Here is a 438,172-nt window from a genome sequence, read left to right on the forward strand (position 1 = left end):
AAGACTACTCAGTCATACAAAATCTTGGCTTATGTTTTACAACAAATTTCAACAAGGTTACACACCTGGAATAAAATTTAAAGTGAATGAAGCATTAAGGACCTTTTAAGTGTCAGCTTGTTTGACATTTTTTTCAAGCATCTGAATTGTCTGCTATTAGATGCAGAGCTAATAGGCAGAGTTGGTTGTTTTGTTTTTTTCTTAAAGTGTCTGTGGTGCTTTGAGAAACAGTAACAGAGAGAGCTTTAAAGAATAACTATAACATTGCTAAATGTTATTTTTTTGAAGGCAAACAACCCTCTAATGATTTTGAAGTCTAGATGTAGCTTAGTTCAAAGGCTAATATAGATTGCGATACAAAGAGATCATATACTAACCCGCACAGTAATTGCTGTTTAATATATGTATTGCAGAAGGGCTTTAGAGACTTAATAATAAAAAAATAGGACTGCAATACTCATAATACTCTATCTTAAAAAGTTAGCAGAGTTTTAAATATTAAAAATAAAAAAATAATTGCTTAGGATTAGTGGGGCAAGTATGTTGTTTTTCTATACATTGAATTTAACAGAAAACTTACTGGCTAAATTGTGTCAATAATGACAGTGAACACATTTAAGAGGGTATTTATAGTTTAAGATTTATCGGGCAAGATCATGACATTCACAAGAAGATGATGGAGTACAAGGCAGTTTTTTTCAGTATTTCCTGATCCTTGAGAAGGTAAAAAAGGAAGAAATGGCAAAGTGCTTGTACCAGGAAAAACATGGGTTTATGTGAAGACCAATGTAAAGGTATCTTACCAACAGTGATATTAATTTATTTCCCTTTCTATTGATGTTATATGAGAATGAAAAATTATTAATATTCTTGTTTATCTAGAAAAATATTAAATATGTTTATTTTTAAATGCTTTCAGTGCTGTTTTTATATCTGTAGCATAGAGAATAATTACGACAATTGTTAGCTAGCTGAAACATGATTAATACAAAATTCTTCATCTCTTACCAGTTGCCTATTTTTTACATTTTAAAATTGAAGATTATTTTCTGAGTTGAGCTCTTATAAATGCAGCATATGTGCATTGTCTTACTAATTAGTATGCTTATGTAAAAGTGGATGTACCATATTTATCTTGATTTAAGATAGGAAGATCCCAGATGAGCTTCCTTGCTGTTTTTGTGCTTAAACAATGCAGAGAAAATGCCCTGGGATCTAATTTTCCCTCCTTGCTGAATTGTGGTCATGACAACCATCTGTACAAGGATAAGCTTCACAGTATTGTCTTGTTCAAGGGTATCATTTTAATGTTATGTTGTGTGATACAATAAGGTAATGTATATAATACTGTGCAGCAGTTGGTGCTCTCATCTACATACACTGCTGACTTTCACTTTTGGTTTTTATGTGTTTTGGTTGGCTTGTTTAGTATTTATGTGGATATTGAGGCAACAAAAGTATAAAAACCAACTAACTTGCAAAAAATACATTAATGTTTGAGAGAAGGGCTAAGGGAAATACCATTGTTCTGACTCTTCAAATGTATCCACCTCTGCTGGGTACTGGGGAATTTACATGCTGAATATGAAATTTAGCTTTTCTCTGCTGTGCCAGCAAGGCAAGATACAATTTTTAAAATCCAACACTTTGCTTTTGCATGTCTTTATGGCAAGATATTGCCTAACAGTATATGGACAAATATAAACAGGTAAAGACAGTGCTAGGTTGTTATTATTTAGCTTCTTTCTAACACACAGCTATTTATAAGATGATGTGGAATAAAGCTGAATATACCTATTATTAAGCAGAATACAACAGATAATAAAAGTCTTTTTTTCTCCAAAACTTCTACACAAGAAAGCCCTTACTGACATTGCAGGTAAAGTAACTTAATTTGGCTTTGGTCACTCTGTGCATCAAAGTACAGACATAGTATATCTGGAATTGAAAACACACAAGGCAAGATTGCTTAAGCTGTATTTCAAAATACTTTTGAGATATTAGCAGAAGACAAAAAAGGAAGTTAAGAAAGTTCCTTCTAAAGGCATGACATACACTCTTGCCAAGTATGAACAGAAGAAATAACTGGTTATTTTACTTACTACTAGCACTGAATACAAAACAGAGAAAGATTCTAACATGTTCCAAATCAGATTAATCATGCATGTCTCATAGTATAGTAACAGGAATGCTAGAAAAAGTTGTTTACACAATCTAAATTGCTAAACCCAGCAAATTTTGCTATTGTTGTTTATTTTTTTGCCCCACATGTCAGTCATTAACAAAGATCCTCCTTCTGCAAATATAGGTTTGCCAGTTTGAGCATTTTAAATTGAAAGACCATTTGTAAAAGAGAATTTGCACATTTCCAGTAAGGTTTCCAACCTTGTAATACTCTGGTCAGGCTGTGCAGACGAATAATCAAATTTCTTGTCCTGGAATACAAGTTACTGAAGTGAAGTCACCTGTGTCTATGTACCCCTCAACCATTTGATTTACCTGATCTAGCAGATGGACTGGATGTGTAGGAGTCACACAACTTCTGCTCTGGAAAGGGGCTTGCCTGTCACATGGAAATTCAGTGACTTGCTGAAGTGATCACAAAGGATGTTATACTATGAGTTACTAAATTAGGTCACTGGGGGATGAGGTGTCTATGTGGGAGTTATGGAGCTTGGAATCTTTCTAGCTACCAGTAGTAGGTGAGTTTAGAGGAAACAGAGTTTAGATTTTTTTTTTCCCTTAGTGATTGGCTATGAGCTCATATTGCTTTTCTTGGATATTATAGGAGAATTACATGGAACTAAGGCTGTGGTAAAATACTCATAGTCTGCTCTTTTTAGTAATAAGGCTAAAAGTAACAAGCTTTGGGGGCACATTATGGCCTAACTAATGCAATCCGTGTAATAGCAAACAAATAAATTTATCAAACCCTAATTATTCTTATAGAATGTAGGGATTCCTAGTTTGTTTTTGTGCTGCTCTCACATACTGCTATTCCAGCAGCAAACCCCAGCTTTGTGACAAGTGATGCTTTATGGGCAGGATGGAGCCATGCAGCTCTGCAATTCAGTAATAAGTTCTGCAAACTCCTGCTGGGAACAGTATGTTAAGGGCAAGGAGTGTAGAGATGGCATGTCTTCCTTGTCACAAGATTTCATGTTGAGCTTTTCGGGGTTTTGGAGCTGGTGGTGAAACAATTTACATTATAGGTGACTGATTCTACTTCAAAAAATTATGATTAAATTAATTTTAAAGATACAGTAGGACAGCAGGCTAGAAATACCTTCCAAGTATGACACTGAAAAAGGAAACTGTGCTGTAGCCAATTACTGCTGTTTAATCTGTTGCTGACTAGAAAGTTTGGTTTTTAACTTAGCTTAACACTGGTTCTCACACAACCATTGTGATTTAAAAACAATAATTTGTATATGGATATACATCAGATTGAGACTATTTCTTTTTCTCCAGCTGGCAACCCTTTGCCTTCAGCACCAGCAGTACCTGACTGCTGTTCACTGTACATGAAAATCTGTAAAGAGCAAATGGGGCCCTTTGTGTTGTCCAAGTCTGTTTTTAGCAGACCATCACAATTCCTGAACAGTATCTAGCTAGTGCATCCAAGGGAAAACTATCCCGTCAAATTTGTATTTAAAACAACTCTGAAAAAAGGAATATATAAATACTACTTTATTCTGACGTAACTAGGAACTGGCCAGACTAAGCTGTACTCCAGTGGTCTGCCCAGGCTTCCCTCCCTGTGCCCTTTTCCAGGGATGACAAACTGCTCCAGTACCTTAGTTTCAGTTGCTTATCCCAAGAGGGAAGATGGCTTTGAGAACTTAGGCTGTTTGAGCAGGAGAGAGACTGGAATCCTAAATTCTCCATCCATTCTTCTGAGTTCAGCCATTCCTGAGTGACACCAGTGGGTGAAATCTGATCCAGGGCCGCTGGCACTCTGGTGTTGCACTGGGCAGAGCTGCACACAGCAAAGGCTGCTACAGGGCTAGGCCAAGCTTTGCAGTGTTTATAAACGTGGCATTGGGCCAATTGCTGTGCTTAACGATGCGGACTATAGACACTAGCCCAATACTGGAGTCTGAACAACCACAAAACACAATGATGGAAAACAAAAAGGTATTTCCAGAACCAGGTAACTGCTGGTGTTGGAAGGGACTTGTGGAGATCATCTAGTTAAATCTCCCTGCCAAGGCAGGGTCACCTAGAGCAGGCAACACAGAAACGTGTCCAGGTGGGTTTTGAATGAACCCAAAGGGAGACTCCATGAGTCCCTGTTCAGCCCGTTCCATTAGCTCAGCTAATACAGCTGCTGCTAACACCTGGAACTGAGGTTCAGCTCATCTCCTAAAATGGCAGCATCCCGATGTCGGCGCAGAGGAGCACACTGTGCATTCTGCAGCCTCCGGTACCGGGGCCGGTCCTGGCCAACCGCCGCGGCAAGAAGGCGGACCCGGGGTCATTCCAGACGGCAGGGCCGCCGCTCCAGGGCGGGATCTTTCCCCGGAGCCCGGCCGGGCGCTCCGCGGGGCCCGGGCCGCGCCGCATCGCCTCAGGTGCGGCGGGAACAATGAGCGCCCGGGCGCAGCGAGCCCGGCGGCGCGCACCGCTCCGCGCGGGCGCGCGCCTCAAATAGTCCCCCTTTGTTCACGGCGGCCGCGGCTCGGCTGCGCCCGTGTCCCTCCGCCGCGGCGCCCCGCGCCCGCCCCCGGCGCTGCCGGCGCAGGCGGGGCCGCCGGGGCGGGGCCGCGGCCCTTTGTGCTCCCAGAATGCACCAGCGCCTCCTCCGCGGGAAACAAAAATGGCGAGGGGCTGCGCTGGGGCCGGGCTGCCCGTGAGGCGGGTCTGACCGTCTCTCGCCGCCTTCCGCCTCGGGTCCGTGCCCGGGGGGCCCGCTGCGCGCGGACCGCCCGGCCGCACCGCGCCGCGCCGCCGGGGGAGGCTCCCGAGCTCGCCGATTTCCCTGTATGAGGCTGTTGGCACCACTGGGGAGACCGAATGAGGTGAGGGATGGGGGGGCGGCCGGGCCCGCGCGGTGGGGGGGGCGCGATCCCCGCAGGCCGGGCCGGCGGTGCCGCATCCCGGCCCCGCCGCATCCCGGCCCCGCGGCGGGGAGCGCGGCCAGGGGCCCGCTCCGGCGGGGAGCCCGAGGCCTGGGAGGGAGGGGGAGGGAGCTCCCGGGCGGCCGCCGGCAGGCGAATGTGAGGGGTCAGTGGTGCTCCTCGGTGACCAAAACAAAGGGAGGGAGGCAGCGGGCCGGTCGGCGGGGCCGGGGGCTGCAGCGGTGAGGTGCCATCAGCCTCGCGCCAGCTGTATTTTCGTCTTCTCCTTCAAGGATATTGTCCGAGTAGGCTGCGTTTGCTCGAGTGCGAAGAGAGCAGCACAAAGAGGTAGTGGTTTTCGTTGGTAACTTTGTGTTTGGGGCTTTTTTGTTTGTTTGGGATTTTCTTCTGTGGCTTTTTCTTTCTTCTTTTTTTTTTTTCTTTTGTTTATTTGAAGTGCCTCGCCTCTTAATTTCAGTGAGGTTTGACGATTTGGATGTGCACAGCAGGTTTTTAGTCCACTTAAATGTAGTAACTGTTGCTGGCTGAAAGGGTATGCAGTAATGCGTTTTCCTTTTTTTTGGTATTGAATTCTGTGGAAAGAATGGGCTGATACCTCTTGTAGTGAAAGAGAACAATATGGTTCTGTGCTGGATGCTCTGAACACTGATATTAGTGTTGAAATACCAAGGGTTGTCGTTCATCCATAGAGGATCAGGGTGCTATTAGAAGTAAAGGGCCTTTATAATTAAATGGAAGATTCTGCCAGGAAAGCAGTGTAGCATTATGGTTGTTTCTGGAATTTGTGATAGGCCTAGCTTATCATAACTTTGAAAGGTCAAATGCAGTAATGGATTATAACATGGCTTTCTCCTGACTTAATGTAAGGGAATGTGATCAATGATATACACTCAAACTGCCAAAAGTATGGGATAATAACAAAAAAGTTTCCCTCTTGTTTTTTTCCTTTTGATCTGTAATCGGGTGGGTAAAAGTTAACCTGGTAATGTTTGTCCTTTTTTTTTGGAGAGCTCAAATTACATTTAATTTGAAAGCATTTGAGATTAAAAGAAGAGGTGAAAATGTTTCATTTCTGTATTATTAGAACACAGGTTAATGAGTTCAGAGCTTTTCATTTAAAGGAGAATAAGGGAAAACAAAGATTGAACATATGAAAGGAAATGCATAATACAGTGAAAATGAGAAGGGTCTTTGCAAGGAGCTACAAGCTGTGAAAAGTAGATCTGTGCTGAGAGTATAATGTAGTAATGTTTTCCACAGTTAACCCTTATTTTGTCAAATACACATGTCTGGCTTCTCAACAACTTGCCTTTTCTGTTCTGGAAAGAATTTAAAATCAGATCTAGACGCTTCTCATATGACTTAATATAGCTAATCAGCAGGGTATATCTATTTTTTTAATAGGTGAAAGAGACATGTATTGGTAGTTAGTATGAAGTTATGTTTGTCCTTCCCTGTACCAGGAGGTCAGGTAAAATTTATGAGAAGAGCAGCTGTAACAAATAAGTTCCAGTTAATTTCCTAGTGGACAGTGGACTTCAGTATTCCCTGGAGATGGATGTGAATTAATGTAGAGGCACTGAAGCATATTTTGTTCTCTTCATGTGAGTTGTAGAGAAGGAAGCTTGGAGATGTGACTAGAAGCCAGTATGAATCTTTGATTAGTTTGTGAATTGAACACATTTGTTGTGTGAGCGGCCACTGGCCTTGCTGCAGAGTTGGTTTCACCTTCTTCACAGGCCTTCCTTGCTGGAAATGGAGGGGAAGTGTGTCTTTGAGCAAAACACAACAGGAGAAGAATTATAAAACCACAGGTATGGCTGGAGAGATAATCTCCATGGAAGAGTGAAATCAAGGTGCTTAACGTTCTTTGAGAGAAGGAGTGCTACTGATGAGAGCATTCCTGATGACTCTGGACATACTTCATTAGCTAAATATCTTCACTTCTGTTTTAGATCTATTTATTTTTTTAATTCTTTGGAATGCTTATGGAGGTAGCTGTTCTTGCAGACTGACCTTAAAGAAGATAACTTATTATTTTGGTCAGCTCTGAAATCCTTTTTCTTTCCCACTTCTCCCAGAGCAAGGTAGCATATTGTCTGTTATTTCTTTCGTTGCTGGGGTGCGTGCTCACACTCCCTTAGGTCTGTTGTTGGAGGTACTGGATTTGGATACTGTAGAAACCCAAAAGGCAGTTGCTGTATTCACAGAGGTGCTGGGGATACAATTAAGTGGAATTTTGGTCGGAAAAGGTGTCTTGTGACCTTGTGACCCGGAACCATTGTTTTCTCCCTGTACCTTCATGTGCAAACACATGATCAACCCCAGACAAATGGCTCTTGCTGTACACAACTGCCCTGCCTTTCTTCCCTACCTACTAAATATGTTGTTCGGTAATGATCTTTTAAACTCTAACCCTTTCACTGTTTATATCAAAGAAATTTAAAACACTTCTAGTTAGTTAAGATTTCTTGAGGGAGAATGTGAGCAAAAATAAAATCAGAAATGACTGTAGTATTATGAGCATGGGAGTACACTTACCCTGGTGACCATCTCTTTTTAACAGTATGCATCAACGTTATTAAGGACAGTAATTTCACAGGGTCAGAGAGCAAAACCACAGTATTCTATCTAGATGCTGTCTAACAAGTTTTGTGTCACAGTCAGTCACTTCCCCTGAGTCCTCTGGCTAAACTTCTTTCTGATATACAGCAGATTCATAGATAGACATAACTGCTAATCAGATTAATAGGCTGCGGGGCCTCACTTAGTTTTTATTACCAGTTTTTTATTTCTTAGAAGAAAAAGTTATTATTTTTGTCACTTAATGTGATGTATATACTTTTGAATGCATGGCTCTATTTTAATAACTCACAAATAAAAATATATTCCCTGATAACTAGAGAGTTCCCTAAAGAATCTAACCAGACAGAAGAATTCAGAGAAAGAAAATCATAGCCAAAATATAAGGCCCTTTGAAAGAATTAAAACCCTCACCAGAGCCCACCATCCTATTGGGATAGTAATGTGTTATGTGAAATCACATTTGATCATCGTGGGTACTGTAGGGTTGACTGGCTAAAGCTGAGAATAAGCAAATTACAATTTCTCATCTTACTGACAAGGAGCAGCTTATACAGAATGGTTACCCTGACATCATTGGTAGGACAAAGCTGTTCTGCCTTAAATGATATTTTAACCTCTATTCATGGTGGATTTATTAAGCTTTGCTGGAGTGGCCTATGAATTGGTTTGCTGCACATTTGAATGAACATGTGAACTTGACTCATGTAGGCCTGTGGGACCAGGCTGCTTTTAAGAGCACCAAGGAAACTATGTGATGTTCTTGTAGGGCTCTTCCTCATTATTACAGGTTGTGAAGAGCAGGGCTAATCCATAATGATTACAGAATTGTACATATTACAGCCATCTTTGGAAAGGGCTTAAGTGTTCAACCCAGAGAACCATGGGCTGGTTAGCTTCACTTGGTCTTTAGGGAAGGCACGAAGTCTTCCTGGAGGATGTTTCTGGATGCATGGAAAGGTGACTGGTAACAGTTGCCAAAAATATAAATCATGGCCTGAACAGCCTGACCATGTTCTGTGTTAAAAATGGCAGGGTTTTTGAACATGGGGAGAACCTCACCCAGCCTCAGTTTCAGCAAGGCTGAAGGGTGAGCTTGAACATGAACTTCATGAAATTCAACAGATAAGAAAGCAAAGTCCTGCATCTGAAGAGGGAACCCCAGGCTATGATTGGCTGGAGGTCAGCTTTGCAAGATTGTCTGGGGGTCTGACAGAAAGCAGAATATCAGCTAACACTGTGTCCTGTGAGCTAAGGCAAGTGGTCTCCTTAATAACAGAAGTAGAAGACTGAGGGGAAATGATTATTTCCTTCTACACAAAAGTCATTGGGCAGCATCTCAGTAGAATGCTGTGTTTTGGTGCTACCACTGCAAGAGACATAAACTAGAAGAGTTTGGTGTAGGGCCACCAGGACAGTCAGGAAGTGCAGCACTTGCCCTGTGAGAGGGGCCTTAGGGAGCCAGGTTCATTCAGCTTCAGGGTGACATAACTTCAGCCTTCCAGCTCCTATGAGAAAATCAGTTTGATGCAATTAGTCTCTTCACAGCAATACATGGCAGGAGGATAAGAGGTGCCTACGCAGAAATAAGAGATTCTGATGGGAAAGGGAACATTCCCCTCCCCAGGGTGGCAGCTCACCAGTGAAACGGGGCGCACAGGGTTTGGCCTCATGTATTTCTTATTCCCCAGTCATTTCTGTCTGCTTTTCTAGACTGAGAGGTGCTTAGAGTCCCCTTGCCCTTCTTTGGTACAGTTGGCTTTTGATTGTGCCAGCATGCAGAATAGTGTAAAGACAAAGAGCTTCAAGTGTATTTTGTAGATGTTGTATGATATGGCACATTGGAAAAGCAATATCTATTTCAGTCTATGAAGTAGAGGATAGACGATGATCTGGATTTGTACTTGATCCTTTGCTTAATAAAAGTTAATGGCAATGTACTAATATAATAGCCTGTCTACATGTAATTGAAAAGTGACTGTTGCAGTAATGTTAGTATTATGAAAAGCAAAGTTTTTTTTTTTTTAATTTGTTACCCTTGAATCAACCTGATCTGAAGTTTGGACCTGGGTTGGGGTGGAGGAAACTAACTTAAGTTTGACTTATCATTCTGTTAATTTTAACTGTCTTCTTGGCCCAGCAGAATCTTCTTATTTGGGGGAGAATCTTTGTTCATGTTTGCCACAGTGAACAGATAATTTTTGGCATGAGGTCTCATAAATAGTGGAGAAGCTGAAAGGAAGAAATGTGGCCAGGATCCAACATTTCTCCAGCTGTTAATGTAGGTACCAGATCCAGGTCATAGGCAATTTTGGGAACATGGCTTTAGCTTGGTTATGTGGAGTTGGGTAAACAAGCTATGATTATTACTCTCAGACAGGATTAATTTCCCTTTTTTGCTGTCTTCTAGCTGTGAGCACTTGTTCTGTACCTGGTTTGTTTAGTCAGCAGATCTCTCTGTGAGGTACTTCAGTATGTTTTAAATATCAGTCAGTGAATTCATATTAAGGGAAAGAAAACTGAACAGGAAGTTAATGGAGAAGCCAGCTTGTTATTCCAGAGTTGCTGGGAAGGAAGCAAGCTGCTGTATTGGATAAGCCATGTGTGAAACTGCCGTGAGTTTTCTGTGTTCTGAGCCCTTGCTACACCTCCACTCCCCTCATTGCATGCAGTGTTAACTTTCCTGTTTTAAGGAGAGAAGAACAGACTGCTGGTTGTTTTACAGCATCTTACAAGTTCTTCATAGTTCAGTTTTCTCCAATAAAGGGTAATAAAGGACTAGTTGGCAACTTCAGACCAAAAGAATTTGCAGTTAATTAGCAGTAACATCATACTTCCATAATCTGAAGTTATTCTCTCCAGTTGTCATAAGATCTTTCACTATATTTTCCTTTCCTGTGGGATACCACATTTCCAGTTTTGAGATGGGTCCTAAACTCTGTGGGCTGTCTTAGTAGAATGCTCTGTGTGTGATTTCTCTCTGAATTACCTTCTGATAAATCTTTGAAGTAATCATCCCTTCACTGTGATTTGTAATTATTAGGAATAAATGAGCTATTTGTCCCACTTTGAGTTTTGTCAGTGGATTAAAATTTTCTCTTAATGTTCTTTTGGACACTGTGTTGTTAAAACTTAGTTTTTGGAAGCATTAGAGATACTATCTGATAGGGTAGCTATCATCTGTTACTGTTGCAGCATTTATGAATAGGGCAGCTCTTCTTGAAAAGTTTCCTGAAATTGTATAGATTGTTAGTGAACCTGACTAGCTCAGGTCATGCAGTCTGGCAGTGCCACATGAGGGGGTTTGTGTCCCAAGTTGCTTGTTTGCATTTATTCAGTTGTGCTTACAAACGGTTCTGTTAAACAGATCAGTGAACTGAGATGGCTGGGAAAAAAAACCCAAAGCAACCACCCGTCAAGGAAATTTTTCTTAACAGAAGTTTTTTCACAGCAGTTGTTGAGACTGAAGAAGTACAGGAGTTTGAATGATCTTAAGAAAAAGACACTTGGAAACAAGAATGCTCAGTCTTTTTAATCCTCCAGCCTCTTCACATCTTTTTCCCCCAGCTTTTCCACTTCTTCCTTCTGTAGAATAGCTGTAGAGGTAGAGGAGTAGAGGTTCCAAATGTAAACCAAAATTTCCTAACTGCTGATCAAGAGGTTAGAGTTACAAGTGAGTCAAAACTAGCAAATCTAATTTTGAAAAATACAATGCTAGGCATAGTAACTGCTTATGGTTCATAAATCAGACTGATGTAGGTAGCTGACTTTGGGAGGGAGTTTGTCATTCCTGTAGGCAATGACTATTAATCTTCTGCTTCTGCAACATATTATAAACTAATTTATTAAGCAGATGAATAGAAGGTATCCATCTGTCTGTCTTACTTGAGAATATCTGTGGCCATAGTCTAGACTCCAGGTGAAAATCAGTAAGCATTTTCAGTGTTTTATGGCATCAACTTCTCAAGAAAAGTGCATTTCTATTTTCAAACATATATCAGTGTGCAGACACATTTTACTGACTGCCACCACTAACTTCTGAAAGATTTTATGTACTTTTTAAAGTACTTTTTTTGGTTTTGTATTTTGAGTGCTAGAATAAGAATACAGCACAACATAATTAACATTGAGTAATAGATGTAAAGCCATACATACTGTATGACATACAGTGTAGCTTGGTTGTGAAAGTTAAGTGAGATAACGTATATCTTTATATTGTAGAAGATTTTTTTGGAAAACAGTGCATCTGATGGACATTGTGCAATTATAAGTTCTTGGAGAGAAATGTTTAAGATGGTGGGGAAGTTGTTATTTCAAGGTTACTAAGTTTGTTGGTAACCATATTATATGTTAGGAAGATGCTATGAAGCTAAGCAAAACTGGAAAGCAAGTTGCTGGAAAATGTGGAACCTTCTTGCTTGCCAATTTTAAAATTCAGTTTGCATTTGAACTTCCAACAAAAGTTCTATTTTAATGGTAAATGTGACTTTTTGGCATTCCACTACAACAGAGCTGTGACAAGACAGATTGGCAAGTTAGTAACATTTTATGCATGTAGCTTTTACACTACATTTCTTGTGCAGTGATTCTGGAAGATAATTCAGAGACACCTACTTTAAGTAACTTGTGTCCTGTTCATTAAAGTCAATTTGTTAAAGGAGTTGACTTCCTACTTAATCGCAGTCAAAAACATTGAGGGAATGTTTCCCTGGAGAGGAACTTCCTATCCATGTGGCAAGCAACTGTTAAGTTACTGTTAGCCTATTGTAATAACTAACCCTATTTTCAGTGTCTGAGATAAACCATGAACTGCCACAGCAGGAGCTGCTTCATGAGCTGTTTTAGTTGTCACTTCAGCACTGCCATCACTCACAAAGAGAGCAGTGTGGACAATGGGGAAGTGTCTGGTTTATTGGCTCACATCTTTGCTGGGTATCAAGCGTCAGGGTCTGAAGCTGCTATTGTGTATTTAAGTTGTTGTATAAGTGAATGTATAGATTTGTTTAAGTGTTTTGTGCTGGAGTGCATATGATGCATTTTTTTTTTGTTGTGCTTCAGTGGTGTTGTGAGACAAACTTTTGTACTTAAAAGAATGCTTTTAAATAGTTTTTTTAAATAAAGAAAGCTCACAGTTGTTTTTAAAGTGACAGTGTGTACTGTTTATGGTAAATGGATTTGTGTCTTTGTGACAAGATCTTTGACACATATTTTCAAGTACTGGACAAGAAGAGTAAACATTCCTGCCTTGTAGCAGGAATAGCTTCCTATTTCTAGGCTAGCCTAGCTAGGCTAACCTAGCTTTTTCTAGGGTCTTAAGCCCCAGAAAAAAATTGGGAAGAAAGTCTTTGAACCTCTCTAAGAGTAGTTCTGTCAAACCAGTTGTAAACCAGATGTTAGTACTGAGAAAGCTGTAAAGTAAGTGTCCTGGGCTGCCAGGCTTTTACTATGTTATAGTAAACCTATTTTGAATGGTACATGTATCCTGTCTCATTTATCAGAAGTTAGAGTAGAGCTGAGGAGAAGTAGCAGTAAATCAGCTTTTGTGGAAGAAGCGGCAGTATTGGTAAGATTCTTTATTTAGGAAATCTGACTGGGTGGTGGGTGACATTGTTACTTGCACCATGAAGATTGAAGATGGCAAATGACAGTTTAATTTTCTGATGCAGTGATGAAGGATGTCAGATGAAGTGATAAGGTGTCAGCTGTGAAACAAGCCAAAGGATTTTTTTGTTTCTCTGGTCTTCCTTACTCATTCATCTGAATATTTTTGTGTTTGGGATTAAGCAGGACTCAACTTGGTATCCCAGTTGTGCATTGAGGGTGCCAGAGGCCCATTATAGCTTCTCTTACTATCATGTCATTGTTAAATGTCACATTGATTATAAATATGCTTGAAGCAGCTGATTTTCTTGTGCCTAACCTTCTTGGTTTAAACTGTTTAATATGATATTTTAAGCCCTTACATTTCCAGTTTTATTATCGTATTGTGAGTAGTAAATTCTTTGGAGAGATGATTCCTTTCTCTTTGAAGCTTAGAGCAACTTCAACAAGTATCTGTATAGAAATTCTCAAACTATATGGGACACTAATTGATTCACTGCTTTTGTCAGTGCTTTGAGATTAATTCAAATGTTTCTGGTGCTGATAATATATCTTGAGTGAGGTGAAACTGCTCTTCAATCGACTGTATCCTGTTTAATTCCCTGATCCTAACTGTGTTTGCATCCCCATCCTCATTTACATTAGTTGATTTCCTAGAACACTTCTTTTGTAAACTTGTTCCTTTCAGATTTTGTACACTTGCATGGTAGCAGGGGCAGTGCTACCAAAGGTGCGTAAAGTTAGAAAAGCAGGTCTTTTGTGACCTGGAGTTGGTCGTGTTCCTTTAACCCAGCTCTGGTTCCCTCTCCTCTTGCTTGCCTTCCTGTAGAGACTCCGCAGCGGTGGGAAATTCACTGGTCCATAAGCGGTCTCCTTTACGTCGCAGCCATAAGAGCTCAGCGTCTCTGGCCAAGCTGTCGGTACATGATGGACAGAAAGCCAAAAAGCCACTTTGTAAATTTGAGGAAGGTCAGGATGTCCTAGCTAGATGGTCAGATGGCTTGTTTTATCTTGGAACTATCAAAAAGGTAATCACATTTTTTAACTTCACTGGAGTCTTATAGTGTTGTTGAAAATTGCAATGTTATTGTCTCACTTATGTAGTATTAAATACATTCTTCTGTTTGGTGTTTTTACTCATGGCTTCCACTGTATTTCTGTCTTTCAGATAAACAAACTGAAACAGAACTGCTTCATTATATTTGAAGACAGTTCCAAGTCCTGGGTTCTCTGGAAGGACATACAAACAGGCAAGAACTTCCATGAAGTAGTCATTGTTTGGTATCCTATTTATTTAGACTAGTGTTATCTGTTAAAAAAGATTATTATATTATTTTATTCTAAAGAGTGATATAATTTCATGTGAACCAGGATCAAAAATGAAACAAGTAAGAAAAAAAATATTTTCAAACAACTGTAATTGAAGTTACTGTTTTGTTTTGGGTGTTTGCTTGTTTGTTTTCACATGCATGAGGTGGAGAAGGCTTCTAAAAATAATCACATTTGAGTTTGTTTGGGTGGAGGTGGATTATATTCTCTGCCTTAACAGAAAATTCCGGGCTCTAATTTACACCAAGTTTATATTCTTTGTACTGTTTACAGTTGAAACTACATAATATGGAAAGAAACTAAAGCTTGGTGAATCTTATGTTTGAACAGAGTTTTGACACTTAAAAGGGGCACTCTAACTGTTGCACGTAAGAAACCATTACAGGTTTTGGAGTATTCATGTGATATAAAGAAATGTGTAGTTATCAAGTGAGGCACCTATTGTATAATACCTGATTGGTTTTCAGACATTTTGATAGTAGTTAATGTTTTTATAAACTAATGCTAATGAGGCATGGATGATCATTTCTTCTGAAAATCAGTTAAAATTTTTTCACTGTACAAACTCAATGGAAATCTGCTCTGGCTCTTGTTGATTCTTGATGTTTAAGCTAAACACTGAGTACTTAAAGGAAAAGCTTTGTATTTGTAATAGCAAAAAATCAACTGTTTTATTTCTTGGTGCTTGCAAAAAAATGTTCTGCTGTTTTGAGTTTATAATCTCTGATTTATTTATCCTAACCATCAGAATTTAATAAATGAGTATGAGAAAATTTCAAGTTGATGCTCCTTATAGGTCCCTTCCAACTTGGATAGTATTTATTTTTAGGTATTTTTAGCCTAAATTTGCATTCCTTATTCAGTTACTGAATTTTTATTGTTGATGTTGAGGAACCATGGACTGCATAGTCAGTAGGCAATATAAAGCCTATAAATATCTGATAGCTTATCATAAGTGATATAATAATTTATAACACAGTCTGTTATATTATTAAGAAGTTTGTCACTGTAACAATGTGCTTCTACAATGCATGTATCTGTAAATGAAATTATGAAGAAGGCTATACATGAGGTAACTATTTCAACTGCAGATATAATCTGAAAAAAATCACAATCTCATCTTTGTCTAGGAGCCACTGAGAGTGGGGAAATGGTCTGTACAATATGTCAGGAAGAGTATTCAGAAGCACCAAATGAAATGGTTATATGTGATAAATGTGGGCAAGGTAACGAGATTTTTTTTCTATTTACTGCATTTTAAAAGATGTTTTGATTTGTTTCACAAAGGAGGATATTTGCCCAGCTCTGACTGACTGCTCAACTGATCTTAAATTTTGTAGCCCTTAGTGGCTATTAACAGCTCAGTGAAAGATGATAATCCATGTTAAAGTGACTAACACCTGTTCTGTAAGTCAAGATTATTTTTTCTACTAAGAAAATTTAAAAGACCATTTTGAATGTGTTACCAATCGTTTTGTTCAGGTTTTTGGCACTTAATGATATAAGGTAATGCAGCTATAAGATAGTGCCTTATAGTTGCATTAAGTTATGTGCTTTTGGTAACATAGTTAATTCTGTGTAAGCTTTTGTCATTTTAATAACAGTTTGGCTGATCATTTTTCATACAGGTTACCATCAGCTGTGTCACACACCAAATATTGATTCCAGCGTGATTGAATCGGATGATAAGTGGCTCTGTCGACAGTGTGTCTTTGCAACAACAACAAAGGTGGGTTTCTAGAAAAAATGTTAATACATTTCATATTGCATGCATCTTTGCTTTTGAAATTTAAAGCATAAAAAGATAGGGCATTTTTCTCAGTGATCTTTTTTATCTTTGATCTGAATTAAAATTTCATATGTTGAGAAGTAATGCTATTTTTAGAAATTGATAATGTTACACTTTTAAACAAATGTGCTAGTATTAAAACATAAAGACACCTGAAAATATTTGACTTGAAAGTGATGAAAACTTTTCTACAATCAAATGAAAAGCTTTGAAAGTTTCAGAAATACATTACTGTTTTTTGTAAATGAATGTATCTGTTTTGGCCCAGAGAGGTGGTGCGCTTAAGAAAGGACCAAATGCTAAAGCACTGCAAGTCATGAAACAAACATTACCATATAATGCAACAGACCTTGAGTGGGATGCAGGTCATAAAACCAATGTCCAGCAGTGTTACTGCTATTGTGGAGGACCTGGAGAGTAAGTAAATGCATAATATATAAGAGCTTTTCTCTACTGCAGCTACAAACTTGGACTCTTTTTCTTCTAGATTTCCTTGTGAATTTGTTAGTTTTTGTTTCTGTTGCGTGTGCAAATCAGACATGGCATGCAAAGCGGGATTTTGAATTCTCTATACATTTTAAAATGTCTCACAGTGGGAAATATATTATTAATTTCTTCTCCCATAAAATATTTTTGTTTTAGTTTTGTCATATGACCATCATAGATCATCACAGTACATTCTGTAATGAGCAAGACATTTTTGTGTTGCTATTGTGGATGTGCTGAGTTTGGATGGAGTTGTTTGTTGATGATCTTGCAGTTCTAGGCAGAATTTTTCTGAAGTTAACTCAGCTCTGTCTTAAGTATAAATGTACCTAGAGATTAGTTTATTAAATTCTGTTGAAATAGACAGGTGTCAGATTCTACCATAATGTCATATCCTGGTTTTCAGTGACTGATGGGGGAAAGATTTTGTTTTTCCTCTTATGGCATTACAGAGTCCTCTGCTGGTTCTTTTTTACAAGAACAGCAAGAAGAGGACTTCTTAAGCAGCGTACAGATGAGTACTCTGGTGTCTGCATGAATGAGTGAAAGAATAAGATAGCTGGAGATTTGAGGTCAAGGAAGTAAATAGTCCCACAAAAAAGCCAAGTTTTTGAGGGTACACACAAAGGACAGAGCTCTGGTTTGAGACTTGAACAAACATGGTTACAGTTTTGCATGGTTACTTTTCTCAAGGGAGAAGCTGAAAAAGGAAAAGGTGTAAACTATGAGGTTTCTTTTGAGGATTCAAGTAGTTGGACCCCAGAACACATTTTGTGACTCAATGCAGTTGTGTTGTGCTTTAGAAAATAACAAGGCTAATCTAGTATGTCAGAAGGAGCTTGTATAGAGTTCCTGAGTTCTTACTGAGAATTAAAAGGTGGATGTCAGAGTAAATTAAATAGGTTTTTTTCTTAACTTAATTCTTTCACTAGGCTATCTTTTATTATTCCTGTCAGTATTTTCTAATAATTCATTATGGACCTAAATGTTACTGAATTATCCGTAGAGGTGACTGTTTTATAAACTGTGCAAATCAGTTTGGGTCAAAAGATCCCTTCCTATTTAAATATAATGAAGAAACAATTTTCAGTAACTTTTTAAACACATCTTGTGTCTCTTTCTGTTGTTGAAGCTGGTATCTAAAGATGTTGCAGTGCTGCAAATGTAAACAGTGGTTTCATGAGGCTTGTGTGCAGTGCCTCCAAAAGCCAATGCTTTTTGGTGACAGGTAAGAAAATTAAGCTGTATGTTCTTGGTTGTATTTATTTAAAATGTGAGGGAAGTCTCACATATGAGCTTTTATTAGGGCATCCATAACACAACAGTATTTTTCCAAAAGGGGTTGAGTTTTGAGTAGAAGTTTATACACAAGACAGCCTGTGTTTGGGTGCCAGAAAATGCAGTATTTCATCTCAGCTGAACAGAATGCAGTTGTGGGTGGTGGAGAGGTGACCAGTGGAGAGTTGGATTGCAGCTGTTACAGCCTTTACTTTGTGTGGAAATCCTTTATGCAATAGGTGCTCTACATCCTCTGCTCATGTGTGAGGAATTGGGACAAAAAGAAATGAAAAAGACTGCTGGTCTGTGCTTTTATTTTAAGAGGAACTTGGAGCATTTGCAGCAGATGAAAGAGAATCAAAGAGCATTTAATTCATTATTTATTAAAATTTTATGTGGGAGTTTTTCTCGAATGTTTATATGAAGGAACTTAGTTAAGACCCAGGAATGTATGGGTCCTTAAAATGCATATTTACACTGGTGCACAGGTTTTTGCATTTGAGAGATTGTGCTGGGGACATTACAGAGCATCCTCACTGATACAGTCACAGTTTGAGGGACTTTCTCAGGCAGAATGAAACAGTGGTAGCAGGATGGAATCAAAGTACCTTTTATCTGGCTCAGTAGGTACCAGCACAGAGTATAGAAGTTGCTAAAGTAAGACAAAGAATAAAGGGACTCACAAATACTATATGACTGTGTCTGTAGCTTGATTAACTTTCATTTTTTTCATGATCTGGGTTTTACAACCCTGTGTGTGTATGGACACCCGCTGCCCAGACACGTGTACATATGCATATGTGTGTATTTTTAGGTTTTACACGTTCATTTGCTCAGTTTGCAGTTCTGGACCAGAATACCTCAAACGTTTACCCTTGAGATGGTAAGTATGAATTTAAAAAAAAGGGTGAGTTGGATACATGCTTTGCTTTTCCTTTTGGTGTTCTGGTTCCCCTTGCTAAAAAGGAAATCTACTTGTTAGCTTGAGCTGTTTTCCCAGTTGTTCTTGCTGTGTGTATCATCAGGGATAAATTTATTTCAAAGTTTGTCTTTAAGGGTAGAGATATATTGTGATTGCATGCTCTTGGGATTCAATCCTGGGATCATTCCGTGAAGTAACAAGCAACTACTCACTTGTTGAGTATATGAAGATTGAGATATCTTAAGTGATTTTTGCAGGTTTAGGATCTCGCTGTATTATCTAACCCAAACCTAGTGAGTACTAGAGCACACAACCTGATAAATTTTATAATAGTTTGCTTGAATAGACTTAATGGAATTAGTCTGTGATAGAAATTATATCTAATTTAATGCATATATTCCTAGTGCTAACAAATACATGGTGGAAATTACCTTATTAAATGTTAATTCACCAAAATATTTGCATGAGTTCAAAACTGATACATTCAAGTATGTAAGCAGACTTGCTTCCATATCCCATGGTCCAGACCAGTTTAGGAGTTTTAAAAAAAAATACGACAATGACATGAGGCAGAAATGAAAATGAGATGCAAAACAGAAGGAATCACTTGAAGAGAAATTGCAGGAGGCTTCATAGTGTTGTCTGGATTGTCTTAAGTTGGGCTTTGTGTTCTTCCATCTATATAAAACTAATATCTTCTCTACTGAATTGTTTCAAAGGAAAGCAATTGGAAGAAAAATACTTGTTTTCTCTGTTTTTTTTATTCAAATATTCTAGGGTAGATATAGCACATCTATGCCTTTACAACCTAAGTGTTATTCATAAAAAGAAATATTTTGATTCGGAGCTTGAACTTATGGCCTACATTAATGAAAACTGGGATAGATTGCATCCTGGTGAGGTGAGTAAGTAGAATACCCTTTCTTGTTTCTAAATTACAGTGAATACGTATGTCCTGAAAGTTGACAACCTATGAACTGTTTTACTCTGGGTGTTAAATCCTTTAGCATCTTAAAATTTGGTAATCCCAAATAATTTTTTATTTACTTGCAGAAACAGAATGCCTTTTAAGTGGTGGCTATTTTTCTAAACTGTAAAATTTCTTCAAGTTATCTATGCAACTAATCACTTGCATGGGGACTTTCTATTAGAAATCCATTTACTCAAGTAGATTGACTTCATATTTAACTAAGAGGAACATGTTGATCTTTGTTTCTGTGTTTGAGGTTAGATGCAAAAATTTATGACTTAAGTTCAAAGTGGCATACTGCTAGTAGAGTAAGTACTCCTTTTTTGTGCATGAAAATAGGGTTTTGAAGGTTTTTTAATACATGGCATATAATGCATTGAAATTTTCTAAATATCAATGCATCCTACTTTTATGCTTCAGTAAATTCATACAACTGTAGTCCATTTTTATTAGCACACACAATTTGAGAACCAAGTGTAATGTTCTTGGTTTAAATAAGTAACTATTTTTCATAAATAATGGAAAATAGTCTAAACATGTATATTTTAAACTATCAGTGTCAATAGTTTGATAGAAAGTTAAGCAAACACTAAAACAATACTAAAAAGTAGTCATGAATACATACCTAGTTTACTTTGATATGTATGGCATCTTTTACCTAAGTCATATAAAATCAATAAGTCTGTCATATCAAGTCTTGAGCTTTGAATGAAAAAAAAGGTCACACTAAATGTAACTCTCACACAATTTTTTCAACAGAATGAATCTTTTAACTATCTTACTGTATAGTTTAATAAGTATGCAAGCTGTATTTAATTTTGAATTTTGTTTTTCATAATATTGAGGGAAATGTGGACGAAAATTGTTTGTTCATTTGACATAATCCTTATATTTAACATAATATTGTGTTGACTGGCTGGTCAGAGCAGGATGAGGGGGGTGGAGCTGTCCTTGAAGCACATAAGCCATTTTGAAGAAGTTGAAAGACTACACTCCTCCCTGTGCTCTTCCCTTTTCTGCTTCCAATCCATCCATGCTCATGTAGAAGAACATGTAATTAAAGGCGAGGGAGGAAAGGGCAGATCCAAAATAAGTACACTCACTTCTTTAATTAGTATTTTCAATTCTTTAATATTTCTACACATTTGTGGGAACTACCAATATGAAGTCTGAATGCTACATTTTTAAAGGGCTGATTTTGAATAAATTCCTACAAGATGTATTGGAGGAATTTCAATACTTTATTTTGAACAGATTTTAAATGTCTTTCATGAAGTTGATAAAAATCAGCTTGAAAAATCTATTTGGCTTCAGTTAATTAGGGAAACAATGGAAAGAGAAATTTGTCACAGAAATAATTGACATGTACAGTATAATGATTCTAGGGGTTTTGGGATCTCTTTAAATTGCCATTGTTAAAAATGACGTTTTGGTTTCCTTCTCTATCTATTTATACTTGCATAAGAGGAAAAGGGTTTTAGCTGTAGGTAAGACAGTAGTAAATGGTGGAGTTATCAGAACTCCTAAGCCAGTAATTTTTAACATGCTGTTATTTAGAAAGCAATAAATATGTGGCTATTTTCCGTAGTTTAATGTTGCAAGACCTCTAGATAGCAATGGATTGGATGGAACGCATATGGTGAAGTTTGAAAAGAAGTTGTTACTTTCTTTGGCTAAAACCACTTGGACACCTCCATTAGTTTTGGTAGTCAGGTAGATCAGTCATGCCCAAAATCATGTTAAAAGGTTGGGGTTTATGAGTATATTTACTCACTTATGTTAGCTGTTAGCACATTGAATTTTTTGGCTATTTCTCTGTCTTGTTTGGGGAGAATTGTATTTAGAAATTATCTGATCCTGAGTTTTTTGTTGGCTTTCTTTGAGCTGCAAATGTTGTACAGTCGTTGGTTTAAATTCATATTAGTTTATAAACTGCTGTCAGCTCTGTAATTCGAGACAAATTTACAAATTTTGACATGGCAACTGGAAAAATGGTAGTTCTGCTGCAATTGAAACACAGATAAATATAAATGTAAACAATCTAATTTTACATTCTAGTACATAAATGTTGTGTCTATGTGATAGTCATACCATCATACTTGTTATGCTTTCTTTATAATTCTGCAATTTTTCAGAGAGATGATTTCATGTTTTGAAAGCTTGACAGGGACGAGTTACTTCAGGCTTTGGTGATAGGAGGGAGGTTAGACTGGGTCTTAGCTAAAGGGTCATGAAAATAGATCTACTGGTTTGGGTTTTTTTTTTTTTAATTCTAATAACTTTTCTGGGAGTTTTCCTTTCTTTTTTGTATCAAGCTGAGTAGTATTAAAAATGTGAATTGGTTCCTATGGCAGGATTTTGCCATAATGATCATAAATAAGTAGGTTCTTTTGTCTATATAGTTATCCACTGCAATCTCAATTAATTTAGGAGTACATACAGAAGATTTTTTGTTAGGAGTCTCGGGAGAGCAATCTAGTGTTACGTTCCCTCATTATACTAAATGATTTTAAGATATTTTTCTTGTCCTTCTTAAAAGTGAAACTCATTCTATGTCCTGGGCTCGATCCTGGCATTAATTCTGTGGATGTAAATCACAAAATGTATGAGATTATGGTTAATATGCAGCCACAGCTAATATTTTGTTAATGTACTTCACATTCAAATCTATAGTTACAATGACTAAGAGTAACTGGAATCTTTGTATTACTAAAGAATTTGAGGGGTTAAATGATTTCTTAATACTTTACAGCTGGCAGACACACCAAAATCTGAAAGATATGAGCATGTCCTGGAGGCATTAAATGATTACAAGACTATGTAAGTTATTGGTATTTTTTGTTTTAAATGTTGTTTGCCTATTTAATCTGATTTAGATTACAGTCTTCAGTCTGTGATAATCACTCTGGCTGAAGATAGCATTTTAAGTTTTAAATAATTCTATTTCAAACTATAAGACTGCATAGCTATTTTGATTGTGACCCAGTCCAAGAGAATTGTTTTAACTTCCATCCTCCTTCCACTTCACATTCTGTTTTTGAGAAGGACGATTGTGATGGGGTAAAGAGGGGAGTAAAGTAGCATTTAAATGAATATTCTCTTTGCATAATTTTGTTTTGCTTGTACCCTGCTATTTTAAAAGTTGTGTTACCTGGGATCAGAATTTTAACAAATAATTTCACATCTAGGTTTATGTCTGGGAAAGAAATAAAGAAAAAGAAGCATTTGTTTGGCTTGAGAATTCGAGTCCCTCCTGTGCCACCGAATGCTGCTTTAAAGGCTGATAAAGAACCAGAAGGAACTTCACATGAGTTCAAAATTAAAGGCAGAAAGTCATCTAAACCAATCCCTGATGTGAGGTAAAATAACCCAGTCATTCCAGCTGTATTGTCGTTAATTTGGGCTATTTAGGGTATCTTTTGGTGCCAACAAAAAAGACCTTTTCTTTGTAGAATGCTTTTTAAAAAAAATACTTGTGAAGGCATATTATTTCTGAGAAAAAGGTCTTAGAACAAATGTACTTAACTTTCTATTAGGATTCTTCTAAAAAATCAACATGAAATTTAGCATTAAGAACAATAGAAAATATCCCAACTTTTTTGGTGTTATTTGGGAAACAAAACCTTTTGCCTTACTGGATCTCTTAAGCAATAATCTAACTAGAATTCTCAATAGGAAGTATGTTGTGAAACAGTAACTTGTGTTGGTGAATGTGCCATCTTTTTCAGCAAGTGTAGTCATATCAATAAATAATATTTAACACTTGTTCATTCCTCTTCAACATTTGGGAATCAGTAATATCCCTAGAAATACATTGAATCTGTCATGTTATTATAAAGACAAAACCATGTTGGTTTGTACCTGCGAATTTTGATTTGCCAGAATTACCTAATTTAATGCAATGTCTTAGAAATAAACATCTAATTTTATATTTATTGCCAAGGAAAACATGTATTAAATGAAAATTATCAGCAGTAATACAGAATAAAATACAAATTTTCTTCTAGGGAATTAAGTAATGGTATAGAAAGAAAGGGGAAAAAAAAATCAGTAGGTCGTCCACCTGGTCCCTATACAAGAAAAATGATTCACAAAACTCCAGAGTCATCTTCTCTGGTAAGGATATTTCTTCCCCCTTCCTTCCTTCCTTCCTTCTAACTGCATCGTAAATGTTGAAGAAAAACATAACAAGTTAATATGAATTTATATTCCCCCAACTTGCTCTCAAAAGCAATTAAAAAATTTAAGTTGAAGTACTGTTTTTTTCCACCCTTAGGATAATGAACCAGTTCCAGTGATAGAGAACCCAGCCTTGGAATTACCCTGCACTGTTGGGTAAATTAAAAACAAAAATCCCTCCCATAAAACATTGTAACACCATGTAATTTATTTGTTTGCTACTGAAATGTCAGCTCAGTTTTTAATAGAAGATTATTTTTTTACATGGCAAACCTGTTGTCTTGCAAAACAGGAAATCTGATGGAACTGCACATTCATCCAATACCTCAGATGTGGAATCCACAGGTGCTGCCAGTATGAAAGAAACTACCTCATCTAACATTTCCAGACATTATAGGTAACTACTCAGTTACTCAATCTGCTATAAAGATCAAGATTTGTAGTGTATTAATTATAATAAATTTTTCTCAGAATAGAGCTCTAGGTAGCATGGGGAGAAAGAAAGAAATAGGACGAGTAAAAATTTGTCTTCAATTGTTCTGTTTGCATCTCAGGATTTTCTGGTGTCACTAACCATTGTTTTTGATGTAAAATATGTGGCTAAGTGACATTTACTGTAAAGAATTAAACTGTGTAAACATTTGCTAAGCTTAGTGTTCTACTAGTGGTCACAAAAGAACTGATGTACTCTGAATTAATTTTAGCAGCTTTTGTTTTTGTAGGTTTGTGTGTTCATGTTATAAAATACTAAGTATGCTGTGATTTTCTACAGTCAATAGAGCATGAAAAAATTCTGGCATAGAGTTTATAAATAAATTATTGACTGTAGTCAACCTTCCTGTAAGCAAAAACTTTCCCTCTCTCAAGTTCGCCAAATAGAAATTTCTCTTTTATTGATGTACATGGATTTTACTATTTTGTCTCCCCTTTCTGGTTCATGCTACTGAGTGCTTTCATGAATAATTTTGGTGTGCATTATTGATATAAATAGTCAGTTTTCAAAGAGCTCATGTTTAATTTAGAGTTCTGAAATTATTGCTAACTGTGTCATACTTACAGTTAGTTAGCTATCTGTAGGCAATAAGTACTTCTGAAGTGGAAAAGAACAAAGTTACTACATGAGTGGCATGGAAATAACAGATGATACAGCATACAATTCCCTTGGAGTTAATGCTGTGGGGTTTTATTTTCAGTAGTTTATCTGACTCGAGAAAAAGGACTCGTACAGGAAGAACTTGGCCTGCTGCAATACCACATTTGAGGAGGAGAGGCCGCTTTCCACGAAAAGCACTCCAGACTCAAAATTCAGAAATTGTAAAAGATGATGAGAGCAAGGAAGATTACCAGTATGATGAACTCAATACAGAGATACTTAACAACTTAGCAGATCAGGAGTTACAGCTCAATCATCTGAAGAACTCCATCACTAGTTATTTTGGTGCAGCAGGTAGGATAGCTTGTGGGGAAAAATACCGTGTGTTGGCTCGTCGGGTGACACTTGATGGAAAGGTGCAGTATCTTGTGGAGTGGGAAGGAGCAACTGCATCCTGACTGTAGGACTGAACATTATGTTCACTGCACTGTCATCTGTAAGTACAGTTCATAATGCAGAGCCACGAGAGAAATGGTCTTTAATTGTGCTTCTAAAAAAAACAAAAACAAAAAACAAAACCAGTTTAGCCTTAACATGTAATTGTTATCATTACAGCTCTTGTGATAAAGACTTATCTTTTTAAAATCTGATCTGAGACTTAAATTTTTTAATCTGAACATTGTTAGATTGTTTTAGCTTGGGATATTTTTGGGTTACAATTGCTTAAAAATGTGCATGGTGTTTAAAAAAAGACGATGTTTTCTAGAGAACATTCCATGGATACAGTTATTGTGATTTAGAGAAAATACTATGTAGATAGCACAAATATTTGAAAAATCTTGGTTTGTTTTCTTACCCAAATGTTTGCAGAAATGTATTTCTATTTCAATACTTTCTAGATTTCATAAGTGCAGTGTATATAATGCCTACTGAAGACTGTAAAATACTGAAGTTTTCTTTCAAACAAAGTGTAAAAAAAAAAAAGAAAAAATATATTGAGCCTGTAAATTGCTCTGTGACCAGACTTCATTGTCTTCTTAATATATTCTCTGTGTGTGTGTGTGTGCACGTGTGTGCGTATATACAGAGGTGTATATGCACACACACACCTGGGCGTGTATATAGATGTGTGATTGTGACCTATGCAATACAAATTATGGGATCGGTCTGCTTCTGAGAATCCCATAATTCTTTTTTCAGGAATAGTTGCCAGTATTTACACAACAGCATTTCTTCTCAGGCTTATTGGGTGCTGTTGCTTTTTATGTACTAAGGAAAAGTGTCCAACCAGTGCAGCATGTTCTGGCAGTGGGTGCAGTCATTGATGTTCATGTGCTCTACATTTCATTATTTTTCCATTTGAATTAACTGGTAAAAAATAATGCAGGATCTGAAGGTTTTGAAATTAATTCTATGGAAAATAACAATTTGAAAGCTCTTGTGGCACTCTGATTGTAAATTTCATGTCCCAGTTATAAAATAAGTTGACAGGAGTCGTGCAGGATTTCTACATACCTGTAGAACAGTCATATTTTGATAAATGTAGTATGAACGAAGTGTGTTATTGCACAGGGTCAACAAATGTTGCCATTTGAAGTAACGTTACTGATTTTATTACAATATTACCTCTTTTGTGTTTATAAAATGTACCAAGTTTTAAATTGGTAAGATTATTTTACTTGTTAAAAAAGTCAAAAAATCTCTTGCCAGTATTAGATATTTCTTCTTTGTCTGCTACTTTTGAGGGGGTTTTAGCCAAAGAGTAAACAGAAGAATATTTTTACTTTGGTGGTTATTCACTGTACTGTATAAGGTTAGTTTTCGTACATGGTTACAGTTTGCCACCAAAATAAAATTGTGTAACATTAGCAAATGACAGAGTGGTTTAAATGTACTGCCTGAGTTAGTACTTATTTATTCCATTACTTGGTTATTTGACTTTTTCTGCTCATCTTGAACATCTTGAAAAGGTGACATTTTTTCCATTTTTTTTGGGTTTTTTTTTTTTTTTTGGTCACCTAATAGCCAAAGGAAGCAGAGAAAGCTTTTTATCCTGTGTTTGGCTTATGGCTTGCTGGGTTATATTAGCTTTATAAAAATGCTAATTAAAAACTCCCACTTCTGTTTACCTTCACTAAAATGTGTGGGTTTTTTCCTCACACCCTCAGCTATTTAATGTTGCCTTGCCTATAGCTGCAATATTTTGATAACACAGCAACTTCATGTTAATTTTTGAATGTTTATATCTTGAGATAATGCAAAATGTAAAGCCTTTGTAACCTTACTCACACCATCTGTATTTGTCTTCGTTTCACTTTATCCACGTCCTTTAATTCTAACTGAACACCAGCAGTATTTTTCATAAAGATTCATTTAATGATAAATATTGGAATGTACTTGGGGACTTAAATGGGGGAGGTGTGGGGAGAAAATACTTGTCAAACTTCAGCTGTCCACAGACCTAAGTATTGTGAATGTTGTTTTCATTTTATTATGGTGGTTGACTTAACTCTGATGTTCAGTTTGTATTTTTGGAATTGCTTTTCTCTTAGAATTAAAAGACCAACATTAAATGTGTGTATTTTTTGAGAGAGAAGAATGAGTTTTGATTCTGTACTCTTGAAGCACATACTTGGTGGCATCGTCCCATCCATCATTTCCCAATTTCTAGCTTTCCTGTTCCTGTCCTGGAGACACTTGCCCTGCACATAGACACTAACTGGTGTTCCAGCTACGGTTGAGGGATGCTTTGTTACAAGGTGTCATGTACTGGAAAATGCTGCAATAGTGCTGCTGAAGATAGAGCTAGAGTAGTAATTAAAGCACACCTACAAATGCCTTTCTCATTTTATGTGAATTTCATTGTATGTAGTAGTGGTGTGTCTAAAGGCAAAAGACAAATGTTGCTGTATGTAATGATTTCATTTTGGTATAACTCGATCATTGTATGTACGCATGTGTGTAAATATATGTAATTCAGTCTTGTTGTGGTCACTGATTTAGAACCATTTCTATGTGTATATTTAATATTTTTCCATTATGTTTTATTTGTATTACAGTAGTATTTAGATAGAAGTCTCTCGTGACAATTCTAAAACTATAGGTATCACATGAACAAGACAGCAAAGAAATAATGGCACAATGGTCAGAATTGTAAAATATGCATCATAGCAAACTATTTGTTAAATCATTGTTCTCAACAAAACTTCAACAGCAATTTTAAATAAAACTGGTTTTTCTATGCATAACGCATTTTGAGTGAGATTACGAAGGAATTTTGAAAAATCTTTAAGCATGATACATGAACTGAAGGTCAGTATTTTAATTTAACATGAAGACAAATATATTAAAAAAGCCTTTAGAGGTGAAGACAAGCACTTTATTGTCTAGGGGGTGGGGAGATAATTTAATAAACAGAAAAATTGTTTGTCTTTGGAACAGCCTACTAAAGTGATCTTTAGTGTTATATTTTAAAAGGAAATTGGTGAATTGAGATGGAACCTACCAAGACTGACGATGGAACAATAGTCAGAGCAGAGTGATAAGGATAAACTGGACAGAAGCATCAGTTCTGTGCACAGAGGGAAGAGGAAGACTCTTGCAAATGCTACACTGGTAATATGTTCAGGCACATCTCTAGTTGCCTCACATCTGTCTGAATGAAAAATAACACTCCAGTTAAGGGCATGATGGAAGAAAATTACGTTCTGTAGAAATGGAGAAAAGGGTTTAGGAAACATCGAAACATTGGTCAATGTTGAACTTAAACTGATAGAGTATCAGATCTATTGATATCCTAGTTTAGTTATAAAAACGTTAATGCAGGAGTTAAACTTTGGAGTTGCCAATGTTTGTAGAAAAGTTTGCTGGGTTTTTTTGTATGGTTTTTTTGGTGTTTTTTTGTTGGTTTTTTTTTTGTTTGTTTTGTTTTGCTTTATTTTTTTAAATTGGATCATCTATAGGTGAGGTGTGGTGAAATGGAAGACACAGGAAAAGTCTCCTTTGGAGTCACTGAAGGAAGTTGGACGGGGAAACAACAGTCTTTTAGCAAAGGTAGTGCAGGACAATAGAAAGACAAGCAAAAGAAAATTACCAGTACAAGCTGTGCACAATCTGAGAATGAGCTTAACATTTGATACTTTTGCTGTCTTTCAATTTTGCCATTCAGCAACAATGAAACAAGATTTTGTATTGTCTTGGTGTTTTAGTGTTTTACATTTTTGAATCCCTTAATGTTCTCAGCTAGCCCATCTCTGCTGTTTTTTAAATCAGGTTTGTACACATTTCAGCATTGAGATCCATATACCATAATATCAACAGTTTTTCTGGTTTTCATTAGTACCAAAATGCTTTCCAGCAGATACTAATTTTTCAAATACAGCTGTAGTTCATACCATTCTTTTTGTATGATCTTTGTTCTAATCTGTTTACTGATACTATTTCATCAGTGTGTGTTTTTCTTGTTCTAATTTATGTTTCCAGCTTCTCAATTTGACATTATTTGGTTTGCTTCCCATTGTTACCTACTTAGTGTTTGGCACTGATTGACTTCCATGTGGTTTTGGTTTCCTAGTCTTCTGCTATTTAATGTTCAGCACAGTACCTTCCAAACCTGACATCTGCAGTTTTACTCTTAACAAGCTCATTTACTTAAAAACCTGTTTTAAAGCAGGAAGCTAATTAATAGTTCTATCTTGCTCTAAATAAAGTTTTTTCTGTAAGCACCACTTCCAAGTCCTTAATTTGTGCTTTGCCATTCTCTAATAAATACTCAGAAAATATGGCTATTGTTACATTTGCTTGTGTCACCATCCAGTGGGATAGTTCTGCTTTGCTATGAACCTGTTTTTATCATTCATGATCATTACTGGTTGCCTGCTTTGTGTTATTTGGTTGCTCTGATTTGGTATTTGTAACTTCACAAATTGGTTGCATGATAGCAGAAACCAGAAAGTACTAAGGGTAAAATTCTAAAGAGCATCAACAATAGTTGGAAATTGTGGGAAAGGGAATTAATAAACAACTGGAGAGTTTTTAACTCTACTAAATCCTTAACCATAAAAGTAAAGGACTTCTATTAGATGTTTAATTTCAGGTCCCTTTACATAAAGTTGGAATGTATAGATATATGCTTCTAGAACTTTTCTTTTGGCAAATCTAAGCCTTCCTTACACACCTGTCTGTATTCCAGTTTAGCAGGTGCCAGATGGAGAATGAGGATGGATATTGTTTCCAGAAACTTGGTATGTGTGAAGGGAAGAAAGGAGTTTGTGAACAGTATGGGTTCCAAGTCTCATTAACTGTTGTCAACTATAGGACTGGATAGCATGAGAGATGTAATTCAGATGCTTCTGGTGAAACTTCAGCAGTGTAGGTGGGCTTACTGCTCCTTCCAAGTTGTTTTTCATTATTTTATTACTATTTTATTATCTTTGTCTTTGATAAAAATCAAGTTATGCTATGTGAATTGATTTTGAGAACAGTAGGTTATGTAGCTTTTGACTGTATTTTTAATTTCTGTAATGATATGTGTAAATTGTGGTTACTCACCTCTGTACTGCATTGTTCATACAGCATTCCTCCTCCATGAAGAGTGAATTTCTATGAGAGAGTACTACTGGAGCTGGGGGAAAGCATGGAAAAGGAAGGGCTTAACAGAAGCCATTTCTCAGCAGTAGCTAAGAGATGCACGTTTCCTGTCTACATCTCAAGTTGCTAAGTCCTCAGATGAAAGTCTTGAGGATAATTGTTCTTTGAAACACAGGAAAGGAACTGCTAGTTTTTAAAGACATCAGATACAGCTCAGTCTTCTTAGTTTAGGCTGTCTTAATTAAATTTTTGGGATAATGAGTATTTAGAAGAGATTGCCTTATAAATATTAAAAAAAAACTCTAAGGAAAAAAAAGTAATTACTGTGATCAATTGAATAACATCTTTAAAAATGTGGTCTTAATGCTGTACCATGTGGTCATGGAGTGAGGATGGTGCTGCACCCTAATGAACAAGTGGAGTTAAATAAGGCTGTGCTGCACTGCTGAGCACAAGAAATGATGTGTCAGTCTGAGGCACAAGGCTGTGTTGTATGGAGAAGTGAAGGCAGAATGTGTCATTCCCCATGGTGCATGCTTGGACAGCAGGAAAAGGAACTTTTGCAGGTGTTTCTCATGTCTGTGTCCAAAAATAGCTCTGAAGAGTTTTTTCTGCTCGCACTTTCAAGACAAAGCACACTGTTGGCTTCTACCACTTCTACCACTGTTGCCCAATCTGACAACATAAGACTGTACTTTAGCATTTTGTTATCTATTTCATTGATTTAAAACACAGCATAAAGGAAGTTCCTGTTTCATTACTTGAACAATGTGGTTTGCAGGCTTCCGGACAGGCCCGGCTGTCTCAGGAGTCTTAAGAAATGGTAAACAAGCTTGGATTTGACATGTATTACTCAGTTACATGAAAAGTGCTCCAATGTTTTCAGCTTCATTCTCAGGATCTTGAGTGTTGTTTTATGAATAATACAAATATATTACATATTAATAACTACTAGTAACATATGAGATTCTTAATTGTGAGCTTGAGATTGTGATACTATTTCCTGTAGATGTTTGCTGCTGAAATACAGTTAAAGATGTTAAATACTTTCTCCTAGAAAGTCTGGAGGTTCATGTCTTTCTAATCTGATGCCTGTGTAAATCTTAAATTATTTGTACTGATTAATCTGATATTTACAGTGAATAAGAACAGAATTTGAAAACTGCACGAGGAAGAAATGAAAAAGCTCCATTACTAAAACCAACTTTCCTGTTAGCTTACCATCCTTGATCTTTTGCAGCATTCACAGGTATTTGTAACATTCTTCCTTTGTTACAAACAACACAAACACAGGTTTAAACTTGATTTATTGAAAATCTCAGTTTTGCATAATTATTCAACATCTCCAAGTCTTAAAACATTTAATTCTGAATAAAAAGTCCATTAAGAAAAAAAACCGGTAATTTATATTCTCCTTTGTAAATTTTATACAGTCAAAAGCAATCTACTCTTCAAAATCCAAGTACAATTTTACTTAACTGCAAGTTTGAATACCAAATCCTTCACCTATCGTAAACATTCCAGCTGCCAAAGTCAATGAACCTTTCTAGTTATTCCCTCTTTCATTTTCTATAGTGGACCTCAAATGAAAAGCAAATACAGTCAGAGCTCTTCATTGCAAAATAGTAATTTCTTCCAGATGAATTCTGCTGCAGATTGTTGCATTTTCCTTCTCCCAGAGATGGCTGTTTGTAACAGGAGACACTGACCTGCAGCAGTCTGATCAGAGCATGCTGCATCCAGTAGCAGGTTAAACTGGGACACCAAACTGTTTTGCCACTGGTGTGTAGCTACACAGGCACAGCTGGGGAACCCAATCCCTTAAGGTGCCCTTGGAAAACTTGGCAGAGCATATCTGTTGGAAGTTCTAAGCTGAAACCTTGACTCTAGTAGCTTGGAGAGCAGAGGTAGATGTCTTTGTCACACCTTCTCAAAGCTGGTTTAGCATTTTGCAGGTGGTTTGGAGCATCACACATGGTGATGCAAGCAAAGATGTTAACATGGTATAGTGCTACTGGGAGAGGGACTGCTACTCTAGCTGAAAGAATTATTTTTTCCTAGACATTGTTCTTATCACAGAAACAAACTTTCTATTTCTGGGCAGTTAAGAATAGAAAGCATCATATAGAAGTAAGATACACAAAACCTTAAAGGGGTACAGTCTTATTCTGGACACAGCTTTGCAGAAAGATGAAGTAGCCTGACAGCCTTTGGAGCCCTCTATAACAAGTTCTGCAATAATAATAATTTTGCTTATAAAAACTATTTAGAAATATTATTGCTAGGTCCTCTTCTCTGAAGTTGAAGCTGAAGTGCTGTTTCTATGTTCTGTAGCCCTTGCTAGTATCTCTTTCATTTGAACAACATATTTCTTCAATGCACCTATTGACCCTGTTTTTATTCATAAAACACTTTAACCACAGAAAGTCTCAAAGTTGTAACTGCCATTCATACAGACGACTCCACAACAGGCAGAACATATACCCTTGAAAACACCTTTTAAAAAAGTGTTTTTAATAAAGTTTTTAAAAAACTCTTATGCTGAAATGCAGTTAACACATTTATAAAAGACTTGGCACATTGTAAAAAGTACTAACTTGAAACTACTTTAAAAGTTAATTTTCACACACCAGGGGTTTTGGCAAAAACTATACCTTCACAACACTGTTAAAAGCCACTTAGCCAGGTATTATAAATTTCTGATTTGGTACTAGCTTTGCCTTAGTGATACTACATATTCAGTTGATCATAAAACTTGAGGCCTGTACTTCCTGCTCCTGTGATTTGTGCCTTTTTAAGATGAACAGCTAGGTACAGAAACATGGGTTATGTGAAGAATGTGCTTATACAGCTGAAAGACTTGTGAGGTTGAGCAAAAAAAGTTCAGGTTGAGGTGAACAGCTTTGGTTTTATATGCCTTTGTAAGTCTGTACCTGACTGTAACATTAGTCACAGTTGTAATAAAGTGGGATTTTGAGACTACAACAATCAATGTTTGTTTTGGCACACCATGAACACCCCCTGCCTTTATTAAAAGGATTAAACATGAGAAATTACTTTGTAAATAATTATCTATTACATGAGGTTACAGTAACTAAGAACTTGCAAATCATACTTCAACATGTGCCTGTATTTGTTTGTGTACCACACAGTCACTTGTCTCATCTAACAACCAAAAAGGAGAACAGGATTTTGCAACTAGAGGACAGAAGGATTTATGAACAGCAATTATATTTATTTTCTCCACTTGTTTTTCAAGACTGCCTCAATTTCACATTGATGGTGCTTTTCTTTAAAGTGCTGATATTAGTCATCTGTTATAAAAAGAGATTTCATGTTCTTACACAGTTAGCCCAGTGTTTCTTCATGATGCCAAAGAACAAAAACTAAGGATTTTAAGAAACATGTAACTTTGAAGAAAAATGACAGTAACTACCAATTCTGTAAACTTAGGCACATGTAAATTCACTCAGTATTTAACAGCAACTAAACCAATGTCTAAGTTACTAGAACTTCTGTGAAAATGAAGACAATGACAGTTATATTAACATTACTTTGCATATGCACCAAGTGTGGTATGCATAAGGTAGGAATTAACAATCATTAACAAATCCTAAAAGTACAAAAAATAGTAGCATTTGGAAAAATGGGAGAGCTTGGAAAGAGGCCTTATGTCTGTGTTTAAAAAAAACAACCAACCACCACAAAAAACAACAGAAAACCTCCAAACACAAACAAGACCAGCACTATCACATCCAAAATGTCCAATAAGAATTGAAAACCTGATTTTTTACTGTCTGTTCAAAAGAATCTGAAAGATGTTTATTGTCTTTACTGTAGTTTATTGCTCCCCTTCTGCCCCATACCTGTTATATTGTTATGATTATAATAAGAACATTAATGAATATTAAGTTCTACTTTTCCTCTTGTCTTCAAAGAGACTTTTCAACATGTAAACCTGAACAGCTGATACCACCACCATTACTCCCAAGTTGACCATGGACCAGAAATTCACTCTGTCAAAGTTGCTTTCTTGAATGTTTCGGTCACGAGCCTCAAATGCTCTGAGCAGGGTCTGAATCTGGACACTTTTGCTTAATCTGGCTTTGACACTGTTGATGGATTCCTGGTAAGTAACAAAAGAGTTTTTAGAAAAAACCTACCTGAATTAAGTGTATAGCTTGCAGCACATACAAAATTATTAATACCATGTTACCACCTGTAATTTAATGTCTTAACAAGTAAAGAGTTAATTTCATTTGAAAATACGAGCATCATCACAGTTTTCATTAATTTGTAGTCTGTTAATTGTGTACCAGCTAAAATAATTAATATAGCATTAGTGTTCTGTAGTAATTTTGTTTTTTTTCTCTTTTATAGGTAGGGAGGTAAGAGAGATATCAAACCTATTTGGACTAAAAAAAAGTAGCAAATCTGCAGAACTAGTCTCAAAACAAATTATGTAGTGGCAAGCACACGTAGAGTTTTTTTCTGCTGCATAATACAATTAAAGTTTTTTTTTAATAGAAACTACTATCAGGGCTATATCTGTAGCAAAAGAAAACTCCAATAATGTTATATTCCTGTTTGCTTCTGGTGTTTCCACTGTAGTGGCTATAAACTGCTGCTTCAGCCTTGATACAAAAGCAGAATTTTTACAATATATCTTGAGCAGGACAACTGGAGGTTCTAGAAAGGACATATAGTGTGACCCTGGAACTAGAGGAAGTACGTGAACACTCCAGCCATGACAACAGCAGCTCAAGATTCACACTTTATGCTGCACTTACTAAGTAAACATCTGGTCCTATGATCTGTTGATCTTTCATCCACCATGTAATAGATACTGACAAGAGCTGATCTCATGCAATGCTCAATTATATTCTTGATATAACTGTGGATCCTGAAGTAACTTTAGTGAGAAGAGTAACATTTGCAGTAAGAAGAGGCTAATAATTTTTAAAATTCCCCAAAACTATAAGGCTAAACACAGCAGTAACATTTTCTCTGTTTCATATTTAACAAAGATATTTCAAAATAGCTGTTCTGGGGAGCCAAATAATTTTATGATGATAAAGTTCATTGTTACACAATAAGGAAAATGAACACCACAAAAGAGCATTAAACATAAGACAGAATTCCCTATTTTTGCCAGAAAATGTGTTCTCATTAAAGAATTAAACTACTAAGTGCTTATGTTAGTCCTCATAGAGCTTGCAGAGAAAGTAATACTTGGCTAAGTAAACAATGGGATCAAATACTAATCTTAACTTTACAAAAATTACCTACTTTATAAGATTTTCAAGGCTCTCAAAGATAAGTTCTGCATTTCTTTTTCATTTGGAAGACATACGAGTATGTAAACAAGTATCTGTCAAATCCATTCAAGTATTTTCTGTGATTAGTGTGAGTGGGATTTTCTTCACAATTTCACTTCACTTTTGCTTTTTTCTAAGTGTATTGACTGCTAATTTTAAACATCTGGTCAGATTTTCAGATTCTGTATTTGGTTTTATTATTATTTAAAAGTGTATCATACAGCTATAAAATATTTTAAATGTTGTTTATTTTGTTATTTAAAAATCTGTAGTGTTTATGGCAATAAATAATACAATTATTTTCTACACTATGTATTCAGTAGGTGTGTGCAGATTTTGGGGTTTTGGGTCAGTTTTTTAAAGATACCTATTTTCTGTAGATATGATCAAACAAACAACAGCTTACTGAATCCTACCAAGCATTAAGAACAGTGGTACTGGAGTACCAAGCAGTCCTTTGCTTCTAGAGTAATCTCAATATTTAATGGTCATAAAGGGAATAAGAGCTTTGACTCAGCAGTAGTCTGAATCCTACATCAAACAGGCTCAGCATACATTTAAGCAAACATAACCACTCAATGTCTGCAAAGATTAATCTGTAATTTATGCAAATTAACTCTCATTCTGTCTATTAGTTTGAAAAGATGTAATAAAATTTGGGGCAAAAAACCTAATATAGAAACATTTAATTTACTGAGGATAGAAACAGTAATCCACACTTCTGCAACGATGTGATTAAGAGGCTGGGTTACCAGAACACTGATAAAAATGATGCAGTAATTCCAGCTACATCATTGGGACTAAATAATACATTAATGCTCAAAGTATTCATTTCATTGCTGCTAGGAAAGAATGTCCCATTTCAGCAGTAGGAAGAAAGGAAGCTGAATTGGAAACCAAGTGACTGAGAGCTAGGCAGTTTCTTCTTGCTGATGAAAGGCCTATTCTGAAAAGATCTTCAAGTTTGTAAACAAGAGAACCATGGTTCCAGGCTTCCTGTATTAGTAAAAGGAATACATGGACCTGGAATACCTTCCAGGATGATTTAACAGACCAAGACTGATTGGCTACATGATGTTGAGTTTTTTCCCAAATGCTCTTACATTGAGTAGAATGAAAGATCAAATACTAACCAGAATATCTTCCAACTTCATGTCTAGGAGATCTGTGCCTGTAACATACTTCTTCCAGTCTTCCTCATCCTGACCGTCTTCTCCCATATTGTCCAGGATCAATTCAAAGAAAATCACCTTTTCAGAAATGGTACTGAATGTGTTGTCAAAGCAGAACATGTAATCTCCATCTTCTGTTTCCACACTGTGTATATAATCAAAACATGATTAACTACACTTTCTGTGCTGGTTCTCAGAAAGTCAGTTTTTGTTAGCATACCCTTCCCTTTAAGACTGACCATCATGCACTTAAAAATAACCACATCTTCTTTTTGTAAAGAGTAAGAACTCTAAAGACATTTTACAGATTACACAGTCACAGTAAAACAATCCTACTGACTCCAATGGCTCAAAATGATGAAGACAGCAGCTTGCTTTCATTTATTTTTGGGGATTTTGAATCATTGTTAATCATTACAAAAAAATATACAATAAGTGGAAATGTTATGCTGTATAGGATATTACATATTTTGACAAAAGGACTGGAAAAAGAGGGGACTTTTTAGCTTCTTATTTGTATGACTCACATGATCTTTTGCTATTAGATATGGAGACCTTTTTCAACTCCATAATTATTATTTTTATCCACTGAACATGAACAGCTATCATTAAAACAAAAATAGCCTTCACTTCATGGTACAATTCATGTAAAAAGCATTCAGAGTTTATAAAAAGAAAATTGCTATTTTCAAACTGTCCTATTAGAAAGTCTTTTGTAATATGAAGGAATAAAAATACTCAACCTTCATTTTAGTTATATTTGCTAATGAAACCAGAAATGTTCTTTATGCAACACCTCTGAGTCTGAAGATTTTAAACTTACGTATGAACTCCATCTGATTTTCTTTCATCAAAAACTAGAGTTTCACCTTTTGGGGAGAGCAGATGAAAATCAACATCTAATCCTGCTCCGTCTAGAACCTGTGAAACAAACAAAAATAACCAACCTCCGACCAGCTGAACTGCTGTTTGCATTGCTGACAGCAACATTTATAGGGAAGGCAAATGTTTTTAGGTAAGGGAACAGACAAAAAAAAGAATCTGAAATATTAATCTATCTGGATGAGCTGACACCAAATTAACTGGAAACAGATGAAAAATCAGCTCAACCTAAAAGCATTTTGGCAATTTCAGAATCTTACACTAAGTGTAATCTAAACCTGCCAGGCTGGGCTTATATTGAACCATAGCCTCATTACTTTTAGGAATGTATGCAGTTTTATCAACAGGCAAGGTCAGACAACCTGTAAAAATACCAACAAGAGATGGCTAAATCTGGCATTTCTATGGCTGCTATCACTGATTGTAAGTATGTGCACTACTGCCACTTCAGTGGTAGAAATGTTCTAACAGGTCACTTTTCTGTTCACACATGTTACACATATTTGTACACTATGTGCTCTCATCCCTGAGATCTCTCCATTGGGTGAATTAATAGTGTTGAAGACAGGACCAAACCTCTTATGCCAATCAAAGCTGTATCACAAGACTTTTTTACCTTTTGATGCACATTTAAGGTCTGAATTCTGCCAGGGCATTCTCTTTTCCCAAAGGAAAAAGGAATTGAAAGCGTTTATCTTCCTAAGCTCCCAGGGAGTGTCTACAGCAGTACAAAGCTGTGCTTCTTTAACTGTGTAACACAGCTACAGTTGTATCACCACACCTATGGTGCTGTAGAAATTCTTTATAGGGAAGGGAGTAACTGCATGAGTGGGCGGACAGGGACCATTTTTATTTTTATTACATTAGTCCATACTAGGGGAATTTTTTTGTTTTCTTGTTTTCCAGTGAGCTTTTTGAGTATAGCAGATTGCTCTTGCTGAAGAGGGGGGCAAAGTTTTCACTGATTCAAACTGACACTGAAGATTTAGGAAAAAGGGGAAAAAAAAGAAAAAAGGACAAAGAAAATTACTAGCTAACAGCTGATCATATTAAAAACCATACATAGTGACATATCTTTAGGGCTATGCTCCAGTCTAAACACCCAGAAAAGAACCTTTGTATTAGCATAGTGTTTACCTTATGTCTTTGGAGAATTAGCTGCATCCTATGTTACATATTCTTATGCTTTTACTTAAATATAAAATAAATCTATTTGCAGTAATACATAGAGCTCCTTTTCTACACATTCACATAGAAAATCAAATCATTACTGTTAACAGTAGTGCTGAGAAATTTATGCCTGAGTAGAAATAAGGTATGTATATAATGTTATACACACTAATCCTTTCTAAAACAATGTCTTTATTTAGCTTATGATCAAACCAAAATCCTACTCTGTGCATAATAAATTTCTGTTTGGCTTAGACAGGATTCTAAACAAAGCTTGAACACCTCTCTTTCATTCCTGTTTAGTTCTGCATGTAACAGTATTAAAAATTAGAGAAAACCACGAATTTCAGCTTTTTCTTTCAGTTGGAAACAGAGGGGAAAAACAGATGTAGGGGAAGAGAGACAGATCATGCCCCCCTTCTAGGCACAGTAATAGGGTGGGAGAATATTCAGTGCAACTTCCCTCACTCTATCTATTTTACTGGAAAAAAAAGTAATTGTTGTAAGGGGGGAAAAATCTGAGATCGAGATCTATCCCAGACATCTCTGGGAACTCGACTCTTCTCAAGAAGGACATAAAAATCTTAAGGACAGTCAGTTAAACTGGGCTGTTTCTTTAAAACTTTCATCGTTGCGATGAAAGGTGTTTCATATCAGCACAAAGATAGGCAAATACGGGATCTGTGCATCAGCACAAGCTTTCTTACGCTTTAGGGCTACAACACAAGGTCACAACCGCGAACTTTCTACATTCTGCCCTTTTAAAGGATGGCGACATGAGCTCCTCTAAAGTCGAAACAAAAAATTCCCCCCAGACCACCAAAAGAACGTATTAGAATAATTGAAAAGGGCGGTAAGTGAATTTTTAACTCCGTAAGGCAGAACTTGTAACAGCGTAAAATTCCAACGCGGCTTTGCGGGCGCTGCCGAGGCCGGCAGGATCCCGGGCAGGGCACCGCGTCCCTCGGCTGCCGCTGCCGCCCAGGGCCGCGGGAAGGCAGGACCGGGGCGGCAGCGGGGCCGGGCGGACCGCGGTACCGGGCCGGGCGGACCGCGGTACCGGGCCGGGCGGACCGCGGTACCGGGCCGGGCGGACCGCGGTACCGGCCGGGCGGACCGCGGTACCGGGCCGGGCGGACCGCGGTACCGGGCCGGGCGGACCGCGGTACCGGGCCGGGCGGACCGCAGCGCCGCCGTCACGGCGGGATCGGGACCCCGGCTCCCCTCGGGACACGCCGCGGGGAGCCGCCCCCTCCCGCCCCGCCCGACCTGGTACTCGAGCTCCAGCGAGGCCTCCTTGCGCATGGGCTGGTAGAAGCACTCCTTGCGGCCGGCGGGCAGCGTGAACGTGAAGTCGCTGTCCAGGGAGGGGCTGAACTCGGCGGCGCCGGGCGGAGGCGGCAGCAGCAGCGCGAGGCACCCGAGCGGCAGCAGCAGCAGCCGCGGCCCCATCGCGGCAGCGCCCCGCAGCGCCGAGCCCCGCGCGCGCGCACCGACGAGCGGGGCGCCGGGACCGGCATCGCCCCGCCCCCTCCGCCCGCCGCACCAATCGCCGCCCCGGCGGCGCCGCGCCCCGCCCGCCCACAGTGCACCGCGGCGGCGCGCGCCGCTCCCGCCCCCGGCGCGCCGGCGGCGGGGCCGCGCCTGCGCCGTGAGGGCCCCGCGCGGTTCGAGCGCGGCGGGAGCGGCCCCGACCCCACAGCGAACCCGGCACCGGCACCGGCACCGACCCCGGCACCGACCCCATAGCGAACCCGGCACCGACCCCGGCACCGACCCCGGCACCGACCCCATAGCGAACCCGGCACCGACCCCGGCACCGGCACCGGCACCGACCCCGACCCCACAGCGAACCCGGCACCGACCCCGGCACCGGCACCGACCCCATAGCGAACCCGGCACCGGCACCGACCCCGACCCCGGCACCGGCACCTACCCCACAGCGACCGGCTCGGAGCCCAGGGACGGCCGCCAGCGCCCCGCGCCGCCGCTCCCTGCCCGCCCGGGCCCGTGGCTCGGGCCCCTGCGGCGCTCCCCGCCCTGGCTCTGGTGCTGCCCGTCCGCCCGGGCCCGGTTCGCTTTCGTCTCTCGTTGCGCTGGTCACCGGCAGCGAGGCAAGTTTTGCGCGTTCGCGTGTGCGCCGTTCGCTTCTCGGGCTCCCCGCCAGGTGCCGGGACTGCCAGATCTCTGCGATGTGCTGAGTGACAAATTTTTGGCAAATAATGTATAGCAGGTTTTTCCAGTTCTCATGTATGGCAAGTCATGAAGCTTTTTGTACTTCATGAGTGCATACAGAACTTATCGCAATAGAGAAAATTTGTTACTTTTATCTAGTGAACATAGGAGGAATGTGTGAAATGTATATGTTTGAAAATTGAGAGTTTTCTTTGTTGTATTTTTTTTCTCCTTTCCTTTTTTAAATTTTTGCAAATAGTTTTCATGCCCATTTAACACTGTTTTAATATTAAATATTACTTTAGCCTTATGCATGTTACCAATGGAGTGTAGTATGTGGACTCACTCTGAAAATGATGCTGATGACGACCTGCTAGCAAATGTGCAGTCATTACAGAATCAGCTGAGGAGAACTGAAAAAAACCTACAAACTGTAGAGAAAGAGCTTTCCAGGTATGAGCACGTCTGGGAATGAGACCCTCCTGTCTCTTGTAGAGTGACTGTCGTATTCCGTGTGATGGATTACTGTAATTAGCTCCTTTTCTGCTTTTTGTTTGACTTGTCTTTATGAGCAACCTAATAAAGAAAAAAGCAGTAGTGACTTTTTCTCTCTCTCTCCAAACACTAGTACAGGGGAACATTGCGGCCACTGCTTCAATGAGGTCATCGACGTCCCTCTGGAGGACTTTGTACAGCCCAATTACGATTGCCAAGGCTTTTCCAGCTGTAGGAAGAATTCTGGGAGAACATCTCACCAGGATTTTCAAAGAAAATGCAATGTAAATATTTATCTTCATTACTCATTTTTATTACTTTGGCTTTCAATTCTTTGCTATGTTTTTGAGCATTTTTGGCTGCGGGGCTTGGAGTAGACACACTGTAGATGGGGCAGTGATGTCAAGGGAGCACCTTAAGCATAGTATCCCTTGAGTACATTGCAACAGGAAGTTTCTGATCCGCCTTTCAGTACTTGAGGCTTGTAAGAAAGATGGGGACAAAGCTTTTAGCAGGTCCTGTTGGGATGGGGCAAGGTGTAATGATTTTCAACTGCTTTAGATTAGATGTGGCAGGTATTTTACTCATGAGGGTGGTGCAGCACAGCCACAGGTCCCCCTTCCCAGGAAACATTCGAAGTCAGGTTGGTCAGGGCTCTGAGCAAGTTGATCTATTTCAGGTTGTCCTTGCTCATTGCAAGGTGGTTGGAGTAAATGTTCCCTTTCAACCCAACACTGTTTTTGGTTTTATGATGTATTTTTATAGAAGTCTATATATATATATAAATAAATATATATATACATACACATATTTTTGTGTCTAGTCTTACTTTTTATCCACAACTTTGGATAAACCTGTGGAAGAAAATGAACAACTTCAGGAGCAGTTGGATGCCCTCCATGAGCAAAATGCATCTTTGACTTCTCAGAATCATTACCTGAAGAACAGAGTGGAAACAATGAACTTTGAATTGATGCAGTCAAGAACAAAAGTATGTATCTTTAGTGTACCCCAAGACAACCAAAGACCATGATTTTTGAGTTTAGAATTACAAACAGAATGTGCTGGGTTTTGTCTTATTTTAATCTGTTTAATATTTAGTATATATTTCATAATCAATATTAATCTTGGACAGAATAGTTTGGACTATTTCTCCATGGCCAAAACAACTATATTAATTATGAATTCCATCTACTCATGTTCCAAAGTTTAGTCTAAAGACACTAAGCCACAAAATGAAGAATACACTATGAAACAAGATAGTTCAGTAAAGCATTTAGTACTGTACATTCATGTGTCTGAGACATTAAAGGGAACAATAATGGCACAGAAGTGAATTGTCTAGGAAATGAAAATAGTTGATCTCTCAGGTTGGATTAATATTGCTATTTTGAAAAAAGTGAAGATGAGTTAGAAGGGAATATTGTATCTAATAAATAATTACTGATTTACTTTACACTTGTCTGTACAGGTTTATTTCAGGACAACTATGTTGTTTAATTGGTTCATATATAATATTAATAAAACATAGCTATCCTTAGTGGATTTTGTTAGAGAAATGTTATCTCCTAAACAGTACAAATAAATACATAAACAAAATGTTTGGCTGCCTGGCACTGAAACAAGTAATTGGATTTAAATTTCTTGGGAAAGCAAGAGACAAGGTCAACCTACAAAGAAATCATTTTGCTAGATAGAATAACACACTGGAACTACAAGGAGTGTTAAATGAGCAGAAAATTGGAGTTAAGGTGGTGTAGATGAACAAACAATTTACAGTGGGGTTAAGAGCACTGTCATTCAGTAAGCAGATTGTTCTTCTTTTTCTCACCTGTATATATGCAAATGTTAATGAAACCCTAAATATGTTTGTATTTCAGATTTCATATCTTGAGGCTGCTTTAGCTACACATTTAATCAACATCCCGAAGTTGAAAGAACAGATTGTAAATTTGGAAGCAGAAGTTTCAGCTCAAGATAAAATTCTGAAGTAATATGTACTTTTAAATCAATGTTTTATTGTTGTCTTCCTGCTAGTCCAGTCTCTTTTTAGGGATGACATAATTTCTGGTACTGTGTGGGTCATGTAATCTGAGGTCTGAAACTTTAATTTCAGAGCCATCTATAGGAGGAGGAACATAGTTTAGTTTATGCTGAATGTACTTCAAGAAACTAAGAAAAAATAATAAAAGACTGGTGAAAGAAACCAGTCCGTAGTGTGTGCTGAAAAGGAATGTGCCCTTACAGCTGGGTAGGGTGATTGTTTGCTATATGACCACATATATTCTCTTGTAATAAGCATACTTAGTTCTGAACGTGACCGTGTTCTTTGTAACATAAAGGATTCTTTCTTCATGAATACATTAATCAAGGCAAATGGCCAAATAAAACTGATGTAAATGCTGTTCAGAGGTGTCAGGATGACATACTTGGTTGTAAACTTGCCTTACAACTTCATGTTGTGGAATAGTCAATTAATAGTTCAGTAGTCTGTCTTCACAAAAAAAAGTAAAAATACTTACGTTAAATTTGTATTTTAGTGTTCTTTTCTAGTCAGACCTCTTGGCAGAGAAAATATGATTTCTATGATCAGAGCTCATGACACAAAGTCAGCTCTCTGGTCCTTGGCAGTTGTGACACCTGGTGCCTATTGATAAGTCTTAGATACCACTCCATACTGCAGACATACTCCTGGGGAGTCTGCAGACTATGGGTGCTCCTAACCTAGTTTTGAGAGTTACAGCATGTTTGTCTAGCACTTCTGGAACATTGTATGCACTAAAGGACAACAAAAATCTATTTTCTTTACAAAAAGGTATTATTTTTTATTATGCTTTGTTTATTTGCTAGAGATGCAGAAGATAGACTAGATCAAAATCGGAAAACAGCAATGGAAAGAGAACACATGTTGGAAAGATATCAAAAAGGCTATAAAGTTCTGAAAATTGAGTTAATTGAACAAAGCAAGCAAGGAAAGAGGTAATTAACTCATTTTAATAAATGGAACATAGAATAATAGAGCCTAATTGTTTATTTCCATTGGCAGTGGTTTGCTTTGTGGAATCAAATTACTTTTCTGTTTTGGGATTTTTTTTTTTTTAAAAGGGGAAATTCTGTGGTTATTTAAATGGGCACATTTAAAGTCTTGAGGTCAGCTGGTAGTTGCAGGCTGATAGTACACATTAGTACCAGTTTATCAGCTGTTTTTTTTCCTTCCTTCAGAATGGTTGTACTGCAGTGGAAAGCTTCAGTGTCCAGAATATCTTTTCCCTGAATTATGTTTGTATTTGTCGTGCAAGTATATTCAGTGTATATTCAGCAGCTGGTATTCAGCAGTATTCCTTGGTGTGAGAAAATGATAAAAGAACAACTTAATCAAGAGAACATTTTTATGTTATCCTTAATCTTACCTGTCTATGTTGAAAAGGGTGCTGTAATTCTATCTCAATCCCCATTTACCTTTCCTGTTGCCTCCTATAGCCTAGTGGCTGTGTCACTACTGAGAGGGTTAGGGAATTTGATTGTTGGAAGTTGCTATGAACACTCCTATCACCTCCAAAATGTAACTTTAAAGAAGTGAGTGGAATAAATAAAAAGATCCCTACCTTTATTAATTTAACTGCATTACCTGGGGCAAAAAATTACCTGAATTAATGGGTGGGAAAGCATTTCTTGAACCTTTTAAATGCAAACTCTTTGTTTGACTTGTGCCTCTACGCATGAAATTACCTCTAACCTTCTTATGGCAAGGAAACCTGAAATACTGTGGGGTTTGCACTGGTGGTTGAAAAAATGTTTTGCATGTGGGGCTGGAACTAGCTGTACTTAGTTACTAGTTGTAAATGTAAATATTTTTGTACTTCAGAAAAGCTGAGCTTCTGCCAGCTGTTAAGTATCATGGTATGGTTAGTATCAACACGTATTGTGGTTTACTTTTAATCATTAATTGCAGGCAAATTGAAGTGCTTTAGACTAATGCTATTTTGTTGTTCTGAAATGTTCTTATCCCCTTCTCTGGATACTTCTGGGCACTGGTTCTCAGATTGAGAGACAGATATGAAGGTTGGCTGTACTTAAATGAGGCAGTGCCCCATGCCAGCCCCAGTGAGCAGCAGGAGCTCTGGTGTGCCCATGTTGGCTGTCCTGAGCAGGCTGCACACCTGAGCTGTGCCGAGCTTCTCTGCCAGCTTCTTCCCTAATGAGTAATGGCAGGGGAAGGGCAGTGCTGTGGAGTCATAAAGGGAAGCAGTGGGGAGTCTGGGTTTTTTCTTGGAGCAGGGTCTCGTGATAGGTGGGGCCTGGAAAGTTGGAAGAAGAAAGGAAGTACCTGGAGCAATTAGTGCAGTAGTTGTTTTTAGTAACTGGAGAAGATAGTTACATTAATGGCTGGAGTTTGTGGGTTTTAAAATTGGTTTGCATTTTTTGCTTGGCAGAGCACAACAGCAAAGAAATGAAGCTTTGTTGAACGTGGAAGAGCTGACAAGAGCTTTCATGAAATATAAAGCAGAAATAACTGAAACATTAGAAAAGGTGAGAGATTTTTCTTCACTTGTATTTGCCATGATAAGGAAATGTTTCTTCCAAAAGGCCAGGCAGCTAATAGTAACAGGTTCATCAGTGAGTCAATTGTTTCCACTTGTTGGTGGCGAAGTCCTAAAAGAGATGGGACAGGGTGAGAAACTGTTTGTAGTTATAAATTGAGTTCTATAATTTTACACTGTCTTTGCATAGTCTGGATCTTTGGAGTCTCCATCTTTGCACTATCCTAATACTGTTGCTGCTTCTTATGTCTCCTGCTTGCCAGCTGGGAAATTTACATTTTAAAAATACATGAGCCTTTAAAAACGCTTTTTCCTCCATATGTATAAGCTGTTCAATGAAACATGTACTGAAGAAGAGCTAAGATGAAAATGAAGTAATCTCCCAAAGTTCCAACGATCAGAATTGTTAATTGTGTCTGCCTTGTGAAAGGAGAAAATACAGTTAGCTCTTACAGAGATTTTTGTTTTGTTAGACTTCTTTCCTTGTGGAACTAGGTTGTCAACCACAATTGTACTCTAAAATATTAAGTTTTTGTTTCCTAAATGGCAGAAAAAGAAAACTACATTGCCTCTCTCCACAATAATGAGCAATAGTATTATCTACTTACTTACCAGAAAGAGCATATTATTATTTTTAAAATAGCCTCTTGACATGGAAACTTAGTTTATTGATGTACAGTAATGAAAAAATTGTTTTTTAAGGCTAAAGCTGAAGAAGTAGTCTTGGGAGAACGTTTAATTAATTGTGAAAAAGAAAAAGAGAAGTTGAATGAAAAGTGTATCAGCTACAGAAAGGATCTAGACATCCTAGAAGAACAGCTAAGGTAACACAAAGGCTTTTAAAAATTCTCTGCACAGTGTTTTTACAAGAACTTGCACGTTGCAGTTGTCATTGTGAATGTTCTGCTCAATTCATATAGTTCAATACTTTCCTACTTACTTTCTGTAACTAATTTTTAAACACTTTAATCCCATGTGCTGCCCCCCATTATGAGAAAGATGCCCCCCCAAGCCTTCTGGGGCACTGGCTCCTGGGGCCTCTGGCTGCTGCTGAGGGCCATGGGCTGTGTACCCTGTGCTCTGCCCTGGGTGTCCCCGGCACTGCCACCCCTGGGTCCCTGCCTCTTGCACACCACCTTGTCAGTCCCTAGCTGCAATGAGAGACACTTGGCTTCTGATGGGGAGGCTGCACTCAGGCCTGATGCTGACTGCAGCTTATGGAACAGTCAAACCTGGTTTTGACTTCTCTCTGTCCCAACTGCAACTGCTACACGTTTTTATGTTTCTTGTATGTTTCATTTCAAGCCGAAGCCCCCTGTTTTTCAGAAGTTCTTTGGTAATTTCCTCATTGCTTTAATGAGGGTAGACAACGATCAGCTGATTGTCTTTAGAATTGTTAGATTTGGACAAACACCTGCACAGACATTTTGGAGTTACTCAATTTACATGCTTTGTCCGCACTTGCATTCCTGTCTTAATTGTTCTTTAGGCCATTTTGGCAAGAGTGGGCAGTGTATGAACATCTCTATACTAGCTTGAGTCTCCTTGGTAAATCTCTGCCTCTAGTAATGAAAATAGCTTTTATATGTCTTTTTAGACAATTAAAGGAAGAGAATCACAACACAAAAGAAGAAATTAAAGGTTTAGAGGCAAAGAACACTGAAATGACATCAATGTTGAGTCAGTCTGATCAGAAGATCATCAAGCTTGAGAGTGAACTTTCTGAAAAAGGAGTAGTACTTGAAGAGAAAAATGCTCTATTAAGTGAAAATGAAGAGCTGAGAGCACTTACTGCACAGCAACATAACCACTTGAAATTATGTCGTCAAGAAATAGAGGATTCAAGGGAAGAGCTCAACATACTAAAAACCATTATTTCTCAGTTGTCTTTAGGTACATCTGAAGAGGTAGAGTAACTGATACAGTCTTAGCAGTGTATTATGTTTTAAATAATTTTAAGGATTGAGTTATCCAAACTCTTAATATCCTGGTATATGTGTCTCAAAATTTATATGCCAGTATAACTCATGAATTAAGGGTGCTATGAAGCACTAAAAGGTTATTTTTTCATTGACTTTTGTTTTCTTTTAGTTTAAATGGCACCATTTCAAACACCAGCTATTGAGTTCCTCAGCAAAAGAAGCTACCTCTGAATCTTGTGGTGAATCAAGTAAACCTTTGATTGCAGACTTAAGGTATAACTTTCTGGTTACTGAACTATGTCAACGTTAGGCAAATAATAAGGTGCTATTAGAATTAGCATGCAGAAAGAATGTTAAATAGCTGTCTCCTTCTTTATAATAGCATTAAACTGGCAATGAAAGAAGCACAAAATCAGAAGCCTAGTGCAAACTTAACTGTCTGTACTGGAGCTGAGCATCTTTCTAACGGTATTGAAGGACAAGAAAGCAGCAGGTTATGTGACCTGGAAACAGAACCTGTCAAATTGATCAGAAATCCAGGAGGTAAGCTTGCTGACATAGCTGTGCAGTTCTAATTAATCCACAGAACAGAAATGTTCTGCAAGGGTTCAAGTTGGTTTTACAGCATGTATGCTTTGTTTGAACAGGGAACATTTTGCCACCTTGGAAACTGTCATGCTCTCCAGACACAATAAGTTTCTTTCTTTAGGTGCTTAAGTTACTCGTTCAGCAATAGCTGAGCTAGGAGTTGTGTTGAAATGGAACCATGTATTTTTTTCTTTTTGCAGATTATGCTAAAATCTCTGTATTTTTGTTGACTCTTTTCTCTGCATCCTTGTGTTCCAGTGTTTCTCTGATTGCTTCTGTCGTTACTGCTAGGACTGCTCCATGAAATTATGTCCAGGCACCTATATGATGATTGCTTGTTTCTTGGGGTTTTGTTGGGATTTTTGTTTGTTTTCATGAGTCACTGCATTCAGTTACATTATGGGTTTGCATGTTCTTTTATAAATTAATCTTAAATTTATTTTTTCTACTTTGAGAGAGGGGAAAATGTCAAGAGTTGGAACTTATAAGCAAACAGTTTGAAAAGGTGAGGCAAAAATTCCAGAAAGAGATAGAAGAGCTGCGCACTAAACTGATAAAAACAGATGATGAGAATTCTGCCTTGAGGACCAGCATGGCTCAAAGAACCAGTCAGTTTCAAATCATACAGGAAGACCTATTGAAGAAGGCTTCAAAAACTAGTAACTTAGAGAGAGAAGTAAGTTTTAAATAGCACTGAAAAGAATATGCCACTTTTTTTTCAGTTCAGTAATCAAAGATAGTGAAGACAATAGTTATGGAAAACTGCAATTGCCATAATAATTTTAAAGACTGATTAATTTGAGAAAAATGTAAACTTTTCAGCAAGGAGAAAGGCCTAGCAACCTTAATTTGTTAGTTGTCAGAATACTGTTTTAAAGTTGGTGTAGTTAGTAGGCTTTTCTGCTAGTACTTTGATTTGTTATGTGGAAAATACATACAGTCTTGTTGCTTTAGTGTGGTTGAATTAATGGGTAATCCTAGGAATCAGGTTGAAAGAACAGTTGTATTTTTCCTGATTAAATCTTACTGTAGTTGCCAGAGATGAACATCATTACTAGAGAGTCACAAAAGAAGAAAATTAAGCTTCAGCTTTTTTCAGGGTGAATAAATTAAATTGCTAATGTTTCTATTCTGGTGCTAATGTATTTACAGAGTTCAGCATAATGGGCTTTGCAGTTATTTCCTAATAATGAATGTAAATGTTATAAATATGTAAATCTATTTCACTGATAATTAGTTGGATAAATTGTAGGTAAATTGTCCTAAATCTTTCTCTGTAAGTAATAAAATATAATAGTTCAACAAATAAAATAGTTTATTAAGAATACTGTAGTAGCAGCTAAAATGGAATTGGTGATAAGAAAGTGCATACAAATATTTGAGTAAAATTGAAACAGTTGTCTAAATGCTGTTTTGTGCCATATTTAATTTCAGATAAGAAAGAAGTCTTCTCAGCTTTCTGCACTTGAGAAACAGTTGGAAGAAAAGACTATTGCTTATTCCACTGTTGCAGAAAGAAATACTGAGTTGGAACTGGAACTCATGGTAAAATGTTCTCAGTGAGAAACCATATTTATTTAAAAAGACATAAAAATATAACTTGACACTAGTATTCCCTGTATTCAAAATGTGTGGACTTTCAGATCTGCTAAATAATCTGTGCAGATTTTAAGAACACAGGTTTTAAAAACCTGTGTTTGAATAAAACATCCCTTTTTCCCTGCCCTTGAATGTGGCAAGTGATTAATGAACATGTTATGTTTTCCATGTGGTGACATATGCAATAAAGATCTGGCCCTGTTGAATTGCCATTTTTTTCAGTGAAATACCTGTAGATTTGTAAGATAAAAAGTCTTCAAAATGGTATTTTAAAGATTCCATCTGTGTATATGAACATAGAATTTCTTTTTGTCTTTGTCAGGAGGTATCTGTGCCATAATCCATCTTGGCAGACACCTTGTCTTTCTAGTGGCTGCATTTACTGAATTCTGTACCTGTGGTATAAGTGTGATGTCCTTTGAGATGACACACACTCTGTGTAACTTCAGAATTTTGTTTGTTGTTCCTTTATGAAATCTTGAAACCGGATGACCAAATAACTTAATATCACAGCTAAATGTTTTTATTAAGTCCTTTTATTGTTGCCACTTCCCAGGGAAAAAACAGATGCATTCATGAGCTGGAAACAACTATCAGCGAAGAACATGAGAAAATAACTTCTGCTTTTGAAAATGAAAAGTTGCTTCACCTCGAGCAGCACAAAGAAATGGAGAAACAAATTGCTCTAGTAAGACCTTTATTGTGTGGCAGTATGTATGAGTGTTATACTTGGTAACTTTTTCGTATATTAATTTGTCTTGTAATTTCAAGACACAGCTATTAAAAAAGTATGTAAAAAGATCTTTCTTCTCCCTACATTTCCTGATTTTACTACATTTTCCATCTAACTAGCTATACAACTTTCCCTCTGAAATATTCATATCCTGCTTAGCTGAAGAGAAATAAGGACTTAGGAAAAATACTGTGTTTCTTTGCTCCAAACACATAGGAAAAAAAAAAAGTATAGCTTTAGTGCCTACTGGGTTTAAAGCATGACAGCTTCAAAAAATGTTCTCATTGCCTGAACCTCTGCCAAATTGAGCCTTATGAACATCTACATTCAGGGAGAACTGTTGGAGGTTTCTCAGTCTCTAGAGAAGAAATATTTCTCTATGTGATTAGAAATGTAACTGTGATTATTTCTAGCTGTTTAAAAAACTTCTCATCTTTTAGTAAAGAATGTATGCATGTCTTATTGTCTTGGCTAGTGACAGACAATTGCACTCTGCCCTCATTCTCCTCTGGAATTAAGATACTAAGTGCTTGGGATTTCTTGATAATTTTTAGACTGTGCAATACTGCTGATGGCAGTAATATATTTAATTTTCATTATAAAAATTATGAGTGAATAGAACTGAATCACATATTTGGATTAATACATTTTTATTAAAATAATAAATTGCTATTTACTTATGGACAGCTTCGGACACAGCTGGAGAAGAAACAGCAACAATTAATTGAACAAGATAAAATAATATCTATTTTACAACAAGAGGTTATACACAAACAGCATCACATTGAATCATTGGATGGGCTGCTAATAGGAAACAGAGAGGTAAGGCTGGCTCTTGACTTTCTTTAAATGCAAATCAAGCAAGTGACTAAAAATAATGGAAAGCATAAATACATGGAAAAATTTGGGATAATGAAAGATGTTTATGGTTTTGCGTCTTAATTCTTGTTAACATCAATTACTGCTACTACTATGTATTGTACAAATTTTAATGACCTTTCAGTATTTTCTGTCTTAGCATTCTCTTTATGCCTCTGGATTACCCCTTGGGCTTCTCTCTCTAATGAAAGGAAAGAGATCTGGATAAAGAATGATTGCACCAATCCTGCACTAGGTAGAAAACCAATGTTCTAGCATGATAATAGTTTATTCCTTTTTATAATGCCTGCTGCTGCAGAATATGAAGAGACATCTCTCAGCAACTAAATTCACTCAGTGTTTATGTACACAAATACATTATGCAAGCAATTGTGTTTAGATACACTGATCTGCATTTTTTTCCTGAATCTGATTGAGGTTTTATTAAATTACTTATAACTTTATAACATTAGGTTAATGTTATGTAATATTTGTATTTGGCTCTCTTGAATAAAAATATCTGTAAAAACAGGAAATGGAAAATCAAAATGTCAAGAAAGATCAAGGACTGAAGATGCTGGAAAGTCAGTTAACAGAAGAAAAACTCAAAGTTAGTAAGATCTCTGTAATGTTCAAGTAATAGTTTAAAAGTTTACAGTAACAGTGTATTTCCTTTTCTTTAATAGAAGAACTATTTTATATTAATTAATATATTTAAATATATAATTAATTTTTTAAAGTAAATATTCCAGAAGTCATTTATCTGAAGCATTTACTTTTTATCTGTTTCATTTTAATTTGTTTTCTTTTTTTAATTAAAATAAGTATGGTGAAACCTACAGTAAGAGATTATGCAATGCATAATTGCTTAATGCAATTACTGTAGTTACAAATAGGGCAAACTTGTGCTTATTGTACTCTTAAAGTCCAACCTTGTCTCATAGAGCTAATGTTATATATGCTTTTGGTCTACATATGGCATGTCTTTTAGACATATGTGATACTTGTAATGTTGATCATGGTTTTAGCCATCTTTAGCTCTTCCTAGTGTTTGCCTGATAAACATTTTCCATGCAACACTTGTAACAGGATTTTAATAAACCAGTGCCATGTGTGGATTTACCCTAGGCAAGTATTAAATCTTCATGATGTACTGGGGACTTTGCTATTTTCATGCTTTTTGTGAGCTTGTGTAGGATCAATTTGCTATCCAAGTGTCTTTGCAGTATTTGGGATGGTTTCCAGAGACTTAATATTAAGACACACAGTAATTTCTCTCCAAAAACCTCTTGAATCAGCTGAAGACAGAGATACAGAATCCAGTATCCAGTATAGTTTAGAAAACTGGCAGTCTGATTGCAAAATTGAAAGAACTAAGAAAATCTGCAGTTAAATTCAGCACAATTCTCATTGATGAGAAATCCTAGCATTGAAACCAAATGTTTAAGAAAAGCTTAATTACTATGCCTTAAGATCTCAGAGTTTGTTGTAATTTTTATCAGTTCAAGGTTTTAAGGTATTTGTAAGAGATTACTCAAATCCAAATGAGCATTAAAAGTCTAAAATAGGTTGACAGTGTTGACACTGCTCAAAGCTCTTCCTTTCCCATTTCGTGAGATTCAGGCGCTGTCCCCCCGTGCAGAAAGGGAAATCATGCTGCTTGGTAACTTTTGAAAATAATTTTAGTAAGATCTGAGTGGTTTTATTAAAAACATGTGTGCCAACTCACCTATGATGATAATTCCATATTTATTTATGCAGTTCTATATGTAATGAAACATGACGGATTCATGATTTGGGATTGACCCTCTGTTTGTTTTTTAATTCTAGCATCTGACAAATGCTGGCATATCTTCTCATAACCGATAGTCTCATCTAATATAAACACAGTCTAAAGTACAACTTTTAATTTCACAAATACTTTCAATTTTTGAAGACTATTTCAGTTTTAAAGTTTACTATAATCTTCCATGACTGTTTTAATACTCATATGATAAAAATGTAGCTTTTCTGATGTTTTACACAAGGCTGTCTTTCAATACAATTCTTAGACCAGTTAATACAAACCATGCCATGCAGTTTTAAATGATCTATTCCATTCACCTAGGTACGACAACTTGAGTCAGCACTAAAGGTATGTAAGGAAGAAGTTGCACTGTATTTGAGTCAGTCACAAGAAAATAAGGAGCTGTTTGAAAATCAGCTGAAGGAAAGGTCTGAAGAGGTAACAGGTTGTTTTATAACTCCTCTGTATTGGACAGAACTGTTGTTATGATTGATTTAATCTAAAAGTTTGTAAAATGACAGCCAAAATTTCCAACAGCACACGTGGATGGGAAGTAAGCTGGGATGAAATTATACATTTTGTGAGGGTAAAGGGGAAAATCATAACTCAGAAACATGGGGTAAGTTAAGGGAAAAGAAGCACTAAGATAAATGAATTGTTGAAAGAAGTAACAAAATCAGAATAATGTGAAACAAAACATTATCATGGGAAAAATGGAGAGAGCACTATTGTAATATAAATTTAAGTGCTCAAAATTGATCTATTTTTTAGCTGTCTTAATGGGGAAGAAGTTCTGGGCATAAAAAATGTTTACTTCTAGACCCTGAGTTTTATCATACTTTCCACTACTGCTTGAAAGCTAGAAAGAGTTAACTTTAAATATTTGAAGGAATTTTTATTTGTGGGTGAACTAATTATATAGTAGGCTGATCATGTCAGTGCTGGCCTACCTGCTGAGAGAGGCTTTAGTCAAGTGGAGGTTGCTGGACCCTGTACAGGACTGGCTTGATGGAAGTTGTGTGGTCTGTGTCAGACATGAACCTGTGATATTTACTGCTGCTTCCTAAGCCCTAAACCCTGTTCTTCCTATACTGCGTATGAAGGGACTGGATCCTGTGTGAGACATCGAGAGTAGCAAGTGAGGCTTTATTTTTTCAAGAACACTCCCCCCCACTTTTTTTTTTTTTCCCAGAAGAGTTCCCTCTGGCATTCACCACTGAGAAACCAGATTAGTCAACATAAAACAAGTTAGACACTCAAAATTCCTTTTTTTATTGGAATGACTATTGTCATACAGGCAAAAAGAAATAAAGGGGAAGACTGAGAGCAAAATCTCAAGGGGAAAAGAAGGACTTTCTGAAAAATAAAGACTGGCAGAAAGAAAAGTAGATCTAAAAGTCTGCCATATATGTTTTTAAAATATTGAAAAGTTCTATTTAGAAAGCAAGAATTAAAACCTGGGACTGACTGAGAAGTTACTACTTTCTTCACTGTTTAGAATATAACTTGATGAATTATGAGATCTGTTATATACTGTTGAAACTGTAATGCAACTAAATTCAGACCCAAAAGTTTTATTGCATCACAAGTGTGATTCTGTGTTCATTAAGAGAGAATAGCTGACACAACTGCAAATAAAAATGTTTTATTTTAATGGAAAATAAATGTCTTTTCAGCTTCATTATTTACAGAAAGAAATAAAAATTAAAGGTCAGACTATTCAGGACATGAGTGAACAAAATATTCTCCTGCAACAAACTATGCATCATCAGCAGCAAATGTTACAGCAAGAAACTATTAGAAATGGGGAGTTGGAAGATACTCAAATTAAACTTGAAAAACAGGTACAGTATGATGAGAAGTATCTACATATATAGAGAAAATTAAGTGCCTTATATATGTTTTCATAATACCTATAAAACCTGAATATTTCTTTGATAACTGAGTTGATAATTATTATTTGATATATCTAAAATAAAGAGTTTAGTGGCTTGTTTTATCTTAATCCAGCTTCTGAGCTATCAAAAATTCTAGTTAGCATTAGAGTGGCTAGGTATTTGGAAAATCAAGCCCTAGACTGCAGATAAGTATAGGTGCATTTAAATTTGGAAAGTTGCATCTTGTTACATTTACTAGAAACTATTTGTCTTTCAAATGTGCAGAGTTTTAGTTTTAAATTACATACAGACTATAAAGAAATCTATAGTGTAAAAACTCTCCTTATGTGAGTTGCAAGACAAGAATGAGTATTTCTTTGGTATGCAATTTGAAACTACTCTTTAAATGCCATTTTCAATAGGTATCCAATTTGGAAAAAGAGCTTCAGAAGCAGAAAGCATGTGCAGAAGATGAGTTGAGAAAGGTGGAGGAGAAACTGTGCCTAGCTGCTCAGGAAGCAGACTTAAACAGAGAGAAGGTGGATGAACTGAATTGTACAATAAGGTAGGTTTAGTATAAATGAGAGGAGTATTCTGCACATGGGCATATGGCTTAGAACATTTGCTGTCTGAAATGGTGTTCAGCTGTGGGCTTACACTTCAGTCTCTCTGTGAGCATAGACTGGAAATCAGAAGGGAAGCTTCTGACTAGCAGAGGCATGACTTTCTGGAACAGTTTTCCAATGGAATTAATGCATGTCCTGGCAACCTACTTAGCCTTAAGATAGCACTTCATAAAGCAGTTTAAATCATAACCATATGAGCTTGCTTGTAATTATAGATAGTACATTCTACAGGAGCTTGCTAGTCTTAAATAATATAGTTTTGATTACAAGAAAAGCTTACTTAACATGACTTTTATTTCTATTTTATTCACAAACACTTGTCTTAGAGCGTGTTGCTCTTGTTATTCCTTGGCTCATTTTGTTCTGGTTGCTTCTATTAGACAGATTAAATTGGAGATGGATCAGTACAAGAATGAACTTACTGGCATGGAAAAAGAAATAGTGCAATTACAACGAGATGGTGCAAACAAAGCACTGCAGATAAATCAGTTGGATATCACTCTGGAAGAAGCAAGATCAGAGCTCAATAGAAAGGCAAATGAGGGTAATTTGGCTATTTTTTTCCTCAGGCTTCCTTTCATTAAACTATTCCTCTGTATGTATTAGACATTTTTCCTTTCCCCCCTTTCATAATCAAGTACATGGGGGTCAAACACTGGTAATCTTAAACCCAAACGAAACCAAACCCAAATGAACAATACCCCCACAACCCAAAAAAATCACAAACATTTTTCAGATACTTTTGCAAATTCTCACTTTTGTGGTATATACCTTCACCCCAGGTGAAATACTAAGTAGTTTTCATGTAAATTGGTAACGCAGATTAATAATGTAATAGTCATATGAGGCACTTAGCTTTAATAAAGGCATATGCTATTCAAAAAATGCAGCTCTTTGAAGCAAACAGAAAACCCCACAAGTCTGTGGAAATAACAAACATTGCCATCCATCATCTTCCATTTAGTTTAATTGTACCATTATTTTAAGCCATTCTGCTTGCTCTTTTCCTAGCACTACATGGTCAGTTACTGTGTCTGTACCGTCTCCTTGGCCAGATGTTTTTAGATATATCCTTATGTTTCAGGTCAATTGTTGATTATGAACTGAACAAAATTAGCAAATACTTAGGTACCATAAACATTTTGTTTTGTATAAGTACTCACTATTTTTCTAGATTGTCCTAAAAAATAGTGATACTGACAATTTATTATGACCACAAGTGCTGCTAGATGTTGCATGAAGACCCTGATGTACTGATGATTAAACATTCTCTTTTGTGGTGTGTGTGTAAAATAGTGAATGATTTTGAAGATAAGCTGCTTCAAAGTGAGACTTGCCACAGGAAAGCTTTACAGAAAATAGAAGAACTGGAATCTGCATTGCAGAATGCCTGTGGGGAATTAAAGATCACTTTAACACAGCTTCAGGAGTTGCAAGGTGCATTACAGAATGCACAGTCCTCTCTGGAGGAGAAGAACATTGCTATCATGGATCTAACAACTGAGCTCAGGTGAGCTGGTATCTTTTCATGAAAACTAATCTATGTTGGTTATTCTTTAAGAATAGCAAATAGTTTGGATGGGATTTTTAAATGTTCTTAGCAGCTCTCTATAATTTTTAGGTGGTTTGTGGCCATCAGATAACTTGATACTTGAGATCCTCAGCTCATATTTAATTTCTAAATGTACTGATTTATTTTTGATGAATTCTGTTTTAAAATCTTTTTTTGGAATCTTAAAGCTGTGAAGGAATCATAAGAATAGTCAAATTGTCCAGTTTCCTTCCTGACCACAAATTAATTATACTTTCTTTTTTAAAGAATCCTGATATAGCCAATTAAATAACTTGAATAATGAAGTTATTAGGAATTCCCCCACCTGGAATATAATTAACAGAATTAATCTATTTGGGTTTGTTTCCTTGCAATCAATTCACCCTTAGGGTAATATGCTGTAAGTAAGTAATAGATCTCATGATTTTCAAGCTGGATATTTGAAGCTAAGCAACTAAATATGCATTAAGCAATTAAATGTATGAGAATTTCAGGTATTGTAAGGATGAAATTGAAGACAAAAAGCAGGAACTCCTTGACATGGACCAAGCACTGAAAGAAAGGAATTGGGAACTGAAACAAAGAGTAGCTCAGGTGAGATAATTTTTAAGCATGTTACTGACAATTATTCCTGTTATATAGGAGATAACTAGGTTTGGTTGCTTTGATATATTGTCTCAAACTGAACTGGTTCCTACAACCACAGTGCTAACCTCAAACCCACTGTATGTTTTTTAAACCTTATGTACCAGGAAAATCAGAAGCCTTATGCCATAACCTGTCCCAAGATTCTTAGTGATAAAGTATCCTTTGAAAAGGATAACTAGGTTTGCATTATGTGTATATGAAGACCTAACATATTCAGTTATGGACTTTTCCAACAGTTTTGGAATAGCTAGGGCATAGCTTTATATTGACTGCTCAAGAGAATACTCTTGAGGCTACAAAGGATTAATTTCATTCACTTTGCTCTCATAGTTTGTAATATGACTTCTTAAAATCTACATATTAGTTCAAAATAAAATATTTCCTTTTCTTCATTTTTTACCTCTAGATTACACAATTGGATATGGCAGTTCGTGAGCATAAGGGAGAAATGGAGCAACAAATAATTCAATTACAGTGTAATTTAGAGAAGTCAGAGTTGGAAATTAAGGAATGCAATAAACAGGTAATTCTTCTTAATCAAAACCACAATTTCCCTAAAAAGGTCTTGGGACACAATAGCTGGCCACATTTAATCTAGAATATAAAAACTTTTTTATTGTAGGGAGAGGGAAGGAATGTCAGTAAAAATAGATGTTTATAAATTAAAACTATAAATTTTGTAAGGCTATAACAGTGCAAAAACGAAAACTGATTTTCATTTGATATGATACAGCTCCCAAACTGTTATTTTAGTAAAGGAAAATGTAAATAAAAAATTGACAGAGGAATCCAAAGTCAGGGTTAATAGTTACAATATTGGGGTTTTGTTTGGTTTGTGTGTTTGGTTTTTTTTTAATAAAATTGTTCTGACTTTGGTAAAATATTGGTTCTGATTTAATTGCCTTTTCTGTTCAGATTGAGAGCTTAGAGAAGAAACTCCAGCATTCTAAAGATGAGCTTCGTGAAAAAGAGTTTGAATTGCTCCAGAGAGATCAGGAAATAAATCAGCTGAAGAGAAAAAAATGAAAGAAAACAACATAACCTGGAAACTCTTGGGAAGGTAAAGCATACTTTGGATAGACAACAAATTACCAATTTTTAATGCCATTACTGTACTGCCTAGAAGAAATTATATGGTGTCTCTTTAGTGTGTCATTACTTCTCCCAGAATCATTGTATTCTTTATCCCCTAAAGTGAAACTAGTTTAATACTTTTAAAATTATAGATTTAATGGTAAACTCTTCATTGTCTGTTTTCTGTGGAGAAATTTGGTTACTGATTATCTTTAGGGACCTGATTTTCTGGCATTTCCTTGAAATGAAACAAAGCAAAATGCTGTATGATGAGAGCTTCTTATGATTTAGGTACCCATCTTGTGAAAATTATTGCATCAAAGACCACTAAGCTATAGCATGCTTGTAGGAAGGAGAAGTGAGAATTTTTTGGCATAGTGAATGGGAGCTTGTGGAGGGACTCAAGAAGACAGCTAATAATTTGTGAATTATGCAAATCTTTGGTTTGGTGCATGAATCAGTCTCTACAAGGACAAATGGGATCTGAAAGAAACAGGCTTTCTGCAGATATAAGTTAAGTCAAGCATGTTTCCAAGCTAGAGCTAAACACCAAAGCCAAGATGGCCTCTGCCACTTTGGTTGTGCTGCATTTATATGTTTGTTTCCCTAGGGTGAGGTATCAGAGAAACCTCATTTCTGTGGGAGCACCAAAGGCCTTTGGTCTGTGTTCTAGATCATGAGGGCTTGGCTGTGTCACAGGTGAATATGAAGGTTCTTTCACTGCAAATTAAAGCAACGTCAGCTCTTCCATCTTGAATTCTGTTAGATTATTGATAATGCTCAAGAACAGGACAGTGACTGCTGCTAACTTTCACACATATCATAAACCATTTCTAACTTTTCTTAAGGGATGATTCTGAAAGAAAGAATTGAAACAGCTAGCCCCTGTACAACTGCTCACTAGACTCTTTCTTTCCAGACAAATTGTCTTGTTTTTGCTGAGGAATACCAGATAGGAGGAGGCCTAAGAATGCTGTAAGAAAAGTTTTGAAAATAGACCTGCTCTGGTCATGTTCCTTCCAAGACATGGGATAAGGAAATGAAATTTTATTTCCATTGTAGTGTAGTAGATAAAAAAACACTGGATTTTGGAAGCGTTCTGTGTAAACCATGAAATATGTTGTAGAGGGCTTCTGACTCCATGTAGAATATTATGTAGTTCCTTCTTTGTTTAAAAATGAAGTATATTAACATAATGTAAGAAAACACTTTCTCCATTTGTAACACATTGCAGACAGATTGACCAGACTTCCACAGAAATTTTCTGTCCTAGTTCTACAAAATAAATTGCCTAATCTATTTAGGGGAAAGAGGTGGATAGGCAGTGTGTATGTCTTGCCCAGGGGTACAGTCTGTCTCATTCTTTTTCTTCTTAATAGATTGCCTTCTTTGCTTATTACAGAAAATATATTAGTTCAGGGAAGGAATTGCTGGGAGGGTTGATTTGTGTTCTGGTCCACTCTGTCCCTTTGGGACTCATAAAATAACCAGGTCACAGAGTTTTCAATTGAATCATTCTTTTTTCTTACTGTGCTTCAATTTGCAGTGAAGATTTTGCAAAAATACAGCACTCGGCTACCCTTAGAAACTGTAAATATTCCAAATAAAGTAACTGAAAATATCTCGCTGAATATTAAGAATGGCTTTTTTCTTTTTTTTTCTGGGAAATTGAAATAATTTTCTTTATTAAAAAAAGGCAGATTGGATTTACAGGAAAATAATTTTTTGTGACCATAGTTCCTTCTGAAATGAGAAGTAAAATTGTATTCAAATGAAGTAAGAAAAAAATTAGTTCTTGCAATGACTGACTTTTTTAAAAAGTGATTTTTTCAACATTTTTTAAAAACTGTGCATAGCACAAAAAATTAGGAATTACTGTACTAATCTTTCATTTGTTAGCTGTAAGCTGCTTATATGCTACTTACAAGTGTTTCTGTACAGTATGTATAGCATTCCTCATAAAGAATAAATACCTAGCTAAGCATGGATAGATAAACAGAACCAGCATGACATCTTTTTAGATTTATAAGTAACAGGAACCTTAGTATAATATGATGTGAAACAGTAGTGGCTGATAGTCTCTTGTGGTGCTCCAGCACTAGCTAATGTTAAACATGGCTGCTGTGTATCATATCCTAAAGACACCTAAAACTCTATTTTTTTTTCCATAAATGAATAATTAGATCCAGCATATTCCTTTGTTTTTAAAAGGAGGGGTAGGGGTAGTGGTAGTAAAGCTCTAGAAACTAACAAAAACCCCCTATCCTCAAACATGCTGTTTGGCTGCATTTACTTCTATATACATCTTACATTTGTTTTGCTATTTTTTTTGCTCGGTGTTGGTGGACATCATAGGCTTTTTTTCTCTTGATGCCTTGATACTGTTGATGAGGCACTTCCTGAACTGTCAGCAACTTAAGAACAACGATACAATCCAACATGAAACCTTAAGCCTCATGCAGAGGAGTTATTTCAAAAGACAGTGCTCATTTAAACTGTACAAAATTTTTACAGGGATTTGCATATGAAGATTTTTTCTCAAAAATATTCTGCATAATGTTTTCCTTCTTATCTGCTGGAACTTAGAATGGTATTGGAAAATGTGTAAGTTGTGCACCTTGAGAAAGCAAATGTACTTCAATTACAAGAACAGTGAACAAAAATGCATTAATAAATAAATCAGAATTTGAGATTGCAGCCATGGACTTGAGATCTGCTGTTAGTTTTCTTGAATTTGTAAGATAAAGTTTAATAATGAAAAGTAACATCTTGGTACAAATGGATTTAGATATGGCAATCATATATTTTGTTTCAGGTGCGAGAACTGTGAAGGAATGACTGCTGCTGCCCATTGGACAAGGAGCAACCCAGGAATGCTGTTGCTGCCATTGTGACTGCATTCAAAGAGGACATTTTAAAGTTGTATTTGTAAATAAGGCATGTAGTTATTTGTACTGAAGCAGATGACAACCTTTTTATTTTTCCAACTGTTATTATTGCCTTCATATAATAACATATTAATTTATCTTTTATATTTCAGAATAAAATGTATTTATTTTAAGGTGTAGGGATTAATTTCAGCTTTCATCTTTTTCAAAGATTTTTAAATTATGTGCTTGTTTAATGTCTCACTTCTAACTAATAGCAGAATGGTACTACCTTATTAGCAATTTTTGTTTGGGACTATTTTATCTTTTTTTGTACAAATGCAGTGATGCAGACACAACATATTATTAAAATTTACCTGTTTGTAAGATGTTTTGGGACACTGATTTGATCATAGACACTGGCAAAACCTGCTTGCTTTACTCCAAGCAGTATCTTTAAGATGCACAGGGTTGTGGGACAGGGCCATAAACCTTGAGGTTTTTTCTTTTGAAATTTTTAATCAAACAAAAAACATACAAAAATTCCCACTGATTAAATTCACATCATAACTATGCATTCTGAAACATATTTATTTCCAGGTTTCCAAAAGTACAACACTACATACATTAAGTTGGTATAAATGGCTAGTGGCCCCACTTTTATATTTACAAGAGCATCAGAAACTGTAAATGTACTTTTGAGGCCTCAGACTAATTCTGATTAATGCACACATGATTTATGTGCATTAAGACATGTGATTCATACTTCAGAAATCAAGTTACTAAAGTTATTTGATGTAAAGAAGAGGAAAATAATTGAATGTATTTCAGTTTGAGTACCAGGCCTCAGTTAAGTGTTTTGTATATTAAAAGTGTGTCTGAGCCAACAAACCTGAGGTATCCAAAAACTCTGCAAGTGGCAGTTTGCTGAACTCCTTGGGCAGTACTGGCTCTTTCACTTTATGTAAACACGTTCCATGAATGCCACATGGTCCAAATTAAGTGGTTCTACAAAACCAGCCACACATTCTGCTACCATTGATAATTCAAGATACACTCGTCCAAAGTATTTCTGAAGTTTCAGATTATTTATTCTGATATTGTTAAAATTATGATGTGACAAAAAACACTGTTACTTACACAAATAAGTACACTGTGTTTTAAATCAAGCTACTTCTTTCTCTACATAACGGTAAAGGGAAAAATCTTAGAATTAGGTTGACTGGTGCAATAATTGCAAATTAAACTATTTTTATTTTTAACTCTTTATGCACATCACTTTGCCTTCAGCCTATAAGTGTATGCATCAAATTTCAGACAGACTTTTTTAAAGCAGTGGAATACATAAGCCCTTCAAACTGGGATTTCAAGTGGAAAATATAACCAATCCTTAATTACAGCTGCATCACAACACTAATGGAATTCTACTAACTAGCACTGTATAAAGCCTCATTTGCTCCTCCTACATGCACTAAATATAAATGTGCATGAACAGCAAAAGCAATTTGCCTAATCTCTGAATCAGCTAAATAGCATTTGCACTGAAATTTTGTCTGTATACTAACTTATCTGGTTAAACTGTGGGTCAAACCTGATAAATAAGGAGAATTATATTTTATCTTTGGATGTTTTGCTATTTTGTTGCTTGCCTGAGAAGTTAAGGATTCCACTTATACTGTTAAAGCCAGTTTATTTCTTTTGGAAAGGATGGACTTTTTAAAAACATAATTTCAGTTAAATATTTCTGTAGTGTCCTACTTTTCTTGAGTTACTAATCAATTTACATCCTGGAACACTAAGTTCATTCTTCTGGAGTGTGTTGCATTTATATGGGGTTGTTGAGTCTTGAAAAACATTTCACTGTGTCTAATGGCGTTGCAATTAGCTGAATGCTGTTCATAAGGCTAATTGCTTATTAAAGTCTTTCTTTTTCCTGTCACTCAGGACAGAAACAAGGGACTGATTTTCTTCCTGAATGTAGTATACCTACAGTTACAGTATGTTAAACATGAATTGCACTGAAGTGCCAGCTCAAATGCCCCTCTTTTTAATCCACAGTGTAAATGTAAAATATTTTCTCCAAAACATAGACATCAGGCTAGTTCTTATTTTTTTAAAATTTCTGTCATGTAAATTGCAGAATCAGAAGTGTTGAAGGAGATTTCAGTCTTGGCAAGAATGTAATGAAACTGGTCTGTTCAACATTTTCTGTCAGCTCTCCACTGCAGCATGCTTGCTGACTTTCTCTGTTCTTGGTTGGGAACACTGCCAAAAGGAAATCTGAGGAGTCTGTCCAACAATTTGTCTCTTTCAGAATCCACATCCCATTTTGCAATTTGTTTTTTTTTTTTTCTCTAATGCCTATTAAGACTGTTACAATAGTAAGTCATCAGGGAAGAAATCTGTTCCATAGTCTGTTGTAAAAGAACCAGGAGAATGCTGTAGGTGTAGAAATTCTGAAGAGCTTTAGCAGAGGGTTCCCACTCTGAGTGCAGTTTACTTTCCATAGATGTGAGTGGAGGACTTAGCATTGCAGACCAGTTGTAATTGTGGAAAGGCTTTTCCTGCCAGTACTGTGTAAGCTGGTTATTCTATTAGAAACAATCCATGTAGTTTACAAGTACCTTGGTTTATAGATTAAATCAAATTCTGTATTAATCAGTTTTGATAATGCAGATTATAAGCACATGTAGGAGCATCTGCTTCTATTTTGTTTAGTTGAAGATTATCCCTTAATCATGCAACGCCCAGGTGAGCATTTTCAGATTTGTTGATTCAGGGAAGGTGGAGATAGTATTAAAGGCCACTCACATTATGCTGTGGTTACACTTACGTTGTGGCTCCTCTGAAGAATTGAACCACTCAGTGAAGAGAATGGCAAGAAGAAATGTCCTCATTACAGGTTGCTCCTCCGGAATTGGACTGGCATTAGCTGTAAAAATGGCAAAAGATGAACAGAAAAGATTTAAAGGTAACAATCTATCTGTTCTTTATCTTTACAGAAACATACTGTTTGAGATGGTGCTAGTTTTTTTTGTCTGTGATTTAACAGGTGATTTTATTCAGTTTGGCGACTCATTTTTGGTTTGTTTTCCTCTTCTACTGTCAAGAAAATACAGTGAAAATCCAGGAAATATGGAATCCAGAATTAGTTTATGGGTACCTAAAAACGGTTTAGTGGCATAATGTAACACCCAGTTTTTTAAATTTTAGTGACTGTATTATGCTTTCTACACTCCATGTTCTTCATTAGACAAAGCTGTTTAATTATTTTGAATTTCTCGAGGATTTCAGAACCAGACTGGGAAATTAGTGACAATGTATGTTCAAAATAGAATCCTTTAACTTTTAGTTTTTATCTCATTTCTGTATTAAGTCCTGCATATAAAAGTATTGTCCTTTAATACCTCTCTGTACAAGTGCCACAGTGAAGATTTTATTTCTGGTGTGTTGCAGTGTTTGCCACAATGCGGAACCTGGCCAAGAAAGAGCCACTGGAGGAAGCTGCAGGTCACAGGCTGGGCAAAACCCTCGAGATTAAACAACTGGATGTCTGTGATGAACAGTCTATTAAAACCTGTGTGAATAGTATCCCTGACAGAAGGATTGATGTCCTGGGCAAGTACAGGATGTGTGTGCTATCAACAGATACCAGATTTCTATAAAACATTGTCTCAAATACCCTGGAGAAGTTTTGTTAGTGTATTTTTTAAATTATCAAAGTAAAAATAGTGACATAGTATATTTAGTGTAGTGCATTAAATCTTACCCTGCTTCCATGAAGTAGGGTAGCTTGTTTTCCCTGTTTACAAAGGAGAAACTTGATCACAGGGAGGTGCCTTGGGTAAAACCATACTTTTTTTTAGTAAATATGAGAAATTTTGTCTAAACTGGCATCACCTTATTTATGAAGCAGAGCCCTTTTTACAATGAAGGTAACACCTGTCTGTACTAAGAAAGCAATAGCATTGGGAATTAGCAAGTAAAAGAACAAATGCAAAAAAGCTATAGGGATATTTCCATTTTGTATTGAGAATTAAAATTGTACTTTACAAACAATTCAGCAACAAGTGTTTTCATATTGTTTTGCTAAAAATAAATATTAGTATCTTAGTGGAAATGCTTATATCAGCTATTAAATCTTACCTACTAAAAATTATGGACTTGGCTTTTTTCTGATTAATTATTAAAACAGTGCTTAACAACTATTTCTGCAGAATTTATTATACTCCAATTTGATGTACTCCTTCTAGAGGAGAATGCCAGTCATATCATCATTCCCCACTTATAAATATCCAGGAGGCAAATAAAAATCAATGGAATTGTGTGTTTTGTTTCTTTTGTTGGGGGGTTACTTCCTCTTGAAGGTACATGAATGTCAATAAAACAAAAAAAATAGACCAAAATATGGCTTGGTCTATCACGTTTTTTAAGATTTCTATTAATTTCTATGGATACTGACTGTAGCTTTTGATTCTTAATAGTGAATTATTAAAAAAATACAAGTAATTCTTGACTCATTTTCTGGTAATCCCTTTATATTTTTTTAAAAAAGCACTAATCAGGAATAAATTAATAAAAAATGAAAAATAGCAGATAATTTAAATTTAATTAAAAGCAGAATTAAAAATAAAGACATATGGAAATGTCAAATGTATTTGGAAAACTCTAGTGACTAACATCTTTTAATCCTTTCTTTAAGGAGTATTTAGGATAATTTAAACCTTAATCCTCACATTCCTTTCAAATGCTTTCCAGTAACGATTGCAAGTTTATGTTTATGGATGTTTTTGCTTGCTGTTGTCTCCCATTTTGTGCAGTGAGCAATGCTGGAATGGGGCTCATTGGACCTATTGAATGTCAGAGCATTGAGGAAATGAAAACTGTGATGGACACCAACTTCTTTGGCCTGGTTCGACTCCTGAAGGAGATCTTGCCTGACATGAAGAGGAGAAAGAGTGGGCATATAGTTATAATAAGCAGTGTTATGGGAATACAAGGTAAAGTTGGTTTTCCTGTTTACTTGAACTAAGAGTTCAGTGTTCAAAATCCAAAGCTTTCCTCCTTTTAGAAAAAAAAAAACAAAAACTAGGAGCTGGCATATTTGACTCTTTGTAATGCTGAAGTTCCAACTATAAAAAGTACCTGGTGGGTTTTATGCATCCAGGTATTTTGTTATTACACAGCAACTCTCACAGCATTTTAATAACAAAACCTGCAGGGCAATTTTTTTTAGAGTTTTAACTTGAACAGTATAATTTTTATAAAATTTATTGTTGTATTTTTATTATCTGCAAAATAGGGCTTAGCATTACTTTTCTCTTTCCTCTTGGAAAAAAATTATGGGAACAGACAAACGTGCTTGCTACGCTCTGCACAGTAGTAGTAGAATAAAATCCAATCCTGGACAACTGTGCCACCTTTTTGTAAGGTTTCTCTTCTCACAACACTCGAGAGTTGAATTTTAGTGACAGATAATGATATTCCTACTCTTATAGCCCATCCTGTCTAGCTTTTTTTTTTTAATTTATTACAACTGTGACATTGATCTTATCTGGATTATTCTGGTGAGCAAGGGTCCTCCATGAAACTCCAAGAATTGGTGTTTTAATATAACACTCTCCACCTCAATGGATTGATGTAGTGCTTTTTCTAAATCACTCAGATGCAAGCTGGATCTCTTGCATAATTGTATCTCCTGCATTACACTCAACCTCTGTGTTCATCTAGAGCCTATTAAAGTCTTGCTGATAAATAATGCAGATGGTATTATATTTACAGACACTTTCATATCTTAGACTACAAAATAGTATCATCCAAGGAGACCACAGCATCAGCTAGGGGGAGGAAAAGCATTAGACAAGCATCTTTGCTAGACTAAGCAATTTTGAGAACAAAATTTGTATTTAGATTCAGTGTATTCAAGGGTTTTTCTAGTGTTTTCCCAGCATGACTGTAGAAATTTTGGGAAAACACGCGAGTCTTTAAAATCAAACTATTAGTATGTTGGATAAAATCACATTCTCAGGATGTTTTGTTTATACCATCAGGCATCTTATTTAATGATGTTTATGCTGCATCTAAGTTTGCTGTGGAAGGATTCTGCGAAAGTTTAGCTATACAAGCACTCAAGTTCAAACTGCAGTAAGTATTGATCCACTGGTGTAAATGGCATTGATCCACTGGTGTAAATGATATTGATCCACTTGTGTCAATTGTATTTTAGATAGTTTAAAATACATTCAGAGGTAGGAAAAAAATCTTTAAAGCTTGCTGCTAAACAGACTGAGAAGCCCTTGAAAACTGTACATCACAAAAGGCATAGAAATGCCCACACCCTTCACATTATGTAAGCAAATAAAAAGATCTAGATGTTCAAATAAACATGTTCTCTTGAACAGTTAATGGTTAGTTAGCTTTGGATAAAATACATTTCATGCAATGCTTCTGAAAACAGATTCTTACCTACAGTATCACAGGAGTAAAATTATAACTTTGACCTGTGATCTTTCCCCTTGGAAAGGATAATGGCCTTAGGCAATTCACAGGTTAAAAAGTTCAAGGGCTTATCAGAGAGACTGAGCAAGTGCAAATCCATCAGAATGTTACAGGGTGAGATACCTGTAATGAAGGGGGGTGGGAGGAAAGTGAGAAGTGTGGTGTACTATTCCTAACATTTTACACAGTATTCAGGAGACCCATCCTGTTCATCTGTGGGACTTCGGGTTTGATTTGTCACATGTAATTCACATGTAATACTCATGCAATTCTGCTACTATTCTTGGTGCAAACTCCAATAACTGGTAAGTGTCCATTGCATCTCTGTGTATCTAAGCATTTGGGCCTCGAGGAAAAAGACAGCTGCTGTTGTGGAATTTCAGAGCGAAGTGTGATTATGCATATTGCTCTGCAAAGTTAGGAGGGACCTAAATGTAATAATACACAGGATATACCACAATTCATAATGAGATTGCAGGAGTATAAGACACAGTAAAAAAGAGGTTATAAAAGGAAGTATAATAAGACAAATTCAAGGTCTAATGGGAAGAGTGATGCAAGAGAAAGGGCTTTAATTCCAGCAATAGTTGGAATTCTGCTGTGAAGGTCAATAGCTTGATTTAGTTCTGAAGAAGAGCCTTTAGAACATCCCCTGAAGAACTCAAGTCCAGTAAGAGGCCCAATCCCAAAGAATGTTTTGATAAACACAGTGGCTGGGTGTTATTACTGCCTGAGAAAAGAACCAGGAAAAATCTGACCAGTAGCTGTATTTCAGTGATTTGCTATAATATGCTACTGGGCAAAATAAAAACTTTGAGATTTGGCAGCAGCCAGAATCTGTCCACCCACTATAAAAATCTCTGTATTGCATTTTATTATTATATAGTGGCGGGATCTTAAATCATGTAACACTAACAGCTTGAAAAAGAAAATCCATGTTCTGGCAATTCCCCTATCTCTTTCAGCTACTTCTAGTATTATAATTAGAAACAAAGAAACCTATGCAGGATTTGGTCCAGAAAGTAATGACTTTTGTTACCATCCATTAATTAATTTTCTTACTATCTGGTAAGTCCTTGTGAATAAATCACCCTTGGATTCCACAGCTGTGAGACAGCAGGTAACAACTGCACTCACTTATGTCATGAATTAAGTTACAGCACTTCTCTGAAAATTGAACTATGCAGATTTCTATCACTATATGTGGATGGGTAGAAGGAGCAGGGCAGCAGTAATGCAGTATGGATTGCCTTTGCAGAAAGTACTGTTACATACTGTTTGCTAGTGCAACTTTTCAATGTTCTTTTTGGAGAACAATTGAGGGTGTATTTTCCTTGGAGGACAGTCAACAACCAGTTAACCTCTTTTTTTTTTTTGAACAGGTTAAGTTTGATTGAACCAGGCCCAGTGGTTACAGAGTTTGAAAGAAAAGTGTTTGAAGATGGAATGAAAATGGATCTTTCAGCTGCAGATAAAGAAACAGCTGAGATGTTTACTAACATTTACCTTAAAAATTACAAACAAATTTTTCAGAGCCTGGGACAAAGTGCTGAAGATGTTGCAGAGGTAACTCATAAAAAATTCATCTTTTGTTGTTGTTGTTTTCTTCCCTTTGTAATTTATGAATACAGTGGTTGGCTGGTGGGTTTTTCTGGTAGAAGCATTCAGATTAATTAAATGTACACAATTAAAAAGTTTTTTAAAAAATTCAAAAGAATTTTCAGAGTCTTTAAACAAAAGTCTACAAAATACTAAAAGAATGTTCATTTTGAATTATTGAAGATAACTATGAATTGTAATTTAAATACTACTCAGATATTGGATGCCCTTTACATCCTCTGGTGAAGTCTGAATATTCTGCATTGTTACCATACATCCACCCAGGGTTCCCAGTACTGGTAAAGCTCTGTCCTTTCCACCTCACTCATAATCCCTCCACTAAGGGAAGTTCACACAGCCACCCCAGGCCACCAAGGCACAATAAAAGAAACTTGGATGTTTCTGATGTTTGAAGCTTCCTGCAGGAAGACAAGTTTAGGCCACCTGTGGGAGGGGATGATGATTTCAGGTGTTTGCTAGAAGGAGTATCTTTAGTGTCAACTGATGATTCCCAGATCTTGGTGTCAAAGGCACAGTCCTGTCCCTTTAGCAGTGAACTGCAAAAGAGAGGATCTACCTACTGTGGGCATATAAGCCCACAATCATTTGGAAGACTACTCAGGATACTAAATTGTCAGATGCTATTGCCATGGTATAGAGAAACAGAAGAATAAATAAGAAATACTTCTTACGGCCTTTGAATATTTCAAGAAGAATTTCTAATGATGGTTTAGTAAAACTATACAGGGTTTTACATAATTCTAGCACTTTATTCTTCTACTTTTCCACTGAAAACTGGGTTTTTACTTTACTGTCTTGGTAAAGGTTCTTTTAAAATTCTGTTTCTCCTTCTCTACAGCATACAGTAAAGATAATTCTTGCAGAAAATCCACCTTTTCGCCATCAGACCAACACCTTGTATACTCCAATGACAACTCTGAAGTATGCAGATCCAAATGGAGATCTACCCATTGACATATTCTACAAAATGGTTTTTCAGCATGACAAAATCTTCAGTGCAAGTCTCAACTTCATCAAATTGCTACGGTGGAGAAGCAGAAAGAGCTTTGACCTGGGAAAACCTTCACAATAAGTATAAGATTATATAGTGCAAATTGGAATTATTTTTTGTAGCTACTGATGACACAGTATGTTGTTATTCAAATGCCTTTGGTCTGTAATTAAGAAAATGCATGCAAGGTACTTGTTTGAGCTTAGCTAAGATATTCATTTCAATGTGTATCTCTTGAATGTTACTGTTTGCAGACCCTTGCAATTAAAATCCTCTAACTGTAGTTTTATTCTGTTTAGTGTTTTGCTTTTTCCAGAAATGTTTTCTTAGGAACACGAACACTGACTGATATTTGTGTATTCAATATTAACCTGACCTCCTTCACTTACTTGAATATAATACACACTGAGAAGTGTACAGTATGCAGATGATTTAGATTCTTAATATCATAAAAATATGTTTTTACTTATTAGGATAGAATCAGTATTGTAATTGGTCAATTACACTGCCATTCTCATTTCCAGAAGTCGGATCTATTTATCAGCAACATAAAAGAAAGTCTCATCAATCTTAAAATGTGACTAGTAGAATATTTATTATTAATATATTTTTATTATAATATTCTAAATGCTTCCTTTATATGCAGTGGTTACTAGCATATTGCACTTAGCAAGCAATAAAATGTTTTTTTAAAGCATCTTAAAATAAAATATCTTCTTACTGTCTGGGTACTACTTTTTGAAAACAAAGAATTGTCAGTAATAAGTAATCTCAATCCACTGAATGCCTTCAGTACCTTCGGTGTCTGATACAGAACCCTCTTGTTCCAAGCTATCCTAATAAGTACGTGTTAAACCAAAATTCTGTCATGTAGAGCGGATCTTTTCCCTTGCTTTTTCTCAGCCTAGTGCTCCAGGTGGTTTGAGGCCAAGGTTTGAGGGGAGCCTGGCTGCAGTGCTATTGCTGAGCCTGTCGTTGCTGTTCCCTGACCGCAGCAGAGGCCGAGTGACCCTCGGGCCTCCAGGCTGCAGCTTCCCAGCACATTCCACCCACAGAGCCCAGCTTTCCTTCAATACCGTCTCAGAGAGCCAAAATCTAATTCCGTGCTGTGACTTGCAGCGGCCCCGCCCTGCCTCTCCCCAAAGGAGCTCAAAGTTTCTGCGGCTCCCAAAGACTGCGCCTAATGCAGGGCTTGCTCTGCAGTTGTGACCCTTTTGGTGGGGCCTAGGATGCAGGGGCATGCAGGGGACTGAGGGGACAGGAGCAGCTGCAGCAGCTGCTGTGCACAGCTGGGGGCCCCAAGCAGCCCAGCATCAGCGTGTGGATGACAGAGGTGAACAGAAGCAAGCCCGAAAGGAGAGAGCAGGAATGAAATGACAGCAGAGTGCTGCTGGGGCTGAAGGGAGCCTGGCAAATTGCCCCTCTGCAGCTGAGATCTCCTTGCCACCTGCTGAGGGTCAGCACAGGGTACTGGACAGAGACACCCACAGAAGGGCTAGGCCTGCCAGCAGCCCCAGTGTCGGCTCAGCTGTGCTTGTCTCTGTCCTGCAGCTCGGGCTGGGCTGCATTCCGGGGCAGTTTTTTCCTTTGCAGCACACAGCAAGGCAAGACCAGGGCCGTGGGTTTAGTGAGCCTTTCACAAACACTACCGTGGTCTGGCTAATTCCGTCTCGTGCAACCCTCACACTACTGGCTATGGAGTGAGTGCAAGCAGAAAACACAGTGTAATAGATAGATAGCTGCCGAGTAAAGCCAGCCCTGCCTGCAAGTCGTGAATCAACTGCGGAGGGACGAGCATGGCGGGGCTGTCAGATCCCCTGCTGCTGCCGGCACCGAGGGGAAAGCCGGGGGGAGCCGGGTGTGGCCGGAGCGCAGCTCCAGGCGGAGGGCGGCGGCTGAAGGACCCCTCGCCGCCGCCCGCACGTGGCAGCGCGGCCTTTCCGGCGCTCCCGGCGGCGGAAGCCGCTCCGGCTTCCGGCGGAAGCGCCGTCCCTCGCAGGCTGAGCCGGGCTCGGAGCGTTTCCGCCTCGCGGCCGCCGCACGGCCGGGCCAGCCGGGGCCAGCGGAGCCGCGCGGGGCTTCCGCCGCTCGCCTCCCCTCACACGGCTCTTAAGGCAGCGGCGCCGGCGGCCGAAGGATGTGGCGGAGGCGGCAGTGGCAGGCGCCGCGGCCGAGGGAGCCCTGAGCCCGAGCAGCGCTTCCCGGCGCCGCGACCCTCCGGCCCGGCAGCGACCCCCGGCCCGGCCCCGCCGTCCCCCGCCCCTCGGCGACGCCGCCCCCGCGGCCCCGCCCGCCCCCGCCGGGTCCCCGCGCCCTGGAGGCTCGCGCGGGCGCCGAGCGCAGCCCGTGAGCCGAGCGCAGCCAGGATGGCCTCGTCGTCCGGCAACGACGACGACCTCACCATCCCCCGGGCTGCCATCAACAAGATGATCAAAGAGACGCTGCCCAACGTCCGCGTGGCGAACGACGCCCGGGAGCTGGTGGTCAACTGCTGCACTGAGTTCATCCACCTCATCTCCTCCGAGGCCAATGAGATCTGCAACAAATCGGAGAAGAAAACGATCTCCCCGGAACACGTCATACAAGGTGAGCTTCCGCGGGTGCTGTGCCGCTGCCGGCCCGGGCACCTGGGAGCCGCTCCTGTCCCGCTGCCGCGTTTTCCCCTCTGGTTGCTTGTAGCTACGCAGAACACAAAAGGCAGGCTCTGGTAAGGGTGTGGAGGAGAAGCGTGTGCTGTCTGGCTTGCCAGTCGCGCTGCAAGAGAGCATGTCTTTGTGTGGTTAGAGCGGCTGCTGGCTGTGCTCAGGACCAGCTCCGGTGTTGTGCCTCAGAGAAGCCTGTGGTGCTGTGAGTGAAGTCGTCAGATCTCTTCCTCGTACCTGGGAAATGAGGTCTGCTTTTTCGAATGGATGTGCAGCGTGTTTCAATAATATGAATTTAGTAAATTTTTTTTTTTTTTTTAGTTGGAGATTGATTATGTGGGGCCCAGACTTTATTCCATGGTATTCTTGTCTGGAATCTCTAAAGAGTATATTTCTTTAGGACTGTCCATAGAGTCTCATTGTTTAATGTTGGATCTTCGTATCTGTTGCAGAAAGCATTTAAACGTGACCTATGCCCTTGTATTTTCTGTGCTGTTGACTTGCACTTCTGCTTGCTTGAATAAAAGGCAAGTTCTCTCTCTGTCTTGTTTGTTTTTCTTTAAATTCTGTCTCAAATAAGAAGTTTTCTTGCCTCATCCCGAAGTCTGCATTAGGCATCGTTTTTTGTCAGAAGTCACTTGCTTTGCTTCTTAAGCCGGGGTTGTTGATGTCGTTGTTTGCTGCAAACAAATTTATAGCAGCAGTAGTGAAAGAGTTCTTCACTCGGTTGCTTAGTAGAGGTATTAACAGCAGCATTTGTACTACAGCTATTTTCAGGGCTATGATGGTATCGAGTTCGTTTAAAAAAATCTTGTCGTGATCTGATTTTTTTAAGCAATATTTGCTGTTTGAAGGAAAAAAAAATTGGTTTGCTTGAAATTTATTAGCTTGCCCAACAGAAGAGGTTTAAGTACTTGACTGGGTCATGAACTGCAAAAGAAAATAAGTAGCATGTACGAGCTTTAATATTAAATTAAATGCATGTAAGCTTGCAAGTTTAGCAAAGTAGCTCCATCACAGAAGCCTAGGATGTAAAGTAAAACCTGTGCTTGCACATGGAAGCATACTTTAGGTGTGATGTTCTTTAATACATGGATAGTTTTTTCAAGTCGCCACACAAAATGTTTGAGGTTAGTTCTTAACACAGGACAACGTGTAATCCTTAAGACCGAGGGCAGTAAAGGGTTTATGTATAAAAGTATTTTGTACCCAGTAGTGGTAGTCTGTAGAAAAGAGTTCACCTATTGCTGTCCTAGGCTTTGTGCAGGTTTTTTGGAACAGAAATTGAAACTAAAGTGGGTGTGCATAACATCAGCAGATGGTCCCATGCCAAGTATTTTGCTGGGTTCTGTGTTCTTATGTTATCACATCTCAGAGTTAGAAAAAGTTATTTTCAAATTAAATCTATACTTTGTAGCAAAATATTGCAGTGTATCCATTTTTGTAATGTTTTAGAGATGAATGGATTTTCTGCTGTGCTTATGTTTAAGGAAGTAATTGCTATTAGCTCATTTCCAATGCTGGTCAGCTGGCAGATGATCCTTCTGTGAGGTTTGAGGGTTTTGATTGCCACTTTTGGAAACAGTGATTGTGTGCATAAGTAGAGCATTTCAGCATTTTCATCCATCTTCATACATTCTAGATACTTGCTGTTTTGAATGCCTCTTAATGCAGCAGCGTCATGATAACGATGCTAACAAATGAGGCAGTTGAAATCTGTTGTGGTCGCCCATGTATCTTTTTTGTTCTGAATGCTTAGAAGTCAAATGAGGCTAATGGCCATCACATCACACCTGGCCCAGCCTAAGCACAGGGTGCTGCCAAGAGGAGTCTTTTTGTACTTTCTGAGAGCGGGAGAGTTCAGATTGTATCTGGCAATTGCAGATACAGCTGACCCTGTGGCCTTTGAGAATTTAGGGCAGAGCAGGGTTTCCTCTCAGGTGAGTTTGCTGGCTGACTGGGGTCTACATGGAATTGTTGTGCAGTAAGGTAGGCTGTGGATTGATGTCAAATCTTGTCTCTTCTTTTCATGGACTGTTAGGATACTGACAATGTGTATATTAGCATGTAAGAGTCCCACAACTGTTCATGTTTGGGATTTTACTTTGGGAGGTCTTATTTCCTTTGAAAGGAGCATAAAAAATTAAAAGTCTCAGATATTAATGGCTTGATTTTATAAAATAAAAGTATTACTAGCTATGTGTCACTGATTACTCAGAGACCTCCACCTTCATGCAGTCATTAAGAGTAGGAGGAAACTGGGAAAAGGATAATTGTGATTTGGTGTTTGTAAATATGAATGGTGCTATCCCAAATGCTGTATTTTGGAATTCAGCTGTTTACATTTGGTGGGATAATTCTAGCCTCAGGAAAATACTAAATTTTAAGTCATCTGGGTAGGATGGTATGTTTAAGACTCAAAAAATAGAAAGGCTTTGAGTTTTGATGAGAGAGCAGCTCTGATAGAGTAGTAGTCACTTGTCCCACATTTTCGCACCATGCTTGTATAAAGGGATTCATAGTCCTTCCATTCATATGTGTTCTGTAAGCCTTGATGTGCTTCAAGAAGATGGTCAACTTTGTAAGTTGTTTCACAGGCAGCAGAATTTTGATGGAGTAGATTTATGATGCATAAATCATTTATGGTTATTCATAGCTTTGTTATATTGAATAACTGTAAAAATCTGTCTTGGTTGTATCACGTGAGGGATTTTAATTTTATTGTTGTGTGTGTCGGTGCTATATTCAATTCACAATTGTAAGTTCTTTCCATTAATTTATTTTCTTTTAAGAACCATATAAAATTTCTGCAAAAACACATCTTGAGATTAACTTCAGACTCGGTAGTCTGATCGTTCAGATTGCCAACCCTTTTCTTTTGACAAACACCTCTGATTTTGCTGTGATGATTTGTCTTAGTGATGTTAGACTTGTAGATTTCTTCAGTTTGATTTAAAAAGTATGACTTAAAGAAGTTTTCTGTATATATTGTCATTTTAAAATTGATATATTGTCATTTAAAAAATATATATATTACATTTTAAAATTGAATGAGTTCTTAAATATCTGTACAGTATTAACGTAACCAGTTCTGGTCTATGAGACATGGATTTGCCTCCTCTCTGCTGAGGCTGGATGAAACAAGCTTTTGAAGTTTTTGGTAATTCTCTCAGAAACTGTGGGCTAATTGGAAGAAGTATTTTCAGTGTCTGTGTGTGGGCTGAGTCTGAACTGGCATACTGTCTCTGAAGTAATTTGGTTGTCTCTAAATCAGTTTGTCTTTTAACTTCATTTCTTTAAAAGAAATAAGTATTATGTGAATTTCTTTGCCAGGTGTTCTCTATTAAAGAGAAGGTAGTGCTGTAAGACTAGAGGGCAGCACCCACAGCACTGCTGAAGACTGTGTGAGTTGTCTCTTAGTACAAGTTGGAAGCTGAAAACATAGAGAATGCCTTTGGGATATTGTTTAGATTATGGTACCATGATGTGCTGCTGTAGTTATGGCTAGGAAAATGTTGCTTACAAAACTAGTGTTAGAATATTATCTGAGTTACTGTAAGATCTTGTTTATAACAAGTTGTTGATTGCTGTTGTGCAGTTTAGTGCCGTTTCTTCAATAGCTTGTCACAAAAGTTTGAAATTAAGATAAAGGTTAAAACAACTCTTGTGTTGTAAACTCTGAATTGTGTAAATGCTGGAAATTAACCATGTTTTTTATTAAACTGATACTTGTTTCTAGTATAATTGGTGTTTATGTAACGTTTCCAGTTTATTCTGTAATAGGTTCACTTTGGGTGTGTGTAGAGGCATGTCATAGTAAATGGTGCATGAGGAAACTGCCTTTTGTCACATGTGCTACCTGGGTTTTTATAATCCTTTCTGCTACCTTTGCATTCTTTAAAAAAAGTGTTGTTGCAGGATGTAGCTGCTTTGCCAATGTCTTCGGGCAGATAAAAGTGCAAGATTTTAGCTTCTGAATACATTTTAATGTGGACAGAAATAGAAGGGGTTCAGTTGAGAAATAAAACAATAAAGTGCTTATACATAACTTTATATGGCTTTATATGTGTGAACTATGCATTTTATATATAGGAATTTAGATGCTAACAGACAAAAGTTAAAATTCAGCAACCCAACATAATATTATTTAGTTCTGCCTTTTTGAAGGATCTATGATCACTTTACATGCATCACTTCTGCTCTGTTGTAGGTTTCTAATTTACCTTCTACTGAAGACTTGCAAAACCTGCAAAGGTAGAATCTCTGAGAGAAAATTCAGATAGAAATTCAGTTAGGAAGGACTTCTTAGCTGTCTAAATTTTGTCAATTCTGATATAGAAAAAATGGGATAAAGAGGTCTTTTGGAGAATAATGCCTGTCTCTAGCAAAGTGTATCTGAAAGCTCTGAATCCTCTGCAAGTGTAAGCTTCTTTGGTTGTACTTGATGAACCTTAATTTTTTTAGCCTAAAAACATGTATTCCTATAGGACATAGCAGAAGGGGGGGGAGGGGGAAATAGCTGTCAGATCTCTTTAAGAATAGAGGTTTTTGTCAGCAGATAATAGGAAAGTTACCAAGTGTTTTACTTTTTTTTTTTTTGTTTTAACTAAACAAATCAATATCTATTACCAGAAACTTTGTAGAAGGTAAACAATGTCTTTTTTTTTTGTTTCTTTCTAGCGCTAGAAAGTCTGGGGTTTGGCTCCTATATCAGTGAAGTAAAAGAAGTCTTACAAGAATGCAAAACAGTAGCACTAAAGAGAAGAAAGGCCAGTTCACGCTTGGAGAACCTCGGCATTCCCGAAGAAGAGCTACTAAGGCAGCAACAGGAATTATTTGCACAAGTAAGTGAAGCAATCCTTGTCCTGATGAGCTTGGAATAATTAATGCTGCAGGTCTAGGGCCACGCAAACATGTGCACATGTTAACAAATATCCCCTTCCTTGAGAATTGATGTGGCATCTGAGATGATACTTCTGTGATTTGACATATAGGACTTCGTATGTGAACAGATTTCATATTCTAGTTTTAAAAAGCATGGAGTTTTGCTGCTACTTGAGTATTTTCAGTCTGTCATGGAGAAGATATTGAGAATTAGTTGACGAAGTAAAAGAGTAACAGCTGGTTTCTAGGAAATGACCTGTTTTGAAGCATTAAAAAATGAAAATAGCTTTTCTGTTTCTGACCATCAGTGCATAAATGTTATTTCTTATACTTGGAAAGAAACTTTATTCTTGGCAAGACTATAATTGAGTGAATTCATGCATAAATTTTTAAAGAGGCCATTGAGGCATGGGAAAAGCATTTGTCTGCAAACAGTGTACTAACACATACACATTCTACTTCATCCCAGCCTTATCCCCTTCCAGTTTTACCAGATAGTTTATCATCTCCCAGTTTGACTAAAACCTGATTTTACTTCTTTTTCTCCACTATCTTTCTCTTGACTGCTCTCTTAGTTTGACAAGACCATTCTCTAAACTAAGAGCTTGGTTATCTGGTATTTCTCTTTTCTTTTAACCAAGGCCAGAGTCTTATTTTCTCGCTTTGCTTACTCTGATTTCCTCTGATAAAAATGCTTATTCAGTTAATGTCTGATTACCGTGGCCTTCTCTCCCCTTTGCAATACTTTTATCTTGCCGAGACTGTTGCTTTTCATGTCATGACACGCCAAATACTTTAATCTTTATTGCATGATGAATTTTAAGGCATTTAAAATTTCAGCATACCATATAGATATTGCAGTGAACTAGTTATGATCAAGTCACACGTGCCTAACTCTTGTTTGAATGTACTAAGTTAGAAGGACCAATATGGCTGCTTCTGGATTTTGGGTAAGGTTTACAAATAGGCAGTTTGATACCTGTTTTTTACTTACTATTTTGTGCAAGTAACTCAATGTGATACACAAAATAAAAAAGCAGCAAAACTAAGGTGTATTAAGGGAGTACTAGCTCCAGAGTATCGCTGAAAAGAATAAATTTAAAAAATTGTCTAAAACCTCCTTATGCAAGCTACACTTTGTCTAAGGAATGACAACTTGAAGAATATTCTTTTAAAATTCTGTTACTGTGCCTTAACTTCTAATTTAAGACAGCGCATGCCAGTTTGACAAGATTGTATGAATGCTTTTTAAAAATAGTGTTTGGTAATATGGAAAATGTTTGCTTAGATTCAAGGATCACAGTCTCATTTTTCAAAAATAGTCGCTGTAATGTGCTGTTGGAGGTACTGTAATTAGTCTTAAAAATAGTTACACATGTGCATGCTTATTTATTTGTGTTAATATTTTTAATATTCTAAAGCATGACACTAATGCTGACTTCTTGCTCTATTTCGAAAATGCCTGCCTGTTATTATGAATATTTGACACCTCTGGCTTGGATGATTGTAAATATTTGAAGTCAGGGAATGTCTCAGTCCAATATTCATGTCTTAATTTTTTGTGCAAGACAAGGGTCTTCATAGAGTTGGGGGGTTTTTGAGGCTTCCTCACTGGAGTTGTGCAATAAATGAGTTAATTTTACCAGAGATTAATTATAGAGCTTCTTGGTCAATGCAACTCAATGGAATTCCTCAGTTACGTGGGTTTTTTCTCTCTTCCCATGTGTTGTCATTACAGATGTGGCTGTGAGGGTGGGCACTGACAAAGTGATGCATCCAGTGTGGCGTGCTGAGCCTCCTTCCTGGAGCGTGCACGTGTATCAGCTCTGAGTGTACAGTGCACCTCGCTGCACAGGCTCGGTAGGAGCCCTGTTGTCACCTCCTGGCTGATAAATATTTGTGCCTTCCTATGTGGACAGATGCTGCTGCCTTTCCTTCAAAACTCTGTGGCATCTTATATGTGTTCCAGCCCTTGTAACTATGCTATCACTTGAAGTTTGAAATACTGAAAAGTTTTTGTTGAGAAGAGATTTCTACTTCTGTTTATTTTTTACTGCTAGAACAGAGGAAAATGTGACACTTCGTAATAGTAAGGGAACACTCCCCTTTTTTTCATGTTGCTAAGCTGACAAATAGGGTTTGATTGTTTTCCAAACATTATCTTTTGGCATCTTATAGTTTGCCAAACTGAAAAAAAATTTGATGCCTTGCAAAAAAATAGGAAAAGTCAGTGATTGCAGTAGGATTAGAAAGGAAATCATAATAGTCTTATTGATGACTTGTAAAAGTAGAAGAGTAAAATATACTAATTGATTGTGTTAAAGAAAAAATTTCCAGTCTATTACTGAAATCAACTGGAGTTACCAAAAAAAAACAAGTGAAAACTCTGGGCAGAAAAATGAAGATTCATCAGCTGAACTATTTGAAGTGTTGTGGAATCTTTTGTACTTTTCAGTAGAAGTCCATACCTTTCTGTAGCAAAGCCATCCTCAGTTGTCATGCCGGAATTTGAGGAGACCATGCCTTGCTCTATTTTGCAAAGATTGCTTGGCAAAGTAACATAATGGCTTGCTTTGTTTTTGTGATAATGTGTGCCTCTGTGGTTCAGTTGGATGATTTAATAATTGGAAGTTTTGTTATTTGTAATCAACAAAGCAATGCTGTCTTCATCTCTGAACTGTGATTAAATGTTAAGATCCCTTGAAACTGATGTCTAAGGTTTCCTTTTCTTAGCCTTAGTTACATTTTTCATTAGTTAGTGGTTCAGCACAGTCATTACAATACACTAATTTCTGTCTGTTGTTTTTGTAAGTGTAAGGCTTCAAAACAGTGGTGTCTTCAGAGGGAGAGAGACTATAGCTAAACTTCCTGGTACCAATTATTAACGTACGTCTCAATGTGGTTTTGCATATGCAATTAGTTAAAAAAATGAAAAATATATAAAAGTGCAATCTGCAGGTAAAGATAAAAATGTGTTTAAAGATAATCTGTTCTATAGATTCTTCATGAGCTATGTATGGCCTTAACAATTAAATTCGTGTCTCTAGGCTAGACAACAGCAAGCAGAACTGGCACAGCAGGAATGGCTACAGATGCAACAAGCAGCTCAACAGGCACAGCTTGCTGCTGCCTCAGCCAGTGCATCCAATCAGGCAGGATCCTCTCAGGATGAAGATGATGAAGATGATATCTGAAAATCACCAGCTGAATTGTCTTACTAAGAAATACTTTTCCTGCACAATGAAAACAGTGAAATGAATGCTTACCTGTAAGTTTGTATGCATCGTGGACTGGCAGTTGGTATTCTAGGGGTGTCTGCTGTTGTGTGCTGTACATGTATAAACTGTCTTTTTTGAACTCTTGAAGATTTAAGGTTCAGTATCATATCAACTTTGGATTTTTAATGGTGTATATGGAAATTTTAGATAGCAGTGCGTCATTTATTTGATCAATAAACAGTGTTACAATAAACAACATGTTTATAAAATATAGTGAGATTTATACAAAAAGCTCTAAATCCACATTTGCATTTCTTCCCTTTTAACTAAACTATAAAATCTTACTTAGAATTTTTAATTGTTTTTTGGGGGAGTGGTACAGTAGACATAATCTGTTAACGTGAAAAAAATGTAGAGTTCAGCATAGAAGAGTCTGAATTCTTAGTTCTTTTTAAAATGAGGATGTATATGGCAATAAATATTATATATGCTCGAATACCACACTTGTTAAAATTTGAAAATGATACATTTTCACCAAGCTAGGAAAAGGTATGTTTAATAGGAGTTGTACAAATTCAATTTTTTTTTTTTTTTTGTATAGGGGTGGAAAAAAATTAAACCCATGGTTTTATTATGACATCCTTTTGACAGTCCTAACTGAGTATTTCACTTCAAAGACTGCCTGGTTTGAAGAACTAACTCTTCTACTACTTCACTCCAGTTTAGTGTTAACTGTTGTTGATGGTATTTTGTAGTCCAGATTTATTCATATTGTTGAAATATAAAGCTGGAACTTAAAGAAACAAAATTGTTTGTTCTGCTGATGTGACAGGGACTGATTAAGTATTGAAGAGCAAGAAGGCAAAAGCTGACCATAACAGTATGTCAAAAAAGAGAGAATTTATTTAACCTTGATTAGTCATTATCAGCATAATGCTAACATTCTCCAGACTAGATTGCCACTGGATTACTAAGGTACCTTGTTGAAAGACAACATTTTCTTCACTCAATTGGTTTGTTGGTAAGTCCAGGTTTCTGATAAATTGTTCCCCAAGAGTGATCAGCAGCAATACATGAAACAGAAATTATGTATTTGTCCTTTTGATAGTTCTGTTGATTTAATGGATGAGCAGCTGTCCTTTGTGTTGAAATAAAGCACAGTAGTGTCCATTGCTGAGTTTTAATGTGTTACATGAAGTAATACTGGCATATCTTCTGGTACACTGATCTGAGCAGACTAGAAAAGCCACTTGCATGTTGCTGTAGATGACCCCATAGCTCTCTAAAAACGTGGATGGTTTTATCAACTGATGTCCTCAGCGAGTTGCTCCGGTTGGAATTCTTGAGGAGGGCTGCAGCAGTCTGTTTACATGAGGATGCAAACAGCAAACTGTGGGCCCATTTTTACATAAAGATCTGAACAAGATAAAATTGGCATGTATTCAGATCTCGGTCACATAGTGACTTTTGATTTAAATTTGAGATGTGTTGAGTTGCATATTGAATAAATGTGAACATGTCTTTAAAAGCAGTAATGCAGTGAAAACTCAGAAGAGTATTTGTTCGAATGTTTAAGTTTAAAAAAGAAAAAAACCCTAAACTTTCCTGGATACCAGATTAAATATGTTAGGCAAGGTTTGACCAAGGAAGTGGTTTTCTGTAAAGGTTTAAGTACCAAAGGTAGAAAATCTAGTCTAGTGATACAATGTTAATGTGCAGTGTTGGCTTTTCTAATTTGTACTGTAACACCTTCACACTTTCTATTTCAAATGAGTCTTTTCCTTCTAAATAATACTAGGTATATTTTCACACCTTTCTTTTCTGATGCAGGAATCAGGTTAACATTTTACTGCATCTGGTATGTATGGTGTAATGTTTGAATTTTTGTGACCTTTCTTTTTGGACATTCTTGTGCTTTTTCATATGCTGTATTCTTCAAGCAATAAAATTCTGATGTGTTTTTATAAAATTGCTTTTATATTTAATGAACAGTCTGTCTTCTTAATTTCCTTTATAAACAAAAAAAAAAAAGGCTACTTAAATCCTGTTTTTATTTTGGCTTCCTGGACACATTTTGTGACCTGAAGTCTTTACAGCCAGAGTGCTGTTGGATTGGATTGCTGTGTTCTGGGGTTGTTACTGCTTGCAAACAATGTTTCTGGGCTTGACCTGCTCTTTGGGGAATTGCATTTAGTATGTATGTATTTTTATAACCTGACATTCTGCACCTGAGAAGCTGCACAAAAGCCCTGTAGATGGTGTACTAGCTGCTGAAATGCTTTCCTAAAGTGAAAGGCTACAGGCTGAGGCAATAAGAATTTAATTTAATGTAGATAGTCATGATTAACAATTACTTATTCAGCCATTCTTTCCCAAGTATGAAAATAAACTCTGGCACTTCAGGTAGAATCTTCACTGATCTTTCAACAAACAGATTTTGTATTACTTTGCTGTTGTGCTTCCATGCAGGAACTGCTCAGTGACGACAGATTTCTGAATATATGGTACTCCTGATGATTTTGGTACACCAGGTACATGGAGCATAAAGTTTGATTAGTGAACTGTATTGTTGCTTTGTCTCACAAGAAACATGTATTAGGATGTGTCTGTTTCTTAAATACTGAATTTATGAGTTTATCTGTGGGTTTTCCATAATTACTCTGACAGTCTGTTTCAGAGTGCTCAAGTGACTTTCTCATGAAATCTTTCTATTCTGTTACTTTAATAAAGTGCACATCTGCATGACATTGTGGATAACGAATATAGTTGTATTTACTACACTGAGGTACTTTTAAAGGAGTATCTTAGGGTTTCTAAACATCAAATGCCTAAAATGGTATTTGAATTTCAGTATTTGCATGTGGCTATTTGAGCTATATTTTGAAACACTGGAATTTCTGACACAATAGGAAATGTCCCTGAAAGCCACAAATATAAATTATGTTCCTCGGATTTTGTAAAAGTACTTCCACAAAGGAGGACTGTGAATAATAATTCTTGGTTGATCATTTTGTTCGGGAAGATTGTTTTCAGTTGAAACAAAGCCGAGTAAAGGTGACTTGGCATTTGAAACAATGCCAAGTAAAGTGACTTAATGATCATTTCGAAACAGCCAAATCCTTACTCTGAAATGTGTACCTCATTTTAGTTTCCTCGTGTTGGATTGTGATTTTGTGTAAGCCACACACAAAACAATGTGGAAGGAGGAGGAGGGGAAGTGTAATATGGAAGATAAAGCATGCCGTGATGTTATCTACTTTTGGTATTATACTATTTACCTGTCTAACATGGAAAAGTTCTACTCTGCAGCTTTACACTGAGAGCACATCAGCGGGATGCTGGCCAGGGTTCAGATGGATTTTGCTTACAATCAGTACTAGCTCTATGAGCCCTCAGACTTGTTAAAAGGACACTCAATAAATGTCCCATTTGAGACTAAGGGATGCTGTATGTGTGCAACTCAGTCATGAAAAGGAGTGTCTGTGAGCCTTGCTGTCAACCCATTAAGGTTTGCTGGCAATCAGGACCAATGGGTCCCTTTTTTTTTCCTGATTTAAATGAGTGCTTTTTGTTTTGATTCCATTGCTACAGAAATCAGTTACTGGGAATTTATTAGCGGCTTTGGAAGTACTTACTCCAGTTGTTGGGTATGTAGTGCATTTGGTATCTAGCACATTTCTACAACAAATGTGCAAGAACTGTGCATTTCTGGAAAGAAACAGATTGAGTGAAAATGTTCTGTTCGTGGTACTGTGCTGTAATACAGCTGAAGCCAATATCTGGGGAGTGGAGGTTTTGCAACAAAATAATTAGACAGTAAATCCAGTTGGATACACCTAATCCCATCCATCAGTCACGGATAAATCTGGTAAAGATAGGTTTTGCTGTGTGGGTGAACCTAGCAGAACCTTCAGTAATCTGGAAATCTGTAATAGATGATGTTCCTGCATATGTTGGGGAAAGAGCTGTTTGATTTTAATTCATCATGGTCATGATTTCTTGTTGCATCAGCTGCAGGAATACATGAAGACTTCTATCTCACAGCTTGAACCAAAAGTTCAGGTAAGGATGGACCATACTTGTTACAACCAGTTTGGGGTTTTTTCTACATTTTAAATGTGAACAGCTACTATGCTTTATATATCGGGGTGAAGATTTATAAGAGGCATATTGAACTATGTAAAGATTACACTTAATTTTAAGGGCAAATGTTCATGTGATTAATTTTTTTAATACTTAAGAGATTTTTTTTTTTTTGGTCTTGTTTCAAAGGAAATAATTGGTTTCTCCCTCAGCCCCCAGCCAGGGTGACTAACATTGGAGTAGTAATATTGCATGGTGTATCTTTTAATGATTTCCACACTCATTTCAGTAGTAATTAGTCCAGTTTTGGTATTAGTTCAAAACTTACTAGTCAGCAATCATAAACTTTTACATCTTCAAAGCATGATACATGTATTAATCATGTGTAGGCAATATTACACTGTGCTTTGAAGTTAACATTTTCACATGCAACAGAATAAAAGGTGGTGTCCTATGTAGGGGAAAAAGATGTTATCTTCAGGGTAGGGTGAATCATCTAGAGAGCAAATAACTGGGAAAACAAACAGACCTGTAAAAGTCATTGTCACAGATGAAAACATTTATTTGTAATATTTATTAATAATGCTTGGGATTGCTGGTTATGGACCAAGGTTTGGTTTCATTAATGTTGTATTCAAGATTAATTCTTTCAGCTCAGAGTGAAAAACCACAGCTGAATTAGAAATCAAATTCAATGTTGTTTTAGTTTCAGGTAATTTGTTTTCTCAGGCAGCAGTGTAATCCATGGAAGAGAAGTACATAAGTCAGGGCAGTGGCAGTGTTAGTAAAGCAAAATCTGACAGTCTTCACCATCCCATCCTGCAATAAAGGAGGTATCACTGCAAAAATATTTGAAAATATGTATGAAGGAGTAATGTGACCAATATTTTTTTTATTCTACTGTAATATAACTGGTGCTATTTCCACACACAGATAATTAATATTCAAGCAGGTAAAAATCAGAATTTAAATTCAGTTGCTTCTTAAGTATGTACTTGCATCTATCTTCCATATTGTCATATAGATCAGTTATTCTATACCTGTGGTAATTTAGTTGTCTGGGATTGTTGGGCAAGTTGTATGCAACTAAGCTCATTATCTTTAAATAATTAATAATTTGTTTTCTTTTTCAATATGTTCTACTGTTGGAAACAATCATATTTTCATTTCTACAAAAAATTTAGAGTTTTTGAGATGCCTTTGTTTGAAAAACTACAGTTCTCGAAATGTAAACAAAATGAAATGTTATGGACAAAAAATTAGATGTGAAAATGGGTCTAAATGCCATGTCACTTCTGTTAACAAAATTTTCCAAATTGTGTAAACAAATATGAAGTATTATTGTACCTTTTTTAAAAAGCACTAGTGGATGTTCTGAGGCAAAGATCACTGCTCAGACTTTGCTCTCAGGAAGGCGATGGGCTGGCAGGCATCCCTTCCAAATGTGAGGGTTCTGGGGCACGGCCCTGTGGGAGAACTGTAGTGCAGGCAAGCCTGGAGGAAGGACATTGCACTGATTGCTTTAGCTGTGTTTTTGGTTTACTCGTGTGCAAAAGGGATTGAGAATTGCCTGTTTCCCTAAAATGAAATCTCTAGTATTGACTGTGCTACAATAGTATAAATAAAAGTTTTTGCTTTATGGACACAGGATAAAGCTTCTGAATGCTGAGAGTTTTCAAACATATTTGTGTTGGGATGTATTTTTGTAACCTGCCTCAGTAGTCTTTATATTCCAAGCCAAAGGGACAATTTATTCCTAAAATTGAGTTAAATTTTTTATTTGGTGTTGGAAATACTGCATTTTCTAATGTGAAAAAAGGACATAGAAAATAGTAACATCCTTTTGTGGATTGGGTATTAAGGACGCACAGTAGCAACACAACTGAACTCTTGTGTCCTATGTATTGTATTTTTGGAAATTTATCCATTGATGAGATCTGAACATGAGGGTTCTCAAAACAGTGGTAAATCCAAAGGGTTTACCTTGGCTACTAGAAGATGAGTGTGTTAGGGAGGGAGAAGAACAGTCTTAATAAAGTGTGTATATTCTCTTTATATATATATATATATTCCCTTTGCATGTAACCTTGCCTCAAAGGGAAAAATGTACAAGGACAAAGGGATGTGGAGGAAAAGTCTCTTACTAGCATGCAATTGGCTACCTGTTGGATTTGATCTGCCTTTGAAATCCAAAGAGCAAGCATTGCACTTTGAATTTCATTAAATAGCGCTTCAATAGTGTAATGTCACAAAACCAAAATTCTTTCATCATCAAGTGATTTTTTTATATTTGGTTTTGTTCCTCTGGGATTATTTGAAAATTTCTGCAGTTAGTCTCTGATCGGAATCTAACTTGGAACAAATAAAAACGATAAAATGAGTTGTAGCTATCTTTACTAATGGGTAGGGAGACAAAAATGTAAATAATGATTTGCATTGTGGGATATCTATTCTGTGCACAGCACGCTGCTCTCATTCCCATTGTTGATTTATATCCTGATTTCTATTATTTTAATGTGATTGATAGTGGGAAGGAAAGAGTTTTCTTTGACATCTGAATAACTTTTGAGTTTCCCTACAGATTGTGATCCTTTGGATTTTTTTTTTCATGCATCAATTAAATGTGGTATTATGCAATGGACATCAACTTTCTCATGAAAGGAATAGGAACCACCCCAGGCATAAAACACGGGAAGTACACGTGAAATTAAACCCCTGGCCGCAGAAATGCAATCCTTTAAGGGAGAGAAGTGAGGACCTGCGCTGCATGGAAGGTAGGACAATGAGGGGGTCGTTGGCGCTCTCGGTTTCCCGTGAATGTCGCTCGCAGGCGCTGAGCGGGACAGGGCGGCAGCGGCGGGGCCGGGGCCGTGCCGGGGCCGTGTCCGTGCCGGGGCCGTGTCCGTGCCGGGGCCGTGTCCGTGCCGTGTCCGTGCCGTGTCCGTGCCGGGGCCGTGTCCGTGCCGGGGCCGTGTCCGTGCCGTGTCCGTGCCGTGTCCGTGTCCGTGCCGTGTCCGTGTCCGTGCCGTGTCCGTGCCGGGGCCGTGCCGGGGCCGTGTCCGTGCCGGGGCCGTGCCGTGTCCGTGCCGCCGTGTCCGTGCCGGGGCCGTGTCCGTGCCGTGTCCGTGCCGGGGCCGTGCCGGGGCCGTGCCGGGGCCGTGTCCGTGCCGGGGCCGTGTCCGTGCCGCCGTGTCCGTGCCGGGGCCGTGTCCGTGCCGCTGCCAGGACCGGGGCCGTGTCCGTGCCGGGGCCGTGTCCGTGCCGTGTCCGTGCCGTGTCCGTGTCCGTGCCGTGTCCGTGCCGGGGCCGTGTCCGTGCCGGGGCCGTGTCCGTGCCGCCGTGTCGTGCCGCCGCCGGGGCCGTGTCCGTGCCGTGTCCGTGCCGGGGCCGTGTCGTGCCGCCGTGTCGTGCCGCCGTGTCGTGCCGCCGTGTCGTGCCGCCGTGTCGTGCCGCCGTGTCCGTGCCGTGTCCGTGCCGGGGCCGTGTCGTGCCGCTGCCGGGGCCGTGTCCGTGCCGGGGCCGTGTCCGTGCCGCCGTGTCGTGCCGCCGTGTCGTGCCGCCGTGTCCGTGCCGGGGCCGTGTCCGTGCCGTGTCCGTGCCGGGGCCGTGTCCGTGCCGCCGTGTCCGTGCCGGGGCCGTGTCCGTGCCGGGGCCGTGTCCGTGCCGCCGTGTCCGTGCCGGGGCCGTGTCCGTGCCGGGGCCGTGTCGTGCCGCCGCCGGGGTCGGCGCTGCCGGCAGGCGGCTGTCGAGCCCCGAACGTGCCTTTGAGCCGTGTGTGCCCAAACTGCTGAGCGTGACCCCGGCCGCTCTGTGCTGATAATGCGCGAACCACTTCTAAATTAAAACTCGCTAGGGAGATTAAACAGTAACTTAGGATGCCGAGCGTGTTCAAATATTAAGGTAGATTTTGCCCAACTGTGCATACATTTGTTTCTGATTGTAATTCAAAATCAGATGATAGTAAAATATTGCCTAGCAAGTCTTAAAATGGGTGGTGCTGATCATTTGCTACACATTCATCTACTATTAATTTCTCTACAGCTTGAATTAGTACCATGACAGCCTCCATCTTTCATTATTAATATGTATGTTAATTCATGCACTCTGCTGTAAAGCTGCTATTGGTGCTGAGAGCAGTGACTGTTGAAGTTTTTGGTTATTATGTAAAAGCTATAATCTATATGCCCGTAGATAATATGGTAATGGAAAAAAATTGAATATAGGATTCACCATGGCCATACTTAACTCTGCACATTAGATACAGCTTGGTGTTCTTTTAATTTAATGTGTATGGGTTGATGGGAGAATGGAGAAGACATGGATTAGGTGAACCAAAGATAACAGAAATTAAGGTAGCAAAGCCATTTATGGTTATGTTTTGATATAATTCTGAAGGGATGTATAGTGGAAGCAAATGGATTTCAAGCAGGCAATGAAAGCATTAGAGTTGAAAATCATATTTTAAAGTAATGATTTTTGTGTGTTCCCTGATACTTTGTCCAGCCTCTGCATTGGGATACAGTTTATATTATCAAAAGGAAATGCTGAATAATCATGTGATAGTCTTGTTTCACTGGGAAAAAAATAAATGGCTGTGAAATAGGGCTGTTTGTGCTTATAATATTGCTAGTGATGCTGATTGACAGCACATTTTCTCTGCTACATATGGCAAGGGAAGATGGCTCTTGTCTACAGTGCAGGCAAAAAAAAGTGAGCACAGGATATTTCGTAAAAGCAGATGGAAGTTCTCATTTTCCTCCTATTTATAGCTGGTGTTTGTAGTGTCCTTTCAGTTCTGTTATCCGATCAATGTTAATGTATTTCTGTTTGCTGAAATGAGAAGGAAAAGAAAGAAACAAGCCTTTCTTTTGCTATTAATTCCAGTACGGAAACTGGACTGGAAATGCTGGAGGGGTACAGTTCTTCCCACAAAAATTCACAGATAGGAGAAAAGCTCAGCAGTGGCTGAGTTTGCACTAATAAATGAAATTTTCCTTCTGCCTTGAAGCAGGAGTGGTGTGGTCTAACTAATACAGTTTCCTGGTAATTTTCTGCTTTAAATAAAAAATAAATCAGTACTTAGAGTAAAACCATAAGTTTATTTTGCCTAATAGTTGAAATAGGAACCAAGTGGAAATAAGTTTCTAGGCAGATGCTGAGCTCCCAAGACTTTGCATTCTGCTGGTTATGGTTAACCAATCTCTGGGAGACACAGGAAGTCTGTGGGGAGCTGGGCATAAGCTGAAGTGTCAGGACACCTATTCTTGTGTCTCAAAGTGTTTCCTGAGCTGTGAAGTAATGATTACCCACTCAGCACATGGAAGTGTTATGAACATTAATATTTTTTTAAATGAGAGCACTTAGAGTGCTGGTGATGGGGGAAATACATGTGTAAAGGAAGGAAGGAGCTAAATTCTTTTGTTTTTGAAGCAGAAAGAGAAAATGTTTTTTGCAACCCTTCTTATTTTTTGTGGAGTAAAAATCCAATTTTAATATGACAAAGAGTCTGCTGGCTAGCAGAGAAATGGATTAATAGCACCTCACACTGAGACAGAGATATTTGGAAGTAATTTGTTTGGTCCTGCTGAGTTTGTGGCAGTGGAAAACTAAGCTGCTTCTGTCTTTAGAAAGTGTGCCCACAGGGAGTGCCAGACAGCTTTTCTGCCACTCCAAATTAATGATTCAGATTGTTTTTCTGCCAAGATAATATCCTTAGGTACACTAGGAAACTCAAGTAGATTCTGTTGAAAAGTGAACAGAATTAACAAAATACACAACTACTGTAATAATTAGAATTATGTGGATTCAGTCAGAATGCAGAATTGGGTCGTTTTCTTTTAAAGCCTGCATTAATGAGTCAATGATGGGGAAAACATCTAAATATAAATCTTCTAAGCTAAAAATAAATTATCATCTGCCAGAAGCAGCTAGTGGTTTACAAGGATATTAGAACAATGCAATCTGTCATGAAGCCTTTTCTGCATGTAACATTACTTGAATATGTCTTTAATATGTTCTCGAGTCCCTTTGGTTGCACCCCTCCTCCAGATGATGATTTTAAGGATGTGACTAGAAGAATAAAAGTCTTTAGGGTACTCTTTGTTTAATTATTTCTAGGCTGAGGGTCAGTTGCATTCCCTGATAATGGAAACAATGTCACAATTGTGAGTGATGAATTTTACCATTTCCGGTAATATCCTGCAGAGATGTGGCAGACTCTTCCCCTTGTCTTACAGCTTGGTCATTTCATATCATCAACTGCTAAACTGGAGGAGAGCTCAGGAATTATATGGGAATCTCCTAAAGCAAGAGTGTGCTTAAGCAGGAAAAGGGGGTAACAGTGGATGATGTCAGATTTCTCACTAGGCTGAAGTGGTAAGTATTATGCTGCTAAGTCTTCTGCTTTATTTTCAATTATTTAAAATATGTTTCAGTCACATGGTCTTAATATACTGTTCATGAATTCCAAATCTTGCAATAATTTGTCTAAATGCTTTTTGTCTCTTAACTTCAAATCCCTTACCTGTGTAGCTTATTAGCTCTATAGTCTTTACTGATTGAGTTTTAGTTAAGTAAAAGTGAAATGCACATTTCTATGTATGTACCTGATACATAAATGTGCTTCTGTTTTTGGAAGAAGTATGGGTTAAAAGCAAACTAAAAATCAGAAAGCAATCTTGAAAATAGTTGTGTCCATTTAAATTCAAACACTAATAAAACCACTGAAATATGTTGGGAAGAAATAGGCTTTGCACTTAACTTTTTGGCATCTTCTTCATCCTTTGAGGCAGGTTTTGTGCTAATTCTCTGCAAAATGAGAATTACAATGCCTGCAGAAACACTAGGTTGGGTCCCAGAAACAGTATGTTTCTGTGTACAACTTCTAATCAGCCTGACTTCCCAAGTCTAACTGTTAATCTCCAAAGATGAATAATTAGTCAGGCTGCAGCAGTGCTCTGGTGCAATGATAGTGTCCTGTTCTGGTGCTGGCTTGTTCAAAGCCTGTGCAGGAACTTCTTTTGATTGCTCCTCTTTATTGTATATGTGTGCTCTTAAAAGGCAGGTGCAGCCCAGAGCTGCTGTGTCCTATTTTACAGAGTATTTCAGAGCAGCCTCTCAATCAGTCCTGGGGGTTGTGCAGTTCCTCAGAATCTCTGGAACATCCTGCAGCCCCAATGCTTGCTGTACCTTTGGGTTTGTAAAGGTGTTTTTCAGGGAGAGCTGCTTGGAAAGAAGGAATCCTGTTTGTCCTGGGAAAAACTCTCATTGCTAAAATTAGGCTTTTTAAGCATATCTAAGTAGCTAAATATTGTATTCATGTACCCATGATATAGGCTGCAGTCTCCTTCTTCTAAAATATCACCAGATCACCAGAAATCATTTTGTTACATTGCTCTAAATAGAAAACAAATTCTGACATGTTGAGAATGTTGGCATTGCATGTTTTGCAGAAATAGGGGTAATTAGTTAATTCTTAAATTAGAGTTAAAGAAGGTTCATGTATCAATCAACTATAAATAAACAAATATATTTATATAATGGATTGAAACTCTATTGATGTATATTTAATGCAATGAAAAGCTAGTATTTAAATTTGAGTGCCATTTAAGTGCCTGATTTCCAATGCTTCTGACTCCATAGATTTAGAACTTAGGATCAATTTTCCAGTAGATTAATTTCCAATACTTTATTGGGGTTTCTAAAATCGAAAATTTTAGCTCTAAAGTTGTTTTTCTAGAGTTCATTTTTAGATATCTAAACTGAAACAATTGCAAATCTGAATTTTCCTGAAATAATCAGGAAGTGAAAAATCCTGCCAACAATTTTCAAATTCACATCAAGACTCTTGCCTCTAGTGTCTACGAAAGGTTCAGTGTACATTTGTTTCTCAAAGTGTTCCTTTTTAAAAAAAATAAAGTGCCATATCAGTCATCCAAGACCAAAGCTGCCCAAATTGTTGCATGAATTTATAAACCTTGGTTGGGACACAGTGCAGTATGGATTACATGTAAAAATGCCTCTTTCTAAAATTATTACATATGCAGCACGTTACAAGAGGAACATTGAAAACTTACAAAATTAACTAATTATTTTAATTTTTTCTTCATTGTGTTTTGAACACATGCTATTTCATGATATCATCTGATTATATTTTTTTAGGAATTGTATTAAGATATGTGACAAGCTGGTATCTAAGCAAAAGGCTGATTGATCTTATTAGCATTTAATGGACATTGTTTTTTGCCAATTCTGAAAGCTATGTAAGTTGACTGAATTTAAACATATATGTGAACTATGAAAATAATTAATAAATATTTCTGCTTCATTACCTAAATCCTCAATATATGTTCTGCTTGCTGAATATTTTCAGTAATTAATACAATCTACCAAATTAATGTGCCAGACTTCAACTGAACTTTGCCCACATGTGGAATCTCATCTTCAGAATCTAAAATGTGGAGGGTTCATGACTAGAACTAAAAATAGAACTACACCTAAATTGTGATGCAAAGGCACAATACCTGAAAGGTGACTTGGGAATGAAAAAATGATTTAAGTAATTTTTTGTTTCATGATATAGAGGCTTAGCAGTATTTATTATTTTAGTATTTATTGAGTTTTTATCCCACCTTATAAATATTATTTCTAAGCAAAAAGGAGAGGAAAATAAAGAAATCATGCCCTCAGAGGGGAATTTAATTCAGGTGACTTTCAAAACATTTGCTTTCTATTAGTAGCTTTGTAACACGTTGGTGGAAAAAATAATCTTTGACAAGGATTTAACGCCTGTCCTTTTCTAGTTGCTGAGGAAAGTCCCTGTTACAGTCAGTATGATTCATTCAAGTACTCTATGAAAAATGAGCTATTTCCCTCAGCTGCCTCCCTCACCTTTCCTAAAACCTCAATTTGTGATTTCCATCCAGAGCTGCGATGTAAACAATACAAAAATCGTTGTTTGCGTCTGTGTGTCGGCGCGGTGCCCGGCGAGGAGGGGGCGAGCCGGGGCCCCGCCGCCGCCGGCCGTGACTCAGCGCCCGGGGCGGCCTCGCCGGCGGCCGGGACACGGAGCCGCGAGCCTCGCCGCCGCCCCGTTCCTGAGCAGCAGCGCGGGGCCGCCCCGGGCGCGGCACCTTCGCCCCGCGGCCGCTCCCGCCCCGGCCCCGCCGCTCCAGCCGGACCCGCCCCTCTCCCAGTCTCCTCCGCGGCTCCCCTCCCGAGCCAGGCGGAGCTGGAGCTGGGAGCGACGTCGTTCCTCGCCGCCGCTGCCGCCTCTCCCCAGTGACCGAGGGCACCGGCGCTGCCCGGGGGGCCCCGTTCTCCGGCCGCCGCCCGCCGCCTCATCCCCGCCTCTGCCGGAGCCGGCACTGCCCGCGGAGCAGCCATGAGCTGGGGCACGGAGCTGTGGGTGAGTCCCGGCTCGCCTCTCATTGTGTCTGAGATTCGCCGCCTTCCCTTGTCTGCTCGGGCGGCTGCCCCGGGGAGGCGCGGAGCGGCCGGAGCCGAGGCGCTGCGCTTTGTTCGGCGCGGGGGCTCGGGCGGGCGGAGGGCGGCGGCGCCGGGCCGGGGCGCGGTGCGCGCGCCGCCTGCGCGGCCGTGGCGCTGCCCGGGGCGGCCCCGCGCCCTCCGCCCGCCCGGCGCGGTCCCGGCGGGACGGGCGCTTTGTGCGCGGCGGGCCGAGCGCCGCGCTCCGCCTGGCGGCCGGCCCTCACCGCGCTCCTGGCGCGGCCCGGGGCGGGGGCCCGGCGCGGCCCGGGCGGCGGCCCGCACCGGGCAGCCTCGGGGCGGCGGCAGAGCTGCTGCTCCCCCGAAAAGCGCCGGGCTGCTCAGAGCGGCAGAGCATTTTCAGTTGCCGGCCCTAACTGGAGGCAGCTACTGTACAGCTTTGTCTCTAAAAGTACCGCAGAATGTTGGGTAACGCTGCATTGTGTTTGTTTTAAACACGAAGAATTGGCAGCAACGAGACAGGCGGTTTCTCTCTCGTGTTAGGTCTTTTCTTAAAGCTGTCCTCTTCCCTCCGAAGGACGGCAGAGCAGGGGCTGCTCCCGGGGGAGTGCCGGAGCGAAGCACGGCGGTGTCTGCTCGCAGTGGTGGCGTCTTGTATCTCCTCTGTCAGGTTCCCTGCTGCTGGAGCTAACGCTGCTCGTGAGAATGCTTAGGCACAAAAAAGAATAGTACCAGGGAGTGTTTAACGTCCCCACTTTAAATGCCGCCTGCCCTGCATTTACTTGCTTGCTTTTAAAGACTGTGAAACAGAGACTTTTGTGCTAAGAAAAAAAATTACAGAAAGCTAAACGTTGCAGCTTGAAGTCTGGTCCAGGAACTTAATCTGGACCTAGCATTTTAGGTTGTTTTTTTATTTTTTAATTTTTTGACCTTTTTTTTAATTTTTTTTGGCGTTGAATTAAATACCTTTATCAGTATTTTATAATGCAGGGCTATTAGTCTCTAGAGGAGCAAAGATCTGCTCCACACCGAGACAAGTGGTTGCCCGAGGAGCCGGGGCGGAGTGCCTGGGTGGGGCGCGGGGACTGGGAGTGCCCGCGGAGCTCCTGAAGCCACCTGAATTAAGTTGTGTCTGATTATGCAAAATGAAGATGTAATAGCATCACGTGTACTACCTGGAGAAGCCTGATTTAAAGGTCTTTAGGGGTTACTTTAATGTTTTGCATAGTACCTTGTACTTTACTAGGATTTGTAGCACGGTGAGAATTCAGACAAAATACACTTTTTAAGTACTAATGACACTGCTGTAGCAGGCTTGAAATCTAAAACTGTTGTGATATTGGCAGTGAGGAGTAAGTAAAAGCTGTGAATTATATTGGCCACACAAGAGTGTGTGTGCAGCTCATGCCTGTGTGAACCTCAGGTGAAAGGTGAGTGTCACTTAAGGAGAGTGGGGTTGGCATTTGGGTGAGCACTGACTGTAAGCACTCAGGTATGTATTGCTTTAGTTTTAGCTTACTCATGTCTGCTCATTTTCTCAGCCTCTTAATTGTATTTGGGTTTTTTTTTTGTTCATCTTGTAGATGACATTTGAAGGTTTTATACTCTGTCTTGTGTTCAGTTTTGTGTGAAAGTGCTTGTCTTTGTCCTGTGTTTAAGAAACACATTAAAAAAGATGGATTTTGACCTCAGACTTCCTTTTAATGACGGGCATTTAACTTGTGGTGTTGTGAAACTAGCTGAAGTTTATTTTGACGTACTATATTTCTTTTCTCATAAGTCACTAATTCTTATGCATTAGTTGAAAGAAATGCCAGAAATTTAAGCTAAATGTTTTACTGCAATACTTTTACTGTAGCAAAATTTAATGTATTTTTTGCTTGATATCTGGAGATGACCTGCAACTCTACACTGAGTTAACTTCTTGCATAAAATGGCCTGTTTGTAACTATGTAACTAGACTTTGACAATGCGAGTTTTTACATTACAGGGTACCTTTTACATTTTTTTAGATTGAATCCAATCATACTTCAAAAAATATACTATGTTATGAATCAAACTGGTTTCTTAGAATATTCAGTGCTTCACTTACTGTTAAAAAGGATTAAACTTTAATTGTGCTGGGCAAGTAAAGATTACTTTTTTGGAGATCTGGCACAAAATCAAATTCATTAAGAATTACCTTAAATCTAGGTTAAAAGCACAAGGAAAAACAGTATTGTGGGTCTTAAAAGACAGGGCTCTGAACAAGATGAAAACAAACTTTTAGACCTATTTGTGTTCTGCTGTAGCAATTCCTCCATCATTCCCTGTTACGAGCATCAGTGGAGCTTCAGGAGGCAGCCCGAGCTGCTCTGTGTTTGCTGATGGCAGCAGGGCACGAGGTGTTCTGTCCCCAGCTGCAGAGAGCTCGTCTGCTCAGGTTTTCTGGACACCTCATTGGGCCTAAAGCTTAGTGCTTTCAGCTCATAAAATGGATTTTTTCAGGGTTAAATCTGGTATCTAGATCATAATTTAAAAAAAACATTTGCACTTACGTATATATGGTTTGCTAATTCATTGAAGCAAATTTGATGATTCTGTATCAGACTTTTTAAATATCTCCTTAACTCTGCCTTGGTAAGCTGTATCTCTTCATGCTGTTTTTTGGTATTTTATGCTGATTCACAGTTCTATTTTGGACACAGTAAAAAACTGAGCATAGATGAATATAGAGACAAATAAGGAGCCAGAAGAAAAATTAGGGGAAAAGGAAAGCAACTCATGTCTGGTATTTATGTAGTAATTATTAAACATAGCAATTCTGTTATTGAAATTATACGTATGCTAATTAAATGGTTACATCAGAGACCGGACAAAGGAAAGGTTTTCTTTGATTTCCAGTATTTCCTAATTCTTTAAATCAGGTAGCTGTTTGTTTTTCAAGCAAGTATTTTTTTTAACAAGTACACCACCATTCTCTGAAGTGAGTGTGCATTGTACAAAACGTGTATGTCTTGATTAGACTAAAGCACTTGGTGCTTTTCAATGTGTCTTGGCCAAAAAGCATGCTCCTTGTTGTATTTCTTTTGATAACTTTGAATGAAATAATAATTCATAATTATGTAAAGTAATAATAACAAAATAAATGTCAAATCATATACGCCATCCTGTGATTAGAACTGTTTCATTCCACAACATTTTCTGTGCTGTGGGAAATATGCTCTCCTTTTCTGCTTTCTTACTACAATAAAAAAATTTGATCATGCTTTGAAAGTAGTATTCAACTAATAGTTTTATTCTCATCAGTGTGTGTACCTTTGTGGTCACTCTGTAGTGTGTTCCTTATGGTATGACCACACAGGACCCAAGGTACTTTGGTGAACTGCTTTGCATAATATTCTCTTAAGGGTTAGAACAGAGTAGAAGAGCACTGGCAAGTCTTGTCTAACTCAGTTGAAATACATTTTATTAATGAGTGCCAAATTTTCCTATCTCTGATATATAATTTCTTCGTAGATAACATTTGTAAAGCAGTAATCATCTGAGGAAAGGTGGCATATAATCACAAAATAACATTGCTACACTTCATTAGTAGTAGAAAATTGCTGCTCTTTATTTAGATACAGATAGTTTTCAGAATTAACTTTTTGGAATGTGTCATGCTTTTTTCAAATACTGCACACAATAGGAGGGTTTATACATGGAAGTTGTGGTTAGATTTGTATTTTTGCTTTATAAAGTGCCCTGACTTCTGTCACACTGTGCTGCAATGTCCAAGGCAAGAATAGATAGATGGGACTAAAATTGGGGTGGGGTTTAGTAACTTGAAATATTTGGAAATAATATGATAGATTATGATATGTTTAAGAATCTCAGCGTGAGCATCTGTTCAGTGTGTGTTTCTGTACATCTGGAGCTCTTTTCATGGTGGGTGTAAAGTGTATGAATAGTATTAACATAGAATATTTTAAAAATACATCTGATTATTATTGCCATCTTGGGTTATTGTGCTGTTAAATTGAGTATGTCGTGCATTTGTTTTGATGCTAAATGCTTACTAAGCTTTGGAGACTGGAGTGTAGCTGATAATGAAGTTCTTGGTGTAATGAGAGGAGACAGTGTGATTGGCACTCTGTAGTGGCTTCTTTGGAAATTAATTAAAGAGTTGTGCTGTCTCTTTAAAAAGAAAATCCAGCCAGGAAGGATGTTTTTTAACTTCGGATGCACGTTCTGTTGTTCCAACCCCTGTGAACTCCTTAATAGCAGTTGGCAGAAAAAGAGTTTGAATTCCATGTCAGAACATTTTCAGTCTGTAGAACCAGTCTAGCCATCTGTTTCTCACCTCTTGATAAATATTTAAAACAGACATTTTGCTGAGGGCTTTTTGTGCTGAGATTTCATGATTAAAAAGAAATGGCTATAGAAGATTTAATGATACTATTGTTGTGAGCTCCTTGGGGCCAGAAGCACACCATCTTTTATAATTAAGAAACCACTAGCACTGTAGAGTAGTATTTTAGAAATTACTTATGTTGGACCAAAGAAAGATCAAAGAATATTTGGTGATGTGCTCTTTTTAATCTTTCCTTGAACAAAATTCATTCTGTGCATAAACCCAAGTTCTGTTTTTAAAAATATTGAATAACTCAGTTGCATCAGTAATTTTTCAAAAGCTGTTAAAACTTTTCTTATGCTTTCAGTCCTGCTTTCAGACATTGTTTCCTTCTTGCTTTGAAATCTTAGCCTTTTTTTGTAGAAGATAAATCATGTGGTGATGTTGTCTAATCTTAAAAGTTGTCAAGTGTAATTATATATGAAAAACATCCACACAATGTAAATATGAGTTAGCCTCAAAAAGTAGCTATTATATAGCATACTTATGTTGTAGTAATTTATTGCATTTTTGTTCACTAGATTAGAAAATTTATTTTTAGCTAAATTGAAGTTTTTTTTCTTGAAACTGAGACACCTTTCTTGACTGATAATGTGGACATGGCTATGTAGTTACTAGCATTATTAATACAGACAAAAAAACCACTCTCAGTAATTCTAAATTTGAAGCCATATCCCATTTGGAAGTTATTATGTGCTTTTGAATCTTAATATTTTGTAAGCTTACTTTCCAGTGTGCTGACCCATACTCTGTTGAAGAAACAGGGGGATGTTTGAGAGATGGAACGTGGATTTTTTTTTTTGCCTCCAGATTTCTCCGTCAGTGTAACCCAAAGACTGCAAACAGTACTCTGTATAGATTCTTTCTTCAGGGGGTACTCTTGCTGCTGTGGTCTGCAAATGTGTGCAAGGAATGTGTCTTGTTGCTGAAGTATAAGATTACAGTGTTTTCCAGATGCATGGGATGGTTACACATGTCCCGTGTTTTGGGTGACATGCTGCACAAAATGCCTGATCGCTGTGAGGTTCCTGTCTTTCACAAGCAGTATTGTGTGGCTTACCTCATCCTTGGGAAGACCTGAGATTTCCAACTAGAAAGTTATGTAAGGACCAAATACTTGGTTGTTGAAAGTGTAGTTACTTTTGGCTTTGGTGTGAAAACAATTGTACTGAGTTTTAGTTGGAAATGTTTATCCATATTTTTCCAGCAATTGTCTGGTTCATAAACATCTGACCTTTTTACTGTTTTTTTCAGGAAGGGGTGTGTCATTGTCATGAGACTCTTATCAGTTTGGGTTTGATGTTGAATGTAATTTAAGAATGCATACATGTGTCTTTGGCTGTCTGTTTAGAAAGTGGGGTTTTTGAGTTTTGAAAGCTTTATCATCTGATATCTATTAAAAAGACGTGTTTTTATTTATGGCCCCACTTGTTTATGTACTTGGAAATGTATATGCTTTTCAGTGAAGCTTGTACAAACAAACATGGGACTTTACTAATCTGGAAATTCTGAACACTGGAAAAGTATTGCTGTCTTATAAAAGATGTATGCAGTATCCTTGTTGATAGTACAAAATCTAGGAGTTGCCTGTATCAAGATTTTAAATGTTGCAGCTCTCATTTGATTTCCTGAGTGAGAATAGTAAAAAGGTTGTTGGCGACTGCAGGATCTTTATCTCAGCCAAGCTGAGGATTTCTTTAAAGCATGTATCTGTCAAAGTAATGATCTCTGGAATCACAAATCCCTCAGAATTTGGGATGAAAAAAAGTATGGGAAGATAAAAGTCTGTTGCAATGTGCTCATGAGCTGAGGGTTGCCCCAGCAGGTAGGATTGGTGCTTTCAGCTGTTTGCAGGTAAATGCTGGAAGACAGAATGTTTGTTGTTATTGCTTGTGTAGAGTAGTCACTGATGCTGTAGATGTACTGAAATAAGTCTGATATCTAAAAAATAATTAGTATTGTTTTTAAATTAGTTCTTATACTGGACTGATCTGGGTGAGACCCTAATTTATTAATATAGCATCTTTTAATACTTCAGTCCTTACATTTGCAGAGCACTTTTTAGTGTTCTTGGTAAACCTAGTACTTGAGTAGCATAGCGTGTTTTGTTTTTTTGTGGAGGGGAAGTTATTTAACACAATTCAGATTAAATTTTCATTGTTCATGCAACATGTGCATACTTTTTAAAGAACTTGAATTCTTTTTGGTAGAGAAAATAATTCCCTGAAGTCCAGATATGTTCAGCTTTTTCCTTGTAATGGTGAACAAACTGTTCAGTGAAAGTGAAATTCTTGTCCGATTGTTTCATTTTGCCCCTAGTGAGTTTACGTACCCTGGTCCCAGTGCTCTCTTGGCAGAAAATTTAGAGGTTTGTCTTCACATGCATGTCAGTGCTTCAGCTGGATGGGAAAAGAAGGAAAAAAAAAAGTATTGTTGTAATAAAAGCCTTCTGGTTTTCATTAAAATGCAGACCCTCTGCACTGACTTTGTTTATGGAATTATCTGCAATAAGTTTATGCGTTGCTGGGTTTTTTTCAGCTACAAGCTCTAGTCTAAGAGGAGAGTGGAAGGAGTATTGCATTTCGTGCTAGGTGACTAGAACAGGAAAGGGCTGAATTTAGGTGTACTGAATTTTCTGAAAATATCTACAATGTGGACATTTGAAATAGTTACATGCAAGATTCACGAATACCTTTTCATTGATTTTTTTTTTTTTAAATTCAGAACTCTGCTTCTGCTTTGTTTTTGTGATGAACTTTTGCATTAGCCTAATTAAACTGTTTTCTGGCATCGTGCTTTGTACATTTCCCGGTAGTTTTATTACTGTTTACATATTTTGAAGGAGAAATGCAGTCTTACTGTGAGCTAGAAAGCTAATATTGCAAGACCCAAATCTTTCTTGGGCTTTAATGTGGAACTCTTGTGTCATCTTGGGCAAATAAACTTACTTTTTGTCCCTGTTAGTTGCGTTGTAAAATTGGAATGTACTTCATTTGTTTTAATCAAATTAATATCGTAGCAATATTTGTAGAATAACATTCTTTATGTGCACGGTAATATGGTGTTCTAAAATGTTGAAAGTAATCCATGCACTTTTATCCTGGTTTTGGAGCGGGTAGAGGTAATTTACTATGTAGCAGCTGGTACAGTTTCTGTGACTTGGATCCTCACAAATGTTTGTTCCAGAGGCAAGTACCGTGTGAATCGCTTCTCCCTGGCTGGTACAGGAGAAATAGTACAACATGCTTTTTTGTAGTTCCATAGTAAGTAAAAGATACTTTTGCAGCATTGTACAATGAAATTACATCCGCTAGATTTGAGCTTGGAGTTATTTAAGCACTAAAGAACTTCTGAAATATGACAGCAATTGCACTGGAGAATTGAGAGGCAGCCTTAACTTTTGGAATATTTGAGGTAACCAAATGTGAGTGCAGGTGATGAAGATGGGTGTGCCTCTTGGAACTCAATCTGCATTGTAAATCCTTTGTAAAGAGAGCATTTGATTGCTGGATTCTTTCTCGTGATGGATGCCCAGTTGGAGTGGGTGTGAAAACCTCACTTTGTATATTCTGGTTGGTAGAGCAATTGGAGAGTGTTTACTACATGAGTATGCTTCTTGTACACTTTCTCTTTACCCCAGATGCCTCCTTTCTCTCAGAGGAGGTCAGTAATGTTTTACTTTTCTAATAGTATCTTCAAATAAGCATTTGGCTTAGATGGCATGGGGTTTTCTTGTGGCAGTGAGTGGGAAACTAATTGGTGTGTGTGAACCCCAGACAACACCTGTGCTCCAATGCAGTTGGCTATCTCTACAGGAGGGAAATAATCTGGAAGAGGAAATTGTAATATTTGGATAAAGGGTTCTTCAGTTTTCTGTTGTAGCATCTAATTGTCCTGTAATTTTTTCCCATATTTATATGATGCCCATCACAATTAGAGGAATATTTAGGGTATTTGACATTTGAAATCAATAATGGGAGTGTATTTTATGTTTACATTTACGTAGGACCTAGTACCATTAGTCCTTGTGTTGTACAGCATTCTACAGATACAAACTCAATGTGAATAGCATCCTCAATCCAGTTAACTTTGAGTTCCAGCCGGGGCTGGGTGATGTAGTGGTGGTGCCAAATGAGAGTTGTGCAAAGCCGGTATGGTTCAGCACAGGGGGCGGTGGTCTCTGCTGCAGCCTCGGAGCTGCTTCTTTGGCCGAGCCTTGCAAGCAGAGGCTGGCGGTGGGGCGGACCCTTGTCATGTTTGCAGGGGATGAGCACCCAAACAACCTAAGAGAATGCGGGTAATACTTGTTCAAAAGTACAAGGGAGTGTTGGTGTCTCAAGCGAAGCAAACCATAATCCTTTGGTATGATGAGGTAATTAGCGAGAATCAGTCAGCAGCGCCCTTGAAAGTGAGGTTAAGAAGCTAATGTGTGCTGTGATAGAGATAATGCACCCAGATAGTGCTGGGTGAAAAACATGTGGGCAAAAGGATAATCTCTCAGTACCGGGGAACAGGATGTGGTGTGGTTGAGAAAGGAGGTGGGTAGAGAATGCCTAAAGACTAAAGACAGCAGATACTGGAATGGCTAGAAAGAGACTGATTAAAAAGAAAAAAAAAAAAAAAAAAAGAGAAATTGTTAACAAGTTTTAGGGTGGACATACATTTAAGGTTCAGGAAAGAATTCAAATAAACAGGTGAAAGAAAGGTTAAAGTTTGATACTTCAGTGTAAAAGGCATAAACCAGTAAAGTGCAGTAGTTGCAAAGATATGATGTGCATTATATGCTTTTAAATGAAATGTTTTATCTTAATTTTTCCCTGAGAACATCTTCAAATTTGTGATTAGTAAATGGAAAACTATTTGAAGGTCAACTAAGGATGACTGATAAAACAATTTTGTTCTGTAGAGTCAAATGTGGGTTCCCTCATGCCCCTAATACCTACTTTATTTGGACCCTAATAATGCAGGTACTCATTTACATGTTTAATTTTACCAATACTTGTTCATTTTATGAGCCAAGATCTCATAGGATCTGTGAAGTTCATTAATGTGTGTGAGACTAAATACTGTATTACCAGGACATTTTCAAATGTTTGGTTTTTGAGAAAGGGAATATTTGCAAACTAGCTCTACCTGTAGCTTGTAGTTGATGCACAGCATTATTTAAATCAGTAATAATTACTGATTTATTTTCTTTAATTTATTTTCTTCAATTTAATGGATCTTTTTTCAGCCTTATGAATTTTGACTGCTATGAACTGTGAGTTAGAAGAACAAAGATATGTACTTGGATATATGAATGGTGAAAATTTTATTTTCAGAGTATTTATAATTTATTTAATGAAAAGCTTTATCTCAGTAACTGTGGTTTTTATTATCCTGGAAATTGGGTAAACAACACATGACTACATTCAAGATCTGTGCAATATGATCGAGGTGTTACAAATTTGTTTGGAGGAAGGCAAGAAAGGGATGAACTTATCTTGAAAAGTTCTCCAGCATGTTGTAATAAAATAGTAAAAACCAGACTGGAGTATCTGGTTAGGTTTTGTGTCTAAGATGGCATGTTTAAAGAGGAAAAATTAATTTCTTGAAAATAAATAGTAATTTATCAGGAAAATGCAAATGTTTGAGATTTTTCTACATTGTAGTAATGTGAGAGGAATGTAGACTGCACAGTTCCATGAAACTTAACTAGAAATTTCACCATGTGAGGCAAGCTGTGCTGTTTTGTGAAGTATCCTGGCTCTGCATGGTACTCAAATATTTACTCCTGCAGCAAGAGGTGTGGTGGTCTGATTAAGAGTTTAGGTTGAGATTGAGGAGACAGGGTTTTGGGTTATTTGTTTTGGTTTATCTTGTGTGGATTTCTCCAAGTTCCAGCTTTATGTTCTGCATTCTGAGAGAGAAGCAGTGAGCTAGGAGTGGTTGAGTGCAACAAGAAGTTTGTACTGGAAGAAGCATCTACTTAATGGATTGGAATTGAAGTTCTGTAAAAGCAGGGACTGGCTCTGTATATTAAAATTGTAGTAGGTGCAAACAGATGCAGTGTTAGGCAGAGTGTGCTACCTGCTCTTCCTGCTTGGATGGCTTAGCCCCAGTGACGTCCAATTATTTTGGTTCTGTGGGGTTGTTGTCCAGTTTCACTGAAATTTCACTGAATTTGAACTGAAATAATTTTCTTAAAAGAGTTAAAGTACTCTTAAAGATAAGATGCCAGTGGTATTTAAGCTTAGTGATTCTTAGATGAAATGTTTTTCCATGTTCTGTCTGCTTTATACTTCAAGGCTGTAATTGTGGGCTGCGTAATGAATACATTTTGACATCATTTGTAGAAAATCCCTTGCAATTTTTGAGAAAACATGTAATTGTCTTAAGGTAGTTGTGCTGAATGGCCAGGATTCATGTTTTTTACATTAATGAGGTACCATGGAATATCAGTATTCCAAACTCAAATTACAACCTTGAATTTTAATTCTGAAAGGAGAGCTTCTACAGACCTTTATGCATGTATTAGGTGGGAATACAGCTGTTAGTTTATTTGTACTGGATGCTGGGAAATGTGAATTTTAAGACCTTATATGTAAATGTTTCTTATGATCTTCATAGACTATTTGTAGTACTTTGTACTTAGAATTTCAACTTCTAATCATGCAGGCATAATCACACTAAGTCAAACCTGAAAATTGTGGCTTTCCTGACTGCTTTTCTTCATTATGTCATTGGAAAAGAGGCTTGATTTTTTTTTTTTTTTTTTTTTTTTTTTTTTTTTTTGTGGGAAGAGGATCATGCTCCCCTATCTCCCTAGTTAATCTTATAGTTGTTTGGGTGTTGCCTGTTAATCCTTTCAGGACTGTTACTACCGACTCTGTTACGAAGACAGCATAGCTTTTCATAATATAGAAATAGCTTTTCATAATGTTCTTCCTGTCTTTTCTTAATCAATGTAAAACAATGTTTCATATGGTGTAAAGGGTTTTTTGGTTTTTTAGGAAGGTGGTGAATTTTAAAGCATTTCTTCAAGAGCACTTCGCAGATTTTTCATTTATTTTCAGTTGATTTAAATTATATGATAGTGGCACAGTTTGCATCTTAACTTCATTGCAAGAAATACTTTTTAAAATATTATTGTATTTTTCAAAAAGCTGATAAAAGTACTTGAAAAATATAACTAAAAATCTGTGCATTCCTGCTTGTAGTAAAGGGGTTTGAGGCTTTGCTTGTGGTTGGATCCTTTATCTTTTGATAGTCTCTGCCACTACAGCTAATCCCATATTAGGTTTATAGCAGGAAATGGCACCCTCACATCTTGAATGGCTTTTTTTTTTTTGCCATCAGATTCTGCTTGTCTTTGTTCTGAAAACAGTTTCTTCTGATCTTAATTTGCTAGAAGTTCATAACAATTTACTTACTCCATTTTTAGTTTTAGACTATTTAATGTAATTTTTATTAATAATCTGTCTTTCCTTTGGTGTTACAATTAATTCATGCTTCAGCAGCATTGGTTTTTGTATTCTGCTTATTATTACCTTCTATTTTATGAGGAAAAGACATGGATAAAGAGGATGACAAGTTAACAGTGAAGAAGTACAAGTTACACAAAGTTATTTGTAAGGCCATCTTCAGGGTAAGCATGCTTTCTGATGTGTTCACTTCTGGGTTTTGTATGATCTGTGTTTGTCATCTCTATAACATGGTATAAAACATCTGCAGCACCTGTAGAGGTGTTGCTGTAGGCTTTCATGTTAGTCTTTCAGAAGGCTTTAGTAATCAATATTTCCATATGAGGAACCCTTTTAGTAGCTGTGATTGCTTTAACTTTTTTGAGTGGAAACAACAGTAAATATGTTTTAGATAATCTCATGAACTACACATTTAAGCACTATCTTTTAAGGACAGTATATTAAAAGATATTTCTAGTAAAGCTGTATTTAATAACAGATGACACAAAATGTAGTATTTCTTATCTATTTACATTCATCTGGCTGGAAACTTTACTGTTTCAGGTGCAAGTAGTTATTTGAATTACATTTGGTGTGCTGTTGCCCTACAGTAATATTAGGAATCCTAAGTTACATCTTGGAAAAAAACCTTCATTCAATATTTTCTTCACAATTAGAGTTCTTTACCTATTACACCTGTTTATTGCAAAAATATATTACTAGTTTATACATTAGAGTTGTAAAAATTTGAGGAATTATTTCCAAGATACACAGATTCAGAAATCAGAAATGACTGTGCAGATGTTGGGATAAGTGTATTGTGTAGTCTTCCCAGTTCTTTATTGAAGTGGGAAAAACTATTTTTCAGCATGGGTGAAAAACATTTTAATTTGCATTTTAGTTGATTGTTGAGTTTGCAATCCTTGATGTGAAATGTTTGCAATAATCTTGAGCAACAAAATTCTGTGTCAATCACATACATGGCTTAGTTAAAAGTATTATTGTTAAGATATTAGTACATGTTATCTCAGCATGATTTTAACATGGAAGTATAGCAAATTACACTGATGTTGGTGACAACCATTTAAGGTGGGTGCTGAGAATCACAACAGTATAGAGAGCATTAAATTATTTGTAAATTGCTCTCATGTTATTGTTGATAAGAAAATTGTTATCAACAGTTACTTCATAGAGACAATATGTGTCTCTATGTAACTAGTTACTTCATAGAGACAATATTTTTCTATGAAGTAACTAGTTGATATATTTGTTTGTATGAATGAACTGGTTTGTGGAATGCTGGAAATTCAGGTATTTATTTTGTGCTACTATGTATTCTTGAGAGTCATAAAAGTTTTTGATTGTTTGTATGTAACCAGAAAAGGAAAAAAAAAAAGAAACTTTAATTTTATTATCAGGAGTGTACTCTAATTGCAGCAGGTTAATAGCAAATGAGTTTTTCCATCCTAATGGACTAATGCTAGATGTGTGCCAGCCTGGTGGACTAATGCCACTAGTGCAGGGCACATCTCATGTCAGTTGATTCATGCTTGTATATATAAAAACTAGTTTGAAAACTGTATTTTTAACAATTACAGTAGAACCAAGTCCAGTAGAACTTTGGGAACTGAAAAGAAAATATATAAAGTATAGGCTTTCTTTTTGCAATTTAGGAAATACCAAGACTTAACCCGTGTTCCATGACATTAACATCAGGGTTATATTCATTTAAGTGATTTGGGCTCAAGTCTAGTTCTCTAGATGATTCAGATGAGAAGGTCAAATTGTAAGCAGTAATCATTCTCTTCTGTATTTCTTTCCCTGCAGAAGTCTTTGTAGACTGTATAAGATTATTTTCAATTCACAGAAGAGTGAGGTTACATCAGAGTTAAGAAACAGAAGAAATCTAGCATTCTGAAAACTGCATTGGAATGTAATTGCTAAAGTGCTGTTTCAGGGTACTGCTGAGAAGTTAAGATAATATAGTCTAAACTTTTACTTTATCCAGTTTTGCTGCCTTTGTTTCAGTTTACTAATCTGCTTTGTAACTTGGTAGTGGATGTACTTAATCTTGATGTAAAATACTTAATGTATTTCAATTTATCAGTTAAGTATTTTGTTTATGCTTTTTTATGATATGAAAACAAATATTGTTTTCACAATTAGCCTTGTGATTTTTTAAATGCAAATTGGGCATTCTGCTCCCTTAAAAAATGTAGTAATTTTGCATATTCTTATAAAGCATTTTAGGGCATCTGGGAAATTAATCCTTGTGACTTTTTTTGTGATACGGTATGTGATACCATATGAACACTCAAAATTTAGTCAAATATATTTTGATAAATTATCTTTGAATATTTTAAATATTTAGTATTTCTCTGAGGCTGATGGGGACAGTAATAACAAATAGTTTCCTTCCCAAATCATTCTCTTTAGGAAAAAAGTAGTTGTCTGGTGTCTTTAATTTTCCGTATATGCTGAAGATGTACTGAATTCAGAATGTTGTTACAAATTAATTAAATTAATTAAATTAATTAATTACATTTCATTTTAGTTTTATTAATTTTCTTTCTAAAAGATATGCATGGTTTTACACAATGATATGTAATGACATAAAAACTAAAAAAAGAGACACTTGGGGAAAAGGCACTTGCTTTAATTTTTTTCTACCACAAAATCACGATGTGTTTTTGATTACAAGTTGGCTTGATTTAATCACTCAGTTTAAAATGTTTTTGCTAAGATATGAAGTGTTAAGGTTCTCCAGATATGAAACATCAATTTTCAGTGTTTTTTTAATCAAGCCCGTAATGTTAAAAACAAAGTTGAAACTCCCATGTGCAATTAGATGGTTTCAGTTTTATAGTCAATGTAATAAAAGATATAACAGTTTTATGCAGTATGAAAGAATTGGATTTTAGTTTTCTCATTATGTCATGCTTTATTCAATATTTAAGGCTGCTTGTCAGAGTTTCTTTAGTGTTTCTTTGACAGTTCCTAGACCATTGATTATTTACAGAGATTTGGTGGTTGATATTTTGCTGGTGAAATGAGTGCTTAGTAAAGACATGAGTAGCACTTCATGTTGAAGAATGAAATCACAAATAATTAGGTTTACCATAAAGGACATAATGAATGTGGTGTGGCAATGACATAAAGTACAGGAAAGGTTATATCTTTAGGTGACAAAAAGGCTGCCACTTCTACTTCCAGATCATTGTGTAATAAGGAGTGTTAAGTTTCATGGGGTTCTTTGGGTAGAACTGTATTTTCAAAGGAAAGTAAAAGTACAGAATTCTGGAGGCGTTCAAGGCCAGGCTGGGTGAGGCTCTGAGTGACCTGGTCTAGTGGCAGGGGTTTGGAACAACATGATCTTTAAAGTCTTCTCCAACCCAAGCCATTCTATGATTCTACATAGTGAATTTGTAGTAAATTACTGTTCTGATCTGCAGTATTTGCTGCAGTTGAATTTTGAACTTCATCTGTATTATATCATTGAGTACTTTTTACTGTTTTTATTACTTCTGATTTGGTAATACTGAAAAGTCATTAGGAGGGAAACCTAGTAATTATTACTACAGTAGTAGTTTTTCTGTGGCTGTGATCAGGGGAACAAGATGCTTTGCATGGAGTAGAGAATTAGCACAGTGTTTAAAATGCTGCTGTTAAGTTGGATTCCCACAGTATTTCTTTATTAAGGCAGGAAGAATGTTCTCAGTATCTGCTTTTAGAGTAAACAGTTACTCTAAAAAGTTACGTCAGAAGGGTAAGCAGTGCAAACGAGGGTTAAAGAAGGAATGGAAAGGAAAGTAGTGAATGAAGAAGAGTTGAAAAAAATTAGAAGAATAAAAAATCCTGAGAAATTATGAGAGGAAGAAACTGGCAAAGATGCTTCTATTTCAGTCACAGAATCACGGAATGGGTAAGGTTGGAAGGGACTGCAGTGGTCCAAGCTCCCTGCTCAGGCAAGGTCATTCCACCGCACGCTGCACAGGATTGCATCACGGCAGTTCTGGAATATCTCCAGCGAGAGAGACTCCACACCCTCTGGGCAATCTGTTGCAGTGCTCAGTCACCCTCAGGGTAAAGAACTTCTTCCTCGTGTTCAGGTGGAACTTTCTGTGCATCAGTTTGTGTCCCTGGTCTCTTGTCCTGCTGCTTGGCAGCGCCTGGGCCCGTCCTGCGCCGCCTCCCTTCGCACGCGCAGGGCTCTGGTGAGGCGCCTCTCGGTCACCTCTGGGCTGAGCAGCCCCAGCCGCTCCTGCTGGATGCTCCAGTCCCTTGGTCGTCCCTGTTGTCCTGTGCCAGCCCTGTGAGGAGCTCCCTGTCTGTCTGGCGCCGAGGAGCCCAGAGCTGGGCACAGCAGCTCAGACGTGCCTCCCTGGGTCTGCGCACAGGGGCAGGATCACCTCCCTTGGCACACTCACGATGCTTTTCCTGGCGTTGTCCTTGGCACTGCTGGCTCATGGACAGCTTCTTGTCCACCAGGGCCCCCAGGTCCTTCTCTGCAGAGCTGCTCTCCAGCAGGTCAGCCCCCAGCCTGTGCTGGTGCCTGGGGTTGTTCCTCCCCAGGAGCAGGAGCCTGCATTTGCCTTTGTAAAATTCAGGTGATTCTTCTGTGCCCCTCTCCAGCCTTGGAGGCCCTTCTGAAGGGCTGCACAGCCCCTGGGTGTTGGCCTCTCCTCCCAGCTTTGTGTCACCAGCAAATGTGCTGAGGAGGCATCAGCCCCTCTTGCAGCTCATTGATAAATAAACTGAAAATACTGGGCCCAGTTTTCAACACTGAGATCCAGTCACAAATAAAGTACTGAGATTTGGTGCTTGTTCATCCATACCATTGAGATCTCCACTGGATTATAGTGTGAATACCCTTCTGGTTTTATCAGTTTAGTCGGGAAGGAAATAACTGCTTCTGCTGAAGTACCTTTTAATTTCTATGTTGTCTATTCATTTGACTCTCAAAAAGAAATTGGCTCTCAAACAAGAAATTGGTGCAGTCTGGTGTCACTATTGCCAGTGTGACCCTATTGTTCATGTTTATTTCTGTCCTGAATGCGAGTACTGAATTGCTTCAGAAGTATGGACACTGATTATGCTATAAATTTACTTGCTTTCAATATGGAGTTCCTGAAATGGTGTAGAATGTATTTATGAACTCCACTGTCTTTTTAACGTGCTGGATTACAGGAACACTATGAAGAATGAGCTGTTAAGAGTTTGGACTTGGTACATGTTTTGGAAAGAATGAGGAACCTAGCTCTGACGGTTCAAAAGTGTGGGTTTTCTTTTCAGAACACTGAAGCCTGTACTCAGCTTTTGTATATGCAACTTCAGTGTTCAAATATGCTGTAATAAGGTAGTTTTACCTTTTTGAAATTGTAACTTTTTTAATGGAAGTGCAAATGCTTATGGTTAAATTACATAATTCTTCTTATTTTCTTTGTAATTTAAGGAAAAAGTATGTATTTTTGTACTATTTGATTTATCAGAGGAAGTACATTTCTACTAGAAAGAAAGGTTTTATAAATAATGTTATTCTTACAATACAGGTTATGATTTCGACATCTGTGGTGAAATATAGGACTTTACTGTGTATTTCTGAGCTTATATCTTAAAATCTCTGAGAGAAACTGATACTCAGCATTATTTGCTTACATTTTAATGTTATCTGAATCACAGAATCTTGAAAAATTCCACTGTTTTGAAGGTGCCAGTAATAACATCTGGTTTTGGTTTAAATTCTTTATTCAGTTACGTTAATGTTACTACGGATTTCGCTTCAAAAACAACGAGTACAGTAGATTCCATTGCAAATGAAGGACATGGGGGGTGGTAGTGGTTTTCATTTCGTTTTGGGTTTCTGGTTTTGGGTGTTGTTTTCTTGTGCTGGTGTTTGTGTATGCGTTTGGTTTGTTTTCTGTCAGGATATTTATCTGTCTGAAATAATGTTCCAAAGAATAGAGGAAGGCTCTAATTTTCTTTCATGTTAAAATCTTCTTAAGTGTATGGATCTGGTTTTATAATCAAGTTTGAAAAATATTTACTGTTGTTAGGAATATATGTGTGAAGGGAAGAAGATGTGGCTTCTATAGTCTTTCTCTTGAACTCTGAAGTGTGTTCACAGGTGACACTGGAAAGGGAAGTTCACTTTTCGGTAGGACTTGTTACAGAAAAATCCTCTTGCTCATTGGGTTGACAAAACAAACAGCATATGGCAAATCAGTTATCAGCCTTCCAGTTCTGTAACTATTTACATAACTGGTCCCATGATCTCTGCTTTTCTGAAGTACTGAACAGTGTCTGCTCCCTTTTAGTGGGGAGTGTGCTCAGAACAGTCCATGGTGATTAATTCTGTTCGTATTTGCAGCCTGTCCTACACCATAAAAGGCTAATGATTTATTCAATAAAATTGAAGGGCTGATCAAAATACTTGTGTATAGGTATCTTACTGAGTGGTTTAGAAGAGCAAATATTTGTTGGCAAGCTATGAAGTTACAATTGTATCTTTTGAATACCAATAGCAACAAATAAAAGGTTTATGCCTTTGTCTAAAATTTTTCTGATGGGAGCTGATAGTAACACTAGGAAATACCTTCTCATATTCCAGCTGGATTAACTACAGCTTCTGGATGTAGGAGGGGAGAGTAGTTGAGACAGTTTATCAGAGCTATGCTGAATGAGGAGGTTTTGTCTGGGTCTCTGTGCTTGGAGCTAAAAGATTCATGTTACAAGAAGAACCAATATATATTACTCCTGTACCGAATTTTTGTCGTTTTACTGGGTATTGTAATTACAACTATTGTGAGAAATAAAGTTTAGAGCAGGATATGTTTGTTATATTCTTGTACTGTAACTTTTATTTTATGAGTTCATTGTTCACTGAATCGCTGTGTAGAAATAGTGCCATGAAATGTGTTTTCTAGGGAACTGTTGACAAGAGTTTAAGATTCTATGTACACCTTCATTAAATACATATGAGGAAAGTTATAAGGAATATACCTTGCTATCTGTTAAAATGAAGTTCTGCTGGTGATACTCAGTGCCTGGATTCTGTATAGGTATTTTTACACTCTATTTGCCCTAATTGTCAGAATCATAAACATATGGTTCAACCTATACTAGATTGGTTCTGTTCTTTCTGAATATTCTATTGAGACAAAGCCTAAAGATGCATCTTTTAAGGGTGAAACACACTAAATTCACTTGTCTGCATGGGATTTCTCCATCATATTTGTTAAACAGTTTATAACATTTAAGTCAGTTGAAAATTGTATCCTACAGTCTGTTTAATAGCTGAGCAGATAAATACAGGGAAGTGATATTTGGATGAGAGGGAAGTTGCTATTCTTCCTTCTTTTTCACCTCCCCCATCTGGAAGAAAGTACTTCCTTGTTTTAAATTTGTATCAGGCATCTTGGCTTTCTGATGCATTCAGAATTGTGACCCTGTTATAGTTTTAAACTGTACCAAAGTCTATAGAATAGCCTCCAAATAATATGCAAACTAAGTCATTTAAAATGTCACATTTCAGTTCAGTAAAACTCGCTAAATAGTGCAGTGTAAGCTGGGTCTCGTGGTATTGCAGCTGGACATGTTGTAATACAACTTGTACAGAGTTGTGTGTGCACATGCAGAGCTGGTGGATCTTGTTTTCTAAATTTGTGATGTAGGGCATCTTGGTGTTCTGTAATGTGGAAACCTTCCACATTACCCCTATTGCCTCGCTTTGTAACATCAAGACTACTCCCTTCTTGTCTTGAGTGCACTGTTCACTCCCTTAATGTATGGAGAGGAAAAATGCAGTGCAGACTGTGCTTGTTAGATGCTGTGCCAGACTGGCCGGAGCAGGAATTTAACCCTTCACTGAAGAAGTTGTCAGTAGGTGAGATCCCTTTCTTGTTTGTACAAATTTTGAAAAAACAGATCCTTCGGAATGCAAAAACAGATTAAGTTGCATGTGCAAGAATTGGGGAGCTGCTTGCTCAGTCAAGTCTCCCATGGATGCATTTTTAATAATATTGTGGAAGTATCTGTAATTGATGGAGAGGCATTTAAAAGTTTTGAAAGGTTTCAGTAGTTTCATCAAGGGTTCTTTAGTCATACACTGAAACATTCACCTTGTACGTAGAGTAGTGTCAAGTCATGTAATAATATTTTGTAACTGAAGAACTAAATGATTATTTACACAAAAATGAAAGTCAAAAATAGAAGTCTTGCATCAGTGTTTTCCAAGGCAGATAATTTGTTCTTGCAGATTTTCTGTAGGCTACCATTAATCATGCAGTAAATGTGCTGGTTTTGCACAGAACTTCTGTTTCACATGAGGCCTCACATGGCTGTTGATTCAGTATTCTGCTGCTCTGTTGATTTATAGCCTCACTGCCTTATAATCTGTTATTCTAGCGTTACTGGAAAGATGGGATTTTCTTGAGATATTTCTTATAATGAGCAACAGCATCTCTAAGTATTGTACAAACAGTAGTAGCATTTTTTTACTGTGATGCATGATATCACACTTACTTCATTTAGGGTTAAACATAGTCTTCCTGTCTCCTATTTCAAGTGACATAACTAGGACTAAAATGTACTTATGCTTCAGTCTGTTTATTAACAACCTTCAGCCATTCCCAGAAGACTCAGGAAGTGCCTGTTTTCTGGCTTGGCTATGGTGAAAATAAGATTTCTTGGTATTTAAGGGAATGGACATAATTATATCCTTTGTATATACAAGGCAAGTGTAATACGGCCCCTGTGTTAAGATGGCAACTATTTTAATTCAATAATGTTGGAAAATACATGGTTTGTGATCTGCTATTGTCTTGGATAGAGATGTTTGAAAATAGTCTGTTTTAAATTAGTGTGGGAATTAAGCTTAAAATAGAATGTGTTTCGGAATTAAGCTTAAAATAGAATGTGTTTCGGAATTAAGCTTTGGTTCAAATGCAGATAAAACTCAAGTAGTGTAACAATCTCTATTAAGGACATATGAGAAAAAAATCTGGCTAAGTTTCTTTAAAAAAAAAAAATCTTCCTGATTACAAGTTGAATGAAATTAAGGGGGTTATTGAAAGATAAGTGAGTGGGTTCTGATCGAGTTTAAAAAGTAGGATTTCCTGATCTATATTTTATATAGGTATGTATTCTAGTGATACTTCATATGAGAGTGTGTGTGTTTGTATTTTTCTCAAGTGGTGGTGGTAAGGGAACCCCTTCTGACTGCTTGGGACACAGTACTTACCTCCTTCCTAGCTTGTAGGTAACGATGTTATAGCAGATACACACCCACAGTGGAGTCTGTTCACTGACAAGTGCAGTGTGAAGAGGCTATGATGGGTAGCAGAGAGGAAGGAGGCCTGGAATTGTGTTCTGGCTACTACACACTGTGTTGGTAGAACTTCCTGGGGAGGAAGATGTGATGTGTTTAGGGAACAGCCCTCCCTGCAGTGTGTGGCAGGCTGTGGGACTACAGAGTGGGGTCATCTGAGTAAAGAAGAGGGCACACCTGTAGGTACTGCACAGAAGTGACATTTTCCTTACTTCACTTTGCATCATGGTGCAGTGAGGCATAGATACTGTTCTAGTTCTTATGAATGCAACCATCTGTTAAGAATCTGAAGAATTCTGGAGATTATTCATTAACAGGGCAAATAGGAGTGGTTGATGAGATCCCCTCTGTGGCAGCATGTTTTTTTCCTCTTATGCCTTAAAATTGGTGTTCCTTGTCCCAGTTGTGAACTTTTTCAATCAGTTCATGCTGCTGGTAGGAAACTGTTGCTGGTAAAGTCTAATGATTAGTCCAGCTCTGATCCATTCAGTGGCATGGGTGAACTAGGGTGCACAGCTGTAATCTCTAATGTTTTTCAGCTGATCTGTTAATCTCTAGAAGCAGAACTTGATTCTTTTGTAATTATGGCTGCTCATTTCAAAAGCAGTCTAAAATGTTTCCATACATATTCTGTCTATGGCAGATTCCTGCTCTTTCCTGGAAACTAAATGTGTCACACGTGTGAAGTTGTTAGGTCTCAAGGAAGACATCCCCTTCTGCCAGACCTGACTTTGATCTGGAGTTTCCAAAGCAGTTCCTTTGCTGCTGGTCTGAGGACATCTTTATTGGGAAGAACAGTCTTTGTCTTTCTCTTCCTCAATTGCAGCTCTCCATTTTTAGCACTGCTTTAGAAAGCTGATTTACTGTATGCATTATCTTAGAGTGTAGCCAGATCTCCAGAGGTTCTGTACTTTTTTGAGCCTTCTGGTCACTTTATCATGCAAATGTTTCTCTAATCATAGAAACTGACTTTTCAAAATTAAAGTTGACAGATATACTGCTTTTCAAAAATATATGCTAAAGCTTAAAAGGCAAATAGATTTTTCATACTGTGTTGATACTATGAATTTATGAATTCTTCATTAATCAGAGCAAAGTAGTATTTTATCCAGCTAGAAGTGATTTTTAAATTCCTGTTGTTTTCCCTTTGCATTTTAAGCACTGTGCATTTCTAGCAGAGCTTCTCTTAAATATTTTCAAGCTACAACATAGTGTACTGTTAATACCAGTGTCTTAATTTTTGCAAGTAAAATAGCTCCATGTCCTGAATGGCAACCTACAAGCTGTTTTCAGAAATTCTTTTTAGGAAGTATTCCTCTTTTCAAGACTCAAAAAGACTAGCAGATTTTCTTCATAGTATCCTGTACAATCTATAGTGAACTTCTGCTTTAATATGAAATTAAAATGTAAAGTACTGTTTATGGATATGAGCATGTAACCTTTTTTTCCTCATCTTAGTCTGAGTGCCTCTGCTTTATTTCCAGTGTCACTTTATGCATTTGATGGCTTTTGATATTGCAGCCCTGAACCTTCTAATTTATATTAATCTTTTAGTCTATAAAATACTTAGCCTTTAAGTTTGCTCACAGAACATTTTTTCCTCTCTCAGCTGTAATACCTAGATTGTTTTTGGAGAAGAATGAGGTACGATTTGCAGATTAGTCGGGATTGTGGAGCTACAATCCAGAACCTGTAGAAAGCAGAAAAGCAAAACACTTAATTTTTTGTTCTTGGTATAACAGCTCTTTGTTAGTTTTTAGACGTGAAGCTAACAGGGTGTTTTGAAAAGATAAAGTACTGTTTAGCTGGAAGCAGCTTTTGTCTGCCTGGTTAGAAGAAGCACATTGCAGTTGCAAGGAAGAAAGTCCAGACCAAATTGATAATTATGAAAACAAACAGGCAGGAATACAAAGGAATGATAATCAGTTCAGACAGTAAAATAAAAGAGCTATTATCCTAAAATAGAAAAGGAAGCAGGAATGCATAAAGATAGAGACAAAAGTAGAAACCCAAAACAGACAGTGAAGAGGTGTCCACAAAGAGAAACTGAAATGTATTGTCAGAAGTAGATTAGTGTGACATGCTCTAATTAAAATACAATTTTCTAATGAACTTGTCCTGAAGACTAAAAAGGAAAGGTATAGTATATTATACTGGTAACTTCTCATTAATATACTCATGGATGATTATGGTTCCCATAACTTTTAATGTAGCACATCAGGTAGTTCTTTGTACAAACACTGCAAGATATTAGTTTTGTTCTGTTTCATTTTTTGAAATAAAAAAAATTATGTGGCAATACCTACAAGTAAAACAGTGAATCATTTGAAAGCCTTGATCATTATCTAAAAAAAAACCCGAAAAAACCCCAAGCTGCATAAGGTTTCATAATTCAGCTATTTTATAAGAGTTTTATAAAATCTCAATATGTTAAAGAATCACTTAATATTTTGTAACTTAAAATATTTAACTTCTTGAATAGAGTTGGATGTAATGGGCATAAATTGAGTGAACAAGAACTGCTAAGATTGGTATTAAGTTATCTAATCACTCACATTTTCTCACTTGGCTTTCTGTGTACTTGTAGTTTTGTGGTTAAGTCATGGCTTTTTGTAAGGTGATAATAAAATACAATATTTAGATCCATAAATCTGCTGGGGCTTTTTGATGCCAAGTGGTTTGATTTTTTTTTTCCCCTGAACCAAGACCTGGTTGCTGCTTTTTCATGCTCTGAACACTGGCATAGTACATATTTCCTTATACCAACCTACATAAGGGTTAAGAATTTAGAGAGCAAAAGACAGGATTGACTTTTTATTCTCCCCCTCACTGACTTGGAAGTTTAGACTGGCTGTGCAGCCTGGAGAACAAAAATGGGAAAAAAGCCTCATCTTGAGCCAGTTTTTCAAAAGTGCAAATAAGATCACTTGGGTAACTGTGGACTAAAATGGTCAGATAAAAGTATGGAAGTAATGGTGAACAGTTGAGTCAATAGAGAATAAAATGATGGTAGAATAATTAATGCAAAGTATCCTCATTTCAAATAAAATGTTTTTTTAAGTAGATATTGCAGATGTAATTAATTGAGATAGGTTTCTGAAATTGTAAGTCAAATGCAGATAGCTAGTTTACATACTGTAAAGGAATAAATTAGTGAAACAGAAGGATTTTTTACAGAATAATACCACAATCCTAGCTTTAAATACAAGTAGAATTGATTTCTGAAGGCTGTGAAAGCTGGGAACATTAACCCTGTAAAAATCTCAATCTTGTTTAATGTCTTTTTTGGGAAACTCCCACACTAGTCCAGTGTCTGGACTGGTAGCTTTGGGCAGACTAAACGTCCAGTATTTATGCTGTAGCCTGCTCATCCCTCTGAAGAGATCTCCCATGTTTTCTTTTTATTGGTTCTTAAGGCTTGTTTGGAGAAAAAACAAGTACCAGTAAGAGGAGGAAAGTAAATCTCAAGTTTAACCCAGGAGAGTCTGTTTTGTCTTGGGTGCAGGTTTGAGTCAGGTTCACTCTTGGCTTTGATGCTTCAGCTGCTATTTTTGTAAAGCTTCCCAGTATCTGCAAACACATGGTAAGTTCAGAGCTGCAAACCTGGAGTGCTTATAACATTGATGTTATTGTGGTTCCAGTAAATAATCTGGAAGTAAAATTTAGGTAGGTGACACTTGTTTTGGAATAGTCTGTTTTGACCTACTTTAAACTTCTTGTCAAGTGTCAGATTTATTTGTTTGTAATGGAGAGGCTTTGGACTACATTCCACTTGTGAGTGGGCAGTTTCTACATAGGGCCACAATCCGTTAGCTGACCTTAACCGCTTTAATAATAGTCAGCTGAAGTTTTAATAAAGTTTCTTATAAAAATTTTCTACTCAGCTGGCAAGGGGTGTGGGCAGTTACTAGACAAACAGCAATATATATTTGCTTGGAAATATTGTTGAGAACATGCTTCATTATCAAGGCGTAGATAGCCAGATATTGTAGGATATAATTTTTTTTTAATAACATTTTTCTGATAATGCAGCTTTCATATTTCTTTTAAAGGAGCTAGCCAAATTACTACACTGATAGATTAATTTTGAAATTACAGACCTAAGTTTTATTGAAACTATCTGGTCTGTTTTCTTGTCTGTACAGCATTGCCTGATTTTTTTTTTCCATTGAAGATATCATTTCTAGCTAAGTACCTTAGTTTGATTTCCTTTGTAGCAGTCTGGAAGATTTGCTGTTTGTGTTCAGTTCAAAAAGGAAGCTTTTTTGCTTAATCGAGGCCCAGAGCTTAAAAGTGAGCTTCTGGAGAGAGATTGAAAGTAAATAAGTAAATTTGTGACTCCCCTCTGGAAGCCTTTCTGAAAAGGCCAGTCCTTTTTGCTTATTTGTTGATGTTGCCTTTATCTTTTGCTCATTTATCTCAGTGGCTTTACAAAACAGTGTAAGGTGCCTCTTATGACCACAGACGTTTTCATTCACTGGTTTATTGTTTATAGAGAATTTGAAAACTTGTGAAGTTTGTGAAGCTCCAACAAAGCTGTCTTTGCACAGAACATACTGTTTCTAGAATCACATGAAGAAGAGGCATTGGGGGAAAAAAGAGATTTTTGTTACATGATCAGTGATGAAATGCTTGTAGTAAAGCATGATAGCTTGTCAAATGTAATTTTCATATTAATAGGAGATCTTGAAGGAAGCTTGAGCAGTGGAGTCTTTTTTTTCTTTCAACAAAATATTTGGAAAGCCACTGTCTCTGGTTGCATGTTTGGAAACATAAGTAATGTGGTGTTCCCTAATGCTAATGAAACCTTAGCAGCAAATGAGAGCTTTGTGGTCTAAAGAGCTTAAGTAGGACAGCAAAAGCTTTGTTCTGCTGTGTGCTGAAGGAAGTCAGTTCTTTTTAATGGTATTAGGTATTGACTTCATGCCAGAAGCATCTTTTACAAACTAATTTTGGATGTTAGGTTAATTTTGTAAGAGTGATTACACAAATGAGTGAAGTATAAAAAAGAAAGGCTTTCTGAGATTGATGTATTTTTACACAAATTTGCAAATGTGGTTTGATGCCACAGCCTGGTCGTTGTCTGCCTATTCTCACACTCAGACAATGCATGTGCAGCTTCTCTAAAAGCAGAATCAGAAATGTCACTTTATTTGGCATGAGCTATTTTGAGTGGAAATGTCCAGCTGGTGCCAAGTGCGCATGTCAGAATAATGCGAGATACAGGCCACGGTTTCCCAAATACACTGAAATCTTGTCTTCAGTCCCTCTCCCATCTCTTGGCTGTTTCTGTGATGAAACAGCAGGGAAAGTGGTTGTGATTTTGGTGGAGAGAGTGGTGCAGAGGCTGGTGGTAGAACAGGATGGATGCTTTTGGTGGCAGAACTTGCATGCCATCGGACTGAAGCGTTCATGGCTGTGGTTGTTAGTCCGTGGTGTAGGATACTGGGACCTACAAGGCAGTAGTGAAAGCAGCCTTAATCTTGTTACATTATTTTTATTTTTGTTGGTAGCTGTGTTCACCTGGTATCTCTTTAAGTGAATACACGTTCCTTGAGTCTTGCAGCATTTTATGGCATTTTTTTGATTTAGCTGTAGATCATCCTACTGCACGTTGAAATTGAATTTAAGTTGCTAGTGCTAGAAGTTTACATCATTCATTAGGTTCAGGCAAGCCAAAGAGTCTGCAAGAGATAGCCTCTGATAAACAGCCTTCAGAACGTTTTTTTTGTGCAAGTTAATTAAACTTTGAACTTAATTACTTCCTTAGCTTTTTTTGCTTTTTATTTTAAGTTTACTGTGAGGTGTATTTGGATTCAGCCTCTACTAGACACAGATTGATCTTGTTGGATTACTAAATAACTGCTAATTTTAAATGCTATTTTAAGCTGAAAATCCTTGATTTTGTCACTGTGATGGATTACTGTAGCATAAAATGCAAGTATGTGTTAGACTAAAACTATTTGCTAGGTGGTATTTTGTACCTTTGTTTTCTCCTGCCTAAGTCTTAACCTCCATATTTCCACTTGTTTTTTGACCTTTCAACTTGTTCTGTCTTGTCAACTTGTTAGTGTATCCTCCACCTGTTGATCAATACAGAGAGGAAGATTGAAGGTGGTTTAATGTATTAAAAATTCTCCAACTTTTTTTTTTTTTGGAAATGTAGTTTATTTTTGACTGTTTCTCCTTTTTGTTTTGTGCCTTTAGTTTGATATAACTTTCATTACTAAGGACAGATTTGCTTTCTTTGGAATCTCCTGTTAGAGCTGATCATGAGCTGTGTATATAGTTTTGATTTAATAAATTTTTTCGATATGCAGACTACACCAAAATTTATTCATGATGCTAAAATTTGTTACTTTTCTTTCAGTGGGTAATCCTAAGAGTGAAAGTAAGTTTTTGTATCCAATGAAATTACAACTTACTGCGTTTCAAAGCTGCCAGATATCTCTTCTGTGAGCTGTCTCTTATTTATCTAATAGTGATCTTTGGTTGGGTCTGTTATCTTGGTGGGAAAGATGCACTTTTGAAATAAAGGGTTTTGAGATGAAAGAAAGAGATTTGCATTGTAAAAGTGATGAAAAGGTGCTTACAGCTTAACATGCAAGTATTTAGAGCTGTTTTTATAAAAAGAGGTAGATCTCTTCCTGCACATGAAACCTACTCTTCTGGTATATGGCTGATCCACATTTGACTGATTTACAGCTTGAATGACTTCTGCCCCACTAGCAAGCATTCCCTCAGAGCACAGCTTACAAATATATGATGTGTAAATCTAGTGCTGATGTGATTCTTAACTAATTCTGGGTAATTTTGTTTCCTTTTGCTTTTAAAGGATCAGTTTGATAACTTGGACAAGCATACACAGTGGGGCATTGACTTCTTGGAGAAATATGCAAAATTTGTAAAAGAAAGGATAGAAATTGAGCAAAACTATGCAAAACAACTGAGGTAAGGTTTTTTTTTCTTTGCAAGAGGATCTTAAAAGTTATTTAAAATCACTGTATCACTTGGTGGGCAAGTATGAAATGTCATGATTAATGACTGCTTTTCTTTTACAGAGTGAATTAGATCACTAGCTTTTTTCACAACAGACCAGTCCAAAAGAGAAAATTTTCTTTGGATGTGCACTTGCTTGTTTTTGCCTTCTCTCCCACCCACCCTTCAGATCTTTGAACTAAAAAGGTTTAAGGCTTAAAATTAAAGATTCAAAACAGGGGAAATAGTGATTTTCTGCACTGACTACGAGCATGTTTGGTGTAAAGTGCATTATCCGTATTTACACTTGAGTGTGTATGTGTGTGCCTCTTGCTACTAATTAATTTCTCATGTTGAATTGGCAAGAGCTACACTACATTGTTTTAAGAAATCTGATTGAAATAACTGAGTTGAACTTGAGAAAACAACAAGACCTTCCTGTCCTTAAAGCACACCCTTTCCATAGCAGGTCTTGTCCCTTTGGGTGAGACTGTAACCCATCCACCCTTTGTCTTAGCTCTGTTCTATAGCTGCCAAGTGAAACATCTTTTAGGTCCAATAGGAATTTCCCTTCAGGGATCATACAAGGAGAATAGCAGCCATGAAATGGATGCTTCAGAATAAAGTTATTTCTTCAAAATAAAGTAAGTGGATTTTTACCAGTGCACTCAGTGCTTGAAGAATAAAATTTAAAGTATGGCACTCCTGTGAACTTGGCCTTCACTGCCATTTTTGCCTTCACTGTCATCTTTACTGTCCTGTATTCCTTTGGGGATTTGACTGAAGCTGCTGCCTACCCTTGTCAGACTGAAACTGATAGCAGCTTCTCTCCTGTGGTTTCTTCCATCATCTCATCATTTGCAAACCAGATTGTCACTAGATAGAGAGCTGAGGAATCCTTCCTTGTTAATACAGTAATGAGATTCCCAGCTGAGGACATGGATGTTCGGTATCTGGGCTGCTCATTTCCTTTTTGATTTCTTTATCAGTTTCTTTTCACCCAGTTGTATATATTCACCTAACATAATAACCCATTGTTTTACTGAAGGAATTTTTTTCTTGGAAGGAAGAAAATAAGTACCATTTTTCCAAAGCTGGTATAGAAGAACTTGAGGAGGTAAAGAAAAATTTGAAGAATGCACAGCACAGTTTGCAGCCCTGTTTTAATTTGTTTTCAGTTTGTCTGTTAAAAAATAGAGATATAATTTCCACAGATCTCTATCAAGATCTTTTCCTTAAATAGTATTAATAAATGCCATTTTGCTTAATTGTATTTAAAGATTCATTCCATAGCTAGCAAGATGAGACTCCACATTACTGCTTCAGGATTTGACTAAAAATAGGAAATTTTCTCTGTTCAGCATTTTATTCTGGGTAAAACTATTGATTTTTCTTGAAGTGTCTTTCAAAAATGAAAGAGTTTTGTCGAGTATCCCTTCTGTCAGATGACTGGAGTGACTGTCCCTGTGCAGTAAGTATGACAGTTCTGGGAAGCACAGGTCTTGCTGCACACACGTTATGCAGTGCATGCATGCACGTCCTGCCTGCTTCCCACCAGGGTCTGGACAGCACACGTTACAGAGGGTGACTGATTTTCTGCCAGTAGACCAGTTCATGAGTTACTCTTTGATATTCTTGCATATATATTCTTTGGAGGAGACTTGACTCTTTAGTAGTGATCTGTCTCATGATAACTTGATGTCAGCTGTCATTGTTCCTGAGGACTGTTTTTGATTATGTAACATAGCTATGAGGCCAGGGGGGATTGAGATCAAGCAAAATTGACACCTTTGGAAGAGTTAGCCAGCCTGCATCTTGCTCCTGGGAAGTTCTGAGAGAGAAGATCTTGTGGGATGGACTGTGGTTCTGGTGAATTCTAATATTTGCAGCATATGGCCTGTGAGATAGATATTAATATTCCTAATGGAAATTTATTGTTTATCACTGTTTCTTCCTTTTGTAATAGAAAACGATCTGAAAAAGAGTGAGACTCTTTTCATAATGAACTTTATAACAGATTAATAATCTTGGTTAGTAGAGTATAAACAGTATAGCAGGTGGTCATCTCTTGGTAGTTCTGTGGCTCTCTTAGTCCTTGGATGGGAGACCAAGGAAAGGCAAGTTTAGTCAGGAGATACACCTAGTGATGTATGGCAGTATTTTTTTACTGTCTTGGTTTCAGGGTGGACCATGAACATCCTGTTGAGATCATTGATAGATCTTATTCTCATAGACTTAAACCCAAAGATTAAAACTTGAGTGAACTTTTCATAAGTTTTCACTTATTAGAGTCAGTCTCCTGGCAGAAATTCACATTCACTTTGTGTATACCCTTGCATTTTGAAACTTTTTTTTTTTCTTTATACTGTCACAATTTAGTGATGGGTCTTTCCCAGGTGCAACACCCCTTCCAGGTCTTCTAGGTGAGGGCAAGTGCTGCATGTACAGCATATGAGGGGCTGTTTGAGCTCCTCATATATTCTTACTGTATGCAGGTATTGCATCTCATGCTTGCCAAGTAATTCCAGAAGTGATAACTTTTCCAAATGCTAGTTTTAGGTTATAAGTAATTCCTTGCTATTCTTCTTTGATACTGAAAAAATTACAGGAAAAATCGGGGAATCCTCAATTGTTGGTGGAGGGAAAAAACACTCTAGACGGCTTGTCTAATCTTTGTCTGCAGCATAATGTGTTCTGAAAAAAAAAGGAAATGTAATTTGATTTTGTAATTTCGATTTTAATTTGTAATTTTTATTTTGAGCTAACTTAATGGAAAATCTAAAGTTTTGTGTGGTGTAGGTCTCAACTAATGTATTGTGTTACCACAAGGTTTGCAAAGGTTTTTAGAGGCTGTTACTGAGTTATGGGGATGTGAATCAGGACAAAGATATTGCAAGGTACATTGACACATTCCATTTTAATGATACGACTGTTTAATTTGTTTTTATTTTGTAATTGGAAAAAATGATATTTAGTATGTGCCAAACTACTGGCATTACTACAGACTAAATATTTAAATTGAATTTTCAGATGTTGTTTTTGACCAGCATTGTTTATTAAAAGGGGCAATGTGAAGGTCTGTTTTGTTCCACATTGTTACATGCAAAATAATTCTGGAGGTTCACTCCCTTTTCATCCTGTCTAAAATATTATGACACTCGAGCAGACAGAGGAGTTCCACTTTCTGTGATGTTAGGCAGTAATACAAGTTATACATGCAGCTGGAGATGAAACTGCCATGGAATAAAATTTCTGAATATGGTTAGCTTCTCTATGTTGGTGTAAAGCAAATAGCTATGATTGTTCCTGAGCTGTTTATTGCCCATTAAAATTGTGAATTGTGACCTCTGGAGATATCTGGTTACTCTGATTAAATCTATTTTTTTATGTTTCTTCTGCATACTGTTGTAAGTGATATTTTTATAAATACAGTATGAATATACGCATATGTCTAATGAAACTGAGACACTTTCCACATTTTTATATGTATAATCTTGGAAACATTTTTGAAAATGGGTATAAGCTCAAATGTGAAGCTGGGTACACAGATTATCACCGTGTGTGATCATTTCTCACAACTCTCTTCCTTTGACTGGAGCTGATTTGACTGCTCATTACTATTCAAATATGGCTGTGGCAGGTTTTTTTTATAGTCCTGTTGCCATAAATTTAAACATGTGATTTCTTAATGGTTCCAAGGATATTCAGCTTTGTAAACTCGCAGTCCAGGTTACACTTTTTTAAGATTGATTGCTCCAGCGTTTCTGATGAGATGTTACTAAACAGAGTTAATTGTTACTGTTTTCACGCAGTCCATAATACTGATGTGCAGTTGCTGAAGACATCAGAATTATATTGAAACCATTACTTTACATATAAATAGGAAATGCTTTTTAGTAATTACTGCAATTTTAGCTACTTATGAAAGCAAAAAAAGTTTGTGACCAGGGTCATTTATAATATACTACAGAGGCCGTAGTGATTTAGTATAAGCAGATACCACAGTGCCTGAGCTGATGCCTTAATAGAAATTGTACTGTGTTGATGCTGCTGCTTCTGTTCTTTATGTGCTGTATTAATTGACTGAAGAATACTTAGTTTTGAGTTGATAACTGTTCAGGTTTATCAACTGAAGTGGTTTTGAAACTTCTGCCTAGGTGACTGAGGTGGTACTTCTTTTAAAAATCAGGTTCCTGTCTCACTGGTGTTGACCTGAGACCAATTTATACCAAGAAGTGAGATTAATAAAATTACAGGAGCAGCACAATCAGATGTGATTATTCCTGTCTGCTACAAAATGGCTGGCTGTAGGACAGAGTGTGATAGAAGCCATCAAAACTTTGCTACCAAAGATGATTAAAGTGTCATCAGCTGCACTTTTAGTAGGAAGGAAAGGCATTAATCTTACAGATTTGTTTCTGTTCTGATAATCAGCAATTACTTGTACAATTTCCTTCTAAACTAGTCCAGATCCATATCTGAATTCTGAGAATTAGGCATGGATTTAGACTGAAATGTCAGAGGATGTTATCCCCCCTTATAAGTGTCACCTACCTACTCCTCTTTGAAAGAATGCTTCACTCTTCAAATCCATGCTCATGCTGGCTGTTTGTCAACCTGTACTTTTTCAACAATTCAAATTTAATATCTGTTTTAATTAGGTGTTGGTATTCACTTATTGGAAAAGCTATCTATGCATAATTTTTCACATGAACACTGTCTTTTTCTTTGACCTTTAAAATCTGCATTTGCTTGTCATTTCATATTTTTTTGCCATTGATTATTGTACTTTGTGCTGTTAAATCCTGATCACAGTGTCTCAAACCTGTGTGTCCCTTTGATCCAAAGGTAGATGGGATTGACTAATGAAACTGGCAGTTATTAGGCGAAGGAATTATATAATATTTTTGTCTTTCTAGAAATAATAAGCAATTGCATTAAAGAATGAAACCAGAACAGAAATCAGCACAGTAGTAAATAATCTGTATTTATGACCCTTCCCTCCTGTTTTTGAACTGTATGGCTTTAGTAAGTGATTTATTTTCTCATTTTTAACAGCTCTGAAAATCTTCCCTTGAAAAGGCTCATGCATGGTTGCTTAGCTGCAGAATCGTATGTGTGTTATGCATTTCACCTTCTGAATAAAAATAAGATGAATTTTAGGAATTTCCTATTCATTAATGAGCACTGAGGAACAAAGCAGAAATGTAAGGGAAAATGGAACATAAGAAAGTTACTTAGTAAATATTATTCTTTTTTTCCTATTTTGTTTTTGCATTTTCCTAAAAAAAATTTTGCATTTAATCCCTACCAAGTAGAATGTTACAATAGGCAGTGGGTTCTTGGGATAGAGACAAGAGATTCTTACTTGAACTTCAGTAAGGAGGTTACTATAAAATGTGTAGATAATTTTTTAAAAGTCAGTGTTTTTTCTCTTTATTAGTACATATTGATGTAAAAAGGAACCGACTGTCTTATCATAGTTGGATTTTTTGTTGTAGTCTCAGAGGGCATAGAAACAGGCAAAAGATCCAAGTTTACTATTTCCACACCAACTCCCTGCTCATATTCTGGTGTATATTTTGGGTCTGGACATAATCTCACTATGTGGGCTTTTGTACCATAGAAATGACTTCTGGATAAATGGATTTGAGAAATTATGCAAGGTAATTTTAGATGAAAGTAGAATTAGCACCTTTGTTTTAATGGTATGGTAGTTCATAATTGAAACAACTGAAGTTACAGAGAGACAGGTGAAATACACAACATGCATGCCAGATTGTTTTTTTCTCCTAGAATCTTCTCTTAACTCCTCCATTCCTTTTTTCTCTGCATTCTATGATAAGCAGGTAATTTCATATCAATATTTTCAAAAATTGGGTTGTATACTGTGTTAAGTGCTGGTCCTGTGGATTCTAGAGATTTGCTTGGTTTCTAAAATCCAGATATTTGCAAAGCTGATGGTAGGACAAAGTGTAATATATCTTTTCTGAAAAGACATGTTGCCCCTCCTGTTCTGGTTGTGTCCTTATAAAAGACTTGGAAATACCCTGGTTAAAATCTTTGACCTGAATCTGTACTCGGAGCTTACTTCAGGAATGGAGCTCTGTGCTCGTGGCACAGCACACAGTGTGCACTGTCTGTGTGACACTGTGGTCCTACATTGGCCTTGTCCTCATCTGCTGCCTTCTGCATGCAAGAAAAGGATGTTAATTAACAAACTCTTCATTTCATGTCTAGTCACTGCAGTAGATGTTTTAAAATATTTGCAAATTGCTCTAGGTCAAAGGGGTGTAAAACTTTGATAATACGGTAGATTGCAGCCTTGTATTATCTCAAGGACACTTATTATTTGGCAGAGGGAATAGATACGTTAATAGAACATTAAAGATAAATAATTTGTTAGTGCAGTTTTCTATATGTGTCTTTTCAAAAGAGATTCTAAAATAGGATCTTTTTTCGTTAACAGAAATCTGGTTAAGAAGTACTGTCCTAAACGCTCACCAAAAGATGAGGAACCCAGGTAAAAATGACCATTTCAAGTTCTATGTGTAAAAAGTGAGAACTAACAGTATATGCTGTTCTTTTATGGATTTTTTTAAGATAAAGGGCTTGGTGATGACAACAAAAGAATTGTGCTTGGCTTCTTACAGTTCTGCTGTAATTCTTAAGAAGCATGATTACTCTTACTGGTATTTTAATGTAGTAGACATGGCAGATTGTACTTGCTCTCTTCCAAATTAATCTTTGGGTAACTGAAATTTTGAAAGCAGAAGTTTAGCTTGCTACGTACAGACTAGTATTGTTTTTTTAAAGAAAAGCAAGCATATGTCCTTAGGCTTTGGTGTTTTGCTTAGTAATAGAGATTTTCAATGCATTTTTATGGCAATATAAATATAGCTATGCATCTCTATAGTGAGACATGAGTGTTTACAAACTGCCATGTTACAGGCAAGAGGAGCTCTTAAATGCTGACTTGCTTTGACTCCGAAGACAAAATAAGTGGCAGTCTAATGGTAGAGGAAGGAACAATTTCTGCTAAACAACTTTACTTATCAAAAATGTGCTTGTTTTGCTGTCCATTCAATAGCCATTTAAAAAATTTATTTGAAAAAGCACAATACTTTTTTTTCTTTAGGGGTAAGTCTTAGGAAATAAAAAAAATGGACAAGTTTCAGGTTGCATCCAGAGCACATATTGAGCAGAGTGCCTGAGAATTCACAGTAGGATTTCTTCTAGCTCTTTTAACTATGTAAAGATCCTGGGCCTGAGGGAATGGGCTTTCCAGTGCGAGTGGCATTTGAAATTCCCAAAAGCCAAGCCTATGGAGATGGCAGTATTCCACAGTTACAAGAGAGAAAGATGTATATTTTAATGTGGTGCCTGTGTTTTTTTTTTCCTTTCTTCCCTTCCACACACACTTTCTACCCTTTGCCCCTCCTCTTCCCCCCTTTTTAGTGCCAGCCATAGTGGCACCTTACTTCCAGCCAAGAGGTGGGCAGGCAAACAGGCAGCTGTCTCCAGAGCTGATAGCAAACTTGTTCTGTAGAATGCATCGGGATGCATAGGAGTGGTTTGATTGGCATGTTCCACCCTCAAGACTGCCAAGCAATCATCTCTGCAGCAAGCTCAGCCTCCGAGCCTAGGGACGTATGTATGCATCCGTTCCCAGCTCAGGCCCCTCCCTGGGCAGCTTAGGAGATACCACTGTACTCCAGGGCTTGCCAGGTAGTATTCTTCTTCTTTCTTTTCCATCCACCAACCCTGTGTTCTTGTAAAACGTATTTGAAGAGACATTGCAACATACAGTACGTGCTAGGCTTAACATAGGCTTTCCCAGCTTGTGTTTCTACTCTAATTCTATTAGCATTAAATAAGGTTTATTGTAAAATGTCTAAGATTTTTTTATTTATTCAGGAGTACAGACTATAATAAAATAAATGTATTTTAAAAAGCTGTCTAACTTTGTGTGTGTGTTTTCTGTCAGGTTTACTTCGTGTATTGCCTTTTTTAACATCCTCAATGAGTTGAATGACTATGCAGGACAGCGAGAAGTAGTTGCAGAAGAAATGGGACACAGAGTGTATGGAGAATTGATGAGATATTCTCATGACCTAAAAACTGAGAGAAAAATGGTAATTTCTGTGGTTTTAAATTTGAAAATAGGGTATCAAGATGTATGTCTTTTAATGAACTTATGTATTTGTTTATCTATTTCGATGAACACGGCAATACATAGGTTTTGTAACACATTTATAAAACACATTTTCTATAACGTTATATACTATAATACAGTTATTAAACCTAAAAATTATTATCTTGGAAAGACAGTGCTTGCTAGTAACCTTTTTTTTTGCCAGTGTACCACAGTATTTGTGATACAATTCTTGCATGTTAAGTAATGTTTTCCAGAGAGTACAGGTAGCTTGTGGAAGATACTGCACATTATAGACTGTCAGCTAGAGCAGGGACTAAGTAATGGTAATAATACTAAAAATATAGGGAAATTTAATTTATTTGTGGTGTTTTTAGCATCTTCAGGAAGGGCGCAAGGCTCAGCAGTATCTGGACATGTGCTGGAAACAGATGGATAATGTGAGTTTGTGTTTGGATTTATCCCTGTTGAACTTAAATAAGATATACAGGCCGTGAGTGGAATTTTTTTCATCTGTTTTGCTTAGATTTAATACTTAGGTATATTATTGAATGTCCAAGTAATTTAGTAACATAATATAGTTCAATGTATTTATAGTTCACTGGTTAAAAAAATCTCCTGTAAACAGCTTCTGTATTTATGTTTGAGAGAAGCCTTGGCTTTTATCCAGCATAACCAGTATAAAGAAATCTGATTTTAACATGGGTATAGACTTCGGTTGCTTCTCCTCGGGCTCCTAAAAATGGCAGTGTATTTATATGAAGATGAAATTTTAAGTCACTGAATTTGACTTGAGCTTGAGGGCTTGTTCCAAGGTATATTCAAGAATACCACTACAGACTATTGTACTTTCAGGAGGTAGAGTTACTATTTAACAGATAAATGCAGGAAGTGAATGTCTCTAGGACAGACTATAAGCTTCTTTTTCTTGAAACAAATGCTTTTAAAGAAAAGAAAATACAGAATTCAAGCAAGTCTGTTCAAGATGCATTCTGATATTCTGGATATCTGTCTTAAAAAATTATTATACCTTTGATCCAGATTATTGTGAAGCAATACTGGAGAAACGAATTTCTGTTTTGTTGTTGTGGTCATGTCAAAGAGTTTAATTCATCATCAGAGGATCAGAATAGAAGCAGATGTGGTAGTTTTAGATGTTATCTCTTCACCATGATAGTTCCCACAGTTCAGCTCAAACAATACAGTGCCTTGTATTTACCTGAGTGCAAAGTCATTCTTTTAAATACATTTAGATGCCTTTAAGGGACACACTCAGTTGCCTGACTTTGCTGTGAAGCAGAGCTCAAAGTCTCAGTTACAGTTTCTCTCTAGAGATGTGAACTTCTGCAACAATTTTTCCTACAATAGTTGTCTTGACAACAGCCACGTATAGAGAACATCAAGTATTTTGAATACTGTTGTCTGTGCTACCTACAGCTGTGCCACTTGACATGAATACTGATGATGATTGTAGTGTAGATATGTCCTTCAGACTGCCTTCAAAATAATTTAGTTGACCTAGTTGCTGTGCTAACAATGTGCTCCTTTCAAGTGACTTAGTGAATTTAAGATACTTAAGTGGAAGCTTTGATATTTAGAATTCAGAATTAATGTACGAAACCAAATGGGAATAGTGGCTGTTGAAGCAGTAAGTTTGTGCCTTTTGTAGAGCAAAAAGAAATTTGAGAGAGAATGCAGAGAGGCAGAGAAGGCACAGCAAAGCTATGAACGACTGGACAATGATACTAATGCAACAAAGGCTGATGTTGAGAAGGTAAGGGTGATGTCTTTTCTTTATTATCAGTTATATTTCATTTTCATGTTAATCATCAGTACCAAAAGAATATTCATTGAATGTGTAACACTGTGTATTAAATATGCTTACTTGTTATGTGTGAAATCAAAGTTCCAGTGACATGTGAGACAGCACAGGGATAGGAGTGTGCTTCAGAATCTGAGTGGTTTAGGTTGGAAGGGACCTTGAAAACTCCCCTGCCATGGACAGGGACAGCTTCCACTAGACCAGGTTGCTCAAAGCCCCATCCAACCTGGCCTTGAACACTGCTAGGGATGGGACATCCACAGCTTCTCTGGGCAACTGTTCCAGTGCCTCAACACCTTCATAGTGAAGAATTTTTTCCTAATGTCAAATACAAACCTGCCTTCCATGAGTTTAAAATCATTCCCCCTTTCCCTATCACTGCCTGCCCTTGCAAGAAGTCCCTCTCCAACTCTCTTGTAGACACTCTTTAGGTACTGGAAGGGGCTCTAAGATGTCCCCAAAGCCTTTGCTTCTCCAGGCTGAAAATCTCCAAATCTCGGCCTGTCTTCATAGAAGAGGTGCCCCAGTTTTCTGATGATTTTCATGTCATCCTTTGGACTCTTCCTAGCAGGTCATTTCCTTCCTGTGCTGAGGGCTCTAGCTGGGGTCTCAGGAGGGGCAGAGGGGCAGAGGCAGCTCCCTTGACCTGCTGGCCACGCTGCTTTTGGGGAAGCCCAGGACAGGCTTTGTGGGCTGTGAGTGCACATTGCAAGGGCCCCCAGGTCCTTCTCCTCAAGGCTGCTCTCAACCCATTCTCTGTGAGCCTGTGTTAGTGCTTGGGATCACTCCAACTCACACGCAGGACCTGGCACCTGGCCTTGTTAAAGTTCATGTACCCTCTGGATGGCTGTACTGATGGTCTTCCTTTAAGTGGCAGCTGTCTGCTGTTTGGTACTTTGTGGTTTATAGGATCAGTCACTTCTGTGGGTTTTGGGATACTCATTTCAGCAGTCTGGCTAAGGGAGCTACAGTGATTGTTGCTTTCTCTGTATATAACAAATGAGGCTTTGGAGTGTCAGTATGTGTCAAATCTCACATTCTTTATATTTGAGTTATAGGGATGTTGGTTTTGATGACTTGTGAATGCTGTTCTTGCATAGTTGATAAAATAATGCTGTGTGTTATTAAGTGCAAGACATATTTAACCTGGTAACATTTTCCTGCTAGGCTAAGCAACAGTTAAACCTGCGCACACACATGGCTGATGAAAACAAAAATGAATATGCTGCACAACTACAGAATTTTAATGGGGAACAGCACAAACACTACTACATTGTCATTCCTCAGATTTACAAGGTAAAAGAACTAACTGATAAAGTATGTCTGATCCTTTTCTAAAGAAGAAGTAGACTTTAAAATTAAACCTCTGGGATTTTTGATTTTAGTGGATCATTTTCTCAAAAAATTACCATAATCTTGAGACAACTTGTGTTTTTCCATGCGACTGCTTACCACACTAATGCTTAGATTTCTAACAAAAATACTTGGTTGCATTTTCTGTAAGATTTTATACTTTGTAGACTCTTTGTTTGAATATTCCTGAAAGAATCTGGCAAAATAAACACTTAAGACAATCTGGGTGACAATCAACAATTATTCTAATAGGAGTAGATCAGTAGTTCTCAGGATCCTTGTGTGTGTTTGTGAATGCTCTGCTGTGCTGAGGTGTCTGTGGTTTCATGGATCTCATGCATGGGTGAAAAACAGCTGCATTGGAGCAGAAGTTCCAGCACCCTCCCAGCCCCCAATTAGTATTCCATCAGTGTTACCAGCAATCCACAGATCTCTTTAAACCAAGTAAAAAAGTCAGTACTTTGCATCTGAAGTGGGGATTTCTTGAGACGCTTTATGTACCTAATAAGATTTTTTTAACATTCCTTCAAAAACACGGACTTTGCAAAACTGGAAAACCAGTTTAAAATAGTTGGGGGCATCAGATGAGGAGGGTTCAGAAGTGTGTTGGCATGTACCTTCATCCATTTTGGAAATACGGGTGGGAGCTAATGCTGAGACAGGGAGTGAGGAAATAGAATGTGAAACACTGGTTTTATTTGAAGGTGTTCAACTTAAATACGCTTGATATTTTCCAGAAGCAGAAGTCAGTTCATATTTTTTTAAAAAGTCTTTACTAGAAGGTCTAGGATTCACAGGAGAAAATTGCCTTGACTTATTAAAGAATTTTCTAATATTTTAACTGCTAAGCAGCACCACAGTAGGTCTTACTTTACACACTGATCCAAGAACTGCAGTCAGCTCCCAGGAGAAATAGGTTGATCATCTTTGTAGCTTCACCAGACTTTTGCTTTACTGCCTTTATTTCTCCAGGGTTAAGATCCATTATCAATGTAAGATATTACTCACAGTTTTTGAGTTCTACAGTAAGAGCAGAAAGGCTGTTTTCTCTTGGGACTGGACTTTTATTACTGCATTGCAAGTATTTGGTGACATTCTGTGGGAAAACCTGGGAGAAGGGTTTAGCACGTCTAGGTGGTACTTTTTTCTTGGAGAGATGAAATTGAATATTGTTTGAGACATCTGCCTCAGTGTATATATAGGAAAGATCCAACTTCTTATCCAGTTTTTGATAACCTATTGGTATATGTTTTACTGATTTTGGGTTTTGTTTGGAATCTTTTCCACATTCAGGTGAAAATCCCAGAGCTATTATCTTAATAGTATTTTATCTTTAATTTATTCTTTTTTGTTCTGTTCCAGTAAACTTTTATTGCAAATCTTATGTAATGGTATTCTTCTCTTTATTTTCTTGCACACTGTTAAAGGAAATGGTTTGTATTTCAAATCAGAGTGTCTAAACTGCAGATAATTTAAATTTTTCTTATTTTTCCTGTATTTTAAATAATTGGTATTGCTTGGAAGGTATAATAATAAAAGCAACATGGAGATATTTATCACCAGAGGAATTACTTGGAACTAGAAGGAGCAAGTGAGGAGATGTAGAAATCAGTAAAATTTCTTCACTGTGGTTTTCATTTTTGCATAAAACAAGTACTTCAAACAGTTGACTGTAAACACTGTACATGTGCTTTATAAAAGGAAAAGAAAGTTCCATCCATTACATGATGTTTAGAAATCAAAGAGCATAAAGTCTTCATAATAACTGTACTGGGCATCCTAAGATTGTGTCTGAAAGGACTTCTAAGTTCTGTTTTTTTAAGCAAATAAAGATACTGGGAAAGCATAGAAATTCTGTCCCACTCAGTGGTGACCACTGTAACTGCATGTGTCAGGATCGAGGAGGAAACAAATCAGCAAATGAAAGCTTTGTTCTATCTTTGCACTTGCAGCAACTTCAAGAAATGGATGAAAGAAGGACTATCAAGCTTAGTGAGTGTTACAAAGGCTTTGCTGACTCTGAGCGCAAGGTTATTCCAATTATCTCAAAATGCTTAGAAGGGATGATCCTTGCAGCAAAATCAGTTGATGAACATAGAGTAAGTAGAACTGAGTAACTTTTTAAATGTGTGTGGGCAATTGAACTGCTACAGAAGCTGTGGAGAGGGGAAAGACTGACTTAACCTGTACAGGTATCTTTCTGCTGTCAAGCATTTGCTTCAAAAGTGTTGTGACTTTGATTTCAGCAGAAGGGACCACTCCTGCTTCTGTTGTCTGCTCTCTTTCTGCTTTATTGATTTAGTATAATCTGAATATCTTTGACACATTCTCATTGGGTGTGATTTTGGACACATTATTCTGGTTATGCTGGAATATCCTGCAATACCATGGTCAGTACTTTCCCCTGCATGTGACATTAAAACATATAAAGGGTGTTCAGTTAACAAAGTATTCATTCTGTGTAATGTTTGAATTCAGCAGGTTCTGTCCTATTTTACCTTACTACAATTAATTTCTTAGATCTGTCTCCATTTCAGTGCTAATTTTGAAAGATTTAAAGGTGGAAAATAATTTGGCCCTGTTTTAAATTTGTGGTAACCCTTGCTGGAATGTTCTGAGTAGCAGAGTATGCTTTGCTATACACTCATGGACACTGCTGAGATAAAAGAATGTTGTTAACTTGCTCTATCCAAAAGTGTGTGTTTTGAGCTCACTCTTACTTTCTGTGCATCTCTGCAATTAAATGGAAAATTTGTCTCCATTTTTTCCTCTCTGGTGGGTTTGCTTTTTAAACTCCTTAATGTCCTGTGTTTAGGACTCTCAGCTGGTGATAGACTGCTTCAAATCTGGTTTTGAGCCTCCTGGAGATTTTCCATTTGAAGACTACAGTCAGAATATTTACAGAACTATCTCTGATGGAACCATCAGCACACCAAAGCAAGAGGGAATGAGAATTGATACAAAAACTACCGTCGGCAAGGCTAAAGGAAAGCTGTGGCTATTTGGAAAGAAACCAAAGGTAACAATTAAGAAATTACTATTTAGAAAATTAAAATCTGAACATTGAGAGTGTATGGAAACAGCAATTAATATAGTTTTAGAAAAAATCTTCCCCTTGCCTGCCCATATATTTTAAAGTATGTGTTAGGGGATCAGAAGGTTTGAGTAGGTTTGAGTACTTGGCATATTAAAAATCAAGTTGTCACTGGGAAAGTTTTTCAGTTTTTCTTCTAGTAATTTGTGTCTGGGAGCATTTTTAATAGTATTTGATAAAAGTAGCTTCCCATTACTGTAATGTTTCTAAGATTCTGTAGTTGCATAGGAAAGGTGTTAATTGTAAATGTAAAAATAAAGAGAAGGGAGAGTATACTTTGGAACTAGGCAGACTTCAGATCTGTCATGGCACAAAAAGCAACCCTCTTCTATAGGTCACATTTATATGTAGAAGTGTTATAAAGATTTTTATTACACCTGCTGCAAGTTTTGAAAACTCCTGAGGTTTCTCTGAAAACATTAACGTTTATAATCTGTCACTGGTAAAACATCTGGTGGAAGCTTCATTAAAGGTAAATGTCCTAGAAGAAATACTACTAGGAAATAGGCAAAAATATTCCTATGGTCAAGAAAAAATTGAAACCATTGAAATTACTACCTTGTTTTTTTATGAATTACAATTAACACTTTCTGTGTAAGGTGCTTTCGTGGATCTACACAAGATTGTCAATACATGCATTAGCTATATAAATGATTGGAGAATATATACATATTTAAATCTTATGGTTTATCTTTATTTAATATTGGAGCATATCAGTGAGACATTTTAATGATTCCCACAAATTTCTGTTAGGCTATTTTAAGCTCCAAGCCAGTTTCTGTCATTTATTACAGGAAACTATTCTTAGGGCTTCTTGGTGGTAGAACTTAATTTCCACTTGATAGTATTCTGAGAAAGTAGGTCTTTACAGAAAGGAAGGATACAGCTGATTCCTTATTCCATCCTCTATATTATGTAACTCCAGCTGTGTGTTAAAACTGATTGTTTATTTTTCATGCAATATAATTAACGATTCATAGCAGTTCACATGCATTAATACATGGGCATAAATACTGCATTTGTCTGCAGAGGTGGGTGAGAGTTGGCCTGTTCTGAAATTAGATCACAATTGCCAGTTTGACCACAAGACATCTTTCTGAGAGCTTGGAGAGCTATGTAAATGTAAACTGGTTTCAGGCTGGACCTTGGCATTTACTGTAGTTGTAAGAAATCCCTTAGTGTGATAACAGCTGGCATAAGCTGACAAGATTTGCTCAGGGAGTCAGCCTTTACTGTTTTCTCTGTGCAGTCACAGGTGTGACATATGTGTGTACATACTACATGCATCTCTTCCCTAAGGACCTGCATGAAAGATTTTGTCCCTGATTTTCACCACATTTTGGGGAGGATGGAGGAGCGCTCTACAAAACAGCAGCTGGAAACAAAATATTTACTGAAAGATACATACTTAATTCTAAATACTATTCACAGGTTTTAAAATATGTTATAAAATCAGCTGGTTTACTACAGCTGGGGTATTCATGGGGGTCTTTGGACCTTCATTTAGTTGAAACTATGGCTGGTCTTGACTTCCAGGTATTCCTTTACCTATTTTTAATGTTGTCAAAGACATAACACCTTTTGTAGAGGGGAATGAGTTGTGCAGCAGAGGAGGAAAATTGAACTGGGAAAGAATAGCAGAGGTATAAGAGACAGAAAATGAGAGAAGCAATTTGAAAGAAGGGGAGGAGGTTCTTGGGATGATATTAAGAATGCCATGCAGCCATTGTGTCAGTCCAGCTAGACTGCAGAGTTTGAGAATATTTGTTTTAGTCATTCTCCATAGATGTATCAAATATTTCTGGTTTGTCTAGCCTGGTAGGGTACCTCAATATGTAGGAAAGTAGTGAGTAGGAATGCTTGAGCTTCCAGGATGATTGTAACTAAACTGGCAATAGCAGAGCTGTTTTAAGAAAAGCTTTGGGATCTTGTTAGGATCTTGTGGCAGTGTTGAGTCTAAAGTTTCCTTCCTTCTCTGCAGTAACCTATAACTCTGAAGATTAATTCATAACAGAAACGTTTAAAGCCCAGTACAGTTATAGTATAAATGTGTCTGGAACGTTACAACCTGTTTCTGTGTTGGATGGAAATTTTATTTTTGTAAGACAGAATTTTCATTTTAAAATCACTTTGAACATTTGGCTTATTTATTGCTTTCTTTATTTCCACATTAGCCACAATCCCCACCCCTAACCCCTACTAGTTTATACATATCCAGTACTTCTAATGGGTCCCAGTATCCCATATTCTCCATTGAACCAGTGCATTATTGCATGAGTGACATAAAAACAGGGAAGCCCAGAATTCCTTCTTTCAGAAGCCTCAAAAGAGGGGTAAGTTTGATAACAAGTTGAAATGCATGATGGACTATGAGCAGTGTGTTTGTGATGTGGCTTTTCTAATGCTCTTCACCCTCATTATAAGGCTTACTTAGTTAAAAATAACACTTCGCCCATAGGTCACTTTTAGGATACTTTGTTTCATCCTATTCAGAAGTTACCAACAGACTAAAAAGAAAATAAAATAGAAATATTCTTTATCACATTTGAAATGCTCATGCCTGAAAAAAGGTGTTATAAAGAGGGTGTTCAGCATGTGTTTGATACCTTTCTTCATTGTTGTTCACATTCACAAATGTTTTTCTACCATCATGTAACATATTTTTGCAGTAATTTATCATTGGATATACAGTTACCACAATAATCATCTGACAGATCCAATGTCTTACTTGCTGACTTTGAAAATAGTAGAAGTTGATTCCAAGATGCTGAACAAAAAAGAGAGAATTTAATTGCTTTTGTATATCAAATGCTATAGCTTATAGTGATGGCAGATTTTGAAATACTAATATTTTGTAAAAACATTACAGTATTAATGCATTTTCTGATTAATTAGTTGCTCTTGTTTGTCCTAGTTTCTTTTGGGTAAAATTATTGAAAAAAATACTAGCAAATGCCACTGAGACTTATCAATTAATTTACTAATATAGTGGCATATTCTGCAAGTAGAATTTGTCTAGAAGCCATTCAAAGGGAAATACGAAGTGGTTTCCCTGCAACATTTCTGGTGCCAGTGATAAATGTACTGGTACTTTCCTGTTCTGTCAGAAAAGCACAGGCTGCCCAGTTTATTTTGTTTAGTGATATTTATTCATTCAAATAAAAAGGTAATTGGATGCATTTGGCTGTATATCATTAATAAATTTTTTGGTATTTCAAGACAATATTGACTTGCTGTCTCATGTGCAACAAGAATGGTTGACTGTTGTTGACGTGATGTGGAGATCAAGGTACAACAATGCTCTATTGCAGTAAAGTTACAATTTAGAGGCTCCCTTTGTGTCATTGTGAAGCAGAATGAGTTACAGTTAAAACTTAAGTCGTGTTGTGGCGTCTAATTTCAGGCCCCAGATACCTTGGAAAGAGCCTTTCTAGCACTGCCATTTTTTAGGAAATACTTGTGTTCCTCTAAGTCTATCTGGAGGGCACTGTCTCCTTTCCCTTCTGAGTCATTAGATCATAATTTGGTCTGGTTGTGAAGGCAGTGGCTCTTCTTCAGTACTCAGTGAGGAGCTGCCTGGGTTAGGTAGTTGTTGGAATGACACAGGCCTTGATTACACTTTGATTTTGTTGATCACTAAAAGTATTGACTCCTGCCTCACAAATCATCACCTTGTACTAGAATCTCTTTTAAAGGGAAAGATCATCTCCTAACTACTACAGAGTGCTAATGAAAAATGAAACTGTATCTTTGTTGACTTTAAAATCCATTCTTCATGTTGTAAAATAGACATAATACATTCTTTAAATAATTTAAATTTAATAATCTTTAACATTAGGAAGCATCACTAGTGTCATATAGTGATATTATGGTCAAACGTGCCATAATATTAAAGACTTCATCTCTGTAAAATCTTCAAGAATGAGCATTAAATTTATATATATTCTGAATTTAACAGACCCCATATTATTGCGTATTTTTAAAGTCTTTTGAACTTAAATTTATACTGGACCAGCAATAGATTTTTTTTTTTTTTCAATCTCATTGATCAGTCTTACCTTTAAAATATACATTGATCAAGTGCTTAATAGTATGTGATGCTGTTTCCCACATGTTTTGTTCCTGGAAAATTATTTCCAAGTGGTACTGACATGCAGAACTACTAAACCATAGAACCATAGGAAGGTTTGGTTTGGAAGGGACCTCAAAGATTGTGTCATTCCAACCCCCTTCCACAAGACCAGGCTGCTCAGAGCCCCATCCAACCTGGCCTTGAACCTGCCAGGGATGGGGCATCCACAGCTGCTCTGAGCAACCTATTCCAGTGCCTCACCACCCTCTGAATATAGAATTTCTTCCTAATATCTAATCTAAATCTATCTTATTTGAGTTAAAAAATGTTCCCCTTTGTCCTATCACCATCTGCCCATGTAAAATAGTGCTCAGTTTGCTTCTGCTGAGCTTTATCCATGAGTTGGCATTGATCAGCCAGTGAAGCATCATGCTCATATTGTTTAACATGCCCTGTACAAGATCTCAGTCAAGGTGCTGGAGGTCACAGACTCGGTCTCCCTCCACTCTGTGCTTCCCACAGTACATTTTCCTGTGATGATGTAGAGCAAGAGCAGCAAACAGTAGCTGTTGTTCAAAGAAGGTGTAAGCAAGTGTAGCTTGCTGTGTTAGTGCTGCTGGTACCTGCTGCTGCTCCTCCTTTGAAATCTTAACAATTCCAGACAGTATTAGTGCTTATGAGAGGTCTCTGCTTGATGCCACTTGGTACATAAAATATCTGCATCATCAGCAGTGATCTGTAAACCTTAGTTTAACAGAGTTTTATTGGAAGACTCTTTCTGAAGAGAACATGAAGTTTGTTTATATCAGTTTTGTATCTCTGGGCTTTGAGATTCCTGCCAAAGTATCATTTGTGAAGGTGCTTTACTGCCCTTATTGTAGAAATGCTAATGTTGTGTATGTGCCCCCAGCAGCAGCCTTAAAAATTGCTCAAGGTCAAAAGTGAAGTTGAGATATCTGTCTTCTAAGTTGCTTGGTGTTTCTCTGGGAAGGGTTTCCCAGATCATTAAAAGCATGCTGTGAATGTTAAAGCCAAGATTCAGCTCCTGGCACCCATGTTTTATTTGCTTCTTCTAAGGATAAAGTCTTTGCTCTTTAAATGTCTTGATTTTTATCTGGATAAAACAATCTTAGATAACAACAATGACCCAAATGCTCTTTTCAGAAAGTAAAATTAATTACTTCTAGACTTGAAAAATATATTTGTTTATATTAGATCTGCTGTGATAATTAACTAAATACATTGCAAAAACTAAATTTATGAGAGTGATTGCAGTATATTTTGAGCTATCATTAATAAATTTTTTGTATATGGCTGATCAGTCCATCATCATCAAATTCTGCTATTTTGTGTAATGTTGGCTGCGTGTGTGTTTCTTTTCCTACAACAGAAGGCTCAGCCCTTTATTCAGAACACTAAAATTCAAAAGTAGTTTAATGAAGTTGCGTGTTAAAATTTTGTAAGTTAAAAGTACCCATTATCACCTAGTATTTTCTTAATCAGTAATTCTTAAAGTAATTATTTTCTTGTGTTTATAGTAAAATGTATTTTTTATAAATGAAAAGGTCAATCCTTAAGTGATATTTTAAAAATACATTTTCAAGCATTAGTCATTTTTGTAACTGGTCATTGCATGTCAATAATTTCCCGTTTCTTTCTGTTTTCAAATGAACTGTGCAGTGGTCGGTGAAGATGGTAAGCCCGTGTGCTGATCTGTCTGCTGTACTTCTGCTAAGATAGCATGAAAATAATCTTCTGAAAATGTTTCCATATCATAACTGCTTTAAGTCAGGTGCTGAAATACATCTTCAGATTTTCCACTCATATGCACAGTCTTCTTAATCATCCATGCTTAACGTGAGGCAATTAGACTTGTGATCTGGCTGCAACTAAATCTGCAATTTTGGAATTTTATTGTTGACCAGTATTCACAAGTTGGTCATGATGGAAATACTTGGTGATTTTTTTTGTTAGGAAAACTGTTTAAGCAGCATAAAATATGTATATGAAAAGACTATAAAATTTGTGTAAAGAAGAAATACTGAATACTACACTCCTTTGAATTTGGAAGAAAAATTTGCAGGGAGGACCTTTATATATGACCTTAGAAATAAAGGAAGCTGTTACATTAAATAAAATTATGCCTTAATATTGTATTGCAGGGTAATCCAGTAAAAATTCACAAAAAGATCTCTATTCTTCTGATTAATTTTTAGGATACTCTGGTTTAAACCACTCTGTAAGGAAGAATGATAGAGAGGACATGATTGTATTTTTGTTTCTTTGTAGTGTATTCCACTTAACAGTGTTTAGTTGGGGGACTTTCTGAAGGGAATAGGATTTGTTTATGCCATTTTTCATCTCTGGACTTTGAGACTATACACAGTGTGTCTTCTTCTTCCTCTAGAAAGAAAATACTTGTTTTATTTTGAAAACATCATATCTTGATTTTCCTTCTTTTATGATGTCTTTTGTTCCCTTCTTAAAAAGTAATGAGATTGATTTTACAAGTGCAGAAAGTTGAGGGGGTGAGAAGATCTTATGGGGGAGTGCTGGAAACTTGGCATTTGAGCCTATGGCTTGTGTCAGAATCTGAACAGTCAAGTTTCTGTAAAGTTTCTTCTTGACAAAAGAAATGCTGGCCAGTTTGGTTTGTCTCCATGGAGGGTTACTGGAATGGGAAGTGGGTTTCTTAGGTTAAAACCAACTTCCTTAGGCAAATGGGATCACAAAAAAACCAAACCAAAACAAACATTTGGTGAGTAAGACATGTACTGTATTTCCTTCCTAACACTGTCAGTATCTGTCACCCTGAGGGGAACAGTTTTCACAACAAACTTGAAAGATACATAAAACTCTCTTCCCATGCATTTCATACCCAGGCCCTTCTATCCTTCTTACTATAATCTTGGCACAAGTTTGCAATCAAGTTTGCAGGTATGGGTTCATAACAATAGGTGGTCTTAAATTGACTGGTTTATTATTTTTTTTTTTTAAGTTTGGGAAGTAAGAGTGTTTTTTCCTTCCATGAAGTGTTTTTTTTTTGTTTGTTTGGTTTTTTTTTTTTTGGGTTTTTTTTTTTGTTTGTTTGTTTGTTTTTTTTGTTTTCCCTGTAAAAAAATGTGACTTGGAATATTTGAGCAAGTTTTGAGTCAGTCAAATAAATTGAAGTAATAATTTTGATATTACAAAGGTTTTTTTTCTGTGCTCTGTGAACCAGTTTTACTTGAGGTAAATCCATCTTTTGAAGTTCCATCTTTTTAAATCCATCTTTGTAAGAACTTTTTAAGTTTTAATATGTTTTCTCGGATTGCCAAAGTTCTGGAAGAGAATTATAATAGTGCTTTGGAGCAAAAATCCAAAATACAGTATTTTTCTTTTGATACCATCCAAAAGACCACAGAACACACTCCAAAGAAAGAAACAATTTATATATAATTATATACATCTTAGATTTTTGTTCTGACTCAAATTATTCTGTCCTTTCCTAATCTTCTTTAAGTGGATGTAAGAGGAGGTATATGACTTCAGGAAAATAAAGTCTAGAAATTTTGAGTTACCTATGTGAGCCAACTGCTACAGAAGGCAGAAAGCACCTTGACTGAGTGACTGCACTCTGGCAGCAACAACATGCATTTATTCTGTGCAGTCTTTTGTAGAGCTGTCTGTCAAGTAGAGTTTTAAGGAGGTCCATCTGCTTCCAGTGAACACTGTCCATGTGTGGGTATGTCAGTTCAGCTGCCCAGACCTGTGCATGTGATAGCTTCTTTCATAGTATTTCTGCTTGCAGGGCCCTGCACTAGAAGATTTCAGCCATCTCCCTCCAGAACAAAGACGCAAGAAACTGCAACAGAGAATTGATGAACTTAACAGAGAGCTACAGAAGGAAACAGACCAAAAGTGAGTGCATTTTTCTGGGGGGTTCTGCCTTGCTTCTCTCTCTGGTTTTTTTGACGTTCTCTGCCTAGGCCAACAGGCTCAAAAGCTAGGAGACAGGCTATTAATAAAGCTTTTTAAGTTCATAGTTTGTTGTAGGTAGGTTCTGTTAATATTGCTTCTTTCTGCTTTATTGTAATACTCATTTTGATTCTAATACTGCGTAGGGAGCATTGGCTCTAAAATTGCCTGTTAAAAAAATGCATGCGTCAGTGGAGCAAGATAGCTGCAACTTTGTGCTTTAAGAACAGAACATGACAATATTTAGGAAATTGTATATAACAAACAATATGGAAAACAGTCCTGAGACTGAACAGGTAAGAGTCAACAGTTGGAGTCCTTGTGTGCCTGTGCACAACACAAGAAAGGAAGGCAGAGGGCTAAGATGACAGAATGTGAGAAGGATTTAAGCGTGGTGTGAAGACCAGTAGTTCCTGGTTCCTGTGCTTGATATCTAATCACAGTTCTGGATTTCATATGCATTATTTTAGTTTTAATAAATCAGTACAGGTATATTAATTATTGTAATGGTTTGTATGTTTTTAGAGATGCCCTCATCAAGATGAAGGATGTTTATGAAAAAAATCCGCAGATGGGTGATCCAAGCAGTTTGCAACCAAAATTAACTGAGACTATGAGCAATATGGACCGTCTTCGGATGGAAATACACAAGAATGAGGTTAGATTATAGAACAGTTTCTTGGAAAATGTCAGTCATTGGTACAATTGTACTTTGCCTTACAGTTTTTAAATACAGCACCCAGAAAAACTACTTGATGGAAGTGTAGACATCCTGATACAATTTTTCGTGGGCTGCTGTATTTTTAAGGATGTTTATCTAACTAGAATAAAGATGTACATTATTAAAGATGTAAACTGTTCAGAAGAATATATTATTATTCACTTATTCTGAAATAGACATGTAATTAAAGATTTTTTCCTTAGGCTAGTATGGAGCATAGACTAAGCATAAATGATAGGTTCATGCTTTGTGTGAAGTAATTATGAGACTTGACATCTGACTGCAATCTCTGTGTGGCTTTGAACTGTCTGCACTTCAATGCATTTGTTAAATGTGCTGGTTTAGAATCAGTTTTTCTTTGACACCAATATTTGCCTTTCTTCCCCAAGGCCTGGCTCTCTGAAGTTGAAGGTAAAGTAGCAGCCAGAAGCGACAGGCGGCACAGCAGCGACATCAACCACCTTGTCACCCAGGGCCGAGAGAGGTCACTATTCTGTCTCTACTGTTCTAGATCCTGTGCTAGAGTCTGTACAGCTCTCTGGAGATTACAGGAGTGATTGATGGATGTTTTTTATCCTCCCCAAGTGGATAAATTTCCTTTCCTTCTAAAGGAAAATCTTAACTGGTTCTGACTTCTAAAGGTCTCTTCCTGCCATTCTGGTAACATATAAAAATAGTCTAATTGAAACACCTGCTCATTAAATGGCAGTGCCTTTTACACCCCACCTGTCTTATTCCATTGCATAAGGCTCACTAGTTTTCCATGTTCTGTGGAGACAGGTGTGTCAAATTTGTTTGTTTCTTAAGCAGAATTCAGTCTAAGCTTTTGCTAGCGTTTTTTCAGTGAATCACCTCTGACAGTAATAGAGAAACTGCTAACAGGAATTCCGAAAGAATATCCATGACCTGCCCTTTCTGTGATGCGCGGATGTTGTGAGTTTCAGAGCTAAAAAACTCCCCAGAGTCCTCATGCTCCCATCGTTGCATTACAGCCCTGAAGGGAGTTACACGGATGATGCCAACCAGGAAGTTCGTGGCCCACCACAGCAACACGCTCATCCCAATGAGTTTGATGATGAGTTTGAAGATGATGATCCCTTACCAGCTATAGGACATTGCAAGGCAATATATCCATTTGATGGTAAGGTTAACCACATGCACTGAGATTCTTCGACTGTAAGGCATGGATGATTTGTTATAAAGAAGACAGGTAAAATGATTTAAAGCAAATTATATGTGTGAGTAAGCAATTGCTTAAAAGATTAGTGAAGATACTTTATGAATTACGCTAATTCATGAGCACTACTTGTAGTGTTTTAAGATAAATATTAGCACAGTTATTGGAAAATGTTCAGCTTTACAAATTGGGACTGGGTTTTTTTCTAAGTCTGTTTGGCCATATGTTCTCTTGCACAGATTTTTCATGCTTCCTGTTTATATATAATTTGGAAACTATGCCTTGGGAAAGATAACTTGAAATTCTGTCTGAATAGTAAGACTTCTTTGCCTCTTGTTCTTCCCAGGTCATAATGAAGGCACTCTAGCAATGAAAGAAGGGGAAATTTTGTACATTATTGAGGAGGACAAAGGAGATGGGTGGACAAGAGCTCGAAGACATAATGGAGAGGAGGGCTATGTGCCAACATCATATATAGATGTAACGCTAGAGAAAAACAGCAAAGGTGCAGTAACCTATATCTAACAGTAAAACTGGCAGCTCTCAGTTGTACATTCCCCAGAGAAAATAGTGGAAAAATTGTAAGTTATACAGGCTCATGGAAAGAATTGCAGAATCAGAAGTCAGCAATGATCTGCTGTTTGCATGGGGAGTTAGCTGTAGTTCTTTCAGAGACGACATTGAATTATGCATCTTACATTGGTCTGTAATTTTGACCAATGTCTTCTGCTTTCCTGCTTTACAAAGCACTAAATCCAATTTAGCTATTGAACTGAAAAAGACCCAAGATTCCTGCTTGTTCTGTGGAATACTTAGTTTTTATAGAGAACTGAAAAAATATTTAAGTTTTAAAGATCTCTAAGATTTACTGTTCCTACTTTTATGACTTAAACAATATTCTTAAAACAGAGATCTTTTTCCTCTAATAACTAACTGAACTCAGTTTCTGAAAATCATTAATTTCCTTCCTTAGCAAATACTTGGCAGCTTTCACTTCTTAAACAGGAAAATGTTTTCTGATTCTGAAAGTTCAACAAAAATACTCAGGAAAAAACATTCTGATTAAGAAGGACAGAAAGTCCACTGACCTATCTCCTTCCTTTTCAGTACTCGTAATGTAGAATGTTCTGTATTGGACATTATGTCATTGTTTTAACTCCAGATACCTTGAACAAACAAAAAAAGATCACATATAATGCTTGATGTCTTACTGGAAATTCTGCTCCTGATAAGGGAATGATTTTATATTCTTAATCCGTGCCTGTAAACTAAGTCTTTGAATTGTATTGTGTTTAGTGTGAAGACCGTGTCTTAAATGTACAGTAATTCTCCTCATTGTTAAATCACTGAGGATTGGAAACTGCATTGCACAACTTGATTACTGGGGAAACAAAAGCTAATTTTGTATTTCTAGTGAGATTTTGTGGAATTAAGTAGAAGGCTAACGTATAGCCACTGAGAATGGCCTTTTAGAACTGAGCACGCTTCTCTGTCTTCTAAAGGCCTTCAGTAACTTTGTTCTTTTCTTTTTCCTCTTGGACTGCAGGTTCCTGAAGCGGGTTTCTGAGAAAATGGGCGAGATCTTGAAGGAGGTTACATGCAGCTGCTGGGGGGGTGGGGGTGGGGAGGGGAGGGGTACTAGAGTGGGAGGCCCAAGGGACAAGCTAGTTGCATGAATGCATGCAGACATACATTTAGTAGTCACTAACATCTTAGCATCTCCATATATAGGTAAGGATGTATTACAGAATCTTCAATTTGTGCAGGAAAATAGAGTTCCATTACCAGAGTAAAAAGGCTACTGCTCCTAAAATTGCTTTATTTTCATTGTCCTAGGTTGTTGTCCCAGGTGCACAAACTGTATTTTAGCTTGTGCTACATTTTGATTTTCTCAATGATGCTCATTTCCAACTCACTTCTATTAGCAGTCATTTAGAGCCCTGTGTCAGTTATCAGTCTGCCTGTGCCACCTCCATGCTCGCCGTTAACCTCCTCTTGCATGCCTAGGACAGTCAGGCATGTTCTGTGTAACACTTTGCCATCATTGCTCATCTTGTTTTGTAACAAATCATTTTCTTTAAATATCTTCAGCACTAGACTTTCATCCCAGTATCCATGTATGCTGCTATAACAATACCACTGCAACCATCATTACATTCCAGATGTTTGGCATAACTGATAAACGACTGCAAGGTATTTCGTTAATTTGGGGAAATAATACATCTCAGCTCTAGCCTACAATGCAATCAAGAGAAACTCCTAGAACTGTGGTCCACCTTCAGCCCTTCAGTAACCTGTGGTGAGCACTGACAGCCTGGAGCACAACCAGAGGATTCACCACTGCAAGTTAATGACTGCTTTCAGAAGTCAACCACTTGCTATTCAACTGCTGCCTTAAACTAGAGTGCCTAAATCTGTTGTTTGCCAACACTACCACTTACAGTTACCCACAAAGGGCTTTGTGTCTCAGCGCTTTTCACAGTGCTGCAGCTGCTGAGGTAGCCACGGTAGGTGTTTTCTAGAGCTCTACTTTACTGGATACATGGTGCATCCATGAATTTTATACATTGAAATGTGTATCTCTTCATTTGACTTTAATATTTTTTTAAAAGATTTTTATGGAAACTGTCTTTTAGTTTTTCACTATGATGTTCCAATTTCAATTACTGCAGTGCTAGTCATTTCCAGGTGATGATGCTTCATTGTAGGGACCAGGTGACATTTGAGTGATACTTCGTAATGATCTTTGTGCACTTTTACTTGTAAACAATTGAAATTTGGATATGTTTATACGTGTAAATATAGTTGTCTGCAGTGCCCCTATTGCTTATGTTGTCTTGCCTCCCATTTGTGGTTCTATTAATAAATCCATCATATCTGATTGATTAGGGTGATAAGAATTAGACTAGAGATGTTGGGGGGAGGGATACTTACATCAACACAAGCTTGTCAACCCAGCCACCTGCTGTTTGGCAGTGTATTATGGAATAACTAAAACATTCTGTTTTCCTGGGGTCTGAAGCAATATGTGGATACAGCAGTGCTGGATTCTTTTTCATTTCAGTGTTATTAGGAACTGTACTACCAGTAAAATGAATCTGAGTGACTTGTGTAGAGGTTTACTCCTTTTGTTATGTATACCACTATTACACAGCTTGACCTAGTGTATTATGGGGCCTATTAAACTCTAAAGTTTAGATTTTTGGAGCTTGTATACAGGGTTATTTATATAATAATGTGACATTACTCAATACTGACAAAACTACTTAGGTAGTTTTTTGGGTTTGGGCTTTTTGGGGAGGTTGTTGGGATTGGGGGGTTTTTTCCTTTTTTTTTTTTTTCTTTTTCTTTTCTTTTACTTTTTTAAAAAATCTAGTGCTTTTTTATTTTGGAGAAAACTCGATGATCCTTGTGGGTCCCTTCCAACCCAGAATATTCTGTGATTCTGTAATTCTGTGAAGAGGAAGAAATGTGATCTGTGTATTTTCTGGTTAAGGGCCTGTGGTCTGCCTGGCTAACAGCCTCAGAGGTCAGTAATAATACTTCCTGGTAAAAGACTAAATGTTCTTTTCACACTACTGTTCGTTTTTCTCAAACCAGGATTTGCTTCCTTTGGAGGCAGGTTGCTTTCAAGAGGGATAGTGCAACTTGTTATGAGGGTTATTAAACATAGGAAAAAGCATTTGTACTTGCACAGCTTATAAATCACTTATTCTAAAATTCTGAACGTGAGTTGTCTTAAAGAATCAGACATTTTCCAGTAATTTTTTTAATCCTTTTTGTGCACATGTTGATTTCCTAAATGTTAAATGCTTTGTTTAAAAATAGTGTTCTCTGTTGAGAATATTTTCATGGAATAAAAAAAAATCTTTTCATGGTCTAAGTAATTAGCTTCCCCATTTGTCTTCTGTTAAGATTGACGGCGCGTGTTCACTATGAGGTCTGTAAAGTCTGGTGGTAAAAACCTCTGCTGTGATGGTAGCTAAGGAGGAACAGATCTGGTGTTGGTTTTGTTGTCATCCTACTCCAATACTCCAGTGCTCTAAGTAACATCCCACTCCAGAAATAGGCTTACTGACAGCAACCACATGCAGCTCTGTCTTTGATATTTGTACAACATCTCGGGACAACCCTTTGTCACCAGTTCTGTGTATAACAAAGTAGGATTTGCTGCTAAGGCTCTTTGTATAATGAACTGTATGCATGCTGATTTCCTATAAAAAAGTGGTAACACCTTATGCTTTGTCTTCATCCAAGGAAAAAGTACTTACCAAAGTGATTAACCTCAGTAAATGAAGCAAGTTACAATACATGCATACACCCACGTTTACTCATGTCTGAAAGCATTTTAATTATCTGGATTGTTTGTTCTTGCCATTTCATCATTCATTCCTGGCAGCATAGCTGTTGTGCAGGCCCCAGCAAAAGCTGAAGTACGACAGATGCCGTTCTTAAAAAAAAAGGGGAAGTTGTCCCAGCACATACACAGATTAGTTTCATAGGCACAGTGATGTTTGAGCCTTCTGGTTACAGATAAAGGATCGTTTCTGCAATGTGCAGTGTTTCTGTGATTTGTAAATATGCAAATTATTTTCCATAAAGATACACTTCACAATTCTATCTACAGTGTTTTTTATATTCATTAAAGGAATATTATACAGCAAACTTCCTGCCATATCAGATAATTAATCTACCATTTTATTTACACTATTTGCTTCATCTTAATATTAAGATGCCAGTGCCCTTACTTCTTGGCATCACTAAAACATTGCAACTTTGGGGAAATAAAGGGATAACCTAACTGTTTAAAGGGATCAGTATATGACTTGGTGACACAGTAAATAAATAATTTGTTTAGAAATCAGTAGTTTTAAAACAAGTGTGCCTTGTGCAGTTAAAAGTTCTAAACATCTTGTGAAATGTAAGAAGTTTGTGCAGTATCAAATTGCCAAAAGAATGCTAAGGTTATTTCAAGTATATCACTTAAATAGTGTTTCCAGAGTCTTATATACTTAGTTGTTCCACCAGCTTCACTGGAGGAGGTTCCAGTTTTCGGGAAAGTGCGGTTAAGATCCGGTTGAATTTCTCGTATCTTTCACTTTGATTAACTTGTGCTCCTTTGCTGCCCCAGAGCAATCTCATTTGAAATTCTGTCTTGAAGATTTCACTCAGCTCTTCATCTGGCTGGAAACCTAGTAGGTAAAAAGAATCCCACAGTATTACCACCAGGTAAATTTTATCTGTGGAATGGCTTTTAAAGTGTCTTCTCTCCAATAAGGTGTAGTGCACTGGGTTGTGTTTGCACAATGATTTTAACAAGCTCGTGAACAGTGAAAAAACCTTTCCAGCTTTGACATTCTAGTAACACTGATGGCTCTGAGGACACTGAGATAGGCTAGCCTTGCTCAGTTCTAATGTTCAGAATTGTCATTATAGTCAGGCCTTAACTATAATTACTGATGTATACATGCTGCTTGCAGAAATTACTGTACTTCTCCCCACTCCCTTAACTTTTCCACTGCAGTTTTGAACAATAAAGTCACATTCTTAACATGCTGCTGCTTTCTGGCTGTAAGTGGTCACAATCTCAGTGCTGCAACTTGTACTATTGTAAAGAATCTCAGGGTGGTAGTTTAATTGTAATAATCAGAGTAGGAATTTTATATTGTACAGAAGACAGTAAGTTATCATCAGTCTGTACTGTACTTCAGTTGCCAGAAGGGTCAGCATATTGAGTCATGAGAACTTTGAGTATGTTTAGCAAAACTGCTTGCTAGAGAGCTGTAGTGATGAGTAATTTACTGTCTACTTTTAAACAATATTAATGTTGTCCTCAGCCTGAATTTCCCGCAGGATGTTTACTGCTCTCTCAGCTCCTGCCAAAGAGAAGAATTTCTCTCTCTGACATGCAGGGGCATATGGGCAGGCACACAGCCCCAGCTGGTGTGGCAGTGCAGCAGTCTCTCCTACCTTGTAGCAGCTGCTCTGCCGTCAGGCGAAACGTCTCGGCGTGCTGGGCGATCAGGCGAGCTGTGCCCAAGTGCCTGAGCATTATTTCACCATTTTGGTCACTGCTTTCCCACAGCTCCATGCCTTCAAAAACAACAGCTTGGCGCTCCATCAAGGTAACAAGAGGCATCAGCAGTGGCACTGTTATGTTGCTGTTCTGTGGAGCACTGATAGTTTCTGGAATAGAGCAATGACCATACACCTCACATCATCAGACATTATTGTTAATTGAAGAAGGTGTTGTAGCTGTAGTGTCCTTTTTTAAGTTGGAAACTACTATTAGTCTTCCATCTTTCAAATGAAGGACAAATAGCCTTCGAAAACCTTACCTCAAATATACCTGTCATACCAAGTTGCACTGAACTGATTGGAGATGAAGACCAACACCAATTGGTGTTGTAAAATTCCATTTGCTACAGGGGAAGGTTCTGCTGAATTACTTAGACACTGGCACAGATTTTAAACATTTTCAAAATTGGTCATTCCAATAAAAAATATCCATGTGGCTAAAAAGTTTTCGCCGTTTACCTGTTCTCTTGGAGAATTGTTCTGAGAAATTATTTTTTCTGCTCTGTGTCCCTCTAGAAACTAGAGCTGCAGTAAATCTGCACAGGGGCACCTAATCTGACCAGAATTACCTAACTCATTCTTTTTATCTGAGGATTCATCTAATCGAATAGACAAAGAAAATAAGAAGCAAAATCTGCCAGAGGAGAGATTTTTTCCCCCCTTTTTTGGCAAGATGATGCAATGTGTCAGTTTCTGCTGGACACAGAGTAAGTAGGGATGTGGGAAGAATGTTATATTCTGCAGGGATACAAGCAACACAAGCACATACTGATGTTTGGCTGGCAGACTCTGCTTCTATTCATAATCATATGGTATTATACAAGTTTCCATAATTTTAAGGTACAATGCACAGTTATGGAAGGAGCGGCTGTCTCATCTCTCCTCACAGGAAATCAGTAAGGAGAGGGTTAAAATGCCAACTAGAAACCTGTGTCACTCATACTCACTAGTCCACTCATCTTGTCCTTCATGCAAAGCTTTGCAAGATGGTTTCAGCTGTTTTTCATACATAATGGCAGTCTGGGTATAACAGTGTCTTAGAGCCGTCCAGGTTTGTTCTAATCTACTGACCTGTTCATGCAAAATAGAGAATACCCATTATTGGGTGCACAGCAGGAAATGTACACAGAGTCATAGAATAGTCATGAAGACTATTCTGATGTTCTCTCTAGTCTTGAAGAAATTGCTCAAATTAAATTAAGCCATCAAAGAACTCCACATTTTGGAACATAAAGAGAAACAGATTTTTACCTGTGGCATTTCCAGTGCTTTCATAATGGCAGAAAATCCATATAAATCCCCAAGTGACTCCTTCAACTCCACAGCAACTTGGATGATCCTGTTTAATGTTGCTGCTCGATCTTCTACATTTCCTGTGCAACCCAAGATGTCAACAGCTATTCCTATTGCCATGGTATTGTGCCTGTAAATGAAACAATTCATGCAACCAATTACTAAATTTGTTTAAAGGTGAGTTTTTATCTTGGTATGCCCAGCAAACTTAAGTCTTACCAACATATTTGCACCAAAACCAACTATGACATATGGAATAAATACATGCAGGCTTTAAATTAATGTTTTAATAAATTCTCCTGAGATACTACTAACTACGAAATTCCGCTCAAACACTGAATGAATGAACACTTCTGGGAAAATTGCCCCAATTCCCTTTGTCCTCCACATTCAAATCCTGTGACCTCAGCCCCCAAATATCTCAGCAATCAAACTACTGAAATATGAAGCAGAAAATGTAGATCAGAACACCCTAAGTGTTCCCCCTTAACTTGTGCAGAGGTTTTTCAAAAACCTTTGCTAATTTTTACTTTATTAGATCCTCTAGCCTCTTGCCACATGCAGAAGGGTACTACCTTTCACTTTTCTCCACACACACTTACATGCTCAGATAGATTATAAGTCCCCTAATTTTGATTTCCTTGAGGACAGCTGATGGCATTCAGCTGTTCCTGCTTTCAACACCTTCCCTCTTTCCCTGTACTTCATGGGACAGTTGCATTATGACCTTAAAGAGTCCTTTCCTATTCAAAATGAACTTACATACCATCTCAGTAAATAATCTGTACACATGAATTCAGGAAACATGCAGGAGAGCATTCTTGAAGGAAATGAGTACAGTGCAGCCATGCTTTGAGCTTCTGGCCACCTGCCCTGGCAATGAGGAACAGGAACATTTACCTCTCAATCAGGTCAAGGCGCAGCTGATGTCCGTAAGGCAAGGTGATCAGTTCAAGGCCAGAGTTCCCTCCCATATTCCTCCTCATCTCTTCAGAAACGTCTACTATCCTTGCCACCTGTCAAGTGCAAAAAACTGCATGAATTTTAAAACTAACATTTAAAAGAACCCAAAAAACTAGCCACAGAGATGTTCTCCACAAGTGCATGGCATACAGAGCTAAGTGTACAGCATGCAACGTTATAATACAGGCATCAAAGAAAAGCTGTAACCTATGTATGTTCAGTGCCTTACACAAAAAAGCCAATTATTTTTTTAAATGATAGAGCCATCAGAAAACAAAAGGTGTAAGCAAAATGCTTTATCAAACTCCATCCTCTGCTTCCAGAAAGGGATTACTATGCAGGTTCCAGGAAATGCAGTGCACTCTCAGCCTGATCCTTGTCAGAGAGGGACAAGGCTCTTTGCCTTAAGGACATACATGCTTGCTTTGCCTTTTTCCTTTCTAAAAAAACTACTGCTCAGAACATTTTTGGTTACACCACAAGGTCCTAAAGATGAATTAGGTTCATAAAACTTTGTAAAGATTAATTAGAAAAAGGACTAAGGAGGACACAATGCTGAGTGGCTAAGAAAGTCAGTGTGTGAAAACTGACAGCCTTACCAATTTGTCTTTGCCTTTTAAACAGATTGTATTAGCTACTGGTTATCTCAATAGCAATTATAATAGCTAATAATAAGCAAAACCACATGAATATGATGGTGTAAGATTATCTACTGCTTTAAGGCCTGTATGTTGACATCCTTACTAACCAATCTACCTGCAATATTCTGGTATCACCCATGAGCAAGTCTTTTTTGGCTATGAAACTATGAAAACGATCTGTGCTGCACAACAAGCCTCACCAGTACAAAACAGCACTATAGAAAAACCTGTTTCACTTCTAGAGAAGCAGGAGTGACATGAAGCCCCTGGAGACACTGATTGCTAGTCCATTACAGGTATGCAAGTGGCAAACACTCACCTCATTACTTACCATATGGGGCATTCTTTATTTGAAATGTCATTATTTAAAAGGCACACTGAACTACTGATGACACACAGGATCCATGAACTTTAGCCTGGGATCTCAGTACAAAGCATTCATTCTGCTGGTTCACAGGCCAATCTCATTGCATCATGCAGTTCTTATCAGAGCAGTCTATGCAACAAGTTGCCAGTAAATGACAGGCATTGGCTCAGCACTTCTGAACATCAAACAGACTTCTCTACCTGCCCCAGCTAGTTACTGTTCCTGCTCCAAAATCCAAAAATCTGTTTATGCAAAACCCTCTAATGACTTAATTAATTCCAGCAGGCTACTTGGTGCCTTAGTTCCACTGCAAAGTTTACAATATTTAAAATAAGGAGTCTAATAATGAGCTAATTGAATGTTATATACATACATATAAACTCACTACTTCTCTAAGGCATGCATATGCTATACCTTTAAGCAACATACTCTTTAACAATATATTAAAGATATAAATTAGGGCAGGTGGGTGGGCGGAAAAAGTGAATTTTGAAACAGAAATGTTAGAGAATGCTGTTAATACTTGTGAAGCCATAGTAAAAAAAAAACTCAATCTACCACTTTTGAGAAGAGTGAGGAGTTGTGGAGCTAAGTTTTTCCTGAGTCACCTCATCTGCATGAAGCCTCACTTAGCAGCAGCCAGCAGTGCTACTGAGAAAGGACAAAGCTGTGTTTGCTGCTGGCAGGCCCCAGCAGCTGGCAGGACTCACACTGCTGCCCCAGGGAACTGCCCCCACCTCAGACCTTCAGTGTCTGGGAGCTCAGCAGCACCAGCAGAGTGCTACTGATGTGCTGCTTCTGGAGCATCACCACTCCCACTTCCTTTCCTGTCTGCAATGGAGTTGCCCAGTAAGCAGCCATATGTTTTGCTTCTCAAACCTTATTTTAAAAGACTAAAACTGCCAAAACTCAATAAAACTTGGGGGGTTAGATACCCACCATAGCATTTGTTTCCTGTAGCTGCTCTGGAGCACGTACAGCACTCAGTCATGCCAGCAAAGTCATGCAGATTTTAAGCAGTTACATTTCTTTCATTACACAGTCATCATCTCATTAGGAGATGATTCTCCTGCCTTTCTGATCCATTAGTGGATCCCCAAGCCCTGGCAGCTGACCAAAGTCTACAATGTGAAAAACAGTTCTTTGTGGTTTTTTACATCTTTCTAAGGAATTCCACTAGTACAGTTCTCTCACAGGAGGGAAGAACACAAGTCCTGATAGCTATTTTTCCACACCACCTACCTAGCTGTAAGAGAGGAACTCACTCCGACAAGGATTATAAGAGCAGCTGGTTTTAGAAGTTTAAATATTTAATTCCACTGAACACTGTATATAATGACCATGTGGCAACCAGGTAATGTCTGCCTGCTCTTTGCCCAAACCAGCTACTTCCTGTCACGAGCAGTTCTCCCCACAGTGCTTTACAGCACTTGAGAGCTCTTCCTCCAATACAGGAGAAAGGCTGAATCATGGGTATGCAGCAACAGATAGGAGATTTAAAAGACATGGAACTTCAAGAATTTGAGTCTAAAGTCAAGCATGACTTTGAACCTTTAGTTCAAAGAGTTTGTGAACATTCTTATTCTCCAAATGGAAAATAAACACCCTAAAAATTCCTGCAAGCAATACAGACATTACAATAGCTTCAAATCTACCCATTATTATTTTCAAATCAATTCTTTAAAAAGTATAAACTGACACAATATAAAATAAACCACATTATTTTCTTTTTTTTACCTTGCAGTCCATTCTAAGAATATGCTGTGCAATAATCTTTGGGTTATTGTTGGTGAAGAGCTCCTTAACTCTTCTTAACATGGATGTTTCCAGTGGCTTGTTTTCAGGAGGAAGCAGTTTGGATTCAAAATCATTCGGTTTAAAACTAGACACTGTCTCATAAACAGGTGCAGAAAAGATGTTGCCTTCTTCAGCCATCTGAGCTTTTAAAGGATCTGTAGGGTTCATTGTAGGATCATCATCAAGGATCAAATAGCTTGTTTCAGAGTTCCTGAATGTTGCCCTCTCCTTTTGTGTTAGATGTTCCACATAGCTGTTTTTCTGAGACAAGTGTTGTTTTGCTGCTGTAGGATGTCTGGCAGGGTTTAGTTCACAATAGTGTCCTTCAGAGCTGTGGGAAGCCAAAGGAGAATCTGGGAGCTTCATCAGGGGGGTTTTGCTGGGTTTAGGTGGAGGCTTTGGACAGAGCTGACTGTCTGATCCTCTAAGAGCTTCCCCTAGCTGTGACTCTGAGGTGACTTTCTGAACAACTGTGGGGCTTAGGGATGGTTCACTGCCTGTTCTAAATGCAGGTGAGCTTGGACAGGAGTTTGCATCTGCTTCAGGTAATCGAGATGGATGTCTTGAACCTGCAGGGGAAAACAGTGTTTTAGAAAGCCAAAATACATACAATTCCTGCTGCCTGTGCCAGGGTTCATCTCCTAAGGCTTTTTCCTAAGGATAATATTGACAGATCATGTCAACTCTTTGCTGGCAAAATTGTGTATTTTGAGGAATGACCTAGCCAGCAAATTCCATTCACTTGCTGATCCTCCCAAAATCCCAAATACATGGGATGCACCATAGTATTATTCTGTGGTAATGCTGACAATACTTCTAGTCCCTGCTGCACACATAGGCTATCCTGTCAGAGCTGGGTGGCCTCCATAGCTTGGAATAGGAGGTTTCTTTGTAACCTGATCCAGGCTATAAAACCAGCAACTTCCAGCTGTATCACAAAAAAGATGAGTCATTTCTGAGAATGACAAGTTTGAGATGAAAGCAAAACTTCCCAAAGTGAAGCCTGAACCTGAACTAAGGTATGGAAGGAATGAACTTCAGAAATGCTAATCTTCTTGTGAAACAGAGCTACTTTGAAGATGTGGATCCATATGCTTCTGTGTATTTATTCCTCATCCTGTACCCACTGCATATGAAAACCTCAGCATCTGATACAGGATTGAGTCCTGTGTCAGACATTCCCAATCTGCAATTCTTGGTGCATTTGCTGGTATCAACAGCCAAGTGGCCAGTTGCATCGTGTGGGTGTTACTGCTTGATTACAGATATAAAACAAAAACTCCAAATAAAAGGCTGTCACCACCCTTAAGCAGTATGATAACAGGACCTGCTCAAAGGATCCTATGACAAAATGCACAGCAGAACTCTTCAGACTGTTGTAGTACCAAAATAAAAGTATCTGCAGCCATGGATTGGAATGATCAATTCAACTACTGAGGGACAGAAACTTGCCTTATAAATATCTGTCCATCCCACTGTCAAAACACAGGAGCACACTGTTGCTATCAAAAGACAGTCTCACTGTACAAATACTTAATATTCTCTTTGTCATGACAACTCTTCCTACATAAAGAATTTTAACAGTACCATATTTAAAACAAGCAGCCTTGGAAGTCAATACTAGTTTGTCCACATGGGAAGAGATGCATTATTGCAGACTTCTATACACAAGTGTGTTAGTATGGAAACAACTGCTTAAACCTTTGAAGAATCTGAGAAATTAGTGTTGTCACACCCTGCTTAGGATGACAGTGGCCATAGAACCAGACAGCAGCAAAAGAAACAAAAAGCAAAAGGGATGGAGCATAGAGAGAGTGAGGAAGACAGAATAACAGAACTGAGTACAAAAGCCATGGCAGTATTTTTCTCCTAGTGAGGAACATTACCCGGAGAAAAAGTGGTTACCAGAATTTCCATGAAACACCACTTCTACTTAAAAATGTTTTGTCAGAAAGACATGAGTGAACCAAGTCAGTTCTTGTCAAGGACAAGTGAGGAAAGGTAATACCATAAAAAAAAAGGTATTAATGCCAACCACAGCTGTCATTTTTTTGGTGTGGAAGCTTGCTGAGTTGTGTGCTAAAGTTCTCAACTATTTGATGCATAGTAAATAAAAACCCTGTTCCCGTGACTTGAAGAGAGCAGTGTGTTAACACAGCTTACAGTGGCCATTAAATATAATGCATTTACAGTACTCAGAACATTCAGCAGTCTCACTTTGGTCTGAAGAGTAACAGACCACCTGGACACATACCAATTCTAAGTATGAAACGTCTAATTACAAAACATACCTATTAGCAGATAGCTCTCTGACTGGTGAGCCTTTAAAGGGAATCTTTTCTCCAGAACATGATCCAAACTAGCTGGCTGGCTACCACTTTTTTCTTTGTTTCTAGGGTAAACAAAAAATGCAAGCAAAAACATATCAATATATGCAGCACTTAAAATACATATTTAACTGCTAGAATATATCATAACCAGTGCAAGGATCATTAGCTTTCCACTTGGGCAGCTTATGATAATAAAAGGTACTTCATTCATTCATAAACTGCTGTTGTAGTGGCAGTGAAATGGGCTATATTATGTGTCACCCTCCAGCATTTATGAAGGTATTCCATTTCTAATGGAACATTTGATTTGGACATTGAAACTAGGATCCGTTATCCCACACTTCTAGTTTTTGTTTCAGGAGTCAACTGTGGAAAAACAGACTTCTCTGGAGCAGCAGCAAGATGTTATTTTAATCCTTTGTTTTACATAGTCAAGATTTGCCAAGTCACTGCAGTGCTGTTGTGCTTCCAGAGTCTACATTTGATCTCACTTTGTGGATTTGCTGATCCCTTTGCTAAAAAAATCAGCAAACCCCCATGGCCTAGTATCACATCTCAAATCAGACTGAAAATTCACATCACCTCCACCAAGAGCTGATGTACTTAATTTCCTTCCATAAGGACAGCAAAAGTAAGGTACCTCAGCAGATTTCCTCTGGGCATGCTCTGCTCCGGGGACTGCATGCTGGATATACCAAGACTCAACCTTTTTGCACTTTCCATTTTTCCTTCAGGGGTTCTTGGCTCTTTTTGTTGGGCTGGAGTTACACCGTATTTTTCTTCTAGACACCTGAGAGGCACAGTCCTGTTGATAGGCTGAAAAATAATTGCTCCACTCTGCTTTGATATTGGTGTGCGATTCCCAACATAGTATCTGACTAAGCCAGGGACACTGTCAAAACTTTCCAGCTCAAACTGATACTGAACACGACAGTAGGCTTCATTGAGTCTTAGAACTGTTTTGATGATTTTAAAATGCTGAGGGGTATTTTTCCATTGACAGGTAAGAACAAAGTTCCCAGGACTGGAGAGAGAATCCCTAATCAGAAAATCTCCATCTCTCTGAACTAGGCCTTCTGCCACCTTTGAGGAAAAAGAATTATATAAAAAATTACTTTCATAATCAGAAAACAATACATTACAACAAAATATTCTTAAACACAGGAATTAATTTGGCTACTCTGTGAGAATACATGAAGTCACAAATACAAAGCACAGCATGAAGTGTGGTAGAAGAATGATGTCTCCAATTCTTAATTAAAAGCTCATCCCACAACAGCGATCTGAAAGGGCTTCTTGGAAGGAACCAGCAGCCAGAAGCTGACCCACTTTTGTGTGTATTTCTTCTAGTATACTAATAGAAAATAAGGCATGAAGGGAAAGCAGTGACCCAGGATTTTATGTTTAAAGTATTTGAATATAGTCACACTGAAGTTTAGAAGCCAATACAAGATCCTGGGTTCTGCCCTTTCATTGTTACCCTACATGACAGAAGCTTTTTTTTTTTTTTTTTATTCTTTGTGAACACTGCATGTAAACATTACTGACTAGGAAGAGTCAGAGACACCTTGTTCTTCTGTTTTGAGTTAATCCTCTCATGAGATAAAAAGGATGCCAAGAGCCAAGTGCTGAGCGTGGCAGCTGGACCGGCCCTGCCCCGGGAATGAGGGAGACCCGCAGGGGGAGCTCCAGCGGCTCTGGAAGCTCCGATCCAACCTCGGCCTCGCCCTGTCTGTAACTCCGTTTGTAAGGATCAAAATGTGATTGAATGAATTTTGTTGCTGCTCTTTCTTCCTCTCCCCCAAGTTCCAAGCGCAAGAAAGAAAATAAACAACATTTTAACTTTCATTAAGAATACTGAACCAAATTAATGTCAGTGTTCTCTAAACAATATGTGATCACAGTATTCTTGTACAAAGCTTAAATTCCATTTCCAGATTTATTTATTCACTGCATAAAAATCTTGAAATGTATGTTTCCCACAAGACTCTGCCCTGAATCCTTCCTCTGCCTCATTATATGCAATGCTGTGATAAATACCATAGCTTTCATACAAACAGGCATTATGTTCCTACTAAATTAATTCAGGAATCAGAGATGTGTACAGCACATCAGTGAAATTCTGCTTGTCTGTAAAAGCTCAAAGAACACTTGGCAGTGCAAAGACCACATACCTGCCGGGGAATACGTCCGTGGTACCAGGCATGGCTACGCAAGTCTTCACTACTCAGCTGCAGCTCTTCCTCTAACTCCTTCTTCAGCTTTTCCGGGCTCTTGTCCATAACTTGCCTCTCCCTAGAAAACTGCAATAAAAGATTAAAAGCTTCAACTGTGCCAAGTTTAGTGATTAACATTTTACCTGGGTTATAACTTCCATCATATGACCTGCACTGGAATGCAGGTGCTGCTTTCAGCAGGCTGGCTTGGCTTTGCTATCCAGATTGTGTTTGCAAACCCCAGCATTCTGTGAGATAACATGTGATTGTTCTACACCGCACGGAACGGAGCAAAGTGTTCTGCCTGTACACCAAACTAATAACGACACACCTACAAAGTCACTTCTCTTACTTCCTCTTTCCAATAAGAATCCTAACTATAGCCCAAAAAATGGAAGTGTACCCAAATACCCTGCTCCAATATTCTTCCTCCTGTTTAAACTTCCATTTTAAATTCAGATGCTTTCCCAGCAGCCCCCTTTGAACCCATCTAGTAAAGAACATTCCAATGCATCAAGACAGGCTAAGCTGGACACATTTAGTAGTTCAATATTTCTCTTGCCAAAGAACCAATTTGCCAAAGTAAAATTTCAATCTTAAAGGGCTTACTCCTAATGGTCATTAAATTTGCACATCCAAGATATTCCCTTCTTAAAGGAAAAAAGCTCCTGTTGCCCCTTATCACGAAAGGCATGAGATTTGCTTGAAGATGTCTCCATCACCATTGTACAGCTACTACACAATTTTCTGGAAAATTTCTGTCTTCATCTCTTTTTGGAGCACAGCTTTCATGCTGGCCCACTCTGGCTGGCTAATCCTTATGGATGCAGTGTTGCTAACAGCGAGGTGCAGGATCTTCTCTGGAGTAGCCACATTCTCTTTCATAAGCACTCAGAGGAGGGATGTACTTTGAACTTCCTTTCATTCTCCAAGGGCTGGGACTCCAGCCCATCTTTGTTGTGCTGAAAAGTTTCAAAAGCCTGAGAACATGTTCAATACTGATGAAAGAATCAGAGTATACCCCCTCTTAAGAGAAAGACCATTAAAAAAAAAAAAAAAAAGAGAGGGATAAGGAGAGAGTGGGGGGCCTCCTGCAAAACACAGCATTTTGCTCCCAATGTATTATGGATTTTTTTCTTAGGTCTGGATATGAGCCAAAGCTCATGGGTTCCTTTAACTGACACACTGATGCAAATGAGGAACACGTGCATTATTTAAAAAAGAGCTGGGAAGGCTTGCCCACCAATTCCTGTTCTTTCCATGAACACTGCTCTCTATAGCTTTTTCTTCTTCACAGCGAATACTCACAGCACCTAACCGTGGGAGCAGGTGGCACACATTTAACACTTCTTTCAACAGCCCTCCCTGCAATTTCAGGCAGACTGAATTACAACAGATTACCAGACAGCAGATTTTTGGTGGAATAATGCCAGAGGAGGCATCCTGCTGCCATAATAATTTAAACATGCTGGGAGCCCAGAGAAATTCTGAGACAAATTGTCCACTTCTCTCTGCTTTTCTCAGAGAAAACTAAGGCTTCTCTTAGACAAACACTAGTAGGTAACATAGAAAGGCAGGGGATAAAAACAAGATGCTAAAGAATCACTTTTCACCTTAGCATCCCTTCTGTGAACCAGAATAGAGTGTTATTTGTCCATACAAATCTGGTTCAAAATGGACAAGCACTTTCATCAAGGAGCAAATCCTGTGGGTTTTGAATCAACTCCTTCCAAGCTTTATGAGAAGACTGTGCAGAAAGAAACCATGCCACTAGAGAAAAGAAAACCTTCACTGAACGGGCTCATTCATAAACCCACATACAACATGAAGAGATGAAGTTGCTGGATGTACAAGGGGCCACAGAGGAGTCTTGGTAAGAACTGAAGTCCAAAAGCATACCGAAGTGTCAAAACATAGTCAGAGAAGGCCAAAAATGCCCCCTCCACTCCATACCCTTGTGACCTATTAGACCAGCACAGGTGAAGGACCTCTGGCACACTATCACTTGTATTTCCCAACTCAAATGGCTGGGAACCCATTTAAAGCTGCTTGGCAATGATTGTAAAATTAACAGCCCTTCCACTACCATGTCTTAGAGAATGATAGCAAGTACTGTAGCATCAACACAAGCTGTAGGTAGAGTGAAGAGCACATAAATTGAGCTGAGGCTTTTCAAAAGCACCTTTTCCCCTGACTGCATGAGGAAGTGGCTGGGGAACATTTAAAATACCCCCTCCAGGGTAAACAAAAACATCCAACTGCAATGGTGTAACAAGATCTTAAAGTCATAGCTGTGTGCTTTGCTGATCTTCTGAGAGGAACTACTACTTTAACGTGAATTGTATTTAAGGTTTCAAAAGATGCTTTTGAATGGAGATCTTAAGAACCCAAAGCTACTACAGAAATTGTTACCAACTTTCCAAAAGCATCTCACAGTATCTCAGTGGTAGGCAGTGCAAGTGAAAATAGAACAGACTATGGGATACAAAGGCAACAACTGAATTTGCTTAGGAGAGTTATACTTTTAGCCAACAAAAAGAACTAAAGGATGAAGAACCAAAGACCTATATATGATGAAATGGACAAGTTTCATCCATGGTACTGACATGAATTATCTTAAAAATACCAGGATGATCCACTTAGAGATACACATTAATTACAAATACAACATAGAAACCTAGAATTTCTTCTGGTGGTTGAATGGATTTTTCATCAATCAAAGGAAGTTAATGAGACATATATTGAACTTGAACTACATCTAACAACATAGCAAAAAAAAAACATTTAAGGAATCCAAACCAACAAAATTGTTAACATTCATAATTACTGGTTTGTTGAAAACCCTCTCCACCATCATCTACCACATGGAATATATTCTTATTGCCAGAGAGGCTGGACATCTCCTGAGATGAAGAAAACATGCTTAAATAACCTTCGTGCAACTCAGTGAAAGAACTCCAGTGGCTTGCACAAATCCCAGGATACACAAGGGGAAAACTGCCTAGGTAAGCAAGTTCAGTAATAGCATGTCTTCCTGGACAGTTTTTTGTTCACTGAGACTGACTTCTTACAGGACCTACTAAAGGAGAATGGTGACTGATGAACTGTCTGTAATCTCACCAGCCAACACCTTTCTGTGCTACGCTCTACACCCAAGGCCTCTGCTCTGCAAGAATCTCTGCAGACACTGAACTTCACATCATGCAAAACTCAAAACTCACTCTAGGCACAGCCTGTGCAAGCATGTGAGCCTGTAAATAAAGAAGAGGGTAGATTTACAACAATTATTAGCTATGCCAGTGGGTTTTCTTTCAAAAGAAAAGGTGACTTATTCCACTTATCAGGATGCAGATCCTTCAGCCCTATTTCCCAACAGCACCCAAAAGTTAATGGGCAGCAATGGTAGGCTGTAAATTTGCACTAACTTCATAGAGACAAACTTCACTTAGCACTACCTCCTTTTTTTATTTCTTTGCCTAAAACACTTTGTTGACTCCTACTCAATGACAGAAAGAAAGCTGAATTTATTTCTACAGCTAGATAGTGAAGTGGACGGTAAAAATTTTAAAAATAATCTAGGGAAAGATGAAATACTTCCATGCAACAAGGCATGGTTGGAGCAACACAGGGAAGCTTCCAGTTTAAACACTTTGAGATCTTTAATAGTAACAACCCTGTCAGATATCCCTGGAATAAAAAAGGCAAATCGAGTCAGCAGTCACTGTTTTTAAATACAGATGCTTTTCCTGGCCTACAAAGAACTCCCCATAAGTGTGTGCTTTCCAGAACTGTTTGTTCACATTTTGGTTGCATTGTTTCCAGTCCTGGTGCTATTTTAAGATATTTCTGCCATGCTGAGCTTTTGTGAACAGACCTGTTTTGTGAACAGGTCCTTAAAATAAAAATACATAACTACCTAGTAATACAATACTATCACCCTCTGGCAAAAATCCTCAAGACTACTTACATACACTGTGGAAAGCCTAGAGAGCCAAGACTTTATATGGAGGGAAAATATTTCAGTCAATAGTTATAAACTAAAACTCCTTGACAGTTTATTATTTTTCACAAAGGATTTCTACTTCAGGGCCATTAATCTAATGGCAAACTGTGCTTACAGATGTAACAAGCTATCTGTAATGTTACATATTATTTTACTTTTTTTCCCAGGCAAAGGTTAATCTAGCATACCAAAATCTGGAAAATATCAGAGTTTAAGGAAATAAAACATCAAACTATGATCTCATTTAGGGCAAATTTGAGAGGACTTGACCTACCTACCACAATATGCTGTGCCTCTGAAATTTGTGAATGTACTTTAATGGGAATTTACCTCAGAATTATCTGCTGCTTATGCATCCAAGGGGTAACTTTCATGTGAGTGTTTGGCATTCTTCAAAGGCAACTTGCTATACCAAGCTCTTGTGTCAACCATCCTAATGGAATTTATCACATTAGATTGTGCTGAATAATCTACTATATAAGATAGGTAGTAAACAAAGAGAAGTCCCACAGTTATTTCTGTATTGTTATTAATTAATTTCTCTCTAAGGTGATAATGTGTTTGGTTTATTTTTTTTTTTTAATTTATGTGTTTTGGGTTTTTGGTTTAGTTGCGCATTTTTTTTTTATTTTTTCCCTAAAACAATTTGAATTATGAGGGAAAGGTTTTTAATTTTAGACATTGTTTGGAAGTGGTCCAGAATCTGTCATGCTAGAGCCCCTCATTCAGCTCAGATGAAGCCAAAATTCACATAATCTCTGTTTGTACCCTTCTGTCAAAGTATTATTACGCAAAGTGCAGCCAAGGCCTGTTACGGGTACAAGACTAAAGGGGGCCACATTCCCACCCAGTCTCAATTACTTCCTGGTGCTTTACACAGCTCTGCCAGCTGACAGCTCAATGAGCCCAACAAGCAGCCTTGGAACCACCTGATTTCCTGTCGCTTTGAAGGTTTCAGGAGAAAAAGAAAAAGAGATGGTTATTAGGGATAAATGAGAACAGCTTTGTGAAAACTGAAGTGTGATCTGGGGAAGAAAGTCAAGTCCATACCTTTCCCAAAATTTTAGTACTTTGTTTAAAGTTTTAATAAATGTTTCCATCTAAACCAAACGTATTTAAGATTTCTTACAAAACCACCTTTTCTCTAACACTGGAGGTCTGCTATGTTTGCTTAAGTACACCATGAATATCTGAATTGTGACTTTCTGACTGGGTAAAATCACTAGGTCCTACAAAGCCTCCACACAATTGAGGGGATGGGAGAAACTTTGTGATTAATGAAAAACTTAAATTTTGTGAGATTTACATAGCTTAGCCAAGTGGATAATTTAACAGAAAGACCAAATGACAGAAAATATGAAGGGGATGCTGGGCCAAGAACAGGAAACACCAAGAGGGAACACAAATATATGAAACAAGAAAGGGACACACAGGGAACACACAGACATCAGGAACATCTGGAAAAGTGAAAAATAATGAAATTTCTCTAATTCCAAGCCACTAGAGATCAGTCAACTTGTTAATATAGAAAATGAACATTTTATTGTCAAAGTTCCAGTTCCTGATTGATATGTAATTCCCTGGCTGCAGAGATCCTTTCAGTAATTAATCTTGTGCCCTTGTGATCCTAACCAGACTGCCTGTCACTATGAATACAAGCATTTAAAAATATACAATTACATGAATTTATAATGAGTACAGTGTATATAATTTCACTTATAACTCTACTAACTGGCCACCAAACACAACACACTTGCACTGAGCATTTACATGTAGAACCAAATGCTCCATTATTGTTCAAAAACATTCTTGTCAGTCTTATTTTCTCCTGTACAAAAAAGCAGCATCATTGACCAAGGTCTTACTAACTGGAAAAAGGGAATTTCTAAACACAGGAATCCATTTTCTGATTGACTTGGAAATTGAACCATAGCTGCTGGAACATTCTTCACAGAAGCAGCTTTCCCTAACATTCAAGAGGGCACAAAGTTCACAAAGGACTATAACAAGTGCTGTGTTAAGTAAGAGGAGGTACAGAATGAGTGATTTACTCAAGAGAGATTAATTAATACAGTAGAATGGTAATTTTGAAGCCACCGGATTTCTGCATGCTTCTTCAGGTAACTGGTGACAATTTTTGAGGTTACTCATGAAAAGATAACAAATTATCATGAAAACTTTCCCCAGGACTGCAATGGCTCTTTAAAATCACATAAACTCCATTATGTTAATGTTCTCACTCTGTTGCTATGGACAACAGAAGTTGCCTGGCATTCACAGGAAAGCAGCCCATTTTTTCTGGTTCTGGCTGTTACAGAGTTAATTTCTTCTCAGTAGCTGGTACAGTGTGGTGTTTTGTTTTCAGTATGAGAACAATGCTGACAACACACTGATGTTTTGATTGTTGCTAAGTCATGTTTATCCTAAATTAAGGACTGATTTTGTGTCTCATGCTATGCCAGTGAGGAGGTGCACAAAAAGCTGGGAGGGAGCACAGACATGACAGGTGACCTGAACTGGCCAAAGGGATATTCCACACCACAGAACACCATGTGAACACCATGCCCAGTATATAAAATGGGGAATTACCTTGAAGCAGGGCTGATAGGAGTTCAGGGACCGGGTCTGACATGAGTCAGTGGTTGTGAACAACTGTATTGTGCATCACTTGGGTTTTTTTATCTCTTTGTTACCATTATTTTTACTATTATTATTATATTTTACTTTATTTCAATTAGTAAACTGTTATTTTGTCAACCTAGAAGCTTTAGTTTTGATTCCCCTCTCCATTCTGTTGGGGTGGGGTGGGTGAGTGGCTGTGTAGTACACAGCTGCCAGCTGGGTTCAAACCATGACAACTAATAAGCAATATACTTGTTTAGAATGAGGGAACTAAAAAAAGCCTTTTAGCGCAAAGATCGGTTTAATGTTAAGTGAAGGTAATGGGAAAACTTAATTCTAGTGGATTCAGCAACCATTTTCCAATACACCACTACACTTGTAACAAATCCTCACATTTCTATGTACCATTCAGAGCTAGGAGTGCTTCATTTCTGAAATACAGACCCTGAGAAATCCTGAGTTGAGTGTTAGTCAAATCATAATCCTTCACTCAGTAACCCTAAAGATTTGCACTTCCAACTGTAGATTATGTTAGCTGTTATGTAAGGGATTTTTTTGTTTTGTTTTAATCTGAGACATACCTAAATAATAGATACCACCAAGAAATTAAATGCATATATACCTACTGAAGAATATTCCCATTCCCATCAAACAGAAGCCAGTAATAGAGCACCAGTGGAACCTGTCCTATCTACATATTTATGATAGAAGATAATCAAACTCTTACTAGAGTGTAACTTTAAAATTACCATGGGAAATTGAAAAGAATTTTATAATGTAAGACTCATCAAAACTCAAATTCAGCAACAAGACAATGGGAAATCAAAGTTCTGTGAGCTATACAAAATTTTGGGCAGTCAGTCTTTTCACATCTGCCTCTCTCCAACAATAACAAATCTAACACTGAAAAGGCAGACTGATAATGCTGAGTGGTGATTACATGTAACTCACGTGTTATCAAACCCAACTGCCCCCACACACATGCTGAAACTGGATATATGAAGCCTGAGGATGCCAGTGAACAGATTTAGATCATTGCACACTGAAGAAATATTAATTAAGATCTACTATCTATAAAAAGCGTTTGCAATTCACCCAAGATAAGAGATGGCACTAGCAGCAAGTAGCTGCTTATAAAAGGCTTCTTATGCACGTCACATTCACAGCATTAGTACATTACTCACTGGTGTGCTACATCAACGTGCTGGAAGTTATAAAACTTGGCAGTCCTGATAACTGGAGTGGCTTTCCCCTTTTGTGCAGCTTCAGCTGGGGGTGAATCATAGCAGAGAATTAAGAATGAAAATACTTGAACTTCAAGGCCCTTCCCCCTCTGATCATGACAACCATACTGACTAGTACTAAAAAAACCCTTTCTTGTGATGAAGTTGATTTCATTAATTTAGACCGCCACAATTTTTAAGTCACCATTTATCACTGATTTAATCTTAATTTACTTATCCTCTTCTGAAAATTGTAAATTTAAAGAAAAATATTTTGGCTTGGAAGTGGCACAAGTCACAGTTTAGTGTTTTCTCTTCACTTCTTTATTAAACACAAACAGGAGCCCCCTTGCCTTGAAGTTGCTTTATTTCCCTCAATGTAAAAGCTGACCTTGACAGTAAACAGCGATAAAAAACCAAACAGGATCATTAAAGGTACTGACATATCATGACTGAAGAATGAGTTGATCCAAGTTCAGATGTTCTGCACTGATCATTATATTTTCTATTAAACCAAATATCTGCTGTTGAGACCTCAGTTTCACACACTAAAATGAAGTGCCACAAAATATGGGTGCTCAAGTGCTGTACCTGCTTCCTGCACTTGGTGGGACACAAGGCATCTCTGAGCTTGGCCACAAACTGCTTTCAATTCAATTGGATAGCATAATAAATTTAGCTCAATGCAGAAAAAAGTCTGAATCTCTCAGGGGTAGTTGAGAACTTAGGTGTCCTTATTTATGGATCAATTTGGTATTTCATTTAACTTGTAATTACTATTAAAACCAAGTATTAATGTTATCTAATTACACAAACTGATTTTGCTCAATTTTAAAAAAAAAATTAAAACTGATGACTTAATTTCATACCATCTTATTACTCATACCATTCTAGGTCCTTTAGCATTTCACAGAATCCATACCACCGGGACCCAAGGTTCAGACCTTACTTGATTTGACCACCAGCTGTTTCTATACCTAGGGCCACTTTCTCTTCAGAAAATGCACCCCAGTTCCCTACCATCCAAACTTCTTCAAATAGCAGTTAATCAAATTTAACTATTGCTAAGTCTGCATACTGGAACACATGCATTCAAATCTATTTTAAATGCTGCAAATCTCTTTATATAGAACATTATTTTTGAAAGATCCCAACTGTAATTTGTTTCTACATAAAAGGTTTTATTTTTCACCATCCATACAGCAAACACTATTAATATTTCAGTTTCTTTAGAGACTATATGGATTAGACTAAATGGAAAGTTGCCATCACAACAGCACCGTTATTTTTGGTATTAGAAATTCATGCCAAGTTAAATAAAGGGCATATACATGGTCAAGAACAAGTTTTCTAACTGCTCTGAGAGCCAACAATAAACTCCAATGTCATTTAAAAAGTTCTAGAACTGGAGAATTAAGGCTTAAAACAAGAATGAAAATAAATTACAGCAGAATAGAGCATCTTTAGCACTCCATTGTGCTGATAATTCCTGATTTCTGTCCCAGTCAGAAGTCCATCTGACCAGAATCACTTTTTCAGAGTGCCCAAAAGACCGAGCTCCACACTCCACGTTCAGAAATGTGAAGGTATAAGGCTAAATCACTGAAGGTGAGAGAAGGAGACAGCTGTTCCCAATTTTTAAGTGCTTCCATCAAAGTTTCAAAGCAATGGTCAGAAGACAGCAACCTTCACATCCTTCCTCACTGCAAGTGCTCCACAGAGTTCAAGAACAATTCACATGTTAATCTTAAATAAAAATGATTTAAAAGTGTAATTCACAGATCATCAAAAGTAGTTAGATGCCCCACATGACTACAATTCTCAAGTCACTTAGACACTTTTGTTACTGTGACTCAAAAGTTATTATAAAGGCTTTTCCTGTACTTACAGTGCATATGAAGCATTTTTGTATAAAGTAAATTATGCCCCTGCCCATGGTAGGAATTTCAAGATACACAAAATCATATACTCGTATGAAGGTTTGGGTTGAAAGGAGTCTTTAAAGGTCATGTAGTCCAAAGATTGGACTACATGACCTTTAAAGACTCCTTTCAACCCAAACCTTCCTAGGAGTATATGATTTTGTGTATATTGAAATTTTAAAATATCTAAAATATAAGGACAAATCTAAAATTGTCTGAAGCATTTAAGAAACACTTGCGCTCTTGAGCACAATTGCCTGTGTTTTCCTTATATAAGTGAAAAAAATTAGGAAAACAAATGATCCGATCAGTTAAGTTCTGAAAACTGGAAAATTTGCTAAAATCCTCCTCAGCAAGTCTCAAACTAGGGAATTTTTCCTTAGTCCCTAAATATAAAGACAGCCAGCTTCAGGCTCATAAAACTGCAAGTTGTTCAAGCTTCTCTCTGAGACAATAGTGAATTGTAAAGGTGTTCTTTAAAAGAGAAACACTCTGTACCCATCCGTGGTATAAAAACAAATACTTTTAAACAAAAACTGAAAGCGTTACTGACTAGCGCATTGTCGTTGAAAAAGAGCACCTACCTTGACTCTGATAACAGACTTACGATGATAAAAGCAGCAAAGTGCTGCAATCAGCATCTGAAAAACATTATAATCCTTCGGCATTTTCAGTTCTACTGCCTGTGGTTCCTCAAGACCGAAGATAACAGTCACTACTAGCAGTGCTCTGAGGTTCAGCAAGCTCTTTCTTGTGTCACCACTGCCTACCAGTGCTGCTACACCCCCCTACTCACGTATCAGTCTGGGACACTTTCCACAGCTGAAGCTGATACCATCAATTCAGTGACCGCTGGCACGCCGGCTTCCAGCATGCCATACAGAGAGTGCCAGAATCCTCATGTGACCTGTTCCACTCACCAGTGAAATCCTAGCTCCTCTATCTTCGTATCCCCTGCCTCAGAGATGTGCTTAAGGCATCAGCACAAGCCAAACTTCTCTTCTTGATGAGTTACAATACCTGTCTCCCAGTGCTGATAAAGGTTTAATCAGTTGCTCCAGCTCAATCATGCAACATCTCTGCCTGCATCATCAATTATACACAAATAAAAGAAAAACAAAAGAGGAAAAGCAGTTGATTACTGTTTGACAATTATAAGAACTGAGCTTCGGTAACCAAGGAAATCGGTAAATCTGTTTATTTTCAATTAGGAAGCTTCTGGCAGACAGTCCTTGAGAAAAATAGCAAGGAACCAACCCTGTAAACATTGTCAGTGTCATTGTGAGGTAACCAAGGTACCTTCAGTATTTAAAACTCTCAGCAGACACCTTAATCTTGGTGATAGCCCCATGGCATTATGCAAACTGCTTGAGAAAGAAAGAAGTGAATTCATGAACACGTCTGATTTGGCAAAGTAAGCATTGCAACAGATTAAAAAGTAGCAGTTTTATTTATGCCTGTGATTCTATTTTCTTGGACAGCACACTCCATAGCTTACTGAACAGTCAGCAAACTGCTCATAAGCAAAGAATCTGCCTGACATATCTCAAGGCTCTCTCAAGAACGAGGGCAAAAAAGAGGTTACAACTTAGGTAATTGTGATAACTGCAAGAGACAAGACATTACCTCCACAGCAGCCTAGTTAATAGAGCTGGTGAAAGGAAACCAAATGGACTGGACTGAGGAGTACAAAACAGCCTGTAACGTTTAAGAACGAGAAACTTTGAAGAGCTCAATCAATTGGAAAGTACCAAAAATTACAGAAGTCACAGATATTTCAGATCTTTGATTAGGAATAAATTAATCCCAAGGAGTGGTTAAAATTAATAGTTACCTGTCTTTTTCATCAGCAACAAGTATATTACATAATTAGGAGGACACATATTAAATACTTATTGATGGCCTCAGGTATTACTTGCAAGGTACCTCTCACCTAATAACAGAGTACTTCCATACTGAGTGAACAATGGGAAGTGCCCTCAGTGCCTGCATCCAGCAATAGGAACTGGTGCACAAATGAAGCAGCAGCACTGAAAAAAGACATAAAATGTGCACTGCCTTTCAAGGAAAATGGGATGGAGTGCCTACCTGAAAAGAAGAGGAAACCTCAGTGTTGATAACAAGGAAATGGAAGTGTGATGTGTAAAGTTCTCTTACCTATCTGGCCATGGAAGGTTTGCAGGTACCTACCATCAGGTGAAGCAACAACCCCAGAATGCTCATAAAGGTTGCCAGACTACTTGGCCATGTGTAGGAGATGTTATGCCAGAGACTCTTCTGAGAAAAGGAAAACAATGTAGGAATAAAAGAACAGAACATTAAATGGACTGCAAAGTAATAAAGCTGGCAAGAAAAAAGAAAAAAGATTGGCCAGAAAAGAAGCTGAAAATACTGACTTTGAAGATGAAGCCTGCTGAAGAGTACTTTATAACAAACGCAAACAATGAATGAGTAGGTAATATAACATGAATGTGAAAGTACCCTCCTTTTCTTTTTGCACTGTGCTGCAGCGTATTTTAATTTACTTTCAGTTATTTTTCCACTTTAAGAAACTCCACAGGATTGCTTTAGCAGGTAGCCAGAGAAGAGATTAAAAAATACCCTGCAAAACTTCAAACACAAAAGCCTTTACTGTGATGCCTGTTTATTGATTGAAGTTTTCTGGTAGTGTGGCAGGACATCTCATAAAGGACTGCATTTTTAAAGAATATTAATCACAAGTTCTCATAATAACACCCTAATCCAATTTTAAAATTGGAAGGGTAGGAGGGAAGGATGATAAAAAAGGAAATGAAATTGAAGACTGCATCAGTCAAGGTGTTTTTGCTTTACAATGCTGGTAAGACAGTATTAATATCACACACTATGGTTTCACTTACAATACCCTGACCAGAAACTATCCAGACAAGCAATGCAAACAGTAGGTGACAAGAAGGGCTATTAGGATGACTTAGCTATTTTGGCAGCAGAAACAGCTGACTTAGCAGTACAAATAAGGTAGACCACTTCTGCTCTGAAAATAATTAGAAGTTCCAAAAAAAGAGTTCTCTGCGGGGTTGGGAAAAAAAAAAAGGACAGGAATACTATGACCTATCAATGTGTAAACCTATACTGAAATTAGAACAAAGGTTCTCATCCATCATCAAGAATAAAATTCCCAAGTTTTCAAAAAAAGGAGGATTACAGTGGCAGGTCTAATATAAATGGTAACTGCCAGTTCCTTAATTTCTTGTCTGCTATGAAATAAAGCATCAAAAATTATGCATGTTGAGAGAATGCCACAAATAATGAACCTTAGAAATGAATACTGGTCAATTCCATACAGCAGCTGCTGATGCTTTTTATCAACAGTATAACTGATAGGAAAAGGGATATTTTATTTAAATAGTAAATTTAGAATGTTTTAAAAATTAAACAAATGGGATTTTTCTTTTTATTAAGGTTAGTATGACTTTTTCCTAGATAGCTCAATGAATGGACGACAGCCTTTGCAAGACACTGTGACACAAAAGTATGAAAATTAATATTACTGGAAGAAATCTCAAAGAGTATGTGAGAAACCTCTGGGTGATAGTATGCACTGATGGCTGTTGTGATTGAGGACAGACTTCAGGCTGCTTCAATTATGCTTTATACATAGGTAAGGATTTACAATTTTAAATATTGACTCAGAGAAACAAAGGATGGCTTAGTCACATTATCATTCCCATGGCCTTCAATTTTTTGCTGGTACTTTGGGTTCTTGGACTCTGCACGTGAGAAACAAACCTGTTTATTGTACCTTAGAAACATCAAATACAATCCATTTGCTAAGTCATCTATTGATGTATTTTAAATGCTCTCCAGCACCAAAAGGTCAACAATCAGCTTTATTTCTTAGTTTTCAAAGATTCTTCCTAGAATCTAAAATTATCTGACAATCCCTTCATCTATTTCTCTGGATGGCTGGTTAGATTAGATTATTTTTCATAACTTTGATAACCAAGCAGAAAGGATTTTTAAGTTCATAAAATCCATGGCCACATGAGTTCAAGGACATCTGAACATATATTCTCTGTTGAGTTCCTAATAGCCCATTAGGAACAGAAATTAAGGAGTCTCTGCTAACTGCATCTGTTATTACAAAGCCTCTAAAGTTCTTTAGGATAGTTTCATGGTCTAGTTTAAATCCAGTGTTCCCTTGACACACCTAAACTGTGTCCAGCTTGCTCACAGCACATTGCATATGCAGGAGTTTGAGGTGTTCACACAGAATAGTGTGACCCTGCTCACAGGGAATCTTCTTAGGCTGCTTTAATTGTACAGGTCAAACAAGAAAGAAATAAAGTAGCTTCAAGATTTTAAGCAGCTCAAGTAAAGCAGCCACACTCCTTGAAAATATAAATGCTTGAAAACTCACAAGCAGTCTGAAGTTATCAAAACAGTCTGCAGAGCAACAAGAGGTTATTTTGAACCAAAGATCAGTCATGGTCATGGGCGTGCTTAGAATTCACACAAAGAAATATGATGATTTGTGATTTCATGTTAGAGAAAGAAAAATAATTTCAGACTAAATTAGATGAGGGAATTGTTGGCTAGCCACTTTGCTTTGCACTGCTCTATTCATTTAAGCATTCAAAACAGCCTACCAATATTCAGTGAAACACATGAAATGCTTTACATTTCACTGCACTAAATGGAAGTAAACAATGCAGGCAGGAAGCCAGCTGTAAATGAAGTAAGTACTGTACAAGGGTCAAGAGCACAAATCTGATTAGATCCAGCCCAGAGCCAGCCTGAGCACTGCTGCTGAACGAGTGACGTCCCACAGACACGTCCCCATGACACAGGGCATGACCTATGGTCTGAGTACCTATGGCTACAAAATGGCAGCTCTGGGGTTGTAGTAAAGTACAACAGGAATAAAATTTGAAAGAAAAAACCCAAAGAAAACCAAGTAACAAATCTTCAGTTGAAACATTTTTCATTTAATACATAAGAATTTTTACCATAACTAGTTGTTTGTTCTTTTTAATATAAGAAAAAGTCAGGAAACAGGGGACAACTGATAAATAATTTGTCCATGCAAACATCTTCACAATGGCCACTCCCAGTTAGTTTCAGCACTAAGACCTGTGGATATGGCACATCACCTCTAACAAAGCTCTGGGGGCAGATGCCTCCATATACAGGTAGTGCCAAACTTTACAGCTGAACACCTATTAAAGTGTAGAATAAGTGGAAGAAAGGGGATGACAACACTGTCAGAAGGCTTTTTATCTGTTCCTAACTCAAATGTCTACAGGCACATGAAGTCCCATCTCCCAGCTCATGTCCTACCATTCCTGTCTCAATTCTTAACTGAACAGACTCTTCCATGTTCTCCGAGATAACCTCACTTCCTGCATGCTGCTGTTGGTGCAGCTTCTGATCATAAATCAACAGACAGAACTGCAGCTCTAATTACCCTTGTTTGCATTGCAAGGTGTGGCATGGGAGAGGTCAGCTTAATTTCTTCCTCCTTTCTCTCCATGAGGCAGTCTCAGAAATACACTGCAGTTGTACAGGAATAGTGAGAAAACAGAATTTGCATCTATTTAGTTTACACTGCTGCTTGAATAAATCTCTGAAAATCTGCCTCTCATAAAAACCCAGGTCTGCAGGTACAAGAAATAAGCAGGTACAACCTGCTTATGAGCTTCCTACTAGGTCTTAATTTACACTTTAAGACATCCAAATGCCTTTGAGATTTATGTATTTTAGTTATAAAAGATCAAATTTTTTCAAAGTCATCTGGCAGTAGGTCCAGCTTTCCTACTAGACACCTCGCTATGATGAATCCACCAGCAGGTTTAATTGAGCCTACCAAAAACTAGCATAAGTATTCTTGAGCCCCACCTACTGTCTGCCAACCCACGTACAAACATGAAATAATTTTGTAATGTCTCACCTATTTTTCCTTCAATTTGTTCCTTGGACTGGGGAAGAAAAAATATGAAAAGGCATGAATTTCCATTTCTTTCAGAATTAGTTCACAGTTTATGGGTAATACCCTCTTCTCTTTCCTGCTGACTTAGCTGTCTTTAATTTAACTAGCTTTGCTGGTCAGCATACCAGAGTTGTCTTGCCTATAAAAATAAGGCATTAAGACAATTGTTAACTTCAGACTTCTGAATTTGAAAGTCTCCCCAGTCCCGTCAGAGTAAAGTGTTTGTTTGTGTGAAATTGAAACCAATTCTAAATGTAATGGAAAGATTATAAAAAGGTGTTACTTCTCCAGGGCAAGCAGACATCTTTAAAATATCAGCTAATTACCTAAAACTCTCAAATAGCCTAAAATACTTCCCTTTTATACAGAAAACATGTATTTTGGATGTGTAGCACTCAAAAAGAAAATTTACAAGTCACTAGGGCTCTGTCTGTCACAGCTTGGCTTTTCAGAAGTCTTTCAATGTTCTACTAACAAAAGGATTTGAGGATATGGAGGCAAATGACCTCCAGGTATTCTAGACAGGCAACATAACATTATGCTCTGTTACTTCTGTAGATGCTTATTTTCTATAAATATCCGAAATACAAAAATGTCTGGCCAACCTACTCCTTTGACAGCACTTAGCAGTAGATAACATCCCAACTGAAACATCCCAATGCTCCTCCTGCTGCCCTCTCTGCAGGCTAAACTGTATCTCAGTGTGTCTCCAAAAAGAGGCAAGACAGACACACACAATGGATCAGTCTTAATCTAATTATTATCTGTAAACATAGCTCTGAGAGATGAGGAGCTTTACCTCTCTAGGCTTTATCAGTAAGAGGACCCAAAATGCCTAATGAAAAAAAAATCATCATCATCATCATCTCTCCACACGTTGTATACTCACTCCCCCTTGTGGCTCATGAGCTTACAGACAGTGAGAGATCAACAGCAAGGAGTTGCGTGGAGTTAAATATAAACATTTTCACGTCCGTGACAGCTTTTGCTATTAGTCCATCTTCAAAACAATTAAAACGATAAACCAACCCCCTTTTCCCCCTCTTTCTTTGAAAAGTAAATGCACATCACCGTGTGCCCATATTTGCTTTCACTGACATGGACATTTTGACTTGGGTGTGTGTGTTATCGAAAGGCCAGGTTGGATGGGGCCCTGAGAAATCTGGTGTAATGAAAGGTGCCCCTGCACAAGGCAGGGCATTGTAACTTGGTATCTTCTGAGGTCCCTGCTAACCCAAACCATGCTGTGATAACACTCAGCATTTGAGAGCCACTGGGATTAATATTTTGGAGAAAACAGGTAATTAGCTTAAATACAAGTTTCATTAGAGATAAAATAATATCAGTTTTTTGCACCCCAGGACTTCTGTCCCATGTTTCAGATTCAGACCCTTCCAGTTTATGTTTCTCATTTGTAAATAAGACCTGATAGTAGTCACTGATCCTCTAATAAAGGTATTGAAAAGTTAAATTAAGTAGCTACTGCCACCAGCATTACTACTGGTGCCAAGGAAATTAGAGTGAAGTAATTTTATAGTTTTCAACTCAAACATCATTGCATGTAGTGGTTTTTGAGGACTCTAGACCCGACATCATTTGAGAGTTAATAAGTAATAACAGAAGAAATAGAAAACATTAAAGTAGAAGACATTAACTGGGTCAAATCCATGGTAGGATAACATGTAAGATTAACCATTAACATGCACAGAAAGGATGCTTGCTGCTCTAAGAATCATCAGCATTTTATATTTACTGAAGCATCCTCAGAATTACAGAAGATGCTCCCATAAGCAAAATACCTAAACTCCATTCATTTCAGCATCAGGAGAGGGCAATGTACTGCTAAAAGACTTCATAATGAAGGTCAGAATAATTAGAAAGCCACTATCTACTTAACTCAATTTATATAAGGATTATAATTCACAAAGAAAAAATATTCCTCCTCGCAGAACACTAAGTTCCATCACAGCTGATCCACAAAATCCCAAAACCTCAACCAACCAAGAGAACCCACAAACCCCACTAACCACAGAAAAGCCAAGATCTTAGAGCTAACCAGGCCATCCAGGAATTGGGGGCTGGGAAAAAGCAAATAGCTCCTAACAGGAACAGGCTAACTTGGGGTTCACTGTTCTAGGGAAACATTAACTAAGACAGTAGACTGAAAGTGCATTGTCTTGCAGAGCTGTAGAATCATACTTCCTGCAGAATTTACTGCAAGCACCAGAATATATTTTATTCATCACTTTACAGCCAATACCTTCCAGAACTGCTGACTCAACCTTATTTTCAGAGACCAGCTTGTTGGCCAAAAAAAAATTCAACATGAGAAAATACTGAAACTTGGGTGTTATGTTACACCATTAATTATGAATAACTGCATTATATCAAATAAGGTAAGTTTTCCTTAACTCCAAATGAACAGGGCAAGATTATTACCATGATTTCAGGGTAATTAAGTTCTTGAGAGCTGCTGAATTTCAACAATATATGTAACTCCTTAAGTCTTCTTTTTTGTCTCCTGGGCTGATGAAAGCTTTTAGGAACAATTATCATACATGCTTAAAGAAACAGTTGCCCCTTTTAAGTAGAGAAAGGGGAGACATGGTAAAAAACAAGCCTAGAATAAGGCTTAAAAAGTATTTCTACAACGTGAAATGTTACTATCACCACAACAGGACTGAAAGTAAAAGACAAGATGCTTTGTACAACTTATTGCAATAGCACAAACTTATCCCACTAGAAAATTAAAGATAGTTTATTAATAGAAGACAGAGAAACAAAACCAACCAAAACACCCCAAACCAAACCTGCCTCCCCCCCTCCAAAAAAAAAAAAACAAAACCAAAACCTCCAAAACCAAACCTCTATATGCAAAATATCATGATTTAGGAAAATTTTTCCCACAATAACAATTAAAAGATAATTAGACTAATCTAGTTTGGGAGGTAGAGCTGATTATTTTGGTACCATAAGGAATCTCTTTTGTTGGAAGTTTTGGACAAATCAGAACATCTATTCTGATAATCTTAGGGACAGCTGACAAGAAAAATAATTCTCAAGTTCCCTCAAGGACTTACATCTGTAACTTAATGACAGGGAGGAGGGGAAAAATACACACACACCCAATTCTATGTCTCTTGAGAAAAAGCAACCAACTTCCAAACAGCCAGGCTCCTACGATAGTTACAAAAAAATTATTACGAAACGTGATTTGAATATCCATGATTCGATTAAAAATACCCAGTCAAGTGTTTCATTTCCAGCAGAGGGCAGCGCACAACCAGCAACCACCCATCGAGAATTAAACCGAAAGTTTCATTGTGACCAAAAATTACATGCATTTAACATTAGATTGGCTGTAACAGAATTTTTTATGTCTGAATCACACAGCTTACAAACAAGAGGCAACTGCTGTGAAATGTTTGTGAAGCTTCGGTTCCTGCTATGCAGAGAAACACAAAAAAAGAGGCAATGTCTCTGACATCACTGATGATCTTTGAGTCAGATGACAAATCCGTAGTGACAGAGATGTGTAAAGTCCATGTTGGCCACATGGGCATACTGCTTCTCTCCTCAAAAAACCACATTCCATCTTAGATAACTGCACCTTTTGCGATACTGATGTCCTTGCTGCACTTGGAAAATGTGTGAAAAAGAAGTCCTTAAACCACCCTACAGACTCAAAAAGAACCTCCTGATCATGTGGCGCCTTCGTGTCAGGCATTCCTCCCAGCCCTGCTGCTTAATGCTGTCAGACAACGCAGAAACCCAACAAACTTTCTGCTCACAAGCCCCAGCTCGCATCCAACAGGCAAGTCTCTGCAGGATGTGATACACAGCAGAACAGCAATACGCTGGACTTGGCAAGTTTTCCAGTGAGGTGGGAATTTCTCTGATATATTTCCATGTCTAAAATAGGCTGCTTGCAAGGAAATTTCACTGTCATCAGGAAAAATTGTTTCTCAAACTGTGGCTACTTGTCATGCTGACACAGATTTTTCCTAAACTTACATACACACATATAAACATTACTTTTGACCACCCTCTTACCATAGTATCTTCAGCCAGTAGAACTGTGAGAGTCAAACACCCATACCAATATTGTATTGGCATCCACAATATTATGAATTTGTGCACTTAACTATACAAACTGAATTGATAAATCTCATAACCTGATCCAAGTTCCCTGAAGTTGACTCAAATCCACATAATACTGTCCTATCTTGCAAAGCTATAGATAATAATAACATACTGGAATGTCATCAGAATTTTATTTTAAGTTGCACTACCCTAATCCATGATGAATGACAGTAATTTCTATCAGTTTGCTTTTCTAACAAAATGAAGGAAGAGTAAAAACAGGGAAAAAATTAAGAGGCTGAGACAAACAAGAATCCTTTAAAAGAACTTCACAAGAAACTCTTTTCCTGCAGCTGGAACTTCCTTAAACCAGCAACAGTTTTTCCCAGTCTGAATCTAAGTATAAACTTCTCTCATGACAATGCTGAACAGTCATAAATTTTGCACATTTTCCACCAGTGGAATAAAATACAACTCCAAAACTTCAGGCCATAGTAATATTTATCAACTCACTGCTGATACGTATTTCTGTAATTATTAAGCACTAGTTCCAGAGGAAATGCTTGAAAGATTTCCCTGACAGGAAGAGAGAAATCTCTTTTTTTTTTCCTTTTCTTTTCACCCTGATATAGCTTCAATGATTACAGCACAGATTTCTATAAAAAGATCCTAAAGTATTTACAGTGAATAGGAATGGGACAGAAAGCTATCTTTAGTTCACATGCATTTGATCAAAATGACTCACAAAAAGTTCTCTGACACACTCTAATCTGCCCCTGCTTCTTTCTCCCTTACTGCAGGAATCTGTTCTGTGGATGTGCAGACTCAGGGTGTGGGAAGAACCTGCAGAGGCTACCAATGGATCTATTATTTGGTTCATAAAACTTGTAAAAATCTCACAGAATGTACAACGTGCTATTGTGTCCCTGAATCTCTTTCATGAATTGGGTAGCAGCCTGACTCAAAGTAGTCTGGCCTGTTTTCACTTCTACCATGAAAGGGTTTTTTTTGAAAGAGCCATTTAACTGTGACCATGGTTTCAGCAGCACTGTGAATACAAAGGAAGAGTTGAAGCCATATGGACACTTCAGTATACTCAGACTCCAGCAAATCAGTACATTTTTCATCCCTCCCTAGAACTTGCATAATTAGCTCTCTTTATGCTGAATGAGCTAATACATCAACATTCAAGATGTAGTAAACTGTCACTTGTGAGCAATGTGATTTAAAAAACTAGAAACCACAGTTCATATATAGAGAACATTCTCTTAAAAAAAATTATAACCACTATTTTCTGTCTTGTATCTTGACCAGAATAAAACAGCAAAAAAGTGAGTAGGATGATGAATGACACCAACAGCTCCTATCACATTCCAGAGAGCCTCAGGCAAGAGAGAGGTAAGAGACCAGGTGTAAAGTCTGTCCTGGGCTGCCCACACAGCACTTGGAAACAGGACTAGGGGCAGGAACAGCCTCTGAGCAACTGAAGCAGGGTCTGAAAGCCCAGCCTGATGCAGCCTTCGCCCAGTGCGTGTGGGTGGAGGTCCCAAGTGAGGCTGGCCAGGACATCTGAGAACAATTAGTGCCCTCAGGGCCCTGACACAGTACAAATTGCTTGGGACTGTAACTCTTGGGTAGCATTGCCATCAGCCAAACTACCCTAACACAACTTAAATTTGTGCCATATATTTCTTTCAAGATAATGCAATTCTTTCAAGGCAAATTAATCCAAAGTCCCTCTTCTCTTTCCAGCCTGAATAGCAACATGAGAGAAACTTGATTCAGTATTGATTCAGACTTAACAATTACCATGTACAATTAGTTCCAGTGTGAGTTTTTATGTAGGAGTGATACATCATACATGCTTCATACTCAAGTTTATGTGTTTTCATTCAGTAAATCAACACTTCTCCATTGAAAGACAACACTAACTATATTTTCCTGTGCACTAGAAAATAAAAATGTGCTGCTCAGAACTTCCATATCCTGAACGAGCAAAATATGACTCCCAATAGTGCTCCTGTCATCTTCTCTCTCTTCTCTCCCTACCTCATTTTCATTTTAAGGTATTTTTTATCACTTAAGGAACATCTGTTAAAGCCTACCTGCTAGCTCAAACTATGTAATACAGACTACATACCAAATAGACTTGTAACTGGCAATGGTGGTATAAACATGCTGCAGAGAAGCTTGAGAATGTTGGTGTTCAGCAGTTTATACCTGCCACCATAATGTATTTGGGGATATGGAAAATGTATCAACATTAATATAATTGTTACTGTATAATAAGTTACAGGAAAAAATGAGCACATACTTGCTAAAACTGAAGCCAACAAAGGGAGTCCAAGATCCTGTTGGTATGAATTCACCCACAACTTTTACAGTTAAGGTTAACTGATTAAAAGAAAGTTAGATGTAACTGATGATAGACCTCCTTTATTTATGATTGACTGATTTCTGTGTAAGAATACATTTTTAGAAGCAGTTTTATTAGCAACCCAGACTTTTACAGACAAAAAATATTTTTGGGAGTTATAAGAAAGCAATTTCTGCATATTTTTCAAAGTTGTAGTTTGAGATTTCTTGTCTAGAATTCCTGTTATAAAACCACTGAACTAGCATCCAAACTCAAAGTTCACTAAAGGTAGGGATATAGAAAGGAAAAACTGAAAAAGAAAGGGGAAGAAAAGGGATTGGTAACCTTTGTATTCTCCTTCATACATCTCTTTTCCCCAGGCTTTCCTCCTCAACATCAAAGTTTTAATTACTAAGCTTAGCACCACTGCTATTGACAGGAGTCCAAGACAAGCTTCTACTAGGAAAGTTGAAAAGACCAGAAACCACATTTATAATACAGAACTTGCTGAAACAAGACAAGACACATATTGATGAACTGGCACATGAGACCTCTGCCTAACACTTAGTCACAGTATTAAAACTGTAACAGCATACTCAGTACAGCACAGTGCAAGACAGTAAATTAAATACAGCAATTAACATGTCCACCACTTCGTTGCCTCTGGCTTCCCCTCTTCCACAGTGCTCTTGAGAAGGCTTTTGACCTTCTCTTCCCTGCCATATCCCAACTTCAGGCTGGGATTGAGGCCAGGGACCTTGCAACACTGAACTACCTGTTCAGAGCAGAAATCCAGCAGCTGTTCTGACAGTCTCCTGTGGCAGCCACTTCTTGGACCAGAAGTGAATATTTATCTGTAATTTTAGTAAGTACAGTGCTAAAACTGTAAACCTAAAATTGACATTTTTATTATAATTTCAGATGTGTTTCTTTACTTCTCCAGAAATCCATAAGCGAAAAATACAAGTTCTTTTAATCTGTTAACCAAAGCAAGAATTTAGGCAGCCACCATGTAACTGTAAAGAAGCCCCATTGAAAAATGCAACCTGAAGTACAATGTTCACAAATATTTCACTGAAGTTGTAAGAAAACAGTCTGGCATTCACATTTAGCTTATCTGTACCAAGACACAGACAGCTGTACTATTTACCTACAAATGACTGGAAATGCTCTGTCAGTGCTGGGTATAGACCAAATGAAATATTTTAAGGGTAAGAAACAGTACCTTACCTTAACATATTCCAACGTAGGATCCAGAATAGTCTTATCTCTGTAAGAAAATGGTACCAGGAGACAAGGAGAGACAGAAGAACAAACAAAAAAAAGGTAAGTCCAAATACAACCTCATACTGAAAATATGCATTAATATGAGCAATATGCTACTAGGTCACATTAAAATCTTTGTTAAAACTTGTATGTTAAAGCTTGATAGCCTGTGCTATCTAATTTTTAACAAACATATAAATCACTGGTTTCTTCTAGAAGGAAATGTAGTGGAGCCAATAGTACTTAATTTGAGAAATAAAATTAATTATTCCATTTTAAGCAAATAAAAATTTTGAACATTTCAACAGATGGCTGCAATACTTACTTGCCACCTAAAATATCTGAAATAAATTTAAAAGAGAGCTCTCCAAATGGCTTTTGAATTTATTTCTTCGCTTTTATGTTTTCCCATTTAAGCTACTGCCTCTGATAGCACTGGGAGGGCACTGCTTACAGGAAGTAGAAAGTACTACATTCAATTTCTATATATACAAGGAAGTTCTCAAAATAATCATAATTTCAGCATCACAATTATTTGAATGTCAGATAATCAAGTTATTGCCCTAATCTAAAAATAGAAATCTCATCATAGGTTTTCTATACAGACAGATGGCAAGGGGCAAAGAAGCCTAACTGAAGAGCCTTGCACTGTTACAACTCTTTCCATAAAATATATGTTTATTTTTATTTCTATTTCAAAGCATTTTGTATATTTTGTTTTTATTTGAGAACTAGCAGATTAACAGAGTTTGTAGTACATGACTGTATGTTTTCTGAGAACCTGAGATGACACACATGGTACTGCCCTTAACTAACAAACATGTAACAGGCACAATGAAAACTGTGTAAACTTAGAGAGGGATTGGGCACTTGTTATGGCAATGAAGATTTCCCCAGGGACAACAGATCTTTATAAATTTAGAAACAGGATCCTTTTTGGTGGAAACTGTTGCAAAGATGTAACACTAGAAATGCAATAAGCAGCTTCAAAAATCTCGAATTTGGGTTGCACTGGAATTAATCAATCAGAAAACAGTCTCTGAATTCCCCATGTTGTTTAGAATGTAACTGCATATGATCTAAAACCGTGTTATTATTTGATACTCAATTTTTAGTTTGGTTCCCTAACAGCTATTAATCCAGAATACTGAACCTTCCCCACAAAATAAGGGTGCTCAACTGTTTGGGCTGTATCAAGTGCTGCTGTTTCATATTAGCTCAGTATTTACATCAAGGGTCAAACTGCATTCTCAACTGATGTTTTAAAGAATAAAATGCTGGACTCAATGGAAATAGAATTTGAAACTTTTTCCTATGCAATATATAAAGAAGGATCAGCTTGACAACTGTATGAGCATAAGCATGTATCAACATAGCAGAGAACACAGGGGCGAAGCACAGAGGAAAAAAGAAAAGAAAGCTTTGAAACAGAAGAGACGTTTTCCTTCTCAATACCTATCAATTTGACTGGGAAAACAAATCCCATTTTTAATCGGTTCAGCAAAGTCATTAAGCATGCCTGATTTCTTCTCACATTCAAATGATCTGTGGGAAGTTGTTCCAGTACCAAATGCTACTGAAAAACATTTCAATTCAGTTCTTCACTTGCCTGTGGAATCTTTCAGGACAAAGGGTCTACCAGCACAGCATGTGCAACACACTCTGAAAGAACAAACGCGCTTACTCTGGCAGCAAACGTGTCTTGTGATGGTCTGCACTCCAGCAGACCAGCCTTCCTACAGACTCCACTGTTCCCACCTTCTGCTATCAGGCAAATGTTCTTTAGGACAGATCAAGCCAAAGCAAAATGGAAGAGGTAGAAAAGCTTCAAGACAAAACAGTTTATTTACTGGTATATAAAGCAGGATATCCAGACGAGAGCAGAGGAAGTAGTGACCTGCATTCCTTTCAGCATCCATGTGACAGAAGTGCTTAGAAAATGTTTGGCTTTGGGAAATGGACAGTGTAACAAGTATCTTTGCAAGTACTGTAGTATTTTATCTGGTAAGCTGACCCACAGCAAAATGTACAAAACTCTGCAATTTATCCTAAGTCATACAGAAAGATGTTTATGTTGGAGCACTGTTCATCTCAGATACCTCTCTCCAAGCTGTTCTACTCCCTCTTCCCTCATTTTCCCTTGTTCACCTTTGTGCAAATTTTTTGAAATTATTTTCAAGGAATGGTAACTTTCATTGATGTGCAGTAACTATTAGTAAAGATTAACTACTGCGTTTTCCTGTCATCTGAATCCACCCCAATATTATCACATTACATACAGAAAACCAGATGAAGCAGTTAGCCCAAATAACTAGAAGGCAACCAAATAAAATGAACTCCTCAATCTCAGTTCTCTGTTAGCAATAATGTTTCTTTATGCCATAGGCTACCAGTGAAGGAAATCTATGTTGTCATGGAATTAAGAAAACTATAAAGTATGCTTTTTCTTTCCATTTTACCTCTCAAAGAATCTTAAAAAATTATGAACCCACATTCTCATTTATTATATTACAAGATCTGTAGAAAAAAATTAATACTTTCAGATGACTAACAGATCAGACAAAAGATAGTAGCAGGTTCTGCCATCTCTCAGAATTGATTTAACTGAAGGTTGGTTTCAATAATATTTTCTTATCTTTTATCAGATTTTATTACCTTTCAAATAATGCTAATGTTTGTCTTCATAAAAAGTTTGACTTTATGGCTATATTCATTTGCACCTGTTTACCTACAACATTTATGTATTAGAGTCTGCACATAAGTCAACCAGTGCTGTGTAAACTGTGGGCTCACACTTTTATTATTATTGGATTATGCATTTTGGTTTCCTAATAATCAGATAAGATCTACTTCCACTCAGATATAAAGCATACTTAATGCAGCATGATGTCCCTGGAACAGAGAAGTCTTCAGAAGACCTCAAGCTGAGGTAAGTATGCAGTAGGACACACAGTATTGGCTTAATGCTCTTTCCATACCCATTCTGTCACAGAAAGTAGTTTAAGAGAGGGATGCAAACAGACTCCCACATCTATTTTGAGTATTGCTATTGCTGTTACCTCTTGCTATCACCTGATTTTGTGACAAAACAAAATCCCTTTCCAGCATGTTTTTACTCGCTGGAACAAAAAAGAAAAAAAAAAAACACCTGACTTGCATGTAATGAAGCCATTCTCCTGAGCAAATCCTCTGTTGCCTCCTCCACACACACAAGGTCTGTGTGGAAACTATAGAAGCAAAACACTACTCCAGTAATATCTGTCCAGAATCTTAGCCCTCATGATTCTGATGCTTTTCCTAGCCAGAAACACATTCTCTCCAGAGACTGACATCTGAAAACCCCTTTTTCAATGCTGGCTGATCTTGCAGACATACAACCCTTTAATCTGTCCCTGGTAGTCCTTGGAAATTATCTCAATTTCTTTTCACTTCAGTTTCAAGATTCCTATCAAGATTCTTATGTGCTTTTTTTTTCTTCACATATGGGTTTCTTGCTGTTACAGCCAAGAAAATACACAGAGCTCGCAAACAAGTGTGGTGCTTCAGCAAATCCAAAAAAAGATGAAGGCAAGACATCAAAAAATGTGAAGTTGCTCTTTTGCTTACCTGTTCTCCCCATAGCAACATTTTCTGCAACAATGAAGAGTTTGGTGTCACACTGGTTGGCATTGACTATGAGCAAGGAGTGATACATCTGACCACTATGAGAAACAACATAACTTCTCAGAAAATAGGAATTATCATTGTATGAGGACCTCTTCAAAATATAACTAGAGCTGACCAAGATGAGAAAAAGAGATGGAATTCAGCTGTTACTGGATGCTATTTCTCTACTTCCCAACACATCTGAACAACAGCCAAATGTGTGGGGAGAATTAAAATACATATTAAAAAAAAAGCCCTTTTGAAGCTGTCACCATGAACGGTCACTGGCTAAAATGAAGGAAAAAAAAATCACTATAAGCAACTTGAATCATAGTTCTGGTATGACAAACTAAATACTGTCATACTGCCAGTTTCAAATTCTGCATAGATTTAAAGACAATGAGCAACCAAATACAAAAACTGGGTAAAGAAAACCTTAACATCCTGGTAGCTAGTCACTCTTCTAAAATATTTGATAGCCTATGCTTACATACTGACAATTAATGCTGGAATTGAAAAGCTGAATCCTGTTGTTCAATCCCAACATCCATTGTTTAGTTTAGTGAGTGCCAGAGAATAGCCAGAATCTCAGTAACTCGGACATCATCTGTTTTTTACTCTGCAGTTTGTCCAATAGTTCTCTACAGGACTGCTTCAATAAAAAAATCTTTAAGCAGATATGCTGTAATCTTTAGCTGTTTGATTCTATGAAAACCTCCACCATTCTAACATTGTACATTACTTCCTCTCATCCTTGGTGCTATGAAAAATCCTGCAGACCTTTACATGCTAAGCCATATGAAGCATCTGCATTTTCCAGGCCCCTGGCATCCTCACAGAACAACCAGCTACAATTATAAACTAGCTGTGATAACTTTAACAAAATTTAAGTGCAGATACAACAGTATCATCAAGTTGCCCAAATCATCCCTATCATTCAACTCCCATATAAATAGTCTTACAGTGGTGGAAACTGCTGTTTGGCCTGGAGTCAACTTTGTGCTACTTCACACTTTCATAACTGTTCCTGTGGGAAAAACATTGGGACACATTGCTAGTATTTGATGTATGAAAAAATATTTGTGTGTTCATTTTAAAGTGACTTTTCCTAGGGACATTTTCAAAAACATCTCCTTCCTACCTTATTGAAAGAGAAATAATGAGAACTATCTTCTCAATAGTTCCAACACCAATGGTGCCAATGCCAAATCTGAGTAAAGACAACAGAGGCTCAAAAGGAGCCCAAGACCCTGAAAATCTATCAAGCTGTCTGCTAACGTAGAGAGAACTGCTGTAAAACGACCAGATAGATCACATGCCTTCTTCAGTTTTTCAGTTTGTGTCTTTGAAATCTCTCCATCTCTGCAGATTTTTGAAATACACACTACTTAAGTATGAAGGTGCAAGTTGGAGCATGCTGGACATGGCATGTTTCGGTGTATGTGGCACAGACTGATTTTATTTGTACTGCAAACTAGAGTAAAAGATCTCCTGATTTTATCCCCCAGCAGCTTCTGCTTCACACACGCACTTCTGCTGCATTCCTAAGGGCATTCCGCCCTTCTGCCTCCAGCTGCACAGCACCACGGGCATGATTCATTCAAACACCAGTGGAAACAAGTGCAAACTGCTATGACTAACTGTGTGATGACCTGCAGCTCACACAAAGAACAGCAGGGACTCCAGTAATTAAAACTTCAGAAGAGATGCAATGTACTTTTCCTTGAATTAAATAAAATCTCAATCCTATTTGTTCAGAATGCCCCAGCAGAGATAATGTTGCAGCAATTTACTTTCACCACTCCAATCTGCATCCCTCTAACTTGCTCCAGTTTACCTATTGCAGCAGAACAATCTACACCATTTTTTTCTACCTTTTCCAGAAGAATTTCTGTTTCTGCACCACACATAGTACAAGTCTCTACAACCTGTTCAAAAGCTCAGACTAGCCACCTCCATTCTTTTTCCTCTATTTTCCTTAACATTCAGGCCCACCAAAGCCCTTCCTAAATATTTTATCCCAAGATCTATTCTATGAGAGTAATGGTTGAGCAGCAAGACTGTTGCTTATCCAAAACAGACACTGCTACTACAAACTGATTTATATATGTGCTGTTGAATGTTGACTTTTATCCTCAGCTGGCAATTCTTTACAGTGAGTGTTTTAGTTGCTGCGCAGTTATCCTGAATCCAGTGCCACAAAATTTTAAGTGTTCAAAATCAGTATCACCTTCCAAAATGAATGCATATATTAAAAAAAGAAAATCACTGACAAATATTCAGTAGAATCACAGTCTCCACTAACTAATCTGAAATGCATCTAATTCTAGGTACACTTTATTCACCAAGTATGGTTTTTCACCAGGCTAATACATCTTTCAGGAATGTGTATTTGGACGGAAGCATAGGAATGCTAATATGAGGCTTTAGCACTGAAGAAGACAATAGTGGGAGGAAGAATTGTCCTTCCTGTCTATTCCCTGAGCCCACCTAAAAAAGCTCATCACATTGGATGCCTTTCTTCATTGGATATGGCAAGTAAGCATTAGGAATATACTCCCCTATGTAACATTTAACCACTATTTAGAGCATAAAAGGGACAGAAATGAAACCAAATACATACGAACAGAAGGCAGGATGAGAAGCAATACAGCACTTGGTACAACTGAACAGGGCACTCCATAACACTTACAAAAGAGACCAGAAAGCAGCAGAGCCAGGAAAGGAACTTTGGGTGTGACGGAAGGAGTAATTCAAAAAACTTTCCACTACATATAGTGTTCTCTGCTCAAGGAAGAAAATACCAGAAAAAAGAAAAGTTTCCAGGAAGTTTTTGAAAAACAACACTGACCAATTTTGATATGGGCTTTGAGGCATTTGAGCTCAAGTTTACCTGTCAAGTTGTTCTTTAAAACAAGGTCATGATCCCACAATTAATTTCAAACCATGATAAAACTGTGTTCATCCCATAAGGAACTTCAGTTCCTCTGCTCAGAAGCTGAAGGACTGTGGTTTAACTAATCTTTAATACTGAAGAGATGGTCTCTCTTTTTGAGACACTTTGTCCTGTTTTCCTCATTTCCCTCCCTGAAGATCCCACATGGGCAGATTTCCAAAATCCCCCTAAAAATCAAGAAGTGAAGCATTGGTTCTGCAGGTCTATGTCCACCAAGCAAAGAAAGAGGATGTTGAGTATCAAATGGGAACAAAGGGGTGAAGTAGAACTTCACAACAGAATAATCTGAACCCAACAATGGACAGAAGGGCTAAAAAGAAAAGGTAGACAAGCCAAAGACAGAAAGAACCCCTAGAGTTAAAGGATAAGAGGATTTGATACTGAATGTAGGCAGTTATTAGCTATTCCCTCCTTATCCAACACAGCATTCCTTCTACCACAAACATCTCCCAGCTTTAGTGGGTAGCTCTGCTCCAACTCTTAGGCAGCAAAGATCTGCAGGTGCACAGGTGAATAGGACACATCAAGAGAAAGAATGGGAAAATCTGTGACAAAAAGCATGAAGCATTGGAAACATCTAAGGAATTCTTCCATTTCAAAAACCCATGCATGGCAGAAGTCAATGAGATATTCACTAGCCCAAATTCAACACACTTGTGGTACTCTTATTTAAGAAACACAACCACATACGAACATTTTGGTTCAGACCTTTTTAAATACAAAACTCATACTAAGAGGTAGCTTCAGTCATTACACCAAAACTGTAACTATTTTTACTTTCAAAATTTTGGGCATTTATAAAAATTCCACCCCACTGTATCCTAAAATTTAAAAGGGAACCAAGATATTGGTCTTCTTCCTGGTAATCTTGCAAATATTTTCATACTTGAAGAACTACACTGCATTTTATAAACAAAAAAAAACTATTATTACTCACTTTACTCCCCACACAAAACATATAAAATACTTGTTTTACTTGATATAATAAAATCTTGATAAAAATTATTTTTAATTTTCAAAGTGCACCTTATCATTCAAGTCTACACACAATATTAATATACAAAAAGTAGCACAAATTCAAATTAAAATTATCCAACAAACAATGTTTGCAAAACCACTAGTTTGAAAAAAATAAATGCTGTCAAATACCTGATCCACCCCATTCTCTAAATCCAAAGAAAAGCAGAATTTGCAGCATCTGGAGAAGAAAAATAAGCTGCAAATTCTGACAAGGATAAAGCAAATTCCTGAATAGTGTTCTCTTCACCAAGCACAGCCTTGCCAGCTCTTTTCCTTTATAATTCAACTGTCAATTCAAGGACTTCAGCAGGCTTGATCTAGTGTGGTAATGCCACTAAGAGAACAGGAAGAGTTTTGGGAACACAGAATTAAGTCATTCATAGCTTTATACTTCAAAACTAACACCTTGCCAGCTTCCAAATGTTCTGCCTCCAAGGACAAGGGCAAGCACTGTAGAGAACAGTGAGGCTGCTTAGCTTTATGCTGATGAAATTACCCTGTTAATGTCAGTGGTATTAGTCAAGGTTAAAACTGAACATATTTTTATTTTTTCCTTGATAGTTAGATGAGACAAAGACGTGAGGATCATCCAGCCAAACATGCAGAGCCTTGAAGATCAGAAATTCAGAAGAGAACAGAACATCCAAAACAACCAGATAAACTAATCTACTCTGCTCTCTGCTACAGCAGTACAAAGTCCACTGCTAGATGAGAGCACTTCATCTGAAACAGCTGACATAGAAAAACAAGAAAAAAAGTGTGCTGACCAGTACTCAAAATAACAAACTGAAGTCTAGCTAAATATGCAGTCACACACACTTACCATACTACAGAAAATAAGTGTATTCTTTGCACCTGGGTGTAGATAATTAGGGCCAGTCTATAAAATGTACTTTAGTTTACAGGCTATTTATCACATTTTGATCTTTTGCAATAAGGTTCAATGAGCATTGGAAGACATTAAGAGCTACTGGTGTGCCCATTTCCTTAGTGAAAGAATCAAGCTAATAAAAATATTTTCTTCCATGGCTCCCCACACCTGCCAGATTTAATTTTTTTCAACATGCTTGAACCATGTCAAAAAAAGGGAGATGGACAATTCACACTTGAAATCTTGGCAGTGTAAGAAAAAGCTGCTATGCCTTGTCTACCTACAAAAATGAATTGTTTGTAGCCACATAAATAAAAACAGTAGTGTTGTAAGTATAATCACAATCAGGACTTACAGCATAGCCAGGAATTTACTGGGCTTGAGAAAATTAAAACAGAAGCAAAGAAGAAAAGATTAAAATTATAGCTCTGTAGCTAGAACTCAACACTTCAAATTCATACACAGTTAAAAGTAAAGCTTCAAAAACAGGGAAAAAATCAAATTCTCACCAGTGGGTAGATCAGACCCTCTCATGAATAGTGATAAAGCACCCAGGGCATTATAAATTATTTAGAGAAATGCATGAAGTATTTTGATTCCAAGCCAGTTTGAACAATACAACTCTACTGTTTATCAGTGAGTCCATTTTTTAAATGTCTGTAATGGAATTTGAACAAAAAATTGTCTTTACAAGTCCAAGGAAATGAAATGGCTACAGCAAAGATGATGATGCAGGTTTACTGCCAAAGATAGTAATCAGAAACTAAACCAGCACATGCTCACAAATGTCCTGTATAATGTGAAACAGCCAGAGTAAATTAATGTCAACTTTGTTTTAAAGCTTTAATTACCATGAAAATTAGAGGGATGGTTTCTGGCAGATGGTGTGCTTCAACACTTCCTAGGGATAGGCTCAGCAGAGGGAAGATAGTGATTAAATGCAAATGTGTGGCCACAGAGTTTCTCCCAAAATATCGAAAGCTCTATTCTACAGAGTCCTACACTATATACAGGGCAAGGGCAAAATGAACTATTTTTCATTCTTTCAAACACTAAATTTCTAAGTGGACACTAAGGCTTTTGAAATACTAGAGGCTTTAAAAAAGGCATGTAACTCTACAAACTGCACAAAAATTTAATAAACATCTTTCTAAGAAATTGTGCCTAGCTTTGATTTTATTGCTGTGTTAAACTGTCCATCCTATAATTGACATTAAGTTCTTTCAAAGCATCATGGCCATCAACAGCATCAACTTTGTGCAAATCCAGATCCTATTTCTGACCACTTAACAATTTACAATTTCACACTGGAGCTGTTATTAAACGGAATTTCACTTAATTGTCACAAACCCTGTTCATTTCAACCAGAATACAGGCTATTTGCAGGAAATAGAGGAATTACCAGTACTGAGAAAGGAGTATCTTTTCTCTCCTTCACTGTCTTTTAGTTGATTGTGAAGATCACATCTTTATTAGCCTGCCTCACTGACAACACAATGTTGAACCCATCACACCATCAGAATGAGAGGACAAGAGGAAATGGCCTCAAGCTTCACTAAGGGAGCTTTAGATTATTAATAATATATTTATTAAATTTTTTTTTCCCACTAAAAGGGTTGTAAAATATTGTAAAAGACTGCCCAGAGAAGTGGTGGAGTTACCATCCCTGAAAGTGTTCAGTGTTTGGATATGGCACTTGAGGACATCATTTAGTGGTGAGAATGTGGCAGTGATGAGTTTAGGAACAGAAAATACTACAGCTGTCAGCTGACAGACAGTCCAAGAAGCAATCACTTGTTCTGCTCTCTCTTTCAATCACACTGCCTCATGAAACAGAGAGCATGGTATCAATAATGGAATCTAGTTTTGCTCTGGGATATTTGCATGTCTTTGCTCTATTCCATCTTCTTAATAACATCTCAGAAATTCCTTGCATCTCTACAATGAGATAACATTCAAGTATGTTTATATCAGAGCCAGTACCAGACCCACAGAGATAACTACTGTGCTAACCCAAGACTACCTGAGTACTGCTGACATCCAACTGAAATGGCAGATGTTGTCAAAAGAGGCCTCTGACAGCTGTCTTTATCACCACACTCAAACTTACTGTGACAGTGATAATTCTGCATTGCTTTTAGGTCCTGTTTATTTGAGGGATATTTGGCTGCATTGATGAAAAAGCATGAAAATGCCACAAGTCTGCTAAACTGTAATGTCACTCGTGAGGGACCATAATAATCTGAATGCAATGGAAATTTTGGGTTTACTGATGGCAGCCATGTGACACAGGCCAAAAAAAACCAAACTACTAATTCTAGCAACAGATGGGAATTTGAATAATTTTCCTTTAAGTAAAGGTGTCATAATACAAGGCAGAGCTAAATAAATAAAGATAACCATTAACTAGGTCAAAGGGAAATTACAATTAAGCTTTATTTAGGTTTAATTATCAATGTCAGATAATAAAGAACATTACACACAAGCAGCTTTAGTTTTACATGCTACAATGAGAATTCTCTTTTAAAAGTGAAATTCTTCACTTTCAAGAGTGAATTATTTTTTAGCTAATAAAACTACCTTTCAAGAGCTCAGCTGATCCTAACTCTGGCCATTTAATTATTTCTAAGAGACTCTAAAACTCAGATGCCAGCTTTCTCAAGAAGGAAAACTTTTTTCCCTCTTGAACTAACTAGCAGAGATGTACATTCACAAACCAAAAAGAGAATGCATTCCTATTGCATTGACTATTGAGAAGATAATTTCTCCAAGTTATCAGAAGTGTGTATATGTTCTTTATTTCTTCATATTTCACAGAAATATGTGAAATATGTTCTTTAGGTTAGAATTAATCAAACAATGACATGACTGAGCCACAGTTCAAAATACTCATATCCATGTGCACATAAACATTGCAATCCTAATGACTATTAGTTCTGGCCCACTGGCATCAAACACAGCACTTAGTTTGAACAGTGCATCATGATAATGTTTCATTAAAATGTGTTTTTGTAAATGTTCCGTTTTGTAAATGGCATTATAGCAATGAAAGACTGATATCCTCCTGACTGCAGAATATTCTTGTAATACTACATTATTTCACAAATTCCTACACTGAAGTAAAAGGGCTTTTTTTTCGCAAAAACACGAAAAAGGTAATGTGGACTCCCTTATACTATTGGGACCAGATATGATTGTAAGCATTAGAATGCATAACTTAGCACATCTGGAAAACTGCTTAACACATGAAAATCAGATTTTTTCTCTCAATTTTCCTTTAAAGTAATGAAAATGCAATGTCATTGCAGGAAGATTCAAGAAGTGATATATTTGCTGACTGCCGAGTTGGTATTGGCTTCTGCTCTAACACAACTGCGCAGTCAGGTCATGGAGCAGAACATATAATGATTTATTGTAAAAATTAAAGAAACCAATTGTTAGAAGTTGTTACCATAGCATTCAGAGTGTGTTTTAGCAAAGTAATTGAAAGATCAAACATGAACAGCATTTTGTGCTGTGACTCAATAGACACAAATTCTATTCCCAGACTGCACTAATAACACCCTTTGAATCTCTTTATTAATTCAAAAGCATTGTTCTAATTCTGACCAGGCAGACCTTGCTGACATTTTCTTCTCAAGCATTCTGCTTGTACTCTGAGTGGTTGTGCACTGAAGCGTTCCTTTTAAGACAAGGTTATATGCATAAGACAAGTTATCAGTAGGATTTGGTCTCTCAAGAAAATAATGTTTATTAACGGCTCTTGAAAAGGAAGATATAAAATATAACTTCAGTGTGTATCACCATATTCTTTCCATGGCAACACCCCAGGCTGCTGGCTTTCTCTAAAAGTATGTAAATAAAAGAAGCAAATGATGTTTAAAAGGCAGTTCATGTAGGCAGGTACAGCTCAGAGAAGTACTAAACCCACTTAGGTCCTTTCTTCTTTTAAAATGAATGGGGTATAGAGAAGAAAATCTTTTTAGGTGAGAAGAAAGCTTGATCCCATAAAGCACAAGCAAAAAGTGTAAGAAAACCACTCTACACACACAACCTTACCTAATTAGAACTCTTCTTTGCTCACAAGACTTGAAAACCAAAAAACCATAGTGATGGACAAAGCAAGGCTGTAAATCCTAATTCAGAGCTTAAAATTTGGGTATCTTTTCTCAGCCTTTAACTCCATCAGCCAAGCAACCAATAGTCTCTCATTTCTATGTCTTTAACTGATCCACTGCATTACACTGAATTTTTCTTGTGTTAGCAGGTAATTTTTTTCCCATTTTATAGAACTCAATATCAAAACAAAACAAAAGGGACATCTACAAAATTAATTACCTTTTATAAGCAATGAAATATCAGTGATGATAATAGATTCCCAAAAAAAAGGCTAGCTATAAGAGTATGAGTCTTTCTTAAGAGTTTTGCATATATTAACCACAAAGTCAGGCAGGAATAATAGGGATAATTTGCCATTAACTCAGTGTACCTTGGGTTCTACCAAGTTTTCATGAAGAAGGCTTAGCTCGAGATTTGAGGCACCTGAAACACCACTCTCCTTTTCCTCAGCCCTCCATCCATATTGCATTGAATACAAAACAAAACCAAGTTTGAACAGTTATGACTTCTTGTTTAAAATTGCTCTGTTACAGCAATGCAAAGGATCATATCAAAGCAATTCAGTAAATTAAAAAAAATTAATCCATGGGAATAGTACACACAATATTATACCTTTTAAACATGCAAAGGTGAGACACAGTCATTAAAAATTATGTAGGTCTTCCATCGAGACGGAAATGGAATACTAGGAGAAAACCTAATTATAGTAAACTAAGTTATCTGTACCTATGACTGGGCCTTTAGAGACCTAGAAGAATATAAAATAATCCCTATGTGACTAACATGTGTAAATTAAGGTTTTACAACATACCTGGCATGGAGTTCGCTGCTCTTTCCATTGTCTGGAGGGTACTCTTCTATAACATCCTCTACAAAAGGTGGCTGCTGCCATGCTCTGGTGTAAGGCAATGCTCCCACGTGGCTAAACATATCACAAGACCTAGAGGGAATTGTTCCCTTCTTCTTCCTGGGCAGAGTGCCATGGATAGAGATGCCTTGGAAGGAGTTTGAATGATGCTCAATTGGTGAAGGTTTTGTGGTCAAAAGGTCCATGGAAGAAGCTAATGAGAACTGGTGGTTCACTGGGCTGTTTCTGGGAAGACTTGAAAATTTTCCTGCAGCTATCATTTTTGGTTCTGGAAAAACAAAACCAAGATTTCTTACTGTATATCAATCATCAAAGTCCTTACTTAAGGGAAGTTAAGTGGCATGACTAACAAAGGTCTCTGAAACTGAACTTTTGCTTTGCATTGAGGCAGTCAGATACCTCAAGACCCAGTCATGCTGCTGCCAATGCACATCAAGCACACATGTATGTAACTTTATATACACGTTAAAAGTCACAACCAAACACAACCAGTCTGGACAAATATGCAAAACCAGGCTGTGAACAATTCCCCATTTTAATCCACCAAGTTCCTATTTTTTGCTTTTTCACATCCTTTGTAGACTCAGACATCAATCCAAATCACTGACAACAAGCAAAGTTTTCAGAATATTTGTCAAAAAATAAAGGACACTACAGCTTGGTTTGGAAGAATATGTTTTTAAACCCAGTAGTTGGCACACTGTGAGGAAAAACCTGTTGCTAAGGAGTCTTGCTCAAGTAATAAATCTAGCAGATAACTGGTCACATATTTCTAACAGGCTGTAAACTAAACGGCTCTACCCAAGAGATAAGGACAGGAGCAGATTACTGGAATTCTCTTCTTCAGCATGCCCAGCCTGCTGGCTCAAATTGCTGTTGACACAGAGATTTGCATAGCTGTCAGTCTCTGGTACAATCAATTGCAGTTTGCCATACAGTACAGGTTTTTCTGTTCGCGTGAGCAAAAAGCTTAGTGAGACAAACCCTTCAGGCTCATTAACAAATTACAGTTCTCTTCCTCAAAAAATGCTGCCCTGTGCTCAGTGTTGTATTGCAGAAGACAGACTGCTGCCTTATCCTATGCGGTTGTATCAGTCTGCAAAAGCCACTCTGTGGAACATACCACGAGACCTAAAGGGCAACCAGCCCTGTATTATTTCACCTAGCTGTTAGCCAGGTGCTTCTCACAGAAACTGGAACAGCCACAGATGCTGCAGAGATTGATATGAACTCAGAAAGCAGAAGTGCTTCTGGAAATAACAGTTATGGACAGGGGGAATCTGTTCTGACCTCGGTCAAGTTCCATACTGAAAAATAAGATGAGCACCCTGGCAGTCAGGTGCTCACAGCTGCACAAGAATTCCTCCTGTTTAGGGGAATGCACAGGTGTTGCAAGGAAAACAGAGGTGCCTCTATAGTCCTCCCACTCCCTTCTCCAGCCTTAGCATCACAGCTACTATCAAAATATTTCTGTACTGAAGCTACTGTTACTTCTAGTCAGAGGTTATTGTACATTATATATTGAGGCTTACTTTTACAGTAATGCTAAAAACTGATATCAAAGTATGTAAAAATTCTGCTTTTTCCTGTCAGCTGCACTGCAGAGATTTACCAGCTGGATAAGGTTTTCAGACTTCAACAACAAATCCCTTCCCAATTCTCCTATATTGAAAGTCCTACAATAAATACTTAGTAAATTTTTTTTTTTTTAACTCTTCAATTGCCAAGCCTCTGTCAGAGCACAGGTACTATGCACTATAGTAAAAAAAGTTTCTGGAAATAGCACTTCTGCCTAGGGAGAATCTGCTTGACTCTGGTCACATCTCTTGATGAAAACAGTAGAAAAGATCTGAGGTGTTAGCAAAGAACTGACATTTTTTGTCATACAGATCCAAATAAAATACAAAATCCTAAAGAAACCAAAATAGAGTCTCACAAAAATTCTGCCATAAATTATTACACTGACGTGAAATACTATATCATCTCTCCATTTATGATGTGGTTGAAGAACACAGTTTCTACTAATTGGCAAGTACTGAAAATATCACATAGTTATTTTCACAATAATTCCTGTAAAGTTAATTTTGCATTACAGCTGTTCTAAGCAAAATAACTGGTCCAAAGATGCGAAGATCTAAAACGCAAATGCTTACTACAAACCTGCAATCTCCTCTAGCTAAAGCAAACTGACTGACCTTGTTTCTTGTAAATTCAGCTTTTTTATTAAAACAGAATGATATAAATACCTCCAACAACTGGGGGAAAAGAAGTCTTCTTATAATTCACACAATCATTTGAAACTTAACTTTGTGTACTCACTGTAGAAAAGAAAGAAACACTGTTTATGGAGTCTGAAAAACAGAAACTAGCTGGCTCATATTGTACAAATCTTGTTCTCCTTACAGGCCTGCTAGGAGTCTTTATTTAATTGTTATAGTTTCTTATTGGTTTATATAAAACCACCCCCAAACCTCAGAATTTCAACTGGTTTCATTCAGGTTATCCAGTGAAAGAGTTTTCCTTTGCCTTTCCTGCAAGGTTCCCATGGCTATGCTGAAATGGAACACATTATCTGCAAGCAGGCGTCAAATCCAAGCTGTTATTAATGTAAACAGAGAAAGCTTTGGTTTAATAGCTGATGAGGCCACAGTAGGCTTACTATGACATGAAATTTTCAACCACTTTATATTTGAGGATCCACAAAGAAAGCTGAGAATTCACTCTCCTAACCCAATCACAAGGTAATTCTTACAGCAACCCAGTAGGTTTTCAATCCAACAGTTTCCAACAAATGACCCCCTGATGTACAGTATTTTCCATCTCACCCCTACTCCTAAGAAGTACTTAAGAATCAAAACCAAACTCCCAGAGTTGACCTAATAATTGCTTTTTTTTAAGTAGTACTCATGTGACTTACAAATTCAATACTTAACCCTCAGATTCATACCTGAGTACTGTTTTGAGGATTCAAGGTAGGGTTCCACAGTTAGTACAGAAGTACCTACATTCAAGAACCTGCAATACACATAGCCACAAGTATGTGTGCAGCTTTGATAGTATTTCTAACAGTCCTCCCTACAAAACCTCTTAAAAAAACTCTCAAAAAATCCCAAACAAACAAAAAACCTCATAAAACAAACCCAAAACAAATTAAAAACCCAACCCAAACAAAAAAAAAAAAAAAAAAAAAAACAAAAACCAAAAAACAACCCAAACAAAACTGAGAACAGCAGGTCTGCTAGCTTCCACCACACATTTATCTGCTTGCTCATGTGCTGCTGTACTATATATTCTTGATAAATATTAACAGAGAACTACAACAATCAGCTTGGCAACAAAAGTCCCACCAAACCATCCATCCAGTTTTCTTGTATTGAATATAAACACTGGAAACTGGAAGCCTCTTCAGCTGAAGACTCTGGAATGTCTCAAATACTTTAGTATATGATTCAAAGAATGTTTGTCTTTACCAGATATAGAAGCCCTGAAATTTTTACTCCCTAAGAGACAGTCTGCCTTGAACATTGGCCATTATGCAATTAACAACAGAAATTATAGAAATTGTAAAAGAACAATGGCTCAAAAGGAACTGAAATGTAATTGTATGCATTCCTATTTGTCAAAATGCAGCAACTAACAGAACATTTTGGAAATCATGCAAATTTCCCCTAGCTAGGTGCAAACAAGATGGACTCGTGCCAATATAATGTTAAAAATGGCAAATGAATTTGTATTTATACATAGAGCAGTACTTCTCTGTCTTCAGTTTGTAATTTGGAAGAATATATGGGAACAGAATTTTTAGGAGTCACATTGTGAATACAGCGAAGTTGAAAGCATGACATATTTCCAGGTAACTTCTGAGAGGTTCTAGCTTTTTGTTATGAATGAGGGTGAGCAAATACAATTGAAGAGGCATCTCAGTATCTCATTTAGAATTAACAGTAGGAGATTGGACATACAATAAAGTATGTATCTGGTGGACAAGTCCAAACAGCTGGGATTTGGTTTCTTCACATGATTGCTCAAGACAAAAATAACCATGAACAATGAAACAAATAACTTTCAGTTCCCTAAAACAACACACTAAATATCCTTCTGCTTCTTCCATCTTTGGGATACAAATCCAAATTTTCTGGCTCAGCTTGTCCTCATGAAATCTTTTTGATGTTCAGACAGTCTGAGGAAGTGTTCTGATGGTTCATTCAGAATGACTCAGGTATAGGATCAAGTGTCCCTTCCATACCACAATGTAATACAACCAACGGCAGTGGCTTCTACTTTTTTGTTTCAATATGTTGGAAGAAGAGAAGTGAAGGAAAGGGAAATCTTGAGTTCAGCCTCAGATATACATGAATAGCATAGCACACAGTCCAAGGCTGTATATACTCATGCCAGGGGAAACCTCATAAAAGGAAACAGAAAAACTATTTCAGAATCCCAAATTAAACTCTCAAGCTATTTCAAAACTATACCTAAATCAGTTTTGGACATTAAAATACCCACATTTTTCTCAGCCTTACTGACCTGGCATTTGGGTGATTCTTTTCACATATCAAAATCACTGGAGTTTATACCTGGTGCTATCATATCACCAATCTTTACCATTATACATGCTATGAAGCTAAGAGGACTTGAACATGGTTTATGATATTTAGCTGAATATTCTTGGGTATTTAAAAGGTAGAGCCAACTTCTGTGAAAACTCTACTTACTTTTGCCGCATCAAATCTGCCCACAAATTCATCCCACCCATCTCCCATCCCTTCCTTGGAATCAGCAACAATAAATTTCAACAAGTGGAAGATCCATTATCCTTTATTTCCAGGTAAGTTACTTGGCATATCTGCATGCACTATGGAGATGTGCACAGAAAAAAAAGGGAAGTGAACATCCTTAAGGGTGAAGAAAGTCAAGGGCAGGACAAAAAGGCAGATGAGTTTCCCCAGATTTTTATTTTGTGTATGTAATAAGAGAATATGGGAAAAAGCATGACTAAAAAGCCTCTAAAGTTAACACACCATAGGAATAAATACAATCAAAACTGTAGCCATTATAAATTCAAAGTGGATTTCACGTTGTCTCCCTAGAAGCAGTGTAGCATTCTTCATTTTTGTAACAAAAAAGAAAGGCTTTCTGCTCCCCAAAATGGCTTGGAAGCAGCTTTCTGCAACCTGTACTTTCTGCTTTTGTAATGAAAAAAAGAAACTGATGCAGTAGCTTGTCTAGCACACGTCACAAGACTTTGAGAAAAATATTAAGGTTCAAGAACCTACAGTCTGTTATGATACAGAGACATAGACTGAGAAAGTACATGCAGTAGTTCAAAGGCTTTAAGCTACTATCAGAAAAAAACATGAGTCTGTCAAACATCAAACATCCCCGCAAGATTAGTCAGGTCACTGCTTCCAAAGGGTCTTGAAGTGCTATCACAATGGTCATGCTCTCCTTCTCTCTCTTTATATATATGCCACACAATTTCCACCCTCCCCCCATACATCCTTGAACTGCATATTTAAAATGCTATTTTTAACTATTATTCTGATGCAACAGCAAATACGTAGCCCAGAATAAATTATTTTTGAAATATCTTTTTTTCAAGATGAGAGAAATAGAGAAATCCCATACTTCTCTTTGTGAATTTTCACATGTAGAATGCCTTCATATCTATAAAAAATGCCAAGAAAAAGTGATCACTGAAGATGATTCAAAAATAAGTACAGCCTTCTTCATTTGGCCATGAAATTATCTCTGAAATGCAAGTGCCCAATCAGTTGGCTCAGTAATCCTGAACAATATGAAACCTTGACTTGAAATAAACCTTCTCTCCCCATTTTGCTGGCAGAAACAGAGAACTTTACCAAGGTTACAGACAACCTAAGTTTTTTTTTTAGTCAATGCTTCAAAAATACCACCTTTTGTTCCTTCTCTGGTAAAGGAAGCAATTTATTTTGACTACTCCTCTGTTCCCACAAAAAAAAAAAAAAAAAAAAAAAAAAAAAAAAAAAAAAAAAAAAAAAAACCACACAAACAGAACAACCCAGTCCACTTAACTGAAAAACCTTTTTAGCATTACTTTTTCAAACTAACATCGCCTTTCAGAAATCACAAATTCGGACGGAAAGAAGTGCTTTTGCAACCTCTCCTCTTCAGAAGACAGAGGAAAAAAAAAAAAAAGAGGACACAGGGTTTCTTTTCTTTCTACTCAGAGACTCAGAAGTATCTCGAGTACACACTAGCGTTTTACACTTACTTAAACAGCTTTCCATGGGATCAATTCCCACAAAACCTAAGCACTTGTATCCAAGGTCTCGGTAGTCACTGTCACAGCTATGGCATTTCTAGCAGCCCGCAGGCCAGCCCTGCCCTGCTGCCGCTGCCCCGACAGCGGTGCGGGGACACGGGGACACCCGCACACACTCACACACAAAGCCAACTCTGCATCCTCTGCCCGAGGGGTGAACGCTCTCCCCGCAGTTACCGGCTCTGATCACTGCTGCTTCTCTCCAGGCTTTCTGCGGATCGGCTGGAGCGTCTGTGCTGGCCAAGCGACCTCGCGGCAGCGAGTGCCGCCCGGGCCCCTCCCTCGGGGCCGCGGAACCGGAGCGGGCAGCCCGGCAGCGCTGGCGGAGACCGGACCCCAACAACAGCGGTGCGGAGCGCTGCCAGACAACGAGCCGGGACGTTCTCGGCAGAGCCCCAGGTCTGGCCGTGCCGCGGCAGGAGCGGCGCGTAGCCAGCACCAGCCCGCCCCAAAGAAGCGCAGTTCGCGTTTACTTAAGGGTGACTCAGCCGGAGCCTTCCACGAGCGCCTTTATCGCTCGCTGCCCGGTCGGCGACAGCCCGGCCCCGGTTCCGTGCGCTGCCGCCCGCCGCAGGAGCCCCTCACCTGGGCCGGAGGCGGCTCCGGGCGCTGCGCAGCCCCGGGCGCTGCCTGGGGCTCCAGCCACACCCTCCGGGCCGCTCAGGCTGCGTCCTGCCGAGCCCCCGGCGCAGCAGCCCCCGCAGGCCGTGACCTCCCGATGCCCTTTTTCCGTAGATTTAACAACCTGGCCTCCATAATTTCGTCTCTCAAATTAGCACTACAGCGAAAATCAACAGGTTGCTAAACCCACCCTGTTCACAGACGATTCCTAGCCTATTACGTACTTTACACGCACAATTTACTTGCGCTGGTAGGCACCCCCCTCATCCTACCAAGTCGGATGAAGTTATTTGTGCAACAGGTTGGTGGGATAAAAAGCATCTTCTACAACAAAGGGTCAACTAGGTGTACAGAATCGGGAGCTACTGACAGAACTGATGGTCACCTACCCTCCTTTTGCAAAGTATACCTTCAAAACAATGAGATAATACAACCTTCATTTTCAACTAATTATCTCGAGCACCTTCAGCTGTACCATTCATTCAGCCACAGGGCTTTTGCTTTAGCACAAATCAAGGCACAGTCAGTTGACTTTAAATGCACTGTCTCTAGCAGTTTAACGCAGTATTTGTCTCTTTCCCATTGGCTCAGTCCTTCAGACTGCCTGGCCAACATATCTCTAGTTTTACCACAGTTATTCCAGCTCTTTCAGTTTCAATTTCCATTCTATCAGAATTAATAAGATTTCATTTTTCAATTATCCTATTTGCATTAGCTTTCCAGAGGCACATGGTTTTCTGCCTAACCAAATATTTAATTGATTTGGACATTAAGAATTTGATCCCTATTGGTTGTATGGTGGTTCTGTTTTGGGAGTTCCTCTTCATGCACTATTTTTATTTCCCTCTAATATTCAATCCTTTCATTCTCTTTCTCCATGTTTACCAGTACTAGCTTTAATAAATTGTTTCTGATGTATCTACTTCAGAGCCTGATTACATAATGTTGCTGAAGTTGTGGTCCTAAGATATCTAAATGATAAATGCAATTAAGGATCAGATTATTTATGTTCCAGGACCTCTACATATTACCAAGCCAATAATTAAAAATAAATTCAATCCTGCTGCTCTCACACTAAACAAGTTAAACATCTGATAGTGACAGCAGCAGGATTAAAATTCCACATATCTCTGGGTACTGGGTAGAATTAGGACATTTACCTCTCCATAATTTGGCATTTTACACATTGTCCATAAAACTGAATTTTGCAATCTCAGCTGAAATATCTCACAGCAACTGATTTTTTTATGTTTAATGAAGCAATTTAAACCTGAAAAACACTGAACCTTCATTTGAAGTGTAGCTAGAGTTTAATAAACATTTAGCTGATCAAGACAAGATTCTTTAGCCATCACAAAAGCTGCTGAAGTTCATTGGGAGATGAAAATTCTTAGGAAAGTCTAGGAATTTTCACATCTATTAGTAGAATCTTTGCATAAGAAAGCTCAAATAAAATGAAGTTTAGTGTAAAATAAGAGAAAGGAAAATAAAGGCAGACAGTAGTACTCCAATATTCACTAAGGGACAGAGACAGAAGATTAGAAAATTAAGTTTATCGAGTAAGGTAAAGGAAGCTCAGTAGCATTTCTGACTGGTGTTCCCCTTCCCATAGCAAACACCAGTTCCTTAAGGCAGGCATGAGCAATAGTTAAGCATCGTCAGTGTTGGTGTTGCCATACACCTTTTACAACAACTTCCAAAACAGAAAAGTTGAGGTAAATATGAAACACAACAGCTTTCAAAAAGATCCATTCACTGGTGCTGGAACATAAGTCACTATTTGTGGCATGCTGACAGACAGACTTCTATATTTTTCTCTCCACAAATTACAAAAAATTATAGCACCCTACGGACACTGAACAGAGCCTTGAAGTTAAGATATAAATTCAACTAATTTCACATAAAACAAGGCTTAACTGCATACCAAAACCTCACTGTTCTTTTGTCAATTGTTTTTCCCCAAATGCTTTGCCATTTGAGCTACTGATAAACTAGGAAAACTACCAAATCTTGCCTGGCTGATGGCACTCTGCATTTGTCTTGCTGGTTGTGAAAAGTATTGAGGATAGAGAGGTACCAGAAATGTTTCAGGCACAGTAGCAGGTTCTAGAACTTCACTGGTGAGAATAACAATCTGTGGAGATTTCCCATAGAATATTCAATTTATAATCTTTCTTCAAAATATACTTGAGAGAGGGAGGGGAGAGGAACCAAAGAACACCAGACTGTGATCTCATGTTGGACACCAAAATGCCTCACCAATATGTCCAGTGCAAGAAAAATGGCATTAGGGTGAGAATACAGAAAGAGGAGTTGTGATACATGGATTCCACATTCAGTTCTAGTATTCTGACCCACCTACTTCCTGTATGACATACACTAACATTTTTGTAACATACATCACAATGGTAGTTATTTTTTACAGGGAAGACTGTATATATAATATATATATATATTTTCAGAAGGAAGACTATCAGTTTATCAGGTGGAAGATGCTACAGAAGTGCAAACTATTATTTTCCTCATTGTATAAAGGAAAATTTCTTGTTTCACTATCTAAACCACATGTTCCACAGTTCAGGTAAAAGACATTTCAAACCATGCCAAAAACTCTGATCCATTAGCACATAACATGGTCTCTACCGGCTGATTCTAATCACTCAGGAAATTTTTAGGCACTGTAGTTACAGAGGAAGTAGTGTCATGCTTGTCATTTTTTTAATGACTAAGAACCAGAAAAGGGGCAGTAACTTCCTTAGGAGCATGACTACATGCTAAGTAATGGACCGTAGCTGGGCAGGCCTTCCTAAATTGTGATTACTCTTACTTACATGAGTCATTACATTCTTTTCCTAAAGTTTGATTTTGTCTTCAGGTGAAATTGAAAATTAGTCTTTGTCTTCATGTTTAACAATTTACACAACCCATCCTTACACATACTTGATGCAAAGCTGTTAAAGAGAATTTGCTTACAGGATGCAAGAAGGAAAAATTCAGAGGACTGCCTGTAATAGCTCCACTGGTTGCAAGTTCCTTCAGTTTAAACTAGATTAGATTCCTCATTGCAAAGCTTTTGTTGTTCTGATACTTCCTATCTACTTTGGAAGTGAGTTCACTGAGCTGTGGAGATGAAGTCTGGAAGCATCAATGTCCTGAAAGGAGCACAGCACCTCTGTCAAGCCCTCCCCATCAGCATTCCATTTTAACCTGCCATACCCCTGAGCCATCTGTTTATCTATATGGCGTCATGCTGCCTGTGTATCACCTTGCCACAGACAGTAGAACTGGAGCATTGTGCTTTGTGACACCAACCTGAGGGAGGCTGAGAAAGCAGCAGTGTGCTGGCCATTGCTGGGGCCTTCCATGGCCACCCTTGACTTCTGCTTTCTGAAGGATGGGAGTATATACAGGTGCATCTTTTCACCTGCAAAGACACCCAGAAAAGCATCTAACTGAACAGATTAGTGAGAAGGAACACAACTGGGACACAGGTGCCAAGACCTGTGCTGCTATAGCTTGCATACTTTAATTATGACAAGAGTTGGCATAAGAGTACTTGCCAGTTCTTGAGACCATTTTCAAACGTGCTTGGCTTACAGAAACAAAGGAAACAATAGGACACAAGAAGTGAATTCATTGGAAAATTTAAAATTGTCCTTAAATGTCAGAATTCCAGTCTTCCTCAAATAGCCGTGAGAAAACGCATTTACTTCAAAAGCATTGTTCTGCAGCTGCAGTGATAAAATGCAGAAGTAACTACACATGATGAAGACACGGCATGTGTGGGTTGCTCACACAGCAGTTCATGTAGATTCTCTGATAAACAAAAGTCAAAACAAGTTGCTACTATAGACATATCTTAGAATAAAAAGAACCCAAATAAACAAAATGCTTCACTCAAGCCTCAACTCCCCACAGATGCCACATAAAAAAGTCATGATCATAGCTAGCTAAATAATTTCCTATTTGTCTAGGAAATTACTTGCTGGTAATTTTCAAGTTAGTCAAAAACATCAGGGAAAATAAAAATGACAATATGAACTGAAAAATGCTCCAGCACTTGTAATCTGACAATATTCATTTTGAAAACTATGAGCTATGGCTACTATGCTTTCTGATATCCTCCCTGGCTGCCAGCTGAAACTGAGGCAAGTTTAGTCAGCACCTATCCAGATGTCCATAATAAAATTACCAATATGATCTCTTGCTATTTGATCTGTCTTAGCTCTGGAGACATAAGGTCCTTCAGAAATTCCCAAGGAGTTACCTGTTCAGAAACCTTGCAATCCCCAGCCTCAGAAAAGCTTGTAAGCAGACATGTCCCATAGCTGATCATTCTACAAACAATGTTGTAGTACAGTAAGAGGGTTTGAAGAGTTATATAAACTCAGCCATTGTCGAATATAATACAAGAAATATATCATCTTGAACAAAAAATAATTAATATTTAAAAAGTTATTAAAAATAAATCACACAGATTCTGTGGCAATAATATGTTGTGTCCCTTTCCCCCTCATTCACTTTGGTATTGAAAATCACGTGAAGCAACTTGTGCTGGCATTGATTAGACAGACTTGTTTCAAAAGTTCAAAATACACTGGTAAAATGGCACTAAATCCCGTTTTCTTTTATTGACTAGTTTTCGTAAATGATACCTTAAACTGGAAAGAAGCTGGACAAGGTCTTGTGGGTCCCTTTTTACCAGAGGGTCTATTTTCCCCTCTTTGCTTTTAGCAGCGGTAGAACTGTTACTGAGGATCTAAGACTTCTTGCAAGTTCCTGTTTCTCCATGTTTCTGTAAAAAAGTCTCAAATACAGGGGAATTACCAGCCTCTCTTTGCGTATGACAGATGGTTTTCATGTTGAACATAACTGATGTAGAGGCAGGGATAAACAGAGAAAGCCCCAGTAAGCAAAATTGGAACTTTCAGTAGATGAAATTATACTGCCAGAGGTGTTTGTTAACAACTCTGTAACAGCGTTTACATTGCTGACTTTCTCAGAGAAACTCCAAATCCTTGTGCCTCTCAGTGAGAGCAAAACAGACCACACAGGTAGCAATGCCACCTCTATCATTCAGATCAAAGTGTTCAAAGCAGCTTCCTCTCCCTCTGTTGGCAAAGTTACCAGCCTGCTTTAGCACGAGGTTGGAATCTGACAGGTTGACACTACATGCCACTGCCCCAAAGCACTCTGGCTGCATTTGTAATGTTTCAAAGAGCAAAAGCACAAGAATGTATAGAAGGACTTTATCTGAGAGTGACAAAGGCAAGATATTTGCGGTTGACAATGCCAAACCAGTCATGGCTTTGTGCTAACTGTAATGGTCATCTAATAAAAATGCAGGAAAGAGTTCCTCAGTTATTTTACACCTTTTTTGAAGATAGACTTCTCTATTTATATTATCCCAAGCACAATTCAGGCCCTGTAGTGCTTGCTCAAGTTTCTTCTTAATACCACAGAACTTAGGCCTTCCATGTAATGACAAGAAATCACTTCATATTTAACTTCATACTACTGTAACATGGCAAGAAATACAACATAGGCAGAAACAGTTATATAAAAATTTAAATGCAAAATCTAAAAGCAGAATGTTATGGAATATTAATTGCATTCAATCCAATTCAGGTTTTGCATATTGTTTTATATATACCAACAATAAATTATGTCAATGCATTTATTTAAATGCAGTAAGACTAGCCTTCTTTGTATGTTAAAAAGTCATCATAGATCTAAACCTATATCTTATTCAAACTCCCTGTATAAGAAAACCTCTACAAAACAAAAAGGAAATATTCTGCCTCTCAGAGAAAAACACTCCAAGATGTTAATGAAATCACATGAGGCCATAAAATGCTATTATTTGGAATTCATCTCAGTAAAATAAGTTATTGGAAAAACAAAGTTCTAGCTCTTAGAGCACCTCCTAAAAAATATTTAGCACTTAGCTTTCTCTATTTCTTTCCACTCATAACCCAACCAGTGATGTATAGAAACATACATCACAAATACACGTAAATGTATACAAATATTTTAATGGTGAAATTATACTAAGCTTTCAAATATTTAAATTCATATCTCCAAAGGGAAAAAAAAAAAGAAATATCTTTCATGTCTGGCAATATCCAAGGCCTTTTTTACATTGTATCAAAATAGACATTTTAATTTATATCTTTACATTTCCCTCTCTACAGGTACCATTTCTGCTGGACTGAAGAAGCTGGTCACATAATAGTGGGTTTCCTCAACACATTTGAAGCATGATTATTCATTTATTATAGGTCATAAGAAATTGGAATAGAACCCCACTCCTACAAACTGTGGCACACTATGGTAAATAAGATGAAATACAACAAACATAAAACAATATAGTTAAATGACACTCTGGCCCAATCCCCACATAGCATAACTTCTGCTTTAGTTCTATTAGAGGATACTGAGAAAACCCTGGTTCCTTCCAGAATCACTAGCATACAAGTACTGGGTGGTGGCTTTCAGAATGTATCTTGAACTGCTGTGTTGCAGGACACACTTCAATGCCTCATGCTCAGGGAAGGAAGACCTTTTAACTAATACAGGAGTCAGATTGCACCCGATTTGTCACCAATTTTTGTCATACCACAAGAAACTTCTTCTAGAAGAGGATATGTAATTTCCTGGCTTTTCTAAAAAAGGCACTAGATAGCAACTGAGAACATTCCTGTAAGCATATTTTTTGCTTTTCTTAGAAGTGCTAGTACCCAATTTTTGGATGCATCTTGATTCCACACTGTAACAAGCCCAGCCATGTAGCAGGCCTCACCCCTACAATTTCCCTGGAACAGAAAACAAAAAGTACATCCCAAAGGAGTCACAGCACATGATGAGTACACAAATGGATACTGGTGCAGATGGCAGGACATCAAGATCTGCAATGTGCTACAGTGCACATCAAAAGGTAAAGTCAAGATATAGGAAAAAATACTGTGGAATGAATATTTATGTAGTTTCTTATTCATACCTTTTTGAAATGTTTTGTTAGAGTAAATGCTTAGAGACTGAGAAAGTATTCTAAGAAAGCATCACTGCGGATTGCTGTGTTCCTTCATGTTTTCACTTGTCATCTACTTTTGTCAGTAGCTGATCCTGGCGAAACTATGGGTTAGACTCTACACAGCCACATGTTCTTCTGTTGGGAACAGGGGGAGTAAATATGTTTAAAATGGAACAGGGGTAGGAAGTATGTTTAGACCTGGTAATGATTTTGCACTTAGAAAGAAAATCTTCAGAAACTGGAAACACTTTTCAACTTGTATACTTTGATTTGCAAGGAAATGAAACATAGTGATAAATCCTAAGCAAATATTGCAGATCAACAAGATTTAGAGAAAAAAACAAATACTTTCTTGAAATTTGCAAGGCTGCATACAAAAGAAGAGATTAAATATTCCAGAACAATCACAGTTTTAGCTTTTAGGCCTAAATTAATTCCACCAGCTGACAGTGTTTGCTAAGAGATCTGTCAGGAAGTCAGCTGTCCTGGTATATCTCTACAATCAACAAAAATATAGATACGTACAAAAGGCAGTGAACTGAATTATCTGCTGAATTAATCTGTCTCTCCAGTAATAGAGGGAGCAGATTTACTTGCCTCCCACTTAACACCTTCAGCTGTGGTTTCAGTTTGGGCTTCAGGGCTCCTTCAGCCATTAGGGCTCAGCTGTGCTGCGTCTTCCACAGCCATTCAGACTCTTGGGAGTGTTTGTGCAGCTGAACAGTGAATTGGCTTGGGGACTTGATGTGGATGGAGAAGGGAGGAGAAAAGGTTGTTTTCAGCTGGAAATATTTCCCAATGGGTTCAACATGAAGCTGCAGAATAGTTTTACAGACAACTAAAGGAATGATAGAGAGATGGGGAAAAGCAGCTAAGGAAAGATGAAAAGAACACAGACTGCTTAGGGTGGCATTTTGGAAACTCGGTTTCAATTACACTCAAGAGTCAACAGTACAGCAGCATTTAAGTTTTCTGATACAGATCAAAAATATCAGAGCCCCATTATTGAAATCACTGATCCACTATTAAATTTATTCTGGGCTGAAGTGGTGTAACAATTTTGAATATTTATTTTCCTACTGATTAGCTAATGCCACTCAAAAAATCAATTGTCTTACTCACTTCCCTATCACTGACTGCCATAAAGATGGCATAAAAGCATCAAGCCAGTGAACTTCGTATTGTGTACTCTGCCTAATTCAACAGATATGTGATCATGTGCACATGTTTCATCCAGCTCTAATGTGTTGCTGGGCATTATGTCAATGGACAGATCTTGGTATTAATTACTGTGGAAAAACAGCCCAGGTAGCTAGAGTCAGACAGAATGAATCCAAATCTAATCCAAATGTACCAAGACATGTCCTGTTCAAAGTAGTTTCAGAATCAAGATATTTTAGAAAACGGAAAATGTTTTCACAAATACTCCCAAATCTTAATGTCACTTTTAACCCTGTGCAAATGCTTACTTATTAAAGTGACTTATCACTTGAAGCACTCTCTGGAAACTGTTGAACCAGCACCAAATACAATGCTGTTGTTTAGAGCTCAAAGTAACAGCAAACAGAGAAGATAGCCTTTGCTCTGATCCAGTAAGCACATTAGTAGGACATTAGCATTTATTTACAAGGATAGGAAATTTAAGAAGTGTTCTGTAATATCTGACTACAGTAAAGTTCAGTGTTGGAAAACGAGCATTTTAGTGTAACTGATTAGGCCCTTCGCTCCTAGACACAGCATTTTGTCAAAGACAGACACAAAACAAAACCGTGTCATAATAGGCTGGAGACCAGATAACAACCATTAGTCTCTCCTGTGAAAACAAACCAGTCTGCACTCATGTATGACTGACTGAACTGATCTGTTTTCAACCTTTCCAGAAATCCTTAATACAATAGGCAAAGCTATTGAGGATGTAAATATCCTAGTGTAAACAGAACATGCAGATCAATGTGTCAGTATTTTTTTCAAGCACGTAATTCAATTATACATTTAATTATCATTAGCCAAAAGACAACAGTGAATTGCTCAAGATAAATGCCACAAAAATATGAACCAGCACTAATTTTACTAGAATTTAGCTTAAAGAGTTCTAGCCAAAAGGAAAAAAAAAACATAAAAAGGCATCCTGCTGTCACTTTGCAAAATCTGTGTCTGGAGGAAAAACAAAAGTATTCACACACTGTTTTAAAAAGAAAATGTTTGACTGAAATTCATATTCACTGAAGTCATCAGCAATACATCAAGATTTGATGTAGACTCAACATACCCAAAGATGAAAAATCATGAGTTGGAACATTCTGGTGAGTTGAATTAAATGTTGCATAACTATCTACAAAACAATTTACCATGTCAATGACAGTTTGAAAAGCGTAGTTTCCCCCTGAAAAACACTGCTACATTGACAACTGTAATACATTCCACACTTCAGTACCTGAAAAGATTATGAAACACAGTCCCAATGCACACAAAACCAGATACTAATTGAAACACATCCAGTTTCACTGCAACCATCAACTGAAATAATTTCTTAATCTGTTCATAGTAGCAGTTACAAAAACATCATATTTACATCTATATTTTAAGACAGTCAAACCTATGAGCTGTAGAAGTTGTATAATTATTAAATCAATATTGAACTTTTTGGAAAACATTGAGGAAATACAGTGACCTACTTGTACACAATCAGTTCTAGTTCCTTCTGAGAACTTCAGTAGCTAAACATTTTTATGAATAATCAATTTCTACACCTGGTCCAAAAGTCTTACCTTGACCAAGACAATGTAGCAACAGGACTGTTAGTCAAGTAACTGTTTCACATTAAATTTATAAAAGCCTCGGTCAGTGATCTGAAGAATTATTGGACAGAATGCATAATACTTGTATCTCATAATCTTGTGAACAATTCTCAAATACCCAGTACAAGTCATAGTTGAATAACTATATCCTTCTACTCAGACTAGAATGTCTTACAGGACTTGTTCCAACTCTCATGAATTTGAGTTTAATTTTGATACTGAGTTGATAAAAACAGCAAATGATGCAGTGATCAAGTCTTAATTCATGGTAAAGTCCCTAATGGAAAAGAAGAGTCAGAACTGTACAAGCACTCATCCTTTCCTTGGTGTGGATGAGGTGGGATGTACACAAATTAGCTTGGTTCAGATCTTCTGATATGATCTTTCCACATAAGGAAGATATTTGTGACACAGACTTCCATCAATTATGGCATGTTAACATGACTGTGTTTTGTTAAGATGAAGACTGTGAGAGCAATAGAAACCAAAATAAAAGTGAAGCCTTTTCTAAATGACAATTTTATAAAAAATACAGGATATACTATTTCGTAAATCCATGCCAAAATATGAATGCTTGATTTTTGTTAAACTAATGTTTAACAAATCCTCTTATTGTCTGCAAGTCGCCCAGTGATCTGCATTCAGAGCAGTATCCCAGGCTGAATCAAGGTTTGTGTTTATCATCCTTTGAGACAGAGAAGCTCAGGTTGCCTTAGCACATTCCTGTGTCTTTAGGAGACAACACAGAACTCTTACCTCTCTTTTGTTTTACCTCCTGAAGCAGCAGGATATTGGAAATCAGGTGTGTGCGGTGGCCTTGATTTTCAATTCCCAGTTTTCTGAGATCAACTTCCGTAAGATGGAATAAGTCCTGTAGCAAATGCCAGAGTAAGGAAAATATTATACTATTAATACAGGAGAATTCAAATATCTTTCAGATATGTTAGCTGTTTCTGGTTCCATAGGTTACCTAACAGCAAATTTAAGTATATTTATATTTTATATGAAGGCTCCTTGTCATGATAAGGTATGTCATTGTAGGGATGAGATATTTTTCTTTTAAAACATTAATTCCTTGTCTCTCAGTTTTTCTCAAAACAACTCTGGTCAGCTTAGCTAGAGAGGTCTTAAAAAATATGGCTCATTTTAGTAAACAAACAAACAAAAAAAAATCCCCAAAAGTGCTAGTATGCCAATTGCACTTAATGAAGGAAGATAAATCTCAGCATGAATTGATAGGAATAATGATTTTAGAAAGGAAGGTTTTGTACAATGGAGAGGATATTCACTTTAATAGTAGATAATGTAAGCTGTGATAATGTTTTGAAGAACAAGAATTTCCATATAATGCACTTGAGTAATCAAACCTGAACTGTTTTCTTTAATCCACTTTATCTCTGAAAACTCATTACTATTTTACTTTCAAAATAAACTGCTGAGTAGCTCCAGACATTATTTATAAGGCAGTACAGAATTTCAATTTTATGTTGGTTTGTAAGTGGGCACAAAACTTCATTTGATGATGAAAACTTTCAGAGCAAATAGAAAATATATCAAAATGCATTTTTTATATTTTTACTGTTCTGTATTTTCACTGTAAATAAGATAAAGAGAGGTACATAGAATGTACAGTATTTTGTTACTAGCAAGTCATTACTGAAAGTGGCTTTTTCTAATGGAGATTTGCAATTCAGACCCCAAAGCAAAAAATGAGATTGATTCACTGTGTCAATAAAAAGACAATTGACAAAAAAAATCTAGTGTGAACCACTATATCTGAAACTTTATTGTAATTTAAAAATCTTTCTTTCAAACTAAAGCCACTTCAAAATCCTGACATGATTTGCTTTAGACTGAATAGTACTCAAATTACCGAAAGACTCAATTTCTTAGGTCACTAATACTGTTTTAAAAGAAAAAAAAGTTGGTACTAATGTTGAATTCACATATCAGTAGAAATTATTTTTCAGCTTTGGCAACAGACAGACGATCCCACTGCTTGTCTCAAAGATCCAACATACTTCTCAAAATCCCAAAATCATCATCCAATAAAAACAACAAAGTACTACAAATGCAATATCCGTGCTCTTCAAACTCCAGCAAAAAATTTGTAAGAAGGAAGACAACTAAGATTGTTGATAACTCCAGTACTGAACAACAGATGCTTAGGGTAACACCATAGAAGCTTTTATAGACACATTTTGGTTGGGCTTTTTTTAGTAGCTTTAAAGATCTTACTTAACATTTGCTCAAGAATTTTATTGAAAAAGGACAATTCTCACCTCTATACCATCATATTGTTCAAAGAGTGTGCAATATTCTGCAAGACCAAGCTGAGTCAGCCAGTTAGAAATGGGTAGATACTTCATTATCTATTCCTTTGCAATGCCTATGACTCTGAAAAACAAAACCAAATTACAAATAACATTGCTTAGGAATGTTAAACTGAACTCAGAAAGCACTTCATAAATGCAAGTTCCACTATAATGGCCAAAAAGATTAACACTTTTTTGGTTGCATGGTAAGATGTAGTTATCTGTACATTAAGACTTTTACCTTTAATTCACTGTTTCATTACAATCCTCATACAAGCAGGAAATACTGAATACTATACTTTGTTTAGTTCTTGCAGCTGAATTAAACTTTTAGAAGATGAATCAGAGTCACTTGATTTGCAGTATCAATTAAAATATACTCAGCCTTTGTATTCAAAGAATGTTTCTCAATACCTCATTCAGTGATAATGCCATTCTTCTTACACGTGTGACACATGAGGAAGGGCATTAAATGGAGAGAATAGCAAACAGAGCAGTGTGCTCTGTACCAATATGAAGGGTGCCAGTGAAACTGCATTCTCTGTTAGACAGTCAAAATTACTAAGATTCTGTGGTGGGTGTTTGTCCAAGGTGGGAACATAGCTAAAGTCAACCTGTTAAAGAATATTTCTAAGGGCTCTCATTATGTCATTTGAATTTGAATTACCTGTAAATTAAAATATTTTGCATTACTTTTATCCCCAGTTGTTAAGATTAAATAAAAGATAGACATTAAGATGGACATATGATGATAAAGATAAAAGACATAAAATAATATATATCAGAAGATAAAAGACATAAAGATAAAAACCATAAAATACTCTCCCACTATCACTGCTCCATGTAATCAGTTTTGCAAGATCTGCACAGACAAATACTTAAGCTTCCAAGAATTGCTGCATTTCTGAAGACATGTCTATGTGCAAGTTTGAGCATAGCCCAAATCAATTCAAGGATGCCCAATTCTAAATCTGTACCTTGTGGTCTGAACATTTTTCATCCAAACACTGATACCAGAGGCAGGAATTGCTCACGTTTAGACACCTAGTGCATTTAATTGTATATTTTTGTTATTTTATTTTCAGTTGAAGATCTTTCTCTTATCTATACTTGAGAAGAAGTAGTTGCTCATTAGCTCTGGATAAACCAACTGTAATTATGACTTTTCATCTACAGACCACCTGTTCTAATACATCTGCCTACTCTGTACACACAAGAAGCTGCCCCAAATGCTGACATGTTATGGTCAGCAAAGAGTCAGTGTTGCTTTCTGTGAGATGGGGAAGGCTTTTATTTTTAGCTTTGATTTTTTTTTTAATAAAAATTGCAAACCAAAAAATACTGTTCTGCAGAAAGGTAAGCCACAGTAGCAGTATTATTTGTGTCAGTGGACAATACATTCCTAGAAATGTTTTAAAATAATTTCAGTTAGAACAGCAACTGTCAGTAATATCCAAGATGTTTTGGACCAGATATTGTTTTGGAAGTCTCTGAATTTTGCCTCAGTACTCAACCTTGGAAAAAAGTCAAAATGGTTGCACTTCAGAGACACATATACAGTTATACCATGGAAGTTGTAATTCTGGAATTTATCATATCATAGTCTGTTAAAGAACAAACCTGCTAATTTGCAAATCACATTGTGAAATCGCTCTACTATCCATTGGAATATTATTTGCTGTGTTATATTATATGCTTTATTGCAGATTTTTCATTATTGTGAAAATATTGCAGGCTACGAGTAAATAGTATACACCTAAAGAACTGTGGCATTCCAGTAACTAAAGAGTATCTTGTGGAGTAACATTGACCAGAAAATCTACAGATTTAATTGACACACCACAAAAGAATTTCCTTGAGGAATGTGAAAGCCACAGAGAACATTCTTACGTGAGGCGAGGACAAGCTCAGCCACTGACATCTTTCATTTATGGCTTGCTTTAAACAGGTACTTTCAGATTGCAAGATGGTCAGCATGAAGGGCATATGATTCTCAGAGAGATAAAAGGAAAACCACAGTTAGTTGGCTAAAACATAAATAAAACCATGGACAAATAACTCTTTTCTGGTTCATCCATTTTAAAATAAGAGACTTCAAATTTGTTGTCATAAAGGAGCTTGTTTTCAAAACTGTTTAATGACTTCAGTAAGAACATATATTTTTAAGGCTACAAATTTTATATTTAATTGTGAATACTTAGGATTCCATATTAGTACATGACAACTAAAAAAATCTACAGTAATTGCTAGAAGTCATCACACTTATCATCCCAGAACAAAGAAAAATTTTGCACTAAGCATGAAAGGAATGCCAGAATTTCCACAGAGCAGCATTCTCTTTAACAATACAGTGATAAACAGTGGCTATCTAATCTTACTTGGCCAGCTGCATTTGCTGTTATTAATTTATACCAAAAAAATCCCAAACCAACAACAAATGCAAACGAAAATACTAATATCCCTGTTGTCCAAACCCTCATACAAAACAAAATTAAAACCCTTGTATGATAAGAAATACAAGATGCATTGCTTTAAAATATACTGCAATTACACCTTTGAATGGGATTATTTATGGCACACTTTTACATGCTATTAAGTCTTTGCTAACACCTTGGTAGACTTATCCTTTTTGTTTTAATGAAAAAATTTTCCTACAACTGAAGGAGAAAAACATTCCCTTTCTCTCACAAGGCAACCAATTGCATTTCTGGTCTTTCTGCTAATGGTAGTTTTGGTGAATAAACTTCAAATAACTTTTATTTAACCCATGTTACACTGTTCATTGGATGTAGGGTACAGCCTAGTGGTCAGGACTCAAGAGATATTCACAGCCTTATCAAGGTTAAGAGTAAAATGGAATTGCAAAACAAATTGTAAAATCCACTAAATATATCATTATGAGATGTGGTTGTAGGCAGAGGGAGTTTCAGGGAGTTTCCTATTTTTCTACTTTTACACTATTTATTTTTATTTCTGAAAACAGGATTAACTTTTCCTCAAGGCAGGCAATGTCAACATTTTTAAGATGTAAAATATGATTATGAACACACTGGCAAAGTGTGTGGCAGATTTTGGGCACATATTTTTTCCCTACTAAGAAAATTATATCTTTCCAGTGACAGGAAGGAAAGAAAAATTAAAATGACAGCATGTATTGCAGAGAAATACAAGATCTCTGTTCTATTTATCTATGCTAAAACCTGTCTGTTCCTGTACATCTAAGGACCTGCAAAAAGAGATCATCATAGGTTTAGTCAGGTCACCAGATTTTTAGGATAGAACCACTAAGGCTAGATGACCTGCTTCTATTTATTCAGTTAGAATTCTGTTATTACTTAACAAGCTCAAGAGTGAATTTATTCTGGACTACTTACATGGACAGTCTTGAAGAACTATCCACATAATTTATGTAATTTCAGGGGTTTTCACATAAAATGAAACAATTTAAATCCCACCTAGGTTTGTATCTATTTCTGAACATCACCTGTTCAGAGGTTTTTATGAAGTCAAGTTACTGCTAAAAAGTTATGAAATGAGCAATAATGGGAGATTCCTAACAGAGCTCTCTGATCTACTGAGCTGAATTTTTGCTTTCAGAGTGCTTTCCTGCATTCTGTCTCACAGTTGCAGTCATGCATATTGGGGCACACATGATGCAAATGCACAGAGAAAGTAGCTTTTAAATCCAGTGGTTCACAGTACAATGTGTTACTGGACTGATAAGTCTATCACAGTTTCCCCAGAACCATTAAAAGATGCTGCTGCTGACATTGCCTTGTTACACTGCAAACACAAGGTAAGTAATATGTAATATCAGGTTCTGAATTCAGCTATAGTTTTGCCAAATCAGCGTCATTAATTTTTAAAAAGCGTGTATGACAAAAGTACCACGATTGAGTAACTCCACAGTGTGATTATAGTAACTATTCCAGGCACAGTAATTCATGCTCCTTTTTCAGTGTCCCTTTGGGATTCAGGCAGTAATATGACAAAGATCAAGCCACATATAATGGTATAATCCTGTCCCCAGCATAATTACTCATGTGAGTCAGCAGAGCCAGCAATTTCATCTCATCTGGAAAGTAATTTCCCTTATTATGTCTTTTCTGTTTCAGCAAAATTGACTTGGATTGTACTTCCAAATTAAAACTAGCCTCCTGCTGCAACAAAATAAATTATTAGTATCAATTGATTTATTGGACATTTGCCCAAGTAAGTTTACTTAAGTTTTTTAATCACTTGAACTTGTCATGCTTTCCTAACTTGAATGAAAGGCCCATCAGTTTTGTTTCCAGATAGATTCTGATGTACTTCCACTTCAGATGTGCTTTTATCTTTTCCTGTCATTATGAAATCAACAAACCCTCTAAATTACAGCCTCAGTAAATCTGACCTTTCCATGAAACATCATGCACATCTCAGTTCCTGTGTTGTGGCACTGAGTAATAACACTGACCAAAGGTTTGTCCCCTTTGCTGAATACAACTATTTTTGCTTAACTAAGCATTCATTCAGGAATGTTGTATTGTAATACATGCTCAAGTGGCAGGAAATTTCTGTCATTTGTGTGCCAGTTTCTGAATGCTGTAGAATGAAAAAGTTAAAAAAACTTAAAAATTAGAAGTGGTCATGAAGCTTGTGATGTCACATCTCAGAGATCTTACCACCATAATACAAAAAAATTACCTCTACTTTTGCAGACCAAGTCATAATTCTATTTCTCCTCTTTCTTCTTTAAACAATTTGCCAAGTGCAAGACATGTTGTAAGTCATAGAATTAATTTTCAAAAATACAAAGATTTGCAATTTAATATATTTATCAAAAGACAACTGTTTTGTAAAAGGAACACTAAAGACAGAGTGGGAAAGCCAGAAGATATCAGTCAATGACCTCAAAGCTTGCTTCATCTCCACAGAAGTCTTAAAATTTTAGTGAGAAAAGTAATCTTCTTCTCTGAGATTTGTTTCTACAGCAATGGTAAATTGCCATAATTTCCATTACACTTGTTCTAGCCTACTGACTTAAATTTTGCAGTTAAGAATTGAACAAAGTTCTCCTAACCTAATAAAGCTATGATCTTGTAATGCACTTACTAAAGTCTGTTATAAAGCCAAGTCCATCTTTTCTGCTAACAAAAAGGAAAGGGTACCTGCAAGATGGGGCAAAAGACAAAAGCAGCAGAAATACCTGAAAAGCAATCCATCAGCAGAATCAAAGTGTCAGACACCAATCAAACAAATACTGGTGCTGTGCACTAGTCAGTTCCAGAGAAAGCATTTATTGGGTCAAAGACTGTGGCTAAAAGGAGTTGGAAACTAGGACCAAAAATTCCTCTTCTCTCTGTTCACAGAAACAGAGCTTAGTACATTGCACATAAACTGGATAACATCACACGTAAGTGATCTATATTCTTTTTTTCAGATAGGAACAATATGCAAAACCTTGATGTTTTGGTTAACTCTGCATGAAAAGCAATAATAGGAGACAACTCCTCATTGTGTAATAATTAGTACAATCAGATTCCAACTCCAGACTTGTATGAAAAGACATCTTACAAGGGAAGAACTACCTAAGTAAGCAAGTTTCATAGATGGGAATGTGAACTATGTCGAGTCCTTGTACACAGGGCATAAAGGGTGAAGAGGGAAAAAGAAAGCATAAGAACATAATGTAAAAAAAGGCTTATGTTCTTACAGTGATGATGGGGTGACAAAATGAAGCAAAGAAATAAAATGATCAAAGTAATACCTCTAATAAACCCGGTTATTACATGTAGAAAATACACAAGAAAATCACGAAAAAAATATCACGAAAAGAGAGACTTTACCTGGTAGAGAAAATTACCCAGAAAAGGTGCTGTTATTTCAAGTAAACTCGGGTGTCTTTTTTCCTTCACTGTACATTCACAAAAAAGCTTGCACTGCCTTAAAGCAAGCAATTGCAAGGAGCTGCTTATACAGCAAAAGTGAAAATTTGAGATATTAAGCATCCAGTCAAATCCTGCTACAGGTTATGGACTCCTCTCCCATGCAGAACAATGTCTGCACGCAAACATAAACCCTTTAATGTATCCTGGACTGCAAAATAAAGCAACTGAGGCATAGACTTTCTTACTTTGACCAACTGTGTTCTGGGAGCAACTACAGTAAAAAGATTGGTAATTCTCTAGGGAGTGGCAGCACTCTAAGTCACTGTAACTTTTTAATTCATTGCAAAACTCAGGGCCCTTGAACAGGAGAAATGATAAAACTGCAGGGAAAATTTCAGTTCTGTTTTGTAATACCCAAGAGGTTTAAAATCTGGGTTTGTTTTTTTTTTTTCTCTAGAACAATCTGAAAGTCTTTTAAGCATGCCAAGTTGATGCACTCTTAAACAGTCCCTTTCTCTCTTAATGAAAGGACAGGCTTTATTAAGGTCTCTATCTCTTTATCCCATGGGAGTCTATGCAGAAGCTATATCACTGAAAAGTGACCAAAACACACATTTTGCTAGAATAATATTTCATTATTTATTGAGAAGAGATGAGTACCGCAAAACAGTAACAAAAACAAGGCAAAACTGTGCACCACCAAACAAACCACTATCTTGCAACACTTCATTTGCAAACAGAGCAAAACAAGCACTTAAATTCAAGCAGTGGCTCTATTACATTGAATTTAAAATACAAATGAAAGAATGCCCCACCAAAACTTCTAAACCACCACATTTTAAAGTCATAGTCAGCATTTGCAATGCAAGTTTTAAACAAAAAAAGATATTTAAAAAAACCCTAAGACTGTGTACATATAAGATTTAACTTTTACTTTTCTTTCCTCTTTCTTAGAATTTCTTGGCATTTCATTTCAGCCTTTTCCCCTGTGACTATTAAAACATAATTTAAAACTCTGAAATTCTCTGGAAAACTTGACATTTAAAATGAAGTTTAATCTTTCAGAAATACATTTAATTTTTGCCATGATGTAAATGACAAACATAAGTTTGCTTGTAGGATACCATAAGCTGCAAGCTTCTTTTCATATTTATATTGCCACCAATTAGCAGTTTGTGTACTACAAGATAGGTAGACATAGATGAACTTTATAGATCGTTTATAGTTACACTGTGAACTATCACATTTTCATCAAATTTAATGTTAATTTGTTAAATTAACATTAAATTAAAGCATAAGTCTGATTATCTTATAGGGTAGGGATATGATGACAACTCCTCCTAGTGGGAGCACATCTGACAACAAAACTCAGAAAAATACAGATTTCCTAGGTATCATGCTAGGTTTTTGCTGGTACTAGCTAGCTCTGCACTTTTTCTGCCCTTTACTGAATTAAACTAGTCTCATCCAACTTTTCAGTACTATAAAAAAACATCTTTGGGCTTTTAAGGAAGGTGAAAATACTTTCACCTTAAAGCTTGCTATTACACTGGTATAACATGGTTTCTACACATAGCTGAGAATTAGGTTTCAAATTAAGCTAAAGCAATCTTTTACTGTAGGACTATGTGTCACCACCATCTCTGAAAACTGTGGCTGAGACTGATGTGATGCAAAGTAACTTACATTTATCGTGAACAATGAAGCTCTGCTGATTTACTGCTGCTGGGAGTGCAGCTCGCCGTGGCTCCTTTTTGTTTCCTCTTTCACTCATACTTTGTTTCGACTGTGCCAGGAATGATTTCCATGTGAATGAATCCCCTACACTTATCTGAATAGACTACTCTGTTCACCCAATTCCATCTCCAAGGCACAGACTGTCACAGACATTACACATGATGTTCAGCCTGAACCTAGACGAGTAGTTTCACCAGAATAGATCAGAGCAGACAGAACTGTTAGGAATATGCAGTATCACCTAATATGCTGAACAGCTATCAGTACTCTAACTCTTTTATTTTAGTCCCTGATTTGCTTCATGTTTCCTTGCTTAAATGGTTTTAAGTCAAATAAATTTTTGGTGAAATTTTGAGAAATTGCTGTGAAGGATGTAAGGATGTTGGATTCTTTGAAAAGAAACTATTAGCATAAATATTCTTGGCAGTCTAGGCACTGGAGGGATACTTCTAACATGGATTTTTATGTCAATCCAACATTTAGCAAATCTGTTGCAGACTACAGAGAAACAAATACAAAACATTAGTCAACTTGTATATGTTGTTCTGGCCAATGTTTGTGTAAAGATAAATAGTCTACAAAGTACCAATCAGGAGTTAAATACATACTGACTCAGCAACTACACAGCAGATTTTCATGCCAGACATCTCACAAAAAATGTCACAGACGTCAAGCTACTTTATGTCAGACTTCAAATCAGACATTTTAGTTGGTGGGATGTCAATACTATCACCAGTAGCTTACAAGAAACAACTAAGACAGTGGTTCATCATTCTTTATGTACTGCTTATGGAAGGCATAGACTAACTACCTTTCATTTATTTTCCTTACATACAGGAGTGTAACTTTCTCCATTGAATAAGATTTTGTGGCTTAATATTCTTAATTATTAAGCCAAAGTCCTAAAACAGATGCAGCAGTTTTTCACACAATCTTATTCAATGGGACTCATGTCCTGGGTAGCAAAAAGAGAAATGAGTTTAAAAGATGGTCTGTATAGATAGAACAACAAATAAAAAACTATTTATAACAAAGACAGACACAATCAAGATCTCTGAAAATTCTTACAGCTGTGGTGACATGCCGGGGTAGTAAATATCCCTGTATACTTATGTACTTACAACACTTCTATAAGCAGAAGTTTGTCCTAGAAAGAGACTTTTGGTCCAATTCATACAAATGTGCTTGCCTTGCACATGGAATGCAGATGTGGGACAAAGCTGCTCCACTAATACAAATTAGTTCAAACAATTTTGAAAGTGTCACTTTGCTCTTGCAGATTTTAACAATACTTGACCCAGTGTATGAGTGTATGGGCAGTTCCCTAACTCTATCTCTACAGCCAGATTAGTCATTGTACATTCTCCTGTCATAAGTCTAAAAAATGAATCGACTGTGTATGTTTTTTGATTCCCAGAAATGGCAAATATTTGTGCTTAATGCAGGTGATATGACAGCAATCAAGTGATCAAGTATTAAGGAACCTAGCATATCACCAGAAAAGACTAGTACAAATCTCCAAATACAATTCAGTACAAACAACTTAGCAGATCTTTTCAAGGCTAGAGCCAATTGTAATAGTACTTATGTGATCAGACCCAAATGAATAAATAGAATTATGACAATCAAACACACAGAAAATGTTGGTCACTACTGTCTAGTAAATCTCTCCTCTTTCTGTGTGTCTGTGTGGTCTTTTGTAGCTAGATGGGAGTTCATCCTACCTGCACAAGCAGTGTGTTAGTTCAGTGCTGAAATTGAGCCCGTATTCACTATTGAAAAGACTCCACAGCTGCTTCTCAGCTTGAACAGCCAGAGCCTATAATGCACCCAACAGTAACAGACTGTAAATACATATGCCATATAATCAGAAATCTAATTAAAGCTAGCATGCTAAGCTCTCTGTGGGGAGAAGGGATGAAGAAAAAAAGGAGTTTACATCTGTGATTCTATGCTAAAATTTTACTCTGGACTGATCCAACTTCAACATTCTAGTCTTGCTCCTTTCAATTCCTCAGCCATATCAACCCATAAGTTCCTCAAGTCCATTGCACCAAGTCTACCATTTGTGTGGTCAGATGCTAAGCTGGGTACACAAAATGGTCCTATTTTACTGAAAACACAAAACTGTGCCCCTGCACAATGTGTGCTTTTAAAAAAATGTGCAGATCCAGGACCACGGCTTGTCTCAAGTTCTATACTACTATTACTGCAATGGGTTTTTGAAATATTTTATCATTTAATTCCTCATTTATCATTAACATTCCTCTTCAGCTCTTCTGCCCATCAGAATAGGAAGGAGATAGTAGGACTGCCATATTTTTTAATAAGGCTGCTCAGAGACACAGAACTTATGAAGAAGCCCCAATTATTTTTTTTAATTAAAAAAAAAAATACTCCTTTTATTTGCTTTCTGCTGTTTGAAACTTTATGGTTAACTTAGGTCTGTCTTTCAAGAAATTCTACAAATTTGTGTTCGACAAATAATACAGTTCTTTTTTTTAAAGGCTGAGCTATTCACATGACAAATTAACTCTATGATTTGAGTGCTGTCTAATCTACCAAAACTGATTTATGATAAGAATCAAACTGGCAGCAGAAATAACAGAAAAAATACATTGCAGGTGCATTTGCTAAATCATGACCTACAGACAAATATGCTCTCAAGTTGTGCTTCATTCTGCACCCACATGGCAGTTTTTGCAGTGTAAGAAAAGGACTATGGTGACACTTCTCACATACCCCAGTGCTAAATCAATCTTCTTGGCTTAAAAAACTGGCAAATGTAGTTTGAGCAATCCAAGTTGATTTTGCATTGAAATTGATTATAACAAAAGGTTTAATTTATCTCAGCTTGGTTTCTCCTTTTCTGTAAGAGTTTAGTAGTCCTAAGCCTTTTTATTCTGCAACCTACCTTTTGCTCTTGTGTATATATGTTCTTACTGCCTGGCTGCTTTGAACTCCTGAACTGTAGTTAACAACAGGATTTGTCTTCTCTTTCCTACTCTTTGCCTCTCACTCCTCCCCATTAGTCTGGTACTTCAAGTCACAAAGTCAGTTCTGGTACATTTTCCTATCTATTTATGCATTCATTTTTGTTGACTTTTATTTTACAACAAAGTGATAAGAACTGTTTAGAGGTTAGGAGCAGAACATAACATGCTAGTTGCTACCTCCAGATTAAAAAACCTGCATGATAAGCAATAGAAAAACAACAACTTTGAAATTAAAAATAATTTAGTCATAAATTCTAGACCCTCAGAAAGCAAAACCACTTGCTGATTTGTTTCTTTTTAATCAACCCATAATTAAAAAGGAAAGGTAGTGTATTTCCTGAAGATGATCAAGAACCAGAGAATCATTTGTCTGGAAAAGACCTTTAAGATAATCAAGATCAAATAAACAGGTATATTAAAATAAACTATTGCATTAAATATTAATGATTCTCTAAGGCACTGGGCACAAAGCTGGAAAATGACATTTTAATATAAATTTTAATTTCAGATTGATTTTTTCTCTGTTTTCTAAATGGAATGTCCTTGTATACATGGCAGTTAGGGCTAGAATTCACAATACTATGTAACTTGCACTAAGACAACTAGCAATAAAATAATGGCTGAATATCACTAAAATTTGGGCTAAAAATCATAACACATAGGAAGCTGCTTTATGGAGAGCTCAGCCATAAAGGGCAAGATGGGACATAACCTCATTAACTTTTTTAGTAAGTCAATCCGTCTGTAAGAGTCAGACAGATCCTTTACTTACATGTGATTGTATATGCAAAAAAAGCAATAACTTTGTCTGTAGCACACCTTTGGGCCCAAACAGCTAACAAGTTTAAATGTTAAAATACTTGGGTTCCAGTTCGAGAAAACACTAGTAGCAAGTCAGGAATTTCTTTGAATCATCTGAGCTTACACACAAAAATGCTACTAGTCATATTTTTGTAAATGCAGGGCAAGTCTCATAAACAAAGAGATTTCCTTTCCCTTTGAAGATATGGTATAGGTAGTGCCAAGAGTAGTAGAGACAGATAAAAAGCACCACAGGTAGATAAAACAAAATGCTGAGCCAGTCTTAACTTGCAATGCCAATTCAAATTTGTTCAGAGTATTTTTGATTAATTTTGTGGTAGCAAGCTTAATTCCTTACCAAATCTATCTACATACCAGTTTTATTGATATTTCTGCAGATAGCACAAATGATTTCCAGCCCCTTCCTGTTTCCCTGCTACTGTGTGACACAGTGTTACTGCATTGAAGGCATGAAGCATCTTTAAATGGAGGCTGGATTCTATTGATTTCTCAGTCATCACCACTGAGCTTTCCTTACCTGCTGACTTCTGTTCTGCAGAGTTCCTCATGACAAGCTCCTACTGACACTGTGCTGTACACTGACACTTTTCCTCAGAAGCTCTCCAGCCTTGCCTCACCACATTCTGTAACAGTCTGCTCCAAGTGCAGAGAGAGGATGATCCATACTGCTGTAGTGTAGGATACCTTCCTGTAAAACTTTGGTTCTCAAGTGTAAAGAGGATCCCAACTGAGGTTCAGAGCAAAGCTGATTACTTCAGCCAAGCCCTTAATTTGCAGCAAAATCTGAACACCTGGTCAGGGACACAGGTGTATCTTAGTTTGAGTTAAAATCCTTATGCATTGCAGCTGAAGCACTGGGCTCCTACCTGTAGTATTACTTTGCCTTTGGTTGGGTTGGCTGTAATCCTGCAGTTACCAGATAAACTTATCACAAATCTTATAGTGTATCATATGCAACCTGAAAGGAGAGCTTTGGTGCTTTAAAGCACTGGAGTTTAACTTATTAAATGTTTATTCTGCCATCTGCCTGAAGCTTTATGTATTCACATTAGAAGAACAAAAGACAAAGATGGCTTAGTTATAACTCTCTGCAGTAGTAACAGCAGCTCTGCCTTGATGTTTTTCCCTTCATTTAATACCCCACCTATTTCAAAGGCATTTCAAGTGTTTACAATACAGAACTAAATCTGCATGCAAAAGTAACACAGACTTGTGCTATACATCAGCAGCTGTATTCCACAAAACAGAACTAAACCAGAACCAGCTCCTCTCCTGTCCTGGAAGGCTTGCTCAATAGCAGGCTTTCCAAGTGAGCCTGCATTAGGCTTGCTGCCGGAAGAGAGTCTGATCTATGCTGGAACAGGAGGGTAAGCAAGTTTCAATTTGCCATCTCTTTGGATTTGACAGCATTGTACTGCAAAACCTGCAGTTTATTAGCACAAGTACCTATGATAATTTTAAAAGTCACACTGATAAATCTAGAAATTTGATGAAGAAAGGGCACCAATCTGTAACACAGTAGTCATTGTACTAAAGTGTATAGTTGAGAGAACTATGTTAAAGTCTCTCAAGTACTTCAAACTACAATATAAAGGAATATTTCCATACAATACTTAACATTATATGGAAATGTTCTGCTCTCAGTTCTACTGACATGGCTGTGCACCGGTGTACAGAACTTTCACACAGAAAACAGTGGAACACCTATCAGGAGCACTGTACTTATTGATGGTCCCCAAACTTCATGAGCAAAGTAATATGATTAGTTTGCTAGATCATTTTTGCTAATTCTGATATTTCAAAATTGTATTGCAGTTTTTTTTAAGTTGTTCTCTTTCTTGTATAATTAAACAACTCTATTCTATCTGGCTCCTCAAGCTTTCTTGTCCTTTAACTTTTCACTCTTCCTCTTAGAGTTTCATGGACTCCACTTCTACAGAATACTTCTATAGTATTTTCAAAAAGTAGGAAATAAACTTTCTATTAATAAGAAAGACACAGACAGATAAATGTGAGATGCAGTAAAGAGGAAGAAAAGCAGTAGCTAAAACTGGACAGATGAAAAGACTTCAAGAACATTTTAAGCTGAAGTAAGTAGGGAGAGTAAAGAGAATAGAGAACAGGAATGTAACACACAACAAAATAAATAGCTGAAAGCCTGCAGTAAAACATGATTAGAGAAAAAGCTGACATGTGAGAATGACTAAAATTTTCCTTGTTTGTTTTTTTTTCCTTACTGTTACATGAGCAATAGTGCAGTTTCACTAGTGGAAGAGTCTCTAAACAGGTTAATAGCTCTAGAAGTAGATCAGGAGTTGCCTAGCTAATAGGTTTCTATTTTCTAAGTACAAAATTTTTCTCCCCATTAATAAAAAAAAAAATCCCTAGTTTAATTGCATCAGTTGGTATGTTGTCTTCTGACTGAATTCCTGTAAAGTGATGCTGTCCTCAAGGCATTTTTTCTTAATAGCTTTATTTTGGCAAGTCTTAAGGGAAAATTAACAGTAGAGGTATGCATTTTGAAAAAAAATTTGTTAATATTCTGAGAAGTTGTGATGTAGGGTAAGAAAAAACCACTAATATTGGGGAATTATGACGAAAAAATTCCCAAATTACCTTACAGTAAGGCATGATTTCCTTAACTTGGATATCAAGACAGACATATTTAATAATAGTATTTTTCTTCTTAAATGGTATCTGCCTGCATACAAAGTGAGTATTTTTTTTTTGTAAAAACAAAACTAACAACAAACTCCCCATGCCCCAGTAAACCCAAACAAAACAATCCACAGTGCTTTATGCTTTTCAGTCCACTACAGCTTTTATGTCAATGTTATGACAAGGTATCAGCTGGCCCTAATTTCAATGTTTGAGACAAGGACAGTACAAAAAGAGACAAGCCAAACTGAAAAAAAGCAAAGTGTATGGAGGAAGTGAAATAAAATTACTCAAAATAGAGGTATTTTTTCTCATTCTAAGATATAACATGTTCATGATGGAGAGCTTCTAAAGCACAAGCATACATATCCTGAAAATCTTAGTTACTCTTCAACCATCATTAGGCTCTATAGCTGAGAAAATAGTTATGCAGCAGGGAACTGCTACAGCAAGCTTAATGATGTGGGGATTAGAGTTGAAAGTGAGAGCACTAGACATTCTTTTCTAGCAAAATAGTTCAAATCCCAAGTGAGACAGCAGGATAAATGAGCCAGAGGGCCTCCATTCATTCTCCAGCAGACGACACATCACAAAAGATCCATACATTGTGCCAGGAAAATACTCAGCAAGAATGAGAAGCCTTGGAAACAGAAATTCTTGACTTAGAGTCTGGTTGAAGGTCACTACTCTAATACTGCACAGTTCACATATTTGCATTTGATATATTGATATGTAAAGGAATTTCTGAGTTATGTTCTTTTAATTCTGCAAATGATCCAAAGATTGAGACAAATATTAATCTTTTCAACTTCATAGGTTGGTGGAAGGGGACTAAAAGAAATGCTTCACATTATTGAAGGAGCTACTAAAACTATACAGACAAACTGTTTTGTAATTTCTGTGTAAAGGAAAACAGTGTCAGACTTAAAGTTTTCAGTTTTCATACCAGAGCTTCACTATAAATTAATAAGCCTACATGTAATTTGTTTGTCATGGTCTTGTTTAATGGTTTCAGAAAATTTCTATTAGCTAATTAAACATGATGAACTGATGTTTACTGATTTGCTAGCCCCCTACTTGACTTCAAAACAAACCTATGCTACATTGATTTTTTTATTATTCCATGATGCTTAAATCAAATGAGATTAGACACAGTTAAGAAAGCAGCACTAATCTGAAGACACTATTCCATCAAATAAAGTGACAGGCCTTTCATTAAAAATGTACAGAAAAGACTCCAACAGTGACTAGATTATTTTCCTTTTTTCTGAAACCCTTTTATATGACAAAAAGGGTACTTAGCCTGGCATCTAATTATAATTCAAATAATATAATCCATTGCAAAGGATTATGCAATCCTTGCACAGTTTGTAAGTGCCATTTACTGCAGGAACCAATAATGCACTGAGACGTGGAACTTCAGTGCAACAAATCAGATACATGAGTGTCCAAACACTGGCACTGGTGATTGCAATCAGCTGCTGGAACACATAGAAAAAGTTATGGGCATGAAATTAATGGCTGTTTTCAAGAAGTTTAGATTAGCAGTTTGCTGTTTGAACTCAGTTTATTACTGCATGTGGCCAAAGAGGAAGACACAAATAAGTATTTGCTCTTTTTCTTGGCTGAATGCACATGGACACAGCAGACACTAATGTGATTCACCATTACAATGATTGTAAACTGCTGGGTGCTTTTCCTGGACTCCAATTGGACAAATACTGTCTGAGAGTATTCTTTAGCCAGATACACCCAACTCTAGAAATAATAGTGTTGTGATTCAGCAGTAGGGACTGTAAGGTATGGCTGGCATGCTTCATCTTTTCAAAGCAAAACCATCTAAAAATACATAATTCAGAATATCTTATAATTTTGCCATCTAAGCAACAAAGGCATGACATCTCATTTCTTGAAATCAAATTTCTAACCTCATGAAGCACACCTGCCTCTAAAGTACTTGCACTTTGGTTCTTATGTTGCAGCACACTGGCAACAAGACTGAGAAAATGCGCTTGAAGTGTAGGACACACATGGATCCTTAAAGCTTTAGCTCAGACAAAAACACCACCTAAATAAGGGAATGGTTAAATTAATTTCACCATGAGGGTCTTGCTCATGAATGCATTTCAAAGTTCTTACTATCATCCTCCTTTGCTGATAGCATGGCACATAGAAATAGAAACCAGTCTCTGACCCCTGCACATACAACTAAAGTCAGCACAAGCAAGTCAAGAACATGAAATAAATTACATAGATTGCTGTTTTAGCTAAGTTTATTTGCATACTGAAAAATATTTCTTTGATGGTAACAGCTGCTGAATATGTTTGGTGTCATTATAAGAATACCTAGAAAGAAAGGTATTCTGATATTACAGTATCACAGAGGTGTATATGCAAACAAGAAAAGGCTGGGAGATATCAAAAAAACCATGTTTAGAAAAAGTATATTATGTATATAACACCAATACCAGCACTTCGGCACCTCTTGTGTTGACTGGTGCTCAGAGTTAAAATTCTGAGAAAGAAATCCACTCTAACTTTACTGAGTGTGAAGACACTCCTCAAGTACATAAAACAAATCTTACTATTCTAAAGCACAAAATTGTAGAGCACTAAATCTTTTAAAACCAAGAAATATGCCAAGGCACTGGAAGCCAATTAATGTAATTCAATAGCAAGAAACTTCTGTCTGAATATCTACAAAACCCTTGTGGTTTTGATAGTTGGTGAAAGAGTTACTTCTTAAATATCTCTTTAAATCATATATCCTTAAAGGTTCTTTGTTTTCAGTTATGTATTATCCTAAAATTATTTTTTTATTTAGGTAATATTAAAATGAAACTCTCCTTTTATTAGGTATCATCCCTCACAAAGAAGTTGGTGCTTGTGCCATGACTGCAACATTTTTCCAAGAGCTGAAACAAGTACAGTCATGTGCACTGAGCTCTGAGCAGCGCTCTGTGAAGGAGGAGGGCAGACATTACCCTGCTGGGTATTACAGCTGCTGTTTTCCCCAGCCTTTTCTGCCATCCTCCACCAGTGTTAGATCACAGACATTTACATGCAAACTTGTCTATGTAGCACGTTTCAAATTTTTTCAATCCCTGTGATTGCATATTTTTATTTGATAGTTAAGCTGACGTAAACCTACCAATTACAAAGTAAAAATGTTTCTAATATATCCCTGTATTTTCCCTCAGGATTCTCCCTTATTTTTTCAAAGTCAGCTGAAAAGAAATGTGAAAATCAGATTAATTTTAGCTTCCAATTGGTAAAAAAAAAAAAAAAAAAGCCAATTCATAACTCTGAAAAAACAAAATTGACCTGAAGATATGGCAACATGAGAAGAAAGTTTCTTTGTACTACTTAACTTGAAAATAATTGACACATACAATTTTTTAAAAAACATAAACCATCTAAAATATTATAAACATTTCTCTCTCAAAGTATGACAACATTACAAAAATATTTTAATCTAATTTTCTTTGGATTTGACAATACTCCTCATTATTATATATTTACAGTTACTTTAATTCAGAATTTAAAAAATCACTACTAGCATACTGAGCGACAGCTGTCACAATTAAGATCCAAAATTAAAATCTTTCCAGTTTTAAATCCACAAAAAGTTGATTTGGAAACATCTGCTAACACACATAATTATTTGTTTCTAACCACCAGGCATTGTTTCTAACAGTGAGACTGTACAGGTTAATAAATAGACATACAACAGTTCTTACCATAGCAGGAGACTCTCAGGGTCTACTGTGTGCCTTAAAATGCAAAAGCTTCTTGACAAAAGACACACCTTGAGAAGTTCTGTGCCCAATCAGCACTCAGACCTGCCCAGGAGACAGCAGCTGATGAATCACAGTGACGATAACTGAGCAGCGGGGTTAGATTTTTTCCCCCTAAATCAAGGAGAAGTTGAATATTGTGTTGAGTAAACTTTTTCACACTTTAGTTATTATTTTTACTTTTCTACTAGGTGAAAAATGTGCCATCTATTTGCCAATGAGCCATTATGAAATAGAGAAGTTCCTACTTTCAGCTGAGAGTTTTGCAGGCTATTTCTTAAAAAAATATTTCTTATTAAAAATTATTGTCAAAAAGTTTAGGAAGAAGAAAATCCAAACATCACCACCACACCCTGCCCCCAACAAAATTAATTAATTAATGTCAATGTAAAACTATGCACAAGCTCAAAAACACCCTCCATCAGTCTAGTTCAACAAACTAATAGGGAGAGGTAAAGTGATCTATTCCAGGCATCACACTATATTTTATAATGTATTATTATTAGTAGTAATAATGATGATGATGATGATATGGAAGTTACTTAAAAGTTCCAGTTAGGATCACTCCCCACCCACCCAGGCTGTATATCTGCCCTGAAAACATTGGTGCTCTCAAAACCTAGATGTGTAACTGCATCACTGTGTGGCTCTTTACCCAAGGGCTGTGCACTGATGCTGCCGGAATGAAGGATCAGTGATGGCCACAGGAGGCTCAGGCCGGTGCTGTGCTGATGCAGACCTGGTGGTCAGGCTCTGCTGTATGACATCTCCTGTGGCTGCAGGGCACAGCCAGCTGCAGGCCACAGCCAGCTGCAGAACATGGCCAGCTGCAGGCCACAGCCAGCTGCAGGCCACAGCCAGCTGCAGGCCACAGCCAGCTGCAGAACATGGCCAGCTGCAGAACATGGTCAGCTGCAGAACACTGCCAGCTGCAGGCCACAGCCAGCTGCAGAACACAGCCAGCTGCAGGCCACAGCCAGCTGCAGAACATGGCCAGCTGCAGGGCACAGCCAGCTGCAGGAGAGGAGCCCATGGGTGGCTCTCACTTCATACTGCTCATTACACTGACTGTGTGTCCTTATCCTCATCCAAAAGTGCAACGAACAGTTCTTAAGTGAACTGACTTTCTATTTGATGGTAGACAGGAGAAATAGAATTGTTTTAAGAAAATCCTGTAAGAGCTCAAAAACTCAAAATGTCAGATGTCTTTTCCCTGGACATGATGTGCCCAGTGTGCTGAGTCCTGATCTGGGACCTGTTCAATACTACAGAACTCAGCATATGGAAGGAAATAAAACTACCTACATATCCTTTTCCTTCACAGTGTTAGCCACAACAAAGGATATTTTAAGCAATACTTTACTTTATAGTCTGTCTTCCTTACTGGCACCTTAACAAACCCATATCTCATGATGCAAATCAAGAGGTCACTAATTTGCTTTTAGATATAACACAAAGGAAGAGAGGTATCGCATCAGGAGTGTTAAAATTCATTACCTGAAAACTAATTATTCTGCCATTTATGTAAGTATATTAAATTGTATATGGCTTGCACTTGTAAATTCCCACGTATGTCACACAAGCTTTGCCAACATAGAGACAGGAAAACAATCTGAATGAATGTCTGATTTTATGAAGAAGGAAATTAATACACCTGGGGAACTGATTTCATCATATTCTACCATGTTTTAGCTGCACACTCACTCAAAACCCATTCTGCACTGCAGAAGAGAAGACCCTGAAAAAACAACTTCCACCCAAAGCCAACCCCTTAACAAAATTTTATTAGCACCATCAACACTACTCTCATTCTCCATAATCCAGGTCTTTATATATCCTCTCTGCCTCTTCTTTTTTTCACTTACACGCTCAGATTTTCTAAGGATTCTAAAGTAATTTCTCTATCAGATTCCATTATTCCATTTTAACCCAGTGTTATAGTTACTTGTCCAGCCTGCCTAGAGATACAATTTCTCACATTTTCACCAAATGCTATTTCACTCTTTCTCATTCTTATTGGTAACATAAAACACAGAAGTATCTCTAGTAGATGCCTGCTTTGCTGTTAAACAAGATGCAAATCTTTCAGTCAAAAAGCACAAGGTCTCTATGTAACAAATACCAATTATGTAGCAATTAATACCAAACACAAAATGGGTCTATTTCCCTTTCAAACTACCTGTGAATAAGATTAGTCCTTGAAGGTAAATTAAGAAGCCATATTCCCCTTTTTAGACACACAAAGGAATATCTTGTAATCACAGCACTAACAAAAGCAAGTGATAATTTTGTAGCAAGTTTATAGGGAAAAGGCCACTTGTATTGAAACCTGATTGAAATGTCCCTGACCCTCTGTCTGGGTGCAAATGTCTCCCCTAATCTCTGTAATTTTGGACTAGAGTTGTGATGGTATTTCTTTTTGGCTCTTTCATACTATTTACCTAGATTCTAAACCCTTGTGATTGCAAACTCAGGTATTTACAAAAATAACTACAGTCATATATTGTAATAACAACAACAAACAACAACAATACATTATCTCTGTGGAGGGTATGGCAAAAAATAAGGGATCCTGTTGGCAGTGATTCCTATGATTTCCAGACATCACTGACTGTGGAAGCTGCTTGTTTCACTTCACTGCAGGAATGACTGGTACCTATTACTAATTTGAATAAACCAAGATACATCTCTATAAAAGTATATCACAATTCTGAACACAGGAAATTAATTTTGTGTGTTAAGTCAATGCTTACTGTCTGCCAGCAGTTTGGAAATGAAAGTAAACCCCCTACAAGAACAAAGGACATTCTTTACTTCAATGCTAGAATTGAAGAAAATTCACTGCTGATTTAGAGTGGCAGAGCTAACGCTGCACATTCATCACAAAGAAGCCTTTTGTCTGCTCTGTCTGCACAGAAGACTCTTTGATGTGCAGCTTTTTGTTTCTTCATACTGTAACTTCTGCTGGGTGATAAGTTGCATTAACTTCAATGACTGGTTTTATGAGACAAAAATTGGAAGGAGAATATGGAGCAAAGACTATGCAAGGATTAGCTATAAAAATCACTTGCTAGTTCAATGTGCTTCCACTATGGCTGTTAAAAGAGGGAAAAAGTTGTACTGCTAGATTACAAAAGTGCAGAGTTTGAGCTCTGTGTTCTGCTTTTGGCCTTAGTGCAAGATTGTAACATAGCATTCATTTACACAATATCTAAATTACTTCCAAAACAAATTTACTGTGCTTACGGATGCAAAGCATTTTTTTTTACATTTGTCAGTCTTGAAGCACTGACCAAACTAATATTAGAGCATACCAGTATAAGATGCAGCTGCCTATTTATGTAGTCATTTTAACAAAGATTCTCAAGAACAAATTTTAATGTATTGGTGTATGAACTGACTTTGCTGTTTTCACTTTCCTTCCATTCATCTATTATCTTCAACACATAGCAAATTAAGTCTTCCAGCTGTAATACAAATTAGCCAGACTTTAACTTGGCCAGTACAATGGTTAATCTGGGTCAAATAATGAGCATAGTCTAGTGCAACTTGCAATAAATTTGGCAGTTCAACAATTCTGAAAATAGTAGTCTAACTGCATTACATAATCACACTCATTATACAATTTTATGGATGGAAAACAAGAAGATTGTAGTAGAACTCCAGATAGTTAAGTCGGAGCTGAACTGGCTCTGCTAGGGACTGGCAGAGATATTTGACCATGTCAATTAACCATGAGTCAGTTTACTTACAACTGGAATTCTGCAATTGATCTTCTTTTATAAAACCATTTGATACCATCAAATTGAATTTTAAAAGGTTACCAATTACTAAGAAAGTAATAACTCAAGTATACATCTAATGTCATCTTAGTTTTCCAACTGTGCACAAACTTCAAATTCCTTCTGCTTTTTCCCAGATTGTGAGCATTTATATACTGGTACTTAGTATAGGCCCTCAGCTCTGCAGCTTTCACAGAGGAAGAGTGAGATCCTCCCCTATCTTAAAGACACCTCTTCACTGACCCTGCACTATAATTTCTCTTTAGATAACAATAACCCTTGCTCAGGATGTCTTCTTTGCTATCCCAGCCTCTTCTGTTCACTGGAAGGGACCTGAGCCCTTGTAACTTTCACGCTCAGTCCCACAGCTTCACTGTCCCTCCTGATATGTCCTTGATGCCCACACATATTCAGAAAGGAGCAAAAGTCTAAGGACCAGACAAGCCCTGAAAGTCTCTCTGCAGTATCGGGGATCCTGGCACTCAGCAAACATCTCAAAACATCACATCAACATAGCAGATGAATGTTTCCAGTCCCTACAGATGGGAATCTCCAGTGCCTATCAGCTGTCTTTTACTCTTCTTGTTGATATTTGGCTGAGGTTCAGCTGGCCCCGATGCCTCCCCCAGTGGTCCTTGTTCATCCTCATCTTTTCCCAGGGCACCACATTGTTCTGTGATATCATTTCTGCAGGCAGAGAAGGAGCTTTCTCTTCTTTTGCCAAAAGTAACAATGCTCTCCATCTCATTTCTTCCCAAAGGTACATAGCCTGCTGACCTCCTGTCACAGGTCCTTTTCCTCAGTTAGCTCTTTAGCTCCTGTGCATCCCTGATCTGCACTCTAGTAGCAATTATATCAGAAAAAAGCCCGGAGGTCTTCTCTTACTATAAAATAACTTCAGATTTCTACCTGTGTACAAGAGAATGCTCATTTTCATAAGAAGTCACTCTGATCTTTCTGTAATTTGTGAAATTGGAAGAGATTTGTTTCTCTTTTGGTAGATAGCATGCAGGGGTACAAGAGGCCTAAGACAGCAGTGATGTCCTAGTGCCAGCTTTTCGTTCAAAGGAGACAGAGAATCCACATGAAATTCCTTTGTAGTAGAGGTGCTTGATGATCTTCCTTGTCCACTGTGTGTGTGAACCAAGAGCTGCTGAGCTCTGCACAACTGTTACTGTGCAGGGTCTGGTGTTCAATCACACTTCACACTTGGAGTAAAACAACAGGAGTGAGAAAGGTGAAGAATGTACTCAAACAGTTAAAAGGCTATGGATACTGATGGAAGAGTTGTCAATTCTATAGAAATATTATGCAACTAAAACTGTGCAGCTGAATATCACCCTACAAGCTAGGGCCAAGACAAACCCAGGGGTAGAATTTGGGAATTCTGCCATACAGTCCATTACTTCATATTGCACAATGACCTTAGCTACAAAAATCAAATTCATAAATTCTGATCCAGTTATGTTAAGTGAATATTCAAGTAGAAAAAACAGATTTACAATTAAACCTTTAAAATACAATCCATATTTACCGGTTTGAAAAACAGGAGAGGGATAATTCTGCTGAAAATTTCCAGTATGGTAAAATAAACATACATTTAAACAGATTTAGTAAAAACTTGTTGGGGTCAGGAGAAGAGTGTATTTATAATTCAGGGGTAGATTTTCAGCCTGTGCAATATTTATAATTACAATAGTGAAGAAAGAACATGATTTTAAATAGAATTGTTTCTGTGATTACATCAGTCAGTATCAGATAGAATAGTGAGTCAGTCACTCAGATTCATAACTGTGTGAAAAGCGAAATGTAATCAAGATTGAAAGCTTTTCATCCCTTTAGAACATGCTTGGCAAGATCCTTCCAGAAATGGCACTAACTACACACATCCAACCTTAGGGACACATCTAGTACCCAGTGATGATCCAAGCAGTGATAGGACATTGTGACCCCACAGTAACTTTTAGCTGTCAAGACAAACAGTCCACAGAGTACTAATGCCACATTCTGGGAAATTTAAAGAGCAGTGAATCCCATGATACTAATGTCCCTCATCAAAGAGACAAGAGTCTGCAGCCATTTCTCTTTCTATCCCTAATCAGAAAAGGGATCATTTAATACAGAGCAAAAGATTTTTTTCCTCTGAAAGGCTTGGATTTATTAACCAAGGACATCTTCAAAAGAAAGGCTGGCAAAAATTACCTGTTTTCTCGGTTAACATGAACATCATACCAACTCAGTCTACTACAAAAGGCAAAGCACTCCAGGCCAAATTATGTTCTTGCTAACATTTATATAGCCTTGGAAAAACTCCCCCATTTGATTTTGTTAGCTTACATTCAGAAGGACTCAAATGAAAGCAGAAGTTAACCCAATGTTCTGGCTTACAAAACATTCCTGCACGGAACCAGATGACTGCACTGCACCACTGCTTAAACACCACATGTGATTTCCAGAGCACATGGGTGAGGACAGAAAACAAACTGCATCTAAACAGTGTGGGAGAAGGTAAGGGGGGTTTTAATTGCTTCAGGTTCATTGCCTTTTAATTGTACATTCAAATTATTTTTTTAACCTGCATAGTTGATGATGAAAAAAATGAATATATTAATAATTTTAAAGTACTGTACCTTAGCCCATATGCTAGACAAATATTCCTGCTCCTCTCAATCATTTTGGAAGCCCTGAGCCCAGATCTGTATCCTTGCTGTTGGGTTTCTAATGAAAAGTATGCTGTGCTGCAGAGGCAGCACAAATTGTGTCTCAAGATAATTTGGACAATATGACTGCTTCGTACTTGTAAAACAAAGAACCAAGTAACTGAGCTGAGAAAGCAATTGAGTAAGCAGGGGACAGGAAAACTGTCACCCAGGACTGTTTGGTAACCCTGCTCACAGCAGAAAGGAAACCTGGTGAAAAGAAGCTGAGTCATCTGTGTAGGTTTTGTTACCTTTTGCCATTCACTTTTGAGAGATGTGAAGTGACAAGCAAAATATATCATAATAAAGAATTCTCAGAGGAAGTTTAATCTCAATTGTTTAAAGTCACCTTGCATATGACTGGCTTGCACAGCACCACATGGAATAAGAAAGCATCTGCTGTCCATATTTTACAGAAAGGAAAATGCATCAGGCTGCCCACAGTAGCGCAGTAGCTTCACAGCTGGGATAAAATTCCAGGTGTTTAGGACTAAATCACTAGACCACAGATAGACTTATTCTCCTGAACTGCATAAGAGGAGCTGAGTTACAGTGTCACCTGCAAAGCTGCAAAGGAACAACTCAACTGTAAATATTCAGTGGCTCAGTGTTAATTAAAAAAAAAAACGAAAAAACTAAGCCTCAATGGCTACACCTAGATTTCAAAATGTAAGACAAGGACAAAATTTTGCACTGTCTACTTTGTCTTTGATAATTATTGACTCAAGGGTGTAGTCTTTAAGACTGCTTTGGCTCTTAAGTAAACTTATAAATACTATTTTTAAGAAAAACAAAAATGGGGGCTTTTTAAGAATACAATTTTAAAATATAGTGAAAGACATCACTTTGAATATTTTGAATGGTATTTGATACAAATCTTATGCATTTCTGAAATATATATATATATAAAAACCAGATCAAATTAACAACAGAAAACATTGAAATTGTCTTGAAACAGACTCCCACCTTTCTGTAAATCAGATGTACTCCACTTTTGGCCAGAGGCACTAGCTGGGACTTCTCCAAAAGTCCTGTTGCAGTGCTCCAAGAGATGCCATATGACTGCTCAGGTTTGGCACTATCAGGGAGCGCTCTTGAAGTAAATGGCTTTGCAGCACCTGATCTGTTAATAGAATGACACAGAATTAACATTATAATCCCCTGTAGAGATGATTTGGCATAACTCATCATGTGTGCCCAAGTTCTTAATGGCATTGCTCTTGGGAATTTCTCCTGTCTACCCCAAGATACTCAAGAGGACAGAACATGCATTAGTCCAACAACAACCATAAATAAGAGAATTGGAAGAGGTTCTTAACAGATTCCTGCTGGCAACCTGACAAACAAATTCTCCAATACCCCAATAGTCACATGGCAATTACAGCCTTCCTCGAGGAAAAGGCAGGGTTGCAGAAGCATCTACAATGCAGAGCATTTATCTTCATGTTAAAAAATTTTAAAAATTGAATCAAATTGTGAATTACCAAAAGAAACCCTCCCTGAGTTATTTCTAGTATCCTCAAACATTGTGCATCCCAGCATTTTTTCCTGCAAGTTTGAAGAGTGCTTTCTCTTGCTGCACCACACAGGTGAATCATCAGAGCAGTAGGGTTGTAATAATCCTCCCTGAAATGTACAGATGGTGTAAAGGTCCCATTTAGGTTATCTAGACATTACAGACTTCTCTGACCTCTTTCAAAAAGTGCATTAATTACATTTGTTCTTAGAGAAAGGGGGTGGTACTCCCAACAAACATTTGTGGATGCCCTGAAAATTTGGAAATTGCCATTTAAATTCATTTTAAAGCTCAAATCTTACCAAAATTACTTGGATATACAGTACATAGCACTACAGTAAATTAACAGAAGTTAATGTTCAAACCCATGTTGTAAAAAGTCTATCAAAGATCACTTCAATTTAGTAAATATTATCTAGAGTATTTTAATCAATAGAAGACTGCTATATTTTTTTGCCTCCATCGATGCATTTCCTGCCATGTGTCAAGGTATTCCTACCTCAGTTTCTCCTCCCTCTAAAAATTAGCAAAATGGCACATTGCTGAGCTCAGCAAAATTTCTGAGTGCCAGTAACTAAACCCAGCACAACTCTATTTCAAGTAACTTCTGCTCCTTGATAAAGAACATGAATTTGAAGAGAAGCTGAAATGACAGCCAGCTTGCAACAAAAGTGGACTCCAGACAGTCCCAGAAGAGGGAAAGTCCAAAGGACTGATCTGGGTACACACGCAAAGGTTCATCAGATCAGCCGTTTTTGCCCAGGACCACATTCAGTAAGTTCATGACCCGTGAGCTGCTCTGTTTCTCATGCAGCAGCTCCATCTGCTGCCCAAACGCAAAGGTGGACTTTGCACCGGGACTACATTCACAGAATAAAAGAGCAAAACTACTTGAGTATTTTGAAACATTTCTAGAAAAATTTCAAACGTTTCCCTAGTCAGTCTTCCCGCATGAACTTCCGGCCTTTATCTACCTTTATAAACCAACTATCCACAACGAAAATACGAGTCTCAGAACCAGCCTTGTGACAAAAAAGAATGGTTCTTCACTATCTGCAGCCACTTAGTGCCATGCTGCCCAAAGGTGCCCTGCTACCAGATCACACTGGTGAGGCACCAACACACACTGCACCCCACAATGAATATGCCCGTGTCCACAAACTACAAGATGTTTATAGTGATTCTTAGTTACTTACAAGAGGTTTATTTGAATTGCACAAACATAAATATAAGCTTATTCTGAAGATCAACTCAATTCTTAGAAGCAAGACTTCTGTTTCTTTTCTGCAATACAGGGCTTTATGGAGTCAAATTTTCCAGATTTGCATTCCTTTACCAGGAGCACTGTGAAGAGTTCTGTCCATAACAGAACAATTGTGGCAAGACCCAGAGCTTGCAAATTCAACCAGATCTGCTCTGAATCTTATACAGGTTTTGATTCTCAGTTTGTTTACAAATGTTCTGGCTCAACAACAGTCTGTTAGCTTGGGGGTTGTACCTCCAGTTTGGTACTTGCTGAACTGCCGAAGCCTTCCAGCAACCTTCTTTTCTGGGAAGTGTTGCAGGAGCCAGTCAGTCATCGGGCAGCTCAAGCACTCTGGCTCCCTGCTGGCCACAGGTGCAGCAGCCGGCTGCCTGGGAATCACAGGACACTGCCGGAGTGCCTGAGGTACCTCGGTTATTCATTACACTCGGTATCTCAGCCCTGGATGCAATCAATACCTCGGGGATTGTGGATCCGAGTCAGTTTACTTTACATCGGTGTGATTAGCTTCCTTGTCCCTCAGATTTTAGGGCATGCTAAAATTTTGAAATGCTTTTCTCCGCTCTTATGGCTACCTGTACTTTTAAATTATGATGAAGTGCAGCAGGAGATTCTCAGCAAGCTTTGCTGCGCAGGCCCCGCTGCCCGGAGCCGGCAGCCGCGAGCAGCGGCAGCAGGCCGCGGGCTCCCCTTGCAGCGTACTGGAGGGCAAGCTTAAAGAAGGAATACCTCATACTGCTGTCTCTTGGGGGCTTTATTACACCTATTCATTATTTTAAAAACAGTATCGCGGACTTTTTTCAGGCTACAATTACAGCTTTTATGGAAAAATCTTCTCTTTCTGAATCCATGGAGGAGGGCAGTGCTACAGAGCTTTTACGGACGTCTGGAGGAGTTCCTCAATACACGGCCACCTGTGGATTATAATTATGTCCCTCGAGCAGAAGGATCAATACTGGAAACGCCAGAGTGGTATGACAACAAATATTTTATACTGATCACTGATGAAGTCGGTCTTCGTTAAGAAATGAGGGCGTAGCCCGGTGGCGAGCGCTGCGCAGGAAGCCGTGGGCCCTACCCGGGCCGCGGGCAGTGCTCAGGCGGCACGCAGGGGCTGCCGCGAGACTCGTTTGTGCAGCACCGTGTACGGCAAACCCTGTTCGTGCTGGTTAAGAAAAATAAAATGGAAAAACTAGAAAGAGTTAAAAGCTCTCTGGGCTAACGCGTGACGGCGCGCGCAGGCTCTATGGATGGTGTGCGGAGACTCCAACAGGTGGCTCCGTGGCGCAATGGATAGCGCATTGGACTTCTAGAGGGTTGAAGGGATTCAAAGGTTCCGGGTTCGAGTCCCGGCGGAGTCGTGTCTTCTCTTTTTTATTTTATTTTATAAATTTCCCCCGCCCCTTACGCCTTTTGGGCGGAAATCTTTCCCTCACGCTCTCCTGTCCCTTACCGGCGCAGGTATCCGGTACGCCGGCCTGGCCCTTCTCCCGTCAGCGAGGCTTTCCGGGCCCGCCTCCCGCCGTGCCTGCCGGTCTGGGCAACGCTGGAAGCGGGCGGCGACAGCAGCCATCGGCCGTCCCTGCCGTGTCCGCTCGGCCCGGCGACACCAATCTTCCTCACCGCCAGCGAGAAGGCGGAGCAGGAGAAGGGTTCTGCTCTCCTTGTCCTGCCGCCCTCGGGCAGCGGCAGAGGGGCTCTGCTCTGCTCTGCTCCTGCCGCCCTCGGGCAGCGGCAGAGGGGCTCTGCTCTGCTCTGCTCCTGCCGCCCTCGGGCAGCGGCAGAGGGGCTCTGCTCTGCTCCTGCCGCCCTCGGGCAGCGGCAGAGGGGCTCTGCTCTGCTCTCCTCCCGCCCTCGGGCAGCGGCAGAGGGGCTCTGCTCTCCTTGTCCTGCCGCCCTCGGGCAGCGGCAGAGGGGCTCTGCTCTGCTCCGGCCGCCCTAAGACAGCGGCAGAGGGGCTCTGCTCTGCTCTCCTCCCGCCCTCAGACAGCGGCAGAGGGGCTCTGCTCTGCTCCTGCCGCCCTCGGGCAGCGGCAGAGGGGCTCTGCTCTGCTCTCCTCCCGCCCTCGGGCAGCGGCAGAGGGGCTCTCCTCTGCTCCTGCCGCCCTCGGGCAGCGGCAGAGGGGCTCTGCTCTCCTCCTGCCGCCCTCGGGCAGCGGCAGAGGGGCTCTGCTCTGCTCCTGCCGCCCTCGGGCAGCGGCAGAGGGGCTCTGCTCTCCTTGTCCTGCCGCCCTCGGGCAGCGGCAGAGGGGCTCTGCTCTGCTCCTGCCGCCCTCGGGCAGCGGCAGAGGGGCTCTGCTCTGCTCCGGCCCTCGGGCAGCGGCAGAGGGGCTCTGCTCTGCTCCCCGGCCCTCGGGCAGCGGCAGAGGGGCTCTGCTCTGCTCTCCTCCCGCCCTCAGACAGCGGCAGAGGGGCTCTGCTCTGCTCCTGCCGCCCTCGGGCAGCGGCAGAGGGGCTCTGCTCTGCTCTCCTCCCGCCCTCGGGCAGCGGCAGAGGGGCTCTCCTCTGCTCCTGCCGCCCTCGGGCAGCGGCAGAGGGGCTCTGCTCTCCTCCTGCCGCCCTCGGGCAGCGGCAGAGGGGCTCTGCTCTGCTCCTGCCGCCCTCGGGCAGCGGCAGAGGGGCTCTGCTCTCCTTGTCCTGCCGCCCTCGGGCAGCGGCAGAGGGGCTCTGCTCTGCTCCTGCCGCCCTCGGGCAGCGGCAGAGGGGCTCTGCTCTGCTCCGGCCCTCGGGCAGCGGCGGAGGGGCTCTGCTCTGCTCCCCGGCCCTCGGGCAGCGGCAGAGGGGCTCTGCTCTGCTCCTGCCGCCCTCGGGCAGCGGCAGAGGGGCTCTGCTCTCCTCCTCCCGCCCTCGGGCAGCGGCAGAGGGGCTCTGCTCTGCTCCCGCCCTCGGGCAGCGGCAGAGGGGCTCTGCTCTGCTCCCCGGCCCGAGCTCCCCCAGAGCGCTCACAACCGACAGGCAGCCCCGTGGGGCCGCTACGCTTCCAGCACTGTCTGCGGAAAGTAATTTTACTTGAAATACTAAAACTTCGTCCTTCCTGGAGACACTTCAGTTACGATCGGTCACCGTGATACATTTCTAGGGTTACTTTCAAATAACGAAAACCCAGAAACTGCACAAATCGGAATTAACACCGTATTTTCTGATTTACCGACAGACAGAAGGTGAAGAGCCATTTTAACTACAGCAATCAAATTAGGTGGTAAAACAAAACAGTAGCAGCAATAAACAAACCACCTTGATTTTGCTCAGAATTGAATAAATTAATTGGCCTCATTATTCCTGAATTATTAAATTTGTGAGGTTTTCTTGATAAATTATTTTTAATCCTGCAGGTGTGACTGTAATTCTGCTTATTTAAAAGCAATGAAGGAAAATCTGAAAATGAACCACACCATCAGGCAACATTAACCATCACAGTCAGTAAAGCCAGAAATACAAATTAGCACAAATATTTCTGCCATTAAAAGAAAATACTACTTATAACTGATAGGCAAAACTTCATGACAGTTTTTACTTGTTTCCAGAGTAATCTAATAACTACAGGCAACCACATGGTGCATATGGGTTTTAATCTCCCCAGCACCTTCACCTTCATGTCAATTTCAAAGCCGGTCCGTGTGCTTTAATGTAAACTGGTGTTAAGGTGCAGTGCCGCATCTAACACAGGCTGAACTGAGGCAGGAGCTCAGGCAAAGCTGGCCAACACGACTGCAAGTGCCACCCTGCAGCGCGGGGAACGCTCCACACATCTCACCCCTGCAACATGGGCACTTGCTGGGCATGCTGGGACAAACAGAAGGGATCAGAAAAATCAAAGGGAAAGGATACAGAGCCAAGCCAAATCCCTTTCTGCACATGAAGTAACTTCTGCAGCCAGCTATTGCTCAGCCTGAGCAACATGCATGGAGTTGTTGCTTGCTGTGTAACACCACAGCCTTCTCTTTTAATGTCTTTCAAACTCACATGCTGCCTTTCCAACACCCCAGGATACAACAGAATGACAACTACTGTGGTGCCTTGTTTTCTTCTCAGTGTTCAGTATTAATTTTTTTGTGCTTCCACATCTCAGCTGGAGAACAAAACACCAGAGTTGTTTTTATTGGCTTTTTTATAATTTACTGGGAATTGAGATATTGGCATAAATATAATTGCATTAAAATAGCCTATGCATATTAACTGAGACCTGGGGACAGGTGGATCTACTTGTACTTGTTTAGCATTTCCCAAAGAATTCACTTTACTTTGACACCATTCATCTCCAGGCTGTGAAGACTTTTTAAGGACTCTACATTCCTGTCTGTTTCTAGTAGTAAAACATTATGGACAACATTGGAATGGTAAAAAACACCCCAAAGGATCTGAGGAAAATTTCTTTCAAGCATCAATTGGTGGTTAATACATACCACAATGCTCATTTCAGCGTAAATAACTAATCCTTAAAAAAAATACTTCTCAGTTAAACATTAGTCAAGAACACAGTTAAGCACTTCTTGTTTAAGATCTGCAACCTTTAAGCTTCAGTGTTCTTGTGGTAAGGAAACAATCAACCACTGGTCCTCTGATAGTAACTTCTACATCCTATTCACCCAATCCATCTGAGATAATGCAGTGTCACTTTAATTTCTTCTATTATCCATCTTTTCTGCTACCTTGGAGCAGTAACCAAATTACACTAATTTCTAACAGCAACAATGACCAGGTAATTAAAAACCAACCAAACACTGCAGCAGTTGTAACAATCACAAAAGGTCATAAACTGTGACTGAAGGGGCACTGAGCCAATGACATCTCTGGCTCTGCAATGGCAGCAGAGGCCTTCCAGACTCACTCTATTCGTTCACCTTGAACTATTCCCGGTCACCTAACAGACACAATCTGCACAACAACACATCCTACATAATGGATGCCAATGTTATTTCCAAAAATATCATTAAACAATAATTAAATGGTGAAAATTAATAAAAGTAAAATGATTGTTAAAATTTGACATATAAGTATTACTTATTTATTAAGATGTATTTTGTCTTTTCTATATATTATATATATATTATTATATATATAAAATAATGCATACACACATAAATATAAAAGTATATGTGTAGGCACAGAACTCCAAGGCATTCTCTATACCGTTATGGTCAGTGTTTAAATAAACCCTTCACAACCAAACCATTTTTCAATACTTTCCATTACAATTTTGGCCAACAGCACCTCTGACAAGTAATGAAAAAATATATTCTAACACACAATATGTGCCAAGATGAATTACATATATACTTTAAACTGAATTTACTAATTAATGAATGTAAAGTCTGAAGCCTGAGAAGACCACAATCTCTGAAGCTGAATTTTGTACTCAGATTCAATAATATGCATTCATATAATTATCTCTTTACATAAATATTAATTAAAATAAATATCAATTTTAAAATCTAAATTAATTTGAAGTGAGATACCTAAAGTTTCCTAGCTTTATTCCCATGGCCAGAATTGCCCTAAACCTCAATTTGCACATCACCTGCAATCTTAAAAGAAACCAAACAAAACACCACAACCAAAGCATTCTGTAAGGAAGTTTTATAACAAATAAGTTGTTCCAGCTTGGTATTTTTCTTCAATTCTTAATTGCGGAATTTCTTCTTCTTCCGATTCCTCTTCCCTGCTGCAAAAGCTGCTTTTTCACTCATGATCTCCTGATACTTCTTTTTATTATATCTGAACAAAATAGATAATTTACTTTTAAGCATGGCACACCAAAATTCAAGGAAAAGATAACATGGACAGTACTCTATGCACGCTATTTGCCAAACTGAATTTTCTCATGTTTTCTGAATCAGTTTCTTTTACTTATGCATAAGTGTATAAATCAAGGGAAATCAGCAGTTGGATCAATGATAAATGCAGGTAACTTTGCATTGGGAGTAAATTCTATTGAATTTTGTAATTAATTTTGGTTGGGGGTGGTCTTCATTGCACATGCAGTCACATTTTGAACAGTTTGCTGAAACACTGCTACTGCTCATAAGGGGAAGACTCAACCATTTCCACAATACCATGAAGAAATTGCACCCACTTTTATAGTGCCTTCACACCCCACTCAAGATAATAAACCTTACTCTACTCCAGACAGAAAACTGAGATGAGGTGAATACTCAACAACGAGCAGGGTAATTGCTGATGTGAGTTGCTAACTCCTCTAACAGACTTTTATGTACCTGCACTGATGAGTACCACAGACACTGCACACTGAGTAGTGCTGAGGCTTAAAATGCAACACCAAAATTTGACAAATATCTGCACTAATACTGAAGGGATATGATTAAAGCCCTTAATTAGCCAAAACATTAATTAATGAAATTTCAAATACATTAATTATTAAAACTACTTTATAATAAATACCTAAGAAATCAGGTCAAACCATAAAACCACTTAAGAAATAAGATACAGTAACTTCCCAACATTATAGTTAAATTTACTAGACAAGATTAACTATAATCCCAAATAATGTACCACTTCAAAGAAAACAAGTCATTATGTGAAAAATCAATATTAATATCATGTAATAACCAATACCAAAATGGATCAACTAAATGATCTACTCCAAAAAACTGTAGGCTATGCAGACTTTAATCAAATCATAATCTTCAAGTAAGTCTTCTAGCAAAATTTTGATTCCCATGACAGGTGATAGACTGACATATTTATAAAATGAAATATCAATATTCACAGAATTACAGGCTGCTCTTTTCTGTGAATTAAGCCAAGAAAAAATAAACAGTCTTTAAGAGTGGTTGCTAATATTGATGACTGAAGTTGGATAAAACCCTTTAATGAAGATGAAATATACATTGTCTCAGTCTAATTATCCCCCTTCTAAATGGCAGTATTATGGAAATGCTAAAAGACTAAAAATTTTTCTTTGAAGTATAACAAAACCACCCTACAATATGAATAAAACAAAAAAAAGGCTAGAGTTAAAAATACTCCTCTTTTACATGGGATATTAGAATTACAGAACTACTTTTAAATACCTTCTGAACTCTGAATCTGCAAGCAGCTCCTCCACAATTGTTCTCTTCCTCTGTTTCTTAGGGATTCGACTGTGGTAAAAGTCTATGGGAGAATCAACTACAGTTCCAACCTAGGAAACAAAAATTAAAACATGCTTACTGTACATGAAGCAAGATGTTCATTTTTTTTTTTAAATCCCCAGCAACAAGTGTGAAGACACCTACAGAGCAGATGAGCAGATGAGAATGACAGTTCCTTAATAAAAGTGCAAAAAACCAAAATAAGTCATGTTTTGTATGCAGAGTTCCTTTTGGTCTCCTTGTGTAGTGCAGAGAGGAAGGCCGGAGCTTTAAGACTGTACAGTTTTCAATGCTGGACTGCTGTACCAACAATTAATTAAAGTTCTTAACTTTTAAACTTTTTAAACATAAGGGATAAGAAAGCTTTATAACCACCTTAAACCTTTTCCTGTCTCTCATCCCGGTGGTTTTGCTAGATGACTACAAGGGCTTATCCTGAAACACATCACATTTTTTCCAACCAGCATGTCAGTCAGCTCTCATAGCTCAGGTTAGCAGTGAAGATACACACAGTACATGTTTCAGGCAGTGAAAATAAACCTGCATGGATCTAATTCTGTGGAACGCTTCAATTTAAGTTTCTCTAATTTCACAACCTACAACACCCTTGACACTTCAGAGTGAAGTAATGTTTTGCGAAATGAAAACATTTCCTCAAGCATGCTAACTATTCAAAGTTTCTGGAGGCCTGTTTCTACAGCTTCCACAGTAATTTCTTTGTTGGTACAAACAGTTTCAAAGCTGAGAGCTACAAGCAGCAAAAATTTCAGCCTATCACAAAGGTAGCTGTCTCCATTTAAACTGTATTAGCTAGTAAGAAAATAAAAGCCAATTACTTTCTACACACTTGTTTAGAAAGGCCAGTACTCCAAAAAAGCAGTGAAAATCTAGTCTTCTGACAGTTCAAAATCTGGATTCCGTAAGGTATTTGTTCACTTCTATGAGATAAGCCAAAGCTAAGAACATCAACAGCATATATACATATGGAACACAAAGTTAAATAGTTGCAAACTCTAGTTAAGTAATCAAAACATTTTATTAATTAAGATACGAAATTAAATCAACATAGAAGCTAACTATTAGGTGTCCTTGAACAGCTGCTCATAACTTCAGCAGTACAATGCCACTTTCTGCTGCTTCCTTACCTGGAAGTACTTGGGGAGACCATCTCTATCATTCTTCTTATAGAAATGCTTAGGGTCCAATGAAGCTCTCATCTTCAAAACTTTAAGATCATTTTTCAGTTCACTTGTGATTTCTGGGGCTTTCATACCAAACCAACCATCACCTGTTGTTTTCTCTCGCTCTGCCTAGGATGCAATACCAAGAACAATCAGTTTGCATTCAGTAATTAGGATGGAACAGAAAAGGGAACTCCTTCCTACAAAAGACAAAGCATTTAGAATGTAAATATGTACCCCTAAAACATGTATTTTATGACTATTATAAAGGAGGCTATCAGCACTGCATCAATGACAGATTTGTACTGAGCATGTAAGCATTCACTTCACTATGCTTGTGACTGAAAGAATGACTTTCCACAGGACAGCTCAAAGAAGACACTAAACTGCAGTGCATCACTCCATTTCCAGTGAGGCCTGGATATGCACAGAGTCCCAGCATGCAGCTTTCTACCACAGCTTGTTTCATTATTTGAGGCACTACCACTCTTCACTTACCCTGCGCTGTTTCTTTAGCTGGTGAAGTGATTCCCTGTAGGGTGGGACACATTCCTTTCTTTCAAAGTCTGGAGTTATTACACTCTTCTGCAAGAGCTGTAAGAATTTTTTTGAACATTAGAGAGTCACCTCACTGACGCAAATTTACAGCTTAACTGTATTTACAGAATCTTCTGAAGGAATTACACAGAATCTAAGCAAGCGTTGTAATGCAATACACGAGCAGTAACAGTCTTCAAAATAGAACACTGGACAAGAACAGAAAGCAGCTGACTTGCCCTGGAGGTAATGAGACAGCAAATCATCTGGAGTAAAGAGGACTATCATGGATTAGCCAAAGAAAAGTCTCAACAAAAGTAACACATTCCCTTTACTTCCAAGGGTGCTTTTGAAAAAAGCCTGCTAAATCCATACTAGGGTATAGACTTCTATTTACTGAAATTCATTCTGGCTATGGACGAAATATCTTGTCAGCAGACCTTAAGCTTTTGTATCATTAAACAAAACTCCACGTATAATCAACTTTAGTTTATTATAAAAGTTAATGGTAGAATTTGCACTGTCTTTCCATTTCTGAAGTCAGGTATATTTAAACTTTCACCATTACAACCAAATGTAAAACCACACTTCGGTCAAAACAATGTAAGTTCTCAATGAACCATAAAAAGGATACTTCTTTAAAATCAGACAAACCAACCTTCTTAGATTAACATCTTGTTACTATAGTCATAGGTAAGTGAATAATTGTAAACATGTTACCTGGTCCTTCTTCTTCACCTTTAGTGGTTCAATTACACTCGATCCAGGCTTCTGATTTTTTGCATCAAAACTGATATATAAACCTCCAAGCTTCTTGATATTCAACCCAGGGTCTATGCTACTGGAAAGACGTAAACTAAAGAAGAAATAATTAATTATTTGTAACATGCATAGAGCTAAGCCTTCTACAGTCCTCTGAGAAAGATGAACAGAAAAAATACTTTTCTTATTCTTCCCAATAAGATTCAGTTTTGCAATGATTTTAAATCTTGCTATCTAGATTATGTAATTTTGAAATGACAGATGCGAGGGGATTCATGTCATAATATGAAATAAGACTTACTATTAAAAAATACCTGTGGAATTTTTCATATTAACTCTAATGCTGGACTCTCATCTTAGATCTTATCTTCTGTTTAACTGAATTCTTAATTTGCTTAACCTTGCCAGAACTCATGACTAGCATCCTTCTATACAGTGACAAGCTTGATAGCTAAAGAGAAGAACACCAAACATATTGGTAGTAAAAATACCGTAACTCTTAATAAGAAGTATGAATAAACCAGAACTCATTGTAGGAATGTTTAAGTCCTTGTCTGTATAACCATACTAAGAACAAAGTCATTAAACTTGGATAAGAAAGTGGTTGGATGGTTGCATCCAGAGGCTCATGGTCAATGGCTCAGAGCCCTGATGGTTCTATGAAATTTCAAGCTTAGTATGTTCACATTTGTTTCACTGCTTCATTCACACAGCCAAAGGAATGTATCCACAAACAATGTACAATGGCTGTTTTCGATGACAAGAATGTTTAAAAGTTCTAAACTACAATGCAGAGAAGATGGTAATATCTAAAGAGGTGCAACAGGTATTTAATGTATTAATACAAGCCCTTTAACAACTTTCTATCAAACTGTGACTGATCTTGTACAATGCCTTCACATTAGCTTGGCTAAGCTTTTTTAGCTAAGACTTCTTGTCTACCTGAAGGTTTTCACTAGATTAAGGCTTGTTTATCCAACCTAAATGAGCATTACGCTTTAAACATAAGAAGGGATTCTAGCAGCAACTGGACTACAAGAATTCAAGAAGTATCATTCCACCTAAATTATTCTGATTCCATGCTAGTTTTCACCTGAAGAGTCAACATGCACAGCACAGCAACAACCAACATATAAAATTATATGCAACTGTTTAAAAAGCAATATCTAATCAGGCAACTTGTAAGGAATTTACTGGACCTTTTGTTATCTACATTCCAACTGGAAAAAAAAAAAAATTAACAAAACTGTGACCTGAATAACCAATTCAGTCAGCCTGATTTGTTTCACATTGTTTTTTAAGATGAACACATACAAGGCCTCCAGATGCCAAAAAAAATTCAGAGTTCTGTTCCTACTATATTCAGAATGGAAAAAAATACCAAAACCTAAATTTATGGACCATATTCATATTATATAGTATGTGCAACACCATTTTCTGCAGCAACACGACATACGTGATAAGACTAGTCCCTGATTTATTCTGCACTTAATGTGCATATTCTTAAATGAAATGCAGATTCTTTAGCTATTCCTAGCAAGATACTTACACATCAACCTTGTTTTTCAACAGATCATCATCATCATCTTTTTCATCTTCATCTATCAATTCCTCTTCATCCTCTTCCAAGTCTGATTCTTTATCTTTTTGATCTCCCTCATGCTTACTTTTAGCATCTCTGTCTTGGTCTACATCATCCAGATAATACTTTTGGCTAGAACTCATGCCAGGCTCAGTATCAATTACAAAAAGACCTTCAACATGCAGTGAATCGCTTTTTAAAGATTTTTTGAGGGAAGGAGTTGTCTCATCTGACTTTTTATAACACAGATTGTCATCAACTGCATCTATGTCTGCCACATCACTATTTTCAGAGTCATCATTTTCACTGTTGCTCAGAAACAATGCAAGAGAGCTGTTATCACTGCTTGGTTTTTCACTGCTGTGGGATACATCATACTCATTTGTTTGGTTGTCAGCACTGTCTGCATCAATTTTGTGCATCCTGCTTTTACCAATGCTTTCAGTTGTCTGTGCAACAGCCATGTCCTTTGATGGGCTGCTCACTGCACTAGCTTGCTTACTCTTCCTTAATTTATCATCACACGAGAAAGACTGCTGTGCATCTGCCTCAGCATCTGCTCTTTCACATTCTGTATTTTTTTTACTTTCATTTGGCGTTCCTTGTCCTTGGGGTTCTAGAAATTGTTTGGGACTCATGCAGTCAGTCAAAGAAACAGACACATCTAATTTCCCCTTCCTTGCACCTATTTTACTGACATCTTCTTGTATTTGGCCACATATTGCTTCTGAATGGTCTACCTCAATGGACTGTGTATTTTTTTCTGTTTCTTTCACAGATGATTTAGTGTCACTACATTTTGTTTTTGTAAGACTGGATGCCACATCATTTAAAATCTCCTCTTCTGTGTCCTCACTCGAGGCTGCATTAGCACATTTGCTTTTAGGTGAAGTGAGTTCTTTATTACCATCAATGAGGGTGGAAGCATTTTCTGTGTCACTGCCAAGTTCTGCAGTAGGTCTAGAATCAGAAATTATGATAGGATCAGATTTAATAGTGTCTTCAATTAAATTCTCATCTTCTGAAACAAATCTATTTTTTTCCTCAGTCTGCTTAGTATTTTCTGCTTGTGATTTCATTTGCATGCTCCTAGTAATTCGTTTTGGAGTGACATATGGTTCGACAGCAGAATTTAGGCAACATGATTCTGCATCAGAAGTATCTTCACTCTGGGCTTCATGAACTCTGTGTGGCTGCAACTTCTTTTTACTTTGTCTGCTCCTTGTACTTGTGGGAACATTAAGCATCTGGACACCAGAAACAGCAGAGGAACAAGACTCAGCTTCAGAAACATCATCTTCATCCAGAATCCTACTTAACTTATTTACAAAAGCTGCACTGCCATGTCTTTTTTTGTCAGCAGAATCTGGTTGATAAGGAATTACAATTTGTCGCCTCCGTGTTATTCTTACAAGCAAAGGTGTCTGGAAACCAGACACAGAAGAGCAGTTTGATTCTGCTTCTGACACATCACCATCAATGTGTGGTTCAGCAACTGACTGTGCTGATGGAAGAGTTGTGTTCTCACTCCTAGTGATCTGCATCTCTGAGATATCAGTGGCATCTGATTTGATTTCTGCATGTTCCACCTCTTCAAACTGACATTCCTGAATCACCTCTGGCTTACGAACTGACTTAGTTCTTCTAGTCATCTTCCTAGTCACAGGAGTACTAATTTCAGCAGATCCCACCTAGAAAAGGAGTAAAAAAATGTATTGTATTGACAGATAACTATACAAAAACAATGCTATAAAAATCACTAAAAATATTTTTAAACAACCTACTTAAACTGACAACACATGTCTCTGTGTAGCCCTATCTATGCAGAAGAAACCTTATGAAACCATCCCTTGCTTATCTCTCTACTGTATCTTGGTCAGGGCAGAATAAAAAACACATGCATCCTTTAAGAAACATAATCAAGTATCTCCTAATTCTAAAGAGTTCTATCAAGTTGCCAGGGGAAGCAAATCCAGAAAAAACGTTCAGAAATATTGAAAGCCTTCCCCAACTATAAGCCACTAAATACTATCAAAATGTGTCCCAAAATGGTGTCCAAAACCAATTTTTGGTCTACGAACAAACTGGCCTCTCAGCAATCGCAAAGCTTTGCGATTGCTGAGAGGCCAGTTTGTTCGTAGACCAAAAAGGTATGATCTGCCAAGTATCATTTTAAGTGACAGAGAAATGCTAAAACATTTGTCATGCCGAGTAAAGCACGCCACCTTTACCTCCCAGCGCCAAGCGGCCCGAAGAGCTCCGGCGGCCGCTCCCGTCCGCAGGCCCGGCCCCGCCGCGCCCCGCGCCGCCCGCTCACCTCCGCACCGGCACCGGCACCGCCATCGGCATCGGCACCGCCGGGGCTGCCGCCGCCGCCGGCCCGCGGCCCCTGCTCCCGGCGCCGCGCCGCCGCCCGCCTGGTGCTCACCATGCTGCTGCCGCTCCGCCCGCCCCTTCCTGCCCGGCCTCCTCCCTTCCTTCCTGCCGCCCGCCCTCCCCTCCCGGCGGGGAGAACGTCCCGGGCGCGCCAGCCCGGCCCCGTGACGCGGGCGAGACGGGGTGGAGTCCTGGGGTGCAGGCGCTTGGAAAAGTGTAAAATGCTGCACTAAAATGCCTACGGGAGTTTCAAATTTTAGCTAAACTTTCAGGTTTCTCATGGAAGGAAATCCCCTTTCACCCGTCTTGCTACAAACCAAACGAATGAGATAATGTGGTAATTTGATAGAGTGTTATGCTATTAATGACTCTAGAAATACCACGTCTTAAAGGGTATTTTTCTACAGTAAGCAAACTATTTGCAGTTTACAGAAAGGAAATAAATCATCCCATTAGAGCAGCCTTTACATTGGTTTAGCACAGTTCCTGTTTTGTAGCATTTCAATATAAAAAACTGAGCACACAAGTCTGATAAGACACAGAATCAGCCACATACAGACAGCGCTTACAGGTGGTGGTTAAATCATAAGCACACAATACAGAAGTAGTAGGGAAGTTTAAAATTAAACTAATGTAATTTTTAACTCTGATGCACATTGGCCCAACATTAAAAAGAAACCACTACATTTTTATTAAGAGAAAAAATCCAAACTTTTATTGATCCATTACTAGTTTCAATTCCCTGTTTTTCTTGTTTGTCAAAAGAATCGAAGACGCCAAGTAAGTTTCCTGCTATTTGCCACTACAAATACAGTATTTGAGGACTAAGGTACCTTGAAAAACCTTAATCATTAAACATAGTGGAATGGATTATAGGAAGCTGACACTCCAGATACTGCCTACTGGCATTCAAATCCCACTTGCTGCCAATATGAAGAATGTGAAAGATATGTTGGTGAAAATTCATTCCCTTAGAGTCCAAATCTCAAAATATGTACAACAAAGTTAATTACTACTACCAGCATGAGGCTATGCTGCTGTCTGAAATTGAAATGTAATTTACTATTTTAGACACTTGGTATCAAAGTTCCTGCTAAACTACAACTTGAACTTTAGGTATCTACTCTTATTTAAAGGCCAAGGAAAGGAAAAGGCCTTTTTGACAGGAAGGACTGCATTAAACCAAAAGCTTTGCCTTAGCTGCAGCAATCTTTCTGGACTAAAAAGCCAATGTGCTAAGCTGCTGCCAATCAGAAAGACACCTAACTTCAGGCTAAGCCCTGCTTCATCTTTCCTGAGTGGCACTCAAGCAACAGGTTTCCCAGGCAACTGCAAAAGTAATTTTAGTGAACAGCCAACAGCATTTACTGTCTTCTACTTGGCTAATTGCTTGTGTAGTTCACAAGTATCAAAAAAAAAAAAAAAAAAAAAAATCAAGCCACAGTTGAGAAGGAGACAGGCACAATTCAGTTTTTGATTAACAGATTTCTTAATCGCTTGTTTTAAAATCTTGTTTTAAACATTCACTATTAATACATTTTCTATTTCAAACAGTAAAAATGCCATCACACTTGTGTAAACACTAAATGAAGCATATCGAGGCACAAAGAAGCAAGAAAGAATTCAAGTAACAATCAGAAAGTAATTTGGAAGATGAATTTTCTTCTAAATTATAGGAGTCTTTTCCACTCTATTAAAAATAAACCAATTTTCCCACACCCACAAATTAAACAGCTGACTTGCCTATATATACATATCAAGTAATGAGATACCAGCTTAATTTTTTGGGGGTATCATATCATTAAAAAAATGACAATTTTCTATAAAAGCTAGTCCTTGAATGCTTGAAATGCGTATTCACCAGGTAAGTATGATTTAAGAGAAATTTGTTTTTTAAAAAAACAAAAATATATGTTTCTCCATGCTACCTAATGGCAGCTAAAATATAATGATAATTTTTACAGTGAACTGGTCATAAAAATAATATTATTTTAAACTGTTACTCTGTAGATAACTTCAATAAAAAAAGTCCCAAAATATTCCATATTTTGAATGACCCCATCAATAGTTAAGAAAGAAAAACAGTACTAGAACACTACAGACAGTCCTACTGACATCAAACTGAAATAATTACAACTTCTGGTAGTTCGTTATAAATGCTGTAAAAATCTATGAAAAATGCAATGTTCCCCCATCCCAAAGAAATTTAAACAGCCTTTAAAAAAAAAAAGAAAAAAAAGACAGTGTTTTAAGATGCATTTCTTTTAGCTTGTATGATATAGCCTTTGGACTTGATAATTCCTCTGCTTTTAACAATGACTGAATATCGCAGAAGCCATAAAGGAATCCACTTGTCTGCTTTCATGTTCTGGATGCTTTCCTGGAGAACTTCTTGGAAACTTGCTTCACAAAGTAATTCTGAAGTTAAGAAGGGATATTTGTGCTTAAAATAAATATAATGTAAACAGCTGCAAAAAAGCAACACTTAGTAATAGAAGCCTTTTCCTATAGTCAAGACATTAAGTGGCACCATATACCCCTCAGATCCACTCTTCCAGAATGCATTTAGGTTAAAAGCACCTACCTGCATATTACAAAATAAATCTCCAGGACACTTTTTTGCAACATTGAGTGTTTCCCACAAAACTAACTGAGACTCTGGAAATCAGCAGAGTCATTAGGAGGAGAAAAAGAAAATTTAAATTGAGAAGCTAGCTAGACAAACCAGAGGTGAGTAAAGCAACTATAGGGCTGAAATCAGCAAAGTAATAAGCATTTAGAATTGCCTCTGCAGTCACTGCAAAGTCAATATTTATAGTATCTCCCATAATTGGGCTCATAATAACCATAAGCCCAGAAAGCTTTAGGAAAAAGGGGCTTAAATTCCACCAAGCAACAAAATAAGGCAAGCACAAATCCTCCTAGTTTCCTCTGGAATGTTCATCAAGAGAACACTGTCTTTGGTGAGGAGTGCTCACCAAAAACAGTCTCGATACTCTTCAGCTGACTATTGCAGAAAAGTTAAGCTGAACAAACAACACAAAGGAATCATAACTTGTGCTGTTTTCTATCAAATCATCTTCTCCTTCATTTCATGACTCTCAGTGGATACTATTTATTAAAATGCAAGTTGCATCTGCACTTCAGAGGACATGGGAAATGTCAGATTGAATGGAAATTCATCTTGTATGCTGCCAGAGAAGAGGTAAATCCTGCTACTGATGAAATTCATTACTTTTAACAGTGGTACTATGAAGTATATACTTCAAAATAAATGCTTCACATACTTTTTTTCTTTGGGATCAAGTGGAAAGAAAGGAAAAGGAAGGAAAAGTATCATCATGAATAATTAGTTGTAATCAAGAACACAGGGAAGGAATTAACTAAATATTGTTTAAGACTTTTTATTATTCCAACAAGGTATTAAGGTGTCCAACACTTTAAGGTGTTAAGTGAAGAAAGACTGATGTTTGAGAGAAACTAATGTTATATCCCAGAATATTGTAGAAAGCTGGTAACTCAGTTCTACAGCTCAAAGGAAAGCCTCCAATTTCTAATTCATTTAGCAAATGAATCATTGCATTAAAAAAGTGAAGAATTTTTAAGTCCTTTGAAGTCAAGACTTTGAAAGAATCCTACTTAAAGCATAGTAACTTTACACATCTAATATTACCAAACAACTCAAAAATCAACTGGCCATTAACATTTCTATGTAATTTTGTTCACAAGTTCCAGGCAAATACATTTTCATTTATCATTTACTGGCCTTCAGCAATACATTTAATTCCATATTTTGTAGAAATAAACATATTACAAATTTCTCAGGAGGTTTTTGTTCTATTTACTTTATTTTCTCTGATTAGAAGTATTTCAAGAAATTATCCAAGGCTGCAAGACTGTTTCAAGAAGTGGTGGGGGGAGGGGAGGAAGCAACAGCAGTAACTTAACAGAAGGATTTTATAAAGGAGAGACTTCTAGAATCCTTGGCAGGCCTCAAATACAACACACTTTGAAGTTCAGGAAAATACTATTCCTGATTTTCTATTGAATAAATGCATTTACAAGTTTTTTGTTAACTTAATCAGCAAAGTCTTACCTTTGGGGTCATTGTGAGTTAGCAGCTGTATGTCACATTCTTTTGCAAATGCTGTGAGATCAGGTGGCATCACACAACAGGAAGCTAGGTTCACCTGATTACTACTTGGTTTCACCTGAGAGTAACAAAATATTTTTATAAGGAAAAAAATACTTATGTACTTATATTAGCTGTTTCCCTCATGCCTTCTATTACAACAGAAATTTTGCTTTGAACAATTTGTCTTTGACCATTGTTTTGAAGTCTGAGCTAGGCTAATTAATTCTGCATGATTAATTAGTGTAGGCAGCTGCACACCTGCAATTCCCTGCAGCACATAGCCCAAAGCTCACTTCAGGTGCTGCCATAGCAAGGTGAGTGCTAACCCACTGCACTCTAGCTTTCTGTCTGCTGTGCTCCCAAAACAGTAGCAGCTTTATTTCCCCCTTTCTAGTAAAAGCATTATAGGGATGTCAGTTTGAAAAAGACTTCAAACTAAAAAATCCAAAACCATTTTTGTTAGGGATATATTAATTTGCAATCTTCCATGCCTTCAGGCAACTGCTTGATTTGGATCAAGTTAAAAGGGATGCTCTTCCACTGATTTTCTCCTCACAAACTGCATTCATGATCACCAAGCAGGTGGTGATTAAATCATGCAATTGCCCTCTCTCAGCATACATAAACATTGAGGGTTACATAGATAATCAAATGACTGGAGCACCTCTCCTATGGGAACAGGCTGAGAGAGTTGGGATTGTGCAGCCTGGAGAAAGGAAGGCTCCAGAGAGACCTAAGAGTCCATTTCAGTACCTGAAAGGGGCTACAGAAGAGCTGGAGAGGGATTTTTTGCAAATGCATATGGTGATAAGAAAACCAGGCAGTTTAGCTTAGGCATCAGGAAGAAATTCTTCCATGTGAAGGTGCTGAGGCACAGAAAAGCACTGGATGGCTGCCCCACCCCTGGAAGCGTTCAAGGCCAGGCTGGATGGAGCTCTCAGCAAGGTGGTCTAGTGAAAAGTGTCCCTGCCCATGACAGGAGCCTTGGGACTAAATGACCTTTCAACCTATTTTATGGTGCTATGAATTAGTCACTCTGGACAGCAAAGTCTTGTGCCATTTAATTCAGAGCCTGTCTTCTTCTTCTTTACATTTATGCTTCACACTAAGGCAAAATTTTTCCAAGGGGAAATCCTTTCCTTTGTAACACAGCTTAAAGTGAAAATGGCTACATTTTCAGAGTCCCTGGAATAAATCTGAAGGTTTTAGAGTATTGTTTGTGAAAACAGCTACATTTTCAGAGTCCCTGGAATAAATCTGAAGGTTTTAGAGTATTGTTTGTGAAAACAGCTACATTTTCAGAGTCCCTGGAATAAATCTGAAGGTTTTAAAGAGTACTGTTTGTACTCCTTCCTAAGTATACAAGAATCCAAAACCTTCAATACTTCAATCCTCAAACTATCAGTACTTCAAAGAACCTGCTTCTGAACAGACCTGTGATTTCCAGCTGTTTCTGGTCAGTACATAAAATCACTGAACAAACAACAGTCATATTTGAGCCTCCCCTGCCTTAAACATTATGACCATCCACAAAATGTTGAAAGTAAGAGGGCTAATTAGTATTTTATATATAAAACCATTTATAACACAAGTTTGTGACAATTTGTCAGTCAACAAAGCAAGCAGTTACTCTGTCCTAAGAAATGTTATGAGAAGAAGTTGGTTCTCACCTGTGCCCAAAGATACAGCTGCTCTAACAGTGTTTTATCTAGGTCAGAGGTACCTATAGCAACAATCTTTTTGTTTTGAACTAGGCTTTCAAGTTCTTTCCAATAAGGTTGCAAATATTCCAAGGAGAGGCTAGTTCCATCTTCGACAGGAGGTGGGGCAATAATGACTGAGTCTAACTGAGCAACTCCGAGGGCAGAACATGCTGAGGAAAAACAACAGACACTGCAAAATCATGTCAGATACAAACATAAACAGCATGACTCTTCAAATTTAGCAAAAACCACACCTCCTGCTTCACTCTGCTAGTTATCCATTCACCATCTGAAACTCTGAGTGCATCTGTGGTCAAGAATAATAATACAACCTTTTTAGCAAAGATTCAAAAATACAGCTGAAGACTAAGATTGAGTTGTAGGTCTTGAGAAAGCAAACAACAAAACCAACAGAAAATGAACAAAAGCATGAAGCTTTTTCTTCCTTTTTAATGTTAAAACTGTATTTTCCTCTAAAGACACTAATGACAAACAATTCTCTATTTTTTGACTCTCAATTTCTTTTAAAATTTGTAGCTTTCACTCTGAACTATTACTCAAGTACAGGACATAGGTTAGGAAAACTATGTGATATGTGTGAGGAGTTAAACTAAAAGCACACCAAATACGGAGATTTAATTTGCCAGAGAAAAGTGCAAGTCTTGGAGTCTCACTGAGCCTTAGGAAAAATGCAAGTCATGAGGACTCTTAAGCACAGCAAATGGAGTAGAACTACTCAGCTAAAGTAATTATCTTCTTAAAGCAGAGGAGTCCATTATTGTATGTTTGACAAATGGTGATAAAAATTACAATAAGTAAGCTATTAACTGGGATATCAATGGAGAATAATGGTATTTGGCCCTTTCTTCTTTGGTCACCCCTTAAACCTTAAAACCCAACAATCTTCCTAAATAGTGAAGTTCATTGCTGCTCACAATTACTGCTACATAAGGCCAACACAACTTTATGCAAAGACATTGTATGGCATTTTCAGTAACACCTAACTATTTCACCAGCTACTTGTAGCATTATTTTATCTCCAAAATAATCTCTGAAAGACTGTGCAGTCAGTAGCGAAGTTCATGATGTTAAATAAAACTAACAAGAACTGGCAAGAATGGCTGTATCACTGCTATTAAAACATGACATGCGATTTACTTTTTAACAAGTTTTGTGTGAAAGAATAGAAACTTGCTCCTGCTTGTAGCAAGGAATCAGATTTGAGTTTGTGGATCCAAGGTCACAGTGACTGATTTAATAAGTTAACTGACTGAACTACTGTGCAAACAGATTTGATTAACCAAGTCTCTCTTAATAGGAAAACAGGATATACTTGTGACAGCAGCTAAATACACCTCTTAGAAATAACATTAGAACTTTTCCCATCTAAGTTCTAGAGTAAAAAAGATATCCTAACTTAAGTTTTGAGTTCCACACTTACCCAGGTCAACTGCGTCTCTGATCGATGAAGAATTTGATCCAACGATGAAAAGCTTTGCTATTTTCAAACAAATTGGAATCAATAACTAAACAAGCCAGGTATTACTAATATACAGCCATTTACTTTTGCTATACGCACTATTAATTTTTAATTGATTTTTTGGGTAAAAGATTTTTAAAATATACACCAGTTACTTAAAAAATTGGGAAAAAATCCAACTATTTGAAAGATGACTGCCCAATAAAGACACCATTCTCTTTAATTTTGACGTTGTGCAGTCTCAGAACAAGAAATCATCCAGTTAGATGATGTCATAAGCTGTAAAACATCAAGACACAAAGCAATAACAGTGACAACCTCTACAAGAATCCCAAATGCAATAGTACAAACAGACTTCTTCACAACTTACTGAGACTCAAAATGTACTAGTGTTAGTTTGGACTGCCTCCTTCAAGTTCATCAAATTCAACCTGGAAAAATTATGCAAATAAACGTGCTTCCAATGCTATTTCTTAATTCCAGTATTATCTGTAATATTTTGCTTCAAAAATGTCAAAGACTCCCAAAATACATTTAAAACATCTTGAGGTGGTGTAAGTTAAACTAGAATAATGCTGAACTGCTTTAAAATCTGAAATACTAATTCAATATTTTCGTAGCCAATGTTTAAGAAAAACAGTGTGCAATAGTGTAACTTGATGCTGCATTTATAAAAAAGAGCAAAAAAACCCCATCTATTAATGACTACATATGAAACCTTTCCATACCACTGGATTTTTGATTATGTTCTTACCTGATACTTTCAACTCATCCCTTTCTTCAGGATTTATTTTTTCTATAGCTTGAGCTACAGAACATTCCAGAACCTCCAGTGCTTCCTGTAGTAAGTACATGAAACTTAGTAGCAACATCAAGAGGAGACAGTAAGCTCCTGAAGAATGTTTTTAAGAAATTTGAAAAAAAAAGAAAAAGAAAAAAGCAAGTGCCTTACAGTTAGAAACAAAAACAGTAGAAAAATGCAAAGACAGAAAGCAAGTAACCCAAGGCTTCTTGATCACTGTGGGGATGTCAAAATAATGAAGATATATGAAAGGCCCTATATGACCCTAATATAGAAAATACAAATTACTAAAATAAGATTTAGTAGTTCTAGTAGTTCTGATTGTATGATATGAACAGACTGCTGTGCCAATTCAAAGCACCTTGTTTGAAAAAAGCCCCATGACCAGCTGAAAATCAGAATTAGGAGGTTTGAGTTGGATGGGAACATCTCTGCATAAAAATATTTTGTCATTTCAGTGAAGCTTATGAAAAACCTACAATGAAAATGCTGTAAAATACTGATTTAAAACAGTAATTATTTCACTCCCTGACCTCATTTAGGAGTAGGCTTACATTTCATGTCAGCTGGGACAGGGTGACTTCCTTAAGTTTTACCTACATCAGACTTTGTATTACAAGGCACATTCAACACTGCCCCAAGCAAAAAAGGCTTTGCTAATTTTTGCTGTTACCAAAAGATTCTCAAGTGAGCCTTTGAGTTACTCCATACAGTCAGCATTTTAAACAACACAACTTTTTTTTTTTTAATTCCTGGATATCAATATAATTAATGAGAATTTGGAATTATGCAAGGTAATGTGTTCTTACAGTAAAACCTAGCTTACCCTAAATAATCTACTTTAAATAGGTGGCTACACTGGACAGAGACAAGTGTTTGTGTTGTCTTCTTGTGCAGTCATTAGTTCCTCAGTGACTCAGCAATAATGCCTCACACAATTCAGTCTGGAATGTAACAACGTGCAGCTGATGCCCCCATTATACAAGAACTGGTAACAAAGCCCAAAGAAACAATCAGGAAAGTTCTTTAAAAGGTTTCTTGTTATTGTTTTTTGGGTACCTTTTTTTTTTTCCTGAAACACGCTAATATTTCACAGAATAAATAATAAATTTATTGAGGACCTATTACTGTTGTGTTGAATTTCAGAAGCAAAAGTGACAGAAGTGGGCAAATACAGCAAAATCTTCATGTCAGATGTTCATGTCTGTGGCTTTAAGACTTATGTGGAAGTCTTTAGCTCTTAAGGGAAAAATTGCCACTTTGACATCTTCAGATATATTTCTGAGACAACAGATGCTTCAGAGCTGCCCTCCAAATTGGATGGTCTTCAGCCATCTGTGTTCCCCATAGTTCAGAGAATTCTCCATTGAGTTTTAACAAGCATACTAGCAAACTTCTAATACTTGGGTTTTATTTACTTTTACTTGCCCTCGTAATTAATTTAAAACCTTACAGCCCACTGCTTTTACTTTGCCAAGAACTGTCTTATCTGCCATCAACAGGATTCTCTCTTTACACTGGCATTTCTTAATTTACTACACATTAGGAATTTACTTCAAATTTACTAAACATTAAGGAAAGAAGGGGAGTTAAGAAATATTCCTTCAAGGTATCTGGAGCTGTAGATACTTTTACAGCAATTTAATAGTTACTATAAGTTTTAGAAGTGTAACTGACTCTCTATGTCTTTGGTTTCACATGTAACATGGGTAAGATGCATACCTGATTTTGGTCTTGGCCAACCTTTGAGCTCCACTCAGTCAGTGTTTTCTGGATGCAATCCCGCACCTACAAAACATTTTTTCATGCTGAAGTGTGGGTATGTTCCAGCCACACACAAACACAACAGTACAGAGATGTGTAGGACAGACTGCACAGCTGAACTAACGACACCACCCCACAGAAGATTCTTCCTTCATAGCCTTTATCTGAAACTTGCTCTAACTAGCTTACGTATTTTTCTCTTCTCTTCCACAGAGTTTTAGCAGTAATACAAGTACTGTACTTCAGTTATTTCTCACACCAATGCCATCTTAAAAGGAAAGTACAATGCTAAGCAAGCAAGAACTAAGATATGGGGTGGATTGGGGTTTTTTGGGTTTGCGGGTTTTTTGCGCAGAAATTCTTCAGTTACAAAGTAGTCAGATAAGAGTGTAAGTGCCATGACACTGTAGAAATGAGATTTTACAATCAACCACTCAATACTCATTGTATTAATTACTTCTCTTTTTAAGATGCATACAGACCTACCCATTTACTGCCTACCTACTCCACTAAGCAAAACCACTAATATTTTTAAGTCCTGCATCACTGTAGGGGGAACCTACAGATCCTTCCCCACACTTACGTTTTTCCTTTATCCACAGATGCAGAATAAACTTGACTAAGATTCTGATAATGGACTTTCTTGAACATAGCGAGACATAACTGTTAAATCAGCTAACTAATTTTATACAGTACCAGTGGTGCAGCTGCAGCTTCCCTCTGATCCATCTCAGGAGTTAAGTACAGGTACTGTCTGACTGCCACCTGCCATAGGTAGGAGCACTTCCAGCAGCTGCTGCTTTACTTTACTTTCCACAGTGTATTTTATAACTGTGGGCATACCTACTTTGTGTACCAGTAAGCAGCCATCTCCTATGACACCGAACTCAGAGAGCTCTAATACCATGCACAAACTAGAAGTCAGCACCCCTGCCTGATATCAGACACAATACAGGAACAATACTTTGTGAACACAAATACTATATATTCCTTCCATTGCTTAAAACAATATAAAAACTCCCAGAGGCAAAAATTGACCACCCCAGTAAATAGCTAAGCACAATAACCCTTTAATAAAATAACTCTTAAATCTATTTTGATTCAATTTATATTGTTATCTTTTCCTTTCAAAGGGCATGTGACATAGTACTAAATTTTTATTTGCTGCTGCTTTGCAAATGTCACAGGACATACTTTTATTGCGGTTCCTATGCACCAGCCTCTGACTCCAAAGCACACCACACCCTTCCCCTCAGGCCATGTGCAAAGTGCAGCGTATTCCACTGCTTTGATCAGCTTTTCCAAACACAGCTGCATCCCCTAACTCTGGCATTCACGGTTTGCAAAATTTTGGCTTACATTCTGCCACTGAGAACTGACTACACCAAAGAGAGGGGTTTAAAGCTGATGGCAAATGATACCAATTATTTGCTTTTGGAAGCACAGCAACTCTGGAAAGCCAGAAGATTCCTCTGTAAACAAGTGAATTTTAGTACCTTAACTATTAGCTATGCACACTGGCCACTCTTTATTTAACAGCCCTCCAGAAGCTACCCACATAAGGGTGCCCATCATGACACAGCTATGTCTTTGTTACAGAATCCAGCCCCATTTCACACAGATCACAGAATGTTTAATAAGCAACCAGGCCAAATAAAATGTTATGTGGTCACATTATGACCACATGACAACTAAACAAGAGTATGATGAATTCTTCCTTCTTGTTACATCATCTTCCTTGCCACCTTTCTTCCACTTGTGCATGATTAATATGCAACCAACCAACTTCTAGGTTATCACTAGTGTCACTACACAGCAATAATCAGCCAAACTCACAGTTTTTCTCATTATTAACTGACCATTCTGAGATTACTTTGTCACAGTGAAACAACAAATATGGTGGTTCTGAAGTTCATGCCCACAGGATCTCCAGACATTTTATGAGAACTGCTCCAAATATTGACACATGCCGCTAAAGGTAATACTTTTAAAGTGAGATTAAAAAGCTCTCTTCAACTTCTTTACAAAGAATGACAGCTCTCTACTTCAAAGATGACTGCTACTTTTCCCAAGACCTGTCTCTATGAAGAAATTAAATTAACTTCGGGTTAGAAAAGAGAATTTTCATCATCTGTAGTGCAAGCTCATATCTATGCATATTTTTACCTTACTAGAGAAATACAAGGGATCCCCTTTGCCATTACAGACAGGACTTAAATCGGCAAGTGTTTTAATCGCTCATTCCCGGATCAGAAGGCTGGGCTCGCTCCTTCTCAAGGCAAAGTGCTTCCGGGGGCACGGGGGCCCCGACCTCCCAACAGGGCGCAACGCAACGAACGGACCGAAGCAAGTAAGCAAAACTCTGCTCTGCGATTCCCATCCCGCGCCTCCCGGGGGCAGCGGCAAGCGGATGGCTCGGGAGCCGCGGTCCCTCCTCGCCGCGACGGGCGCCGGCCCCGCCGGAACGCGTCCCGCTCCGGAGCCGCTCGGGCAGCGGCACCCAGCGCTCCCCGAGCCCGGCCCGGGCCCCAGGGCGGGCCGAGCCGCCCCAAGGGAAGCCCCGGGCGCCCCTCACCTCCTCGCCGGGGGTGGCCGGGCACTTCTTGCGCAGGCAGCCCCAGCTGAGCAGGTTGCCGGTCTGCAGGGTGAGCGTGCCGGCGCGCTCCAGCAGGGCACGGGCGCCCTCCGTCCCCATGGCGCTGCTCAGGCGGTGGCCGGCGGGCTCTCCGCGGCACCTACGGCCCCGGGCAGCGCCGAGCCGGCCGTGACTCAGCACCGGCACCGGGGCGAGGGGCGGCGCGGGGACAATGGGCGGCGGGGCGGGAGCGGCGCGGAGCGGAGCGCGCCCCGCCCCGCGCTGCCTCAGGGCGCGGGGCTGCCGCGGGCGTGCGCCCCCTGGCGGCCGCCGGGCGGCAGCGCGCGGGCGGGGCCTCGGGGGCGGGGCCGGGCACAGGGGCGGGGCCGGGCTGAGGGCGCCGCCGGGCTCGGGCGCGCCGGCTGTGGCCCCGGGGATCCTCCGGCCCCGGGGATCCTCCGGCCCCGGGGATCCTCCGGCCCCGGGGATCCTCCGGCCCGAGGGGCCGCGGGACCTGCAGCCGGCGTCGCGCCCAAGGCACGCGCGGCGCTGCCCGGTAGCAGCGGCCCGGGTTCGGTAACACCCCCGAGCCGCGGCCGCGCCGGGCTGTGGCTGCTGTGCAGGCTCAGTAAATGAGAGGAAACCTCTGAATTGTGCTCATGGCGCGTTCCAGTAACAGGTAGTCGTTGACAGACACCGAGCATCCAAATGCTTACCCCTTCTGGCTGTGTTTGCATTTGGGTGGGACTATGTCAGGGCAGTACTCCAGTTTTACACCAGCTGGTTCCTGTGAAGACACACCGAGTAAATCCTGAAGGATTGTTGTTTAGGGGTATTTTCATTCTTTAGATGAGGAGGCTTCTGGAACACCACACTTTAACCAAAACCCTTCTGTCCTGGAGAGTTGAGGGTGGTGGTTTTTCTCTCCTGTAACTCCAGTTAAAAGGAACAAATGAGCCGCAAATTCTAATTTTGCAGTCAGCTTGGCAATTTGCATTGTGTTTCTAATAGATATTTTTTTCCTCAAGCTGCATGTTGTGCTAATAGAGGGAACCAATTTGCATAACTTCTGTCAGTCTGAAGCACTGCCTGATCACTTTCTGGTACAGAAGGTTAGTTTAAATATTCTTTATATTTGTGATCTGATTATTTTTTCATGTTGGGAAGCGCTTTCATGATTCTATATGGTTACAGAGCACGTGGAAATGAAACGTACTGAAAGAGATGCCAGCTTATTTGGAAAAGCAATAATTTTATTTGTTTTCTTTAGCATAAAAATCCAGAATGTCTAACCTGATTCAAATGTTAATACTCCAGTCTTGGGGTTAGCTTGTGAAGCAGTATATGCTTCTATATTTGCCCATATTTACACTGATAATGAATAACATCCTGTTAGGGCTTTCTGATCAGCTTTCTGGCTTTCCAGTAGAGGCCTTTTCTTTTGGTGAAATTTATTATTTGATATTTCAGTAGCTTTGATGGTTATAGATCCGTGCAAGAAGGCTAAACATGGAGGTAGCAGAATGATTTCGAACAGTATATAGCATAAATCTTTCTGTCTAATGGAAATTTATGGCAGCGAAAAAGTGATGTTCCTTTGTAGCCTGGTAGACTTTGCTCTTAAAGAAAAGATATCACACAATGAAGATTGGGTGGAGAAAAAACAGTGTCAGCTCTGTACTACTTTATGCCACGCATGTAATCTCCAGCAGTGGCAGGAACACATCACGGGAGGAGAAAGGATCTCAGCAGAGTTCTGTTGTCAGTCCAATCACTCCTGAAACATCAGGTAAACTATCAAGAAAAATAAAGGAGGATGTTTTCCACCTCATCATCAGTTGTATTTTTCAAGGTATCTCATTAAGATACTTCAGCCCTTTAAAAACAAAACTACTTCCTGCAGTAATTCTCAAAGAAAAATAAATCACCCTTCTGAATGAAATGTCACTCCCAGCGGCCGCTGCATATTGTTCTTCTCCCGCAGTTTTTGAACACCGGGAGCTGCAGAACTTGGCGTGCGCGCGGTGCCGGCGGTCCCGCACTGCTGCGGCTGCCCGGGCCCCGCGGCCGCTGGGCGGGCAGCGCTGCCAGCAGCCGCCCACCGGCACGGCCGGGCAGCGGCCCCGGCCCGGCGGGGCGGGGGGTCCGGGCGCCGCCTGATTGGCCGCAGCGCGGGGCCCCGGGAAGGTGCCGCGGGCGGCGGGGGCGGCGCGGCGGGTGCCCGCAGAATGGGCGGCAGAGCCGGCTTCTTCGAGGTGGGTGCGGGCGGCGCCGGGGGCGGGGGGCGGCCAAAGCGAGGCGAGCCCGGGCCAGGTCCCGCAGCATCCTGCCGCCGCTGGACGGGGCTGCCCGGGATCCCGGCGGGCTCCTTTCTCTTCCCCTGCATCTGCATTGAAGCACCGGGGAGCCGGAGCCATCCGCTCCCGAGTCTGCCGAGGGAAGTGACCGCCGCCGGAGCCGGGCAGAGGGACCCGGAGGAGCACGCTGCTCCCCGGGGATTTCATCGGGGCGAGGGCGCAAAAGAGGCGGCCGCGCGTCCCGTCCTATCCTTCCCCGGGCACGTTCCCCTGGCCGTTCCTGATCCCCGCGTCCCCGGTGTTCCTCGGACGTGTTCCCGGAGAGCGGGGCGGGGGGAATCCCCGGGCTTCCCGGCGCGCTCTCGGCGGTCCGCGGAGGCGCCGGATCAATGGCTCTGGGTTTCTCGCGGGTCCTGCCTAGGGCAGCACCGCGGGCAGCCTGCGCTGGCTCTGGCAGCGCGTCCCAGCCCTACGGAGAGAGCGAGGAACGTTCTCGGCACCTTCTGTTCCCAACTTCTCGGAAAACCCCGTCGCCAGGCGCTGTGCACCTCGCCGGCAGCCGTCCCGCGCAGCCTCCGGCGCGGTGCAGGCGTGGCCGCGGGCGGCAGCGCCCCGGGCCGGCTCGGCCGGGCTCGGCTCGGCGGCGGGGAGCCGGCGGGGGAGTTGGTGCCCTGGCCGAGAGGACGGCTCCCCCCGCGGCGCACACTGCCCGGCGGATACGGGCGAGGGGTCTCTGCTAGCACGGAGCGCTCGATCTTGAGTGGGGAATGAAAAACAGCCGGGCGGAGTTTAGTACATCAGCTCCTTGTGCTTACAGAAAGCGGAGAGTAACGTGCATCTGGGGAGCTTCAAGGGTAACTTCTCATCACTTACATAAACAGCCACACCACAGAATCTTTGCTAGAATTAGTTAGGCTGGCTAATACAAAAAATCTAAAGTGTGGCTTGTATTACAAAAACAGGTCTGTACAAGCTAAATGACAGCAATCCTGAATGTGTTTCTGCAGGCTTATACTTGGGTTTCTCAATCTCAATTTACCTAAAAAAAAAAACCAAAAAACAATGCACAGGACGAGGAATGTTCCTCCTCCCGTGAAAATTACAAAGCAGTTGTTGTTATAACACAAATAGAATCCAAAGTAATCTGAAAATCATCTACTCCTTTAGTAACTCAGCATGACCTAAAAGTTCAGGTTTTACTTTTCAAAGATATAAAAATGATCCAGACGTCACAAGTCAGCAAAATAAAATGCCTATAGCTCTTTTGGGTGTGAGGTAGGTACCCGCACTGTGCTTTTTCCTCAGCAGTGTTAACTTCCCAGGATTTTTTTTTTTAGGAAAAACAACCAAGCTTTTACTGCCTCATGGATTCCTACCAGTGAGGTAGAACTCAAACTGTTGTGCGATCCAAATGCAGGAGTAAGTACATGTGTAATACCCTCCTGATTGCCTTTAGTCACTTCAGCTTTGCTCTTCTGCCTCAGACTTATTTGAACTCCTGAAGAGCATTAGTTACTAGAAGACCTCAAAAGCACAGACATCATTATTGTTACCTAATTTTGCAGATGGGGAAACACACAAAAGTTGAATGACCTGCTCAGTCTTGGTAGGCAGGACAATAGCAGGAGATCCAGGTCTTTTGAGCCCTAAATCAATATCCCATGTTTAAGCCACACTAAAGCAAACTCAGCATGATTCATGAATTTACTTGTATGTCTTTGTCCTTTTTATAGCATATAATGGGTGGAAACAGAGTTGCCCAGCTCATCCAGTGTGTGGGCTGTCTCAGGGGTAGGATGTGGACAAAGACTGCCTAAGTAGCACTAGCAGTGCAATTCCCTATTGCTTTCTGCACTGTTCTCCCTGATTTGTTTTCTGTTACAAATTCATTGACTTTAAATCCTGAATTGCATTTCCCTACCACACATTCAAAGCTGAGCTATGTAAAGAGAGAAGGTGAGTGTACGACTTCTCTCAGTAGTTCCTGGGGAGGGCAGGCAGAATCTCTACTGTTGTTACAAACTTTAGCGTTCTCTCTTTGAGGAGCTGTATAAATTTGTACTTTCCCCTACACATTTATAAACCATTTACCCTTTACTGTTCTTCTGTGGTGCTTGGTGATAAGGATCACAAATTACTCCACAATCACCAAACTGTCATGTTTACTTCTGATGTTGGTTTATTTCTTCTTTCACCTAATTTTTTATCACTAATCATTTAGAAGAAGCTTTTCAAGGACAACTATAAATAAATATGCATATGCTTGAAAATACTGCACCTGATAATTTGAGGAGATTCAACTCCAAAGACTGATGTATGACAGAGACTTGTATCTAGATTAATGTTCTTTAGGAGTGCTCAATTCTCTAAGTTGCATAGAGAACAACTCTTCTGACCTATTTGAAGTCTGTTTCAGAGCTTATGATACCGTTTATCCTAACAGTGCCTCTTTTCCTCCTTTCCATATGAGGGATGTCTATGTGACATGCTCAGATGTAAATGTCTCCAGTAGATTTCTGAAGTTAGACTAATGAATTGTACCATTTCTTTTTACTTGACAGGTTTAGGTCTTCAAAAGCATTTCATATAAAGAAAATGGAATGGTATTCTGACTTCTTAGAGGAAAGATCCTTGAACAAATATATTCATACTGTAGAAAATTAGTGTCTCAAGAGCCACAGTTGTACTTTTGCTTCCTTAATTAGTTTGGGTGGTAAGTGCCTTTTGTGAGTAGCGATACCCAAAAATGTTTTGGAATCGTCACTCCCTGATGATAGATTGAACTGACATGTGCAGTACAGTCTAAAAGCAATAATGTACTGGCCCCCCTTGTTGGCATTTAAAGGTCCCTCCCTCTTCTGTCTGTGATGAAAACCCTCTGAATGTAAGGGGGGTGGTGACTGCTGTCTGGCTGGCATGGCTGAGATGTCACAGCTCCTGTTACAAAGGCTTCTCCCTTTCAGAACTATGCTGTCTAGAGCCTCAAGTAAGAGCACTGAGAGCAAGTGCTAAAAGCAACACTGCAGAACATGTCAAGATGCTGTATCCTCCAAGAATTGCCAGAAAGACAAGGCCACATATGAGATATTTGAACAGTCATTTAAAGGGACAACTGAAAATTTTCCTGCTGTTTGAAGACATCTGCTCTGTTTTCACAACTAACACTAAAGATTATTATCACAGAAAGAGATGAGATGACAGAGCAAACGTTATCCCTTACTCTTCTCTCACCACTTTTCCCCACACCAACACTTCAGTTGTACTGCTTTACTTAGAAGACAGCAATTTGGTTTTTTTCTCTGTGAAGCTTGAGAGAGAAGCTTAATTTTGTATAGAAGATGATAGTAAAATGTTCATTGGCAGGAAGCACATAGAGCTACTCAGAATTTGAAGGCTTCTTTTGAAATTAGAAGTCTTATATTAGGAAAAAAATGGGGTTCTTTGAAGTATATTTTTAAAAACCCTACCAGTTTTGTAAGTTCACCTGTCTGTATAAGCTCTCTAAAATTCCCAGGGTTTCCAGTCTTCCTGGGCTATCAAAAGACAACAAACCCATCCTTGATGCTGCTAGGTAAAAAACAAAGAAAAATAAAACCTCTTCAATTTCTTCAATTCCACGTCAAAAGCATACAAAGTTTGATAATGCAAATCACAGTGCTGATACAAAGATATGATTGTGATTTTACAAAGAATTTGTATAACTCTTCTGCCTGAATATTGCCATTGTAGAAAATAACCATAAACTAAAGCCCCAAGGCAGTGAATATTCTCTTGCACAAGGAAAAGGCTATGCAGTGGTGTTGGAAAACCTGGATGTCTACTTAGTGTTGAGTCAAAGCTGGCTCAGGTTCTCAGATGGAGGCACTCCAATGTGCTTCATAGTGACAGAGATACTCAGTGAATGATGTGACTTTTCAGTATGCCTGGGAAATTGGCAACATGCAGCTCTGTGTTAGCCAGCCTAAGTAAATATGCACCAAGTCAGTGTTAACTGGTGGATGTTCCTTTTCATCTTGTGTTTCCTCCTGAAAGATCTCAGAGTAGTAAAAGCTGAAAAGTTTTTGTAGATTTTTAAGAGCCAGAATTTGCTGTGAAGGCCTTAACAACTTTTAATATCTTGAAAAATAAATCAGCCTCCCACACCAAATGAATAGACCTTCCTTTTCCTTCCTCACTGTTCTTATGCTGACTCATTTTATCTCTGTCAATTATATAAATGAATCCATACTTTTTTGAAGGATGAGCATTTGTAGCTCTACCTGTTACCATCCTTAGGCCCAGGTCTACAAAACAACTTGGGTTTTGCTATATGTTTGGGTTAGGCACCCAGCTCCAAGGTCAGATAGGACAATTTGATCAGGGTATCCAAGTTTACTTCAACTCTTATCTCTTTACTGTGTGGTATCCCAAAAGGCATCTGCTATAGAGAAATACTGAACAGAATTACAATGGAAGGGAGCAGTGATAAAAGGAGTCCAGACAGAAATTCAGGCTTTCTCTTTGGTAGGAGACAACCCTTTTCACTGTTTTCCTCTCCTGGCTGTACTTTTTGATCTGCCTGTGGGAGAAATGGGGAATGGCAAAAGACATTCCAAAGCAATTTTCCCACTTCCTGGCAGTGTATCTAACTTTTACATGTAAAGCATGAAGAACTAGATCATCTCCTTTGCTGACAGTTTAGTTTCATCCAGAAAGAATCTAAATGCTGTGCATTGTGCTGACCTTGGGATAAAGATGCTTACTGGATCAATATCCTTGGGAATTTAGATGAGAGCATGTCTAACTAGCAAATCAGAAACAGGTGGAAGAAATAAAAATGCAGTATGAGTGTCAGCACAGGTCAAACTGGTGCTCTCTGGCTTGTAGAAGAGCAGAATTTAGGAAGCTGAGGAGTAAATACCTAGAGTATCTCTTGCGAACCTGTAAATCTAAATTCCACAAAAGTGAAAATTCATTTTAGAAAACCCTTTGAGTATGGGCATCACTGTATCTCTTTATACACAGTAAAATAATGCAATAAGATTCTAGTCTCATTAAATATGAGCCATTGCTTTGGAAGTAAGGATTTGTGTAGTTGGACTGCTTAGAGAATAAGGTTCAGCACTCCACAGAACATTTGCCTTGGTTCTGGTTTGGGAATTCCTCCCATAGCATGTGGCTAAGCTGTGAGACTCCCTGCCTCAGGACTGTTTACACAGGTTTAAGAGGCAAATGGATACTCGTTGAAGAAAGAAATCCATGAAAAATTATTAAATACATAGGCAGCACTTCTAGTGCAGGAGAATCAAAATCATTGTCTCTTCCCTTTCCCTCAGTCACTACATTCTTGCCCTGTTTTATTACTTTTTCTAAATCACCTGCTGCTGGCTGTTTCAGAAACTAGTTCTAGATGGATCCTTAGACCCATCCTCTACAACAGTTTGTATCTTTTGGTGCAAGAGAAGCTTCAGACTGATAGTCAATTGTAAAGCAGTAGTACAAACAGAATTTTCAGTCTAAGTACACTTACAGCAATCTCCCTTTGGCTTAACTCTTGACTTGAAAAAACTATTCTTGATATGCCCTAGTGTGAGATCACACTAAGGCATGCTTACTCCCTTCAGAAACAATAAAAGAAAAGTCAAAGGAGATAGAGAAAATGAATAATTCTATAGGAAAAATGCTGAGAAAGGTTCAGTTTGCCACAGTTTGGACTGTGGCAACCACTGGATTAATTTTTTAGAGTTAAATTCAAATAAACTGATTTATGTAAGCATTTAACAGTTCAGGGAGAATTCATTCTGCATTGCTCTTTCTCAGACTGGTTGGTTCCTATACTGTGAAATAAACTTTTTTTTTTTTTTTTGAAAATCTGAGTAATTTAAAAATAAATCAATACAATATATGCTTATGTCAGTGCTTATAAAGTCTCACTCAGGTTTACTCAATTTACTGATTACAAATGGTTTCAAATTAAACTTCTAAGATGCACAGACATGATAAATGTGTCAGTATTTCCATAATAGTTATCACATTATTTTTGAAGATCTGCTGATCCTTTAGCACTTTAGCTATAGCTAAAGCAGGAATTCAAGTGACTATGTTTTTGTAATCCTATTACAGAGACACTGCATCTTAAAAACTTTTTAAACACTTTGCTCAGCTGTTTTCCCCTTATGAATACTTTTATTTTAAGTTTTTATTTTCCAGATAAAAATTTAACAGCTGAATAGAATTTTCTCTGCTTATATTGTGTATTGATTATTGCTTGCCCCCAACTTGTCTGTGATCTAAACATTAATAATCAAGATTTTTTCTTTTACTAATTACACTATCAATCTTCAATCCATATGCAATTGAAGAAATATGTCTTCTAAACATCAAATATTTGTAGTCACTTATAAAAGAGTTTTTAATGTCTTCTAAAAATCTGCCTATTGATTAAGTTCTACTCTAAGTAGTCTCAGAGAAGCTGTATTTTAAAATGTCTTTAAAAATTCACCAAATAAATGGACTGTCTTACTGCACTAATGCAGGCCAACAGTTGGTGTCCTATTGTGCTAAATGCTTTGAAAACACAATGAAATTAAAGTTCTCTGAGCCAAAGGATTTATGTTTAGAAGAGATGATACCCATCAGTAAGTGTTCCAAGAACAGATTGCCGGGTGTCTAAAAACTGTTGCCAGCCAATGCATTAACTGCCTTGGTGCTGTGCCTCAAGGCTGGAAACACTGTGTTCAGTGCTAGGCTGCTTCATGGGATTGGCCAGGATGTTCAGGAACTACCATTTCTTGCTTTGGATCAGGCTTTTCTGTTCCTTGTGCAGGGAACACCTACACTGGGGGATGTTCTGATAAATCTAAGAGGCGTGATAGAGGAAACAGTCACCTTGCTTTCACTCTGGTGCTGCACAATTTGCTGTGGACTGGAGTGGAACTGAAAGCTGTTCCAGCATCCATCTTTCTGAAAAGGGAAAGAACATTTGATATTTGCTTAGATCTTGAAAGTAAATAAAATGTTTGAAGAGAAAGAAAAAAAAAGAATCATTGAGCAATTTAGGTTGCAGGAGCCTTGTGGAAATCATGAAGTCAAACTCCTGCTCAAAGCAGATATATGCAGATTAAATGGCATTGGATCCTGTCCAGTCTAGCTTTAAATGTCTCCAAGAATGGAGATTCCCCATCCTCTCTAAGCAACTTCTAATATTTGGCCTATCTTGTGATGAAAAAAATTCCTTGTGTCTGGATTTTCTCCTATTGCATCCAGATACATTCCCTGTCACCATGATCTCTGTAAGAGTCTGGATCCATCATCTCTATAAGCTTCCTTTAGGTATTTGCATGGACCAGTATAGGCAAGTACGACAGTTTGGCATTTGAAAGCATTGTGCTGGAACAGAACCAAATAACAGTGAAATCAAGCTTTATTTGTTTGTTTCCCATACTGATTCTAAAGGCTCACAGAGATTTCTCTACAGCCACTCGCATGAAAACCACAGAGCAAAAGAAAAACTCTGTAATTTTCGGTCTAGTCTTGTGCATAGCAAGAATAACCCAACTAAAATACCTTAGGTGGCAGAAAGATATTTAAACCACTGTAATTGACCTGCAGAATATCGCTCTAATACAACCACTGGGGGCCATAAATTAAAACTGCCCCTGGGAGATTCTGATAAAAAAATATATATATTTGGGTTGGGTATGGGATGGGAAGGACACTACTAAAAGTGTAGGCACTGCTGCAGTCTGCAAGGCAGCTCAATGGTATTTGTTGACAAAAGAGCCTTGAGATACACCCAAGGTTTCAATGGTCCTTGTAGAAACTTGGCATCAGAAGGGATAAAAAGTGGTGTACAGCCTCCTCCCTGCCCTGTACTTGTTCTGTGGACTGCAAGTGTCAGGATGATGTCTTTCAAGAATAGTCTTCTGGGAAAGGAATCCACTTCATTTGCTTTCCCATGGAGATTTCACACAAACAGACATTAAAACTGGAAAAGTGTATTATTTTAAATATAAAAAACCAAGGGAAAACAAATCCTAACAATCCATCACACACTTGTTACATATCACAAAAGAGGAACGGCACTTCTCTCCCTCAATGTCCCAGTTAGAGCTTACAATGCACAGGCAGAAAATACCACGGCATTAGTGTTCCTTGTGGAGATCAGATTTGATAGGTGTGACTCGAGAAGAAGAACCCTTTGGGACAAGTGAAACAAGGAAATAAGATACTCCAACCAAATGAGCTCTTCAAAGCAACCCTCTGAGAAAGATACTGGACTGTGACTCCTATTTTTAGTGAGGAATCATATTTAAAGTCTAATGTTAATCTATTCTCTTGGCCAGTTAATACCAAACATAATTAATGCTAGATGTTTATATAAAAATCCCAACAACTGCAATGAGGTTTAGGGAGCTGCTGCAACTGGGCTTTGAAATGTCTGGGGTCTTTTCCCTTGACTGTTGATCAAAATCATAATATTTTGCCAAACTGTCATTTGATTGTGGAAATAAACTGCTCTTTCCTTTTCACAGCTGTAGCTAAACCTCTGCTTGGAATATAAAATGCTAATATGTAGTTAATTTAACAAGTGATTGAAGAGGCAGGAGTAACACTATTCCTATAACAAATGTTTAAGTGTTTTTGAAGCCCAGATATTTAGCTGCATTTGTTCATTATATCCACCAATATTTTCCACTCTCCTTGCAATTAAAATATTCTGGAAACAATACACAATAATCTTCAAGCTATATGTACTGAGAATATTTGCTTATATGCATATATATACACATTTAAAATTTTTCTTAAACTCTTCATAATGTTATGAATCATAAAAGTACTCTTCCTTAGTGAATCCTGTGAAACTTTTCTACCCCTTACTTGTTCCACTTGCTCTAGCATAAAAAAATAGCCCAAATCACGTTTTTGATCAAAAACTTAGCTACTTCTGCTACTGAATATATCCAAGAAAGCAATTCATTTGGCTTTTTTTTTTTCCAAGTTGAGTGTTTTTGGAAACTGGTGATTGAAGCTGTCTCTTGAGAACATTAAGAAGGTTTTTAACTCAATTCACAGATCAGAGAAAAACCGTGTCCCACTCTGAGAGTCACATTTATTATGAATGTGGGAATCAGTTAAGAGTTTACATATTATTTAAATATTATTTAGCTAATAATGATTAATTATCATTTTATGTCCTCTCAGGTGGAAATCCTTGATTGGGAGACAAAGAAACAGCTATGCTTCCTAGATAAGGTAAAACAAAAATCTGCTCAAAAGACTAGGTGACTTTTTTAGAAGTTACTAACTTTTCTTAAGTAAAATTTGGTGTTTATGAAGGGTATTTCATCTACTGGTAGCCATTCCTTGGCCACTTGCAATGATTATGCAAACTTCATACTTACTACAGTGTATTTCAACTCTTTTCCAGAAGGAGCTTTTAGGCAAAAAGGACAACTTCAGTTGCTTTACTAAGAGGGTGCAAGTTGTGTGGTACTCAGAAGCCATCAAATTGTCTCTGCTGTAGTAGTAGTAACTCCTGATCACTGCTAGAGAAGCTGCCTCTGAAACAGGTGTCAAAAATTGTCCTGCCTTTTTCCTGTCAGTTCTTTGAATCCTTTATGCCAAGGCTAGACATCTGTAAGAAATAGTTACATTGTCTAAATCACATTTCTATTTGGCTCAATAGTCTTACACCTAGTAGTTGTCTTTCAAAACTTACATCTTATATTTACAATATTTTTGTTGCCTAGGTGGAACCAAATGCTACAATTAGAGAGATCAGATTGATGTTCCATAAATTATGTGAGTATAACTTCTGCAGCAGCTCACATCCTATCAGAATATCCAGTACATAAATAGGAAAAAACTACATAATTTGAAACTTAATATGCTCACACATAATGCTGATAACCTGCACATGAATGTGATCACAGTGAGATTTCAGTAAAATTATTTTATCCTATCCTGATACAGCTTTGTATTTTTTCTGCTGCGTAATTATCACCTATATTAGTGTTTAATAAATATTTATAAAAACCTTTGAACAAAGGTTTTTTTCTTGTTGTATTGGGTTCATTATAGTAGTGGGTGATGTAAACTGAACGTTGTATATCACACAACTCTGTATGGCCTTACAGATCCTCGGTGGTACCCAGCAAGGCAGTCAATAAAACTTGATCCAAGTAAGTACTTGTGAGGTCTGGAGTAACTAAACTGAGCAGGGCCCTGGCATGAAAGGTGTACTTAAGGGTATTGGCACTTGAGAATCTGTTTCCAGCTGCGTTAATTAGCACTGTGAAGGCTGAAGAGAATCCAGAACAAATACAATTCTTTGGAAGGAAATACAGTTACAGCCTGGTGCCTGGTAATTAACTCAGGACTTTGCACCTTGTTCCAATGCACTTTCTTAACTACTGAGCACTGTTGCTTTTCAGAGAGACTGCATAGGATCTAGATACTCACTGCCCTTAGCTGCAGTCAAATGATAGCCATGATGCTGCTCAGCTGGGAGTACCAAAAGGGGTTTTAAGTTTGAGCTATCAATGCACATAATCCTGTTCTCAGGCAGGAATTACAGGGCTTTTGATGGAAGCTAATGCAGAATACATTGCTGTGGATGTAGCAATTGCTGACAAAGCTGATGACAGCTGTCTGACTTCATTAATACACTTGTAGGTATTGCTACTAGAAGCCTCTTACGTGGCCTGAGTCCACAAAAGAAAGTCTAATTGCCAAACTGTGTTAATTAATTTTAGCTAAAATGTAACACTTTCTTCCTTTGCTTTCATTAAGGGTAAGTTTATTTAAACAATCCCTTAAAAGTATGCTGGTGAAGATTTGCTCATTGTGTAAAATCTGGACATGGAAAATAGATGTATGATTATTTGTTTCCTTCTTTGAAGGTCTCTCTTGTCAGATTCCTCTAATAATTTATGTAGTGAGACTTGCCATGAGAAAATGCTGGCCTTCTGGAGATTCCTCCAAATCTAGGCATTAAAAGCTCAAGTACAGTGGAATCACCTCCTAGCTGGTTGTTTTGGAAAAGAAGGCATGAAAATTTCTATAGGAGAGTTTTCCAAACACATCTTCTGTTTGTCTGATGATAAGCAATGAGAAGAGCAGTAGAGAGAGGTGCAGCTGACTAGGAGGTCAGTGAACTGTGATAAAGGGCATTGCCCCATCAACAAATTCTGCTGTTGGCAGTGATGAAGAAATTCTACTAGACTAGGCAGGCACATAGGACTGAGAATTCTTTTAACTGTTTTGTTGTGAACAGAGGATCCAGGGTTATATGTGATTACAGGGATAAATAAAAAATAAGTGTAAATATTCTTGGTCTTTTTAATGCGATTCCACTAAACCCACATCACATCAAGGACTCTCATAGATAAAGCACCATATAAAGCTAGTATGCTTCCAAAGTGGACTTCAATGTCACTAAGATGTAATTACTTCTTTCCTTCTCAGAAGGAAAGTCCCTGAGGGATGAAGAAATCCTGCAGCACCTCCCTGTTGGCACAACAGCTACCTTATACTTTAAAGATTTAGGGCCACAGATAGGATGGACTACGGTGAGCTCTGCTTCAAGTCTGAGCCATTTTAATGGCTAGTTTTCCACAGTTAATCCTTACATCACTTTTTGTTTCTCTCCAATATTTCTGCATGATGTCTGCTCTGATAGTGGATGCAGGCAATGAATCCTCATTGCTTCAGTTCATTTAATCAGGGAAAGCAGTAACAGATTGAATGCCTATTTAGTTCCCTGGGAGAGCAGCATTGGAAAACCTGCTTCAGGGTAGGTTGGCTCTACAGAACTAAATGCAGGTTGTCAAATGGATGTCTACTGCAAAATCATTAGGAACTAGGTATGTAAATGCTTTTGGCAATCTGCTCCACAGGACCTGTGTAACTCTTGACAAAATTAGGATTATACTCCAATGAGCTTGTCCTGCTAAGAGGCATGGGAGCAACTTCACATGTCAGTACTTGAAATGACTTCAGCAAGAAAATGCATAAAATTATGATTACTTGCTGTCTGCATGTGACTGTGTCCCAGGATGCCAGTGACAGGCTAATGGCAGCTAATAATTTCTGCAATATTAGCAGCTATCCACATAGACCTTGCATATTTACTGTCTTAGCTCAAATGCAAATTATATCACAACTCACCTGGGAGGCAACACAGCACTGCTGTTTATGCAGTGAAGTGACCAATGACCCTTCCAGCTCTCTAGAAGGTCCTTGCAGCACAATATTACACTAGTTCCAATAAACAGCACAATGTCAAGGGAAAAGTACCTTGTAATTTAAAGGCATATTTACCATTTATTAGCTATGAGACATGAATAAAACTTTGTGTTGATTACAAATAGCAAAGACAATGTTAATAGGAGGCAAAATAAGAAAAGTCAAATATGTTTTGCAAGACTGAGTCTTCACATCTTCACACGTGTGCATTGATATCCACCAAAATATCACTGGGCAGAGTGACACCAAGCTTCTACGGTTTCATAGTCTTTTACTCTCTCTGCCCTTCAAGATACTTCATTCAAATATAAACAAACAAATACTTCAGTATTATCAAATCAAAAAGATGAGCTTCTCATCTCTAAGCAAACCTGATCTCCACCAGAGAAAATGCTGATTGTAACAGAAGTCAATAACCCAACTTTTCTGAGTATCAAAACAACTGTAAACACATTAAAGAACGGGATTGTTTGGGTTTCTTTTTTGTTTGCTTTCTTTAGTTGTTGGGTTTTTGTTTGTTTGTTTATGACAGAAGTACAATCAGTTTCCCTTCTTTCTCTGTGAGTGAGGTATGGGCCTACCTTCCTTGCTTATAGATGGGTGGAAAATTCAGCTGTTAATATTTGGTCCAAAATTAACTTCAATTTAAAGTGATATTCCTAAGAAATACACACTTATCTGAAATGAAATCAATTAGAGGATAGCTTCTCTGGTTTCCTCTGGTTTTTTTTTTTTTTTTCCTTTATTTTTTTTTCCTTCTAGTATTCTAATTAAAACTTGTTTGAACATAGAATGAAATTGTTGTTTCCCAGGACAACTGCTGTGCTAACTGTTCACACAGATGGGTGTGTTTCCAGTTTAAACAAAATTCATTCAGTAGAAGCAGAACTCCTATTTCTCAAGACAAATTCTTCACCAAATTTCATTTTAAACCAAAATAAAGCAACAGCTTTTGAGTGCAAGAGAAGGGTGAGAGCTGCATAAATGTAACATGCATGCATATTTGTCATGATCTCTGGGCTGCCATTATTATATGTTCATACCCATACTGTGTCTGCTGCACTGGCAATGGCTGTTTGAATGCAACTGAGACAAATCATTGCAAAATATTCATGTGCATGGCTACCAGTTTCACAGCCCGAGCCCAAACCTTCTACTCCCTCCCTGCCTCTCTTAATGCCATCCTGGATGCATGGAGGTGTTTATCCCACTGCATTAGTTACCACAAAGAGACCAAAGCAAAACCATCATCTAATTCATCTGTCTAATTATTTTCTCTCTTTTTGCAGGTATTTTTGATAGAATATACAGGTCCATTGTTCATCTATTTTGTGTTTTATTTCCGCATGACTTTTGTCTATGGACTGGATGAGAGGTTTACATCAAGTCCGCACCCAGTAGTTAAGTAAGTCTGTTTGCAGGCTTGAGCAGTATTTCTTGTAGTCTTATTCCAAATGTCTTGCCACACGTGGTTTTTTTAAGCACTCTTAAATGCTTTTGTCTTGTTGTTTCTAGCTTGGCATGTATCTGCCATTCTTTCCACTACATCAAAAGGTTGATTGAAACAGTATTTGTTCATCGATTCTCCCGTGGGACTATGCCACTGAGGAATATTGTGAAGGTAAATTGTGCCAGAATCTATCCACAGCTGCCCTTACAAATGCAGCCTAGCCAGCCTATGCTCTGCCTCTGCACCACAGACATTTTTGTGTGGCTTCTGTAGCAATGCACAGCAAATCTCACCCATAAAGCTGCCCAAAGTTCTTTCAGAAGATTTCTTAATGTCACTATTGTATAACCCACATGCTGTCAAACTGTTACTAATAATATAGAAGTCTCATTACTTTTTAGAATTTTAAACCTTCAGCATACCCTTCCTTTTCACTCAGCTAGATCTTTAGGTGTGAATGTTTGAGGACCAAGTTAACTTTAAAGTTAGTACAGGCAGGCACAATGGTGGGAGAGCTGCTTTTTTAGAAAAAAAAAAATCTTTGTAGCAGTCATTTTATATCTGCTTTGCCCCAAAAATCCTCTTTGCTGTTAAGGAACTGTTAATTTACCTTTGATCCAGTGCAAAGCAGCCCAGTTGTTAAGCATTTTCTTTACCACAGGAGCAATCCCTGATGTCACCAGCACTGCTGTGGCACACGGCAGCTCTTGGGGTGCAGACTCTGTTCCCTGGGTGTCTGAGAAGTAGTGCAGTGACTGCATGGTTATGCATAAACTGTAATTATTTTACAAATGTTTGCAACAGAGAATACACTAGTAATCAAAAGTACAATTTATTCTAAGGAAGACAAGAGATTATCAACTGGAAAAGCATTTGGGAATTTTAACATTTGGGATTTAGGCAGTTCCTTGTAATTTGCTCTATGGCAGTGACTTGTAGCAGCTGAAGCTCTACCTTGTGGCTACCTCCTTACAGCTGGCCAGTGGCTCTGGTCCTTCAGGTGATAGCTTTCAGGAAAGGAGGGTCTGTAGTGGAGCAGTGGCCCTCCAAAAAAATCCTCCCTAGAAATTCATTGTATTTCCTGCAGCAAGAATTGTTAAAAGGTTTGCAGATCTCATTCTTGGCACAACAGATCTTGTAGATCTTTTGTTCTTGACACAACAGTTGATAACGCATGCTAAACAGCAGATAAATTAGCAACTTTACCTCAAAAAAACAATCAGTGTGATAATTATTTTTCTCACTGTCATCTCTGACAACTACTTGTTCCTTTTAGACCATACAAATGGTTGTTGCTAAAACTGACATTTGTACCAGTCATTCTGATCTCTTCCTCTTTTCCATCTTCTCAGATTGGTGGCCCTTGCTTTCATCTGTAAAGTTGCTCTCAGTTCTTATTCTATGTGTTTAGCAATGCTTGGGTTTGATTTGCTTTTATAATTTTATTTGCCTTGGCAGTGTTACTCCAAAATTGTGCCAGTATGAAAAAAATCACATGTCTTTTTCCATTTTTCAATCACATAAAAGCGGTAGACAAAGCTTCTTACTTTCAGGGTTTGATCACATACACAGCATATAGAGATGGCTTGTTTCCTAAGTGCAGTGGAATGCTGTGGGTACAGGAGATACTTCAATCTCAGTAGGCAGAAATCTGAGATGAGAATTGATGAGAGATGTGATTTTCATCCCTTTTTCCAAAATTGAACTAGGAATAATTTATGCCCTACAATGCATCAGCTTTACCAAAAGCAGAGTATCTAACATAGTATAATTTTTTCTAAGACATAATTTTTCTAGGAATTTGAAAGGTAGAATACCTGATTTATCTGGACCCAGTAAACAAAAAAATTGTGTGGTGATAAAGGAACTAAGTGAAAGAAAGATAATTATGGTTGTGCCAAAAAAGGATCAGCCCGACCTTTAATAATAGAGAATTACCAGAAGAATTCCTCAAAGATTAGTCTCATGATTGGTCTCATATGGTCTTTATTTACCCATGAACATTTTTGTAAGTAAAAAGAAGGGATATCATCACTTTGTAGAAAAACATCTGGAGGAAAGAGAACATTAGATCTAAATAAATACTATTTAAACCAGAAGACAAGAAGACAAAGAGAAGGGTACATGCTGGTCATGAATAAACATTGGCAGGATATCAAGAACTATGGATTCTCAATTGCAGTAGAGAAGACAAAAGTCCTAACTGTAAGTTTGGAAACTTAGGAATAAGTTACTTATGGGATCCCTGCAATATATGAACTTGACCCACAGCATTATAAGAGACTGTTGTAAAGCTTTATCATTCAGGATTCACAGAAACTCTTTCTTTTTTACAAGTGAGTTTATGAAGTCTTTATGTTCCTATTTGAACCTCACTGAAGGTGTTTGTATGAGGAATAAGGATTCAAGTGGCAGCTGGACATTTACAAGTATTACTGTAAAGGTCCTTAGCAGTGGTAGACCCCACTAATTTTGAAGTTTCTTTTGTTATAACTGAGGAATACTCTTGCAGTAAATCATGTTCTTTGGCTGAATAGCACTTGTTGAGTTCAATTACAACATGTATTATTGGGGACTGAGCCATGATTATTTATTTATTTAATTTTACTTCACTGAAATCCATTGCCATATGTTCCATCCCGTGCCAAGCCTTGAAGCTAGGAGAAGGTTTTTCTGAAGTTGCCATTCCAAGATTACAAGAAACTGTTTCCATCTAAGTTTGTACAGTGATCAGTAAATTTTAAGTGCTGGTTGAAGAAGGTAGTTATAGGGAGGAAGCAGTAGTTTATGGATAGGACAGTACTTTTACTGCCCCTCACTGGTTCTGCTGCATTTCCTGGGGGAAAATGAAGTCATCACAGGGAAGCTATTTATTTTTTCTGCTTATTCATCCCACTTGATTTGTAATTACTGGTTAACAATTTGCTTTTTCTCATCAGTTATCTCTTACACAATCTCAGAGCAAGGACATACTTAGTGCTTGTACTACAGCATACCCAAAAGGGTGTCCATTTTGTCTGAGGTCGCTGGGCACTGCAGTGGTTCAATTAACCCTGAGAAAATGGAAATGCAACTGAATGTTTGATACAGCTGTTTGCAGTAGATGAGGGGGCACCAGCATTTTCAGAAAAATGCACCATCAGACACTGCAGCCAGCTAGTGCAGGTTGGACACGCTGAGGTAATCACTTTTCCAGGGTAGTATTGCTAGAAATGCAGTTCTGGTACATACAGGGGGAAAAGACTGCAAAATTCAAAGAAAAAAAAAACAAAAAACAAAAAAAAAAACAACAAACAAACAAACAAAAAAAAAAGTTAAATCAGGCAGGACAGCCTTGGATTGGATTTTTGCCTGCAAGATCAGGGAAGGAAGTGGTGAAGGAGATAGCAGAAACACCTAGGAATGTCTAAGGTATAGGAACCTATTTGGAAGGCCAAGAAAAAGAAAGAGGACCAGAAAGAGTAGAGGACCTTTACGAGAAAGAGTAAGAGGATCAGAATTTTGCTCAATATTAAAAATAGGATGCAAAGAAAGATAAGGCAAAGAAAAGAACAGAGAAGTGGTAAAAGAAAGATAAAGAGCTCAGTTGTGGTCTTGCTGAAATCCAGGTGATAAATAAACATACCCTAATACATCAAAAACTGAGCCACTAGCTTGGGTAAAAGAAGACTAAACTGATGAGAGGCAAATGTAGGAATTGTTGAGGGTTAATGTCTGTCTGCAAAAGAATGGCACCTAGAGGTTAGAGCACAGAGCAAGGGAAGGGCCCAAGAAAGGGCCTCCTTTCCACCTACATGTATATAAGGAGGGAGTATAAAATGTCACCAAGACACCAGAGCAGCAATGACTGTCAAAAAAAAATCCCACCCCCCAGGAGACAGGGCCAAGGAGGCCAAATAAGAGGTAAAGATTGTCATTGTAAGTAGTTTTTTCATGGATGAAGCCTACGAACAAGCACTGAGATTGGTCAGGAATGTGTCAGTACAGCCATTAGTGACAGCTGTGTTATGAGAGTTTAGAGAGTGGAAACTGCATTGCAGAAACACAGTGACAGCAGCAAAAGGGAAATCACAGTGAAAGTGTAGAGGAAAAGTTAATGGATGGGAAAGAAAGAAACTGATGGGGTGAAGAAGAGGACAGGAGATTGGGCAATGCAAAATAATAAACCGAGAAGAGAGGACAGTGCTTAAATCTGGTCTTACAGTCTCAGGGGTAAGCAAAACAAGTTTCTTTTTAACATACAGTCTGTATGTTCTTCAACTTTGCCCGATGGTTTGCCAGACAAAATAATTTTGTTTTCAGTCATATGATCATACTTTCTAAAACTGTTTATAAATTTAAAATGTCCGAGATATTTTAGAGGAAATCTTAACTCTATTAATACTATTTCCTTTCTTATTTCCTGTTACCTGCTCCCACCTACCACACTTAGTATTGCCATTTCTTGTATTATCAGCAAGTTGAAGGATTGTCCCAATCCATTGTTATCAACAGTCCTTGCAGTGAATATTGGCCTAAAAGACTGTACTAAAACAAAGAAAAATTGCTTATTTTTCAGAACTGCTTATATTACTGGGGATTTGCAGCTTGGCTTGCATATTACATCAATCATCCTCTTTACACTCCTCCTTGTAAGTAGCAAAACAACCCTCAATGATTTAAGTATTTATGTATGTGCTTTGTGTACTAGTATTAATGACATGCAAACTCTTTTTTTAATAGCTTATGGGAAAAAACAGATAAATTTTGCTGTGATCATGTTTCTGGTAGGTTTCTTGCTTTTTCTATAAAATGCTAAAATATCTTGCCTTGTTTCTTTTGTCATATAAGTGGAGGAGGGAGTAGGATAAACAGATACTTAGGACTAGGACATATGGCATGTCTACTACTAAAGCCAACCACTTGCATGCAAAACAGATAAATCCATCAGTTTTTAATGTGATTTTGTACACAAAGGAATATTTTGATTCAGTGTCCATTCCAAGACTAGACTATTTATCTGCTGAGATGATCTCTCATAATCTTTGAAAGTTTGTGACCCTGTGTTTAAAAGCCAGTGAATTTGTTTTGTGAACTGTGTATTGAGTGTTAAAAATCACAATGGATCATAAATCTCAGAGAAGTGGCCAACTAAGAGAGTATGTTGCCGATAATTTCCAGTGATAAAATTTCATTTTGCTGAGCTTCAAAAATCTGTTTACATCTTTCTTTATGATTCAAGATGCTTCAGCCACTTCTCATTCTCACAGTTCCTAAAAACATTTCATGCAGAAGCAAAGTCAGTGTAGCCAATAAAGATGTACCTCCATAAAAAGACTTTCCTATGTATGTGTAACTTGTTTAGAACATCAGCTGCTCACTTGCTTTGACAAATTAATCATCAGTGACTGCAGGATCCCAAAGCAGCTTCCCAGGGTGAAAATTCTTTGAGGTCATATTTTATCGAGAAACTCCATAACTGAAAGCACAGAGCTGGGAATAAAACTCGGAGGCTCTGACCACTAGTCATTTGCTAATAGTTATGCATTGCAGACCCTGGAGACTGTCCATAATCATACAAATGGGTCATTTCAATACACTCTCTTCATAATTGATTGGGGAAGCATTCTTTAAATCCAGTGAAGGAAGCTGGGTCAATTATATTTCATGATTCATATCAATTATAGTCCAGAGAAGAAAACTTACTTGTACACCAAACTGTATCTTCCTTGGGGTTTTAATAACTTCTGAGAAACAAAGACTATGCAGATAATTTTTGGGATGTTTTTAAAGGCATAAGAATGATCAAAAGATAAAGCAACTATCCCCCGAGTTCACTTCTATCTCCTGTGGTTTATTTAGATTTCAAGGGGATTATGTAAGTAATAAATTTGATATTTTGGACATGGAGTCCAGTTTCTGAAAAATATCATAAATATATAAAAGAATATAATATGGACTCATATTTGAATGGATATGTTTCATCCTTCTGTCAGCAGTCTTAGTTAAGGATATTTATTATGTTTATAATACATTATTTTCCTTTTCTTAAATATTTTAAAGAACCTCAGGAAATAACAAAAGGAAGAAAAACAAATAGAAGAACATTTTTAACTGTCATAATTTTTCTTGCAGCTGTGTGAAGCTGGAAATTTTTCCATTCATGTTGCACTCAGTGACCTCTGGAGAAATGGTAAAAACTGCATCATCATTTTTCATTTTTGCACAGCCATTCAGTACTTCCTTCAGTTACTCTGCTTCAGGAAAGACCTGATCCTGGGGGGTGTTGATACCTGTCAGCTGACTGCTGTGGGAGCACAGGTTGCTCACCACTGTAAAGATTGGATTCTAAGAGAAATCAAACAGTGCAAGGACTGACACTGTTGAACAGTGCTTCTTATCTTACTGAAATCTTTATTGTTTTGGGCTGGGTTGTGTTTGGAGCAGTTACATTGGTTATACTGCCAGTGCAAAAGGAAAGAAGCTATGTTCTGCTGGTGAGCAAGGGGAAGTTCCCTTACAGGTGTCCCATTCCTCTTGTGATCCTGTCTTCCCACTTTGTCCCTCTGGCAGTCATAGGAGACAGAAGTAGGCGGAGCTGGATTGTCTTTACAGGAAACAATATATTCAGGAGTGTGAATATTTTGTGATTTGTTTTCTAATCTGTAGGATCCAAAACCTGTAAGATCCCATATCCAACAAAGAATCCTTTCACATGGCTGTTTTTCTTTGTATCTTGCCCTAACTATACATATGAGGTATGTATTTTCAAACAAGATGTTCAGATTTTAGTTTTGCTGAATGTATTTTTGTTTCTTTTAGAATGTTTTACATGGAAAAAACCTCTGAAACCATTCAGTTCAGTACATGTCCCCTCCTTCCCTAAACCCCAGACCCTGGGCCAGTGCTTCCGTGTGGCTGCTAGACAAGACATATACTGTAAAGCAGGGCAAATTCTAAAGCCAGGAACAGGAAGATTGTCACTGAACATGTGTTGCAATGAAGGAATGGAGGTGTCTGGTGGATTTATAATGTAAGAGCCTAGAAATATCACTGCAAGCAGGAAAATAGTGGTCAGACAAATAAAAGATACTGTAAGATAGAAAATGAGCCAAAGTCTTCTCCATTTTAAGTTACACAATCACTTGTGTAGGTGGTGACTGCTTTAGAAACTTTCATCAGTTTATCGTTTCATATTCCTTAATCAGGAGCTAAACTCCTGACCGAATTCAAAAGCAGATAAAGTCAGTGCAACTCAGTGGAACATTCATTCTTGCACAGAAGGACAGTGTAAGGTTTGAAATTCAGTAGAGATCAACAGATGTTAATGAGAACAGCATTGGGCCTTGGACTATAGAAAGTTACCATTGCTAACAGTGATGGAGGTCTGATGAATACAAATGAGGCAGAGAAACAGGAAGGACACTGTTTGAATGCTTAAAAGTTTGTCATTGTAATAGCTGTGGAAACAAATATGAAGGTTTTGTTTGTCATAATAAGGCACTGTTCACCTTTTTGACTAAAGGTCATTAACGGTAGAAATTGATTTGGCTGACCTTGATTTTTTTATTTACCTATACTAGGACAAGGTTATTTTGATCAATAGAGAGATAAATGCAAATGCTGTCACCAGAAATATTTTAAATTTCCTTGGCCAAAACAGGTGGGGACCTGGATCAGTTTCACTATCATGACTCAGTGTGTTCCAGGTGAGTAATGTTTTGCTACTTCAACCTGAAGTGATGTCACCAGCAAGAGCATGTTTTTAATCTGATAATGAAATGTGTCCTTTTTTTCCTTCCTTCCAGTGGGACTGTTCACCTTGCTTTGCTTCATTCAGATGACAGTCTGGGCAAAGGATAAACACTGCACCTACTTACGAGAATTCAAGGATTATCCGAGTCATAGAATGCCAATTATTCCCTTTTTGTTGTAAGAAAAGAAGGCTCAATTTGAATATTGCACAGAACTTCAAGAAGACAAACCTCATAAATGTCCTGCCAAATAAATGAATTAATTAAAAGGATTTTGGTGCATGTTGAATCTCCACTGCTAAGGGAAATTGTATGCACTTGAAAGCTATACTTCCTTACATTGAAGAATTCTCAACTCAGAAGCACCTTAAAAGATAAGGCTTTGTTCCACAACTGCAAAAAAAGGTCCTTGCAGTTCACTGTAACCTGACTTAGATTTTTCTGTACTAGTCTGTCTAGATTGACGGATCAGAGATCCTGAGAAGTCTGTGCTGAAAAGCAGCTCCAAATTTAGCAGTGGCATTCTGCAAGACAGAAGTACACTGGAACGAGGACACACCAGCTAACTATCAGAGCTCAGTTCAGCCAGCACGGCCAGCTGGCCTCAGGACAGTTGCATGATTTGCCTTCTTTGACTTGAAGAGTGTGTGCTGCCTGGAGGCAGGCAGGTGCTTTGTAACAGATAACATTACCGAAGAATATGAATGGTTCCTGGAATAAAGAAATAGGCCATATCTCGAGAACCTGATTTGGGTCTAACCCCTAATTTGCCAAAAGAATCTTAAGTAAGAAATATTTGTAGTATTTGTGAATGTCATATCCTGTGCTGGGGTTTTTTGTTTGTTTTCGGTCTTCATTAGTAGTTGCATACTAGTAAATAAGATTCAGAAGCAATCTAACCTATGCCATATCCTTGATATCTGGCCTATTTTGATATAACATCTTCTTATGATACTAATCAACCTTTTACCCAGCTTTTTACACCAGGCTTCTCTCAGTAGTTTTTAATACACTGTAAATACGTGAAGTGACTGCTAGTCCTTGGAACGCTCTTCCTATTTTCAGAGCCAAGGAGGAAAATCAGCTTCCTTTTGGACTTCCTGTGTTTCCTTTGTCACAGGATGTTCTGTGGGACTTAGCTGGGTTTTGTGTAAATCTAGTTAAAAAAGGCTATTGAAATGTATCTGAATGACATTTTAAAGAAGCTATTTTAGAATATGAAGAGAATGCATAGATACTGTTTTGTTTCATAATTAGTTTATTTATCTATAATAGATGTATAGAAAGATTTTTGCAACTATTTGTAAGGGTGAAATATGCAATAAAATCTATTTTAAAACCAGTTGAAATAATTATGGCAAAAAGAGAAGGCTACAGCCGGTTGCTGAAGTTTCATAATATTTTGTACAGTAAAAAGCAAGAGTGTCCTTATAAAAAAAATCTACATCAATTGAAGAAAAATATCTTTAAAAGCAAAAATACATGACCCAGATTTTAATTCTGTGTCACATATCTTAGAGAAGATTTCTTAGAAATTAGTAGATCTGATAAATAACTGAAGCAATACATCATCATGAATTTGTTTTCAGTATTGTTTTTCTACTAGTTAAACTGTGAAGCAGAAAAAGGAGCTAAATGTCAAATGATTTCCCACTGGCTGCAGTGTGCAGTACAAGCAGGTTGAAATTTTCCTTCTGAGGAGGTAGAAAGCACATACCCGATTCACACTTTACACCAACTTAATGTCCAGTCGCAGGAGAGAAGAAAAAATTGGTCCTGTTTAGTAACAAAGAGACCTTTCCATGTCTCTGCAAGAAAACAAAACCTTTGGCAGATTTGGACATACTCTCTTTCTTTTTAATCTCCATTTTGACATTTGGCCTCTCTTTGAGGCAACTTGAAGATGAGTATGAGATCATTTTAATTAATTTTTTTTTTAAAGCAAGTTTCTTGTCTGGGTCTGAGCTCTGAATTAATTCTTTTCATTCTTGCTGAGACAACCGTCTGTTTTCACTGGCAGCCTGGTGAGACAGTGAAGCAATCTCCCAGGACTAGCCCCATCAGGCAGCACTGTTCTGACCTTGATAGTCCCGTGCACTCAGCACAGCAGGAATCTGCTTCTAAGCTGGGCAATGCTCTCAGCCTTGGGGTCTGTCTGCTGACTCACAGCAGTTGACATAAGGGTTAAAGAAGAAAAAACCTGCCAGCCTGAAAGTACCAGCTAGAGGATCCGTCTTTGATGTTACTTATATGTCAAGAAGGAGGAATGAGACTTCTCTTCTTGTATCTTACAATGGACTTTATGTTAGAGGAAGATTTTATTCTATAGCAAGGAGGACCTGCCTTTCCTTTGACACTCTCAGCACGTAGTGTTACTGGTAGAGCAGTAGAAGTTGGCTGTTGCTAGGGCTGTTGTTGAGACCAAAGTGCTCAGAAAGGTGCAAAAAAATCAGTGTAATATACTGAGTGTGCAAACCTTTGTTTTACCCTTGCTCTGCTCTGGTATGGCACATGCTTGCACTGTGCATGCACACAGCCTGGAGGCTGCAGGAGCAGTCTATGCAACGGCCTGCTGATGCAGAGCTGGGGACACCCTGGCTTCTCGGCTGGCTCCAGCTGCACGCGGATGCAAAGGAATTTCCTCATCCTCCATCTGCTGTTTAGCAAAGTTCACAAAAACCTGTGTGAGGAAAGCAGACAACATCACCATGTCTTCAACTGAGATGAGTTAGTGGAATGACTGCTCTGCAGGAAACAGACAAAAAGGGGAATCCATAGACATCACTGAACTGACACACTGCATTATCAGCTAAAATCATGAGTTGCTCCTTTATTTTGATAACCTTCCTTGTAAATTCCTTCCTTTGGATGTACTTCCTTGCAAGTAAAATCCTACTTTTTCTTAAGGAAGAAATGGCTTCAGCCAGGTTTGCAGAGTTTGCACAGCATGAGTTTGGTTGTGATAGGAAAGAGGACACAGAATATTTTAGTAAGAAGCTGAAAGGCAGCCTAGAATGACTCTAGCAATCCCAACAAAAACAGCTTTGCATATGTGGACCCTTTGTTACTTAGGAAAGCAGACAGATGGGGCCAATACCCTCTAGCAAATGGGTGTTTTCAAAACTCCCAGTAGACTTCCCAGGTTTTGTGTGTCTAATTGCTTCTCACAGTATCTTTAACACAACACAGTCCAAACCTCTTATTTAAAATAAAATGCTATTCTCAGCTCAGTCTCATTCCAAATTGCTGACCTTGCTCAGAATGCTGCTCCTGAAGGAATGGGTTGTGTGAATTCTGTCATACAGGAAACACTGTCTTACCAGCTTTCACATGGCACCTATTTACACAGGGAATAAGTCATAATAATAACATACTGATACACCCTCCTTGATGAGAGGCCTGGGAATCTTGCCTGAGAAAGACGTGTGAGATAATTCTCTAGGCAATTTAGTCCTTCACTTGTTTGGATACAACCCCATTATGTTGCCTAATTCTCACCAGACAGACTTTCTTGTGGATGTTTTACTTTTTACTCACCTGATCTAATGTTGTTTGAGACACAGAATATTCTTCAATATGCAAATTTTCCTTATTGGAGATTATTAATCGAAAAATCTTAGCCAGAGAGGAAGAGCAAATCTGATACTGCAGCATGTTGTAGTGTTTCTCTCTCTGTAAACTCCCTGGGAAGTTGATGCGTATGAATTTCTCAGCAGGAGCAGGATCTGGAGGCAGCCCAGACTTTGGAGCTTTGATTTTCAGAGTGACAATGTAGCCATCTCCAAACCTGTGAAGGACATACAGATTTAGGAATTGGGTGAAGAGGTTGTTTCATCATTCAGGAAGGAAATTATTTTTCTGCAGCTATGAAAACAATAACGTAAAGATATTGCATACAATCCAGCTTTTTAGGAAACCCTGTATTTGCCTTGCAGAAGTGGTATGTAGCATAATAGAGTTGCAATGAGATCTGGTCAGATTGTCTAATATACAGCACAGCTCCACCCAGAAATAGGTGTGGTTAACCATTGAATTGTTTATATTAATAGTACATGTCACATACACCAAATTTTCCCATTAAAAACCACCATAAAAATATTCTACTTACTTGTATTTTAGCTCCTGAATTGTGCCTAGGCATTTGAAGGTACCTTGTACCATGATGGCTAAACGAGTACAGAGAGCTTCACATTCTTCCATACTTTCAAAACAGAGAAGAGATATTTGAGGTAAAAGCCAAGAGATGTACTTCAGTGCTTTCAGATTCTGCATTTGAACTGTTCTTACCTGTGTGAGGTTAGAACCACTGCTCGCCCATCTCTGAGCACGCCAACAATCGAGTCCCACAGGAGGCGCCGGGACTGAGGGTCCATCCCGGTAGTCGGTTCATCCTGTAATGGAAATGTTAAGGCAATCAGAGTCAGATAAAACAGGGAAAATCTATTTAAATCAGGTCATTTTTTGGACCATAGCATGTGATTGTTTCTCTATGGTAATCTGTGCCTTGAGAAAGCACATAGACCTTGAGAAGAATAGAAGTGAGTGAGTACCAATGGGCTTCTTGGCACAAAGCAATTCGGAAACATGGACTGCAGGTAAGAACACAGTGTTGTCTGTGTAGGGCACAGCTACAGGGAAGGAAGTGCCTTTTCTGGGCAACAATGAGCTCTCACCAGGTCTTACTTGCATAAACATATAGGACATTGTTCAATCCAAGAAATCAGTGAAGTAATTTTAGTCATTCTTGAAGTCACCTAAGAATTTGATTCTACGTAAATCAGCTAACTCAGTAAAGTAACAAAAACTGTAAACAAAATTAGGATAGAAAAATTTTCATTGAACATTTTGTCTTAAGAAATTATGAGAAAACATTTCATCTGACTATTTACTACAGGTAGAATACATGTAAAGGCATATTAAATGGTACAAGGAATCAGGCTACTAATATGTATTAAAACGCTACTTCATAGACTTTACAAAGTAAAAGTGATTGTGTCTAAAAGTCATAGACATACAAATTAAGGTGGTAGAATATAGTCTAAATAAAGAATTTCTGTAGTAGTTTCTTACTGAATTTCCCTTTAGATTTGCAATTATCTGATCACTTATTTTATTTGGCAAGAACTACATTTCAGCATTTGTATAGTATAAATTTGTTTCATTTATTCCAAAGATGTTAAAGGCTGGAAAAGGGTACGTATCTTCCTTTGTTCTACTGGATAAAGCCAGGTGGATATGTTGGAAGATCATCTTTTACATCAGTAGTTACACTCTGACAGGAAAAGGCAGATTGAAACTAAAAAACAGTTTAAATTCAGATTTTTCTGGATTATATATTTTATCTCAACACTTTTTTTTGAAGATCTTTCTTTTGTAATCACTTGTGGTCCATTAGAAACACAGTTACTCATCCCAGAAAATACCTGAACTTAATTCAAAATTACACTGAAATAGCTGTAAATTGAGGGCAGAAAGGAGCTTTCAAGGACTTTGTGGCTCTTTAGCATGTAGTATTATGAGATGTTATATTGAACTACCCAGGGCTGTGTTTCCATGACACTTACTAGCAAGATGAGTGGTGGGCAGCCTATCAGGGCAATGGCAGTGGAGAGCTTGCGCTTGTTGCCTCCACTGTAGGTCCCTGCCAGGTGGTCTGCATACAGAGGAAGTCCCAGCTTCTGGATGCCCCATTCAGCAACCTGTGGAAAAGACCTTCTGTTTCACACAGCAGCGACTGCAGAACAGACAGGATTGTTGATGCATCCCTCTTCCGGTAGAAACATGACAGTCCCCTGGGTTTTAGCACATTCATTTTAGAACTGGGCCAGGGAAGTACAAACTATTTATGATGATGATGAGGGACGTTCTACCTATGTGAAGGAAAGCCATAAGGCAGCCTCAGCTGTAGACTTCTGCAACAGACTTCTATCTGTACAAGAATTTAAATTATTTTCTTTTGGAATCTTCATGCTTGCGTCCCTGTACAAACACAGCTTTAAAGGCAAGAGCAAAACAGGAACCAGTGCCATTCTGAGCCACAGGAATCACATCTTTAGCCTTCCACTGTTGGTGCCAAAGATTTGCAAGTACCATTAACACCTGGGAACTGGCATTCGGTAGTGTGGTCTTGTTACTTGACTGTCCAAATGACAGGAACCACACCCAGGACTTCAATACACAGAAAAACAAGTACATTTTGGAAATTCTGACCTTTAGCATGTTAAGAGCACCATTAGTCATCAAAAATATCACTGTAACTATCAAAATCAAGAGTACTTTACCCTCTTGATTTCTTCTGCTGGAACCCCCCGCAAGCGTGCATATAAATAGAGGTGTTCTCGTCCTGTGGGCAGGTCATCAATGGCATCAAACTGAGGGCAGTATCCCATGTTTTGATGAACATTAGAAATATGGGTCAATATACTGGAGAAGCAAAGAAAAAGAGTTGTAGTTCTGTAATACCAGCTCTAAGACAGAGAAAAGCACTTTGAATAAAATCCTTATTTTCTGGGGCAACAATTCTTGTAAGAGGAGAATTAATTCTTCCTGATAAAACATGATATGAAAATATCTGTCTGTTCATAAGAGCAAGGGGTCTTATTATCTTAAGTCAGCTCAGTCCTGGTTGAGAGTGTAAGCCCATTTTCCCTCACCCATTTTCTTGTTAAAGTATAGACTAACTTAATGAGAAGTTCTTTAAACAGCCACTCGGGTTTATTATTTTTTGAAATCAGTGTTTATATCTAGAAAAAAGAAGCAGTTATTTCAGCTCAGAATATGGTCATTAGCAACAAATAGGCAGGACACAAGGCTAACACTTCAATGGTAGTAGGAGAAGTACAAAATCACAGAATGGGTGTGGTTGGAAGGGGGCCCTGGAGGTTATCTTGTCCACTGACCCTGCTTGGGCAGAGTCACCTAGAACAGGCTGACCAGGACCATGTCCTGGCAACAGAAGAGTTATTGTTCAAATCACAGCAGTGGACAAAGAATCAAATCCCAACTACACCCAACAAGCCAAGGCACACAACCTGGAAGTAAACCAACAAACTGTAAAAACTTATGACATTATGCCAGCACTGTGTAAACAAAGATGCTAGAAACAGCCAGAGAAAAGTCCCAAAGCTCAGATCAAAGTACCCTGTTGGATGGGTTATCTTATGTTTGGGAGCTCTTGCCACTAGATATGATTGCCATATCCCACTGTTAAGCATTACTACAACTAACCCACAGATTTTACAAGTGTTAAAGGTATCAAATGCAATTGTGTGCTACCTTGTGTGTGATCTTGGTGCCATAGAGCTGCTGGATCATTGAGAGTGTGATCTGGACAGTTCTATGCTGGTAAATGGACTGTCACAGGGTTTTTTTCAAGGTACTTACCTACTGCCAGCCACTACAGCATCTCCAGATGTCACATCAGTATCTCCAGTCAGCATTTTGAATGTTGTTGTTTTGCCAGCACCATTCACTCCCAAAAGGCCAAAACACTAAATTGCAAAATTTATCACATTCTTTAGTATTTCCAACTTGCAAATCAGCAGGGGCATAAAATCTGAACTGATCCATGGAATGTAATCCAGTGTTATTGAACAACCTACCTCTCCGGGACGGATGCCAACACAGAGTCTGTCCACTGCAGGCTTGCTTCGCCCTGCATAAATCTATATTGACAGGGGGAAGGAATAAAAGGGAAAGTTTATGTTTCAAGACATCTACAGAAATGAAAATCATCTGAATTTTTAGTTTAGTTTAATGCTATTGGGATGAGGAAACTTTAGAACTGAGACAGGAGTAAATATTTTTTTCATTCTTCTCAAAATATTACCTTGGTCAGTTCTTGTAATTGTAAGATATCTGTTTTGTTTCCTCCATTCATAATTCTTTTTCTTTCTTCTGCAACATCCTCATCTTCATTAATAATAGGTGACATGGCAGTCTCAGCAAGCCTAGAAAAACCAAGATATGGGGTTGCCCTGGGTTCAGTTAGAATAACAGTGTGAAACAATGGCTAATCTGCTGCAAAAATGTGACTGGTGGAAGCAGTGGGGTTAAAACTTCACAATTGGCTGAAGTACTCCTGCTGTTGGGAGAAGCCCTGACCTCTAAAGTTAATCACTAGATACTAAAAAGGGAGGAAATGGCTTGCTCAAAAGAACATGCCTTGTCAGTCACTCATATGCCAATAACCTGCTCCTTAGCCACAGCTTTCACTATTTAGCTACTCTTAGTAGCCAGTGATGGTCCTCAGAAATAGAAGTTTTGAGTCGATCACTCTGCAAGACAGTATTTTTATATATTGTACCAATTAGTACTCTTCTTGGCAGTCTTGAACAGGAGTGAATGACCCACTCACAGCTGGTGGTAGCTCTTTTCATCAAGGGAGAGGCACATTTGTAAAGCAGAGAGAAGTTCACATAGAGTCCAGGATACAGCTGTCCTGTGCAACAGACTAGAATTGCTGTCTTGGGATGCCACAGTACTAGTTAGCACCTAGCCTGACTGAGGACACTACAAACTTTCCAGGTAATTTTATAATCTCACTACCACAGTGTCTGAAATTTAAAAAAATTACATTAAAATCTTAATTCAAGAAAATTCATTTATTTTATAAAATGTTCTTAAATCCTCTTAAGATAATGCAGATTTGTAAATGCTTTCTTGGATCAGGATATCAATAAATTAAGATAAGATCAGGTAAGTAAATAGAAAACAAAAAAAAAAGCCACAAATTTAGAGAAAAATTAAGAACAAAAAGAAGAGGGACAGAGAGAATAACAAAGATAGTAATTCTTTTAATAAAGCAACATTAATATAACTTTTATACATACCATCTTGTGGAGAACAAACGGTGCTGCATTAAGAGATTCAGAAAGAAGAACACAACTCCTTGAAGAGCCATGGCAACCAGGTTTTTTCCAACAAAGTCCCACTGAAAGGGATCAGAAACACGCTCCTCACCTTTGGAGAAAGAACACCAGAAAGGAAGGTGATATGCTGCTGAAAAACCCCACTACTCCTCAGAACAAAAAGCATAATCATAATTAATTACTGTACTTTATTTGCTCAGGATCAGGCAATAGTTTTAATTTTCCAGTCTTATAAAAAGTCTTAACAAAATGCCTTCCAAGTTCAGCTGCTGCACGGAGTAAAAATAATCTCTCTGAATATGCACTAATTTGGATATCTTTACATGAAACTTGCATGGATTATATGAAAAGACACATGTTTTCTGAATTAAAACAGATGAGTTCTGTTGTATGACTATTCTTTTAATAAGTTGTCTGATATCAAGGACAACCATATCACATGAGAATGCATTTGAAGAACATCAGTCACTTTAAACATTAACTCAGGTGCTCAAATGAAATGAAAAAATAAATCCTCCTGTAGTGTTTAAAGGTCTTCCAAAGGATAAAAAAGACACCAGAGTCTGACACTGAACAAATAGGTTCATTTCCAATGCAAACTACTGGTTAGGCTGTAGAGCTCTGGCAGCACTATCAGAAGCTGTGATTCCTTTAGTGAGGGTGAACTTTCATCCTTCTCATCCATCTGATGATGAACAAGATGGAAAATCTACTACTTTTCTGAGTTAATCCTTCCAAACATCTCATCCAAGGTCAGGACATGTGCCACTGCCATAACTTGTTTCTTACTGGCTTTACTTACCAAACCTCGCATATACTTCAGTCACAGCTTGGTTCATGGCCAAGTCGATGAGTCCACGGCCCAGACAAAAATGTGGGAGGACAAGCAGTACGTTTTTCAATGTTTTATTAAACTTCAGCAAAGACTGTAAGAAACAGAAACAACATAAGATTTTTAAACCAGACCTATTTGAGAAAACACAGCAATATAAAAGTTCTTTGTCATGTCAGAGAAATTCGATGTTCTGTTTTCTTAAAACAGAGTATTTATCAAGTTATACTCAAAGTAACATAAAACATAAACAGCAAAATCCTGACATACGCTGCACCAGACAAGGTGCTTGTGATAAACTGGTAACGGTGAAAAAATTTGGTTTTGTAATGAAGTATTTCCCTATGTAGCAGAGGTAATGTAATTCTGTTGGTAATAACATGTAAAGCTGCTATGGGGCTGTTTTGGATTTGCACTGGAAACAGGGTCGATAACACAAAAGGGATGTTTTAGCTATTTCTAAGCAGTACTTGCAGAGAAAAGGTCTTTTCTGTGCCTTACCTTACCCCCTAGCAAGGAGCTGGAGGTGCATAAAGAGCTGGGAGGGAACACAGCTGGGACAGCTGACCCCAACTGGCCCAAGGGATATCCCAGACCATATAGAGTCATGCTTAGCACATGAAGTTGGGAGAAGAAGAAGCAAGAGGGGAATGTTCAGAGTTAAAGCATTTGTCTTCCCAAATCACCATTATGTGTGCTGGAGCCCTGCTTCTCTGGAGATGGCTGACCACCTGCCTGCCCATGTTGAATGAATTCCTTGTGTTGCTTTGCTTGTGTGCAGAGCTTTTGCTTTACCTATTAAACTGTCTTTATCTCAACCTATGAGTTTTCTCACTTTCAGTCTTCTGGCTCTCTCCCCCTTCCCTGGGGTGGGGGAGTGGGAGGGAGTGGGGGAGGGCACAAGGAGTGAGTGGCTGTGTGGTGCTTGCTTGCAGTCCATGATGCAGACCGTGGTGAAGCAGCTTGCAGTCCTTGGAGATCCACAGGGATGCAGAGATCCACCTGCAGCCCATGGAAGAGACCCACGCCAGAGCAAATGGATGCCTGAAAGGAGACTGGGACCCCGTGGGAGGTCCATGGAGAGAGGAGTCCATGCTGGAGCAGCCTGTCCTTGAGGGACTGTACCCTGTGGAAGAGTGACCTGTGCTGCAGCAGTCTGGGAAGGACTATTGCCTGTGGGATAGACTCACACTGCAGCAGTTTGCAGAGAACTGTGGCTTGTGAGATGGACTTATGTTGGAGAAGTTCATGGAGAGCTGTCTCCTGTTGAAGGAACCCCACAGTGGAGGAGGGGAAGAACTCCTCTCCCTAAACAGTGGGAGAAACAATGGGTGATGAACAATAATCCTCATTCCCTGTCTCCCTGCACCTCTAGGAGAGGAGGCAGAGTTGTGAAGAAGGGAAGGCTGGGGAGAAGGTGTTTTTTAAGATCCTATTTTATTTCTCATTATTCTGCTCTGATTTTTTAAATAATAAATTCAGCTAATATCTCTCATATTTGCCTGTGATGGTATTTGGTGACTGATCTCTCCCAGTCCTTAACTCATGAAGCCTTCATTATATTTCTCTCCCCTGTCCAGCTGTGGAGAGAAGTGAGACAGAGGCTTTGGAGATGCTTGGAATCCAGCAAAATTACAAAACATTACTTACCGGATTATTTTCAAATAATTCTAGGATGAATGTAATGGCACTGCTGTTGATTCCCACAAAGAGATTAATACAAGACAGTGTAACATAAGCAGTGCTGGGGATACTGAAGAAAGAAGAAGCAGGGTACATCATGGGAATTATTGCCCATCTGCATGCAAGAAATAGAAAAACTATGATAAATTCTCAATATTCTCATGTTAGTTGGCCTAAGGAAAACACAAAGTTAAGCTTTCTTCCCATCCCAAGCATAACAAAATGGTGTAACCAACCAGTAACCCACCACAGTATTTTTTTCTCCCTGGTTACTAAATAAGATTTTTTTTCTGCTTAGTCTTTTTTTTTGTACTAATAAAATGCAGGGCATAAGACACTGCTAAAATTGAAAAAACTTAATGCTAGCAAGGTTTCTATCACCCCAGGTATCTTTGCACATTTCAGTAAATTGTACACCAAGAAGAAACAAAGAAATGTTGAATGCTGCAAGACCCTTTAGTATTGACTGTGAATGCGGCAAATGAACAACCACTAAATTGCTACACAATGTACAAGGAAGAAATCAGCAAACTGAACAAATATATTTTCCTGTACAGGGCACATTTAATGCTTAAAAATGCAAGGCAGGCAGTGACAAAAGAATCTCTTTTACAGCATGTAGCCAGACAAAATGTGTAAATATCCCATAGAAGAATTTAGTTTTAACCTGTTTTGCGTGCACTCAGTTCTATTCTTCAAAGCTGGGTTCCACTAACATGAAATCATTTCCATGTGAAATACAGGGCCCTCCATGCAGCAATAACCTTGAACACTCACCCATACAGGAGCAGCAAGGCAACGAGCACAGGGAGATTGGCTGGGGAGGCATATGCTTTCTTGTTGAATCCAGTGAATATTGCCACAACCATTCCAGCACTCAGGGCATAATTCATCTGCCACAGCACAGGGGGAAGACCAATGTGTAAGACATGAGAAGGGCTGCAAACATATCGACATCCTACACATCATTCCAAAAGAAATTTATATTGAGGAACATCAGAATTTGAGTCAGACTAGTCACACTGAATTTTTTGGATCAACAGGTCCCTGGCAATGCTCAATGTTTTTCTAAGACATCTTTAATCAGACTGTTCATCAAAAATGCAACATACATTGTTGTTTCTTAGATTATGATTTGTGAATCCATTATTTCATAGTTTGGCACTAAGCTTCCCAAAAAAAGTGGCATGTGTTTGCAAGGGAAGTACAGTTTCTGGTGATGCAAACAAAGGCTGTGTAAGATGGAAGAGCTAATCCCTTGAGCCACATTCCTGGGAAGAGGCTAAAGTGAGTATGCTTGGCCACTGCTCGCTTTCTCTGTTCACTATTAGCAGCACTACTCTACTGCAATGCTTGGAATTCCCCATGGGATGGAAGGCAGCATTTCCCTGAACTGCTAACACCACTTTGTGCCTTCGCATCACACTGTCAAGGGCAACAGCCTAGCAGAATTCCTGTCAAGGAAGCTGCTGTGAACAGCAGGGAGCCAGAACTCTGGGACCTGCTTCTTTCCCTCATTTACTAAAATAATGCTTTGCTTTATCTTCTCCTGAGAGAACCTTCCAAATCCTGAAGAGTTTTGGGCTTTTCAAATATTGATTTTATTTTCTTTTTAATTTTTTCAATTCCATGTTCATGCCTTTCTTATTGCCCGCTTTCTTGGTTGCAAAGGCATGGCTGGAGAACCAGCCCTTGTTGTGCCTCAGCCAGCCAAAGAATTTTCTCTTTTATGGCAAAGCGGCTGGAGGGAACCTGAGCCCTGTCTAAGCAAGTCTGCACCTGTGGTATAAATCCTTTTGGAATAACACAGTGACCATGATACAGTGACCTAAATGAAGATGTCATTTTAGACACCCTAGAGCATTTTGTCAGGCCTATAAGACACTGTTCCAGCAGGCTGTGAGTCTTCTCCACTTAGGTTTCTTGAATATCTTGAAGTATGTTTTGGGTCTTCTGAAGGACAGAAGTGACTAGCATCAGGCAATGAGGCTTTCCCCTGCTGTAGTAAGTTGTACTTCATTATATATTTAACTGTAAGGGCTAGAAATCTTAAGACTATAAAAATACAGCTTCATTAATTGACTGAGTTGTGCATCTAAATTAATTTCTACATCTGTAATGAGGTCAAGGCCAGATCCTTAGCATGGTCTCTGAGAAACACTTAAGATAAATGAATGCTTTGCAATGCTTAGAATCACCTTACTTGATTTACTGATTTGCCCTCAGTTCATGCACACTCAGGATAATCAGAGGGTCAGTCAGACCAGCAGTTACTTACTATGTCCCACATGAAGTTAGTTAGCCAATAGGTAACAGGGCTCACACCACTGACAAATTGGAGATGCTTGGCTTTTGTCACACGTTCTTGGATCAGGTATAAAACAAAACTGGCTGGTATAAAGGACATGGCAAAAATCACACAGATGGCAACAACAGCATCCACTGAAGTGGTCAGTCTACAATAGAGCACAAGAAGGGAGTGTGAGCAAGGGAATAGATGCAATGCAACACTATATTAGTATTTGGGGACTCTGGGGGGTGCTTTAATATCTAGAAGTAGCAAAGTTGTTTAATAAGTAGAAGACTTCTCCAGTTTCAAAATGTGCTAGTGTATTTTTCTGAGCTGTTTTGAGGGCTGTAACTAACAAATATGGCACTGTTCCCTGATCTTTTACTTGCTTTATATATCCCAGTTTGACAGCCTATCCTGTGTGGGACATCTCAAACTAGACATTTAGGACAATAGCCAAAGTGCTCTGGAAGCAGGGAAAAGAGAAACTTAAAAAGGCAAGTTGGAGACAGTGACATGAAGCACAGAATTTTGCCTCTGTGCTATAATGCAAAGTTTTCAGTGTCATTGAATTATGAACTAAATAGGAGAGTGTAAAATCTTGCCTTTTTAGGGATGTCTTTTTCAAGAAATTATGACTTTCAGATTTGAGCATACCTATTACATGCCATTGAAAAATCTACCTGCCTGCTGTCCTTGGCACCAAGAGAGTGGGGCTGTCAACTACTTGGCCTGTAGTCACTTACAGACAAGTTCTCATTCCATTTTTTATTACGAGTTTTACTTCAGAAGTAAATGTATTGGATTTGGAGCATGAACAAAAATTTCAGAATCTTGGTGCTTGGGAATCAACAGAAACATGCCATCATGTATGTCCAATGGTCATAGCTCCTCTGTGGGATAGGAATGAAATCTCATGTAAACGTAGCAAGACATTAATAGATTCTTGTTTAGAATGAAAGTTCAGGGAAGGGTCTCCACATTCTGTCAACTGAACTCTTTTTTCTCTGAGTGTGAGCATGCTGGAAGTTGCAAGTTGCCAGGAGAGGGAGGGGTAAAAGCCAGAAGCAGACTTACACAGTGACTTCAGAGAGTTGCTCCTTGGTGAGGTTCAGAGGATGGTTTATAGCAGTGATCCCATATTCCTCAGGGTCTTGGCCAGTCCTCAGATTAGCTCTGAGGATTGCATTATTGGCTACATTGAGGAAACTAACCATAGCATGCCAGCCTTTATTGTTAAACCACACCTAAAAGAGTCAGAAATCACAGATTTATTTGTCAGTTACTGTCTTCATTGAGCTACAGGAGAAAAGTTGGTTGCCTTTTATCTACTTTGGTGGGCATTGTCAGCACGGGTGAATTAAACTCCAGGAATACATAGTTCCTAGGCACAGTCCTGCAGGAGGAGCTCGCATACTATGCTTTTAAAAGCATTGAACAACTACTGTCAGGGGATTTTATAGAAGCACATTTTAAAATTTAGTATACTACTCAAAGTATTTAGGACAGCAAGCAATACCAAGAACATGATTTTAAATAATCTCACATTTGAAATATTATGAATAAGAATTACCTACAGTATGGGATATAACATTAATAACAAGTTATTTCTAAAGTATAGCATCTCAACTCTTCTTGCATATAGGAATACCACCAGCAATATTCTCATAATTTGAAGTCAATGTCAAGAAAGACTGTGAGTAAGCAGACTAACTCCAGCAAATACCTTAATATTATCTTCAGTTTCCATGTATTTAAGGAAATTAGGGATTTCTTTAGCAGCAGCCAGTGAAGTTTGTCCCTAAAACAAAATGAAAAAGCTAAATGCTGCAGTAGCCATGCTTTAGTAAGGGGAAAAAACCCAAACAAAAAAAATTTAAAATCTTGCTTACTCCTGTCACATTTATCATTCGGCCAAGATCACTTAAAAAATTGACAATTTGATCTCCAGAGACATGAAGAACTGGAAGCCTTCCTCCTATAGAGATTCCTCCATATCTAGCAAAGAGAAAAATATCATCAGTAACTCATACTACATACCCATAACTGTACATTAATGGAAAAAAAAAAAAAACACTTAAAAAAAAAACCCCACTTAATGCAAGCTTAATTTCTATACATAATTATATTGTATAACAATTTCTACTCTTTTTCTAACAAGTAGTATTAGGTCTTTTTAGGGCTTATAAATAATAGAAGCTTTACCAGTTTCTGAGAGGTTTATACCACGATCCTAAGAAAATTATTTAGAGAGAAGATATGGAGAATACAGTGATTTCTACAGAACAAAATCTTTAAAACAAGGTAATTGCCATGTAATGGTTTAGACAGCATGGAGGACTAAGGACAGCACAGACCTCAGTTGAAATTTCAGATGCTCTGAGAGGAGCAGGTATTCACCAATGTCAGTACCAGCCAGTGCATAATGATAAATACTACTGCACAAGGTGAACTGAAGCCCAGTCCCATAGAAAGCAATACTTGCACATGAACCAAGTATTCTGTGAAGAAGGGCAGCCATCCAGCTGCTATCTTTGAAGTGAAATCCTACCACTGGTGAAAAATGAAATAAGTATGTCCCTCAGGCTAACCAGTTTCTTTCAAAGCTTAGTAACTGCAGAGTAGATATCACACACTGGGGTTAGCTGTTGTCTCTGCCTAAAGAAGAGAACTAGTGCAATCTGGTTTATAACTTCTGCTCATGTACAGAGCAGGCACGAAGAATTCTGGTTGTTACTTCTGTATTTGGTAGGCCGGTGTCTAGGTTTCATCCCACCCAGGTCACTTTTCTGGAGGGTTTATATTTTTTCTGTGGCACTAAAAGAGCTGTGTCACAACAGTATTACAAATGTTGTGTTGAACCTTTTCACCACACAGTGCCCATTGGTTTGACTCCTGTAGGTACTAAAGCTCTGATAGTTCCATTGTGAGCCTCTTGCCTTCATCTCCTGCAGGGAGTTCAAACTAATATAACCCCTTGTCTCTATAAGACCCTTTCTTATCCCCAGCCTATTTCCCACTGAAGCCATCTCTTTGTTCTACAGTTTCTGCCACAATTGCCCTTGTCCATTTGCAGAAACATTGTGAGGCCCCCTGGTTAAACAGAAATACATTGTTCCTTTATTTACTACCTTAATCTGTGAATTGTTTTCTTACCTCTGCTCATTGACCCAGTATTTACTCTTCAAGCTGAAACAGACAAAGAGAATCCCCTCTCAATATACAGAACCAAAGTCAATGATACGTCAGGCTTAAATAAAAATTAAAGTTGAATTCCTATATTTTGCAGACCTCCAGTCTGGTAGTTATTACTTTGAGTTGTGAGGTTGGCAGGACTTTAGGTGTTCCTTGCAGTGTGTTTTTGGCTATTTGTTTTCTGACATGATTCATCTCCAATTCATACAAAGATAAGCAAGATTCATGAAGTGACACATACTGGGCTATTCTAATCCATATTTAATTGATTTTTAAAGATGTATTTAAAGCAATTATGACACATGCTAAAGGGAATCAGGCAAAGGCAGTCAGCACATAGCTAATATAAAGGGAATTTCAAGAACTCTGCTGGGAACTGAAAAAGCAAGCCTGAATCAGAGATAATAGGCCATGGGCCCTGCACAGCTAATTACCACACAGGCCAGCTGAGGAACTATCAGTAGGATGGATGCATCTGTGTGACACTGTCCTTTGGCTGCTCTTTAGCACTTCTGGGAAGCAAGTGATAATTAACTCAGGCAGATAGTCACATTAGGGTGGCTACAGTTCTTCAGGGAGACAAAGTAATATCTCTGCAAGGCAGCTGACCAATGCTGTGCAGAGGCACCATTTTTGTCACCATTAACATGGCATTCCATCAGCACTGACACTTAGCTCTGCCTATAAAGGAGTACCTGATTGTACATACAAATAGTTATAATTGAAAATATTAAACTCCCCTAATCAGCCTCTTCTAGTCTTCTAAGAGAAATGGTGCTCAAATCTACAGAATACTGTGTCAAATCAGATGTTATTATTAAATAAGAATTTCATCACCAGGTACAAAATACCACATGTGAAAAAGAAATAGAGATTCATCCCTACCTTCCTTTTATCAAAGTAGGATATGTTTTCACCAGAAAATCTGAAATATTTCTGTGGGTCATATCTTGAAGAATTTCTGTGCTGCGTTGCACTCTCTGGCAAGAAACAAAAAAACCAAATCAATTACAATAAAGTTCAGAGTGTCTTAAGCTATTAAGTGTTTGTCAGGAAATGCTCAGGTTCATAGTATCACTGACAGAGAGTGGGTCAATCACTTGAGGGTCATTTCTAGCTTTACTTTACTAAGACTTAAGAAATCAGTAAGTTTGTGATGCATGACTCAAAACAGTTGCATGTCACTCTGAAATAGATCTTTGTAATGAAGGTCATGGCTGCTCAAGGCTTTTTCTTCAATCTGAAAGTAGGAAACTTCAAATCAACTGAGGCTCTGGTTAAAAAAACCCAACCAAACAACAAAAAAAGGTTGTTTCCTATTATTAGCAACTTTAGGTAAAAATTAATACAAAAATATTCACTTCACTAGCACATTAGATAGTTGGAAGGAAAATTTTTTTTTAAAGTATGAAAATGATGCCACATGACAACTTTGTTGAGTCTTTTACAAATACAGGATTACTGTGAAATGCAAGACCTCACACTCCTGAGTTTATCCTAAGTAAAATATATTTTAAGAGGTTCCAGGGCAGCTTCAGAGGGCAAAGCTTGCAACCTGAAATAATCTGATAATGACCTAAAAAGTAAGTCTAAGGAACTTTCCAGAAGTTCCTGCATTTGTCCAGGAGAGTATGATGCAGAAGACACTATAGAGATATCCAGCTGATTCTAGATGGGAAAACTGGTAACATCCCCACAGTGCCTTCATTAATTGAGTTATCTATGCTTAAACGTAATTCTATTGACAATTATTTACACACCATGACTTCCTGGAGACTCAAGTGAACTGTTTCTTTCTGAGAAGTTATACAAAACTATCATATCTGCAAAATGATCAGGATAATATTATAATGAACACCTTTTGTTTAGAGGACTAGAATCCCTACAAATAAATTTAAAAAATTTCCTCTTGGAATTGAAGTTTTAGACTAAAGGTCTCTGAAATACATTAGCATGCAATCAACAAAATTCAACTTTGTTGGACAGAGATTACCAAGAAATCAGAAATAACTTGGGATGCTGTAAGGTATATAACCTCTATAAATTTTTTTTTCCTTCATAAATGGGAATTCTACAGATATTTAAAATAACTTTGTTTTGTGAACAGTGATAGAAAAATCAAAGCAAGCTGCATGACTTTTCCAGAAGTTGTGTCATGGAAAGTGGTACAGTCACCATCCCTGGAGTGTTCAAAAATGTTGAGATGCAGCACATGGGGATGGAGTTCAGTCGTGAAGATGGCAGTGCTGGGTTAACAGCTGGACTGGATCTTGGAGGTGTTTTTTAACCTAACAATTCTCTGATTCTATGAAAATTAGAAATATTTTAGTAATTTTGCTAGTATGTTCAGCCTGGCAAACAGGAATATTAAAGATGAACAGTGCTCAAGGTGAGATATTAAATTAGGGAGCTACTACTCTGAGAGTGCCTGAAATTCTGTTTAACTTTTTAGAAAAACATTTATTATATACAAACACTGACAGGCTGTAATTTCCCTTTGGTCTTCAAAAGAGCAAGCACATTTTATAAAGGGCATTACTAAGATCATTCACTGATAGGAGAAGAGGGAATGTAGTACTGTTTTCCTCCACACAGCATCAGTGGTTATTAAATCACTCATCTTCATGCACATGGATACAAATATTCATTTTGCTAGCTTAAAACATTTCTGATACAAATTTAACTGAAAGACATGTAAAAATAATAATTTGGGGTTCACTAGAATATTAATTTTCCCATTTGAATGAGAGAACTGCACTCCACTTTTTTAAAATGGTGACATTTTTTTCTTTCTCTTCTTTCCTCTTTCTCCCTCCTGCTCTTCCCTCCTTGAAAGAAAGGCAACCTTCTAAACAGAATTGTTCTCTGGGGCAAAAGAAAATAGGTTTTTTAAAATTATGGGACAAATTGTTCAAATTTTTATGATTTTCTTCTACATGAAAAGTTTGCAATTTGGATGAAAACAGTAATCAACATTAATTTAAATGGGCAAGATTTTCCTATGCCTCTGAAACTGAATTCCAAATTCCAGCAAGTCTTGCTCTCTTAAAAAAGAATGTACTGAACTCCTTCCATGTATATTAGCATGGGCAGGTACTTAGACACTGACCCCTTTTCCAGCACTTGTCATGAAACTTTCTACAAAGATTTATGGCACAAAGACACAACCTGTGGTGGTGGGAGGCCTCCTGCACCCGCAGGGCATTCTGGCAGCATAGTGAGCTTCTTTTGAGTGCTGCACGTGCAGGAAGGTGATGGATTTTCAGGGCTCCACTCTTGGCTCAGCAGGAGGCTGCTTAGATTAGGATGGACAGCAGGTGTGCTCCAGGCAGTTGGCATATTATTGCATGGGTAGTTCCTGTGGAGAGGTACAGAGCTTCAAGCTGTGCAGAGACAAATCCACAAAATCACAATGCCCAAAGCAAATATTCCCCCCTCAGCCCTCATCCTGTGAGTTTTGAGTAAGAACAATGTTTTAGAGTATTTGGTACATATGAATAAATATGATCCCCCCCCCCCCCGCCCCCCCCCCCCATCTCTGCCAAGTTTACTGCCTTCAGCTTGCAGATAGGACACTGAAGGAACAAGGGGATTGTGTTTGATCCCTCAGTACTGGAAATCTGTAGTGGACATATCTTTGTGAAGAAATTATAATTTTCCTTTCTCATGCAGTATCTTTTTCTTTTTTTAAAGTTTCCCCTTTTTTATGCTATACCAGGGAGAAGAGAGGACAACCAGTAAGATCAAATTGCTGGATATCATGGCTGGGAAAGAATCAGGAGAAAAGGAACAAATGTCAAAGCATTTGCAAGCCAGTGACAAATGGCTCCAAAGAAGGACTCACAGAGTAAGAAGGTAGGACAACAAAAGCTGGAGCTCTACTAATGCTGCCCTCAATTCAGAATAACAGTTTCAAATCATAGACACTGTCCTATTGCCACTTCACAATCTGAGTGATTGCTGAAGTTCTTGCTTCCAAACACACCAATGGGAACGGGAGGAACCTGAAGTGATTCAGACATGGAAAGTGCCAGGGAAGCTGTAAAGATCTGGGCCTGAGGTTACTGATGTACTGACATATATTTCAAGGTTGCTTAACTCTCAATACCAAGCTGCATGAGCTGGTTTCCAGTCAGTAACATTGAGCACAGTGAATCATTCTTAATCCAGTGGCAGCGTTATCTTGCTGTTTGTTTCTTACTTTTGATCCAGTACTATATATAGCCAACAACAGTTCTGAAGCACTGGCTCTTGTGAAGAGTCAAGGAAATTCATTCTTGTTCCACTACTGAAGTTCCGGTAGAAGTATCCTGCTAGGATCTCATTCAAGAGAAATTAGCTAGCAACTTACAAAAGAGGCTGATTCTTCATACAGCGAATTCCAAATCCTGGTTTATTCAAGAAAGCATGAGTAAGGGAGACCATCTGCTCATTGCCAGGCCGTTCATTGCTAAGGGAATAAGATAGGATGTACTTCATAAAATATTTTTTCAAACTACTATACTGTAATACACATAGCAACCAGAGGAGGACAACCATATGGCAGTACCAACTGCCCCCCCTTCAAATGCTAATAATTCAGTTGTTTTATTTATTTGTGTAAAAACCTAGAACATTCTGAGATGGTTGACAGGCTATGGCTCTTTTCTCCTAATACTAAAGCTGACTTTTGACAGTCAAATAAGTCAAATAGCAGCATTCTTCAAAACAGGCCTGAATCCTCATTACTATTCTCTCAGTGCTGTCACAGTCAGTAAGCAGAAGATGAAAAACGCTTTCTGCATTTTTATTTGTGGAGGCCTGGATCTCCTGTTAGATAGGCTATGTAACTTTATAAGTGTTGAGGTCCTGAAATCAGGTAGGAAGAGGAGAATACCAAAGTTAGATATTTGAAAGACTATTTGTTAGATGTACTAACAGTTGTATTTTCCAGCTGCACCAATTTCAAGCTATCTTAAACCTGTTGATTCCAGTGAAGTGAATCTTCTCTTACATCACACAGAATGAGAAAAATCAGTGAGACAGGGCCCCACTATGTTAAACTCTATGGGAGAAAAAGGTGTATGTGTGACAAATGTACTTTAAGTGATTGCTCTTACCTGAAGAAAGTAAACTGTTGCCCATAAATCCAAGGGTGTAAAGTTAAGGCAGGATATTCTCCAAATGGAGGAATAATGACTGTAAGTACTAGAGACAGCAACACAAAACTAGCAGGGAGAACAACCTGCAGGGAACACAAAAACTTCACCTTAGGTTATTGTATAAACATTGTAGAGTGACACTGGATGCACCTCATAAACTGCATAAACAAAGGAAGGACAGCAGTAGTACCCAGATCCAATCTGGTTTAACTCCTGAACATCAACAATTTAATTTACAGTGCTTTTGCTTAAAATTCTGGCTGTCATAGAACTGCATTACATTAAAAATGAAACACTGGGCTGGTAGTGATAGAATCATAAACTTGGTGCAGTTGGTAGACTCCAGGCAGAAAGAAATAAAAGAAGTGGCAAAAGAGTTGGAGTCATAATAGCACTGTTATTCATTTGCAGCACCTCTACTGCTCTCCATAGGGCCATTGTTGCTGGAAAGACAGTGTTGAGAATGTTGTGGGGAAGAACCTAGAGCAGCACAAGTCAGTCAATACCTGTGCTAGGAAGTCCTTGTGGCTGCGGGAGGCGTGGTGGAAGCGTTTGATGAGCAGTGCTTTGATCTGCTGATGTACAAGCTGAAAGCCTTTATACTGTCGGGACCCTCTGCCTTCATTTTGGTCTCCTGGTCTGCCTACTGGCATTTGACAAGCATCATTAGTTTTCAGGGCAGTTTGTTCAGCTGATTTGTTCTCAGTAGGAGTTTTGCCAAGAGCAGAACCATTTTCTTGAGTATCTCCTAGGTTAAGATGAGAAGCATCAGAGAAGACACTTTATCTTACATACATGAAATAGCACAGACATTTTAATGATTTAACCAACCATATATATCCTATCTCCACATTGCTTTAATTACAACTGTTGCACTGTGGTTGTGTTTAGTGACATCATATAGGTTAACTCTCCTCTTACTCAGGAGGATGAACAGTTTAATCATCTATTAGTTTAGGGACTAATAATCAGCAAAGTACTTTTTATACAACTACTAAAACCATTGACATCTAGGTGCTTGACACTCCACTTTTATTTGCATAATTAAGAACCTCATCCAATCTAAATAGAAGTCTTTCTGCTGACTTAATCTTTATTTTTTAGGTATCATGTCAGGCCCTAAAACCAGCTATTTGCTGACCAAATTTATTTTGTCAAGAACACATAAAATACTGAAAGTTCTGAAACTCCTCTTTACAGACATTCAGAATAAAAAGCAGTCTCAAGAACAGTTAATCAAATATGGATTTGTGGATCTATACCTGTTTTTTGCATTTCAGAGTTAGATTCTGCTGTGACCTTTAGGAAAACCTGCCACAGAGAAATACATTTTCTGGTTAGGAGAAGAATAGGTACAGTAACCTGATCTTCAGAACACAATACATTATCCTTCAATATAGAAGAAGAAAATTTGGATACCTTTTGAGTACTTCGTATTATCATCGATAATCAGAGGTCTCTTATTAAATACCTCAGAAAATAAATGAATGAACAAAGATACCAAAAAAAGGGATGCATTTCAAGCTGATCAGTCAGGTTTCACAAGGCTACAATGAATTAAGGATTGGATCCTCTCTCCTTTCTCTAGGCCCTTCTAAGTGTGCCACAACTTATGGGACTAGATTTTGAAGGACACTGTAGGAATTAGGAATTAAATGTTTAAGAACAGAAATAGTCTCAGTAAATATTTTGGTGCTTATGATGAGGTCAGGAGGTATTTTAATCTGTTACCTCTTCAAGTGGTGTGTCTGAAACTCCAAAACTGCTGAGTCCCAAGTCATCCAGTGTTTCTTCCAGTTCTCTGAAGAGACTGGCATAAGATCGTTGTTTAAAGTTTTTATTGGGCAAAAGATAAATGAGTTCCTGGCCAATGCTTTCAATTAATTTTGCTTCTGGGATATGATGGTGGATTACTTCTGCTAGCTCATTTAAATCTCCTGTGGAAAGGGAAAAGAGTGTTCATAGAATGAATATTTAACCATACTAAGCATGATTTCAAAAGCTGTTGTTTGCACTAAAAGGGTACTGCTCTATTACATAACTTACAGATACCTCAGTTAATTCTGCACTAGTCTGAGCTATGTTGCTAATTATGCTCTGGAATTATGTAGAAGGAAACTATTTCAGGTTTGTTAATAAAGCACAACTAAATTTTCAGGAGTATCTACTTAAATGCTTATCTTATGCAGAAAAGCCAAAATTACTTTTTCTTCTGTGAAAGTCTATTTCCTTGCTGCAGATATGCCTCAGAAAATTACACAAAAACTCAACACCATACTTGTAAAGCACACAAACTTCCAGTTCATCATCTGTACCTGAGACCATATATATATACAAAAAAGGTAAGCAAAACCATCAAGAACCCTTATTAAATTCACTTTACAATAGAATACAAATGTTAGACACAAAGACCAAAGAAGTGGGCCTTGGCAGCATTGATCTTTAAGACAAGATTGCAGCATAATAGGAGACATAGCTGTGTGCTGGAATGCTGAACCATCTTGCTTCTTACCATCCAGTTCCAGCTCTGGAGCTCCTTCTTCACCCCCGTGCACACAGCTGGAGCAGGAGCAGGAGCACTGAGATCCACAGCTACAAAATGACTAGCATGAACAAGCAAGAGATAAAAAATTATTAAAGTGCTTCAGTTACTCAAAACAGGATGTAAAGGCTGTCAATATTTGAACAGCTTGAGTCAATGAAAAAGATGTCATATCCAGAGCATCCTGAACATACTATACTGAAAATCATTTGAAGACTGGATTAAGCAATGCAGAAAACATAAATCCATCTGCACAAATCAATTCTAAACTACATACAAAATACCTGGGGGAATGCAATCAGCAGGGGCCATGAGTGTTCAGATTGTGTTGCTACTAGGACTGGAAGCACTACGTTAACAGTAAACACCCAGAACCCTACGTTCCAAGCTGTGAGAGGCTGGTTCAGCTATGGATAAATGTAGACTTTTCTAGGGTCTGAGCTACTTACCAAACTACCTGATGTTTAAAATCAATGTACTGCAAAAGCAAGAATTAGAAAGACCTGCATATGGACAAAGGCAACTTGAGAGCTGGAGTTGCTCAGCCTGGAGAAGGGAAGGCTCCAGAGAGACCTTAGAGACCCTCCAGCACCTAAAGAGGGCTACAAATGAACTGGATAGGGACTTCTTACAAGCATGTAGCGATAGGATAAGGGGGAATGGCTTTAAACTGAAAAGGGGTAGATTTAGATTAGCTATTAGGAGGAAATTCTATACTGTGAGGGCACCAGAACAGGTTACTCAGAGATGCTGTGGATGCCCCACCCTGGAGGTGTTCAAGGCCATGCTGGATGGGGTTTGACCAACCTGGTCTAGTGGAAAGTGCCCTGCCCACAGCATGGTGGGTTGGAACTAGATGATCCTTAAGGTCCCTTCCAACCCAAACCATGCTAATATGATATTCATAATTATATAATCATATGATTAACTGCAGTTTTGTACATAGTGACAAGCAGCACTTAAGTGCTTTTTACCTTAGTGCAGTGCAAGTATTACTCAGATTACACGTACTACTTTCATACTTACTGTAGCCCTTCCCATTTTTGTGGTTCTCATTTTACGAACAAGGGTGAGATAAAAGCCAGAGCCAAAACAGTTCTTTAGGAATACAGGAGAGCCTGAGCAGAAGAGTTTCCCTTGAGATATGATGGCTACTCTGTCTCCAAGGATGTCTGCCTCATCCATATGATGAGTTGACAGGATAATAGTTCTGCCTAGAAGGAACAAGAGGAATGTTCAAGGCATGGACTCTCTCTGGAACTCAAAACTGTGTTTAGCATTTTGGCAATTATTTCTCTGCACCAAAGACAGTCCCAGGTTTTCCACAACCATTCTGTTCAAAGAATCTTGTTTGCTTGTATTCATATCACACTTCATGACAGTTTACACAGCAGGCACATACTGCATCTACAAGTTTAAAAAATCCCACCAAAAAATCAAATAGTTTCTACTCTCAAATCTCTTACCTGGGCGATATTTCAGCAGAAGATCCCAGATAGATCGCCTGGAATATGGATCAACTCCAGAAGTGGGCTCGTCCAAGACTACCACTTTTGCTTCACCCACAAAAGCAATGGCAACAGACATTTTCCTTTGCATTCCACCTACCAGAGGACAAACACAGCCAGGAGCGTAAGACAAGTTATATACGTCATGGGGATGTAATTAAAATTGCTTTTTGGTATGGGGACAAACTGCTACAAGTAAAATGAAACCTGTCTTAAGACACATATCTGCAAAGATAAATTAATAGTAAATTTTCTTCTGAAATTCAAACCAGATATATATATATATATATATAATATATATAAAAACATAGATATTATATAATATATATATATATAATATATATAATTTATATATATAAATAATAAATATTTTCCATCTACACATTATATTTTCTGCTTCTTGCCTGAAGCAAAACAAGGAAGATATGAGGTTTTCATGTTCTGTCGTGAAATGAACCTTCTTTTGTTTTTGTAGTTTCAATGAGGACAAAGTAGTGTAAGAACAGATGGCTGTTTATTCAAATCAGTCTTTCAATATGAAAGTGAGAGTTATTAAAATATACTATGTGTATTTGTACCTTCAGAGTGGAAGAAACTACTCCTACCAAATAATACTGCCCTAGTGTATGGAGCACTGAGCCATACAGTGGGGCAGAATGATAGTATAGTATTTCATTTGCCTTGAAATAATAGGAGGTTTTGTTTTGTTTTGTTTGGCATATTAACTGATTATTTATTTATTTATTTATTTAAAACTAATAGCTTCAAGTATATTTGAATTTGTTGCATATTTATAAGACATAGAAGATTTAGGGACATGTTGTACTAGCTTTACTACTTGTACAGTCCCATTTACTCCTTGAAAAGAAAGCATCCACCCAGTGTGCATTGATGTGTCAGAATATGGCCTCAAATACGTAACTTGACCAATAACTGCCCAAAGGCCAGTTAGGATGGGGCTGTGAGCAACCTGGTCTAGCAGAAGGTGTTCCTGGCCATGACAGGCAGCTTGAACTACATAAACTTTAAACTCCCTTCCAACCAAAACCATTCCATGATTCTATGAGAGACAAAGAAAACGCAGAAGGACAAAACATCTTAGAAAATTCCTGTGGGCACCTGACAAATTCTGAGCTTCTTCATTTCTTTTATGGGTGAGGCCCATGTCTTCCAGCATTGTTTCCAGCTCTTGCTCAGCTTCTTCCCTGGATCTTCCTTTCAGTTGAGAATAAAACAAGATGTGCTCTGCTACAGTAAGGCTGTGACATCAGACAAAAAGGCAAGAAGGCATGTTAAATGAATAAACTGTTTTTATTCTCAAGCAGCAATAAATTCACTCTAGCTTTATCTTGCTAAAGGAAGAGAGGTAGCATTACCCTAAAAGACCTTCTTTGGGATCAACATACTTCACTTGCAGGTCATAGTCTCTTTGCCTTTTCAAAGCAGAACCTGTTACTAAAAGAACAGGTATAGCAGGCATCAAACCATCCATTTATGGGAATAAAATGGACGAGAGTCTGCTGTTGAGATGAACACAAACTAATGGAAGTGAAGCTGGAAATCACCAGAGAAAGCAGTAAGTGGTTGAGTGGTAGTAAGAAATAGGCATAAAAATATCCTGCTACTGCACTGTCAATTCAGATTTCTTTTCTTTAGTGGTTCTAAATTGTAGTGCATGAACCTCCAGGATAACTCCTGCTAACCTACACTATTACAGAAAACACCAGGAGCATTGTTATTTTCCTAAAAAACTTTGCTCCCAGTGAAATGCTGCAGGAGATTTCTCCTGCACTGGGGATTCTCACACATGCAGACTGGGATGCTTCTCCTTGAAGCCAGTACAGTGACACTTACTGATTGAATAGGATGTTGTGCTGAGGGCACATCCCTAATCTGTGCCGAATGGAGTCCATGTGAGTCTGGATGTCCAGGCCACCAACCAGCACAGTTCCAGATGTGGGTGGGAACAGGCCTGTCAGTATCGACCTGGGAAAACAAAATGAGGAAATTCCCCCTCTCCTATCTCTGTGCTAGATAAGGAAGCTACATTACATGATTCCACTAGATGGAGCATGATGACTTCTTACGATAGGCCTTGATGAAACGACCCCAGTGAAAAGCATGTATGGAAGTGCTACAGAGAATCTGATGGATCTGCTAATGTAATTTTTGATACAACTGTCTATATGGTTCTGGTTTCCATCAAGGAACTGTTTTAGTTCAGCATATCACCCCTACATATAAATGGGTCTAAAATGAAGCTCAGTAGGATGAAAAAAGAATAATGGTTTGAGGTCTCTGGCCTTCCTGACTCATGCCCTAAATCTTTATTTTCTGTAAACTACAAGACCAAATGTTATGTTGTAAATGGGTGAAATATCTTAATAGATTTGGTAAATAGCTAAATTTGGTAAATAGGTAAATCTCTTAATAGATTTGGGTGACTAGTGGATTTTTCAGTTTAAAAAAGTTCAAAGTAATAAAAAATTTTGTTTTTATCAGAAGAATAAACCCCCTCAAATTTACAAAACATTTCAGCAGATGAGGATGCTTTTATTTTGGGTTGAAGATATTCCTTTTGAAACAATTAAAAATTATAAGGCAATTTAAAGTGCCTTTGAAATAAAAGTTTTTTAATTGAAAAGGCCTAAAGTATTCTGCCAAGAAAAGTAATAATGAAACACATTCAATTATTTCAATATTTGATGATCTTGTCACAGCTTTATAAAAGGATTTGTTCACCAATTAATCCTATTTTGCCAAATAAGGTTCTGTAAAAAGAAAGATAAACATCCTTGAAGACCAGCTTCCTGGGATGCTAGGTTTCTAGGACATTTTAATCTGGACATGGATCTTGCATGCACGTAGCCATTTTATTTAAAGAGGGCCTGTATTTTATACTCCTCTGCACACAGACCGATAGATGTGACTGACCTAGAGCCAGTCAGAGAAAGCAAGAACATGTAGAATGTAATGGCTTGCAAATTTTTTCTTTCAGCCAGAAAATCCTTCTCTTTCTTCACCTATGGTAGTTTAGCCATGGGAAATGAATTCTGGGGGAGAGAATCGCTTCCTTTTCTCTGGACTTTCACTTGTTTGCATCATGCATGATTCCCCTCCCAGGGCTTTAGCTAATCCAGAATACCTTCTTTATGCCTAGGGGCAGCATTTCCCTGTCTGGAAAAGGCCTAATGTTGTGTGTCAAGCCAGCTGCAGGGGTGGTAGGGAGACAAGGGAAGGTGAAAAGAGTGCCCCAGCTATACAGCACTACCCTGGATTTGCTTCTTCTAAAACAAGAGACTTACATGGTAGTTGTCTTTCCTGCTCCATTGTGACCGAGGAAGGCGGTGATCTGACCCTCATAAAAAGTAATATTTATCCCATCTACTGCTGGTTTGGGCCTGTTTGCAAAAATCTTCACCAGGTTCTGAATACACACTCCTGGAATCAATCCTGTTGGCTCGGGCTCAAAGAAGGTATTTACTTGAAAGGCAAAAAATCAAAAATGAAAACAGAATCAAAGTACCTGTTTTAATCCTAATTCTGATGATGAAAACACATCAGTAGGTGCAGAAGCAATAGCACATACCCAGCATAATACAGCACCATATTCCAGGGCCAGATTCTCGAAGTCACACCAGTACAAAAGTAAGGCCAGATTCCTAATTGCAGTGCAATTTATTTCGATTCACCCTCATATCTATGGCAGGAGAAGCAGAGCCCAGAATTGTGGTGGTCTGTGGAGAGGTAACTCATTGGACCAGGGGAAACTGAACATGCTTTCTGTTCTCATTGTGTAGAAGGAAGATTATTTGGAATTGTTTTCTGGAAATACTTAGATAGGCTGAGAGATTACATTAAACAAGCAGCAGGTTGCCTTTCTAGCTAGGCTGAAATCTGCCATTCAAATAATCTGCCCAGCTGTGCATTCTTTGACCATGATGCTTAAAAAACCTCCCCCAAACACAAACAAAACACAACAACAAAAAAATTTGCCTTTAATCCTGGTATGTGAAATTTACACCATTGCTGAGACCAGGTCAAGATTGAGATAGTACCTAACATGAGCACTACATGAGATGGCTTTCTCTCAGGATTAAAAATGCATTATTGCAAATAGCACCATCAAGACCTTTTATTGCACCAGCTTCTAGACAAAACAAACTTCCTTTGAAGTAAATTAAGCCCTTGGGCAATGTGAATTATGGGAGTTGAGAAACGGAAACTAAAGACCCTGTCCACTTTTGTTTACACAGAGTGCTTTAGCCTTTGTAGGAAGGCTTATTTTGCAATTGCAGTTTACTTAAATTGTTTAGTACCCAGCAGGCCTGTGTGGAGAGCAGCCAATGCAAAGCTGGGTGAAACCAGCCCCACATCCACCAGTGGCTTTTGTGACTGTCATTATTATCACTAGCAGGACTCAGGAAAAAGTTCCAAATTTGTGTATATGAGAGAGCTGTGTATATTACAGAACAGTTGCAATAATCAATATAGAATGGGTAGCACTATTTTAGATAAAATTATGTTTGTTAGTAACTTTTCTTTTGACTTGTGAAAAGAATCTAGGTTTCCATTTACCTTGCTGGGACAAATAGAAACATCTCTGTATTCATAAAAGTTCACATGAAATCTGGCTAGATAGTTATCCATATCCTGGCAATTGAAACACCTTCCTTAGTTTTATATGTATCATAATTTTAGATCATATTTGAGTCTTGTCTGCAAGACTCACTGACAAGTTGTGAGGCAAATTCTCTGATGATCTCCCCCAGTATCTCTTTGCATCACCTGAAGGACACTGGTTGAACTCCCTTTTATTTGTGATACATATTTCTCCATTTTGATTCTATATCCTCATTGTCATTGAACTGTACTAGGTTTGCTCTTGGCTCCTCCTCTTGCCTCCCAGTTCCTGGGTGGCTGAAAGGGAAGACAGGCTTTTTTTTGTGCAGTGACAGGCAGAAAGCCCTTCCTTTGTGGCCATGGAGCAGTTGGAACCTGGGAACTAAGGAGTAAAGCACCAAAAAGATAAGGCAGTACTAAGAGAAGATTGGCTGAAATAACCTTTAACCTCTGCCTGTCTTTTTCCTTTGAAGTCCTGTCCTGTTTCCATTCACCCTGAATGCATGTTTTCAGTGCCTACGTGAGGAGCTGTGATGACCCCACTTTTATCTCTTGCTTTTCAAGAGAGTCAGAAAAGGCTCAGAGCTGCCTGTAGCAGTTACTTGTGCTACAGAATCCACATGCATTCCTCTGAGCATCTCATACAGAAAACTCTGGCTCACCACAAAAGAAGACATTGGGGCTTGAAAACAAGACAGGTCATTCAGGAATTCTTACATGATGGCTAATGTCAGCATCAGAAAAGGCTGCAGACAGACACACAGAGCACTTCAGATAAATCCCTTTGAAACCAAACTTTTCCTACTGAAGCAAAACACACTAAAGATAGGCAAAAAAAAAAAAAAAAAAAAAGGGAAAAAAAAAAAAAAGAGGGGTGGGACTAAGAGGGAAGAACATTCCCCTCAGTGTATTTTTATTGAAGTCATGGCTCTGTTTAATTTTAAAGAGTCAAAGTATGTGTCTCTGAGGCTTGCATCAGCAGGAAAACAAACTTGCCAAAGAAACAGCCTGCATTTGTGTGATTTAAAAAAAGTTAAGGAGTTCTTCTGGGAGCCAGCTGTCTTAAGTGTGGTGGCTAAAATATTCTAAGGAATGATGAATGTGGAAGAATAAATAAGTGTCGATGTCTCTCTTGTGCTCAGCTCTGGCAGTTACGTGCTCTCACCTACTGGGCCCCTACTAGCTCTTGTAGCTTGGCTCCAATCACCGCTATGTCTACTTTGGTATGAAGTACAATGAGTATAGTATCTCAGAAGTACTCAGGTTGCTCTCTCTCCTTACTATTAATTTCATCTTTGTCCTGGACATCTGTTTTAGGCTTCCCCTGCTCGCCGGGTTCTTTTTCTCGTTTGTGTTTACATTGTTTGTTTTTACCATCCTTCTTCCCCTGGCCGTCACTCTTTTCTTCTGTTTTTTCAGGTTCTTCAGATTTATTTGTGTTGCTTTCATTTTTTTCCCTTTCTGTGGTCTTCTGATCCACACCTTCTGACTCTGGACATTTCTCTATAGAAACCAAAAGTAATCAAGATTTAATTACCAAAAATTTAATAACCTCATATCTCTAGAGGTATTTTGATGAAAAGGAAATAATCCTAAGCCTTGATCTTTTCAAGGGCTTTGTAGAAGAGAGGATGAAATAACAATCAGCACAATCAGGCTACTTGAGATAATAACAGAATAATTTAGATCAGAAATTACTTCCAAAGACTTCCTGTTCAATCCTCAAAAAATATGGCCAATTCAGATCATGGCAACTATCTCCAAAGATAGAGATTTCACAACCTTTATGAACAACCTGTTACAGTGTTCTAACTACCGTCATAATAAATACTTTTCTCCTTATATTGAATCTGAATTCCTGTTTTCAAGCTTGTATCCATTGCCTCTCATCTTTCCACTAGACCCATCTGAGAAGTCTAGCTCTTTTGAGCTTTCTCTCTTCAGGCTGAGCAGACCCAGCTCTCTCAGCATCTTGTGTGTAGCACGCTCCAGCTCCTAATCAACTTGCTGGCTTTTTACTGAGCCTATTCACTCAGGTACAAGGGTGGCATAGATTATGATCATGCTTAAAAACAAAAACTAAAGAGGCTTAAATTAGTGTCAAACTATATAGAAAAGAGTCAGGTTTAGAAAAGTAGGGAACCTCACTGTAACGTTAACATTTCATGGATGTTGTACTGAGCAGTAAGAACTCTGTGAATGTCTCAAAAGGTGTGGGTTACAGAGTGAGGATTTGATGCTGCTTGTTAAGCCAGGCCTTAAAGGCTCTCAGATGGAACAATGACTCACCTCTAATGACTCTAATGATAGCACGACACTCCAAGTTCAAAGGCACTTGCCAAGACTCCCAGTGATGGCAGTCTCTCACCTTTGCAGCAGGCCAGATAATGGAAATATTACACAGTCACCTTTAAACAAATCAGTGAAGTTATTTCTAAAAACCAAAGTTTTAAAAGAACTCACCATCAGCAGTTGCTGTTTTCTCAGCTTCTGGGCTTCTGGAACCAAGCCAATAGGATTCCAGCACAGGGAAATACCAAGGCTGTGGTAACCCATAGTCCCCTAAAACGAAAATAAGTAGGTAAAGTGCATTTCATAACCCCATTCCACAGTAGGCACAAATTCATCTAAGCAAAGTCTATTTATAAACACTTGCAGTTCTAGTGTTGCATATCAGAAGGTCAAACCATGTACCAAGTAGGTGACAGATTTTGTTCACAGATTTTTTTTTCTTTTTGGACAGCAGTAAAATATTCAGAAAATGTGATATGACTTGCCTTACCTTGTCTTAAGTAGAAAGTTGTTTAATTGCAGAATGAAGCTATTCCCTGAATCCTTACCAACCAGGCAGCCGCTCACTGCTTAAGGTGGGATCCTAGCCTCACTCAGGGACTTTCTTTTAATGCCCACTTAACACTTGAGGCTTGACATGACTGAAAAGCTTTTTAAATTTACACATATTACCCTGGGGCTGAATTTACAACTGGTAATGAGAAAAGACACTCTGACTTATTTCAGCACACAGCCATTCAGGAAAAGTGACAACAGCAGTGTAAACCTATTCTTAAACAAAAATGGGCTTTTTTAGTTACAGGTTAATTCAATTTGGATAAGAGACAGCACAATAATATTACCAGTTCTTGGCAGGTCAGATCAGAGTTACTGAAAGTCTGTACTGCTTTCCTGGATAATATTGATTTATAGAATGCAAGAATTTGAGCTTCTATTTTAAAACTGGCATCTTTGTGAACCCGGATGTTATTTGCCTTGTGTTACTTATTCAAGAGGATCTGTGATACTCATAAAAAGATGGTCAGTTTTATTAATTGAAAACCACTGTTTATGAAAGTTATTACTTCTGAAGTAACAGTGTTACTACCTGTATTTCAGCCAACCACTTGTACTCCTATTCATGCACAGAAATTCTCAGTCTGCATTCACAAACAGTCTGACTGGATTATTCCACTCTGAAACTGGTGGCTAAAACAACAGCTTCTCATTCAGGATGAATGCAAACCCAATTGAAATTTGTTATGGAGCAGAATGCATGAATAGCCAAAGGGTCATTATACCAATGAATGGCTGGTTTCAGAGCAGACTTGAGCAGGACTAGAACCATAGGGTTCAAAGAATTATCCAGGGAATTCCTGTCGTAAACTCAAATAGTACAGCATTAATTTGGCAGGGCTGCATATGTATGACAGAGAAATGATATGAGAAATTCTACAGAAAGAGTAGCAGAAAGACAAGACAGCAAATATTGAGATCAAGTGAAGCTACTAACTAGAACCCCCAAAAGATGCTACTTTTGTGTAAAGTGCTAACAGAAAAAAATGTATCTATGAATGAAGCAATTTCTATTGTTTAATTCCTGCTGTGTTCATGCAAATAGTCAATTGTCCACTCTTCTTTAAACAGAGTTGTGAAAAAGAAAGAGGAAAAAAAAGATAAAGAGAAAAAGAAAAAAAGAAAAAGCAAGCTGCCAAGAACATCTTCTGGAACTGCAGTTCACATGCAGGAGTAATAAACTGATAACAAGAAAGCTCACTTGCTTGTACAGCATAAGAGTCAGCAGTTATTATATTGTAACAATATTCAATATGAAGCAAGATAACCATTTAAGCTAGAAGGACAAATCATTTTTTCACACAGAAGGTTTCAGAATCTTGTAATTGATGCCAAAGAAAATGCTTTTGTGACTTGGTACTAGAATAATGATTTCCATTTAGAAATAAAATAAATCCACACAGGAACTTAAACAATTAACACAGCATGTGTCTTAGGAAACAGTACCATCCTTTAAGAAACAGTTATGAAAGAAACATAATGTGACCAAAGTATATATGTGAATTAGAACTGTCAAATCTATATTTTTAAAAATTTAAAGGAATCTCACAGAAATGGTTGAAAATTTCAAAGGAAAAGTATGTACCCAAATTGGATTTTAACAGATGATGTTTTTGTAGATTTATTTTCTATTTAATTTATAAAACAGGACTAAAAAATCACATCCTCCTTTTTACTCTTCTTTCTTTATTCTTTTCAGAAATATAACTGGAGAAAGGAAAAAGGAAGAGAGAAAAGTGGAAATCCTTAATGAACCAGCAGTGGTAAACTGGATAAGATTCCTAGTCTACAAGGTCAAACACCCTGTTTCTGCCAGCGAAATACGCAGAGACTGATCAGACTAACACAATTTGCAGCAACTATCACTACTTTGTATCAGGCGTACCTGGAAAAACGTTATCGAGATACCAAGAAAGAATTCCATAGAGAAAAGCATCAAAAACCATCATGTTAATGGAAAACAGAAAACTATATTCATCTCCTTCCAAGGGACTGGTTCTGATGTTACCCCACTGTAGGCCAAGACCTTGTTCTTCATAGCGTGACAAGTATTCTGTACCAAACCCAAAAGCTACTTGAGAAAGCAAACTCTGGAATAAAGGAAAAAAAAAACAACCATTCAGCCCTTACAGAAGGACACTTCACAAAAAACCCCCCCAAAAAATAAGCAAACAAAAAACCCACCACCATAAGAAGAAAACAAAAAACCCGAAACAAACAAAAAAAACCCCACTTTTAGGGACTGGACTTTAAAACTTGCCTAACAAATGACATGAGAAAAGTTGTTTCACTTTTATATTTATATTTTCTGCAATTCTAACCAGTATTTAGCTATAATAGACTGAATTCAACCTTGGCTGTACTTTCTTTAACTACTAGGCAATCTTCACAGATATTTTTTTCTCTTCATTGATGTCTGTTTGGAAAATACTATAGGTGCATCTAGAAGTTTACAGCATACACCATTAACTATCTAGGTGAAACAAGGTATTTCCTGAGTGTATGAGGCAGGGCCACTACAAGTAACATGACAGAAAGTACACCAGATGATCAGGATATGGAAAACCATAACTGCTTCCCCTGTCATGTCTGCTAGCTGATTCTAACACAAAAAACTAATAAGACAGTAGTTTATACTTAGTTTATAACTTAATATACTTAGTTTCACCTTTGGAAGTGTTTTGTTTTCTTTTTCATTTTTCCTTATATTTCCTAGTGCAAGAAGAGAAGACAGTTCCTTTACCTATGGTGTTAGAATGCTTGGTAAAAATGGGGAGACTGGACTCAAAACACCCGCTCTCCTTCCTGATTCATTGGGCAACAGAAAATCAATCTGAGTAATTTTGTAAGATCATGGCTCCATCTCAAAAAACAGGAAGAACTTTCCAGCTCCCCTGACTTGTTAAGTATCTTACCTAAAATGGAAGAGAACCAACAAGGAAGCACTGCATGGAGAATGTCTACAACTCATTAGATGAATGGTATTTCTCAGAACTTTGGCACTGGAGTTCAATTCTTAATGTTATGGTTCAGGTAAGGAAAGAATGTGAAACTGAGGTCTTCTTATCCTCAGACATAGGGTGTTAAGTAGGTTATAGCACATGAAAAAGATAACTGTCCCCATTTTGTGGACTGCCTTCATATTTATTAAACATACCAGAAGCTGGATTTCCTTTGACTTACAAGGAAATATTCAAAACATTTAAAACATCAAAAGCCAAGAGGAAGAGGTGTGCAATACTTTGTGATTCACATATGCACTGTGAGAAGGGGAGCAGAGATGCCATGGAACCAGTGAAAGGCTTACTGCTAGGATCTTCAGATTAACAGTCAGACGGTCTTGCCAGACAAAGCAGACGATGTGGGGCAGGTACAAGGTGAAGTAGATGACTCCACTGCAGGCAGCTGCCAGATTTGCTTTGGAGAAGAAGGTGCTGAACAAGAAACACTGCATTATGGTGGCTGTGGTGAATGTCAGCAGGAATAGAAAGAACAGAAGTGGATTGCTATAATGTAGCACTTGTCCATGCTGTAAGCAAAAGGAAAACAGAAAAATTTACAAGTATTGCTGCTTTCTAGAAGCTAACAGGTAGAGTAATAAGCTAGTCTTACCTAATACGACTTCTAAGTCTCCCAGGTATTAGTTTCAACAGCTGAAGTTGCTACAATAACAAATCCTTCATCTAACTTTATCCCTGCTCTTGGATTGTGACTTCAGGTTAGTACAACAGAATGAACAAAATTCATACGTGAGTGAAAACAGACATTCTGCCCCTGTCTTAACAAGTAAATGATTCCAAGCAAGATCTGCTCCCTTGGAAACTCATGCATTTTAAATAAAAAAATTTGAAATATTACAGTAAACTTTCATTTATCTCTTCACACCATCCCCTCAGTCCACTTGCCTGATGTACAGAAAAGACAATGTAAGGAAGTGCTACAAAACACATCTTTAAAAAACCGACAATAAAACTAAAGGCAAATCATAAAGATTCTGCACCTGGATGTTATTCAACCAGAAGCATATCACATCTGAGGAATCCAAGTGCCATTTCTAAGAGATCCTTGTTATTAACTGACCCACTGGGTGAACTTTTATTGACCTTTCTTCATTAGAGCTTTTTGTGGATTAAACACTCCCTCTCAAGAAGAACAGGGACTGCTGCCAGTTATCTATGTAGTGTTTAAAACCAATGTTGAGACCTATTTATTAGGTCAGTTTATATAATACTTAAATAGGTCTTTCAGGCTATAAGTAGGTCCCAGCATGGTTGCAACATCCCACTGGGCCTTAGAGACTGATTTCTTTATCAACAGGGATGCAATGTCTCATAAGAATGTATTTACAAAGGTGCCTCACACTGGCATAGTGAAATACGGGAAACAAAGTGAATTACAGGTACAAGCACATTCCTCTCTGATCTTAATTACCTCCTGATTTTTAATTAAACCAGTGTAGCAAATAAAGTCAGCTTTTTCTCTCCACCCAAGCTGCAATGGAAACACCAGGAACTACAACAACTCATCAGGAAATGCTGGTAAGACAGAGCAGCTTGAACCCAAACTATGTATTTTTATCAATTCCAGCTCCCCACATCAGAAAAGATGCAAGGGCATTCATTCTTCCTTATCAAAATGCCATAAATTTATATGAAAAAATATAGCAGCAAGCTCTCAATATAAAGCTTGATTCTCAGGTAGTGGAGACAAAAGGTAGTCCTCAGAGACAACATCTGAACTGTCCTGAAAAGTTATAAAAATTACAGTAATTCTGAATCACTGGTGCAAAAGGTGGATTTTTTTTAGGTTTTCCTGGAAGTTCTGTTTTTGCAGTCTCTTTTTCCATTGAAATAGCTGCACAGTTTCTAAGCAGACAAGCACTGCATATTAAAAATTAATCGCATATTCTGAATTACAAGATTAAAATTCTGCAGATTATTATCTCTTTGATTTAAAACAACACTTATTATTTATTGGGAGATCTGCATCTGCCTACAAAAAATATGACATACAGAGTAACCAGCCCAATGTATTTTCTCTGAGGGATCTCACAATAAATATTTACTAGTGCATTTATTGTTCTGTCTCTGTCAAGTGCTGATGCTGTTATGAGGTCTTAGAAGAATGTGCCTGCTACATGCTGTGATCAAAACAGGCCTCCACCATTCACATCTCCCTGCCAATGGCTACTACTCTTTCTCAACAGAAAACTGGTTTCAGGAGTGCAAACACAAGAGTGAGTTTGAGAATAGCTGTTCTTACCATAATCAGAGCTGTGAGGAGGAGTGTGCTCACAGCCATCATGGAAAAGCTGTCTAGGAACCAAGTGCACCAAATCACACCGTTGGTTATGCCCCTGTTCTTCATAGCCTCTCTCAGACGCATTTCTTTCTCCAGCACTATACTCTTCACAGTCATGGAGACTGAATATATCCAAGCTAGCACCATGAAGATGGGAAAGGCGCGGTTTAAGGTGATCATGAAGCTATCAAAGCAAGAAGGAATAAATTAAATTTAGGTAAAACAGAGAAATACTAGATGAAAAGCAAAAATGAAAAGGGAGTGGGGAAGAGTGCATTAATTAAGTACAGAACTGTAAATTCTCAGTCCAAACATCAATAGCATGTCACTAGTAAACTTCACAAGCATCCTAAATATTAATAAAGTAATAGTTTCTGCATTCCCATGAGAAAAATGAATGTTATTTCTATTTTAAAAAGAGGTTCTAAGGGTTATTGAAGGCTGCAAAATATTTGGTGCCTCATGAAAATACATCTCTCTTCACAGTGAATTTCCATGCCTTTACTATGATCCACAAAGAATATTTTAAGACATATGTTAATGTTAACAATATAGGAGTGTCACTGTCTTTCTGTTCCAAGCATTCACTGACAAGAGAAATAAACAAATTAGTCATTAAAAGCATCATATGCTGCCAACAAGGCTGCTGAAATTCCTACAAATCATGAGTCAGGGTATTGGATCTATCTGAGATAGAGTTAGCTTTCCCCTAGGAGCCCCCACAGTGCTGGGCTTTGCATGGATAGCTAGAAAGGTGTTAATAATACTCCAGTGTTTTGCCTACTGCTGAGCAGTGCTGGCACAGCATCTGAACTGTCTTTCCAGCATTTCCCACTTTACCACTAGGCAGGGGGGGGGGCAGAATCTTGGGAGGGGAGACAACCAGTAACACTGATCCAAACAGACAAAAGGGATATTCCATATTGTAAAACCTAAGAAAAAGGAGGAGAAAGTGCAGGGTATTTGATATTGTCAATACTTGTCTTCCAAAGCAACTGCTATGCATGATGAATCCCTGTTTCCCAGGAAACAGCTGGACATTGCTGGATGGGAAATAGTGAATGAATCTTTGGGTTATTTTTTGGTTTAGCTTTAGCAAAGTGCCTTATCTTGACCTATGAGTTGTTTTCCATCTTAATTTCTTCTCCCTTCTTGCTGAGGAAGAAGGTGATAGAGAGGCTTGGTGGGCACCTGGCATGCAGTCATGGCCAACTCACCACAGCCCTTGGCACGCAGTGAAGGCTGAGGCAGTTTTCCATTAAGCATGCTATAGTTACAGGAGCTATTAAGCAAGGTCCTGTGCAGGACACAGTTTGCCAGCTGCACTGTTAATCTTCATTTTGCTGAGTCTGGGAACACATTAATATAAACAATGTCTCCCTGGCATTGATGGCCTTGCTGTGCTGGGAGAGTTATCTTGTGAAGAAGATGAGGGAACACATCTCCCTCTTCCTAGTAAAGACTGATGTGGATGGTTTTATTATTCAGGCTCCCAGGGTACACATTCATCCTTATGTGAGCTGTTTAATACTACTAATTAACACTGCTACATATTATGGGGTTTGGGGAATCCAGTGTTGATTGTTTAAAGGCCAAATGCTCATAGTTGCTAAGGGCAAGGAACAAAAAATCTTCAGCTTCCTAAGTCTGAACCCTATAAAACTGTTTTTGCAATATGCTATCAAAGCTATGTCAGTTTCAAAACAAAGGGAAAATCTTCACTTTGTCACTAAAACATTCCTGAAAAGCAATCTGGTCTGGAGAAACAAACCCATGCTTTTGTGATATGGCCTGGGGCACACTGAGTTTTGCCTGCTGGTGAACACATGTAACCAGCACTAGGCCATGCACAGCACAGCCTACAGGTTACCATGAGGCTGCACGTGTCTCACTTAAGCAGGATCTCTGCAGAGGCCATCACTGAGTTTGGATATCAGCACAGAAATGCATGTGGCTAGTGCAGGCATCAGAGAACTTTTGCAAAGATGGGGTTTCTGCCTCTGCAATATTCTCAGTGGAGAAGAAACAGACAGCAGGCTTGCCAGAGTGATGTTTTCTCAGATCAATACATAATGAGTAATGGAAATGGCAGGTCAATTTATGTGTCTGCAATTTGCTTTTATCAGAAATAGTAGCATTTGCCTGCACAGATGCACAGAGCAAACTATGGAAAGATTCCTCTAATGCCTTTTTTTTTTTTTTTTTTTTTTTTTTTTGAGTGAAAAGCATACCAGGACAGCTGCAGTATCATAGACTGCAGCACTGGAGAAGGCACGTTGTGAACAGGGAAGAAAATTGGAAGAAAACTGCCGCCTTTAAGGGGCTAGCATATTGAGTTCACTTTAGTCCTGGACACTGGATGAAATGAAGGGCAGGATTTGGATTAGAGGTAGAATCTTGGCAAAGGTAGCTTGTGGAGTCTGGGTTATAACAGGATAAGGAAAAACTAAATTAATTCAATTGTGTCTCAGTTATTACTCTTGCATTTATACCTTAGGACATTCATAATTTAGGGTTAATTTTGGTGCTCGAGAATCTTAAACCATCCAGCAATAGAATAGAATTAAGACAAACTGCTTTTACTCACACATCATCCACAAAACATGGATATGGCATTTGCTGCAGATAAATTCCCAATGGCACTTCAGTACTGGTCTGGGTCTTTATAATTCCATGCTCAATCATGTCCTGGAGATATGCAAAACCTCCCCAGATATAACGTAAATCATCAACAGGATCAGCTCTTGGACCAGGATCCCAGTACCTCAAAAGAAAATTCACGTGGAAACATTTGGGTAAGCAGTGACTTTAGGGAAGGGTTGTGGGGCAAATTAATCAATTAATCTTAGCAACTGAAATTGTAGGGACACTGCCTGGAGTTGTATTTTCTAGACTTTGGTCTAGCAGAACATATTGCTCAAGAAAGTGGAAGGCTCTTTTTTTCCTTTGATTTTCTCTGCACTGACTTTGAATAGCAATTTTGGCCTAAAATGTACGTAAATTAGTCCCATGGCAAAATAACTGTTCTAGAGTAGGAAAAACTGTATTTGGAATATGGTATCCTTGGAGATTAAATTGGAACAATTGGATTGCAACTACCAGATACCATTATATTCTTCTGAAGACAATCCTGAGAAATTATATCCCTTTAAGTGAGTCTATTTGGTGAGGACTTGAGGAAGAACAGCAGAGCAGTTCTGCTGTCCAGCTGAGCTGTGTCACAATCCATGCAGGACTTTCTTGTCTGTCTTTCCCAATGGTGGGACCATCTATAAACTGAAGCAGTTACTTAACAGATTCTAAGCAGAGTCATCCCTTTGCCTTGTATTCCTGCACCTACCCACAGCTGGGCTTGTCACAAGACTGATACCATTCATATTTGAACCTGGTAACTGGAGATGGATTCTGTACTGCACTGCACAGTAACTACTACAAAATATAGCTGGATTTTACATATGTGTCCAACACAGGTTCTAACAGCCTTATGTCTCTCATATTTATGTTATGGCAGGCAAGAACTGAGAAATAGCTATCAGGTAAATACCTATCTTTGATTTTGTTTGTTTTCTCCACTGCGTCTATGTCCATTCGGATCTTGTATGTTACATGTGGTGGGAGATTGCTGGCTGTAGGTTCTAAGTCTGAAAAAAACACAGCAGCCCATAATTTGTTTTCCTCCAGCAGATAAAGGGCTTGACGAGTCAGCTGAGTTTCATCAAGATAAGCTTCAAATTTATCCAAGGTCAAACACTACAAATAATTACAAAGAGAAAAATTGCATGGGAATAAAATAGTAAGAGGTATACATTAAAGAAAACATCAGTAGTTGAAAACAGAAAAGGAAAGTAGGTTCAACTGAAACTGTTGTTATTTTCAGCTTTATGATGAAACTATTAAAAGCTGACTCTCTCCTCCCTTTTTCAGCCCAGGAAGTGCCTGAGTGAATACTAGACAGTTAAAGGATGACTGATCTGTCAAGAAAAGAAAAGAACATTGGCTGTGGACTTCAAATGAAAAGCGCTTTGTCAAGTGAAGCAGTAGAAAAAGTCAGAGCATATATTTAGATTTTAATGTGTCTTAGGTATTTAAACATTTATTCCTATGTAACACCAGACAAGTGATTGATTTATCTAACTGGTCATATTGTGTACCTGCTGACTTAAGTTAACATGCCCTTTTTAGTGGCTATCTCAATAAAAAAAGTCTTGTTTCATAGTATCTGTAATTACTCCAAACTGTATTCTTATTAATGCATATAACAAGACAAAAATTCATAAAAATCTAAGTTATTTATGTTTCTCCATTTAGGTCCTACTTAGCAGGCATTGTAAAACAAAGATTGTGAATGCTATATACTCAAGCATTCATTGTCTGTAAAATTACATATTTATGTTTATATATTTAGCTTCTGCCCTTCAGAATTGGCAAAATATTAACAGAGAGTAGCAGTAACCCCTGACTGACTGAAAAGATACTTATTGAATTCCTTTGCCTCATAAAATTCCAAGAGACTAACTTGTTTGATCTTATCTCCTCAATTATTTCTTGCAAGCCAATAACTAAAACTTAGTCCACATCAAAGGGGTCATACTGGTACTTGTTATTTAATCTTAAAGACTCCTTTACTTAACCTTTCCCTGCGAGAAATTATGCTATGTTTCCCTTAAAACTTGTACTATCACAACTTAATAGGATCTATATGAAAATATCTTTTTAAAATCACAACAGAACAGTGCTTAAATTGGTAACACTATTTTGTGGCTTTACTCTTCCTGGTGTTTGTAGATGTTCATTTTCCCTTTTGCTTTAGAAAATGAAAATATGTAGAATTTCATATCAGAAAGCAACATAAGGCAGAAAACTTTGCATGGTAGAAGAGAAATAAAATAAGACTGAGGGCTCATGTTGCTTTAATTTTTGTGGAGTACATTTATCCCACATGGTGTTAACTGAGTTTAGGAATTCAGTTTAGCTCTTGCAAAAGTGGCAGTGTGTGCATAACGAACTCCTCCTGTGGAACTGTGCCTTTGCAGGGTCTGGAGGATTATTTGCTGTTTCTTTATCAGGAGGAATTATTTTCAAGATATGTGTTTCAGCTGCAGAAGAACTCAGTTCTCCAGGGGAATCTATGAGAATGATGCTGGCAAAGTACTGACAGCAATTGAACTTGTCTAGATTTTCACTGCAGAACATACAGTGCCTGAAGTGGGCTGAAGAGCACCATAGGCTCATTTCCAGGGGTCCAGTAAAGGAAGCTGCATGTGTTCAAAACACAAAACACAAATGCTTATAGATCTTCTGCACAAGTAGAGTGAAATCAAAGCTTGTATAAGAACATAGCACAAGACAGGAATGTTGCAATAATTCACACAGTTTGAAAGTGAAAAGATATTTTATATAGTAATCTATGAGCCAAAGCTAGAATTTATTTCTCGTAACTGAACTGCATTCAAAAAAAGGCTGTATGCTCTATCTAGGCTCTTGTTTTCCCCCAGTGAATTGAACTCAGTTTTTGTCTTCATAAATCTCACTATATAAAAATTAATTTATCAACTACTTGGGGAAATCTATTTCAAATCTACTCCCAGTAATTATTTAACAATTTTAAATGGTCCAATAAAAATGGGAAAACCAAAAGCAAAGTCAAAATAATAAGAACAGGTTTGGAAGATAAAACCAGAGAATAATAAACAAAGAAGTGACTGTGTAGCTCTCACCAACAGTTCAGAGGTTCTGTGGCCTAAGGTAATTAAACAGACGAACAGGAAATTTTTGGGGTGGTGAGGAGAAGCAGCCACTGCATAACTTGTGGGATTCTCAGCTGTATCACAGTTTGCAGCAGAGATCTGGAGTTACCAAAGACAGGTGCTGGCAACACACCTGTCCTTATTGTATACTATGGTGGTAAGGAGCAGGCTATTCCCCAAAGGGAGCTATTTGTTGCCATTGTGTCTGGCACAGTGGGATAACATTCTCAAGTGCTTACAACTCCATGTAAACAGCAGACTTAAAGGAATAAGCTCATTACAAAGAACATTAGGACACAAAGATCTATTACCAGGTACAGTAACTGTTCTGATATTATTGATATTCCAGGACTGACCTGCTGCACACAATATATTTCACTCAGTTTGACAAGAAATAATTCTGCTAACGTGATACGAAAAGTTCAATAAATGAATCAACAGAGCTTTGTGTAAAGCCTTTATTGTTCCTTCTTGTACTAGCTGTAGGAAGGCAGATAAACCTTCAGTTCTTGCCTTCTCGTAGGGGACAAATGGTCTTTTAGACTGAACTGGACTGAAATTAGGAGTTAGGCTTAATCCAGCTGCCTATAACTGGTATCAATTTTCTCTCAAAAATCATCAGAAGGTACCGCTGAAAACAACTTGCTAGAGAAGAGAGGTACAGATTGCAGGAAAGAAGCAGACATCTTGTCAGAAGTCACCACAGAACAAGTGGAAATTCCCTCACTGGTTTCAATGGAATTTTGATCAGGTGCTTAAAAACCTACAAGGGGACTTACCAAAGAACTGTTAGCTCCTCTGCTCCTGACCATGCTGAAATTAGTGGCCTGTTGGTTATAAATAACTACAAAAAAACAAATCTTTGCAGTTTTGCATTCACTTTCTACTTCTCAGCATTAAAATTCAGACATTCAACTAACATTTTGAGTAAAGCATTTGAAGATCATCAAATGGAACTTTTAAAAATAATAAATATTCATGTACTTGTGCCACTGTATTATTCTAAACACATAGTTTTAATAATGAGATTCAACTTGAAACAAACAAAGATTTTATGATTTTAACTTTCTTGACTGTTACCACAGACCCCAGTACTGCATAACTGGTTTTAAGATATCCTCTACAATTATTCCCTGTAGGGGCAGGGCTAAATTTACCTCTAAATACTGACTGAGCAAACGCAGAACTTGGTCTACAGCGCTGAAGATATTCCGCCAGTCAAAGTCCACCATTCCCTTCTCCCGGCTCCTTGAAGATCCATTGTGCAGAAAGTTGATTATATGTTCTGCGGTGAAGCCTTCTGCACCCATCTGGCTGTTCAGGAAGTCCCTCACTGTAGGGTGCTTCAAAGAGTCCTGAATAAAAATATGACAGCTTTGCCACAATAATTACCTTTCCATGCCCTGTTTAGCTAGAAAAGTTTCCATTTCCATAACTCTTTCAACACATGAACAAGGACAAAATGGTATGCTAAAGAATCAATTTTACATTTGCATAACTGGATGTGTGATCTGAAGAATGGATGAAAAGAAACTTTTACTTGACTATTTATTGCATTCTTTCCTTATAAGCAAGAGGAGAAATGTTATAAATGTCTAATACAATATAGAAAAATGAGGAAACCAAATGTTTTTTCCTAGTATGAACTGCTTTATAAACTTTAACTACAGATAGTAATTGCAACTGGATGTGTGATCTGAAGAATGGATGAAAAGAAACTTTTACTTGACTATTTATTGCATTCTTTCCTTATAAGCAAGAGGAGAAATGTTATAAATGTCTAATACAATATAGAAAAATATAGGAAATCAAATGTTTTTTCCTAGTATGAACTGCTTTATAAACTTTAACTACAGATATTAATTGCGGTGGATCAAATTAAAATCTAATTGATGCAGAAGTAAGCAATTTCCCAAAATAAATTTCTGTCTGGCCAGAAAAAGTATGGTCTTACTGTATTCCTTGCCCATACAGAATTCAAGAAAATCAATATGTCTGTTCTTGAAAGACATGTTGGGGAGGCAGGGAAGAAGCAATTGCTGCCTTATTAAGAAATCATTAGCCAGATTCTTGACTGCCTGAATCTGAAGTTTTGCCGCAGGGATGCTGTAATGCATCTGTGACCTGCCTTCAAACCAAGCCCAGCAGCCAACAGCCTTAAAGACCACAGCTTCCTTTGCTGCAAAGGCTGTACACTTCTGGCCAAACTTTTCAAATTAATTGTCTTCTCCATTAATAAAAATAAAAAATGGCGAAAGACTGTTCTTACTGAGGATCTTAGATAAGTTATAACATACACGGATCATATTCATTTGCAGACTGTTTTGAAAGAAGTACCACAGCTGAGGTCCTACTTCTTCCCAAGCTTTGGTCAACAGTTGGAGGCGTTCAAGTTCCTCAAAAGTGGAGTTTGCCTAATGAAAAAAACAGCAGAAAAGAATGTTAGAAATCTAAGGAGATAGACAGAATTTATGATCCATCCAGGATTTGGTGACAGGGGAACCTCTTAGACAGCTGCAAGTTTTACCTTCAAAACTTATCCAACTTGTTCAAATAGCAGAAATTTTAATAATCATCAGAAAAAGAATCTGTAAAATCCAGCCAGAGCTGTCACTTAGGATAACATTCTGTGGTATATGTAATGGAAAAAACAATTGCACATTAAGCCTAGTTCATTTCAATTCCTTTAAATACTTAGATTTTTCATAGAATTATTTAGAACTTTTCCCCTTGACTATCTCTCTCCATTAAGAACTAAAAACAATGGTGTGAGTAGATGAATGAATGGAAGACAGCTGGAAAAGACAGATATAATAATAGCTATGATATTAAGACCTGAAATGCTAAACTGCTGTAAATCTGAAGTTTTTATGTGTGAAATCTGAGCAGCAGCTCTATGCCTTATACAGATCTCTAGAGTAGTGAATTTCTGGTTATGAGTGGGCCAAAATCTGGGTCATATGCAACCTTGATTTAACTGCTCAGATTAATTTCACCCAACATCAAGCATTTTGCTGAAGAGTCTAGCCTCCATCCTATTTTAATGAAGTGAAAATTCTTTATGCATTCAAAAGACAAAATAATAAACCATGATGTTGCTATTGGTTTGCAATATCTCAGTGTTAGTTCTCAATAAGCTTATCTAAGCTTCACAGTTGCTCCATTTAAATATTTGCTGGCACAGAGCTGCTCATGTTCCTACTTCTGTAAAATAAATATTACTATGCTTACTAGTGTAAATGTGGAATCATGCCAAGAAAAAGCTCCTTGGATGAGCTGGAAAAACCATGCAGCATGGACTAAATTGCAATGAATCAGTGAAGACATGACTCCTGTTTTTTAAACAGCGTCCCTGTCCTTCCTCTGAGGACCATCAGAGCAAATGGTGTTTCGAGAAGAAAATCTGATTAGGCTGTCTGTTACTGATGACTGTTTTTTAAAAGATGTTTCTTGGGATACAACTTTTATATTTCAGAACTTACATTTTTTACAATTTCCCGTACAGAAGGTGAGTCAGGAGCAAAGAGAATTTTTCCCATTAGCAGGGGCTTCACAGCACTCCAGGCTATTTTTGTTAAAGGGTTTGATTCCAAGTTCTGGATCAGTGCATTACAAAAGGGTGCTAAAGACAGAAAGAAAGACAGTCTTTATGTAACCCTAATAAAATCCTATCACACATAACATCCTGCAGGGCTTTTTAGTGCAGTTTGAATATGAATGAGTTAAAGCACACTCTGCAATGCAGAAGTACAATGACTGAATGGATAGAAAGACTATTAAGTTGATATTGAAGTTGTAAAATATGCTATGGAAATTGGAAAAGCAAACATAAATAAACATTTGCAGTTTGCTGCTATTTACATGGTATTGCAAATGGAAGGAAACGAGACAGCTCAGAACTCATTGAGCAGTTTGAACTTTATTTGCTTTACTCCTAATGATTTAGCTCCTTTGTATTGTAGCTGATACTAATAAAAAGCTGATCCTGTGGGCTTAAATGTTGAACTCCAGAACAGTTCAGAATGAATCCTACAATAATTTAAACATTTTAATGTAAATATTTTTATCTTTCCCCTGCACTATGAAGTAATTAGTTTACTTGGACAGCATTTAATTAATTTGTTTCCTGGCTGAAAAGATGGAGTACTGTGCCTCTTTGGAAGTCTCACTCATAAGTAGAGCCAAGTATTAACACAAACATGAAAGGTCTCTGTAAGCAAACTGCCCATCTATAGTTCGTAACCATGCAATCTTATCTATCATAGCAGAAGGGACACAGATCTACCAGCTATAACATGAGGGCTAGTACAGAAAATACTGCTGGTGAGCTCAGTGTAGAGAAAAACTAACGAGCAAACAGAAGGGGACATAATAAAAAGACAAAATAACAAATGGTTAAAAATTGGTTCTTCTTTGCATTATGTCCTATTACAACAGGAGGAAATAAATAGTGAGGAAATAAAAGCAACAAAAATTGATAAATTGAAATATTTTCTATATAGAATGTAATCATACTGTAGAACACTACTGCTACAATGTAGATGTACTTTTATGTAGGAAGATAACAGCCACCATGTATCAAATTGACTGTTATCGGAAAGGAGAGATTGTTAAATTCCTGTGCCCCAGGCCATCAAACAAGTTAGGAGAAAAGATAAAGTTTAGAAAAATACTTTGGAGAAAAGTAATTCCAGATGCTATACTGTCTTCTCCTGAATCTTCTTCAGGGTCATCTTGCTCTTCCTGATATCAGTAGCATATAATAGAAGATAAAACAGAGGAACAGTCTTAATTCTCATCATACCTATGATTATGCCTCCATATTAAAATCAAATGTGTATTTCTGTCAGTTGTCAAGTCCTGGGCTTCCCTGCTTCCAGCTATGAAGTACGTATGGAGTAAAATAATTTCACCTGGCTCTAATTTCCTGAATCAACTGCTTTAAAATGTTATTCATAAAAGCAACATTCTATGCTAGTATTTGAATGTAAGGTGCACCTTTTGAGAGTTTCTTAATGGTTTGGGGGAAAACTTACTGGTTGTATTATCATAAAGATAACCAGATTTCTTCCTTGTTGAGTCAATCCCCAGGAAAGCTTTGTAGTTGTTATCTTCATACCAGTTGAAGGAAAGCACTCTGGATCCACCTCCTTCTGGGTAGCCACAGAAAAGATCTGACAGCGAACTCACCAAGTGGCCTAAGGATTCTGGCCTTCCATCTTCTACAAGTGGTTGCAGAACCCTTAAAAGGTCCTGAACACTTGGCTTCCTGGCCAGCTGCAGTAAAACAAGACTTAGTTAATTGCAGCCCTCAAAGCAAGTAAGTATCTGGTGAGGTCGCAATTGTGCCCAGGTGGTAAAGTGTGAATGCAGTCAGAACCTCATCCTTTCATCTCCTCTGCCCTGGACACAGGCAGCATTTTCAGTTCTTGTTCTTTCATATATTTTCTGAAGAAAAGAATACACTTCAGAATTGCCAATGCTTACATCTACATTTCTTTTGTAATGAGGAAGAAGTAGGAAATTGGCTCTTCCCCAAGTCTATTTTCTTTCTGGTAAAGCAGGTAACTGGAACATAAAAACAACAAAGGAAAACAAGGATTATGAGCTATGCAGAAAAGTGATGTAATCTATTATTAGACCACTTACCTTTTGCACTGCTTGGGAGACATTAGACAGCACCCTCCCCCAGGCCTTCAGGTCAGCACCTGGTGAGTTTCTGTCCAACACTGTGGGAAGCTGTGAATACATAAAAAATAGAGATGAGCTTCTACATGACAACAGTTACAACAACAAAAAGAAAACCCAAATGGCATCTCTGTAGCTCACATTCTTTGAGTTATTTGGAACAGTATCTTATAAGGCTGTTTTATAATGCTACAAATCCAGTACCCATGTGCAGACACAAGTAGTCTGTGTAAATATTCTTTCTAATACAAGGCTGAAACAAACACAGGCCACTGAAAATATATCTTGGGATTTGTTCTGTTCATCTAATCCCACCATGACAAAAGGTGCAAAAATGGAGGAGGTATGCAGGAACTGGGACATTTGAGAAGCTGCTTCTCACAGAGGCTATTCTTCCAGTGAGATATACACACTCTTGGTAACTTCCAAATTTAGCTAAGGTTTGATACAGAAGCCCCTATTTGCCATGGAGGTAAATAATTTGTAGAACTTTATACTTCAGAGACTTCCTGATTTTGGACAGTCTGGTCCTCACTGTTTGTCAAAACTGAGAGAAACCATTACTTTCCCAGGCTTCCTGCAGACTGACCAAACTGCCTTTTCAGTAGAAGTTAACATTTAATTTATCAATGGCTTGAAAGAAACAGGTGACACCATGGTGTGCTGTCACATACCACTTGGTTTGCATCACTGCATCTTTCTCTGTCAGCTGTCTAAAGAATCACATATGCACTTGGAGCTGGCACTCTTGAGGTTTTCTCAGGCATTTCTTCTGCTATTACAACAAAATACAAAGCTGGACTTGTAGGTAGCTAGACTATGATATTTATGAGACAAGCCCCTAAAAAGCCTTCCCCAAAAACGCCTACACACCCTGCTGATTGCCTGCCATTCCCTTCAGTCAGTAAGTAGGTGGTTAAGAAAGCAGAAGACAACTGCACTGTGTAGGTACCTGGCAGGGAGCCACAAAGGCAAGGGTTTTTATGGAAAGCTCATGTCAGCGTGTTCTGATCTGTCACTTGACATTCAGGCAGGAAGAATACATGCAGGGCTTCAAAATACACTTTTCCTTGTCCCTTAAGGGGAACCAGTCTGTGCAAAAATTATACAGGATTCTTGGAGCACCTGCCTTAACCTAGTATTTTTGAAATTCTGAGGAACAGGAATTATAAATCTGTAAAAACACCTGGGCAGTACATTGTGAATATTCACATGAAGTTCTCAAATACTGAAAATCTATTTTAGAAATACCGTAGTATTAATTCTCTGCTACTTCCAGCAAGCATGGGATACAAGAAAACATAAGACATATTTTTAGGAATGGAAACCAGCATCTCTCAGAAGCTGACTGCAAATCCTTATCAGGGTTGGTAAAATCACATGGGCACAATGACTGACTATTAATGCTACAATAATCAAACAGTGTTTTGCTGGTGTGTCAGTTGCAGCTCCTGTTTTTGGAAACTCAGAGCTGGACAAAATCCATTAATCCATTAATTAATCACAGTGCTACACTGTTGTGGCAGAAGAGTCCGATCAATACTTTCTATGCAACTTGAGGAGCTTTTCATATATCCTGGCTGCTCCTATAAAGCAAGCTGACAATGTGATGGTTTCATGACATTATATTACAAGGTGAAAAACAGCAAATTAAATTCAGTGTTGAAAAATGCAAAGCATGATCATAGGGAAAACAAACATGAAAGATATATACACAGTGATAGACATTTAAGTTTGCTATCATGAGGAAAGAAATCCTGGAGCCTTTATTAATAGTTCTTTGAAAGTATCACCTCAGTGTGCAGAATACAAATGAAATACTAGAAAAATATGCCATTTAATATAATTTGTATTTTATTATATATTTTAAAGTAATGATATTAATCTATGTTTATACATATATATAGAGTGGCATAATATCTCCATACTAAACCAAGGCTGCAGAAGTGGTTAATTTATAGCAAGGTCACAGTTGAAACAGAAACACAAAGAAGGGCAAAGAAAATGAATAGAGGTAAGGAAAAGCTTCTATAGAAAGAGTGATGAAAGCCAGCACAACTTCCTAGTTTGATTGGTTTGGGTTTTTTAAAAACAGCTCACACAGCATCATGACTTTGACTGCAGCATAAAATTCTGTCATGATGGATGGAGCAAAGAGAGAATGGGCTGCATTCAGTATTTTCAGAATCCTCATGATTCACACTGTTTTGCTATACAGACTGGAAAGACCAAATAATATTTCAATACAAACTTTGATTTAAAAACTGCATTTGAATCTCTTACTTCTGCTGTACTGAATTTCTGCTGTACTGTGAATTTCATCTGTTTCATCCCAAAACATACTCAGAACTATCTGGTGTCCTGCTGGTGGTAGGTTAACAATAACACATCCATAACTTTACATTTATAGGGATAAATAAACTAAGACCACTTGGACAGATGGTGATGACAAAAATTTTTTATAACAAAAAACAATCTTGAAGGGCAATGAAATATAAACAAAACAAACAAACAAAAAAAGACACCATTAAGGCAGGGTTAATTGTGTTAATACTTACCATTTGAAATAGCTTAAAGAAATCAACATTTGCATATAAGGCATCTTCTACTCTTTGTAGACTGTCCTGGGACAGGGCACACATGGCCTTGTGTACAGAAGGGAGACCTCTTCGGCTGCTGAAGATAATAAAGCGGTCCAGGAGCACCTCACTGCAAGCAATGTCCTTTAGAGTCAAGCTAGGGACACCATAGGCAAACTGCAAAGAAAACCAATGTTTTATTTACTATTATGAAACGTGCATACTGCCCAGGAGAAGTTAAAAATTTACCCAAAGTGGACAGTTTGACATCAGCCCCTGCTAATATTTTAATGAATGGCAGAGAGATGTGGTCAGCTGAAGCATCAAACCTTGAATCACCCTCACTTGATATTATACTAGATCACCTTGCATTCAAAGCACACAAAGCACACCATGCCACTCATCCTTGTGGCATAGCTGCACCTTGGTTGAAATTATTTTCCCAGGACCAAATGATGGTACTACATCACTTTACCTTTTATGTTCAGGCTAGTGATATTTTTGCTGTCACTTGTTCTAAAAAAAAAAAAAAAAAAAAAAAGGCCAATACCTCTCATTCTCAAGCTTGATTTCCCTCAGGATTCTGTTTCAGTTATGACTATTCCACTACAATGCTTCCCACGGCCATTATTCACTGTCACTCTGTACAGGCACATAGCCACGATTTACAAAGCCATTTTACATTAGATCACACCCATTTACTGATGACCATTTCTAACATAAATATGGAACAGAAGAAGCCCAAATCTTTTATCTTCAGTTTTTGACTAACGGGAACACATTAGTTTCTAGTTAAACCAATGTAAATGCAGAATAACTCTATAGAAGTGAGTAGATGTACATGGTATTTACATTGTGGTTATGGAATGCTCTCTATAGTCTATGAATAAATTTTACTTACTTTATAATATACAGAATACATGGAAATATAATAAAAAGTAGCCCTGGAAATTGCTTATAAGCTAATGCTCCCACCCTCTGTCCATCTGCAAATTTAAGGAAAACACTGCTCAGAACATTGTGATGACTGTAAATGCATACTCTGGTTGAGATGAACACAGACTTTCAGACAAGCAAGAACTATGCACTGACACAATACCATTAGACTAAATGAATTTAATAAGAAATTGTTAAATTTCTGATTAGAAATTGTCAAAATCTACCCAGGAAAATAATTTTCTTTTCCAGTCTTTAAAACATATGTATTGAAAATACACACCACACCTATACCAGGTCAGATATAGATGCATATTTATTTTCTTAAGCAAATTAGGAAATTCATCATTATCAAAATTTTATATGTGCAAATCTCCTATAGTTAGCAGCTATCACTTGTTTGGTGGTGCCTGTGACAAGAATATTTAAAAACACAAAGGAATGAGAAAAAAAATAATTTAGTTGCTCTGGAGAGTGGATTCAAAGTAAACTGAGGAATTATTGATTAAGTGCTTCATCTGTCAGAAGCTATCAACCAAAGTGCAAGTGTGGCTCTGGAAAGTCAGCATCCAGAATATGAAAGGCAGAGGCAGAGAGGTCTAGAATAACATAGTATTTTATCTGCCATGACTGCCCTGAGTTTCAGTTTATGGAGCAGCAGTTGACAAAAAAAGAAAGGCCTCTGAATTACACACAGATTGTATTTTGGGATTATGATGCAAAAAAGGAATGTGAATTTCTAGAAGTATCTGAGAGGCACTATCCTCACTACAGCTGTATGTGGCAAGTACATTTCTCTCACTCTCAGGATTTTTCATAGAGGTGCACAGACAGAAGTGAAAGAGAAAACAATTTCTATTTCTGCTCTTTGTTTTTCCTATGTGGAATGTGTTTGGAGAATTATTTACTTGGACTGAGTGCTTGATTGGATTCTGGTGAGGATTGTTTGAGCCTGATGGCAAATCCAACCCACCTGTGTCTGGACTCACAAGAGAGGGTCACGAGTTGCGAGAGAGTTAGGGATAGAGTCAGAGAAAGTAGTATGTAGTTTTAGTATACTCCTTTTATATAGTATATTAATGTACTTTAGCATAGTTAATAAAGAAATAATTCAGCCTTCTGAACTGAGTCAAACATTGTCATTTCTTCCCATTGGGTTCGCCTGCATTTACAATAGCTGTACTGATATGAAGGCATTCTTAACACAAGTTTGACAGTGTGGAGAAAGGCAGAATGCAAAAGAAGGAATTCAACTGACCAATATAGTCTGTCTTGCAAAAAATCTCAAAAATCACACACCTCTGTTCCTCCCTCAAGTTGGGACATTTGAATTGGAATTAAGTTATTTTATGTCACTGAAATAATTTGCATATTTGCTCGGTCACTTATGTCCTGGGGATGTGTGTGGTAAGAACAGCATTTTTTAACCATACACGCTTCATTTAGCACGGTCCTCATCAGGCAGTGTCAACTGCAATGAAACTGGGCTGCACAGGGAGGCAGCCTGGGAACCTTGATTTGACTTGTGAAATGAGGAAACGACATTAACATCACCAAAAAGGATAAACATAGAAAAAAGAGAGTTGTTATTTACAAACTGCAACTGCATTTCAATAATGTTCATGAACAGATGGGATTAAAAAAAGATCAAACCTCCGCCCTTCCAATTTTTCCCATAGGTTGTGCTGCTGCCAATCTTTCCTGAACTTCTTATTGTGTTTTAACATCAGTTTCTTATCTTTATCTTAGAATGACTCAAAAAAGCAGGTCCTCAGTGGGAAACTTCAATACTTTTTTTTAAAATCAATGTGTCACTGTTTAGCCAATGCTGGCAAGATGAAGTCCAAATTATTTTTTCAGCGAGTTGGCTGTTTGATCAGGTTTAGCTTTCAGCTCTGTGTGTCATTTCCTGACTCCCAGGCGGCTCAGACCTAGATCTCCAGCCAGCTGTTGGCAACAGTCAGGCTTTTGTAAACAAGTTGCTTTCAGGTTGATCAGCTCCCTGCTATCAGCAGGGGGAAGGGGTGTACAGAAAAAAGCAGAGGGCAGAGCAGCATGAAGAACTGGAGATGAACTATCATGGTTGATGATTAAGAAAACCATAGATCTAGGATCTAGTCATGGCTCTGAAACTTCCACCTCAACCATGCATAAATCCAGCCCAAGCAACTTGCTTATCAAGAAGGGCTACTGGAATGAAGCCAGTTATCTCCCACAGAAAATGCAGTGTTCAATTCCTATTGAAAAGAATTCTCTTGTTGTGTCTTTAAAATTATGAGATTGTTTTTTCTGCATCATTTTCACCTGAAAGAAGTATTCACAACACTTTCCTCATAGCTTCCTCAGCTCTGGTGATTTACAGATCACCAGATCACCTGTAATTACTGCTAACAAGTAAACTGTATAGAGGGCAGCAAAAGTGGTATTTGAACCAGATCTCCTCCAGCTTCCTCTAACCAATGCTCATTTTCTTTAATTTCCAGCAGAAAGAGAAGTACATCTCTTTCTACACTGGCACAGAAAACACAGCAGAAAACACCACATTCCAGCAGATTTCAATCATTTTGTTGGTGATGGTGTTGAAAACTTCAGTCCTGCATACACTGGCAAGAAGAATTTTTAGCAGTAGATGAATGAATGCTACTGGGGAGCTAATAGAGTCTGACACAGCAACACTCAGTTCTATGACACAGCAACACTCAGTTCTCTTGACACAGCAAACCTCTGGCATAGAAGAGGTTAGGGATGAATAGAAAAAGAGAAACTGCAGGATATCTGTATATATTATCCTTGTCACAAGCAGCAAGGAAGCAAATTTTCAACATCTCAGTTGACACAGAAGTGTGAAAATATATAGCGTGTATCAATTTACACTGGCTTTGGTAGGATCTTGTGGTATTGCTTCATGATAAAGTGAGAAGAGGGGAGGGCTTCCCCAGGTACCAATCAAGAATACAGCAAATAAGCAATCTGGCTACTGGTCACACTATCTGGAACCTATGATGCACAAAAGGAACTGCATGAAAGGTCAGGAATGCCCTTTCTCTTTCTGCCCACACAGTTTCAGAATCTGCATTTTATGTGGCAGTGAAACAGAGGAATTGTGTCTTTCAGCCTCAGTTATTCACTTGCTTCCACCCCCACTAACTCAGTGTAGAAATTGTTCCAGAATTCCAGTTCAGCAACATTCATTCATTCATTAATATAGCATTTCTCAGAGAGCTCCCAGCCACCATGCAGAAGCAGAGATAGCCTGGACTTGGTTAAACATAGTTCCCTGCTTAGTTGCTTCATGAGGGATTTGACCTGCACTTTTCAGTCTGAATTTTCTAGGCAGATCTGTTATTCAATCAGAATCTTAGAAAGTGGGTCTGCTTCTCCACTTCCACCTATTCATGTGAGACAATACCAAAAAGCTGCCATGCTGACACTAGGGCAGAGTATTTAAATTATAAACTAAGAACCTCCAATAGTTCTTCTCTCATCAGGACTATTATCTCAAAAGGATGCACAGCTTCATTGTGTTTTTTAGTCAAGTCTTCAGTCATGGGGATGGATGCAGTATTTGCCAGTACTGTTTCTTAATGCTCATTATTTGGGTGCAGCAACAGGATTTAGCTGTTTATTTCATAATTTGTTAAAATATTTAATGTATACTCAAAATGTTTTTTAAAGACAAACCAAACATCTCTTCCTCTAGAGTCACAAAAAACAGAGAAATTGTACAAATGACCCGTAAGGCATCAGTTATTCTGAGCCCAAGGCCTTCCCTGAGGCTACTTTGCACATACAGCCAGATTGGTTCCTCACAGAGAATCACCCGGTAGCTGTTAAACTCTACCCACCTGTTCAGGTCGCACTTGAGCATTAATAAGCTGGTAAACAACAAAATCTGTGAGGCCAACATTTTCTAGCAAGAAGGAAGTGAGGGTCTCCCCATCTTTCAAAATGTCTAGAATTCGTATTCCTCTTCCTGAATGAAAAAAGAATGCACAGATCAGTGAGATACCAAACAAAGGAAGTTAAAGAATAGCTCATATCCTGGCTTAAACCTGCAAAAAGAATGTGCTTTGGCTCTTATACCTAGTCGTGACTATCTGGGGCTAAAATTATTTTTGCCATTCAAAATCATTTTAATCCTTTGTTGGGAAATGATAATCAAAAAATGCTGAGTGTTCTGGATCTGCAAATCTGATCTCTCAAAGATGTTTCAGACTAGGGCTACAGCAATGGACACATTGAAAGCAGCCCTGACTGCATTTGAAAGTGTCTGATTTTTTTATGATGTAATGCTTTATTTTAAAAGTTCAGATTCAAGTATGCTACTGTTCTTAATATCCCTTCTTCTGAGCCTTGTGTAAATAACTTCAGTCCACCCTTTACATTTACACTGATTTATCACTTGTTGTAAATCAATTTTAGTTAACCTTATTCTCTAGCATTGCAAAAGTGACCCTTGAAAATATTCCATGAGAAAAAACTCAATTTCTTTCAAGAAGAATAAAGTGTAGCTTATGCTTCATATTAAAGTAGATTAACAACTACTCTTTGGGCAAACCAGTGAGACCTGGTTAAACATGTAAGATGTTAAATTAGACATATGTAAAAGGCCACCAATTTCCCTGATACTATCGGTAACAACATTCAAAATACTGCTGCTCCTAAAGTCAAACAGTTCCAATATTTTAAAACTTGTCTCTGTTACAAATCTTATCAGTGAGAACTCTGCTTCAACATGGTGGAAGATAAAAGCTTGGAAACTTAATGTTGCTCATGTTCATCAAATATTTATTATCAACTTTATTAAATTATACTTCACAGAGCATGCACAGACTTTGGTAAAGAATGCTTGAATAGCTCTAATTCTTCTAGTCTTTTGAACATGCAATTGAAACCGACAGGAGCAGTGTGTATCCTACTGACATAGGGAATGTAACTTTAGACATTTCTAATAAACATGCACTCCATTCTGTGAGCTGAGTCTTATCAGAGTTTGCCAACTAACTTCCACAATTCCATTTGCACTAAGCATATTCTGACCTGAGGCTACAGGGCCTGAGAACTTCTTCAATTGTTTCTCCACATATTTATTCAAGCAGTAAACACTGAAAACAATAGCAGGAGTCTGTCCCTCATATTCTTACTGATGCCTTTCCTGGCATCCAGGCAGTGCAGAGGAAAAAGCACACCACAAGAAAACATCTCATCAAAAGTGTCAGTGCAAAGGGAGACTGGAACAAGGAAGGAGGACTCAAGAGGCAGATCTGATTTCAGGAATCAGAAGGGCAATCAGAACTCAAACAGATATTTGCAAATTTTTCCTTGCTCAACTTTGCAGCTATTCAATTAAGATTGTTACTTAAAAGCATCAGTAGTAATTTATAAACACAGACAATTTAAATAGCTAATCTTTCAGTAAGTTTTTCTGTATAAAGAAAGAGGGTAATTTGTATTTTATTACTTAAGCTTCAAAACTGACTTTTTTACTGTTTTATATAATAGGAAATTCCAAACTTCTATTTTTTTTTAAAGTAAAGAACATTCAAAATCTCCACAGATTCTGAAGAAGCATTAACTTTATATGTCACAGGATTCATGGGAATGTACTCTATATTTCATGAGTAAAGTCGATATGGGATGCAAAGGCAACTTCCTAAACCATGGGGTGTGGCCCCTTAGCAATACACAGCAAACCCATGGCATGACATGCTTTTCCTCCTCTCTAAATAGTCATGTTTGATTTCTATGGCTGGGTACAAACAACAGCTCACATTATACTCAGTTCTTGTTTACATTCTGGGTCATTTGGTTGTCTCACTGTTATTTACAAGGAGATAATCCCTTTTTTACTTCTAGTTATAAACCTCTGATAGGATAGTGGACCATGTGTATCAGATGGTTTATACAAATCCTGTTAAAAATATATGGAGAGTGACTAATTTTATTAAGAATGCTATTCCCGTGACAAAGGATTTGAGAGTGGGACAGATCAATTTACAAAGCTGGACCATTTTTATACCTTTAGTTTTAGGAGTACCCTTTCGAATTCTATACTTCAAGTCAAAAAAATTTACAATTATACCATTCCCTATCTTCCCCAGGACTGTGTTTTGAGTTTGGCAAGTTGCTTTAAATAAAAGTTAATGCAATGAATTTGCAATTCCGTTTTTAAGTGTTCAATACTTTCTCTTTCTAAACACATCATGAAGAGTTTCCTTCTTCACTGTTTCAAACCTGTTTTAGCTAAGACTGTGACAAAGTACCTCTAAGCACTTCTCTGGGTTATGCTCTGGGCATATATTCAGACATGTTCCTAATTTTCCATTCCTCTGCATCTTCCAGTGACACTTTCTCACTGCTTCTGCTTTTACTTTAATAATGATTAATGACATTTAAGCCATGTTAATGACACTTAAGCCATGTTTTACTATGTGTGGTGAGATAGCTATACTTTTCGAGTTTTGTCTACTGTTAATTAAGGAAGATGGTTGTAGAACAATGCTGACTGCCTCTCTCCTTCCCCTTAAATGACAGGTATTTGTCACTGAACAGATTTTAGCTTACCCTAACAGTAAGCAGAGCAACAGCTACATGTGAAATATATTATAATGTTGCCAGCCTCCAAAGTAACTACTGTCCAACTCTCAGAAGGAAAAACTAAATAGTCTAAAGGATATAGACACAACAATTACCTGCAATTCTTTCAGGATTAGTTCTCATTGTTTCCATAAACTGAGTCATAATGATCAGTTCTTCCCAGATTCTTCCAAGGTCATGGATTTCAGGGGTTTCCAGTAAAAGCTCCTGAACATCTTTATATACCCTTGCAAGGCTGAAAGGAGAAATAATGAAGAAACAGTAATTTAAGAGTGATGACTCTTGATAACTTTCCAAGTCAAAACAATTCCAAAACCAAACAGAGAAGCGAGGAGAAGCGAAGAGAAGAAAGAAGAAGAGAGGAGAATAGAGAAAAAGAGAGGAGTTGACTGTATTAGGGACGAGGAAAAAAAATAAGTTGCTTTGTCCTCAGTTTCAGGTAGTCTGTGGTTCAGTTAGATTTGAAAGTCCACAGAAGTTTTAAGAGGGCTACTTGTGTTGCAGATGATTCAGCATTCATACATTTTTTCATTAGCCATGCTGGTCTTTATGACACAGGACCTTCCCCAGACAACTTGTATCTCACAGTTGTAGTGCAAATCTGCCCAGCTCCAGCAGTTGAATGGGGTACTTTGGGCACATGCTCAGCCTAGCAAGTGACAGGGAATCATTCACAAACGAAACCATCCTTCTCCTCACACATCAATTTGTTAGGTCCCTTCAGAATATTTCTTCTAGAAGGAGCAGGAAAACACAAATAACAAATAGTCACAACTATTGGTTGTGACAGATAGTCAACTACTGGTTCTGGATTAGAACATACAGATCAAGCAAGGATGCAACCATATTCTCTGTTTATGAACAAGTATTAAAAGTTCTTACTATCAGGTAAGGCTATTACACTTCTTCAACAGTATTAGGTTTTTCCATGCATGCAATAGTATATCTCAGTCCACATGACTCATTTTAGCTTACAGGAAACAACAAACAAGAAGGACCAAATTATTTCAGAGAATGCAATTTACTTCTGCTGTAGTGCACTGGATTTACTGGGACTGACAAAGTGACAGTTTGCTCTGTAACAAGCAACCTAGAAAAGGTAGAATGTACAGAAAACAGAATCCTCTAGCTTCACTGTGTGTTTGACTGTACCCCACCAAAAATGTTCAGCTGACTATTTTAAATCCTGTTCACTAGGAACAAAAAGTAAAATGGTCCACGTTACAGACTTTCCCATGACAGGGGCTTCAATGGCCTTCACATTATTAGCTCATGAATTTTAATCATTGGATGCTCCAAAGTGGACTTTGCAACAGGGAGATTTGGAGCATTTTTTATATTTAGGCTGACAGGGATTTTTTCACTCTAAGGGTCCTTGTCTACTATACTTTCTTTCATGACTCAGCTGTAACAAATAAAGCAATAAACACTCCCATCGCCCTTTTTCAGTAATAGTCTGGAAATCTCCCATCCTCCTATTTTGCAAATAAGCAAAGTTTATGTGCTGATTCAAGTCTCACAAGTATACAGCCAAAACAGATGCTACATAAATGGCAGTGAAGGCTCTTGCTGCTACTTCATCAGAACTCTCATTTAGAAGGGACAACTCTAGTGATGAGGAAAGAAGGCTTAGGTATTCCATGCTTTCTTATAAAAAATGTTTGTCCCAAGACATTCAGTAAGCAGGTTCTTACAGATTTTATTAAGTTAGCATGTGTTCCCTAGGGACTTGCACTGAAGTCTCTAAAAGGCCTAAACCTAGCATTGTGAACTCTGTTTCAACTTTGTTGCAACTGTTAGCATGAAGCCAAAGTGCTAGAACTGAAAATTTTTGTCTTCCACTCTTTGCACACTGGTATATTATTATCTTCCCTTTTCATTCACACCACAGAACAATTCTTTAAAATATTCCTTGGTGTAATGAGACCTTTCTAAGCAGGGTGAGGATACTCCAGCCTTTCTCCCTGCATCATTCATGCCCATGATAGCCCAACAGGTGCCCAGAGCAAGCTATTAGCAGTTCCCTAGCAGGTCTCTATTGCTGCAACCCAGTCTCACACATACAGTTCTGCTTACATGGAATTTTTGTAGTTGGACACTACACCTGGACCCTCTCCATGGGTTGGGCTGCGGAAACAGGGATTGTTCATGTTACAGAAGATGCCATGTAACCATGGCAGCGTTCCTGCTGATGGCATTGCCTTGTTTGGGAAGTGACCTAGAGTACCAAAACACAAAACAGAAATTATTAGGTGTTTTTTTCTAATGCAGCCTTTGTGAATATAAATAGCACAATGAGTTGGGTCTCTACAAAAGGAATGTGATAGGAATCAGGTTTAGGAATAGGAATTAGGAAATATGTTTATCTTTAACTGAGAAAAAAGAAGTCACCAATATAAGCAATACAGCTATTTTCAACAGAAACTAATTCTGAGTAATGTGAAAGGCTTTTAAAATATGTAGTGAGGTAGTACTTTCTCAGTAACAGAATTATGGAAATCAAAAACTATATAGCACCTTGAGACCCCAGGTAAGTCTGACCAGAAAGCATCTCACAAGAAAACTAGACATTTTTTTCTATGTCTTCACTTCTAGGTCTTACACTACATGGCTACAAATAACTAAGCTACTCAAATGGAAGACTGTTCTTTCACCACTGGACAAAGAGGTCCCAAACCTCTGTCTGAGAACACCTGGCCATTATCTGTAACAAGTCAGATCATGATAACATCTTAAACATTCTTACATTCATGTTGTCGATACAGTGGATTAGCTTTCCTCAACCAGACAAGTGCAAGGAACAATGACAGAGGCCATAAAAGCTCGACTAGAAAACGAAGCTGGAAAACAAGGAAAAAAGTGAATTAAAAATAATTTTTACAAATAGACCACCATAGAGTCACTAGGTGGCTAAAGTCATGAGATCTCCTCTTACAGCAGAAAAGCCCAGTGCAGCACGTACCCATAGCTATCCACTGCCTGTTACACCATTTGAGAAGGAAATTTCATCAGAATGAGAAATCAATTAGAGAGGATTTCATCAGAATACCATGAAGCATCACCATTAGCTCAGTGCTCAGTGGCTGCTCCCCCTCTTCTAAAGAAATATTTAAACATCCTGTCTGAGGCAAAAAGAGGCAGGCTGTAGTGCATGACTCTACAAGAAGGATTAGATATAAGAGATAGAAGGATTATTTTAATCCACACTCTGACACTGCTGGGCTCATTAGCAGGCTGTCAGTACACTGTGCTTACCCAAAGGTAAAAGACTTCAGCATAATCTCTACAAACTTTGACCTTTACTTTTGCTTCTTTTTGTCATCATTCATTTCAATGTTATTAATTTCCTAATACCTGTAGAAATGTATGTATTAAGATCAAACACCTTATTCAATAACAGAGAAGACCCATCAAAGGCCACTTTATTGCCCAGACCTTTCAATACACTTAGAAACAGCCACCGGCTCCCATGTCATGTCAGAAAATCAAGGGCACTGCTTTACCACAGAGCAACATCCTGCCTGGTTTTGAGTCTGTTTCCTCCACTCCTGTGTTTTAGTTTGTTTTACTGCCTCTGTGTGTTTTGGCAGAGGTTTGAATCCTTTGATCCTGTAACACAGACTTTGGGCTCTGAGGAACAGCAATGGGATTTTTGTGTCCAGAAACATGGCACTTTTTTGCTCCTCCCTGTAACAGCCAGGACAAAATATCTTCAGAACCGGGGTTGTAGCCACATGCACAGGAAGGCCCTCCTTGTTTCTTTACCTTTGTTCTCTCCTCCCCAGCCAGGAACCAAATACGTAATAATAATGCACGTGGCAGCAGAGTCAAAGATGGGTTACACGTGAATGTTGTTTTGGGCAAAAGGCACTCCACAGCATTATTAAGAACAGGGCTTTTAAGAAAAGGAAAATCAGGAGCTGCCCTGTTTTCCCATTATAATTTTGTCTAACAGCTTTAGTTAAGAACAACATATTCTTAGATCAAAAGGCAACAATTTTACACCAGGCAACAATTTTCTACTTAATATTTTTCCTATTAAGGGTTTCCTTTCTAAAACAGAACAGTAACAAAAACCCCATCCAACACCACCTAGGAAGTTATGCATGCCTGATCTTCTTAAAAGCAGACAAGATCTTAGCAGCAGCAAAGGGCCAATGACTCAATTAATAGAGAGGGAAACCTGACAGCTGTTGTGCACAGCTCAGAATACCCCTCCCAGTAGGGTCCACAAGTCTGATCACCATCCATTGCCATCCATTTGGGACAAGCACTCAGAGGGGCAAGAACTGACAAGACGCCTTGGTCCACCTCTGCTGCAGAGTGAATCTGTGTTAATGCTCAGATATTGATTCTTTCTTCATCCCTAGGAAATACAAAATCCTCAGACTTGAATTTGGTATTTCCTTTCTGTCTGAGTTAACTAGTTTGGAAAAGATTGAAGTCTGAGGCCCAAGGGAAGCTTTCTTTCAACTTGGTACACAATGTATACCAATGTATTGTGTGTTAAGGATGGACCACTGCTGTCAGATCTCCCACTTTTTCCTGTGGACCTTATCCAGAGGACAAAAAGGTGTCTCAGAACTCACTAGAAGTATCAGAAAGCAGCCCATAATCCTGCAGAACCACAAGACAACTAGCCAGAAATCCCAGCAACATGCACAAAGGAATGTAATATCCAGAGCTGTAATGGAGCAAGAACAGTGATAAGACCATATAAATGTAAGAAGCTTAAATTGGCTAGAGATCAACTGCTGACTCTGCAATGAAGTATTGCTGTAAGATGAAATATCGTAATATCTAAGAGGATTTGAAAGTACTTAAAATACTTCTGGCTTTTGCTTTACTTATGTCATTCAGCCATACTAAAAAAGACACAATCTGTGTGAACTGTAAGGTCCTAACAAGAATCATATCTAAGAGCAGCTAAGTGTGAAGAGCAAATCTAAAATTAGGAATCAAACCCTTCTGAGCTGAATGATGCTTATTATGTTTTCTAACAACAGATCTTTTTATATGAAAATATATAAATAGTACTAACCACAACTTTTCTGGTACACAATATTATTTGTCAAGAAAATCCCAATACAGCTATTCTATGTTTGGTGTGTAAAGAGCAGCTTTGCAAACTGCACCAGACAAGATGTCAGACAACAGCCCCTACAAAAATCATATGATTCTTCAAGGGACTTGAGAGTTTTACATGCTGATAAAAGTACCAGTCAATTAATCCAGTGGAGTGCATGGTTCAAACCTGAAATCCAAAAACTAATACTTTACCTTTTGTCTTTTCCGAAGGATCCAGTTCTTCCAGAGTAGAAGTCTGACTTGCCTAAAGAAGTTCATTCTTCTGCATCAATACTTCTGGTTAACCTGTGGCAAAGTATGCATTGCCATTTCTCATCTGACAGCAGAAACAGACCTTAGAGCAAAATAACAGCTTTCTCTCCTTATTTTAAGATTATGTTATCACAGAGATCGGTTCCTTCCATTGTCTGCGCCATTTAATTTTGCACTTGATACATTATCATACATGAAAAATTGTGAGTTTCCTTTGTTTGGAGGCTACTTCCTGTGACATATTTATCAGCACTGAAAAGCAGTAGAGAGGAAGAACATCTCCTTCGAACAAAAAAAGCCACGAACACTGAATTTGGCTATTAACTTGGAATGCATATAACAAAGGCAGTTAATCGTTGCATCATTTATCACAACAAATCTGTGTTTTTAAACTAATTTTTTACAAGAAAAGATGGATTTACTTCTGGACATTATTTTATATAAAACTGTTTAGCTATTAGGCTTACCATTCAGACATGATAAAAGTACATTGATTAACAGAGTCTGAAATAGATTTTATAAAAGCAAATCCATTCTGCTGCCATTTCCTTAAAAATACAGGATCTCCTATTTTTATGTTCTTAAATTCAGCAACTCCCACTACATTTTAGTACATATACCACAGGATTTAAACAACTGTACGCTCTGTCTTTCAGGTTCATGACTCATTATAATCACCAGGAATTTTTGCCTTCAAAAGGAAAAAGGATTTTGACTTTTAAATCCAAATATAATATAAATGGGCATGTTAAAAAATAAACAAATTATTTAAATTTGCTACCTGCATCAGCATGACATACCTGCACCACTCTTGAACCAGTAGTAGCTATACTATTAGTATCTAGAAAATTTATCATGCAAGGCCATAAATGAGATGATGACTGACAGATAAAATGGCTGCTAGCATTTGCTTTGAAAAATCTAACTATTTTTCTGAGACTAAAAATATAAGTAGTAAAGAAGCCAAACCAAATAAACCTTGGTGGGGAAAAACGGGCAGTAAGTCAGGTTATACAGATTGTGCTTGCTAGGTAATCTTCAAGATTTTTTTACATTGAACCTTGCTAGTTATATTTGCTGATAGTGACAGGGAGCCATTGCTTATAAGAGAAGTAATTCAATGACAATATAATTAATATGCATAAAGAGACAAAAAATGCCAAAATGTTCTCCAAGAAAGTGACTACAAGATTGATTATCAAGGTTAACACTGTGCTACCTGAGTCAAAATTTAAAAATACTTAACATAACAATTAAAGTTATGGCAGCAATGCATGAAGTTCAATCAACATACAAAACTTTAAGAAAGTTTTCTCCATTTCTCATCAGACACACTTCAGGCTCACCTCTAATTTCACGGTGAACAACTTGCTCTCCCCAGACTGGTTTGTTTATAAAAACTTCACTAAGAGCTAAAAGGAAAGAATCTTGCTTTCCTAAATGGAACAGCTTCAGGGATGTAGTTAACCTTATACTCCTTTGAAACCTAAATTAGACAGGTGAAGATGAGACAAAATTGTAGGAAAATAAGAACTTAAATAATGCAGTCAGAAGTCACTGGACAGATAAACCTCAGATTCCATAGCAGCACAGAATAAATAAAGAATAATTAATTTTCAGTGCTGAAAGATCCTTTCCTATCTGGCCATTACTCAGACAAACTAACAGATTTGTGTGGTTAAGATTCAAGTTTTACTACTTTAAGGAGAGCAAAACACTATAATAAAAAAGCACAGTAGAACCATGATAAAAAATAGTACCTAGTAATAATGTGTGGAGAACTCCACTTGGACTGAAGAGGTACGTGAACTTCTGGAGTGATTAATCATGGTGGAGATCTATCTTCACTCTTTACAGGCAGCACCCTGCTCATAAAATCAGTGTTGGCTTGCGACGGCTGCAATCAGAAAGAGAGCAGGCACTGAAAGAAATTTAATTTCCAAAAAATAAGTTCATTTGCATATATAACAACACTCTCCTAGAATCAGAAAAAGACCACTACATTTAAGATCTGAGTGAAAACTGAATTCTCTATAGATTTTCATCTGTAAAGGGCATCTGAAACAGCAATGCAGCAAAAACTCCTACCAGTGCGCATGCTGGGCAATGACTCTATATAAGCACCATCACAATTTCCCTGTGCTTGTTCTTCCAAATAGAAGCCAAACAACAATCCAGCCTTCATTATAAAAAAAAAAAAAAACCACAAAAAAAAAACAACTTAAAAAGCATGTGGCAGTGCTTGCCTTTTTCTTTCCCCTTCACAGGGCTTTGGTGACACCTTTGAAAATCCTCCACAAAACTGCTTCACTGAATTTAACACTGTTTAGATTTCCCTGGCCCCACTGCAGCTCCGACAGCAGAGCAGTGCACTCTGCTTCTTCCTCAGCACCATTGCTGGGCCCTCGAGCCCCTGCACACAGGTGTCACCTAAACCACCCACTTTAACCTGGCTTCTGGCACAAAGGATAACAAAGCACAGGATCAGGCCATCCCTATGTGCTGAAAGGTGAGCCAGCAGGGAAGAAGACCAGCCTTGGCTGAACAGGGCACTTTCACTGGAAGTCAGGGAAAAATAGAGTTTATGACCTTTGGAAGAAGGGGCAGCCAACTCAGGAAGAGTGCAAGAATGTTTTTAGGTCACACAGAGAGAAAATTAGAATGGCAAAAGCTCAGCTAGAACTCAAACTGACAACCACTGTGAAAAATAATAAAAAGTGTTTTTATAAATGCATTAACAACAAAAAGAGGGCCAAAGGAAATCTCCATCTTTTATTGCATGCCGAGAGAAACACTGTAACCAAGGATGAGGAAAAGGCCTTGGTATTTAATGACTCCATTACCTCAGTTTTCAACACAAAGATTGGTTATCTTCAGGGCAACCAGTCCCCTGAGCTGGTAGACAGGAATGGGGAGCAGAAAACCTCCCCTGCAATCTATTAGGACATAGTTAGTGACCTGCTGTGCCACTTAGACACTCAAAAGTCTGTGAAGTAGGATAGGATCTACTTAGGAGTACTGAAGGAACTGGCAAAAGAGCTCGCCAAGCCTCTCTCCATAATTTATCATCCATCCCGGAAAACCAGGGAGGTCCCAGATGACTGGAGATTGGCTAGTGTGACAATTATTTGCCAAATGGTCATAACAATCCCAGACAGTGATACAGATTGGGGGAAGAGTGTCTGGAAAGCTGCACAGTGGAAAAGGACCTGAGGTGCTGGTTGAGAGCAGCTGAACATGGGCCAGCGTGTGCCCAGGGGGCCAAGGCCGGGGCCGTCGTGGCGTGTATCAGGAATAGTGTGGCCAGCAGGAGCAGGGCAGGGACTGTGCCCCTGCACTCGGCACTGCTGAGGCCACACCTCAGAGCCGTGCCCAGCTGTGGGCCCGTCACCGGGGCAGGCACTGAGGGGCTGCAGCCAGGCCGGGGAGGGGCAGCGGAGCTGGGGAAGGGCTGGAGAGAGACTCCTGGAGGAGCGGCTGAGGGAGCTGGGCTTAGTCTGGAGGAGGCTCAGGGGAGAATTTGCCCTTCTCTACAACTCCCGCAAGGAGGGTTTAGCAAGGTGGGGGTTGGCCTCTTCTCCCAGGCAGCGACAGGACAAGAGGGCATGGCCTCAAGCTGTGCCAGGGAAGGTTCAGGTTGGACATCAAGAATAATTTTTTTTCACTGGAAGTGTTGTCAAGCATTCAACAGGCTGCTCAGGGAGGTGGTGAAGTCACTGTCCCTGGAAGTGTTCAAGAAATGACTGAACATGGCACTTAGTGCTGTGGTTTAATTGATGTGGTATTTTTGGTCAAAAGTTGGACTCAATTTGGAGTCTTAATGATTCTATTCCATGGTTCTTTGGCATCCTCCTATTTTAAAAGTGGCTTTGATCTAATTTCTGTTGAGCATATGTTCATATCACAGGTAAGACCCAGCCCGCTTCAATCTAGATAGAGAAACAAAGCTTCATAAAGCCACACATAGAAGGTAACTCTGACTAATGTCAGTGCAAAGCAGAGAAACCAGCACTGCTGCTGCTTCTCAGCTGCAGACTGGGTTTAAGCCCTACCACAATGTGTAAGGCAAACAGATAATTTAATTGTTTTATCCAGCAAACAAGCATTTTACCTCTAAAATCCTAAGGCAAGTTATTTTAAGAAAATGGATCTCTTTTTGCTGTCCACACGTATGCAGAAACAGCTCTAACGGATTAAATTAATCTCTCCTAATTAGATTTTTTTGCATCACAATTGGATGATGGTAGGGGATATTTTGCTTTCTGTGGTCAACTACATCTGCTGCTCCTGTGACCCATTTCTGATTTTTAGCTTTACAAAGGGATCTTCAGAAGCAAACAGAGAAAGCTTATGCAGGGATTATTACTTTACATAGGAGGGAGAAATACAGTTCAGCTTATGGTGCACACTGCAAAATTTCACTGTAGCTCTACCCATAGTGATCACTATGACTTAGCTATTTCCTAAAGATCTGCAGTTTGTTGCCAGCAACCACAAATCACGAGACATTCCACTTACATAAAGAAAGCAGTAAGTGGAAATAGATGTTTGGTGACAGTTCTTGCATTATGCCTACAGTAGATAAAAAGATCCTTGTGACGTGCTTCATGAGCACCTATATGAAATACATGGGGTCACATGGCATGTGTGTTGTGATATCCCTTTACCTCACATGCATATGCCATAATTTTAACAGCTGTTTCAAATATAAGAATTTTGTTTTCTTATTTCTGGGCTTATTCCTGACTTTTGACTAAAAAATTAAGTTCTATCAAATGCTATTTGTCCAGGAAATTATAAAAACATCCCCAGTAATCTCTCCAGAACCACAAGCAAATATTTCTGTAAAATAAGGAGAATTTAAAAATTACCTGAAAAGATAACTTTGTAAATCTGCACACCTAGGTGTATCGGGTGTGCTCATGGGCCAGCACTTCCAATGCTCAGCAATGCTTTCCAGCACCCAAACCACTTCCTAACCTGTGAGACATTCTAATGCATGTAGAAGATGTCCCTCGACACAGGCTCACTAGAAAGTTAACACAATTAATGCTAACACAATTTTGTCTAGACTAACTGTAGGAGTGGGTGTGTATAAATGTATACTATATCAATAAACAGATGTTTATGGGAAAGATGATTATGGAAAGAAAACTACACAAACACAGGTTGGGGCTTTCTGAGTTAAGTTTTATATCCAACTATCTCAAGCTACTGGGGAAAACCTAAGCTGAAGCTTTTTAGGTGTTTCCTAGGTATTTCAGAGGCCTCCTTGTGAAATAAGGAGTAACCTGAAAGAAAAGAATGGGAAGTTCTGTCAAACCAGGATCAAATGATAAAACATCAGAGAGACTAAGAAAAAGCCCCATGGTGTATTTCTATGAACCAAAGACAATCACAGTCAAAGACTCTTCCATGTCAAGCAGAGAAATGTGGAATCTTAAACACATCCCATTCTTATGCAAACCCAGCAGTGGGCTAATCACCCCAATCTGTGGATAAACAAGCACAAAGCAGTGGGAACACAGGGCATACTTTCTACTTCTGGCATAATTCGGCTTACTTCATATAAACACTGTTCTGTCATCCAGCTGCATATAGCCCAAGTAGCAAGAATTGTCCTAGCATTCACCATTTTGGAAGATTTTGGATAACTTTTTCTTCTACCTGTGAGTGAAACACTTTCCAAGGGCCCTTTGGATCTCTAAATTAGAAAAAGAAAATGGGCATGCAGATAGAACATTTTATTCAGAAAGGCTTGTCTCCTAAGTGTCCTGCTGTAAGACTTACTGCCATGAATATTCTAAATAACACAGTTTGTAAACATCAGGCATTACCTATTGCTCCACACACACCCACCCCCCCTTTACTAATGGGAAGTTGAAACATTGGGTTTGCTCTATTTTCACAATATATTATGTGTATATTGACAAGTGGCATGACCCAACAAGAGCAGGTCTACAGTGATACAGTGAGTGCTGAGGACCAAGGACCCATGCACTATTTGCCTAAGCGTTACTTCAGATGAGCTCCAGGCACAGACTGAAGGTACACTAGCTGCAGCACATCAGGTATGGTGCTGAAGCACACGTTCCAGTTTAGGTTCCCCCAAACAGAACTAAATTTGTGTGCTCTCAGTCCACTCTGTATGGTGAGTGGTATGTAGCAAAGTCACTCAAAATTTACAAGCACAAGCTAAGTTACCAGCATTACCATATGTGTGCTGCCTTTCGTGTCAACTTTCAGATTAGCTGCATTAGGCCGCTGCTACACGGAAGCTAAAGAGTTCATGGATTTGCAAGCAAAACAGACTTCTTACACAGAAGCAACAAAAACTTTGAAAACTTAACCACAAAAGCTTACCTCATCTGTGAGCACTGCTGAAAGAGAAGGGTTTCTGAAGGAATGTTCAGCTTGGCAGCAAAGAAACACATATCTTAGATGCAGTTAGCAGTTGCAGAATAACACTGCTCAGTTGTAAGGAGATTGTTTTAATCCCCTGCTTGATACAGAACAGCTCAATCTGAGAGTTTAAGGACTCATGAATAAAAATCCTCCCAAATATCCTATGACCTACCCAAGCACAATCAAGCCTTTACCAGGATGTTGGTATTTCTGTATTTCTTCAAATCTGAACAAACCCCGTATTTGAGAAGATGGTTTCAGAAGGGCAGTGCTGGTAGCACCAGAGGCCCTACTAAACAAACAGCTGTCATGACTAATTAGGTCAGAGACTTACAGAAGTAGGTACTCTGCCAAAGCTTTAAGAGGGATGAGGCAATGCATTAGGACTTCAGAAAATGCAATTACCAAACAAATCTGACAGCAAGAGGTTTCCTCCTCAGAGTTCAAGCTGCAGGGTTCTGGCATTTTGAATGATCCACAGCCTGTCACCTGGGGCAGGTGGGTAGGGCTGCTGCACTTCCATTGGAGCGAAGCCATTTCAAAGCAAGACCAAGGAAAATCTGTATCTGAAGCAAAAGAAACAGCTGGGGCCACCCAAAACATTTCCAGTTCCAAGGAAACCAAGTCTTTTCCAATAGGCTCCTCTGCCGCCGCCTCCTCACCCTCCCCGGCGGCCGCCGGACCCCGCTGCCTCACAGGGCAGGGGCGCCCTCAGCGCACGGGCCCGAGTGCAACACGGCCGTGACGCCACCGTGCAAACGTGTAGAAAATTGACACATTGAGAAGTCACAGGGTGGCCTCGAAGCCGCCGCCTCGCAGCGTCCCCCTCAGGCCCCGCTGCCCGCGGGCTGGAGGGCGGGCTCGGAAGCGCCCCAGCCCGGCCCGCCGCCGCTGCTGCGCCACGCCGGGCAGCCGAGTCCCGGCGCCTACATAGGCTCCAGCGCTTTCCATTTCCACAGCCGTGCCCTTGCTTCGCTTCGTACTTCGCTTGCGTTACATAAAAAACAGTTGAAGGCGTTGTAAAGCTGGGACACTTAAATAATCTTTTGCAACGGATGTTTTTCGTGAAATAACACGGGTTTTAAAACACCTGCAGATCCCCACCCACAGGCACCGGCCCCGCTCTCCCGCTGCCGGCCCAGCCCGCTGCAACCTGCGGCGCTGCGGGAAACCCTTACAGAGCCTTTAAGACTTAAAAAATACGGAAGATGTCACGTGAAAAGGAGAATGGCAAGAGCCAGTAATAACTGGTATTATGACTTGATTACAAAACGTTTGTCTGTTTCTCATGGGTCAGTATTCACCGTTGGCATTCTCTATCTCAGGAGCCTGCTCTGGGGAATACTAGAGACCTTCATCACAGTAGCTGAACAGCTTTATTAAGAAATTATTAAATAGGGAAATTTAATTTCTTAAGGCAGTACAATATCCAGTGTTAGACATGCTGAAACAAATATAGTGAGACAATAAATGATAATTCACAAATTATTTTGCTATCTTGTAGTCCTAATCAATATTGATCCTTCCACAACTGTGCTATGAAGTTATGCTACACTGTCTTTAATGATTCATTAACCAGTTGTGTGGGGTACATATAGCCCACTCCTCCACTGTCAAAGCAGAACAAATTCCCATCTACGTCAGGAAGCCTTTCCACATGTTTTGATCTGTAACTCCCAACACCAGTCTAGGCAGACAGCAGCATCTGGGACTTTCAGCTCTTCTGTAATAAGAGGCAGCTCCCCAAAGAAATGACCTCGAGCATGGCCACAACCATCCAGGAATAGGATAGCCCTTGCCAAGAATGCAAGTCCTGCTTCTGTGGAAACACGACAAGGAATCAAAATCCAGCATTGTAAGTTCTGGAAACAAAAATCAGATTATGTCCACCAAACAGCGTGGGATTTTATTGGTGGTGTTTTGGGAAGACTGGCAAAGGTAATGGTGTATTAAAGTCCAGTGTATTTCCTGTTGCAAAAACAGAAAAGTGATTCTTCATCTTTGCTATCCTTTGAGTCATCTTGGTGCTTACAGCAGTAGAAAGTACCATGCTAAAACAACTGAACTCTATAGTATGCAAGAAATGGTCATGCTAATTGTAATCCCATAAAGAAATGTGTGCCACACCCTAGTCCCAGAAGACAGATGCAGGAGAGTACTACACTATTGCAAAGGCCAAACATCTGTACTTTAATAAGTTAGAAGAAATCCAGATATAGAAGCCAGAGTCACTGAAATGTTAACACGTTAATATATTTTATAGCAAATATAACACAGTGTATACATAAAAACCATTTAATACAAAGTGAAAACCATTAGATGCACCTACTAATGCTGATTTTTGGTTATTTTCATCTGTTTCATGGAAACTTGGAAACGAAGCTCTTCATTTCAGTTACACCAGGTTAAGTGGTAAAACTGATCTATAGCAAGCAAATCACTGCCTTTTCATTCAACTGGGAAAGACAGCACCAGGGCAACTGTGTCCACAAGGGCACCCAAGTGAAAAAGGCTGTGCACTTTTGCCCCACTCACTAAGCTATGCAAAAAACCAGATGTGAATTGATTGCTGCTTCTGAATAGTAAAGCTCAATTAAGTGCATCCTTGCTGTACAAAAAAAAAAAATTAAAGTGACAACACAGAAAACTGGCAACAGATAACCATGTCTGCCTAAAATATACACATATGATACAAAACTATTGCCATGTTGGCCAGTATGTAAGCCTGTTTGAGAGCAAAGCTTTAATTGCACAGATTAGAAAAATAAACAAATGCTTTTACAGAGCAAAGCACAAGCTTTGGTTTATGCTTAGACAGTGAACATTAAACCTTCCATTTTTATTATAACATCTATTAAGAAAAATAGCTGTTTCTCTATGAATAAGTAGTCCATTCCACACAATGAAATGAAGCTCAGTGTCTTATTGAATGAACCCATTAACTGTGTCTAGACTGGGAATGTATTACATCTTTATTGAAAGCTACTGAACTACAAAAGGTTTGACTTATTTAATTCACAGTTCCCCAGGTCTCCCCCCATTTTTAAAATGCTGCATATATAAAAATAACTCAAATATGGCACAAAAGTGGAATTCTGAAGGGAAGGCAAAGGATAAACAGGAAAAGGGAAGACTCCACTGGGCAACATCAAGAAATTGCATATAGTCCAAGAGGAATTTGCACCCTATACAAAATGAGCTTCCCTGTGTTCCAGTTCTTGGATCCTTTTTGGTCTCAGTCTATGGTAAGCAGGCTTCAGATCTGTGGAGTGAATATCCTCTGAGCTAGATTTCTGTTCATTTGTGTTTTGTTCAGCATCACCTGACAGAAGTGCAGAGCTCCTAGCCAGTTTCACAGTATTATCCTGGGGAAGCACAGAGCTAGGACTAGTGGGTGCACAAGCTTTAGCAGAAGAACCATCTCCATTTTCTTTTGATTTGTTAGAGGGTGGTTTATAAAATGTTCCTGGGGGTGGTTGCAATGTTCTTGGTGCCCTAAAGGCAGCAAGAGGATTAACATCTGGACCATTCTCTTCTGCTGCTGTCCTTCCTGACCCGACAACAGAATATGGCTTACTAGGAAGAATGGCTTTAGCTGAATTGTTACCAAGGCTGCACGATGATGATAAAGCACCTGCAGTTCCACTCTCGAGTGCTCGGATCTCCTGGGGCACATTAGTCACGATCATTGCTGTCCTTGCTGTGATATCATACTGTTTGTACTGCTTGTCCCAAGTTTTTCGCAGCATCTGGGTGTCGTAACAAGGCAGTCTGGAGCAGGTATCAACAGCAGGGACTGCCTTCACCTCTGAGACTTCTTCAATAGTAGGGCTTCTGCTCAGCTTCTCTGAACTTACTGCCCCTGCATTCCGTGAATTTCTTTCATTCAAAATGCACGGAGGAAGTATTCGGTCCACAGGCAGGCTGATAGGGCGAGACGCTGGCTTGGTCCTTGGAGCCCGCAATGGAACTTTGGCAATCTGACGGTTGGGTTTTACAGCAACTGTGGTCATTTTACAGGGGGCTTCAGCTGGAGAAATGAATGGATCATTGTCTTTCTCTGAAGTGGGACTCACAACATCACCTAGAAACACAAAGAGACATGACTGGATCTTTTCGCCAAGAGAAATCAGCAAGACTTCAATGACCCACTGCTAGTTAGTATTTTAATGGGATAGCAGTTTTTAGGGATAGTTTGTATAAATACTAGCAACAGCCAAATGTAAGCATTTCACCAGCAGTAAAACACATACTGTACAGCTGTAACCAAAGAGAAAACAAAGAGACACTTCATTTTTTTGGCTGGTGCTTTGCCATCCCTAAATATTTTCAGTTTTAGTATGTTTCAGGATGTCGCACAGTTGATGTACAGGACATGACTGAACTAGTAACATCAGATAAAAATCAGTACAATTAAAAGGGTACATGTATAGTTACTCCTAAATGAAGTATTTAAATCATACCTACATTAAACCAAACCCCTGTAGTAGCATAGGCAGATAAAACAGAGAAAAAAATTCAGAGTTAGAATTAGGTTAGTAAACCTGGGGTTTTTTAAGCAAAAATACTTATATCCAAAATGCTCTGATGATTCTGTCAGACAATAGTCTTTCCAAAGCCTAATGGTGTAGTTCCAGTGAGTGGCAATGATATGAATTTTGGGGGAACAGTGGTTAAAATACTTAAATTGCTGGGTATTAGCTTACAGCACAGTAGCAGATTTCAGAAATCAAGTCACGGCATAATTAGGACTTTTTTTTGTTTGCTTTCTTTAAAACAAGAGAGAAACCAAACTACTGTTATACTCTCTTACCAAATACTTTAAGCTCTGATTCCATAAACAGATTTCTTAAAAGCCTTTAGAAAGATTTAATTTTCTGTTCTGATTACAATAATAAACAGTATATCAAACAGTGATGAACAAGTTTTATCACTTGCTTCTGTCTATATTGCAGAGCTACATGCACTATAATCTAAAGCATCCAGGGCTCCTTATTCACCCACACCCAAATTTAACAGCATACTAACCAGTTACAGATGTATCTGCTTCTTCTTTTGTATTCTTGCTATTCTTAGATTCCAAAAAGAGTAGAGCTGTTTCTGGAGCTCTTTCACATGGAACTACTTGAACACCCTGCTAACAAGAGTCAGAGCAGAAGTAAATGAGAGCTCAACAAAAAAGGTACTCCTTATCAAAAAAAACCCACAAAGACTTATTAGAAATAAGCTCTGGAATGCTCCAGAATATAACACAGAAATTAATGTGGCACAGGTAACATTGTGGCAGCAAAAGAGTCACTCACTTCCTTTACAGCAACAAACGATTTCCTCTGCTGCTGTGGCTCCCTCTCATCTGCTGATAAAGCAACTCTGACTGTACCAGCTGTTTCTTCAGCATGGGAAGCACTCAGAAGTGGTTTCAATGAGACATCAAATATCTTTTCATAGTATGTTATGAGCAGCTCCACTATCCGGGCTTGATAAGGGTAGTCCACAAGTGATGACAAAGAAACCGTAGCATCGGTTTGACGTGGTCTGATCAGAGTTGGGCCAAATATTATGCCAAGGTTGCTGGCTGACATTTTATTTTCATCACACTGTTCTGTAACTCTACACAAAGAGGGGGAAAAAACCAAACCAAAACAAATCCCTGGGTGTTAGAGAGTTTTCTTATTTCAGAAATACTTTTGATATTAAAATCTTATGTCTAAAGAGGGTAAGAGACAATAAAAAACAGAGTGGGTTTGGTAGGCAGGCAGAAATCTGCAGTGCAGCCCACATTTAACAGTGGCTTGAACTTAGCATACAGGGCGTTTTTATGTCCTATTTGTTAAAGTTATTTGTGGCTATTTCGCATTTCTGGAGTTGGGAAAAAGAATGTCTCTCATTCTAAGTAATAACATAGTTAGAGCCCAGTATTACCCATTTTTATAGGTAATCGTTGGTTTAGTACATCATCATACCAATCACCATTTAGAGGACAAGGAAGTGAAATGTGACTGAAGAATGGTTATTAAGAGACATGATACAAGTTTCAGTTTTCTGTTAATAGCCACCAAATCACTGTCCTATCTTTGTTACATCACCATTTAAATCATATTTAGATCCCTGCATATTACCTTAATTACTACAGACCCCAATGCTAGCAGAGAATCAAAAATAGTGGAGGCCAATGCTTTCCTTGCTTTATTTCCCTTTCATATTCTTCTCACTTGGGAATTCATTACATGGAAAAAACTCCAGCAACAGAACAGTGTCATCAAAGGCATATGTGACATCTTCTTCAACAGTCATCAAAAAGGTACAAGAGATTCCTAGCATGTAGCACGTAGCAGTTAAGTTTTCAACACCAGTTTGCATTTAAAACATTTTCTTACCTGTGAAGGTGTCCAATAAGGTACTGAAGAGTGTTATAGTTTGGTACAGGCAGTTGTTTCAGAAGATCTTTAATTTTAATGATGATCCTATTCAGTTCAATACAGAGTGACTGTCTTGTCTTTGCTTTGGGGCTAGCTTGTTTAGCATCCAACTCCTCATTAGCATTCTGACTTTCTTTTGCAAGTCCAATGAACTCATTGTAAAGCCGAAACAAAATCAAGGGCTCTGGAAGCTGAAGAAATAGGAACATTTCAGAAACATACTTAAACCTGAATTTTAACTGTTTCCTTCCTTCAACTTTTCTGGTCTAGGATCTTTTCTTAGATGATGTTCATGAGCTCAATCCCCAATTTTCCTTTTTCCAATCTACACATTTTTCCAGAAATCATTTGCTAACCCTTTACCACAATAGCTCCAGGACTGAGCATTTATCCAATTTATTGAAATAAGATTAAGAAAAAAAAAAGAAAGATTATTTCAAAATCACTTAATGGTGATGATCATAGGATTGGAATGCTCATCTCTGACAGCCAACATGAGGAAGAAGACAGGACCATCCAGCTAAAGATTATTCCTTTCAGGGTTAACACGTTTTCAGAGTGACTCAATTTCACCGGGCAACATCGCAGCTTCATTTTTTTCACATACATATTGAAACTGTTTTAGAAAATTCAATCATGAAGCTTTAAAGCTCTGTTTTAGAAGAAAAATATGGATAATCCCTCCATAATTAACAAAGTGACCACTCTGAGTGTTTCATAACATTTTTGCTAGCACTTATAAACAGCATCTGTCTGCATGAAGAGGCAAGAACATGGGAATCTTTTAAACTCCATGTAAGACAGGCAAATTCACTAATCAGAAAGGTTTTAGAAATAAACTCTGAGTAGACAAACAGGAGCTTGTTATGCATATGATACTAAAGAAAGCCATAATTCCATGCAGAATACATATTGTAGTCCCGACACTTTTCCCAGCCCTTGTCACAGGCTCCATGTGCAAATAAAGAAGCCTGCAGTTATACAAGGCATTTGTTTAATCTGCTGCTGTAGGACTGCTGAAAAGGGGTGGTTGCTTGTACTGTGCTGAAGAAATACGCTACAGCACTCTTGTTTTCCATCTGACCACTCAATTCCATACCTGGCGGAGATACAGCTTGAGAACATTGCTGATATCATGTGCATAGAGTTCTGAGAGCTCAACCAAATCCTTTCCATTTTCAAAAGCTTGACAAAGCTTTTCAACTCTTGACTTGGCTCCGTTCACACGATAGATGCCCTAAAATTAAAAGACGAGCACAACTCTATTTCAATTTGGAAACAGAACTTGAAAAACACAGATGATACCGACAGCATTAAAATCTTAAGTGATTTTTTTTTTTTTAAGATTGTGTCAAACTTAAGTATGAACAAACTTGACCATACCTTGACATTCAGTGCTCTGCTTTCAATTTCTGATGTACACTTTTTGATGATGAAAGGAATGCCGTCAGGAATATTTTTAGCAGCTTGGGCAAATTCCACTCCAAATAAGTGAAGCCTTCCATGAAGTTTTTTGTGCCCACATTGAATAGCTAAAGTCTCTAAACATTTTTTATGGCATGCAAGTGAACACTACAGGGGAAGAAACAAAAAAGCACATGGCTTAATACAATCTAACACTGTAAGAAATATTTCTGCTGTTTCTCACCCCATATGTGAGCAAAACAAAAAATCTGTTAGCATGCTGTGCCTCTGCTTTAAGTTCATGGTGGTTCTACGAGTCACAAACTCCAGTTTTTATACGGAAACAAAACTCCCAACTTTACATAAATCCCAAGGAGAAATTAAAACTGATTTTCAACTTACCTCCTCACATTCAGCTCCATGAAATACTACTAGGCCGTCACATTCTCTGCATTTAGATGGAGCTCTCAGCTTCCGTAGTTTGTGTGTTTGTGCTGCTTTGGACATATTAGCATTTCTAAAAGGTCCTGGAGAATTTGCAGTTTCAGATGTGAGATCATTTAAACCTGAAGAGAATTTCCCTGTTATAGTCATTTTAATATCTACTACTGGGGTGGTAGTTATTCTGATTTTTAGAATTGTGCTGGAGAACTCAAGTCTGTAAGTAATGGCAACTATCAAAGTAATCAGAAACATTTCAATCACAAGGAGGCAACACTATGTTGCAGTTTACCTAACAGAAACATTAATTATCAAACAATCTCGTGCAAAAGCAGAATAAAACAATCATTTTTGCCTTATTAAGTATCCAGTTTTCTCCTGTATTGTGGCAGTGTGAAAATATTAGGACATTTAATTCCAACTGCCCTGCATTTCAGGCAACAATTCATGGAAGTTTAATTTTATACATTTCAAAATCCTGTACTAGAGGATGAAAGATGGCTTGTTTTGGCCTTTAGTGTTTCTGTGTTTCTGAAATGCTTAAAAAAAGGAGTATTTTGCAGCAAGGGAGAATTAACACACACTCCTGGCAGCAGCCTTATAAAATAAATTAGAAAAAAATCACTGATTCTGAGTTTCCTGTAACAACATCAAATATTTTCTAGAGGATTCTAAAACTAGAAAGAATAGCAACTGGTCTTTTTTGTGTCCAAATTTTTTTCAGACAATTTACTTAAAATGCTATCAACAACTCTGTGAACCAAGCCCCTTTGTTTTACAGGTAACTTAAAATTATCACATTCAGTTAATTTCCCAGAAAGCTTCTTAAATGCTCAAACATTGATTAAACAATACCACTCTAAATGAAAGCTTGCATTCAGTAACACATTGCCATGCTTTAAGTCTAGATCTGAATTAATACTATTTACCACAGGTTCATTTCCAGAAGGCAAGGTAGACATTTAGGAAATAAGGACTAAGTAAAGAATTTCCTAAGCGCTTTACTGAGCAAGTGCCACAAATATTTCAAAATTAGTTAGTAAGTACAGTAGACATACAATAGAACTATTTCTGATAATCTAGTTATTCAGGTTTCAATGCCTCTGGCAACATTGTTGTTATACAGTCAAAATTAACTTGAAAATTAGAAATGGCCTGGTCAAATCTGGGACAGACATTACTGAACTCATTTCTCTTAGCTGAAGAGGTGAAAATCTCAGTTACTACCCTAAACATTTGGTTCAATTTGTTTTTTCCAATTTGCCATTTATCAACTCCATGTATTTATGCATTTCCTAAGTTTAGAAGTGATCTTACATAACTCAGTATGGAGCTAAATTTAAGTACAAATGTCTGGAGGGAATGGTTAGTGAATCATTTGTTTTACCTCAAGAGGGTGACAACACTAGAAATGTTCTATGGTTGTCCATACAATCCTATATATGTCCTAAATATATAAAGGCAATTCTGCACCACTTCATAAAAATGACTTAACATTATTCTTCATCTCTCAACCTGAAGTGGATGCATACTGTATTGAAAAACAATGCTGCTGACAATCACACCTTGTTTAAGTACCAAAGCCACACACTGTAACAAAAAACAACTTCTGGGGAGTTCAGGTACAGAAACAACATTACCACAGTCTGAAGGAGATGGTGGCTCTCTTTCATCAAGATCATCTGCAGATGACATAGTCCCAGTGGAAGGTGTTCGGGGAAGTCGTCTTTTAAAATCCCCTATGATGAGAAAAAGGAGATGAGAAAAATTTTCAGGAAGCTGTAAGTATCAGTCCCAACCAACTGTTTGTTTTTCATTACATGCTCTGCTCAATCCTTATTTATTTAACAATGATGTCTTCAATAATGTGAAACAGTGCAGGGAAAATACTTCAGGTAAGTGCAGCAGTGAGGGTGGCCATACCTGGGCTGGCAGATGGAGAATCCATGGATCGGGACTCACTGCTCCCCCCTGCACTCTCGGAGTCACTGCACATTCCTCCACTCTGGTTGCCAACTGACCATGATCTGAATGGCGGTGGCCCTCGTACTGCTTTTGAACAGAAAGTTCACCAATTCCAAATGTCAAAGACAAATTTTATTTTTTTTTTTTAATTGAAAACTAACTATGAGCATATTCAAAATAGGAAAATTTCCACAAGTTACATGAACATGCAATATAGTGGAAAAACCCCAGGGCATATATTTCTGTAAAAGTTTCAGGAGCTAAGAAAATTCATTTCAGAAACGTGACAGTTGGGCTTTTGCAGAACACCTGCAATCAACGTGAAATTTACAAAACCATTGGATTTTCAATTGCTAGAGTTTCAGTTGGAAGTGTTTAGTCTATTGAGGTTGGCAGTACTTGCTGTTTGAATTCTATCTCACCTTTCTTGTCAAAGGATCTAGGCTCAGGCAGTTTTCCATTTGTCCTTATTATACTCAAGTACATAATGTTGTATAGGCTTTGAACTTTGTAATACATTTTTAATCCTTCAGTGTTACATTTCTGACTGAGACACCAAGCATTTTTTAAAAGCTTTTTTTAAAAATGTATTTATATAGAGACTGAGTTTCAAAAGAAAACAAGAACTACCTGGAATATCTGTGTTGCTGGAAGATCTCTTCTCTCTAACCTTTTGTGAACGATGATAAACTGGGCTTCCCACATCATCTAATGTCTGAGCAGGAAAATCTCCTGAACACTGAGATAAGCTACCATGGGATGTATGGATGCTGTTTGTTGATTGCTTATTAAAAACCCTTCAGAAAGAAAAAAAAGTAACTTGAAGAATGAATAAGAAAGAAATTAATGAAAAGTAATTAATAAAAAGCATATTTTTAATCCCTGGGCATGAAAAATGCTACATTTAATTACTATTCATGACCACACATTTTTGACGTCATTCTCATAACTAAATTTAATTCCAAAATTAAAAAACAAAAATATTAAAAGTGGCCATTTATTTTCAATTAAGTATGTGAGATTTCCCAGTATTTTCTCTGCACCCAGAAAGAATCAGCTTTTCCACATGCCTTTATGTATTATAAACATTATCTTGCGGACTTTGAAAAAACAGCCTGTTCATCTGAAGGTAAGAATAATCAGAAGCCGTTGAATATGCTATCCCCTCCAAAAGATTCTCTGACCAGCCATCAGGACCATCCACCTATAAACACACAGGTGTTCACATACTGTGCTTTTTAAAAGCACAGAAAATGTACCAGTGTCAGTCCATTTTGAAAATTCACTCTCACTGTAAGAACAGAATAATGTTAACAGTAATTAACATAAAATGCTGAAGCACCCTGGGGATAAAATAGCTTGCTGGCCAAGTTTAGCAGTCAGGAAGCTGTTCCTTAATCAGTTCTACCCTATCAACCTTAAGGGAAACAGAGACTGAAAAACATTCAAATTTGCACTTGTTCAAGGAACAGTCCCCTAAATTAATGCAGACTCAAACAATAAAAATGATCAAGTACATGAAGAAGCACAAGGCTGTGACAAAGAAAATAAAAGGTGGGCAGAGAGGAGGAGAAAAAATATGCTCCTATAAATGTCAAGCAGTAAATAGCTGAGGCAGCACACAAAGTGTTGGAAATTTCACGCTCATCAGTTTCTCAGGGAGCTACATAGTTAAATTCCCCAAAGTCAAAGTTTATGAGTATAGCTTAAATCAGTCTTAAAAGGCAGGAAATTTACAGACAAGAATTAAGAATCTCAGCTTTAACTTTGAATTTCCTGCCTTTTGTTGGTAGAAGTCTGACTCAAGCATTCAGTTTTTTGTATTTAGTTCCCTTTTGAAAAACGATGACGAGGCTTTCCTGTAGAACTGTGAAACACACAGATTGAAATGGATATTCTGGTGCTTTAGTGCCAAGATGACCATTTTACAACAAATTAAAGGTGGAAAAGCATTTGGCATGCTGACACAAGAAACTGTCTTTATTTTGAAGTCTTTACTTCCACATTAGCTGGATCCTTCATAGTTTAACAATAAAACCTTATATTTCATTCAGGTTGGAAAAAAATCATTAAGTTATAACATGTCCATGGACTCTGAGCTTTTTTTTAGGTACATAGCATGAGATAGAAATCGAGAAACACTTCCTGACAAAAAGTTGCCAAATGTAAACAATATGAAAGAAGCTACTGTGTGTAGCAGCAAGGCTTGTAGAAAAGGACAACTACCTCTTCAGACTTTCTACACTGATTTTCAAGTACTAATGCCACACGACACTACCAAAATCAAGATTTAAATTTTTGTATTAACCAGTATCTACACAAAAATAGTAAAAAGTCAAGTCTTGCACAATTGTCAATGTTTTAGCAACTATTATTACATGAAATGACATTCTGCCTTAGAATTCAGAGGCAGATTTTAATGTCAAAAATTATATATAATCCACCATATAAAAGATGAGAGAAAGAGAATAGTAAAGCATGGTAAAACACCAGGATTCCTTTAGTTCCTCCAAATATACTGTTTTATTGTTAAACACATATGTCTAAGTGTTGCATTTTAAACCAAGCAGTTGCCACCTGTACTTTGGCACTTACCCATCAACCTGGGAACTCTGGGTTTCAAAACAACCTGATTCAACAGGAACACCATCGTTTGGCAAACTTTTCACAAACTCTGAATACTGCTGACCAGGGTCATAGAGTTTGGCACTCTCACAGAGAGACTGGCAGTTAACTGGCAGAGATACAACCTGAGCATGTTGCAGCTGGAACAGGTTAACTGTTGCCTGTTGGGAGAAAGATATTATTTGTAGATCGTTTACTAAATATTTCACTTACACTTTGCTCAACTCAAATTAATACTCTAGCAGAAGATTATTTAACAATAAGACTTGAAAACTTCTAGAAAATAGTAACATGTTACTTTTTACAGTCAACTTTCAGGAGACTTGCACAAGCTTCATCTGTAATAAGAGACATGAGTATTTCTCTCCTCAAACCCAGGTGAGCTCCGTATTGTCTCGAGACATGAAATACACAAAACTCTGTCCCAGCAGGCAGATTACCTGAACACTTTCTTCATTAAGTTACCTAACACTTCTAAGAGATTTTATTACATGCCAGAGACCAGAAAAGGGGGACACTGCATAACTGCTTCATCAGCTTTCAGGTTGCAAAGTAGTCTGCAATTTAAATATATTTGAACTGACAAGTCTATCTATACTTTCAACTGTTCTAATAGGGTTGGTTTTAGGGCTGCTTGTGGAGCAGGGTTCAGTTTGATGTTTTATTTTCCCTCCCCACACCAGCATTAAATATTCATTGTCTCATCTAAACAAACAAACAAAACCAAAAATCCCCAAACATGTCTTGGCATAATGAGTTATTACATTCTTCAAGCTTTTAAAAAAAATCTGTTCATGTCATATGCAATTTTGACCATCACTTTCCTATTACACCAATAAATTAATACATTCTACTAGTCACAGTGGATTCTGCAGTAACTGAGACTGCCAGCAAGGCTGAAGTGTGTTAATATCCATACTGGTCTTGATCCAAATGTCTTTGCTAATGCCCTAATCAAAGCAAAGAAAGCTGTACACTTAAGCAACAGAGGAACACTACTGCCATCAAAATTTTGAAAAGATTTTTTGTAAGGATTGTGTAGTCAGGCTGCTTGCAAGGCAACAGCTTATGAAACACCCAGAAACATTCAAGACCCCCCCTCCCCCCAACTTTTTTTTTTTTTAATTCCTACCAGAAAGAGAGCACAAATAGATTAGAAGTCTTCCTCATTTTTCTGTTGGCTTGACATCTGTCCTTTGAAAACTTTATTTTTAAAATGGGGCTTATGAGGCCTTCTCTTATTTCTGACAATATATAAATATCTGTGCAAAAAGTATTTTAAAAACCATGCTTACAGCTTTAAGAGTAAGATCACACTGGTAAATAAGCTCCCGAAGCTGTGTTAAAACATCACTTTTAAAGCTTTCCAAATAATTTCTTTTTTCTTCAACCTCTGCCATGCTTGCTTTATAGTGCTCATTGGCTTCTTCAGCCTAAAGAAAACACAAGTATAAAAAGTTGATGGACTACAGGCCTTGATACTAGAAGCAAGAAAAAACTCCACTCAATATGCTTGTATTTGAGATTCCTTTTTAAGATAAAAAATCCAAAGGAGCATAGCATGATTAAAATTAATAATGCAAACTCGACTCACTCAAATATCCTCCTTGGGAAAGCATGAATAAAAGCAATATAGACTTAACTTTAAAAGCAAAACCTCTCTACCTTTTGAAGAGCTTCCTCTTCTAGTCTTCGTTTTTTCTCCAGTTGCTTGCTGAAATCTTTCACGAAGCTTCCACCTGAGCTAAGCTGTTCCTCCTCAGCACGAGCAGTACAGGATTTTGCCTTTTCATACTCATCTTGACGCTGTGTATACAGCAACTTGGCTTTCCTGAGAGCAGCTTCCAGCTCTTGCTGCAGAATGCAGCAAAAGAAAAAGGAGAAGAATAAACAACATTAATTTTTCAGTTATTGAATGTGATGTTTAAAGAGACTTATGCACAGTATTTATGTTGCAGTATCAAGTACAACAACATTGAAAGACAACCTTTTACAAATGCCAGATTGCCATGAAATGGACAGTTACATCTACTTTCACTAAGCCCTAGACACTATGTGTGAATGTAAGTGCCTAACAGGCTAGTTTCAAAGTTTCATCCTTTTGAAGAATTCTAGACTGAGCGGTTAGGTATGAAAGAATTACCAACCATTTTTTTCTGTTCTCGCTGCCAAAGTTCCTTGATATCTTTCCTTTGTCTATCCAACTCGTTTTTCCTTCCAAGAAGGGGCTAGATAGGAAATATTAACGGAGTATATTAAAGGCATATAGGCTGGAAGTTTGTTCTTTTAAATATTCTATAAAATTATATATACTTTTCTTTAAACATACCTGCACAAATTTGTTAGACTGGAGAGCAGCAGCTGTTTGTTGCCAAAGTTGACTGTTCTCAATATCATTTTGAAAAGCATTAATGAATATTGACTGGAATGGCATATAATCCTAAAATTACACAAAACATGTTCTAGGTAAGACAGAGGTGTAATGACATTCTAAATGTCTGTATAACTAAACTAGATTTTCAATTAAATTTATTATTTACTAAAATAGTATGAATGTCAGATGTGAATGTAGAAAATTAATTTCTCATCTGTGATTCATTTTACTAGGAAAGAAGTCTACAAGACCAAATCACAAAGCATACAAAATATTAGTCAGAAAAAAAGAATATTGTGGATCTGCATGTTCAACAAAAATAATATTACATATAAAAATTTCCATTACATCTTTCCATTTGTTAAATGAAGATATTTTTAATCACTGCTTTATCGTATAAATCAATTCAGTAGCTTAAAATTACATTCCTCAACATCAGAATTTTACGCCTGGGCAAGCTATCCAATAAAGATTTAAGACTAAGATAAACCCCTTAGGTATACACTCACCTGGTGTCCAACAACAGCTTTAGCAGTTTCAGCCATTTTTGCTAAGTTTTTAGCACACTCCACTTCTGTTAAAAAAATTTCACAGTTACTGTTTACATTATAACACAACAACAGTTATAACACATGCTAAATGCTTTTTACAGTCTTCCTTTAACAAACAGGCTACAGAGGGGACCACCTTCACTTTGTTATAGGCCTTTAATTATAGGAAATGCATGATAGCTCTGTCCACTTCAGCGGAACAGCTACTAATTTAGAAATCACATTATTGACAGTCTGCAGCACAGAGGCCTGACAACAGATTTAATTTCATCATGACAAAGCTGATTAAATGCCAGAAAGAGCCACTCACCCAAGCTAAGCTTTTTTTCTACCCATGCAACTACATCCTTGGTATATTTTGACCATGCTTTAGCATAGGACAGAGCTGACTCAATTCCACTGTCATTTCTTAGGAGCATGCTATCAACCTCCTCTGCTCGAAGATGTCCTGCAAATAAAGCATCCAACACAAAGAAGTGATTTTTAGACATGACCGCACACTGAGAGCAAAGCCAGTATTAGCCAACTGTGAATGCTTAAGCAGCTCTGATCTTGAGTTGGTCTTTAATGCTAGTTGACTCTAAACAGGGCTGACAGAGGTTTTAGAACAAATTAAAGGGTCACAGTATTTTATCTGGAGTAGTCATATGGTCAGCATAACTTTCTTCAAGAAAGTGATCCAACAAAACACCAATCGTATGACAACACATGGAAGGGGCTTCAAGGCCTTGTCCCTCCCCCCCACCAAAATAAAAAAAGGCAACATGGGTTGGTTATTTACAAAAGAATGAAACCTTTGCAAGAACCCTTTTTTTCCCCCACAGTGAAATTGTAAAGGGAGCATAGGTGTAAAAAAGTGACCAAACTTAGAACATTTTTAGAAGAAAAAACCCCACAGATTACAAAACGGTGTTTATCAATATTAAGTGAATGACCTACCTTGAATATCATCCCTTTCATGCAATGAACCCCCAGACTCCACAGAAAGATTCTCAAAAGACTGGTGTACAAGAAATAAAACATTAAGTTAGCAAAGAAAATCTCTCACTGGAACTGAAAGCAAACAACATAAATGGCATTAGCTGCCTCTTTGTTTTTTTGTAGATAGAGCAGATAAAGCAAACTGCACCATCACTCCCTCTCATCTAAGGCACATTTTTTATACTCCCATTGCTGTCAAATGAAAAATAATAAATAGCAAGGAACATTATATACCTTTATATTAACAATCTTGAAAGTCTGTGATGAAGGAGTTAAATATCAACCAGATTTGTTAAACAATTAAGCGAGCTCCAGCTTTTGTTAAAGCCCTACCTACCTTTTAAAAACCTTTTCACACAGACTTAATGTCAGAAACATAAAACAGACACCATTCTACAAGCCATTATAATCCTGTATTTCTTCCTCAAGTGAATAAAGTTTTTTGTAAATTACTTGCAGGTGGTGCAGTGTAGGCACAACAGCTGACTAGTAACACTTGCTAATGAAGCCCTGAGAATCAGTACAACCTGACAGAATGTAATCCAATAATAAAAGGAATTTAGCACATCACGTCATCCCTACCTTTGTCCTCACTGCATTTTGCTACCCCTTTAGTTGTTCAAGTTGAATTATTTGTAGAGACTGTGCTGTAGACCTGACTGCTCAACAAATTTAAATAAATAAAAAGTTTACTTTGTAACAACAACCCCCTTAAAAGCCAAACCAAAACAAAGACAGACATCAAACCTTACATAATTTTACATGGGTAAACTACTTTTGAAAACTTTGAAGCACAAAGCAGAGAGAAAACAAAGGCTAAGAAATAGATGCAAAGTGCCCTTAAGCTATGCAAGAACAGCTTGTTTCCATTTAGACTTTGGCACTGGGTTATTTTCAGACATTCACTAAAATGGAGCACAGTTATCACAGTTATCAATGACAAAAATAGTTTTGGTTTGTTGGGGTTTTTTAATGTAAAAGAAAACTGAATATAAATCACAAAAATCTCTCAAGAATCATTGTTTACTTCACAGCAGAAGAAGCTTTTCCAAAGACCAAAACATGCAAGGTATTAATCATCAATGACATCAAACAGAATCAAACTACAGCCTAAAGACCTGCTTTGTTACTATTACAGTGGCTTTCTAATACAAGAGTTTCAACAAAACAGAAAGGCTTTTCCAGAAAAGGTGGGAAATCTATCCAAAGTGTCCCCAACTAAATTGGTAAAAAACCCTAAAATCTGAAGTTAGCAATGGATCAATACTTGGTTGCAGAGAAGGCTTGAAAATTCCTAGATTTAGTTCAGATTTTATATAAAGTATTACTGTCTTCAGGATTATTTAAAAGTTGCTAGGGGAGAAAAAATAGTAATTAGAAAACTTTCAGACTTTTTATTAACTTGATGCACTTTTAAGTTCTAAATTTTTTTTCCCATTTCTATAAAACCTCTATCATTGCAGTCCTGAAAACTGTTTGCTCCTTTCCAGTAAAGCAGGCACAATAGTTAAGGCAGCTAATCAAAGGTCACTCATTCTTTCACATTCACCCACTGCAGATATGTAACACCAAATTTTAGATAAATGCATTTGTTCATGCTTGCTTCTATGTCCTGCAACTTAGCAGAACATGATCCATACAGCTTGCCCTCCTCAAGCTACCCAATGACTCATCCTAGTAGTCCTAGAAAAATTAAAACCCTTTCACTTCCAACTTCAACCAGTCTCTTCTGTCCTTTTTTCCCCCTCATTACCCAACTCTCACCCTGACACAGACAAATCTCTTCACACACTTTGAACATTTTATCCTCCTTCTCTTTATTATGCTCTCAGATCGGCACAGCATCAAATAGGATTCAAATAGCTTGTTGAGTAATGAAAGGTCAGACATGTCTTTCTGGTCTCTTCCAGAATATTTTAAAGTGCTTTTGTTTTTAATTAAAAAATATCTTTGCTTCCACCTTGTACATCTGGTTGAACTACAAGACCTAAAATGAGAACAATTACATTTGCTAAGAGGGGTTATACATATCATTTAACTTAAGCTTCCAAGTGGAATGCCTAAAGTAAAGAATGTAGACCCCCCTGCAGTCAAGAGAAGCGAGATCAGCTCTGCCCACCTTCCCTCCTTGGAGCCATCCTCATCAGCTTAACTAGGGAGGTCCCTAACTACAGAGGCAATTAAAATATTTCTCCTTCATCAACCCTCAAAGTATTTACATGTTAAATTCTACCAAAATGTTATGCTCTGTTTAAAATACAGCTAGCTGCTATGATCACTGAACACGCACAACTACAGAAATAGTTAAACAGCTATTAAATATTTTGCATTTAACTCCTCTTAACACTCAACTCCTAGTTGGCCTCCAAATTTCTCTCTGAATTGTAAATCAAAGTGAAATGATTCACCTGTTAAATGTGTATTTATTTGCCTAAATGAAAATGCACTTCAGACAGATTTCTAAGAAACTGAAGTATGTTACCCTACCTGCTCCAGAATTTGTAATTGTTCACCTTCACATTAGGAAAGGCAAGCGATACTATGAAAGCAAGGTTTTAAATATAAGCTGGTGATTTCTGAAGCATCTGGAATGGAATTCCTTCTTCATTTCACTATATTCAAATTTACCCTTGGCCTTCCCCTTACCCCCATGTTCAGAAGAGGGATCTTTTAGACAATCAATCATTCACTTCACAATACAATATGTAAGACCTCTTTCCACAAGCAGATATTTTTGCAATGCGAAACCATTTCAAGATAAAAGTGTTGCAAAATCAGCACCTCCCTTTTGCTGGTGAACCAATTAGATAAACCAGTACTCCTTCAAATAATAGAATTTAATTTACATGAGACGCTGGGTTCTATGCTATTTATTTCATACTTTTTATCAGTGACCTAAATTGAAGTTTGCTGGAACCAGTTTTCCGAGTAGCCTACTTTTCCTCCATATTGTTTATGAAGGTAAGTTTTGTAGCAGCTACAGAAGTAGAATTTGTGTGGTAACGCATATGGGAGAAAGATGAATTATCAAACAGTGAAAGTTTGAAAAGACCATTCAACTGTAGCTGCATAGCTTGCTACACACAAGCCTGTGTGAAGAAATGCTAAGTTTTAAGTATGTTTCAACAAAGCCTTTAAAAAAATGCACAATCTAACATTTTTAACCTTGCTGTAACATAGCTTGTAATACACACCAATTATCAATTATATTTTCCTTGCATGTAACTCTTAAATTTATTTCATTTACCTGAAAGTTTGCTTCTCAATACACAAAAATTCAAAACAGAATTTGGTACCGAGCATTTTTCAATCATACCTTCAAGTGTGTTTAAAAAAAGTTTAAAATGTTAGTGTTTTTCTTTGACTACCTCTAAGTTGACAGTTCTTTTAGTGAACTGTTGCTGAAACGGTTACAGCACATATTTGGCTCCAAAAGAAGAAAAGGTAATTTTGTAATAAATACTAGTCTTTAAAAGCCAAAAATGAAGTAATTAACCCTTTGGTTTCCAGGTTTAACAGATAATAGTCTAACTGCTTCAGTGAGCAATCATTCAAGTATCTTAATTTTCCCCATTTATTTTCACTGAACCAATTTAAAAATCTCAAAAACAATGACAGCAGGTAGCCCTGTCAAGTCATCGTTATCATTTAGAATTGAGAACACATTGAAAACACATTGAATACACATTATTCCTGGGTTGAATCTTGTTTAAAACACAGATGACTTCAAGTGTCCCAGCCCAATGATGCAGAGAGTTTCATTGGGACTGAAGCCTCCTTTACATTTTACACTCCGAGAGAACGTGTTTAGCCTACCCGACTTCTCCGAGATACAGGAAGTCCCAATGACGAGCCATTGTCTACATCTCCCATAAGGAAGTCTGATACACTGCCAGAAAAACAAAGAATTGTGTTACTTCACTACTTTACCTCACCAAGCAATTCCGTGCCACTGAATTCAAAAATTCAGATAGTGTTACTAAGTCCTTTAAAAGTTCTGCAAACCATTTTTAGTATGCATCTAATATTCTGTGCAATTTCTGTAACATGCTAGATTTCCTTATTAAAAAAAAAACCAACAAACTGACAAAAACCCAAATAGTAAAATTGTTCTAGATGTAGCTAATTTAAATTACTTTATCAGAAAATAGTTGTACAAAAGAAAACAAAAGGTTTTGTTATTGTTGCGTCTTAATTTGATTTGGCTTCATTGAGTTCTCTAAAAACTCTTTCTGGATTCCAACTTACATGTTTCCAAAGGTGAATGCCAATGTTTCAATGGAAGAAAATATTTCACTGAAGAGTTCTCTCTTATTTTCTTCATTAACTTCTTTGAAGTTCACCGCTTGTAAAAGATAAAAAAAAAAGAAAAAAAGAATACCAAAGGGTGAGAGGTGGGGGTCAATTAAGTAAGTTTTCCAGGCCTAGAGACAAATTTAATACACAAAGTCTCCTACAGAACATGCAACATTATGCTTTTCTGAATTATCGAAAAAACATTGGTTTTAAAGAAGATTAGAAAGAAAGTAAACATTAAAGGAAAAAAAATTAACACAATCCAGATGCTTCTCACAATGAAATCAGATTATTCTTGCACTTCCTGTATCTTCCTACTTAAGGGGCAGCTTTGTGTGGAAATGTTGGTAATGCATTAACAAAAACAGTCATTTACCAACCAGAGTCAAATCACACAGCAGCAGCACCACCACAAAGCAGCTCACAAATGCAGTCAGATACTGGAACAGCTGGTTTTTTTCTGAGTAGAAATTTCAAAATTCCAAACAGGAGCAGTAGTTTGTGGGGGTGCCCCCTCAACTGAATACAATCCACAATACAGCATTTCTGGCTTGAGTACAGCCAAGCAGAAAGTTATCAAAAGGTGGTGTCCACTGCAAAACCCTTCAATTATAAGCTCTACAGTCTGGCAAAAGCCCCTCAGTTTTTCCTGTTAAAAGTGGGGAAGAAACTCAGCATAACTGACAGTGGTCCCAAATAGGAAAAAGAGTGTTGCCAGACAAATTAGATGGTTTAAAGTGGTGATCAAGTACTTAACTACTCAACACAGTGTTCAGCACACTTCTATGACAAGTTGGAATAATGAGACAAAAGGAATGATTCATCCAGAGTTTCTATTAACAACTACCAAACAAGAAGAGAGTGAGAGACAAGACAAAAAGCACGACCGTTTTTGCCTGGTTTCAACTTAACTCCTTAATCAATGGTGACTGGGAGATATTTTGTAAAAAAGCTGCATACATTCAGTTGAGCTGAAGCTGTATCCTCTGGAGGGAAGTTTTTCCCAGAGTTACATTGTGAGAAATGACAACTTCACATTAGTATTTGAGTATTCTTTTTCTCAGTTTATTGTTTTTTATAGTTTTCTTTTTAAGCAATGCAATATTCTTAATTCTCTAGGTGTGTAAGTCACACATGCTCATACCTATTTTAGAGGTGCTGCAATGACACGCGTACAGGTATTCAACCCACATCACTTTTTGCAAAATCTAACAAGGTTAATTTGTCTTCCTTACATTTCAAGTAGAATTAGAATACAATGACTTGTAGAAGTAGTAAAAAAAAAGTAAGTTAAAATGTTGCCCATTCTATACAAATTTTCTCAGCAAATTAACAGGCTTTAATTTTAAAAAGTATTCAAACTTCCTGCCAGGTGCCTAAATACTAATGGATAACAAACAAAGAAAGTACAGTAATCTGCTGCCCCATTAGACTTCCTTTGTGAAAGGAAAAGTTTTTTACCAGTAATGTAACACAGTTAAATCCATTCCTTTTTATACAGTATGTCAACAGACTTGATCAACTTTTTATAACAATTATCTATACAAAGCCATTACAGAAAATACAGATTCTTCTCATGGGCTATTTTTACAATTACTTGCATATACAAAATAACGTTGTAATAAGCCCAGAGCAAAAAACTGTGGGCTTATAATATTGCATATTATAATAACATCGCAGTCTCTGTTGACACAGTTCATTACTAAATTACAGCTTCTCCTACCTCTTTGTTCGGCTACACTTTGTAATTACAAAAAAAAATATGCCTCTGGCACCTTTGTTTGAAATAAGATTCAATAAAGCTCCACAGATTTTTTTTTTTAAATAATTTTGTAAATAGCAGTGGATTTTTTTTTTTTAAATTCACGTTAGTTGAAAATCTCAGCTTTCCAGTAATAATGTTATATATAAGACTAAACTTCTCATCCCAAATCATTAAGCAGTCACAAGGAACCATATTGATTACCAGCCCCTAATGACTGGAAAAATCATTTAAGAGCCAGCATGAAATGCAAACTGTTTCAAAATTAGAAGGAATTAGTAAAAATTGTCTATGTATTCAAAGCACTTACCATGGAAACATTTTTATATCCATTAGCTATGGTGTCTTCGGAGAGAAAGCACTTCTTTCACTTAGCTAACGAGGCATTAATATAGAGAGCCTTTCCCTAAAGAAATGCCGTCTGTTTCACTCTGCCTTCCTGTTCCAGGAAGAGTTTTGTTAAGCTTTACACTTTATATGCCAGAGAAATCCTTTCTTTTCAGGATCCATCACAAAAGGAGTAACAAATCTCTAATTTTTCAGATTTACTTCTTTTCAGTTCTCCCAAAACAGGTTAGTCTAATCTCTTAGTAATTCAGTAGAATACCACCAGCTTTTTTCTAGCTTAGCACCACTGGAATGCTGATGTACTTAACGTCAACTTGAAACCACGCACTCTCTTTCCCCAGGACATCCTGACTGCACACAATAGCTACTGACAACAATGAACTATAGTAATCTTGCCACGTCTGGAAATGACAGCTATCTATCTATAGTTCTACAGATTTCAAAGCAAGTATACAACTAGACAACTCTTTTAAGCAAGATTTCAGATGACATACAATGAACTTCAAAGAATCATATGACAGTGATACTTCAAAAATCCAAATCCAGTACTAGAAATGCAAGCTTAGCTTGCAGTGGATCTCTATTTCCAAAGTTATCTTCAAACTGAGGTGGGTTTGGCAATCTCATTAAAATGCTGCAGTACGCTGCAGTTTCAGCTCTTGGGTCACGCCATCAAAACTTTTTCCAATCAAGCACAGATCAGGCTGGGTAACCCAAAACAGCCATGAAGGTTTGGACGTGAGAATCCCAGAAGTTGAAGCATTGCCTGAGGACATTTGATCAATGCTTCTAAAACGATGAAGGAAAGGCTGACAGCTGTTGAGACCGAAGGGCAAGCAGGGCCTTTAAAAGGTGATGGACAGCCCAGAGAACTGGCAGGCACACAGCCCGTGGGGCACGGCCCTGCTGGAGTCTGCACAGGTTCGCTCTGCCTCAAGCTGCTGCCCGCACACACGTGCAGGACTGACAGGAATACATTCTCAAGCCATGCTTTGCTAGCTGACTTATAAGAAGCAAGCAACCAGCCAACTTCTTAGAACTGAATACTTTTGCAACCAATTTTATTTTTAAACTCACAACAGTGTTTTCAAAAGCCTTTCAGAACTATGTCAAAAACAAAACAACTACCCAAGCAAACAAAAAGCCCAAAGACCAAGAGATCACTCCCTCTCTGAAAACAAAGACTTGTAATACTTCTTGTTACTACCTCTCTTCTTCAAAGATATGTAAAATAAATAGGGAGAGGAACATAAGTAAAAAGAGCAATAGTATGGAGATTGGAAATAGGCAGAATAGGCAGTATTTTAGAGACGATCCAAGCCTCACTGTTCGGCTTTTAGTTCTTAGTGCCATATCATTTCACCAGCCTGCACTTACTATCAGGTTTGGCAGCCTCCTCAACTTGAGCTGGATGCCAACAAGACAATTTCAAGGAACTTTTTCCTACTCCTTCCATGTTCATTCAGAGCAAAATTTATCATCATAGATGTTCACTGGATTACAAAATTCAGTGAATTCCTTTAGTTCAGATTTTTACTTCTTGTTTGAAGTATTTCTTTTTGATGCAGAACTACTACCAAAAAAGCCTTAAATAGGAAAGTTCAACAAGACAAGTGTTATTTTCTGCTTTACCAGGAATCAGTATTCATTATAGTGATTAAGTCAAAGGGTGTAATTAAGAGCAGAAGAAGAGTACAAACTTGAATTCAGCATGGGATCAGGAGGACCATGTACTCTGGGGCCATCAACTATTTAAAGGCACTGAGTGGAATAATAACTACAAATATGATGCTGTGCCAGAGTGGGAAGTGACTTACAGAAATGGGAATCTAAACAGGTTCCAAGAAAGATGCTTCAGTAAGTCTCAATTCTTCCAAGTTAAGTGAGGTGCCATTAAAAATATATTTTTCATGAAGCACTCAAGTAGGCATGTATAAGTTATAGAGTCCAAAGAGGCCCAGTGAGACATGTCTTGTCCAAGATATAACCAGAAAAATCAAATGTGTCATGTCTCATTCTTGTCACCGCCATTTTCGTTCAACCTCAGTCCAAAATAGAACAAGTCTGACAAACCTGGACTGCCAAGCATGATTCTCCATAGCAAGATTCAGATAACATGTTATAGCTAGTTTTTCCTTCAATCTATCTAAAATGAAAAGCATTGAACATCAAATGCAGAATGAGGAGCACATTTCTATCATTCCCATTGAAAGTCCTGGAAAAAGGCCAAGAAGCTTGAAAGAGGGTCACATGCACTCTAATTTTTGTTAGCCTTTGAAATAGCCACATTTGCAATAATCCAAAGCAGGGTAGTCTCTCTGCACTGGACATTATGTTTAAAGCACAGTGCAACTTGTCATAGTTATGAGAACACTTCACAAGACACTAAGACTTCATGAATCACTAAGGTCCCGAAGTTATTGTAACCGACTTAATGGAGAGGAAAAGACATTTGTTTATCTTAATAACAGTGTATCCCCATATGAAGTTCCAAAGAAAAAATAGATTTTAAACTCTAACATTATGCACAGACTCAAAAACCAGGAGATGGAATCACGTGTAAATCCGAACTTGCTTCTATTTCATCCTCTGCTAAATAAACATCAGAATTTTTCCATGCCAGGTTAATTTTCTTCCTAGTTATAAATCCAACTACAGAGTGCCTTCCATATCTTTTTATAGTTCTGTCCTCCAATGACAAGAAACAGATGAGTCACATGAACTTTTCATAATGTCACATTAACAAAGACAGGGAAGCCAGAGGAAAAAGGATACTGGATACATTCTACCAGCTCCTCACATTCTTGTAGCTTCCTGTTTATTCAAAAGCTGCATTACCTCTGGTGAAATAACCACAGCTGAAAACATGTGAATTCATGTGTTACACACAGGTCAAAGTAAGCAAATCTGAGGTCTGATATGCTTATAATCACCACAATGTGCTGTATTTTTATTTCCGCTTTCTCAGTACCAGCTGTCACACACTTCAGTTTGAATATAAACTTGGAGCAGTATGATTTTCAGAAAAAGAACAGCTGTGAAAACCAAACAGGTGCTGAAGGCAAACTGCCTTCACATTTACCACAGATTGTGTTGGGGGGAGGTAGTCTGTTTTCATGGAGCAAAGGCTTTGCTGTTCACAGAGAAGTAGGACTGAATCACCAGTCAGTCTCTTGAGTTTTGAATCTCCCCAGTTCCATCTCCAGAGGTGTGACAAATGCAGTTTTTGTCTCAGCAAACACTGACAGGCATTACCAAAATCTTTGTATCCAAGTACTTGTTTGTATCAATGGCTACAAATATTGAGGCAGTACTGTCTGTTTTCAGCTCTTGTAAATGGCAGTTCAACCCCTAGTGAAAGAAGATTTTCACATAGGCTACTAAACTCTATCCAAGCCTTTTTTATCCCCCCTTTTAAGAACTGGTTTTCTCCTTTTGAGAGGTAGGGGGCTGACTCATCCCTCCAGGAGATTGCAAGAAGCTACTCATCTGAGTGAACAGCTGAGCTCAAGTGCCCGGAGAGGGCCTCTAAGTGTTGCAGGACCACTGACATGATCCTGCTTTAGACTTCTGTGGATTTTGCATTTCATGCTGTTAAGCTTGAGAGCAGTTTTAAAACAATATTATATTATTTACTTGCATACCTTAGATCACTTTTATATTTCTTAAATTAAGTAAGTTGAACATTGTCCTGCAACCACTGAAATTGGGGCAGAGTAGAGGACAGTCATCTTACCACAACACTTAAGCATGGAAACATGTCTAAGTTGGAAGAATTATGTTCACTAAACAATTAACACGTTCACTGAACACTAACTACCACTGTATGTGTGTAGTTCAACTCTCCCCACGATCAACAAACAAACAGCACCACAAGGGATACCTTCTGTGTTACCTCCAAGGCAAGTTCAGAAGTTACAGAGTTGTCCCATGATCATTTGAAATACAGGTACAGAACTATAGGAAACTTTATGTGCAACACAAAGAAAATGCAAAGTAGTCTGCTAGTACCTGCCAAGATCAAACAAACTGGCAAACCCATATATCAATATGAAGAATCCATAAGAAGCTTGGAAGAATCCAATATATAGGAATCAGGAAGCTAAACACATTAGAATTTTAACTGATATTCCCACTTTACTGAATCAACAATACATTTCAGATATACTAAGATAAATAGGAAACAAGAGGGAAGGCCTAGACAAAGAAGAAAAACTAAACTATGTGTCTCTGAAGGAAGATATTCTACATGATTTAATACAGGGAAGAGGTAGAGATTTAACCCTACTCAAAGCTGGTTCCACAGTAATATATACCAGACTCCAGAGCAGGAAGAGCTGCAAAGGTTACACAGAGAAGGAACAAGTTTCTGGGGCTGGAGCAATTCACTATTTGCATTTGTCTGGCATGCCAAAAGCTGCATTAGCAAAGATCAACAATAGAAAGTATTAACATGTCTGCAAACACTTTCTTGTTGCTACTGACACCTTTATTGACACATGGCTATGATCCACTTGTGGAATTTATAACTCTTCAACTATTCAGATTTGGATTGCTCAGAGATTATTCGCCTGATATAAATACAATACCATCCCTACAGGTTCACAGAATTAGGCAAAGATTCTTGGCAAATCTCGAAGGGGATAAATGCCAGGTTTATTACTTTGATACTATTCTATGATGCTCAGGTAAAGAAAAGCTTAAAATCAAAGGTTTGTGCTTATAGAATTCAATGTGGGCTTGCACTTAGCTTCCTATAAGCAGAATTTTATCACATCAATGAGAGAACAAGCTACTTCATATTACTCTTCACTTAGGGAAGGCAGTTTTTTAAATAAGTATTACAGTATTGCTCTTAAAAAATCCCTGGTTTCTTCTGTATATGTAGAATTCTATCTATAACTCCAAGCCAACCAAGTCACTATGAATATGAAAGACAGTAATTTCTTACCTTTTACTTTTGCAATAACTGTTCCTGCAGCACTAAGAATATCAACTGAATTTAGAGTCTGATGTTTATTTATCACTGCTTTTAAAACACGTAGCAACTCCCCCAGGCGTTCATGTACTACTTGATGCAGGCCATCATGATTTTCTGAAAAAAGTAAAGGAGAAACTACATTAAAACAGTGAATTAACACCCAGTCACATTACGAAACACTTTGATGGTATTCAGCTGCATGGAATTCTAGGTCATATTGAAGCTGAGCCTACTTAAAATAAAGAAATTGTTTAAGAGATAAGAGTTATAATAGCAGCTGCCAATAGTAAACTTGCAATATTGTACATCATTTACACAAACTTGTTTCTCACAAAGTGAAGCAAGTATACTTTTTTAAAAAAGGGGGTATGGGAATTCTACACCAATACCCTAAGGTTTCTAAATCAAAACATCGTATTTTTCTCATGTCATTTCATCAACCACCATTTTGATAATTACATAGATGAAAAAAAGTATCAACAAAAGCAGATTCTGACTGTTCAGTAAGTAATTTTTCACCTGATACAAATTCAACGCCATATATGTATGTTTGTAAATTATAATTTCTGGCAAATGTTGGCTACTTTTTAATTAAAGTATCAGCAAAATGTTAAGCATCTTTAGTATATAAGCCTAGATCTACAAAGGTCTGTCTTAAAGCATGCCAGACCTGATAAATAAGTTGAACACCTAAATTATGCCAAATCAGAAAAATTCTCAAACACACTCCAAGATGGTGATGCTTTTTATAGCACATGCCTCTTGCTATGTGCCTCTAAATCCCGACCCCATCTAAGTTTTTTACAAAATACTTATTGTTGCATCCACAGCACAGGTTAAACCACAATCTGTTCTGTTACAGAAGAGGTGCTGGTGCATGGAATTAAAGTTTCTCATGCGCTAGAGTGCTGCGTTGCAAGCTGTGGTAAAAAGCTTTCAAATTCAGGAAAGTCTAGCTTATGAAAAAGAAAAAGAGGATCTAATAGAAGCTGACTCACTTCCCCACTGAGCAAGGCAATTCTGTGTTGTCTGTGGCCGTGATAACAAACAGGTCAATACGGACAATCACAGTACAGTGCAAATTGATCCAGTGCTGCTCAGAGAATAGTTTCAACTCAGAGCCATTTATTCTGGTGACAAGACATTACATTTAGGCTAGAGGCAGCTAAATTTTTCTGAGGAATCCACATAGTACAACATGACACATCAGCAGAGTAGATCATTGCTATCAGGTGTGCAGGTGGGGGGGCTACACACAAATTTTTATGTTTGTATCAGGTACAACAGAAGTCTCCTAAGGATCACCATGCTTCAGGCTTTAGTCCCCTACATGCCAAATATCAGGAGACTTTTTTTTCAACTCAAACTGGCTTATACATTGTTAAAGGAATAAACCTTGTCTCAGGAAGTATACGAAGGTAAAGACTATATACCATTCACAGGCACTTATCCTGCTGGAAGGGACAAGCAAGCTCTATCTGTAGCAGGACACACGAAAGTCTAGGAAAATCCATCTTACTCAGCAGTAAATTAGGAAAGTTTTAAGTAACTTGTTAAAAAAATGACCACCCAGCTGTGGCTTTATCTTCATTTACACCTAGATATAACGAGTTTTAACTGACTCAAGCACAGCTAAGGCAAAAAAAATGTCAAAAGCCTGGTGCTCAACTTGGCCATGATTCAGTGCATCCACATTAGCAGCAGAGGTTGTTTATGACAAACACGCATTGATGTAAAGGCATATATAGCTCAGAGTTCAGAACTTTATGGGGAAAGCAATCCAGGCTTGAAGTGGTTTCCATGATTTATAGGGGATATGAAAGAAGATTAGAAAATTTAAAAAGGCTTGAAAAGACCAGGTAGAATCAATTGCTTCTCCATGTTTTTCAATTCTATGTAACACACCTCAGATGATTAAACTGAGCAAGCAGGAGCTTAAAAAAATAAAGGGGTATTTCTTCATGTAAGAGACCTGTGGAATTTCTTGCCAAACCACAACATCAACATGAAGTTTACATGGGAACAAGGAGAGCTGGACAAGTTAAGTTTCCCTGCGAGTAACTAATGAGTGAATAAATGCCCTGGTGGGTCTGCCATGAGTTCTGGCCTGTGCCTTGCACAGCAGTGGCTGCTGCTTAGAGCCCAGAGCAGAGTAGCTGCTTTCAGCAATCCAGTTCCCCAGCATCCATGACTGCTGCCCCACAGCTGCTCCTACACACAGAACACAACTGCAGCCTCTGAATGAACTTAATTCCTTTTGGACCTGCCTTCACCACTTTGCATTCAACTACTCCACACTGTATTCTACTGAACTACCAAGCATTGTCCTAAACCAATGTAACCTGCAACAGCTCGAGAATTCTACTAAGCAAAACAGTTGAGAGCATGTAACCAACCTCTCATTTTTACTTTTCTCTAGCTATTCAACTTCGGCAATCATCAGAGCTCATACAATGGGTTAGACACAGCTTCAGCCTAAGCCAGTATGGCCACTGCCACCTTCTAAAACTCAGAAAAATTTTATAGCTGTCAAAATGAAAACTAATAATTTTAATGGTCCCTTCAGACTTTAATCCATGATTTGTACTCCGCCAGTACAAGAATAAATGCTGTTGGGAGTCACCAGGCAGTTCCAGGCACAGGCAGTGATGAAAATGAAAAACTGCAAAGTTGTACTGATGCCCACAAACTCAAAGTGGATCAGACAACACAGAAAATATATCTTAAAATTATAGTAACATGTTATCTTCATTAATTAGGACATTAATAGTTAGACGTAGTCCAAATTAGTTCATTAAGAAATATGTCTAGCATGTAGACTTAAGTTTTGAAATTCTTACGGAGGTAGTCCTTGGAGTTCATATCTTGTATCTTCTTACAGACCTCCAGAGGTAGACAAATATTCCACAATCTTTCATCAGAACTAATTCTTTTTATTGGCAGGGCTGGGATGGATGGGCTTTTATGAAGGTATTTGAAGACTATATACCAGAAACATGCCCATCAGCCATCTCTGTCTAACCAGGATACATGGAGCCCTCCCATGAAAGGCATGAATATTGTGGTTAATGGACTAGAGATGGTCAGCACAAGGGCACCACTTGACCAGAACTGCATCTCTTGCCTAGTCGAGATGAGGATAGTGTCCCTGCCTTCTGACACACAGGTGCTCACTTGTGTCTGGAGAGAAGAGCTCCTAATCATGTGATCAGAACACCCATACCCCATTGCCAGATCCTTTTGGAAACACAGTGGATCGATTTTTGGACCCCTAGCAAATCAGGGAGGGAAAACAAGGCCATAAAGCAGGCCCACCAATCTACAGATTACAGCCAGTTTGAGAGTGCTCAGGAATATAACAAGACATACATCAAACAGCATGATTTATTCTTGGGACTTCAATGGGACTCACAACTACAAACTTGTTGTTAGAAGTCAAAAAAGTCTCTTAGGGTTCCTTATGCGTTAACACCCCTCCAAAGACTAATTAAAGCAAAATTGATCCCAAAATGCAGTTTCTTACTGTTAAAATGTGGTAATCTATTTTGCCAGAACAATAGAGCTGCAGACAAAAGGCAAAGTAAGCGAGAAGGGGGAAAATGAAAGAAAAATCTTGAAGCAGACACAAGCCTCTTCAAGTCTGTAACAGAAGTAATAAGCTTCAAAGGGAAATGCTAATGGAAAACAACCACTGAGTTGAATTAAATATTTATCATACCATCCAGGAGAACACTATCACTAAAATAAGGCACTCAAGCAGGAGATTACTTATTTGTACTCTCAAAAGCAAAGGTCTGGCTACACCCAACTGAGATTTCTTTGTATTCCATCACTGTATCATTTGCTTACAGAGTATCTGAAACATTGGTTCTGTGCCTCCAGAAGACAAAAGGTCTGTGACAAGTGGTGTTTGGGGAGAGCTGGGGGCAGAAGTCGTCAGAAACCACAACTACACCGCATTCACAATAAGTGAGTCCAAACAGACACTAAACCAGAGATTTCCTGCTCGGAACGGATTTAGAAACCTCAGGTAGCAAAGCAGCCTAAATATGCCAGATGAACAGAAACACAGTTTTAGTGGTAAGAAGTCTGAAAACGGCTGAGATCAAAACAACGGTAGAACAAATACAGTGAAAGGAATGCACAAGGAAATGTGTCTCCGATGAGTTCCTGCAGCACTTCAATCTAACTGAAGTACTCACGAAAAGTATTTACTGTCAGTTTTTCTTCTGTCCTTTGTACTGTTGCACACATTCATTGATGCACATGAAGTCATCAGGAAATTCTCCACCAATGGATGCCAAATTGTTTTAAAATCTCTCTCGAGCCTAACAGCATGAAATGCAAAATCCACAGAAGTCTGAAGCAGGATCATGTCAGTGGTCCTGCAACACTTGGAGGCCCTCTCCGGGCACTTGAGCTCAGCTGCTCACTCAGGTGACCAGTTTCCTGCAGTCTCCTGGAGGGATGAGTCAGCCCCCTACCTCTCAAAAGGAGAAAACCAGTTCTTAAAAGGGGGGATAAAAAAGGCTTGGATAGAGTTTAGTAGCCTATGTGAAAATCTTCTTTCACTAGGGGTTGAACTGCCATTTACAATAGCTGAAAACAAACTCTACCCAAATGAAAGCATACTCTGTAGGAGAAGTGGAGGGAAAAGAACAGGGTGAAAAAGCATGTATTCAAAGCTGACAAGTCTAATATACAAGAATGACAGTACAAAGCAGCTGGAAAGTCTGTTTGCCAAGCCATCACAGTAACACACTATTGTCACTGGCATCCCAGTCCTCAATGGTTTTAGTCACCACATTTTATAACCGCTCACACATCTTTAATGTAAAAGGATAATCTACCTATTTTCTAATTTTACATATTTCTCAAAGGGAAGCCTTTGTTTAGTAAGTTACTAAGCAATAATGTCCTTACAGCTATGGATTCTATTCATGCAAAACAAAACCAAATTTGCTCATCAAGCTCGTCAGCACCAGTCACCCTCCCTGCCAAGTCAGGGCTGGTCACAATACCCGCAGTCAGGAAAGGCACTGCTGTGTAAGTTGGCTGACATTCTTTTGTCTGACCTGATTTATTATTGGCCCAAACATTTCTGAAGTTGTTTATGTCAACAAATGTTTGCCAGGATAAGTTTAAATACAGACTAACAGTTTTTCCCCCACTACCCAGACCCATACAGGAGATAGATGTATATGCAAGTCTACTTACTGCTTCTCCATATAGAATATTAAGGCCTTTTAACAGCAGCAGACTCTCTGCTACTCAATTTCCACCAGTCCCAAAAGAAGGGAAACCATTAATACAACTATTGTTTTGCTGTGGCTAAAAGTTTGTTTAGAACAGAAGCTGGCCTCACTAACGAAAGACAGGGTAGCAGTCTATATAAAACAACTGAAAAGTAACACATCCCTGCAAAATTCTTTGAGTCAGAATGCATGTGAGACTTATCAAAGCAGATATTCTAGTTCACAATATGTAATAAAGTCCAGCTTTTCATTAGGAACTTTTGACAATTAGAAAGATGTTATTAGTTATGTCATGCATTCAAATAGTTTTCAAGAATATTACAAAGTATGAACAACACACTGTGCATACTCTCTACAGCCACAGTTTATGTACACAGACCAGTCTCTTTGGACTGGGGGAAGTCTACAGAAACTCACCTCACTTGTCAAAATCTTACTATAAACAAGGTAACTTGGATTTTTGAACAAATATTTTCCGCATCTGTCTTCACAAACACACTATGCCTTCACTATTATCAGCATCTACAGAGAATTCACTCTGGACATTTCCAGTAGAATAAATGCAACTGATGAAAATCCCTAAATGCCCATTGTAGCCATCACCCTCACTAGGTCTAGTCCTCATTTTGAGAACTCCCTTTGTAAATCTGTTCTCCTGGGATCAGCTGAAGTGTGTGTACCTCACCTCCCCTTCAACTGAAGTCCAATAATCTGAATTCCAATTTTAAGTACCAGTTCACATCTTCTCCATAAATCCTAACCTCTTTCAGGACAAACAGGACAGACAAAATAGTCTTGCAGGATGGTGGTAAAACAAACACACAAACTGAGAAGCAATTTCCCCAATATCTGGATTGAGAACTTTTTATTAACATTTCACATTATAGAATGGAGTCAGTTCCTCATAATTTTCAATCTTGGAAGGATTCAGAAGAAAGAGGCTTGAGTAACCAACATTTCAATATTCAAGACCAATTATCTTGGCTAAGAGACCATTCACTCTATTTATTAAAAAATCTCATTTTGACTTTTAAGTAAATTATATCCTGTTTCTTTTACATTATACAGAAGAACTACATGGTGTCACTACTTCTGCCACCTAGGGCAGGGAAAAAAATCAGCATTGGAATTAAGCTGATCCAAAGTAAAACAAATTTTATCTAAAATCTCATTATTATCATCTTCCTCTATGTCCATATTGCAAACTAGGACACTGTCATCACTCAGGTCTGAACCTGATCCAGACTATGAGACTTCCAAGAGTAGGCAAAACAATCATACAATATTGACCTGTGTGGAAATCACCTAATTCCTACACCTGGAGTTTGGCAAACAGTCTCAGATTAAACCACCATTTTCTTTTAGCCTGCTACCTCTGTCAGCCTCATTCTAACATGATTAGCATATTTGTTTGATTTAACAGAGTTCACTACCACATTCAAAAGACCACAAGAATTAATCAAACACACAGTGAAAACAAGTTTTACATTGATTGTGGTTTGACAATAGCAAAGTTACCTATGTCCCTGCTGTCTGGTCTACTGTCAAAGCAGCCTTTTCCTAGGCAGTAAACATATAAAGTTAGACATGATTTTCATTGATTGTATGAATTAATGGTGGTAGAGATATTTGTTGGTGATCATAGTCAAGGAGTGATGAGAAAACAACAGTCTTAGCTATTGTATTTCTTCCTTTATTTGGTTACATGCTGCAGATGTAAGGAAGGAAGCATTTTAATTCACAGAAAAACTCACTCAGAGAATTCCTGGAAGAATTTATTCCTGCAAAATCTCCAGCAAGCCTGGAAGCTGCAGAAGCATCACCTTTCTACCCTGTGCACAATGCAGAATAAGAAGCTATCTACCCATCCCTCTGTCAAGAAACATAGTACTTGAAGCTTCCAAATTAGCAAGATAGCCTTTTTGTTCATCAGTATCATAGCAACCCCTGTTGTCATGGCATCGTTAAAACACACCACACTAAATTCATACTCATTAGCAACATGTGCCCCAACCAATTTTCTAACTACATTATCCTGCAGCAAAAAATTACAATTTATGAAAAATAAGCAGTTCAGCAATTATTTTCATGAGAAAAATATGGGACATGTGAAATTTGATTAGTAATGAGGAAAACAAAGAAATAAAAATACTAACCCAAACACCTATATTTGAAGTAAAAGCATTAGAGTTTTGTAAGGTTTTTTTTTTTTTTTTGGAAGAGCAATATTGACCCAGTTCAGTGAGAATGCATTGAGACTTCCTGCAAACAGCTCACTGAATACAGTACTGAAAGTAGCACTGTTTGATTTCAATTATTCCACACAAATAATGCTTTTGTAATACAAGAAAGCATTTAATATTTGGAAAGTCAATTGTCTATTTACTGTTAAACTACTAAATTTGTTTTTAGTCAGGTTGCACAAATTTAGGGTAAAATAAAGCACCTGGTACTTCCCTTTATTTAATTTTAAGGGTAAAAGTTGTATCTTTACTTTCTCAAATAAGCATACTGCATATGAAAGCTTGCAATTTTTGCAGAAAAAATATCTCTGGATAGAGCACAAAACTAACTATCCCCCGTTAGTGAATCCTTCCTGGCTAAATTTTCTACCATGATGAATTTTTGTTATATATAACAAATGCCCAAATAACCCGTTCAAATTTATCATTTGCTATCAGGGACTGGCCAAAATACAGCAATCTATTTAGATTCAAGCACTAACCATGCTGATCAGCGTCTGAGGTGACCTTGAGCTGTATTGGTTTTTGTTTTTTATTAAACTGGGTTGACACTCCTAACCCATTTTAGTTGTGGACCTATTCTGTACTTGTGAATTCAAAACTTGTAAAAAGTCCTTCTTGACTACATATATAGAGCAAACCCAGACTAAATTAATTTTCTGAAATTAAAGTTACAAAGATAATGATGTCTTAAAACAGTATTATAAAAAGTCAATAAAATAGGTGTATATGCAAAACACATCAGAATAATCAAAATCTTACAATTCTGCTTACACTGAAAGCAGTTACATACTTTGCTTTTTTTGGTTTGCCAACTGACATCAGCAGAAAAGTTGTTACTTCACATTTGTCTCACATTTGAATTCATAGATGAATTCCACATTTTTTAAAGTGGGGAAGCCTTTCAGAAAAAAAGCCACCACAATACAGTTTTCATCTATTTCAATATGCTGTACGCTACATGCTTTTAACTTTTTTATTCTATTAGCCTTGAGACTACAGTTAACTAACCGAGATGTGTTAAGCCATGCAGTTTAATCTTTAGAATACTTTAATCTTTCCTTAAACCAGAATTTAGAGATCAGAAACTAGTAGGGAAAATTGTTAATGTTTCCTTACTTATCTGTTTCTGACAAATGAGAGTGAAAACACTACATGGTCATTATAGTCACTGTTAATTTCCTTGAATCTTCCCAGAGATTAAGAATAAATCTAGGTTAGGATAATGCTTCAGCAGTTTCAGTACACATTTTAAGTTAAAACTGTAAATTATGAAGCAGACATAAGGCTATATTCTTTAGTATGAATACATTAGCAATAAATCTGATCTGTCACAGTTCACAAGAAATCATATCCATTGGGACAGGCAACCCTACATCTAATAGTGACTAGTTACTTATTTCTTATTCAAGGATATTTCACTAAAACTTAGTCAAACAGTCACTAGACTGAACAGCTGCCAATGGAAGACACTGTTAAAATAAAATGAGAATTCTCATGCACTAATCAACAATGTTCCTTGCATTCTGGTTCAAGTTCTGAGAGTATATGAAGTAATACTCACTCAACAGTTATAGCACAGATTTTATGAAAAAACACCAAACAACCAAATTACAAAATGAAAGAATCTCCATCAAGTTGATCGTACCATATCAAACTGGCACACTGAAAGGGTAGTATGAAACTTATGGTTTATTAATTCTAAATAAAATTAATTTAACCTTTCGTAACCAACATTGAGAGACTGTCAAACAATACTTAACATTTAACTCATGTTAATTTTAGTCTAAAATGCTGTTTGTTCTACATCCCTGCTTCTTCCACTTTTAGCCTAAGCTGCTGACTGAGTGAAGAAGCTACTTTACTGCTGCCTGCCCAGCTAGTTTTCAAAAGACCACACAAAGACAGGATCACAAGAGAATAAGGTGTTAAACAAGGGGTGTGTTATTTTGTGCATTTATGTTAAAGGATTTTTTAAACACAACTATGGACTGCTATAGGATGTGACAGTAGTCCATTTCTGGTTTGTTGATTAAAAGAAAAGTTACACTTTTAAATCAACTTAGATTTAAAGTTGTATTCAAGTTCCTAAAGCAGCAGCTGGTAACATTAGTTGTCTAGAAAACTGGTGAACATAACGGATTAAGGATTATTTGAAGTTCCTTCACTGATGTCCTGCTGAAATCACCACCCAAGAGAGTAAAACCTGACTGCATAACTCACACAGGTGATAGAGCCAATTGAATGGTCCAAAGGAAATACTTTTAAAATCTTCCATTTACTAAACTCAGGAGCAATCGCCACTACAATATAATGTTTTGATATTAGTTAATAGACACCAAAGCATTTTTGAAGATCTTTGTATAAAGAGAAAACACAATAACACCATAATTAAGGCAGCAACTGATATCACACTGGCACTTGCACTTTCCCAAAGACAACCATAACTCACTGTACATCTCACCATGAATTTCTAACAGAGTAGTATTTCTTCATAAATACCTTGCAACAGAAAGGTGAGAAACACAGCAGAATTCATTTCCTTCATAGTTTTGGATTCACACATCTGTTTCTCCCTAGTAGCACTAAAGATGTCATTCTAGGCAGTCAATGCTAGATCAAAAATTTATATGCTTCAGACCTATTGCTTTCTTTTCAAATTAAGTTCTCAGCCACTTTCTCTAAAACCTCATGTCTAGTCATCATCTGAAACCAACTACAGCTAGAAGGAGCTCTCCATTGCTCACTGAATTTTTTTGCTTGTCCTTAACACAAGGGCTTAAACATGAATACCAGAAAGCATTTAATCTGACCACTCTGCAGTCTGAATCCTACTGTTAGCTTCACAACTGTCATCAGCTGTTTATCACAGTCACTTTCTCAAAGCCCTTCACAAAATGTCTTCACTCAACTGTCACAATTCATGTGTGCTGCTAAGCTTTCAGATAAACAATTCGCAGCTTACTCAATACAGAACAAAGCATATAGAACTACCCCTCAAAAAAGCTGCCTCCTTTAACTGCTCTTCTGTTGGGAGTGGATAACCTGCTTGTGAGCTGAGACCATATTGACTGCCAATTGACTGCTCTGCACCTCCACCACTTTAGTGATTCCAACAAACACTTTTTTCCCCACTTGCTGTCAGCCCTGGACAACTTCTGGACAGACCTTTTAGTTCCATAGTTGTGGTAGAACAAAATAACTTCTATACCCTGTATACAATCAATGAATGAAATAAAAAGTCCACAGGAGAAACAAAGAAAAAACCCCACAGAAAAGCAGTCTACTGAAGAATCCATTCATACCACTATAAACACTAAAACAGCAAGAGAAATTGGTGAACACTGAGCAGTCTTTAAGCTAATGCTTCAGGAATACCGTGTCCATAACTATTTCAGTGACATCTGAGCTTAAAAGAAGAGCTAATACAGCTGTAGTCCAAAAGTAGAACATTAACTGAGATGTTACATTCCCTCACAACACAGAGCCCTAAAACAATCACACCTGCATAAACTGTGAAAATTTAAATACAATACTTAGAGAAGAACTTGGAAATGCTAAGTATAATGTCAAGTCCTAAAGACGCCAAAGCCTCTTTTTAAAAAGGCACTAAGGTGCTTTATTTCCATCAAATATACACCCTGCAAATGACTGATCTACAATCCTGCAATTGACGTTTTCCATTTTTTTTTTTTTCCATTTTTTAATGCATCTTTGCTGAAGCTTCCTCACTTGGTCTTTCCCATCTTGCAGACTTCTAAATAATAAGAACTTCCCCTTCCTTTTAGCACGTATGTGTAGCAAGCTCCACAATCCCACGGTCATTCTGTGTCTCACAGGTAAGCAGCACTAACAGAACTTGTATCAACACCATGACCTGCTGCAACACCACCTGTAAGCCCTGAACCTACTCAGCAGAGACAATCAACATACTTGAAAAAGAGGCACATTATATTACTAAAATAGCTTAAATATCTGAACTAGCTCAGTCATGACAAAGAAAACAAGACTGAAGAGGTAAGTTTTGTTAACTTAAGATTAAAACTGGTTTATCAACTAAAAATAACTGTAACTGGCAAGAATTCCTATGTACTTTAAAAAATTAGTCCAAGAAATTATTCAAGCAATAAAGGAGCAAAAAATTGGTGAAAAGGAAAAATCCTTTGTTCAGATAAATCTCAGCCTCAATAAAAGAAAATTCCTCAAGTCCTAGGTTTTGCATTTACAGTGTTCTGTAACAAATGCCATTAAGATGAAAGTTTAACTCACACATAAGTATTTTCTACAGCCTTACATGAGTCACGTCCGTCTTCCATAAAAGGGACATTTTAGACAGACAAAGGAATAAGCCCCCATAAAATCCCTATTTTCCTGAGGAAAGGGAAACAGCTACATACAAAAATCAAGGTCCAAGCTCTGTATCAAATCTCCTACCATGCCATGCTGTTCTAACTCTAATCCATTACCAAGACATTAGCTCTAACAATCAAATCACTACAACTGTCAGATAAGATGAACATTCGCTTAGAATTAAGCAACAAGTCAGCTTCAGTTCTGTGAATAGGAAGAGCAAACACTTCCAACAAAACTGGTGGAAAAGGAATGGTTTAGTCTCTGAAATTGTCATGAAGTCAGGATCATTAAGATGACAATTACAACTGCTAATTCTATGCTGTCAGGCATACAAAAATTATTTGTATTGATGTTCTTATTTTATGTTGCAACTTTGATAAACTGATGCATGAGCAAAATGAGAAAATTGAGTATTTTTGTGAATCTGCTATAATACATTTCACCAAAAGTGGGAAACTAAATTATGGCAAGCATTTTTTGTTTTTAAACACAAGAGCTCCTACATGTACCCGGGAATTGCTGCTTAGAATACAAGACTTAGACTGAATGTGGGTCAATTCTTATCTTTCAGATGTTACGACATAATCCTTAGAGAGATACAGGTTGTTTTTGGTTCAAGTGTTGCTGCTCCTTAAGCTGTAAACTACATTAGAAAGATTTTTGTTGTTGAAAGGCTTAACTTTACTTTCAAAAATTAAAATACTACTATTCATCCTCTTCCTCACTAGTGAGTGATCATCTTGCTGATCTTGTAATTTCAGTTCCATTAATCTAGTTGCTGTCATGGAAAGGGAAGTTAATTCTAATTAACACTCCAGCTAAGGCTCTAAGTGTTTTGAGTTCCTTTTGTACATTAGAAATGTGAAAAGGAGTAAGAATGACGTTTTCCCTTGTAGTACATTTTTAGCACTTCAAAAGCAACATAAGAATGAAAAATGCCTGTGCTCTCTTATAAATAGCTCAGAATTTTCCTAAGGAAAGATATGCTAATTATTTAAGTCAACCAAACTATCTGACTGCACATAAGCATTGATTTTACATTTTAAACACTCATGAGCCTTCAAGACACCCCCCTCCTGACTGCTGATCTTAGACACTATAGCAACAAGTGAACATTTGTTCTGAAGGAATGTGGAGTATGCAACTGGGGGAGGGGTAGTACTATCAGCCACAAACTTATCTCCTGGTCCACTAAGTTATTATTTAACTTCAATCTTCCCTGAAACTGAAGAAACAGCATTTACTATCCAACATTAGCAACCAGCATTCAACACTTTGACTATGAAGAACACAGATTTGCTTGAACTCAACTTCAAGGCCAGGTTGTTTTTTTTCTCTTGATCAGAATAGTGGAAACAGAAGAATTGTTCCATGACTGCAGATGAATTAAGCAGTGCACTAACATTGCAAACTTGTAAAACCAAACAAAATACCCAGCTCCTCTGCTCTGGTCACAGCGTCTGAAAGCCCAAGACTCCCTGACTAAAGCCTGAAGCCACCAGACTCAGAAAATAGGAGGCTTGGGCAAAACAGACTGTGGGATGATCTGAAGTGAAATGAGAAGAACGCTGGGAAGTTTGCTCTCCCAGATTAAGTGCAACGTTCCTGAGGAAAACCTATGATTCATAACTATGCCTGCCTCCCATAAACTGACTGTAAAATACTTTTTTTTTTGCACTGCTGTGGGTTTGCCTTCATCCAGGCTGCACATCACCCTTTCTTTCCCTAGCTTCTCAATTCTGAGGAAACTGGACAGGAACATGACTCAGGGCCAAGGATCTCAGTGCTTTCTGTCCAAGGGAGGGACCAGCAAATGACAGTGTGAAAGTGAAGGAAGCATGGGAAAATAACCGGGAGGTCTCTGGCTTGCTGTGGTCCTACAGCTATACTAAAAGAAGCAGCCTAATTTTTTTTCCTCTGAGGTTTGCCATTAAAAAACCCAGGAAAACCTCTTTTAAAAAGTCATTACTATTACCTTGCAGTTCCTAGCAATAGTTTTACTTGTTAAAGAAAATTTAAGGAACTATTTACTTTGTTCTTATCCTTGTTTATATCCTTCACATTTTTTAGCTTGAAAGACTATTTCAGATTTCTGAAAGGAAAATTTCCGTTTCAGATTGACAGAACTTCTACTTAGCAGTAACTACTATTTGGAGATATGTGAAAGGGTGTACTAAGGAATTTCCAGGTCAGAAAGACTGGAAGCAGATATGACTTTGCATGTAAGAAGCAAGTTTCAGAAAAGCAAGTTTAGAAGATGACTGTCAAACTGAAGTGTGCCAAAAGCTCAGTGATAAGGTGACTGGTTAATGTGCCATCTACAGAGGGCATCCTCTGCTTGCTGTTCTCTCCACCTTTCATAAACCCCTGTCAAACTTAGCATTCCATAAAGCAGACAAAAGAATTGATACAGGTTTTAGCAGTGTATGCTGTGATGCCAGCCTGGAGGGCCACACCAACTCTGCCTAGAGCCTCAGAGTCTTGTTCCATTTTAACCTCTGGCCACTTGTTCTTTTGCCAACCACCTTCTCCCTCTTTACTGGCACTCAGTACAACCTTACAGCCAACTCATTGAACTGATCTGGCTAAAAAATAGTTCCTTTCTTCCTAGGACTAGTTTTCAGGTAGATCTGCCCCCAAAACTTTGCTTGCTATGCAGTCACCAGAGAACTACCACCAGCATCAGGAAGAAACAGTGAGACCACAGCAGCTCATGTAGAAGTTTCTTCTGCTGCTGTGGAAATAGACTATCAGCATGTTAAAAAAAAACCCCAAACATAACAAGCCTTATAATAAGAAAACAGCAGGTTTAGATGCATCTTGAGGATTTTAAACAGTTACAGAACTGTAACAACAATTAAGCTGCTGATGGAGAGGGAGCAATAAAGGCAATTTCTGCAGAAGCACATCAGAAATTATTCCTCACAGATGCCCCAGCCTGGTTCAGTCCTCGTCTCCCTGCTACTGAGACACTTCTGCTCACTCTGCCATGGGAACCATAACATCTGAAGTAGCAAACACATGTCGTCAGAATTCACCTTTTAACATCTAATTTGGTTCAGCAAGAGGATGAACAACTTTTATTACAGGCAAATGCATTTTAAACATGCAGTTAGTTCCTTGTGGATTAAGTTTGAATAGAGCTACAAAGTACAAAAAAAAATATATATATTTTAATAATAAATCACAAAATTATTCTTCAGACACTGCAAGCATATTATACTTTGACAGATTCTGGAAGCAATAAACCTTAAAATTCTACTTAAGACTATTTGTCAACATCCTCAACTATTTTTAATTCTGTAATATTATTTTTTAGTTACTAGACTGTTTTCCATCTTTTTTCTGCTACATGGAGTAGGAGAAACAATGTGCTATATTACATGGATGCCTCTGCTTTTCTCTAGCAATTCTCAAAGGTCATTTAATAATTCACAAGCAGGTTGTTTACACATTTGATAATCACTATGTTTTCACAGTTCCCAAAAGTTAGCTGCCCTAACAGCACTTTCCTTTCCCTTCTCTCATAAAAGTTTTTTATTTATCCAAAAAAATACTACCTAGCACAAAACCAGCACCATCTTCCACAAGAAGTCTTAAGAGATCAGTCCAACTGCCCTCAAATCAAAACAAATATAAAAAACTCTCCCAATTGCTGCTTCCAGAAAGTGCCGCAAAGGAAAGTAAATACTTTATCAGATCCTTGTTTAGAGCAGTTTGCCCACCTACCAAGCATTTTAGTATAAGGTGTCATTAGACAGGTAAATACATCTAGTTTAAGGTGTATCAAAGTCAGCACCTTTCACTGAGAAACGTCAAAACTGGAATAAAGAACAAACAGCAAAATTACACCTAGTATTAAAATTATCATAAATTCAATCTGTAATCGTCACTGCAGTAACTAATGAGCTTCAGATTTCCCTAGCAAAACAGGGCAAACTGACTTTCAAGAACACTGCCTCAGAAAAAAGGACAGAAGTATTTTAGACTCTAAGAAAATAAGGAAATAAATGAAATGCTAAAAATATTGCAGTGCCTTTATCATACAAAAAATAGAGACAATATACATTATCAAGCCAGGAAGGGCTGAAGAGACCTCACCTTTGAGCCGCAGGCACTATATTCAGTGAATGGCTTCTGGCTTTTAGTGTAGTACGTGATTAACACCAATCTGCATGGTGCTAAAAGAAGGTTTTGAAGTCACTAGAGATTGCAAGTTCCTTATTTTGAGGAAACTATTTACCTTGAGACACCTTTAGAATTGTCCCACTGGGGTGAATATTTTATCTTTCAAAAACAACAACCTGATGGGTTTCAAGTTAGGCAGCATTCCTATGTGTTTGAAAGTATTGGTGCTACTGTAAAGAGAATGGAAACATTCCTGACCAGGCCATCCAGCTTCAGCAGTACTTTTGCCTCTGCTTCAGTTAAAAACAAAACAAAACAAAACCACCAAACAGACACCAAAGCCAAAAAAACCCACCCCAAACCAACAAAAAGAAAAAAAACCAAATCCCAAATCAAAAATCTGTCAAACTCTAAAAAAGCAGACATGTTCTGATCCTCAGAAAAATCTGATAAAAGATAATAGCTTTATCTTGCCACTCTGGTTCTAAGACACCTGGAAAAAAAAGTATACTAACATTTTAGAATGAACTGCAATTTACATTTGTTGAAGATAGGATGAAATGGAAGAAAAAGTTTTTGCTCAGTAAAAGGAGGCAAAATTACCCACATGAAGGACACAATACCACACTTTGATGATTACTTCAAAGTTTGTGATAAAGTAAGCAAAAATTCTGAAGCATATTCTAAAGTACAATCAAAACAACTACATATTAAAATGTGATTATTCCTGCAATTGTAAACCACATGCAAATTTTACCCTTAGAGCTACTCATAATGAAACACAGTATTTCCCACAGTCTCAAGGGCAGACCTTATGGTATATATTATATTCCTAAAAACAACAAAAAAAGCAGATGTCACAAAACTAGTAGCTAAGTACCTTCAGAGCAAGGAAACAGGAATGCTTTCTCCCTCTCTAATGCAATACAAGCAAAAGCTGCTATGTTTAAAGATTAAATACTTAATTTCAGTTCTTAATTAGAAGATATTTTACTGTGTCCTAAATATTTGTTTGAGTGGTCTTTTTAAACCTGAGAAAATGAATCTCATCTGAGCAAAGACCACACAGTAACATCATTTACTGGAAGCAACAGTAAAATTTATTATATGCAGTAAAAGCTTGGACTGTAGTCACCAACCTCATACATAAATACCTATTAAACAGATTCTCAACTTTGCATATCAATGCAGTAAGCAGTGGTGTTCTTTTGAACTGGTAGAGTCCCTAATACAACTTTGTAAGAGTTACGTCCTGCATGTTTGGGACAAGAACTAACCTCTTCAGAAGTTACAGGACTTACCTTAAATATACCTCACACACTTCCAAATCTTTGATATTTTCAATACTGTGGTCAGGTTTTTAAGTCCTCAGCAGGTCTCCATGGGAAGAGAACAACTTCTCAGTTCCTAAAACTGCTTTTACCACAGGAAGTTCCTTCTTTTATCTTGAGTGCCTCTACTGTGAAAATCACAGATTGGCTCCAGCCCTTCAACTGTACTTCCCTGTGTGTCCTACCTTTATAAAGAGGGGTGTAAGCTGAAGGCAACAACGAGGCTCTCACACTCTCAGCCAATAGCTGAAATGTTACTGTTGGAAATCAAAGCACAGAAAACTCACCAGCTCTCAAGTCATTATGTCTTAACAGTTTGTACTTGGGATGTACATTAGAATGGAAAGAAGTAAACCTTGGGCACATCAGGAAAACAATGCCACACATAAAACTGAACAGTCAAATGAACAGCACTAAGAACAGCACAAATTACATGAAATTAACTGAATTCTCTGGGTATTAATTCAACGTACACTCTCATGTATGGCTTTCCAGGCAGGAATTGCTAGGGAATTGTTTTCATTTTCTTCTTATCAGAAAAGAAGACTGACTTATTTTGAGACTTCTCAATAAATTTAAGTTGGCTCTAACTACATAAAGTATAAATGCTACAACTGAAGACAACCTTCCAGTTCAAACACAAAAACACATTGACAACAACAGTCCTTACTAGCTAGCAACATGACAATCTTGCTCATCTAGAAATTTAGCTGAAGGCTGGACCAAGAGACTGATGCGCTAACTGCATTAGTTGCACTAACCACCACTACAGTTTCAGCCTGGCATCAATACAAAATTTGTGGAACAGCACTGGATTCATTGACCTAGGGACAAAAAATGCCCAGAGTTCTCCTTTAATGAAGACAACGTAAAGTATCTTGATTTTACAGTGGCTCCCAGATTGGATCACTAATAACAGAATGTTACATCCAGTGAGTGCAAGGCCAAAAGTACAGCAAGAACTGAAGGGTATGGAACATATGGTACTTCACTTAACACAAGAGAAAACTGCATCTCCCTCATATCCAAACAGCTGTCAAACTTTTAAACTCTACAGTTACATTCAGAGTTTTGTTTGCTGGTTTGGGGTGCTTTGGTTGGTTGGTTGTTGGCTTAGGTTTCCCCTTGTTGATGGGTATCAAAAATTTATTCAGCATTGTGACAATGAGACTACAGTAAGAAATGAAATCATGTTAGCATAAGGAATGCAAGAGAAGAAATCTACAGAACATTTAATTTACCTAATACTCCCTCCCCTCAAGAGATTTCAACTTATTCTTCAATGTGACAAATCAACTTGCATTGGTACCATAACAAAACACAGCTCAAGTCTGTAATCCCAAGGCATTTATGCTCTACTTTAGACAAACACATGTTATAACCCAAAATCTTAGATTTGTCGTCCAAGATTCATCAGATGAATGTTAAGTGAACTACAGGTGAGTAACTGCTGGGCTCTTCTATGATAGCTCAGGTAGCACAAGCAGGGAACACAAGCATCAGTATCAATGACACTGAAGGCACACACCCTTGGCAATCAGCAGCAGAATGGGGACAACTGGGAGCCATATGGTCAATTGAGCCTGAAGCTACTGTGCATCAGGAGTTCAGACAAATCTGCCAGAGAGGCAACACAACAACTCATAGTTGATGCAGAAGCTGAGGGAACAGTGGTTAGAAGCTGAAAAACCTACAGCAGTTTCTAGGCATGCTTACCAAGCAAATATAAACACTCACTGAGCAACTCTTCCAAAAAGAAAGAAATTCATTTCCTATCCCTGCATATGATTCCATCTTCAAATAATTGATGTAACTAATTTAAGGATGGTGGTAAGTTGCAAGCATTACAAACCATATTTTTATGTTCAAGAAGCCTGTTCAACCACTATGGTAAATTTTTTTTTAGTTTTTGGACAGACAATTGCAAGCGTTTCCAAACATTGGAAAATGCAAACCAAACAATACAGCTTCTAGGAGGTTGTCTCCAGCCAGCAGTAAGCATGGCCAGCATTACAGAGCTCACTATATTATGGGGACAAAGGTCAAACTATGGAAGAGAAACATCTTTCCTTTATACTTTATAAATTATAAATCCTTCAAATGCACAACACAGTTTCCCAAATTAATTCCATACTGTATTATAAAATAAGATGACAACTCCTGTTTTCCATGTTAAATTTTTTTGAATTTTAAACTGACAAGTAGTTAACTACTGCTGTATGACAATAGGAACACTTTGGTGTTTTGACACTCCTTTCCTACAGGATGCCTATTTCATTCTCAGTAGGCACCAGACACCCAACCACACAAATAACTCTGCTCATCCTGTGTGCTCAGCAAAAATTATGAGGACATGAAAGTGATCACTAGTGTCAAATTATTGCTCTTTTACGAATTGTTCACACACATTTTAGCAGCAGTATTTCAGCTGTGTGCACACTCATTTGAACACAGAGGTGACTGCAAATGTTCAGCACTCAGGACATCTTATACAAAACTGCTGTCAGTTCAGATATTAATATCACAAAATTCAGATAAAAGCTTTCCTGCTGATGACCAAAACTGGACTACTGGTATTGCCCCGAAAGGAACAGGAACACAGTAACCAACATCTCCCGCAAGCAAGAAAATTTGCAGTTTCCACCTGCTGGCAGAAGGCAGTAAATACTTCTCTTGCAAAGGAAGACAGTGGTTATATTTTACCTTAAAACTCAAACTACTAGTGTGGAAGACTTTCAGAAACAAAATCAGCCTAGAAAACTGAAATATAACCAAAATATTAATATAACTGTTTGTAATTACAAAAATCATTTTAACCATGCAAGTGGTTAAAAAACTAATCAGTCGATGGTCTCACAAATTTAAGCATCAGCCTAGACAGCCTGCTAAGAGCTTATTTTCCCTTGTTATGATTATGAAACAGATTGCACTGTTCTGGTGAGGAAATGCAGAACCCAAACTAAAAACCATCACTTCCTGTAATCATCATGCTGGGGGTGGGGAGGGAAAAGGAAGGGAGGATAACTGGTGAAGGTAAAGGGCAGGGGGAAACAACCACAGCAAACACTAGTTAAAACACACAAATGGAGTTGTTAATTAAGTTTCAGAAAATCTAAGAATTGAGAACAACCGACACACCTTCTGAAAGAAAGGCTTCCTTCAAATATAGTAGCACATCTGCAAATTTTCTGACATCGTTCACCAGTTGCATGATATATTCTGGATCCACAACAGGAGAATCATAGCAGTCAGAGTTGGAGCTAATGCTGCTCAGAGAGCTGCTCTTGGTGCTGCGCCCCATTCCCCAGTTTGCCGAAGTGGAGACGGTGAAGAAGTTGGAGGTAGACAGGCGGGCTAATCCCAAACCACGCTTGTTACTTCCGCCGTTCTGCCGCAACATCCCAGCAGCCGCTGCGCTTGGAGAGCTCCCGCAGTCAACGCTCACTGCCACTTGATGTCCATTGGACAAGCCAACGGTGAAACCCTTAAAAATCAGGGAGGGAGAAGGAGGTAAAAGAGAAGGAAAAATGCTGGTTAGTATAGAAATGCATGTGAAGCAATACTTTTGTACCTAAAAGATCCAAAACTTCTTTAAAGATGATACTGCTTTACATAAAAATGCTAAACTGAGGATTATAAAAGCTTTGACTATTTGAAGTTAGTTAAATTTGTACAGAAGACAGACTGTTGCATTAAAAAAAAAAAAAATCAGTGGCATGCCAAAATTATTTCAAAAGTTAATCACGATGCATACTTATTTCATGAGCGGTTTCTTCCTTGAATATTTAGAAATTGCATTCTCTACATTTACCAAGACCTATTCTTTACCATGAAATTTTACTTCAACTGAATACAACCACAAAAACACTTGCTATGATACAGACTATGATCAACATCCCTCTTGCATGAACCACCAAGCTGTATTCAGCATCCTTTCTCTTAAGATAACACACAGCCTTGATCCAATAGGATAAATTTTCTTTGTGCGGTGTGCCACACAAGAGACCATGGCCTATCGCAGTTTGTCTCAGAAAGTAAAATATCCTCAAAGAAGTTATGTGGGCTTTTCAGCCTGTTATCTATAAATATGAAAGGCAATCAAAAGAAAGACATAGAAAAATGAAGAAAATTAAAAACTATTTTAGTATCAAAGTTCATCTGCAAGTCTCAGTGCAGTTATCTTGAATGATACTGCTCTGCTCTGAAAGCTCCACCATAAAAATGCACAAATTTGGGGGAGCATAAACTAAGAAACTACCTGCATTTCTTTCCTTTAGGAAAAAAAAACAACAAACCAGAAAGCTACTGAAAATTTTGCCATGTCAGGTTAAACGATTCATTTCAAAGCAAACTGCAGGTGGCAGAGTCAGGTACACTTCCAGCAGCTCCCACAACGCCTGCTGTTGTTCTCCCAACACCAGGAGAAATTCCCAGTGTTTACACTATAGCATAAACACCACAGGGGAAAAAAAACCCAAAACCAAACTGGAACTGCTAAAAAGTTAATGTGGGTTGTAGACACATCTGCAGCAAATCTTTAAAATCAATTACATTACCTAAAAATAAAAGTTGCTGTAAACTGAAAAATACAGGTCGAAACGGGTTCTCCTGCATATGTTTATATTTGGTTAGACCAACTGAAGTAGTAGCACCTTTACCACTTTGAACACTCCCACTATGAATTTCAATAGGCATTACTCTAATACACTTCAATTATTTTTCCATTATTTCTGCTTTATTTCTGTTTGCAGTTTAAAAATACCAGAGGAAAGCAGTTGTTTTTGTAATTAATGTGCAAGCCTTCCAGGGAGTGTGTGCGGGGCGAAGGGGGAGGGGGGGGGGGAAGAGGGGAAAAAAGCTTCAGAATTTAACACAAATTAACTGCTCTAATTTCTGTTTACTGCTTAAAGTCAGTATTTATAAGAACACTCATCACACTATACAAATAATGCAGATAATTAAGCAATTCCAAACACCTCAAGTAGATTGAAGTGAGGTTTACATTAAACATAGTGTTTAAGCAAGTTTCTTCTGTTCCCACATATAATTCTCATGGCTACAAAGCTACTTTGCAATTTTGCCTTGCAATTAGAGGCAAAACATAACCTTCTCTCCTCTTAACAAGTGTGATATCTATTTATATCGAGAAAGATTTTCATATTATTTAAAAGACATGCCTCTTTTAAGTCTGGCCAGCTTTAGAGTCAACTTTTTAAGTTGCATGATTTGTTAGACCTGTTCCAGTGGCAAGTCCGTGCTTTTAAAGCTGTGTTACTTTAGAAATGTTGTCTCTTTTTATTGTACAAGCAGTACAATAATGCCACCATTCTGAAAACTGTAAAAGCGATGACAAACTGCTTCTAAGCGGGAAAAACTTGTGCTTAGAAGGGTTTTTTTGAGCAGCTTAGCACAAGAGGCACCTTTTCCTCGTAAATATTAGCCCTTCCGTCTGTTCCTCCTGTGGTACAAGGCAGATGGGGAACGTTTCCCTCCCAGAACACATGCCTTTCATTACTGGGAAGTGTTTCATATTTCTTCAGGAGACTCTTTTAAAGCGAAAAGCATCCACCAGCTTTGTTATAAACGCCTCCAGACTCCTTTGGCTCACAGCGAGCCATTGCCCGTCCCGACGGAAAAAAGATGAAAAACTAAAGCGCCAGATATTTCAAAAATTTGCTCTCCCAGCACAATCTCCCCGGTAGGGAGGGGAGAAAAAGGAAAAAAAAAAAAAGCAAGCAAGCAAGAAAGGAAAGAGGGGCCGAGCCGCTGGCGGGCCGAGGGCAGGGCCGCTCCCGGTGCCCCGGGCGGGGGTCGGCGCTCCGCCCGCCCTGCCCCCGCCGCGCATTCCGGCCCCGCGGCCGCGCAGGCTCCGGGCAGGGGCCGCCGGCGGCGCGGGGCGCGCCCGGTACCGCTCGGGGAACGGCCGGGCGGCGCGGCGGGGTGGCCGGGGCCAGACTCGCACCGAGGGACCGCCGGGCCCCTCAGCCGCCCCCGTCCCCACGGCGGCTCACCGGCGCCCTGCCCCACGCTCGCCCACGGCTCCTCCCGGCGGCGACAGGCGACGCCCCCCCTCCTCCTCCCGCCGCAGCGTTCCCGCGGCCGGCGCTTACCGGAGAGCGGCGGCCGAGCGCAGGCAGCAGCCGGGCCGCCGCGGGCCCCACGCGCGGCCGCCCCGCTGCCCGTGGAGCGCCCGCCCCTCTCCGAGCCCCGCTCGCCGCCCCCGGCGCCGCCCGCGCTCCGCCATTGGCCGGCTGCCTCGGGGGCGGGGCTCCCGCGGGACCGCCCCGGGCCCCGCAGCGCCCGTGCGCGGGAGCCGCGCGGAGCCGGCGGCTCCGGGCACAGAGCGGGCTTCCCAAGGCAGGGAAGCTCCAATCCAGGCTGCGGGCGTTTAGAGAACGGGCGCTGCCTTTAAGTGATTTGGCCAACAAGGAGCACAAACGCCGTGGCAAAGCGCAGAATCTATTTCTCATGCTCAACCTCCCACGCTTTGTATTCCTGGATCCAGTTTATCATTAATTGTACAGCTCCCCGTATTGTTGTGAGCGAGTAACGCGTGCGTACACACACACACACACACACAGACACTTTCTACAATACTCAGCCCACTTTTATTCCTGGATGAGCTCTGTTGGCTACCTATTGAAAGTGAAAGCAGTAACAAAATTACTATATAGCCTCAGACTATATCCCCAGCATGGGTGTGGATTCAGCTGCCCAGACAGTCCAAATTTTGGCATAATTTATCTTTTGAATTTAGTTGCATGTGCAGATATATGCACTTTTTCTGGTTAAGAGGAAAGAGAAGCTGGAAAAGCGGAAATTTGCATCATCACACAGAAACTCGGAGTTCCCAGCAACACCACGACCTTTAGACCTGAGTACAGACTTCTGTTACATCACCTCACAGTGACTGATGGCAGCAGCAGTTTTTCCACCTTGTAGAGGCAGGACTACAAACCCACACTTTATTTCTCGATATTAAACGGCCATTTAAATTCAGCAATCTTAGATCCAGTGCCCAAGGTCTGGAATGGGACTGACTTTCAGTAACATATCAAAACCCTCAGCGCCTAACTCCTAGCCCAGTTGCTTTAACCCTAGCAGTTTCAGGCTTTACATCTTCAATTTCCCCATCCTTGCTCCAGCCTGCTTCCCCAGCCACTCCCATGCAGGATTTTGTGTTAGAGCTCCAATCTTCTCCTTTGTTCATCCTTCCTCTCTATATCTGCCATTATTTATTCTACTGGAAGAATTTTATTAAATTTATTTTGGAATTCATAAAGCCTGAAACTAAACAACTAAACTAAAACAAGATGTGACATTTCTTATCTCTAGTGTCAATATTAAGCTCTGTTCAAATACTTTTCTTCACCTTGAATAATTCTAAATAACATGTGATGTAAATTTAGAAATCCAGTGTTATAAATTCTTCAAGTCTTCTAAGCATGGGGAAAAAAAGTAAAAAAGAAAACAATAGTCTAACCTTCAAAAGGATTTTGATCATTCAGGTAACTGATACTGCAAGTGTCAAAATCAGGCCAGAGTAAACAATTGTAAACTAATTTAATGTGAAAACAAGGAAGTATGGTAGGGAATGTGGGTTAAATAGTACAATCAACAATCACATCATCAGAAAAAGAAAGGTTTATTGTGAGAAAAGTCATTGAAACCATTAGATAAGTGCTCAAAAACAATAAACAAGATAAACAAGAAATTCCACCTATACTTATCAATGGATAGAATACAAAGCAATGGATACTATTTGGTGAGCCAAACCTTTGTTCAAAGGAAAAGCCTATAGCTCCAGTGGAGTCTTTCTTCCTTACAGACACTCTTTTTGAAAATAGAAGTGACTTTATCTTGCCATAATTACACAATTCCCAGGCACATTTTAGAAAACGATAGGAAGAATAAAATCAGCAGTTCCAAGTACATATATACTCTACTGAAGTAAACATACACTTCATTATGCTTCAACCCCTCCATAGTCTTGTCTCTCTCATGCCAGCTCCCACATAAGCTAACCTGGGTCCATACAAGAGTTCAGCAAATTTATTAGTGAATTGTTTATTTGCAAAAAAAAAAAAAAAAAAAAAACTGTTATAGATGTGAAACTGAAAATAGGAAAGAAATATAAATACTAGGATTATATGTTTTTATGCTTTTATGCTTTTGAAATATTTTTTTCAGCCACTTTTGATTTAAAACATAAAGGTGTTCTACATTCTGGGAGGCCTACCTTCAAACATCTTTTGAAAAAAGGGTTTGAGCCCACATGCTGCATTATGGGAATGTTAAATGAAGTTTTGGGTTTTCCTCAAAGTAAAACAAAAACAATTGTCCTTTTGCATTTTCATTGTTCAGAGCTTTTTTCCCTCCCCATTTTCAGTTTGGCTGCCAAATTGAATACAGATTGTCTGCACTCCCCCTGAATCAAATCTAGCACAAAACAGCTGCAACCATCTCTCAGACTGTACAGTGTTGATTGCCTCCTAAACTGCCTTGGAAAATATTACATGAAAGAGAAACGGGAATAATAGATCTACCTTCAAGAAATATGTCTTGCATAAAAGGCCAGGTGTGCATCACAACTTTTGCTGCAGTAGATAAACTGGAAATAGGATTAAGGGTCTGACAGCTGCTGAGTGTTGGGCACCCTTTACTAGTCCACAGGGCAAATGCCCCCCTTTAGCCAAGTACAGTCTATAGCATCACTAATGCAGGCTTCAGGGCAGGAACAGAAGTGGAGCAGGTGAAGGGTTGCTTAAAGTTATTTTTCTCCTGCACTTTATCCAACTGTCCTAGTTTTATTGGGAATTAGTTATAAGACAAATAGTGAAGACTGGGGCAATAAGAGGCCAGTGTCTGACAATGTAGTCCCCAAGAAGAGGCACAAAAATTGAATTTGTTTTTAGTAAAAATGCTAAATTTTCATGAGAGCAGCCAGGGAAATGTCCAGCTCTGTAAGAGCCACTTCTATGATTCTTTTAACATGTTATTTTTTCCTGATAGAGCATGTGGACACAATGAAGTAAAAGCTATAGTATATTTCGGTTATAATTAAAAAAGACAAACAAAACCCCCAAACTACAAGTTTTGGTTTCTTCCTTACTTTACTCACACAGAAGCCTCTTTAAAATCCATATAAATACCTGCCTGATGAAAGCTGCTCTACACTGCAGCCTCCATTCACTGTTTAGAGAAGAAACATTTCTAGATTTCAGCATGAATGTTAACTAGAACTGGTAAAGTAAATTCTGTTAAGAAATCAGTTTCAAAATACTGCCTCTATTCTATGTGCAGAAGTGCTAGATTTTCTAGACTAGTTGGAAGACATAAATTATGACCAGATATGTTATTACTGCAATCAATAAGCATTCAGTACAGAGCTGGATATTTGCTACTATTGTTACTTGCCACATCTGCAAGAGAAGAAACAGCAAGAAACTCTGGCTCATGCCGAGCATCACTTTAAATAATTTTTAACTAATTACTTGACTTGGTAGAAGTTTCTACCTTCTGCTTGCACTCCAACAAGCAACATTCTGCTCTCAAGAAGTATTTCCATAAAACATTTTTTTTTCAAGAATTTATATACAGGCTCCTGCAAAAGGCCAAAACAATCTGTATATCAGAAAACCATTCAAGACTCAGCTTCTGTTTAAGGAAATAATTACATTATTAGTAAAATAACATGTAATGACATTTTTAGTAAAATAAAAACTGCCCACTGCTATATTTTAAGAGAACTGTTATTGAAGAACAGCTAGAACTAAAACCTGAAAATTATTTGTTTAAAGTCTTAGAAAATTTTAAAAATTGTTCCCCTGGCCCTATTGCATCTACTGATGGTTTATAAAATAATTTATTTTTTCTCTCACAAGATCTTTTTGGTTATAATAAATATCACCCACCTACCTGAGAACCATCAAGATAAAAGGTTCATGCACACTTCCTAGAACACCCTCAATTTCAGTCAGTGCAGCAGATGCCCTTAGGGGAGCTATGTGGGTGAAACTACAGCAGCCACTATGGACTGGAATGAACCTGCAGAGCCAAGATAGAGAACAGGAGCACCCCATCTCCTGCAGATGCACCACTCACACAGGGATCAGCCATCTCTCTCTTCTCAGTGCTAGTCTTCAAGGCAGACCACAAAGATGAGCAGGGGAAATGAAATTCATAGCTTTAGCATGTACTAAATAATGACATTTTTATTTAATGGCTCATTGTAATTCACCCCCAAGATAATCCCTCCATGCTTTTTAAAGTGATGAATAAGGTCTCTTTCTACGGGAGATACTCAATCACCTCTGCCCTTGCTAATAGCCCTCCTCTCCACTAATCTCTCCTCCATTTGACAATTATTATCTGGTCTTTCTCTCAGATGATCTAGCTGTTTTTTAGCTTAATACAGAGCAGTTATTATCAGACCTGATGCCCCAAACTGTTGACTTTTTCTTTTCAGTTACATCAACTGACCTAATTTAAAACTCATTCCCTGGTCTTCCCTCTTTTATATGGCAGCCTGCCCTGCTCTAGACGAGCTACTTAACATCCTAAACTGTTCCTCAAAAATTATGCAAAGCCGGAAGCACAATGACAGAAATGCAACTGGACACGGAACAACTCCATTTGCTAATCCTGCAGGGAAAAGGATTGCCACTGGCATATACAGCACCCTATTTCCAAATCTTTAACAAGCAGTTTCTTAAGAAACTTCCACCTTAACTAGCAATTGCCAAGAACAGTGGGTGGTGAGGAATGAAAGGAAAGACTGCGCGAAGGGAACAACTTCCAGAACGCTCACAGCTTGCCAAACACACCATTAACCAACACTAATTACGGCACAGCGACCTGCTGCTGTGGGAGCCAGGAGGCCTGAAGCTACCACCCCGGCTCACTTAGCCCCACCTGCCCGACCAGTACCAGCAGGATTTAAGGCAGAGAAAGCCCAGCAATTAAGGGCTAGCAGGGAAACAGCCTGTTTCTACAGGGAACGGGAGGTTTGGCTGGGAACTCCTCGTAGGCGGTATCTCGCCAAGGGCTGGCAGCTGGTGGCTCCTGGTCTGATGCGCTCTGGGCAGCAGGGCTGCAGCTGCGAGAGGCGCTAAGCAAAGCTCTCGGCGCTGGATTTGCCTTGCAGGAGAAGGGGCTTGTGCTGCAGCTTCTGTCGGCTTTGTGATCCGAATTAAGGCTAGAAGTCGATTACAGAATACAGTGCTACCCAGTTTCTGGACAACAGGCCTGCAGGGTCCTGAAGAGACTACTGCTGTCGCTAGATTTCTGTCTCACTGCTCTGGAGCACACAAAGTCCTTCTGCAAGAGCTGGCTATTGCTGCTCTCAGCCTCAAAAATTAATTTGTATGTTCTTGACAGTATTTAATATGTAAAGAATTTGGTAAATCAGGTTTAAAAAGAAAGGTGCGGCTAGAAATTTTTCCTTTCCCCAAATTTGGCTAATTATTAACACAACAGTAAGTCAATTCAAATGTAGCAAATAAACCCCTTAATCTTCAGTAGTTTCAGAACTATTTTTAGCGCACATTCAATTTTTCCTCTAACAATAGTTCTCTGCCAGGGAGAACAGTTTATTTCAGGTTAGGAGAGCACGTAAGGTCCTCAAGTAGCAATCAAATGCACTACATGTGATTAAGTGGTTTCTACTTCCAGATCTGTTTTTGCCTCTTCCTTCCTTCTCCTGCCTCTGATGTTGTGTGATGATTGCTTAAATCCAGCCCTGACAAAATGATCTAGGTTAAAAGAACCCCTATGGTTAAAGGTCTTACAGTTCACTCAGATGATTTTGCCAAAAGAGCGAATATAGCCTGCCTTGAAGGTGGCAAACCCAAGTGTACTAGTTTGTGATGGAGTAGGGAGCTGTAACCTCACAACCTGCTTAAGGGGAAGCTGGAATGGTTTTTCTCATTGTGGCTCAGAGTTTTCTGTGCTAGTCTTACGGACTGTACTTGGCTTCCATATGCAGTTTTGTTGCCAGAGATCATATTTTTATGTTGGAGCCTAGACAAATAAAAGAGAGATTCAGCTAAAGATCAGCACTGCTGATACCTCGTCTGTTATGCAGCTTGTTCAGGAAGAAACTGTTTCAGATTCAGTTTTTATGACAATATATATGTTTGAGATACAATGATGTATGTTTGCTATGAACAAGTGAACAGTGTTTAATGAGCGTAGTTAAAGCATAAAGCTGACCAATATTGGCTGATAAGGACAACTGAGCTAATCATGGCAAAATTGAACTGTTGTGCCTTTGTGTTGTTACAAGTTTATCTGAACTGCAGCTTGGATACAGTGAGGGAAAGGTGATGAGCTGCATTCTCCTGTGCATTACTAATGGGCACTATTTGGTACTTCAGGACTAAAAAGGACTAGGAAATAAAGGTTATTCTTGTCACCACAGAGCAAGATATACTTTACCCTTTACTAAAGCTCATAATGAAGCTTTATGCTAAAGTAGAGCTATATGATTACTCTTCTTTCTAACTACAAAAAGAATCTGACCATAATATTAAGAAGGATAGGAAAACATAATCCAGCTACAATGGCTGGATCTCAAGCTTTACTGAATTTCCTATGCTGGTAACATTACCCTGAGGAAGTATGTTTTGTACAAGGAGCTCATTCAGTAGTTTTCATCCTGGACTTTCTAACATCTTCTTACCAAATTAAGTATTGCAGTCTGCTTTGTGATACAGTAGTGTTAATCACCCGTATTAAGGGAGGTCTTTAAAATGACATTACACTTTATTGAACACTGGTGTGCATATAGATGCTATAGGGTATAATATTGTTCAATAAAGTTGCTAAAGTGATTATAATGTGTTCAAAGGTTTTGAAAGTACAGTGCTATTGCCAGCGTCTTCTGTGTCAGTGAATGCAGATCAGTCTCCTGTGGCAATATTGTCATGAGAATTCTGTGGCATGTCTCTAGCCTAGCATCAGGAGAGGTCTCTACTCCTAGTCCTGTGTAACAATTTGCTTAATTGTGGGTGGTATTTCTCAGCTACAAAAATCTAGTCACCTCCATCAATGACAATTATGAATGCTTCTTGATCATGAATATGAGTTTCAGATAGAGTGGAAAGTCTTCTCCCAGAAATTCTAACCTTTTCCACCCATCAGTATTTCCTTTCTTTCAAAATATTGGATCATCACTCAAGTGATATAATTACAAATGGAGGAAAGAAACATTGGCCATGCAGTTCTGAGACTTGCTCATGTGAACAAATCTGGTATAAATAAATAGAAATATAGAAAATATACAGGCATGGGCCCTTTAAAGACAAGGCACTAAATGCCTCTAACATATCTCTGAGTTTGCTGATCCCTGAACTGCTGTACAAAAGCTTCAGTAAAAATAGCGAACTCTATGCTGTTTCTGATGGAACAATTGTAGGTGCCTGGTCCCAAGGCACAATTCCTGAGTGGCTCTCAGCCTTGGTGCAGCACCTGAATTCCTGAAGGGAATTTCCTACTGACCTTAACTGCACTTTGCCCAGGGCACAGGTTGCTCAGCTGTCCTAAAATGAGGCTCCTAAATCTTCCTAAATAATACAGGGAGTGTAGGTGCCTAATGCAGAATTACCTGTAGGCCATGGGCTGAGACACCAACTGCTATAGTTCATCAGTCTCTCACTGGACTTGTTCCAAAAATTCCTAATCCAACACCGACAGTGGTCTATCTGTTTTGTTTTGTTTCCTGTTTTTGCTTTAAATAGTAATGATGAATCTGATTAGCTGCAAGACAGCAGATGCTATGGCAATATAATATTTGAATCACAGATGTGAGAACAGACTGGACTTGTTTCATACAACATGTTAGTTAATGTTATTTAACATTTTCTTGTGCAATGGAAGCAATGGTTTCTGCTCTTTCAGAAACTCTCTACTGAATAATATGTACAAAATCAGGATCATTATTATTTAATACATATATATAAACCTGATATATATATATATAAATATATAACCTGCATATATAAACCTGAGAAACTAACATTGTACCTAAAAGAGCAGCATATCTTTTGAAATATGATACTAATCAGAGAAGGGTTAAAGTAATAGGACAGATCTATTTCTGTAATCTTGCCTAGGCAAAATAATCCAACATTATAGGCTAACAATATCTATAAATATCTGATACTTTTGATTATGCATATAGCATAAAAATATAGAATACAATTCACTGCATTGAAAATCACAGTATTTTAACATTTTATCCTGAGAAAAGCCATAAATGTTCCCATTTACTGATAGCTATTCAAAAGGAGTTTATTTTTAGCAAATATTATTTACAAATCCATAGTTTTAATGAGAAATCCAAACTTTATATACTGTATCATAGTATACTATACTACTGTACTATATGCAGTATCAAATACAAATAAATAACCCTACTTTTTTGTGTCCAAGTTATGAGTGGTTCCTTGGCATGTTAGCAGTACTGTGTTTGATAATAGCAAGAATGAGGAACCCAAGTTGGTAAGTTTACAAATCTAGTGAACGGAAAGGCTGCTGATACTGCCTGAGCTATGGCAGAATGCACTCCAATTGGAGACCCTCCTCAGTTTTCTCCTGAATTAATTGTCTTGGTAGGAACATGTGGGGATGCCCTGTGAGCTCTCCTGCTTGTGCCATGATTCATAAAGATGGGGTCCCACCTAAGATGGGATGCTTCTGTGAGGAGACTTTGCCCTTGTGCCAAGGCAGAATGACTGCAGGCGGAGTCCTTGTGCTTTGGCAGACACTGCTGACAACTGCTCTTGGAAAAGCAGTCCCAGTAAATAAAAGCCTACAGAGATGAAAATTCCATTCTTCTAGAACCTGAGGACTTTACCAATGGCAGGCCACAAACCTGGGCTGGCTCCTTCCTCATCACCCTGACCCTGTTCTGTGGAACAGCTTTGGAGACTATCCTCTTCAGACAGAGAGCCTCCAGTGCCAGATGCAGCCATGAAGCAGCATATAATCAACAAAGCCACACTGGCAATCTTCAGCGTAGGAATGTGAGTGCAGTTTTGCTGGAGCATTTGCCATCTAATTTCAGTAACTTCTCCCAACCAATAGAAAAATCCCCGAGACAGGCTTGGCTGCCGAACATTACAGGCTTTGAAGTCTGATGGCAGGTAAAAGCTGTATGTCAGTGACCTACTAAAACATCAAAAGGTATGTCAGAGCATGGTCTTGCAGGGCTCAAGCTGGAAAGCTAAAAGAAAATCCTCAGAGATAATATTAAGGGACTTCAAAGGTAGGAGATATGCAGAAGTTCAACAGGATTGGTCAAACTCAGACATAGAAACAAAAATTTTCTCTGATGAGCAGAAGTTGGAAAGGAAATAAAAGGGAGAAATATGTTCTGCTTTTTATGGTCACATGTACATGTTCTGTACAAGAAACAGCTATGTTGTCTTCAAAGTGGTCTATCACTATGCTCAGAATATAGGCAAACACAGTTAATGCCTCAAAAGGAGACTAATAACAGATACCCACATTTTTCTTCCATACTCACATACCTAAAGGTACTGTAAAAAGGATTTATTTTTTAATAACATTATTTATCACAGTGTAGTAAGTATGTAACAGTGAAAGACATAAACATTTGAGATTAGGGCCTAATCTTACAACCTCTAAGGTGTGGGACCTAGCATACTCAAAAGTAAAGGCATTAATGTAAGAAATAGATTAAACTATGGATTAATCTCAATACTATAAGGGATTTTTAATAATTTTTGGTGCTTTATCTCTCAAGCAAGGATTTTCCAGCAGTAAAAATCTGAGAACATAGAATTTATATAGATAAGGCTTCAAAATAAGAATGACCAGGCTGGGTAAGACCACGAGTCCAGTAGAACCAGTGTCCTGCTTCTCATAATAACTATGAATGGATGCTTGAGAAACATATGAAATATTGGACAGGAATATTTTCCTAAGCTTCCAGCCATTTGCAGCTGAGAAACTTCCTGAACCAAACATGACTTCTGTATCTAGTAATTCTCAGTGAATTCCTCTCCCATGAACTCCTGTAATCCTCTCCAGAAATTTAATTTTTAGCAAACACATTCTGTAGCAGTGGGTGTTCCCAGCTTTACAAACAGACAGTGCAAATTACTCTTTTTTTTTTTTCTTTACTAGTTTTGATATCTGAAAGTCAAATCTACTGTACTGAGATTCAGTCTGAGTTTCTGAATTTGGCTCCTGCCGCAAAACCTGTTCTGAGAAGACAGGCTTTATCAGAACAAGGTGCAGGAACAGATTTTCCATCAATGCCACTGTGCAACAACTGAAATGAATTGGAAAAGAGAAGGAAATAGCAGCACCATATGATCTTGAACATCAAAATGACCACAGGAAGACATGTTCAAAATGCAATAGAGCACACTTGTGTGTGCTTTTTGTGGTTTGCCATGGTGCCAGAGTGCACAGGGCTGTAGTTAAAATTCCACTGATTTTTTTCCCTCTTTGTGAACTTCTGTTTTCAATTTTCAGTGTGCAGCAGCAGTGTTACCAAATATGGGAGAATCTGTGACCACTCTGGACCTGTATCTCTGCACTGGGAATGCATAACATAAATGCATTTCTTTTTAAATTATTTTTATCTTGTTATTTCAGTGGTAAAGCATTGATTTCCTGTAGCCTCCAACATGGACACAGAAGCTTATAGGCAAATGATAAGGTAGACCAAATTTGTTCCTGCTTTTCATCCACACAATTAAAAAAAAAAGAAAAAAAGCTGTGAAAAGGAATGTTGTTGAATATGTATGATATAGTAATTGTGGTAAGATGTTCAGATCACCTGCTTCACATACAACATAATTTTTTTTAACCCCTTCAGGAGGAAAATAAAGAGTTCTCTTATCCCTAGGGTGGTAGCAAGCCCTAACAAGGAAAAGCAGGACACATTCCTTTCTTGCTTCCTTTACAACCAGTCACTGAATTGCTCCCAACACATTCCAAATCTGGTAGGATAGCTTAATTGTCTTCACCTGGAGGCCACTGCCTGAGTTCCTGTCAGTTAATGTAGCACCTAGGGAGTGAGGCATTTTGATTTCTTTCTGATGAAAGTGGGTTAAGCACCCAGCCCCATGGCCATAAGCAGTTTCATGGGTTCATTTGCATATGAAGAGTTATGAGTTTCTTGGGTGTAACTGTGCCTATAGAAGTTTGAGTCTATAAGTGTCATCAAACATAATTTCTCCCTAAAGACTTAGAACAGATATGAGAAAGATGAGGAACTGTTTATTGTCATATGTTGTGGTTATGAGTGAAATCTTTAATTGCTTCCTTACAATGAAAGGTCTGCATAGAGAAGGGAATGTTGCTGGTTTGCTTTCACTGAAATAAGGAAATTTCTGTAACAATTCATGATCAGGTGTGTAGGGTTATTCCACAAGACAGCTGATATTTTGCAAAGCTATTCAGACAATAATTCTTGTCACAAAATGTTGTCCACCACTACTCTGGGTCATCATTTCTTATTTCCATAGTTACCATTCACACAGAATGTCAAGAGGAGTCTCAAGTTTCAAATCACTACTACTAAATCGGTAGTAAAACAACAAGTTTATACATTTTTCCAAATGAGTAGCTAGACAATTAGACTAGAAAAATAAAAATACTTAAGTGTATGGACTCAAACCACAGTTTGCCATTGTTATGTACTTGTTCTACTTCTACCATATTTTATGAAGTATTTTGTAATAAGCTTTAAAACCTCACTTGTTTTGTGTGGTTCTGTTCCAAGTGAAATGAAATATTAACAGTAATTCTGGAATAGAATGGAAAACAATGTTTTAACTGACAGCATTTTGACAGTTTGATGAAATATCAGTGAGTTTGATAAGTCCGCATCTTGTCAAAATATTGTCTAGAGAGAATAAATTTCAACAGACTACAATAAAAGCTACCAGTGATATCTCATCATTCATATATCCACTGCAGAAATGAAAATAGAGTAAGCAAGACCAGAAGACCTCTAAGGCTTGAAAATAATGATAAACAAAGTAAAATTGTGCAATACCACAACCAGGATGATAAGCAAGAGAGTTATTAACAAGCCTATTTTCATCTGAGTGACAGAGGTGTCTTAATCATATACAGGGCTCCTGCTAGAGTGAAGTTAATGATATAATTTTATTCATAAGCTCAAAAGATAAATTTCTGTGATAAACAACAAAAAGCATCTGACAAGGTTAATTCACTTTGATTTTATCTCACACGTCACTCTCCAGATACATCAACCACTTGGTTATACAGGCATTCTTGGGAACTATTTCTTCATTTAAAGAAGTTATCATACCACAGGAAAGGAATGGAATATCTATTTCTCAGGTGTCTTGTACAAATTTGCTTTTCCACTGCTCGCATAACTACTGAACGTTACCAAAGTAGACCAACAGCAACTTAGACTGGTTTAACCACTATGCCAACAGAAGGAATATGCTCATTTAATACACCTTTGGTAAATCAAATGAAAAGATATATGTAAATTAATAGTTCAATAGTTGGGCTACTAAAACTATTTCTGCACAATGTGTTTTACAGATGTTGCATAAAATCGAGGTTAGGAAGGCAAAGAGAGCTCTGCTGTTTCACCAGTGAAAAGACTGTACTTAGTGCACAGTCCCCCCAAATATGTACATGAGATTTGGGGATGAAGATCAGATGTGCACAGATAAAGAAAATACCCTACCTGTAGAACTTAAATAATCTATCCAAAGTACAGCAAATGCAGACATTGCTGCCCATAAAGTTTGTATCACAATCTCCTTCAGCATTTGTGCTTTTAGAGCGCTGCACCCGGCCAAAGCTAACGCTGTGGCACCATCCTGTGGCACAGCTGGCACTTGCACGCCTCCAACTGCTCTGCCAGCGGCTGTCACCTGCTGTCACTGCTCCACCAGAACGCTCTGGAGCTTTAGTTCCACGTCCCTTTCTGTGCCTAAGCATCGCATTGGCTACTCTAGCAAAGTTTCACCTTGTTCTTGGGAAAATGGTTTGAAGGGAAGGGAGTTTTCCCTACTATTCTAAAATTGATCCAAATATACTCAATCTACGGCTAGCATGATATAAATACATAAAATACAGATTTGAGAGACAGGTATTTGAAGAAGAACAGAGTTTCTTGGGCTGGAAGGTATTTCAACAATACGGTCCAGACAACACAATTGCTCTGCTTCTCATTTACCCAGGTAGTCATGCGATTCAAGCCCTACAATTTACAATTCTAGATTACAAAAGGAAATATATAACAACCTTAAAAATTAGGTCACAGGGGTTTCTGAAGGTCAAATATTTGGCCCAACTAAGTTTTGGAAAATAATTAGGAGGATTAAGTTTATATTTCTTTTTGCTTAGTTATACACAACTACTAGAGGTTTGATCCATAGAGTATATGGTTCCTGCTGCTGCCTCTTTATGCTATTCCCACCAAGTTAATGTGAAATAAACTGGCGTGTGAACATTCAGTACATTAACTAAGCTGTGATAATAACAAAGAAACGTGTTTTTACTTGTTACTACAAGTCACTAAAAGTCACTCTCATTTCAGATAACAGTGCAATTGGCAGCTGAGTTTTGAATTGGAATGATGTAATTTGGATGATTATTAACTTCATATTTAAACTGTGTATCTTCTCTTTATATGTTCTGCATTAAGATGGACTGTCTGGGTTCAGTCTTGTTGAGCTGAAGCAAAGAATCCTGCTCTACCTTATAAACTGTGCCTTAGCTGGCAGGCAGAGAGGATGAGCTTTCAGCTGTGGCTTAGGGTGTAGCTCTCTGTAGGAAGGAACAGAGAATTTTCTCACGTTGTTTAGAGACATGCAACTTTATCCCTTAAGGCTCAAGAGTAATATTTTTCTTCCTTCTGCTAGAATGAGATAAAACTTCACTATTTATGTTTTCCTATGAAAGTAAAAAATAATTTTTTTTCTGTACCAAAAAAAGAATAAGTGTGTCTGTGAATCTCTGTATGATATAGATTATAGATCTAGATCTAGATCTAAATTATATAGATACAGATATACACATATATGTATATCCATATCCCTACAGAAACTTCCACCATTTTTTTTAAAACTTGTACAACTCTAGCCTGTATAGCATTAAAGCAACTATCCTGGTGGGTATCACATTTGCACAGTCATATCCATCAAATCCCCCAATAAATTAAGTTTAAAATGTTAAATTCCACTGGATGTGAGTTAGACTAAAACGTCCTGTTAGCAGTGAGATGTAATATTAATACATCAGTATAAAAAATTATTAACATATCTTAGTAGCAATATGTAAATAGTAAATTGTAGTATTAGTAAAAACATGTAGTAGTACCATTCTTTCTCAAAAAATAAGGTAATATCCTTTCTTTAAAGAAAAGAAGGAAAATAAAAGTAGAATACTATCAGCCTCTTTCTACATATATTCATGCAGGGGAGCTTCATATTTTTTTAAGACTTTATGAAGATTCTTCAGGGTCATGTTTTTGCCTCTTACTCTACTGATATTATTCTTATTTAACAAACGCCCACTTTTCCCATTTCTGAATTTTACTCCTTAAATTACACATTTTGTTACCTTTTGTACAATATAATAGGAATTTATCTTTTCCTGCTTGTTCCTTGCAATTAAGAGGTTTATTACGTGTAATAACTAACCCTGTTTCCCTGGCCTTCTTTGCTTTTAGTCTATACCATCTTTGCTAAAAACCATCTGGATGATCCCAAAGGTATACTCCAGTGTTTTATTTTATGATTTTTATGATCTTTAATCAACACTGAGAACTAAAGTAGGACACATTTCTGCCAGTACCTTTCTGGTACACTTCATGATAAGCATTTTATCCCATTTGAAAATGGGATAAAATGCAACTGTAGGCCAACTTTGAGTGTGTTAGATAACTTACACTGAGGCAGCACCCTACAATGAGTCTGTGACAGAATTAAAGTAGTAGTTCAGATCATCATATTAGCTTTTATCTGCCTCAGCTGGAGAATTGTCATTCTTTCCATCATCTCCTGCCTCATATGTAATAGATGACAGAGCAGGCCGGTAGGCAATAGCCATCAGGCCACCCATCCCATCAGAATCCAGCACAGGTTCATGCAAGAAGGCAACTGGGGTTGTTCAGTCTGGAGAAAATAAGGCTGAGAAGAGACCTTATTACTCTCTGCAACTGCCTGAAAGGAGGTCATAGCAAGGCATGTGTTGGTCTCCTCTCCCAAATAACAAGTGATAGGATGAGAGCAAACTGCCTCACATTTCACCAGGTGAGGTTTAGATTGGATATTATAAAAAAATTTCTTAACTGAAAGGGCTGTCAAGCTTTGGAAGAGGCTGCCCAAAGAAATGGTTAACTTACCATTTCTGTAGGTATTTAAAAGATTATAAAATCTACGTGTGTATATATATATATATATGTGTATATATATATATATATATATATATATGTATATGTATATATATATATATATATGTATATGTATATATACACATTATGTATAAAATAAAAAACAGATGTGCCACTTAGGAACATGGTTGAGTGGTGGACTTAGCTGGGTTAATGCTGGACTTGATCCTAAAGGTCTTTTCCAACCTAAATGGTCCTATGATTCTAAGAACTGAACTTGGAGCTCCCTGTCAAATAATTCTCCTACCATGTTTCCCCCATCTCCTCAACCAAAAATTGGTAGGTCAGGTACCACTGGCTTCTGGTAGTCCAGTCCACTCCATCTCACACCTCATTACATTGCCTTCTTTCACCCTTTTTCTTCTCCAGGCAATTAGTTCTAAATCCCTCCTTCCTGTTTTGCTCAGTAGCTCTAAATGTCACCCTCTTGTTTCGCAACACATATCCACTCAGCTTTTCTTGTCTAATCATTTAATTTCCTCCCAATGCCAGAATCATTGTCCAACCCATGTAATCTCCTTGTGCAACTGGTCTCAGGTCCTCCTTCCACTGCTTTCCTAACCCAACATGGCTCAGATTCCTTTCCTAAATATTGCCTTGTTAAACCACTCCAGTTTCTGTACCCCTTCTTCACTGATTTCTTGTCAAGCCATTTCTTTCTCTTCCACTCAGTCTTGCATTCCTTTCATTCCTAAGGTCATTTTATCTGCTTGCATTCATATCAGTAGGATAATTCTGAAAGTCAAAAACTGTTACTATGCTCAGTCACCATTTCAAGCTGCATTTTGGCACAAGAAACCCATTGCAGAAAAAGCCTTGGAGCGTGCACGGTGCTTGATCAATAACAGGTTGCTCAGTCTGTATGGAGAAAGGTTGGCCAATATGAGCTGGGAGCAAAGAGATGCTGCATGGTTGCTTTAGAGTATGGTGTAGGTTGCTGAGCTGTGGGAGCTGTGAGGGACATGAACATAACACATGATGGAATCTCCAGCACTGCTGGTAGCCTAAGGCCAAGATCTGTTACAGAAGGCATACAAATCCATTTCTGAAAAGCCAGTAATTTGTCAGTGTGAAGGAACAAATGAAAAACTTACTCATTAATGCTACATGAATATCATATGTGACCTGTTATTAGTGTATAAAAACAGACCACTAGGCTTCTAGAATGTTCATTGTCTCTGACATGGTTAATCAGAAGGGCTGCTATAGTAATTGCAAACTTGTGAAATAATGGGTGGAGACAAGATTTCAGTTTTAGAAATCCATTTCAAGTTATGACACTGCTCCTTCTTTGTCTACCTTTCTTCAGCTAGTGAGTGTGTAGCAAAATGGTAATTGAGCCTGAGTGTTACTAAATGCAAAGTATTGCATACAGAGGAGAAATTCTAATTTTAATTTAATTCTCAAAAAATTCTGAACCATACTGATACAAAACAATGATGAAGGACTACTGTGTTTACCAAGGACAGAATTTCACTGGGGATCATGCACTTGAAACTAAATAGTTTGGAAGTTACTGTAATGAGAGGAAGTAGGAGACAAGTTTCCAGGAATATGCCAGTAGGGAGAAGAGTTCTGTGGAGTGTAAAACTAGACCCTCACTACTGATACTAAGCAAATAGATCTGCAGTTAGAATGTATTAAAATCCTTGTTCTATTAGCATTCTTTCTACATTACCAATGTTAAAAACAAATCATATTTGTTCAAAGAACATGTCATCATGATATGCATCTGTGGTCATAGCTCCTGGAAAACAGGAAGATGGGTCTGCTGAAGTTATTATGATTTAAAATTAATGTCTGATACCTTATGACCAAATACAAGAGAGAGAGATGATTCCCTTTTGGAACAATTTTACAAATTTAACCTCCATCACCTGAAATAGAAGGAGCTGTGACATAAACAGTGATGATGACACAGCATTCCAAAAGTTTTGTCTTTCATATAAGATAGTCTCTGCCAAACTCAAATCTGTTGCAAACCATGGTAATAAAATACAATTATCTAAAAGCTTGTT

General features: G+C 38.1%; 12 protein-coding genes and 1 non-coding gene across 64 annotated transcripts; 7 read left to right on the forward strand and 6 right to left on the reverse strand.

Moving 5' to 3' along the window:
* The first annotated feature begins 4,806 nt into the window (after positions 1–4,806).
* MTF2 (metal response element binding transcription factor 2) lies at positions 4,807–28,559 on the forward strand. Of its 4 annotated transcripts, XM_085586464.1 has the most exons (17): positions 4,807–5,021; positions 5,354–5,408; positions 6,821–6,895; positions 14,095–14,293; positions 14,434–14,515; positions 15,725–15,820; positions 16,223–16,323; positions 16,652–16,800; positions 18,002–18,097; positions 18,962–19,030; positions 19,847–19,970; positions 22,792–22,859; positions 23,228–23,398; positions 24,047–24,155; positions 24,316–24,374; positions 24,511–24,615; positions 25,412–28,559. In XM_085586464.1, exons 6-17 carry the CDS (start codon positions 15,745–15,747, stop codon positions 25,767–25,769), a joined length of 1,485 nt encoding a protein of 494 aa, XP_085442590.1. In that variant the 5' UTR covers positions 4,807–5,021; positions 5,354–5,408; positions 6,821–6,895; positions 14,095–14,293; positions 14,434–14,515; positions 15,725–15,744; the 3' UTR covers positions 25,770–28,559. The 4 variants fall into 4 exon arrangements, with proteins under 4 accessions (XP_085442590.1, XP_085442589.1, XP_021381777.1 ...); XM_085586463.1 differs by lacking the exon at positions 6,821–6,895; XM_021526102.3 differs by lacking the exons at positions 5,354–5,408; positions 6,821–6,895.
* Positions 28,560–32,190: 3,631 nt separating this feature from the next.
* TMED5 (transmembrane p24 trafficking protein 5) lies at positions 32,191–40,977 on the reverse strand. The gene is made up of 4 exons (XM_021526088.3): positions 40,712–40,977; positions 38,214–38,311; positions 37,352–37,535; positions 32,191–35,026 (listed from the first exon to the last, which is right to left on the reverse strand). Exons 1-4 carry the CDS (start codon positions 40,892–40,894, stop codon positions 34,808–34,810), a joined length of 684 nt encoding a protein of 227 aa, XP_021381763.1. The 5' UTR covers positions 40,895–40,977; the 3' UTR covers positions 32,191–34,807.
* Positions 40,978–41,082: 105 nt separating this feature from the next.
* Positions 41,083–62,981, forward strand: CCDC18 (coiled-coil domain containing 18). The gene is made up of 26 exons (XM_085586479.1): positions 41,083–41,158; positions 41,239–41,556; positions 41,923–42,070; positions 42,246–42,396; positions 42,936–43,103; positions 43,993–44,102; positions 44,963–45,091; positions 46,546–46,642; positions 47,356–47,477; positions 48,251–48,560; positions 48,745–48,848; positions 48,958–49,118; positions 49,619–49,839; positions 50,598–50,708; positions 51,319–51,450; positions 52,183–52,317; positions 52,886–52,963; positions 54,461–54,577; positions 55,816–55,983; positions 56,439–56,581; positions 57,023–57,186; positions 57,939–58,152; positions 58,689–58,788; positions 59,249–59,365; positions 59,758–59,902; positions 62,732–62,981. Exons 3-25 carry the CDS (start codon positions 41,931–41,933, stop codon positions 59,866–59,868), a joined length of 3,303 nt encoding a protein of 1,100 aa, XP_085442605.1. The 5' UTR covers positions 41,083–41,158; positions 41,239–41,556; positions 41,923–41,930; the 3' UTR covers positions 59,869–59,902; positions 62,732–62,981.
* A 340-nt stretch (positions 62,982–63,321) lies between these two features.
* On the forward strand, positions 63,322–72,613 carry LOC110470270 (retinol dehydrogenase 8). Its single transcript, XM_085586512.1, has 6 exons — positions 63,322–65,754; positions 66,240–66,405; positions 67,608–67,783; positions 68,834–68,927; positions 70,664–70,847; positions 71,740–72,613. Exons 1-6 carry the CDS (start codon positions 65,598–65,600, stop codon positions 71,971–71,973), a joined length of 1,011 nt encoding a protein of 336 aa, XP_085442638.1. The 5' UTR covers positions 63,322–65,597; the 3' UTR covers positions 71,974–72,613.
* Positions 72,614–73,914: 1,301 nt separating this feature from the next.
* Positions 73,915–84,605, forward strand: DR1 (down-regulator of transcription 1). The gene is made up of 3 exons (XM_021526050.4): positions 73,915–74,478; positions 79,215–79,378; positions 82,466–84,605. The coding sequence occupies exons 1-3, from the start codon at positions 74,259–74,261 to the stop codon at positions 82,610–82,612; spliced, it is 531 nt and encodes a 176-aa protein (XP_021381725.1). The 5' UTR covers positions 73,915–74,258; the 3' UTR covers positions 82,613–84,605.
* Positions 84,606–85,384: 779 nt separating this feature from the next.
* FNBP1L (formin binding protein 1 like) lies at positions 85,385–152,521 on the forward strand. 8 transcript variants are annotated; one of them, XM_077785451.2, is made up of 17 exons: positions 95,936–96,125; positions 124,141–124,256; positions 130,753–130,806; positions 132,271–132,418; positions 132,816–132,878; positions 134,108–134,212; positions 135,428–135,556; positions 137,566–137,712; positions 138,429–138,632; positions 140,882–141,040; positions 144,460–144,474; positions 146,570–146,679; positions 147,262–147,394; positions 147,847–147,941; positions 148,450–148,598; positions 148,981–149,139; positions 150,181–152,521. In XM_077785451.2, exons 1-17 carry the CDS (start codon positions 96,102–96,104, stop codon positions 150,186–150,188), a joined length of 1,818 nt encoding a protein of 605 aa, XP_077641577.1. In that variant the 5' UTR covers positions 95,936–96,101; the 3' UTR covers positions 150,189–152,521. The 8 variants fall into 8 exon arrangements, with proteins under 8 accessions (XP_085442620.1, XP_085442621.1, XP_077641577.1 ...); XM_085586494.1 differs by lacking the exon at positions 95,936–96,125 and adding an exon at positions 85,385–89,493 and having other exon boundaries at positions 148,981–152,521; XM_085586495.1 differs by lacking the exon at positions 95,936–96,125 and adding an exon at positions 92,908–93,094 and having other exon boundaries at positions 148,981–152,521.
* On the reverse strand, positions 151,962–238,277 carry BCAR3 (BCAR3 adaptor protein, NSP family member). Of its 13 annotated transcripts, none has more exons than XM_085586481.1 (15): positions 238,136–238,277; positions 220,280–220,394; positions 218,754–218,868; positions 201,185–201,509; positions 187,727–187,766; positions 176,280–176,366; positions 164,278–164,406; positions 162,744–163,186; positions 162,065–162,165; positions 159,714–160,342; positions 156,906–157,021; positions 155,964–156,135; positions 155,660–155,783; positions 154,605–154,820; positions 151,962–153,826 (listed from the first exon to the last, which is right to left on the reverse strand). In XM_085586481.1, exons 2-15 carry the CDS (start codon positions 220,364–220,366, stop codon positions 153,639–153,641), a joined length of 2,772 nt encoding a protein of 923 aa, XP_085442607.1. In that variant the 5' UTR covers positions 220,367–220,394; positions 238,136–238,277; the 3' UTR covers positions 151,962–153,638. The 13 variants fall into 13 exon arrangements, with proteins under 13 accessions (XP_085442607.1, XP_085442608.1, XP_085442606.1 ...); XM_085586482.1 differs by having other exon boundaries at positions 238,204–238,222; XM_085586480.1 differs by lacking the exon at positions 238,136–238,277 and adding an exon at positions 232,255–236,506.
* DNTTIP2 (deoxynucleotidyltransferase terminal interacting protein 2) lies at positions 236,651–261,055 on the reverse strand. 3 transcript variants are annotated; one of them, XM_085586492.1, is made up of 8 exons: positions 260,924–261,055; positions 258,574–260,297; positions 256,983–257,118; positions 256,224–256,319; positions 255,690–255,854; positions 254,485–254,594; positions 245,640–245,796; positions 236,651–238,306 (listed from the first exon to the last, which is right to left on the reverse strand). In XM_085586492.1, exons 1-8 carry the CDS (start codon positions 261,035–261,037, stop codon positions 238,292–238,294), a joined length of 2,517 nt encoding a protein of 838 aa, XP_085442618.1. In that variant the 5' UTR covers positions 261,038–261,055; the 3' UTR covers positions 236,651–238,291. The 3 variants fall into 3 exon arrangements, with proteins under 3 accessions (XP_085442618.1, XP_085442617.1, XP_021385456.3); XM_085586491.1 differs by lacking the exon at positions 236,651–238,306 and having other exon boundaries at positions 245,466–245,796; XM_021529781.4 differs by lacking the exons at positions 236,651–238,306; positions 245,640–245,796 and adding an exon at positions 253,016–253,168.
* Positions 248,729–248,814, forward strand: TRNAR-UCU (transfer RNA arginine (anticodon UCU)). The gene is given in 2 exon segments: positions 248,729–248,765; positions 248,779–248,814. It is a non-coding gene; the product is annotated as a tRNA-Arg (tRNA).
* Positions 261,056–261,451: 396 nt separating the features above from the next.
* On the reverse strand, positions 261,452–273,672 carry GCLM (glutamate-cysteine ligase modifier subunit). Of its 3 annotated transcripts, none has more exons than XM_021525955.4 (7): positions 273,442–273,672; positions 270,825–270,890; positions 269,055–269,139; positions 268,262–268,318; positions 266,788–266,990; positions 265,079–265,193; positions 261,452–263,400 (listed from the first exon to the last, which is right to left on the reverse strand). In XM_021525955.4, the coding sequence occupies exons 1-7, from the start codon at positions 273,559–273,561 to the stop codon at positions 263,231–263,233; spliced, it is 816 nt and encodes a 271-aa protein (XP_021381630.3). In that variant the 5' UTR covers positions 273,562–273,672; the 3' UTR covers positions 261,452–263,230. The 3 variants fall into 3 exon arrangements, with proteins under 3 accessions (XP_021381630.3, XP_085442636.1, XP_085442637.1); XM_085586510.1 differs by having other exon boundaries at positions 269,055–269,192; positions 273,442–273,489; XM_085586511.1 differs by lacking the exon at positions 273,442–273,672 and adding an exon at positions 273,033–273,289 and having other exon boundaries at positions 269,055–269,192.
* Positions 271,468–298,491, forward strand: LOC110468229 (very-long-chain enoyl-CoA reductase). 12 transcript variants are annotated; one of them, XM_085586508.1, is made up of 15 exons: positions 275,628–275,696; positions 277,076–277,157; positions 278,300–278,451; positions 284,922–284,972; positions 285,470–285,521; positions 285,857–285,901; positions 287,187–287,290; positions 289,256–289,371; positions 289,482–289,587; positions 293,975–294,047; positions 294,139–294,182; positions 295,531–295,588; positions 296,065–296,153; positions 297,059–297,104; positions 297,204–298,491. In XM_085586508.1, the coding sequence occupies exons 5-15, from the start codon at positions 285,506–285,508 to the stop codon at positions 297,329–297,331; spliced, it is 825 nt and encodes a 274-aa protein (XP_085442634.1). In that variant the 5' UTR covers positions 275,628–275,696; positions 277,076–277,157; positions 278,300–278,451; positions 284,922–284,972; positions 285,470–285,505; the 3' UTR covers positions 297,332–298,491. The 12 variants fall into 12 exon arrangements, 11 of the variants coding, with proteins under 11 accessions (XP_085442627.1, XP_085442625.1, XP_085442626.1 ...); XM_085586501.1 differs by lacking the exons at positions 275,628–275,696; positions 277,076–277,157; positions 278,300–278,451 and adding exons at positions 273,004–273,216; positions 274,470–274,553 and having other exon boundaries at positions 296,979–297,104; XM_085586499.1 differs by lacking the exons at positions 275,628–275,696; positions 277,076–277,157; positions 278,300–278,451 and adding exons at positions 273,004–273,216; positions 274,470–274,553.
* On the reverse strand, positions 298,390–370,638 carry ABCA4 (ATP binding cassette subfamily A member 4). 2 transcript variants are annotated; one of them, XM_085586466.1, is made up of 50 exons: positions 364,629–370,638; positions 362,809–362,901; positions 360,275–360,368; positions 359,605–359,746; positions 357,624–357,763; positions 354,777–354,904; positions 349,975–350,172; positions 347,378–347,467; positions 346,765–347,005; positions 345,211–345,350; positions 344,026–344,142; positions 342,886–343,083; positions 339,526–339,731; positions 338,569–338,745; positions 335,943–336,165; positions 333,988–334,209; positions 332,566–332,770; positions 330,297–330,395; positions 329,115–329,336; positions 326,516–326,693; positions 325,065–325,196; positions 324,330–324,469; positions 323,169–323,306; positions 322,729–322,916; positions 321,673–321,763; positions 320,892–321,097; positions 320,423–320,471; positions 319,667–319,908; positions 319,119–319,243; positions 318,371–318,469; positions 317,188–317,377; positions 314,905–314,999; positions 313,981–314,013; positions 312,717–312,822; positions 312,551–312,625; positions 311,902–312,071; positions 310,813–310,990; positions 309,312–309,427; positions 308,502–308,649; positions 306,822–306,945; positions 305,981–306,110; positions 304,978–305,098; positions 304,751–304,813; positions 304,533–304,639; positions 303,431–303,572; positions 302,714–302,848; positions 301,437–301,540; positions 301,258–301,350; positions 300,687–300,936; positions 298,390–299,829 (listed from the first exon to the last, which is right to left on the reverse strand). In XM_085586466.1, exons 2-50 carry the CDS (start codon positions 362,872–362,874, stop codon positions 299,707–299,709), a joined length of 6,999 nt encoding a protein of 2,332 aa, XP_085442592.1. In that variant the 5' UTR covers positions 362,875–362,901; positions 364,629–370,638; the 3' UTR covers positions 298,390–299,706. The 2 variants fall into 2 exon arrangements, with proteins under 2 accessions (XP_085442592.1, XP_085442593.1); XM_085586467.1 differs by having other exon boundaries at positions 362,809–370,638.
* Positions 370,639–371,133: 495 nt separating this feature from the next.
* ARHGAP29 (Rho GTPase activating protein 29) lies at positions 371,134–420,913 on the reverse strand. 14 transcript variants are annotated; one of them, XM_085586474.1, is made up of 23 exons: positions 420,841–420,913; positions 417,869–418,214; positions 397,391–397,534; positions 390,282–390,378; positions 389,850–389,922; positions 385,992–386,052; positions 385,363–385,500; positions 385,011–385,075; positions 384,457–384,567; positions 384,275–384,355; positions 383,793–383,981; positions 383,423–383,560; positions 382,098–382,288; positions 380,133–380,299; positions 379,461–379,586; positions 379,178–379,276; positions 377,499–377,623; positions 377,076–377,264; positions 376,792–376,929; positions 375,651–375,883; positions 374,577–374,883; positions 374,302–374,407; positions 371,134–373,357 (listed from the first exon to the last, which is right to left on the reverse strand). In XM_085586474.1, the coding sequence occupies exons 2-23, from the start codon at positions 418,128–418,130 to the stop codon at positions 372,459–372,461; spliced, it is 3,939 nt and encodes a 1,312-aa protein (XP_085442600.1). In that variant the 5' UTR covers positions 418,131–418,214; positions 420,841–420,913; the 3' UTR covers positions 371,134–372,458. The 14 variants fall into 14 exon arrangements, with proteins under 14 accessions (XP_085442600.1, XP_085442598.1, XP_021381552.2 ...); XM_085586472.1 differs by having other exon boundaries at positions 374,302–374,410; XM_021525877.3 differs by having other exon boundaries at positions 377,499–377,662.
* Between the last annotated feature and the right edge of the window lie 17,259 nt (positions 420,914–438,172).

Source organism: Lonchura striata, chromosome 8 (assembly GCF_050655825.1).
Source record: "Lonchura striata isolate lonStrDom1 chromosome 8, ASM5065582v1, whole genome shotgun sequence".
Classification (NCBI taxonomy): Eukaryota; Metazoa; Chordata; class Aves; order Passeriformes; family Estrildidae; genus Lonchura; species Lonchura striata.

Excerpts from the sequence above, each read along its gene's own strand:
- LOC110468229 (XM_085586499.1), top strand. The coding sequence starts at position 273,019 with ATGCATATTTTTACCTTACTAGAGAAATACAAGGGATCCCCTTTGCCA. Across the intron at positions 273,217-274,469 it reads CAACGAACGGACCGAAGCAA|CTGCATGTTGTGCTAATAGA; the intron begins GTAAGCAAAACT and ends TTTTTCCTCAAG. Across the intron at positions 285,522-285,856 it reads ATTGATGTTCCATAAATTAT|ATCCTCGGTGGTACCCAGCA; the intron begins GTGAGTATAACT and ends ATGGCCTTACAG.
- MTF2 (XM_021526102.3), top strand. Across the intron at positions 24,156-24,315 it reads CTCCAGAGTCATCTTCTCTG|GATAATGAACCAGTTCCAGT; the intron begins GTAAGGATATTT and ends TTCCACCCTTAG. Across the intron at positions 24,375-24,510 it reads GAATTACCCTGCACTGTTGG|GAAATCTGATGGAACTGCAC; the intron begins GTAAATTAAAAA and ends CTTGCAAAACAG.
- CCDC18 (XM_085586479.1), top strand. The coding sequence starts at position 41,931 with ATGTTACCAATGGAGTGTAGTATGTGGACTCACTCTGAAAATGATGCT. Across the intron at positions 44,103-44,962 it reads GCTCAAGATAAAATTCTGAA|AGATGCAGAAGATAGACTAG; the intron begins GTAATATGTACT and ends TTTATTTGCTAG. Across the intron at positions 49,119-49,618 it reads ATTGATCAGAAATCCAGGAG|AGAGGGGAAAATGTCAAGAG; the intron begins GTAAGCTTGCTG and ends TTCTACTTTGAG.
- BCAR3 (XM_085586481.1), bottom strand. The coding sequence starts at position 220,366 with ATGAAGTATCTACCCATTTCTAACTGGCTGACTCAGCTTGGTCTTGCA. Across the intron at positions 155,784-155,963 it reads AAGCACTGGAAATGCCACAG|GTCAGTAGATTAGAACAAAC; the intron begins GTAAAAATCTGT and ends TTGCATGAACAG. Across the intron at positions 154,821-155,659 it reads AGGACAAGATGAGTGGACTA|AAACTATCAGTGCTCCACAG; the intron begins GTGAGTATGAGT and ends GCTCTATTCCAG.
- DNTTIP2 (XM_085586491.1), bottom strand. The coding sequence starts at position 261,037 with ATGGTGAGCACCAGGCGGGCGGCGGCGCGGCGCCGGGAGCAGGGGCCG. Across the intron at positions 260,298-260,923 it reads GTGCCGGTGCCGGTGCGGAG|GTGGGATCTGCTGAAATTAG; the intron begins GTGAGCGGGCGG and ends CTCCTTTTCTAG. Across the intron at positions 255,855-256,223 it reads AGCTAAAGAAACAGCGCAGG|GCAGAGCGAGAGAAAACAAC; the intron begins GTAAGTGAAGAG and ends ATTGCATCCTAG.
- ABCA4 (XM_085586466.1), bottom strand. The coding sequence starts at position 362,874 with ATGAACTTCTTTAGGCAAGTCAGACTTCTACTCTGGAAGAACTGGATC. Across the intron at positions 326,694-329,114 it reads GGACAAAGATGAAATTAATA|TAAATACCTTCTTTGAGCCC; the intron begins GTAAGGAGAGAG and ends TTGCCTTTCAAG. Across the intron at positions 301,351-301,436 it reads GTGGTTCTAACCTCACACAG|TATGGAAGAATGTGAAGCTC; the intron begins GTAAGAACAGTT and ends CTGTTTTGAAAG.
- LOC110470270 (XM_085586512.1), top strand. The coding sequence starts at position 65,598 with ATGCTGTGGTTACACTTACGTTGTGGCTCCTCTGAAGAATTGAACCAC. Across the intron at positions 66,406-67,607 it reads AGGATTGATGTCCTGGGCAA|CAATGCTGGAATGGGGCTCA; the intron begins GTACAGGATGTG and ends TTGTGCAGTGAG. Across the intron at positions 67,784-68,833 it reads CAGTGTTATGGGAATACAAG|GCATCTTATTTAATGATGTT; the intron begins GTAAAGTTGGTT and ends TTATACCATCAG.
- DR1 (XM_021526050.4), top strand. The coding sequence starts at position 74,259 with ATGGCCTCGTCGTCCGGCAACGACGACGACCTCACCATCCCCCGGGCT. Across the intron at positions 74,479-79,214 it reads CCCGGAACACGTCATACAAG|CGCTAGAAAGTCTGGGGTTT; the intron begins GTGAGCTTCCGC and ends GTTTCTTTCTAG. Across the intron at positions 79,379-82,465 it reads AACAGGAATTATTTGCACAA|GCTAGACAACAGCAAGCAGA; the intron begins GTAAGTGAAGCA and ends TCGTGTCTCTAG.
- GCLM (XM_021525955.4), bottom strand. The coding sequence starts at position 273,561 with ATGGGGACGGAGGGCGCCCGTGCCCTGCTGGAGCGCGCCGGCACGCTC. Across the intron at positions 265,194-266,787 it reads AGCTGTATCTTTGGGCACAG|GTGAAACCAAGTAGTAATCA; the intron begins GTGAGAACCAAC and ends TGTTACTCTCAG. Across the intron at positions 263,401-265,078 it reads AACTCACAATGACCCCAAAG|AATTACTTTGTGAAGCAAGT; the intron begins GTAAGACTTTGC and ends TCTTAACTTCAG.
- FNBP1L (XM_077785450.2), top strand. The coding sequence starts at position 96,102 with ATGAGCTGGGGCACGGAGCTGTGG. Across the intron at positions 96,126-124,140 it reads GCTGGGGCACGGAGCTGTGG|GATCAGTTTGATAACTTGGA; the intron begins GTGAGTCCCGGC and ends TTGCTTTTAAAG. Across the intron at positions 137,713-138,428 it reads AATCAGTTGATGAACATAGA|GACTCTCAGCTGGTGATAGA; the intron begins GTAAGTAGAACT and ends TCCTGTGTTTAG.
- ARHGAP29 (XM_021525849.3), bottom strand. The coding sequence starts at position 418,130 with ATGTTGCGGCAGAACGGCGGAAGTAACAAGCGTGGTTTGGGATTAGCC. Across the intron at positions 384,568-385,010 it reads AAGCTGTTGTTGGACACCAG|GATTATATGCCATTCCAGTC; the intron begins GTGAGTGTATAC and ends GTGTAATTTTAG. Across the intron at positions 376,930-377,075 it reads GCAGAGCACTGAATGTCAAG|GGCATCTATCGTGTGAACGG; the intron begins GTATGGTCAAGT and ends TTTTAATTTTAG.
- TMED5 (XM_021526088.3), bottom strand. The coding sequence starts at position 40,894 with ATGGGGCCGCGGCTGCTGCTGCTGCCGCTCGGGTGCCTCGCGCTGCTG. Across the intron at positions 38,312-40,711 it reads CGCTGGAGCTCGAGTACCAG|GTTCTAGACGGAGCAGGATT; the intron begins GTCGGGCGGGGC and ends TTTGTTTCACAG. Across the intron at positions 35,027-37,351 it reads TGAAGTTGGAAGATATTCTG|GAATCCATCAACAGTGTCAA; the intron begins GTTAGTATTTGA and ends GTTACTTACCAG.